The 576,716-nt window shown below is 43.9% G+C and overlaps 2 protein-coding genes across 2 annotated transcripts; one reads left to right on the top strand and one right to left on the bottom strand.

Annotated features, from left to right (window-relative positions):
- Positions 1–9,067: 9,067 nt before the first annotated feature.
- On the bottom strand, positions 9,068–445,232 carry RASSF4 (Ras association domain family member 4). The gene is made up of 12 exons (XM_082268429.1): positions 445,111–445,232; positions 390,546–390,660; positions 272,899–272,975; positions 222,288–222,363; positions 185,052–185,197; positions 136,367–136,434; positions 113,030–113,175; positions 95,236–95,337; positions 76,475–76,526; positions 74,007–74,128; positions 48,250–48,347; positions 9,068–9,444 (listed from the first exon to the last, which is right to left on the bottom strand). The coding sequence occupies exons 3-12, from the start codon at positions 272,955–272,957 to the stop codon at positions 9,375–9,377; spliced, it is 939 nt and encodes a 312-aa protein (XP_082124555.1). The 5' UTR covers positions 272,958–272,975; positions 390,546–390,660; positions 445,111–445,232; the 3' UTR covers positions 9,068–9,374.
- On the top strand, positions 209,302–210,024 carry DEPP1 (DEPP autophagy regulator 1). Its single transcript, XM_082268431.1, has one exon. The coding sequence runs from the start codon at positions 209,326–209,328 to the stop codon at positions 209,929–209,931; it is 606 nt and encodes a 201-aa protein (XP_082124557.1). The 5' UTR covers positions 209,302–209,325; the 3' UTR covers positions 209,932–210,024.
- Positions 445,233–576,716: the final 131,484 nt, after the last annotated feature.

The raw sequence follows: 576,716 nt of genomic DNA on the forward strand, positions 1-576,716 counted from the left end.
TTTGTGGAAGCATGGAAAGCTTGCATCTCAGACGCTTAAGGTGATATATCAAGTCTACAAACTGGAGTATTTCACCTTTCTGAACACGTTTCATGTTACACCAATATGTAATGTGTAACATGAAAACTTTTCATATTCCTCAACCTTCCACCCTCACTTTTCTGAATTCATAGGGTGCTTCTCCCTGGGTGTCCTGCTAATTTATGAATTTGAATGCATCTGCCTATACAGCTGCATCATCCATTGACATATTCATTCCCAGGAATGTGTGAATGGAAAGTCTCCAAGTTTCATTTGTCACTGCGGCAAAGGGACTCACAGATCGCAATGGAGCACACATGCTGTGGTTTCACTGTATTTGTAGTCCATTATTTCCTCCAACCCTATAACAGAAGGTCCGTATCTCTGTTCGGACTTGTGGCTGGGATGTAAACATTGCAGGAGAGGAGACTAATCACTGTTGCAATGGTCTGCAGGCTTCAGTGCAAAAATGTAATAAATTCACATTTTTGTAAAATGTTATTAATGCGGTAGCATTAATTCCATTTTTGCACAAGGTGGACTGTGCCTTTAAACTGAGCTCATTAAAATTCCTGCACTCACCATAACCTGTAATGCTTGCCCTTCTAACTTGCCCCTCTCCGGTCACAGTTCTTGCTGCCTTAAGAGGAGAGAATTACTAGAGGTACCACAGACTCAATACCATGGCCTGTATTTCACAAATGGGCTGCAGAATGCAGGCCATGGTATTGAGTAATAATGCAAAGTATAATAAAGAGTAGGTGGTGTAATTCATTCCCTGTAATAAATTGGCCTCTAAGACCCCATTTAGGCTGGTCAATAGGGGCAGTTTGCATCCGGGGATCATCATCGCAGGTAATCGCTCTGAGTAAATACATGCGAACAACCATGATTAACTGCGAGAACTGCCAGGCTCCAATTACTTTTAATGGGGTTTCTGTCAACTGCTAATCGCTGGAAACCCCGGATGGGTCTCCTGCATGTAATCACTAACAGCCACATTTGCAACTGTGAAGCTAAGCTTCATTTACACTTGCGGTTGAGTGAACAGTAACCATAGGTGGTTGAGTCGCATTTTTTACACCCCCCTCCCCTCCTTAACCTGAATGCTTTGCATCACATCTAGTTAAAATGATCCCCCCTGTTACGTTTGGTGGCCAGTACTGTCGCCGAATGCCATCTATTCCAGTGAATGAGGCCACGCCACAACTAGGGGTCAAATGCTAGCCCCCGCTGTTGTGGTGAAGTGTCTCCATTGAAAAGGGCTGTAAAAAATGCAGGCATTCAGGAGATGGCAGTATTCCCTTCTGAATGCCAGTCAGCTGCACCTGCACTGCTCTGTGAAAAGTGATGCACCGCAGATCATGGATCACTTTTCACAGACCAATGCAAGTTTAAGTGAGCCCATCCTTGCACTGGGTCCTGTTGAAAATGGCAGTGTAATGCCCTATACACACGTGCAGATTATCTGAAGACTTTTGTCTGCAGATTTACCTTTTCTATGTAGTGCAAGGGCCTGCCGGATTGCATACAAATTGAAAATGTTTAGGTTTGACCTCATATTATATGGTTTTGGGAAGTCTGCAGACAATAGTCTGCAGATAATCTGCATGTGTGTATGGGGCATTAGTTCAAAGTAATGAAGAAAGAAGTCTTTTCAAAGATGCCTTCTACAGGTTTGGGTTAATAGATAAGGATGCATAAAGCCCCAAAGTTTGATGCCATTCCAAGGGGTTGTGTAAATGACCTGTTCAGAGGCTGTCCAAGCTCCTGACCTTGGGCTCTGAATATGTTTTCTTGCTGAGTACAGGGGAAAGCATCTGAATTGGGCATGTCAATATTCAGATAATTTACAACAATCAATTGCATCTGCACGCAAAGGTTTCCTAAACACTATAAGTGGTGAGGTCCACCCCAGAAGACACGGGACTCAGGCAGCCTCAGAAACAGTTTTTAACACAAATGGAGACCATCAAAAAGCATAGCAATGTGTGTTAGCATAACAAATAAAATATCAAAGTGCGTGATACTACTGTGTTTCCCCGAATCTTTAATTTTGGCTACAAAAAAACACACTGGGGCTTATTTTGGGGGGATTTCTTATTTATTTACGGTATGTACAAGGACAATCCTAAAGTGGTTGTAATCCTAAAAAAAAAAAATATATCCTGATCCTTTAAAGCATGATAGACAGCACAGTCCTGGTGCTTTGTCATTAAGGCTCGGTTTCCACAAGTGTGACTTGCGGTGCGACTTGACACATGTCAAGTCGCACAGCAAGTCAAAACCCATTGTTTTCAATGGGGCCCGTTTCCACTGCCGCGGCTTCAGTTGCGGCGACTTCAAAAGTAGATCGTGCACTACTTTTGAGCCGCCTTCAGTGCGACTTCCCTCTATATATGAGGGACAAGTCTCACTGAAGCCGCAGTATACTTTCGCTACGAAGTCGTGCTAGAAGTAGCACGACTTCGTAGCCGCACTAGTGGAAACCGAGGCTTACCCCTCTCGGTTTTAAAAAAAACTAGAATAAAACAATAAAATATTTTTAAAAACGTTTTTGTGTCCCTTGTCTTATTTTCTCCTCTCCCCCAATCAGCTCAGGAGTCAGCATTATAACATTTTGTAATCCCAAAAATAAACCTTGGTTAAAGTCATCGTAAAAGTATGTGATCTGTTATGTAAAGTGATTATATAATATCAAGTGAATCTCCATTTGTAAGCGGCGCTGTAAGGCTACATTCACACCTGAGCGTAGCGTTTTCGCGCGTTTTTTTACCGAGATTTTACTGCGATTTTTACAGCGATTTTTACAGCGATTTTTGTGCAGGCGTTTTTAGATTGAATAGAGACCAATGGAAAACGCCTGTAATCTGCCCAAAAAGAAGCTGATGTACTTTTTTGAGCATTGGGCGTTTTGCTCACAGCGTCAAAACGCTCAGATGTGAACAGGGGCCATTGAAATTAATAGGATTTGTCTTGTTGGGCGTTTTGAGAGCTGATCCTAGAGCAGAAAAACTCCCCAAAAAGCCCCAAAACGCCTACATGTGAACGGAGCCTAAGTGTCGGGTTAACACTACCGCGGCACGACTTCGGGGGCGACCTGTGAAGTCGCGTGCACCGCGACTTCGGCGCGACTTGCACGGACTTAACATAATGGAAGTCAATGCAAGTCACTCCGATGTCGCCCCGAAGTAGTACAGGAACTATTTTCTAAGTCGGAGCAACTTGAGTCGCTCCTATTAGAACGGTTCCCGTAGCACAGAATGGACCGCGACTTGGTAGGCTGACCAGTCGCCTGACAAGTCGCGGTAGTGTGAACCGACTCTAAATAATGTTTCAAAAGGAGACACACTGCACATTAAATAATCTTCTTACAAAACAGATTACATGTTTTTATAAGGATTTTAACTAGGGCTTATTTTCAGGGTAGGGCTTATATTGCAGCTATCCCCAAAAATCACGCTAGGTCTTATTTTCGGGGTAGGTCTTATTTTTGGGGAAACAGGTTATATATGCCTTTAATTGCATCTTGTGTGCACAAGCTCCCATAGCTCTAAAATAGATGTTAAAACACATGTGTTTTGCAGAAAATAAATGAGGTTGGGAAAATATAAAAACATTCTGCAATAATAAAGTGTATAATTTAGCAGCATTTGGTTTATTGCTACAAAAACGTATGATGAAAACACAAGTTAGACAGGTTATACATATATATATCACCAATATAATATGTGTAAGAAATGTATACAAGTATAGGAAGATTTTTATTAGCACAAAAATATGTGCAGACAGCAAAGTAAGGCCATGTATACAGTGTTAAATAAAAAAGCTGCGTTCAGAGAATGTAGAGCTCCCTGGGTATATTGCCACTGACAGAAAGGGAAGACAATTCTAAAGTTCCATCCTAATTCATATGTTGCCTCTGTTTGGCACATGATGGGTGTAGCACTCCTTGTCCCTGTCCCATAGCCATTAAGATGTTCAGTTCACAGTAATAAATATAGCATTTGTGTAACTATTCCTTTTTTGAATAACATTTAACTGTTCTCCTAATAACTGTTGTTTTATCTTACTGATGTGACTTCTTTTTCTGCCTCCCCAATACAAACCTCAATAAATATTACACTTATTGTCCTTCATTAAGGCTAGTGCTGTTTTAAAGTACAACTAAAGGCTCCTGTAATAAAGTCAGCAATTTTCCTCCCACCAACCACCAATAGTGGGACATTTTGTTTTTCTTCTACTGACCATTTACGCTGGGCACTTTTGCTAACATTGACAACCGTTAGTGGGCCATTTTTTTCCTTCATCTACTGACCACACATGCATAGGCATTTTTTCCCTTCAACTGAGCATCAACGTAAGGAGCACTGTTACATAATCTTAAAGTGTTTCTAAAGTATAAAGATTGTTTACTTTAAAGCAGGAGTTCCAAAACTGTGGGTCGGGACCCACTGGTCGGTCGCGAGCTGTGTTTGAGTGGGTCGCGATGAGCCAGAAATCACTGGGAGCGGGCCTGCCTAAATTGTGCTGTGCGAGCCCACGCAAATTACAGAGAGCCAGAGCAGTCAAATTGCGATGGATTCAGGACCCCGCCCACGCAGTTTACGGAGGCTGGTCTGCATTTCCCACGAGGAGGATACTTGCATCAGTGAGTATGTATGTGGGCTGTTATGTAGGTTATTTTCATGGGGTGCAGAGCCAGCTCCTCAGTCCTGTTGGCGGCAGCGGTTGTGGCTAGACTGGCGGCGGGATTCTCTCAGCTATAGCGGGCAGAGACAGCAGCCTCTGTGTCATAGAAGGACCAGGTGGCCCGGCGGTGTCAGGAGTTCATGGCCGCTTCTGTGACCCCAGGGGGTCTGAAGGAGAAGAGCCAGAACACCAAGACCAGCATAGAGCTCCTCATCATGGAAACTCTGGGTGAGGGTTGCTGGGCCCGGGAGAGGGCAAACAGGGGTTTCAACTTCACTGTGGACCGCTGAGAGAGGAAGGAGGGTGAGTGCCATATAGCCTTATATTTATTTATATATTAATTAAGTGTATTCAATAAGAAATTGAAAAGTAGTAAATTTATATTTTTATTTTAACATCCCCCCTCCCTTTAAAATATGCATTATTATTATTTGCATTTTTTATAGCGCCAACAAATTCTGTAGCGCTTTACAATATTCAATTACAAGCAAGTGGGTCCCGAAAAATAATTGTATTCAGAAGTGGGTCTCGGCCCAAAAAGGTTTGGGAAGCCCTGCTTTAAAGCATTGTTTGCATTAAGACAAAACATGTTAGGTAGCATGTTAGGTATGGCCCCTCAGTCTCCCCTATACTTACCTGCGTCCATCTGTAGCGGCTCTCTCCCTTCTCCCTGCTGTCAGTCAAATCCTGGAGGAGGGAGCAAGGGGTTGGGGTGAACCTGCACTGTATGTGTCTATAGATGGCATATTGGCAAGATATTTTTTTCTCTACACTACAAGCAAAACTCCTAGATGAGCATTTGTACTTCCTGAGAGTGATTACATTTTACATTGTAATGCATATATTTGAAGAAATCTTCAAAAATACAAATTACTTTACATAAAAGATCTTCAAGCCTGTACAGAACTTTTTTTTTAATTCTAATTATACTTTACTACCTTTTATAACCTAATGTTCCCCGTTAGCAGCCTTTTTTTCCACAATAAAGCTACTCATATGAAGAGATTTGTGTTTATTTAAAAGCAAGCAGATTTTTAAAAAGAACATTATATGGGGAGTTTTGCTCCTTAGTACAGACAAAGGCAGCACACTTTCCCCACCCATTGTGACCTGATTCACTATCCAAGCAAATTGCTTCCCACGCAACACAACACCCCTTCACTATATGGTCCTGCTTTAGAGGTATTTGAGAAAGGAGATTTATTTCTTTTTATTGGTTCTCTGATCACTTGTAACATTTGTCATCACCTGAATTTGCAGACTAGGTAATAGCTAACAAATGTCACCAGTAAAATAATTATTTTCATTCACCCCAACATCTCAACCCAATAGTAGAGGTGCTAATCTGGAGGAAAGTAGCATTGAATCCAGTTGCCACCATGTAGAGATGTGTGGATCTTATCTTTGATACCCTTCGTTTGAAGAGCCTGTTATATGAGCATAGCACCTATTCATCTCAGTTATATCTTGGAGTCATTTGGTATGTACCAGGGATAAAGTTATGCCAGCCCTCGAACTATAAAAAAAAAAAAAAAAAAGGGAAAAGAGCAGCCATAGGGGTTGACTCACTGCACTAAAGGAAAATAGAATGTGAGCTTTGCAAAGTGCAGTTTCTCCAGAGCTTAATAAACGAGGTAAAGCATCACTTTGCAAAGAATATCCAATCACGTGCATGGAAAATGAAAAAGAATAAAAATAAAAAACAGCATTTTTGCTTGCACATGATTGGATGATGGAAGTCACATAGTTACTCAGGTTGAAAAAAATATCCAGTTATATTATGTACACCCAGAAAAGAATCCAGGCCTTTTCTTAAAGCAATCAACTGAGCCGGCCAGAACCTCCTCTGGAGGGAGTCTATTCCACATTTTCACAGCTCTTTATGTGAAGAAACCTTTCCATTTTTGGAGACTAAATCTGTTTTCCTCTAGACATATAGAGTGCCCCCTTGTCCTCTGAGATGACTTCAAAGTGAATAACTCAACACCAAGTTCACTATATGGACCCCTTATGTATTTATACATGTTGATCATATCCCCCTTAATCTCCTCTTCTCAAGAGAGAATACATTCAGTTCCTCTTTACCTTACATTTTATTTTGTGGTTGATTTCAGCGGTCCATTTTAGCTGCTGTTCCATTCATCTTTTTTTTTTTTTTGCTGCAAGCTTTTGCTTAAAAAAAAGGCTATTTTCAGAATGTATGTATTCAATTTTTTTTTTTTTATTTGGGGGTATATATATTTTTTTATGTAATGTTGATAGAGCTTTTAGGTTGGGTAAATGCTTTTTTGAAGCAAAGTGTCTCCTAACCACTTCCATACAAGTCACTTTTACCCCCTTCCTGCCCAGACCAATTTTCAGCCTTCAGCTCTGTCGCACTTTGAATGACATTTGCACGGTCATGCAACACTGTAACCAAATGACATTTATATAATTTATTTCCTAATCATTTATTTCCAAATAAAAGACTGAAAATTTTGAAAAAAAAAAAGTTTTTCTTCGTTTCTGCTATAAAATGTTGTAAATAAGTAGGTTTTCTCCTTGACTGATGGGCACTGATGAGGCTGCACTGATGGGCACTGATGAGGTGGCACTGATAAGGAGGCACTAATATGCAGCACTGATGGGCACTGATAGGTGGCACTGATATGCAGCACTGATAAGCGGCGCCGATGGTTGGCACCAATGCGCAATGATGAGCACCACTGATAGATGGCACTAATAGGCAGTGATGGGCACTGATTGGCATCCTGGTAGGCATCACTCATGGGTTTGCACTGATAATTAATGCGCTGATTATCAGCGCTGACCCCCCCATCAGGAGAGCCGCTTATTGCCTCTCCTCTACTTGCGTCCTGTCAGCGCGAATAGAGGAAAGCTGATAACTGTCACTTCCTGGTTACACTGTGATTGGACACAGGTGACCACATGGCAAAGAGCCTACATCATAGGCTCTTTAACAAGATCGGACATGCAATGCGGTTGATTTACTAAAGGCAAATTGACTGTGCACTTTGCAAAGTGCAGTTGCACTCTGCAAGTGCAGTTGCTCCAGATCTCAGTATATGAGGTAAAGCGTCACTTTGCAAAGAATAGCCAATCACATGCAAGGAAAAAAAAAACAAAACAGCATTTTTTGCTTGCACGTGATTGGAAGTCAGCAGAGCTCTTCCTCATTTACTAAGCTCTGGAGCAATTGCGCTTGCAGAGTGCAACTGCACTTTGCAAGGTTCACAGTCTATTTTCCTTTGGTAAATAAACTCCAGTGTGTTAGAGCAACATGCCACATCACTGATCGCTGCACTGCATGCCCCCGGGGCGTGCACAAGCAGCTTTTTCTGCTGGACATCATATGACGTTTAGTCAGGATAATGGGACCTCCACCCAGCCGTCATACTGCTACAGGCCGTGCGGGATGTGGTTAAAGATTGGGATTTTGATTCAGGAGTTATTGGGGGGGGGGGGGGGGGGTTCATTTGCTTTGGGAGGTACATTTTTGTTAGATGTTCACTAGCACTTCTAGGTTTTTTTTTCTGCAAGGTTTCCCTTACAAAAGTGGTCTTTTGTTAAAGGGGTGGTATTCTCAGTTTACATGCTGCAGAACGCTGCAAGCAGGCAGGTATGAGTATTTTATTGCATGGGAGACTTTGCGTGATAAATAACCTGCCAGCTTGCAAGTTTTAGGAAAATGCCTTCAGTTCCATGTTAAGTAAAATAACATTTGAAAACCTGCAAAAAGGTTAACCTCTTGCTGTCCAGGTAACCCATACACACATCCTGTACATCTGCATCCATAGGTGGCATAGGTTTCTGTAAGGGAGCAGGCGGGACAATGGTTAGGTGAGCAGCCAGACTTTTCAACCAACAGGCCATTATAGCTCAGTTAATTGGATGCCGGGTTTAGTTGAGAAGGGGATAATTAAGGTGGTTCTAAAGTCTATTTTTCTCATTTCTCGTATTCTCTGCATTAGGGGAAACAATCTACTACTATCTGCTACTCTCTCCCTCCCATCCCTAAACACTCACCTGTTTTCCCAGCTGCAGCACCATTCCTATCACTTTCTCGTCGCACAGGAGATACTGAGAGCAGCAGAAGCCATAGGCTTCTGCTGCTGTCAGTCAAACTCCTGTGGGGAGGGCATAGCTTGTGTTTATGGACTTCCAACAGCCCAGCTCAGGACCGTGTATGCATGGGTGCCCCCATAGAATACCGGGAAGCACCTGGAGGTAAGAGGAGTGGAAAGCGCCAGCAGAGGACTACCAAAGAAGAGGTAAGGAACCGATCTGTGCAATATTGTAAGTATAACCTATTTTTTAATTTTAAGGAAAAAAAAATCTTAAATATCACTTTAAGTTGAAGATGAAAGTATACATTTTTACTTTCCTGAACACAGATGTGTGATGCATGACTAGTCTGAAGATAATCCTGGTATTATATCAGTATTGAGGCAGCTGTGATCAGTATATCCTGAGTATCCTGAGAAAAACTAAAAGACTCAGACTGCATGTTTTGTCAAAGTAAAAAGTTGAAAATAGTTCATGTAGTTATATGTAAACATACAACTGTAATTTAGAAGGTGAAAAGTTTCTGAGCTGTAAGGTCCATGGTATGGTAGCTATAACATCCAACGTTCTTCGTATTCTCATCTCTTGTGCTTTCTTCATGCGTAGCTCTCATAGCTTGTTAGTTCTTCTAACCTTTGTAACATCATCAAGCGGAGTGCATTGTACCTATGGAAGAGAAATATCCTGTGAGTTTTTAGACGGTAACTATTCTTTGTGTGCCAATTATGTTAACCACCATCAATGTCTTAGTAAAAAAATGTACCTGCCCTGAGCAAATAAATACATGAAAAAAAAAAAATTAACTCTTAGGTCGGCCATACATGGTTCGAATCTCGGCCAGTTCAGCAGGAAACGGCCGAGATCGGAACCATTAGTAGGCAGGCTGAATGTACAAACTTGATTGATCAACTTGAGAACAACCTGCCTGTCTGATTTGCTTGCGATTATCACTAGCAGCTGCTATAGCCGCTAGCAATAATCAGTCTTCTCCCACCGGGAGAGGACAAATGCTGATTCCCCTTTCAGCATGGTCTGTTTTGATGGGGGAATCGTGCAAATTTCTTTCCGACAATCACCAAATTTGCACCGTGAATGGTCAGCCTTAGCAGGGCTGTCCAAATAATAGTCAGATAATAGCCAATAATGCTCCCAATTTCAAGCATCCTTTGCAAGAACTGACCTGTTTCTGTTTTGTGATACCAAAAGTCTCCATCGGCCTGATCTGCTATTATACACAAAGAGAAGTTACAAATTGTTGGAAATCCTCTAAGCAAGCTGCTGTTACATATAGCAAAAAAGTATCATGCGTGTGTTGCTCTCATGGTTGGGTAAGAATCCAGTTTAGAAATAGAACTTTGAGATTACAGCGGAGTTCCACCCATTTTTTTAAAGCCCAATTACTGCCACGCCCATACTGAATGCTATAATAAATGGCAATACATTTTTTTTTCTTTGTAAATACCTTTTTAGCACTTTTCTTCTGCAGCACTTCCGGCTGCAGCCGCCTAGGCGATTACGTCACTAGGCGATTTGCAAGGGCTCCTGGAATAGCGGCGTCATGTATCCAAGGAGTCCTTGCGAATCGCCTAGTGATGAAATCTTGCGTTATTTCCAGACCGGAAATGATGCGCACGGGAGGACCGGAATGTCCTTATTGGCATGTTGCTATAGCAATGGGGTGGGACCTTCCGCTGATGCCGCCATTGCTATGGCAACTTGTCGGGGAGAGAGCCACTCAGTGGCTTCACTGCACAGGCGGGAGATCGAGAGGTGCATGCTGGGTAGCCAGCTGCACCAAATCCCGGAAATACACAGGAACTGGCTTCAGATGCCCACATCCTTGATTGCCACAGCCTGATTCCCAGATCAAGTAAAATATTACAGATTTACAAGTAACAAGTGTGAGGAAAGTTATGCTAATATCCAAATAATATAATACAAGTACTAAGAATCACAGGGGTGCTTTTATCAAAACATTGCTTAGGAGACTGGAGCTCCGCTTTAAAGTCTGAATATCAGAAGCCTGATCAACTTCTGTCACCACGTTGTCTTTGAAAAACATGGTGCCTCCTGTAAGGTGGCAGGTTCCAGGGGTCTGAAGGTGATTAGGTGGTTTTATAGGTGTTCACTATAATCCCCACACAGACTTTGGAAATACAGAGAGAAGGTAGTAAGTTTGGAGTAGACCAATTATTTATCCCTGTTCTCAATTAGTGGTGGTGGACCTCCCTACTGCTGTTCCTATCAAAGCCTCCGATGCTGCAAGTACAATGCAAACACTCCATTGGTGATTTATTAATTGACTGAGTAGGGAATAATGAACCTGTGCCATGGTTAGTATCTATATAGACACCCTTTGTTTAAGTCCCCAGCAAAATATATATATATATAACTTAATAGGGATTTTTGACTTACCATAAAATCCTTTTTTACAGTACATTAATGGGCACAGGATTAGTAATTTGGGTACATAGGTTTATACTGCCATTTACAGAAGAATTGGACACTGGCAACAAAAGCAATAATAAGAGTTATCATAAGACAGGGTTGGGACCTCTGTCTGTCACGGTAAGTCAAAAAGCCTATTTTCTTAATTGTACATTAAGGAACACACGATGAGCAATGCAAGTACATAGGAATGTCCAAAAGCAGCCCTACTGAGAGGTGGGCAACACAACAAACAACCTGCCAACAGGTCCACATAAATCTTGGTAATACTGGAGGTTAGATGAAGCTCACAGAAGTGCCTGAAGGGCTAACTCCAAAGCTGGCATCAGAGGAGGCCTGATCATTAACCTGGTAAACTTGGAGAACAAGTGAACGGAAGACCAGATGGATACCTTGAAATCTGAGAACAGATATCTGATACTGAAAAGCCCAAGAGGCAATAACCTATTTAGTGGAGTGTGCCTAGGCAGTAAAAGTTTGAACCTTGTCCTTAAGCCTATAGGTTTAAATAATTAGCTGTTTAAAGGATTAGTTTACCTTTAAAGGCAGAATTTCACTTTTTATAATAAACAGAATATTTTCTAATGACATTTCTAGCCCAGCTACCCCAATGTGCTTTCCTCTCCCTTTGTTTATAGAAGGTTTTGAAATCTCGCCTATTTGGATTTTTTTTAATGGTTTTCAGATTCCATCACTTCCTGTAGATCATGTCCTAACATTCACTTGTGGTCAATACTAAAAGACGTCACCCCCTGGTAAGGACAGTCGGTGTGGTGTGCCTGAACCGACGTAAGGGGGGTAGCCTGTAAATAAAGAGGGCACCCCCAAGGGAAAGAGGTAGAGAAAAAAGGGTGAAGGAGGGTGGGGTGATGATCCGAGGCAGCAGGCCGGTCAAGGGGAGGGGCGGCGCTATAAAGCCCGCTAGCTCCTCCCACAAATACCGGCCTGCGGCCGCATACTTGTGGTCAATACTAAAAGACGTCACCCCCTGGTAAGGACAGTCGGTGTGGTGTGCCTGAACCGACGTAAGGGGGGTAGCCTGTAAATAAAGAGGGCAAAAAGAGTAAGCAAAACAACACACTTTATTCAAAATATCTAGGACACAAGCTTGCGAAAAGCCAATCTCAATTCCCTCTCTGGGTGCGGTATATACACTTGGAAGGCGTCCGACTCCCACCTACCAAGCCTTTTAATGATATGGCCTGGCGTATTATTCCCTGAAGCAGCCGTAGCCGCTCCTATCCGGAAGGAATGGCCAGAGTGCGCTGCCGGGTCCCACCCCAGTCTGATGCAAAGAGAACGTATGTAAAAAATGAATTTGGACGTAGTGAGGGGAACGTCCAGGAGCGCAAAGAGCGGTGCATGGCTGGGACTGCTAAGGTCTGAGCCACGAAAACATCCAACACTCTGACCGGGCACCAAAAAATTCCCAGATGGGTAAAACGGGATGGTAACGGGGTGGCCCACCTGCCTGGTCTTGGTGCTCTGCAGAGTCAAAACATAATGATCCCCCCATTTGACGAGATCTCGCTTGAGGAGACACAACCGCCCCTCAGCTGCGGAAGCTACCGAAAACTCCCCGGGTCTGAGAAAACCGTAGAAAGCCAGATACATTGCCGCTTTGACCACAGCATTCGTGTATGGCTCAAAGGGTGACGTGTCCAGTAAGTTGGAGAGGGCCCTAAATTTCACCCCATCTATCGGCAGCCGCCTGATGGGGGAACGGTGATCCAACCTGCCAATGCCCTTCAGGAGGCTCTTCAGAGGATATGCCCGGAGGAAAGGCAAGGAGTTTGGATGGTGCGTCAGAACGTGGTGTTGAACACCCGCCAGATATAGTTTAATAGTACTGACAGATAGCTTGAGTTGGAGGTGGCAAAAAGCAGCGAAGGCGACCATGGTCTGCACTGACTGGTCAACCAACCCAAATTCCACTAAAAACCTTCGGAAGATGGTCAGGGCTCGGTCATAAGCCTTCCTGGTGTTGGATGACAGAGCCATACGGGCCAACTCCCGTCCATGCGCCATGATGCGGGCTAGTCCAGGAGCAGATCCTTGAACTCCGGGGTCCGCGTGGGACATCTGTCGGCCGTCGGGTGGAGAGTGAAGAAAACCTGCAATTTGGAGCGGGAAAGAGCGTCAGCGGCTAAGTTGGTATGACCCGGAATGTGCTCACAGAAAAGAAAAAACTGGTAAGTGGCAGCTACCAAGGTCAGCCTGCGGACCAGCCTCATAATAGTCAGGGACGATGAACGGCCTTTGTTGATGATATCACAAGCAGCCATGTTATCACTGAAACATTTGACTGCCTTCCCTGACCAGTACCTACCCCAGGTGACAGCAGCTGCCACAATAGGGTATAATTCAAACAGCGCTGAGGTCTCCCGGAAAGCAGGTAAGGCTAGAGACTCAGCCGGCCAACTATCCCTGAACCATGAATCCCCGAAGATGGCTGCGAACCCGGTACTGGCGGCCGCATCCGTCCAAAACACAGGGGACTGGGCAGAGATGGGCGGGATGAACATGGAGATACCGTTCCAGCTTTCCAGGAACTCAACCCACATACCCAGGTCCGCCCTGGCAGGGGGATCCAAGTGGGAGATGACACCCTCCGGAAGACCTGGCAACAGCCGCAGCAACCGAGAGATAAAGGACCTGCCCTGGGGGATGATACGCATGGCAAAGTTTAATGACCCGATCAAGGACTGCAACTCCTTCCTGGAAAAAGTCCCTAGTTCCAGGAACCTGCCTACCACCCCACGAATACGTTCAAGTTTGTCCACAGGGGGGCTGGACTGCATGGAGACAGAATCCAGGGTAATCCCCAAGAAATCCAGCCTGGTGACCGGACCGACCGTTTTGCCTGGTGACAGGGGAACCCCTAAGGTGGAAAATAAGGCCAAGGTACTATTTAGACTGACCGGCGTGCAGTTGCTATCCTCGACCAACAAAAAATCATCAAGGTAGTGCAACACCGAGGGGCACCTGGAGACATTCAGAAGGAGCCAGCAGAGCGTCTCAGCAAAGGTATCAAAAATCTTGGGGCTGCTTTTAGACCCAAAAGTCAGCCTGCAAGCGAAATAATATTTCTCCCTCCACTTTACACCGTGGATGTGCCATAAGGAGGGGTGAATAGGCAGCAGTTTGAAGGCATTGGCAATATCCGTTTTACTGAGCCAGGCAGCCCTGCCAGCCCCTAAAATGGCCTGGATGGCATTGTCCACGGTAGCATAGTGGAGTGAGAACTCGGCCGAAGGAATAAGGGAATTAAGGCTGGGGTTGGTGGAAGAATGAGGAGCCGACATGTCGATAATCAAGCGTTTTTTATTGGTGAATTTGCTTGTGGCAATACCGATCGGGTTGGTACGCCAAGAGGAGAAGGGGGGGGCCGGGAAGGGGCCTAACATGAACCCCTCCTGCACTTCCTTCTCAAGTGGTAGGTCTACCGACTCCGGGTCCTCCGTGGCCGACAGTAAATTGGGACATTCCAGAGTCCCCGTGGGAAGAGACACCAGCCCCGTGTGGAACCCACCCAAGAACCCCTGAATCAGATACTCCACCAGGTGTGGAGACGGATGAGCCTGCAGGTAAAACTCCAGCACCTCGACCTTGACCCCGGTTAGTCATTGTTTAGGGTACATCTTGGATGGACACATGGATTTCGTGTGAGCCCTGAAACAGATGGAGCAGACATGGAGCAGCCTGCAAGCACTGAAGCTGCACGCCCCCCCATTGAAATTATTGCAAACCTGGGCTTTACCTAAGAACACTATGGGACGACCCAGCTTATCCCTAAGGCCACGCTGCTCTGACCTGCCAGCCCCCCCCCTGGGACCCCGGCCGGGGAGGATACAGCCTCCATGGGGCAAAGGCTGGCAGAATGTGAAGTGGAGGAGCATGTGGCACAGGAGGGAGGTGCCAAGCCTGCGAAGTGCCTGCAGAAGAGCTCGGTATCCAGTAGACTCCAATCCACACGAACATTGAATTGAGCCAAGGCTGCCGCCGCCTTGGCCGAGACTGACTTATGAAAGTCGAAGAAGGTAAAACCCCCGTATTTGTGCCCTAAATCCACTATCTTATGCAAGTAGAGATCTAACTCTTCCCGCCGCTGCGGGTAAACGGAACACAAAACGTCCCTGTAGATGCCGAAGGCCAGGACAAACTCGGGGATAGTGAGCTTCTTATTAAGCCGGGGGTCCCTGGCCTTCATGACTACGGACAAATCACCGTAATTGTAGACCTTACTTTCGACCACGTCCTGGGAGGCAATGAGGAGAGCCACTAGGTTGACATCCTTCCCCTCCAAGATATCCTTGCGGAGAGCCGCGGGGACCAAGTGGGCCGGGGTGATAATAGGAGAAACCGTGGAAGAAGGCAAGATGGGAACTGGGGGCCTACCCTGATCACAAGCAGGAACTGGGGTTGGGACCGGCAAGGAAGGAGGGGGGCCCCCTTGGGCCGGACTGGCGTCCTCCAGCTTAGTCAGTCTATCGCCGATGGACTGTAGGGAAGATAGGATGGAGTCCAGGGTTCCCTGTATGGCAGATGAACAGCCCTGCGAGCTGGTGCCCAGTCCCGGATCTTCTGGATGTTCCATCATCAATCTGAACAGCTCCGCTTTTCTTGCAGTGGCCGGGAACGAGATACCCTTCTGGCGTAGGACCGCCGAGATTTTTGGAATAGTCCAAGACCCGTAAGAGCCCAGCGGAGAAGGAACCCGACGACCCCTGGGGGTACCGGACCTGACAGGGGTGCTGATCCTGGCAGGCGTGGAGGGGGAGGAAAATCCATCTTCCAGGGTGGCTCCTTGAGGCCCGCTGTAGAAGGAAACAGAAAAAAGTAGAACGCCCAAGACCGATTAACGACCGTAACGTATAGGAGAACCACTGGCTGGCTAGCTAGAGCCCAGAGGCGAAAAACTTAACTACCCCGTGACAGGTGAGGCCCTGCTAGATGCCAAGCGGCCGGTGAGAGGCTCTACCTATGATTTGGGCGAGGGGCGTGAGCCACAGACGTGGTGGCGGGAAAGATGGCCTCTCGGTGACAGTAAAAGAATCAAAACGTGTGGCCGTGACAGGTGAGGCCCTAACTATAAACCCCATGAGAAGGGTGGAGCGAGGCGCTAGCTTTGGTTTGGCCCGTGGGGCGAAATAATCTCCGACGAGATTGGGAGGTTGGCCTCGCGGGACAGGCTACGAAGGGGGGGGGGGTCTAAGGCCAGCGCCTGAACCCTAACAGCCAGTTGACTTGCCCTACAAGGGGGGGGGGGCAATACATAACAGAACCATACAGCTGAAATGTCGCAGAAAATGACAGTGACGACAAGAAAGACGGACAACATGAAAATGTGGAATGTGCGTGTAGGTGATGAAGCCGTGACGGAGCACGGGAACCAAAGCAACCGCAGGTGAAGCACATGAGGAGTGTAAGAGCCTGAAGAACCTGGAAGGGGCTGACCACCGGGCAACCAGACAAAGATGACTAAGTGTGGTGGGGGCAAATGACAGAAAGCCTACCAGTGTCTATGGGCGACGCCAGAGTAGCGTCTGTGAAGACTAAAAAATGAGTGGAGCCGTGAGGTACACAAGGAACCTGAACCTGAAGTAGTACCTGATGCCGGTATTGAAGGACATGGTGAGAACCTGAAGGAAAAAGGTAAATGGTCAACAAATAGGGGGGGGTCACCCAGACCCCCCACTGGAGAACAACATAAGGAACCTAACAGAACATGCACCCCCTGCGAGCCATGAGACCCCCGCCCCCCCCCTCCCACCAACCCTCACATACCAACCCCCCCCCCCCTCCCTCTGAATGGACCGGGCCACCCCCCCCAAGCAAATGACAGCCGTGACAACCAGGAACAAAGCAGGGAACATGAATGGGGGGGACAAGCTGACGGAGGCTGAAATGAGAGTAGAGACACATAAATGTGAAGTAGCCGTGGCCTAGTGGAAAGGCAGGCAGTGTGTGCATGAGTCTGTGTATGGAGGTAGCCGTGGCCTTGCAGGAAGGCAGGCAGTGTGTGCAGGACCGTATGTGGAGAAAAAATAGCCGTGGCCTACAGGGAGGCAGGCAGTGTGTGCAGGAAGATGCTAACCCCCCCCCTCCCCCCCAAACCCTGCCATACCTGACCTCCTGCTGAACAGCAGGGAGAAAGCAGCGGAGCGGCCGACAGAAGCAGCAGAGCAGACGGTGGCCAAACGCAGGGGAGCCGGACAGGATATCAGCGGAGGGAGAGCCAGGCAACTTGTCAGAGGCTGCGCTGTGGAAGAGGAGCTCGGCGAGCAGCGCTTCCTGCTGCACGACCCGACCGGACGTCCGGTCCACGAGGAGAAACAGCGAGATCCGACGTCAGGTGATCACTGGAAACACCTGACCAGTGACGATCCGAGGCAGCAGGCCGGTCAAGGGGAGGGGCGGCGCTATAAAGCCCGCTAGCTCCTCCCACAAATACCAGCCTGCGGCCGCATACTTACTGTAGATCATATCCTAACATTCACTTCCTGTAGATCATGTCCTAACATTCACTTCCTGTAGATCATCTCCCAGCAGCATTCACTTCCATCTTGCATCACAGAAGAGGGTGTAAAAGGGCGTGTTCACCACTCTGCACCACACCTCTCTTATTAAAATACCACCATCCACCTACTTTCTGTACAATTTGATTGTAAAATTTCCTTTAAATCTACCATCATCTACATCAGGTAGATCTAATAGATCAGGTGGGTCTTCCTATTCCATAGTTCTGGTAAATCAAAAGGATAGTTTACAGAGATTGTACAATTGGATTGTATAATGTATGGCCATCTTTATACAAGTACATAGGAAGGAGTGGACAGAGACACTCAATTGTCAGGCCCAGTTCACATCTTCATGTAGCGGAAACCCACATTCCCGCATGTGTATTTTTTGGAGCATTTTCACTCGTCATACATAAGGCATCCCATTCACTTGAGCATCCTATGTGTGACAATCGCCCCAGAGAAGCATGGTGCATTTTTACAGCAGTTTCGTGAGTTTGCCACACTTGGGGTGCCTTTAACATGTAATGACAACACAAGCACAATGCACATTTGCAGCACTTCTGAAATGCATGGCAAAGCACACATTTTCTGTGCAGTTTGCCATACATTCGGAAATGCACAGATGTGAATGGAATGCATTAAGTGGGAGTGCACATTTTTTGTCTCATTTTTTCCATGACTTGCATAGCACAGCGTATTAATTTCAATGTGCTGCCAAACACGTGGCAAAGTACCTCATGGGACATTCTGGTGTGTTGCGGTTTGCACATTTTATACTGTGTGTTTTCACGTAGCAAAATGTGTGTTTTGCTTGTGTTGCTTTGGGATGCTGTTAACAATTGATTGCTGAAAGTGCGACTAGTTAATTTTAGGTATGTAAAGATGGTCATACACTATACAATTTAATTGTACAATCTCCTTTAGATTTACCAAAACTTTATAATAGGAGGACACACCATCTATCCAATCAGGTAGGTCCTTGTACTACATCAGGGGTGTCTACCATGTGGGCTGCATATGGCTCCAAGGAGTTTAGCATGCAGCATGGGCCCGTCTGGAGGCAGGTCCGGTGCTTCCACTAGGCAAACTAGGCAGCCGCCTAGGGCGCATTGCCATCTAGGGGCGCAGCCACGAGTCTGCACTCACTCTCCATCATAAATGATCCTTGTGAGCTGAGGAAAGGGGCGGCAGTGGGGGAGGAAGAAGGGACAGAGGAAGATGCCAGGTGTCTGGGGCAGTGGCAGAACTACCAGGCCCTGGCTTTCCACCATTGTTGGGCGAGCCCCAAGGGGCAGGAAAGGAGCCCACCGGAGTCCTAACTGCATAATGATCCTCTTCGTCTGGAGCTGAGCGGCCTAATCCCTGGGCGGGAAGTAAATCTCTAATCTGAGCTGGTGGGCAGCCATTCATTTCCCTGGGTCGGTATTAAGCAGGGAGTGGAGGAGAGCTGAACCTGAGCTGGAGCTCGGCACTGGAGGGCGGCACCTTTACTGGAGCAGAAATGACGAGGCAACAGAATGGTCAGAGGATGTTGGTGATGAAGAAGGTGCGGAGCTCTCTGACTGCTGCTTCTCCCTCCACCAGGAGCCGGTTGGAGCTGTGGTGAGCACTGTGGTCCAGGATAGGAGCGTCCTGGGAGAAGGAATAAGCAGGATCATGGTGAAGGAGGGCAGAGTGCAGGACACTCTCTTCATACTGCCCAGTACAGAACAGGGAATCAGGGTCCCTGGGTGTGACATGGAGTATCCCTGGTGTGAAAGAGAATTGCGGTCACCAGGTATACCATGGAGAATCGGAGTCACCAGGTGTGACATGGGGGAGAGGGGTCACAAGTGTAACAGGGGTTTGGGGTCACCAGGTGTGCCATGAGGAATTGGGATCCCTGGGTGTGCCATGGGGGATTGAGGTCCCCAGATGTGACATGGAGGAACATCAGGGTCCCCAGGTGTGACATGGAGGAACATCAGGGTCCCCAGGTGTGACATGGAAAAACATCAGGGTCTCCGGGTATGACATGGAGGAACATCAGGGACCCCTGATGTGACATAGAGGAACATTGGGATCACTGAGTATGACAGCATTACATGGAGGAATCATCAGATCAGGGTTTACTGGATATGACATAGAGCAGTTTTTAACCCCTTCCCTTTTTATTTATTTTTGTTTGGGGGGGGGGGGCACAAGTAGCTGATCTTGCCTAGGGCGTAAAACAGTCTAGCACCGGCCCTGTCTGGAGGGACACTGAGGAGCAGGCAAATGCCGGCATGGAGAGATGCCAGGGATGCTGTGCGAACATAGTTGATGGGTGTGTGCTAATGAGGTCACCTGGTAAACTCCTTCCTGTGTTTTACTGGTTTCTCTGTCCCAAATCTACATATCAGCAAGTAAAGAAGCTTTTTTAAGAAATACAGCAAGGGTTAGGGTAAAGTCTTGTTCTCAAAATCAAAGAAAGTTTTTTTTTTTCTGTAACTGAGGTACATTAATGGTATATTGGTAGATAGGGGAGCTGGAATTTAGAAAAAAAAGGTGATCTTATCCTTTAAGCCACCAAGAATGTTGGAACACAAGGCAGGTAGTTCTTTAAGCAAACCCTAAATAGTGACAAAAAGAGAATCAGTAGTCTGAACATGCTGAAAGAAGCTGAGAAATAAACATGAAATAAACCAAATCCACATAGCGCAGATAAATACTGGAACAGGACAGAGAGATGGAAGTAAAACCACCTTAGGTAGAAACGAGGCCCTAGGACTCAAGCCAACTTCTTCCTATTATAGGACAAGAAAGGATTCTCTACCATTTTATATCAGCCGCTAACTCAGAAATCACCTTGGTGTAGCAATAGCACGAAGGAAAAACACCCCCTGATCAATTTAAATTGTTAATTGCAGAGTTCAGATAGCAGCAAAAAGAAGCGTTGACATAGCATTTGGAAAGGAATAATACCCCTTGGGCCCACTAGAAGATGCAATCTAATAAGCTTACGATCAACCCAGATGCAAAAGGAGGATGGAGAGGTATATACTGGGTAGAACAGGGGGATCTGGGGGGAGGACCCTACGCATGGCGCGCATGTAGAGCTTGCGCTAGGAGCTTCAGGATCCCATCCTCCCATGTAGCAGGCTTGACATCTCCTAGCCACCCCCCCCCCCCCACCTAGCTCGGCAGAGTTCTTTCCCTTTTCCTGGCTGAGAAGAGCTGCATCTGGCTGGAGCAGTCAGCCCATCGGAAAGCAAGCCGGCAGCGCATCCGGGGGGTTTTCCGGGTGGTGCGGCATCAGCTGGTACACAGGGCCCAGGCAGTGAAGTGGCCATGACATCATGTAGACAGCAGAGGGTGGCTGAGGACAGGCGGAGTGAGCCGAGCGGTGGTTGCTGGAGCCCAAAGGCTTCCAAGGGCACCCCGGGCAGAACGGAGCAGTCACAGGAGAGCCGGATAAGGACTAAAAGGATGAGAGATCAGGGGTGAGACCGTTCTGGACACCCATAGACCTTACAGCTTCACTGGGGAGAGAAGTAAAAGCTGGGAGAACGAACTAGAACACCCCAAATCTTCTGGAGTCAATTATTCCCTCAATAGGAAGCCGATCTCCCTCCCAAGGTATATCAACCATACTTATGCAGACCCCTCAAACAAAGTGGTGAGTCCTGCTATCTCTTTTTTTTATCTCATTTTATTATGGCTGTGCAACGCTCCTGCGTTTTATGTATGATGTGGATTTACAGCTGCAGAAATATTCCACTTCAGTAGTCATGTAGAGAAACGCTGAGACACCAATCCCAACTCCCAAAGACTCATTATGTGTAAATACACACACTCAATAAGAAGTTCCTGGAGTGATCTATGTATATAGTAGTATAGAGGTGATAGGCTGAAGAGACAGGTTGAGTTGAGACGATAGGTGACAGACACTCGAGAGGAATGTTCTTGAGAATGAGATAGTAACAGGTGGGATGCAGATAGGTTAGCAATTATGTATGGTAGTAGATGATAGGATAGCAGATGACATACAGGAGAGACTAACCCAGTGCAAGAGCAGATGATAGTAGGCTCAAGAGCTAGCAATCTAGATAGTGCAGATGTAGTAACAGTCCTTAGTATGCAGAGCTAGACAGTGTAAGCTTTAGTATGAAGGTTATTGAGGTTTCTCCTGTGGGGTACTTATCACTAGTAGCAATGTAGCAGAGGAGAGGTTCGACAAGAGCGGATGATCCGGTAGCGGGATACAGGGATCAGTGCAGCGTGGTTCCGACAGCGAGGTATGCTTGCAAGCATGAGAGCTTCAAGACAGGTTAGCATCAAGGCACATCTAGGCACACAGCAGGTTGAACGAACACATGTGAGTGAGAGCTGGTGATTTAAATAGCTGTTCAGGCGCTCAGTGATGATGTCAGCACTCTTAAAGGGAAACACACCTATATGTGCTTCATCTATCTAGGTAGATGGAAAGAACCCGGAAATGATGTGATAGGAGGCACTGAGAGTGCCAGAACCTTACAGGCTGCAGACTTTGCTTCGCACTGACTGTTGATTTTGATCAGCCACCCTGAGGCCACAGAAGCACCACAGGGACTTGTGAGTTTAAGGGGGTTGAATAGTATACATACAGATATGAGCCGAAAAACAGCAAGAGGAGGAGTGACAGCAAAATCATCCAAAGTATGCTCAAGCCCTGGAACATTTAAATATATGACACCAGAAGATGGTCCAGAACAACAGGCCCTAGAGAAACAACAAGGAATCCGTGTAAGACAGACAGAGGTAAAAGAAAAAAAGAGGACAAAAAAGACCACCATCGGATACAAATATCATAGAGCAGTCAGGATTGGAGAAGGACTTAGAGAGTGACCCAGAGCTGGATCACACAGTACAACAAGGGGTAAATACTCAATTGCCGCTATGTTTGGAGCATTAAAAAAGTCCTTAAAAACAGAAATGATAAAATGACCTGGGCCACCAATGGTCACGTGTGGAAGACATGTAAAAAAGACAAGACAGTTACATACAAATAGTAAATGAGTCAAAAAAGGAGATGAAGGATCTTAAAACGGAAAGGAGAAATTTGGCACATAAATAGGAAGACCAAGAAAACCGGAACAGAAGAAAGGACCTGAGAATAAGAGGCCTACCCGAACCAACACATGGAGAAGACTTAATAGATAAAATGAGGATAATATTCAACCCACTACTGGACAGAGGAGAAGCCGAAAAGGATAAGAATAGAAAGAGTACACCGGGTTAGAAGACCAAAAGGTGCACCAGCAGAGGCCCCAAGAGACGTAATTATAAGATTCCAAAACAATGTAGAAAAAGCTCAAACCTGGGAGAGCTTGAAAAGAAAGACACCCATATGCTATGAAGCTGCCAATATCAAGATCTTTACAGATCTGTCACAGGATACATTAAGAAGGAGGAGATTATTGAAACCACTCTTGGAGTCGATGCAAAATCATGGAGTATGGTACATCTGGGGCTTTCCAGCATGTCTGGTAGGTCGGACGGAAGGTTGTATGGCAATATTAAAATTCCCAGAAGAACTGCAGGGCTTTTGTAAAAGACTAGAAATTCCCATACTAAAAGTACCAGGCTGGCCCGAAGATAAAACAGTCGATTTTTTATTAAAGAAGAAGAAGAACAGTGGCAACTGGCATTAAGGAAAATAAATTTAACTATAAAGATGAATAAAGGATGGGGCAGAGAGGAGGGCCAGGGGGGGGGGGGGTTTCTCTGGGTGGGGGAAGGGGTGGGAGGGGGGGAGAAAAGGAAGGTGTAAGGGATTTTAGGATGGGAAACCTATTTGGGCCCCGAACCTCTTCTCCCTAGTTAGGGAGAATGAGCTCAACGAGCGTACTGGATAGAACACCACCCAGAGGTATAGGAGTAGAGGGGCAAGGAGTATCTAAGAGGGACATATCAACTACTCCGGTGACCATCAGATGGTCAAATTTACATTGTGCTAAGTTTAGCAGCAGAAATGCTGGGGGAGGAGGGAAGGAGGTAACAGGGGTACAGGTGAGGAGGGAGGGGATGGGGTGGGGGAAGGGAGACATTGGGTTTGGGGGGGGGGGTGGGGGTAGTTAAGAAGAAGAAAATGAAGCGTAAATTGGTAAAATTACTCGTCAAAGTTTTTTTCCCTTCTGATCTTTGGTCCAAGTATACTTGTACAACCCTTAAGAGGCCCTGTTCCTGTACTCGGTATAGACTGAGGGTGGATTGGGGGTTTATGCTAGAAACAATGGAAGATAAGGATAAGAGCACTATATAGGAACCCGACTGCCTCAGTAAAATAAAATGGAAACCTCTCTCTTCCTTTTGTAATGTCCAATGGACAAAACAGGGGTGGCCACTCTCACCCCTGTTGTTTGCCCTGTTGCTGGAACCATTTTTAGCCACCATTCCGAATAATGTAGACATAGGGGGAGTAAAGGTGGGACTTTAGAAACGAAGTAGCAGCATTTGCCGACGACGTTCTGTTTTACACTACCAACCCTGGAATAACCCTCCCAAATGTAATAAAATGATTAAAATATGTGGAGCTGTCAAACTTCAAGATCAACCCAATAAAATCAGAAATCTTGAATATAGGGCTAAGCAACAGAGAAGAAATAGCGCTGCAGAAATAATTTCCATTCACATGGGCAAAATCAGAATTAAAAAACTTTGGGATAAACCTAACCCTATATTTAAAGAGCTTATACCATGCCAACTATATCTCTATACTAAATGAGATAAAAGCAGATACTAAAAAATTATCAATATGGCCCCTTTCATTGCTGGGACAAATAAACATGGTCAAGATGGTGATCCTACCCAAAATCTTATACAATTCCAAATGTTAGAAAAAGATATCCCACAGACATACTTTAAAGCGGAGTTCCAGCCTCAAAATCGAAAAAAATCGATTTTGGGCCATCCGCTTGCTGAGGGTCACCTGAAAAAGAAATGGATGCTCCCAATTTTTTTTTTGTTCACTTACCTTGTTTTAGAAGAAAATATACTTACCTTCCTTCCACTTCCTCCCTCTGCGGCCACGGCCCGCACCGTCATTTCCAGCTTGCGATGACTCCTTGGAGCTGAACGTCATCGCTCCCAGGAGTCAATGCGCCTGCACCAGCCCCGCTCGTCACTTCCAGTGCAGGCACGGCATTCCCTGCTAAACAGCTTCTCGGCATGCCCAGAAGCTGTGCAGGGATGCCGCGCCTCCACCAGAAGTGACAAGCGGGGCTGGCGCAGGGCATTCTGGGACTCCGACGTCAAAGAAGAGGAGGCAGAAGAGGACGCTCCGACTTCAGCTGTCCACACCTGAGATGGCAGCGCTGGAGAAGAAAATTTCAAGGTAAATATTTCTTCTAAAAGGTAAGTGCGACCCGGGACAGTTCAGAGGCTATCCATTGTGGAATGTACTAGCCCTGACTGTCCCGGGGGTATTTTTATCTAAAATTCACCCCCGAGGCCGGAACTCCGCTTTAAAACAGTTAAAACAATGATATTAAAGTTCATTTGACAGGAAAAGAAGCCAAGAATACATTATATGACACTAAGTAAAGGGAAATCACAAGGGGGGTTAGCAGCACCAGATTTTAAAAGATACTATAATGCAGTCATAATCTCACAAATGATAGAATGGACAAAAATAAATTCAGATAAAAGATGGGTTAAGCTACAAATCACATTAAGCAACATACAGTTAAATAATAATATTGGATTCCACCAAAATACAGACACACACACACACACACGAATATACGCATGAATTGACAAGAGTAGTTTATAAAATATGGGACATGATACACAGACAAGCTAAATGAGAATATAATTCTCCACTGCTATCACTGGAAGACACAAAATAGTTTGCACCCAGGAATGAGACAATTGGGTAACTGGATCAAAAATACGCAGTTAAGAGACATAACACAAGGAGAAAGGATAAGAACCTATAACAAGCTAAAAACGAAACGGGAAAACATGTCTCAGAATGAATGTAGATACCTTCAGTTAAAACATTTTGGTGTACGTTTATGAAACTGTGAATTTTTTTCTCCGTTCACTTCTCGGCCGTTCTCCGAGGAAAGTTATCTCCTTTGGCACCCTGTTTAGGAAGCGGAGAACTTCAGTTCTCACAGGGTAAACAGAGGAGAAGTGTTTCCTCAGGGAAAGGCCGAGATCTGTGTACAAGTGAATGGGCCGCCTTGTAATCTTGTGAGACAAAGCGAGATTACCGTACGAGAAAATCACTGGTGCCCGTTTAATAAGCAGTGATAGATTATTATATATATATATATTGCATACACACACACATACATGTTATATATATATATATATATATATACACACATTAAATATACTGTATATATATAAATGTATGTGTGTATTTATATATATATACAGTGGGTACGGAAAGTATTCAGACCCCCTTACATTTTTCACTCTTTGTTATATTGCAGCCATTTGCTAAAATCATTTAAGTTCATTCTTCTTCCTCATGAATGTACACATAGCACCCCATACTGACAGAAAAACACAGAATTGTTGACATTGTTGCAGATTTATTAAAAAAGAAAAACTGAAATATCACATGGTCCTAAGTATTCAGACCCTTTGCTCAGTATTTAGTAGAAGCCCCCTTTTGATCTAATACAGCCAGGAGTCTTTTTGGGAAAGATGCAACAAGTCTTTCACACCTGGATTTGTGGATCCTCTGCCATTCCTACTTATAGATCCTCTCCAGTTCTGTCAGGTTGGATGGTAAACGTTGGTGGACAGCCATTTTTAGGTCTCTCCAGAGATGCTCAATTGGGTTTAAGTCAGGGCTCTGGCTGGGCCATTCAAGAACAGTCACGGAGTTGTTGTGAAGCCACTCCTTCGTTATTTTAGCTGTGTGCTTAGGGTCATTGTCTTGTTGGAAGGTAAACCTTCGGCCCAGTCTGAGGTCCAGAGCACTCTGGAGAAGGTTTTTGTCCAGGATATCCCTGTACTTGGCCGCATTCATCTTTCCCTCGATTGCAACCAGTCGTCCTGTCCCTGCAGCTGAAAAACACCCCCACAGCATGATGCTGCCACCACCATGCTTCACTGTTGGAACTGTATTGGACGGGTGATGAGCAGTGCCTGGTTTTCTCCACACATACCGCTTAGAATTAAGGCCAAAAAGTTCTATTTTGGTCTCATCAGACCAGAGAATCTTATTTCTCACCATCTTGGAGTCCTTCAGGTGTTTTTTAGCAAACTCCATGCAGGCTTTCATGTGTCTTACACCGAGGAGAGGCTTCCGTCAGGCCACTCTGCCATAAAGCCCCGACTGGTGGAGGGCTGCAGTGATGGTTGACTTTCTACAACTTTCTCCCATCTCCTGACTGCATCTCTGGAGCTCAGCCACAGTGATCTTTGGGTTCTTCTTTACCTCTCTCACCAAGGCTCTTCTCCCGATAGCTCAGTTTGGCCGGACGGCCAGCTCTAGGAAGGGTTCTGGTCGTCCCAAACGTCTTCCATTTGAGGATTATGGAGGCCACTGTGCTCTTAGGAACCTTAAGTGCAGCAGAAATCTTTTTGTAACCTTGGCCAGATCTGTGCCTTGCCACAATTCTGTCTCTGAGCTCTTCAGGCAGTTCCTTTGACCTCATGATTCTCATTTGCTCTGACATGCATTGTGATCTGGAAGATCTTATATAGACAGGTGTGTGGCTTTCCTAATCAAGTCCAATCAGTATAATCAAACACAGCTGGACTCAAATGAAGGTGTAGAACCATCTCAAGGATGATCAGAAGAAATGGAAAGCACCTGAGTTAAATATATGAGTGTCACAGCAAAGGGTCTGAATACTTAGGACCATGTGATATTTCAGTTTTTCTTTTTTAATAAATCTGCAACAATGTCAACAATTCTGTGTTTTTCTGTCAGTATGGGGTGCTATGTGTACATTCATGAGGAAGAAGAATGAACTTAAATGATTTTAGCAAATGGCTGCAATATAACAAAGAGTGAAAAATTTAAGGGGGTCTGAATACTTTCCGTACCCACTGTATATACATATACACACACACACACACACACACACACACACACACACGTATATATATGTATATATATATATATACATAAATATGGCAGGGGGACATGATTACTGTGTTGGGGGGTCTGAACGAGGAAGAAGGATGTTCCTTCTTCCCCCTCAGTTCTCCCCCAATTCTGTCCTCTCTCCCCAATTCACCACCTCCAGGCTGGTGAATCCGGGAGTGTGAATGCTGGCACAGATCGCCAGTGAAGTGCGGAGATCGCAGCTTCATAAACTGCCCGTTTCTGTGTCAGTGAATGACAGATTCTCCGTGTGTAGAGATGATCAACGGAGAACATGTTCTCCCCTGATCATCTCTGTTTCATAAACCGATAATGATCGGAAATGAGCTGCGATCAGCAGGATTACTGCTCATCTCAATTTCATAAAAAGACACCTCATTGGGATCCTTACCACAACCGATTAGATCCGAGAAGTATCTGAACCTAGTGGAAAAATGATGTAACCCACAAACAAAAGTAAAAGATAGCATCTCTCAGATATACAAAATGCTTACAAAGATGGCAGGTCTGAGGAGACCTCCATTCATAGAGACATGGGAAAAAGAGTTAAGAACAAGAAGTAAATGTAATACGGAAAATGGTACATAGTTACGTGGTTGATGTAAACACCATTGAAATGAACTAAAAATGTCTATGGAGATGGTACATAACACCGGTAAAAGTACATAAATGTCAACCACTATGTTGGAGGGGCTGTGGCATGCTGGGTAGGATGACCCATGTGTGGTGGGACTGCCCTAAGATCAGTGACTATTGGCAGAAGGTGCAATATATTGGGAAAAAATTGCAGGAGTAGATATCACCGACGATCCTTGGGCATGTTTATTTCACAAAACCGATAAATCAAAAAAACATTAAAAAAGTACAATAGTTCCAAACTTAATAAACGCAGCAAAGGGGTCAATCCCAAAAATAATAGTTAGACACTGGAAAGACACAACAATTAGAGATTGGTGTAGAAGAGTTGATTATATACAGTATCTCACAAAAGTGAGTACACCCCTCACATTTTTGTAAATATTTTATTATACCTTTTCATGTGGCAACAGTGAAGAAATGACACTTTGCTACAATGTAAAGTAGTGAGTGTACAGCTTGTATAACAGTGTAAATTTTCTGTCCCCTCAAAATAATGCAACACACAGCCATTAATGTCTCAACTGCTGGCAACAAAAGTGAGTACACTCCTAAGTTAACATGTCCAAATTGGGCCCAAAGTGTCAATCTTTTGTGTGGCCACCATTATTTTCCAGCACTGCCTTAACTCTCTTGGGCATGGAGTTCACCAGAGCTCTACAGGTTGCCACTGGAGCTCTCTTCCACTCCTCCATTACGACATCACGGAGCTGGTGGATGGTGGAGACCTTGGCTCCTCCACCTTCCGTTTGAGGATGCCCCACAGATGCTCAATAGGGTGTAGGTCTGGTGACATGCTTGGCCAATCCATCACCTTTACCCTCAGCTTCTTTAGCAAGGCAGTGGTCATCTTGGAGATGTATTTGGGGTCGTTATTTTGGAATACTGGAGGGGAGGGGATCATGCTCTGCTTCAGTATGTCACAGTACATGTTGGCATTCATGGTTTCCTCAATGAACTGTAGATTCCCAGTGCCCGCAGCACTTTTGCAGCCCCAGACCATGACACTCCCACCACCATGCCTAACTGTAGGCACTCCTGTTGTACTCCTCACCTGGTTGCTGCCACACACCGTTGACACCATCTGAACCAAGTAAGTTTATCTTGGTCTCATCAGACCACAGGACATGATTCCAGTAATACATGCCCTTAGTCTGCTTGTCTTCAGCAAACTGTTTGCAGGCTTTCCTGTGCATCATCTTTAGAAAAGGCTTCCTTCTGGGACGACAGTATGGTCTGAGCACTGACAGGCTGACCCCCCCACCCCTTCAACCTCTGCAGCAATGCTGGCAGCACTCATACATCTATTTCCCAAAGACAACCTCTGGATATGAAGCTGAGAATGTGCACTCAACCTCTTTGGTCGACCATGGCGAGGCCTGTTCTGAGTGGAACCTGTCCTGTTAAACTGCTGTATGGTCTTGGCCACCTTGCAGTCTTCCCCCTAAAAAATAGTGTTTGCTCTCATCTTAGTGCTGCAGTGCAGTCTCTTTTGACACTTAATTATAAAAATTAAAAAAAACACATTGGGCCCATTCACACTGCTGCATTGCGGAAGTTCACAAATTACTGAAACTTACTTTTACGTACAATACATGGTCCACTGCCTTATGCAGCGATTTATTTGCAATGGTACCACAACACACTAAAATAAAGAAGGTTACATTATAATAAATAGTGCATGCCAGGTTTTTGATGGTTCGATGCATTGGCAGCCTTTTTATTTGAATGTGCTGCGCAGAAACTGCTCCATGCAACCCACCAGGATACCAGGGTGGTAATGGTTCTAACAGTTTATGTTCCATTCTGACATTACTAATGTAGCACTGCTTTGAGAACTGCTGGATAACACACTCTCTGGCCCCCCCTGGGTTTGTCAAGGTCTTACCTTGCCAGCCTGTTGGCAGCCATCTTGGACATGTGCAGACTGCCGTCTCTTTTAAACTCTGTTTGCATCATCACTTGTCTGCTGCCTGGGCGTCGCTCCGCGATGATGTTGCACACCTGACTATATATATCACCTAATGGCTTTCAGACCTTGCCCTTGCATTTGTGCTCCAATGTGCATCATTGCTAGCAGTCCTCTGGTGTCTGTGGTTTCTCCGTGTATGACTTGGCTTGGCTGACAACCTTCTTGGCTCTGGATTCTGCATAAGCAGACGACCCAGCATCAGACAAGGACCCAGCTTCGGCAGACTACCCGTTCCTGGACTCTATCTCGGGTTGGATGACTACCTGTTCCTGGACTCGATCCTGGCTTGGATGACTACTCGCTTCCGAACTTGACCCTGGCTGTTCTTGATTTTGCTCCTCTCTCTTGCTGTGCGATTATTATTGTTGGATAAATAAATCGCTTTATTTTACTTGCATCTATGTTTGGTCTGGTTTCTTGGCACCATGACAGTACGCAAGGGCCATGAATCCTTACGGTGCGGGTGCTCCTAGGCTTCCCATGCTGGTTACCAGGCTCGATCAATAAGACCACCTTTTGGGTCAGTTCGCTCAGGTGTTGCAGCCGTTGCTTGCACGCACAGCACACCTTGCTCCTGGTGCTGCCAGGCCGGTGGTTCCTCCTGTTGTTGCACCCTCTGCTGCTCCTGTTGCCACTCCTGCTCCTGCAGCTGAAGTCACTGTTACCAGAGGGATGACTGGTTCAGCGCTATGGGGGTGAACCGAGTCAGTGTCGTGGCTTCCAAAACCAAGTGGGCATTTAAATTGAGATGGTTCCTCAGGCTCTTCCCTCTGGCAGGTCCCAGGTGGGCTTCCTAATCTCGTTGCTCTCGGACAAGGCCTCGGCCTGGGCAAATCCCTTATGGGAGAATGATAATTCTGTGATTCTCGATTACCCGAGTTTTGTTGCTTTCCTTTAGTAGGGCATTTGATGTGCCTGCTCGCTCTGCTTCTGCTGCTAAGCTGCTCCTGTCCATTCAACAGGGTATTCGAACCGTTGCCGAGTATGCCATCGAATTTCATACCCTGGCAGCAGAGGTGGGCTGGAATAATGATGCTCTGGTGGCTGTCTTCTCTCATGGTCTCTCCAATGCATTGAAGGATGAGATTGTGGCCAAGGAACTCCCTGATGAGCTTGAGGCTCTCATTTCCTTCCTGATTTTAATCGATACCAGGCTCAGGAAGAGACCATTGTTTAAAGCGGAGTTCCACCCTGGATTTTTTATTTTTTTTTAATACCCCCGGGACAGTCAGGGCTAGTACATTCCACAATGGCTAGCCTCTGATCTGTCCCGGGTTGCACTTACCTGTTAGGACAAATACTTACCTTGAAAACGTCTTGTCCAGCGCTGCCATCTCAGATGTGGGCAGCTTGAAGCCAGCGAGATCCCCTTCGGCGTCTTCTTCCGCCTTCTTTGGTCCCACGATGCTCTGCGCCGGCCCCGACGTCACTTCCGGGTCGCGCACGTCATCCCTCTACAGCTTCTGGGCATGCCCAGAAGCTGTTTAGAAGGGTATGACGCGCGCGACCCGGAACTGACGTCGGGGCCGGTGCAGGCGCAATGATTCCTGGGAGCTATGACGTTCAGCTCCCAGGAATCATTGCAGAGCCAGGAAGTGACGACGGGCCACGGCCGAGGAAGGAGGAAGAAGGAAGTAAGGTAAGTATTTTTTCTTCGCTACGAGATAAGTAAAAAAAAAAAAAATATGCGATTATCCATTTCTTTTTCAGGTGACCCGGAGCGAGAAGATGGAGGTAAGTATTAAATTAGGGTGGAACTCCACTTTAGGGGTGCCTGTGGAGGACTCCTACCAGATTGGCTCCTACGTTTTCTTTCCCACCCATTCCTCCCTCACCTCCCACGCCTCCTGGGGATGGTGCGTCTGGCTGTGAACCCATGCAGCTAGGGTTCACTCGCCTTTCTGAGGCTGAGCGGCCCTTTAGGAGGAGGGAGGGCCGGTGTCTGTATTGCGGTCTTGGTGGACATCTCCTGAAATCTTGTCCTACCCCTCTGGGAAATGCTTGCACCTAAGATCCTGTCGGGGGCAGATCTTTCCCCGACTGGTGGAATTTCCTCATCCCTGGTTTCCCGTAAAGATAAACCGCTAATCAAAGTTGTCCTCTCCTGGGCAGCAGGCTCGGTGGTTACCCAGACGTTAGTAGACTCTGGTGCTGGCGGTAACCTTATTGACAGTACGTTTGCTGCTGCAAATTCCATATCCTTGCAGCCCCGTGTTGCTCCACTGGCCATCGAGGCAATTGGCAGACCCCTGCAAATGGCACAGGTTACCCACGAGTTCCAGTTGACATGGCTATAGGGACTGTTCACAGGGAGTCAGCCTGTTTCCAGGTTATATCGTCCCCACACTACTCTGTTGTTTTAAGGTACCCTTGGCTTCAGAAGCATAATCCGACCTTTAGCTAATAAAGGAACTAGCGCGCAGGATATATTGTAGGCCTTTAACCAATAGGGGTACACTATAAGAGATGCAGCCACTGGAACATAGCAATGCTATGTAAGTAATAATTAAGGATTGAAATAAGCGCAATATCTGTAATATGTGCTCCTATTAACCTATAAATTCTGATTCAAAAACTCTTAGTAGTGATGGTTATTAAATATTGAAGTGCTAGACTTGTATTGTGGAGTGATTAAAACTGATATGTGAACTGATCAAAAAAGTGCTAGTGCTGAGAATGTGCTGAATTAAGGTGCAATAAATATATAAATAGCAACAATTAAGTTGTTTAATGATACTACTACATATATAATATTATGTGTTTGTGCTAATCTGCAAATAATCAATTAATATTGTGCAACAAAATTACAACCAAACATCCTCCAACAACAAAGTGCAGGTGCAATAAATATTGAAGAAAAAAAAAAAGGTGCTCATGTAGTGCAATAATTTACATAAATATTATCAAAAATTATCCGCAATAAATAATAGAATATACAGTAAATATGTGAAGAACATAAAATTCATTAAATAAAGTCCATATTGCAATCCTCCAGTGACAAAGTGCAAGCAGTGCTAGTCATCAAATCATAAGGTGTTCGCAGTGTTCAGAGGTGCGGATCCTTCCACCACAGTGCTCAATGATTCTGCCTAGGTAAAGCTCACCAGATATTCTGCTGGTCAGATCATGAACCTGCAAACAAGCATAAGCTGCATTCAACATCAGCCTGGAATCCTCTCTCCTTTTCTGTTGCTCAATCACCCCAGAATGGACATGAATTCATGATGGGTCAGAAGCATAAATCGGACCTTTGATTGGCAGTCGGTTGAGATCCTCTCCAGGTCTCCACAGTATGGCGCTGTTTGTATCCATGGGCCTGTTAAGGTACTTTGTACCTTTCTGAGATTCAGTATTGCTTACTGAATATCATGAGTATCAAGAAGTATTTGACAAGGTGCGCGCTGGTACTCTTCCTCCTCATTGTCCGTACGATTGTGCCATAGACTTGCAACCTGGTGCCATTCCCCCTCTTGGCAGGGTTTATCCTCTCTCGGTTGCGAAGAATAAGGCCATGGAGGAGTACGTGGTGGATGCGCTTGCCAGAGGGCACATTCGCAAGTGCACTTCTCCAGTGGGTGCTGGATTTTTCTTCGTAAAAGAAGAATGGGGGGGGGGGGGGGTGAGTTGAGACATTGCATTGATTATAGGGGTCTCAATCACATCACGGTCAAGAATGCGTACCCGATTCTGTTGATTACTGAATTGTTCGACCGCCTCAAGGGAGCAACGGTCTATACCAAGCTTGACCTAAGGGCCACGTATAACCTTGTAAGGATCAAGGAGGGCGATGAGTTTATATAAATATAAACATTGTTTAAAGTGGTTGTAATAATTTGTATATAGCCTGTATTTGTATTTGCCTATAGTAAGGCTTACCTATAGGTACTGTAAATATCTCCTAAACTTGCACCGTTTAGGAGATATTTACATTGCATGCAGCTGATGACATCATTGGCGCATGTGCTCTGAAGGAACGGCCGCCCGTGCTGTTTCTTCAGAGCCCTGTGGAGTGATGTCACGCAGATCCGGCCAGTAGTACAGCCGAAGTCCGCAGACCTGAAAATAGGACGGGAGAAGATGGATGCGGCCTTCAGCGGGGACGACGCGGGCTTCATTTGCAGGTAATGCCCCATACACACGTGCAGATTATCTGCAGACTTTTGTCTGCAGACTTACCAAAACCATATAATATGAGGTCAAACCTAAACACTTTCAATTTGTATGCAATCCGGCAGGCCCTTGCACTACATAGAAAAGGTAAGTCTGCAGACAAAAGTCTGCAGATAATCTGCACGTGTGTACGGGGCATAAGAGTCACATAATGTGCTAGTATGCGATGTATACTAGCACATTATGCATTTACTTTGCAGGTAAGAAAAAAAAAGAAAAAAAAGTGCAGACTTTACTTCCTCTTTAAATTAGTCTTTTTCACAGCTACACCTCTGACCACATGGTGGTGCTCAAATGTTTTTTTTTTTGTTAACTGCAAATTTATGAGCTGTTTGGATTATTAATTATTTGTGACAGCTTAGATCCCTGTTGGCTCTTTTATGTATTAGTACAGTTTCTGGTGTTTTTCTATATTAAATCACTACAAAGAATTGTGTTGGAAAATGTGTAGTTGCCAACTAGAATCATCAGCTGGACAACATAGTCCTTTTTTATGTATAAAGGGAAAATCATAGCAAAATGGCAGCAAAGGATTTATCATTCAGGGTAAGAAATGACAATACAAAGCATACACTTTAGATGGTTGTAATAATACGATTAAAATCAGGTAATGGGCAAAAGGAAAGCCACAGCTAAGCAAGCATATTCATGCTAATGAAGATTCAAATTAATAGGATGGTGAAGAATAAATAATGTCACACAGCAAACAAAAATATATTGGAATCATAGCAGACAAATTTAAAAAAATAATAGGCAAATAGAAAAGACAGAATGAAATGAAGGAGAATAATGCCACATGAAAGTGTAGCTGATGCAATATAGAGTAACAGTGGTAGAGCTGCAAAAGTTTTGTCCAGAATGAGCTACAGGGTAAATAGAATGGTATTGAAAACATTAATAGCTGGTAATTATTTAGAGTATCTCTAGCAGGTTTTCATTTGTTTGTATTTCCTTTTCTTAAGAGCTTCTTTTAATTATCACAGAGGCAATGTAATAATAGTGGATTTCCAAATGTCTATGTAAACCCAGTTGTTTAAAATCCCATGTATGGATAGTGCTTTTAAAGTTCCGTGTACACTAGGTTTACAAAAATGCATAGAGAGTATTTTTGTATATGCATTTAGGCACGTTTAGTGTTTTTTTTTTTCTGCCAGTAAACTCCTCTCAAAAACACAATCCAGAATGATTTTTTTTCTAGCTCTAAACAGTGAGCTTAAAATATGCCTCTAAACGTCTTAATGTGCATGGACACAGGATAACATTGAGCTGCTTCTACAGGCAGAAAAAAAACCCTGTAATACTCCTGTAAACAGTGGCGGATCCAGGGGGGGGGGGGGGGGTCAGCGGGTCAATTGCCCCCCCCCCCCGCGAAAATATTACCCACTCCGGACCAGGCAGTGAGTCCCCCAGTGGGTGTCCGAGTTCCAGGCCAGCAGCGGCGGCGGAGCCGAGAGCCGCGACGCTGGCCTGTACTGCAGTGCACTGGTTGCTATTGCCGCTCGGCGTCTAGCAACCAGTGATGTCATCTGAGGAGGAGGAGAGTGCATTCTACATGGGCACTTAGTGCCTCTTTGGCCTTTCATCATCAGGCGTCAGTGGTGCGGGTTTGCAAGACGGCCACCTGGTCGTCTGTGCACACTTTCACAAAATGTTATAAGGTGGATGCGTTGGCATCTGCGGATGCTTCCTTTGGTTACTATGGTTCTGCAGGCCGCTGGTGAGAAGGATTTGAGAGTGTACTTTTTTGTCAGGTGAGCTCCAGTTGTTCCTGGTTGAGCTCCTGTTTTACCTGGTTGGCTAGGTTTAACCTTTGGGAAGTATTTTTATTGCTGTGTTCTTTCCACCCCTCATGTTGACACTGCTTTGGGACGTCCCAAGGGTCAAGAAGATACGGAGCTGTGTCCGTCAATGAATGAAAGAGAAAACTGGATTTTTGTCTTACCACAATTTACTGCTTGTTATAAAACTGAAGACCTATAGCAGGAAGTGGGAGTATACCTCCTGGGACTGCCCTATAGGCGTGGTCAAACTTTTTTCCACCTAGTGTCCTACCCCTGTAGGGGCAGCAGCTGTGTCTATCAATAAACATCACAGAAAAGGATTTAACTGTATATATTGTGAGGGATTAGCTCGGTGGTAGGCGTAGATGACCCCTTGGGGGGTGCGTTTTCCCAGAGAGATAGCCGACAAGTGCTTGCATACAACAGTTTGGTTTATTAATGGTGTTTTCTTCACCAGACTGCATGCAGCAAAAACATCCAAAATAAAATAAAACAGAAAATAAATCCTTGCCTCTGGGGGCGGCTACCTCCTCACTCTGGAACCTACCTAAGAGTCTGTCTCCAACCTACTGTTGGGCAGACTTTCTTGTCCTACAGCGGACACTCAATAGTCCATTTATAATCTCTTCACAGGGAAAAACAGTCCTTTATTTCTTTCACACAGAAACAGTTCGTCTTCTCACCTTTGAGACGTCTTCACACTTGGTTACCCTCCCTGGCACACATCACTCCGGGGGGTCTTCTCCCAGGCCCACACATCCTGTCGGGAGGCACACGTCTGACTGTCCTCCTTCTCCCAGCCCACATGGCTTCAGGAGACAGCTTCCGGAGGCAGCAATCCTCAGACTTCCTTTGGACAATTATAGAAGCCTTAACTCCCTCATTCTGAACAGCTGAAGTCTGTTCAGCGTCTTTAGACATTTCTTCTGGCTTCTGCAGCCGACACCCTATAGTAATTGGTGAATTGTATCTCCGATCTGTGACAACACTCACAGATTTACCTGACTTCCTGTCACAATATATATATATATATATATATATATATATATATATATATACATATATATATATATATATATCATTTTCTTAGTGTTCGAAAAGATTTTGATAATCAGCATGTTCTTTTGTTATCTAGTTTGTGTTTTTGCATACAAGTTAGCAGATATAGTGAGAGTGTTTATGTATTTCCAACTGTAATTTTACATTGGAAACACTGGATTCTAACATGTAGGTTATTAATTGTATTATGATCATTTAGGAGGTGTGTATATTGCCACTCTTTTTTTTTTTTTTTTTGCAGATGGAGCACCATAGAGGTTATGGCTACTTTTTCTTTCATGCTACAAGGAGATTAAATAAAACACTATATTAAAAATACTGATTTTTGATGGGCGACAAGAGTAAAGACTGGTGTATAGCATTTATGCTCTATCTCAAACTAGAGCTAAATAGTGCCCTTTTTGGAATCAGCGGGTCAAATATATACAGGAACAGGCCTAACATTGGAGGCACTAAAATGCGTGTTATTATGCATGGTCTTGCAAAGCATTATAGTAAATAGCCATATGCCTCCAATGAACCCCACTTGAGCTAAAGATTATTGACAAGGTATGCGAGGTGTGTCTAAAAAGTTTGGTGAATAGTCTGATAACTCAACGGCAATATGGGCAAGGTGTGTGTGCATGCACATGGCTATTCAGAATGACGTTGAGAAGCGCCACCTAGCGTAGAGTATATGTGACCATCAGGGTATACCCGCTGCAGGCAGTAGAACGTAGTCAGTGTGAGAGGTAGGGTCGCAGTGCATTGGAGCATTGAGTGAATATCAAGTTCTGGTACAAGTTGGAGAAAACAGCGACGCAAATGCAGGGAATGTTTGTGCAAGTGTACAGGACAGAAGCTGTGAGAAGAAAATGTGTTTACAACTGGGAGGGAAATGACTGAGGATGAACCACGTTCGAGTTGGCCATCGACAAGCAGAACCCCAGACATGATCGAGCGAATGCAACAAATGCTGGCACGAGATCGGCGAATGACTCTACGATTGATGGCAGAGGAATTGGGCATTAACAATGGCATTATCAATAAGGAATTAGTTCCTGACTCCTGAGTGTCAAACCGCGCACACCTCATTCTACAAGGAAGTTTTGAAATGGTTGCTACCAGGCATCCATCATGTTCAGCCAGAGTGGCACAGAATTGGACAGTGGATATTGCTGCACGATAACACACCTGCGCACTGTGCAATGTTTTCGATCATCCATTGTACTACCCTGATCTGGCGCTTGCGGATTTCTGTTTCCCCATCTGAAGAGCGTCATGAAAGGAGCATGTTTTGTGGACTTTGTGGCAATCCAAGAATGTGTGATAGCAGTTCTGCAATCAATTCCTAAAGAGGCCTTTGCTGACAGAAGCGTTATGAACGTTACCAAAAGTGTGCTGTGAAGGATGGTGATTGTTTTGAAGGCCAATAAAGGTAATTTGTTTGTATCTTCTGTCTTGTTTTTTTTCTGATACCATTCACCAAACTTTTTAGACACACATAGTGTGACTCATAGTCAAAGTTTATGGCAGCGCAGTTATGGTAAAGCGCAGTTAACCCAGGAAAGTCACAAAAGAACGGTGTAGGTAAACCGCAGCACACCAGTGTGAAAGCATGTTAACATATGTTGTTATATCTTAGTGGCATCAAAAAAACGGAATTTTTGTAAAATCTTACCTGTAAAATTCCTTTCTCTGAGTCCTCCGACAGTCGCCGCCTCTTCATATTCGTCACATATGGGGTATTAGACTTTGCTCCGAAGGAGTAGCTAGGCAACAGAATATGTTAACATTAAAGCTTTTAACATATCCCACCCTCAAGGGGTGGTCCCCTCAGTCAATACCCTCCTACTTCCTGCAACCATATCTCAGTTTCAGTGGAATAGCAGTAGAGTATACAACCAAACCCCAAAAGAGGGGTGGGGGCGGCGACTGTCGGAGGTAAGATTTTACAAAAATTCCGTTTTCTCTTACGTCCTCCGACAGTCGCCGCCTCTTCATATTCGTCACATATGGGGACGTCCCAAAGCAGTGCAAACATGAGGGGTGGGAAACGCATCCGCGCCGAAAGGCAACGCAGTCTCCGCATCAAAGAAAGGAACCTTACCAAAGGAAGGAAACCAGCTGGGCTACAGGAAAAAATAATTGCTCAACAGGAGCAACAACCCAGGAAAAGACAAAGAACCAGGGGATAAAAAACTTATCCCAACAGCCAGAGGTCCCCAACAAGGGACCCTAGGGAATTGCCGCACTAAGAACCTTGTGGCCAAAGGAAGCATCCGCCGATGCCTGAACATCTACTTTGTAGAATTTTGTGAAAGTGTGCACAGTCGACCAGATCGCCGCCTTACACACCTGGGCTACAGAAGCCCCATGACAACAGGCCCAAGACGTACTCAGAGATCTAGTAGAGTGCGCCTTCACAGGCACAGGGGGAACCTTCCCCTGCAAAGCATAGGCCTGTTCAATGGTCTGCCTGATCCATTTGGCGATGGTAGAGGCCGACGCCGCCATGCCCTTCCGAGGACCCTCTGGAAGAACAAACAAGGAATTCGTCTTTCGAAAAGACTCAGTCGATTTAAGGTAAACCCTTATCGCCCGAACAACATCCAAAGAATGTAGTCTCACCTCTTTCGGATGTTTAGGCTTCGCGCACAGCGAAGGCAAGACAATATCCTTATTAAGATGAAATTCCGAAACTCGCTTCGGAAGAAAAGAAGGATTAGGTCGCAAGACCACCTTATCCAAATGAACAACCAGATACGGAGACTTGCAGGACAAAGCCGCCAGCTCCGACACTATGTGAGCCGAAGTGATCGCAACCAAAAAGGCGACCTTTTTGGACAACATAGACAACGAGATCTCCCTGATCTGTTCAAAAGGAGCACGTTGTAACACAGATAAAACGAGATTCAAGTCCCAAGGGGGCAGAGAATCCCTCCTAGGAGGAACCAGATGCCGCACTCCCTGAACAAAAGTGCCAACCAAGGAGTTGGAAGCCACGGGACGTTGAAACAGAACGGCCAGCGCAGACACCTGACCCTTTATCGTAGCCAGCGCCAAACGCTGATCGACACCTGTTTGAAGGAAGGACAGCACTCGGGAAACCGAGTACGTGCGGGGTGAAAACCCCCTGGACTCACACCAGGCAAAATAGGCCTTCCAAGTACGGTAGTAAACCTTCCCCGAGGAAGACTTCCTCGCGTTGATCAAGGTATGAACGACCTCCGGGGAGAGACCCTTCTCCTTCAGGACCTCGGTCTCAACAGCCAGGCCGTCAAAGCCAGTGACTGTAAAGCAGGATGGTATATCGGCCCTTGAGACAGGAGATCGTCTCGAAGAGGTAGATGCCACGGGGCGTCGACCGCCAGATTCACGAGGTCTGCGTACCAGGACCGGCGAGGCCAGTCCGGCGCCACAAGAATCACCGTGCTGCGTTCCGATTGTAACCTGCGAAGGAACCTGGACAGCAACTGAATCGGTGGAAACGCGTACATCAGCTTGTACTGATGCCACGGGGCCACTAACGCGTCCGACGCGTCTGCCCGAGGGTCGCGCGTCCTTGCCACGAACCTCCTCACCTTGTTGTTGAGACGAGACGCGAACAGGTCCACACCTGGAAGACCCCACTTCGCGCACAACATCTGGAAGACAGCCGGGTGGAGAGACCATTCCCCCTGATCCAGGGTCTGGTGACTCAGATAGTCCGCCTGCCAGTTCTCCACCCCCGGAATGTGCACCGCCATTATCGCCGGGACATGAGTCTCGGCCAAAGTCAGAATGTCGGCCACTTCTCGAGCCGCTCGGGCACTCCTGGTGCCCCCTTGGTGGTTGATGTAGGCCACCGCCGTGGCATTGTCCGTCTGCACCCGAACCGGGCAGCCCTGCAGCCGGTCCGTCCAGCGATGAAGACAGAGATTTATCGCACGCAATTCCAGAATGTTGATCGGAAGGGAGGACTCCCCCTCCGACCAAGTTCCCTGGGCGGACAGAACGCCCAGAACACCACCCCAGCCCGACAGGCTGGCATCCGTGGTGATCACCGTCCACGAGATAGGACGAAACGACTTGCCCCCGGACACCATCGGGGACTGGAGCCACCACAGAAGGTCTCTTCTGGTGCGATGACTCAACGAGATTTGAAGATCCAGAGATTGAGGTCGCCCGTCCCACATGGACAGGATCTCCGCTTGGAGACCCTGCGTGTGAAACTGGGCGAAGGGAATCGCCTCGAAGGCCGAGACCATCAATCCCAGACATCTCATGCACGTCCGCAGAGACGAGAGCGGAACGTCCCGGAGGGACCTGACTCCCTCCTGGAGAGTTCTGAGTTTGTCTTCCGGCAGGAAGACCTTCGCCTGCACCGAGTCCAGGATCATTCCCAGGTAGGGAAGACGAACCGACGGACTCAGTGTCGACTTTGGAAAATTTATCGTCCAACCAAACTCCTGCAGAGTTTGCACCGTGACAGACAGGTCCTCCTCCAGACCCTGGCTGGTCGCAGACCGAACCAGAATGTCGTCCAGATACCCCAGGACAGAAATGCCCTGGGCTCTCAATAATGCCAGAACCGGTGCAAGCACCTTGGTGAAAACCCGCGGAGCCGAGGCGAGACCAAAAGGCAACGCCACAAACTGGTAGTGATCCTCCGCAATGGCGAATCGAAGGTACCGCTGGTGACCCTCGAAAATGGGGATGTGAAGATACGCATCCTTCAAATCGATGGAGGCCATGAATTCCCCCGGAACCAGGGCAGCCACCACCGACCGCAGGGATTCCATGCGGAACTTGCGAACCCGCACAGAGCGGTTCAGAGCCTTCAAGTCCAGAATTGGACAAACCTTGCCCTCCTTCCTGGGCACGGTGAACAGATTGGAATAAAACCCCCGAAATCTGTCCCGATGAGGCACCGGAACCACCACTCCCTGAGCCCTCAGGTCCCGCACCGCCAGGTGCAGGTCCCGTAAACGCTCCGGAGACAGCTGAAGATTTGAGGGAAAAAATCTGCTCTCCGGCCGAGAGAGAAACTCGATCTTGTAACCAGATCGAACGATCTCCTGAACCCATCTGTCCCGCACGCGGGCCAACCAGGGTTGAAGATAACCGAGCAAGCGTCCCCCCACCCCAAAACTGGGTGAGGGCGCCCCTTCAGGCCGCACTGTTATGGGCTGCGGATCCGGACTGACCGGACTTCTGTTTTTCAGACCAGGGCTTCTTTTGAGAGCCTTGACCTTTGAACGGTTTGCCCTTGTAGTGCGACCGAAAGGCACGAAAGGACCCCTGAGGGGGCCGAAAATTAGCATGCTTCTTCCCAGAAGCCCCTTTAGCCTTGGGTAAATGGGGCAAGAGAGTGCTCTTACCTCCGGTGATCCCCTTAATCAACACATCCAAGGACTCCCCAAAAAGGCGAGACCCATCATAAGGCAGATTGGCTAAGGTCTTACGTGAAGATTGGTCCACCGACCAACATTTCAACCAAACCAGGTGGCGAGACAACACCGCCACGCTGTGCACACGTGCAGCCAACGGGACTAAGTCCAAGTCCGCATCACACAGATACATGACACCCTGGTGGATTTGATCCACCATATCCAGGGTCGCCGGTGAGGCCGAATCGGCCACTAGGACGCGCCTAAGCATCTGCGTCCATCTTGCGACAGCCTGGGCCGCCATGAGAAAGGCAAACAGAGCCTTAAGCATAGAACCCGTAATAGAGTAAGTATGACGGGCAAGAGACTCCAATCTCCTATCCGTGGCATCACGGAACACCGGGGAATCCTCTGCAGGAATCGCAGTAGATTTGTTTAAAACCGCAATTGCGTGATCCACCGGGGGTGGCACACACCACCGTTCATCAGTGGAAGGTGAGAAAGGATAACGCAGCTTGAACCTACTTGGCACAGCAAAAGGTTTGCGTAGATTGCGCCATTGTTCCTTAACAGCGTGCTGAAAATCATCATTGCAGGGAAAAACCTACGGCGTCCTGCGTTTTCTCTGCGTCCCATAAACCGCCAAGGCAGCGGGGGGGACACTTCATCCTGCAAACGCAGCGTTTGTTTTATGGAAGCAATCAATTCATCCATGATTGCAAGCTCTTCAGGCGAGCCAGGGGGAGAATTATCAACCCCTTCAACTTCAGCCTCCACCTCGGACCCCACTAGATCCAGGGAGGAGCGGGACCCCGATAAGGAGACCCCCATCACCTTCACCCTCAGACTCAGAGGAAAGAGAAACTCTGGGTCTCTTGGTAGATTGAGCAGCCACCAGCATCTGCACCTGAGCAGCAAGGCCAGCCACAATAGTGGCTAAATCCCCCCCTGGGGGGGAAACAGCGGTCCCCTGGCTATCCACCAAGGCGGTAGGAAATTTGCCCTCCTGAGAATCCATTGCCCCAATATCAAAATGCCGGATAATAAAGGGCTAACTGCCCCTTTAACAAGCGCGGCGAGCGCAGCCCACCGCACCACACACAAGCACAATGAGACCCCCACAGGGACAATAAAACTGACACAGGCAATGGATAAGAAGGATATAACCTGAGGAGACCCTCGCCGCTGCTGCTGCCTCGATCGGTGTACCCAGGAGAAGAGGAAGTGATGTGACCAGGGCGCTCTATTAAAGCCTATGGGAGGCTACAAGAAAATGGCCGCCATGCATGTAGAACATGCGGCCGGAGCGAGTGTAGGCAAAATGGCGCCGTTTGGCGCCAAAACCGCCGCTCCACAGTACAGTAATGCACACATTTAGCCATATATAAAAAAACATGGTAGATCGCCGCAGCGATCGCTGTATAGTGCCCAAACATGCCACAAAACATGCCCCACAGCACACAGCTTCTCACACTGACAAAGCTGACACACATAGTGTCACACAGCTCCCCCCCCCCCCTTGCAGCCCACAGCATGCAGCCGAGTGATAGGGAGACAAACAGTGAGAACAGAGGCAGGTTACACAGTCCCAGACTGACACCCCCCCAGACAGACAGGTCCCCACATAGATACACTTACCTCACAATGGCGTGGGGGACCCGCACAGGCGAACAAGCCGCTGCACATGAGGCAGGGAGAGTCGCATACAAGACGCACAAAATGGGGGTTAAGAAACCGCACAGCGTCCAGTGAGGTAGCCACCTCACCAATCATCCCTGCACCGAACAGGGATGGGTCGTTCACTGTGCCAGGAGCGTTACCTGGCTGAACGCTCGATGGCAGGCTGGGAAGCCACTGACCCACGACCTGCGACCAGGGGGATCAGCCCGAGACCCAGCCCGCATGATCCTCTTCATCAGAAGAACTAACTAATGCTGACAAAAAGAACAGCTAAGTAAAGGTAGAGAGAAAACTCAAACAAAAAATCAAAAAAGAAGAAAGAGTCTGGGGCACAAAGCCCCAGCACAGAGAGAGCCAGCCACTCCTGACAAGCTAGACATTGAAACTGAGATATGGTTGCAGGAAGTAGGAGGGTATTGACTGAGGGGACCACCCCTTGAGGGTGGGATATGTTAAAAGCTTTAATGTTAACATATTCTGTTGCCTAGCTACTCCTTCGGAGCAAAGTCTAATACCCCATATGTGACGAATATGAAGAGGCGGCGACTGTCGGAGGACGTAAGAGAAATTAATATTAAAATTAAATAATATATGTTTTATCAAATAACAGATCAGTAAAGTGCATGCAGTAAACATATCTACGTAGGTTCAAACATATCTACCAAAAAAGTCCTCAAAATATAAATGAGATTATAATGATAGTCCTTTTCTTATGTGGTATCCAAAAAATAGATGTATAAAAAGAGTTCAAATTAGGCAAGATCACAAAAAAATTATATATATTATATAATATATATATATTATATATATATTATATATATATAATATATATATTATATATATATATATTATATTTAATTATATATATATATACAAAGTATCTCACAAAAGTGAGTAAACCCCTCACATTTTTGTAAGTATTTTATTTTTATCTTTTCATGTCACAAAGTAGTGAGTGTGTAGCTTGTATAACAGTGTAAATTTGCTGTCCCCTCATTAATGTCTAAACCACTGGCAACAACTGGCACTGCCTTAACCCTCTTGGGCATGGAGTTCACCAGAGCTTCACAGGTTGCCACTGGAGTCCCCTTCCACTCCTCTAGGACGACATCCCGGAGCTGGTGGATGTTAGAGACCTTGCGCTCCTCCACCTTCCATTTGAGGATGCCCCACAGATGCTCAATAGTGTTTAGCTCTGGAGACATGCTTGGCCAGTCCATCATCTTTACCCGCAGCTTCTTTAGCATGGCAGTGGTCATCTTGGAGATTCGTTTGGGGTCTTTATCATGTTGAAATACTGCCCTCCGAAGGGATCATGCTCTGTTTCAGTATGTCACAGAACATGTTGGCATTCATGGTTCCCTCAATGAACTGTAGTTTCCCAGTGCCGGCAGCACTCATGCAGCCCCAGACCCACCACCATGCTTGAATGCAGGCAAGACAAACTTGTCTTTGGTCTCCTCACCTGGTTGCCGCCACACATGCTTGACACCATCTGAACCAAAAAAGTTTATCTTGGTCTCATCAGACCACAGGACATGGTTCCAGTAATCGGTGTCCTTAGTCTGCTTGTCAACAGCAAACTGTTTTCGGCTTTATTGTGCATAATCTTTTGAAGTGGCTTCCTTCTGGGATGACAGCCATGCAGACCAATTTGATGAAGTGTGCAGCGCATGGTCTGAGCACTGATAGGCTGACCCCCCACCCCTTCAACCTCTGCAGTAACCTCTGCAGCAATACATGCAGAAACTTCACAGCCGATATAGAAGCTAGCAGCGTGATCTCACCGCTCTCTGTCAAGCAGTGATCAGTGAGGACAGCCTGCAGCTCGGTCCCGGCAGTAGTGTAGCGTGGCGAGCCGTGTAGTCCAACCCTGACGCGTATCGTCCTGTGACTTCCACAGAGGGAATATATCGGTATATCGGCTGTGAAGTGTCTGCATGTATTGCTATATTTTGATTGTTACTTTGTAAGTGCATATTGTTTGAGAAACTTTTATTTAATAAACAGTTTAAATGGGCTTCACTATCAGTCTGTACTTTTTCACCTGGTATGCTGATTGGTCTCTATCCTGTGATCTACTCTTGAGGAGAGGTGATGAGAGGATTGATACAATGTGTGAAGTTTATCCAAGCAGTATGAGTGTGCTTTTTGGCCCCATACATTTATGTTTCTGGTGAGTGCAATATTTGAGGGGAGTGATCATCCACGAGGTTCGGTGATGGCTTTGATGGGCTTTTGACCACACTGATCTCTCCTTCTACTACATTTATGAACACTGGGAACGATTTTGCAAAGACTCTGTTTACTTTTTCAGAGGACTCTAATATAGAGATGTATATCCATATGTTTCTGGTGAGTGCAATATTTGAGGGGAGTGATCATCCACGAGGTTCGGTGATGGCTTTGATGGGCTTTTGACCACACTGATCTCTCCTTCTACTACATTTATGAACACTGGGAACGATTTTGCAAAGACTCTGTTTACTTTTTCAGAGGACTCTAATATAGAGATGTATATCCATTTATGATTTTATCAATTATGTGTTTTTAGAAGCGCTGCTAATGTGTGGTTGATTGCATCATACATATTGTTTCTATATTTTGGTTTATTATAGTAGCTGCTTCAGTGTTTAATGTAACAAGTTAATTTCTTCAATTCTGTTTGGCGCTTGGTGGATATATATATTGGTTCTTTTCTAGTGTGGTATCCCTTTGTTTGCATAAGGACATGGATTACTGGAACCTTGTCCTGCGGTTTGATGAGACCAAGATAAACTTATTTGGTTCAGATGGTGTCAAGCGTTTCTGGCAGCAACCAGGTGAGGAGTGCAAAGACAAGTATGTCTTGCCTACAGTCAAGAATGGTGGTGGGAGTGTCATGGTCTGGCACTAGGGTGCTACAGTTTATTGAGGGAACCATGAATGCCAGCATGTGCTGTGACATACTGAAGCAGAGCATGATCCCCTTCCATCGGAGACTGGGCCGCTGGGCAGTACTGCAACATGATAACGACCCCAAACACACCTCCAAGATGACCACTGCCTTGCTAAAGAAGCTGAGGGTAAAGGTGATGGACTGGCCAAGAATGTCTCCACACCTAAACCCTATTGGGCATCTGTGGAGCATCCTCAAATGGAAGGTGGAGTAGCGCAAAGTCTATAACATCCACCAGCTCCGTGATGTCATCATGGAGGAGTGGAAGAGAACTCCAGTGGCAACTTGTGAAGCTCTGGTGAACTCCATGCCCAAGAGGGTTAAGGCAGTGCTGACCACAATAGTGCAGGACTCTTTTTGGTCCGCACTGGAATCGGATCGCATGGGTGTTCACACCATGCAATCCGATTCCTGTCCGATTTCACAGTTCACACTGTAATCTGTGAACCGATTTGGGGGTGACATTAACTTTATAGATAACAGAGAGCAGTGTGAACTGCCTGCAAGTGAAATACGTTGCAGAAACCGCACAGGAATTGCGCTTGTTCCCTCATCGCACAAGTGTTAACCGAGCCTAAATGCAGTACAAAGCTTCAGAATAAAAATTTGTTGTATTAAGTTGTTTGGCACTGTACTCAGCAAAACAGCTATTGCAGGCTGAACTCACATGGGCTCTTAAAAAGTTGTCTACAGACCATTTCCTTTTTCATACTATATATGAAAAGGAATGTAACTATACCAAATAACGCAATAATCAAGTCTTTTTGTGCTTTGTTGTATGACTTGCTTGGGTTTTGAAGTCAAACATCACTATTCATGAACACATAGCGTGCATCTTACCTTTTAGTCAATTTGTTTATTTCTCTATCCTCCTCTTCCGTCAGTTTTTCAACAAAGCTGCACAGCACAGGCATTTCAAACTTAATGTACTGGGCCACCTTCCATGAAAAACAAAATTATGGGAAAAACAGATGAATCTCAAGTGTAACATTTATTATTTTGTTAGTTTTCTTCATGGGGAGACACAGAAGGGTCAGCATGATAAGAATTAATATTAGAAATATCTAGTAATATCATATCTTGTAAATGTTGCTTCTTCTTTCACTGCATACTTATTTATTAGCAAAAACATAGTGATCCTGCCAGTTTCTCTTCTTTCCTGTTGCAATCTGATCACACCAAGCACAGAAGCAAATCTATGCTGGCGTGGTCAGTTTGTGAGTTTGACTGAAGCTACAGGAAACTGTGTTAATGCCCACGGTGCCTGTAGTCCTGTAGCCAACTTTGCCGCCACATCCCCCACCCAGTCCTGTTCTACCTTCACTGTTGTCCTACTTGTCATTCTGCTGCTCGTCCTTTAGGCGATTACCCTTCTACGTGCTTCCCTGGTTGCTTACAAATGGGAGCTTTCCTCTGTATTTGGTAGACATTACATTTAGGAGGTATAAACCCCAAGGGGTAGTTTAGAGTGTAGCTCCACAAAGGGTAGCATGGACTTGTGAAATATATCTCGAAGATGGGTAATGCCCCATTTCCACCATACTGGTGCATACAGTATATGAGCCTGGTTAACTCAGGGTAAGAATCATTATCTTAAATGGGACTATAGCTAGTGAAACCTGTCACTGCCTAAAGGTGTTTAAGTCTAATCCAGACCTTCTGCATAAGATTATATGTGGGCAATAGTCTATTCAGTTTACTACATTTAAGAGACACTAGGCCTCCCACAATATTGTGCGAGTTAGTACTGTATTGTACTATCGATAAAGTAGATGTGGTCGTGTGGTCAGGAAGGGAGGGGCCCTGCAATTTTTTAAAATGTCTCAATAAGGTGTTGTACAGCCAAGCGTTGGGGAGGGCTACCCAACCCCCTATCTTTGAGCCATTGTAGCTGTTTCAGTTTGAGTCTGGGTGTTTTGTCCTTCCAAAGTAAAGTACAGAAGATGGAGCTGACGAGAGAAACAATTTGTAAAGGTATTACCGCTGGATAATTATGTAAAAAATATAACAGTTGGGGCATGAAAATAATTTTTATAAGGTTGGTTTTGCCAGTCGGAAAGCCAGAGCTTATTCCAAATTATAATTTTGGCCCTAAACTGGAGTAGCAAAGGCATAATATGAAGAGCATAATGTTCCTAAATAAAGTGTAAAATTTGGAGCAGATTTAGATCAATTATTCATGAGGCCTGGGTGGTCTTCAAAAGGAGAGATGGTATTCATTAGTCTTTGAGGGATGTAATTGTGTTGCCCAGAAGCAGAAGCATATCATCTGCATACAGAATTATCTTCTCATGTAGCGATCCACAGCAGAAGCCAACTTTATCCTCTTTGGCTTGTATCATAGCTGCACAGGTTCTATTGCAAGAGTAAATAGCAATGGGGAAAGGGGTCAGCCCTGCATAGTCCCCTTACCCAGCTTAAACATCAGGGAAGTCCTTCCCCCCTCCCTGATGGATGCTATATATGGTATAGTAGTTTAACACAGGAGATGAACTTCTCCCCAAAGCAACCGTTAATAGGGATATTGGCCTATAGGCTTGGATTGGTTGGTGTTTTTTTTCGGTTTCAAGAATAGAATCAGATTGGCTTTGGACATGGAAGGAGGAAGACTACACCTCTCAAATGGCTCTTACGCTTTTAATAGCTGTGGTGCAAGACTCTCTGCATATCTCGGGTGGTAAGCTGTCCTCTCTTAGTGCTTTACAGTTTGCAAAAGGAAGCAATAGCAGTCATGATTACCTATAGAGTAAGCGGAAAGTCTAGGGAGTGTTTATGTTATCTGATTCAAAAAACTGAGACAAGGACTAGAAAGAGGACTTTGCTTTTGGCTAGTAAAGGTCAAAATAATATCTTGCCAGCTCAGCCATAATCTCATTTGGACAGTTAATCAATTTGCCGACAGGGGTATGAAGGGCTGAGATGAGTTGTGTAGTCTGATGGGCTGTAATAATCTTGGCAAGTAGCAGACGGAAGTATGCTCACCCTTCTCATAATAAACCTGCTTACAAAATAATCTTTTGTGTTTCGCTGTAGATGTAATTAATTGATTATGAACACCAAGGGGCAGTTGATCCAGGAAATATCTGATTGCCTCCTGGGGGTTCAGGAAGGTATTTTTTTTTCTTCACTAGAGTGAATTGGATCATGCTTTTTTGAGGGGTTTTTTTTTTGCCTTCCTTGGAAGTCCATGGTTGAACTAGATGGACTGGTATCTTTTTTCAACCTAACTATGACCTGCCCCATAGCATGGAAATCTTGGACCAAAGTCTACCGTATTATCTACTAACTACATGGTAACCAAAAAAGGCCTGGAAAACTCCAACCCTTAGCATAAAAGAAGTGAAACTAGATTAACACAAACACAAAGATCTTCCTAATTCCCAAATTTTTTCTTTCAATTCTTCACTTGGCATTTTATACCTTACCAGCTTCCCATTGAGGCCTTCCCAGAATAACACCATGAAGCCTTTTACATCCTACAGAATATTTTGAATGTTTTGTGCTTACCATTAGTATGTAGATAAATGACGGTGGGCGGGATGTTCTCTCGTTCTGGGATGTCATGCGACAATCACAGCTGATCACATGTAAACAAGAAAGTGTTGGTAATGGGATCTCCTTGTCTCACACCGACAGAGTGTGAGGAGAGGAGAGTTGATCAGCGGCATTTCCTCACAGGGGAGACCTGTACTGATCATCAGTGCAGTGCCAACAGTGCCCAGCAGTGATGCCAGTTAGTGTCCAGAAGTCATGTCAATCTGTGCCCAGAAGTTATGCAAATGTATTGCCCATCAGTAATACCAATCTGTTTCCATCAGTGTTGCAAGTCAGTGTTGCATTTTAGTGCCCACCAGTGCCTGCTCATCAGTTCCGCCCATCAGTGCCCATCAGTGGCACCTATCCGTGCCACCTATCAGTGCCTATCAGTGCGGCATACTGTATTAGTGCCTGATCCTCAGTGCCACCTCAATAGTGCCCTTTAGTGCCATCTCATCAGTGCTGCCTTATTAGTGCAGCCTATCAGTGTCCATCAGTGCAGCCTCATTAGCACACATCAGTGAAGGAGAAAAATTACTTATTTACAACATTTTTCTGACTGAAACGAAGAGAAAAAATAATTTTTTTAATTTTCAGTCTTTTTTTTTTTTTTTAGCAAAAAATAAAAAGCCCAGTTGTGGTTAAATACCACCAAAAGAAAGCTCTATTTGAGTGAAAAAAGAATTCTAAAAGTGTGAGAGCGCTGAAAACTGCAAATTGGCCTGGGCAGGAAGGGGGTAAAAATGAAGCGGTTAATCAACTTGAAATAACCTTCCACTAATTTATCTCTACTGAAAAAGGAATGTTAGGAATTGGCATGGATTAAAGTTACTATTACTGCACTTCGTATGCTCATCTGAGCTCTTGCACTAATTTACCTAATAAAACTGCCACCTTTATTTTCACAGACTACGTTACTCGATGAGGAGAAGGCGAGCTGCCTTTAACAGCTTCCTGTCTGCTGTTTATATGCTGTGGGTGGACAGGAAGCTGTTAAAGGCAGCTTACCTTCTCATCATCAATCGGCGTCAATCTAGGTTAAAATAAAGCAGGTCGGCGGTTCATGCGCAGCTCACAGACATGCGTACCCAGGAGCCTGGTGATGACGTGCTCTTGTACAATGTAATTTCTGTGTCCAATCACAGCAATCACATAGTACTCAAAGGAAACCAAAGTCTCAAACAGATCGGCACGCCACAATCACTGCCATTCGCCACACCAGCGCCCTGATCACCTCCATACCTCATACCAGCGTTCTGGTCACCACAATATGCCATACCAGCATCCTGATCATCACAATACACCATTCTAGCGCCATGATCACTGCCATACCGCAAAGCTTTTAGCTCACCTATTTTGCGTGGCAGACTTCTGACATTGGTGAACAAATACTTTAAGGCCCCTTTCACACTTATGCAACCTAAAAGTCGCGCAATGTTTACCGTGATGTCGCCGCAATTTTTTTGCAGCGATTTTACAGTGATTTTGCCGCAATCTGGACTGGACTTGAAGCAATGCCTATGGACCTCAAAACGCAATACAGTGCAGGGACTACTTTGAAGTCGTTGCGACTTGAAGTCATACAGATATGAATGGGTACTCATTGGAAATTATGGAGTACGACTTGTCATGCCTCTTTGCAGTCCCAAATCGCAGGACAAGTCGCACAAGTGTGAAAGGGGCATTATTCATTGTCACATTTTGCATATTTTTTTTCTAGCACAAATAAATGGATTTTTTAATACAGACTTACCTGTAAAATCCATTTCTTGAAGTACATTATGGGTAACAGAGCCATAAATCATAACATATGGGTTATATAGCCACCTGCAGGTGAAGGACACTGGCAAACAATCAGAAAGGATGCCCCTATATAACCCCTCCCACACAGGAAGTACCTCAGTTATGTAGCAAGAAATAAAGGCCCCATAGAAGAGAGGAGGGGCCTCTGTGTCTTGTGATGTACTTCAAGAAATGGATTTTACAGGTTAGTCTATATTAAAAAATCTATTTTTCTTTTCGTACATCACAGGACACAGAACCATAAATCATAACATATGGGATGTCCCAACGCAATGCATCTGGGACACCAAAAAATAGCTCCATCTGACCACTAACAGGATAAAACCGCTGCCTGCAGAACACTGTGGCCAAATGCAGATTCCTCCTGGGTCCCAACATCCACTCGATAGAAACGAGGGAACGTATGCACAGAGGACCAGGTCGTGGCCATGAAAATATGAGCCATAGAGGCTGGATGGCGATGTGCCCAAGAGGCACCTACTCCTCTGGTAGAATGTGCCTTTACAGGAAAAGTTGGAACTTTCCCTTCTAAATCATATGCCTGGGTAATAACCTGGCATATCCAATGAGAAATCGTAGACTTAGATGCTGCCAACCCCTTCCTGGGTCCTTCTGGCAGCACAAACAAGTTCTTGGTCTTACGAATCCAAGCTGATCTCTCCAAGTAAAACTTAAGTGCACGCATTACATCAAGAGAATGTAATACATTTTCCTCCTCTGAGTGAGGATCCGGAAAAAAGGAAGGTAGTATAATGTCCTGATTCAAATGAAAGGCGGACACCACCTTGGGCAAAAAACCTGGGTGTGGACGTAGAAGCCCCCTATCTTGATGAAAAATAAATTTTTCAGTTCCAATACCCTTCTAGCCGAAGTTATCGCAATCAAAAAGACCAGTTTCTTTGTCAGAAGAACCAGGGGAAACTGCCCCATGGGCTTAAAAGGCTGTTTTTGTAAAACTGCCAGCACCAAATTTAAATCCCAAGGTCATAATGGTGGCTTCACAGGTGGAAGCAAACGTACGAAGTTCTGAACTAACGAATGGGAAGCAATCGGTTCTTGGAAGAAAACCGATAAGGCTGAAATTTTCCTTTAATAGTGTTTAAGGCTAATTTCACATCTACCCCTGCTTGAAGGAAAGCTAGAATTCTCATGATTATATATTTGCGGGGATGCCATTTCCTGGCTTTACCCCAGGTATTGTTGGATTTCCAGACCCTGGAATAAATGTTTCTAGAGACTGGTTTCCTAGCATTTATCAGGGTATAAACTGCAGGCCAGATACACCCCACTTCTTCAAGATTAAGGCTTCAATAGCCAAGCCATCAAATTTAGAGACTGTACAGCAGGGTGGAATATAGGACCTTGAGAAAGTAGATCCAGACGCAGTGGAAGGGCCCAGGGCCTTGTCACTGCCAATCTTTGGATTTGTGCATACCAATCCCTCCTCAGCCATGGCGAAGCTACCAGGATTACTGGTTTCCCCTCCAGCTGGATCCTGTGCAACAGACACAGTATCAGCAGCATCGGAGGAAAAGCATACATCAGGGAATACTCCTCCAAAGGAGTTACTAAAGCATCCACTCCGACTGAGTGGATCCCTGGTCCTGGACACAAATCTCTTCAACTTGTAGTTGAACCTGGAAAAAAGGATATAGGGATGCGCTGGCTAGAAATGAGAGGTTGCTGCACTTAGAAATCCCTGAATACCAGAAATATAACGTGTTGAAAAAATATATACTGGTGCACTACCTAGTGAAAAAACATTAAAAAAATGTATATAATATCTCTCTTCGTGAAAGGAGCAATCCAAAAACATGAATGGTACTAAAATCCGCGCTTAGGATAAAAGGTTTAGGCTGCTGCCCACCTCAAGGTATGACTCAAAGGAGAAATACTGATTAGGTGAAACAAAGGTGAGGTAGATGGCGCTGCCGTGGGTAGGTAAATAAAGGAATAAATGAATAAATATATGGTATCTAAAACCAGGAACAAAAAATAAATATATTCACAGATGGATAAAACCCAAAATATGCAGTAGGAAATTGCAAGTGCACACACTATGATAAAATATAATAATATAAATATTACACTTACCACTTGAGATTTGTTCATTGGACTCAACTTTAAAATATATTGATTGCATTTATTTATTTATGTTTACATTATTGTTACACAGAGCTTAATCCCTCACTTGGCGACCCTTTTTATTAGTTATCTAACTTTATTCACTGTGCACTTTATTTGCACTTAGTGGTTGGAAATATATATTTTTTCAACAATTGGACCTTAATTTTACTGCTCCATATACCTATTTTCACCTATTTTTAACACCCCTTTTTCAATTTAGTCAGTTATACTTCACTGACTAATATACGCCAAATGTTTCACTTTTCTTTTATAAATATATTCTTCTTATTTGCATTATTTGCACAATCACTTGCACTTTTGCACTATATTTATATTATTATATTTTATCATAGTGTGTGCACTTGCAATTTCCTACTGCATATTTTGGGTTTTATCCATCTGTGAATATATTTATTTTTTGTTCCTGGTTTTAGATACCATATATTTATTCATTTATTTACCTACCCACGGCAGCGCCATCTACCTCACCTTTGTTTCACCTAATCCAAAAACATGGATAACATAAAAGTGAGTCAAAGTATCAATCAATAAAAATATGTAGCAAAAGATTGCATTGACATGATCAGATACAAATAAAATAAGTGAAAAAGGAATTGGAATGTTTGGGCAATTCCTTAGGAAAGTATTTAAACACAGGTTCCAATTGATGGATCCCTGATGTGTATCTATCGGGAGTTTGTTTTCAATACCGAATTGGTGTAGTGGATTATCATTACTGCCGGTTCACACTGTTCTGACTTGTCAGGCGACTTGGTCGTCTGACAAGTAGCGGTCCATGCTGTGCAATGGTTCCCGTTCTAATAGGAGCGAGTCAAGTCGATCCGACTTAGAAAAAGGTTCCTGCACCTTTTTTTTGCAAAGTCGGAGCGACTTGCATTGACTTCCATGATGTGAAGTCGTTGCAAGCCGCGCCAAAGTTGCGGTACACGGGCGACGGCATTAGTCGCCCAAAGTCGGGTCGGATCAGTGTGAACCGACACTAAATGCTGCATGACCTCTGATGTTTGGTAAGCTGCCATTATCTACTAATTAGCACGGAGGTGGATCACTAAGCACCAGGAAGAGCATTTGTATTAGCACATTCAGTTTCTTCACTCATCACTCATGGGACTTTCCTAAGGAATTGCCCAAACATTGCAATTCCTTTTTCACTTGTTTTATTTGTATATGATTATGTCATTATCTTTTGCTACATATTTTTATACATTGATACTTTGACTCACTTTTATGTTATCCATGTTTTTGGATTATATAATAAATCTCACAAAACCGCCCAGTACTTATGAAGAAATCTCTGCGCTTCAGGAGGTGTCAGCTACATAAGCTAACTGACCAATTGATAAATGCTGCTACTTAAAAGAAATACAACTGAATAATAATATTGGTCCAAGGTAAATGACAAATATTAGTAGCGCAAACAAACATGAATTGTCAAATTCTTGGCATAAGGGTAGAGACCAGCGAACAATGATCAAATAAAATCACTAAAAATTACTAAAAAGTCCCACAGTCCATTCAGCCAAGATATGCAGGAAAAAATTATGTGAAGTGCACCAGGGATCCAAATTTCCGTGAAATATATGAGGATCACCACTATTCCACCACCAAGTGCCAGGGATAATGTAAGAAAGCAACTCACCAGACCTCAATGCTCATTAACTCTCGAAAATGAGCAATCGCACGTTTTAACAGCAGTGTGGTCCAGTGGAGAAGTAAACCTTCCAGTTCATCAATTATTCATCAATACCCGGTACTCAGAGCATGTGGGGAAATAAATAAAGCCTCCACTAGTGCAATATGTCCAAACCGTCATTTATTTAAAACACATAATAAACATTGCACTCACTTGTAGCATGAAGTAAACAGGCACATCATCACATATAGCGGTGAGGATAAACCGCCGTTGCTGCCGTGACCTGGCTCCACGCCAGGGCAAGACTCTCCGGAAATCCTCCTACACCTTGCTCGGGACACCGAGTACGTCGTCTTGGCCACGCCCCGACGCGTTTCGTCACTTCCGACTTCAACAGGGGCGATGGCTTCAGACGACGCTCCCGATCTTCTTATGGTCCGCTGTGCACTGCCTCCACCAATCAGTCTTCCTGCTGACTGACTAGAAGGACAACACTGCACGTGCAACAAGATATAAGTAACCACACCATCTGACCACTTCGCAGCCAATAACACGGAGTGACCCCCGCCATGAAATACTAAACGACGGAAGTCACGCACATCCATGTTAGAAGGTCACCAATAGCTTCCACACATATTGACAATGAAAGTATCAGCACTACTACCATGCTATCTATCCCGGTAACCTTCCACGGCTTAACATAGGGTATTGGTGTATATATACTCCAAACATATATTATACAGTGGGTACGGAAAGTATTCAGACCCCCTTAAATTTTTCACTCTTTGTTATATTGCAGCCATTTGCTAAAATCATTTAAGTTCATTCTTCTTCCTCATGAATGTACACATAGCTCCCCATACTGACAGAAAAACACAGAATTGTTGACATTGTTGCAGATTTATTAAAAAAGAAAAACTGAAATATCACATGGTCCTAAGTATTCAGACCCTTTGCTCAGTATTTAGTAGAAGCCCCCTTTTGATCTAATACAGCCAGGAGTCTTTTTGGGAAAGATGCAACAAGTCTTTCACACCTGGATTTGGGGATCCTCTGCCATTCCTCCTTGCAGATCCTCTCCAGTTCTGTCAGGTTGGATGGTAAACGTTGGTGGACAGCCATTTTTAGGTCTCTCCAGAGATGCTCAATTGGGTTTAAGTCAGGGCTCTGGCTGGGCCATTCAAGAACAGTCACGGAGTTGTTGTGAAGCCACTCCTTCGTTATTTTAGCTGTGTGCTTAGGGTCATTGTCTTGTTGGAAGGTAAACCTACGGCCCAGTCTGAGGTCCAGAGCACTCTGGAGAAGGTTTTTGTCCAGAATATCCCTGTACTTGGCCGCATTTATCTTTCCCTCGATTGCAACCAGTCGTCCTGTCCCTGCAGCTGAAAAACACCCCCACAGAATGATGCTGCCACCACCATGCTTCACTGTTGGGACTGTATTGGACAGGTGATGAGCAGTATCTGGTTTTCTCAACACATACCGCTTAGAATTAAGGCCAAAAAGTTCTATTTTGGTCTCATCAGACCAGAGAATCTTATTTCTCACCATCTTGGAGTCCTTCAGGTGTTTTTTTAGCAAACTCCATGCGGGCTTTCATGTGTCTTACACTGAGGAGAGGCTTCCGTCGGGCCACTCTGCCATAAAGCCCCGACTGGTGGAGGGCTGCAGTGATGGTTGACTTTCTACAACTTTCTCCCATCTCCTGACTGCATCTCTGGAGCTCAGCCACAGTGATCTTTGGGTTCTTCTTTACCTCTCTCACCAAGGCTCTTCTCCCCCGATAGCTCAGTTTGGCCGGACGGCCAGCTCTAGGAAGGGTTCTGGTCGTCCCAAACGTCTTCCATTTGAGGATTATGGAGGCCACTGTGCTCTTAGAAACCTTAAGTGCAGCAGAAATCTTTTTGTAACCTTGGCCAGATCTGTGCCTTGCCACAATTCTGTCTCTGAGCTCTTCAGGCAGTCCCTTTGACCTCATGATTCTCATTTGCTCTGACATGCATTGTGATCTGGAAGGTCTTATATAGACAGGTGTGTGACTTTCCTAATCAAGTCCAATCAGTATAATCAAACACAGCTGGACTCAAATGAAGGTGTAGAACCATCTCAAGGATGATCAGAAGAAATGGAAAATGGAGTTAAATATATGAGTGTCACAGCAAGGGGTCTGAATACTTAGGACCATGTGATATTTCAGTTTTTCTTTTTTAATAAATCTGCAACAATGTCAACAATTCTGTGTTTTTCTGTCAGTATGGGGTGCTATGTGTACATTCATGAGGAAGAAGAATGAACTTAAATGATTTTAGCAAATGGCTGCAATATAACAAAGAGTGAAAAATTTAAGGGGGTCTGAATACTTTCCGTACCCACTGTATATTCAGACATGGAAGCACAAACATTAAAAGAAATATGCTACACCATATAAAACTCTCGTGTAGAGAATATTAGTGCAGATAAAACCAACTTTAAAGGAAGTGAACACAATAGTCCTTTAATAACACACCCCAAAAATTGGTGATCTATATTGCACAATGTAGTAGCAGAATGACCCGCTACTCAGCTGGACTAAACACCCATAACTGTAGCATGACTAAAATATTGCACATTTTATTTAAATATTTTAAAACCATAATGTTAAAAGCATATATAATTAAAAACATATAAAAATATATGTAATTATGTAAATATCACTGGATGATCCAACAGGATAAAGTAGATAAAGCCCGATATCACAACACAGAATCATTGCTTCAGGAGTCACTTATAAAGCAATTGATATCAAGTTCAATGTTGAGCCCCACCGGGGAGAGGGATTGGGTCAGGAAAATCCACTTAGTCTCACATCTGGATAATTCCCTAACCCAATTAGCCCCTCGCCATGACGGGGTCACCTGTTCAACACCCCAAAAATGGAGACCCCTCGGGTCTCGCTGATGATACTGGCACATTATTTTTATGTCAGAGTGGGAGGACAAATTTGTGTTCAATGAAATTCGACCGGAATTCTAATTCTACCGGCGTTTCATTGACGATATAATCCTTATATGGAATGGCCCAGAGCACCAACTAGTATCCTTTATGGAACATCAGACTCGAATTTCAGTGGAGTCAGGAGGAGATTCAATTCTTAGATGTACTGATAAGAAGATCAGGCTGTAGATTAAGTACAAAAGTGTTCTTCAAAACGACGGATCACAATAGCTATCTTGCGATACAGAGCGGCGACCACTCGAATTGGCTCAAAAACATACCGAGGGGCCAATTCACGAGGGTGAGGCGCAACTTTACACACAGTGAGGACTATGTTGAACAGGCTGGTGTCTTGAAACAAAGATTTTTGGTGAAGGGATACGAGGAGGCAGCCCTAGATAGGGAAATTAAGAATATTTTGGATGCCCCTAGACCCTTGGGCCCACGTGCCCCCCCTGATACCTGTGATAATGACCCTAAACAATGGAGTTTCCTATCAGACTTCTCAAATGATATTAGGAAGGTGGAGTCTATCTTTAGGCAGCATTGGCCCATTCTCCGTATGGATAGGACTCTGGGTCCTGTGCTGCCTGAAGTGCCATCTTTTATCTATAGGAGAGCCCCAAATTTTGGAGATAGGGTCGTGAAGAAGATATTAGATCCCCCTCATTTATCTTTTTTCCCAGACCTTAAGGGGTCCTTCATGTGTGGGAGGTGCAGAGCATGTGCCTTTACACTGGCAAATTTGAGAAGACGGGATGCATTTTCTGTTCCAGCCATAGTTAAATCCTTTAAAATCAAACATCTTATCACCTGTGACACTACTCATGTAGTGTATGCCCTCATGTGCCCATGTAAGTTAGTTTATATAGGTCATAATAAACGCACCCTCAAAGTAAGAGTGGGGGAACACATTACTAATATACTGAAAGGGAAACGGGAACATAATGTGTCGGCCCATTTTTGCCAGTATCATCAGCATGACCCGAGGGTCTCCATTTTTGGGGTGTTGAACGGGTGACCCCGTCATGGCGAGGGGCTAATTGGGTTAGGGAATTATCCAGATGTGAGACTAAGTGGATTTTCCTGACCCAATCCCTCTCCCCGGTGGGGCTCAACATTGAACTTGATATCAATTGCTTTATAAGTGACTCCTGAAGCAATGGTTCTGTGTTGTGATATCGGGCTTTATCTACTTTATCCTGTTGGATCATCCAGTGATATTTACATAATTACATATATTTTTATATGTTTTTAATTATATATGCTTTTAACATTATGGTTTTAAAATATTTAAATAAAATGTGCAATATTTTAGTCATATAAACAATTATGGTTATGGGTGTTTAGTTCAACTGAGTAGCGGGTCATTTTGCTACTACATTGTGCAATATAGATCACCAATTTTTGGGGAGTGTTTTTAAAGGACTATTGTGCTCACTTCCTTTAAAGTTGGTTTTATCTGCACTAATATTCTCTACACGAGAGTGTTATATGGTGTAGCATATTTCTTTTAATGTTTGTGCTTCCATGTCTGAATATATATGTTTGGAGTATATATACACCAATACCCTTTGTTAAGCCATGGAAGGTCACTGGGATAGATAGCATGGTAGTAGTGCTGATACTTTCATTGTCAATATGTGTGAAAGCTATTGGCGACCTTCTAACATGGATGTGCGTGACTTCCGCCGTTTAGTATTTCATGGCGGGGGTCACTCCGTGTTATTGGCTGCGAAGTGGTCAGATGGTGTGGTTACTTATATCCGGTTGCACGTGCAGTGTTGTCTTTCCGGTCAGTCAGCAGGAAGACTGATTGGTGGAGGCAGTGCGCAGCGGACTATAAGAAGATCGGGAGCGTCTTCTGAAGCCACGCCCTCTGTTGAAGTCGGAAGTGACAAAACGCGTTGGGGGCGTGGCCAGACGATGTACTCGGTGTCCCGAGCAAGGTGTAGGAGGACTTCCAGAGAGTCTTGCCCTGGTGTGGAGCCAGGTCACGGCGGCAACGGCGGTTTATCCTCACCGCTATATGTGATGATGTGCCTGTTTACTTCATGCTACAAGTGAGTGCAATGTTTATTATGTGTTTTAAATAAATGACGGTTTGGACATATTGCACTAGTGGAGGCTTTATTTATTTCCCCACATGCTCTGAGTACCGGGTATTGATGAATAATTGATGAACTGGAAGGTTTACTTCTCCACTGGATCACACTGCTGTTAAAACGTGCGATTGCTCATTTTCGAGAGTTAATGAGCATTGAGGTCTGGTGAGTTGCCATCTTACATTATCCCTGGCACTTGGTGGTGGAATAGTGGTTATCCTCATATACTTCATGGAAATTTGGATCCCTGGTGCACTTCACATCATTTTTTACTGCATGTTTTTGGATTACTCCTATAACTAAGAGAGATATTATATACATTTTTGTTTGTGTTTTTTCACTAGGTAGCGCACTAGTATATTTTTTTTCAACACATTGTAGTTGAACCTGGATGCCAACAGATCTACGTCTGGGACCCCCCCAGCATAGGCAGTTTGATTGCTAAATCTCAGGATAAGGACCATTTACCTGGAAACATCTGTTGATGGCTCAGAAAATCTGCCTGCCAGTTCTCTATTCCTGGAATAAAAACTGCTGTCAAGCATGGCACAAACTTCTCTGCCCAGGATAGGATGATATCCACCTCTTTCTGGGCTGACTGACTCCTTGATGGTTGATATAAGCCACGTCCGTGGCATTGTTGGATTGCACCCTGACAGGGCAACCCCGAAGTCTGGGCATCCAGTATTTCAAAGCCTGACTGACTGCTCGGATTTCCAGAATGTTGATGGGGAGACTGCTCTGTACCCAAGACCATGTCCTCTAGATAATGACTTCCTCCAGAACCGCTCCCCAGCCGGAGAGACTGGCATCTGTAGTCACCACCTTCCAGGTTACTGGAAGAAAGGATTTCCCCTTCTCCAGATTTCTGGTCATCAACCACCAAATCAGACTCTGACGTACTCTTGGTACCAGAGACATGGAACAGTCCAAAGACTGAATCCTTCTGGTCCATGTAGACAGAATGTTGTTCTGTAAGGGTCTGACATGGATTTGTGCATAAGGAATTGCCTCGAATACGGACACCATCTTCCCCAATAACATCATGCAAAGACATATAGAAGGCTATCTCAGCCTTACTACGGACCGAACCAGATCCTTCAGGTCTGTGACCTTTCTTGTTTGCAAGAATATCTTTGCCTGTACTGTGTCCACCAGAAGACCCAGATATTCCAGACGCTGGCCTGGCTGTAATGATGACTTTGCCAAGTTCAGTATCCAACCCAGGCTTTCCAGGAATTGTACTGCCTGGAGGACATATCGACTTAGAGTTGAAGCCAATCGATCTATAAGTAATAGATTGTCCATCCTATTACAGATATCTCTCGGGACCTTAGAACAGCCAATACTGGAGCTAGGATCTTTGTGAACACTCTTAGAGCTGTGGCTAACCCGAAGGGCAGGGCTACAAACTGAAAATGATGGGTTTTTTTTGCAAAGTGTAGAAACCTTTGATGAGCCTGGAATATAGGCATGTGAAGATACACATCCTTGATGTCTATGGTTGCTAGAAATTTCTCTCCCTGCAGGGAGGCTATGACTGAGCGAATTGACTCCAAACGGAAAGTATGAATGTTAAGAAACTGGTTTAGAGCTTTGAGATCCAGAATAGGCCATAATCCCCGCTTGGTTTGGGGATTATGAACAGGTTTGAGTAAAAATCCCTGTACCTTTTGTTCTCCGGAACCTCTGTTATCATTATTTGGGCCCTTAGCTGGTCTAACGCGAGAAAGAGAGACCTTCTTTTTAGTGGATCTGTCAGTATACTCAACTTCTAAACGGAGGATGTGGGAATACCAAAATTTCCAGTTTGTACCCCTGTGAAATGGTGGAGATAATCCAGTTGTCTAGGATCATTTCCACCCAAACCTTTGAGAACCGAAGCAGCCTTCCCCCCAACCAAGTGAGTGGGGGCGCCCCTTCACAGAGTAGGCTTAGAGGAAGACTTGGCTGATCTCTGGGCCCAGGGCTTTTCTGACTCTGTCATGGAGGCTTGGTTCCGGACCCAGATGGCTGAGGCTGTCGCCACCGTCTGGAATTAGAAGCACTGGTAGTATGAGTGCTGGGGATCTTAAAAGAAGGACGTTTGCTCTTCCTTTTTACAGGTAGCAATGTACTCTTTACCCCCCCCCTCTGAGATCTTTTGGATATACTATATTCATAGGCGTCTAACCCCCCCCCCCTTAATTTTAGGAGGGACATTTTAGGAAAAAAGCTTAAATTGGAAATAAAACAGCTTTGAACTCAGAACTTTATTTTTTTTTTTAATCAAATGCAGCCTCACCAGTGCCCAATAATGCAGCCTCATCAGCACAGTGTCCATAAATGCAGCTTCGCCAGCGTAGTTTCCAGCAATGCAGCCTCGCCAACGCAGTGTGCAGCAATGCAGCCTCGCCAACGCAGTGTCCAGCAATGCAGCCTCGCCAGCGCAGTGTCCAGCAATGCAGCCTCGCCAGAGCAGTGTCCAGCAATGCAGCCTCGCCAGAGCAGTGTGCAGCAATGCAGCCTCACCAGCGCAGTGTCCAGCAATGCAGCCTCGCCAGCGCAGTGTCCTGTATTGCCTCGCCAATGACATTGCACAGAGCAGGGGCAGGCCAGGCCGAGGAGAAGGGAGGAAGAGCGGCCGCTGTCATCTGAAGTCCCGGCGCCTATGATAGACTTCCTATGTCCCGGAATTGGGCCACTGTGCTATCATAGGAGGCGGGATTTCCTATGACAGCCACCGCTCGTCCTTCCTTCTGCTCGACCCGGCCCAACCCCTCTGCCTCTCAGTGCTGCCTGGCCTTTTTGTTCTAATATATCGGCGTATAACACGCACTGCTGTTTTGCCCTCAATTTTTAGAAGGAAAAAGTGCGTGTTATACGCCGATAAATAAGGTACTTATCCAGATCGTCACCAAAAAGACATTTTCCCTAAAAAGGGAATCTAGCCAGTAACCTTTTACATGGTAATTCCGCAGACCAGCTCTTTAACCAAAGGATTTTGCGCATATGCACTGTCATCAGAGAAACTCGTGACATTTATCTCATGGAGTCCGTAAGAGCATCCACTGCGAAACAAAAAGGGAGGCAGATATGACAGATCTTCCACAGGCTCTACTTGAGAAGGAACTGTCTTGGACACTCACTTTATATGGTCTTTTAAAGACTGACACACTCCTATGGCCGCTACTGCTGATTGTAATGCAGATTCTGCAACCACAAAGGAGGGTTCCAATAAAGATTCCAACCTCTTATCTGCTGGATCTTTAAAAACCTGGGCATTATCCACAGGGCAGGTTAAACTCTTGTTAACCAAAGAAATGGCAGTATCCACAGTGGGTATAATCCATTTCTTAGTAAACTTTTCCTCCATAGGATACAATAGTCAAAACCTTTTAGGAGGAACGAAAATCCTATCAGGATGGTCCCAATCATTATACATTTCTTGCTCCAAGAGCGGATTTATGGGAAACATCCGAGGACTATGAGGAGGGCGCAATGGGTCTAGAGGAAAAAGAGACTTCAGCTGTCACTAAGGGAGGAAATTTGTGTCCAAACCAGACTTTTTCTGTTAGAGACTGAACCAACAATCTCTGGGTTTGAAAGGCTGACAGAGACTCCTCTGACCCTGAATCCCCAGAAGTGGAAACCTCAGCGTGACTCAAGTAAGGGGGGTCTATTGCGATTCCTCCCTACTTGTGATGCTGCAATCATGCCAGTAATCTTAGCCTCAAGGCTGGCTAATGCCGATGTCAAATCGTCCTTATAGACATAGGTTGTGGCAGAAGCACCTGGAGTAGCTACTATGCCTTGCAACCGTAATGGCTCAGATTGGCTAGTCGCCTCTGGCTCTTTAGGGGGAGTAAACACAAAAGAAGCATGGCTTGGACCTTAAAGGCCTGACAGTGGCATCACAGTGTCCCTTTAAACTACACTCCCCCAGCCCTCTTTGAGGCAAACATTGCTTTATAGCAAGACAAACTTGACGTACTAACTTCAGTGTACCCAAGGCTTGTGCCAACCTTACACAGCTTATCGCACACAGCACTGATTATCCCAAGATACAGGACCTGTTTGTACCAGTAACATACACCCCCAGTGGCTCACGCAACTCAGCTGCTGCTGCTCTGTGTCCCCTTCAGCCTCAGCAGAGGCCCCTATATGCTGTACCGTGCATGTGTGGTATGCTATGTGGCATCAAACACACCCTCCATGCGGCATATGCCTGTATTAAAAGGCGAAAATACTCACGCACGGGCAAATAAGCCTTCGCCACAGACATGCTATCAAGGGAGGAGACGAACATGCGGGCGCTTATGCACCAAGGCGAAAACGGCAACAACATAAGGTGAGAGCAGCTTAGGATGATTTTTGTTTGTCACAGCTGATACCTTTCAGTTGATCAGCCCAGGTAAAAAAAACAGTGTGATAACAAAGGCAAATAAATAATGTTTAAACAAACTTTGCATCAATCCCACAACTACACAAGCTCATATAATCACAATTGATATATATGGCACATTTAATCCCTGAGGAAAGGCCAGAGCTTACAACAAGATGTATTTTGCATAGCTTAACATTCATTGTCTCATGCACACATTGGTTTGTCACAGCTGATACCACTTAGGTGATCAGAACAGGGTGAAAACTGTGTCAGAAAAAACAAGCTAAGAAATAATGCTTAACAAGGTGTATTTTGCCTAGGATTAACATCCATGGTCTCATGCAGAGACTCACATGGCACTCGATCTCTGTTATCTTTTAAAGAGAACAGTGCATAAAATATTTACAATCTGCAATCATGCCAGCAATTTTAGCCTTCATGGCTTGCTGTATGTGTAAATATTTTAAATTGGATTTACCAGTCCTGCCGCAGGATTCTGTTTGAAACAGGAATCCAATCTTCACCCACCAAGGCGAGCTTTGTCTTGGTGACCTTCCAGGACTGGGTCCTATTGTTTTAGAGGAGCCACGGCCTTGGACCTGTAGAGCATCCTGCACGGAGCGCCTTTAGGGTTTGATATTCCAAGGGTCCAGTGCCTAAAAAGGTCAGCATTACAGGCAAAACCTGGTATCTGCTTCCTGAGGCTCAGGTACCATCTTTTTAGGCCATTGACTGTTTTAGATGAATCTGATAGCTAACCCCTTAGATTCAGTGATCTTTGACTTGGGCATATAGCATATCTTCTTTCTTCCTTGAAGAAAAATGTGGAGAGACTCTCCACTGTGATCAAACCTAGATTTTTTGATACAGACTTACCTGTAAAACCCATTTCTTGAAGTACATAACACAGAGGTCTCTCCCCTCTTCTGTGGGGTCTTTATTGCTTGCTACTAAACTGAGGTACTTCCTGTGTGGGAAGGGTTATATAGGGGGGCATCCTTTCTGATTGGTTGCCAGTGTCCTTCACCTGTGGATGGCTATATAACCCATATGTAATGATTTATGGCTCTGTGTCCTGTGATGTACAAAAATAAAGTATAATTTCCAATTTCTAATCTTGCATGTTTAAAAAAAAAATGATTTAAATATAAGAGGGGTTCTACTCAAAAAAAACAAAAAAACAAATTTCTGTCTGTGTTGCAGTTGAAGATTTTCATCACTTCCCATCTGGTAAAATATTGTTAGTAGGACAGAAAATATGGGAAAATGTTTCTGATGGCATGTCCCAGATAACATTAAAAACCTGAACTCGAAGGAGGGGGGGACTTTATTGCAGGAGTTCCCAAACTCTGGGTTGGGACCCACTGGTGGGTCGCAAGCTGCATTTGAGTGGGTCGCGCTGAGCCGGAAATCACTGAGAGCGGACCCACTTAAATTGTTCTGTGCGAGCCCGCGCAAATTACAGAGAGCCAGAGAAGTCAAATTGCGATGGATTCAGGACCCCGCCCACACAGTTTACGGATGCTGGTCTGCATCAATAGGTACGTATGTGGACTGTTATGTAGGATATGTTCATGGGGTACAGAGCCAGCTCCTTGGTCCTGCTGGTGGCAGTGGTGGTGGCGGCGGGATTTTCTCAGCTATAGCGGGCAGAGACGGCAGCCTCGGTGTCATAGGAGGACCAGGTGGCTCAGCGGTGTCAGGAGTTCATGGCAGCTTCTGTGACCCCAGTAGAAGATCTGAAGGAGAAGAGCCAGGACACCAAGATCAGCATAGAGCTCCTCATCATGAAGACTCTGGGTGAGGTGTGCTGGGCCCTGGAGAGGGCAAACAGGGGCTTCACCTTCACTATGGACCGCTGGGAGAGGAAGGAGGGTGAGTGCCATATAGCCTGTTGATCACTGTCCTGTGGTGGTTGATTTCTGTCTTCTGCCTGTCTTATACTGTCTATGAGGGTGCTGATTACTTACAACTCCTCTTATATGCCACAGGTTTCTGACCCCTCACTTAGAACATCTGGCAAGTGTATTCAATAATAAATTGAAAAGTAGGAAATGTATATTTTTAATTAACATCCCCCTCCCTTTAAAATATGCATTATTATTATTTGCATTTATACAGCGCCAACAAATTCTTTAGCACTTTACTATATTCAATTACAAGCAAGTGGGTCCCGAAAAATAACTGTATTCAGAAGTGGGTCTCGGTCCAAAAAAAAAATCGGGAAGCCCTGCTTTGGCCTGTATTGTTTATTTAGACATTATACTGCGTGTTAAAGCGGATCAAAACTCTGCAATACAACATACAGGATCCCATGGGTGGTTCCAAAAATTGTAACAGATTGTGTAAGAAAAGCTTACATCATGAAAATAAACTGGATCTTCAGCACTTTTAGTCAAAAGCAGCCAAGCCAGTTTTCTACCTAACGTATTCATTTTAAAAGACTGATGTAATCAGACTTTTTCCTCTCAATCTGCCGATACCTTCTACTTAGCTATACAGACAAAATATTGATATTACAACTCGAACCCTGACTAATCTACTACTCAGCTACTTAGGTATTTCATCAGAAATTAGTTATGTAGTTGTTCATAATTAGGAGCAAAGCAGCAGACATATTTTTAGGCACTGATTTTACTTTAAAGGAAATGTGTCTTTTTAATTAAACTTTCATCAAACCACCCTCCGACCTCTCAAATTAAACTATATCCAATCTGAACTTAACTAAACCCCCCAACCTCCCCGGCTACTTATTTACAGATTTGCCTGCTCTAATGTTTACAGCCTGCCCCACAAATATCTTTTCAGTACCATTTGGAGTCCCCATAGGATTGAATAGAGCCGCCAACAGATTTTTGAGATACAAAGCATTCAAGTAAATGGGGACTCTGGGCACAGGTGTGGCCAGAGAAAGCTGTGTCTAAGGTAGGAAAGGTGGGAAATTGTACAGCTTATTTTAGGGGTGGTTGGGGGGGAGGGGTGGCAAAAGTTTACTTCTTCTTAACATTCTTTATTACAAATGTTCTTGCATTTTAAATACACAATACAATATCTTGGTTTCATTAATTACAAATACAATTACCATTTTCATACATCTTCTTACATTTCCATTCTCATCCCTAAACACATTTATTCTCATCCCACCTCCACTTCAGTGCTCTACTCCCTCTTCATTTTATTTACCTTACTTCCTAGTCTCCATTCAGGTTGTACTCATTTCTACCCCTCCTTTGTATCCAGCGACAAGTAGGAATTGTTCCATTTTCCCCATATTTTTTGGTATTTCTGCTTGTTTCCTCGGTTCATACATTATTCTTTCATATGGTAAAATCTGATTTACGGCTTTAACCCATTGGCTAACTAATGGAGCTATAGGTTGAATCCATCTTTTCACTATTTGTTTCCTTGCCATATATAATGCTTCCTGCAGGAATATCTTGGTGTATCTAGACCAGTGCTCATCTTCTAATAGCCCCAGTAAACATACCTCTATTGTACCTGGGACTTGCCTTTTTAAAATTTTTGACAATTTATCTACAATTCATTTCAATTACCCCTAGACATTGCTGCAGTAGCACATCACATGGAGAAAATCTGCCCCTTCTCGACAGCATCTCACACAGCTTGATGTTTGCATCCTCCCCATTTTGTGCAATCTGGTTTGACTAAGGTATGTTGGATGTATATTTAGCTGAATCATTTTATTGTTAACTGCTGGAGATATCGTCAGGTGTGAGGAGAAGATCCCCTCCCAATCATGGTCTGTCATCCGTGGGATAGCTAATTCCCATTTATCCATTACTCTCATAGGTTCCCATTATATTTTACTCTGCAGTAAATGTGAATACAGTTTGGATGTTAATCCCTTTGGTCCTTGTGATCTCAGTATCCCACTAAGTGGAAACTGACATTTTGGGTTTCTCTTTACCAAACTGCACTTGCATTACATGTTAGAGTTGCAAGTGTTTATAAAATTGTTTATTTGAAATTTTATATTTTTCACTTAAAACTGAAACAATGACATTTTATTATGAGCATATACTTGTTCTAACATAGTTATCATTTTTTGTCTCCAAAAAGTACTATCTACAGAACAAATATATTTAAGTGTTAAATTTGGTTTATTACTATATTCATTTTTCCTATGTCAGCTCTTTAACATACCGTATGTCTGTATTATATCTGGAAATTGATTGAATATACTTATGTAAATCATGGAATGTGTGATTACTACTTTTAATACATTTGTACTTTATTAAGTGACCTGCCTCATTTGTATGTATATTTAGGGATGGAGGCATGTCTCTTTGTATGCTTCAGATCATATCTTTCTTTTTTATGTACTAATTGGGTGGAAGACACCCCGGTCCTCTATGATCTGTCACATCACTACTATGTATGCAACATTTATACTTTTTCCATGTTATTATTAAATCCCATTATAGCACTCCTTATCTACATGTGGGAAATGTTTTGTTCATTATTTTTATAATTTTTGTTATCTACCATTTAGCCCAGGGAGGGGGGTGGGGGTTCTTTTGGCCTGCATGTCCTGGGGTTGCGATGCACGGTCTAACGCCTCATCCCAATTCCTGTCTAATACATCCGGGGTGGGGTCGTCTCCCTGCGCAACAGCGCCATGCACTTGCGCCTGACCCGTGACGCAGGCTGGTGTCGCGCTGTTAGGGTGTTTCTCCATCTGACGCCGGTGGGAGGGCTGACATGGACCCATTTCCGGTGCATGCACTGGATGTGGGATTGTCCTTTACCATCTCAACTTCTCAGTTCGGTGTTTGCATGGTGCTGGCAGGGACCTGCCTGCGGCCACGTGGCTATTAGGCCGAGGTCAGACAGGGCCTCTTTTCACATGTCTGTCCACTACTTGATGTGGACACTAGGATCACCTCCATGAACTTGAAATACCATAGGCAAGATTATTTGAAGGGCTATCTCTATTTTCACTGTATTCACACTTCACACACTCCTGAGTAGTTGCATTTTAATTGATTTGGCACATGCTTATGGATTGTTTCTTTACTTCCTCCTCTCTTTACTTCCTCCTCTGTTCAATCTTTTCACACAGTTCCATTCCTTTACTCCTGGTCACATTGGGGCTTTGGTGCTTTTTCCACAATTATACTCTGGAGTCTTCCCTTGTGGATTTACTAGACATACCACTTTGACACTATTAATTGCTTTCATTGATTATATACCATACCCTGATAAACACTATATATAATTTATTTTCGATCAGCGTGGTATATTGTGTATTACCCCATACACTCTATGGAATTGCACCTTGATGTCTTGGTCTGCCCCTTGGCTGCTCCCCTTGGCCTGGGTGGCTCTTCCCGCCACAGCCCCAGGATAGACGTTTGTCCTGGCACCCCATTCCCCTCCCAAGATGCTGGGTCCATCCTTTGAGCTGATATGTAAGTAATAAGGCCATTAAAATCCTTCCTCCCCTCTTCTTGGTGTGGGGAGTAATTTAACATACCCCCTGTACATATGGGATTGTCTTTTTCTAACACATACCTACCATTTTAAATATCCTTCTGCATCAAACTCCTGATGAGTGGACATATTTGGATCCACCAAACGCATAAGTCCAAACATGCCAAGATATTTTATTTGCTACATTATAGGTCAATTCTACCTTTATATGCCTCAATATCAATTTAAAATAATTTGTTTCATTACTATATTAATTTTTCCTATGTCAGCTTTTTAACATATGTCTGTATTATTATTGGAAATTGATTGAATATACGTATGTAAATCATGGAATGTGTAATTATTACTACTTTTAATAAATTTGAACATTATTAAGTGACCTGCCTCATTTAAAGCCCCATGACCATTGCAATGTGTTCGTATGTATATTTAGGGATGGAAGCATGTCTCTTAGTATGCCTCAGATCATATCTTTCTTTTTTATGTTTACAAACAATACACAGAGTCGTTCTGTGATAGGCTACAGCCGATCAGCAGATCCCAGCCGAACATTATTGGCCGGGGCCTGCTGACAGACTTGTGCTGTAGCCAAAGACAGCACGGGTCAACAGGGGGCAAGCATATGAGCGCCCACAAACCAAATTAAATCCTCAGCGACGTACCAGTATGTTGTCTGGCGTGGCTGTGCCGCTGGCCCGCATTAAAACTATTGTGGGTGGGCAGCAAGTAGTTAGCTACCTTGCACAATATTTTTTAATACAGAGACCTTAGTTGGCAAATGTACAGAGATGCAACATTATATAATTTTATAATTTGCTTTACTGATAATTGCTGATAACATTTTCACCCTTTTTTTTGGATTATGGATGGCATAGGATCCCGAGTTTTTATTACATGCTTGGCTAAGTTAAAGGTGATTTCTACTAACTAGTGCCTTAAATAAGTAGTATAATACCTTTGCTGGCTATCAATATTTTTTTTACTGAACAAGGGTCTGTTGCCCCACGCACCAAGAACAATGGTATTAAAACTTAACCTTTATTCAAATTATATAAATAAAATGCATGGCTGTGTTTATTTACTTCAAGGGAGTATTAGTGTTGGTGTATTGGTTGCCAGGGGATATAAGCAATGGTCAATATGGATACACAAGTATAGAAAAAGAAAAAGGATCACTCCTTCTCTATCCTCTCGTAGTTGGAGCAGCTACCAACCTGAAATGTTTGGACCCCAACTAGTCTGGCTACTCACTGCAGGTACTAAACCTAAAAGACCCTTGAACCCAGCCAGGCAAACTGCTAGGAGTTACTCACAGTCTGGACTAGAACTGTCTATAACTCCCATGACTCTAACTCCTACCTGGATGCAAAAGGTAACCTGAACCAAACTGCCATACTACATCCAATCTATAGAGTCAACTCCTCCAGTTTGAGTGCCTCAAAAAATGCTTTGTAGATCTATACTAGGGATTCCTCAAAATCTAGCTATTGTAGCCTTCCTGCCAGTACCTCAAGAAACACCTTACCCACAAAATCCTGTACCCCCCCCCAAATAATAAGCTCCTCCCACAAAATACAATACATGTTTTGCTTAAAGATAAGCTTCATCAGGAGGGAAACCAATCTGTGCAACAAATATAAATAGTGAAAATATGATAAAGGAAAATGAAGGGTCCAAACTATCCCCATATGACTGAAATAAATTGTGGATATTTTAACCCACCATCCCCCCCTTCTGCATTGGTGGTCATACAGTGAATGTTAACCTACCTCCTCCCTGCATTGGTTATGGGGGGTGAAATTTCAATGCCACTGACCACCAGTGTGGGGGAGGTGGGGTTAATAGTACTGACACTAGTGTTGGGGGTTATTATTGCATCCATTGACACCAATTTTGAGGGTTATTAATGCATTCACTTGCACTGTTTTTTATTTTTATTGCACCTACTAACACCAGTGCAAGGAATTATTATTGCACCAACTAACACCAATGTTGGGGATTAATAATGCTTCCACTGACACCAGTTTTGGGGGCTATTATTCCAGCCACTGACTCCAGTGCTGGGGGCTATTATTGCAGCCACTGACTCCAGTGCTGGGGGCTATTATTGCAGCCACCAACACCAATGCTGCATTGTTGTCTCAACTCCCCACCTTGTCCAATCACAGAATACTTTTCATTCATTCATTCGTAAAATGCAAAGAATGGCTCCCCTACTGAGTGGCTGACCTCCTGTGCTCAGAATGTAGCAGGCCAGCCACTCGGCAAAGTATTCGGGAGCAAGTGGAAATCATGGGACTACCCTGGAGCCAATTAACCTACTAACATGCCTTTGGAGTGTGGGAGGAAACTGGAGTACCTACAGGATGCAAGCAAAGGGAGAACATGCAATCACAGTAAAGTGATGACCCAGATGCTTCAAAGGTAGAAGTGATAACCACTGAGTCACAGTGCTGCCCGTACACGTGTAATGATCAGGTTCCACAAACATTTGGTCATACAATGTATATAGAAAAAGGGAAATTCAATTCTATGAAAATAATTTTCTTTTAAGACTAAACAACATCTACCAACTTACATCATGTGAGACCTCCACGCCAAGATCAGTCTCCATTATGAATAACTTGGCAATTTTCTCACAGGGACCATGTAGTATTCTGCAAATCAATGGGAATTCTGTCTCTCCTAATTTAGTTCTCTCTGTAAAAATATTTAAAAAAAATAAGAATTCACTTACTGGTAAACATTTGGCGGAATACCTTTTTATTTTGCTACCAATTACCTGTCCTCAAATGTAATTTATGAGGGACCCAGCTATAGGTACACACTTTTAACCACTTCAGCCCTAGAAGGTTTTACCCTCTTAATGACCAGGCCATTTTTGCAATATGGCACTGCGTTACTTTAACTGACAATTTCGGGACGTGTGACGCTTACGTTTACACAAATAAAATCTATGTCTTTTTTTTCCGCAAATAGAGCTTTCTTTTGGTGGTATTTGATCACGTCTGCGGTTTTTATTTTTTGCGCTATAAACAAAGACAGACAGTTTTGAAAAAAAAAACTATATTTCTTACTTTATGCTTTAAAACATAGCCAATAAAAAAAATCTAAATTTTTCATTAATTTAAGTCAATATGTATTCTGAGACATATTTTTGGTAAAAAAAATTCCAAAAAGTGTATATTAATTGGTTTGCGCAAAATTTATAGCGTCTAAAAACTATGGGATAGATTTATGGAATTTATATTTACTTTACTAGTTATGGTGGTGATCAGAAATTTTTAATGGGACTGCGACATTGCGGTGGACAAATCTGACACCCCGTGACACTTTTTGGCAAACAATAACACCAATACAGTGATCAATGCTAAAAAAAACGCACTGTCACTGTATAAATGACACTGGCAGGGAAGGGGTTAACATCAGGGCTGATCAAAGGGTTAACCTTGTGAGTGCTATTTTACCTGTGTGGGGGAGTGGCCTAACTGGAGAAAGACAGAGATCCGTGTTTCTTAGCATAAACACAAGATCTCCATCTTCCTCTGTGACAGAACCTCGGTCTGCCTTGTTTATTACATAGGCAGACCACCGTTCTGTCTCTCCTTCGAACGATTGGCGGGTCCCGGCGGACATCGCGACCGCTGGACCCACTGATTGGCTCCTGTTCTGTGTGCAGACCGAGCTTCACAAGTTCATGCAGGAGGGTTGTCCAGCCACAGTATATCTGCGTGGGGAGGTCCTCAAGTGGTTAAAGAATGAAAATAAACAAGACTTCTACTTTATTAGTCTCTAACAAAGGATGAAGGAACTGATTTATACAAGGCAGTTTGTGGTGAATCAGGCTTCTTTGTATGAATCATGTTTTATGAACTTATTTCCCCCATGCGTGTATTTATTTTGACACTGACAAGGCTTCCTATCATTAAACAATGTTTACTGTCTCTGGCAGTTAAATCACAGGGCAAAAGAATGGGCACCAAGTGCACATGAGCAGGCTCCCATTTCATTGGTTGATTGGAGAGGGACAGACGGGTTAGTATAATGACTGCTTTTAGGCAAATACTATATGAAGTTCAGCATTAATTACTGCAAGGGCTCATGAACACAATGTACAGTTATGCACATTACATGCAGTTGTGTACTGTGGTGCCATTTATTGTGAATGGCACCAAAATACACCTCCACAATGCATGTGTACTTCAACGCAGCCCATTGTGTTCTGTGTATGGCCTTGCAATAAGCTGCAGGTTGCCCCATTTTTGTATGCATTAGTGAGCATCTCAGCCTATTCATTTTAAATGAGCTGTTTAACACAATGCACAGCATTGTGGGTTCAATGAGATCTTGCAGTTGGAGGCTACTGCTGCAATGCTGTGCACTTCGTGACCTTTAAATCGTAACAACTACAGGCAAAAATATGTATTCCACATCAGAGACTTACATTAGTCACTACAGTGCCACTGTATCAGCCAAACTCTGATCAGAGCAGATTGACAGTCTATTTTTTACTCTTGGCAACAAAGCTGACATTTGTTCATCTGCTAACACAAGAATGAATGGGGCACTGGATTCGCATTGTTGACTTGCTTTTATTGTGCCAAAAACTCCTGTGGCCTTCTGCATATCTGACACTTTTAGTTTCACTCTATTTTTTAAACACTGTCAATGCCACTGTAAGTTATGTAATGCATTAGATCAGTGGTTCTCAACCAGGGTTCTCTGGAACACTAGGGTTCCTCCAGAGGTTGCAAGGGGTTCCTTGAGAAATGAGCAATTTCTGTCTCTCAGATAAGTTCCCCTGACACCATTGATCTTTTTAGCTATCTGGAAGAAGGTAATTCTTCCCAATGTCCACAAATGTAAGGAACATTCATCTCACTGACCATCACACTAATGTATCATGAGTTGTAAATATAGTCATGTTTAGCAGGGGTTCCGTGAGACCTGAGAAATATTTTAAGGGTTTCTCCACGTTGAAAAGGTTAAAAAAGGCTGCATTAGATGATACATTCTTACTAAAACACAATTATTAGACAATCTTACCTCCTGTCTCATGAAGATAATACAGTCCAAACTCTGAAGGGCTGTTTTCCACCTAAAGGAAATAAAATGCATACAGATTAACAGTAGACTTTTTTAAAGTTTAAACCATCCAAACATCTCTCTAGTTCTGGATAAATCAGATAAGGGTTAGAGTGTCTATCAGGGTTTTATTACTTTCTATGTCCACAAATGGAAAGATTCGGTGCCATATTCTGTGTCACAGACAACAGAAAGCAACAGTAAACCTTCCCAAAACAGCTGTGACAATTGCAGGGATTCAAATTCAAAATTAGCTTTATTGGCAGGACCAAATACATTTTAGCATTGCCAAAGCAGTTGAGTTTGTGTTGTAAGGGGGGTTGGTAATGGGTAATATAAAGGGAAATGGGGATAAGTCCATGTAAAGGATTTTTAAGTCCAGTTTTTCATGTCCCTCTCAGTCTGTGACATGCTGTCACATAATGTGCAGTTATTTTCATCACTGTCTCTTCTCCCACTAGAATTTGAAGTCTCCACTTCTCTTCTATAGAACTGGAAGCAGAAAATCTCTGGAAGCGAGTGTCCCTTACCGATAAGTACTTGGGGCACCATCGCAGGAAGTGGTCCTCATCCTCCAGGTCCCCTTGGTCACATTGCTGGCACAGTCTACTTTACCTTGGCTTGTAGGTCTGTCAGTGCTGTCGTAGTTCAATTTGCAGACTGTGGGCACTTAGTTTGTACAGGGTTGGTCTGTCTTTAGGGGTCTTGTAACACCTCCAGGTATTGGACCAGTTTGTAGTCTCTCTGCAGTGACTGGTAAACAGTTAATTTCTTTGAGTTTGTTATTTTCCATTCTCAAACATATTTTGGAAACATTCATTATGTTTTTTATTTAAGATTTTGTCAAGCTGGATTGTTGGGAGTTTGGGATACACAATATGCTAATGAGTTTTTGCAGGCTGCATGGCTTGAACTGCTCCATATTGGTCAGTAGGGCCTTATGGTGGTATGAGTTAGGACTGCTATTTTGTAGGTGGTCCCAGTATGACAGCGCTCTCTTTTGAACTGCAAGAAGTAAGGGAAATCTGCTCAGCTCAGAACGGCAGTCACTTTTGGAGGTGCTCCGATGGACTTGGAGAAGGTGCTTGCAGAATTCCAGATGAAATATTTCTGTCGGGCTGGAGTCCCTTTTGGATTGGTCTAGGTAGGTGACAGGACCTCAAACTTCACTCAGTTTCATCAAGAGTGTAGTTGTTTAATTTAAAGAAAGGGCTCTTTGTTTGTTTTGTATTCTTCCTTTGGAAGACCATGATTTTATTTTTTCTTTGAGTTGATATGCAGTGCCACATGAGCACTACCTATCTCCAGCACTTCCAGTCTGGCTTGTAGGCATTTCTCTGTTTGTGACAGAAGTAGGTGGTCATCCGCATACAGCAGGAACTTCACCTCAGTGTCATGTAGCTAGCCCAGGTGCTGGGGAGGATTCTAGAGCTGCAAGGAAACAGTCTATATAAAGAAGTAAAGTCCCAAAAGCCACATAAATATAAATAGAATCAGGGCTTTTTTCCTGCCGAAACGCGGTGGAACGCAGTTCCAGAACCTTTGGCAACTCTGTCCTCTTCAGGTTCCAGAGCTGCTGCAGATGGGGGTCGCCAAAGCTGTGTCACTCAAATATATTGTAAATCAGGAGCAGCTGCACTGTCCTGCACTGTCCGCTGGCCTCTCTGCTGCCTCCAGCACTGGTTGCTAGAATTGCCTGCCGATTGGCGTCTAGCGACCAGTGACATCATGTTATGAGGCCAAGGAGAGGTACCAGCATTCAGAGTGGAGGAGGAACTTCTTCCTCCCCTGCGCCTAGTCAGTTTTGGCTCCACCCACCTCCTCCAGCATGGCTAAGAGCCTGAAGGGAGCACGTCTGACAAGTTCAGCAAGAGGTAAGTGTGAGCTGCCCTGACCTGCACCAGCACTTGCCTGACTTTGGAGGGTGTCTGAGGATTAGCCTTCTCATCCTTGGATGTGTACTAAGGAAGTTGCAGCTGGACAGGTCAGCAGGTCGGCCCTTGATGTCAGGAAGCAAAAAGATGAAGAATGGTGTACAACAAATATGGAGGGGAGTAATGTGTACAGGGAAGGGGATAATGTGTGCAAGAGGGGGCTGTGTTTACAGGGAGGGGGGTAATGTGCACAGGGAGGGGGGTGTATGTACAGAGAAGGGGGTAATGTGTACAGGAAGGGGGCTGTATGTACAGTGAGGGGGGTAATGTGTACAGGGATGGAGCTGTATGTACAGGGATGGGGCTATATATACAGAGAAGGGGGTAATGTTTACAGGGAGGGGGCTGTATGAACAGGGAGGGGGGTAATGTGTACAGGGAGGGAGCTGTATGTACAGGGAGGGGGTAATGTGTACAGGGAGCGGGGTAATGTGCACAGGGAGGGAGCTGTATGTACAGGAAAGGGGGTAATGTGTATAGGGAGGAGGGTAATGTGTACAGGGGGGGGGGCTATATGGTCAGGGAGGGGGAATTGTGTACAGGGAGGGGGCTGTATGTACAGAGAAGGGGGGAATGTGTATAGGGAGGGGGGTAATGTGTACAGGAAGGGGGCTGTATGTACAGGGAGGGGGTAATGTGTACAGGGAGGGGGTAATGTGTACAGGGAGGGGTCTGTATGTACAGAGAAGGGGGTAATGTGTATAGGGAGGGGGGTAATGTGTACAGGGAGGGGGCTGTATGTACAGAGAAGGGGGTAATGTGTACAGGGGGGGTAATGTGTACAGGGAGGGGGGTAATGTGTACAGGGAGAGGGTAATGTATACAGGAAGGGTGCTGTATGTACAGGGAGGGGGTAATGTGTACAGGGAGGGAGCTGTATGTACAGGGAGGGGGTAATGTGTACAAGGAGGGGGGTAATGTGTACAGGGAGGGAGCTGTATGTACAGGGAGGGGGTATTGTGTAAAGGGAGGGTGCTGTATGTACAGGGAGGGGGTAATGTGTACAGGGAGGGTGCTGTATGTACAGGGAGGGTGTAATGTGTACAGGGAGGGGGCTGTATGTACATAGAAGGGGGTAATGTGTATAGAGAGGGGGGTAATGTGTACAGGGAGGGGGCTGTATGTACAGAGAAGGGGGATAATGTGTATAGGGAGGGGGGTAATGTGTACAGGGAGGGGGGTAATGTGTACAGGGAGGGGGGTAATGTGTACAGGGAGGGGGTAATGTGTACAGGGAGGGAGCTGTATGTACAGGGAGGGGGTAATGTGTACAAGGAGGGGGGTAATGTGTACAGGGAGGGAGCTGTATGTGTACAGGGAGGGGGGTAATGTGTACAGGGAGGGGGCTGTATGTACAGAGAAGGGGGCAATGTGTACAGGGAGGGTGCTGTATGTACAGGGAGGGGGGGTCATGTTTACAGGGAGGGTGCTTAATGTACAGGGAGGGGGTATTGTGTAAAGGGAGTGTGCTGTATGTACAGGGAGGGATGAATGTGTACAAGGAGGGTGCTGTATGTACAGGGAGGGGGTAATGTGTACAGGGAGGGGGCTGTATGTACAGGGAGGGGGGTAATGTGTACAGGGAGGGTGCTGTATGTACAGGGAGGGTGTAATGTGTACAGGGAGGGTGCTGTATATACAGGGAGGGGGTAATGTGTACAGGGAGGGGGGGTAATGTGTACAGGGAGGAAGCTGTATGTACAGGGAGGAGGGTAATGTTTACAGGGAGGGAGCTGTATGTACAGGGAGGGGGGTAATGTTTACAGGGAGGGTGCTGTATGTACAGGGAGGGGGTATTGTGTAAAGGGAGGGTTCTGTATGTACAGGGAGGGGGTATTGTGTAAAGGGAGGGTGCTGTATGTACAGGGAGGGGGTAATGTGTACAGGGAGGGTGCTGTATGTACAGCTAGGGTGTAATGTGTACAGGGAGGGGATAATGTGTACAGGGAGGGGGCTGTATGTACAGAGAAGGGGGTAATGTGTATAGGGAGGGGGTAATGTGTACAGGGAGGGGGCTGTATGTACAGAGAAGGGGGTAATGTGTATAGGGAGGGGGGTAATGTGTACAGGGAGGGTGATGTATGTACAGGGAGGGAGTAATGTGTACAGGGAGGGAGCTGTATGTGTACAGGGAGGGGGGTAATGTGTACAGGGAGGTGATAATGTGTACAGGGAGGGGGGCTGTATGTACAGAGAAGGGGGCAATGTGTACAGGGAGGGTGCTGTATGTACAGGGAGGGGGGGGTCATGTTTACAGGGAGGGTGCTTAATGTACAGGGAAGGGGTATTGTGTAAAGGGAGGGGGCTGTATGTACAGGGAGGGGGTATTGTGTAAAGGGAGGGTGCTGTATGTACAGGGAGGGGGTAATGTGTACAGGGAGGGTGCTGTATGTACAGGGAGGGGGGTAATGTGTACAGGGAGGGTGCTGTATGTACAGGGAGGGTGTAATGTGTACAGGGAGGGTGCTGTATGTACAGGGAGGGGGTAATGTGTACAGGGAGGGGGGTAATGTGTACAGGGAGGAAGCTGTATGTACAGGGAGGGGGGTAATGTTTACAGGGAGGGAGCTGTATGTACAGGGAGGGGGGTAATGTTTACAGGGAGGGTGCTGTATGTACAGGGAGGGGGTATTGTGTAAAGGGAGGGTGCTGTATGTACAGGGAGGGGGTAATGTGTACAGGGAGGGTGCTGTATGTACAGGGAGGGTGTAATGTGTACAGGGAGGGGATAATGTGTACAGGGAGGGGGCTGTATGTACAGAGAAGGGGGTAATGTGTATAGGGAGGGGGTAATGTGTACAGGGAGGGGGCTGTATGTACAGAGAAGGGGGTAATGTGTATATGGAGGGGGGTAATGTGTACAGGGAGGGTGATGTATGTACAGGGAGGGGGTAATGTGTACAGTGAGGGAGCTGTATGTACAGGGAGGGGGGTAATGTGTACAGGGAGGTGATAATGTGTACAGGGAGGGGGCTGTATTTACAGAGAAGGGGGCAATGTGTACAGGGAGGGTGCTGTATGTACAGGGGGGGGGGCATGTTTACAGGGAGGGTGCTTAATGTACAGGGAGGGGGTATTGTGTAAAGGGAGGGTGCTGTATGTACAGGGAGGGAGTAATGTGTACAGGGAGGGTGCTGTATGTACAGGGAGGGGGTAATGTGTACAGGGAGGGGGTAATGTGTACAGGGAGGGTGCTGTATGTACAGGGAGGGGGTATTGTGTAAAGGGAGGGTGCTGTATGTACAGGGCGGGGGTAATGTGTACAGGGAGGGTGCTGTATGTACAGGGAGGGGGTAATGTGTACAGGGAGGGGGGTAATGTGTACAGGGAGGGTGCTGTATGTACAGGGAGGGTGTAATGTGTACAGGGAGGGTGCTGTATGTACAGGGAGGGGGTAATGTGTACAGGGAGGGTGCTGTATGTACAGGGAGGGTGTAATGTGTACAGGGAGGGGGCTGTATGTACAGAAAAGTGGGTAATGTGTATAGGGAGGGGGGTAATGTGTACAGGGAGGGGGCTGTATGTACAGAGAAGGGGGTAATGTGTATAGTGAGGGGGGTAATGTGTACAGGGAGGGGGTAATGTGTACAGGGAGGGTGCTGTATGTACAGGGAGGGGGTAATGTGTACAGGGAGGGAGCTGTATGTACAGGGAGGGGGGGTAATGTGTACAGGGAGGGGGCTGTATGTACAGGGAGGGGGGTAATGTTTACAGGGAGGGTGCTGTATGTACAGGGAGGAGGTATTGTGTAAAGGGAGGGTGCTGTATGTACAGGGAGGGGGTAATGTGTACAGGGAGGGTGCTGTATGTACAGGGAGGGGGTAATGTGTACAGGGAGGGTGCTGTATGTACAGGGAGGGGGTAATGTGTACAGGGAGGGGGGTAATGTGTACAGGGAGGGTGCTGTATGTACAGGGAGGGTGTAATGTGTACAGGGAGGGGGTAATGTGTACAGGGAGGGTGCCGTATGTACAGAGAAGGGGGTAATGTGTACAGGGAGGGGGTAATGTGTACAGGGAGGAGGCTGTATGTACAGGGAGGGGGTAATGTGTACAGGGAGGGTGCTGTATGTACAGGGAGGGGGTAATGTGTACAGGGAGGGGGGTAATGTGTACAGGGAGGGTGCTGTATGTACAGGGAGGGTGTAATGTGTACAGGGAGGGTGCTGTATGTACAGGGAGGGGGTAATGTGTACAGGGAGGGTGTAATGTGTACAGGGAGGGGGCTGTATGTACAGAAAAGTGGGTAATGTGTATAGGGAGGGGGGTAATGTGTACAGGGAGGGGGCTGTATGTACAGAGAAGGGGGTAATGTGTATAGTGAGGGGGGTAATGTGTACAGGGAGGGGGTAATGTGTACAGGGAGGGTGCTGTATGTACAGGGAGGGGGTAATGTGTACAGGGAGGGAGCTGTATGTACAGGGAGGGGGGGTAATGTGTACAGGGAGGGGGCTGTATGTACAGGGAGGGGGTTAATGTTTACAGGGAGGGTGCTGTATGTACAGGGAGGAGGTATTGTGTAAAGGGAGGGTGCTGTATGTACAGGGAGGGGGTAATGTGTACAGGGAGGGTGCTGTATGTACAGGGAGGGGGTAATGTGTACAGGGAGGGTGCTGTATGTACAGGGAGGGGGTAATGTGTACAGGGAGGGGGGTAATGTGTACAGGGAGGGTGCTGTATGTACAGGGAGGGTGTAATGTGTACAGGGAGGGGGTAATGTGTACAGGGAGGGTGCCGTATATACAGAGAAGGGGGTAATGTGTACAGGGAGGGGGTAATGTGTACAGGGAGGAGGCTGTATGTACAGAGAAGGGGGTAATGTGTATAGGAAGGGGGGTAATATGTGCAGGAAGGGGGCTTTTTTGTACAGGTAGGGGGGTAATGTGTGCTTCAGTCTTCTGAATCTTGCGTCTTCTGCGTTACGCAGTTCTAAGCCTTGATCACACCCACTATTTGGCGACCACATAATTTTCACCTCTGTGGAAGACGTGGCTGGGGGTGGGGTTGTGGGCGGAGTTGAGATGGGGTTGTGGGCAGAGTTGGGGTGGGGTTGTGGGCGGAGTTGGGGTGAGCGGGGAAGGTGAGTTCCAGCACCTTTTCTCTGAGAAAAAAAGCCCTGAATAGAATCCACCTAAAGTGCTCAAAGGAAGGCTATGTCCGGTGCTGATCCTCTTCACCAAAGGCACACATATGTGCTCACCTCACTAAATGACCCCTATATTACCAGCGGGTCCAATAGGCAAAAGCATATAGAACCGTCAGTCCTTCCAGTATGTATCACCACCAGGGTAAAGCAGAAATCCAGAATCCAGCCGCTCAGATGTAAAATAATCCAATATATATGAGAGGAAAGAGAGACTTCTAAGTGTATACCGTATGAACAAGTATATTAATTCAAGAATCACACTTACACATGAGTAGTATAAAATGCGCACATCAATCCATAACAATGAATGGTGCCGCGGTCTCCACTCCAGTACAGCGAGCCACACAGACACTCGGAACAATACAGGGGTCATTTAGTGAGGTGAGTGCATATGTGGGCCTTTGGTGAAGGGGATCAGCACCAGACATAGCCTGCATTTGAGCACTTTATGTGGATTCTATTTATATTTATGTGGCTTTTGGGACTTTACTTCTTTATATGGACTGTTTCCTTACCCAGCATTCATCTATGGATTTTTAACTTTTATTTGTGCAGTTATCTGATTTTTGTGCTGCACCATTTTATCATATATAATTTCTGTCTGGGTTTTACACTGTGTTCCTGGGTCGGTGTTCATGATCCATATCTATTTTTAATACCGTCATACTTTGTCTGCGCTGATTGGTTTGTGTTATTATAGTTTGAGGAACAGGCCTGGGTGCCACATTGAATCAAAGGCCTTCTTAAAGTCCAAAAAACAGGCAAATATCGTTCTATATACTGTATTGTGGAAATGGTCCTTGATAAGACTGTGCAGAATGTAGATGCGGTCTGCAGTGCGATAGATTGGTCAGGAAGTGGAGGATACATTTGTTGAGGATACTGTTAAATAGTTTTCCCAGCATGCTCCTGACACATGTCCCTCTGTAGCTGGCTGGGTCATATTGGTCTCCACTCTTATGAATGAGTGTTATAGGGCCTTGGTTCCATACTTTAGGGTAGATACCAAAACTCAGGACCAGATTAAACACTTTACATGTTGCAGCCTGTACATCTGTGGAGCTGTGTTTAATAATCTCTGGCAGGATGCCATCCATTCCACTGGCTTTTTTTAGCTTGCAGGTGTTGGATTTTCTCCAATATTTCTTCTAGCGTAAACGGCACATCTAGGGGGTTTTGGAAATCCTTGATTTTTTTCCTCCATACCATTTAGTAGTCTTTCGATGATGTATTTTTGTTCTACAGTTAGTCCCTCTTCTGGAATATCTTTGTAGAGGTTCTTAAAGTAGTTGAGCCAGATGTCAACATTTTGGATATAGAGGTTGTTTTTCCTGGGTGCTGAGCCATTATTCTTCCATATTTCCCAGAAAGAGTTTTCCTGAAGGGTCTCTTCTAATTGTTGCAGGTTGTTGGAGATGAAGGTTTGCTTTTTCTTTTTAAGGGTTTATTTGTATTCTTTCTGTAGGGTGCTTAGATCAGTGTTGTCAGGGTCTCTGTGTTTGTTATTTGAGACTTTCCGTAAAGTGTTCCTTAATGCTTTGCATTCTTTGTAGAACCATTTATTGGATTGTTTGTTGGATTGTTTCTTGTAGTTGAGTTTACTCATGTGGGTTGTTTCTGTAATGGTGCATAATATTTTGTGGAAATGCTTTGTTGCCTGGTTCACACCTCGTGGGCTTATTTCATAGGTATTGTTTTGGAAGTTTGAGCAGTTTTTAGTGTCAGGTCTGTCAGTTAACTCTGCATTTTGTGCTAGACTGTTAGGACCATTTAAATTATGGTGGCAGGTTGCAGAGAGAAGCCCGGTGGAGTTTTGGAGATGGTTTGTTTAAAGATTTAATATATAGCAGTAGTTGATTGTGGTCTGACAGGTGTGTTTGTGGGGTGACTGTAAAGGCATTGATGAGTGTGGGGTTCACATCTGTACTGGCATAGTCTACAAAGTTGCTGCCTTCGAGGGAGTTTAATGTGTATCTTCCCAGAGAGTCTCCCTTTTTACAGCAGTGGAGGATGTAGAACCCCAGACTGTGACTACGCATTTTTTGGTGACGTGTTCACCATGAGAGAGCTGAAGATTGAATTTTCCATATGTAGACACAGGCAGCATTGGGGATGCTAACATTTACTATACTAGTCTGTGCTAAACACAGTTAGAAATGTTCTGTTCTGGGTGCTGCTTCAACTAGCAGTCTGTTCACAAGTCGCTTGCTCTCATACTTCTACCATTCAGCAAACAGCTTTTATTTATTTTTATTTTTTTTAGTGAATGCAAGGTGTTTTTTGCTTTGACAAGGGGAAGAGAAAGTAAGTCATGATCAGCAACTCGTCCAGAAATCTCCCTGTATTCACTGAAAAATAATACAAAATGTTTGCTGAATGGCAAAGGTATGTAGCAAGTGACTTTGTGTGTTCAGTGAATAGCTGGCAAGTCGCTCCAGTAGCACTCAGAACAGAACAACACTGACTGTATGTAGCACAGACTACTAATGAGAATAACAGCATTACTAGCAACCCTTGGGATGTGACATCAGTCGAAAAAGAAGAAGGGGTGGCTAGGATAGTGGAAACAAATAAGCAACATTTTAAAAACAAGGTTTTTTTTCTACATTTTTTTTTTTCAAAATAAAGCAGTGATTCCATCATTTAAATGCAGTTCTAAAATCTCTTGCCTGAAAATAACCAAATCGTGTTGGTACAAGATGTGAGTTGGGGTTCATATTGTCTAAATTGTTGTTTAATGCAGAGTAAAACTGAAAATGAACCTAAGATTGTATTACATAAATTATATTGTTTATGGGAATGCATAGATGGTGCAACATCCCTGAAAATATTCTTATTATAAACTAGTAATGTGGATATACTGTTGAAATACAGTGTCCTGAACACCTTGGCCTGGGATTACATTTATTTCATTTAGGTTTGAAGTGCCACTCTGTGACATTAAAGTCCAGATACAATTTTATTCCAATGTAAAATCAGATGAAGCCAACCTGTTTCAGGAACTACGCCTTTCCCTCTTTGTAAGTGTAGGGAACAGTGTATGAGGATATGGTAGTGAATGGATTGTTTAATAGACTGTATAGAGCTGACAGAGATGCCCATATGGCACATGAATTGTTTAATATACTGGTCTAAAGCTGGCCATATGCAAATGAACATTCACATGAAAATTTGCATACATTTGTATGAAACTTCTCAGTACGTTTGATGACTCGACAAAGGTCATTACAAAGTACCCCAATTTGTATTTTGTTTTTAACATTCAATTTTGAAGAGAATGAATTTCCAAAACTAAAACTACATATCCTATCAGAAATGAATACATTTGGGAAAAGTTTTCTGTCCTGCTCCTATACATTTTCTTGTCACTATGGTCGAATGGCGATTTGACCCCACTAACAATTCTAAAATCAAACAAATGTTGGTAAAATAGAACATTTCAACAACAGTTCTACTGGTGTATGGCCAGCTTAAGTCTGTAGCATTAGAACCCCAAAAAGTAAATTTCGGAACTGCAAGATTTGTGCTATGAACAATGTAAGTTCCAAGCTGGTAAATAAAGGTAAGTATCAATTTGTTCCCCTAACCCCCCCCCCCAACACTGTTTCAGATCCTTTACAAAAAAAACTAGAAGAATGGGAGCAGGAAGAGAGATCACCAATGTTTCATTCCAACCACAAGCAGGCAGCTTACAGGCTTGGGAACCAAATTAGAACAATTAGGCAATAATACTTGCATGCCCAGGAACAAATAGGCTGGTTGAGGTGATTCACGCTCTTGTTTCCAGTACCGGGGCTCAAGTGGGGTGTGAGACTCAGTGCTGTGCAATCAGTAAGGGCACAGCACTGAGTCTCACTCCTCACTCGAGCTCTGGTACTGGGAACAAGAGCGTGAGTCACCCCAACCAGCTTATTTGTTCCTAGGCATGCAAGTATGATCACCATAATAATGACATATTATGGGGATAATGGGGACAATGACATAATCTTTCAATATCTGTTCGGTGCAATAAACCATGGATTGTTTTTATGGTTGCTTAACTTAAGTCTCCTCACTGGTTACTCACAACATATGAGCTCCATAATTTTGATTCACTTTCTTTACATATGTGTTAATTTGAAAGGTAATGAAAAATGATGAAACTTTGGTGGAGTTAGAATTGTGATATTGCCGAGGGCTTTTCAGGTTACGACTGGAAAAGTGTAATTTACTTCTATATAAAGTGTAATGTTAAAGAATCTACTGAGACTAGTAGTAGAAAGAAATATTTCAAGGATATGATCTAAAGCGTAAGACAAATAGAAGAAGTAAACCTGACTGAAGTAGTGCAAATCACAGATAAGGTGGTGTTCTATTAGAAAACCGCTACCCATCAGAAAATGCAATGGAAGTGACGTTGCAAATAAAATTGCTTATTGCGCATGCTCTAAGCGTTCCAACATACCCGCTATGCTTTTCAATAGGTTTTCCTATTCTGACACAACACAGAGGAGGAAGGAGACATCTTCTTACACCCAAGAAAGTCTTCAATGTCACACTTGTAGCAGTTAACTCACCTTATATACTAAAATAGACTATTTCATCATGATTGAGTGAAATAGTCTATTTCACTATACAATTAGTTTGGCACTGAGCATTGCAGGGTGTACCAAGATGGCCGTCGCCACCTTCTGCCCGCAGGCTTGTTGCTGTATTTACTAGATTACTTTCATAATAGAAATGTATTAATGTATTATATAAGGAGAGTTTACTGCTGAAATAAGTGTGAAATTGAAGACTTTCCTGGGTGTAAGAAGATGTCCGCTGCTGCCTTCGTGTCCTGTCAGATTAGGAATCCTTTAGGAACGCATAGCGGCCATGTTGGAACGCATGGAGCATGCACAGTAAGCATTTTTTCCTCAGAACGTCACTTTCGTTACATTTTCTGATGGGTAGAAGGACACCAGAAGTGTGCTGAAATAATTTAGGCATCACTATAGTAAACACACAGATGTATTTTCGTTTACAAAAAACTTCAATAATTAATTCTTAGTGTACTGACCTTGATCCAAATCCCTTGAGTCAGACCAACTAAGTGGATTTATAAAACTGGAGTAGAGGTGAAACAGCAGTTGTAGTAAGTAAACAGGTTTCATATTTTTTTCCAGGAAAAATAAAAAGGAATCTGACTGACTACTGAAGGCAATGGTTCAACCTTTGCTCCAATTTATAAAATGCATCTATATATTCTGTATTCTAATATCACTATTCTTATATAAGTTAAAAACAAGAAAGGCGATAGAAAGTGTAATTGCAAACATAAAAGGGTTAATACCTACAATAAGTGAACCTGCACTTCTATCTGAAATTCTCAGGAGAGTAAAACAAATTTCATTACAGTAAATTCTGTATTTAACCCTTTTGGGGTGAGAAAATGAGTATTAAAAATCCAGCAAGGTTCCCTCTGACTGAGATGTCTCACAAAATTCCCTTCTCTACAGTCTCTTCACTTTTTTATTTTTCCAGTATCTCATGCCTTTAGGGTTCTTATTTGTGATATAACTTGATATGGTTTGAGATGCAGTGCTTTTTATATCCCTTTTTGATATTGCCAACATGCTCTCTCAATCTAACCCTCAGAGGTGTACCTAGAACTTTCAGGGCCCCCTGACCCCTGGTCCCAGAGCCCTTCCCACTTATCCCAGGATCCTCTTCTCTCGTTGTGGGGCCCATTATTATGGTCCTGCAGAGGCCCCTTCCTGTAATCTTGGGAAGGGTTGCCAACTTTTCTTCAAGCCAAACAGCAAATTATTTTTTGTAGTATACACTATACATATATTTTGTGATAAAATAATTCTAATTGTATATACACTGCTTTAAAAAAATTAAAGGAACACTTTAAAAAACTACTGATATGGACTGGGTAATGTGTTAGGAACAAAAGGATGCCACATTATTTGATGGAAATTAAAATTACCAACCTACGGCTGAATTCAAAGACACCCCGAAAATCAAAGTGAAAAAATTATGCAGCAGGATAGTCCATTTTGCTGAAGCTTAATTGCAGCAACTCAAAATGGTACTCAGTAGTTTGTATTTCTCAGAGGATGCCAAAAGAAGGGAGAGAAGGGGGACACTTTACTCAGCAAGGATGGAGACTCGGGCAGGCTGCACATTGCCTCCACTAACTAGTTCCCGGCTGTTGGACTTTCTCGCCGCTCTCTTGCTCTCTCTCCTCTCCTGTCTTTGCGTGGGGGTGGTACTGTCAGTGTTGGGTCTGGGCAGTGTGGGAGAGAGTTTAACAGACACTCTCTGCTCATAACTGCAGCCAGCAACCCTGGAGCCACATGCTGGGCTTTTGGGGCCCCTCCACAGTGGCGGAACTCCAGAGTCCCTTCACAAGTGAGACTCTTGCGCCCCTGGTAGTTCCGCCACTGCCTCAGACTCCTGGAGGTGCTGCCCACATACTGAAGGCCACAGGGGTACTCCAGCATGTAAACCACCCCCTCGGTCATACAAGGGATAAAATAAATGACATGCATTAAACCAGTTGTGAATGCTTTAAACTCCTCTTTTCTTCTTGAGTTTTCTCTGGTTTCTTTAAAAGTGCAGCATCCTCCACATATATAAAGCACTTTTTGATACCAAAAAAATCACAGCTCTGTTTTGCGGAGGGTCAACCATATTCATCACTAGAATATCTAAATATATTAAAGAGGGACCCTTTCTATACATGAACATTTGAAGCTCTGGGAGTATTGGTCCTACCTGTCTTTCGTCAGGCCAAAGTATATTACTGGAATACAACATGCAGAGGGAACCAAATACTTTACCTCTTTTTTTCTCCAATACTTTGCTCCTTCTCCCTTTCCTAGCCAGTTCTTCTAAATTTTTCTTATACTCCAGAGTGGGATTCTTATTTAACATCTCATACTTTTTATCACTTAATAAATTGATCCATCTCAGCAACACAGTCCTCTTTTTTTTTTTCAGAACCACAATCCCATCACCCCCTGCCATGTCCACTGCTCTTATTATAACTCTTTAACTACACTGAACAAAACTCTAAAAACGCAACACTTGTTTTTGCCCCCATTTTTCATGAGCTGAACTCAAAGATCGAATACTTTCTATGTACACAAAAAGCCTATTTCTCTCAAATATGTCTAAATCTGTGTTAGCGAGCACTTCTTTGCTGAGATAATGCATCCACCTCACAGGTATGGCAAATCAAGATGCTGATTAGACAGAATGATTTTTGCACAGGTGTGCCTTAGGCTGGCCATAATAAAAGGCCACTCTAAAATGTGCAGTTTTATCACACAGCACAATGCCACAGATGTTGCAAGTTTTGAGGGAGTGTGCAATTGGCATGCTTACTGCAGGAATGTCCACCAGAGCTATTGCCCCTGAATTGAATGTTCATATCTCTACCATAAGCCGTCTCTAAAGGCGTTTCAGTGAATTTGGCAGTACATCCAACCAGCCTCACAACCGCAGGCCACATGTAACCACACCATCTCAGGACCACCACATCCAGCATCTTCACCTCCAAGATAGTCTGAGACCAGCCACCCGTACAGCTGCTGCAACAATCGGTTTGCATATCCAAACAATTTCTGCACAAACTGTCAGAAACCATCTCAGGGAAGCTCATCTGCATGCCATCATCCTCATCGAGGTCTCGACCTGACTGCAGTTCGTCGTCGTTACCAACCTGAGTGAGCAAATGCCCATATTCAATGGCGTCTGGTACTTTGGAGAGGTGTTCTCTTCATGGATAAATCCCAGTTTTCATTGCTCACGGCAGATGGCAGACAGCGTGTATGGAGTCGTGTGGGTGAGCAGTTTGCTGATGTCAACATTGTGGATCATGTGGCTCATAGTGGTGGTGGGGTTATGGTATGGGCAGGCATATGTTATGGACAACGAACACAGGTGCATTTTATTAGTTACCGTGATGAGGTCCTGAGGCACATTGTTGTGCCATTCATCCTCGACCATCACCTCATTTTGCAGCATGATAATGCATGGCCCCATGTTGCAAGGATCTGTACACAATTCCTGGAAGCTGAAAACATCTGAGTTCTTGCATGGCCAGCATACTCACCGGACATGTCACCCATTGAGCATGTTTGGGATGCCCTGGATCTGTGTATATGACAGCGTGTTCCAGGTCCTGCCAATATCCAGCAACTTCGCAAAGCCATTGAAGAGGAGTGGACCAACATTCCATAGGCCACAATCAACAACCTGATCAACTCTATGCAAAGGAGATGTGTTTCACTGCGTGAGGCAAATAGTGGTCATACCAGATACTGACTGGTTTTCTGGACCCCCCCCACATACAGTAAAACTGCACATTTTAGAGTGGCATTTATTGTGGCCAGCCTAAGGCATACCTGTGCAATAATGATGCTGTATTATCGGCATCTTTGATATGCCACACCTTAGTTACATAGTATAGTAAGGTTGAAAAAAGACATCAGTCCATCCAGTTCAACCTACTGTATGATGTGTGTGTGTGTTTGCTGTTATTCGTACATTGTATACCCCTGTATGTTGTGGTCTTTAAGCTGCCCATCTAATAGTTTTTTGAAACGTTCAATGCTTCAATTGCGGAAGAGAATTCCACATCCTTACTGCTCTTACAGTGAAGAACCCCCTGTGTATTTTAAGGTTAAACCGCCTTTCCTCTAGTTTTAGTGAGTGGCCACGTCTCTTATTGTATTCCCTTTCTCTGAATAGGTTTTTCCATATGCTAGGGTTGCCAGTACAGTATTTGTACATTGATATCATATCCCCCCTCAATCGTCTCTTCTCCAGAGAGAATAAGTTCAGTGCTTGTAGTCTTTCCTCATAGCAGATGTCCTCTATTCCCCTAATTATTTTTGTTGCCCTTCTCTGGACTTTCTCCAGTTCCAGCACATCCTTCCTGGGGACCGGTGCCCAGAACTGGACAGCATACTCCAGATGTGGCCGGACCAGAGTCTTGTAGAGTGGGAGAATAATCTCTTTATTTCTGGAGTGAATCCCTTTTTTTATACATCCCAGTATTCTGTTGGCTTTGCTTGCAACGGCTTGGCATTGCATGCCACTGCCAAGCCTGTTGTCTACCAGTACCCCCAAGTCCTTTTCCATCCTAGACTCACCCAGAGGTTCCCCCCCTAATGAGTAGCTTGCTTTCTGGTTTCTGGCACCCAAGTGCATTACTTTACATTTTTCAATATTAAACCTCATCTGCCACGTAGTTGCCCACCCCATTATTTTGTTCAGGTCCGCTTGTAAGGTTTCCACATCCTTCCCAGAAGATATTGGCATGCTTAGTTTAGTATCATCCGCAAATACTGAGATTTTTCTCGATATCCCCTCCTCTAGATCATTTATGAATAAATTAAACAGGATTGGCCCCAGGACAGAAGGTCCTGTGAGGTGGATGGATTATCTTGGCAAAGGAGAAGTGCTCACTAACACAGATTTAAGGTTAGTACAAACTATAAGAAAATTGGGTGAACATTTTTGTCCAAAGAATTGCCGTACCATTTTCGTATAGTGTGTACACAACTTTCAACAGCCGATTACGAATTTGCATACGAATTTTCGTTCATTGGTTTAGATTTTCTGTGAAACGAAGAAAATCAGACGATTGTTCGCCTGATTTTTTAGTGTTTACCCCACTTTAGACAGACTTGTGAACAACATTTGAGAGAAATAGGCCTTTTGTGTACATAGAAAAAGTCTTTGAGTTCAGCTCATGAAAAATGGGGGCAAAAACAAAAGTGTTGCATTTATAATTTTGTTCAGTGTAATAACTTTTTCTTCCAGTTTGCAAATTCCTCTTTGAATATTTTTAGGATTTTACTTCTTTTTGGACCTTCAATTCCTCCAAATCATCAATGACAATATTTTTTAAATACTTTAACAAACATATTATTGGTTATTTGAGGGTTAAAAGTTCACCTTTACAGAAAAATATTGCACTTTTTTGGAAGGTAAAAACAAAATGCAGCTATTTGTTTTGTTAGGAGACTGTAAAGCATCGCAACCATGATCAGCAGATTGTGGGTGTAATGCCATGGTTCTGCAGACTGTGTGTAGCTGTCTGCCCATAACTCCAATATTGGCAGGAAGTTACTAAATCACAGGAAGCTCAATGAACTACCTAGAGTGCGCAACAGTGCCCTGGTAGTTCATTGAGAACTACAAGCCGACAGCTGCAAAGGTTGTTGTTACTTGTAGTTTTCATATTCACACAACCCTGTGAATGAATGATGTGGACAAGCGGACAGAGACCAATTGTCACAGTGAATGGGGAGAGAAGATCCTCCGCTGTCAAAAAAAGGGGATCGGGGGGGGGGGGCACGAAGGCTGGAGCATGTTACAAAAGGTGAACTTATCCTTTAAAGAACAATTAATTGATTTTTCAAACCACTGTATAATACCTATGGATTTCTTACTCTCTCTACAGCTGGATTAGTTAGAATATACTTTTTATGTTAAAGGTTCTCACACACTTTTGAAAACTGATATACAGTATATCTCAAATTTAGTTAAATTTTTTTTAGGAGCATGTTTCAAACCTTCGTTCAATGCTTTTAATCTCTTCCCTGTCCAACCTCACTCTACTAAAACTGTACTTACAGTACCTTCCTACCACAGCATATTTCTTTTGGTATTTCTTTCTGGCTCTCTTTCCCCCTCATCTCCTGTTCTTCCCTATATGGGTCCCCATCCCTTATTTGTGATTCTCTCTGCCTGAGGGCCGTCTCCTCCCTGCCATCCGGAAAAAAAAAAAAAAAAAAAAACAGGCCTATTTTTATAACTCATCCTCACGTCTTGGAAGGGAAAATCTATTCTGTACTGTATTGGTATACTATAATCCAAATATTCCCCTCTCCTCCTATTATCCAACCCATCACACCTTTTTTGTTCCTCTCTTGGTGGTACCTTGTTTGCTGGCAGCGTATAAAGAAGTAAATGGAGCATACATCCCTGCGCAGTGACGCTTTATTGATATGAATATGTCATGCTGTAAAAATAAGAGGAATTTCGCTTTCGGTGTAGGACCAAAATACTTTTGCTTTATAAAGGAATTACTCAGGAGCTTGTTTTCACCTTAAGGGCCCATTCTCACCCAAATGCAGTGCAGGAAATGTGCGTTCCGTGCGTTCTTCCCACATCGCACGTGCTACACTTGCGAGACACGCGTGGGTGCCATTGGTAATGGCACCCTAAACACATCTTGCAAATGCAGGGCATTTGCCACCATCAAACCATATGGTACCACAGTACCATGCGGTTTGGTGCAGCATGATCTGAAAAAGTAGTGCTTGCACAACTTTCTCCACACTCCAATATGTTTGGCAGCCCACTTAATTTAATGGGTTGTCAGAACTGCAGGGGAATTCGCACATTCTAGTGTTAACTGACCCTAAAACCTTTATTCTATTTTTTATTTTATTTTTTATTTATGTTGGACCTCAACAGCAGCTAGAGTCTGGTTGATTGGTAATGACAATACCATCACTTTCTTTTATATTTGTTTTTATATAGAACAAATGTGAAATTGTGATGAGCATGCTGGAAAAATGGGAGGTTGATTAACTAATCGCAATAAACTATGAACTCGTTTTTCTTAACTATTATTTTTTTCTTCATGCTTACCCTGAATTTTTTAAGCAGCAGATTTAAAACCTGGGACGTGTTCATCGTGCTGGTAACGCGTACATTTGTCACTGAACTGTACGCTGGAGTAAATACAGAAGTCTGAAAGGAAACATAGCGGAAATCTGTCATTTGACCTCTTCCAACAATACCACTTGTTATTTTATTATTTGTAAATTGATGTATTGCTGTAACACTTCTTATGCACATGCAGGCTTCTGTCAAGGAAAAAGAAACTGAGATGGGCAGCCTTTATGCTCCAAGATCCTAAATAGTATGATACAGTAAATTATATTAGAGATATTAACCTATATAGGATAAACAATTACATTTACTTATAGTAAGTTACACAAATACTGTACACAGAGATTCATTCATGTGTGTAAAAAACACACCTTTATGATAACAAACATTAAAACGAAAAACTGTCTAGACATACACATGATAGCTGCAATGTCTAGTTTTCAGGCAACTGATATGTATGTACAATCTAGGTCAACAATAGCATAAACAGAGATGTATAGTAACTAAGTAGAACTACTTCACTACTGTACTTAAGTACCGAAAGGCGGTATCTGTACTTTTCTAGAGTAGAATTTTTTTCTCCTACTTCCACTTTTACTTCACTACATTTTTTCAATGATTTCAATACTTCTACTCCGATTTATTTTTGTGCTGCATAGCTACTCGTTACAGTTATAAAAATTACCACTGCCAGAACAGTAGATGGCAGGTTTCATGAAGCTCAAAACATGTGTATTATCAGCGCATACAAAAATAAAACCTACTGTATGTATAAATAAAAGCTGCATTTGAAATATTAAAAAACAATATGATGTTCAAACTTTTGACTTCTTTCTTTAATAACTACATAACACAGTACTTGTACTTTTACTTTCAGTACTTGAGTAGCAATTATTTTTTCAAAACTACTGGTACTTTTACTTTCAGTACTTGAGTAGCAACATTTTAAAAAAAAAAAACTACTTGCAGTACTTAAGTACAAAAAATGTTGAATACTTTAGTACTTCTACTCAAGTCACTTTTTGATCGAGCACTTCCACTTCTACTCAAGTCACTTTTTGATCGAGCACTTGTACTTTTACTCAAGTATGGGTTTTGAGTACTTTATACAATTCTGAGCATAAATAGTAAAGAATGGATGACAACAACTGTGTTTGTAACTTCAAAAAGTCTGTAATGACAGCTTTTATATTTGTAACCTGCCAGGTTTCCTATAACTGCCTCATTTCTCCAAAGTAGTTAATTCAATGTCAGAAGCTCTACTCATTTCTATACAGCAATTAAGTGTCTGGAAGCAGAGCAATCCTCATGGTAAAAATGGGCAGCAGTCTAGATGGAACAACGCAGGTGGAGACTAGGGGTGCTAAGGGTCCTGTGCTGTTGAGATATATATATATATATATATATATATATATATATATACACACACACACACATATATATATATATATATATACACGCTGTGTATCTCACAAAAGTGGAGTACACCCCTCATATTTTTGTAAATATTTTATTATATCTTTTCATGTGACAACACTGAAGAAATCTCACTTTGCTACAATGTACAGTGGTGAGTGTACAGCTTGTATAACAATGTAAAATTTCTGTCCCCTCAAAATAACTCAACACACAGTCATTAATGTCTAAACCGCTGGCAACAAAAGTAAGTACCCCCTAAGTGAAAATGTCAAAATTGGGCCCAAAGTGTCAAAATTTATATGGCCACCATTATTTTACAGCACTGCCTTAACCCTCTTGGGCATGGAGTTCACCAGAGCTTCACAGGTTGCCACTGGAGTCCTCTTCAACTCCTCTAGGATGACATCACAGAGCTGCTGGATGTTAGAGACCTTGCGCTCTTAAACCCTCCTTTTGAGGATGCCCCACAGATGCTCAATAGGGTTTAGGTCTGGAGACATGCTTGGCCAGTCCATCACCTTTACTCTCAGCTTCTTTAGCAAGGCAGTGGTTGTCTTGGAGGTGTGTTTGAGGTCTTTATCATGTTGAAATATTGCCCTGCGGCCCATTATCCGAAGGGAGGGGATCATGCTCTGCTTCAGTATGTCACAGTACATGTTGGCATTCATGGTTCCCTCAATGAACTGTAGCTCCCCAGTGCAGGCAGCCCTCACGCAGCCCCAGGCCATGACACTCCCAAAACCATGCTTGACTGTATGCAAGACACACTTGTCTTTGTACTCCTCACCTGGTTGCTGCAACACACGCTTGACACCATCTGAACCAAATAAGTTTATCTTGGTCTCATCAGACCACAGAACATGGCTCCAGCAATCCATGTCCTTAGTCTCCTTGTCTTCAGCAAACTGTTTGCGGGCTTTCTTGTGTATCATCTTTATGCAATTTAGCTGTGTGTGGAGTTATTTTGAGGGGACAGCAAATTTACACTGTTATACAAGCTGTACACTCACTACTTTACATTGTAGCAAAGTGTAATTTCTTCAGTGTTGTCACATGAAAAGATATAATAAAATACTGTGTATGTATATATATATATATATATATATATATATATATATATATATATGAATTTTGAAATCATACTTACCTGTAAAATCCATTTCTTGAAGTACATCATGGGACACAGGGCCATAAATCATAACATATGGGTTATTGGGTTATATAGCCACCTATAGGTGAAGGACACTGGCAACCAATCAGAATTGATGACCCCCTATATAACCCCTCCCACACAGGAAGTACCTTAGTTTTGTAGCAAGCAATAAAAGATCCCATAGAAGAGGGGAGGGACCTCTGTGTCCTGTGATGTACTTCAAGAAATGGACTTTACAGGTAAGTATGAATTAAAATTCAATTTTTCTTTTCGTACATCACGGGACACAGAGCCATGAATCATAACATATGGGACGTCCCAGAGCAATGCATCTAAGGGGAGGGGGACACCAAAAAAATACTCCCATCTGACCCTTAACAGAAGGATTACACTGCCGCCTGCAGCACACTGCAGCCAAAAGCAGACTCCTCCTGGGTCCCAACATCCACTCTATAGAAACGAGTGAACGTATGCACTGACGACCAGGTCGCAGCCTTGAAAATCTGAGCCATAGAGGCTTGATGGCGAAGTGCCCAAGAGGCACCTACTCCTCTGGTAGAATGTGCCTTTACAGGAAAAGGTGGAACTTTTCCTACTAAACCATAAGCCTGGGTAACAACCTGGCGAATCCAACAAGAAATCGTAGATTTAGATGCTGCCAATCCCTTTCTGGGGCCTTCTGGCAGCACAAACAAGCTCTCGGTCCTACGAATCGGAGCAGTTTCCTGTAAATAAATCTTAAGTACATCAAGAGCATGCAATTACTATTCCTTCTCTGAGTGAGGATCTGGAAAAAAAGAAGGTAGTATAATTTCCTGATTCAAATGAAAGGCGGACACTACCTTGGGCAAAAAATCTGGGTGAGGACGTAAAATCACCCTATCCTGATAAAATATCAAGAATGGCTGTTTATAAAAAAGAGCTGTTAGATCCAATACCCTTCTAGCCGAAGTTATCGCAATCAAAAAGACCAGTTTTCTGGTCAAAAGAACCAGGGGAACTTGCCCCAGAGGTTCAAAAGGCAAAAAGTTCAAAAGTTTTGCAAAACTGCCAACACCAAATTTAAGTTCAAAGGACACAATGGTGGCTTCACTGGTGGAAGCAAACACAATATTCCCTAGACAAAGGTTTGAACCAACAAATGGGAAGTGATCGATTCCTGGAAAAAACGATAGAGCTGAAATCTGCCCTTTAATCGTGCTCGGGGCAAATTTAATATCTACCCCTGTTTGCAGGAAGGATAGAATTCTCCTGATAAAATATGTGCGGGGATGCCATTTCCTGGCTGCACACCAGGCAATATAGGATTTTAAGACTCTGTAATAAATATTTCTAGAGACTGGCTTTCTGGCGTTTATCAGTGTATGAACTGTGGGGCCAGACACATCCTGCTCTTCCAAGATTAAGGCCTCAATATCCAAGCCATCAAATTTAAAAACTGTAAAGCAGGGTGGAATGTCGGACCTTGAGAGAGCAAGACGGGACGCAGTGGAAGAACCTAGGGGCTCGTCACTGCCAACCTCTGGATTTGTGCATACCAAATCCTCAGCTACCAGAATTACTGTTTTCCCTTCTAGCTGGATCCTGCGCAACAAACGTGATATCAGCTGTACTGGAGGAAAGGCATAGATTAGGGAATACTCCTCCCAAGGTGTCACCAAAGCATCCACTCCAACTGCGAGTGGATCCCTGGTCCTGGACACAAATCTCTCCAACTTGTTGTTGAACCTGGATTAACAGAGCTATGTCTGGAACCCCCCAGCGTAGGCAGATCAATTGAAAAATCTCAAGATGTAAAGACCATTCCCCCAGAAACATCTGTCGATGGCTTAAAAAATCTGCCTGCTAGTTCTCAATTCCTGGAATGAATACTGCTGTCAGGCATGGCACAAACTTCTCTGCCCAGGACAGGATAATATCCACCTCTTTCTGGGCTGATCAACTCCTTGTGCCTCCTTGATGGTTGACATAAGCCACAACTGTGGAATAGTCGGATTGCACCCTGACAGAGTCAAGTCTGGGCATCCAGAATTTCAGAGCCCGACTAACTGCGCAAATTTCCAAAATGTTGATGGGGAGATGACTTCCCTGGACAGTGGCTTCCTCCAGAACCGCTCCCCAGCTGGAGAGACTGGCATCTGTAGTCACTACCTTCCAGGTCACTGGAAGAAAGGATTTCCCCTTCTCCAGATTTTTGGTCAACAACCACCAATTCAGACTCTGTCGTACTCTTGGTAGCAAAGATCTGGACCGGTCCAAAGACTGAATTCTTCCGTTCCACGCAGACAGAATGTTGTCCTGCAAGGGTCTGACATGGAATTGAGCATAGGGAATTGCCTTGAATGTGGACTCCATCTTTCCCAGTAACATCATGCAAAGAGGTATAGAAGTGTATATCTCAGTCTCACTATAGACTGAACCTGACCCTTCAGGTCTGAGGCCTTTCTTGCTGGCAAGAATACCTTTGCCTGCACTGCGTCGACAAGAAGCCCCAGGTATTGCAGACGCTGGACTGGCTGTAATGCTGAATTTGCTAAGTTCAGTATCCAACCCAGACCTTCCAAAAAATGAGCTGTCTAAACGATATTTCGGCTTAGAGCCGACGCCGATCGATCTATTAGTAATAGATCCTCCAGATATCCTATTACAGATATTCCTCGGGACCTTAGAACAGCCAAAAATGGAGCTAGGATCTTTGTGAATACTCTTGAAGCTGTGGCCAACCCGAAGGGCAGGGCCACAAACTGGAAATTATGGTTTCAAATCGCAAAACGAAGGAAACTTTGATGAGTCTGAAATATAGGCATATGAAGATATGCATCCTTGATGTCTGTGAATTCTAGAAATTCTTCTCCCTGCAGGGAGGCTAGGATTGAACAAATTGATTCCATGTGGAAAGAACAAACGTTCAGAAACTGATTCAGCTCCTTGAGATCCAAAATAGGTCTCACATTCCTGTTTAGTTTGGGGATTATGAAAAGGTTTGAGTAAAAATCCTTGAACCTTATGTTTTCTGGAACCTCGGTTATCACCCTCTGAGCTCTCAGCTGGCCCAATGCCTGAAAGAGAGAACTTTCTTTTAGGGGAATCGGTTTGTATACTTGACCTAACAAACCGAGAATATGGGAACACCTGAAATTCCAGCTTGTATCCCTGTGAAATGGTGGATGTGACGGTATTCACCATCACTGGAAGTGAAAAACAGATAATTAATGGTTTGAATTGCTTCAGATGGGACAGTCATATTTGTCAGCAATGTCTTCATATAGAAATGTGAAGATTTATTCCCATTGCCATGAAATCTGTAATTCCTAAATAATGTGTGTGTAACATATCTTTCAATGTCAGACAGGTTTTCCCTATTGTTTGTGTATTGGGAGGGAATGTGGATTGCCCCTGTCTGATTGTTAAATGTTAATAACCTCACATTGTTCTGTCTGCCTTAAGAGAAACTTATTATGGGATGTATATATGAATGTGGATTGGGTGCTAAGGGGGAGGGGGGATTGCCCCACATTGTATATTTTTGTGTACACTGTATGGGAGTGTAAAACTGTTTCTATTGGATTGTGAATGTCACGTCCAGTCCTCAACAAGGTCCACCTGGGGGGCAACCTTGTGGGGGAAAACTGTATGCAAGTATGTTTCTTGTTCAATAAAGATAGATTTAGTTCACCCTCAATCTAGAGTCCTCTCTCTCATTGGGGGAATATACTACAAGGAATTGCTATGGTCTTCCATACTCCCTTGGATAATCACTAAGCTCTTGTAAGAGTTTGTGTAGAGCTTGTTCCTGCTTCGTTCTCTGGGGAAAAAGAGGGTCACCCATGGGAACCTGGAGCCTTGTCGTAGGTCCAGGGTGTGTAAGAGACGGCGTGACCCTAACCAAGCTGCAGCAGGTCGTGGGGTCTGAGGTGGTTACGGTGTCTGGTGGAGTGCTTGGAGCCTTCGGGAAGCACTAGGAGCATCCGTCAACGGATGTGCCCGGTCGGGGTGTCGGTTGATCCATTACAGTGGAGACAACCCAATTGTTTTGAATCAACTCCACCCATGCCCCTGAGAACTGCAGGAGCCTTCCCCCCACCCAGGCGAGTGGGGGCGCCCCTTCACTGAGAAGGCTTAGAGGAAGACTTGGCTGATCTCTGGGCCCAGGGTTTTTTCTAACCTTGCCCCAAAGGCTTGGACTGGATGCAGACGGTTGTGGCCGTCGCCACTGCCTGGAATTGGAAGCACTGGTATTATGCGTGCTGGGGATTTTAAAGGAAGGACGCCTGCTCTTCCTCTTTACAGGTAGCAAGGTACTCTCTCCCCCCCCCCCCGAGATCTTTTGGACATATATATCCAGATCATCACCAAAAAGGCGATGGCTGCATCCACAGTGGGGATTTTCCATCTCTTAGAAAACTTATCCTCCATAGGATGCAACAATGAAAACCTTTTAGGAGAAACAAAAATCCTATCTGGATGATCCCAGTCATTATACACTTCTTGCTCCAAGAGTGGTTGTATGGGAAATGACTGAGGACTCTGAGGAGGGCGCAATGAGCCTAGGGAGGAAAAAGAGCTATAAGCAAGAATCCAATCTTCACCCTTCATGGTGAGCATTGTCTTAGAGACCTTTAAGGACTGTGTCCCCTATATAAGAGGGGCCACGCCCTTGGACTTGCAGAGCACCATGCATGAAGCGCCTTTGGGGTTTGGTATTCAAAGGGTCCGGATCCCAGGGTCCAGCACCTAAAAAGGACAGCGTTACAGGCAAAACCTTGTATCTGCTTCCCGAGGCTCGGGTACCATCTTTTTAGTCCATTGCCTGTTTTAGATGGATCCGATAGCTAACCCCTTAGATCCAGTGATGTTTGTTTGGGGTATGATAGCATAATCTTCTTTCTTCTTCTTTGAAACATAACACACATGTGGAGCATCTCTCCACAGCGACCTTCACCTTTAAGACACTGGCGAAAAAACTGAGGTACTTTCTGTGTGGGAGTGGTTATATAGGGGATCATCAATTCTGATTGGTTGCCAGTGTCCTTCACCTATAGGTAGCTATATAACCCATATGTTATGATTTATGGCTCTGTTACCCATAATGTACTTCAAGAAATGGATTTTACAGGTAAGTCTGTATTAAAAAATCCATTTATTTGTGCTAGAAAAAAAATATGCAAAATGTGACAATGAATAATGCCCCTTTCACACTTGTGCGACTTGTCCTGCGATTTGGGACTGCAAAGAGGCATGACAAGTCGTACTCCATAATTTCCAATGAGTACCCATTCATATCTGTATGACTTCAAGTCGCAACGACTTCAAAGTAGTCCCTGCACTGTATTGCGTTTTGAGGTCCATAGACATAGGCATTGCTTCAAGTCCAGTCCAGATTGCGGCAAAATCACTGTAAAATCGCTGCAAAAAAATGCGACCTTCACCTTTAAGACACTGGCGAAAAAACTGAGGTACTTTCTGTGTGGGAGTGGTTATATAGGGGATCATCAATTCTGATTGGTTGCCAGTGTCCTTCACCTATAGGTAGCTATATAACCCATATGTTATGATTTATGGTTCTGTGTCCCGTGATGTATGAAAATAAATAAATAAATACATATATATATATATATATATATATATATATATATATATATATATATATATATATATATATATAGTTAGCAGTCATGCACAAGTCCATCTACATCAATACAAGTACACAGACAAACAGTATACAAAAATCAGTTGGCTAATGCAATACTACTGTACAGAAGACAACATAATCCACAAATGAAAGTTTCTATACATACAAGGAGTACAGAATTATTAGGCAAATGAGTATTTTTGAGGATTAATTTTATTATTGAACAAAAACCATGTTCTCAATGAACCCAAAAAACTCATTAATATCAAAGCTGACTATTTTTGGAAGTAGTTTTTAGTTTGTTTTTATTTTTAGCTATTTTAGGGGGATATCTGTGTGTGCAGGTGACTATTACTGTGCATAATTATTAGGCAACTTAACAAAAATCAAATATACAGTATACCTATTTCAATTATTTATTTTTACCAGTGAAACCAATATAACATCTCAACATTCACAAATATACATTTCTGACATTCAAAAACAAAACTAAAACAAATCAGTGACCAATATAGCCACCTTTCTTTGCAAGGACACTCAAAAGCCTGCCATCCATGGATTCTGTCAGTGTTTTGATCTGTTCACCATTAACATTGCATGCAGCAGCAACCACAGCCTCCCAGACACTGTTCAGAGAGGTGTACTGTTTTCCCTCCTTGTAAATCTCACATTTGATGATGGACCACAGGTTCTCAATGGGGTTCAGATCAGGTGAACAAGGAGGCCATGTCATTAGCTTTTCTTCTTTTATACCCTTTCTTGCCAGCCACGCTGTGGAGTACTTGGACGCGTGTGATGGAGCATTGTCCTGCATGAAAATCATGTTTTTCTTGAAGGATGCAGACTTCTTCCTGTACCACTGCTTGAAGAAGGTGTCTTCCAGAAACTGGCAGTAGGACTGGGAGTTGAGCTTGACTCCATCCTCAACCCGAAAAGGCCCCACAAGCTCATCTTTGATGATACCAGCCCAAACCAGTACTCCACCTCCACCTTGCTGGCGTCTGAGTCGGACTGGAGCTCTCTACCCTTTACCAATCCAACCACGGGCCCATCCATCTGGCCCATCAAGACTCACTCTCATTTCATCAGTCCATAAAACCTTTGAAAAATCAGTCTTGAGATATTTCTTGGCCCAGTCTTGACGTTTCAGCTTGTGTGTCTTGTTCAGTGGTGGTCGTCTTTCAGCCTTTCTTACCTTGGCCATGTCTCTGAGTATTGCACACCTTGTGCTTTTGGGCACTCCAGTGATGTTGCAGCTCTGAAATATGGCCAAACTGGTGGCAAGTGGCATCTTGGCAGCTGCACGCTTGACTTTTCTCAGTTCATGGGCTGTTATTTTGCGCCTTGGTTTTTCCACACGCTTCTTGCGACCCTGTTGACTATTTTGAATGAAATGCTTGATTGTTCGATGATCACGCTTCAGAAGCTTTGCAGTTTTAAGAGTGCTGCATCCCTCTGCAAGATATCTCACTATTTTTGACTTTTCTGAGCCTGTCAAGTCCTTCTTTTGACCCATTTTGCCCAAGGAAAGGAAGTTGCCTAATAATTATGCACGCCTGATATAGGGTGTTGATGTCATTAGACCACACCCCTTCTCATTACAGAGATGCACATCACCTAATATGCTTAATTGGTAGTAGGCTTTCGAGCCTATACAGCTTGGAGTAAGACAACATGCATAAAGAGGAAGATGTGGTCAAAATACTCATTTGCCTAATAATTCTGCACTCCCTGTATATATTCAAACAGATCACAAGTTAAACCCAAATCCAGGCAGAACGGTTTTCTTTGAATGGCACAGGGAAGGTATGGAACTTTTCTTAGGTGTCTCTGATTTTTAATACTGTGTGTCCCTATAGGGAAAAGTCTTCTTCCCTTTCTGCTATGTCTGACAATTATCACCTGGACAGAAAGTGAGAGGAAAGTCTGGCTCATGTAGACAGATACAGCAATAACATACTGACAAAGGTTTTAATCCTGTCTCATTTTAAAGACAATTTTCTTTGTTGTTGTTGTTACCTGTGTCTAGAATTGGGTTTTAATATTTTTAAACAAAGACTAGGAAATATGGTTTGAGTGGAATATAATTTTTCATGGATTCTTTTCTCCTAATGTACAAGCCCTGCCACCTTTTCCCAGTATCTCAAGATGACAAGTAGTACACCCCATGAAAACGGTTGACATTTTCGACATATCTGAATAGGCAAACCTTAGGATGGCCATATATTATACAATTGTCTTGGCCCTTGTACTATGTAGTTGAAGGTAAGTCTAAAGGAAATTGAAACAGAAAACTGTATAATGTATGGCCAGCTTTAGAACTTCATTCAAATTGTGCCTACAGATAAAGGTGATATACTTGAACAAATGACACATAAAATTGATATAGCGTATCAATTTCCGTGATCAAAAAATGCAGATTTGTCATTTTTACCTAACCCTCCGATATCTAGTGTCTGGTGTTCTCTGCTATTGACATGTGTGGTGTCATCTTGCCAAGATCAATAGAGCTCTCTAAGGCTCTCAGAAAGAAAGTTGTTGATGCCTATGAGTCTGGCAAGAGACTTAAAAATATTGTCAAATGATTGTTAAATGATTTGAAATAATTCATTTCATTGTTAAGAAAATTATATAGAAGTGGCATAGATTTCAAACAATTGTCCAGGACTGTCAAGCCCAGCAAATTCAATCCAAGATCTTTCTTGGTTTCTTGTGCTGCAGACTGATCAATCAAAGTTAGAGCTGTTTAAACACAGTAAAAGTAGACATTTTTGATACAAACCAATGACAGTATTTCAGGAGAAGAACCTCATAACTGTGAAGCATGAAGGTGGTGCTCTGTCCAATGGTATTTTGTAAAGTGGCCTCAAACTTCCTCTTCTGTGGTCCCCGCCAGCACTCTTGGCTCCGTTTCTGTGTGTGCCCCCACAGCAAGCTGCTTGCTATCCTGGCACAACTGTGGGCTTGCTCCCAAGCTGGGCTGTGTGTGTGTCCATAAACACACACAGCGTGGATTAGCCTCGCCCCTCCTGTCCCCGTGTCCTTTGAGGAGAGGAATAAAGACCAGTGCAAAGCACACATTTGGTTTGCTTAGTGGGCAAAGGAAAGCTTACAGGTCTTGAAACGGAAATACCTAATCTAAGAGAAAATGCTAGATAATATAGAAAGGGCAAGAAGGAGGAGAAAATTGAGGGAAAGGGAGAAAGAGGCAAAGTGGAGAGGAGAAAAGGAAAGGGTAATAAAGAGGAAAACAGGAATGGTGGAAGGAAGATACACCTTATATGTCTGTCTTCTCTTGTGTGTCTTGTTTTTGTGGGTATATTTATATGAACATATAGATTATGTATTAAGGAAAAGATAAGATTATTTTTTTGTAATTGTAAATGTTAAAAAGAAGGGTGTTTTTTGGGTCTTTAAATGAGGCACATGTGAACATACACCTCCAGCCCTAAATCTAGGGCTTACCTGATGCACTATGTTCTTTTTTATCAGACAGCTCATTTATGCCATATCCATTCAGTTTTTACCACTAAATTCTGCTGTTGAAATGGTTAATGTCATTTAGGATAGCTGCTCTACATCTATCATGCGATGTACCATTATGTGACTGTTAGTTCTTATTTATATTGGTCAGCAATTTACGATATATATGGATACAAACTTATGTATGCACATTGTAACATGATATGCATTTATTATCTAAGAGAATAAACTATGAATATGGCTATAAACTGGATGTATGCTCATTGTAACCTGATATGCATTTATTATCTAAGAGAATAAACTATGAATATGGCTATAAACTGGATGTATGCACATTGTAACCTGATATGCACTAATTATCTAAGAGAATAAATTCTTACTTTACAACATTGACTACTTTTTCTATTCCGCACATGCCTCATTTAAAGTTCCAAAAAAAACACTTTTGCTTTAAATGTAAATGATTGATAAAAAAATGAAAAAATAAAAGTTCCTATTCAATTATTATTGTTTGAATACAAATCTAATGTTTGCGCAGATAATTAAAAAAAGTCAAGAATTTCCAAGGGCTGTGCTTAATTTTTCACATGACTGTGCATTTATATATAGAGTATATGTATTAGGGGTGTTGAAAATAATCGTTGAATCGCGATGCAGCCACCCATGATTCTGCATCGATGCTGAGGACCGGCCGCATCGATGCGTGGATAACGTCATCCCGGCTCCCCCTCCCTCCCGTCTCTCCAAGTACAGCCCGGCTGCCAGTGCACTAAAAAGTTAAAACAAATTAGGGTCAGTGACTCCGTTTCAGGGCACCCTTTCAGAGTGTAAGGGTTAATGTAAACTGATGCCTGATTTTACCTTATCTTCTCCGGTCTTCACATCTCCGTCACAGTCACGTGCCCTCTGGCCGGCCGATCTCTTCCTCCTTCCCGCCGTACACCGGCCGGGCTGCACGAGACTGACAAGACTGACATGAAAAGACCGGGAGATAATAAGGTAATCACTCTGGCATCAGTTTACATTAACCCTTACACACTGGAGGTGTCCCTGAAACAGAGTCACTGACACTAATTTTGCAAATATGTGCTGAATGTGCTAGTACAGTCCTGATGTGAAAAGTTACTAGATCAAAGGGTATAAAGGTGCTAGCAAAAATGTCTAGCATAAAACATATATGAACTCACCCAATATAATATATAAGTGCGAAAAGCAGTGCAAATTGGCAAAAATAAATCACAATATATAATACAGTGCAAGTGACATAGAAAACCTCTAGGGATAATAATATCAGTAATAGAGGTTTTCTATGTCACTTGCACTGTATTATATATTGTGATTTATTTTTGCCAATTTGCACTACTTTTCGCACTTATATATTATATTGGGTGAGTCCCTAATCCAGAGCGACACGCACGCCGACTCCATCCGCCTGCTAATTGCCGGACTGTGACTGTGTTAGGAGAGTAAACATCAAACACACGGTAAAGGTACATATAGCGGACAGTGTGCAGACCAAACATTTAGAAGTCACTGATGTTTTTTAAACTGGTATTGTTTTAATAAATGTTGTGAACGATTTACGCTATGTGGAGTCCCTTGTGTTTGCCCTAAGCTGTGTAGGAGGCGTTGATGCAAAGGACGTTATTTGCAGTGGACCCTAAGCCATGGAGTCTTCCTGTAAGCAGCTGATGGTTTGTTTTCAACAAGGCTCAAGTGTATATTTAATCCGGTAAGCCCCCACCTTCTCCATGGGGTGTATTTGGTGATAAGAGGTTCCCACCACCAATATTCTTCTGCATGCCTGGAAATGTGCATGAACTGGTGTAAGGCATAGCACAGGAAACAAAAGGACTGATTTGTTATTTGCACAGAGCACTGGAGCACCTGATTTAGAGCCAGTTCACACTACTCCGACTTGTCAGGCGACTTGGTCGCCTGACAAGTAGCTCCCAATGCTGTGCAATGGAACCGTTTTTATCAAAGCGACTCAAGACGCTCCTGCACTATTTTTTGGCGAAGTCGGATTGACTTGCATTGACTTCTATTATGAGAAGTCATTTGCAAGCCGAGATGAAGTCGCGCTGCACGGGCGACTTCAAAGTCGCCCAAAGTCGGGGCGACTTTGAGTCGGATTAGTGTGAACCAGCTCTTATGGTTTACAATTAAATGCACTTTACCAAGTGATATTGTTTACACACTTATGCACTTTAGATTATGATTAATATTTATTACTGCTGTTATATATATATTTTTTGCACTTTATATATTGCACATTATTTATTGATATTTGTATGCACTTGGTATAATCATATTATAAAATATAGTAGCAGGGTGATCTATACACAATAGGATTACTGCACTGCTGGTTTTGGTAATATTAGTACCCTTTGATCCAGTACTTCTCACATCAGGACTCTACTAGCACATTAAGCACATATTTGCAACATTTGCACACTTTTTGCTTATTTTGCACATCATTTATGTTAGTAGCGCTGTATCTTTCTTTTTATTTATGATCCTTCTATGTGCAGTGATTCACACATTTTGATATAGCTGCTGCGAGTATTATATTGTATACTAGTGTGCGATTCCACACATAGTCGTGCTGATACTTTCACTTTTTTGAAAACCATTGGGCAGTGGGCTGGGCATGGGCACTGGGCAGTAATCGTGATGCATCGCGGAATCTTATCGAATCGTGGCCCTAATAATCGTAATCGAATCGTGAGGAGAGTGAAGATGCACAGCCCCAATATATGTATGCAGTTAAAGCTAAGGATTTTGCAAAAAATATATTGTACTTAACCCATGGAGAATGACATATTTTGAGTTCCAATACATTATGCAAAAATCACCCTAAAGTTTGACAACTTTACTACACCTCAAACTCTTATTGACATCTAGCTTCCAAGTCAGAATATACTAAATAATATAGGGAGTTTTATGAAACAATTTACACTTTAATTCTATACAAAATAAAGCCCAAAAACTAGGGACCACTTTGTCAGATGGTAACCATTAAAGTGTTACTAAACCCACAACAGTAAAATCTGTCGGTATATGCAGAATAGCATGCTTGTTATATTCACTATGGATTACTGTGGAAGTGATTAACCACTAGCTGACCGCTCACGTTGCTGCTACTGCAGCAGAGCGGCTCGGCTGGGTCCAGCGACGTAGACCTACGTGGCTGGATTCCTCCCTCTCTCTGCACCGCTCGCGCCGCCGGAGGCTCGCTCCCACTGTATTCAGACACAGTGGGAGTCGGGACAGGGGAGGCGAGGCGGTCATCACCGCCGCTCTTCCCCGATCGTTGTGGAAAGAGTGAGGAAATCCGCCCGCTTGTGTAAACAAAGCGGTCGGATCTCCTCTGTGACAGGCAGGGACAGATCACAGAATTCAGCATAGCTGAACCTGCAATCTGTGTCACACAACCCCCTCCCCCTACACACGTCTGTAAGCATGAGGCACACATTTAACCCCTTGATCACCAACAGTGTTAACCCCTTCCCTGCCAGTGTCATTATTACAGTAACAGTGCATATTGTTAGCACTGATTACTGTAGTAATGTCACTGGTCCCCCCAAAAGTGTCAAAAATGTCAGTTAGGGGTCTGATCTGTCTGCCGCAATGTCGCAGTCCCGCAAAAAAATCTCAGATCGCCGCCATTACTAGTAAAAAAAAAATAAACAATAAAAATGACAAATCTTTCCTGTAATTAGTAAACGTGAAAACTTTTGCGCAAACTAATCAAAATATGCTTATCGTGATTTTTTCTTTTACCAAAAATATGTAGCAGACAACAAATTTGCCTAAAATGTTAAAACATTTTGATTTGTACATTTTTTTGGGGGAATGTTATATATCAGAATGTGAAAAAATTGACATTTACTACTTTACTTTACTTTGACAGTTAAAAAATGCAATATATTAATCCAATTAAAAATCCAATATATTAAATTTTTGTCATATATTTAGGCCAAAATGTATTTAGCTACATGTCTTTGACAAAAAAATTCTCAATGAGCGTATTTTAACCACTTTAAGACCGGAAGTTTTTACCACCTTCCTGACCAGGCCATATTTTGCGATTCGGCACTGCGTTACTTTAACGGACAATTGCGCGGTCGTGCGACGCTGTACCCAAATTAAATTTATGTCCTTTTTTTTCCCCCGCAAATAGAGCTTTCTTCTCGTGGTATTTGATCACCTGTGCAATTTTTAATTTTTGAAAAAAAGAGCGAAAATTTTGAAAAAAAAAAAACAATATTTTTCGCAAAATTTTCGCTTTTTTTTTGTATTAATATCGCAAAAAATGAAAAGCACAGAGGTGATCAAATACCACCAAAAGAAAGCTCTGTTTGTGGGAATAAAAGGATGTACATTTGGGTACAGGGTTGCATGACCGTGCAATTGTCAGTTAAACTCGCGCAGTGCCAAGTTGAAAAAAGTAGCCTGGACGTTAAGCAGGAAAATCCTCCAGGGCTAAAGTGGTTAATCCTCTGCATTGTGTAAAAAGGGTCTTTGATCCGGTATGCACAGATCCTCCCCCTCCTGCAATGTTACTCTGGACAAGTCCAGATAAAACACAGTCAGAGTAGTCTGGATGCACATGCTCAGTTTGGTCTCTATGGCTGGAGAGAACATTCCCTGTTTGAGCTGAGTTGGTCAGGTCACATGGTATTGACATCACACATTTGGGCGTGTATACAGATCCTAAATGACAGCCCAGTCCCTGCCTCCTCCATGCCCAGTAACTAAAAAAAGAACTCAGTGGATGGGATGTCACATCTTGATTGATGAATGATCCGCCTCCCATAAAAGCATGAGGACAAAGGCTATAGAGGATTTCAAGAGGCAGTGATTCCATAAACGTGATAACACCACTGTTTTTGCAGTGTTCTTTTTTGATCTCCCAACAGCATCAGTTATAGCCTGCAGATGTGCAAATTTAGGTAATAGATATCCCTAAACTTTTAAAAATACATTTGTTCCTAATTTCTAAATTCATAAATACAGATCATGCCAAAAATGTGTTATGTTTTCTTTTTATCATATTTGTGAACCTTCTTTCTCTCTTTCTGTGCCTTTAATTTTTTTTTCTCTCTCTCCCCTGTCATCCTCATCCCACCTGGCACCCCACTGCCAGCTTGCTAACACCCTACCCCCTGTCATCCTCATCATACCTGGCACCCCACTGCAACCTTCCCAATAAACTACACCCTGTCACCCTCATCCTTATCTTCATTATACCTGGCACACAACTGCCATCTTGCTAACACTTTACCTCTTGTCATCCTCATCCCCCCTGTAACCCACTGCCATCTTCCAAACACTTGCATTGACAAAGCAGCTTATTCCAACGTTGAGAGGACAGGGGTCTCTTCCGGGCAAATGTGTGGTGGTGGGTATCGTAGTCTGTGGACGGGGGCGTATTAAAAAATATAGAACACTATGTTAACAAAAAAAATGCCACCCTAGGTGAATGATTAAGTGTTACTAAACCCACAACAGTAAAATCAGTCTGTATATGCAGTAAAACATGCTTGTTATACCCCTTAGATCCTAAGGGTTAATCCTCTGCATTGTGTAAAAAAGCTGTTCGACCCTGTCTCCTCTGATCATCTCCTAATATCATCAACCTAATATTTACAGTCTGTGGAGTCAGGCAGCACAGTTTGGTGTTTATTGCTGGAGAGTTTTTTTTTCTTGGGAGGGTACATGTGATCAGTACAGGGCCAATCAGCACTGTCCAGACATGTTCAGACAGAGGGTGAGGGGTCTTGAAGCTTGATAAAACAATCATGGGAGAAATGAAAACTCCTCCAACAAGCTATCAGCACACACTGATAGAAGTCACAAGACTGCTCTAACTGCTATATACAGCTGATGAGAAAAGGTATTTAGCAGTTTAAATTAACTAAAACTATTGCATTTCCATATTCTGTGTACTGTGGAAGACTAGATCTATTGAATACAGGATCTGGGTTTAGTAACACTTTAGGGATTAAGAACTAATGCCATAGACTGCTAAAATAAATAGTCATGTCAAACTTGTTTATATGTGTTCTCTTGCTTACCTTATGATCATAGAAATGACCATTAATGGAGAACCTGTGATTCCTCAATCTCTGCACCTCTTCAGGACTGTAGTTCTTTGAACGTCTCTGAACAAAGCTGGCATCGCTTCTAGTCCGCTTCAGCTGAGGTGTTGTTTCCTCTTCACCTGGAAGATAATGGTAAAATTTAAATTGATAATATTTAAACTGAGAACAAAAGTTCTAATATAAAATAGAAAGTGTACAGAATTTATAATAAATACATTCAGAAAAATACATCTGTGCACCAAAGAAAACATGCGTGATCATTGTTACTCTAGTTTTCCAAGATTTGGTCAGGATCAATGGTGTCCTCAACACTGAGAAATACAGGCAGATACTTATCCATCATGTCATACCATCAGGGAGGTGTTTGTTTGTTTCCAAATTTATTTTGCAGCAGGACAACCCCAAACATACAGTCAATGTCATTAAGAACTATCTTCAGTGTAAAGAACAAGGGGTCCTGGAAGCAGTGGTTGGCCTTCCCAGAGCACTGATCTTATCGAGTCTGTCTGGGAATACATGAAGAAGTCGAAGGATTTGAGGCAGCCTACATCCACAGAAGATCTTTGGCTAGTTCTCCTATATGTCTACCTGCCGAGTTCCTTTTAAAACTGTGTGCAAGTTTACCTTGAAGAATTGAAAAAATGATGCTGTTTGAAAGACCAAAAATTTATTTGATTTGGATTTATCTTCTGTTCACTTACTTTCCATTTTGGTAACTTCTAAAAATATACTTGTAGCACTACTCCCTTGGGAACTGCTGGTTATGGATTCCCCTAGGTTACCCATAGCAACAACTATAAAATAGCATATTCTAAATGCTCAGCTCAGTCAGAAAACAGTCCAGGGGTTTTGGTTTTTGTTGATTTATTTGAGAACTGGGATAGGAGAAGGGATTAGTGGGATACTCCAACTGAACAACCTATGCGCAATTGCTGGGACTTCTATGTAACACTGAGTGAGGCAAGGCCGCTGCTTCACCTTGTCACTTTAGTGAAGAAGAATTAACTAAACTGTACTGCACTGTGAACTACTCTTCAGGGTCCTACTCGGCACCCTCTTTGTCCCTACTCTTCAGGGTTGTAAACGGCACCCCCTTTTACTCTGACACTCTGTGTGAGATGGCCCCTTGATCCTCTGACTTCACTGGAGTAGTCCCCCTTCCTGGGCAGACCCTTTGGCAAGTCCCCTGGTACTCACGGACATTGTTTTTCCCAGAAGACTCTGCCAGCAGCTTCACTGTTAGCTCTACTGGATCCTCTGTAGCTCAGCTTCACACCTGGACTGCCTAAGACCACTTTCCTCATACAGAAGGAGGAGAGACCAGCCATCATCCTCCTCCTGGGACTCTGCTTCCCGCCAAAGATGCCCTGTCACATGCCCCCTGGCTTTTATGAGCAATCCCAGGATGATCTGCAAGACTGCCCACCCACTGAGACTCCCATAAAAGCCAATGTGTCACTGGCTGGGTTTCCTCCACTGTCCAACAAGCTCCCTTATTGGATACAGTGTGGACACTCCCTCAGACCCAATGAATCACACCTGGAAACATGCAACAGGCAACCTAATAGATCAGGATTCCCTGATGAGCAGAAGGAGCATAAGATGCTTTTACCTAGCACCTACCTAGGAGGGTGCTATATACTATTAACACAAACACATAAAAGTATATGAGTATATATTGTATAGGTGTGTTTGTGTGTGTACATGTGCATGTATATATGTTGTAGCAAAGCATCCCAGAGAGCCGGGAAAAGTCCTGTTGGATGTTTTTACATCTCCCAGGCTCCTCTCATACACGTTCAGGGATTACTGATCCACAATCCAGTTCAGGTCTTGGTCTTCTCCCCCAGGCCAATTTAAACTCACCTGAGACAGACAGCGAGTGCTCTCATCCTGGGATAGCAGACACTTTCTGTCTGTGGGAGCAAAAGCTTGGTGAAAACTTTCAAGAGGTATTTGTGGAAGCTGACAAGCTGTAGGCTTGCTTAGACTAGTAGTTAGGACCTGTATATTTTGTATAGTTAGTGCCGAGATATTTTGCTATTTTTGTTCCTGTTTTTTTTTTGGAAACTCTGTACAGCACTTGTATATAGACTTGTAAATATCACAAATAAACACCGCACTGTTTGTCACTAACTCACTGGATTTGGTATCCGTGCCTGAGAGACTGCTTATCCCAGGGAGCTTTGTACCTGCTACCTGTTCCCCAGCTTACATATGGTGGAGGGCAGCTGTAGTAAGTTACTACCTAAAGGGCCAGGACCTTGGCTGACTAAATATGGAGGAAATCTTTAAACAGTTGGTGTTGTCTAACACTGCACAGCAGCAAGCATATGCTGAACAGCAAGCAAACTCTAATGCATAGGAGCAAACAAAGGCACCGTGCCAACAGATTGCTGTACAGGAGCATACACAGTGGCTGTTTGAACAGCTAGCCACTGCTGCAAAAGTGGATAGAAAAACCCTGACTGAGGTTGTGGACAGTGGCGGCTGGTGCTCAAAATTTTTTTTTTGGGGGGGGGGGGGGGGCGCAAACAGAAAAATGTAATAGGCATTGCTTTGCAGCAAAAAAAAAAACGCTGTAAAAAATTGCGTGACTTTGAGGTCGCAAAAGTGTGAAAGGGGCCTTCAGTAATTAAGGTATAGTGTGCCCCCTTTCAATGCAGAGAGACCAGCGTGCCCCCTTTCAATGCAGAGAGACCAGCGTGCCCCCTTTCAACGCACAGTGACCAGCGTGCCCCCTATTAATGCACAGTGACCAGCGTGCCCCCTTTCAATGTACAGTGACCAGCGTGCCCCCTTTCAATGCACAGTGACCAGTGTACACGCCCCCTGCAATGCAGTGAGCAGTGTACACGCCCCCTTCAATGCAGTGACCAGCGTACATGCCCCCTTCAATGCAGAGATCAGCGTACATGCCCCCAATGCAGAGACCAGCATACATGCCCCCTTTAATGCAGTGACCAGCGTACATGCCCCCAATGCAGTGACCAGTGTACATGCCCCCAATGCAGTGACCAGCATACATGCCCCCAATGCAGTGACCAGCGTGCGTGCCCCCTTCAATGCAGTGACCAGCATACATGCCCCTAATGTAGTGACCAGCATACATGCCCCCAATGCAGTGACCAGCATACATGCCCCCAATGCAGTGACCAGCGTGTGTGCCCCCAATGTAGTGACCAGTATACATGCCCCCAATGCAGTGACCAGTATACATGTCCCCAATGCAGAGATCAGCGTGCGTGCCTCCAAGGCAGTGACCAGTATACATGCCCCCAATGCAGTGACCAGTATACATGCCCCCAATGCAGTGACCAGTATACATGTCCCCAATGCAGAGATCAGCGTTCGTGCCTCCAATGCAGTGACCAGTATACATGCCCCCAATGCAGTGACCAGTATACATGCCTCCAATAATGCAGTGACCAGTATACATGTCCCCAATGCAGAGATCAGCGTGCGTGCCTTCAATGCAGTGACCAGTATACATGTCCCCAATGCAGAGATCAGCGTGCGTGCCTCCAATGCAGTGACCAGTATACATGTCCCCAATGCAGAGATCAGCGTGCGTGCCTCCAATGCAGTGACCAGTATACATGTCCCCAATGCAGAGATCAGCGTGCGTGCCTCCAATGCAGTGACCAGTATACATGTCCCCAATGCAGAGATCAGCGTGCGTGCCTCCAATGCAGTGACCAGTATACATGTCCCCAATGTAGAGATCATCGTGCGTGCGCCCTTACTTACCTGTAGCAGCATCGGTGGCGATCGCCTCCTCTTTAGTCCCCCGAACGGCTTCTTCTGCTCGGTCCCAAGGCGTCTCCTCCAGTCCTTCCGGTCCCGCCTCCTCCTCGGCCAATGGCATGGGGTTTGCCTTGCGGCCAATCAGGAAGCACGTATCGGACGCGCTTCCTGATTGGCCAGGAGGAGGATCGGTGTGACAATAGCGAATTTTCATTCGCGATTGTCACACAACGGGTGGGCTCGGGACGCACTGCTCTGCGCCCCGGGTCCACCTTTTGCATCGCCCTATTAGAGCCTCTGGCTCTAATCAGGTGGTGAAAATAAAAAATCCCCATTGAACTCCATGCGTCCGGCGCCCCTGCATGCAGATTAGGGGGCCGGACGGCTGGTCCTTCCGAGATGAGAGGCCCCCAAGATCACAGATTTTTTACCAAATCCACCCGGTGTGGAAATGGCTACAGCTGGAGTCCCTGCCTGGCCCACAAATAGTGGAGCGTGTGGTTATGGTCCAATTCCTGAGGTCCCTACCAATTCCCCTGCAGAAGTGGGTGAGTCAAGGGGACCCCAAGATGGCAGGCAACCTGGTGGAGCTCATGGAACGGTACTTTGCTGCAGAGAGCCTGGTCACCACCCCTACAGCCGAACAGACTTTGCATCCAAAGCCTTAGTCTCCCCAGGCAACCGGTAAGACTAAGGGGAAGTGGGTGGTAAGCATGGCAAAGAGACAGAGGGGAGGATTTTTAGTGCCAGGTCTGAAGATTAGCATCCCAAACAAGGGAAGCTAGGGCCTGTCAGCAAAGCTGAGTGTTTCCGTTGTCAGGAACTGTCCACTGACAGATGAACCTATGCAATGTAACGTATCTTTCAGACACCAGTTTGTGTTTGCTGCTGTTTCATGCACTGCAGCGCCAAGTCTAGGTAAGCACGTGTCAAATGACTGTCAATAATAAGCCTATTATGGCCTTGCTGGACTCAGGAAGTTTGATTACTTTGGTTAACGACGATATGGTTAAGTCTGTGAATTTTCATGCTAAAAAAGTTTGAGATTTGTGTACATGAGTATCCTATAGCTACGCTCAAGTTTCAATTTGACATATCTACTGTGACTCATCTGGTCGGAGTTGTACCCGTTAGCGCATGAGGCCACGATTAGCAGGGATTTCCCCAAGTTTTGGGAACTGTGGGATCGTCCAGATTCGGTCACAGTAGCTGAGTCAGAGGCAGAATCCCTGGCCAGCATAGACAATGTGGGTTCACGTGACTCCTCAGGAATCCCAAGGCTTTTCTTTCTCTGTTATGGCAGGAGAACTAGAGGAGACTGGGGAAGCCCCCACAGCCAGAGAAAGTGGGCAGCCTTCTGCTGACCCTGAGGCTACATTAGAGTTTGCTGATCTTTATGTGCACAAGAAAAATGTTGGTACCGAGCACGGAAAATACCCTGCCCTTGCCAGGGCCCTGGAATATGTAATAGTTATTGAGGTACCTGTCAAACCAGGGGACATGCCCTGTTTTCCTTATTTTAGTAGCAACGAGGATTTACTGTATCGTGTAAATAAAAAGAATGATGAAATGGTTGAACAGTTGGTTGTCCCTAAGCACTAAAGACGAGCGGTGTTGGAACTTGCCCATGGACATTTGCTAGGAGGTCATTTTGGCGTTGAGAAAACGACTAAAAGAGTGTTACGCAGATTTTATTGGGATACAGAAAGACATTGAGAATTTTTGGCAATCCTGTCCTGTGTCAAATGTCAGCCCCACTACCCCACTTCTGAAGTCCTTTAGTGCCCCTACCCATTACTGAAGTGCTCTTTGAGAGGATTGCCATGGACCTTGTGGGTCTACTCTCCAAGTCTGCCCTGGGACATCAACATATTCTTGTATTTATGGATTATGCTACCCGTTAATCCCGAGGCAGTTCCCTTATGCACCGCGTCTGCTAGGAACATTGCCAAAGAATTGTTCATGATGTTCAAATCGTATTGGGATCCCTAAATAGGTCCTTACAGACCAGGGAACCCCATTCATGCCCCAAATAACTAGGGAGCTGTGCAAGGTATTTAACCATTTCAATACAGAGCACTTATGCCCCCTTCCTGCCCAGACCAATTTTCAGCTTTCAGCACTCTCACACTTTGAATGACAATTACTCAATCGTGCTAAACTGTACCCAAACAAATTTCATATCAATTTTTTTTCACACAAATAGAACTTTCTTTTGGTGGTATTAAATTACCGCTGTTTATTTTTTTTCTTTTGCGATATAGGCGAAAAAAGCTAAAATTTTGACAAAAAAACCCCACTTTTTTAGCTCATATTAGTACTACGTGGTGCTATGGGGCGAGCCACCCGATATCGCTCCCCGCTGAGAGAGAAGGACAGGCTGCTGTTGTAAACACAGCTGACCGTTCTCCTCTCTGAAATTATCACAGAGCGCCTATGATCCTTCTATATAGGATCACAGGTCTCTATGGTAATTTCAAAAGCCCCTCCCCCCACAGTTAGTAAACACTACCCTAGGCCTACATTTAACCCCTTCCCTGCCAATGTCATTATTACAGTAACAGTGCATATTTTTAGCACTGATTACTGTAGTAATGTCACCGGTACGCCCAAAAGTGTCAAAAAGGTCAGGTAGGGGTCCAAACTGTCCGCCACAATCTCGCAGTCTCTCTAAAATTTGCAGATCGCTGCCATTACTAGTAAAAAAAAAAAAAAAACATAAAAATGACAAATCTTTCCCCTACTTTGTAGACGCGATAACTTTTGCGCAAACCAATCAAAATATGCTTATTGCAATTTTTCTTTAACAAAAATATGTAGCAGAATACAAATTGACCTAAAATGATGAAAAAATTTGACTTTTACATTTCTTTTTGGGAAGGTTATATAGCAGAATGTGAAAAATATTGTTTTTTTTTTTTTCCAGAATTGTCGCTCTGGTTTTTTTTATAGTGCAAAAAAAAAAAAACAATTGCAGAGGTAATCAAATACCACCAAAAGAAAGCTCTATTTGTGGGAAAAAAGGACAAATTTTATTTGGGTACAGTGTCACGCGACTGCGTGATTTTCCATTAAAATAACGCAGTGCCGAATCTCAAAAAATGGCCTGGTCATAAAGGGGGCAAATCTTTCCGGTCCAGAACTGGTTACATTTTGCTAATAAGTCATTTTTCTTCAGACATTTGGGCCAAAATTTATACTGTTACATATCTTTGGTAAAAATAGCCCAAATTAGTGTATATTATTTAGTCTGCGTGAAAGTTATAGAGTCTACAAGCTATGGTGAAATCTGATCACACCTGATGTACTAAGGGCCTATGTATTTTCTTGAGACATTAACAAGCCAGGACAGTACAAATGACCCCCAAATTACCCCTTTTTGGAAAGTAAACAATCCAAGGTATTTTGTAAGAGGCATGGTGAGTTTTTTGAAGTTGTAATTTTTTTCCCACAGTTCTTGGAGATTGATCATCATCTTGAACTTCTTCCATTTTCTAATAATTGTGCCAACAGTTGTTGCCTTCTCCCCAAGCTGCTTGCCTATTGTCCTGTAGCCCATCCCAGCCATGTGCAGGTCTACAATTTTATCCCTGATGTCCTTACACAGCTCTCTGGTCTTGGCCATTGTGGAGAGGTTGGAGTCTGTTCGATTGTGTGGACAGGTGTCTTTTATACAGGTAATGAGTTCAAACAGGTGCAGTTAATACAGGTAATGAGTGGAGAACAGGAGGGCTTCTTAAATAAAAAATAACAGGTCTGTGAGAGACGGAATTCTAACTGGTTGGTAGGTAAACAAATACTTATGTCATGCAATAAAATGCAAATTAATTACTTAAAAAATCATACAATGTGATTTTCTGGATTTTTGTTTTAGATTCCGTCTCTCACAGTTGAAGAGTACCTATGATGAAAATGACAGACCTCTACATGCTTTGTAAGTAGGAAAACCTGCAAAATCTGCAGTGTATCAAATACCCACTGTATTTGAGGTGGGTGCTGGGTTGGTTTTCTGGTGACTTTTGATAAGAGACATACAAATTAAACATCCTAAATACAAAATGAGTACAGCTACAAAATGAGTACAGCGCAATCTTCTATTTGGAAATAATTATCTCAGTGCACCAAAAAATTGCTACATAAGTGAAAACATAACAACCGCGAATCATCTTTGTTTAAATAGGTCTAAACCACACACAAAAAAAAAAAAAAAAAAAAACAAATAACATGATCTAAATACATTCATATTACAATGTGTCTGTTTAAAAGTAAGTCAACATAAAAAAGTCCAAAAAAAATATGTAGTCCTTCAATCAATCCTAGACATAAAGATAATCATGCCACCTCTGTAATAATCAACTGAAAAAACAAGTGCTTGAACAATCCACCACTGGTGTTTGTTAGCAGCTTACCTCCAGCTTAAGCCCCGTACACACACGCAGATCGTCGTCATACAAATGTTCGTCTTTTCTCCCCGGGATGTCGGTGTCTGTTGAAAAGTGCAAAGACAGCACAAGGACAGCACAAGAATTTTGTCCGCAGACTTCAGCTGACTGCAGAAGTGATGTCATGTAATGGTTAACTTTCCCTGTGTTTTTTATTTTCTGAGCATGCCCAGTCTTGCAAATCTGCGGTCTGTCGGCTGATTTCTGTACTGACAGGCGAACAATCGTCCGTTCTGGTGTCTGCAGACAAAAATTTTCATGTTTGCAAGAAAGACTCTTGTCCGCAGATTGTGTGCAGACATCTGTCGGAGGCACCATACTAACACGCATACAATCGGCAGATCTTTCGTCCGCCGACGTTTGTATGACGACGATCTGCGTGTGTGTACGGGGCTTTAGACTCCTGTTTTACCAGTCTAAGTACGCTGTCCCCCCTTAGGGATAAATGAGCTCTGTATGTATTGCGCTGTACTCATTTTGTATTTAGGAGTTTGAAGTGAGGGGAAGGCCTTGTACAGCACTGGCAGTAATCAATTAATTCGTATTTATATGATTTATTTAGATTTTTTTTTTTATTGCAATTGCAAAGCTTAAGATATTATAATTAGTTTAGATACGAAATAAACATGGTCATATGAAAGAGATGAAATGCAACTTTCATACCAGTAACGGGACTTTCGGGTTGATAAATATGGTTGTAGCATCTGATTATAATCGTGGATGCATTCAGTATTTACAATGGGGCCGCGTCTTCTGTGAATCCCCGCCTTTCTTGTCCCTCCACTTCATGGCCAACCCTTCCTCATTCCTCAGAAATGCGGATCCCCCCCCCCCTGGTAGCCTTTTTGTTACAAAATATTGTGGGAATCCCTTGATATTTTTTCTGGCGGTACCGCAGGCCAGGGTTTTTTCACAGTACAGGTGACGAAAAAGGGGCAAGCTGGTGTAGTAATTGTCCACATACATATGATAGCCTTTTTTGAACAGGGGGTATGCCAGGTCCCAGACAATTTTCCCACTGGTTCCGATATATGTTGGGCATTCAGGGGGCTGGAGCTGGGAGTCTTGGCCTTCATACACGCGGAAGGCATATACATATCCAGTGGCTCTATTGCATAGTTTATTCAGTTGAACCCGTACCTGGCTCTCTTTTACTGGGAATATACCGTTTGAAGTGCAGCCGGGCAGTAAAGTGGATAAGAAATTTGTCCACACAAATATTTTGGTCTGGGACACTTCAGCAAATCGCTTTGAAAAATAATTTATTAGGGGGCGTATTTTACAATCTTTTACTGTTGGAGATGATCTCGAGGGGGGCGCTGTGAGTTGTCATTAAAATGTAGGAAACACATAATCATGTCATAGCGTGTCCTGGACATGACAGCAGAATAAATTGACATGTGGTGGATGGGGTGGGTGGACCAGTAGGCATGCACTTTGTTTTTTGTTTTTTTGTAAGCCCCATATTAAATGTAAGGCCCAAAAACAATTTAAATTCGTCTAGTGTGAGACGTTGCCAATGGAACATACAATAGCAAAACGTTTGGGACTTTGTGTGAGGTTGTGGCCCTTAGTGATTAACATGAATATAATCACATCCAAAAAATAAAAGAAAATCAGATCGATGTAGATCACATTTTAATGAATCAGAGAATAAATGGTAATAAATATGTACATGGAGGATAAAATGAAAGGGTATGGATTGCACATGAGTAGAAAAGTATAAACAATGGAACATACAGGTGTAGGATGAATTGGGGTTGGGGGCAATACATTGCTTTGCAAAAAGATTTCTTTGGTCCACCATATCCTGCAGCAAATCTTGTGGTAAAAGCAAATAAATATAATAATAATAATATAATCTAATAGCGAAAAACTTGTAGTGTTGGGCTGCACACCTGGCTGTGTGGTGAAAGAGGGGTTATAGCTGACCCTGAGCTGGCAGATAACCATAAGGGGCTTGCCAGGGCATCGGGATGGTAGATTTGGGCCCGGATTCTTCGGGTTTGGGTTGTTATTCCAGTGCTGGTACTGGGCTCCTCTTCCTGGGGGCTAGGTTTGTTTGTGATGGTGCCGTTGGGGCGTATGGCGCTGCTGGTGGTAGGCAGGTCTTCTGATCTTGTTGTTCTCCTTATTCTTTTAGGAAGGACTGTTTTCTCCTCTGATTCTGTCTCCGATCCACTACTCTCTACTGGCTCGAATTCCGAACCAGAATCGGATGATGAGAGCTCCCTGCTGCTCTCACTATCCAACATAGTAAGCATTGCATATGCCTCCTCAGATGTAAAAAAATCTTTTGGACATGGTGGCTGTACTGAAGGCGGCCTGTGTGACAGGTCACTGATGGCGGGCCTGTGTGACAGGTCACTTATGGCGGTACTGATGGAGGGCCTGTGTGACAGGTCGCTGATGAAGATACTGGTGGCGGGTCTGTGTGACAGGGTACTGATGGAGGTACTGGTGGTGGGCCTGTGTGACAGGTCACTGATGACGCTACTAATGGCAGTACTGATGGCAGGCCTGTGTGACAGGTCACTGATGGTGGTACTGTGCGACAGGTCACTGATGGCGGTACTGAAGGCCTGTGCGACAGGTCACTGATGGTGGTACTGATGGCGGGCCTGTGTAACAGGTCACTGATGGCAGTACTGATGGCAGGCCTGTGTGACAGGTCACTGATGGTGGTACTGTGCGACAGGTCACTGATGGCGGTACTGAAGGCCTGTGTGACAGGTCACTGATAGCGGGCCTGTTTGACAGATCAAGATGGGCTGTTTTACAGATCTCTGGTGACAGGTTCTCTTTATTGGGGCAGTAATTCACAGATCCTAGCTCTCCTCTTACGATCAGTGTGTGAGGAGAAGAAGCCAAGATCTCGGGTAACAGCACGGGCTGTGATTGGAAAGATTTCCAATGTGATTGGAAAAATTTAATTGGCTGTTTACCCTGATCGGGGATTGGCTGTGTCCGAGGGACACTCGTCATCCTTGATCGCCAGGGTGCGTGCCCCAGGGGGAGTGCATTAGTGAAGCATCCTGCTGGGCGTCAAATGACGCCTAGTCAGGATAGTTTAACCACTTTGTCATTCTGTTTTATGGCGGACGGGAAGTGGTTAACCGGTTGCCGACCGCCGCACGACTATATACTGCGGCGGTCAGCCCCGGCCAGGCAGAGTGACGTAGCGGTACGTCACTAGCCTTCGCCGCTCTGGCGCGCGCGCGCGCACCCGCGGTCCCGCCGATGACTCGATTGGGTTCAGAACCAATCAGTCATCAGGTCCAGGCCAATCATTTTTGGTCTGGACCTGTTGATCGGTCCTGCCCAATCAGATCTCCCTCTAAGCCTGTGAAATGTAAACACAGGCTTAGAGGAGATGTGCCCTCCCCTCCCAACGGTCTTTTCGGATCCAGCGTGAGAGGAGAGCACATCTAATTGTAAGTACAGCACCAAGCACGTACATACACACTTAGATAGGCACATTTCACCCCCGATCGCCCCCCCAATTAACCCCTACAGCACCTGACACAACACACACTATATACAGCATATAGCATATACCTATATACCTGTATAAGTGTGATTTGTGAACAGGTGTAGCCCTTGCGACCCCCCCTTTTCCACTCAAATTACCCCCCACCCCCCCCTAATAAAGATTTAACCCACTGATCTCCCCTGACCCCCCCCTGATCACCGCCGTTAACCCCTACACCCTCTGTCACATCAGCACTAATACAAACGCAATATACGGTGTTATTGTATTTTTGTATTAGTGTGATTGTGATCAGAATTAGCGCAGGCGACTAAGTTTCTGTCCCAAGAAGGTTTAGGGTCCCCGCCACCCGCCCAATAAAGATTTAAGCCCCTGACCCCCCCCTGATCACCCCTACACCCCCTGCCATAACACACACCGTATACAGTATATAGCATTTTGCTATATACCCGTATAAGTGTGATTTGTGGTCAGGTCTAGCGCTTGCGACCCCCTTTTTTCCACTTGAATTACCCGCCACCCCCCCCTAATAAAGATTTGAGCCCCTGATCTCCCCTGACCCCCCCCTGATCACCGCTAGTTAACCCCTACACCCTCTGTCACATCAGCACTAATACAAACGTAATATACTGTGTTTTTGTATTTTTGTATTAGTGTGATTGTGATCAGAATTAGCGCAGGCGACTAAGTTTGTGTCCCAAGGAGGTTTAGGGTCCCCGCCACCCGCCCAATAAAGATTTAATCCCCTGATCCCCCCCTGATCACCCCTACACCCCCTGCCACAACGCACACTGTATACAGTATATAGCATTTTCTATATACCCGTATAAGTGTGACTTGTGACCAGGTTTAGCGCTTGCCACCGTTCCTTTTATCCTTAGGATACCCGCCAGTCCCTCCCAATAAAGATTTAAACCCCTGATCCCCCCCTGATCACATCCCGTTAACCCCTACACCCTCTGTCACATTAGCACTAATACACACATAATATACTGTTTTTACTGTATTTTGTATTGGTGTCATTGTGACTTGAGGTTGCGCTAGCTAGCTAGTTTCTTTCCCAAAGGAGGTTTAGGGTCCCCGCCACCCCCCCCCAGATCCCCGGCGCATAGTTTAGAAGTAACCCCTTGATCACCACACACGCACGCACGCACCTACACTTCCATTTCTAGTATAGTGTTTGAACAGATCAATATCTGATCTGATCAGAGCTATACTAGCGCCCCCATAGTTTAGGGTTCCCAAAACGCGGTGTTTGCACGATCAGCACTGATTCCGGCCAGCACCTGCGTTTAACCCTTTCACCCAGGTAAGTGTAGTAATCAATAGATTACTGTCACTTACAAAAAACACAAGACACAAAACCGCTGTGTTAGCAGAGTCAGGCCTGATCCCTGCTAGCATTAGCAGTTTTTTTGGTAGCGCTTGAAATAGTCTTCGACAACCAGGTGCTTTTATTACCTGTGAGTCGCATCACTGTACGGGTAAATTTAGTTACCAAAATGTCTAAACGTTCGTACAGTGATGAAGCTATTTACAGTATGATGACCATGTCAGGTGAGAGCGATGGGGAAGCCTCACCGGCAGAATCAGGGTCAGTATACGAACCAGATGACAGCAGCGGCTCCCTGACAGACAGCTCCGACGACAGATGGGTCCCTGTTAGACCCAGGCGTACCCGACCCCATTCTGGTGTTGTTGAAATGCAGGAATCGCAGGGTGCTCGTATGGAGCAGAGTGTGGGTACTAGTGCCGCTCATCCTTCTGGCGACCTGGCAAGCGCCAGCGGCCTAGTACAACCTGGACCTAGTACAACCAGCACTGCAGTAAGACCTGGTGACGTGGCGAGTCCCCTAAGTGCAGTTGAAGCTGGTGCGGTGGCTAGCACAAGTAGTGGCCCGCAGCCACCGCGTATTCGAAGACAGGCCCGTAGAGCCCATAGTGCCCTCCCTGATGCGCTGGCATATCCCAATTGGCAACCCACTGATTCTACAGCGCCAGTACTTCCCCCATTCACCGCCCAACCTGGAATCCACGTGGAGACAGCTGGTTTTACGCCCCTGAACTTTTTTGAGCTGTTCTTCACGGAAGATCTTTTCAGATCTATTGTGGATCAATCAAATTTATATGCTCAACAATTTATCGCCGCCAACCCAAATTCGCACCTTGCCAGACGATTCGGCTGGAATCCTATAACGGTTTCCGAATTTAAGATCTTTCTGGGCCTTTCCCTCCACATGGGCATAACTAAACAAAGTGAATTGCGGCTATATTGGTCCACTAGCCCAGCTCACCATATGCGCATGTACTCTGCCTCCATGTCCAGGGGGAGATACGAGCAAATTCTGCGATTTATGCATTTCAGCGACAATGAAATCTGTCGTCCTCGGGGAGACCCTGCATACGATCGGCTCCACAAAATTCGGCCCCTCATAGACCACTTCAATCAGCGGTTTGCAGCCTTGTTTACCCCCGAACAAGTTGTCTGCATTGACGAGTCCCTGATTAAATTTACTGGCCGTCTTGCTATCAAACAGTACCTCCCCAGCAAGCGTGCCAGATACGGGGTCAAGTTGTATAAGCTCTGTGACAGGGCCACAGGCTATACAGTTAATTTCCGTGTCTATGAGGGAAAAGATAGCACTGTGGAGCCCCCGAACTGCCCAGACTACATAGGGAGCAGCGGTAAGATTGTTTGGGACTTGGTGTCACCCTTATCCGGAAAGGGGTACCATTTGTACGTGGACAATTTTTACACAAGCGTGCCACTATTTAGTCACCTGCTTGATTTACAAATTGGCGCATGTGGCACCGTGCGACCTAATCGCCGGGGCTTCCCCCAACGGCTTGTAAATTCCCGTCTTAGTCGGGGGGCGAGAGCCTGCTTGAAAACGGACAAATTACTTGCGGTGAAGTGGAAGGATACACGGGATGTTTATGTTCTGTCCTCCCTTCACGCAGACACGACAGTCCAAATCCCTACGGCAACTGGCGTTATGGAGAAACCCCTCTGTGTCCACGAATATAACCTTAACATGGGAGGGGTGGACCTTAACGACCAGCTTTTGGCGCCGTATTTAGTTGCCCGTAAAGCCAGACGCTGGTACAAAAAAGTGTCTGTTTACCTTTTCCAATTGGCTATGCTGAACGCCTTTGTCCTATACAGGGCGTCAGGACGAACTGGACCCTTCCGGGAATTCCAGGAAGCGGTCATCCTTGCCTACCTGTACCCAGGAGGCATGCCTGCCCAACTTCCCCTTCCAGATGCAGTGAGCCGGCTGCATGAGAGGCATTTTCCTTATGCCCTCCCGAGTACCCCTACCCAAATACGACCCCAAAGACGATGTCGTGTCTGTAGCAGGCGCGGATTTAGGCGTGACACCCGTTATTATTGTCCCAAATGTCCTGACCATCCTGGTCTCTGCATCGGGGAATGTTTTGAGCGCTACCATACACTAGTGGAGTATTAGTGTAGGGTACAGCACGACACAGTGTAGGGCACATAAACACAGGGTCTCGAAGGATGTTGGATGTCCATCGACATTTTGAGAGACCCAAGATCGCACTCCCTCCCAAATCAAGAAATAAAGGAACAGTTAGAAAGTAAAATAAAAGGATCCAAAAACTGTTGTGGTGTCAGTAATTTTATATGTCCTTCTACTCCTTCCTACTATACTTTTTTCAATGTCCTTTGTTTGTTTTTTCATTCTTTTGTGACCTGTTTCTCTTGCAGGTAATTGTCGGCTACCACGCATTGATTTTATATATTCTGACACAAACAGCGTTTGCGCTCAGCATATATGGATACCTTTGCTGATAGCAGCTGTGGTGATTTTCTGATTTCAGCACTGCAGTTAAAATCTTATTTTGGTATATGTGGATAGCGCCGTGTATACCCATCATTAAATTCAGTGGGTGGTTGTTTGGGCGGTTAATGATGAGAATCCAAAATTTTTTGTTGTGTCAGTCATTTTATATGTCCTACTCTTCCTAATGTACTTTTTTTTAATGTACTTTGTTTGTTTTTTCATTCTTTTGTGACCTGTTTCTCTTGCAGGTAATTGTCGGCTACCACGCATTGATTTTATATATTCTGACACAAACAGCGTTTGCGCTCAGCATATATGGATACCTTTGCTGATAGCAGCTGTGGTGATTTTCTGATTTCAGCACTGCAGTTAAAATCTTATTTTGGTATACGTGGATAGCGCCGTGTATACCCATCATTAAATTCAGTGGGTGGTTGTTTGGGCGGTTAATGATGAGAATCCAAAAACTTTTGTTGTGTCAGTCATTTTATATGTCCTACTCTTCCTAATGTACTTTTTTTTAATGTACTTTGTTTGTTTTTTCATTCTTTTGTGACCTGTTTCTCTTGCAGGTCCCTCGTCGGCTACCATGCATTGATTTTATATATTCTGACACAAACAGTGTTTGCGCTCAGCATATATGGATACCTTTGCTGATAGCAGCTGTGGTGATTTTCTGATTTCAGCACTGCAGTTAAAATCCTATTTTGGTATACGTGGATAGTGTCGTGTATACCCATCATTAAATTCAGTGGGTGGTTGTTTGGGCGGTTAATGATGAGTAATACTACGCATTATTCCTGTGCTGATTTCTGATAGGTTCTCTTTTTTTCCGTTCAGCCCACAGGCTGCATGAAAAAAAAAAAACCTATATGCCAAACAAGGACCAGCAATGTACTGGTACGTTGCTGGACTTTGAGTGGTTGTACCAGGATGATGCCTGCAGATTTAGGCATCATCTTGGTATCGTTTTTTACAGCCAGCGGTCGGCTAACATGTAAAAGCAATCCTAGCAGGTAATTGGCCGCTAGACTGCTTTTACATGCAGTGGGAGGGGTCTCCCCCCCCCCCACCGCCGCCTTCCGCAGCCTTCCGTGGTTTTTCTCGGGCTCTCCTGTCCCACCGGTTAACCCGAGAGTGCAGCCGGTGGTTCAGTTATCTAACCATAGAGCTAATTGAAGATTAGAATGGCTCCAATCATCTCTATGGCCTAAGATGCCGGAGGCTACGAGCATTTCATGACTTCTTTTTCGCCAGAAATAAACAGGGCCATTGGGAAATTGGGAAAGTATTTTATCACACCAATTTTGGCGTGGTCAGATACATTAAGGTCAGAGGAGAGATCTAGAGTATAAAAGACCCCAATTTTTTTAAAAAAGAGTACCTGTCACTACCGATTGCTATCATAGGGGATATCTAAATTCACTGTGATAACAATAAAAATGATTTAAAAAAAAAAAATTAAAGGAAAGGTGTCAAAATAACATAAAAAAGCAAAAAAAAAAAAAAAAAAAAAAAAAATTGAGCCCCCCCCCTTTCCCCCCGTGCTTGCACGCAATGGCACACGCAAGCGTTGGTCTAGTGTCATATGTAAACCGCAATTTCAGCATGCATGTGAGGTATCGCCGCGATCGCCAGATCGAGTGCAGTAATTTTTGCAGTAGACCACCTCTGTAAGTCTAAAGTGGTAACCTGTAGAGACTTTTAAAGTTTTTAAAAATGTACGTACGTTGTTGCCGCTGCGCAGGCGTGCGCAATTTTTAAAGCATGTCATGTCAGGTGTCTATGAACTCGGCATAAGATCATCTTTTAAATTTTACCAAAAAAATTGGAATTATATAGTGTATTTGTGCAATAAATTAAAAAAAAATGTATTTTTTTCGCAAAAATTGCGTTTGGAAAATCTGTGCGCAAATACCGTGTGACAAAAAAATTTGCAACATCCCCCATTTTATTCTATAGGGCCTCTGCTTTAAAGAAATATATAATGTTTGGGGGTTCAAAGTAATTTTCTAGTAAAAAAAAAATATTTTTTCATGTAAACAAAAAGGCACAGAAAAGGCTTGGTTTTCAAGTGGTTAGAAGAGTGGGTGATGTGTGGATAAGATTGAGCATAAAATGCCGGGACAGTTCAAACACCCCCCAAATGACCCCTTTTTGAAAAGTAGACACCCAAAGCTATTTGCTGAGAGGCATGGTGAGTCCATGGAATATTTTATATTTTGCTACAAGTGTCGGGAAAATTATTATTTCTTTTTTTTTTGTTGTTTTTTTACAGAAAGTTGTCACTAAATGATATATTGCTCACACATGCCATGTGTATATGTGAAATGACACCCCAAAATACATTCTGCTGCTTCTCCTGAGTACAGGGATACCCCATGTGTGAGACTTTTTGGCAGCGTAGCTGTGTACGCGCCCCCGAAAACCAATCCACATCTTCAGGTTTTCTAATGGCGTAAATTGCTGATTTTACCCCTGACTACCTGTCACAGTTTCAGAGGCCCTGAAATTTCAAGATAGCACAAAACCCCCCCAAATGACCCCATTTTGCAAAGTAGACACTCCAAGCTATTGGCTGAGAAGCATGGTGAGTCCATGGAATAGTTTATATTTTGCCACAAGTTTCGGGAAAATAATTTTTTTTTTTTTTTTTAACACAAAGTTGTCAGTAAATGATATAATGCTCACGCATGCCATGGGTATATGTGAAATGACACCCCAAAATACATTCTGCTGCTTCTCCTGAGTACAGGGATACCCCATGTGTGAGACTTTTTTGCAGTCTAGCCGAGTACAGGACCCCGAAAACCAACCTCCACTTTCAGGCTTTCCAAGGGCGTAAATTGTTGATTTCACTCCTGACTACCTATCACAGTTTCGGAGGCCCTAAAATTCCAAGATAGCACAAAACCCCCCCAAATGACCCAATTTTGCAAAGTAGACACTCCAATCTATTTGCTGAGAGGCATGGTGAGTATTTTGCAGCTCTCATTTTTTTTGGAAAATGAAGAAAAAACAGGAAAATGCATTTTTTTTCCTCTTTTTTCAATTTCCAAAACTTTGTGACAAAAAGTGAGATCTGCAAAACACTCAACATGCCTCTCTGCAAATAGCTCAGGGTGTCTACTTTCCAAAATGGGGTCATTTGGGGGGGTTTTGTGCTATCTTGGAATTTTAGGGCCTCCGAAACTGTGATAGGTAGTCAGGAGTGAAATCAACAATTTACGCCCTTGGAAAGCCTGAAAGTGGAGGTTGGTTTTCGGGGTCCTGTACTCGGCTAGACTGCAAAAAAGTCTCACACATGGGGTATCCCTGTACTCAGGAGAAGCAGCAGAATGTATTTTGGGGTGTCATTTCACATATACCCATGGCATGTGTGAGCAATATATCATTTACTGACAGCTTTGTGTAAAAAAAAAATAAATATATATATATATATATATATATTTCCCGGAACTTGTGGCAAAATATAAAATATTCCATGGACTCACCATGCCTCTCAGCAAACAGCTTGGGGTGTCTACTTTCCAAAATGGGGTCATTTGGGGGGGTTTTGTGCTATCTTGGAATTTTAGGGCCTCCGAAACTGTGATAGGTAGTCAGGAGTGAAATCAACAATTTACGCCTTTGGAAAGCCTGAAAGTGGAGGTTGGTTTTCGGGGTCCTGTACTCGGCTAGACTGCAAAAAAGTCTCACACATGGGGTATCCCTGTACTCAGGAGAAGCAGCAGAATGTATTTTGGGGTGTCATTTCACATATACACATGGCATGTGTGAGCAATATATCATTTACTGACAGCTTTGTGTAAAAAAAAAAAAAATATATATATATATATATATTTCCCGGAACTTGTGGCAAAATATAAAATATTCCATGGACTCACCATGCCTCTCAGCAAACAGCTTGGGGTGTCTACTTTCCAAAATGGGGTCATTTGGGGGGGTTTTGTGCTATCTTGGAATTTTAGGGCCTCCGAAACTGTGATAGGTAGTCAGGAGTGAAATCAACAATTTACGCCCTTGGAAAGCCTGAAAGTGGAGGTTGGTTTTCGGGGTCCTGTACTCGGCTAGACTGCAAAAAAGTCTCACACATGGGGTATCCCTGTACTCAGGAGAAGCAGCAGAATGTATTTTGGGGTGTCATTTCACATATACCCATGGCATGTGTGAGCAATATATCATTTACTGACAGCTTTGTGTAAAAAAAAAAAAAAATATATATATATATATATTTCCCGGAACTTGTGGCAAAATATAAAATATTCCATGGACTCACCATGCCTCTCGGCAAATAGCTTGGGGTGTCTACTTTCCAAAATGGGGTCATTTGGGGGGGGTTTTGTGCTATCTTGGAATTTTAGGGCCTCCGAAACTGCGACAGGTAGTGCAGAGGTGACATGAACAATTTACGCCATTAGAAAACCTGAGAGTGTTGATTGGTTTTCGCGGTCCTGTACACAGCTAGGCTCCCAAAAAGTCTCACACATGGGGCATCCCCATACTCAGGAGAAGCGGCAGAATGTATTTTGGGGTGTCATTCCACATATACCCATGTCATGTGTGAGAAATTTATCTTTTAGTGACAACGTTGTGTAAAAAAAAAAAATTAAAAAAAAAAATTGTAATTTTCCCGAAACTTGTGGCAAAATATAAAATATTCCATGGACTCACCATGCCTCTCAGCAAACAGCTTGGGGTGTCTACTTTCCAAAATGGGGTCATTTGGGGGGGTTTTGTGGTATCTTGACATTTCAGGGCCTCCTAAACCGTTATAGGTAGTGAGAAAATGCAATGAAAAATGTACGCCCTTTGAAATTCTGATGGTGGTGATTTGTTTTCCGGCTCCCGTACACAGCTACGCTCCCAAAAAGTCTCACATATGTGGTATCCCTGTACTCAGGAGAAGCAGCAGAATATATTTTGGGGTGTAATTACACATATACCCATGGCATGTGTGAGCAATATATCATTTCAATGACAACTTTGTGTAAAAAAAAAAAAAAAAATTTTTTTAGTCATTTTTCAAACACCTGTGACAAAAAAATAAAATATTCAATGAGCTCAACATGCCTCTCAGAACATTCCTTAGGATGTCTACTTTCCAAAAAGTGGTAGTTTGGGGGGGTTTTGTACTGCCCCGCCATTTTAGCACTTCATGAAATGAGATAGGCAGTCAGAAATTAAAGCTTCGTAAATTTCAGTATTTACACCATAGTTTGTAGACGCTATAACTTTTGCGCAAACCAATAAAAATACGCTCATTGATTTTTTTTTTGTCAAAGACATGTAGCTAAATATATTTTGGCCAAAAAAAATGACATAAATTGAGTATATTGGATATTTTTTAAAAGACAAAGTTGAAAATGTCATTTTTTTGCAAAATTTTCGCTCTTTTTTTATTAATATCGCAAAAAATAAAAAGCGCAGAGGTGATCAAATGCCACCAAAAGAAAGCTCTGTTTGTGGGAAAAAAAGGACGTAAATTTCGTTTAGGTACAGCATTGCATGACCGAGCAATTATCAGTTAAAGTCACGAAGTGCCAAGTTGAAAAAAGGGGTCTGGTCCTTTAGCAGCCAAATCCTCCGGGGCTTAAGTGGTTAAGTTGACACACTTGCAAACCTCTGTATACCACCTTCAAACTGATGGCTTGGTGGAACATTACATTAAAACACTAAAGAGTGTGTAAAAAAAGGTGGTTGACAAGGATGGGACTTCCTGACTCCATACCTGATGTTTGACATCAGGGAGGTACTCCAGTCCTCTACGGGGTACTCTCCATTTGAGTTGCTTTATCAGAGACATCCTCGGGGACTTTTAGACATAGCCAAGGAAACCTGGGAGGGGAGCAGACACCCCACAAAAGTATAATTGAGCATATCGCTCAAATGCAGGACAGGATTTCAGCAATCATGCCTATGGTAAAAGAACACTTACTGCAGGCCCAAGCAGCCCAACAGAGAATATACAATAGGGGGCCCGACTCCCTATTTTCTCAGCTGGTGACAGGGTTCTGTTGTTAGTTCCCACTATTGAAACCAAGTTCCTGGCTAAGTGGCAGGGTCCCTTTGAAGTAGCTGAAAGTGTCAAGGTCAATTATAAGGTATATCAACCAGGTATATGAAGCCTGAGTAGATAAACCACATAAACCTGTTAAATCCTTGGAAGGATAGGCTGGCATTGACTGTGAGGTCTGTCACTGTAACGCCTAGGGGTACTGAGTCCCCTTTGGTCTCTGAGGTCACGATTGCAGACACCCTGTCTTATTATTAAAAGAAAGTAAGCTAGAGAGTTCCCAATAAGGAATAGAGGGAAATATTCAGTTACCTGGTACAACCTCAGCGGTTCAGCATGATATTGTTACTGAACCTGGGGTCCATGTCAAGCTCAAACCATACCGAATTCCAAAAGCTAGGAAAAAGGACATCAGTGATGAATTTAAAAGGATGCTGAAGCTAGATGTCATTGAGTAATCCAATAATGACTGGTCTAGCCCCATTGTATTAGTCCCAAAATTCTATGGTACTTGGAGGTTTTGTAATGACTTCAGAAAGCTTAATGCAGTGACAAAGTTTGACATGTACCCAATGCCCAGGTTAGACTAACTTATAGACCGACTTGGCAAGGCCCGCTATCTGACCACTTTGGACTTGACCAAAAGATATTGGCAAATACCCCTGACTGATAGTGCCAAAGAAAAGACTGTGTTCGTGACCTCAGAGGGTTCGTTTCTGTTCAAAAATATGCCTTTTGGGTTGCAAAATGCCCCTGTGACATTTCAGAGGGCCATGGACAGGACCCTAAGACCTCACCACCAGTATGCAGCAGCCTATCTGAACAACATAGTGGTACATAGCACTGACTGGGAGTCTCACTTGCCCAGGTCCAGGCAGTCTTAGATTTCCTTTTCAAAGAAGGTTTTATAGTGAATCCAAAAACGTGCACAATTGGTTTAGAGAAAGCCAGGTATTTGGGCTACACTATTGATCGAGGAGTCATAAAACCCCAATTAAACAAAGAAGAAGCCATCCAAGACTGGCCAAGTCCTGTAAACAAGAAGCAGGTCAGGGCCTTTCTTGGGGTTGCGGGCTACTATAGAACGTTTATCCCAAATTTTGCAACTCTAGCTGCCCCACTGACTAACCTTACGAAAGGGAAAGACTCCGTAATGGTTAAATGGTCCCCAGAGGCAGAGGAGTCTTTCCATAGCCAGTGCTGTACTCCCCCGATTTCTCCAAGGATATTTTTAAGCCTGGTAGTTAGGACCAGTATATTTTGTATAGTTAGTGCCGAGACACGACTAGGTTTTTGTTTTGCTATTTTTGTTCCTGTTTGTTTTCGGAAACACTGTACAGCACTTGTATTGAGAACTTGTAAATACCACAGATAACTACCACACTGTTTGTCACTACCTCACTGGATTAGGTATCTGTGCCTGAGAAACTGCATATCCCAGGGAGCTTTGTACCTGCTACCTGTTCCCCAGCTTACATATGCCTCTCTGCACAAATTGCTCACAAACCTCCATGATATTTCATAGGCTCACCTAACATCACTAATGTTTTAATGCTGACCCTCCACCTAGTTTGAGCATAAGCCTCCCTGCAGCTGCGGACGTCATTACCTAAAAAAAAAGAAACAGGTCTGGCCTATTTTCTTCCTTCTCCTAGACCTAGAGGAACCAACAGCTGCAATAGGTATAAAAGACGAACCCCTACCTGTCTGATAATGCTGAAATTAAACTAATCTGAGGTCTGAAGGCTTAGGAATTGGAGCTATATATATTTATATGTAAAATAAACATACAAGAAGATTACTTACATCTACCAGAAGAATTGTTGTTTTCCTCTTCTATATTTCCCTGGTGTTCTGCAATGGGTAACGCTATGCTGAAAGAAAATAATTGAAAGGTAATGTATACAAATTAGAAAACTTAGCACATTTATACAGACTGATAATTAGATAGTCCATTGGTGAACATTTACCCTTGGTTCACACCTATGCTTTTTTTTTAGTACTTTTTATGTTTTGCAGAAATGCACTACAGTCCATTTAGCATGGTTTCCTATCGATCTAGTTCACATCTGAGTTTTGAGCTGGTGTGTTTTCTGGAAAGGATCAGGGACTTTTTTTCCTGCAGCAGATTGCATTTTCTGTGTAATAGACTTCAATGGACCTGCACCTAAAACGCAAGTATTTCGTTTTTTAATCCTTTTTTCATTTTTTTTTTTGGCCAATCGGAAAGTATGGCAGCTCTGTCAACGGAATGCGACTTCTATGAAACTTTGAATTCTCTGGCACTCAAGTCCCATCAAAGTCACATAAAAGTAGTGCAGGAACCTTTATGTATCCAAAGTTGCATATTAGGGTTAAGGGCTAGGGTTAAACGTTAAGGTTAGATCTAAGGGTAATTAGGGTTAATTGTTAGGGTTATCGGTAATTCTTAACCCTAACAATTACCGTTAACCCCAACCCTAATGATTACTGCTAACCCTAACGATTAGCACTAATCCTAATGATTACTGCTAATGATTACTGCTAATCCTAATCCTAACCCTACCATTTAATCCTTATCCCTGACCCTAGTACCTAACCCAACATGCAACTTTGGACATAAAAGATCCTTGCACTACTTCTACTTGACTTGAGTGCCAGAGAGTGTAAGGTTGCATTAAAGTTGCATCAAAGTGGCACTCCATGAACAGAACTGTTATACTTACCTATTAGCGGAAAAAAGTGAAGCGCATCAAAAATGCATAAAAAATCAGTGGTGCAAAAATGCAAAACGCACCGCAAAATGCGCTGAAAAAAAAAAGGCATCAACTGCAACCTACATGGGTGCGAACCTAGCCTTAGCAAATTTTTGATGAAGCAATATCACTGTGCCATTTTGTGCACTGTTTTCAAGTTGTAACATCTTGTGTCTTTGACAATGCATGTATATAGGAGATAATATTAGTGGGTAGGCTCCTGCATTAGGGTACACTTGTGAATGCTCTTCCTTTTGTTTTTCCTTAGCCTGGATGGTCCTCGTGTTGTGATTCACAAACTGCAGGTGTAGATAAGACCCCGCTCACACTGGGGCGACGCTACTTGCCGGGGCGACCTCACAGGTCGCGGTGCGCAGCTCGCACCGTGACCTCGGAGCACGGACTTCATAACATTGAAGTCAATGCAGGTCGCTCCAGGTCGCCCCAAAGAAGCTCCGGACCCTTTTTCTAAGTCGGAGCGACTTGTGTCGCTCCTATTAGAAAGGGTCCACAGCTTCTCTATGGCAGGCGAACCTACGGCGACCTGTCAGGCGACCAGGTCGCCTGACAGGTCGCCCCAGTGTGAACGGGGTCTAAGGGTAACTATTCATGTCGTGCCCTGATGCATATCCATGTAGTGTATTGCATATTGAGCTTTGTTTGTAGTGTTTCAATTGTTCAATAAATTTTTTTTTTTTTTCTACAATTGTGCATACAGTGTATATACAGTATCTCACAAAAGTGAGTACATCCATCACATTTTTGTAAATATTTTTTATTATATCTTTTCATGTGTCAGAACTGAAGAAAGTTGTAATTTCTTCAGTGTCGTCACATGAAAAGATATAATAAAATATTTACAGAAATGTGAGGGGTGTACTCACTTTTGTGAGATACTGTATATATATATATTTATATTTGAAAAGGGTTACATTTTTTTGGGTGTTGGATATCATTAGATTTTCCAAAGTAAAGACAGCTGCAAACCCTTTGGAGTTTTGTAAAGCTAGCAAACTTTTGAAAGACCAACAAAGCACTATGATTGTAAACATTCCACATCAGTTTCATAAAGAGACAAAATGTTATATCATTCTAGCATCTTCAGATTAACCAGTTGCCGACAGTCCGCCACTGATATACTGCGGCAAGGTAGCTCGGCTGCGTGAATCGCCGTACCCATACATTGGTTGTGTGCAGGACTGGGGGGGGGGGGGGGGCGTGGGGGACGCTGCTAAGGTCAGGCATACCCGACCCAGTTCTTCTGTTGCTGAGGTACAACAACCACAGGGTTCTCGTATGCAGCAGAGTGTTGGTACTAGTGCCACTCAACCTTCTGGTGAACTGGCAAGCCGCAGCAGCCTAGTACATCCTGGTCATAGTCAAACCAGCACTGCAGTAACACTTGGTGACGTGGCGAGTCCCATAAGTGCAGTTCAAGCTGGTGCGGTGGCTAGCACAAGTAGTGCCACACAGCCACCAAGTATTCAAAGACAGGCCTGTAGGCTCCATAGTGTCCTTCCTGATGCGCTTGCTAATCCTGATTGGGATCCCACCCCTTCCACAGTGCCCGTACTTCCCCCATTCACTGGCCAAACCGGAATTCAGGTGGAAACAGCCGATTTTACTACCCTTGGTTTTTAGGAGCTGTTTTTCACAAAGATCTTTACAGATCTATTGTGGACCAAAGCAATTTATATGCCGATCAATTCATCCCTGCAAATCCAAATTTGACCCTTGCCAGAGAATTTGCATGGAAACAAATCACTGTGTCCAAATGTAAAACCTTTCTGAACCTATCCCTCCCCATGGGCATTAAAAAAAAGAGTGAGTTGCGGTCATATTGGTCCACGGACCCAATTCACCATATGCTCGTGCAGTGCTGTATCTTGGCCTAGGCCAACAAGGCCCAAGCCTAGGGCAGCACTTTGCAGGGGGGGCAGCAAAAAAGCACACCCCGCACAAAAAAAAAACAGCCTCCTCCCAGCTCCCACACGAAAAGGGTCCCCGCCGGCTTGCGCTACACTTTTAGTATAGTGCCAGTCTTATGCGGCGAATTGGGCCAGAGGGCATGGTCCAAGAGGCAAATCAGTCTGGCACCCCCATAAAGCTGTCACATTGCTACCTATTACGGGCGGGTGAGGACATTCGGACAGACTACAGGCCACCGACCACAATTAATACAACTGGCCCGACAGCCACCCATTCTGATAAGTGTGGCACTGCAGCCTAATGCTCCGCCTACCCTCCTCCGCCCCCAGGTATGGCAGGCATCATGTCAATAATATAATTTAATTTCTTTAAACATTCTTGTCCTTGAGCGAGGATATTGCATCGTATACAGTTAAGACTTTTAATTGTATATGATGGCAATAATATTTTGGACCTGCTCACCTCATATGTACTATCGCAAAAGTTCACTGGGTTAGTAAGATTGCTCCTATCTTATAAGATATTTAGGCTTGCGTTTGCTGCCACTGATTATTTCATTTATTTGTATAATGACTATGGACTTCCTAATCATTATACAAATAAGTGAAATAATCCTATGATTACAATCAGTGGCAGCAAACACAAGTCCAAATATCTTAAAAGAAAGGAGTAATCATACTAATCCAGTGACATAAGGCTGTACTAATAGGCACTGATAAGGCTGCACTGATAAGGCTGCACTGATGATGTGGCACTGATGAGGTGCACTGATAAGGCAGCACTGTTATGCTGCACTGATGGGCAACTAATATGCTGTATTGATGGGCAACTGATGTGCTGCACTGATGGGCAACTGATGGGCACAAGGCAGCACTGATATGCTGTCCTAATGGGCACTGATATGTTGCATTGATGGGCACTGATGAGGCTGCACTGATGGGCACTGATGAGGCTGCACTGAAGGGCACTGATAGACTGTGGTTGTAGTCTGTGGTTTACAGAGGACAGGGCGGGTAACAGGAAGGGGTGTGGTCTTTATGGGAAGGGGTGGGTCATATTTAAATTAGGGGGTGCCCAAGTATAGTCAGGCCTAGGGCAGCACAAAACCTAAATACACCACTGTGCCCGTGTTCTCTGCTGCCATGGCAGAAGTTTGCAGCCTTGTATATGCCTCAACAACCAGTCTGCATTGATGTATCCCTGATTAAATCTTCTGACCGTCTTGCTTTCAAACAGTTTCTCCCCAGCAATCGTGCCAGATACGGGGTCAAGATGTATAAGCTCTGTGACAGAGCCACTGGCTATACATGTAGTTTCAGTGTTTACGAGGGAAAAGATAGCAATGTGGAGCCCCCCAACTGCCCTGACTACATGGGGAGCAGTGGCAAGATTGTTTGAGACTTGGTGTCACCCTTATTCGGAAAGGGGTACCATTTATACGTGGACAATTATTACACAAGCGTGCTACTGTTAAGTCACGTTTTTGATTTTGGAATTGGTGCATGTGACACCGTGCTAACCAATCACCGGGCTTCCCCCAACGGCTTGTAGATTCCCAAATTAGAGGGGGGGGGGGGGGGGAAGAGCCTGCTTGAAGTGTAATTAACTGCTTGCAGTGAAATGGAGGGACACACGGAATGTTTTCGTTCTGTCCTCCATTCACGCAGATACGACAGTCCAAATTGCAACTGCGACTGGTGTTGTTGAGAAGCCCCTCTGTGTCCATGAATACAACCTTAATATGAGAGGGGTGGACTTCAATGACCAGCTGATGGCACCGTACTTAATTTCCCATAAGGCCAGACACAAGGTATTTGCTAAGAGGCATGGTGAGTATTTTGCAGCTCTCATTTGTTTTGGAAAATGAAGAAAGAAAAGGAATTTTTTTTTTTCTTTTTTCAATATTCAAAACGCTGTGACAAAAAGCAACATCTGCAAAATACTCAAAATGCTTCCCAACAAATAGAGGGTGTCTTCTTTCTAAAAAGGGGTCATTTGGGGGGGGGGGGGGGGTTTGTGCTATCTTGGCATTTCGTGGCCTCCGAAACTGATAGGTAGTGAGGAGTGAAACCAACAATTTACGCCCTTAGAAAGCCTGAAGGCAGTGATTGGTTTTCTGGGTCCTGTACGCAGCTAGACTGCCAAAAAGTCTAACACATGGGGTATCCCTATACTCAAGAGAAGCAGCAGAATGTATTTTGGGGTGTCATTTCACATATATCCATGGAATGTGTGAGCAATATATAATTTAAGTAACAAGTAATTTCCCGATACTTGTGGCAAAATATAAAATATTCCATGGACTTAACATACCTTTCAGCAAATAGCTTAGGGGGTCTACTTTCTGAAAAGTGGTAATTTTGGGGGGGTTTGTGCTATCTTGGCATTTCGTGGCCTCCGAAACTGTGATAGGTAGTGAGGAGTGACATCAACAATTTACTGTATGCCCTTAGAAAGCCTGAAGGTGGTGATCGGTGATTGGTTTTCAGGGTCCTGTACACGGCTAGACTGCCAAAAAGTCTCCCACATGGGGTATCCCCATACTCAGGAGAAGCGGCAGAATGTATTTTGGGGTGTTATTTTTTTTTGTCATTTTATAAACACGTGACAAAAAAAAAAATTATATTCAATGGGCTCAACATGCCTAACAGAAAATTCCAAAAAGGGGTAATTTTTTGGTTGTACTGCCCTGCCATTTTAGCACTTCAAGAATTGAGATAGGCACTCAGAAAGTAAAAGCTGCATAAATTCCAGTATATACCGTATTTATCGGCGTATAACACGCACTTTTTCCTCCTAAAAATGGAGGGCAAAGCACCAGTGCGTGTTATACGCCGATATAGTGGGAAAAAAAAACCGGGCAGCGCTGAAAGGAAGATGAGGGGGGCGGGCCGGGCGAGCAGAAGGAAGGATGAGTGGCTGCTGTCATAGGAAGTCCCGCCTCCTATGATAGACAGCGCAGTGGGCCAATGTCGGGACACGGGATGTGTGACGTTGTAGCGCTCCTGCGTTTCATGTATGGTGTGGATTTTCAGCTGCAGAAATATTCCACTTCAGTAGTCATGTAAGAGACATGCTGAGATACCATTCCCAACCTCAATGACTCATCATTAGTGTTGAGCGAACACGGACTGTATTATTCGTGTTCGTACCGAATAATTGGATTTTTTGTACCCGAACACGGACACGGACACTTTACTGTATGTTCGGGTAAAAATCCGTGTTCGGTCGTTTTATTTTCGGGTTTTGCATGCTTTGGCGCTCTTTTCATGGCGGGCTTTCAAACAGCCAATCAACAATCGTTTAACTGGTGTGCCTTAATCCATCCCAGCTATGCCTGCAAATGTCTCAGTAGCTGTGATTGGCCGTCTGAAGCATGTGACCAAGTCTTTATAAGTTCCAGGCAGCCGCAGCGTCTTCATTCTGCTGCTTAGATCAGGGACAGAGCACACATCAACGTGCTGGCTGCTGATTAGGGAAAGACAGGCAGGAAAAAAACATTTGTGTCTGGATAGAATTGAGGGACAGGTCGGAGTGTTTAGGCAGGGCGAGTTGTAGGCATTTTAGGGATAGAGTCTGCTGAATTATAGGGTCAGTGTCTTCTACAAACTACAATCGATATTGCTGTGTGGGGGGTGGGGTCTGCACTCAATCCTGATCTACGATCTTTTCTCAATCCTGTTAGGGAGAGGCTGCTGCTGAATTTTAGGGTCAGAGTGTTCTACAAACTACAATCGATATTGCTGTGTGGGGTCTGCACTTAGTCCCGATCTACGATTTCTTCTCAATCCTGTTAGGGAGAGGCTGCTGCTGAATTTTAGGGAAACTGTGTTCTACAAACTACAATCGATATTGCTGTGTGGTGTGGGATAGGAGATAGGCAGGTGTCAGTGATCCACATCCATTTTTCTGTGTGTGAGCTGCAGTGAACACAATCTTTTTGGGCTGCAGTGAACACAATCTTTTTGGGGTGCAGTGAACAACATCCTTTTTGGGGTGCAGTGAACACAATCTTTTTGGGGTGCAGTGAACAAAATCCTTTGTGGGGTGCAGTGAACACAATCTTTGTGGGGTGCAGTGAACACAATCTTTGTGGGGTGCAGTGAACAACATCCTTTTTGGGGTGCAGTGAACACAATCTTTGTGGGGTGCAGTGAACACAATCTTTTTGGGGTGCAGTGAACAAAATCCTTTTTGGGGTGCAGTGAACACAATCTTTGTGGGGTGCAGTGAACACAATCTTTTTGGGGTGGAGTGAACAAAATCCTTTTTGGGGTGCAGTGAACAACATCCTTTTTGGGGTGCAGTGAACAAAATCCTTTTTGGGGTGCAGTGAACACAATCTTTTTGGGGTGCAGTGAACAAAATCCTTTGTGGGGTGCAGTGAACACAATCTTTGTGGGGTGCAGTGAACACAATTTTTTTGGGGTGCAGTGAACAAAATCCTTTTGGGGTGCAGTGAACAACATCCTTTTTGGGGTGCAGTGAACAAAATCCTTTTTGGGGTGCAGTGAACACAATCTTTTTGGGGTGCAGTGAACAAAATCCTTTGTGGGGTGCAGTGAACACAATCTTTGTGGGGTACAGTGAACAGAATCTTTGTGGGGTGCAGTGAACACAATATTTGGGGGGTACAGTGAACAAAATCCTTTTTGGGGTGCAGTGAACACAATCTTTGTGGGGTGCAGTGAACACAATCTTTTTGGGGTGGAGTGAACAAAATCCTTTTTGGGGTGCAGTGAACAACATCCTTTTTGGGGTGCAGTGAACAAAATCCTTTTTGGGGTGCAGTGAACACAATCTTTTTGGGGTGCAGTGAACAAAATCCTTTGTGGGGTGCAGTGAACACAATCTTTTTGGGGTGCAGTGAACACAATCTTTTTGGGATGCAGTGAACAAAATCTTTTTGGGGTGCAGTGAACAACATCCTTTTTGGGGTGCAGTGAACAAAATCCTTTTTGGGGTGCAGTGAACACAATATTTTTGGGGTGCAGTGAACAAAATCCTTTGTGGGGTGCAGTGAACACAATCTTTGTGGGGTACAGTGAACAGAATCTTTGTGGGGTGCAGTGAACACAATCTTTGGGGGGTACAGTGAACACAATCTTTTTGGGGTGCAGTGAACAAAATCCTTTGTGGGGTGCAGTGAACACAATCTTTGGGGGGTACAGTGAACACAATCTTTTTGGGGTGCAGTGAACAAAATCCTTTGTGGGGTGCAGTGAACACAATCTTTGTGGGGTGCAGTGAACACAATCTTTTTGGGGTGTAGTGAACAAAATCCTTTTTGGGGTGCAGTGAACAACATCCTTTTTGGGGTGCAGTGAACACAATCTTTTTGGGGTGCAGTGAACAAAATCCTTTGTGGGGTGCAGTGAACACAATCTTTGTGGGGTACAGTGAACAGAATCTTTGTGGGGTGCAGTGAACACAATCTTTGGGGGGTACAGTGAACACAATCTTTTTGGGGTGCAGTGAACAAAATCCTTTGTGGGGTGCAGTGAACACAATCTTTGGGGGGTACAGTGAACACAATCTTTTTGGGGTGCAGTGAACACAATCTTTTTGGGGTGCAGTGAACAAAATCCTTTGTGGGGTGCAGTGAACACAATCTTTTTGGGGTTCAGTGAACAAAATCCTTTTTGGGGTGCAGTGAACAACATCCTTTTTGGAGTGCAGTGAACACAATCTTTTTGGGGTGCAGTGAACACAATCTTTGTGGGGTACAGGGAACAGAATCTTTGTGGGGTGCAGTGAACACAATCTTTGGGGGGTACAGTGAACACAATCTTTTTGGGGTGCAGTGAACAAAATCCTTTTAGGGTGCAGTGAACACAATCTTTGTGGGGTGCAGTGAACAAAATCCTTTTTGAGGTGCAGTGAACACAATCTTTGTGGGGTGCAGTGAACACAATCTTTGTGGGGTACAGTGAACACAATCTCATACTTCTGAAGATTTGAGGGTGCTGCCTGTTCCATACTCCTCCTCCTACTGCTCAACCATCCTTTTAGGGGTACAAACAATAGTAATTGGGGCCTAGTGTGGTGGTGTACGTGTGAGATACATACACTTTCTTTTTGATCATATTTTCTATTCCGCTATTCAATTAAATCCTTTGGGGATCAATTAAATTGCGTGATAGTCTGTGTCGGTACGTGTGAGATCCACCTTTCCAAGTTTTTGGGGTTCATCTCATACTTCTGAAGATTTGAGGGTGCTGCCTGTTCCATACTCCTCCTCCTACTGCTCAACCATTCTTTTAGGGGTACAAACAATAGTAATTGGGGCCTAGTGTGGTGGTGTACGTGTGAGATACATACACTTTCTTTTTGATCATATTTTCTATTCCGCTATTCAATTAAAACCTTTGGGGATCAATTAAATTGCGTGATAGTCTGTGTCGGTACGTGTGAGATCCACCTTTCCAAGTTTTTGGGGTTCATCTCATACTTCTGAAGATTTGAGGGTGCTGCCTGTTCCATACTCCTCCTCCTACTCCTCAACCATCCTTTTAGGGGTACAAACAATAGTAATTGGGGCCTAGTGTGGTGGTGTACGTGTGAGATACATACACTTTCTTTTTGATCATATTTTCTATTCCGCTATTCAATTAAAACCTTTGGGGATCAATTAAATTGCGTGATAGTCTGTGTCGGTACGTGTGAGATCCACCTTTCCAAGTTTTTGGGGTTCATCTCATACTTCTGAAGATTTGAGGATGCTGCCTGTTCCATACTCCTCCTCCTACTCCTCAACCATCCTTTTAGGGGTACAAACAATAGTAATTGGGGCCTAGTGTGGTGGTGTACGTGTGAGATACATACACTTTCTTTTTGATCATATTTTCTATTCCGCTATTCAATTAAAACCTTTGGGGATCAATTAAATTGCGTGATAGTCTGTGTCGGTACGTGTGAGATCCACCTTTCCAAGTTTTTGGGGTTCATCTCATACTTCTGAAGATTTGAGGGTGCTGCCTGTTCCATACTCCTCCTCCTACTCCTAAACCATCCTTTTAGGGGTACAAACAATAGTAATTGGGGCCTAGTGTGGTGGTGTACGTGTGAGATACATACACTTTCTTTTTGATCATATTTTCTATTCCGCTATTCAATTAAAACCTTTGGGGATCAATTAAATTGCGTGATAGTCTGTGTCGGTACGTGTGAGATCCACCTTTCCAAGTTTTTGGGGTTCATCTCATACTTCTGAAGATTTGAGGGTGCTGCCTGTTCCATACTCCTCCTCCTACTCCTCAACCATCCTTTTAGGGGTACAAACAATAGTAATTGGGGCCTAGTGTGGTGGTGTACGTGTGAGATACATACACTTTCTTTTTGATCATATTTTCTATTCCGCTATTCAATTAAAACCTTTGGGGATCAATTAAATTGCGTGATAGTCTGTGTCAGTACGTGTGAGATCCACCTTTCCAAGTTTTTGGGGTTCATCTCATACTTCTGAAGATTTGAGGGTGCTGCCTGTTCCATACTCCTCCTCCTACTCCTCAACCATCCTTTTAGGGGTATAAACAATAGTAATTGGGGCCTAGTGTGGTGGTGTACGTGTAAGATACATACACTTTCCTTTTGATCATATTTTCTATTCCGCTATTCAATTAAAACCTTTGGGGATCAATTAAATTGCGTGATAGTCTGTGTCGGTACGTGTGAGATCCACCTTTCCAAGTTTTTGGGGTTCATCTCATACTTCTGAAGATTTGAGGGTGCTGCCTGTTCCATACTCCTCCTCCTACTCCTCAAACATCCTTTTAGGGGTACAAACAATAGTAATTGGGGCCTAGTGTGGTGGTGTACGTGTGAGATACATACACTTTCTTTTTGATCATATTTTCTATTCCGCTATTCAATTAAATCCTTTGGGGATCAATTAAATTGCGTGATAGTCTGTGTCGGTACGTGTGAGATCCACCTTTCCAAGTTTTTGGGGTTCATCTCATACTTCTGAAGATTTGAGGGTGCTGCCTGTTCCATACTCCTCCTCCTACTGCTCAACCATTCTTTTAGGGGTACAAACAATAGTAATTGGGGCCTAGTGTGGTGGTGTACGTGTGAGATACATACACTTTCTTTTTGATCATATTTTCTATTCCGCTATTCAATTAAAACCTTTGGGGATCAATTAAATTGCGTGATAGTCTGTGTCGGTACGTGTGAGATCCACCTTTCCAAGTTTTTGGGGTTCATCTCATACTTCTGAAGATTTGAGGGTGCTGCCTGTTCCATACTCCTCCTCCTACTCCTCAACCATCCTTTTAGGGGTACAAACAATAGTAATTGGGGCCTAGTGTGGTGGTGTACGTGTGAGATACATACACTTTCTTTTTGATCATATTTTCTATTCCGCTATTCAATTAAAACCTTTGGGGATCAATTAAATTGCGTGATAGTCTGTGTCGGTACGTGTGAGATCCACCTTTCCAAGTTTTTGGGGTTCATCTCATACTTCTGAAGATTTGAGGATGCTGCCTGTTCCATACTCCTCCTCCTACTCCTCAACCATCCTTTTAGGGGTACAAACAATAGTAATTGGGGCCTAGTGTGGTGGTGTACGTGTGAGATACATACACTTTCTTTTTGATCATATTTTCTATTCCGCTATTCAATTAAAACCTTTGGGGATCAATTAAATTGCGTGATAGTCTGTGTCGGTACGTGTGAGATCCACCTTTCCAAGTTTTTGGGGTTCATCTCATACTTCTGAAGATTTGAGGGTGCTGCCTGTTCCATACTCCTCCTCCTACTCCTAAACCATCCTTTTAGGGGTACAAACAATAGTAATTGGGGCCTAGTGTGGTGGTGTACGTGTGAGATACATACACTTTCTTTTTGATCATATTTTCTATTCCGCTATTCAATTAAAACCTTTGGGGATCAATTAAATTGCGTGATAGTCTGTGTCGGTACGTGTGAGATCCACCTTTCCAAGTTTTTGGGGTTCATCTCATACTTCTGAAGATTTGAGGGTGCTGCCTGTTCCATACTCCTCCTCCTACTCCTCAACCATCCTTTTAGGGGTACAAACAATAGTAATTGGGGCCTAGTGTGGTGGTGTACGTGTGAGATACATACACTTTCTTTTTGATCATATTTTCTATTCCGCTATTCAATTAAAACCTTTGGGGATCAATTAAATTGCGTGATAGTCTGTGTCAGTACGTGTGAGATCCACCTTTCCAAGTTTTTGGGGTTCATCTCATACTTCTGAAGATTTGAGGGTGCTGCCTGTTCCATACTCCTCCTCCTACTCCTCAACCATCCTTTTAGGGGTATAAACAATAGTAATTGGGGCCTAGTGTGGTGGTGTACGTGTAAGATACATACACTTTCCTTTTGATCATATTTTCTATTCCGCTATTCAATTAAAACCTTTGGGGATCAATTAAATTGCGTGATAGTCTGTGTCGGTACGTGTGAGATCCACCTTTCCAAGTTTTTGGGGTTCATCTCATACTTCTGAAGATTTGAGGGTGCTGCCTGTTCCATACTCCTCCTCCTACTCCTCAAACATCCTTTTAGGGGTACAAACAATAGTAATTGGGGCCTAGTGTGGTGGTGTACGTGTGAGATACATACACTTTCTTTTTGATCATATTTTCTATTCCGCTATTCAATTAAAACCTTTGGGGATCAATTAAATTGCGTGATAGTCTGTGTCGGTACGTGTGAGATCCACCTTTCCAAGTTTTTGGGGTTCATCTCATACTTCTGAAGATTTGAGGGTGCTGCCTGTTCCATACTCCTCCTCCTACTGCTCAACCATCCTTTTAGGGGTACAAACAATAGTAATTGGGGCCTAGTGTGGTGGTGTACGTGTGAGATACATACACTTTCTTTTTGATCATATTTTCTATTCCGCTATTCAATTAAAACCTTTGGGGATCAAATAAATTGCGTGATAGTCTGTGTCGGTACGTGTGAGATCCACCTTTCCAAGTTTTTGGGGTTCATCTCATACTTCTGAAGATTTGAGGGTGCTGCCTGTTCCATACTCCTCCTCCTCAACCATCCTTTTAGGGGTACAAACAACAGTAATTGGGGCCTAGTGTGGTGGTGTACGTGTGAGATACATACACTTTCTTTTTGATCATATTTTCTATTCCGCTATTCAATAAAAACCTTTGGGGATCAATTAAATTGCGTGATAGTCTGTGTCGGTACGTGTGAGATCCACCTTTCCAAGTTTTTGGGGTTCATCTCATACTTCTGAAGATTTGAGGGTGCTGCCTGTTCCATACTCCTCCTCCTACTCCTCAACCATCCTTTTAGGGGTACAAACAATAGTAATTGGGGCCTAGTGTGGTGGTGTACGTGTGAGATACATACACTTTCTTTTTGATCATATTTTCTATTCCGCTATTCAATTAAAACCTTTGGGGATCAATTAAATTGCGTGATAGTCTGTGTCGGTACGTGTGAGATCCACCTTTCCAAGTTTTTGGGGTTCATCTCATACTTCTGAAGATTTGAGGGTGCTGCCTGTTCCATACTCCTCCTCCTACTCCTCAACCATCCTTTTAGGGGTACAAACAATAGTAATTGGGGCCTAGTGTGGTGGTGTACGTGTGAGATACATACACTTTCTTTTTGATCATATTTTCTATTCCGCTATTCAATTAAAACCTTTGGGGATCAATTAAATTGCGTGATAGTCTGTGTCGGTACGTGTGAGATCCACCTTTCCAAGTTTTTGGGGTTCATCTCATACTTCTGAAGATTTGAGGGTGCTGCCTGTTCCATACTCCTCCTCCTACTCCTCAACCATCCTTTTAGGGGTACAAACAATAGTAATTGGGGCCTAGTGTGGTGGTGTACGTGTGAGATACATACACTTTCTTTTTGATCATATTTTCTATTCCGCTATTCAATTAAAACCTTTGGGGATCAATTAAATTGCGTGATAGTCTGTGTCGGTACGTGTGAGATCCACCTTTCCAAGTTTTTGGGGTTCATCTCATACTTCTGAAGATTTGAGGGTGCTGCCTGTTCCATACTCCTCCTCCTACTCCTCAACCATCCTTTTAGGGGTACAAACAGTAGTAATTGGGGCCTAGTGTGGTGGTGTACGTGTGAGATACATACACTTTCTTTTTGATCATATTTTCTATTCCGCTATTCAATTAAAACCTTTGGGGATCAATTAAATTGCGTGATAGTCTGTGTCGGTACGTGTGAGATCCACCTTTCCAAGTTTTTGGGGTTCATCTCATACTTCTGAAGATTTGAGGGTGCTGCCTGTTCCATACTCCTCCTCCTACTCCTCAACCATCCTTTTAGGGGTACAAACAATAGTAATTGGGGCCTAGTGTGGTGGTGTACGTGTGAGATACATACACTTTCTTTTTGATCATATTTTCTATTCCGCTATTCAATTAAAACCTTTGGGGATCAATTAAATTGCGTGATAGTCTGTGTCAGTACGTGTGAGATCCACCTTTCCAAGTTTTTGGGGTTCATCTCATACTTCTGAAGATTTGAGGGTGCTGCCTGTTCCATACTCCTCCTCCTACTCCTCAACCATCCTTTTAGGGGTATAAACAATAGTAATTGGGGCCTAGTGTGGTGGTGTACGTGTAAGATACATACACTTTCCTTTTGATCATATTTTCTATTCCGCTATTCAATTAAAACCTTTGGGGATCAATTAAATTGCGTGATAGTCTGTGTCGGTACGTGTGAGATCCACCTTTCCAAGTTTTTGGGGTTCATCTCATACTTCTGAAGATTTGAGGGTGCTGCCTGTTCCATACTCCTCCTCCTACTCCTCAAACATCCTTTTAGGGGTACAAACAATAGTAATTGGGGCCTAGTGTGGTGGTGTACGTGTGAGATACATACACTTTCTTTTTGATCATATTTTCTATTCCGCTATTCAATTAAAACCTTTGGGGATCAATTAAATTGCGTGATAGTCTGTGTCGGTACGTGTGAGATCCACCTTTCCAAGTTTTTGGGGTTCATCTCATACTTCTGAAGATTTGAGGGTGCTGCCTGTTCCATACTCCTCCTCCTACTGCTCAACCATCCTTTTAGGGGTACAAACAATAGTAATTGGGGCCTAGTGTGGTGGTGTACGTGTGAGATACATACACTTTCTTTTTGATCATATTTTCTATTCCGCTATTCAATTAAAACCTTTGGGGATCAAATAAATTGCGTGATAGTCTGTGTCGGTACGTGTGAGATCCACCTTTCCAAGTTTTTGGGGTTCATCTCATACTTCTGAAGATTTGAGGGTGCTGCCTGTTCCATACTCCTCCTCCTCAACCATCCTTTTAGGGGTACAAACAACAGTAATTGGGGCCTAGTGTGGTGGTGTACGTGTGAGATACATACACTTTCTTTTTGATCATATTTTCTATTCCGCTATTCAATAAAAACCTTTGGGGATCAATTAAATTGCGTGATAGTCTGTGTCGGTACGTGTGAGATCCACCTTTCCAAGTTTTTGGGGTTCATCTCATACTTCTGAAGATTTGAGGGTGCTGCCTGTTCCATACTCCTCCTCCTACTCCTCAACCATCCTTTTAGGGGTACAAACAATAGTAATTGGGGCCTAGTGTGGTGGTGTACGTGTGAGATACATACACTTTCTTTTTGATCATATTTTCTATTCCGCTATTCAATTAAAACCTTTGGGGATCAATTAAATTGCGTGATAGTCTGTGTCGGTACGTGTGAGATCCACCTTTCCAAGTTTTTGGGGTTCATCTCATACTTCTGAAGATTTGAGGGTGCTGCCTGTTCCATACTCCTCCTCCTACTCCTCAACCATCCTTTTAGGGGTACAAACAATAGTAATTGGGGCCTAGTGTGGTGGTGTACGTGTGAGATACATACACTTTCTTTTTGATCATATTTTCTATTCCGCTATTCAATTAAAACCTTTGGGGATCAATTAAATTGCGTGATAGTCTGTGTCGGTACGTGTGAGATCCACCTTTCCAAGTTTTTGGGGTTCATCTCATACTTCTGAAGATTTGAGGGTGCTGCCTGTTCCATACTCCTCCTCCTACTCCTCAACCATCCTTTTAGGGGTACAAACAATAGTAATTGGGGCCTAGTGTGGTGGTGTACGTGTGAGATACATACACTTTCTTTTTGATCATATTTTCTATTCCGCTATTCAATTAAAACCTTTGGGGATCAATTAAATTGCGTGATAGTCTGTGTCGGTACGTGTGAGATCCACCTTTCCAAGTTTTTGGGGTTCATCTCATACTTCTGAAGATTTGAGGGTGCTGCCTGTTCCATACTCCTCCTCCTACTCCTCAACCATCCTTTTAGGGGTACAAACAATAGTAATTGGGGCCTAGTGTGGTGGTGTACGTGTGAGATACATACACTTTCTTTTTGATCATATTTTCTATTCCGCTATTCAATTAAAACCTTTGGGGATCAATTAAATTGCGTGATAGTCTGTGTCGGTACGTGTGAGATCCACCTTTCCAAGTTTTTGGGGTTCATCTCATACTTCTGAAGATTTGAGGGTGCTGCCTGTTCCATACTCCTCCTCCTACTCCTCAAACATCCTTTTAGGGGTACAAACAATAGTAATTGGGGCCTAGTGTGGTGGTGTACGTGTGAGATACATACACTTTCTTTTTGATCATATTTTCTATTCCGCTATTCAATTAAAACCTTTGGGGATCAATTAAATTGCGTGATAGTCTGTGTCGGTACGTGTGAGATCCACCTTTCCAAGTTTTTGGGGTTCATCTCATACTTCTGAAGATTTGAGGGTGCTGCCTGTTCCATACTCCTCCTCCTACTGCTCAACCATCCTTTTAGGAGTACAAACAATAGTAATTGGGGCCTAGTGTGGTGGTGTACGTGTGAGATACATACACTTTCTTTTTGATCATATTTTCTACTCCGCTATTCAATTAAAACCTTTGGGGATCAATTAAATTGCGTGATAGTCTGTGTCGGTACGTGTGAGATCCACCTTTCCAAGTTTTTGGGGTTCATCTCATACTTCTGAAGATTTGAGGGTGCTGCCTGTTCCATACTCCTCCTCCTACTCCTCAACCATCCTTTTAGGGGTACAAACAATAGTAATTGGGGCCTAGTGTGGTGGTGTACGTGTGAGATACATACACTTTCTTTTTGATCATATTTTCTATTCCGCTATTCAATTAAAACCTTTGGGGATCAATTAAATTGCGTGATAGTCTGTGTCGGTACGTGTGAGATCCACCTTTCCAAGTTTTTGGGGTTCATCTCATACTTTTGAAGATTTGAGGGTGCTGCCTGTTCCATACTCCTCCTCCTACTCCTCAACCATCCTTTTAGGGGTACAAACAATAGTAATTGGGGCCTAGTGTGGTGGTGTACGTGTGAGATACATACACTTTCTTTTTGATCATATTTTCTATTCCGCTATTCAATTAAAACCTTTGGGGATCAATTAAATTGCGTGATAGTCTGTGTCGGTACGTGTGAGATCCACCTTTCCAAGTTTTTGGGGTTCATCTCATACTTCTGAAGATTTGAGGGTGCTGCCTGTTCCATACTCCTCCTCCTACTCCTCAACCATCCTTTTAGGGGTACAAACAATAGTAATTGGGGCCTAGTGTGGTGGTGTACGTGTGAGATACATACACTTTCTTTTTGATCATATTTTCTATTCCGCTATTCAATTAAAACCTTTGGGGATCAATTAAATTGCGTGATAGTCTGTGTCGGTACGTGTGAGATCCACCTTTCCAAGTTTTTGGGGTTCATCTCATACTTCTGAAGATTTGAGGGTGCTGCCTGTTCCATACTCCTCCTCCTACTCCTCAACCATCCTTTTAGGGGTAAAAACAATAGTAATTGGGGCCTAGTGTGGTGGTGTACGTGTGAGATACATACACTTTCTTTTTGATCATATTTTCTATTCCGCTATTCAATTAAAACCTTTGGGGATCAATTAAATTGCGTGATAGTCTGTGTCGGTACGTGTGAGATCCACCTTTCCAAGTTTTTGGGGTTCATCTCATACTTCTGAAGATTTGAGGGTGCTGCCTGTTCCATACTCCTCCTCCTACTGCTCAACCATCCTTTTAGGGGTACAAACAATAGTAATTGGGGCCTAGTGTGGTGGTGTACGTGTGAGATACATACACTTTCTTTTTGATCATATTTTCTATTCCGCTATTCAATTAAAACCTTTGGGGATCAATTAAATTGCGTGATAGTCTGTGTCGGTACGTGTGAGATCCACCTTTCCAAGTTTTTGGGGTTCATCTCATACTTCTGAAGATTTGAGGGTGCTGCCTGTTCCATACTCCTCCTCCTACTCCTCAACCATCCTTTTAGGGGTACAAACAATAGTAATTGGGGCCTAGTGTGGTGGTGTACGTGTGAGATACATACACTTTCTTTTTGATCATATTTTCTATTCCGCTATTCAATTAAAACCTTTGGGGATCAATTAAATTGCGTGATAGTCTGTGTCGGTACGTGTGAGATCCACCTTTCCAACTTTTTGGGGTTCATCTCATACTTCTGAAGATTTGAGGGTGCTGCCTGTTCCATACTCCTCCTCCTACTGCTCAACCATCCTTTTAGGGGTACAAACAATAGTAATTGGGGCCTAGTGTGGTGGTGTACGTGTGAGATACATACACTTTCTTTTTGATCATATTTTCTATTCCGCTATTCAATTAAAACCTTTGGGGATCAATTAAATTGCGTGATAGTCTGTGTCGGTACGTGTGAGATCCACCTTTCCAAGTTTTTGGGGTTCATCTCATACTTCTGAAGATTTGAGGGTGCTGCCTGTTCCATACTCCTCCTCCTACTCCTCAACCATCCTTTTAGGGGTACAAACAATAGTAATTGGGGCCTAGTGTGGTGGTGTACGTGTGAGATACATACACTTTCTTTTTGATCGTATTTTCTATTCCGCTATTCAATTAAAACCTTTGGGGATCAATTAAATTGCGTGATAGTCTGTGTCGGTACGTGTGAGATCCACCTTTCCAAGTTTTTGGGGTTCATCTCATACTTCTGAAGATTTGAGGGTGCTGCCTGTTCCATACTCCTCCTCCTACTCCTCAACCATCCTTTTAGGGGTACAAACAATAGTAATTGGGGCCTAGTGTGGTGGTGTACGTGTGAGATACATACACTTTCTTTTTGATCATATTTTCTATTCCGCTATTCAATTAAAACCTTTGGGGATCAATTAAATTGCGTGATAGTCTGTCGGTACGTGTGAGATCCACCTTTCCAAGTTTTTGGGGTTCATCTCATACTTCTGAAGATTTGAGGGTGCTGCCTGTTCCATACTCCTCCTCCTACTGCTCAACCATCCTTTTAGGGGTACAAACAATAGTAATTGGGGCCTAGTCTGGTGGTGTACGTGCAAGATACATACACTTTTTTTGATCATATTTCCTATTCCGCTATTCAATAAAAACCTTTGAGGATCAATTGAATTGCGGGATAGTCTGTGTCGGTACGTGTGAGATCCACCTTTCCAAGTTTTTGAGGTTCATCTCATACTTCTGAAGATTTGAGGGTGCTGTCTGTTCCATACTCCTCCTACTCCTCCTCCATCCTTTTAGGGGTAGAAACAATAGTAATTGGGGCCTAGTCTGGTGGTGTACGTGCGAGATACATACACTTTTTTTGATCATATTTCCTATTCCGCTATTCAATAAAAACCTTTGAGGATCAATTGAATTGCGGGATAGTCTGTGTCGGTACGTGTGAGATCCACCTTTCCAAATTTTTGAGGTTCATCTCATACTTCTGAAGATTTGAGGGTGCTGTCTGTTCCATACTCCTCCTACTCCTCATCCATCCTTTTAGGGGTAGAAACAATAGTAATTGGGGCCTAGTGTGGTTTTGTACGTGCGAGATACATACACTTTTTTGGATCATATTTCCTATTCCGCTATTCAATAAAAACCTTTCTAGGGCAAGATCTTAAATTACAGAAATATGAGGAGACCGTCAAATAAGGGCCGTGGCCTGGGTCGTGGTGCTGCTGGTAGAGCTCCTGTTGCAAGGAGAGGACGTGGTCGATCTGTGCCAGCTACACGCACAAGTGAAACACCTTCCTCAAGTGTGAGTAGGCGACAGAACCTGCATCAGTATTTGGTAGGGCATGATACGCCCCTAGAAGTGATGAGGCCAGAACAAGTGGAGGCGATAGTAGATTGGTTTGCTGCTGACAGTGCCTCCAGTTCCTTCACATTGTCTCCCACCCAGTCTACTGCAGAAAGGTCACAGTTGGCACCTGCAGCCGATGTCCAACCGTCTTTCACCTCACCCCCTTGCAAATCAGGCAAGCAGTCTGAGCCCCAAGCCATACAGCAGTCTCTTCTTCTTTTTGATGACTCTGTCAGCAGGGTTTCCCAGGGCCCTCCACCTAGCCCTGCCCCAGAAGTGGAAGAGATTGAGTGCAGCGATGCCCAACCACTTATTTCTCAAGATGAGTACATGCAAGGATCATCGCAGCACGTCTCCGATGATGACGAAACGCAGGTGCCAACTGCTGCGGCGTTCAGCATTGTGGAGACCGACAAGGAGGGCAGGGGTGAAGACTGGGTGGAAGATGATGTGGCGGACGATGAGGTCCTCGACCCCACATGGAATGAACGTCATGCAGGTGACCTGAGTAGTTTGGAGGAAGAGGCGGTGGTCGCACAGAGCCACCAGCACAGCAGAAGAGGGAGCAGGGTGCAGAAGCGGAGCGGCCGTGCCCTAGACACTACGCCCGCTACTGCCCAACGCAGCAAGGGAACGAGCGCACCAAAGTCAGCTCAAAGGAGTTCTCTAGCGTGGAAGTTCTTTAGAAAATGTGCTGATGACAGGACACGAGTGGTTTGCACCCTGTGCAATCAGAGCTTGAAGCGAGGCATAAACCTTCTCAACCTGAGCACAACCTGCATGATCAGGCATCTAAGTGCAAAGCACGAGCTGCAGTGGAGTACACACCTTCAAAACCAAGAAACGTCTCTGGCTCATCCTGCTTCCTCTTCTGCTGCAGTCTCGGCCGCTCCAGCCACATCTGTAGTGATACCGGCACCTGCCACCCCGCAAACAGACGATCTGTCAGCAACACCACCACCTGGGTCACCAACAACCATCTCCACAATGTCCCGTGGAAGCGTTCAGCTTTCCTTCTCCCAAACACTTGAGAGGAAGAGGAAGTACCCCCCTACCCACCCGCGATCCCTGGCCCTGAATGCCAGCATTTCAAAATTATTGGCCTTTGAAATGCTGTCATTCCGTCTGGTGGAGACGCACAGTTTTAAAAACCTTATGTCGGTGGCTGTCCCACAGTACGTCGTGCCCAGCCGCCACTACTTTTCCAGGCAAGCCATCCCTTCCCTGCACAACCAAGTGGGGGAAAATATCAGGTGTGCACTGCGCAACGCCATCTGTGCCAAGGTCCACCTAACTACCGATACGTGGACCAGTAAGCACGGTCAGGGGCGTTATATCTCCCTAACGGCACACTGGGTAAATGCAGTGGCGGATGGGCCTGAGGCGGATAGCAATTTGGCGCATGTCCTTCCACCACCGAGGATTGCAGGGCGCTTCAGTTTGCCTCCTGTTCCTAACTCCTCCTACTCCGCTTCCTCATCCTCTACCGCCTCCTCATCCGGACAGCGTAACACCTTCACCACCAACTTCAGCACGGCCAGGGGTAAACGACAGCAGGCAGTTTTACAACTTGCCTGTTTGGGGGACAAACCACACACCGCGCAGGAGTTGTGGAGGAGCATGGAACAGCAGACAAATGAGTGGTTGCTGCCAGCGAGCCTCAAGCCCGGCCTGGTGGTGTGCGATAATGGGAGAAATCTCATAGCAGCTCTGGGCCTAGCCGGTTTGACGCACATCCCTTGCCTGGCGCATGTGCTGAATTTGGTGGTGCAGAGGTTCCTTAAAAACTACCCCGATATGTCAGAGCTGCTGCAGAAAGTGTGGGCCGTTTGTGTGCACTTTCGGCGTTCTCACCCTGCTGCTGCTCGCCTGGCAGCGCTGCAGCGTAACTTCGGCCTTCCCGCTCACCGCCTCATATGTGACGTGCCCACAAGGTGGAACTCCACCTTGCACATGCTGGAAAGACTGTGCGAGCAGCAGCAGGCCATAGTGGAGTTTCAGCTGCAGCACGCACGCGTGAGTCGCTCTGCGGAACAGCACCACTTCACCACCAATAACTGGGCCTCCATGCGAGACCCGTGTGCCTTGTTGCGCTGTTTTGAGTACTCCACCAACATGGCCAGTGGCAATGACGCCGTTCTCAGCTTAACTATCCCACTTCTATGCCTCCTTGAAAAAACAATTCGGGCGATGATGGAAGAGGATGTGGCACAGGATGAGGAGGAGGAGGAGGATGAAGAGGTAACATTTCCAAGGCTTTCAGGGCAGTCATTCGCAAGGGGCTCCGAGGGTGGGTTCCTGCACACACAAACGCCAGGGACACAATTGTCCAGCAGGGGCACAGTTCTGGAGGATGAGGAGGAGGAGGAGCTGGAGGAGGAGATGGAACCATGTTCACAGCAGGGTGGCACCCAGGCCAGCTCATGGCCATCACTGGTGCGTGGCTGGGGGGATACAGAGGACACGGACGATACACCTCCCACAGAGGACAGCCTTTCGTTGCCTCTGGGCAGCCTGGCACACATGAGCGATTACATGCTGCAGTGTCTCCACAACGACCGCCGAGTTGCCCACATTCTAACTTGTGCTGATTACTGGGTGGCCACGCTGCTGGATCCCCGTTACAAGGACAACGTACCGTCCTTAATTCACTCACTGGAGCGCGATCGCAAGATGCGCGAGTACAAGCGCACGCTGGTAGACGCCATGCTGCTGGCATTCCCATCTGACAGCGGGGCCGCAGTGGAAGCACAAGGCAGAGGAGGAGGAGGAGGAGGTCGCCAACGCAACCAGGGCACCACCAGCACCTCAGAAGGCAGGGTTAGCATGGCCGAAATGTGGAAAAGCTTTGTCAGCACGCCACAACAAACAGCAGCACCAGCAGCTCAGATGGAACGTCTTAGCAGGAGGCAGCATTTTACCAACATGGTGGAGCAGTATGTGTGCACACGCCTACATGTAGTGAATGAGGGGTCTGCCCCCTTCAACTTCTGGGTCTCCAAATTGGGCACATGGCCTGAGCTTGCCCTTTACGCCTTGGAGGTGCTGGCGTGCCCTGCAGCCAGTGTATTATCTGAACGGGTATTTAGCACGGCTGGGGGCGTTATAACAGACAAGCGCAGCCGCCTGTCCAGAGACAATGTGGACAAGCTCACGTTCATTAAAATGAACCAGGCATGGATCCCACGGGACTTTTCCGTACCTTGTGCAGAATAGCAATGGATACCGACCTTACCCACCCATTGTTACATTTTTGCTCTTTCTCACTCTTTTGGGGTGTACCCTCATTTAAAATTTGTGAAAAGAAGCAGTGTTGGCTACCTCGTCCTCCTCCTCAGGGCCAGATTAACGTAGGGGCTATTGGAGCTGCAGCTCCAGGCCCCTACCTTTTTATATAGGCCCCGGGTTGGCCATATTCACTGTTACCGCTCTTCTGTCACTTGTAAACACAGAAGTCTGGCTTCTATGCTCGCTTCCCCAGGCAGCACCCTCAGAACCTCCCCACACAGCGCGAAGGCCGGACAAGGAGGGACAGTTGCCGATGCATGGATGTGTTTATGGGCTTCAGAGACAGCATCCCATGTTGAATTAGGCATGCATGGCTGCACCCTTCCTCCTCTGGGTGCATGGCAAGGCACGGCCCTTAAGGCCCTTCAAAATCCTCAGCACCAAGCCCATGATGCTCTTAATCCGGCCCTGGTCCTCCTCCACCGCCGCTTCCACCTACACCACCCATAGGTGTGCGCAGCCTATTGCATTAAGGTGTGCACCCCAAAGTTGAAATACACATGCATGTGTTTGCCAGCAGGGAGAGTAATGTATCGGGGCCATGTACCTGTAGGCAAAGAGAAATAGAGCAGAGCAGGTCCGAGGGAGATCTTTCCCATCTCCTCACTGGCAATGCTATGTGCCCTAGGTGATTAGGGTGTGCCCAGGCACACCCGGCACACCCTGTGCGAATGCCTATGTCACCGCCACATCCACCACCACCTCAACCTCCCTCCTACTCCATATGGGCCTCGTCCTTCAGAGATGAAGAAGAACATTGTTTTATTTTTCTGTTTTTTTTTGTTGTTTTAAGTTATTTCCCTATCCACATTTGTTTGCAGAGCACTTGCCATGCTCTTAATTACGTTTTGCTGCCATTTGCAGCACTATAGCCCTTTCCTTTGGTGTTTTAGAGCCATTTTAGTGCCTTAAAGTTCGGGTCCCCATTGACTTCAATGGGGTTCGGTGTCCGGGAAAAGTTCGGTAAAAGTCCGGGACACGGACCCGGACTTTTTTTTATAGTTCGGCCGAACCTGTCGAACACGGACATCTAGGTGTCCGCTCAACCCTACTCATCATGTGTGGAAGGTCTTAATTCAGCTAGTAAATACACACACTCAACAAGCTGGTTCCTAGAGTGACTTTATGTATGTAGTAACACAGTGATGAAGATTTAAGAGACAGGTTGAGTGGAGGTGGTAGGTGACAGACACTTGAAGGTAAGACAGTAGCAGATGGATGCAGGTAGGTTTAGCAATCATGTATGGTAGCAGATGACAGAGTAGCAGGTGGACATACAAGAGAGATCAACCCAGTGCAGGAATAAGTAGCAGTAGTCTTAAGAGCTAGCAATCTAGATATGCAGATGTGATAAATAGTCTTTACTATGCAGAGCTAGATAGTGTAAGCTTAGTATAAGTTTATAGAGGGTTCCCCTGTGGGGTACTTAGCACTAATAGCAATACAGCCGAAGGTTGGTTCAGGAGGAGCGGATGATCCGGAAGCAGGATACAGGGATCAGCGCAGCGAGGTTCCGTCAGCGAGGTATGCTTGCAAGCACGAAAGCTTCAAGCCAAGTTAGCATCCAGGTAAGGGTGTTTGAACGAACACATGTGAGTGAGAACCGGCGATTTAAATAGCCATCTAGTCCGGCGCTGAGTGATGACAGCTTCAGTCTTAAAGGTGTATGCGCACCTTTCCAAAAGAGAATGGTGGGGCGCATACACTTGTGAAAAGAGTAATTTAGGGTACCAAAGGTACCGGAACATTACAGACGTCTATCATAGGCGCCGGGACGTCAGATGACAGCGACGGCTCGTACTCGTTTCTCCTCGCACGGCCCGCCCCCCTCTGCCTCAGAGCTGCCCAGCTTTTTAAATAAAGTAGTGCAATGTCATGGCGCTGGCGAGGCTACATTGGGGACACTTGCGCTGGCGAGGCTTGCGCTGGCTAGGCTGCATTGGGGACACTTGCGCTGGCTAGGCTGCATTGGGGACACTTGCGCTGGTGAGGCTGCATTGGGGACACTTGCGCTGGCGAGGCTGCATTGGGGACACTTGCGCTGGCGAGGCTGCATTGGGGACACTTGCGCTGGCTAGGCTGCATTGGGGACACTTGCGCTGGCTAGGCTGCATTAGGGACACTTGCGCTGGCTAGGCTGCATTGTGGACACTTGAGCTGGCTAGGCTGCAGAGGACACTGCACTGGTGAGGCTGCATTTGTGGACACTGCGCTGATGAGGTTGCATTCATGGACACAGGTAAGACTGCATTTGATTAAAAAAAAATAGTTCTGAGTTCAATGCTGTTTATTTAAAATTTTAAGCTTTTTTCCTAAAATTTCTCTCCTAAATGTAAGGTGCGTGTTATACGCCAGTGCGTGTTATACACCGATAAATACGGTACACCATAGCTTGCAGACGCTATAACTTTTGAGTAAAACCAGTAAATATACGCTGTGACAGGAAGTCAGGTAAATCTGTGGATGTAGTCACAGACAGGAGATACATTTCCACCTGGTTTAGAAAATTCACCAATTACTATAGGGTGTCGGCTGCAGAGATAGCCAGCAGGAAGTTGAAAACCATTTAGCTGTTCAGAATGAGGATATGAAGGCCTCTATAATTTGTCCAAAGGAAGTCTAAGGATTGCTGCCTCCTGACGCCGTGTGGGTAGAGGAGGACAGTCAGATGTGTGCCTCCCAACGCTGAGTGAGCATGGGAGAAGGACTGCTGCCTCCTGACGCTGTGTGAGCATGGGAGAAGGATTGCTGCCTCCTGACGCTGTGTGGGCATGGGGAGAGGAGGACAGTCAGATGTGTGCCCCCTGAAAGCTGTGTGAGCATGGGGAAGACCTCCTGAAGCGATGTGCGCTGAGGAGGGTAACAAGTGTGAAGACAACTCGAGGTGAGGTCTTGGATCGTTTCTATGTGAAAAGAAACCAATGGACATTTCCTGTGTGAAGGGGAAATTAATTAAGACTGAAGACTACTCAAGGTGAGGTCTTGGACTATTTCTATGTGGAAAGAAATAAATGCACTGTTTGCTATGTGAAGAGACAAGCAAAGGAATGGTTGCTATGTGAAGAGACAAACAAAGGGACATGTTTTCTATGTGAAAGGAAAGTCCAATGAACATGTGCTGTGAGAAGAGAAAATAAATGGACTATTGAGTGTCTGCTGTAGGATCAGCAAAGTTTGCCCAACAGTAGGTTGGAGACAGACTCCGTAGGTAGGTTCCTGTATGTGAGAAGGTAGCCGCCCACAGTGGCAAGGATTTATTTTGTGTTTTAGATTTATTTTGATGTTTTTGACGCTTGCAGTCTGGTGAAGAAAATTGCATGAATAAACCAAACTGTTTGCAACCACTTCTCGGCTATCTCCCTGTGTAACAAACCCCCCCAAGGGTTCATCCATACCCGCCACCGAGCTAATCTCCCACAATGCTTATTGAGATTTATTTTTTTTTTTTATCAAAGACATGTAGCCAAATACATTTTGGCCAAATTGTATGACAAAAATGGAGTTTATTGCATTTATATTGCAAAAAATAAAAACCGAAGAGGTGAATAAATACCACCAAAAAAAAGCTCTATTTATGGGGAAAAAAGGACGTAAATTACATTTGGGTACAGCATTGCATGACCATGCAGTTGTCATTTCAAGTCACGCAGTACAAATTGCAAAAAATGGCCTGGTCATTAAGGGGGTAAATCCTTCCGGTCCAGAAGTGGTCAATGCTGGTTAATTCCAAAAAGAAAACTACCTATGGGTCTACATGTGTTTCTATGAAGATTTTGTATCTTTACACGGATAATCATAAACAAATGATGGTACAGCAGGGTTTCCAAACTGGAGTTCCCCAGGAGAAGTCCTCAGGGGTTCCACCTCAAATTAATATTGTAGCTGATGTAGATCTGCCCAATGTTGTTTCCAGTGTTGTTCTCAATCAGCGCAGACAGTAAGTACAGTGAGTCAGCATTGATACCTGATGCCTCTCCTGTAGTTCCAACTACTGTGAACCCAGAGAGAGGTGCTGAGAGGAGTGCAGAGCGCAGGAGCTGAAGTAGGAGGTGACAACCTATCTCAGGGCTGAATGCAGACTATTTAGGTGGAAAGCACAGAGCTGGAGCAAATACAAGCAGGGCCCTTGGATTCCTCCTGTATTGAATTGTAATGTGACTGTACTGTCTGTCCTCATATTGTAAAGTGCTGCGCAAACTAATGGCACTATATAAATCCTATATACCTAATAATATTATGGCTGGATCAGGAGGTGAGATTATGTTTGTATGTTAGCAGTGATACAGACTACGGAGGGGGGCAACACAGAGCAGGAACACATGGCTGGATTTGGCGGTGAGATCCTATGTACGCAAGGGGTGAATGCAAACTGTGAGGAAGGGGGGGGGGGGGTTGTATTGAAGCAGGATGTGAGATCCTGTGTATGGCAGTACTGAATGCATACTGTAGAGAGGGGGAGCATGTGGATAGATCAGACTAAATGTAGCAGGAGGTGAGGTCATAGTAGTTATATGGTTTGCCATAACTGTACATAAAGCCATTATGAGCTCACCTCTTTCTACATTCAGTCTGATCCGGGTGCATGCTCCTGCTCTCTGCTCCCCCTCTCTGAATTAAGCACTGCAATAGAAAAGATGTCATCACCTGCTTCATTTAGCCATGTCATCCAGCTGTCTGCACTCCTCCCAGCACCAACCTCTGATTTCTTAGGAGCTGGAACTACAGAGGAGACATCATGTATCAATGTGCACTGTCTATGTGCACTGAAAACAACACTGGGCGAATATATATCCACCATAATATTGGTTTGTGGGAGAACCCATGGGAACTTCTCATGGAACCCAGGTGGAGCTATGTTAACTCCACGATGTTGGAGTTGGGTGAGTTTTTTCGGTTCAGAAAAATGTATACATGTTGCATACTGTATTTCCCAAATCTAAGTTTCACATTAAGGAAGTACTTTTTTTTCTAATGTTTATTCTAATATGTAATGCTGTTTCTACAATAATTGTTATATTTACAGCTCGCTAATCAGATCCAAATGTTGCATGAGCTTTAGATTTAAAAATGTTTTTCAGGGGTTCCCCGAGATCTCAAAAGTTTTGCTTAATGTTAATCCAAGGTAAAAAGTTTGAGAAACCCTGCCCCACACCAAGTTCAGTATATGAACCACTTAAAGGTGCATCTCAAAAAATTAGAATATCATCAAAAAGTTTATTTATTTCAGTAATTCAATTCAAAAAGTGAAACGCATATATTTTATATAGATGTGTTACACACAGAGTGATATATTTCAAGCATTTCTTTCTTTTTTTTTTTTTAATATCTGTACAAGGAGCTGAGTCTCCACCTCTTAATACTGGGAGGTCTAAAACAAACCCCAATGATAATCTTTGTATTACGCACACCCATGTACAATTCCACCCCCATTGCTTCAGACTCATCACACTCTCAATCAACTAGGTCCTCTTTTACACTCACTTTAGGGTCACTTCTCACATAGAGACAGACACCACCCCCCCTTCATTTTACCCTGTCTTTCCGAAAGAGAGCATAGCCAGGAATATTAATAGGCCAGTCATGTGAAAATGAAGCCAAGATTTAGCAATACCAATTAAATCATAGTACTCCTTGTGCACCAGAGCTTCCAACTCGCCTATTTTGCTTGGGAGACTTCTGGCATTGGTGAACAAACACTTTCATTGTCACATTTTTCACACTTAATTTGGATTATTTTTGATGTTCGTACAAATAGTACCATTTCCAATGGTTGTTTGTAGCACAGGAACCATCTTATCCTCTGCCACAGCTCTCCCTCCATCTTTCCCCATTTCACCCACCAATAGGGGCTGACCCCTGTCTACCCCATTATAATCAAATTCACCCCCCCCCCCATCCTAGTTTAAACACTCCTCTAGCCTTCCCATAAACCTCTCCCCCAGCACAGCAGTCCCCCTTCCATTTAGGTGCAAACATCTTTATGAAAAGTCATCCCGGTGCTCTAAAAACCCAAATGGACTGTGAAAAATTTTGCATTTCATATGGAAATCAAGGTCCCAGAGTATGGAGAAAGAGTGGAGAGACACAGAATCCAAGTTGCAGGAGGTCTAGTGTGAAGTTTCCACAGTCAGTGATGATTTGGGGAGCCATGTCATCTGCTGGTGTTGTTGATCCACTGTGTTTTATCAAGTACAAAGTCAGCGCAGCCCTCTACCAGGAAATGCTAGAGCATTTCATGCTTCCCTATGTTGACCAGCTTTATGGAGATGCTGATTTAATTTTCCAGCAGGACTTAGCACCTGCCCACACTGTCAGAGTACCAATACATGATTTACCTGATTTAATGATCATGGTATCACTGTGCTTTATTGGCCAGCAAACTCGCCTGACCTAAACCCCATAGAGAATCTCTGGGGTATTGTCAAGAAGAATATGAGAGACACCAAGTCCAACAATGCAGATGAGCTCAAGGCTGTTATCAAAGCAATTTGGGCTTCCATAACACCTCAGCAGTGCCAGAGGCTGATCCCCATATGCCACACCGCATTGATTCAGTAATTCATGCAAAAGGAGTATTGGTATAGTCTATACTATACTGGACATACTTTTCAGCAAGCCAACATTTCTGTTTTAAATATCCTTTTTTTTATTAATCTTATGTAATATTCTAATTTTCTGAGATACTGAATTTTGGGTTTTCACTAGCTGTAAGCCATAATTATCAAAATTAAACAAAAAAGAAATGCTTGAAATATATCACTCTGTGTGTAACACATCTATATAAAATATATGAGCTTCACTTTTTGAATTGAACTACTAAAATAAATTAACTTTTTGATGATATTCTAATTGTATGTATTTATACATGTTGATCAAATCCACCCTTAATATCCTCTTCTCAAAGAGAATAAATTATGTTCAGCTAATTTTGCCTCAAAGCTAAGCTCATCCATATCTCTTATCAGTTTGGTTGCCCTTCTCTGCACTTTCTTCAGTTCACGGATATCTTTTTTGTGAATTGGTGCCCAATACTGAACTGCAATACATACTGTACATTCATTTTTAAGGATAAACAATGCCTTTTTTTGATATTGTCTTGCAAAAATTATCTGCAGACAAAATAGTAACACAACAAAAACACATTTTTCTTTATTGACCAGTTTTTATATTTTTTTTCTATAGTTTGTTGAGTTTAAAATTACACAAAAGTTATGATTCTGATACAAAGCATTGCAAAGTTATTTACAAATCAAGCAAACGTTTCTTTTTTTTTTTTTTTTTGGGGCTTTTGTGATAGTAAAAACATATAACAAACCAAACAAATAAAAAGCTTAGGGCTTAAACAGAGACACATTTTATGAAAACAAAAATTGTATATGTCAGGTTGCTTCAACTGATATAATTTTCAGATTTCCCTCTTTGATCTGCAGATGAATTAAACAGAGTAGATACATGTAGCACCCTCCTAGTCAGGTGCTAGATAGAAGATCTAGTTTGGCATTTTCTGCTTAAAAAGGAAGCAGCAGGAAAAATCATAATTGCATCATCTGCTTATCAGAGGAGCTTGATCTTTAGTTAGGTCTGCTCAGTGTGTATTCATCTGGTCTGAGGGAGTGTCCCAACTGTGTCCAATAGGGAGGCCTGTTGGACAGTGGGGAAACCTGGCAAATGATACACAGGCTTTTGTAACCGACCCAGTGGGCTGGCACCTGGAGAGGTGCATGATGGGATTGTAAATAAAAGCGGAGAGCACCTGCAGCAGGGTGTCTTTTGGCGGGCACAAAGTCCCAGGAGGAGGTGACGGCTGTCTCTCCTCCTGCTGAAGTGAGGAAGGTGGTCCAGACAGTCTGCCTGGGGACCAGGGGTTGAGCTGGGCTGCAGAGAATCCAGTGTGGGTGCTGACCGAGTGGAGCTGCTGGGCAGAGTTCTTCTGGAAATCAGTATGGTGAGCACTCAAGATCTGCACAGTAGTTTGCCTAAGAGAGGGGGCCACTCCAGAAAGGTTAAGGGGATCAAGGAGCCAGTTTACTCAGAATGATACAGTAAAGGGGGTGCCAGTGTTCAAGCCCTCAAGATTATTGAGTAAAGGGGGTACCAAGAAGGGCCCTGAAGTGTTCAGCAATACAGTTTATGTCAGGATCCAGCTTTCCTCAGGAGACAGATTACCTCAGGAAGCTTATCATCCTATTTCACAGTCAAAAGGCAAAGTAAAGTAAGCGGCCTCGCCGTGACCAGGTCAATCAGCGTTAACCAGCGTCAGTCAACGTTAATCAGCGTCAGTCAGCTTTAACAGGCGTCAGACAGCACTTTTTGCATCGTCCCTGCCTATTGTGCATAGTTCAGTTTGGTTGGAGTATCCCAATCATCCCTTCTCCTACCCAAGTTCTCAATAAGAACCTAAAAAACTAAAGAAACTGGACTGGTCCTTGTCTGAGGTATTCACACTTGGGAAACATGCTTAAAGGTACTACTGTTGCTAGCGGTAACCCAGGGGGACCCACACTCAGCAGCTCCCTTGGGAGTAGTGCTACATACCGTACAAATGTAACAATTTTATTTACTGGAGCTTCCCAGAGCATACTATATAACCCTGCCCACTCCATGAGACTCAAGCTTTTTAGCAAGCAATAAGAACGAAAGGGCTTGTGTTCTGTACTGAACTCCAAAATAAGAAATTTACAGGTAGGTCAAAATTCCTATGCCTTAATCGTGCAGAGCTTGTATTCTTGGAGAATGGGACAACCTAAGGAATAAACTGAAAGGTGGGCAAAAACACTGAAAACAGAACTGCCAACAGGCCCACAAGAAAAGAAGGGCTGATGAACCCGAAAAAAAAACCCCTCAAAGTTACAGGTTGAAGCACCTTGTTGCTGATACTAACATCAGCTGATGCCTGAACATCCCCTTGCAAAAACTTTGAAAATATGTTTATAGAGGACCAAGTAGTGCCCGTGCAAATCTGGGAAGCAGATGCTTGATGCTAAAAAAAAAAAAAAAAACGCCCAAGAGACACCAACATGGAATAGGTCATTATAGGGAAAATAGAAACTCTGTCCTTAAAGTGTTAAACCCACAACAGTAAAATCAGTCTGTATATGCAGTAAAGCATGCTTGTTACACTCACTCTGGGTTCCACAGTGAGTGTAACAAGCAGACTTTACTAAGGTTCTAAGTAAATAGTTGATCCTGTCTTCTCCGATCCTCCCCTTCTTCCACTGTCCCCAAACCCTCTCTTGACAGCCTTTGGAGTCACTCTGCACATGCTCAATTTGGTGTATATTGCTAGAGGTTTTTTTTTTTCTTGGGAGGGTGCATGCGATCAGCACAGGACCACTCAGCACTGTTCAGACAGAGGGTCAGGGGTCCTGCAGCCTCATTGGACAGTCAGAGTAGAATGAAAACAAATCTAAAAAAAATGGCACAAGAATTGGTGCATATAATGAACCGGGATCAGTTAAAAACAATGTGAGAATTTGTATATTTGCAAGTTATTTTAGTCCATGGAAAAGTCCAAAAAAGGTCATTGGGTGCAAAAAGCAACACTTGAGGCAGCTCCCTTGAGAGTGAAGTGATTCTCTGAAATACAAGTAAGGAGCAGCAAGGTGTGCTGGACTAAGTGTAGCAGGTTAATCAGAAAGAGGATTTCATATAACTGCAGCCAAATAGCTACTCACATATTATTTAATTTATTTTTATTTTTTAACATGCATACTTTATTATAGTTTAGTCATTATTCCTGGTATATTGTTTTTGTAGCTCTGTATTTTATGGTATTTTACTAATTTTAAATCCCTAGGAAAGCATTATGTCAAAAAATAAAAATTGACTCTGGATGCAGGGTATTCAAAGAACAGTGGACTTACGATTACTTTTTCACTGTTTGTCTGATATGCCAGAATATAGTGTCTGTGTTCAAGGAATACAATTTGCGTACTCTACGAAACTCAACATAAAGATAAATATGATTGTTTGGTTGGACAAGTGAGAAAAGAAAAAATATTAACACTGAAAAATGGATTGACAAATCAGCAAAATACTTTTGTGAAGCAAAAGCAGCTAGATATATCATCATTGCGAGCAAGTTTTGAAGTTGCCAAGCTCATAGCGTGCACTGGCAGACCATTCGTGAGTCTTTCAGGACCTACAATTACACAAAGCATTGAAGAAATGGGGGAAAATTTGAATCTGTATTTGCAAAACTCCGCAAAAAAACTATGCTATTTTTCATTGGCACTCGACAAAAGCAATGATGTTCGTTTATTCTGCACAACTTCTAATTTTCATTTGTGGAATAAATGAATATTTCAAAGTCAGGAGAGGATATCTATGAAAACGTTAGCCTAACTATGAATGACTTGGAGCTGGACTGGGCTAAACTAGCCAGTGTGACAACTGATGGTGCTCCTAGCATGGTGGGGGTCTATGAAAGGATTGGTTGCACGCATTAAAAAAGAGATGGACAAACTCAACCATTCACATCCAATAGCCATACACTGCCTCATCCACTAACAAGCACTGTGTTGTAAATCATTGAAGTTGGACTCTGTCATGAAAATTGTGTTATCTTGTGTTAACTTTTAGAGCTCATGCACTAAACCACAGACAGTTTCAGGAATTTCTGTCTGAACTAAATGTTGCCTATGAAGATATTCTATACCACACAGAAGTCCGTTGCCTGAGTCAAGGGAGAGTTTTGAAACATTTTTATGACTTACTTACACAGGTTTCTGCTTTTATGCTTTCGAAAAACAAAGAAGTACCAGAGATCTAAGATGCAGAATGGAAATGGTACCTTGCCTTTCTGACAGATGTAACAGAGCTACTCAGTAGTTACAATGTTCAACTTCAAGGAAAGGGGAAGCTCATTTGTGATATGCATTTACATGTGAAAGCATTTCAAGTAAAATGAAACCTCCTCATTAAACAAGTGAAGGAGGAAAACTCCTGCCATCTCCACACAACTCAAAACCTTTTGGCGGAAAAACAAGCAGTTGCATTCCCAAACAAAACATGTGTGGATTTACAAGACATTTTGCAAAATGAGTGTCAATTTAGATTTAAAGAGCTTCATCTCCATGAAGAGGACATGCAGCTTTTCCGGAACCCATTTTCTGTTGACATTGAAATTGTTGATCCAGTTTATCAAATGGAATTGGCTGAATTACAGAACTGTAACTCTCTGAAAGACGCATTTAACTCAAGCAGCCTTACTAATTTCTATGCATCTCTCCCCTCTGAGACATATCTTAATTTCAGGAACCATGCACTCAAAATTGCAACCATCTTTGGCAGCACCTATATCTGTGAACAGACTTTTTCTCAAATGAAACATCTGAAATCTCCAAACAGATCCAGACTAACTGATGAACACTTGCATCACTTGCTACGACTAACAGTGACAAATATGGAACCGGATATTGACCATCTCATTAGCCAAAAGCAGGCCCATATTTCCCATCGAAATACATATAGGTTTATGTTGATTAAAATTTAAATTTTAATATGTTTTAAAGATTTAAATATTGTATTGCATTGTTTTTCCTATAGTCCGGCCCCCAACAGTGTCTGAGGGACAGTGAAAAGGCCCCCTGTTTAAAAAGTTTGAGGACCCCTGCTGTAGAGTGTCAACTCCAAACAATAATGCTGATGGCATGCAAGAGAGCAGGGTCCTAAAGGCAAGTTCATGTTATCTATTCAAATGCCTTGTCCAGTTAGTAATAGTTTGGTAATAGTCTGGCAAATGGACACAGCAGCAATAGCTGGCAGCAGGATAGGACCTGCAAGGGCAAAGAAGGCCCTTAAGAGGTGTGAACATCCTCAAAAGGAACTGTAAGGCGTTTATTTTGAACTGAAATAGCAGGATCCACCACTGGAACAGTCCATTTCTTGTTTTCCTTTCCATAGCATAAATCTCAGAAAAAGAGTAGGAGGAGGATTGCACAGCCTTTCAGGATTTCGCCAGTCCTCATAAAGTGCACCATCTGTGTGTGTATTGGAAAAACGGAATTTTTGTAAAATCTTACCTGTAAAATTCCTTTCTCTGAGTCCTCCGACAGTCGCCGCCTCTTCATATTCGTCACATATGGGGTATTAGACTTTGCTCCGAAGGAGTAGCTAGGCAACAGAATATGTTAACAATAAAGCTTTAACATATCCCACCCTCAAGGGGTGGTCCCCTCAGTCAATACCCTCCTACTTCCTGCAACCATATCTCAGTTTTAGTGGAATAGCAGTAGAGTATACATTCAAACCCCAAAAGAGGGGCGGGGGCGGCGACTGTCGGAGGACTCAGAGAAAGGAATTTTACAGGTAAGATTTTACAAAAATTCCGTTTTCTCTTACGTCCTCCGACAGTCGCCGCCTCTTCATATTCGTCACATATGGGGACGTCCCAAAGCAGTGCAAACATGAGGGGTGGGAAACGCATCCGCGCCTAAAGGCAACGCAGTCTCCACATCAAAGAAAGGAACCTTACCAAAGGAAGGAAACCAGCTGGGCAACAGCAAAAATAAGTGCTCAACAGGAGCAACAACCCAGGAAAAGACAAAAAAACCAGGGGATACAAAAAAACTATCCCAACAGCCAGGAGTCCCCAACAAGGGACCCTATGGAACAGCCGCACTAAGAACCTTGCGGCCAAAGGAAGCATCCGCCGATGCCTGAACATCTACTTTGTAGAATTTTGTGAAAGTGTGTACGGTCGACCAAGTCGCCGCCTTACACACCTGGGCTACAGAAGCCCCATGATGGCAGGCCCAAGACGTACTCAGTGATCTAGTAGAGTGCGCCTTCACAGGCACAGGGGGAACCTTCCCCTGCAAGGAATAGGCCTGTTCAATGGTCTGCCTGATCCATTTGGCAATGGTAGAGGCGGAAGCCGCCATGCCCTTCCGAGGACCCTCTGGAAGAACAAACAAGGAGTCAGTCTTACGAAAAGACTCAGTCGATTTAAGGTAAACCCTTATCGCCCGAACAACATCCAGAGAGTGCAATCTCACCTCCTTCGGATGTTTAGGCTTCGTGCACAACGAAGGCAAAACAATATCCTCGTTGAGATGGAATTCCGAAACTCGTTTCGGTAGAAAAGAAGGATTAGGTCGCAAGACCACCTTATCCAAATGAACAACCAGGTACGGAGACTTGCAGGACAAGGCCGCCAGTTCCGACACTCTGCGAGCCGAAGTGATCGCCACCAAAAAGGCGACCTTTTTGGACAACATAGACAACGAGATCTCCCTGATCTGTTCAAAAGGAGCACGTTGTAACACAGATAGAACTAGATTCAAGTCCCAAGGGGGCAAAGGATCCCTCCTAGGAGGAACCAGATGCCGCACACCCTGAATAAAAGTGCCAACCAAGGAGTTGGAAGCCACGGGACGTTGAAACAGAACGGCCAGCGCCGACACCTGACCCTTAATCGTAGCCAGCGCCAAACGCTGATCGACACCCGTCTGAAGGAAAGACAGCACACGGGAAACCGAGTACGTGCGGGGTGAAAACCCCCTGGACTCACACCAGGCAAAATAGGCCTTCCAAGTACGGTAATAAACCTTCCCCGAGGAAGACTTCCTCGCGTTGATCAAAGTATGAACGACCTCTGGAGAGAGACCCTTCTCCTTCAGGACCTCGGTCTCAACAGCCAGGCCGTCAAAGCCAGCGACTGTAAAGCAGGATGGTAAATCGGTCCTTGAGACAGTAGATCGTCTCGAAGAGGCAGACGCCAAGGAGCGTCGACCGCCAGATTCACGAGGTCTGCGTACCATGACCGGCGAGGCCAGTCCGGTGCCACAAGAATCACCGTGCTGCGTTCCGAGTGCAACCTGCGAAGGAACCTGGACAGCAACTGAATCGGTGGAAACGCGTACATCAGCCTGTACTGATGCCACGGGGCCACTAACGCGTCCGACGCGTCTGCCCGAGGGTCGCGCGTCCTTGCCACGAACCTCTTCACCTTGTAGTTGAGGCGAGACGCGAACAGGTCCACATCTGGAAGACCCCACTTCGCGCACAACATCTGGAAGACAGCCGGGTGGAGAGACCATTCCCCCTGATCCAGGGTCTGGCGACTCAGATAGTCCGCCTGCCAGTTCTCCACTCCCGGAATGTGAACCGCCGTTATCGCCGGGACATGAGTCTCGGCCCAAGACAGAATGTCGGCCACTTCTCGAGCCGCTCGGGCACTCCTGGTGCCCCCTTGGTGGTTGATGTAGGCCACCGCCGTGGCATTGTCCGTCTGCACCCGAACCGGGCAGCCCTGCAGCCGGTCCGTCCAGCGATGAAGACAGAGCCTTATCGCACGCAATTCCAGAATGTTGATCGGAAGGGAAGACTCCCCCTCCGACCAGGTCCCCTGGGCGGACAGAACGCCCAGAACACCACCCCAGCCCGACAGGCTGGCATCCGTGGTGATTATCGTCCACGAGATCGGACGAAACGACTTGCCCCCGGACACCAACGGGGACTGGAGCCACCACAGAAGGTTTTCCCTGGTGCGATGACTCAACGAGATCTGAAGATCCAGAGATTGAGGTCGCCCGTCCCACCTGGACAGGATCTCCGCTTGGAGACCCCGCGTGTGAAACTGCGCGAAAGGAATCGCCTCGAAGGCCGAGACCATCAATCCCAGACATCTCATACCCGTCCGCAGAGACGAGTGTGGAACGTCCCTGAGGGACCTGACTTCCTCCTGAAGAGTCCTGAGTTTGTCTTCTGGCAGGAAGACCTTCGCCTGCACCGAGTCCAGTATCATTCCCAGATAGGGGAGACGAACCGACGGACTCAGTGTCGACTTTGGAACATTTATCGTCCAACCGAACTCCTGCAGAGTTTGCATTGTGACAGACAGGTCCTTCTCCAGACCCTGTCTGGTCGCAGACCGAACCAGAATGTCGTCCAGATACCCCAGGACAGAAATGCCCTGGGCTCTCAATAATGCCAGAACCGGTGCAAGCACCTTGGTGAAGACCCGCGGAGCCGAGGCGAGCCCAAAGGGCAACGCCACAAACTGGTAGTGATCCTCCGCAATGGCAAATCGAAGGTACTTCTGATGACCCTCGAATATGGGGATGTGAAGGTACGCATCCTTCAAATCGATGGAGGCCATGAATTCCCCCGGAACCAGGGCAGCCACCACCGAGCGCAGGGATTCCATGCGGAACTTGCGAACTCGCACAGAGCGGTTCAGAGCTTTCAAGTCCAGAATCGGACGAACCTTGCCCTCCTTCCTGGGCACGGTGAACAGATTGGAATAAAACCCCCGAAATCTGTCCCGATGAGGCACCGGAACCACCACTCCCTGAGCCCTCAGGTCCCGCACCGCCAGGTGCAGATCCCGCAGGCGCTCTGGAGACAGTTGAAGATTTGAGGGAAAAAATCTGCTCTCCGGCCGAGAGAGAAACTCGATCTTGTAACCAGATCGAACGATTTCCAGAACCCATCTGTCCCTCACACGGGCCCACCAGGGCTGAAGAAAACCGAGCAAGCGTCCCCCCACCCCAAAACTGGGTGAGGGCGCCCCTTCAGGCCGAACTGTTATGGGCCGCAGGTCCGGATTGACCGGACTTCTGTTTCCCAGACCAGGGCTTCTTCTGAGAGCCTTGGCCCTTGAACGGTTTGCCCTTGTAGTGCGGCCGAAAGGCACGAAAGGACCCCTGAGGGGGCCGAAAATGAGCATGCTTCTTCCCAGAAGCCCCCTAGCCTTGGGGAAATGGGGCAAGAGAGTGCTCTTACCCCCAGTAATCCCCTTAATCAACACATCCAGGGACTCCCCAAAAAGGCGAGACCCATCATAAGGCAGATTGGCTAAGGTTTTACGTGAAGATTGGTCCACCGACCAACATTTCAACCAAACCAGGCGGCGAGACAACACCGCCACGCTGTGCACACGCGCGGCCAACGGAATCAGGTCCAGGTCCGCATCACACAGATACATGACACCCTGGTGGATCTGATCCACCATATCCAGGGTCGCCGCCGAGGCCGAATCGGCCACTAGGACGCGCCTAAGCATCTGCGTCCAACTTGCGATCGCCTGGGCCGCCATGAGAGAAGCAAACAGAGCCTTAAGCATAGAACCCGTAACAGAATAAGTATGACGGGCAAGAGACTCCAGTCTCCTATCCGTGGCATCACGGAAAACAGGGGATCCCTCTGCAGGGATCGCAGTGGCTTTGTTCAAAACCGCAATAGCATGATCCACTGGCGGAGGCACACACCACCGTTCATCAGTGGCAGGCGAGAAAGGATAACGCAGCTTAAATTTACTTGGTACCGCAAAAGGCTTGCGCAAATCGCGCCATTGGTCCTTAACAGCGCGCTGAAAATCAGCATTGCAGGGAAAAACCTGCGGCGTCCTGCGTTTTCTCTGCGTCCCATAAGCCGCCAAGGCAGCTGGGGGACACACCTCGTCCTGCAAACGTAGCGTCTGCTTAATGGAAGCAATCAACTCATCCATGATTGCAAGCTCTTCAGGCGAGCCAGGGGGAGAATTATCAACCCCCTCAACTTCAGCCTCTACCTCAGACCCCACTAGATCAAGAGAGGAGCGGGACCCCGATAGGGGGGTCCCCGCCAGAACAGCCCCATCACCTTCACCCTCAGAATCAGAGGACAGAGCAACTCTGGGCCGTTTAGTAGATTGAGCAGCCACCAGCATTTGCACCTGTGCAGCAAGGCCAGCCACAATAGTGGCTAAATCCCCCCCTGGGGGGGAAACAGCGGTCCCCTGGCTTTCCACCAATACTGTGGGAAACTTGCCCTCCTGAGAATCCATTGCCCCTGTATGCCAGACAACCAAGGGTTAACTGCCCCCTTACAGCAAGCGCGGCAAGCGCAGCCCACCGCACCACACTCAGGCACAAATGAGACCCCCACAGGGAATATACAGACTGAATACAGGCAATGGAACACAGGAATAGAAGGATAAAACCTGAGGAGACTCCGCTGCTGCTGCTGCCTCGATCGGTGCTTCCAGGAGAGAGGAAGTGATGCTGCCAGGGCGCTCTATGTAAGCCTATGGAGGCTACAAGAAAATGGCCGCCGTGCATGTAAACCATGCGGCCGGAGCGGGCGCCGGTAAAATGGCGTCGTTTGGCGCCGAAATCGCCGCTCCACAGTGCATAAAATCACACACAATATTATCCCATTATATGGATACATGTTAGATCGCCGCAGCGAACGCTGTATATGCCCCAACATGCCATTAAAAACATGCCCCACAGCACACAGCTCCTCACACTGCCCAGCCTGACATACTCAGTGTCATACAGCTCCCCCCCCCCCCTTGCAGCCCACAGCATGCAGCCGAGAGATAGGGAGACAAGCAGTGTGATTAAAGGCAGGTTACACAGTCCCAGACTGAGACCCCCCCCAGACAGACAGGTCCCCACATAGATACACTTACCTCACATGGCGTGGGGGACCCGCACAGGCGAACAAGCCGCTGCACATGAGGCAGGGAGAGTCGCAATTCAAGACGCACACAATGGCGGTTCAGAAACCGCACAGCGTCCGGTGAGGTAGCCACCTCACCAATCATCCCTGCACCGAACAGGGATGGGTCGTTCACTGTGCCAGGAGCGTTACCTGGCTGAACGCTCGATGGCAGACTGGGAAGCCACTGACCCACGACCTGCGACCAGGGGGATCAGCCCGAGACCCAGTCCGCATGATCCTCTTCGTCCGAAGAACTAACTAATGCTGACAAAAATAACAGCTAAGTAAAGGTAGAGAGAAAACTCAAACAAAATATCAAAAAGAAGAAAGAGTCTGGGACAAAAAGTCCCAGCACAGAGAGAGCCAGCCACTCCTGACAAGCTAGACATTAAAACTGAGATATGGTTGCAGGAAGTAGGAGGGTATTGACTGAGGGGACCACCCCTTGAGGGTGGGATATGTTAAAGCTTTATTGTTAACATATTCTGTTGCCTAGCTACTCCTTCGGAGCAAAGTCTAATACCCCATATGTGACGAATATGAAGAGGCGGCGACTGTCGGAGGACGTAAGAGAAAATCTTTTTGGACTTACTGTAGTTTTTTTTAGTGCCCATAGGGGTCAAAGACTAGTGTACACAGCATGTACATCTCTAATAGAGAGCATTTGGTATGAAAATGCTTGGGAAAAAATAATCTGCAGCCTTACATGCCAGGGTATTTGGCAACCAATCACTGCACGACCAAGTTCAGGACGTGTGCCATGCATGGCACGTGTGTAATTTTGCCCTGTTTCAGCGCGCTCAGCAGATTGGCACCATTGTCGCACACCACTTTACCAACTGTCAAATTGAGCGGTGTCAGCCACTGATCTGCCTGTGAACGCGAAGCTGAAAGGAGTGCAGGACCAGTGTGGCTCTTGGCTTCCAGGCACAAAAGATGCAGCACAGCATGGCAACGTCTCACCTGGCATGTGGAATAGGTTCTAGGGATCTTGGGCAGCGCAGCGGAAGAGACGGTAGCAGTGGAAAAGGAGGAGTCAGCGGAGGAGGAGAGGGAGGATGGAGTAGGAGGAGGAGAAGAAGAGGCAGGCCTGCATGCAATCCGTGGCGGTAAACCAAATCTACACGGGTTACATGCTTGACAGCCGTCAGAAGGTTCACCCAGTGTGCAGTAAAAGTTATATACCTTCCCTGCCCGTGTTTGCTAGACCACGTGTCTGTGGTCTGATGTATCTTGGCACCGACACTGTGTGCCAGAGATACATTCACTTGCCTCTGAACATAACCATATACAGTGGGTACGGAAAGTATTCAGACCCCCTTAAATTTTTCACTCTTTGTTATATTGCAGCCATTTGCTAAAATCATTTAAGTTCATTCTTCTTCCTCATGAATGTACATATAGCACCCCATACTGACAGAAAAACACAGAATTGTTGACATTGTTGCAGATTTATTAAAAAAGAAAAACTGAAATATCACATGGTCCTAAGTATTCAGACCCTTTGCTCAGTATTTAGTAGAAGCCCCCTTTTGATCTAATACAGCCTGGAGTCTTTATGGGAAAGATGCAACAAGTCTTTCACACCTGGATTTGGGGATCCTCTGCCATTCCTCCTTGCAGATCCTCTCCAGTTCTGTCAGGTTGGATGGTAAACGTTGATGGACAGCATTTTTAGGTCTCTCCAGAGATGCTCAATTGGGTTTAAGTCAGGGCTCTGGCTGGGCCATTCAAGAACAGTCACAGAGTTGTTGTGAAGCCACTCCTTCGTTATTTTAGCTGTGTGCTTAGGGTCATTGTCTTGTTGGAAGGTAAACCTTTGGCCCAGTCTGAGGTCCAGAGCACTCTGGAGAAGGTTTTTGTCCAGGATATCCCTGTACTTGGCCGCATTCATCTTTCCCTCGATTGCAACCAGTCGTCCTGTCCCTGCAGCTGAAAAACACCCCCACAGCATGATGCTGCCACCACCATGCTTCACTGTTGGGACTGTATTGGACAGGTGATGAACAGTGCCTGGTTTTCTCCACACATACCGCTTAGAATTAAGGCCAAAAAGTTCTATTTTGGTCTCATCAGACCAGAGAATCGTATTTCTCACCATCTTGGAGTCCTTCAGGTGTTTTTTAGCAAACTCCATGCGGGCTTTCATGTGTCTTACACTGAAGAGAGGCTTCCGTCGGGCCACTCTGCCATAAAGCCCCGACTGGTGGAGGGCTGCAGTGATGGTTGACTTTCTACAACTTTCTCCCATCTCCTGACTGCATCTCTGGAGCTCAGCCACAGTGATCTTTGGGTTCTTCTTTACCTCTCTCACCAAGGCTCTTCTCCCCCGATAGCTCAGTTTGGCCGGACGGCCAGCTCTAGGAAGGGTTCTGGTTGTCCCAAACGTCTTCCATTTGAGGATTATGGAGGCCACTGTGCTCTTAGGAACCTTAAGTGCAGCAGAAATCTTTTTGTAACCTTGGCCAGATCTGTGCCTTGCCACAATTCTGTCTCTGAGCTCTTCAGGCAGTTCCTTTGACCTCATGATTCTCATTTGCTCTGACATGCATTGTGATCTGGAAGGTCTTATATAGACAGGTGTGTGGCTATCCTAATCAAGTCCAATCAGTATAATCAAACACAGCTGGACTCAAATGAAGGTGTAGAACCATCTCAAGGATGATCAGAAGAAATGGAAAGCACCTGAGTTAAATATATGAGTGTCACAGCAAAGGGTCTGAATACTTAGGACCATGTGATATTTCAGTTTTTCTTTTTTAATAAATCTGCAACAATGTCAACAATACTGTGTTTTTCCGTCAATATGGGGAGCTATGTGTACATTCATGAGGAAGAAGAATGAACTTAAATGATTTTAGCAAATGGCTGCAATATAACAAAGAGTGAAAAATTTAAGGGGGTCTGAATACTTTCCGTACCCACTGTAGCTCTGAAATGTCCTTCTGCAAGAAATAGTTCCTTCCTGGGACCTTCTATTGTGGTGTTCCAATGGCCACAAATTTACGAAAGGTCTCGGAGTCCACCAGTTGATCTCACAGTAGTTGGCGGGCTATCAGTTCCGACAAGCCAGCAGTCAACCGTTGGGCAAGAGGGTTATCCAACGTCATCATTTTTTTACGCTCCAACATTTGGGCCACGGAAGCCTGCCTTTTTCCAGAACAATGTGAGGACGGCATGATGGAAGAGTGGAGGACAATTGTGAGGAGAGAGGAGAAGGAGAAGAGGCTGGACAGTGAGAGCCTGGAGTGTGGCTTTGTGGGTTCTGACGGCGTTGCTCCCACTGGGCTCGGTGATGGGAGTCCAGGTGCCTTCTTAAAGCGGTCATCCCTAGGTGAGTGTTGGGCTTACCGCGACTTATGCGTTGACTGCAAAGGCTGCAGATAGCAACACTATTGTCAGCAGCGGACACATTAAAAAAAGCCCACACTGCGGAGCCATGTGTCGGCGTCTTGGGAGTGCCAGATGTGACTGTACATGGTTGATGGCTCGCTCCTGATACATTAGCAGTCTGCTTTGTCCCTCCTGTGCAATGTAAAGTTCCGCCTTCTTCTCCTCCCTATCTGCTGGTCCATCTCTCCCTCTGAACTCCCCTCCTCTTCCTTTCTTGTGGGCGCCCACGTGATGTCCATAGACACGTCATCATCAACGTCACGTTCCCCACCACTAACATTCGAGATCTCGGAGTAGGCAGCAACAGCGGGGACCAACCTCCTTTGGCTGATCTGGGTACTGTCGTCAGACTGCTGGATGGCGGCTGTTGCTACCTCCTCTTCCTGATCCGATGCCAAGAATGGCTGTGCATCGCAAATGTCTTGTGATGGATCGGAAAATAATTCCAGTGACTCAAGCGGAGGGTATATGGTGGTGGTGGTGTTGGTGTCTTTGGGAGTGCAGATAGAGAGGATGAGGAGGGTGCAGAAGAGGAAGGCTGAGTGAGCCACTCAACCAAGTCTGGTGCATCCTTTGACGTAATCGAACGCACCTTCTGAAACTTCACACTTTGGCTCCGGCCTACTGCTCCTGCCCTACCCCTACCACCCCTGCATAAGGACCTGCCTCTTCCTCTGCCTGTCATTTTTTAAATTACCCTGTGACAAAATTCTCTAGAGAAGCGCAGTATATGTGGAAAAAGGTATATAACACTCCAATCTGTGGTTTTGGGGGGCCACTGGTCTATCACACCAGTTATACAAAAAATTGGCCAGTAAGTTTGGCATTGTGTGTAGCAGAGTTAACGCAGCAAAAGAGGCAATATTTTTGCAGGACACAAATACACTGTTATAAAAGTATACTGTTAGATAACACCCCGTTTCAATCTGTGGTTTTGGGGGGCCACTGGTCTATCACACCAGTTCTACAAAAAAACTGGCCAGTAACTGTTCTCACTGTGTGTAGCACAGTTAACGCAGCAAAAGAGGCAACATTTTTTCAGTACCCAAATACCCTGTTATAAAAGTATATTGCTAGATAACACCCCACTTCAATCTGTCGTTTAGGGGGGCCACTGGTCTATCACACCAGTTATAATACTTTTTTAAAAGTGCTTTTGTCACTCTTTGTAGTATCGCTGCAGAAACGCTCACCACACCAGTCACAATGCTGCACAGTGCATAATACAAATCCGCTATAATATGCTTTCTATATTAGAAAGTATATTATAAGTGTATTACACCCCTATATAGTGCACTGCACACCAAAGAATAGTACTCCCATACCAAATACCAGTCCTTGAAAGGACTTTTGTGGACCTATAACAGAGCGATCTGTGTCACTGACAATCTGTCCCTGCCCCCAACAGCAAACCTATCCCTACACTGGCAAAAGAGACAATATAGATAGTACACCTATACCAAATACCAGTCCTTAAAAGGACTTTTGTGGACCTATAACAAAGCGATCTGTGTCACTGACAATCTGTCCCTGCTGCACACAGCAAACCTCTCCCTACACTGACAAAAAGCAGTATGTAAAATGGCAGCCAGCTCAGGTCTATTTATAAGGTAGGGGGTATGTCCATGTGCTGAAATGTCTCAATTGGCTGTCTTGTTTCATCTGATGGATGTGTCATGGGTCAAAGTTCTCCCCAATGTAAACTAATATGGCCACCGCAAACAACGCCATATGTTTGCAAGATCGGCGAACTGTGAACGAGCAAAGTTCGCTGCGAACCGACCACCGGGCGAACCACAAGGCCATCTCTATTCAGTAACTTCCTGATTACTGTACGAGGGCTGACAACATTGCAGTTTCTAAAACATATGCACAGGTGTTTGCTCTTTATCTATTTTTACTTTGCAGACAGGAAATTCTTCCATTATATTAATATAAATGCATACAGAATTAAAAGAATATTTTGGTTTCAACTATCCCAGAAAAGAGCGCTCTGGCATGCAGCACGCTATGTTTCCTAGATAAACCAACAATTGCTGAGTCTGCTAGTGCCCAGATTCATTATGTAAGGCAATGGAGAAAATATCAGAATAAATTCAATGTCCAGACCCATAGAAATGCTTACAGTTCCTGCTCCAATAATCCCTGGAAATGTATTTAATTTACCTGTAACCTCCATAACAGCAGTAGAGACAGGGATCTATGGGGGCATGGCAGAAAGACTTACATTTTCAACTGTGAAGATCCACAAGAGAGCGCTAACTTAAATGCTAGACACGTTAAGATCTCTTGCTCCCCCCCCCCTTTCTCTTGGATGATTGACGAGCTGAGCAGGCACCCTCAGATTGGAATAACAGAGCAGTGAACAGAGTATGTGTGAAATTCACCTAGAGTGGTTTGTGCTTTGTTTTAAAAATGCCATATCTTGGAATATAGTATAGGACACAAGCAAAGTATTTATAGACCCTGGGTCATAGGCTCCTACCTTCAGGTGATTGGAGACTGTCAAAGCTTGAGAATACAACCTCCTGAACGCCTCTTCTAACACTCTACCTCACTCCCTGTGTCCTCAGTTTTGTAGCAAGCAATGCAGTGCACCCAAGGATTGAATGGGAGGGTGTTCTGTACTGTACTGGGACATCCCCAAGCAATGAATGAAAAGAGGGAGCAATAACTAGGCAAACAGAACTGTACCAATAGGCCTAACCATAATAAGGGTCAGAGAGACCCAACATAACTCAGTTGTTTCGGCAGACAGAATGTTTGCCTGTTTTGTAAAGGCTCCCTTTTGCCTGGTTTCCTCCATAGCTTCATGTGAGGATATTCCCCTGTAGGGTACTCATGGAGCAGGGTTTAAAATATAGGGTAAGCATATCCAGAAGAACATAGAAACTTGGGTATAGACCATTCTGTAGTGAATCCTTGTTACAAAAGAGCAGGAGGAAATGCCTGGGTGCAATATAGGGGCTTTAGGTGTCAGTGGCAGTAAAATGTGTGACTAGTGGTGTTATGTAACATCTGGTCATCCACCTAAAACTAAGCTTTGAGTGGCTGAGTTTTAGTGCCATATTTTCAAAGTTTACAATGTAGTGAATACAATTCAAATGTTACCTAACAGTCACAGTCAGAAGTATACAAGGTGACCATGTCTTACCTGTCCACCACTCTGGACTGTATCAAAGGTCTAGGGTTTGCCTTTCTAGGTGGACATACTCCTAAAGGGGTCTTCAGGGACTGAGTTCCATAGGGGTGGACCATGATCCTGGACCTGTATAGTATCCTATGGATCCCAAAGTGCCAGGGTGAGAATCCATGCAGGATTCAGGGGCTAAAGCAACATGTGGAGGCCAGGTATGGCTCCCAAGGTTGTTGTGATCTGAATGCACTCCTATGTGTGGAATTAGAAGGGAACGATGAGTTGATTAAAGAGAGTTATTTGCAGAGAAAAGGGGAAAAAAAAGGGGGTCTAGTTAAGCTAAGAGTGATTTCTCCTTGAAAAAGAGGTCCACCATGTTAGGCCACTAGCACAAAACAGAGGACTCACATAGCTTGGTAGGGTTATAAGGGAGGATTCGATTAGGTGTGTCCTTTACCAGTGTCCAATCACCTGAAGATATGATCCTGTAACTCAGGGTCTATAAATACTTTGCCTGTGTCCTGTACTGTACAATTAAGATAGTCACTTTGCCACAGTGTATGTTCACCCTGAAAGCCAAGTCCCACTGAAACTTTTTTTTTTTTAAGTTTTGGATAGAGTGGACAAGAGTTGGTATTTCTGTCAAGTTTATGTTGCAGTCTGTGACCTCACTAAGAAGCTCCTCTACTTCTCTTGCAACCTGTGTCTATTTTTTAAAGGGACATTTTTTAACAAACTCCTTCTGTTCCTTTTCATCTGAAAAAGGGACAAAAAAAAGCACTGGGGAATCTGGTAGGAATCTGAAAATAAAACATAATGTCCCCCTCCCCTATTAAGTGAGACAAATGCAAATTTTATCCATATTTTCAGTGGTATGCAGTATAATAAAAACAGAGCTCACAAACTATTGGATGTATTATACCACCCATTTTCATTATCATCCATAGAAGGTATGATCTATACTACCAAACATTTTTAATCCACATTTTTGACAATTTGGTCTACTCCCAGCCTAGACTGCACACAAATGACAAAACGCCAAGATTTTCAGATCCCATAGTAATCCCATTTTTACTAATTTACTCATGAAGAAAAGTCAGCATTTTCTGTTGAGTTTGAAAATACATATGAAGGTGTAAGTTGCAGTACCAGAGTAACCTGAAAATGTCCTATAGAGCTCAATCTCAGTGAAAACAGGGAGCTGTGATGGTAGAACCTATCTGTGATACTAAGTTTAGCCATTTTTTAATTATATATAAATATTTTTTGTTTTAACTGAAAAGTACAGTTTCAGCATGGAATATGAATTTCTCTGGGGCATGGGAATGGTTGGCAGAGGTGAAGTTGCCTTGCATTTTTAGCTGTGAATTTTGGAAATTTGTAGTTACTCTTAGTACTAGCTTTCTGGTTAATTATGATCTTGTAAATTATTTTTTTTCTAAGTGTTTACCTGTGTTTTCCTTGTGATGCCCTGCTCCAGGTCTCTGAAGAGCTAAAACATATCCTTTCATTGACATCTTGCACCTGTAGTCTTATTGGGCGCCGCAGACCCCAAGATATATTCAGAAGACCTTCCACCACAAGTTCTTCACCCTCCTGACAGGACACAAAGTAGGGAGTATAAGCATCGTGGTTAGGATGCACACGTATAAAAAAAATAACAATACAATGCATTGATTTAATAGAAGGTCCAGTGCATTTGTAAATTTTGCTTAACATTAGATATATTACTTTCTAAAATTATATGTATTTAAAGATATTTATATGATGCTTATCATTTGTACCTAAAGAGTAACTCCACTTCTGTTGTGAAAAAACAATTCCCTCTGGGTGATCAATGTACATTGCAAGGATTTTAACAAAAAATAAAAACATAAAATCAAAACACTCAGCGCTATGAAACGTTTAAATTGTGTCAAACAGAAATGTAACATGTGTCACCATCTGTGCCAATAAATTTCACTGCTGTCACCATTAATATATAAATGCAAACAAAGGAAAAAGATACAGTGTATCACTTTAACAGGTAGTGCTGTGGTAATGCAAACAAAATTCAAATACATAGAAACAAAAAGTAAAAAAAAATAATAATAGAATAAAATTAAAATTAAAAGTCCATATGATGTAACACACCCAGTGCTGTTCTTTATCCTGATAACTCAATGTGCCAGTGCTGTATAAACATGCAATAGGCGAAATACAAATTTTTCTGACTCTCCACTTCCAAACACCCAGGGCTGGTACAAGGATTTTTGACACCCTAGGCCTAGGTTCGCCATGAACCTTGGCACCCCAGATGTTTTGGAACTACATTTCCCATTATGCTCATGCACTCTGCAGTGTAGTTGAGCATCATGGGAAATATAGTTCCAAAACATCTGTGGTGTCAAGGTTCCCCATCACTGCCCTAGGCGAAACCCCATTTTGCCACCCCCTGGCTCTGCCTGTGACTCTACCCCCTTTGCCCTGCCCATGTAACGCATATGACCTACCTGACCATTACACTGACCTACCTGCCCCTATGCTGACCTACCTAAACTGACCTACCTGACCCCTACACTGGCCTGCCTGCCCCTACACTAACCTACCCCACCCTTATATTGACCTACCTGACCACTACACCGACCTACCAGACGCCTACACTAACCTACCCCACCCTTACACACTGACATACAGTGACCTACCTGACTCATACACTGACCTACCTGACACATACACTGACCTACCTTTACACATACAATGACCTACCTGACCCCTACACTGACCTACCTGACACATACACTGACCTACCTGACTCATACACTGACCTACCTGACACATATACTGACCTACCTTTCACATACACTGACCTACCTGACCTTGCTGCCCCCCGCTGGCCGGGAGGTCAGGTAACAACCACTCTCACAATGCTCCTGTGATCTCCATCAAGCACCCCCCTCTGCTCTGTCACTCCGCTGTACTCACAGGCCGTACCAGAAGGACAGGCTGGAGCAAAGGAGTCCCGGGGTCAGTGATGTCAGGTAGTACAGTGAGGAGAAGTGACAGCAGGGAGCTCAGCGGGAAACATTGGATTGGCGGCTCCGACACCTCCAGCAGATGTGTTCTTGGGATAGCCGGCACTGAATGGGGCTCACAGTGCCCAGGAGAGGAGAGCCAAGCTCACCCATGCCTTGGGCTTTACCAGGACAGAATCCGTAGCTGCGCCCTAGGTGGCTGCCTAGTTTGCCTACAGGTAGCGCTGGCCCTGAAAATACCACCTCGCGTGCAATTAGTGATCCCTCCCCCTTTAGATGGAAAACTCATAAACTCCAAAAGCGCTGATTAAGAATACAATTAAATAAGTCTCTAGAAAGTAGAAAATGGATCTTCCACCCGGGTGTTCATGCCACAAGTTCATAAATCCTTCACCGTCACCAAATACACCGACTCTTAACAACAATGGGTGGACTATTGCTCTCACAACAGTCAGACTATGCAGAGGGTGATTTACAAGGATCACACAGCCTTAGACTCCAGGTAGTTTTTAGTATCCAGGTCCCTCAGAGACATCGAAGGTAAAATCCACATATATCCTTCTTGTCTCTCCTGGGCTTTAGGTACTGTGTTTCTCTCCCTTCCGGCACTCCAATTCAGCAAGCCAAAAATTAGGCTTGGAACAAGAGCCTCCAGAAATGACTTCACCCCACCAGGATCAATGCCCCTACATCATCTGTTTAAACAGGAACACAGCCAGGCCACAAACCAACGCAACTATCATGTGCTTCCACTCCACAAACTGTCTTATAGTGCAGACAAGGCCGTACAATTTATTTTTATGATCGTGTTTTTAGAAGTGGAAAAACGAGATCCAAAAGGTGTTCTCTATAGGAGTGTTCCCCCATCTTCCTATTAAGACATCATACCAGGAGTACCAGGCGATTGTGACTCGGTCATGGGGTCATTACTGGGAGGTGAGCAGGCATTCGGTCTATAGGTGGTGGTCATTGAACACACTGGATTATTAAGTTGAACTGTCACATGGAGTCTTTCACAGATGTGGAGTTGATATCTACAGTTTGGACTATTTTACTGTCACTGATACACATTGGACCTACATTTTTTATTTATTGATTAGAATTTGCACATAGGGTTGTGCTGCACTTTACTTTTATATCAGATCAGTGGCATTTGTTTGCTCAGTTCTCAGGCTGGAGCCAGCGGGGGACAGATGCAGCATTGGACTAATGCTGCATGCACCTAGGAGAGTTGTTTTTTCCATGAATCCCATACTTCTCTTTTAATGGACAGGAAGAAAGGTTGGTAATCTAACACTCCTTTTTCAGTTAAAGCTCCACTCTGCCAGTCCTCTGAGACCTCCTGCCTGTGAGCTCCCTGGACTATAATACAGACTATAGGAGGAGCTATATACAGGAGCTCACAGCAGGGGTCATCTGGTGGACATGAAGAGCCTGATCCGGCACCTGATGGAAAGAGCAGGGAAAGAAGGTGGTGAAGAGTGGATGAAGAGGTGCCTTTCTTTACCTCCATGGAATATCCTGACTCCTACGCCAAAACCACTGCTTCTGCCACCTCCTCAGGAGCCTTCAACTCCACTGCCACCACTGCTCGCACTGCGCCCGCCGCCAGGGACGGCAGTCAGATGGAAGGACCTGAAGTGGCTGTCCCATAGAGGGATGAAGATTCTGGAGATGGCGCAGCAGGAAGCCACCCCTGCCATGAAGCTTTGGAAGAGGAAGCTATAAGGTCAGCAATCGGTGAAGAGGTGGGCTGACATTCGGCAAAGAGGAGACAGGCCCAGCGCTGCAGATACTCTTCCTCACTGCAAAGCCTGAAGGCCGAATGTCTCTGCTCTGAGGGGAGAAGACAGCTTGGCCAGAAGAGGCAGAGCTTTCATCAGAGGGGGGCGGGGCATCAGCTAGCAATGCCAGGAGATCCAGCATACCTCAGGGAGTGGCTACAGCTGGACAGTCTCCACGGCAATGAGGCGCCTCAGCTCCTCGGTCGGATCCAGCCAGCCTTAACCCCTTTAATGGTGCTACAACCCTCAGCAGCAGGTCACATAGCTATAGCAGGCAGCCTTTGGAAGAACATTGGGTAGCCAACATTATTCCTCATTCAGAGGCACAGCAGATCCCTGTTGTGTGCTCTCCAGCTGTATCACAGCCTGGGATTCAAGGGAATGGGGAGTTTTCACAATTACAGCTGTAATCCTCATTGGCTGCTTCTTTATTCTCTATTGTGGATAATTTGAAAGCTACTACTACTGTTAGCTCCCAGCCTTCTGCTATTTAAGTGGCTTCTGTTTGGGCTACTTCTGCTCCCCCATCTAGCAGCACTCTCCCAGATCTTGGCCAGGCAGTTTTCAGTTCTGCTGGGCCAGCAGTTTTAGCTTTGCCTGTGCCTACTGATAATGTCTCTCAGTTGCAGCCTAACTCTGATGCATCCCAAGGCATGGCTAATGTTCCCGAAATATGTCCTTAAGAAGCCATGCCTTGCGAGTTATCTCCATTGAGTTATGACCTCTCAGCTAACATTAAAGAAAGAATTCTTAAAGAACTTATTGACATACTGTCTCTTCTTCGGTCTTCTAAAGAATTCTTGTTCAAAGGAGATAAAAAAAAAGAGGACAAAACTGAAAAGGGCGGGCGCAGACCTGGCGCCAGTAATTTTAACAATTGGTTACAGGCGTACTGTATTTTTTGCAGCATTATTTGTGGGAAGCATCCAGAATAAAGTGTTGGTTTATTCCAGCATTTAAATATTGTTTCGGAGCCTTACAAGAATTTTTGGTGGGGTATCTTGGTTTGCCTATGATAAGTCATTAAGGCAGAAGCTATCAGTGCATCCTAGTCTGAAATGGGGTTGCAAGGATATTGGTATATGGCTTAACCTATTTCTTCCTCAACGGTCATTGGCAGGTAAACAGCAGCCCCCAGTGTCCAACTCCCACTTACAAGAAAGGAATCTGTTTTGCATTCAACGTATGTTTTATTATATATGGGTATATCTATTGACCTTTGTTAGCTGCCACCATGTTATTCCTTCTTTACTTTTATTATTTATTGAGCGCAGGTTTTTTTATTTTATTTTGCATTCAACGATTCCCAATGTAAGTGGCCAGGGTCCTGTCGCTTTTTGCGCAGGAGCCTATCCCGTTTCCAAGTGCTTAAGGAAAATGGCAATCGCCAATCAACATCAAGGACGGGATCCATTTACAAAAAGCTCCAACACCAGTAAAACTATTAAAAATGCTCCCATGGCTGCAACTTTACACAGACAGGCTGATAGCTCATTTAATATTTAAAGGGTTTAGCGAAGGTTTCTTGCTTCCTCCTTTCCAGAGTCAGGGCTGTGTTATAAACAAAAAATGTAAAATCTTTTGTCTGAGGTAGTTAGGGAAATCCTGGAAGGCAGGGTTGCGGACCACTTTTTGCACCCTCCTTTTCAGGATTTTAGAATTTCTCCGTTGGCTATTGTGCCAAAGAAAGAGCAGCATTTTTACAGGCTTATTCATCACTTATCTTTTCCTAAAGGAGACTCTTTAAATGATCAGATTAGTGATGAATTAGCTATGGTACATTATTCTGCTTTTGAAGATTCCTTAATTAACCACTTAAGGACCGAGCCCATTTTTGACACAGAAAACTACTTAGAACCCCCAAACATTATATATATATATATATATATATATATATATATATATATATATATATATATATATATATATATATATATATATATATATATATTTTTTTTTTTTTAGCAAAGACTCTGGAGAATAAAATGGCGGTCACTGCAATATTTTTGGTAACGCGGTATTTGCGCAGCGGTCTTTCAAACGCCATTTTTTTGGAAAAACTACGAAAAATTAAATTTCACTGCATTTAAAAAAACTAAACAGTGAAGTTAGCAATTTTTTTTTGTATATTGTGAAAGATGTCATGCCGAGTAAATAGATACCCAACATGTTACGGTTTAAAATTGTGCACACCCGGGGAATGGCGACAAACTACAGTCAATAAAAATCTCTATAGGCGAGGCTTTACAAATTTTTAACGGTTACCAGTTTAGAGTTAGAGTGTAGCTCTTTTTTTAAAGTTATTGCTATCGCTCTGGTGATTGCAGCGATACCTCACATGTGTGGTTTAAACAGTGATTTAATTTGCGGCTCGACTTCCATATACGTTTTCTTTCATGCGCAAGCTTACAGCGATGGGGGCGGCTAACATTTTTTATTTTTTTTCCTATTTATTTTAACTTTTTTTTTTAATTTTAAAAAGGTTTTAAAAAAAATAAATAAATCTGATCACTTTTATTGCTGTGGCAAGCAATGTAAACATCACTTGTGACAGACCCTCCACTACACTTCCATGTATTCAAAACGCTGAAAACTGCATTTTTGAATACATTCCCTTTTTAAATCCGTTGCCTTTAGCAGCCGAGTAACCCGGATGTGACGTCATGGACACCGTCATCGGAGACCCGATCAAAGTCACATCCGGCTTTGATCGGGACTCCATCCAGCCAGTGGGACGGGAGACCCGGGCAGAACCACGGAAGGCTGCGGGAGGGGGGGCGTCCCCTCCAGCTCGCTGGGGTAACTATCGAGCGGATTCCGAGCTGCATTGGTCATTACTGCAGGAAAGCCGACCGCCGGCTCTAAAAAACGGTACCAGGGTGATGCCTCTAGCTAGAGGCATCACCCCGGTACAACCACTTAAAGTCAGCCGACGTAGACCTACGTGGGTGGTCGGTAGGTGGTTAAAATTCGTAGTTTAGGTGAGGGTGCATTCTTGGCTAAAGCGGACGTGAAATCTGCTCTTCCCTTACTGCCCATTAATCCTTTATCTTTTAATTCTGTAGGATTTTATGTTAACAACTGTTTTTTCTTTGATAAATGCCTTCCCATGGGTTGCTCTCTTTCCTGAAATTACTTTGAGGCTTTTTCTACTTTTATTGAGTGGGTGGTTAGAATCCCTTCTGGTTCCTCTTTAACATTGCATTATTTTGACGATTTTCTTTTTTTAGGTCAATCAATTTTTGAATGTAATAACATTTTTATATTTCTTTTTAACAGTTTGTGCTGAATTTATTATTTATTTGGCCCATGAGAAGACCATCTTCCCTTCCAATTGCATTATATTTTTAGGTATTACTATTGCTACGCTGGCCATGGAATTCAAATTACTGGATTAAAAAATTGCTACACTAAATAATGTCTTTGCCATGGCGCTTAGACGGAAAAAAGTCATCCTGAAGGATATGCAGAAGCTTCTTGGCCTTCTTGCATTTGCTTCTAGAGTATTGCCTACTTGCAGGATATTCTCTAGGCATTTATACCTGTCGATTTCGGGTTTTAAATCCCCTACGTTCCATATCAGGATCACTTCAGAATTACGGGAGGATCTTTTAGTATGGGCTCAGTTTTTAAAATAATTTAATGGAAGCACTATCTTCCAAGAAGAATTTGTATCGGACAATGATTTTTGTCTCTTCACTGATGTATGGTGGGTTTTGCACCCATTTGGAAAACCCATTGGTGCACGTCATTATGGCATCCTCCTTGGAGAGCTAGGGGTTTGGTAAGGAATGTGGTGCTACTGGAATTATTTCCTATTCTGGTTGCGTTGGAGATTTGGGATATTTTAGGAATAAAAGGATTCTTTTTAGCACAGGCAACAAAGGGGTCCATTTTGCTGTGAATTGCTTATCCTCCAAGTCTCCTCCAGTCATCAGTTTATTCAGATACCTTGTTTTCAAATGCCTGAGACTTAACATATGGGCAAAGACCCGCTATTTACCAGGTAAGCATAATGAGATTGCAGATTCTCTCTCTCGTTTGCAGATGTCCAGATTCAGGCTGCTTTTACCATCTGCAGAAAAGAGAGGGATCCAAGCCCTTTGCACCTTTGGGAACTGATTTAGGAATAGTTTGCGAGAGCATTGAGGGCTCTGTTGTGCCTTCTATTATTACAGCTTATTCTTCCGCATGGTGGCAGTGGCTCTCTTACTTAGCCTCCAGGGGGGAACCTCCGTCCGTGCTCTCTGAACATTTACTTTTATCCTTCCTTAACAGCCTGATGTCTAAATCTCTATCTTGGGCCCATATTAACAACATTTTAGCAGGGCTTTTTTTCCCCTAAAATTGCATAATTATCCAGCTTGTAATAGGTTATTTTCAGTGAAACAGGCGTTAAAGGGTGTTAGGCCTTAAAAGTGTGTCTTTTAGGCCTGATACACAAACTGCTATCACGCCCTCTATTCTTGAACAGTTATGTATGACCGTTGATAAGGTTTGTTTTTCCTCTTACGGGGCAAATTTATTTCCGGCTGTGTTTTCAATTCTTTGGGCATTGCGAATTTCTGAGGTGGTATCCCAACAAAAAAAGAATATCGGGAATTTTATTCGGGCATGTATTGTTAAAGGAGGACTAGTTACATAGTTAGTCAGGTTTAAAAACATAAGTCCATCTGACTCAACCAATAAAAAAACAAACAAAACAAAAAACAGTAAAGAAAACCCAACCATACAATCCCATATACCCAATACACAGTTGATCCAGAGGAAGGCGAAAAAACCCCAGCAAAACATGATCCCCCGAGAGGCAATCAGATATTCCCTGGATCTATTTAACCTCTAAATATTATTACCCATTTATATTATGTACACCCAGGAAAGAATCCAGGCCTTTTTTAAAGCAATCTAGTGAGCTGGCCAGAACCAACTCTGGAGGGAGTCTATTCCACATTTTCACAGCTCTTACGAAGTTAGGTATTTTCATTCCTAGATCTAAAAGTAACCAGACAGCAAAAGGTTCTTGGTTGGATTTACATTATTTTCCAGGTTCCACATCTGTCCTGTTGCTATTTTGATTTTTGCAATCCAGACCTCCTGTGCATGATATATTGTTCATTCATATGAAATTCTCCCCTTTAACAAGGTTTCAAATCAATGTTGTTCTGAGCAAATGCCTGACATCTATGAAATTCGACAATATGAATTTGTCTTTGCATTCTTCCAATATTGGGGCAGCCACGGAGGCTGCCAGGCTGGGTTTAGATATCAACATTATTTAAAAAAATTGGAAGATAGCAATCTGATGCATATACGTTGTATATCCCCCCTTAACTATCATTTCTAATTTCAGGTCAATTACTGTTCGTTTGTTTGGACATTCTTTCATATTCTGGGCTGAAAGGAGAGCTTTGTGATAAAGTTATTCCGAAAGCTTGAGTTTTGACTCATCTAGGGTGCATATTTGCTAGCATGGTATACAGGGCAATGCAATGACAGGATTTATTTTTTGAATTAAGTAACATGTTCCTTTTTTTCCAGCACCTGATGTTTTAATTCTTCATCTGGGAGGCAATGACATTGGAAAGGTCAAAACACTGGATATCATTTTTCAAATCAGGAATGATTTACATCGCTTCTGAATGTCATTTCCTAAGACAGTTTTGTTTTTTTCCTGAAATTGTGCCCAGGTTGCTTTGGTTCAACTCATCTACTGTATATACTCTATAGACTCTATAAAGAGGATGTTGTCCATTTGTCGGACATTGGTCTTGACATCTTCAATAACAATCTGCAAAATATGGTGGAGTTGCCTGCGGTTCAGGGGGGTTGGGCCTGGTTTGTTTTGTAAACAATCCTGGCTTGTGGGGGGGGGGGGGCAGTTAATGAAATGGCTTAATAGTATGACAACATGAGCCGTAGTGGCTGTGTTGTTTTTTCACTGGTATGTTTTGAGTGAGTTTGTTATTAGCTACTGTAACAGTTTAAAGCGGAGCTCCAGTCTCCTTGTCAGTTTTCTCCAAAAAGCACCCCCATGATTCTCTTTAATTGCACAATATGAACATGATACTGGTATAGGTGTATTTATTCGTCTTACTTACAATTATGATGTTTATCACAGGATCCGGCAGACAGGCAGCGGTCATTATAAGTATGGGCATCTGAAGCCCGCTCCCACTTGCTTCCAGGACTCCATGCAACTGCCTACCCAGCATGCATGCCCCCGAACTCACGCCTGCACAGTAAGGATGCACTGTGTTGTTTACAGGCTGCCAAAACAATGACGGCGGCAGCAGAAGTTCCCGCCCTGTTGCTATGGGAACCTGTCAATCAAGACAGAACCTGGAAGGAAGTCAAGTGCGAATCAAAGACTCCTGGGATAGATGACTCAGACATCCCAGGAGTCCTAGAAAATCGCCTAATGACAAAACCGGGCCTGGAAGTGCATACTATATAAAGAAAAAAAAGGTATTTAGAAAAAAAAAAAAAGGAAATAATTTCCATTACAGACTGTTCTACGGGTGGGCATTGTGTTTCAAGGAACTTGAATAAATGGGTGGAACTCCGCTTTAAGTTATGCATTTGTCTTGATATGTATTAAACTTTATACCAATAATAAGGAGGCCGTGGCCATTTTAACTCCACCATTTGTTTGTTTGGGTCTTTTTTTTGGTGTCTACAGTCCCATGAAAGTAAGGGGTGCCTGTTTTAAGGCTCCCCAAACTTATGGGATTGTGACAGCGGAGGAGTTTCTAGGCTCCCCCTTTCTCCCTTCTAGTTAGTTAAGCAAGTGGGCAGAGTTAGGAGTCAGTTAGGGCAAATCAGAGGTGAGAAAGGTCAATAGGGCCAGCTGACCTCTGTAGGTCAGCTGACTGTTAGGGAATATTCCAGAAGGTCAAGTTACATGACCTATGGAATCTTCTAGAAGGGGTCTGAGCCCCTATTTAAGGCAGCTCAAATAGCTCCGTTCTCTGCCAGTCCTCAGAGACCTCCTGCCTGTGAGCTCCCCTACCTCCCTTCCTGTTGTGGCCTAAAATATTATGTGGTATGGTCACCTTTCATGTTAGAAAGGGGGACGGTTAATGAAATGGTTTAATAGTATGACAACATGAGTCGTAGTGGCTGTGTTGTTTTTTCACTGGTATTTTTTGAGTTTGTTATTAGCTACTGTTACAGCCTAATTTATGCATTTGTCTTGATATGTGTTAAACTTTATACCAATATTGAAGAGGCTGCAGCCATCTTAATTCCACCATTTGTTTGTTTAGGTCTTCTTTCTGCGCTCCCTTGCTGTCTACAGTCCCATAAGATTTTCTATATTGTAGTTTTCTACTTTCTTGTTTTTATCTACATGGCTATCAGTGAGGTACTTAATTCAAAAGTCCGGGATACATGTAGAAGCAATTTTTCTCACAATATAGTAATATTAACAGAACAATATACACCCCTCCCAAGAGCAATAAGAGCAAAGGGAAAATTACCAGAGTCTGCTGGATGTAAGCCATACTTCATTGGTCCCACAATTATTCATTCTTTTACAGAAAATATGTAATTGTTTAGTTGTCGGTAAGCAACAATTTCAATGGCTGAGAAAATTTCTCTTTCTGAATGTCTTAAGTGACTGCTGGATTTTTCAAAACACAATAAGAAAATGTGTGATACAAATAAAGTAATCATCTTTATCAAATCATCTAATAAAATTCTTATGAGACTGCATTGTTATTGTTTAAAAGCTCCTTTTAGAATTGGCTTGATTTTTAAACCCCTAATAGTATGCTTATTGAACTTCTAGCATCTATAACAGTAATTAAAAAGTGGACATTACCTGCATTATGTGTAGCAAACAAAATGTCCAGCGTTTTTTTTTTTTTTTTTTTTCATTTAATATCCCCAGATTATAGCACAAATTTTCAAAATCATAGACGATTTTTTGAAGAGGAAGAAATGTTAGCATGAATTTAAATGGATGTAAATTCATGAAATATTTTCATGGGATAAAAGTCCAAGACACATTAATAGGTTATTTGGACTCGTTGTGCACTCCTGTGACCTGTAGTTAGATGACAGCAGGCTACAGCGTCACTTAGCTGGTCCAGGCTCGAAAGAGATCCCGACTTTAATGTTTGAATTCACCCAGATCCCTGACTGGCAGGTGACTCAACCTCTCAGCATACTGTTGAGAGGCTGAGTCAGCCGCTCCCACCCCCTCAACAGTCCAGCACTCCAGTGAGCGCTGGAGGGGCCAGAGTTACAGTCAACGACCCTATGGTCACTGAAGACTGAGAACTGAGTGTTAGGTGAGTATGCATACACAAAAGAGGGCAGCGCCAATATAAATTATATGTGACACCCTAATAGTCCATATAAAAAGTCCATGTAAAGAGTAAACAAGGAAATCCTCCAAACATCAATGAGTGACAGATAGATGGAATTGTATCGCCCAGCACCACATGAGTATAAGGTAATCTGCTTATCAGATAGTGTTGACTTTCAAGTTATAGAGAAGTCAACACTAGCGTGAAGGTACAAGGAACAAGGATATTCCAATAATAGTCATAAGCTGTTCATCCCAATCAATAGGAATAGGATGGTAGCATATGAAAAACCTCCTCACATCCCATCGAATGCAGAATCACCGCTTAGATGTCACCATGGATTGAAAATCGCATATTTGGGGTGTGGAGGATTGTCTTGTTTACTCTTTACATGGACTATTAGTGTGTCACATATTTATACTGGCGCTGCCCTCTTTTGTACATGTAATTTATGGTGTGTAATCTTACCTATTCTGCTGGCTGCCTTTATTTTTTATTTTCATATATTTTTTATTCCGAGCACAGGTATTTTATTGTTTTCCCCTGAAGGTAAGTATGCATGTTTATTTTTTTCATTTGCCGCACTTCTCTTTTAAATATTGGAAATGTAAAACCATGTGTTATTCGCTGGCACACCTATCAAGCATGGTGTATCTAAACATTATTCCATGCTGTTTGCATCTCAGAGTAAAAACCTATGCCATACTATAGAGAGTAGTGGGAATATGAAGTACACACAAACACTGATTCACTATGGGAATAAAAATTGCACTCGCAAGTTTAACAATGGCAAGTCATAAATATGCCTACAAAAGTATGACTCATGAAATTAAATGATGAAATGATAATGCTGCACACTGTGTTCCAGGTACAGGGAAAAGCAAAAAAATAAACAAAAAGAGTGCAAAAAAACTAATAGAGAAAATAGAAATGAAAGTCCATTCCCAAAAGAATGAATATGTATGTAATGAATGTATATTACTTCATCTTTTCACTTTATTAGTGATTTTATTCATTGATGTTGATCATTTTTATATCATTTTATTGTTTGATTTCATTGTGAGTTTTATGCACTCTTTTTGTTTATTTTTTTTTTTTACTGTGTATCCGGAACACAGTATGCAGCAGTACCTCCAAGCACCAAGCGCATAATTACTTGGCTGTAAACTTTTGTTTCAGTTGTGGAAAAGCCCCAAAGATGGAAAGACCTCACCAACTCTATCCCAAGACCTCTGATAAATGTTGGTGGGAATGTAACGAAACAGGATCTGTTTTACATTTGTGGTCGGCTAATTAATGATGATTAGAACCTGCAGGTATGGATAAGTCGGTGTGGTGTGCCGGAACCGACGTAGGGGGTAGGCCTGTAAATAAAAGAGGGCCCACCCGAGGGATAGAGTATTAAAAAGGGTGAAGGTGGGTGGGGTGACAGCGTGTGACGCGGCAGGCGGGGAGGGGAGGAGCAGCGTCTTAAAGGCCCGCTAGCTCCTCCCACAAATATAGGCCTGCGGCCTAACACTTGTGGTCGGCTAATTAATGATGATTAGAACCTGCAGGTATGGATAAGTCGGTGTGGTGTGCCGGAACCGACGTAGGGGGTAGGCCTGTAAATAAAAGAGGGCAAAAAGTAAGCGGTAAACACACTAATACTTGACACAACTCACGATACAAGATTCTTGAAGGCTAACCTTACCTCTATCCCCGGGTGAGGGGTGTATGCGTGGAAAATAGCTGATTCCCATCGCCCTGGTTATAATTATGTGCCCTGGCGTATTGGCACTAGAAGCAGCTGAAGCCGCCCCTGTTCTGAATGAATGTCCGGAATGCGAAGAGGGGTCCCAGCCTAACACAATGCACAACGAGCGTATGTAAAACATAAATTAAGTAGTGGTTAGGGGACTACCTGTCAGGGAGAATAGCGGTGAGAGGCCGGGAGAGTCCCGAGCTGGAAGATTCCAGGATTCCAATTAGGCACCAGTTAACCTTGGTCGGGTAGACGGGGATGCCAACGGATGGTATGTCTGCCCGGCCTTTGAACGTCGGAGTGAAAGGACAGCGGTCCTCTACCTACCTAACCTCTCGAGGAGGCACGAATGCCTAGCCGACCGGGTTGCAAAGGTGAAATCCCGGGACCAAGAGCCCATGGACTAATAAATGGAAGTTGAAGACTAGGAAGTACGAGGTTCGAATGGTGACGTGTCCAGTACGCCAGAAGGTCCGGTATTCCCATCTAAGGGCAGCGCTTGATGTCTCGTGATGCACTCCCTACCAAACCTACAATACCTTCTTCACTGGGCAACCCTGAGGAAAGGAGAAAGGCTTGGAGCAGATGACAAAGCGTGGATTGTACGCTAGACAAAGTAAAGTTTGCCCGTGTTATAGAGAAGTCTGAGCTAAAAGGTGGCAAAAACAGCGAACGCGACCATGGTGAACTGAACGACCGTGTAAGACAAGTTCAAATGAGAACCTAGGAAGATGGTCAAGGCTCTGGCGTGAGTCCTCCTGGTGTCCGCAGATACGGCCACCCGGGACAATTGTCACCGTGAGCCAAAAAACCGGGCTAGCCCAGGAACAACTTGACGAACTTGGGGAACTTGAGAATATCGCCAAAGAGGAAGAACTGACCGGTGGCTGCCTCCCCGGTCAGCCAGCGAACCAGCCTCATGATGATCAAAGAAGATGAACGGCCCTACTAGATCTCGTCTCGGCTGCCTAGTTGATACTAATACTTCACAGCCAACCTGTCCAGGATTGCCCCATGCGAAAGCCGGCGTTACTATCAGGTAAAACCCTAATAAGGCCGAAGTCTCACGAGAGGCGGATAAGTCAAGAGACCTAACCGGCCAACAAACACCTAAAGAAGAGTTAATGAGTGCTGCCAACCCGGCAACGGCGGCTGCGTCCGTCCAGACGTAGAGGGTTCGCCAAATGTGGAGGATCGGGCGGATCCCGGTGGGATGAACATGGAGACCCCATGCTGGTGTACCAGGAATACCAAACACATAGCCAGGACTACCCTAGCCGGGGAATCTGAGCGTCCAAGGTTCATCTGGAAGGCCCGTTGATAAGCCCAACAGCCTAGAAATAAATGATCTACCTAGGGGAATAATGCGCGTTGCAGAATTCAAGGAACCAACCAGAATGAAGATCCTTACGAATAAGTTCCAACTAGTAGGAACTAAACTACTTCCTAGCGAAACGCCCGAGTTTGACCACGGGGAGACTAGACTGTGTGGCGTGGAACGAGTGTGACGCCTAAGAGGACTAGTCTAGTGGTGGGTACAGTAGTCTTGTCTAGTGACAGGGGGACGCCTAAGGTAGTGACGGTGCTACAGTGCCAAGGGATTGACAGGGTTGCAGCCGCTAAGTGCGACCAACAGGAAATCATCCACGTGATGAAACATCGTGGGGCATCTAGAGAAAGAGGAGGAACCAGCAGGGAGTCTCAGCAAGTGTCGAAACTTCCCAGGCTACTCAAGGCCCCAAACGTGAGACTAACAGGAAGGAACATACTACTGCCCTTGACACCATGAACAAGGAAGGACGAATGGGTAGCAATTCAAGGCGTAGGGGTGACGGACTAACTGAGCCATGCGGCCCTACCTGCCTTCAAGTTGGCTTGGATGGCATGACCAGGGTGAAACGGTAAGGAGAGAATAGGTAGATAGAATGAGGGTAAATACAGGCTCGGGTTAGTGGACGAACGAAGAGCAGACAGATAATGACAAGATGTTTATTGGAATATGCGCTGGAGGCTACCCCAATAGAGTTTGGCGGCATAGCAGGCCCATGGATTTGGCATGGGCCCAAAGCATATGGAACAGATGTGCAGCAGACTGCAGGCACTAAAATTACAGGCACCTCCATAAGGTTTAAAGCACAACTGAGCCAAACAAATGACGGGACGACCAAGCCAGTCCCTTAGGCTACGTAGATCGGGTTAGCTAGCTCCCCCAGAGGAACCAGGAAAGGAGGGATCAGCCTCCGAGGGGCACAGGTCGGCAGTAGGAGAGGTGGAGGAGCAGACTGCCTAAGCCTGCGAAAAAATGCCTGAAAAATAGTTCTGAGCCCAAGAGGCTCCAGTGAGAACGGACGTAAAACTGGGCCAAGCTGCCACTGCTTGCTGATACAGATTGTGGAAGTCGAAGGACAAGAAAACCCCCGTACTGCCGCCTAAGTCAACCACCACGAGAAGTTAAACCTAAAACCTTCCGGCATTGCAACGCACGGAGCACGCAATGTCCCTTTGGATGCCGAAGGCTAGAACAAAATCTGGTATGGAAGCTTGTAGAGTCTTGGGTCTCCGGCCTTCATCATGATGGCCGAATCACCGTAACTGTACGCCCAGTTTCCTACATCAACTAGGGAGGCAGATAGTAAGGAAACCAGGTACACGTCCACCCCTCAAAAATGTCCTAGCGGAGTGCTGGGGGGACAATGTGCCGGGGAAAAGATTGGGGAACAGAAGGGAAGAAAGGCGAGGCCGGGGGCCTACTCCATCAGTTGTTAGGAGTGAGAGCCTGCAACGGCTTAGAGGGAAGTGGGACCATGTGGGATGGTCAGCGTTTCCAGTTTGGACAGTCTGACACTGTTGATTGTAGTGATCAGAAGATGGAGTCTAGCGTCCTTTAATGTCCGTCCGAGCCCCCCCCCCGAGAGCTGGTACCCAGTCCAGGAACCCCAGGATGTGCTGAGAGCTGTACACAGGATACAGCCTCCTTGCCGTAGCTGAAAAGGGGGGCCCGTATGGCTAAAAACAGACGAAGTCCTGGGGATGGACCAGGGTCTTACAAGGGGCCTGGCGTGGAAGGTTCTCGGAATTCCCTGGGGGTACCAGTTCTCACAGGGGTGGTAGGCCTAGCGGGTGTGCCTGTAGGGGATGACCCTTCGCCTACGATGACTGCTTGAGACATGCTGAAAAGAGAAAATAACACACAAGAAAAAATTGGTTAAACAAACACCGTTGAGCTAAAACAGAAACTGGCTGGCTAACTAGTGCCGAGGCGAAAGCTGACTACCCCGTGACAGGTGAGGCCCTGCTAGTTGCCGAGCGGCAGATGAGAGGCTCTATCTATGATTTGGGCGTGGGGCATGAGCCACTAGCGTGGTGGCGGGGGGGTTGGCCTCTCGGTGACTGGTAAAAGATTAACGTGTGGCCGTGACAGGTGAGGCCCTGACTATGACCCCAAGAGATGGGTGGATGCGAGGCACTAACTATGATTTGGCCCGAGGGCGAAAAAATCTCCGTGTTGAGATTGGGGTGTTGGCCTCGCGGGACCAGCTACCAGGGAGACTAAGGCCAGCGCCTAGCCCTAAATAGCCAGTTCTCTAACCCTATACGGGGGCTTGATGAAGGGGTAGTGCAACATACCAGCGAAGAAGTAGTAGTAGTACACACAGTAGCAGCATAGGTAGTGTCGTAGTATGAATGCGGTTGCGATAGTGTTAATAGTCATGTAGTGTAGCAGCGTATGCCGTAGCACAGGCGGAAGAGCAGCGTTTAGTAGTGATGAAAAAATAGCGTCTAGCAGTAAATAGGCAGAAATAGTATCAACAGTGAAGTAGCATGGCCGAGTAGCCGTGACCACAGTAGTGTCATGCGTAGCATGTATGGCAAGGCACACGTAAGGTAGTGGTATTGCCCGCACATCCGTAGGTGTAGGGCAGTAGCGCGTGTGGTAGTAATTGAAGCCATGGTGCATACAATAACGGCATGGTAGTGTATCGGTATGCAGTTTAGTTGTGGTATTAAACAGTATAGTCGTGCAGTTGTAACCAGTGGAACACGGAAATGGGAGTGTGGCGGTACGTATGGCAACAGTCCAAGAGATAACAGTAGTTTAACAGTAACATAGCGGCAGTACCCATGGTATCAGAGTAGCAATCCCTATAGTAACAATATTCCCTTGAAGTAGCAATACTCATAGCAAAGTAGTATTAGCAGAGTAGCAGTGCCCCTAGTAACAACAGTATTAAGTAGCAGTACCCAAAGTAACAAAAAAGTATAAGAGTACCAACCCATAGCAAGTATAGCAGTAACAGTACCCCTAATCACCAATAGTATTAGAGTAGTACCCATGGTAACAAGTAGTGTCCATAGTAGAGTAACGGTACATATAGTAGAAATAGTAATAACAGCATAGAAGTACGCAGCCAGTGACAGTGGAAAAGACAGAGTGTAGTGAGAAGCAGGGCCGTGGCCTGACGCAGGCAAGGCAGAACAAGACCCCCCCCCCCAGAACCCTCGTATGCAGTATGCCGTGGCCTGGAGCAGGCAAGGCAGACATCAAGCCCCCGCAGGAAACCCCCCCAGGAAACCCCTCTCAGCGGTACCTGCCACCCGGCGCGGCCGGATGGATGGACGGGCCGCCCGAGCGGAGGATGATGGTGCAGGAGGCTGGCAAGTTGGAGGCAGGCCGGAGGGGACCTGCGGCAGTGGCGTCAGCGGAGTCGGCGGTGCCAGCGAGGTCGGCGGTGTCAGCGGGAGTCGGCGGTGCCATCTGGAGTCGGCAGTGTCAGCGGGATTCGGCGGTGCCATCTGATGCCAGCGGGAGTCGGAGGTGTCAGCGGGAGCCGGCGGTGTCCGCTGCACCTCCCGCGGGGCCTGGGGGACCGGAAGTTCGGCTGTCCGGTGACAGCGTGTGACGCGGCAGGCGGGGAGGGGAGGAGCAGCGTCTTAAAGGCCCGCTAGCTCCTCCCACAAATATAGGCCTGCGGCCTAACACATATAGTGGGAATGCCCTAAAATGACCTTCTAAATCTCAATAACCACAAAATAATGGCCCAATCTCCCCCCTACACTTCATAAACGTTTCTTTCAGGTAACAACAAAAAAAAAAAACACTGGCTTTACTTACTCTTAAAGTTCATGTGTTAAGGCAGGCATCCCAATACTTTTGACAATACAGTGTATTTGCACTGGTGTAGCGACCTCCCACCCACAATGAAGGAATATCAATCATCAGTCAATCACATAGCTAAATTTGAAGAATTGAGGGGTGTAACCACAAACTCATAATAAAACCAGGTAATGTTGGTTATGATCTATATTACCAGTCCAAATATACACCACACTTCTATACTGCAACATCGCATCACCAACACTCCAAAATCACTGTTTACTAGAGTGCCAATGTTGGGAGATGAATCTTGACACTTTCCCCCACCCATCCTTTCACCCTTCGCTGGCACCCCAGCGTCCATACTAACTATCATAAACCTTTTTTCCTAGATACCTTGGAATTATGGCAACCGATGTACTCTATAAAAAATTCAACAACACATCTACATGTATCTGTACACCTTTTTTTATGCATTTAATTGCAATGTTGGCACCATCAAACAACTGGATCAGCTCTTTAGATTTACAGAATATGCACTGTAATTTTCCATTTGTAAGCTCATCTTAATGGTGGTATGCTGTAAGACTTGTTCTTGGTTTTTAAATCTTTGTAAGCTTATTGTCACTTTCAAAAAAAAAAAAAAGAGAGAGTTAAAATACACACACCCCTTCAACACTTGTTTTGCTGTCTGCGACCCTGTTCAGAAGATTTCAGCATTTTCTACTCCTGTGACAATTGGATTTTGAACATTTTGGGTTTTTGTGGAAACAAGGATTGGTGGTAAAGATTGAAACATCTTTTTCCCATGATAATTCTTACAGGAATGAATTTCCCTTCCTAGGGGTAGATTTCTTCTCACTTTCTGTTGTCTCCCTCTGTTTGTAAGTATGGGTCGTATGCAAGTCAGATATATGTAACTCAAGGACTGCCTAGATGTGGTCCATAATTTGTGTATTTTCTGTGGGATGAACTGGATGGCCTTGTGTCTTTTTTTCAACCAGACTAACTATTTATACATACGGTATATTTATTTAATGATTTCTACATTCAATCAGCAGGTCAAGTGCACAAGGCTACTACTCCAGGCTTTCATAAGCCTGTTTTGTTGCTATGCTGTGAATACTGTGAAAAGACTCAGTTGTGAAGAAACTGGAGTAGGAGGGTGCTACACTGTAGAAAGCATCAAATAATAGTCACAAATTATTTTCCTTCCTTGCTAGAAGGCATTTTAATCTCTAAAAACATATTCATTGGATATATGAATTTTCTGTCTGCAGAAGAACACAGACAGTACTTGGCTTTCTTTTAATAAAAAATCAGCATTTTTGTAAAATAAAAAAACATTGAAAAATGGATGCAAGCTCTTCATCTTGCATAGTGCCAGGGCAATCTTTAACACGGGGCCAAAGGGGCAGCTGCCCAGGGCCCTGTCATTGTTCGGGGGCCCATAGCAGCTGCCCCTGGAGCCTGCTCTAGCCTTAACTAGTTTTCTCAGTGTAGCGGTCATAAATACAGCTGTTCCCACCTCCCCCGCTTGTTCTCCCAGTCAGGTTAAGACAAGACAAGGGACACTGACAGGGAAGATGCACAATTGCAGGCTGTATGTGTAAGAGCCAGCTCATCCTGACAGGGAGTGAGGCAGAGCGGCTCCCCGTGATCCCTGCCCCCACCCCACCTCTCAGACTTCTAGAGCACAACACAGAACAGAGTGAAGTGTTCTAGCTGTATGCTGCAGGTCTGATAGGTGGAGACTGCACTGTGTGTGTGTGTTGGAAAAAGAGCACGCACACACATAACCGAACGATGCAGCACCGCTGTGAGGATGAGAACTGTAAGAAGGAGGGGGGGTGAATTTGTGAAAAGAGGTGAGAAATGTAAAGGGGTGGGTACAGAGGTGGCTGTGGATGGGGGGGGGTGGCTTGTACAGAGGTGGCTGTGGATGGGGGGGTACGGAGGTGGCTGTGGACAGGGGGTACAGAGCTGGCTGTGGACGATGGGGATACAGAGGTGATTGTGGACGGGGGGGTTACAAATGTGGCTGTGGACAGGGAGTAAAGCATTGGCTGTGGATGGGGGAGGGGTACAGAGGTGGCTGTGGACAGGGGGGGTACAGAGGTGGCTGTGGATGGGGGGGGGGTACACAGGTGGCTGTGGCACAGAGGCGGCTGTTGACGTGGGGGGGTACAGAGGTGGCTGTGGACAGGGGGATACAGAGGTGACTGTGGACAGGGGTACAAAGGTGGCTGTGGACAGGGGGGTACAGAGGTGGCTGTGGACAGGGGGGGTACAGAGGTGGCTGTTGACTGGGGGGTACAGAGGTGGCTGTTGACTGGGGGGTACAGAGGTGGCTGTGGACATGGGGGGATACAAAGGTGCCTTTGGAAGGAGGATACAGCGGTGGCTGTGGACAGGGGGGGGAAACACAGGTGGCTGTGGGCAGAGGATACTGAGGTGGCTGTGGACATGGGAGGTACAGAGGTGGCTGTGCAGGTAGGTGTTCAGACATGGTAGTGGACAGGGTGAGTACAGTGGTGGCTGTGGACAGGGGGGGTACAGAGGTGGCTGTAGACTGGGGGGTATAGAGTTGGCTGTGGACAGGGGGGGGGTACAGAGGTGGCTGTGGACAGGGGGGGTACAGAGTATGTGTTTGTTTTTTGGGATGTTGGGGTAGAGAGCAAAACTGCATGGGGTGGGGGCCCAAGAAAATGCTTGCCCAGGATCCAAACAATATTAAAGATGGCCCTGCCTAGTGCTGCACAGTGGTTGTCCTTTGCTGGTACACTTATTACACAACAACAGTAGACTCTTTGCAATCTCTGATATTATAAAACATATATGTTACTGAAAACTACCATGCTTTGGTTTTAGATCACATGAAAGAGCTTTATAGCAGCATTGTCTTACTTATGGCAAAAAAGGTACTGGTTTATTTCAAATATTAATGATTTGCTCTACCAGTATATCTGTATTCATCTAAATAAATACGTATTAATGTTCCATATTGGTATATGTGGTAGTACACATGATATGCAAATGCAAAAATAATTAGGTAAGGATAAGGACAAATCACTTTCAAAGTCGTCACATATGATTGCATAAGATAATATCCCATAATTATTTTCCTAAGGTGGTTTTAAAGGAAAACTTTGCTTTCACTAAACAAACATCTTGTAATATCTTATAAAAAATTTCCTCTCTGTTTTTGATCTACAGCTGAACTAATTTTCTAAAATTATCAAAAAAACTCAAGAAAGCCCCTGGAGTTCTCATTTCCTGATTGTGTGATTAACTATTGCTTTTCCCAGAAGTCTTCTCTCAGATACAAGTTCAATTTCAAATGGGTATGCACAAAAAGAGCCTAATGTTTGATTAGCGTCTCAATAATACTCATCTACTTCAAAAGGGATTTAGAAGCTATAGTTTTACTCATTACAGGATGGAGATTGCACCACTGATTTTAATGAATGCTGACTCTCCCATTCATAAATCAGTGCGAAAAAAGACATGGTAAAACAAACAGCAATTTCTTCAGAACATAAAAATGCAATACTGCAAAAGAATAACTAAAATCTTACCAATGCACATTGTTTATCTAAAAAACAAAAGTGGAGTTAAACTTTACATTTATGGTCTAACGAGCAGGGCCCTCCAATTCCTCCTGTATTGAATTGTATTGTAACTGTGCTATCTGCCCTCATGTTGTAAAGCGCTGCACAAACTGTTGGCGCTATATAATCCAGTATAATAATAATGGTCGAAAATTCAACCCACAACTACTTCCTCTAAATGTATAAAACTTGCATACACTGTTCAGATAGCATCAAGCTGGAGTCTCAGTCAAGAACCAATTTCAATTTAAGGTGCATAAGAACCTATGTGTTGAGGACTATATACTATAGCAAAAACCGGAAAAACTGACAGAGGTTTAGTATAGCAATGGAGGAGATTTCATAAAACTGATGCACACAGAATCTGGTATAGCTGTGCACAGCAACCAATCAGCTTCTAGGTTTTAGGCCTTGTTCAAGCGGCTGCTGCTTTCAAGTTGTTCCACACGACTTTTAATCCGACATCCCTGCGTGACTTTATCGTAGCTTGTATACGATTTCTTTAACAGAATTTGAGTTGCACCAATTAGAACGGTTCCAAATTGTCATGTGACTTTTAACGCTAAGGCCCCTTTCACACATACGGTCCGTTCAGTTCATCAGTTCAGTCACGTCAAATGTATCAGTTTTCCATCCGTTTTTCATCCATTTTTCATCCGTTTTTTCATCCGTTTTTCATCCGTTATTTATCCATTTTTTTATCCGTTTTTTGTCAGTTGTCATCCGTTTTACGTCAGTTGTCATCCGTTTTTCATCCGTTGTCATCCGTTGTCATCCATTTTTCATTCGTTGTCATCCGTTTTTATCCGTTATCATCCGTTTTTCGTCCGATCCGTTTTTTGGACGGAGGGAAAATAGGGCATTCATCCGTTCAAAAAAATGGACATTGATGGAAGTGGATGAAAATGGATGTTAACTGATGATCATCCATTGTCATCCGTTTTTACATAGAGATACATTGATGTCCGCTTTTCATCTGTCAACGGATGGATGAAAAGCGGACAAACGGACAGCATGTGTGAAAGGGGCCTTAAGTTGCACGACAAGTCTGGACTAATTGTCACAGCCTAATTGAACAAGCTGAAGTTAGAAGCTGATTGGTTACCAGTTTTAGTAAATTTCGACCTATGTTTGTGCTTTCCTGCACTATTTGACATTCAAGGAGTTAAACTCCACACCAAAGCTCTTTATCCAGTCTCCAACGTGTTACTATAGTTACCTGTGCCATGGCTGTGGTTATAACTTGTTTGGATCTATTTATAGTTCTCCATTAGTGTTTGTACCCAGAAAAAGCTACTTCATAGCTTGAATTTATCACACTAATTCTAGACAGAAGGCAGTTTCAACCTTAATTGTGCTATAAGTAGGCACAGAATCTACTTGTTAGAACCTGGCAACATTTATTTTGATCACATTCATCAGAAACTAAGAGGCTAACGCTTTGTGAAAGAATGTTTAATGTCTGCTAAAAAAAAAAAAAAAAATAAGTGGAAAAAACAGTGTCGCATAATCTAATACCATAAAGGCAGCGTTTACGTGTGCAATGAGGTGTTCATAAAACGTGTCAGAGAGCACATTAACATCCTGCTGGTTGGTACACAGTGGCTCGGGCGAGACCGGAAAAGGAAAACTGAAAAGCAGATACTCTATACAGCTGGTGAGAAGCTGGAAGCTCGCCCCCCCCTTCCCCCCCACATCCGTAGGGACATCACCTTCTTCACATCCTCACTCACGTTCACAGCTGATGCTATTTTGGGAAATGCAGCTGAGAGGCTGACAGCTATAAAAAGACCACGTCCATTGGTATTAGTCAGAGCAAGACTGACCAGGAGAACAAACAGGCTTATCAAAAACCAACAGATACCGAATATACCGCCTTCAAAAAGGTAAGAAAATTGTAAAGTGAAGCAGATTTAAGCTATAGCCATAATTTATCATTTATCTCCTGTTTGTTTGCTTATATTATATATTTTTCTACTACATACAATGTTGAAGTAACGCATATTTATAGTTCTACAAAATGTCATACCAACTCATAAGTTTGCAGTTGTTCCACCGTACTGACAAGATTGGTATAGAATAAGCACACAGAAACCAAGTATATTTATATTTAATCTGCACTGACTACATTTCTCTAATACCTATTGTTTTTTTTGTTTCAGCAATGAGATCCCAACTTCTGATCTCCGTGGAGCATCTACCTACCATCAGTGAGGATACAGAGATATCAACACAACAGGAAAAGCCAAATGCAGATGTGCACACAGACACTGGACTGGAAGACTATGTCAAATCCATCCAAACACTGGCACAGCCTAGTTCTCTAACAACAGATCATAATCACTATGGCCAATGCAGGACTCAGAGAAGGACTCGTTTTAGACCCAGATCACCACTGAAGGTATGTGAACCTAAAGTTCTAACTGTGGCACAGGAGTCCTACCAAGCAAACCTAGTCTCTTTACAAACTGACCCACTGGCATGGTTGTTTAGACAGAATGGAAACAAAGACCAAGAGAATAGTGACACATTCCATTGTGCTGTGCCTCCAAAAATGAAACTTTCTAATACCGTAAATCTACATAAAACTGCTGACACAAATAGACGGTTACAGTGCAGCAAAGTTCAAAGCATCGAGCACCAAAGTACTCAGGAAAGAAGAAGCAAGCACCCACGTCTTCAAAAGAAATACCGTTCCCCTGGTTATGGCAGTTGGGGATCAGTAACTAAAATCCACAAGCCACAGTTGCCTGTCATATATGAATTATGATTTAATTCAGAGACTAAAATGGAACGAACATTATCATTAAGAATCTGTAAGACTATGGATTACCTAATTTAAACTGGATGAATTACTGTCTGAATTCTGCAGACCTGCACTATTAATAAATATTAATTATTTATTTTTTTTAATGAATTTGTATTTCTGTGTTTTTTTGCATGAGTTCATTATTTAATTACTTTTAGTTCTGTAGCGATATGAAGTTTTTTTTTTTTTTTATCTAGTTTGCCACTTTGAATCAACAAAGCAGGACATCCACTGAAAACTAAAGTGAGGTACACACTATAAGAAAATCGGGTGAATGATTGCACAATTTTACTTGTTGTTTCACAGCAAATCGAAACCAAAGAAGGAAATAATGTACGAAAATTCTCGTACAACAAAGGCTTTTTTTAAAAATTCTGATCATGCGCAGTCCTTTGTTTCTGATTTTTCTTGTACGTAAACAGTACACATTAGACGAAAATAGTTTGTTCTTTTCCTGTATGAGAAACATTTTGGAGCTTGTCCCTTCGGAAACTTTTATTCAGAAGGTTGAAATTGGCTGTCAAAAGTTGTGTACGCACTACATATATACAAAAGCCTGTGATATTGATAACACTTAACTGTGGCAAAAATAAACTAGAACTAGACGAGGGTGCGCATCCCTACGCACCAAAAGGCCACTTAACTAAAACGTAACATTTATTGTAAATCATAAAACTTGTTTAATTGACATAACAGGTATACCTATAGGATGAGATCAATACCAATATATATGAATCAACGTTCTATCTCTATGTGGAAATATTAACATCCCGCAAGTTTAAATCGTGAAACTTCTCTTGATGTATACATATGAACAATATGAGGGTTATAATCTCCTCCTACATTCAATATAAAGGCTCCAGGCTGATTGGAGGATATATAAACTCAAGGTTCTCTTTTTCTGTTCATCTCACACATATACCCCCATCTCTTTATACCAGTTGGTGTTGGTGATTAGAGCTCGAGTTTATATATCCTCTAAATAGCCTGGAGCCCTTACATTGAATATAGGAGGTGATTATAACCCTCATTATGTTTATATGTATACATCAAACGTTTCACCATTTAAACGTGGTAGATGCTATTATTACCACATAGAGCTAGAACATTGATTCATATATAATGGCATTGACCACATCCTATAGGTATATCTGTAATGATCAGTTATATATCTTTTATGATTTACAATAAAGGTTGCGTTTTAGTTAAGTGGCCTTAGTGCATAGGGAAGCGCACCCTCGTCTAGTTCTAGCTTGTGTACACACTATCAGAAAATCGTGCAAACTTTCCCCAGATCAAAATGTTCTGCAGATTTTTTTATAGTGTGTACAAGCCTTTATTTCTGACAGATAGAAATGCAAGCTATCATTATTTTATATTGTTCTAGTTGTTGTTAATAAATAAATAAATAAATTATATATATATATATATATATATATATATATATATATATATATATATATATATATATATATATATATATATTATTTAAATATAACAATAATATAACAATGCAATTTTTACATTATTAAACAAAGATGGGAAAACTTCAGCTATAAAAAGAAAGAGCAAAGACAAAGAAAGGTAGTATTTTTTGTGGTATAAACATATGATAGTCATATAACCAGAAGAAGAAGGAAAAGGTTCATGCAGTAATTCTGCAAAACAAGAGGTTTATTTTCAAATACAGATACCACATTATCAGCAGATATGAGACATCTTGAGGAGTTACATAGCAGAGTGCTTAGTTGTAAGAAGCATGTCAAAGTGTTTCAGGATCACTGACATTGTTGGGTTTTAACATTTTAAAATAAACTTTGTAGTTTCAGGATTTGCCGCGGGTACCCCGTTTTTCCTTTTTTCTGGTTAATTGCATAACTGGATATTCAAGCTGTGCAATGCTGAGCTGTCAGCAAGATGCTGGGGGTGGATGCAGGCTGGATATTCTAGTGGCAGCAGATTTATAAAAAAAAAAAAACCATTAGTCATATGTTTAAACTTGGAAACAATTTGCTGCATAACAGGGTTCTGTATCAGGGGGTCCTGCCAAAGCGGTTTGAAATCTATGCTACAGAATAGAGCTGTGTTTGTAGCGCCTTTTATTACATTGCTTTCAGCTGACCGATGGATAAACTGTGGGAAAAGGCTACAATGTTAGAATTTACAGGGTAGATTATAACACAGTCCATCTAGGGACCTTGTTATGATGATATCTTGTAACTATGTTGAACACTGAATGCTACAACTGGTTAGATGAATGGGCCACAAAAGCCATTGAATACTTAGGATACTGATCACTAAAAAACATTACTTATCACTGATTTAAAATTGATATAAAAATGAGTGTAAACAGTTTCTCACAGCTGAAATTGTTGATACGGATCAGCTACTACTTTTCTCTAAGCGCCGGTTCACACTACCGCGACGCTACTTCCCAGGGCGACCTCCGAGATTGCGGTGCGAGCAGCGCGCCGCGACCTCGGAGCGGCCGCCACGGACTTCATAACATTGAAGTCTATGGCGGTCGCCTCCTGGTCGCCCCAAAGAAGCTCTGGACCCTTTTTCTAAGTCGGAGCGACTTGTGTCGCTCCTATTAGAACGGGTCCGCAGCTTCCCTATGGGAGGTGACCTGTGAGGCGACCAGGTCGCCTCACAGGTCGCCTTGGTGTGAACGGGGGGTGAAGCCGGGATGTCTTCATGATAAAATGGTTTCTTACTTGACAATGCAGTTGAGTACTGTTCATGAAACGTTTGATATTAGCAGTATCAGTTACATTTTCAGAACAAGCTATTAGGGCCTACCCTTTCTTATAGGGTCCAAGCAGTACTGATATACAAAGTTTCAGAAGACATCTGCAAAACCACAATGCTGAGGAGATATTGTTATCTTGCAAATTTCTTCTAAAGCCTTTGTATATCAGTACTGCTTTGGACCTTGGAAGAAAGGGTAGGTCCTGAAAGCTTGCCTTGGAAATGTAACTGCTAGTGCATTTAAAAAAGATCACAAACAGTACTTAAAGCGTAACTTTACCCATAACAACTGGATAAAAAATAATGCTCTTTAGCAAGAAACACATTCCACATTCATAATTATGCTGCACAAATAAGTGTGTGCTGTAAATTGCCATCGCTATAAAAGTCCCTGAAATAAATAAATAAATAATTATCTGAAGAAGTACCAGTTTAATGGTGTTAAATCTTTGCCTCTTAACCTCCCTGGTGGTATGATTCTTTTGGATTTTAGGTGCTGAAAGCGGTACCATTATTTTGCATGTAATTCTTGTGAATGAGCAGCCCAAACCAACTGTATACATTCGTTATATATTATATATATATATATATATATATACACGTATATTATGTATATATATATATATATATATATATATATATATAATGTATACAGTTGGTTTGGGCTGCTCATTCACAAGAATGACGTATATATATATATATATATATATACACGTGTATATATATATATACACTGTATATATATTTACATAAAAAGTACAGTAAAACTGCAGGAAAGGGCACTGGGGGGCAATGTAATGTGAATTTATTTTATTTTGAATAGTATCAGTGTGTTTGGTGTGTTTTACATTTGAATTTGCCGCCAGTTCCACCCCCCTGCGAACGTCACGTCGCCGCAGACGGAAGCCGGGGCTCGCAGACGATCGGGAGGAAGATCCGCCGCCGTATACCGCCCGAATACTTCGCTGGATCCCGGAGAAAAGGTAAGTAAAACCTCTACCAGGATCCAGCGATCTTCCTAGCGCTACCCCGAGTGTGGCTCGGGATTACCGCCTTTGGCTCTAAAATCTAACCCCGAGTCACGCTCGGGAATACCGCTAGGAAGGTTTAGGGCCATACACACTATAAGATTTTCTGAAGACTTTTTCCTTCAGATTTACCTTTCTGTGTAGTGCAAGGGCCTGCCAGATTGCATACAAATTGAAAGTGTTTAGGTTTGACCTCATATTATATGGTTTTGGTAAGTCTAATGCCCCGTACACACGTGCAGATTGTCGGCCGAAAAGATTCGGCCGACGACCGATCAGCCGATTTTCGGCTTGTTAGTATGATGCTTCCGACAGCCGACAGCGCACTTTCGGCCGAAAATAATCTGTTGTGCAAGCATTAAAATTTTTGTATGCCGACACCAGAGCAGCCGATTGTTCGCCAGTCAGTACAGAATTCGGCCGACAGACAGCAGATTAGCAAGACTGGGCATGCTCAGAAAAGAAAAAACACAGGGAAAGTTAACCATCACATGACATCACTTCTGCAGTCGGCTGTAGTCGGCGCACAAAATTCTTGTGCAGTCTTTTGCACTTTTCAACAGACACAACAGCCCGGGGACAAAAGACGGCCGATCGTTCGGCCGACGATCTGCACGTGTGTACGGGGCATAAAGGAAAAAGTCTTCAGAAAATCTTATAGTGTGTATGGCCCATTAAGTAGCTGTTGATCTGATTTTTTATCCTGGAACCTGGGCTCCTCTGTTATTAGACAGGTTTTTTTTCTGGTTTCTTTGACTACACTTGTCTTTTGTCTTCCGGGTTTGAATGACCTTTTGTGTCATTCCACCTGGAAGACATCTAGAGACAGAAATGAATTACATCAGGGGAACAGCATTAGAGATCAAGTAAGTTCTTTAGCCAGAGGAACATTTTTAGTTATTGCCCAGAGTTAGATTTTAAAGGAAATATGTTCTCTGAGAAATAAGGCGGCTGCCATTGCTACTTCCTACTAAAAATACTAGCTGCCTCTCTGTCACAAGTTTCAGCACAAATATGCAATAGGCAACGGTAAAGTGAAATCAAAACACTTGATCTGCATACTTGTTTCAGGTCAGTAAGGCCCCTTTCACACAAATGATCCAATCAGATCCGCCTGTCAGTTTTTCAGGCGGACTGGATCGGATCCTCCATGCATCCCTATGGGGCAGCGGATGTTAGCGGAGACATCTCCGCTGACACCAGCTGCTATCTGATTCCGATCCTGTCTGTGAAATCCGGACGGATGGAAACCCTATTTTCCATCCGTCCAGGGGATCAGATGGGATCGGATGAGAACGGACAGGCGGTCCGTTCTCATCCGATTACCCCATAGAGAACAACGGGGATCTGACACCTCCCTCTCCGCCCAGTGAGCGGAGACGGAGCTGTCATCTGCCTGCTCAGCGGGGATCGGTGAATCAATCCCCACTGAGCAGCACGGGGTCCGCCGACGGAGGCGGACCGTGTGAAAGGACCCTTACTGAAAAAGCACTGAAGCTACTGGATAAGAATGTCAGACAGGTAGCTGGCATATGCAGATGAGGAGAACTTTCATGTTCTACTAATACATATAACGTTTATTTTTTATTCATTGACCACTTAAGCCCCGGAGGATTTGGCTGCTAAAAGACCAGGGGTTTTTTTGCGATTTTTTACTGCGTGACTTTAATGGACAATTGCGCGGTCGTGCGACGCTGTACCTAAACGAATTTGACGTCCTTTTTTTCCCACAAACAGAGCTTTTTTTTTGGTGGTATTTGATCACCTGTGCGATTTTTTGATCATGCGCTATAAACAAAAAAAGAGCGTCAATTTTGCAAAAATAACAATATTTTTCAAATTTTTTTATATGAAATTCCCCCCCATAAAAATGTAAAAATCAAAAATTTTTAACATTTTCGGCCAATTTGTTTTATGCTACCTATGTTTGGTAAAAAAAAAAAATCGCAAAAAGCGTATTTTGATTGGTTTGCGCAAAGTTATCGCGTTTACTAACAAAGGGAAAGATTTTTGTCATTTTTGGTGTTTTTTTTTTTAACGCGTAATGACGGCGATCTGCAATTTTTTTTCGGTATTGCGGCGGACAGATCGGACCCTTGACTGACATTTTTGACACTTTTGGGGTTACCAGTGACATTACTGCAGTAATCAGTGCTATACATATGCACTGTTACTGCAAAAATGACACTGGCAGGGAAGGGGTTAACTGTATTGGAGAGGGAGGGGTTAAGTGTGTCCTAGGGGCGTGATTCTAACTGTATAGGGACATGGCTATTGGTGTAAAAACAAAGATCAACGGTCCTACATAGTAGAACCGTCTGATCTCCATTTTTACACCAGGGAGAATGACGGGCGGCTTGTTTACATAAGCCGCTCCGCCTTTCTCCCTTCACCGGAGCGATCGTAGTGTGACCGGCGGACATCGGGTCCGCCGGTCACACACACTGACTTGTCAGTGAACGAGCCGCGGCGCGCGCACGCCAGCCCGCAATTGGCTCTCAAGTCAGTGACAGGCGAGTGATGTACCCATACGTCACTCTGCCTGGCCGGGGCTGACTGCCGCAGTATGTAGTCGTGCGGCGGTCGGCAACCGGTTAATGCTCTGGCATCTCAGGGCCACTAAAAACAGAATATTGAGCCAGAATGTTTCTAAATATGCTCAATTTACTAATATGGATAAGTTATTGTAACACCATGATAAATGGTGATACTCTGTTCCGTTCACAAACAAGAATATTTGTTGAAAACCTTATGTTCTCATAAATTTTAAATGCATCATTGCTTTAAAGTAGTGCATGTACCTTTTCAAAGTCGCATAGATGGGAACGGGTGCCATTGAAATCAATGGGCTATGACTTGTCATGCAACTTTGTCAGGACAGGCTGTCCCTTTTCATCTGATCTACTATAGAGGAGAGCGGGGATCTGACAGGTCTGTCTCTGCAAAGTAAACGGAGATGGACCTGTCATTCGCCTGCTCAGCGGGGATCGCAGGTTTGATCCTCTCTGAGCACAACGGAGTCCGCCTAGCGGGAAGCCCATGTGAAAGGACCCTTAGAGTGCGACTTTGATGCAACTTCACACTCTCTGTGTGTCCAAAGTCATATGACAAGTCGCACTAATGGAAAAGGAGCTTTAGTCTACATTTCCACTATTGCAATTTAGAGTGCGACCTTTTTGCATTTTTGATCCAACTTTACACTCTCTGGATCAAAGTCGCTTCAAAAGTTGCATCAAAGTAGTGCAGGTACCTTTTCAAAGTCGCTAATTTTCAAAGTCGCATAGATGGGAACGGGTGCCTTTGAAATCAATAGGCTGTGACTTGTCATGAGACTGTGTGTCTGAAGTCGCACTAGTGGAAACATAGACAGTGTGGTTGCCTGTACTATGATCATTGTAGACTGTGAGCAGAGACCCCGAAGCACTTCCAGCTACACTGACAGTCCCCCCTCCCCCCTGTGTCCAGCTTCCTTCTTCTATGGTAGTCTTCATTCAGCACAGCTATACTGTATATGTGCCCCCCCTCCCCCAGCACAGCTATACGGTATATGTGCCCCCCCCTCCCCCAGCACAGCTATACTGTATATGTGCCCCCCCTCCCCCAGCACAGCTATACGGTATATGTGCCCCCCCCTCCCCCAGCACAGCTATACTGTATATGTGCCCCCCCTCCCCCAGCACAGCTATACTGTATATGTGCCCCCCCCAGCACAGCTATACTATATATGTGCCCCCCTTCCCCCAGCACAGCTATACTGTATATGTGCCCCCCCTCCCCCAGCACAGCTATACGGTATATGTGCCCCCCCTCCCCCAGCACAGCTATACTGTATATGTTCCCCTCCTCCCCCAGCACAGCTATACTGAATATGTGCCCCCCCCTCCCCCAGCACAGCTATACTGTATATGTGCCCCCCCCCCCCAGCACAGCTATACTATATATGTGCCCCCCTTCCCCCAGCACAGCTATACTGTATATATGCCCCCCCTTCCCCCAGCACAGCTATACTGTATATATGCCCCCCTTCCCCCAGCACAGCTATACTGTATATGTGCCCCCCTTCCCCCAGCACAGCTATACTGTATATGTGCCCCCCTTCCCCCAGTACAGCTATACTGTATATGTGCCCCCCCTCCCTTCCCCCAGCACAGCTATACTGTATATGTGCCCCCCCTCACTTCCCCCAGCACAGCTATACTGTATATGTGCCCCCCCCCTTACCCCAGCACAGCTATACTGTATATGTGCCCCCCTCCCCCCAGCACAGCTATACTGTATATATGCCCCCCCTTCCCCCAGCACAGCTATACTGTATATATGCCCCCCCTTCCCCCAGCACAGCTATACTGTATATGTGCCCCCCCCCTTACCCCAGCACAGCTATACTGTATATGTGCCCCCCTCCCCCCAGCACAGCTATACTGTATATATGCCCCCCCTTCCCCCAGCACAGCTATACTGTATATATGCCCCCCCTTCCCCCAGCACAGCTATACTGTATATATGCCCCCCCTCCCTCAGCACAGCTATACTATATATGTGCCCCCCTTCCCCCAGCACAGCTATACTGTATATGTGCCCCCCTTCCCCCAGAACAGCTATACTGTATATGTGCCCCCCTCCCCCCAGCACAGCTATACTGTATATGTGCCCCCCTCCCCCCAGCACAGCTATACTGTATATGTGCCCCCCTCCCCCCAGCACAGCTATACTGTATATGTTCCCCTCCTCCCCCAGCACAGCTATACTGTATATGTGCCCCCCCCCAGCACAGCTATACTGTATATGTGCCCCCCTTCCCCCAGCACAGCTATACTGTATATATGCCCCCCCTTCCCCCAGCACAGCTATACTGTATATGTGCCCCCCTCCCCCAGCACAGCTATACTGTATATGTGCCCCCCTCCCCCCAGCACAGCTATACTGTATATGTGCCCCCACCTCCCCCAGCACAGCTATACTGTATATGTGCCCCCCCCCAGCACAGCTATACTATATATGTGCCCCCCTTCCCCCAGCACAGCTATACTGTATATATGCCCCCCCTTCCCCCAGCACAGCTATACTGTATATGTGCCCCCCTTCCCCCAGCACAGCTATACTGTATATGTGCCCCCCTTCCCCCAGCACAGCTATACTGTATATGTGCCCCCCTCCCCCCAGCACAGCTATACTGTATATGTGCCCCCCTCCCCCCAGCACAGCTATACTGTATATGTGTCCCCCCTTCCCCCAGCACAGCTATACTGTATATGTGCCCCCCTTCCCCCAGCACAGCTATACTGTATATGTGCCCCCCTCCCCCCAGCACAGCTATACTGTATATGTGCCCCCTCCCCCCAGCACAGCTATACTGTATATGTGCCCCCTCCCCCCAGCACAGCTATACTCTATATGTGCCCCCCTCCCCCCAGCACAGCTATACTGTATATGTGCCCCCCCCCCTTCCCCCAGCACAGCTATACTGTATATGTGCCCCCCTCCCCCCAGAACAGCTATACTGTATATGTGCCCCCCTCCCCCCAGCACAGCTATACTGTATATGTGCCCCCCCTCCCTTCCCCCAGCACAGCTATACTGTATATGTGCCCCCCTCCCCCCAGCACAGCTATACTGTATATGTGCCCCCCTCCCCCCAGCACAGCTATACTGTATATGTGCCCCCCTCCCCCCAGCACAGCTATACTGTATATGTGCCCCCCTCCCCCCAGCACAGCTATACTGTATATGTGCCCCCCCTTCCCCCAGCACAGCTATACTGTATATGTGCCCCCCTTCCCCCAGCACAGCTATACTGTATATGTCCCCCCTCCCCCCAGCACAGCTATACTGTATATGTCCCCCCTCCCCCCAGCACAGCTATACTGTATATGTGCCCCCCTCCCCCCAGCACAGCTATACTGTATATGTGCCCCCCTCCCCCCAGCACAGCTATACGGTATATGTGCCCCCCTTCTCCCAGCACAGCTATACTGTATATGTGCCCCCCCTTCTCCCAGCACAGCTATACTGTATATGTGCCCCCCTCCCTCAGCACAGCTATACTATATATGTGCCACCCTTCCCCCAGCACAGCTATACTGTATATGTGCCCCCCCCTTACCCCAGCACAGCTATACTGTATATGTGCCCCCTCCCCCCAGCACAGCTATACTCTATATGTGCCCCCCTCCCCCCAGCACAGCTATACTGTATATGTGCCCCCCCTTCCCCCAGCACAGCTATACTGTATATGTGCCCCCCTCCCCCAGAACAGCTATACTGTATATGTGCCCCCCTCCCCCCAGCACAGCTATACTGTATATGTGCCCCCCTTCCCCCAGCACAGCTATACTGTATATGTGCCCCCCCCTTCCCCCAGCACAGCTATACTGTATCTGTGCCCCCCTCCCCCCAGCACAGCTATACGGTATATGTGCCCCCCTTCTCCCAGCACAGCTATATTGTATATGTGCCCCCCCTTCTCCCAGCACAGCTATACTGTATATGTGCCCCCCTCCCTCAGCACAGCTATACTATATATGTGCCCCCCTTCCCCCAGCACAGCTATACTGTATATGTGCCCCCCCCTTACCCCAGCACAGCTATACTGTATATGTGCCCCCCTCCCCCCAGCACAGCTATACTGTATATGTGCCCCCTTCCCCCCAGCACAGCTATACTGTATATGTGCCCCCCTTCCCCCAGCACAGCTATACTGTATATGTGCCCCCCTCCCCCCAGCACAGCTATACTGTATATGTGCCCCCCCTTCCCCCCAGCACAGCTATACGGTATATGTGCCCCCTTCCCCCCAGCATAGCTATACTGTATATGTGCCCCCCTTCCCCCAGCACAGCTATACTGTATATGTGCCCCCCCTTCCCCCAGCACAGCTATACTGTATATGTGCCCCCCCTCCCCCCAGCACAGCTATACTGTATATGTGTCCCCCTTCCCCCAGCACAGCTATACTGTATATGTGCCCCCCTTCCCCCAGCACAGCTATACGGTATATGTGCCCCCCCTTCTCCCAGCACAGCTATACTGTATATGTGCCCCCTCCCTTCTCCCAGCACAGCTACACTGTATATGTGCCCCCCTTCCCCCAGCACAGCTATACTGTATATGTGCCCCCCCCTCCCCCCAGAACAGCTATACTGTATATGTGCCCCCCTCCCCCAGCACAGCTATACTGTATATGTGCCCCCCTCCCCCCAGCACAGCTATACTGTATATGTGCCCCCCTCCCCCCAGAACAGCTATACTGTATATGTGCCCCCCTCCCCCCAGCACTGCTATACTGTATATGTGCCCCCCCTCCCCCCAGAACAGCTATACTTTATATGTGCCCCCCTTCCCCCAGCACAGCTGTGCTGTATATGTGCACCTCCCCCCCTGGTGTGAATTATTTCTTCATTTTCTCATGAATTAGGATGTACAATGCATCCTTACTGATAAGAGTACATTGGGTAGGAACCCATGATCAGCTCCTCCCATCCTGTATATGCCCACTGGCTACACAGGAACAGTGCCCCTCCCTAAAAGTGATGTCACTAGCTTTCAGTAGCCACACCCACTTGCTGCTCTTGGACTCAGCAGGAAGAGGAATTGAAGTCACGTGACAGTACTGAATACTGCAAAATAAAGGAAGAAAAACTGGGATTTTTTCATTTTGAAACATAAGGCTGAACTCTGCTCACATTAATGATTACAGGGGAGAATTTAAGGTATTGGGCTGGACTTTCGCTTTAAATTATTTTCAAGGCGCCATTACACAGTGACTCCCTCCTTCTCTGCAGGCCAAACACAACCAGCTGCTTTCACAAAATCTGAAAAATTCCTGTGCACAATACTGAAACTAGACAAGAATTTTGAAAAGATGATGAAACAGGAAAGCAAGAACAAACTAGGAAGCTAGCGGACAAACCAAAAAAAAAAGGAACTAGAAAAGAAAAGCCAAAAATAAACCAACAGCAACAGATGGAAACATGGATATGGAGGACAGGGTAGCAGACAGAATACTCCAGCAATCTAATATGCAATATCAAAATCCTACTGGCTGGGCTCCCTATCATGCAGTAAATTATCAAAGATGTAATTATACTTTACAGGGTTCCAGGTTATGACATACAAACAAGCAGCAGTGGACCTGTCCATTCTGTTAAGTAATTTACTTTTGTCTAGATGAAGTCCTGTATACCATAACACTGAAACTGGAATTGCCCTGTAAAGTGATGCCAACAGGAGGTGGTACTTTTGTGGTCTTACAGGAGGGAGGAAGTTTAGGGTGTATCGGTATGTGGTGAGGTTCATTATTACTAGGTAGGGATAAGAAGGTAATTTGAATAATTTATGCACTCTTCTGTTTATGCAGGTACTGTTATGGAGCTGAAGTGGAAGTATAGTGATTACTCTTTAAATCTTTTAGTAAATCAGTTTCTGAATGTGTTTCAAATATGTATTTACTTATTTGGCTGGGTTTGCCCTTTGATATGCCTGCTTATGTGTAATAATGTCTGGATAGCAGATAATCTAAAATATTTATGCTCGTCTTACCTCATGATGCCGTAGCTGGAAGTTTTTTCCTTCATGATAACAGTTGTAGGTTCTTAGAAGGGACAATAGCTCGGACCTGATTAAAAGAAATACAGGATGATTATCGCTAATTTGTTGCCAGTAATTGATCAGTTGCAAATGATTTCAGGTTACTGGGGTAAATATTAATACAGTAAAAATAAAAAATGTATTCCAACAGACCAAAGCACAAATATGTTAGCTATCCACCAATCTTATTAAAAACATTTTGCAAAGTTTTCAAAGTTTACACTATTTTTGTCTATACTAAATTTCATATCTCCTCGTATCTATAGCATACCTTTTTCAAGCTTTATAATATGTAAGAACCCTTAACCGCCTTAGCGGTAATCCCGAGCGTGACTCGGGGTTGATTTTTCATTGCAGGAGCGGTAACCCCGAGTCACGCTCGGGGTGGATTGCAGAGAGCGCAGCGGAGCTTCTCTTACCTTATCCTGGCGATCCAGCGATGATCTCTCATTGCTGCGACCGCCAGCCGAGAGTCCCGCCGCTCCTCCGTCCCTCCGTCGGTACGATCACTTCCTAGTTCCGTTCCCTGCAGCAGCAATGCTGCATGGGAGCGGAACTAGGGAGGGAAATTCAAAAAAAAAAAAAAAAACGTTACACAAAACACACTTTATATTATATTATATATATATATGCATATATATATATATATATATATATATATATATATATATATATATATATATATATATGCATATATATATATATATATATATATGCATGCATGCATATATATATATATATATATATATATATATATATATATATATATAATATGCACACACACACATATATATATATATATATATATATATATATATATATATAAAATTATATTATTGATTCAATTATAATTCATGCGTTATATATTATATATATATATATGTGTGTGTATATATATATATATATATATATATATACACACACACATATCTGTATATAATATATAATGCATGAATTATAATCTAATCAATAATATAATTTTATTATATATATTATATATTAAATAATAAAATAATATTATTGATTTGATTATAATTCATGCGTTTGTGTTTCAAATTTATCACATCTGGGATGTCTACTAGAGTCTTGTTTTGGTCAGGTTTAAGTCAGTAATTACTAAGAATTGTAGGCCTATAATACATAACGCCAAATTTCCATGAAAAGAATTGTACCGCTTTTGGTATGTAATTCCAGACATAATCATACCGCCAGGGAGGTTAAAGGGTAACTCCACTTTCGTGGGGGGAAAAAATAGCAAATAAAGAAAAAACAATATAGCGTATACAATTGCGACACAAATCATATTGTATTGCCTCGTTTCCACTGAGCGGTACATTTCGGTACATTTCAGTACGGTTCGGAACAGTACACCTTGATCAGGCTTGCGTTTCCACTGCCAACAGTACCCTTACATGATAGGCGTGGTGTAACCGGAAAGTAGAGATCGACGTCACTGGATAGGCATGGTGTATGCCGGAAAATAGAGAATTTTCACATGAAAAAGAAAGCTAAACAGCAAACAACAATGGAGGAAGTAATGCAGATTTTGTTCTTGCTTCTTGGCATGTGGCAGAAGTGACGATTCTCTGTCAACAAATTCATGTTCTGCAGAGTGTAGCTCCACCCTGTTGGTACAGTACGATTGTGCTTGGTACCCCAACGAAAGGGTCCCAAAAAAGTGGTACTGTACGGTTCAGAATTAGGGTTCCATTCACAACTTTTCACAATGGAAATGGCAAAAATGACGTACCGTACCGAACCGTACCGCTCAGTGGAAAGGAGGCATAATTTAATGTTATTGAATTACATTTCCATTTCAATCTGCAGCTGCTGTAATTTTCTGAAAATGCAATGCAATATGGCTACCTTGGTGTTCTGTACATAGAATGTGTACTGACCACACCCCAGAAACATCATTTCCTGCTTGTGTGATTTCCCAGTTTCCCCAGAAGACTGCCTAAGATACAAGTCAGATTTCTGGCATCCCCTGCAACAAAAATTTAATTTTTGGTGAGATACTCCCAATAGGAGCACATCTAAAGGTATGCAGGCCCAGCAGCTTCCCTTATTAGAGCCCTGCAGCTGCTACAGCTGGTAGATAATTATGAAATCACTCCCATTTGACCCGCTCAGCACAGAGACACAGAGGAACAAACAATGATTTCTTCAGAATAACAAAAGATAGGAATCTGCAACAAAATGTGTTAAAATCCTTGCAATGCACAGAGATCACCCAGATGGGAATGTTTTTTCTCAACAAAAATGGAGTTACACTTTAAATAATTTATGGGTTTCAGAGAACCGCTGCAAAATTTGTTATATCCAGATTTCGCAGTCTAATAGCATTATCAGGGTTGCAAATATAATAATATATAAAAGAATAAGAAATGTGACTTAGACCCCATTCACATAGGGGCAACGCTACTTGCTGGGGCGACCTCGGCGCGACATGCATGGACTTCATATCATTGAAGTCTATGCAGGTCGCCTCCAGGTCGCCCCGAAGTAGTACAGGACCCTTTTTCTAAGTCGGAGCGACTTGTGTCGCTCCTATTAGAACGGGTCCTGTGCTAATCTATGGCAGGCGACCCACCGCGACTTGTCAGGCGACCAAGTCGCCTGACAAGTCGCGCTAGTGTGAACCGGGTCTTATCTGGCATATTTGACATGCCCAGTGGATCTTTAACAACTTCAAAAACCGCAGGTAAAGTCAATATGTAATGTGTAAATGTGATGTACAGGAACTTCTGCTATTAAACTCTAATATCACAGAAAATTGTTTGATTCAAGGAGTTTAATGGCAACGGTTAGGGAGGTATTTGGTTAGGCAACCCAAAAGAGTGCCCTAAGTAAAGTCCAGAACCAAGAAAAGCAATAGGAGTGCCGGTGGTGGCAGACACCCTTTGTTCTTAAAAAGAAAAGAGCCCCATTTATACTGCTGTTCATTGGAAAGAAGATGCCTTACATTGCTAATCTGCATAGTGCCCAATTATACTGATAGACAGTAGGAAGAATGACCTGTCACATTGGAAAGAATGGTCTTTACCTGTTGATGAATGGGATTGGTATTTCCCTTACAGATGGCTGAAACTGCGGTCACTGGTTATTTATTTGAGATCCAAGAGTAGAGGCTCCACTGGTCCCTCACTGCTGGCTCCGCTGAGTGGTGCTGGTGCCAGAATTATTCCTGCTTGCTCTCCTAAGTGGTTCTGGTTCCACAACCATTCAGGCACTGTCAGGTTGGGATCAAACTGCCACTGTTCACTTCTCAAGAAACCCCTTGTAACTTCTTAAAGTACAACTAATGCCAAAACTGTTTTTTTTTTTTTTTAGTTTTGGATAGAGTGGAGAAGGATTAGAACGCCTGTCAGTTTCTATTGCTTTCTGTGACCCCATTAGGGAGATCCACTCTCTCCATTTGTCCTGTGTACCGTTAGCATTGAAAGTGAAAGTAAAAGAAAATCACAAATTTTGGGCTGTCCATAGAAAAGTAACAAAGGGTAAATATTTCAATGGGGACACTAATTTTGGTGACCTGGGGGTCTCCAAGGGATTTCCTTAATTTTCAGGGATTTCTTCTCACTTCCTGTTATGACTATGGTACAGGAAATGAAAGGAAATCTCCCCAATGGCACAAAGATGTCAAATAATCAACTGACAGGGGTTATAACCCAGAATCGTGGTGATTCTGCCCACGATCCGATACGCCAGTATGTGAACAGTGGCTGTTTTTGGGGGCCACTATGGCCCCTGTCATCACCCCAGGGCCACATGTAATGTTTAATACATTTAATGCTTAGAAAGGACTGTCAGAGATGGCAGACTAGAAGAAATAGTCAGAGACTATGGACATGCTACAGGTTTGAATGGAGAATAGAGACATGATACAGAAAACAGAGAGAGACTAGGACAATGTTACATGATTTTGGTAGAGATTACTGCCACTTTCCATCCACTCCCACTACTGACCACTGGGGTCTGAAGGCTGCATAAGTACCAAAGTGCTAATTAGAATGTCTACCTAGTGCCACTTTTTAATGTTGCGTAAGACCAACTTTTTTGTTTTGATCTTAATCTAGATGATATAGAACTGAAAAAAAAGCATGACTCCTGTTTCCTTTCACTTAAATCCTGCAGCTTTGTCTCAAACTCACAGGCTTTGATCTAGTGTTTCAGCTAATACTGCCCTTGAATGTTCCACAGGTGTGAGTCCACATCATGTGATTGTAGCTTATACTACTCACTTGGAACATCCCAGGTGCACCTATGGACAATTACCTAATCTATAAGGAAGCGCTCAGCACTATCAAAATACCTAAGCAAATAACACTTTTATTGTTCCTCATCCCAAGTGTTTTCTATGATTCTATACCCTAGATTAGTGTTGGTGAACCATGGCACCCCAGATGTTTTGGAACTACATTTCCCATGATGCTCATGCACTCTACAGTGTAGTTGAGCATCATGGGAAATGTAGTTCCAAAACATCTGGGATGCCAAGGTTCCCCATCACTGCCCTAGATCTTCCTCTTCTTGGGTCCCTCGCCGGAGCTTCAGGCCCTTTCCTCCTGCCGAGTATCCCCACAGTAAGCAGCTTGCTATGGAGGCACCTGAGCCGAGCCGCTGCTCTGCATGTCCATTCAGACACAGAGCCACGGCCTTGCCCCTCTCTATCCTCATTGGCTCACTGACTTTGATTGACAGCAGCGGGAGCCAATGGCGCCCGCTGCTGTGTTTTAGCAAATCAGGAGGGAGAGTCCAGGACAGCTGAGCTTCTTGTGCAACATCGCTGGGCTCAGGTAAGTATTAGGGGGGCTGAAGGGGAGGGGCTGCTGCACACAGAAGTTTATTCATCTTTATGCATAGAATGCATTAAGGTAAAAACCTTCTGCCTTTAACAGAAGAAACATTACATTACATTTACACCTATATATTCACATAATGGCTACTGTAAAGATTTAGCTCTCCCTTGTGAACTAAGTTGAAGATCACAAGAGTTCTAGCATTGGTGTAGAACCTTTAAATACGGTGAAGACCCCACCTTAAAGTGTTACTAAACCTTTAACAGTAAAATTCAGTTTGTATGCAGTAAAGCATGCTTGTTATATTCACTGTGGAACCTAAGTAGTTAATCCTCTGCTTTGTGAAAAAAGGTTGTTTGATCCCCTCTTCTCTGATCCTCCCTACCTTCCACTGTCCCCAATCCATTTCCTGACAGTACAGAGCCTTTGGAGTCACTCTGCACATGCTCAGTTTGGTGTATATTGCTAGAGTTTTTTTTATTTTTTCTTGGGAGGGTGCATGTGATCAGCACAGGGCCAATTAGCACTGTTCACACAGAGGGTCAAGGGTCCTACAGCCTCATAGGACAGTCAGAGTAGAATGAAAATTCCTCTTACAAGCTTTAATCCAGACACTGATAGATGTCAGAAGACTGCTATATACAGCTGAGAAATGGTATTTAGCAGTTTATATTTACTAAAATAATCGAATTTCCATGTTCTGTGTACTGTGGGAGACCAGATATAGTGAATGCAGGTTCCTGGGTTTGGTAACACTTTAAGCTGGAGTGTACTCATTCAAAATGTAATAAGAATATTGACTGTAATCATCCTAAGCTCTAATTGTTATTGTTTCTGTGCTCGTTAGGTTTTCCCTAGGTTTTGACTATAAGAAGAAACAATGGAATCAATTCACAAAATGTTATCTACCGCTTTAAGATCAGCAGTAAAATAGCTCATAGATTTTTAATTGTTGTTGAGGACTAGGGCTTCTTCCCCACAAACCCTGGCCCCGTGGTTGTTGGGGGGTGACTCAGATCCCACCCACCCATATGCATCCCAGCCTGGCCAGTGAAAGTCCGAGACTCGGAAGCTGGCAGCCCGAAGATGCCGCATCGCTGGAGCCAAGGTGAGTATAGTTCCGCTTTATCAACCTTTCTGGAAGGACAAGTCTATGTCTTCAGCTGATGTCTGTCTATATGCCTGTGTGTCGGCTATTGATTGTCATGCTGTGCCTCACTACTACTCAGCTTGTAGCTTGGCTTTATTAGTTTGCTGTCATCTGTAATCCCACAAACCAGCAGGCATGCTGGTACATGTAGTTCTATTGCTCTAGTATACAAGATTCTGCTGTTGTCTGTTATCCAACAACACATAAGTTCAAGACTGGTCATTCATCTGCTGTTGATTCACTCAGCTATACATCCACTCTCAGTCAAGCCATGCCATCATCTTTCCTATTTAAGTTGGGCTCCTTTCTTTAGGCATTGCCTAGTATTTGTAGCACAAGGCCAACCAGTGTCTCTGTGAAATTCTGAGTTTTGTTGTGTACCTAAGTTTATAAGTTTTCCCAAGTGAGACTGAGATTTTAAGTTCCTAAGTGTCCCTGTAGCCAGAACACCATATTCCCAGCGGCTTTCCTACTTTACTAGAGTCTCCAAGTGTGATCTCAGTACTTCTAGTGTTCCCAGTGTCACCCAGCCTTTTCCTCATTACCTCTCTGTGTGTTCCTCTCTGCAACCTGAATCCGATTGTCTTGAAGTGCCTTCCAGTGTGATCACAGTACTGACTATCCGTTCATGGTAGTAGCCTGTGCAGGCAAGTCAGAGGGCCACAACCTGTGAGTAATCCATTGCAAAACCCATCTCCACTTTCAGGAACTCTGTTAAAGTCAAGGCTGCTCCCTGGACTCCTCAACTCTCTTAAGGGCTCTCTACTTCACTGTAAATGTGGGTGCACTGGGTTCCCCCACCACTGCCAAAAGGTATCCTGCCTATCCAAGACTACTTCTGAATTCCAACCATGTATACAAATCTCCGTCACAGTCTCAGGTCTTTTGCAGACTCCATCAGGTTTTCTTCCAGAATGGTCCTGTATTTGGCTCCATCCATCTTCCCATCAATTTTAACCATCTTCCCTGTCCCTGCTGAAGAAAAGCAGGCCCAAACCATGATGCTGCCACCACCATGTTTGACAGTGGGGATGGTGTGTTCAGGGTGATAAGCTGTGTTGCTTTTACACCAAAGATAACGTTTTGCATTGTTGCTAAAAAGTTCCATTTTGGTTTCATCTGACCAGAGCACCTTCTTCCACATGTTTGGTGTGTCTCCCAGGTGGCTTGTGGCAAACTTTAAACAACACTTTTTATGGATATCTTTAAGAAATGGCTTTCTTCTTGCCACTGTTCCATAAAGGCCAAATTTATGCAGTATACAACTGATTGTTGTCCTATGGACAGAGTCTCCCACCTCAGCTGTAGATCTCTGCAGTTCATCCAGAATGATCATGGGCCTCTTGGCTGCATCTCTGATCAGTCTTCTCCTTGTATGAGCTGAAAGTTTAGAGGAACGGCCAGATCTTCGTAGATTTGCAGTGGTCTGATACTCCATCCATTTCAATATTATCGCTTGCACAGTGCTCCCTGGGATGTTTAAAGCTTGGGAAATCTTTTTGTATCCAAATCCGGCTTTAAACTTCTGCACAACAGTATCTCGGACCTGCCTGGTGTGTTCCTTGTTCTTCATGATGCTCTCTGCGCTTTAAACGGACCTCTGAGACCATCACAGTGCAGGTGCATTTATACGGAGACTTGATTACACACAGGTGGATTTTATTTATCATAATTAGTCATTTAGGTCAACATTGGATCATTCAGAGATCCTCACTGAACTTCTGGAGAGAGTTTGCTGCACTGAAAGTAAAGGGGCTAAATAATTTTGTACGCCCAATTTTTCAGTTTTTTATTTGTTAACAAAATTTGAAATATCCAATAAATTTCATTCCACTTCATGATTGTGTCCCACTTGTTGATTCTTCACAAAAAATTACAGTTTTATATCTTTATGTTTGAAGCCTGAAATGTGGCAAAAGGTCGCAAAGTTCAAGGGGGCCGAATACTTTCGCAATGCACTGTAGCTAATAACACCCTCTGGGACATTTGTGCATCTCCATTTTACTTGTAAATCCTCTCACTAATATTTGCGTGTGAGACAAGAATCCCTGTGCTGCAAGTGACTTCTGCTAGTACTTCTGCCTTCTTGAGGGTCCAGCACTTTGAAACTCCCCCTTCATTAGGAATAGGGATGGGCTCGGGCGTGTTTGGATCAAGCCTGCCAGGAAGCCAGTACAGCTTGTGTATGTGAATATAAACAAAATCCGGACAGCGCACAATTGAAGTCTATAGTTATATGAAAGGAATCGCATGCAGCAATCCGAATATGGAATGAATAAAATCGATTTATTAATAGTTAAAATGTGGAAAGCTGGTTACTATACAGGCTCAGATGGCAGGTCAGGACATTGATGTTAATCCCTCATAGTAATCAGACCTGGATCGGAACTTATACCTCTAGGTGACACACAAGGTGAATGTGGGATAGTTCCTTGGTTTCTTGGTATACTCTAAGTAATGTGTAGAGTTTGTAGCTGCTGGCGCTTGTACCGGCCGAAGTACAGGCGCCGGACCAGCAGCACTTCCGGGAATGACATCACAAGATATGACCAGGCCAAAACAGGAACCGGCGTGGACCACAAGCTATCTCTGTTACCGTGACTAGATATTTCGCGCTCCTGCACTTTGTCAAGTCAACCCAGGTCGTTCCTAGTGTGTCACCTAGAGGTATAAGTTCTGATCCAGGTCTGATTACTATGAGGGATTAACATCAACGTCCTGACCTGCCATCTGAGCCTGTATAGTAACCAGCTGTACACATTTTAACTATTAATAAATTGATTTTATTCATTCCATATTCGGAATGCTGCATGCGATTCCTTTCATATAACTATAGACTTCAATTGTACGCTGTCCAGATTTTGTTTATATTCATCTGCATGTATATCCTGTGCTTAGGACTGGCAGCACTTGGAGAAGTCGTTTACACATAGATTGTGATCACCTGGGGTCATTGTGCTTTCTATGGGTCTGACTGCAAGCGCCTGGACCTTTATTGTATATAACTTCAGCTTGTGTATGTGCAGCTGCTGGTCGGGAAATGCCTCACTGCCTATGATTGGCAGTGTGCAGTGACGGCTTCCTGGCAGGCTCCATCCGAACACGCCCAAGCCCATTGCTAATTAGGAACACTTTATGGTTGAGGATCCAAGATCACATTTTAGGACACGGTGATTCAAAAAATGATATCTTAAAAGAGAAGTATAGGGTTTGTTTAAAAAAAAAAAAAAACGTACTGTCCCCCGCTGCTTCTGTAAAGTATACAGTATATTGATTCAGAGCCTGGATTGGCTGAGTGACATCTTCCAACAGTGGGCTTTAGCCCACTGATGGCTCACAACAGGTCACAGGAGTCTAGAAGGAACTGCACTCTTGTGATCCAGAGAAGTACAGCCAAAAAAGCTTTGGTCATACTTTTCCTTTAACAATATTAGGTTATTATGGCTGGAATTTCCCTATTTTTCACAAATACTGATAACCATGATAATAACATGGTTATCAATAATTATAAGTATAATCAGATGATGTATTATGGACTTTTGCACTCTTCTCATGCAATACACAGTGCAGTATATACTATTTTTAAAGGGCTATTGCCGTATTCTTCAATACGGTTTGCGTTATGTGTGAACATATTGGGGGGATTTACTAAAACTGGTACGCACACACAGTCTGGTGCAGCTGTGCATTGTAACAGCTTCTAGATTTTATTGTTGACGCTTAATTGAACAAGCTGAAGTTGGAAGCTGATTGGTTACTATGCACAGCTGCACCAGATTCTATGTGCACCAGTTTTAGTAAATCTTTTAGTAAATATATAAATATTAAAAACATGTTTCCTGCAGACCTGATGGGCAGCCCAATGACCAACTGATGAAGTGCACATGGCTGGCTGGCTAACTGAAAATATTGCTGCTAGATGCAGGACAGCAGCTGAGCCTTTGTCAACCTGAAAAAGGAAGTGCTGTTGCTGGCAGGATCTTCAGGCAAGAAACATTACAGGTTCACAAACATTATTTTTTAAGGAAAACTGCATGCAGTGAGACATTGTGCCAAACGTACTAAAACATATATTTAGATAAAAAAAAAAGTTATAAAAAATACAAGACTGAGGGGTCATTGGCAGCATTCAAGCATTACAAAGAGTGTAATAAGAAATGTAAGGGCTAAATCAGGGTGGTTAAAATAGAACACAAGAGACATATAGCGGAAGAGAGTAAAAAGAACCCCAATAAATTATTTAAGTATATAAACAGTAAGAAAGCGAGGCAAGAACACATTGGCCCCATAAAAGACGACAAAGGAGATTTGGCCACAGAGGACAGGGAAAAGGCGGAAGTGTTAAATAATTTCTTCTCTTCAGTCTTCACAAAAGAATTGGGGGGCTACACTAACCCAGCTTGTAAGGCCAAACGAAATAACACACCTCAGGAAGTACCGCCATGGCTAACAGAAGATAGACTTAGAACTAAACTAGAGAAACTTAACATAAATAATTCACCGGGACCGGATGGCTTGCACTCGAGGGTTCTTAAAGAGCTCAGCCAGGTGATTGCCAGACCATTATTCTTGATCTTTAAGGATAGTTTACAGACGGGTATGGTGCCAGCTGATTGGAAAAAAGCCAACGTGGTACCAATATTTAAAAAAAGGGCCGAGATATATCCCGGGTAACTATAGGCCGATCAACCTAACATAGTCTAGTCTGCAAGATTTTGGAGGGGATGTTAAGGGACCACATACAAGACTTTAGTAATGAAAACGGTATTATTAGTAGTAATCAGCATGGATTCATGAAAAATCGTTCTTGCCAAACCAATCTATTAACCTTCTATGATGAAGTGAGCTGCCACCTAGATAAAGGTAAGCCTGTGGATGTGGTGTATCTGGACTTTGCAAAGGCCTTTGACACCGTTCCCCACAAACGCTTACTGTTCAAACTAAGGAAGGTAGGTATGGACCATAAGGTGAGTACCTGGATAGAGAACTGGCTCCAGGGGAGAGTGCAAAGGGTGGTGATTAACGGGGAGTACTCGGATTGGGCGGGTGTGGAAAGTGGGGTCCCCCAGGGTTCTGTCCTGGGGCCAATCCTGTTTAATTTATTCATAAATTATCTAGAGGAGGGGATATCTAGTACAATCTCAGTATTTGCGGATGATACTAAACTAAGCATGCCAATATCTTCTATGCAGGATGTGGAAACCTTCCAAGCGGACCTGAACAAAATAATGGGGTGGGCAACTACATGGCAGATGAGGTTTAATGTTGAAAAATGTAAAGTAATGCACTTGGGTGCCAGAAACCAGAAAGCAAGCTACTCACTAGGGGGGGAACCTCTGGGTGAGTCTAGGATGGAAAAGGACCTGGGGGTACTGTTAGACAATAGGCTTGGCAGTGGCATGCAATGCCAAGCCGCTGCAAGCAAAGCCAACAGAATACTGGGATGTATAAAAAAGAGGATTCACTCCAGAAATAAAGAGATTATTCTCCCTCTCTACAAGACTCTGGTCCGGCCACATCTGGAGTATGCTGTCCAGTTCTGGGCACCGGTCCTCGGGAAGGATTTGCTGGAACTGGAAAGAGTCCAGAGAAGGGCAACAAAAATAATTAGGGGAATGGAGGACATCAGCTATGAGGAAAGACTACAAGCACTGAACTTGTTCTCTCTGGAGAAGAGACGATTGAGGGGGGATATGATATCAATGTACAAATACTGTACTGGCGACCCTAGCATAAGGAACAAACTATTCAGAGAAAAGGAAAACAATAAGGCACGTGGCCACTCACTAAAACTAGAGGAAAGGCGGTTTAACCTTAAAATAAGTAGGGGGTTCTTAACTGTAAGAGCAGTAAGGATGTGGAATTCTCTTCCGCAAACAGTCGTATCAGCAGGGAGCATCGATAGTTTCAAAAAACTATTAGATGGGCACCTTAAAGACCACAACATACAGGGGTATACAATGTTCGGTTAACAGCAAACACACACACACATCATAGGTTGAACTGGATGGACTGATGTCTTTTTTCAACCTCACAAACTATGTAACTATGTAATATAAGGTTATTTTGTGTTGCAATTTATTTAACAATTTCACTGCAAAAAATGTACAATACCAAAAAACATAAAATAACAACGAGACAGTACTGTCTCCTTAATAGACTGGAGCTCCCATACCATCTGCACTTCAATATTCCCAATATGTCTCTGTATCATTATAGGTGCAGCCCTCATTTTCATATATATGCAACGGAACCTAATATACAGTGGGTACGGAAAGTATTCAGACCCCCTTAAATTTTTCACTCTTTGTTATATTGCAGCCATTTGCTAAAATCATTTAAGTTCATTCTTCTTCCTCGTGAATGTACACATAGCACCCCATACTGACAGAAAAACACAGAATTGTTGACATTGTTGCAAATTTATTAAAAAAGAAAAACTGAAATATCACATGGTCCTAAGTATTCAGACCCTTTGCTGTGACACTCATATATTTAACTCAGGTGCTTTCCATTTCTTCTGATCATCCTTGAGATGGTTCTACACCTTCATTTGAGTCCAGCTGTGTTTGATTATACTGATTGGACTTGATTAGGAAAGCCACACACCTGTCTATATAAGACCTTCCAGATCACAATGCATGTCAGAGCAAATGAGAATCATGAGGTCAAAGGAACTGCCTGAAGAGCTCAGAGACAGAATTGTGGCAAGGCACAGATCTGGCCAAGGTTACAAAAAGATTTCTGCTGCACTTAAGGTTCCTAAGAGCACAGTGGCCTCCATAATCCTCAAATGGAAGACGTTTGGGACGACCAGAACCCTTCCTAGAGCTATCGGGGGAGAAGAGCCTTGGTGAGAGAAGTAAAGAAGAACCCAACGATCACTGTGGCTGAGCTCCAGAGATGCAGTCAGGAGATGGGAGAAAGTTGTAGAAAGTCAACCATCACTGCAGCCCTCCACCAGTCGGGGCTTTATGGCAGAGTGGCCCGACGGAAGCCTCTCCTCAGTGTAAGACACATGAAAGCCCGCATGGAGTTTGCTAAAAAAACACCTGAAGGACTCCAAGATGGTGAGAAATAAGATTCTCTGGTCTGATGAGACCAAAATAGAACTTTTTGGCCTTAATTCTAAGCGGTATGTGTGGAGAAAACCAGGCACTGCTCATCACCTGTCCAATAAAGTCCCAACAGTGAAGCATGGTGGTGGCAGCATCATGCTGTGGGGGTGTTTTTCAGCTGCAGGGACAGGACGACTGGTTGCAATCGAGGGAAAGATGAATGCGGCCAAGTACAGGGATATCCTGGACAAAAACCTTCTCCAGAGTGCTCTGGACCTCAGACTGGGCCGAAGGTTTACCTTCCAACAAGACAATGACCCTAAGCACACAGCTAAAATAACGAAGGAGTGGCTTCACAACAACTCCGTGACTGTTCTTGAATGGCCCAGCCAGAGCCCTGACTTAAACCCAATTGAGCATCTCTGGAGAGACCTAAAAATGGCTGTCCACCAACGTTTACCATCCAACCTGACAGAACTGGAGAGGATCTGCAAGGAGGAATGGCAGAGGATCCCCAAATCCAGTTGTGAAAGACTTGTTGCATCTTTCCCAAAAAGACTCCTGGCTGTATTAGATCAAAAGGGGGCTTCTACTAAATTCTGAGCAAAGGGTCTGAATACTTAGGACCATGTGATATTTCAGTTTTTCTTTTTTAATAAATCTGCAACAATGTCAACAATTCTGTGTTTTTCTGTCAGTATGGGGTGCCATGTGTACATTCATGAGGAAGAAGAATGAACTTAAATGATTTTAGCAAATGGCTGCAATATAACAAAGAGTGAAAAATTTAAAGGGGTCTGAATACTTTCCGTACCCACTGTAAGTCCTAACAAACAAAACAAAATAGTGTCCATGCAGTTTTTAAATTGCTTGCAATATATTCTTATTTCATCAATAAAGTGCCATGCTTTTAAAGTACCCTCTAGTGCATTATTTGTCTTTGATGTCCCACAAAACATGTGTCACCACCACCAACAATACAGAGAACCCACCAGAGGCCCATGACCCCTCATTTGGAGTGGGTCATAATGCGTTTTATTCCCTCAGGGAGTCACTCATCCATGCACTGGACCAGATATTCACTCTCTAATTCTTAAACCAGAAAAAAAAAAGAAGAGCTTCAATAGGGTAAATACACCACAATAAAACGACAGGCTTAACCGCTTACATTGTATAGTGCAAACATCCTTGCACCCGGCATTATATGTTCTTTGTAAATATTGTAATCCCCACTTCACTGAACCATGCAAGAGGGACGTGTACCCGATCAATGCAGGCTTCCCACCACTTCCGAGTATCTTGGGCGGCTTGACATCACTTCCTGTCACTCCGCCTTCACGTACATTTAATCGTGATGACATCTTCAGGAGGCACTACCTAGGTAGTTGTGTTAAAAAAACAATTATTGCAGAACTGTAGTGATACCCAAGTGATACCTAGGAAGCGCCTCCTGAAGACATCATCATGACAAAACGTATGTTGAGGCAGAGCAACAGGAAGTGACTACAAGCCGCATTAACTGCTTATGTGGATGGTTATGTATGTGGATGGTGCATTAGCATTTATTTGCACCACAATTTTATTTATTTGCACTTTCATTGGCTGAAGTATCTTTTTATCTCTGTTTAATCACCATAACTTCCCCACTCGTTCCACTGGGGCTTTCTGTTCTTGAACCAGATACCGATACACTTGCTGTAGCATGGGGTGTACACTCCTAGTTGAAGTGTCATGCTCTGGAGACAAGAGGAGTGATTAGTTTCGACAGGGTGAGTATTTGTTCCCACTTAAGAGGAAACTCTTGTTGGCCTCAGGTGGGTGTGGGCTCACAACAGCTAATGTATCAAATTTCTCTGATTGCCCAGCCATGGAGGAGTCACAGGTCAACTTGATCGGCTGGTACCCATTATAAGGGAAACTCTGAGTTCAAAGACCCCAAATCTTTAGCTCTCCCAACTTCTGTAGGGTTAGGTGTTTGACATAAAAGTCCTGGTATAGCGGGGTCACCTGTGCCCCTGTATTTAGTAGAGCCTTTGTAAAATGCCTTCTTCTTGGGCTGGCGTGATGAAAGAAGGTTCTACTAACTTGTCAGGATAGTTGCTTGGAGATGGTTCAGCAGTCTGTATTTGTACTTTTTTCCTGACCCATATCTGGAGTGTCAAGGGCTTTGTTGAAGTTCTGGGAGAATGGTTTGCATTGTCTTTACGTGACCATCTACCTAAGGTCAAGGAGAGTGAATTGGACAGGGGCCCTCTGTGAGATTTTGGACCTTTTCTTTTGTTTCCTAGTGTCTTAGAATTTAGAGTGAGCTGTTGTAGGTGAGCACCTGGTTGGCTTCCTCATTGGGGACCTCTGAAGTTTTCCCACCAGTTTTCCAGAAAGCAGCTTCTGTAACATTTCTAGGACTTCTTCAGCAAAATCAGGTGGAGCTCTTACCCTTGGGTATTGTGCTCTGAAAAGCCTAGTTTCTCCACAACTTTAACATTTCTTTCCAGAAGTAAGTTTGGCATGTCTAATTCAGCTTCCCCTGATGCCTTCCCTCCTAAAGCTAAGGCAACCGTTGCACATCAGTAAGAGATTTCTGCAATCCTGCTTGAGTGTGTTCTGAGAAAGTTTCAGCCATCTGAGCTATAGTATAAATACAGTACATAAGTGGTCCATAAAGTGAACTTGGTGTTGAGTTATTCACTTTAAAATCATCCCAGAGGACAAGGGGAACTCTTTATGTCTAGAGGAAAAGAGATTTTATCTCCAAATTCAGAAAGGTTTCTTCACAGTAAGAGCTGTGAAAATATGGAATAGACTCCCTCCAGAGGTGGTTCTGGCCAGCTCAGTAGATTGCTATTAAAAAGGCCTGAATTCTTTCATAAATAAACATAATATAATATGGATAGACTTATGTCTTTTTTTGAACCAAACTAACTATGTAACTTGAAGACTGGGTGCTCTCCACTCTCAAGTTTTCTGTTGAACCTGAACTGGAGTCGAGTGTATAGTGACCCCTTGTCTGTGCCCCTTGGAAGTGTTAGATTTTTGGGTGTTGGACTCTGGTCTCTTGTCCGGAGTTTGAGAATTATTGGGTCTAAAGACTGTTCACTTTTCAGAACCTGGGCCAATAAGGCTCTGCTCTCAGCCGCAGCTTACATTACACTCGTCAGGACAACTTGATGAAGAAATTTGTCTAGACATATGACAAAGACTGACAACTGCTCCCCTTTTCACTGATATGAATGCCTAAAGAAGCAAGATAGGTCTGTATAGTTCTACACTCTTACATAAGTTTCTCGTAGGGCTGTGCAGCCTGGTTTGTCTTGCTTTAGGTTTCTGATGATGTCAGCAGTGGGTGGTGTGGAACATAGGCTCTCAAATACTCGCTGTCTCTTGATGATGTCAACTACTTCCCTTTTCTCTATTGCCTAAATAGCTTGGTCTACCCAGGTGCTGAAGTCATCTTCAACCCCCCCCCCCCCCCCAAAAAAAAAAACATTTTTTACTTACTGCTTTAAACGTTTGCCGACCGCCGCAAGTACATATACTGCGGCGGTCAGCCCCGGCCAGGCAAAGTGACATATCGGTACGTCACTAGCCTGTCACTAGCTTGTGAGCCAATAGCGGGCGAGCACGCGCCCCCGGAGGCGCGCTCCCGCCCCGGCTCTTTCCCTAACAAGTCCGTGCGTGTGACCGGCGGACATCGGGTCACTCGCAATCGTCCGCCGTGAACGGAGAAAGGCAGGCGGCTAATGTAAACAAAGCTGCCTGTCATTCTTCCCTGTGTAAAAATGGAGATGATACGGTTCTACTATGTATTGTAACAGGAAGTCAGCTAAATCTGGGAATGTAGTCACAGGAAGGAGATACATTTCTACCTGATTTAGAAAGTCCATTAATTAATTTAGGGTGTTGGCTACAGAGCTAGCCAGCAGGAAGTTGAAAGGCCTTCACCTGTTCAGAATGAGGGAGTTAAGGCTCTATAATTTGTTCAGAGAAATTCCTATTGTTTGCTGCCTCCAGAAGCTGTGTCCTGAAGCCATGTGGGCTGGGAGCAGGAGGACAGTCAGCGTGTGCCTCCCGACAGGATGTGTGGGCCTGGGAGAAGACCCCCCGGAGTGATGTGTGCCCGGGACGGTAACCAAGGGTGAATACGTCTCAAAGGTGAGAAGACGAACTGTTGATGTGAAAGAAACAAAGGACTGTGTTCCCCTGTGAAGATATTATAAAAGGACTATTGAGTGTCCGCTGGAGGACAAGGAAGTCTGCCCGACGGTAGGTTGGAGACAGACACCTAGGCAGGTTCCAGTTGTGAGAAGGTAGCCGCCCACAGAGGCAAGGATTTATTTTCTGTTTTATTTTATTTTGGATGTTTTGCTGCATACAGCCTGGTGAAGAAAACACCATTAGAATAAACCATAAACCTGTTGTTTGCAAGCACTTTTGGGCTATTTCTCTGTGAAAACGCACTCCCCAAGGAGTCATCCACGCCTACCACCGAGCTAATCCCTCACATATGGTGGAGGATGCGGGCAGAAGCGAAGATCCCTGCAAGGAAGTGCAAATGTTTGATGAACTTTGTCTGGTGCATGAGATTGCACAATCTATGTGTGCAGGAGAGAAGATCCTGACAGAAAAAAAAAAAAAAAAAAAGTGTTTTAAAGAGACAGGGGTCTCAAAATTTTTTGATGAACTTTGTTGTGTCTGGTGCAAGTGACTGCACAAACTGTGTGCGCAGGAAAAGAGATCCTGCAAGAGAGAGAAAAACTACATGTGTTGAAGAGACAGTGGTCTGAAAATTGTTTGCTGGACTGTGAAAAATTTGTTTGTGGAGTTATTGAAGATGGGGCGGTCCAAACGCCTGAAAAATGCAAAGATAGATGAAATGAGAGACCGGATTCTATGGATGGAGGGGATGTTGCCGTCTGAACCAGCCCCATCCATGCCTAAAGAGAGTCTACTAAAGAGGAAGGTTGTTTTCCCTAGCAACACTGATGAAACTGCTATGGAGACGCAGTGTGCTCAGATGAAAAGTAAACTCAAAATGGAGGAGATGTTGAAACATCTGATTATATCAAATGCAGCTCAACAGCAAGCAAATGCAGCTCAACAGCAGGCAAATGCGGATTTTCAGCAGAGCTTTGCAGCTCAACAAAAGGCTCATCAAGAGAGCATGGCAGGCTGGAAACAGAGACGCCAGCAGCCAATGGAGGCCATCGGTTTGGAGGAAACCGAGTATGTGTGCAGGGCTGAGTTGGATGCCTTGCAACGGAAAATGGAAGAAAAGGAACAAGCCTTGGAATTGCTTAAAATGGAGCATAGAAACTTGCAGGAAATGAATGAACTACTCAAGTCTCATGTGTTACAGTGGGAAGAATCCACTGCTCTTCTTTTGGTCGAGTTGCAAAAATGTCAAGACACTATAAAGGAGAAAGATACCATCCTCATGGAAAAGGAAATTGAAATTCAGACTTTGCAGAAGCAAAGTATGGCTGATATGTTGGAGTTGCGTAATCAGCTGGAAAAAAGTCTTCAGTCTTTGGGAGCTACAAAAATAGACCTGCAGGAGTCGCAGGAACAGAATGTTGCTCTGGAAGCGACATTGTCTCTCAGCGACAAAGAGAAAAGTGAAAGAGAGGCTAAATTACTGAGTACTGTGTATGAGCTCACTACTTTAAGCAATGTGGTAGATGAATGGCGTGCGGACTGTGAAAGTTGGAAAGGGGAAGCCCAACGTGTCCAGCAGCAGTTAAAGGAGAAAGAAGCCTGTGTGGCAGAATTACATTCTTATTCCCAGATGCTAGCCAATGAGGTGAAGGCTCTTATGCAGGGAAAAGGAGATTGTGAACATAAGAGGGAAAAAGTAGAGGCACAGCTTCTGGAATCGCAAGTCAAGGTGTCAGAAGGTGACCGATTGTGTGCTAAGCTGTCAGAGAAGGCAAACCGACTGCAGGTTGAGTTGGACAATGTTACAAATCAGCTTTCTCAAGCAGACAGCAAATCTAGAGAAATTGCGGAAGATTTTTCTATCTTGGAATCGCAGCTGCAAGACACGCAGGAACTCTTACAGGAAGAGAGGTGTCAAAGGCTGAGTTTTAGCACAAAGCTCAAACAAATGGAAGATGAGAAAAATGGCTTCCTGGAACAATTAAAAGAGGAGGCGGAAGCAAAGAAAAACCTATCAGAGCAAGTCGCAACATTGCAAGCTCAGATAGCGGATATGAAAAAACGCATGGAAGAAAGCGTTGCTTCATTACAGTGTGTTGAAGATGTGAAAAAGAAGTTTGATCAGATGCTTGGTGAAGAGAAGACTGTGTCTGCAAAATATGCAGAAGAACGCGACCGCGCAGAAGCGGAGGCGCGTGATAACGAGAGCAAAGCCCTGTTCTTGGCTCGCTCTTTGGAGGAAGCTCTAGAGTCCAAGGCTGAACTAGAAAGAGTTAACAAGCAGCTATGTACAGAGATGGAACATGTGGTCAGCTACAAGGATGAGGTTGAGAAAAGCGTTCAGGAGCTAGAAAAGTCTAAACGAGCCTTAGAACAGCAAGTAGAAGAGATGAAGATTCCGTTGCAGGAACTGGAAGAGGAATTCCAGGCAACAGAGGATCTGTCCCAAAGAGGGGATAGTGTGCCTGATGCAGTTTTTAAAAGGATCAGTGTTTTGGGGTCTGTCCTGAGTGAGCCTCAGAAATGTGATGACACGTGGCTTGAATCACCCCTTTGGAATAAACCGTTCCTTCAAAAACTTCAAGCATTGGAAAATGTATCATTAGAGCTTCAGCAAACAAAGGAGCTGAGTAAGAAATGTGGTGATTTCTCAGTTCAGGCTGAAAACCTAGTGGAGAAAACTAAGGCTGTTGGTGAAAACGTGAAGCAAATGAATAAGTGCCTTTCAGGGAGTGTTTCCAAAATGGAACTGGTGAAAGACGGGTGGCAGAAGTTTGATCGTGATCTTGAGATGCATTCCATGTGGAATTCAGATAGAGAAAAAGAACTAGGTGACCTTGAGCGGTCAAATAGTTCAGCAGAAAGTGCATTGAAGAAACCTGTAAAAGAATGTGTTGCAGTTCCATGCTTCTTCACTGATGCAGAGAGGAGGTCTATAATGGATACCACCCAGATCGCTGGGTTCAACTGTGTTGTTGCCTTTGACCCCTATGTTGGTGGAAGGAAAGTTGATGATGTTCTGGTTGGCTACTTCTGTGAAGAGTTTGGCAAGAAATATAAACTGAATATCAAATCAAGTAGTAGGCCTTTACTGCGACTCGCTCAGGAGGGCGAAAAGTTTAAGAAGTTGATGAGTGCAAATGCTTCAGATCTGCCTATGAATATGAAATGTTTGAATGATATTGATATCTCTGGGAAAAGGAACAGGGGTCACTTTGAAGAAATGTGTGACAGCCTGTTGTCTCAATTGGAAAATCCTCTGCACAGCATCTTAGAGCAAGCAAAGCTCAAGAAGGAAGATCATTCCCTTTTACAACAAAAAGTCAATGATTGTGTACAGCTGTATGGAGAGGCAACTCAAGTCACAGAGGGATGTCAAGAGTCCCTACTTGGAACAAAGCTTAGTGAAGCAAAGGTTCTCAAAGTTTTGTGGAAAACATTTATGGATTGCAGAGAGAGGCGTCTTAAGAATGTTGAAGACATTAAGACTAGCCCAATTGAGTTGCCTATGGATCACGGTCCTCCATGGTGGATTGGACAGACGGTTATGAGGGACAAGCTGTCTGACATTTATGAGAAAGCTGTCAAGGAAGATGACAGAAACGAGAAGGAGCGAAATGATGCCAAAAATGCAGTTGAAGAATGTGTATATGAGATGAGAGACAAACTGTGTGGCATTTATGAGAAATCCGTCAATGAAGATGACAAAACAGTTTCATCCGGAAGCTTGAGGATAATAGGAGGCTTATCAGTGAGTCAGCAGTGCTTGACACATGCGTGCCTGGAAATCTGTGTCCCAACCCTAGGGTTGAAACAAGAGGGGGGGGTATGTAACAGGAAGTCAGCTAAATCTGGGAATGTAGTCACAGGAAGGAGATACATTTCTACCTGATTTAGAAAGTCCATTAATTAATTTAGGGTGTTGGCTACAGAGCTAGCCAGCAGGAAGTTGAAAGGCCTTCACCTGTTCAGAATGAGGGAGTTAAGGCTCTATAATTTGTTCAGAGAAATTCCTATTGTTTGCTGCCTCCAGAAGCTGTGTCCTGAAGCCATGTGGGCTGGGAGCAGGAGGACAGTCAGCGTGTGCCTCCCGACAGGATGTGTGGGCCTGGGAGAAGACCCCCCGGAGTGATGTGTGCCCGGGACGGTAACCAAGGGTGAATACGTCTCAAAGGTGAGAAGACGAACTGTTGATGTGAAAGAAACAAAGGACTGTGTTCCCCTGTGAAGATATTATAAAAGGACTATTGAGTGTCCGCTGGAGGACAAGGAAGTCTGCCCGACGGTAGGTTGGAGACAGACACCTAGGCAGGTTCCAGTTGTGAGAAGGTAGCCGCCCACAGAGGCAAGGATTTATTTTCTGTTTTATTTTATTTTGGATGTTTTGCTGCATACAGCCTGGTGAAGAAAACACCATTAGAATAAACCATAAACCTGTTGTTTGCAAGCACTTTTGGGCTATTTCTCTGTGAAAACGCACTCCCCAAGGAGTCATCCACGCCTACCACCGAGCTAATCCCTCACAGTATCTATGATCTCTGTTCTTACACCAGTAGCCATGTCCAATCACAGTTAGAAACACGCCCCTAGGGACACACTTAAACCCTCCTTCCCCAATAAAGTTAACCCCTTCCCTCCCAGTGTCATTTTTACAGTAACAGTGCATATGTATAGCACTGATTACTGTACTAATGTCACTGGTACCCCCAAAAGTGTCAAAAATGTCAGTCAAGGGTCCGATCTGTCCGCCGCAATGTCGCAGTCCCGCAAAAAAAAATAAAAAATCGCACATCACCGCCATTACTCGTTAAAAAAAACAACAACAAAAATGACAAAAATCTTTCCCTTAGTAAACGCAATAACTTTTGCGCAAACCAACCAAAATACGCTTATTGTGATTTTTTTTTACCAAGCATATGTAGCAGAAAACTAATTGGCCAAAAATGTTAAAAAATTTTGATTTTTAAATTTTTTTGGGGGGAATTTCATATAAAAATTTTTTTAAAAATATTGTTATTTTTGCAAAATTGTTGCTCTTTTTTTGTTTATAGCGCATGATCAAAAAATCACACAGGTGATCAAATACCACCATAAGAAAGTTCTGTTTGTGGGGAAAAAAAGGATGTCAAATTCGTTTAGGTACAGCGTTGCACGACCGCACAATGGTCCATTAAATTCACGCAGTGCCGAATCGCAAAATAAGCCTTGGTCAGGAAGGGGGTAAAATCTTCCGGGGCTTAAGTGGTTAAAACATATTCAATAAAAAAATATTGAAAAAATGAAATTTCTTCATAAATTTAGGCCAATATGTATTATGCTACGTTTTTGGTAAAAAAAAATTCCAATTACTTTACATTGATTGTTGATGCTATACCGTTCGCATAAACCAAACGGTATATATTTATATAATTTTTTTTTCTTAAATTTGCAATGGGCGGTGATCAGCGACCTTTAGCAGGACTGCAATATTGCAGCGGACAATCTGACGCTGACACTTGACACTTAGTGGGAACCAGTGATACTAATACTGTTATCGGTGCTAAAAATATGCACTGTCATTGCACTAATGACACTGGCTTGGAAGGGGTTAAACATCTAGGGTGATCGAAAGGGTAACTGTTTGCCTAGCCAGTGCTTTTGTGTACTGTGTTAGGTGCTTTTACTAGGGGAAGTAATGGATTTTTTTCCCTGTCAGAGCGGAAATTTGCCTGGTTTACCTAGATTGGCTTCTGCTGTGATTAACAATAGCAGAAGCAGCCTGCTGGTGGCACCCGCGCTGGCGGCACTATCAATGATAGTAAACTCAGCATTTAGCAATAATGAAGGTCCCTTGATCCTCATAGGGAAAGGGAGTCTTGACTGATGGGGGCATAGCACCCAATATGTGAAGCGGTAACACCCAATATGTGAAGCGGTTAAATATGATTGGCTGGATGACATGGTGCGATGGGACTGAGTTTATATAAAAGTTCTGTCCAAGGTAAAATTTGTGCCTTTTGAAGAACAGCATCTGGAAGAGTTGCCCATCCTTCAGCCCTGCATAATTGGCTATACCTTGATTGGAAGATATACAAATTTGCAACAGGAGGTGGTATGTGGACAAATTCAGTAAAACAGGGGCAGTACTTAATCACTTGGGTACTGGGCACTTTCATTCCTGTCCTGAGCAGGACAATTTTCAGCTTTCAGTGCTATCGCACTTTGAAAGACAATTGCGTGGTCATGCAACACTGTACCTATGACATTTTTATCTTTTTTTAGACAGATAGAGCTTTCTTTTAGTGGTATTTAATAAACACAGTTTTCTTTATTTACTGCTGAACAAATGAAAAAACAAAATAAAAATGTTTTATTTGTTTCTGTTATAAAATTTTACAAATAAGTAATTTTTCTTCTTCACTGATGTGCGGCGATGAGGCTGCAATGATAGGTTGAACTGACGGGCACTGATGAGGCTACACTGATGAGGCAGCATTAATGGACACTGATAAGCTGCAATGATGGGCACTGATGAGGCTGCACTGATAGGCAGTGAAATGCTGCACTGATTGGCACTTATATGCTGCACTGATGGACACTGATCGAGCTGCACTGATAATCAGGGCACTGACGATCAGTGCCATGAATATCACTGTAAATGTGTGCTGTCACTGGACAGCTGATTATCGACTTTCCTTTGGTTATACAGTGACAGCGTTGAGGAAATGGCAATAACCGGCATTTGTTTACATTATATCAGTTGTGATTGGACACAGCTGATCTCATGGTAAAGGGTTGCTGTGATTTGCCTTTTACCTCGATCACAGAATGCGCCCAATGTGTGCATTGTGCGTGTGTGTGTGTGTGGGGGGGGGTTCTGGAAGTACGTCAATAAACGCCCTCCCAGAACTGGACGCCCATGTTGTAGCCGTCTTTCAGTTATAGTGCGGCCGTTGTTTCTTTTGCCGGCTATCTTTGGGGCCCTATAAGTGCAAGAACAGTTCAATGAAGCAATGTTGTCTTGAACATGAGCACAGTATGTTTTTCTACAGCATACTGAACAGTATGTAGCAGATCTAAAGGTGGCTGTAAGAGGTTTAGCAGTTAGCCTTCCCTCTTGTGGCTCAGTTCCTGCCAACAGTAGCAGGGCAGATAGTCCTCTCACCAGTCCTGCGTCCCAGCTGTAGCTGTGGAGATAGAAGGGGCCCCCTTCTCCAGTATCTTCCTTTGCTCAGGCAAACATCATTGTGGATGGTGATAAGCAGTCTCTCTCTCTGCAGCAGCAAGGTAGGTGGTGCAGCTGTGTACTGTTCCCAAGTAGCAATGACTTTGAGTACAGGCTTGCCCATTTGGCTGGGATCCTGAACGACCAGATAGGCCGCCACAGAGGTCCCACTCTTCCTCATCCCAGCACCAACTGCCTGAAAGCTTTCCCTAGCAGTTTAATATGAATAATTGTGCCACTCCCCTGGGGGTCCTGTCACTCCCTGGCAACTGTACTTTTCTTTCTGCTTCATACAGTACAGCGGCTACTTCCCAGGAACTACGTGTCTCAGAATACCACTCGTGCTTGTGCCTTTCTTTGGCCGCCCTTGGGTTTAAAAGTAGTCAGATGAAAGCAAATGGGTGGGGGGGGGGGGGGGGGAGAGAAGCAGAGACAAAAAGCAGGCATAACTAAGACCCACAACTCTCTGTCGTAAACTCCAAAAATTGAGGAGGAACAAAGATGCCAGCACCTGGCTCCACATAGTTATATAATTGTTAAAGTGGTAATGAACTCTGCTAACAGCAAAGAACTTTGGATTCTGTGGCTGGAGGTACATTAGGCATTCACAGGATAAATAAGTGTTGGCCATTTAGGCCCCAAAAATTAGGCGTTCATCGTACATAAAAGGCCTTTTATGCCGCTATATTTACCTAAGACGGGGACCATGAATTGTTATGGGTGGTGGCGGATATTTGTGGGCTGTCATGAGGAATTTGAATCAAACATGGTCTACTGGTAACATGTGTTGAATTCCTCCGAGATCCATGCCTCATTCAATTTTATAAATGTGAGGTAGTCAACACTGTCGTGAGCTAGGCGATTGCGCTTATCGGTCACGATCCCCCCTGGTGCGCTGAACGTCCTTTCGGACAGGACATTGGACGAGGGGCAAGCCAACAGTTCCATTGCAAATTGTGCAAGCTCTGGCCAGAGGTAAAGCCTGCCCACCCAGTAGTCCAGGGGTTCATCACTTCTCAGAGATAACTCGATGTAGTCGGAAACCTGTCAGTCTAGGCGTTCCGTGATGCTGGATCCGGAGGACAGCTGTGGATGGGTCGGCTGAAAGAATGATCTCATATCACAAGTGACCAACGCATCTTCAAACCGCCCTCTTCTTGCAGGCGCTGTTGGATTGGTACCCACAACCGTTTCTCTGTGAGTGGAAATTCCTCTGCCAGCACACGCAAAAGCAGAAAGCAGCATTTCTCGAAGCAAGGCCTGGAGGTGCTGCATTCTGACAGCCCTCTGTGATGGTGGTAACAATTCCGCCATTTTTTGTTTGTACCGGGGGTCTAAGTACGTTGCCACCCAGTACTGGCTCTTGCCCTTTATGATTTTTATATGGGGGTCCCTCTTAAAACACTGGAGCATCAAGGCCCCCATTTGCACTAAACTGGAAGTGGTGTAGTGGCCTGGCTCCTGCTCATCATCGTCGTTCTCCTCCCCCCAGCCACGGACAACACCAGGGATCCCAGAAAGGTTTAAAGCATGCTCTTCTTGCTCCTCCTCATCCGCCCTGGCACCATCCTCCTCTGACTCCACTTCAGACTCCTGTTGTTGACTTGTCTCAGATGGAGTAGCCCTCCCTGGGAATTCATCCAGCATTGCAACTTACTCATCTTCCTGCTCCTGCTCCTCGACGGCTTGATCAATGACACGACGCATCACACGCTCCAGAAAGAAGGCGTAAGGTACGATGTCACTGATGGAGCCCTGGCTGCGACTGACCAGTTTGGTGATCTCATCAAACGGCCGCAGAAGTCTGCATGCGTCACACATGAGCAACCACTGGCGCGGTGAAAAAAACCAAGCTCCCAGAACCTGTCCTGCCGCAGAGTCCTGTCCTGCCACAGGTAGTCGTTAACTGCATGGTTCTGCTGGAGCAGCCTATCAAGCAAATACAAGGTTGAGTTCCATCGCATTGGGTAGTCACAAATAAGATGTCTGATGGGCAGGTTGTGTAGCCCTTGAATGTCAGCAAGGCGAGCCATGGCTGTGTAAGATCTTCTGAAATGGCCCGAGATTTTCCTGGCCTGCCGCAAGACATTCTGGACCCCAGGGTATTTGACAACAAATCACTGCACGACTGAGTTCAGGACATGTGCCATGCATGGCACGTGTGTAATTTTGCCCTGTTTTAGCACGCTCAGCAGATTGGCACCGTTGTCGCACACCACTTTATCAACTGTCAAATTGAGCGGTGTTAGCCATTGATCTGCCTGTGAACGCAAAGCTGAAAGGAGTGCAGGACCAGTGTGGCTTTTGGCTTCCAGGCACAACAGACGCAGCACAGCATGGCAACGTCTAACCTGGCATGTAGGATAGGTTCTAGGGATCTTGGGCGGCGCAGCGGAAGACACGGTAGCAGTGGAAAAGGAGGAGTCAGCCAAGGAGGTGAGGGAGGATGGAGTAGGAGGAGGAGAAGGATGGAGTAGGAGGCAGGCCTACATGCAATCTGTGGCGGTAAAACCAAATCTACACAGGTGCCACGGGTTACATGCTTAACCGGTTGCCGACCGCCGCACGACTATATACTGCGGCGGTCAGCCCCGGCCAGGCAGAGTGACGTAGCGGTACGTCACTAGCCTTCGCCGCTCTGGCGCGCGCGCGCGCGCACCCGCGGTCCCGCCGATGACTCGATTGGGTTCAGAACCGATCAGTCATCAGGTCCAGGCCAATCATTTTTGGTCTGGACCTGTTGATCGGTCCTGCCCAATCAGATCTCCCTCTAAGCCTGTGAAATGTAAACACAGGCTTAGAGGAGATGTGCCCTCCCCTCCCAACGGTCTTTTTGGATCCAGCGTGAGAGGAGAGCACATCTAATTGTAAGTACAGCACCAAGCACGTACATACACAGTTAGATAGGCACATTTCACCCCCGATCGCCCCCCCAATTAACCCCTACAGCACCTGACACAACACACACTATATACAGCATATAGCATATACCTATATACCTGTATAAGTGTGATTTGTGAACAGGTGTAGCCCTTGCGACCCCCCCTTTTCCACTCAAATTACCCCCCACCCCCCCCTAATAAAGATTTAACCCACTGATCCCCCCTGAACCCCCCCTGATCACCGCCGTTAACCCCTACACCCTCTGTCACATCAGCACTAATACAAACGCAATATACGGTGTTATTGTATTTTTGTATTAGTGTCATTGTGATCAGAATTAGCGCAGGCGACTAAGTTTCTGTCCCAAGAAGGTTTAGGGTCCCCGCCACCCGCCCAATAAAGATTTAAGCCCCTGACCCCCCCCTGATCACCCCTACACCCCCTGCCATAACACACACCGTATACAGTATATAGCATTTTGCTATATACCCGTATAAGTGTGATTTGTGGTCAGGTCTAGCGCTTGCGACCCCCCTTTTTCCACTTGAATTACCCGCCACCCCCCCCCTAATAAAGATTTAAGCCCCTGATCCCACCTGATCCCCCCCTGATCACCGCTAGTTAACCCCTACACCCTCTGTCACATCAGCACTAATACAAACGTAATATACTGTGTTTTTGTATTTTTGTATTAGTGTCATTGTGATCAGAATTAGCGCAGGCGACTAAGTTTGTGTCCCAAGCAGGTTTAGGGTCCCCCCCACCCGCCCAATAAAGATTTAATCCCCTGATCCCCTCCTGATCACCCCTACACCCCCTGCCACAACGCACACTGTATACAGTATATAGCATTTTCTATATACCCGTATAAGTGTGACTTGTGACCAGGTTTAGCGCTTGCCACCGTTCCTTTTATCCTTAGGATACCCGCCAGCCCCTTCCAATAAAGATTTAAACCCCTGATCCCCCCCTGATCACATCCCGTTAACCCCTACACCCTCTGTCACATTAGCACTAATACACACATAATATACTGTTTTTACTGTATTTTTGTATTGGTGTCATTGTGACTTGAGGTTGCTCTAGCTAGCTAGTTTCTTTCCCAAAGGAGGTTTAGGGTCCCCGCCACCCCCCCCCCAGATCCCCGGCGCATAGTTTAGAAGTAACCCCTTGATCACCACACACGCACGCACGCACCTACACTTCCATTTCTAGTATAGTGTTTGAACAGATCAATATCTGATCTGATCAGAGCTATACTAGCGCCCCCATAGTTTAGGGTTCCCAAAACGCGGTGTTTGCACGATCAGCACTGATTCCGGCCAGCACCTGCGTTTAACCCTTTCACCCAGGTAAGTGTAGTAATCAATAGATTACTGTCACTTACAAAAAACACAAGACACAAAACCGCTGTGTTAGCAGAGTCAGGCCTGATCCCTGCTAGCATTAGCAGTTTTTTTGGTAGCGCTTGAAATAGTCTTCGACAACCAGGTGCTTTTATTACCTGTGAATCGCATCACTGTACGGGTAAATTTAGTTACCAAAATGTCTAAACGTTCGTACAGTGATGAAGCTATTTACAGTATAATGTCCATGTCAGGTGAGAGCGATGGGGAAGCCTCACCGGCAGAATCAGGGTCATTATACGAACCAGATGACAGCAGCGGCTCCCTGACAGACAGCTCCGACGACAGATGGGTCCCTGTTAGACCCAGGCGTACCCGACCCCATTCTGGTGTTGTTGAAATGCAGGAATCGCAGGGTGCTCGTATGGAGCAGAGTGTGGGTACTAGTGCCGCTCATCCTTCTGGCGACCTGGCAAGCGCCAGCGGCCTAGTACAACCTGGACCTAGTACAACCAGCACTGCAGTAAGACCTGGTGACGTGGCGAGTCCCCTAAGTGCAGTTGAAGCTGGTGCGGTGGCTAGCACAAGTAGTGGCCCGCAGCCACCGCGTATTCGAAGACAGGCCCGTAGAGCCCATAGTGCCCTCCCTGATGCGCTGGCATATCCCAATTGGCAACCCACTGATTCTACAGCGCCAGTACTTCCCCCATTCACCGCCCAACCTGGAATCCACGTGGAGACAGCTGGTTTTACGCCCCTGAACTTTTTTGAGCTGTTCTTCACGGAAGATCTTTTCAGATCTATTGTGGATCAATCAAATTTATATGCTCAACAATTTATCGCCGCCAACCCAAATTCGCACCTTGCCAGACGATTCGGCTGGAATCCTATAACGGTTTCCGAATTTAAGATCTTTCTGGGCCTTTCCCTCCACATGGGCATAACTAAACAAAGTGAATTGCGGCTATATTGGTCCACTAGCCCAGCTCACCATATGCGCATGTACTCTGCCTCCATGTCCAGGGGGAGATACGAGCAAATTCTGCGATTTATGCATTTCAGCGACAATGAAATCTGTCGTCCTCGGGGAGACCCTGCATACGATCGGCTCCACAAAATTCGGCCCCTCATAGACCACTTCAATCAGCGGTTTGCAGCCTTGTTTACCCCCGAACAAGTTGTCTGCATTGACGAGTCCCTGATTAAATTTACTGGCCGTCTTGCTATCAAACAGTACCTCCCCAGCAAGCGTGCCAGATACGGGGTCAAGTTGTATAAGCTCTGTGACAGGGCCACAGGCTATACAGTTAATTTCCGTGTCTATGAGGGAAAAGATAGCACTGTGGAGCCCCCGAACTGCCCAGACTACATAGGGAGCAGCGGTAAGATTGTTTGGGACTTGGTGTCACCCTTATCCGGAAAGGGGTACCATTTGTACGTGGACAATTTTTACACAAGCGTGCCACTATTTAGTCACCTGCTTGATTTACAAATTGGCGCATGTGGCACCGTGCGACCTAATCGCCGGGGCTTCCCCCAACGGCTTGTTAATTCCCGTCTTAGTCGGGGGGCGAGAGCCTGCTTGAAAACGGACAAATTACTTGCGGTGAAGTGGAAGGATACACGGGATGTTTATGTTCTGTCCTCCCTTCACGCAGACACGACAGTCCAAATCCCTACGGCAACTGGCGTTATGGAGAAACCCCTCTGTGTCCACGAATATAACCTTAACATGGGAGGGGTGGACCTTAACGACCAGCTTTTGGCGCCGTATTTAGTTGCCCGTAAAGCCAGACGCTGGTACAAAAAAGTGTCTGTTTACCTTTTCCAATTGGCTATGCTGAACGCCTTTGTCCTATACAAGGCGTCAGGACGAACTGGACCCTTCCGGGAATTCCAGGAAGCGGTCATCCTTGCCTACCTGTACCCAGGAGGCATGCCTGCCCAACTTCCCCTTCCAGATGCAGTGAGCCGGCTGCATGAGAGGCATTTTCCTTATGCCCTCCCGAGTACCCCTACCCAAATACGACCCCAAAGACGATGTCGTGTCTGTAGCAGGCGCGGATTTAGGCGTGACACCCGTTATTATTGTCCCAAATGTCCTGACCATCCTGGTCTCTGCATCGGGGAATGTTTTGAGCGCTACCATACACTAGTGGAGTATTAGTGTAGGGTACAGCACGACACAGTGTAGGGCACATAAACACAGGGTCTCGAAGGATGTTGGATGTCCATCGACATTTTGAGAGACCCAAGCTGGAAGAGAAGATCGCAGAAGATCGCACTCCCTCCCAAATCAAGAAATAAAGGAACAGTTAGAAAGTAAAATAAAAGGATCCAAAAACTGTTGTGGTGTCAGTAATTTTATATGTCCTTCTACTCCTTCCTACTATACTTTTTTCAATGTCCTTTGTTTGTTTTTTCATTCTTTTGTGACCTGTTTCTCTTGCAGGTAATTGTCGGCTACCACGCATTGATTTTATATATTCTGACACAAACAGCGTTTGCGCTCAGCATATATGGATACCTTTGCTGATAGCAGCTGTGGTGATTTTCTGATTTCAGCACTGCAGTTAAAATCTTATTTTGGTATACGTGGATAGCGCCGTGTATACCCATCATTAAATTCAGTGGGTGGTTGTTTGGGCGGTTAATGATGAGAATCCAAAAACTTTTGTTGTGTCAGTCATTTTATATGTCCTACTCTTCCTAATGTACTTTTTTTTAATGTACTTTGTTTGTTTTTTCATTCTTTTGTGACCTGTTTCTCTTGCAGGTAATTGTCGGCTACCACGCATTGATTTTATATATTCTGACACAAACAGCGTTTGCGCTCAGCATATATGGATACCTTTGCTGATAGCAGCTGTGGTGATTTTCTGATTTCAGCACTGCAGTTAAAATCTTATTTTGGTATACGTGGATAGCGCCGTGTATACCCATCATTAAATTCAGTGGGTGGTTGTTTGGGCGGTTAATGATGAGAATCCAAAAACTTTTGTTGTGTCAGTCATTTTATATGTCCTACTCTTCCTAATGTACTTTTTTTAATGTACTTTGTTTGTTTTTTCATTCTTTTGTGACCTGTTTCTCTTGCAGGTCCCTCGTCGGCTACCACGCATTGATTTTATATATTCTGACACAAACAGTGTTTGCGCTCAGCATATATGGATACCTTTGCTGATAGCAGCTGTGGTGATTTTCTGATTTCAGCACTGCAGTTAAAATCCTATTTTGGTATACGTGGATAGTGTCGTGTATACCCATCATTAAATTCAGTGGGTGGTTGTTTGGGCGGTTAATGATGAGTAATACTACGCATTATTCCTGTGCTGATTTCTGATAGGTTCTCTTTTTTTCCGTTCAGCCCACAGGCTGCATGAAAAAAAAAAAAACCTATATGCCAAACAAGGACCAGCAATGTACTGGTACGTTGCTGGACTTTGAGTGGTTGTACCAGGATGATGCCTGCAGATTTAGGCATCATCTTGGTATCGTTTTTTACAGCCAGCGGTCGGCTAACATGTAAAAGCAATCCTAGCAGGTAATTGGCCGCTAGACTGCTTTTACATGCAGTGGGAGGGGTCTCCCCCCCCCCCACCGCTGCCTTCCGAAGCCTTCCGTGGTTTTTCTCGGGCTCTCCTGTCCCACCGGTTAACCCGAGAGTGCAGCCGGTGGTTCAGTTATCTAACCATAGAGCTAATTGAAGATTAGAATGGCTCCAATCATCTCTATGGCCTAAGATGCCGGAGGCTACGAGCATTTCATGACTTCTTTTTCGCCAGAAATAAACAGGGCCATTGGGAAATTGGGAAAGTATTTTATCACACCAATTTTGGCGTGGTCAGATACATTAAGGTCAGAGGAGAGATCTAGAGTATAAAAGACCCCAATTTTTTTAAAAAAGAGTACCTGTCACTACCGATTGCTATCATAGGGGATATCTAAATTCACTGTGATAACAATAAAAATGATTTAAAAAAAAAAATTAAAGGAAAGGTGTCAAAATAACATAAAAAAGCAAAAAAAAAAAAAAAAAAAAAAATTGAGCCCCCCCCCTTTCCCCCCGTGCTTGCACGCAATGGCACACGCAAGCGTTGGTCTAGTGTCATATGTAAACCGCAATTTCAGCATGCATGTGAGGTATCGCCGCGATCGCCAGATCGAGTGCAGTAATTTTTGCAGTAGACCTCCTCTGTAAGTCTAAAGTGGTAACCTGTAGAGACTTTTAAAGTTTTTAAAAATGTACGTACGTTGTTGCCGCTGCGCAGGCGTGCGCAATTTTTAAAGCATGTCATGTCAGGTGTCTATGAACTCGGCATAAGATCATCTTTTAAATTTTACCAAAAAAATTGGAATTATATAGTGTATTTGTGAAATAAATTAAAAAAAAATGTATTTTTTTCGCAAAAATTGCGTTTGGAAAATCTGTGCGCAAATACCGTGTGACAAAAAAATTTGCAACATCCCCCATTTTATTCTATAGGGCCTCTGCTTTAAAGAAATATATAATGTTTGGGGGTTCAAAGTAATTTTCTAGTAAAAAAAAAATATTTTTTCATGTAAACAAAAAGGCACAGAAAAGGCTTGGTTTTCAAGTGGTTAGAAGAGTGGGTGATGTGTGGATAAGATTGAGCATAAAATGCCGGGACAGTTCAAACACCCCCCAAATGACCCCTTTTTGAAAAGTAGACACCCAAAGCTATTTGCTGAGAGGCATGGTGAGTCCATGGAATATTTTATATTTTGCTACAAGTGTCGGGAAAATTATTATTTCTTTTTTTTTTGTTGTTTTTTTACAGAAAGTTGTCACTAAATGATATATTGCTCACACATGCCATGTGTATATGTGAAATGACACCCCAAAATGCATTCTGCTGCTTCTCCTGAGTACAGGGATACCCCATGTGTGAGACTTTTTGGCAGCGTAGCTGTGTACGCGCCCCCGAAAACCAATCCACATCTTCAGGTTTTCTAATGGCGTAAATTGCTGATTTTACCCCTGACTACCTGTCACAGTTTCAGAGGCCCTGAAATTTCAAGATAGCACAAAACCCCCCCAAATGACCCCATTTTGCAAAGTAGACACTCCAAGCTATTGGCTGAGAAGCATGGTGAGTCCATGGAATAGTTTATATTTTGCCACAAGTTTCGGGAAAATAATTTTTTTTTTTTTTTTAACACAAAGTTGTCAGTAAATGATATAATGCTCACGCATGCCATGGGTATATGTGAAATGACACCCCAAAATACATTCTGCTGCTTCTCCTGAGTACAGGGATACCCCATGTGTGAGACTTTTTTGCAGTCTAGCCGAGTACAGGACCCCGAAAACCAACCTCCACTTTCAGGCTTTCCAAGGGCGTAAATTGTTGATTTCACTCCTGACTACCTATCACAGTTTCGGAGGCCCTAAAATTCCAAGATAGCACAAAACCCCCCCAAATGACCCAATTTTGCAAAGTAGACACTCCAATCTATTTGCTGAGAGGCATGGTGAGTATTTTGCAGCTCTCATTTTTTTTGGAAAATGAAGAAAAAACAGGAAAATGCATTTTTTTTCCTCTTTTTTCAATTTCCAAAACTTTGTGACAAAAAGTGAGATCTGCAAAACACTCAACATGCCTCTCTGCAAATAGCTCAGGGTGTCTACTTTCCAAAATGGGGTCATTTGGGGGGGTTTTGTGCTATCTTGGAATTTTAGGGCCTCCGAAACTGTGATAGGTAGTCAGGAGTGAAATCAACAATTTACGCCCTTGGAAAGCCTGAAAGTGGAGGTTGGTTTTCGGGGTCCTGTACTCGGCTAGACTGCAAAAAAGTCTCACACATGGGGTATCCCTGTACTCAGGAGAAGCAGCAGAATGTATTTTGGGGTGTCATTTCACATATACCCATGGCATGTGTGAGCAATATATCATTTACTGACAGCTTTGTGTAAAAAAAAAAAATATATATATATATATATATATTTCCCGGAACTTGTGGCAAAATATAAAATATTCCATGGACTCACCATGCCTCTCAGCAAACAGCTTGGGGTGTCTACTTTCCAAAATGGGGTCATTTGGGGGGGTTTTGTGCTATCTTGGAATTTTAGGGCCTCCGAAACTGTGATAGGTAGTCAGGAGTGAAATCAACAATTTACGCCTTTGGAAAGCCTGAAAGTGGAGGTTGGTTTTCGGGGTCCTGTACTCGGCTAGACTGCAAAAAAGTCTCACACATGGGGTATCCCTGTACTCAGGAGAAGCAGCAAAATGTATTTTGGGGTGTCATTTCACATATACCCATGGCATGTGTGAGCAATATATCATTTACTGACAGCTTTGTGTAAAAAAAAAAAAAAAATATATATATATATATATTTCCCGGAACTTGTGGCAAAATATAAAATATTCCATGGACTCACCATGCCTCTCAGCAAATAGCTTGGGGTGTCTACTTTCCAAAATGGGGTCATTTGGGGGGGTTTTGTGCTATCTTGGAATTTTAGGGCCTCCGAAACTGCGACAGGTAGTGCAGAGGTGACATGAACAATTTACGCCATTAGAAAACCTGAGAGTGTTGATTGGTTTTCGCGGTCCTGTACACAGCTAGGCTCCCAAAAAGTCTCACACATGGGGCATCCCCATACTCAGGAGAAGCGGCAGAATGTATTTTGGGGTGTCATTCCACATATACCCATGTCATGTGTGAGAAATTTATCTTTTAGTGACAACGTTGTGTAAAAAAAAAAAATTTAAAAAAAAAAATTGTAATTTTCCCGAAACTTGTGGCAAAATATAAAATATTCCATGGACTCACCATGCCTCTCAGCAAACAGCTTGGGGTGTCTACTTTCCAAAATGGGGTCATTTGGGGGGGTTTTGTGGCATCTTGACATTTCAGGGCCTCCTAAACCGTTATAGGTAGTGAGAAAATGCAATGAAAAATGTACGCCCTTTGAAATTCTGATGGTGGTGATTTGTTTTCCGGCTCCCGTACACAGCTACGCTCCCAAAAAGTCTCACATATGTGGTATCCCTGTACTCAGGAGAAGCAGCAGAATATATTTTGGGGTGTAATTACACATATACCCATGGCATGTGTGAGCAATATATCATTTCAATGACAACTTTGTGTAAAAAAAAAAAAAAAAAATTTTTTTAGTCATTTTTCAAACACCTGTGACAAAAAAATAAAATATTCAATGAGCTCAACATGCCTCTCAGAACATTCCTTAGGATGTCTACTTTCCAAAAAGTGGTAGTTTGGGGGGGTTTTGTACTGCCCCGCCATTTTAGCACTTCATGAAATGAGATAGGCAGTCAGAAATTAAAGCTTCGTAAATTTCAGTATTTACACCATAGTTTGTAGACGCTATAACTTTTGCGCAAACCAATAAAAATACGCTCATTGATTTTTTTTTTGTCAAAGACATGTAGCTAAATATATTTTGGCCAAAAAAAATGACATAAATTGAGTATATTGGATATTTTTTAAAAGACAAAGTTGAAAATGTCATTTTTTTGCAAAATTTTCGCTCTTTTTTTATTAATATCGCAAAAAATAAAAAGCGCAGAGGTGATCAAATGCCACCAAAAGAAAGCTCTGTTTGTGGGAAAAAAAGGACGTAAATTTCGTTTAGGTACAGCATTGCATGACCGAGCAATTATCAGTTAAAGTCACGAAGTGCCAAGTTGAAAAAAGGGGTCTGGTCCTTTAGCAGCCAAATCCTCCGGGGCTTAAGTGGTTAAAGGCCATCAGAAGGTTCACCCAGTGGGCAGTAAAAGTTATACACCTTCCCTGACCTTGTTTGCTAGACCACGTGTCTGTTGTCAGATGTATCTTGGCACAGACACTGTGTGCCAGAGATACATTCACTTGCCGGTGAACATGGCCATATAGCTCTGGGATGCCTTTCTGCGAGAAATATTTCCTTCCTGGGACCTTCCATTGTGGTGTTCCAATGGCCACAAATTTTCAAAAGGCCTCCGAGTCCACCAGTTTATATGGCAGTAGTAGGCGGACTATCAGTTCCGACAAGCCAGCGGTCAACCGTTGGGCAAGAAGGTTATCTGGCGTCATCATTTTTTTACGCTCGAACATTTGGGCCACGGAAGCCTGCCTTTTTCCAGAAAAAGTTGAGGACGGCATGATGGAAGGTGGAGTGGAGGACAATTGTGAGGAGAGAGAAGGAGAAGAGGCTGGACGGTGAGAGCCTGGAGTGTGGCTTTGTGGGTTCTGACGGCGTAGCTCCCACTGGGCTCGGTGATGGGAGTCCAGGTGCCTTCTTAAGGCGGTTGTCCCTAGGTAAGTGTTGGGCTTACCGCGACGTTGTAATGTTCTGGTACCTTTGGTACCCTAATTCCACTTTTCCTAAGTGTATGCGCCCCACCATTCTCTTTTGGTAAGGTGCGCATACACCTTTAAGACCGATGCTGTCATCACTGAGCGCCGCTGGAGCGGCTATTTCAACCTCCGGCGGTCTCACTCACATGTTCGTTCAACGCCGCATAATCTGCCTTGAAGCTCTCATGCTTGCAAGCATACCTCGCTATCGGAACCACGCTGCTGATCCCTGTATCCCGCTACCGGATCATCCGCTCTTGCCGAACCTCTCCTCTACTACATTGCTACTAGTGATAAGTACCCCACAGGGGAAACCTCTATAACCTTCATACTAAAGCTTACACTATCTAGCTCTGCATACTAAGGACTATTACTACATCTGCATTAATTAAGATTGCTAGCTCTTGAGCCTAATACCATCTGCTCTTGCACTGGGTTGGTCTATCCTGTATGTTCACCTGCTACTCTATCATCTGCTACCATACATGATTGCTTAACCTATCTGCATCCCATCTGCTACTATCTTACTTTCAAGAACATTCCTTTCAAGTGTCTGTCATCTACCATCTCTACCCAACCTGTCTCTTCAGCCTATCATCACTATATTACTATACATATAAGTCACTCTAGGAACATCTTATTGAGTGTGTGTATCTACTTGCTGAATTGAGACTATCCACACATGATGAGTCTTAAGGGGTTGGGATTGGTGTCCCAGCGTTTCTCTACATGACTACTGAAGTGGAATATTTCTGCAGCTGTAAATCCACATTATACATAAAACGCAGGAGCGTTACAGATTGAACGAACCCCAAATGGATTCAGCAGAAATAACCACTCAGGTGACACAATTAAAACAGCAAGTAACTGCGTTAATACACGCACTTGCTGAATTAAGAGAAGAAAATCAGGCTCTGACGCAGCAGGTAACCAGACTGACACAACTTACCACTGCTCAGTCCCCTGAACCCAAAATAAATCCTCCTTTGGTATTTACAGGCGATCGCAAAAAAATGTACGAATTTAAAAACGCATGTGAGTTACTTTTCTTGCTAAAACCCCGTACCTACCTTACTGATCACATTAAGGTTTGTACTATTATTTCTTACCTAACAGGCGATCCTCGGGCCTGGGCAGACTCTCTTTTTGAGAAAAACGATCAGCTTCTCAAATCCTATACCTTATTTCTAGCAGAACTTACTAGCCTATATGATGATCCCAATAGGCAGAGTACTGCCGATCTTCAATTAAGGTCCTTGAAACAAGGTAGGAGACCTGTATAAGACTTTGTCGCAGAATTCAAGAGATGGACCCTTGATTCAGAATGGAATGATGCATCTCTGAAAACTCAATTTAGGCTTGGCCTATCAGAGGCCGTTAAAGACGAGCTCGCCCGAGCGGATCTGCCAAAAACCCTGGATGCATTGATACAACTCAGTATCACCATAGATAGAAGACTACGAGAAAGAAAGGCTGAAAAAATGGGAATGCCATTATCCAGTTCTTCTCGGATTTCGGCCGATGACCCCACTCCTATGGAGGTAGGAACCATACGCCCACCTCTATCAACTATGGAAAGAGCCAGAAGACGATCTGGTAATCTCTGCTTGTAGTGTGCATCCCCGGATCACAAGATAAACGTCTGTCCCCTAGTCTACAAAAAGAAGCGTGAGTGTTCAAATGTCCTCCTAGGGGGATTGACAACTTCAATTACTAACCCTTACCTTTTTGTTTGCTTAACATTACAGTGGGACCAGAACAGGATTACTACTAAGGCCATGATTGACACAGGATCTTGTGGAAATTATATTGACATACGTTTTGCTGCTTTAAATAAAGTCCCTATTATTTCTAAACCTAAACCTGTCTCAGTGAGTCTTATTAACGGTGTTCCTTTATCCTCTGGTCCGATCACTGATCAGACACAGGCACTCCTAGTCACTACTAACGGGTCTCATATGGAGACCACTACCTTCGATCTAATACCTTCACCCCACTTTCCCATTGTTTTGGGACTTCCCTGGTTACACACACATCAACCAACCATAGATTGGAAGGAACGGACCCTGGCCTTCCTCTCTTGCTATTGCGAGGGTACGTGTAACCTCCCGTCTTCCGGGAAGATCCTGTCTGTGGTGACAGATGAGATTGCACCACTATGTTATCAGGATCTCTCTGAGGTTTTTCTTGAGAAAAATGCTCAAGCACTACCTCCCCATCGAGACTATGATTGTAGTATTGATCTACTCCCAAATAGCAAATTGCCGTTCGGTCATGTTTATCCTCTTTCACAGGATGAACTTTCCCATCTCAAAGAATATTTGGATGAGAATTTGAAAAAAGGTTTTATTAGACCTTCCACTTCTTCCACAGCAGCAGGACTCTTTTTTGTCCGCAATAAGGACTCAAGTCTCAGGCCTATCATCGACTATAGGCAATTGAATGCTATTACAATAAAAGATCGCTATCCTCTACCGCTTATCCCTGAACTTATTGAGCAGGTGCGTGGAGCTACCTATTTTTCAAAATTGGACCTGAAAGGGGCATACAATCTCATTCGAATCCGTGATGGACACAAGTGGAAGACTGCATTCAGAACCAGATATGGATTGTTCGAATATCTTGTAATGCCATTCGGGCTATGCAACGCCCCTGCAGCCTTTCAACGATTTATAAACGATATTTTCAGAGACTTACTAGATGTCTGTGTTGTGGTATATCTGGACGATATACTTATATATTCACGATCCTTGTCTGAACACATAAGACATGTAAGACTAGTATTATCGAGATTGCTTGCACACAACCTATACGTGAAACTGAAAAAATGCTTGTTTCATAAAGAAGAGGTACTGTTTCTAGGCTACATCATATCCAAAACAGGAATCAAGATGGACATGAGTAAGATATCCTGCATTCAGGATTGGCCTACACCAACCACCCGCAAGGCGCTACAGCGATTCCTTGGATTTTCTAATTTCTACAGGAAATTCATCAGGAACTTCTCTGCCATTGTGAGACCCCTCACACAGCTCACTAGCATTAAGAGACCATTCAAATGGTCAGATGAAGCAAATAAAGCTTTTCACCTGTTAAAGACAAGGTTTACTTCTGCTCCCATACTACGCCATCCAGACCCATCCCTCCAATACATTCTGGAAGTAGATGCATCAAACATGGCAGTAGGAGCAATACTCTCCCAACGACCAACTAACACTTCCCCACTCCATCCAGTCGCCTTCTTTTCTAAATCCTTAAGCAGTCCAGAGGTAAATTACCCCGTGGGTGAAAAGGAACTGCTTGCTATAAAATTGGCTCTGGAGAATTGGCGACATCTACTCGAAGGCACCCGATTACCAATACTTATATACACAGACCATAAAAATCTTCAATATCTTCAGACTAACAAAACTCTCGCTCACCGACAGGTACGATGGTCACTATTCTTTCTAAGGTTTAACTTCCTAGTGACCTACACACCTGCAGATAAGAACAAAAAGGCGGATGCACTATCACGACTAACTGAAGAAAACTACTTTGAAATCCCTTCCGTTCCTATAATACCTCACAAGCGTATTATTGGAGTTGTCCTTTCTTTGCATGGTATAAGTTTGGATTCACCCCCACCACAACTAAATACCGATGCAGAAGGCTTCCTCTACTACAACGACAAACTTTACATACCACCTACCATGCGCACCAAGATCTTGGAATTATCGCATGATGTGCCTATGGCAGGACATATGGGTATGACAAAGACTCTTAATCTGATTACCAGACAATTCTGGTGGCCTGACATGAAAACATCTATACAAAAATTCGTCTCTTCATGCAAGGTCTGTGCCAGGTCCAAAATTGACACTACGAGACCATCCGGTCTACTATGCAGTCTACCAATACCCCAAACTCCATGGGAAGTTGTGTCCTTGGACTTTATAGTAGAACTACCTCCTTCCAAAGGATTTAATACCATCTTGGTGTCAGTGGACCATCTGACAAAGATGGCACATTTCATTGCTATTCGCAGACTACCTTCGTCCAAACAAACGGCAGAACTCCTGATGAAACATGTCTTTAAGTTACATGGTATCCCAAAAACTCTTCTGTCTGACCGTGGATCACAATTTATTTCCAAGTTCTGGCAAGAACTATGTCACATACTACGAATTGAGCGGAAGCTCACTTCTCCTTACCATCCGCAGACTAACGGACAGACTGAAAGAGTCAACCAATGCATCGAGCAATATTTACGTTGTTACGCTTCTTACCAACAGGATGATTGGGTGGATCTTCTCCCTCTGGCAGAATTTGCCTACAACAACGCAACCCACAGTACGACCAAGCAGAGTCCGTTCTACTTGAACTATGGGTTTCATCCCTCTATTCTTCCACCACGCATCCTTCCTTCAAATAACCCAGTAGCCTCAGACTATCTTACCCAAATAAAGGACTCTCTGGGTTTGCTTAATACTACCATTGCACACGCTCATAGTCAACAAAAGAAGTACTATGATCTTCGCAGAAGACCTTCTCCTCAGTATGCTATTGGGGACCTCGTTTGGCTCTCAACAAAAAAATTTAAGACTGAAAATCCCTAGCAAAAAGCTTGGACCTCTCTTCTTGGGACCTTTCCCAATCAAGAAACTTATTGGAAAAGCTGCAGTACAGCTTACATTGCCAATAGACCTCAAAATACATCCCATTTTCCATGTGTCGCTACTGAAGCCCCATGTTCCTGACCAAGGAATAAGGCCTACTATCCCACTTCCTCCTCCTGTACAAGTTGAAGGTGGAGAAGAATATGAGGTAAAAGAGATTCTGGATTCTCGTATCTACAGAAGAAAACTTCAATACTTAGTTCGATGGAAGAACTATGGGCCCCAAGACGACACCTGGCTAAACACCTCTGACATACATGCCCCTAGATTAATCCGCAACTTTCATGCGAAGTACCCAGACAAACCAGCTCCAGAGGCCTTCAGGAGCCGGCCTTAAGGGGGGGTACTGTAATGTTCTGGTACCTTTGGTACCCTAATTCCACTTTTCCTAAGTGTATGCACCCCACCATTCTCTTTTGGTAAGGTGCGCATACACCTTTAAGACCGATGCTGTCATCACTGAGCGCCGCTGGAGCGGCTATTTCAATCTCCGGCGGTCTCACTCACATGTTCGTTCAACGCCGCATAATCTGCCTTGAAGCTCTCATGCTTGCAAGCATACCTCTCTATCGGAACCACGCTGCTGATCCCTGTATCCCGCTACCGGATCATCCGCTCTTGCCGAACCTCTCCTCTACTACATTGCTACTAGTGATAAGTACCCCACAGGGGAAACCTCTATAACCTTCATACTAAAGCTTACACTATCTAGCTCTGCATACTAAGGACTATTACTACATCTGCATTAACTAAGATTGCTAGCTCTTGAGCCTAATACCATCTGCTCTTGCACTGGGTTGGTCTATCCTGTATGTTCACCTGCTACTCTATCATCTGCTACCATACATGATTGCTTAACCTATCTGCATCCCATCTGCTACTATCTTACTTTCAAGAACATTCCTTTCAAGTGTCTGTCATCTACCATCTCTACCCAACCTGTCTCTTCAGCCTATCATCACTATATTACTATACATATAAGTCACTCTAGGAACATCTTATTGAGTGTGTGTATCTACTTGCTGAATTGAGACTATCCACACATGATGAGTCTTGGGAGTTGGGATTGGTGTCTCAGCATTTCTCTACATGACTACTGAAGTGGAATATTTCTGCAGCTGTAAATCCACATTATACATAAAACGCAGGAGCGTTACAGACGTATGCGTTGACTTCAAAGGCTGCAGATGGCAACACTGTTGTCAGTAGCGGACACATTAAAAAAAGCCCACACTGCAGAGCCATGTGCCGGTGTCCTGGGAGCGCCAGATGTGACCGTACATGGTTGGTGGCTCGCTCCTGATACATTAGCAGGATGGTTTGTCCCTCCTGTGCAATGTAAGTTCGGCCTGCTTCTCCTCTTCCTCTCTTGTGGGCACCCACGTGACGTCCATAGACACGTCACCTTCCCCCACCACTAACATTTGAGATCTTGGAGTAGGCAGCAACAGTGGGGACCAACCTCCTTGGGCTGATCTGGGTACTGTCGTCAGATTGCTGAGTGGCGGCTGTTGCTACCTCCTCTTCCTGATCTTATGCCAAGAATGGCTGCGCATCGCAAATGTCTTACGATGGATCGGAAAATAATTCCTGTGACTCAAGCGGAGGGTATATGGTGGAGGTGGTGGTGGTGTCTTTGCGGGTGCACACAGCAGAGAGCGATGAGGGTGCAGATAGAGAGGATGAGGAGGGTGCAGAAGAGTAAGGCTGAGTGAGCCACTCAACCAAGTCTGGTGCGTCCTTTGACGTAATCAAATGCACCTTCTGCAACTTCCCACTTTGGCTCCGTCCTGGTGCTCCTGTCCTACCCCTACCAGCCCTGCGGAAGGGCCTGCCTCTTCCTCTGCCTGTCATTTTTTTAATCACCCTGTGACAAAAGTCTCTAGAGAAGCGCAATATATGTGAAAGAAGGTATATAACAACCCGCCTCAATCTGTAATTTTGGGGGGCTACTGGTCTATCACACCAGTTATAAAAAAAATTTAAAGTAACTTTTGTGCTTTGGATCAGCGCCTGAACTCCCTTTTTGTTTTACTATGATGGCAGTGTGGATGTACTGATTGTTCTTCGGCAGCTTGTCTCTGCATTTCCTGTGTCCTAGAGAGCACCACCCCATGGACTTTGTACTCATACATACTAGTATTTGACAGAATAGATCCTTTGTTGCTTTATGTGCATATTTCATGATACATATGGTTGTTGAGTCTCCAATATATCAAGATTTATTCATCTATTTATTCATTTATATATTAGTTATTGCTGAATCAAGATTTGTATAGTTTTTTTTTTTCCCCTTTTGTTTCTCTCTCTTTCCCTTTCTTTCTTTTTTACTTCTTCCTTTCCTTTCCATTGACCTCCCTGATTGATTATCACCTGTGGCATTAATACCCACCCTCTAGTGTCATGGCCACTGACAGGTCATCACGCTTGCAGGCTATTTTTGAACAAGTCATCTCCACTTCAAATGAAGGTGGATCCAGTTTGGAGAATGGCATTGAGGCCACTCATCCAAATCATATACCACCCCCACACACAGAAGCTTTTGAGGTGGAGATGGACAAACTTTTTTTAAACTACAACAGGCAAGACAATATGAGAACACTCAATGATGGGATCTGTCCTTTTTGACCAAATATATAGAATTGGGCATTACCCCCAGATGTCTGAGAATTAAAAAACAGTGCAGTTTTTTGGATGATGATTTGACAAAAGAATGGCGTTTTTTAGCTGAATTCTGTACAACCAAATGGATCAAATTCATCATCCAGCAGAGAGAGAGGAAATTGCAGCTGGCCCAACAAACAGTTTTAGATAAGACCACTGCAATACGAAAATTAGAATCCTCTTGTCTATATGCCAAGTGGTCCAATACGTTGGAACAAAACATCAAACGACACGAGGACAATTTGGTACATATTAAAACCAAAAAATTGGAGCGGGACATATCTGATTACAATTTAAATCGGATCTTTGAGTGGAAGGAACCTAAAGACGAAAAGAAAAATAACAAAGTTCCCACTACTCATAATAACAATCCAAAACCCTCTGCCCACAGATCAACAAATGGCAATAAAACAAACAAAAATAAAAAAACTATATAATGGACATAAGAAAGTTTTACAAAACGGCCCATCACCAGTTAAACACCTGCCTAGTTCAGGGCCTCTGTCTGATCCCAAGGTCAATTCCAAATCTCTAGAATTGGGAGCTTCTGCAACTATTGTCATTAATGATGACATTAGTGACATCACCCCACCCCATCACCCCTCATTGGTCATTACATCTGCCATTCCCACCCCCCTTAAGGGTGATACCATTAGTGTATTTATACCTATTCAAAATCGCTATAGTCCATTGGCCAGGGACCTAGACGGCTTTATTAGAGAAGGTGGACGTCCAAAATTAAAGAGTACCATCATGAATACTACTGACATCCAGTATTGAGACTAGCAATGATGGACCGGTTTTTCAGGTGTTGGCTCCAAGGGGTGCCTTGAAAGAAAAAAGAAAACTAGAAGAGGTAGAAGAGGAGGATGTCGGTTTAGGGAAAAACAAGAAAGAAAGAATAGAGGTATTATAGATTATGGAACCATCAAAATCTATAATTTATCCTCTTATGTATTGTCTGAGGTGGAGTCATCTCTCCTTAAGAAAGGACTAGGTTTCTCCCCGTCCGTAGGGCCCAACGAATTCAATTAATTTAAAGATCTCAACAGATTTATTCGCCAGTTGACAATTAAAAGGCATTTTGCCAATAATCAAGCTGACAAGCCACAATCCGATTCGCAGAGTCTTCTTCATCTCAGCCGATTGAAGCTGGTTTACCAGTTACATCAGATGAACAAGCTCTGCAGATTTTGGAGGAATTATGGACAGGCGATCTCACTCCGGAATCATCGGAGACATTTTTTACTGATCCAGAAGTGCGATTTAGCAGTTTTAGACCCAACTCGTCCTTTAATCCAGTTCAATCCAAAGGTCCCTATATCGAGACTTATTATCAAGCAGTTTATAGAGATCTTATTAAACTCTGTAAATCTCCTAGGGATACATTCCGGGGTAGTTTAAGTAAAATTAAGAAGCAAGCCTTAAAGGAACTTACAAGTAATGAGGATATTATTGTGAAACAAGCGGATAAGGGAGGTAGCCTGGTGGTCCAGAATAAAATCGACTACCTCAGTGAAGCCAGCCGCTTGTTGGCGGATACAGAGACCTATATGAAATTAACTGGCGACCCGCTTCCTGTATATCAACAAGAACTCAAATCTCTAGTTGAGAACGCTTGGCACCAAGGCGTTATTAATGACAAAGAAAGGAAATTTTTACTCCCAGGAGAAGTTAGTACCCCTTACTTCTATCATCTACCAAAGGTACATAAGTCATTAGTACAACCACCAGGGAGATCAATTGTGGCTAGTACCAACAGTTTTACTAATGGTATCTCCAAGTACATTGACTTCTTTCTCCAGCCTTTGGTGTGCCAGTTACCCTCATATATTAGAGATTCCTCTCAAGTGCTTGAAGCCCTGAAGTCCTACACATGGGAGGACGATTACATGTGGGCATCCCTTCGATGTAACGTCATTATATACTTCAATACCCCATGAAGTGGGACTCCAGGCCACAACACACTTTATATCCCAATCAGGTTCTTTCAATTCATTACAGTCCATATTTCTAGTGGACTGCACTGAATTTTGTCTACGACATAATTACTTCTCATATCTGGATCAATTTTATCTACAGACCAAGGGCACTGCCATGGGGGCCAACTTTGCTCCAGTGTATGCCAACCTAACGATGGGCTTATGGGAAGAACATTATATCTGGAACAATAACCCCTTCGCTTGGTATGTCGTCTATTACGGACGATATATCGACGACGTTGTCCTCATTTGGAGTGGTGGTCCAGACACCTTTGAGGCATTTGTGGCTCATTGTAACACCAACCCATTGGGGTTATCTTTCACATCTGTCATTGATCCCAATGAGCTGGTGTTTCTGGACCTGGTGCTCTCTCATGAAGGCCCTACAATTACCAGTAAGAACCACATAAAATCTACCAGTGGCAATTCGTACTTGCACTATGCAAGTTGCCACCATCCCGCATGGAAACGGAACATCCCGGGGGGCCAGTTTCACAGACTCCGGCGCAATTGCTCCAGTAAGGCTGATTACTGTGATCAAGGTGCCAGAATGAGGGAGTGTTTCTTAGACAAGGGGTTTCCGTTGCCCCTCATTGAGGAAGCTTTCCAAATGCACTTGGAGCCCGTACAAACCCAAAAACGTAATCAAGCTGAAAATGTGAACACAGTGAGATTCATAACCAGCTACAATGATCAATATAGGGCAATGTCACGGATCATCAAGAGACATTTTAACATCCTCCATCTTGACAACAGATTGGATCCCACTCTACCCCCTGTGCCACAAATTACCTTCAAACGGGCACGCACAATTAAAAACATCCTAGCCCCAAGTAAATTAAAATCTCAGGCTTGTGCCCTTTATGACATTAGGTTTTATTTTGATAATCAAAACAGGAATTTATCAGTGCAAGAAATGTGGTTGTTTGACGTGCCAGTCAATAGTACAGGCTTGCACCTCCATTATTAACAGAGACAATACTTTTTTTATCAAACAATTTATTACATGTTCTACTGAATATGTAATTTATGTGTTGAGATGTCCAGGTAAGCTGGTCTACGTGGGGCGCACCATGCGGACCCTACGGAAAAGAATAGGGGAACACCGTCATCTTATCCAAAAGGGGTGCGACAAGCACAGCGTCCCACATCATTTTTTAAAATTGCACAATAAGGATTTTAGAAAACTTGAAGTCATGGCAATTGAGAGTATCCCCAAAGGTACTTTGACAGAGAACGAACGTTTCTCTCTCTTATGTAAGAGAGAAACGTATTGGATCTATAAATTCAATTGCCTGACGCCTAATGGTCTTAACGAAGAGTTAGAGGTCAATTGTCTTGTCTGATTTTAAATTCTATCTAAATTTTATCTAATTATTACCCTGATTTGGTCTCTTGGCCCGAGAGTAATTTGATGGATTGATGGTTTTATACTCATGGTTTTATATTATATTTTATATATTTTTTTTATATATATGCTTAACAAGTTGGTTTTAGATGCGTGAGCAAAGTTTTAGAAGATCAATTAATTTATTCATTAAGTTCTTATTCATTAGTGTATATATACATTTTTTATATATATGTATATATTTCATGCATAGCAGAGTTAACGCAGCAAAAGAGGCAACATTTCTGCAGTACCCAAATACACTATTATGAAAGTATATTGTTATATAACACCCCGCTTCAATCTGTCGTTTTGGGGGGCCACTGGTCTATGACACCAGTTAAAAAAAAAAACTTTCCAGTAACTTTTGTCGCTGTGTGTAGCAGAGTTAACGCAGCGAAAGAGGCAAAATTTCTTCAGTACGCAAATACACTATAATATGCTTTGTACATGGGATTATTTTAGTTTTTGTTATTTTTAATCAATTTGCAAAGGTTTCAAACAAACTTCTTTCACATTGTCATTATGGGGTATTGTTTGTAAAATTTTGAGTAAAAAAATGAATTTAATCAATTTTGGAATAAGGCTGTAACGTAACAAAATGTGGAAAAAGTGAAGCATACGTGAATACTTTCCGCACTGTAAATCATAAAGCGAGTAGTCTTAGTTGGGAGGAAAAGGTAAAAAGAAGGGAGGAAAGGAGGGGGGAAAAGGGTGGGGAATGGGGTAAGGGGGGGAGAGGGGAAGAGTTTGGGGAGTGGGCTGAGGGTCCTTGTTTGTAGTGCGCGGGGGGGCATAAATAGAGGGGGCTTCCCTGCAGAACCTCGGTAGATAATAGCTAAATATCTTGGTTTAATAAAGGAGCTTGTTTTTATCTCAGTGTATAGAAAGCCCAGGAGCAAATTGGCAACATATACAGTTTATAAACATGACCTATGGCACATAGGAAAAAGTCTTGTTAACCATAAAGAGTGTCCTAAAAGTCCTTTTATGTTATCTAGTAGAAATCAAGAACACCCAAACTTAACAGGAGATAACAAACCGAGGTTAGAGGTGCCTGTGATTGATGGGGGCCATGTATATCAGAAATTCCACCTATGGTAGAAGAGCACTTTCTACCTATGAAAAGAGCACTACACTTATCTGAACCATGGGAGGTCACTGCTCACCCTTCTGAAGAGAGACCTGGTGTTGTGGGGGAAGAGTGCTCTTAACTTAAGCCCTCTATTACAGGAGAAGAAGCGATGCTGATCGATAAGGATCTCCAGAAGCATGTACCTTATATGGTGACACGGATTGGTGAGACTTGGCTTGAGGGCCATGTGTTTTGGGTGAATAGTTGCAACTCTGTCAAAAGGTCTTGCAGTTCCTCAGATGTTTTGGAGGTGTACTGCTTGCCTTGATACATAAAAGATAGAGCAAACTGAAACCCCCCTCTGTAGTGGATCTGAGTAGGCCCAACCTTTGTAGCTTTAACAGCTTCAACTCTTTTGGGAAGGCTGTCCACAAGGTTTAGGAGTGTGTCTATGGGAATGTTTGACCATTCTTCTAGAAACGCATTTGTGTGGTCAGGCACTGATGTGGACGAGCAGGCCTGGCTCGTCAGGCCTGGCCATGTGTTTATGAACCTTGCTTTGTGCACTGGCCCAAATCATTTGGTGGAGGGGGGATAATGGCGTGGGGTTGTTTTTCAGGTTTGGACTTGAGTTAGAGTGAAGGGAACTCTTAAGGTGTCATATTACCGATACATTTTGGACAAATTCAAGCTCTCAACTTTGTGGGAACTGTTTGCGAATGCTCCCTTCCTGTTCCAACACGACTGCGCAGCGGTGCACAAAGTAAGGTACATAAAGACATGAATGAGTGAGTTTGGGGTGGAAAAACTTGACTGGCCTGCACAGAGTATTGACTTCAACCCGATAGAACACCTTTGGTGTGAATTAGAGCAGAGACAGCGAGCCAGGCCTTCTCAACCACATCAGTGCCTGACCTCACAAATGACCTTCTGGATAAATAGCCAAACACTCTCATAGACACACTCCTAAACCTTGTGGTCAGCTTTCCCAGAAGAGTTGGAGCTGTTATAGCTACAAAGGGTGGGCCAACTCAATACTGAACCCAATGGACTAAGACTGCTATGCCATTAAAGTTCATGTGCGTATAAAAGGCAGGTGTCCCAATACTTTTGGTAATTTAAACAGCCCCCAAGGCACATTTACCAGCTGCAAATCTATCTACTGCTCACAAACAGCCTTATGATGAGCTTTGGAGTCTAGGACTATAAAAACAGAACCTTCTTATATTTCTGTATTTATTATTAGGGACAAGCAAAACTGAAAGTTTTCATTTTACAAACATTTCTGCAAATTTTAGGTTGTTTCTACAAAATGTTGCCATTTAAATGTGGGTGTCAAATGACTCCTGAGAATTACAGAATGTGCTTTCAACTATCCTGGACCTGTCCTTGGACCAAAGAAAAACCTGCATTCACCTCGCTATTTTATGTTTTTTATTTTTAAAAAGATAATTGAATAATAATTTATTATTTTTAATACACTATAAAAAAAATTATATGTAGTATCAAATAGCAGACTACCTATAAATGTTTTCAGACAAGAGTAAAGAAAAAACACCCTAAAACACCCATTCCCCCCTAAAATATCCCAAACGGATGGATCTTCTTTTCTTTCTAAACAAATTTTGCCTAAGCAACTCAATTAGCAAAAATTGTGAGTTTCTTATTCTGTAAAATTTCAGACAGTGATATGGTTAATTTTGCGGCAGATTCAGTTTGCTGAAATCACCATGCTCATTATTTTTCATGGTCTTGCCTAAATTTCATGTGTTTTAATCTTTGTCACTTGTTAAATCTCCCACTTGGTTTTTATCCTTTCAATACATTTATAATTTTACTAAAACTTTATTTACAGCATAATAAATTCCTACCTTAAAATATATTTAGTGCTGCTGATCCTCACATATGGGTTTGGTTCACCATCTCCCATCCTCAGTTGCTGATGCTCCTGTAACAGACATATAGTACATCAGATGCTACAGGCAGCAAACAAGCTAAAAAAGAACTGGAAATAGTAAGGTGTTAGATTGAAAATGGAACAGCAATACATTTTTAATCAGCAAGGATGAGAAAATCTTGCCTGGGTTCAGTTTGGGAACAGTTTTGCGAATCTTGTTCAAATTTCAAAGTTTGCAAGTTTTGCAGCAACTCAATTGAAGTTTTTGAGAAGCAAATCTTATTGTTCAGTTCTGCCCATTTGTTCTGTGCATTTGTAAGAATAATAAGACATCTTGACAATAGCAAAAGGCCACTGCCACAGGACATTTACCAATAGCACAATAAAAAAAAAAAAAAAAAGTATCTCCCCTTCCATCCAACAACTGTCAGTTCTCCAAAACCATTACTACACACTTATAATATGGCTGCTATGAGCTCACCTTTTTATAGAAAGGGAGCTGGGTTATCATTCCTTCAAATGATTTGCTCTTGTAATTCAGCGGAGAAGGGAAAAGACATGGCATTTTAATGCACCGCATTATAGGTTGTTCCTTCTTTCCTGTCAGCTAACCTGCATTCTTTTTGGCATAAAGTTTATGATTAGTGAATTTTATCAATCCAAGAAAATCATTACATATAGTAGTTTATTACAAACCATCTGTAGAATTATTAAAGGCAGTGGCCGGCACCATTTAACCACTTTACCACTAAGCCTATTTTTGACACTTTTTGTTCACAAGTTAAAAACAGTATTTTTTGCTAGAAAACTACTTAAAACCCCCAAACATTATATATATATTTGTAGCAAAGACTCTGGAGAATAAAATGTCGGTCATTGCAAAATTTTTTGTCACGCGGTATTTGCGCAGCGGTCTTTAAAACACCATTTATTTGGAAAAAAATTAGAAAAATCACATTTCACTGCATTTAAAAAATACTAAACAGTAAAGTTAGCCCATTAACGTTGACGTTTAACGTTGACGGTGGCGGCTAAAATTTTTTTTTTTTCCTATTTATTTTTTCTTTTTTTTTAACTTTATTGCAGTTTTTTAAAAAAAAAAAAAAAATCTGATCACTTTTATTTCTGTCACAAGCAATGTAAACATCCCTTGTGACACCAATATGTAGTGACAGGTACACTTTATTGAGGGATCGAGGGTCTAAAAGACCCTAGACCCCTCCACTACACTTCCCTGTATGCAAAAGGCTGAAAACAGCATTTTTGCATACAGCCGTTTTTCAAATGTGCCGCCTTTTGCAGCACAGTAACCCGGAAGTGACGTCATGGACGCCGCCTCCGGGTTACGTCATCGGAGACCCGATCGATGCAGTTTCCGGCATTCATCGGGACTCCATCCAGCCGGCGGACGTGCCGGCTGGGTGCCCGGGGCTCCCGGTGGGACGGGAACCCCCGAGCAAAGCCACGGAAGGCGGCGGGAGGGGGGGGGGTAACCCGAGCCGCATCGGTCATTACCGACGGAAAGCCGACCGTCGGCTTCAAACAACGGTACCGGGATGATGCCTCTAGCTAGAGGCATCATCCCGGTATAACCCCTTAAAGTCAGCCGACACAGGTCTACGTGGCTAGACGTTAAGTGGTTAAATTATAACTAAAGGCAAACTTTTTTTTTAGTGTTGGATGGATTGCAGAGGGATTAGAACCCCTGTGAGGTTTTTATTGCTATCTGTGCCCCCGTTATGGAGATTCACCCTCTCTTTATGTCCTGTTTACCATTTTCCTTGAAAGTGAAAGTAAAAGAAAATCCCACATTTTGAGCTGTCCCCAGAAAAGTAATAGAGGGGAAATCTTCCAATGAGGACACAAGTTTTGGTGACCTGGGGGTCCCCAGGGAATTCCCTTAATTTGCAGAGATTTCCTCTCACTTCCAGTTTGGTTATGGAATAGGAAGTGAAGGGGAATCTCCATAATAGAACACGGATGGCGAAAAAAAAATCTGACTGGGGTTATAACCCTCCCTCACTCTATCCAAAAGGAAAAAAAAATGCCCATAGTTCTATTTTAAAGCTTAGCTTGCAGATAGCCTTTTTAAAGCCCAACTATGAGATCAGGCCCATCGTCCTCCTTTATCGCCACCCCTTCCCCCCCACTAGAGTTGTTTTTTCCAGTGATCCAGTCTGGTGACATCACAGGTCACCATTGATCCTATGTGATTTCTGCAGTAATGGAAATGCTGCAGAGAAGGGTGCCACATTATGACAAGTCTGGGCTCTATGCAGCATTATATTGTGAGAACAGGACTGGGGGAGGAGCCTTGACACCCTGGAGTAATATCTTTCAACTCAGGAAATAACCAGTGCTGGATCAGTCTGCAGGGAACTGTGCTTAAAAGGAAGAACATTTTTTTTGTTTGCGTTTAAATTCTGCCAGGGATATTTTTGTTCTGTGCCCAGCCCTGAGTTAGGCTTTAAAGTGGGTTTTTATGTTTATTTACATTGGGCTGATCATTCCAGATATGGACTAAGGCTGGCCATACATTATACATTTTTCTTGTTCAGATTTCCTTTAGGTTTACCAAAACCATATAATATGAGGTAAAATCGAAACACTTTCAATTTATATGCAATCAGGCAAACCCTTGCACTACAAAGTTGAAGGTAAATCTAAAGGAAATTGAACAGGAAACTTGTATAATGTATGGCCAGCCTAACTCACACCTATGTGCATGTTAACACATGCAATTTCCTGCAATGAAAAATATTGTAATAAGGCTTATCTAAACCCATAAACAAAACATGAATGTATTGCAGTTTACCAGTATTTTAATGTTTCTTTGTATTTTACTGTTTGTGACTGTGCTATTTTTCTTCTGGCGATTTGTCACTTCCTGTCTACTTGCTGTACTGTATTTATAGAGAATTAGCAAGGCAACAATTACGCCTCTTCTCTTCACTGTAACATGTGGAGGAGGTGCTGTGTAGTTCACTAGGAACAATGAGACTAATAAGGGTGCAGCATGCCAGGTCTCTAAGAGTCAGTTCACACCAGGGCGACTCAAAGTCGCCCAGACTTTAAAGTCGCCCGTGCAGCAGGACTTCATCGTGGCTTGCAAACGACTTCTCATAATAGAAGTCAATGCAAGTCGCTCCGACTTTGCCCAGAAGTAGTGCAGGAACCTTTTTCTAAGTCGGAGCGGCATGAGTCGCTCTGATTAGAACAGTTCCATTGCACAGAATGGAGCGCTACTTGTCAGATGACCAAGTTGCCTGACAAGTCATGGCAGTGTGAACCGGCTCTTAACGCTACTTACCTCCCCGCTCATGTAATATTTTTGGTGTGGTGGATAGTGAAACATGAAATCTTGAGCATACAAAAAGTAACTGCCCTCTATAGCAGCAAGCTGATCAAAAAAAAAGAAAACATTTGCCCATCCAAAGATTCAAGCTGGATGAGGGAAGCCTCCCCACTGTGGTATTGTATTCTGACAGCAAGACTCCTCTGCTGTTAGAATACACTGATCAGCACTGCACCGGACTCGCTGCAGCGCTGATCAGGTTAAAATGTTACCACATTCCATTCGAGAGCAGTCCGTCCTTACATTGACATGTGCTCTCACACGTGGGCTTTGATTTACAAAAACTTGAGAGTGCAAATTATGGTGAAGCTCTGCATAGAAACCAATCAGCTTCCAGTTTTTTTGCGAAAGCTTAATTGAACAAGCTAAAGTTAGAAGCTGATTGGCTACCATGCAAAGCTGCACCCAGATTTAGCATTCTCCAGTTTTAGTAAATCGACCTCTTATGCCCCGTACACACGTTCCGATAATCGTACGACAAAACTCGCTTTCAACCTGATCGCGCGATAATCTGATCGTTAGTACACAGCTTTCGACAGCCGATCACGACAGTTGGTCCAACAAAATCCGAAGGGACAAACAGGAAAACTTCTGTCGTACGACAGCTTATTGAACGATAATCGCTTCATCAGTACAGTATGTGTACTCTAAAAATTGATCGACAAATACCACGCATTATCGGAAATAGTCAAATGACGTTGCACGACGCAGGGATCAGACGTATATGACATCACTTCCGATACGTAGCTACGAAAAATACACTTGGTCAGTGAATCGTACAAAGAAAATCTGATGGTTTGTACGCAGAGTTGGTTTCGATTTTTGTAACATGCAACAATTTGCGAAACATTAGTCGTACGATTATCGGAACGTGTGTACGGGGCATAAGTCTCTTCCTGAAATGGCTTAGCATAGAAACAAATGGGATCAGACTTCCCTGACACAACAGCAGAAATCAATTCACTTCAAAAACCATTTCTGACTTGGACGCAAATGTGTCAGGGAAAGCAGAATGCTTTGTCATTTCGTTGTTTGGATAACGAGGCAAACGGGAAAGTTAAAAATAGTTTGCATTAAATATGCTGAATTTACAATGGCTCGATTCAGAGGAAACTAGAGTAAGTTGTTTAAAAACAGACACGCTTTATTTGAACCTGCTACTGTCTGAAGGATTATGAATTGTTTAAATGCTTACAAGAAAAAATTAAGATTAAAAAACAGACTTTAGGCATTCCTGAATATATTAATTCTTCTGAAAGCTAGTCCTGACTTGATTAAATGGTAAAATGATGAAATATTAAGTGATGCTGTACTGCCAAAATCTCTCTATAAAAAAACAACAGTTTATATGAAGCTTAAAATGAATCCCAGAACAACATTGTGCAGCCTTCCGGGTGTGCCCATATCTGCTGAGACCTCATGCCCACTACATGCTCACCCCTGTTATCTGCTGCCAATGTGTGGTGGGCACTGTATAGTCACAGTCAGTCAGTGGGACTTGAGAACTCAATCAGGGTTTGATCAAATGTGTTTAAAACCTAGCCTTCCAGGTTCCGCATGTCAACTTTAGAATGATTTTCCAGTTTATAGCTTAGTTTGGCATTTGTATCTTAGCAAACCCTAAGAATCATCTACTTCTGGTATACCCTGGTTATAGGATCTTCGTTTTTTTTTTCTGCCTAACGCCTTTCCTTACCTTTTGCCTGTTTCTTGACTATGCTTGTCTGCTTCTAGCCCTGATCTGTGGTCCGCCCCAGTCTTGTCTCTTTTTCACAATTTAATTTTACTGCCTGACATGTCATCCTATGCACCTGACCTGTCATTCAATGCATAAAGGTGAAAAACCCTCTGTGGGCTGTTACCCCCATAGCCCCTCACTTATACTCACCTAAGCTTCCTCTCAATCCAGCGATGTGTACCGGAGCCTCAGCTGTCCCCGGTCTTACTCTCCTCATTGGCTGAGACATAGCAGTGGGAGCCATCGGTCGTTGCAATTTTTTATGCCACAGGGTATTTGCGTAGCGTCTTTTCAAACACATTTTTTGGGAAAAACGACATTTTAATGAATAAAAAAAACAAAACAATATATAACCCAATATTTTTGGGAAAATATAAAAGATGATAGATACCATGTCATGCTTTAAAATTGTGCACACTTGTGGCAAATGGCGCCAAACAATGCAACTTAAAAATTTCTATCAGCGACGCTTTAAAGATTATTTACAGGTTACCAGTTTAGAGTCACACAGGAGGTCTAGTACTAGAATTCTTGCTCTAGCTCTGACGTTCAGGGCAATACCTCACATATTTGCTGCAAACACCATTTACATATGTGGGAGTGGCCTATGTATGGATCTACCACTGCACGCAAGCATGGGGGGTCGCTTTAAAAACTTTTTTTAGTTATTTATTTGAATGCTTTTTAAAATTTTTACACTGTCCCTTTAAAAAAATAATTGATCACTTTTATTTCTGTCACAAGAAATTTAAACATCCCTTGTGGCAACAATAAAGCATGACAGGTCCTCTTTATTGAGAGATCCCAGGTCAACAATGGAAAGCATTAGATAAAAAAATAAAAAAAAACAATCTATTAATCTAAAGCATCTTTCCTGTCTTCATCTCTGTGGCCAGCCGCCACCAGCACCAGAACCACCGATAATCAGCCACTTTTAGCAGAAAGACGTGTGCCTGAGGAAAATTTTAATACCGGGATTATGGCCTTTAGCTCTAGCCTAGAATACCGGTACTAAACGTCAAGCTAATGACATATTTTCCCAGTTAGGGGGTTGGCAAGTGGTTAGTCAAAATGTATCACGGTTTGTAAACCTTTAAGCTTGGTGCTGCCCCCTTTAACCCTTCCGCCCCTGTGCGCCACTATGGTAAAGTCAAGCTGAAGCATCATGGATTGGAAAAAAGAAATACGCTCAATTTTTCTACATTTCAAAATATTATAACAGATGTAGAACCCTACAAGGTAGGTGCTAGGCAAATAATAGTGGGCCTTGGCTGCCTAACAGCAGGGCCATGATTTTCAGCTGGGCTGTCATGTCTCCCAGGTGCTGCTATTGAGACTGGGGAGTCTCCCCACTGGCTCCATGAGAAGGGTTCTCATTGGGCAGTGGAGGAAACCCAATCAGTGGCACATTCAGGCCTGTATCTACCCCAGAAAGGCAGATACTGCCGCACAGGATTCTGGGAGTGGGTATAAGTTTGAGGGGAGCGCATGAAGCAGTGACTTTGACGGGAAGCAGAGTCCCAGGAGGGAGAGTATGGCTGTCTCTCCTCCTGTCAGCAGGATTGGGTGTCCTGGGCGGCTGGCCTGAGGGTAGAGAGAGCTGAGCTGCAGAGAGAATCCGGTGTGCCGAGGACCAGCGAAGTTGAGGGGGCCCAGTTTCAGGAAAGCATTCCAAGTTCGTGAGTACTGTAACTGCCCCTGGGGGTCTGCCTAGCGGGACCACTCCGGTGAAGGCCCAAGGGATCCAGGAGCTAGCTAGTGGTAAAGGGGGTTCCTAGTGATAGGACCCTGAAGTGTCAGAGGGGGTGCCTAGTGAGAGGACCCTAAAGTGTGGAGGGGATGCCTAGTGAGAGGACCCTGAAGTGTCAGAGGGGGTGCCTAGTGAGAGGACCCTGAAAGTGTAAAGGGGGCCCCAGCGGTTGGGCCTTGAAGAGTTGTTGTGTACAGTGTGCAGTGTACAGTGTACAGTGTTGAGAGTTTCTCACTGGGTTTGACGGTCTGAGTTGCCACACTGGCTCCTCATGAAGGCTCATGAAGGTATTATGCCACCCTTTGGATATGTTATAGGCTGCAATTGAAGCCTCCTGTATGTCACACTGCAATAAAAGCCTGCAGCATGGTAAAGGTTGCTTTATATACTAAACCACACATTTAGAATTAAAGTATGTAGTTTAATGGCACTGCTTTCGAGTTCACAATAACCCAACCACTAGAGGAAAAATAAATCTTTGTACCTTTTGAATTTATCTAGTGTTTAAAGCAATAAAAAATAATCTTTATGTAATAAAATTAGTTAAAAGGAAATCACCACCGCGGTTTTCTGGCTTTGATCAGCCATGATCAGTCTCCTATTCTAATTAAGGTGGAACCAAAGGGCCTATGTGACAGTTGCCTAGGCTGTGTCAACTTAAAATATGTAAAAACAGAAACACATTGGTATTACATTGCAAAAGGAAGTTTGAATGGCATTTAAATCAATTCACATCTAAATTATATTTGGTCATAGTTTTATACTTGAAAATTTGAATATAGAAAGGAAACCTGTTCTATGCTAACAAAATTTGTAACAGATTGTAGTTTGTATTAGATTGAATAATGAACTACATAACAGATATGTAATTAGCTAGGCATATCTGTATTCATAAGACCCTAATTCCTCCCTTAGCTATGCATTAAGGAAACTGATGCTCAGAGAAACAAAGAGGCTGCCATTGCTCTGTATGCTGGTTTTTGCCACCAATCATCTGTCCCCAGGTAGTTTTTGATGTGCAGGGTTTTTGTAAAAAATAATGCCCAATATCCCAATCCCTAATCTTAACCTAACTTTTTCAATGATCCCAACATACTTTTTTAACGCTTTAGGTGGATCAGGGGTCAGGCTCGAAGACCAGTTGCTATAGCAGTAGCAGAACTACCACCAACAAGCAGGATAGATACACATGCAGTCACCCTGGAGAATGACGGAGCTCACCTGAGGTGCGGAGTCTAAGTACTAACCCGTGTTCACCAGAGCTCCTGATGATGGAGATGGATTTTGCTGTGTGTTAGTACCAGGTCGCGGTCATCAGGATCGCCCCAGGAGTTGAGCAAGCCAGGGTCTAGTAGTGGATAAGCAGGTGGGGATTAAACAGAAGGATAATCAGTAAACAAGCCAAAGGTCGATTACGAGTAGTTGCAAATTGAGATCAGGCAGAAGTGTAGTCGAGGAACAAGCCAAGGGTCGAGTGGTAGCAACGAGTGGTAGCAAAATATGGATGGCAGCAGGGAAGACAGGAGAGAGATACTGGCTGGAGAGAGAACAGTAATCTGGCAAACAGGAAGTGCAGAGACATGGCTTAAATCAAGAAGTTCATGGGAGAGCAAAGAGTTTAGGGTTCAAGACAAACAAGATTCAAGACAGGATTATACAAGGAATAGTCCAGGAAACTGTCCAGCATTCCAGGTAGCTCAGCAAGAAGAGACACTGCAGAGGTTCGAGATTCAAACCAGGTCCCTGACAGTGGACTTGGCAGGAGTATCAGAGAATTAGCCAAGAAACATGCATTTCCAAAAGGTGGCCAGAATTTCTCTTACCGCAGATTTCTTTAGGGTCAAGGAATGCATTTAATTTACATAGAGCTATGCAGGTGCATGGCCCTGAATGCAGACAGTGTACATAGATATCAGAATAGCAGATAGCAGAATGCCAATAGACATTAATGGGACTGCCTGCACAGGATGCACAGAACATCTGCTCATCCCCATTCGGGTATACATGGCCCTTGTATGGAATAGGCAGTGATATGATCAAGATGTTGCCAAAATGTTTCCAATTAGAACATATTAATCTGTTATAACTGTCAAATGTTAGATAGGTCAACAAATCTATCTAAATGCGTTAGTGAATCTTACACTACAGTATCCTCAAACTGACTATTCTACTTTGCAAAGCTGTCTCCGTTGCTCGTCCAAACAGAGTGGAGACACTCTAAGACATGAAGTAGGTTACTGGCTGGATCAACGAGTGAAAATAAAGAAAAAAAAAAAAAACAAATTCAGCTACCACATTCAATCCTTAATCTTCTAATTGAAAAATGCTTGAGAGAGCAGTGAGCCCATCACATAACTAGGAAATGTTACAAAGAAACATTTAGGTTTCTTGGTATTTATGGATCAATCATAGCTGTACAAATTAAGATTATTGGATTTTGTCATTTAAGTATTTCAATAACGCATTGGTATTTATAACTGCCCACAGACAATATCTTAGCTAGGACATGTTCAGTTTGCTTATGTGTGCTCTTATAAGAAGAGATTTGTAAACTAGTTGTGGAGCTTGAACCCTGAAAAGAGACAGAGGAAGCAGAATGTGGGCTGGGCAATGACTTGGATTGAATTGAGAGATCTCTCAACCTCTGCACTGTTTTAATGAATGTGTTAGAATGACCTTCTGGAAAATATAAGCAATGTGTTGAGAATCTGGGGTTCAAAGCAAAGTTGTACACACTAGGGATAAGGTTCAGATTCACCACTATCATGGGTCCACTGCAAATTCTGTGGGTATGAAATTCACAGGTCTGGGTAAGCCTGCCACCTCATTATGAAAAGGAGGGGAGGAACAGAGCAGCCATAGTGACAATGTATTGAAGCTGCTGTAGGGAAAGGATATGGGAAGCTGACAAACTGCACAGGGGGAGAATATGGTCAGTTAGAAAACTGTACTTTATATTTACCATATACTATACTTATACTATATATTTATACTTTTTATTTGATTGCTAGCTCTTTGGAAAATCAAACCCCTAGCTGACTTTTTGTTATTATGGGGGGCAATTTTTTTCTTTTATTGTTATTATGTGTTTTTTTTTTAGCCAGCTGCTGTCCTGTCCATGGTAAATATTGTTTGTTTTGTTTCAGGCCCTATAAAAATGTATTTTCTTTCAGGGAGTGGCATTTTGGGGTTCCTTAATTCTGGTGGGTTCATTTGTATTTAATTTAAAGTTTATAGGACTTTTTTTTTTAAGTTTGGGGCTGTGAAAGTGCAACATTCACTTGTTACTGGAGAAATCTTTTCTTAACAACTGTATCATTTAAAAAAGGAAAAAAAAAAAAAGTGACCACTTCAAATGATATCACTCACCTTTGCCATGCCCCCTTTCCCCTTGGAAAAAAAAAAAAAAAAAAAAGTCAGGCATACATTGGTTAGACCTATTATCCTTGAACAAAATGTTCCTACTGGTGGACAGTTTTACACTGCTATATCCTCTGTGGTATCTTAAACTGCTGTATCATTTGCAGTCTCCTAATTTTTTAAATACTTCCACTCTATAGACATATGTAGCATGTCCAGAGTCTGAAGTTTAAAACAAGCACACAGCTTCCCAACGCTGCCAGGATCTCAACTGATCCTACCCAACTCCTCCCTGCCACTACAGACCCCTTGCTGCCACTTCTGACTACACCCTGCCCGTACTTGGTATCCAATAAGGCAGGCCTTATAAATTATTAAAAATAAACCTACAATAGTTATTTCCGTGGCGTGACCGGATGTGAAGGGGACCAGACGTGCCTGCCTGGAGCTCCGGGGACCCTGACTAATCCTTCTTACCGCACATCCTTAACCCCGTTTTCCCTGCCATTACTGGTCCGGTGGAGGGTCGGGACACTCGTGGGCTACATCCGACATGCCCGGGAAGTCCAAATCCGATGCGAAACAGAAGCCGGCTTCCCCGCCGGCGGTGCCTCCGGACGCCATCTTGGAAGGCCTGCGCGCTCTACTCACCAACATGGAGCTCCCGGCGGACTCTGTTGCTGCTCCATCCGCACCCATCCCGAGCCAGGCAAGTGACACTGCCATGATTTTGTCTGCCATTGAGCAGAGTAAGACCTCCTTATTGGCCAGGATCGATTATTTAGCGGAGGAGTGTAATCTCATCCGGGCCGACTTGGACAAGATCAGGAGGCGGCTTACGGACACTGAACAGCGTATCTCCTCGGCTGAGGACCTCACTACCCAGCACTCTGCCTCCCTTTCCTCCCTCCAGCACACGGTTCAGATGTTACTGGCCAAGGCGGATGATGCGGAGAACCGCCAGCGGCGGAATAATGTGAGGGTGCTGGGCCTGCCTGAGGGGGCTGAAGGGGACAGGCCTGCCGACTTTGCCGAACGTTTTTTTAAAGACCTCCTGCACCTCACTGACCTGGCGCCCACCTATGTCGTTGAGAGGGCCCATAGAGTCCCTACAGGCCGTGTGATCCCTGGGGCCCCCCCTCGTCCCTTCTTAGTCCGCTTCCTGAACTATCGTGACAGGGACCGCATACTGAGTGAAGCCCGCAAGCATGACACTCTGCCTTATGAAAACGCTGCAGTCCATCTCTACCCTGATTTCTCTGCAGAGCTTCAGAAAAAGAGGAAGACCTTCAATGATGTGCGGCGGAGGCTCCGTGAAAAATAAATCAAGTATTCCATGCTCTACCCCAGCCGACTCCATGTGCAACATGCTGGCTCTGTCAAGTTTTTTGATTCTCCTGATGACGCGGATGCTTGGTTGCTCAGCCTGCGGTGAGCTTCCATGTCCCTGCTCTGTTGGCCTTGTGATGGCTGAACTCCCTGTCCCCCCCTCCGTCTCCCCTTTGAGTTGTCTTGTTGGACTGTGAATGGCGGGGACCCCCTCTTCCCGGATGACCTCTGACTCTCCTCCACTTCAATGCCCCTGAGTAGTTTTTTTCTTCCCTTATTTTTTGCTGTTATCCCTTTTTACCCATGTGTCCCTGGAGCCGGGGCTGGTGACAGCCTCTATTTGCCTTTTACTACAGGATTGCTACTACTGGTCCTCGGGACTGTTGAGGCCGTCGGCCGGCCTTGCCTCTGGTTAGCCCTCCGGACACTCCCTTCCTGGCCTAGTGCCAGATGACTATTGTCTAGGCATTTTTTCCTAGTCGATAGTGTGCTGTTTTTTCCTCTAGGTTTTTGGGATGAAGTTGGCCTGTAGCACTGTTGCTTTCTGGCTGACAGGGGTTTATATGTGTTCTTGTTTTTTTTCACTTTTTTCTGTTTTTCTTTTTTTTTTGGCTGCATACCCGTGCTGTGTTCTACTATTCATTGTACAATGTGCTGTTTCACTGTGTGTCGCTGACTCCCAGTGGGTCGTGGTCCGAGCTGTCTGCTTCCCTGCACTTGATACTGAGGGGTGGCGTGGTTGGTTTCTCACCTGGCCCCTGGCTCCCCCGACAATGTTCCTGTCCCTCCTGCCCCATTTTCCCTCCCTTTGCTATGGCTGACCGCATTAAGGTGCTATCTTGGAATGTGCGGGGCCTTAATAGCAAGTTCAAACGTGCTCTTTTATTCAAATATCTCCAATCCTCTAAACCGCATGTGGTCTTCCTCCAGGAAACCCATCTGACGGGGAGTGCTGTATTAGCCCTACGCAGGCGCTGGGTGTGTCATACCTTCCACGCTACCTACTCCACTTATGCTAGGGGGACCTCCATCTTGGTGCATAGGGCCCTGCCCTGTCGTGTCGAGAGGGTTATCACGGACCCCAAGGGTCAATATGTTATCCTGGCTCTTGAGATTGTGGGTAAACTGTTCATTTTTGTCAATGTGTATGTCCCCCCACCCTTTTCTACTGCTGTATTATACCACATCTATGGTCGTTTGGCCGAATTCTCGACCCAGCGCATCTTTGTGGCAGGGGATTTTAACAGTATCCTGGATGGTGACTTGGACACCTCGAATGTGAATCGCCAATCCTGCTCTGAGCTGATCACCTGGGCCTCCACTTTGCAGCTTACAGAACTGTGGAGGTGGAAGCACCCGCAGGATCGGTTCTATTCTAACGTGTCCTCGTCGCATCACTCTGGCTCCCGTATAGATCTTGCTTTCTGCTCCCCCTCAGTCCTGCCATTTGTGCTGTCGGCCGGCTACTTGCCCGCCGGTCTCTCGGATCACTCGCCGTTTGAGATTCAGCTGCGGCTGGGGGATCCGGGGGAGCGGGGCGGCTGGAGGCTGGGCTGTGGGTGGCTTCAGAATCAACGGGTGGTGGAGGGGATGTCTGGTAAGATTGCCCAGTATTGGGAGGTTAACGACCTCACCACATCCGCCTTGGTGTGTTGGGATGCTTTCAAGGCCACTGTTCGTGGCGACTATATCTCCGCTATTAAGGCTGCCCGGGTGGAGTGCGCCTCGGTGAGGACGGACTTGGAGGAGGCGGTAACGGAGTCCGAGGCAGCGTTTGCCTTGGATCCCTCCCCTGAGTCGTACTCCTCCCTGGCTCAGGCTCGGAGGGCGCTGCACCTACATGTGTCATCGGCCGCTGAGGCGGAGGTGGGGTCGTTGCGGGCCAGGATATTTGAGTCCGGGGATAAAAATGGCAGGCTTCTGGCTAACTTGTCTGCGGACTCTAGATTCCAAACGGTGGTCCCAGTTGTACATTCTGCGGATGGCAGTGTCCTTCGGGATCCTGCTGATATTCTCCTAGAATTTCGTAATTTCTATGAATGTGTGTACCGGGCGGACCCTCCCCCGCCGGGGGGTAGGGACTTGGGGTCTCTCGGGGAGTTGGCGCTGCCTACTCTGGCTCCGGAGGATGTGGCTCTCCTAGAGGCGGACTTTACGTTGGAGGAGGTTGAGCTGGCTATTCGCTCCCTCCCCCCCAGGAAGACCCCTGGTCCTGATGGCCTGCCGGGGGATTGGTACAAGATGTATGTTTCCGAACTGGCTTCTAGGCTCTTGAAGACATATGCCTCTTGCCTGGACTTGGGGGCTCTCCCGGAGTCCATGTCTTTGGCACACATAGTCTTAATTCATAAACCTGGGAAGGACCCCACTCTGTGCTCGGCCTACAGGCCCATTTCTCTTTTGAATTATGACCTGAAAATACTTACCAAACTGCTTGCTACCAGGTTGATGAAGGTCCTTCCCTACTTGGTCAACATGGACCAGACTGGTTTCATGCCAGGCAAATCCACTGATATTAACATACGTAGAGTGTTTACTCATTTGCAAGTCCCAGCGGAGGCTCAGGGTACACGTGTGATGGTGGCGCTTGATTTGGAAAAGGCATTTGATTCGGTAGACTGGTCCTATATGATGATGGTTCTGGAAACGTTTGGCTTTGGCCCTGTTTTTCGTAAATGGGTTGCCATGCTTTATGCCCACCCCAGTGCTCAGATTAAGTTGGGGGGGGAGGCTGTCTTGTCCCTTTTCGATCGCGCGGGGCACCCGCCAGGTGCCCCCTCTCGCCTGCCTTGTTTTCCTTGGCTGTCGAGCCTCTGGCGGCGGCTGTTCGTGGCTCCGGGGCGGTCGGGGGGATCCGGGTGGGGTCCTTGGAGGAAAAGTTGGCGCTTTACGCTGACGATATTATCCTTTTCCTCCGGGATCCCGGCCGGGCGCTCTGTTCGGCCCTGGATCTGTTGGCAGCCTTCTCCACCTTGTCTGGCCTGCGAGTGAACTGGGACAAGTCGCTTATCCTTCCGGTGGACGCGGGGGCTCGGGCCCACGCGGACCCGTCTTTACCCCTGTGTTGGACTGACAGGCTTAAATATCTGGGCATAGTGATCTCCCCCGACATTCGAGACTTTTGTGACCTTAATTTATCTCCCCTTCTGTTGAAATTCGGGACTAAGCTGCGCTCCTGGGCTAATCTCCCTTTGACCCTGATTGGCCGCATTAACCTGGTCAAAATGAAGCTGTTGCCCCCTCTCCTATATGTACTTCGTCACTCCCCAGTCTGGATACCGAAGGCCGTTTTTCGTCGGCTCCATTCTCGCATCCTTTCTTTTATTTGGGGTTCTCGCCCTCCTAGACTTCGACTGACGATCTTACAGCGACCCTGGACTCAGGGGGGACTGGCGTGCCCGGATTTTTTCCGATACTTCGTGGCGGGACTTTTGACGCATGCCCACAACTGGCTGATCTCGGATGCCTCTAATGCTGCGGTAGCCCTGGAGGCGGCCCTGCTGGGCTCCTATGAGGCCTTACGCAACTTGTTGCTACGTGGACCGAAAGCCCCGTACCCTGTCACTGTCTCGATGGTGGCGGTGATCAGGGCATGGAAGCTGCAATCTCCATACATTCGGTTGGGACCTGGTCGTCGATCCCCGAATTCCCCCCTGTGGATGAATCCGGAGTTCTTCTCCATCCTGGATCCCTCCGTATGGGCCTCCAAGGGTATACTGTATCTATCTCACATTTGTCGGGGGGAGACGCTTGCGACATTTGACCAACTGAAGACTGACTTTTCCCTACCCAATTCCCACTTTTTCAGGTACCTGCAGCTCCGCCACGCCTTCTATAAACAGTTTAATGACTCTCCTTGTGACTTCACGCTAGCTGACTTGGAGGCCATTCTCCGAAACGAGACTTTGAAAAAAACGCTCTCTACCATATATAGCACCCTGCTCCCTAGTGTGCACTCTGGGCTGGAGGCTCTGCAGGCCTTTTGGGTGGCCGAGGCTCCAGGCCTGGATGCGGAGGACTGGGAGGACGTCTGGGACTACCCATACCGTCACCTGGTGGCCGCCAGGGACCGCCTTGTGCAGTTTAAAATCCTTCATAGGTTTTATCTAACCCCAACTAGACTGCACAGGGCCTTCCCTGATACGCCTGCGGTCTGCTGGCGTTGCGGTGCGCCGGACCCCACATACACACACATGCTTTGGCATTGCCCACCCTTGGTGGCGTACTGGACCCGGATTCTGGACTTTGTTGCTCGAGTGACCACCATCCACGTGCCTTTAAAGCTTGAGTATTGCATCCTGGGACTTATCAATGATCTGGCCCACTCAGTAGCGGCTCGCACTCTTTTAGGTCTTTTATTGTTCTACGCTAGGAAATTGGTGGTTCTCCACTGGTGGAAGCCTGCTACACCCACCATTTCCTCGTGGAAATCCCTAGTGAACTCAGTAATTCCCACTTTATAAAGCGACCTACGTTAACAGGGGCTGCCCGCAAAAATTCTCGAAGGTGTGGGACATCTGGTTGGAGTCTGGTGACACTACTAATGACACAGAGGGCTCCGCTGTGTCGACTCAGGGACCCTAATTGTAATTAACGTTGCCAATTGTTTCCCCCACATGCAGTGGACTTTGTACTTTTGTTATCCTACTGGACTGCTGGACCTTCACACAGTGAACTGATTGCTCCTGTCACCGGCATCCTTGTGGGCTGAGCGCCCTTATGTAGTAGCAGTTGGGTGCAGCCTTGTCTGGGGTTGTTTTTGCCTATTTTTTTTGTTGCTGTGTGTTTTATATTTTATTTTGCCTTTTCTTTTCTTTCCTTTTTGTTGTTGAGCCAGGGAATGCCCAATGGCTCTGTTTTGTATGCTGTTTTTTTCAAAACCAATAAAAAGAATTCTCAAAAAAAAAAAAAAATAAATAAACCTACTACCTCCTAATTATAGCCTACCTAGCAACTCAATAATGCAGGCCCTGCACTTATGCTGGGCATGCAGTTCCTGGCCTTTCCTTTCTGGCTTGGTTAAACCTCTAATGTTTTTGCATGCAGTGGCAGGCATTTTTTTTTAAAGTCGATATGTAAATGAAACCTATTACATAAACATGTATTTGCATTTTGATATAACATTGTTAAGCAATGATTTCCCATGTATTTGTATATTGCTGACATGCTCAATTAAAAAAGAAGATCAAATATTAGAGAGAATAAGAGAGTAACCTTTCATCTTTGGTTTATTTCCAATTTCTTGTTTTTCGACATAGGAAAGTACATTGAACCAACTATACCAACCTTATTAAAACATTTCACAACCTCACTACTGATAAAACCTTCACTATCCTAAGGCTCCTTTCACACACTCCGTCCGTTGGACGGAGTCCGTTTTTCTCAGCGGTGGATCGAGCCGTCGTTCCCCTGTTGAGCAGCAGGAGGACAGCTGTGTCTCCGTGCTGTGTGCGGAGACAGAGCTGTCAGTTCCCCATGCATTTCTATGGGGAAAATCGGATGGGAATGTACCGTTGGTCCGTTCTCATCTGATGCCATCCGATCCACTGGACGGATGGAAAATAGGGTTTCCGTCCGTCCAGATTTGACGGATCGGATCGGATGTCAGCGGACATGTCTCCGCTGACATCCGATGCCCCATAGGAATGCATGGGGGGACTGTTCAGATCCGCCTGTCCGTTTTTTTGGCAGATCTGAACGGTCCGCCTGTGTGAAAGGGGCCTTACACAACCCCAATTCTAAACAGGTTGAGACACTGTGTAAATTGTATATAAATACAGAATGCAAAGATTTGCAAATCTCATATACGTATATGTTATTTACAATACTAAATAAAAACATACTGTATGTTTAAACTGAGAAAATATACAATTTTAAGAAAAAAATATGGTAATTACAATTTTTTATATCACACAATATTTATGCAACTGTTTATTAGCCACCTCAATACCGCCGTACATAATTCTACAGCCTCCAATTTAAATGGTTGTACCAGGATCATGGTTGCAGATTCAACCATGATGCTGGTATCTATCTTTGCAGGCAGCGATTTGGTTTTAAGTATAAGTGATCCAAGTATTGGCACAGCTCTCCATTGATTTTAATATACCCCCAAACACCACTTCTGCTACTTGCTGCTCTCCTATGCCTTCAATAGCCAATTCCCACAGGCCTCCCTTCAGCTGAAACAGTCAAAGCTTGAACAGGTACTCAGGATGGATTGTGCCACATAACCCTCCTCTCACATCTATGCCCATTTGTCCTCATCCCTATCCCTTTCCCTATCTCCCTTGGGATCCCTTAGAACCAAGTGGCAGCGGGACTTCCAAAACTTGGATAATGATTACTCAGAGCTGTTCTATCAAGGGTCAGGTTCCACTTTTCCCTGTAATGGCACTCTCTACTCGGGCGCTTAGTGCCTCCTTGGCCTTCCGTCATCAAGCGTCAGTGATGCAGGTTTGTTAGTTGGCCATCTGGTTGTCGGTGCACACTTTCACTAAGTTCTATAAAGTGGATGTGTAGGCATCTGCGGATGCTTCCTTTGGCAGCAAGGTTTTGCAGGCTGCTGTTCAGAGGGTCTGTTCCCTCTTTGGGGGTGCATTGTTCAGGTTGGGCTCCAAGTTGTTTTTTGTTGAGCTCCTGTTACCTGGTTGGCTATTGTGTTTAGCCTCAGGATGTTTTGTTGTCCCACCCCTCATGTATGGCACTGCTTGGGGATGTCCCTGTGGTTCTGAATAATATAGAGCTGTGTCCGTCAATGAACGAAAGAGAAAATGGGATTTTTGTACTTACTGTAAAATCCATTTCTCTGAGTTTATTGACCCACACATCACCCACCCCTCTATGGAGTTTTGATACTCCAGACACTGCTTGTTATTAAACTGAAGGCCTATGGCAGGTAGGGGGACGTATACCACCTAGGACTGCCAATAGGCGTAGCCAAGTCTTTTTTCTGCCTAGTGTCCTACTCCTGTAGGGGGCAATATAACCCTATGGTTCTGAATATGGAGAGCTGTGCCCGTCAACGAAACTCAGAGAAATTGATTTAACGTTAAGTACAAAAATCCCATTTTTTTATAGAGCAAATCCTTTCCCTAAGGAAGTTTTATATGGCAATTAAATTGAAATGCATTGGAATTCTCTAGCTGGGACTCACACCTTTAAGAAATTATTTTAGAGGGTGTATGGTGATCTAGTCCCCACCAGTCAAATATGAATTTTGCCCTTTTTTCATTATGTATGAGTCTGCCTAGCATGTGATTTTATTTTTCTTTATGTAACCTGTTTTTTTTTGTATATAATAAAATTCATTACATTTTTATGTACATATATTTTGAACTTTACGCCATTTAAATTCTATTGGCAGGTCTTTATTGTTTAAATGGTACTGATAGGAATGTTAGCAACCCAGAGCCTTGTAAAAACCCATGATTTATATTACATGATTAAAAGACCAACGATCCCATCCCCCATTCTGTACAGTTAGGCAAATGTATTTATGGAAGATGTAATACGTGTTTAACCACTTGCCGACCGCCTGCGGCAGATGTACAGGTACGGCAGTTCGCGGGAGCGCTCCTGGGGGCGTGCACGCCTGCCCCCATTAGGAAGCGGGGAAGCTGATCCATGGGGCCAGTGGCCGCGATTGCCGTCTGGCCCCTCGATTGCTCCCTGTGGAGAGAGAATGATGGTCTGCTGTTGTAAACACAGCTGACCGATGTGCTCTCTGGAATGAACACAGAGTGCCTGTGATCCTCCTATTTAGGATCACAGGTCTGTGTTGATTCCCCAAGTCCCTCCCCCATACAGTTTGAAAAAACTCCCCTAGGCTCACACTTAACCCTTTGATCACCCCTGGGTTAACCCCTTCCCTGCCAGTGTCATTATTACAGAAACAGTGTATATTTGTAGCACTAATTACTGTAGTAATGTCACTGGTCCCCCCCCCCCCCCCCAAAATTGTCAAAAATGTCAGTTAGGGGTCCAATCTGTCTGCCACAATGTTGCAGTCCCGTTAAAAATCGCAGATCGTCGCCATTACTAGTAAAAAATTAAATAAACAAAAATTACATAAATCTTTCCTCTAGTTTTGTAGACGCGATAACTTTTGCGCAAACCAATCAAAATACGCTTATTGGGATTTTTTTTTTACCTAAAATATGTAGCAGAATACAAATTGGCCTAAAAGGATGAAAGAATTTGATTTTTTACATTTTTTTGGGGAATGTTATATAGCAGAAAGTGAAAAATATCATTTTTTTTTTTTCAGAATTTTTTTTCAGAATTGTCGCTCTTTTTTTTGTTTATAGCGAAAAAAATAAAAATCACACAGGTGACCAAATTTCACCAAAAGAAAGCTCTATTTGTGGGAAAAAAACACATCAAGTTTATTAGGGTACAGCCTGGCACAACCACCCAACTGTCAGTTAAAGTAACGCAGTGCCGAATCGCAAAATATGGCGTGGTCATTAAGGGGGCAAAACCTTTCCAGTCCAGAAGTGGTTAAAGTGAGATATGCTTTTTATGGATGGTTTAATACTACCTTAAGGATGAAAACACATGACAGTAATCTTCCCTTCCCCCAAGCTATACCTGTGTGTATGAGAACAGGAAGTAAAGTGAATAAAACAACTGCACACCTTCAAATTGCTTTCATTTGTCTTGGAAGACAGCAACGCATTACAATGGAGCTACGGATGTTTTTATTGATATCTCTGCTGCCTGCGGTCTTTGGAGTGAAACACCAATGTAAGACCAACCAACCATGTATGTATTGTATATTGACACATAATCTTTGTAAAGAAATATTAGCCGACAACTATACTTACAAATATGCAGATTTAAATGTGTGTACATGTTTATTATATTTCAATTGCCAGGTAATATAAAATAATTTACAATAAATAGGAAGCTTTACTCTTGTAATAATAAAGTATATAAGGACAGATATGAAGTTGGGAAAGAATGTTGTTTAAAATAGGAATAGTGAGAAAAATGTAAAATATAATAGATTACAAGGTTTTTGGCTGTGCCGTTGATGTGTTACTGGTTACACGTGTAATAAAAGATTGGTGGTGTTAAATATTCTTTGTATTTTGCCACAGTTGCTTATCTGAACCTCCTAGGACATTAGTCCAATATAACATATACAGCCTGATACATTGAAGATTGTCAGGCATCCAGACTGAAAATTTCTTGCAGTTGATTGCTTTTTAATGACACTTGCAAATCTTAAAAAGCATGTACATGTGAAAGCCGTTGTACCAAACAGTTTACTGTTACAAGTGAATACAATATTTATTATAAGTTCTCTTTTTTGCGCTCAGCATTGGTAGGTTATTTTTATTTTGCTAAAAAAAATACTTAAGAAATACTTGAGAGAGGGGTGGGGCCAAGCTAGGCTCCATATGTGAATGAACACGCCGAGCAGCGGCTCGGAAGTGAGCCTGCTCAGGTGCCCCCATAGCAAGCTGTTTGCTATGGGTGCACTCAGTAAGAGAGAGGGGCCAGGAGTGCCGACATGGAACCCGAGAAGAGAATGATTGGGGCTGCTCTGTGCAAAACCACTGCACAAAGCAGGCAAGCATTATATGTTTGTTTTTAAACCACTTTCCGTCCAGTTTATTGTCAAATGATGGCTGGGCGGGACATTTGACGTCCCGGGTGGACGTCGTATGACCAAAAACAGCCGATGACTGATCAGTGTCTGTGGCCAGTACCATGTGATTGCTGTGACCAATCACAGAAGAACACATGGCAATTTTAACCAAAGAATGGCTTTGATTCATGCCATTCCTTGTGTACAATTGTGTTGCTAGCTGTGATTGGTCACAGTGATCACAAGATACAGAGATGGCCAATCACAGCCCATCTAGATCATCTGATTAGTTGTGGCCAATCACAATTTATCGCAACAATACACACTGAATGAATCAGTTTAATTTTGTAAAAATGGTTGCTTATATCAATGAAATTCACTGGTAGAAGCAATCATGTATAAACAAAAAAAAAAGTCCTGATTACTTACCTAAAGTAGTACAAGGTTACTATGGTAACGCAGTAATGCTCTGGTCACAGTGTGTTTAAATACAATTTAAAAAATGTAATTAAAATGTATTATTGTTTTTTATTGTTATTTTTTTTACATACTGTCTTTACTCAGTGTCCCTGATCACCGCCACACCAGTTATATGATGACACTGCACTGCACTGTAACAGTTTGTAAAAAAAAAAAAAAAAAAAAAGAAAACGTGAATGAATTACAATTTCAAAAAACTCACCATGCCTCTTATTAAATACCTTGGACTGTCTACTTTCCAAAAAGGGGTAATTTGGGGGATATTACGGTCCTAGCATTTTTGAAATGAGTGGATTGGTTTAATTTTCAGCGTATTTAATTGGTAGCGGAATACAGTATACAGTTTGGCCAAAATGTATGAAGAACAATTATTTATTTGCAAAATTTTATAACGAAAACTAAAAAAAAAAAAAAAAAAAGTTTTTTTTTTTTTTCAAAATCTTTTTGCTTATTGAGAAAACAAATTTAAAAAAAACCCAGCGGTGATTCAGTACCACCAAAAGAAAGCTATATTTGTGTAAAAAAAAAAAAATTCTAAAAAATTCATATGGGTACAGTGTTGCATGGCCATGCAATTGTCGTTCAAAGTGCGACAGAGCTGAAAGCTGAAAATTGGCCTGGGCAGGAAGGGGGTGAAAGTGCTCTGTACTGAAGTGGTTAAAAAAAAAAAAAAAATCTGCCTTTAAAGCGGAGTTCCGGGCACAAAAACTATTTTTTTTTCTTTGTGCCCCTCCGCTAGGTAGAGCTCACCTGAAAAGGAATTGGATAGTTATTTTTATTTTTTTTTGTTTACTCACCTTTTTATTGAAGATCGTAAATACTCACCTCTGACTGCTTCCTCCCTCGGAGCCGCGGCTCACCCCGTCACTTCCTGCCTTGCGATGATTCCTGGGAGCTAAACGTCATAGCTCCCAGGAATCAATGCAACGGCACCGGCCCCGCTCGTCATTTCCGGGCGACGCCGCATTCCCCTGCTAAACAGCTTCTGGGCATGCCCAGAAGCTGTTTAGGAATGCAGGGCCGCACCGGAAGTGACGAGAGGGGCCGGTGCAGTGCATTCTGGGACACAAAGACGCGGAAGAAGACAGAGAAGAGGACCGCGCCGGCTTCAGCTGCCCACAACAGAGATGGAAACGCTGTGGAAGAAATTTTCTAAGTAAGTATTTCTTCTAAAAGGTAAGTGCGAACCGGGACAGATCAGAGGCTAGCCATTGTGGAATGTGCTAGCCCTGACTGTCCCGGGGGTATGTTCAGCAAAAAATCATTTCTGTGCCCGGAACTCCGCTTTAATATCACTTTAAATTAATTTAAAACCTAATTCAGGCAAACAGAATTGGGCAGGAAGGGTTAGGATTTCTGTCAGGTTTTATTACTTTGCCAAAGATGTGTCCTACATACCAATCAAAGAGTTCACTGCTTCACTGGGGCTGCATCTGCTTCCTTGTCACACAGAGGGGGATGACCATCACCGGTCGCCCTGTTTACATCTGGTTCCTCAGTGCGTTCCACGGACCCAGAACGCTGCCTCAATCCCTCCCTTCGGCTCCAGTCCATCTGCCGATCGTTCGCCCCTGGAACATCCAGTGTTTCCCCTGCCCGGAGCTCCATCCTGGTCACTGCCATTTCACTGGCATCCGTGGTCGTCCCTCTCTGTGTGACAAGGAAGCAGACGCAGCCCCAGTGAAGCAGCAAGGTTTTCCATCCAGGCGGCCACTATAGGGTTTTTATCTGTTGTTTCATCCCTGTTTATGTTGGCGAAAAAAGACTGGATTTTTTATGACAATCACAGTGGGGCTTCTTGCTGTCATTGCATCGTTCATTCATGATCATTGACCATTGGGCTTTCTTCACCGACAAGCTTGATTCTAAGCGCTCTTCTGTTCGTGTGTTTATTGACAGTGACTCTTTTTCCCATGGAGGTTTTAAGAGCAGCTAAGACAATCTAGGCTGTATAATTCACCATTATCTCCTTAACGGGCACCAGATCTTTTGTGGACAACCATTTTTACCACCTGCCCCCACCCTATTAGATTGTAAACTCTTCTCCTCCCTCTTAATCCTCTTGTAATTAATTGTATTGTCTCCCTTTGATATTGTAAAGAGCTGCGTAAACTGTGGGCGCTATATAAATCCTGTATAATAACAATATTTGAGGATAGTTTTAGACGTTATCTGTGTGCCTAGAGAAGAATGTGGCTTCTATGAGATTCTAAACCCTCCAAACTTTACTGTAAAAAATCATTTCTATTGTTCTGAATTACATTTGAAGGAATTTACCACAATTTTCTGTTCTGTCACCCATCAAAAAGTCAGAAAATAAATCTATTTTCCCTTTACCGCTGATATTTTTAGATGAGGATCTGATTTGGAGGTGACTTTCGTTAAAGTCTATGTGCACAAGTCGAATAGAAGTTGCCTTGAAGTAATATAGGAACCTTTTCTAAAGTCAGAGTGACTTCAGTAGTGCTAAGTAAGACAAGTCCAGACTTAAATCCAATTGAGAATCTGTGGCAAGACTTGAAAAGTGCTGTTCACAGACACTTTCCATCCAATCTGACATAGCTTGAGCTATTTTGCAAAGAAAAACAGGCAAAAAGTTTCACTTTCTTGATGTGCAAAGCTGGTAGAGACATACCCAAAAAGACTTGCAGCTGTGATTGCAGTAAAAGGTGGGTCTACAAGGCATCGACTCAGAGGGGGTAAATACGAATGCACGCCACACTTTTCAGATATTTTGTAAAAAAAAAAAAATTGAATACATTCATCATTTTCCTTCCACTTCACAATTATGTGCCACATTGTGTTGGTCTATCATATAAAATCCCAATAGAATACATTTATGTTTTTGGTTGTAACATGACAAAATGTGGAAAATTTCAATGGGTATGAATTAGTGATCGAACGATATAGTTTTTTAGTGCCGACACCAGCAATATTTTGGTCATTGGATATCGGTATCGGCTGATATTGGCCAATATTTTCAGACATTTTAATTTTTTTTTTTTAAAAGGTACTTTGGTGGAGGAATCTGGGGGTCTAAAAGACCCCAAACCCCTGCTCTGCACTTAAAAGCATTCAAAAACGCCAAGTTTGCCTGTTTTAAATGCTCACATTTTTTTTAATTTGCCACCGAGTACCCGGAAGTGATGTCATGACATCACTTCCGGGTTTTTTACATGGAGACCCGATCAGAGCCGATGGGGTCTTCTCTTTGGCGGCCATGCAGGTAGGATGCCCGGGTTTCCTTCCCCTCCTTGTAATGACAGCCAAATGGCTTCTCAGCCGCCTCGGTTGTCATTACAAGACAGCCGACCGTCAGCTATGGAGGCCGGTACCAGGGTGATGCCTCTAGCTGCAGGCATCACTCCGGTACAAGCACTTTCCCTAAATATCAGCAATATCGTTAACCCCAGGGGCCGGTTCCAATATATCAGGGAAAGTGCATATCGGCCCCTGATATATCGGCATTGCCGATAACCGGTTGATTCCTAGTATGAATACTTCCAGGCACTGTATATACCATATTTTGTAGACGCCATAATGTTCACACAAACCAATTAATACACACTTATTGGGATTTTTTTTTATTGGTTATGTTTTATAACCAAAAATTTAGAAATATTTTTTTTTTGTTTTTTTTTCACACTTTTTTCAAATAGAAAGTTCTATTTGTGTAAAAAAAAGAAACAATATACATTTACAGCCACTACCATGACCAGAAAGTCGCCCCGTGACTTGAAGAGACTTGTTTAGAGACTTGTTTAGAGACTTGGAAGAGACTTATGCACTACTTTGAAGAGACAGGCGACTTTGTCTGTGGGGAATGCCTGGCTAATCTTTTTCTTCTTCCTGGAAAGTCTGATAACAAGTGGTGTCAATTAAGATAAGGAGGCGACTCCCATTGAAGTATATGGGACAGTTGGATCACAGGTCGCCTCAAAGTAGTACAGGACCCTTTTCTGAAGTCGGAGCGACTTCAGTAGTGCCAATTAAGACGGCACTGATTGATTAACATTGCTTTTGTTATGTCAAGCGACCTGGGGCTACACAAGTCACCTCACAAGTCGTGCTAGTGTGAATGGGCTCTTAATTTGCGTACAGTGTTGGCAATTGCCTGTTATAGTAGTGCAGTGCTGAACAGCAAAAAATGCCCTGGTCATGAAGGGGGTAAAAACAAGACTTTTTTTCAGAGAAATGGTGCAGGAACTGACCCCCTCCACTAAGCAATGCCTGTCTCCGCCCCCTACGCATCCACTAGAACTGCCCCTAAGACTACTCCATTAGAGAACAGGGAACCAAGTAAAATTTGGGGGATATGTAAGGTATTTTTGTATGGAATGTGTAAATAAAAAGCAATGCAGTAAAATGTATAAAGCATTAGGAATATTCAGTGCTTACCAAAGTTTACCTCAGAGGCACTTCCTGATGTCCCCCAATATCCAGCAAGAGACAGCCCCATATATCCAGCAAGAGACAGTCCCATATATCCAGCAAGAGGGATATCATATACCCAGAAAGAGACAGTCCCATATATCCAGCAGCACACATTCCCCTATATCCAGCAGCAGAAAACCCCCAATATCCAGCAAGAGACAGCCCCCAATATCCAGCAAGAGACAGTTCCATATATCCAGCAACAGAAAGCCCACATAGCCAGCAAGGAACAGCCCACATAGCCAGCAAGGAACAGATCACATAGCCAGCAAGAGACAGCCCACATATCCAGCAAGAGACAGCCCACATATCTAGCAAGAGACTGCCAACATATGCCGCCAGGTACAGCCCGATACTGTATCCAGCCACTGACAGTCCACATATCCAGCAAGAGACATATCCAGCAAGAGACAGTCTCACATAGCCAACAAGAGACAGTTCAATATATCCAGCAAGAGACATATCCAGCAAAAGACAGTCATATGTCCAGAAAGAGACAGGCCACATATCCAACAAGAGACAGGCCACATATCCAACAAGAGACAGCCCACATATCCAGCAAGAAACAGCCCACATATCCAGCAAGAAACAGCCCACATATCCAGCAAGAAACAGCCCACATATCCAGCAAGAAACAGCCCACATATCCAGCAAGAAACAGCCCACATATCATGCAAGAGGCAGCCCACATATCCAGCAAGAGGCAGCCCACATATCCAGCAAGAGGCAGCCCACATATCCAGCAAGAGGCAGCCCGCATATCCAGCAAGAGACAGCCCGCATATCCAGCAAGAGACAGCCCATATATCCAGCAAGAGACAGCTCGCATATCCACCAAAAGACAGCCCACATATCTAGCAAGAGACAGCCTCATATCCAACAAGAGGCAGCCCACATATCCAACAAGAGGCTGTCTACATATCCAGCAAGAGACAGCCCACCTATCCAGCAAGAGACAGTACCAATAACTTGGCAGCAGCATTAAAAGTCAGCCCACATATCCATATCCATCCAGTAGCAACACTGACAACCAATTAACAAAAGCAATGCAGTCTTGGTCAAGCAGTGAGCAGTCAGGAGTCTCAGAATAGGACACCACATGGCAGCTCTTCCTTACATAAGCAACATCCAGTCTGCTATAGGGAGAGGCGGAGTGCAACTGATATCACTCCACCTTCCACTTTCTTAAGACCACAGCTGGCAGTATACGAGCTGTGTTGGCTTATGTGGCCGCCAGCCCACTCCGCGCTCGGCAGCAGCATAAACCAACTGTTACATCATCCAACAATCAATCAATGCCCAAAACCCACTATAAGAAAAAAAAATGACCAACACACATCTATTCCCGTGGCTTCTCTTCGGCCAAATTACATCTCCAAATCTCTAATGCTCTAATGTAAACAAAGGATCGGGGTGTCCTGGATGACTTAATTGATCATATATGGACATGATCATATTGGGTTAGTGACGTCATTTAGGAGAACATGTCCCTTTGTTTACATAAGCTGTAAGTCGCCAGAGCTGTCATTTGGCCAAAGAAAGTGACAGAAAGATATATGTTGGTGTTTTTTTTTTTTTTTTTTTCGTTGGGTGTCAGACATCATGATTGAGATACCTCAATACTTTTTTTACATTTTTATTTTTTGCACTATAAAAAAAAAAAAGACTGACGAATTAATAAAAAAAAACAATATTTTTTACTTTCTGCTATAGAACATGCCCAATAAAAAATGTATGAAATCTAATTTCTTCATCAATTTAGGTCAATATATATTCTGCTACATATTTATGGTAAAAAAAAAAAATCTCAATGAGCATATATTGACTGGCTTGCGCAAAAGTTAAATTGTCTACAAACTATAGGATATATTTTTGGAAATTTTATTTATTTATTTTTACTAGTTATGGCGGTGATCAGAAACTTATAGCAGGACTGCGATATTGCGGCAGACAAATCAGACACTTAACTGACACTTTTTGGGGACCAGTGACACTAATACAGTGATTAGTGCTAAAAAAATATGCACTCTCACTGTACTAATGAACTGGCAGGGAAGGGGTTAACATTGGGTGCGATAAAAAGGGTTAAATGTGTTCCTATGGAGTGCTTGCTAACTGTGTACTGTGGGAAGGCAAATAATCCACCAGACCGGCTGATTGGCTCCTGCTGTGTCCAATCACAGCAGGAGCAGGTCACCGGCACACACCATACCCGGTAGAGCAGAATCATGTACTATCAGCTATCGGCTCTGTTTCTGTGTGCTGTGTGAAGAGGGGGGGGGGGGGGTTCCCTTCCCTCCAATCAGCTCTCCTTTTTCTGAAAACTCAGACAAGCTTTTTAAATTATGGACTTTGAATGGATGTAGAGCAGACTGCAGATAAACAGGTACAACTTATGTAGGCAGATTTGTTTAATCTCTGTGTATCACCTGAGGTCAGTCACTTCACTGGGTATAAGCTTACAATCACTTTATGCAACAGTCAACTCATAACTAATATGCCAGTTTATACGAGATGATGGAGAGTAAAACCCTATAAGGGCTCTTTCACACGGCCGCTCCGCTGATCTTATCCGCTGCGGGACTTTTTTTTTTTTTTTCACGGAGCGGATGACACTTGTGTCATCCGCTCCGTGTGTCCGCATATCATCCCATCCGTTTGCGGATGATATGCGGACATAATGTAAGTCTATGGGCATTGCGGATGTCAGCGGATGACACCGCTGACATCCGATTTTCCTTCCTTTACGTTTTTTACACGGAGGAAAAATAGGGTTCTGTTCCGTTCCAAAAAACGGAACAGAACTGAAAGGAAGAAAATCGGATGTCAGCGGATGGTATTCCGCTGACATCCGCAATGCCATTGACTTACATTCTGTCCGTAAATCACCCGCAAAAAAATAGGATGATTTGCGGACAAGCGGAGCGGCCGTGTGAAAGAGCCCTAACTGGTTCAGCTTACCAATGATTACATGTGGTTGACTGCCTTTGTTTTCTTTTTAGTTTTTCCCCTCTGTTTTTACCTGGTGATCAATCTGGAAACACACCTCTTGTATTAGAGTGCCTCCACTCTGGATGAATGAGCTATGGAAAGTGCTGGATAGTGGGCAGAAACCATGCTTATGGGAGCATGAATATTCATACAGCCCTGGCCAATTACAAGGGAAGGTGCCCCAATGCATGCTGGATGTTGGTATTTATATTTCATGAGCATATGGGCTCTGGGTCTTCCTCCAGAGAGAGAGGTCCAGGTGGGGAGGGGGCCTGCTGCCCCTATCCAGCACAAGCTGCCATGTGGCCTTGGGTGGGCGACCTGAGGGCCTGAACCGTGAAGGCTGAAACCCTGGGTTCTCCTAAAAGCTGACTGGAGTAGCATGTCCATGGGTCCTTTCTGGTATCACTGAGGAAGGCTACCGCTGGTGCTTCAAGAGCCTTTTGATTACAGGCCCCCCTTAAAAGAGATTCTTTTTTTTTTTATAAGATTCATACTTGCCTAGGTGGATGCAGCATCGGCCCTCTTACCACTGAGAACTGAGCAATCAAACACCGCAGATCGCTTGGTTCTCACCGCTCTCTGCTCTGCCTCCCCCACATTAACTTGAGTGCTGGGCTGTGGAGGGGTCGGGAGCGGCTGGCTCAGGCTCTAAGCGTCTTGCTAAGATGCTGAGCAGGGTGCCAGTCCAGGCATGTGGGCAGATCTCGACCCCATTGTCACGATCTTGCCCGATCCTGGACCGGCTCTGTGATGTCAGCAGACAGACTTCAGCCCGCTGTCTGCTGAAAACTGGTCACAGGAGTGCAGAACGAACAAGCTTTGGCTGTACTTCTCTTTTAAAGGGATCCTAGAGTTTTGGTAAATCCCCCCTCTGGGGGCTAGAAGTCAGCTGCTGGGTGTAGGCTAAACACCGGCTGGTGTCTTAAAGAAACAGGATCCACTAAATTCCTTCTGCTGAAAAGGGACTTTGCTCTATCCTGTACAGTCTGCTACGCAGTTTTATAGAGAAAGCTGTCATCATTGGAAATAGTTTAATTTGGAGTATCCTACTGAATCCCTTCTCCTATCCAAGTTCTAAAAATAAAAGAAAAAAACAAATCCCCTAGACTGGTTATTGGAGACAAAGAGCGGAAGAGTGTGTGCACCTGGCTGTGTGGAAAATACTCTGTGACTGGCTGCAGATTAAACAGTGGGAGACCCGGGCAAAAATATAAGCAGCTCCTACAGAGGTAGCGCTACATTTGTTAATCACCAGATACAATTAATGAAAGGCATAAAAGAAAACTAAAAACGGGATTAGGTCTAGGGGACTGAATTAATAATTTTACTTGCACTGCACTGGAAATAAGGATGCCGAGGGACAGTCCACCACTAGAGTTTAGGGGAGAAGAGGAGCATGCCGGCTGCTAGGGGAGGAGGAGCAGGTAAGTAGCCCTTTCTGGCCTGCCAGACTGCATGCTCAGATAAGGGTCTGGTATGGATTCGCGGGGGGGGGGGGACCCCACGCAATGTTTTTTATTAACTTGGATGTGGGGTTCCCCTTAAATCCATACCAGATCCGAAGGGCCTGGTAAGGATTAGGAGGGGACTCCACGCTGTTTTTTTCTGAATTTAATGAAGGCATTCTTTTGTTTACATTCAACTGTCAGTGGGGAAGCAGTGGACAGCTGATGAGTCATCGGGTTGTTAAGGATTTGGCTGCTGGCTTCACACAGGATTCTAATAAGCCGATCATTTTTCGACTGATCTGAATTCGGATCATTACGAAAATGTATAATTTGTTAGAAAATGAATATAAGAAACAAAATTTAACAAAACTAAACTAATTCTGAAACAGATTCACAAAAAACAAGGTAATAGTGATTGACCGATATCGGTTTTTCGTTGCCGATACCGATATTTTGGCCATTGCATATCGGTATTGGCCGCTATTCGCCGATATTTTTGTACATTTCAATTTTTTTATTTTATTTTTTTTACTTTACAGGTACTCTTGTGGAGGGATCTGGGGGTCTAAAAGACCCCAAACTCTTCCTCTGCACTTAAAAGCATTCAAAACCCCAAGTTTTGATATTTTGAATGCTGTCATTTTTTTGAATCTGGAGCCAGACAGTACCCAGAAGTGAGGTCACTCAGGACCTCACTTCTGGGTTTTCACATGGAGACCCGATCAGAACCAAATGCGGCTTTGATTGAGTCTTCGGCGGCTGTGCAGGCTGGTAGCCTGGTCGTCATTACAAGACAGCTGACTGTCGGCTATGGATGCCGGTACCGGGGTGATGCCTCTAGCTGCAGGCATCACCCCAGTACAATCACTTTCCCGAAATATTGGCAATATTGGTAACCTCCGGGGCCGATTCCGATATATCGGGGAAAGTGCATATCGGCTTTGCATATCGGCTTTGCCGATAATCAGTTGATCCCTAGTAACATAACGAATCTATCCAAAACTAAACAAATGTTTTCGTTCTGCACATGTCTACTGCTGGGCACCACTGTAAGAAGAGTCACCTAAGTTTAGCTGGCTGGACATAGACACAAATAGTTCATACAATCTGGTGCAATCTAAGAGTGGGTGAAGCAGCCTAGTATTCCTATACATTAAGACATCTCAACCTACCCTGCAAACTGGAATCTTAACACGATCACTTTTATCACTAACCCCTATATATATTTGAAAAATGACTTAGGGAAGTTTGCCACTATATGCAGTCTGCCAGCTGACTTGTCTGCTAAGCAATCACACACACATGCACACACAGGCAAATACATGCAAATACACACACACATCACTGTCTGGCAGATATGGTATTTTCCACATACTGGGCTCCAGGGCTTTTTTCAGTGGGAACGCTGGGGAACACAGTTCCGGCACCTTCAGCACAGAATGTATGTAAAGGCAAGGGGCACTAGAGTGTGCTGAAGGGTCTACTGATTCTGGCTGCTAGATCTATTGTTGTGGGGGGGTCTAGTGTTGCTGGGGAGGTTTATTGTTGCAGGTGGAGGATCTGTTGTTGCTGCAGGGGGTTAATTGTTGCTGGGATCTACTGTTGAGGGGAGGAGTCTTTGTTGTTGGCTGCTGGGAGATCTATTATCGCTAATGGGGGTCTATTGTTGCGGATAGGGGGGTGTTTTTCTTTGTGGATCTATTGTTACTGGGGGTCTTTTATTGATGGGGGGTCTATTGTTGATGGCTTCAGGGGATCTATTTTATTGCTTTTCTTGTTATTATAGTTAAATGACATAAACATTTCTTGGTGCTGTATTTTCTAAAAGGGACGGTGCTCAGAGGTGGGTAGGGGGCGGAGACAAGGGCTGATTTGGAAGATGGGAGTACCTGCACCTATTCCCTGAGAAAAAAAGCCCTGCTGGGCTCCATTCACTAAATCAGATCGCATGCAGTATTCGCTATCACGTTATGAGGTATTTACCTCAAAATCCAAAAACACTCAGTAAATACCGCATACAACGGCGTTAAAGTCAATTCACAAAACTAAACACATAAATAAATGCATGGGTTAAATAAATTAAATAAGTAGTGGTCCAGGCATGCGGAATTTAAAGAATGTTAAGTCTCTACCTTTTTGGGTCAGTTCTCTCAACAGTAATGCATAGAAACCTAAATATGGAAAACACAGAACCATTGGGTTTGATTTATGTGCTTGCTGGTACCAATCACACCAAGAAGACCAGTTGTGATTTGCAGATTTTAAACAATCTTCACATGAGGCTAACATGCGTTCATAAAAACTGTGGGTGTGCACCAAGGTGATTACTTTATTTCTGGTCAGTGAGTCTCATGATTTCCAGTGACAGACTATGACTAGTCTTGCAGCCATTAAGAAATGGGTGGTTAACCCTAAACCTAAGGCATTGAAAGTGGGGCAAATGATTATCAATACCAATGTTCAATAAATCAAGCTCTGGAGAAGAGGCTGTAAGGATCCTAGATATCTAATATAAAAAGTAGAAGGCTTCTTCCCAGAAAGCTAACACCTTGTTGTGAGACATCATCTGGCAGATATTGTAGTTTCCACATACTGGGCCAGATGATGTCTTGTGAGACGAAACGCATTGGATCAGCTACAGGTGTTGCGTCTACTTTGTCTACTACTTACAAGTGCTTATTTCTCATCGGTACTGTAAAAGTTCCTACATTTAAAATAAATGGTTCTTTTATTGGTACACACTATGTGAGCTTTCTATTTTATTGAGCTCTTGTGGAGGATATCTTGGTCGTGGTCTCAAGTAGTTACCCATTGATCTTTCCATATGGATGTTGTGATGCGTTTGGAGGTGGTCCCTGAGTACTAAAGGCATTCCAGCGTTAGCAATACAGTGACAACTATTTCTCCTCAAATGTGTGAGTGACCTAAAGAGTGTATACTCTATTGGGTCCTATCCATCTGGTAAGCCCCCTACTTACCTCATTTACTGGTGGTGGTCACATATACTAGAGATCACTATATTTTATTCAAAGGAGATTCTGCATTTTGCACTTTTGGTGGACTTTCCTACAGACAACATTGTATATATTCACCTCTTTAAACTGGATGAACTATATGCATTTAATCATTATTTATTACTTATATGCACTTTTATGATCATTATTATGGTTTATGTCACAATGCACTTTAATACATGTTTGCACAATTTTTGCTTAATTTGCACATATTGATCTGTATGTTTTGAATCTTATTTCAAGTATTTATTGTTATTTATTTATTTTCACATCACCAGCTCTGCAATATTTTTAAATCATTGGTTATTATGAATTGTCATACGTTTTTCGCTCGCTGCAGGTTATCATTGTTAGTGCGGTATACTTTTTTATACATTAGTTATTTGGATATACCTATAGTATTCTGAGGAAGGGAGAGAGAATGTCGTTTGTAATGAGGGGAACAATTTGAGAAGGTTGTTTCGAGTAGAGGTCCAAAACGCAAGAGATTGCCTTATGCTGCGATGTGTTTAGCGAGATGTTGGGGATGAGAAACTGGAACAGTGATATAGACAGAGGTATTCTGCATGGGGTATCACCTAATGCCACGTTTTTATGATAGTAGTTGAAAGCCAAAACTGAGGCTACGATGGTGGAGAGGTGGCTGTACACTAAGCAGCTATGCATGTAGGTTATGGCCTAGGACTTGGAGTGATTCAATAATGAGCCATAGGCAGGTAGTGTTTGGTAGAAACCAGGCTTTTAGTTGCGTTAATACGGTAGCATTATGGTAGTCCCTAAAGTCAATAAATCTTGTCCCTCCGACGGATATGTGTTTCATTAATTTAGTAAGGAAAGCACCTAGCTTTTTTGTTCTGCCACACTAAGCGACCAAAAAGGCATTGCACGGCGGTAGAAAAAGATAGGGGAACTGGGATGGGAAATACATACAATACCTGATTAGATGCAATAGCTGGGGCAGTTTGAGCATTTTAAATGCGCTAACATGCCTGACCAGGAAAGCGAAGCTTGGATATATGCTCAAGCTCCATCAGAAGATGTGCAGAAAGGGGGTGTAGTTGGCTTGATAAAGAGAGGAAACAGCTTTATTTAACTTCAGGCCAAGGTAAGTGATAGTCTTCAGCCCACACATAAGGGTATCTGCCTTCTAATGATGCCTGCGGTGCTGATGGCAGCCCCAATGCCAGACTAAATGATTTTATGTCACTCAGTTTGTAATATAGCTAAATTCTAGTAGCGTGCATTGTATCAAAGCCAGCGAAGAGGCAGGGTTGGTCAGCCTGAAGGTGACATCATCAGCAAATATATTATGTTGTGTTCTCTGGATCCAATAAGGAAGCTGGAGATGCTACTTTGGCATCTATTCCTTTTTACTAAGGATTTCATTACAAGATTAAAAATAAGGGGTTAAAGGGGGGCACCCTTGCCTGGTGCCGTTAGTAATGCTAAAGGGTTTAGATAACATGAAAGAACAGTATACCTGAGCCGAGGGACATGAGTACAGAGACATTATTGATGTGAAGATGTGGGCCTGAAAAACAAGTTTTTGCAGTCATGGCTAGGTACATCCAGGGAATCCTGTCGAATGCCTTCTCTGCATCCAAGGATAGGAGCAGAGAAGGCATTCCACGGTGCTCGGCATGATGAAAAATGTTGATCATCCTACAAGCAGCACCTGATGTCTGACGCCCCTTTCAGAAACCAGATTGGTCAGGATAAATTGTTTTTGGAAGTAAATTGATCAATCTATTTGTAATTACTTTGGCGCATCGTTTCGGGTCATGGTTTAGCAATGAAATTGGGTGAAAATTTTGTGGGGAAGTAGGCTCCTTCCCTGAGTGATGATTAACGCTTTTAACATTTCTTGTATGAAGGAAGTCGAGGAAGCAGCAGCAATGTAAATTCACTCTGTACATCCATTCCCCATGATATAGTCATGGCAGCCACACAATTTTTTATATTACAGGCCCCTATGCTTAATCCCAAACAAGCTTCTTTCATTTTAGATTCAACTCTCTTCTGTCTTACACATAACTATTTTCATTTTAATGGTGATTTTTATCTACAAACCCATGGCACTGCAATGGGAGCTAATTATGCACCTAGTCGCAAATTTGACTATGGGATATTGGAAAAAACAGTTTATTCGGAAAAACAATCCCTTTGCACAGCATTTATTTTTTTCGGTAGGTACATCAATGACATTTTAGTCATTTGGGATGGTCCCTCTTCTCAGACGCTTTGGTCACACATTGCAATAAAAATCATATGGGCCTTTCCTTTACTAAAGTTTTAATAAAGATACCCTGGCTTTTTTAGATTTTGAACTTGACCATGAAGAAAAACATATTTTTACTTGTAATTATACAAAACCTACTGCTGGCAATTCATATTTACATTTTAAGAGCTGCCACCATCCCCAATGGGTCAAAAGTATACCCAAAGGCCAATTCTGTATTGCCCAGAGTACCCATCTTAGACAGAAGTTCACAGAAAAAGGGTATGCAGAAACACTGGTTGATCATGCCTACATTACTTCTCTTCCTGACAGGCCACCCAAAGCTGAGAAACCTGTCAATAATCAACCTGTTAGATTTATTATAAGGTATCATGAACAATATAAAAAAATTGCAAATATATTAAACAAACATTGGAACATCTTAAAGCAAGACCCCCCATCTTAAATCTACCCTGGGGGATAGGGCAAAAGTTACCTACAGGAGAGCTGCCACTCTAAAAAACAAAATTAGCCACGAGTAGACTGAAGGAGTTAAAAGACCCTAACCCATTGTGCCTATTTCCCCTCAAAGGCATGTACTGCTGCCGCAAAGCATTGTGTAAAACCTGCGATTTTGTCACATATGGCCAAAAAAGTTTCATAAAGATAAGACTTATAACCTAGACGATTTTTATAATTGTTCAACTGACCATGTGGCATACTGTCTCGCATGTCCTTGCAAGTTGTTGTATGTGGGACATACTATCCGCCCCCTGAGACAGCGCTTCGGCAAACACCGCCGCTTTGTCATAGAGGGATGTGATAAGCATAGCGTCCCACAACATTTTTTAGAGTTTCACAATAGATCCACAGTAGGGTTACAAGTCTGGATTATTGAAGCCATCCCAAAAAATCTTTCAGAGGCAAACTTTTTTCCAGATTATGTGAGCGTGAAACATTCTGGATTTACACTTTGGATACTCTTAATCCCAATGGCTTAAATGAGGAATTGGAAATTAGCACTATTCTGTAGCTACTAAACAAATCTCTTATTTAGTATTAACATATATTCATAGCTACATAGTAGGTGAGGTTGAATAAAGACAATAGTCCATCTAGTTCAACCTGTGTAGGTGTATGTGGCTGTAATCATCTCGCATACCCCTGAATGTTCTGATTCTTGAGATGTACATCTAAGAGTCGTTTGAAAGCCACCATACTTCCCGCAGAGACCACCTCTTGTGGTAGAGAATTCCACAATCTTGTAGCCCTAACAGTAAAGAACCCCCCACGTTGCCTGAGGTTAAAACGCTTCTCCTCTAATCGCATTGTATGCCCTCTAGTCCTCATGCAATCCTTCCGATTGAATAGCTTATTTTCTATGCTGAGATCACCATTGAGATATTTATAAATTGCTATCATGTCCCCTCTCAGGCGTCTCTTCGCAAGGGAGAATAAATCAAGCGATTGCAGACGCTCTTCATAATTAAGGTCCTCCAATCCCCTAATTAGTTTAGTTGCCCTTCTCTGGACTTTCTCCAGCTCCAACACATCCCTCCTGACGACCGTCGACCAGAACTGGACAGAATACTCCAGATGTGGTCGGACCAGAGTTTTATAAAGTGGAAGGATTATAGACTTATCTCTGGAATACATACCTTTCTTTATGCATGCTAATATTCTGCCGGCTTTGGCGGCTGCCACTTGACATTGCATGCTATTGCTTAGTCTATCCTCTACCAGGACTCCCAGATCTTTCTCCATTTTTGATTCCCCCAAAGGTTCCCTCCCTAAAGTGTATTGTGCTTTTATGTTTCTAGTCCCCAAGTGCAAAACCTTACACTTCTCCACATTAAACCTCATTTGCCATGTCGTTGCCCACTCCGTTATTTTGTCCAGGTCATTCTGTAGGATATCTGCTTCATGCTGTGCCGTTATTGCCCTGCCCAATTTTGTGTCATCTGCAAAAACTGATATAGAACTACTGATCCCGTCCTCAATGCTGTTTATGAATAAATTGAACAAGGTTGGTCCCAGGACTGAGCCTTGGGGGACCCCACTTACCACCTCAGACCAGTCCTATTTCATCTTTTTAGGTATCAGTCAGATTTATATACTAGGTTAGTCAGGTTGAAAAAAAAGACACAAGTCCATCTGGTTCAACCAATAAAAAAACAAACAAACAAAAAAAAACAGTAATGAAAACCCAACCATACAATCCCATATACACAATCCTATACCCACAGTTGATCCAGAGGAAGGCGAAAAAAACCCCAGCAAAGCATGATCCAATTTGCTACAGCAGGGGAAAAAATTCCTTCCTGATCCCCCGAGAGGCAATCTGATATTCCCTGGATCAACTTTACCTATAAATATTGGTACTCACTTATATTAAGTCCACCCAGGAAAGAATCCAGGCCCTTTTTAAAGCAATCTAGTGAGCTAGCCAGAACCACCTCTGGAGGGAGTCTATTCCACATTTTCACAGGTCTTACGGTGAAGAAGTTTTCCTCTAGACGTAAAGAGTGCCCCCTTGTCCTCTGTGTTGACATTAAAGTGAACAACTCAACACCAAGTTCACTATTATGCACCCCTTATGTATTTATACATGTTGATCATATCCCCCCTTAATCTCCTCTTCTCAAGAGAGAATAAATTCAGTTCCTCTAATCTTTTCTCATAGCTGAGCTCCTCTATGCCTCTTATCAGTTTGGTTGCCCTTCTCTGCACTTTCTCCAGTTCCCCGATATCCTTTTTAAGAACTAGTGCCCAAAACTGAACTGCATATTCCAGATGAGGTCTTACTAATGATTCCTACAGGGGCAAAATGATATCTCTCTCTCTCTGGAGTCCATGCCTCTGTTAATACAAGAAAATACTTTGCTTGCTTTGAAAACCGCAGCTTGACATTGCATGCTATTATTAAGCTTATGATCTACCAGAACACCCAGATCCTTCTCCGCTATGGATTCCCCCAGTTCTACTTCCCCTAGTATGTATGATGCATGCATATTCTTAGCCCCCAAGTGCATAACTTTACATTTATCAACATTAAGCCTCATTTGCCACATAGTTGCCCAATGAAAAAGTGCATCGAGGTCAGCTTGTAAGTTAGAGACATCCTGTAAAGAAGTTATTCCACTGCAAAGCTTGGTGTCATCTGCATCACACATAAACTGCAATACATAAACTGTTACAAATATAGATTATATATCCTCAAGACATCTCACTGTAAGTATCGATTGGTTTTATAATATTAGGGACATATTTTGTTAAATGCCTTTTCAGCTACCTAATATAGGTCACTTGTAGTATATACAGGTTTTACATCAGACAACCCTTTGTTGCCTAATATAGGTTATTTCAATATAGAGCAGAATTCATATCCCTCAATAATACATGGATGAGTACGATTAGTACCTACTCCTTCACCAACAAACAATTTTGTCCATGATATTTTATTAGTATGTTTGTTTTTTATATATATATTCAAACACACTTACATCATTTTAGATACATCCCTGCTATATAAATATGTATATATTTTTGCTGCCCAAAAAATATTTTATGAAAACTTCTTTATATTTCTTCTAACATTTTATGGATATATACAGTGGGTACGGAAAGTATTCAGACCCCCTTAAATTTTTCACTCTTTGTTATATTGCAGCCATTTGCTAAAATCATTTAAGTTCATTCTTCTTCCTCATGAATGTACACATAGCACCCCATACTGACAGAAAAACACAGAATTGTTGACATTGTTGCAGATTTATTAAAAAAGAAAAACTGAAATATCACATGGTCCTAAGTATTCAGACCCTTTGCTCAGTATTTAGTAGAAGCCCACTTTTGATCTAATACAGCCAGGAGTCTTTTTGGGAAAGATGCAACAAGTCTTTCACACCTGGATTTGGGGATCCTCTGCCATTCCACCTTGCAGATCCTCTCCAGTTCTGTCAGGTTGGATGGTAAACGTTGGTGGACAGCCATTTTTAGGTCTCTCCAGAGATGCTCAATTGGGTTTAAGTCAGGGCTCTGGCTGGGCCATTCAAGAACAGTCACGGAGTTGTTGTGAAGCCACTCCTTCGTTATTTTAACTGTGTGCTTAGGGTCATTGTCTTGTTGGAAGGTGAACCTTCGGCCCAGTCTGAGGTCCAGAGCACTCTGGAGAAGGTTTTTGTCCAGGATATCCCTGTACTTGGCCGCATTCATCTTTCCCTCGATTGCAACCAGTCATCCTGTCCCTGCAGCTGAAAAACACCCCCACAGCATGATGCTGCCACCACCATGCTTCACTGTTGGGACTGTATTGGACAGGTGATGAGCAGTGCCTGGTTTTCTCCACGCATACCGCTTAGAATTAAGGCCAAAAAGTTCTATTTTGGTCTCATCAGACCAGAGAATCTTCTTTCTCACCATCTTGGAGTCCTTCAGGTGTTTTTTTGCAAACTCCATGCGGGCTTTCATGTGTCTTACACTGAGGAGAGGCTTCCGTCGGGCCACTCTGCCATAAAGCCCCGACTGGTGGAGGGCTGCAGTGATGGTTGACTTTTTACAACTTTCTCCCATCTCCTGACTGCATCTCTGGAGCTCAGCCACAGTGATCTTTGGGTTCTTCTTTACCTCTCTCACCAAGGCTCTTCTCCCCCGATAGCTCAGTTTGGCCGGACGGCCAGCTCTAGGAAGGGTTCTGGTCGTCCCAAACGTCTTCCATTTGAGGATTATGGAGGCCACTGTGCTCTTAGGAACCTTAAGTGCAGCAGAAATCTTTTTGTAACCTTGGCCAGATCTGTGCCTTGCCACAATTCTGTCTCTGAGCTCTTCAGGCAGTTCCTTTGACCTCATGATTCTCATTTGCTCTGACATGCATTGTGATCTGGAAGGTCTTATATAGACAGGTGTGTGGCTTTCCTAATCAAGTCCAATCAGTATAATCAAACACAGCTGGACTCAAATGAAGGTGTAGAACCATCTCAAGGATGATCAGAAGAAATGGAAAGCACCTGAGTTAAATATATGAGTGTCACAGCAAAGGGTCTGAATACTTAGGACCATGTGATATTTCAGTTTTTCTTTTTTAATAAATCTGCAACAATGTCAACAATTCTGTGTTTTTCTGTCAGTATGGGGTGCTATGTGTACATTCATGAGGAAGAAGAATGAACCTAAATGATTTTCGCAAATGGCTGCAATATAACAAAGAGTGAAAAATTTAAGGGGGTCTGAATACTTTCCGTACCCACTGTATATATATGTTTTTACAATATACATTTCTAGTATATACTTTCCGGTTCACTCTTTTCACCAAGTATATATCACTATGATGTATTGCTTGTTTTTAGTATTATTGCTTTTTGTGACCATAATCAATTAGGGTCCATTTATTAGATGTTTTACATACTGCACCCTGTCTATTTAACCTTGGCTCTTTCCCATCACTGACTGTATCACTAGAGAAAGGAGCGCACATGCTCTGTATGGGCCTTGTGCATGTTCTGAAATGCATTGTGTTTCCTTCCCTTTTGGTGACATCACACACCTGTCAGAGTTGCGCTCTACACCGCCATCCATCCAGCGTCACCCGCAACTACTGGGTCCTCGCTGGCGAGTTTTCTGCTATACCATTGCATTATATCTACCTGATCTTTCAGTTGCTGGATCGTCACCCCCAGATGAGCCTTTTGAATTTGTATTCCATGTTAGTCTTTATTTGGCTGATTGTTCTACTTGCACAATAAAATATTACACTTAGAGACGCTCTTCTGTTTCTCTTTTATGCTATATCCAAAGTCGGCTATATCCAGGGTCAGCTTCACTCCAGAGAAGAGCAGTGCCCTTAATGATTGCTTACCACTCATTGCCTGTTTTACAGGCACCTTTGATGCTCAATGGACATTGCCATAGGCTTTGTGGACTTCAAACATTTTATCATTTTTATTACCTATCTTGAGTGCTAGCATTTAACCTTTTGAGGAGACTAGTCAGATGTTCAACTAGAATGGTTTTGAACTGTTTGTAATATTCCCCTCCAAACCCATCATCACCAGGAGATTTGTTATTCGAAAGGGAATCTATAGCTTTAATCTATAGCTGTACCTATTTCTGAATTAATAAAGGAGCATTGAGAGTTTCTAATCGATTATCAATTAAACGTGGAAGATGCACTGAGTTTAGGAGATTGGATGGTGGAAGGGTCAGGCTGAGCTAGCAAGGCCTCATCCTTTAGGTTATAGAGAGGACTATAGTAAGTGCTGAATGCATCCACTATGGCTTGTGGGTTGGTTAACTTTTCTTTGGTGGTAGGGTGGTGTAGGTAGGGAATGTGTGACTTAATAAGTTGACCCTTAATTTGTTGGGCTGAGTTTCTCTGCCTTATTCCCTGAGGCATATAAATTCACTGAGTCTGTAGCCACATTCCATAATGAGTGTCTCTTCACTGGGTGGTTAAGTCCCCTGGCGTTGATAGATAGGATCTTTATATCATGTTGATATCTACCTGATCAGAGTTGGCGAAGACTGGGAAAGGTGCAGGAATCACACAGAAGGATCAGTGAGGATGCAAGTTACGAACTCCTTGTGCTTGGGGTTCTGGCTACAGGGACACATGGAATACTGTGGAAGATGAAACGATCAATGTATAGTAGGTAAAAAAAGAGATCAGAAGCATATAGGCAACCAAATGCCCTATAGTAACATCCTGAGCAAAATGCATTGTCAGTTCCAAGGAAGAAAACTTGGGGGGTGAAATTTCCAAAAAGGGCCAATAGTGTTCACACACCGGACATGGTAACATGCACGAGAGGTCCCAAGGCTCTCAATTAGCGAGGTCTAAACCTATGGTTTGTTGGTATTACAACAGCATGCACTGTGAACTATACAGTATATAAGAATTATATCGATAAGCATTATATCGATCTATACCCGCAGGTGCACTGCAGTGTTATTGTGTAGTGTACATGCATCTATGATATGAGAGAAAGTATTCTCTGTCTCAGTGTATGTATTTGGATGTTACTGTTTCCTGTTACATGTAAAGCTGTATTCTGTTTATACTCCATGAATGTAAAGGTATTCTCTGCATGCAAGAAGCTTCCAGCGCATCATTTCAATACTCTGCCAACATTGGTACATTGTGGTAACTGCTGATCCTGATGTGCTGCTCCTGCCCCCTGTTCCATTTTCAAGGAGGCAAAGGGGTCCATAATAATGCCCCAGCCATATAATAGGTGCATACCATCCTATATAGAGGACACCATGTGCTTGGTGCCATTGTACGTTTGCCGGGTGTGGCCCATTGATATTGAATATGGTGGTTCTGCATGGCCTTCGTTATGGTGTTAAGCTGCATGGGATGTTGAAGGGTATAGTGAGCTAAATCTGTAGATATTTGTAGGTGTGCATAGGGGTCAGGTAGAGTGTCTAAAAGATCTAGCTTTTTGCATAATTTTATCTTTCACGTGAAAAAAGTCTCTATCTCAAGGTGCTGAGTCAGGCAGAACCCCCAAGGTATTCCTTTAATTTGTAGATATTTCCTCTTACATCCTGTTTTGGCTTTGGAACAGGAAGGGAAGATAAATCTCCCCAATGGGACACACATAGGTACAGAGTTAGTTACATAGTTAGTCAGGTTGAAAAAAGACACAGGTCCATCTGGCTCAACCAACAAAAAAAAACAGTAAAGAAAACCCAACTATACAATCCCATATGCACAATCCTATACCCGCAGTTGATTCAGAGGAAGGCGAAAAAACCCCAGCAAAGCATGATCCAATTTGCTACAGCAGGGAAAAAAACTCCTTCCTGATCCCCCGAGAGGCAATCGGATATTCCCTGGATTAACTTTACCTATAAATATTAGTACCCATTTATATTGTACAACCAGGAAAGAATCCAGGCCTTTTTTAAAGCAATCTAGTGAGCTATCCAGAACCACCCCTGATGGCAAAGAAAAAAAAACTAACGGGTTGTAACTCTATCCAAAATGAAAAAAATGGTTATGCCTATATTTCTACTTTAAGACAAATAGACTGTGCACTTTGCAAGTTGCTCCAGAGCTTAGTAAATTGGGTAAAGCTTCACTTTACGAAGTATACTCAATCACATGCAAGGAAAAATTAAAATGAAAAGCATTTTTGCTTGCACACGATTGGATGATGGAAATCAGCAGAGCTTCCCCTCTTTTACGAAGCACTGGAGTAAATACACTTGAAGTAGTGGACTTGAAGTGGTCAGTCTATATGCCTTTATTAAATCCACCCCATTACATTTAGTAAATCTACCCATTACATGTAGTAAAATATATCATGTTCTCATTTCGCCAGACATTTAGAGGTGTTTTCTATGTATATACAAGCATATAAATCATTTGCTGCAAGGAAAAAAAAAAAACCCTCCCAATCACTCCAAACATAATGCAATGTACATGCATATTACAATAGTCTAATCTATTTAGAACATATGTAGTGGGGATACTTGACTTCTTTTTGCAATTTTTTTTAGAGATATCTTTGGCTCAAACATTCGCAATATAGAATCGGATTATTAATAGACAAGTATTCTTATAAAGGTGTGAATTTGAGCTGTTAGGTAAGGGGTGTCCTCAATTTGAAGGTTTGACAAATGGATACCAAAGTGACACTTTCAAGAACATCAGAGAATGACAATCGCTATTCACTAACAAGACAAAATAGATCTGTCCAAAGATAAAGCAATGACTTCACCAAATATCACAGCAAAACTGACTTTGAAGCAGGGTTTCTCAATCAGAGTTCTACGAAACCCTAGGGTTTCTCCAGTGGTTACCAGGGGTTCCTTAAGCAATGAGCACTTTCTGCCTCTCAGATAAGTTACCACTGAAACCAATGGCCTTTTTAGCTATCTATTCGGGGTATTCTTCCCAATGACCACAATTGTAAAGAACATTCTTCCCACTGACCATCCCACTAATGTATCATGAGTTGTAGATATAGTACTTATTAGCAGGAGTTTCCTGAGACTGGAAAGTTATTTCAAGAGTTCATCTGTGTTGCAAAGGTTGAGAAAGGCTGCTTTAACCATTTGCGTACTGGGCACTTATACCTCCTTCCTGACCAGGCCAATTTTCAGCTTTCAGTGCTCACACTTTGAATGAGAATTACTCAGTCATGCAACGCTGCACCCATATGAAATGTTTGTCCTTTTTCACACTGTAGTGGCACTGATGAGCAGTGCAGTGGCCTTGATGAGCACTGCAGTGGCACTAATGAGCACTGCAGTGGCACTAATGAGCACTGCAGTGGCACTGATGAGCACTGTAGTGGCACTGATGAGCAATGTAGTGATACTGATGGCACTATAATGGTACTGATGGACACTGTAGTGGCACTGATGAACACTGTAGTGACACTGATGGACACTGTAGTGGCACTGTAATGGCTCTGGGGGCACTGCAGTAGCACTGTAGGGGCATTGATGAGCACTGTAGTGGCATTAATGAGCACTGTAGTGGCACTGATGGACACTGTAGTGGCACTGATGACACTGATGGACACTGTAGTGGCACTAATGGACCCTGTAGTGGCACTGCTGGCACTGTAATGGCACTGGTGTACAATGCAGTGACACTGATGGCACTAATGGACACTGTAGTGGCACTGCAATGGCACTAATGGACACTGTAGTGGCACTGCAATGGCACTGATGGGCACTGTAGTGGCACTGATGGACACTGTAATGGCACTGATGGCACTGTAGTCGCACTGTTATGGCACTGATGGACACTGTAGTGGCATTGATGGCACTGTAATAGCACTGATGGCACTTTAATGGCCCTGCTAGCACTCGGGATCATGCCAGCTCATGCAGTGTTTCTCTCTCCTCTCCTCACACCAATACAGCATGTGAGGAGTGGAGAGAGAAACACTACAGAAGGGTTAGCTGAATCTGACATGATCCCGGTTTGTTGACAAGTGATTGCCCCTTCACTGGATGGAGCATTCACATGGTAAAGAGCAGCTGTGGTTGGCCCTTTACTCAAATTGGTGATGTGCTGGGTCCCATGGACCCAGGGATCATGGACACCTCTGGATGCATGCCCCAGGGGGCACTGATGGACACTGTAGTGGCATTGTAGGGCACTGATGAGCAGTGTAGTGGCACTGATAAACAGTGTAGTGGCATTTTAAGGCACTAATGATCACTGTAGTGGCACTGTAGGGCAATGTTGAGCACTGTTGTGGCACTGATGGACACTGTAGTGGCATTGATGGCACTGTAATGGCACTGGTGACACTGTAGTGGTATTGATTAGCACTGTAGTGGCACTAATGGACCCCATTGTGACACTGATGGCACTGTAATGCACTGTAATGTCACTGGTGGACACTGTAAAGGCACTGATGGCACTGTATAGGCACTGATGCCACTGTTATGGCACTGATGGACCCTGTAGTGGCACTTATGGTGCTGATGACACTGTAATGGCACTGATGGATACTGTAGTGACACTGATTGCACTGTAATTGAGAGATGGCACTGTAGTGGCACCATAGGGCACTGATAAGCACTGCAGTGGCACTGATGGATACTGTAGTGGCACTGATTGCACTGTAATTGACTGATGGCACTGTAGTGACACTGCAGTTGCACTGATGAGCCCTATAGTGGCATTGATGGACACTGTAGTGGCACTAATGGCACTGTGAAGGCAATGATGAGAATTGATGTAGTGGCACTGATGAACACTGTAAGAGCCCTGATGGCACTGTATTGGCACAGATGGGCACTGTAAAGGCACTGATGGACACTGTAGTGGCACTGATGGACCCTGTAGTGGCACTTATGATATTGATGGACACTGTAGTGGCACTGATGGACACTGTATTGGCACTGATGGACACTGTAGTGGGACTGATGGCACTGTAATGGCACTGATGGACACTGTAGGGGCACTGATGGCACTGTAATGGAACTGATGGCATTGTAATAGCACTGGTGGCATTGTAGTGGCACTGATGACCAATGTAGTTGCACCAATAGACACTGTAGTGGCACTGTAATGGCAATGATGGAAACTGTAGTGGCACTAATGGCACTGATGGCATTGATGGACACTGCAATGGGGCTGATGGACACTGTAATGGCACTGATGGCACTGCAATTGCACTGATGGCAATTGAGATCATACCAGCTCATGCTGCTGCAGTGTTTCTCTCTCCTCTCCTCACACTGATACAGCGTGTATGGAGTGAGGAGAGAAACACCACAGCAGCGGGAGCTGAACTGGGCATGATCCCGGTTTGCTGACAAGTGGTGATTGGCCACTGTGATGGCCCTTTACTCCAATCCGTGATGCGCTGGGTCCACGAGATCACGGGCACTTCCTGGTGCATGCCCCAGGGCGCGCGCGAGAAGCACGAGCACAAGGCGCCAGCATGTGACGGTGTCTTAGAACTAGCCGGCCACACTGTAGCTGTCATTTGGCTATAGCACGACCAGCAAGTGATTAAAGTATAACTTTTTTTTTTATAAATATTTTATTTGTTTTCAATATACTGTTAACAGTAAAAACAAGAGACTAAAACATATATCTCGCAAAAAGTTACCAGTACAAATTAATCCCCAAATACCCTCCACCCAACTCCCCCCTATCCATCCCTAACCCACCTCACCTCATCCTACTGAACACTTTTTCAGTTTCGATGTTGTCTCTCTGTACTCTCTGATCATTACCAATTACTAATATTTATCACATATCTTCCATAAAAATTTCCAGGTATTTTTCAGATTTGTTTACCGTATTTTTCGCCGTATAAGACGCTCCGGAATATAAGACGCACCCAATTTTAAAAAAGGAAAATCTAGAAAAAAAAGATTCTGAATCAAATACTGTAGTAAAATATTTTATATCAACTGTATAGAGTTAACAGCAGTTTAAGAACAATTTTATGTCAACCATGTAACATATTAAGAACTATCTTTACTCTCATTAACAGTCAGTAAAGTCAGTAAACAGTGAAAGTAACATGGGCATCAAATCAAGTAGGAGCGGGGCGGAGCAGAGCACGGACAGCACACAGTAAACATTGGCCGAAGGAGGCGGAACGTATGGAGCAGGAGGGGCAGACGTGCGGACATTTCAGGGCAGCATAGATTGATACAGTGCCCGGGAGATATGCACAGAAGCGGCGCGATTGTGCCCACACTGCCCAGCAAGGAGTGAGACTGCCTGGGGAGACATGAGGAGGCACAGCCCGCACTGATGGAGGGAAAGGTACCGGTAAGCTCAGCAGAGCGTTGACATGGTGCCCGGGCAGCACGTGGTTAGACTGTCGGGAGGGGGGGACAAGGCGCGCTATAGGAGGGAGAGGGAAGCCCGAACACACACAGCCTGGCCGTGCAGGGAGGGTCAGAGAAGTCTCCACAGCCCGCAGTACATGCGAGCAAGCACCACACAAAGTTAGGGGCAGTTTTAATGCAGGCAAAATGTGTATTTGTCGTATAAGACGCACCAACTTTTCCCCCCCAGTTTTGGGGAAGAAAAAGTGCGTCTTATACGGCAAAAAATACGGTAAGTCTTCCCATTTTCCCCATTTTTACCAACATATATTTAGGTTGTTCTTCCCTACTTCCCTAAAACTCCATGTTGTAAATGTAGTCCACTCTATTACACCACTCTTTTAAAGTAGGGCTCTTTACTTCTAACCATTTACTCGGTTTAACACCTTTAGCTGTGTTTAATAAAATTGGGGCCAATGTAGTTTGGTATTGTTTAAATTGTATTTTTGATCTATGAAATAAACACCACCAAGGGTCATTTAGGATGTACTCCAGTAATCTCAGTGATCTTATATCTCGCTTTCATCCAATATTCTCTGATTTTGGGACAGTCCCACAAAATGTCCCCACATCTTATTTTTTCCGATTGATATTTATGTGCTATATACCATGCTTATGCTTTTTGGTCGAGTTACATAATTTTTCTACTATATTCAACTCTTTCTCTGTTCTAATTGATTGTGGTTATGAATTCACAAAACGCCTCTGGAGATACCTCCACTCATTAGGTTTCATAGTGTTTTTACCTAAATTTAAATTTGTGATATGTCCTAATTTCCCCTTTATGTACAATATCTTGGAACAATGTATTCCCTACCCAGTTATTGGGATATTTCTAATTTCCCGGTGGAAAATAATTTGTACCATTTAGTGAGATCAGAGGGGAATTCTATTCCCATTTGAACTGTTTTGTGATTCGATCCCAAATTTTATAAATTACTTTTGTGATTTCAGGTATTGCTTGCTGTGGATCTCTATACTTTGGTGGGATCCATATAGTTTTATCTAATTGAGTATTATTCTGTGTATTTTGAATTTCTAACCATCTTTTCCCTAAATTCCCCTTTGGCCATTCTGTCATACGTGAAATTATTACCGCTCTATAATACCTTTCCATGTCTGGTACTGACAACCCTCCTTGTGATTTATTTCCAGTGCATACTGCACCTTAGGTTTCTTCCCTTGCCAAATGTATTTTGATAACATTGTTTTAATAGTCCTAAAAAAGTCCCTCCATTGGTAATATTTGAAATATATACAAGATTTTAGGTAACAAGAACATCTTAACCATATTGACCCTTCCTATCCAAGATATGCAATGGGTTGCATTTTTTCTAATATTGATTTTTATCTCATTCAATAGGGGTAAGTAATTGGCTTGATAAAGGTTTTGTTTTTATTAAAGGCGTTATATATATCCCTAAATATTTTCATTTTGATTTTACCCAGGTAAAGGGGAAGTGATTTTTCAGCCCTTGTTCCTCCTCCTTCTTTAACCCAATATTCATAATTTCAGATTTTATAGGATGAATCTAAAAGTTTGATCGCTCCCCGAGCGCTCTTGAGCACTTTTAAGATATTTTGGAGAGTAATTCTGGGGTTAGTGATATAGAACAAAATATTGTCTGCATATGCAGCAACTTTATGCTCATCTTCCTCCACCATTACCCCACCTATATCTCTATCTTGTCTTATTTTTGCCAATAATGGTTCTAATGTTAATATAAACAATTTCTTTCAACAGCAAAAGGGTTCTTATTGCATTATCCCTTCCCTCTCTCCCCGGTACAAAACCCGTTTGGTCTGTGTGGATCCATTCTTTAATTATATCTCTTAACCTAGTTGCCAATATTTTTGCCTATAGTTTCTTATCATCATTTAATAGAGCTATCGGTCTATAGCTGGAGCAGAGAGTCAGGCCTTTCCCTTCTTTTTATATTACTGATACTTGGGCTAGAAGTGATTCTTCCCTCATTAAAGTATAACTAAAGGCAAAACTTTCTTTTTCATTTTGGATAGAGAAATCGAGGACCCTTGTCATTTTTTATTTTTTTTTTGCCATCTGTGTCCTATTGGAGAGATTTACCTTCACTTCCCGTCCCATTCCCAAAACAGAAAGTGAGAGGAAATAACTGCCAACTAAGGGAATCCTCATTGAAAGATTTCCCCCTCAATTACTTTTCTGGGGACAACCCAAAATGTGAGATTTCTTTTTTACTTTCACTTTCAAAGATAATGGTAAACAGCACATAAAGAGAAGGCAAAACTCCATAATGGGGGCACAGATAGCAATAAAAACCAATAACAAATAGGTAAACTAAGACTCCATTCACACTGGGGCGACCTGTCAGGCGACCTGGTCGCCTGACAGGTCGCCGTAGGTTGCCTGCCATAGAGTAGCTGTGGACCCGTTCTAATAGGAGCGACACAAGTCGCTCCGACTTAGAAAAAGGGTCCGGAGCTTCTTTGGGGCGACCTGGAGCGACCTGCATTGACTTCAATGATATGAAGTCCGTGCCGGCTGCTCCGAGGTCGCCCCGGCAAGTAGCGTCGCCCCAGTGTGAACGGGGTCTAATACTTCCACCCTATGCAAAACAAACAAACATAACAACAAAAAAAAAAAAACTTTTTTCTTTAGTTATACTTTAATAAAATACAAAGGGGTTGATTTACTAAAACTGTAGAGTGCAAAGTCTGGTGCAGCTGTACATGCTAGCCAATCAGCATCTACCTTCAGCTTGTTCAGTTAAGCTTTGACAATAAAACCTGGAAGCTAATTGGTTTCTATGCAGAATGCACCAGATTTTGCACTCTACAATTTTTGTAAATCAACCCCAAAGTATCTTTATAAATGTCAAATATTGAATGAAAATAGTATCACATATATATGTATTTATAGATGTCTATGATTTTTGATACAATTTTCATTCAATATTTGACATTTTAAAGATATTTTGGATTTACCTATTTAACTTAGCTGTTTTTGATACACCACATGTGTCCTGTGAAAGCACCTTCTCTTTGACTGATATTCTAGTCACCTTTTTACTTTTGTATTATGCATATTCTGTAGGGGCCACACTGACTTCATGAGTTGGCATATTTCTACGATTTAAACCATTTTACCTCTTAATTAGCAATAAAAACTTACAGGGGTAGTAATCCTTCTCCACTGTATCCATCCCACTAGATATTACATGAAAGAAAACACCAAATTTGAGCTATTTTACTACAATGTTTAAAAAGGAAAATATTGCTTAATGAATGGAGCCCACTGACACTAATTTACATGCAGTGAAATTGGTTGTCCCATTCTCTGACAGACATCTATTGCTATTAGAGAATCTTAGCCGGTTTTTGCTCCCCCCGCTTGATGATGCTGGCTCATCTGAGGAGCAGAGTCTAAGCACCAGATGGTTTTCACCTGGTGGAGGTGAGTTTCATTGCATGCTAGTACCAGGTCATGGTCCTTAGGATTGCCTCACCAACAGGCAAGCAAAGACAGGAAGGCTACTGTGTGAATTCAGAAACAATTTACACTAAATGTTGTGCAAAAGATCAGTCAGATCCAACCAGAGATCATGGGGATGCAGCAGGCAAAAGAGTGGTCAGCTCAAGGCAAAGATCAAGAGCAAGCAGCAGGAATGAGAGTTCTCATTTCCAAATATAAAAATACAAGAAAGACAAAAAAATACATACAGCAATTTGGCTATCTCCATAAAAAAGGGAAAAAATACAGAAGTAAACGGTTCTGTTCTGGCAGTATGGTTTATCCTTTTGGTGGGAAGCACACCAAGGAAGTTCTGTATCTGTCACGTTCTAAACACACTTTAAGATAAATTACTATCATGTTGCTCAATTTATTGAAGTGTAGATGTGGGATGAACTATAACTCTTGGCCAATCACCTCTAGAGGTGTCACGTCACTTGCTGTAACAATGGACCTTGCCTCCTGAAGTGGGCATAGGTTATATGGACCAGCTGATTCTGATGGCTGAGTGAGGCTTATGATTTCCGGCATCAGCACATCAGCCTAATAACAGCAATTTCACAAACTCCTGCCATGAGCAGGCCCCACATAACCATTTTGTTGGTCCCTAGGTGTTTCTGTACCATCAGGGCATACAATCGTGCACCTGCACATAACCTAAAATGCATGCTATCAGAAAGGATAATTTTTTTTCAAATTTTGTGATTAATTAACATGTATTCTTCTAGCAGATACCACAGTTTATTCCCTTTGATGGGAACTTCTGTGTGCTTTCATCCCCTCTTTCTTTCCATTAACCACAGGCTCCAGGAACATCACTTTTTAGCTTTGGTGGGTCGGTTGTAATAATTAGATATTATCCTGAGTGTACCGCTGTTTTTTATCCTCTGTTGTTTATATTTTATCTCCCTGCAACTAAGATTTTGGACTTTATTAGAAACATAATAAACCCTCTGATCTAAGAAAAGAAAAAATGTTTTTAGACGGTGAAGACCTGTAAACGCTACAAAATTTGAAGCCATAGTAAAAGTAATCTAGCAAGTTGTTAGCATTAAGCATTAAGCATATGATGTACAAGGCTTTTGAGATAGATGTGTATTGTTTATTAAAAACATAAAAATGTACTGTATGTATAGCCAAATTTTAAAATAGCCACTAGGTTATGTTTTTGCTGTTAGTGTAGGATTAGGGAAAATTCCCTTTGATTCCCATCCCAGTGATGCAACAGGAAGAGAAAACCTTCTAAAAGGAATTTCCCTCTAAGATTGTGCCTGAAAGCAGTGTCCCCATTGGAAGATTCCACTTACCTCATGTTGAGTTTCTAACTTTTCACCACCCTTTTAACAGATTTCCTGTGTTCAGGAAAGGTGTTTTCACACTTCACTGTTCGTAATCATAAAGTGGTTTTAAAAACAACTGCTTAGGTGGGCATTTCTTACAGTAGAAGAACTTCGCTCTAGGACTGTTCATGTGTTCCATTTTACAACAGCAATTTGACTGTGACTAGAAATCTAAGGGCTCTTTCACACGGGCGTTCCGTATGTCCGTTTTTCATCCCATCCGTTTGCGGATGAAAAGCGTACGTCGGCGGATGAAAAACGGACGTCAGCAGATTAAAAACGGACGTACGCGGATGAAAAACGGACGTCAGCGGACCCAAAAACGGATGTCGGCGGATGAAAAACGGACGTCGGCGGACGCAAAAACGGACGTCGGCGGATGTAAAACTGATGTATCCGTTTTTTAACAAAAAAAAGTGACTGAACTGAAGAAGAAAACTGAACGCCCGTGTGAAAGAGCCCTTAACCATATACTTGTTTAGAAAGTATCATCCAATCACTAACATTGCATTTTTTTTTTTGTAATGTTATAATTGCTTAAGAGGATGTCTAAAAAGCTAATTTAAACATTTCTCAAACTTCCGCTGATATCGGACAGAGTGCCCCCCCTCCTTGGTGCATGGATACCCAAAACTGCATCTGAGAAGGAGATAGCTTCTATGTTTGTGAGTGCCTGTCTCCAGCTTCCAGCACTTACCCAAAAATGGGGTAGACTTGACTACTTGAATTAAAAAAAAAAAGACCCATATAGCTATCTCCCCTTGTTGGACATACAGCCAAGCAGTGCCTCTGCCAGTACATAGAATATGCTGCTAAAGTAGATCAAACATGAAAGCAGTGATCAAGTAGTAAGCAAAAGTGGAGGATCAAAGTTAAATTAGTTATTTTGGCACTACTTCTGGGGAACAAAAGGGTGCACTTCATTCTGCACCCCTGTGACCCCTTTTCAGCCTAAAGCAGACTAAAGCTGCTGGCAGCTGACATCACTCAACCACCAGTCCAGGCTGGGGAAGGATCCTAACTGCACAGATGCCTAGACTGGTCGCTGGCCCAGCCTCTCAAAGAGCTGCAGGCTCCTTGCTGACTGAATACAGAGGACTAAACAATCAGTGGTTTTTGATCACTCAGTTTTTGATGAAGAGCTGGCGGGGGACAGCTGCAGCTGGGATTAGTGAGTATGGTGAGTATGTGTGTTTGTTTTTGTATTCCTGAACCTCTCTATTAAAGCAGTATTAAACCCAAAAGCAAACATTTATTAAATTGCAGCTTAGCAATTCTTAGATGAGATGGCTGCATTTGTTTCCCTTTTTTAGGCTTTCTTCTATTTTCATCTGGTGATCCAGCCAGTAAGCCTGCTGTTTTTCAACAGAAAAGACCATTTAACACTGGCAGGGATGCTTAACCCCTTTGCCCTAAGCCTTTTTCTGACATTTGTTGCTTACAAGTTAAAATACATATGACTTAGAACTCCCAAACATTATATATCTTCTTTTAGCAGAGACCCTAGAGAATAATATTTGCGCAGCGGTCTTTCGAGTGCAATTTTTTTGGGAAGAAATATATTTTCATGAATTAAAAAATCAAAACAGTAAAGTAAACCCAATTTTTTTGTATAATGTGAAAGATGATGTTACACCGAGTAAATAGATACCTAACATGTCATGCTTTAAAATTGTGCATACTTGTGGAATGGGGACAAACTTGGGGACTTAAAAATCTCCATAGACGACGCTTTAAAATTTTTTAACGATTACCAGTTCAGAGTTATAGAGGAGCTCTGACATTTGCGGAGATACCTCACATGTGTAGTATTAACACAGTTTTCATATGCGGGCGTAACTTGCGTATGCGTTTGCTTTTGTGCGCTAGCACTGAGGGATAGGGTGCTTTAAATGTATTTTACTTTTTCTTAATTATTTTATTTTATTTTTCTTACAATATTCTTTTACAAAAAATTTTTGATCACTTTTAGTGCTGTCACAAGGAATGTAAACATCCCTTGTGACAGTAATAGGCAGTGACAGGTGCTCTTTATGGTGGGATTTGGGAGGACATGCCTACTTGTGGCTCGGGTCTTCCGATGAGACGGAAGGCGGCCAGGGGGGGGCAGGGTTGTGCCCCCTCCCCGCTTCTTGTAATGGTAGCCCGAGCGGCTGCTCAGCCATATTGGTTGTTATTATAAGAAAGCCGACTGTCGGCTTTAAACAACGGTACCAGGATGATGCCTCTAGCTGCAGGCATCACTCTGGTACAACCCTTTAAAACCTAGGCCGCATATTTGCGTTCCGTCAGCGCTAAGGGGTTAAAATTATGTACTTTTATTTATTTATGTAAGACCTTTTTCTTAACAGGAGAAAAAAAACTGTTTGCTGTAACTGGTTACATTAGCTGGAGTTTAGCATCAATTTGTTAGTGTATTTAAATCTGCTAGTACATTTAACATTTCCCTACCCCTAGACTGCTGTCCAAATCCGCCTCCTGTACTCATTTAGAGTGGTGTCCGTATGTAGCACCCTCCTAGATAGGTGCTAGTTAGGGAGGATAAGTTTGCTCTACCTGCTTAACAGGGGAGCAGCAGGTAAACCATAGTCTGTTCCATCTGCTTATCAGGGGAGCCTGATCAGTAGTTAGGCCTGATGCATGTGTCCATGTGTGATTAATCTGGGCTGAGGGAGTGTCCCCACTGTATCCAATAGGGGAGCCTGTTGGACACTGGAGGAAACCCAGCCAGTGACACACAGGCTTTTTATGACTATCCCAGTGGGTTGGCACAAATACTGGTGCATCCTGCGATATGTTATAAAAGCCAAGGGCATATGTGACAGGGTGTCTTTGGGTGGGAAACCAGGTCCCAGGACCCAGGAGGATGACAGCTGTCTCTCCTCCTGGCTGTATGGAAGGTGGTCACAGCCGGTGCGCCTAGTGAGCCAGAAGTGTGGTGCTGAGCCAGGAGGTCCAGTGGATGCTGACAAGTGGAGCTGAAGACAGAGCAACCTTGGGAAAAACAGTGTCCATGAGTACCGGGAAGCTTGCCAGGGGTCTGCCCAGGAAGGGGACCACTCCAGTGGAAAGTCAGTGGACAGGGGCTAGTACATACAGCAAGTGAGAAAGGGGGTGCCAAGTTAGGACCCTGAAGAGAAACTAAATCAGGATCATATTCTTTATCTTCATTTCAGTGGCAAGGTGAAGCAGCAGCCTTGCCGCACACTACAGCTAGTTGTCCTCAAGATTTTTGCATAGTTCATAGTTGGAGTATCCCACTCATTCTTTCTCCCATCCCAGTTCTCAATAAAAACACAAAAAAACCATCATCCCCTGGATTGATTATTGACTGAGCCAAGGACTTTAAATGCTATTTGTCTGCTATCAGTTGCTAAGGGTAACCCTGGGGAATCCAGAAAGTGCAATTCTCAGCAGTCCTCTAGGGGGCAGTGCTACACGTATAATACAGGAGGTGTTTTATTGACCAGATGACGAGGCGAATACAAATAGAAAAAGCCTAAAAAAAACTGAAAACTAACACTAACTGAAAATTACCGCTTTTAGCATTTCTTTTGTGTTTCTCTAAGCAGCTGAATCTGTTAAAAGAATATAGTCTCTATAAAAGATATATATAAAATATTCCACTAATGGAAATGTCATAAAGAATGGTAAAGATGGTCATACACTGTACAAATTTCGGCCAGTTCATTTAGAATAGCTAACAAATTGGTCAGAAATGCAGGATGCCTAGGAAGGTGTACCTGTGTTAGAAGCAGTTGGGCATCGGTCCATGGTACAACATTGTTTACACTTTGGTCTGCAAGGAGCTAAGGAGCATACACTGAAGGTTCCTGATGCATGGGCAAAAGCAAAGTCTAGATGTAACAAGACATGTAAAAACTGGGGTAGATAGGAATGACAGGTGTTGTGTTAGTCTGTATTTTAATATATGCGTGTGTGTGTGTACTGCTATATGTGTTAGCATGAGCACTGCTAGTGCACACTACCTTAAACTTCTTGGCATGACAAGTTGCAGGAGGGAGAAAGCATTTAATTTTAACACTTCTATACTTATACTTCTGATATTATTGAATTTTATAGGATAACTTTGTTATTATTAGGGTATATTTAATGTGTTAAAAGTTGTATTGGACTATTTTATCATTAGGCATAGAACTCTTCTCTAGACTTCTATAGTTTGAGCTACTGTCAGGTACCCATTGTGGAGAAACCCACCTCATTAAAGCTGTTAGTACATGCTGTATTACATGGTGTTCATACTGATTCAGTTACTATGAAATTCATTTTCTGTATTATGCAAAAAACATGGTTGATTCTGCTGGTCACTGTCCCTCCCTCCTCGTCTGTGTCCCTGCTGCAGCCAGGGATTGTGTAGACCAGGCATCTACTGAGCATGCTCTAGTTTTAATTCTATTCTAGCTGTTAATTTCCTCCAGACTATATAGTTGCGCCCGTGGGTGTATACCAGCCTTTTTTAACCAGGGTGCCCAGGCACCCTGGGGTGCCTTAAGGTTTCTTCAGGGGTGCCTTGGCAAAATGCCTAAAAATTGCCCCAAAACTGTATACAAGCCGGCATGTGGATGAAGCCTACCATTTAGTTACACAAAGCCACAGGTTTCATTGTACATCATTACAACCTTATAGCTGTCAACAACTAATGACATCATCCGTTGATAAGGAGGATCAGTTGCCTGCATATCATCCATGTTTGACCTCCCCTGCCTCTTGCCTTAAGCTTTGGGGGTCTCATTAGCTAAGTAATTGAGAAAATTTGAGGGAGAAGAGAAACATTGGAATATTAGTCAGTACCAGTTTGCAAAAGTATATTTGCTTTGGAAGAATAACTCAGCTTTAACGTTAGGTGTTCTATGTGTGAATATGTTGCTGCATTATGTAAAACTATTAGATTATTTTTTTTACATTTTAGAATGGGACGCCTCAAGACTGTCCATAATTTAGAGGGTGCCTTGAGATTATCCATAATTTTAAAGGGTGCCTTGACTGAAAAAAAGGTTGAGAAACATTGGTGTATACACTTCAGATAAACGATAGCCAACTTCCTACCTCCTCCGCTATGCCCACTTTACAGCTAAACAACATGGTGGCAGGATATTAAATGTTGATTGAGAAAGGCTTCACTTCCCTGTAATTCTAAGTACATACAAACATCAGACAGACTGGAGGGGTGTGAACCTGGCATTATTGGCACAGTCTCCCCCTAGATATCCCACCCCATATATTGCACAAAAAAAATAAAGATTTTACTTAAAATACATATTTGTATGATAATTTAAAACATTTACTTGATATTAATTGGGGCTAGAAGCTACTCACACCAATTGCTCACCTAATTGCTGTAATAACCTCTGACTGACTAACACAATGATCAGTCACTGTGCAGCTCGCCCCTGTGTTTATGTCATAGTAACATACTAGTTAAGGTTGAATAAAGACAATAGTTCATCCAGTTCAACCTGTGTAAGTGTGTGTTAGTGGTAAAAATAATATCCCATATTCCTAAATTTAATCTGTTTAATTAAAGGGGTAACAGTGTAGACAATTGCCAACACACATGATGAAGATAAAATTAAAGCTCATCCGTAGTAAAGAGTCCTCTCGCAAGGTAAGAACATTGAGCACACTGTTCCTAATGCAGAGACCGTGGTCATGACAGGAGGTACAGCCGTCCTGTACTTTGTTTGTCGTTCCGGGTATGCGTGTGTGTCGCAGAGTGGAGCGCAGCACTGAGGAAGCGTGTGGCATCACCAGAGGACAAGAACACAACGCGTATCCTTTATCAAGTGTATTGGGGAAAAACAATGTGAGAGCCGTATATAAATGCAGAGAGGCAGGAAATGAGTGGGGGTGGAGAACCAAATATTAAAATGACTTTGCAGACAATGAATGCAATGTGCTTCAATAGAAAAGATTTAAAATAACACAGTAATATAGGAAAATATAATACATGAAGCACAAGAGGAAATCGATCTAACATTAAATTAAAATGAGAATAACAATACAAATAAAGAAAAAATAACAAAGAAAAGAAAAAATGAAAATAAAATAAAGCAAATAAGAAATTAGAAATAAATGGTAAAAAAAATACATAAAAAAAAATGTATAGAAATAAAAATAATGTTAGAAGTGAACCTGAGTATAAAAATATATACTGGATGATACAACCAATTATCATGATAAGCAATGACAATATAATAATACACGCCAATATACAAAAAATGTATACACAAAAACACGCCAGTATCTAGGCACACTGAAATAATAAAGGAGTGTTAAGTTATACATAAAAAAAAAAAAAAATACAGATGATATGACGGTAACTGGTGTAATATGTACCGTAGGGGGAAAAACTTAAGGATACGTACAATATTGATGTGATAGAATGTTAATGCAGTAAGAGGAAATTATAAAAACATGTAGGATATACAGTTTATCATGTCTAAAATGGTGATATATCTATGTGTATATACATTGGAAGAGGAGTAAAAAGTAATATTTAATGTATATTACCTAAGGGGAATATTGAAAATATTAAATTATTACCAGATCTAAGTCATACATGAAAATGGAAAAAACAAATGACGGATTATTACAATAAGTATGGTATTCATTTCTAGCTCCTCGTTCAAACCACGAGGAGCAAGAGTATCTATAGTGTATATCCAAAACGTCTCGCGCTGACACAATCTAGAGAACCGTTCAGCTTCGGACAGATCCTTGGATATAGACTCTATAGCCCACACTTTTAGGCCCATAGTGGATTTATTGTGGAACTCCAAAAATGTTGTGGTACACTATGTTGGTCGTATTCCACTTCAACAAAACGACGGTGTCTACCCAAGTGTTGTATCAGGTGCCTGATGGTGTGGCCAGCATATAATAACTTGCAAGGGCAGGTAAGGCAATAAACCATGTAATCAGTGGAACAGTTGTAGAAATCATCTAAATTATACGTTTTGCCTTTTATGAGTGAAATGTTTTTGCCCATGGTGGAAAAAAATCACACATTTTGCATAATGTTTTCTGACAAGCATACATCCCTTTGAGAGGAAGGAGGCATAATTGGTTGTCTTTTCTACTAGTACTCTGAAGTTTTCTTGGTGCAATCTTATTTTTGAGGGTTTGAGCTCTCCTATAGGTAACTCTGAGTTTATCCAAGATGACAGAATTTAGATGTTGGCCTTGTTTTAGGATTATCCCAGTGTTTTTTGTAAGATTTTTTCCATTTTTTTATATTGACAGTGATACCTGGTAATGAAACGAACTGGCGGGTCACAAGTTGGGAGTCGAGTTTTGGGTGGTTTCCCATAAATGAAAGTCATATGGGCTAGTTCTGTTAAGTCAGGTTTGTTAAGTCATCTGGGTAACCTTTGTCTAATAATTTTTTCTTTGGGCGTTGGCTCTGAGAGATCTAATCACAATCCCTGGTGCAATTTTGCCTCAAACGACAAAATCGGCTCTTAGGGAAACCTTTTTAACCACTGTGAATGATGACAGCTGTCAACATGTAGATATGAGTTTTTCCGCAGTGGGTTTAGTGTAATTTCGGGCAAAAATTTTACCATTTTCATGACCTAGTTCCAGATCTAGAAAAGCTAAAGTCTCTTTGTCCCAAACAGAGGTGGGACAAAAGGTCTAAAACAAAGGCCTAGGTTGTTGTTGTTGCAATGGCTTACAAATTGATCTATCAACACAGGGGGGCCATCCCATATGATAATATCGATATATCTACAGAAAAATATTATTTGTTTAGCAAATGGGTTATTCTTTCAGATGAAAAACATTTCCCAATAAGCCATGGTTACATTTGCATATGAGGGCGCAAAATTGGCCCCCCATTGCTGTTTCATGGATTTGCAAATAGTAATCATTGTCGAAAAGGAAATAGTTATTCATAAGACAAAACTGAGTTGCGTCCAAAATAAAAGTATTTTGATCGGGATTGAGCAGGGAGTCTTGTAATAGAAAATGTTGCGTGGCTATCATGCCAATGTTGTGGGGTATAGAGGTATACAGAGAGTTCATGTCCAAAGATAGCCAAAGATATCCCTCTTACCATGTGTAGAGGGTAATCAGTTCCAGTAAGTGAGTGGAGTCTTGTATGTAGCATTAGAGAACCTGAGCAAGCGGTTGTAAGAAGAAATCAATGTATTGTGAAAAAACACTAGTTATACTGTTCATAGATGCAACAATGGGCCTACCTGGGGATGTAAAAGATTTTTGTGCACTTTTGGCAGATGGTAAAAATAAGGTGTATTATAGAAGTCTTTACGATGATATTAATAATGGAGCTATGGACGAGGCAGAATCCCTATGGGTAGAACTTCAAAGGGAAGGCACTGTGGGGAAGGAAATATTGGGCTATAAGCCCCCCAACCTGAGGGAGGAGGGGGAGGCGGACCTCCTTTTACAGATAGGATTGGCAGCAAGGATGGGAAATGTCATTATAATGGAACCGCGCATTCAGCCAAGGCAGTTCCTAAATGTTTTGCAGGACAATTTCATGGGTCAGATGTTGAACGCACCGACAAGAAACAATGCGGTACTTGACCTACTGATTACCAACAATACAGACCTTCTCATGGATATAGAAATACGGGGCAACTTAGGAAACAGTGACCATAGGTCAATTTGTTTCAGTATTGATCATAGTAATAGGAAACACAAGGGTAATATGACATTGAATTTCAAAAGAGCCAATTTCCCAAAACTGCGGTCTCTGCTACAAAATATCAAATGGGATAGAACCCTGGGAACAAAGAACACGGAGGAAAAATGGAAGTGCTTCAAGAGCATACTAAACAAAGGGATTGACCAGTGCATTCCAAAGGGAAATAAATTTAAATGAGCAAAACTAAACCATGGGTGGCTAAACTCCAACTTAAAAATGCATATTAATGCTAAAGAAAAGGCCCTCAAAAAATACAAGACTGAGGGGTCATTGGCAGCATTCAAACATTACAAAGAGTTTTATAAGAAAAATGTAAAGACGAAATCAGGGCGGCTAAAATAGAACACAAGAGACATATAGCGGAAGAGAGTAAAAAGAACCCCAAGAAATTCTTTAAGTATATAAATAGTAAGAAAGCGAGGCCAGAACACATTGGCCCCATAAAAGATGACAAGGGAGATTTGGCCACAGACGACAGGGAAAAAGGCGGTAGTGTTAAATCATTTCTTCTCTTCAGTCTTCACAAAAGAATTGGGGGGCTACACTAACCCAGCTTGTAGGGCCAAACTAAACAACACACCTCAGGAAGTACCGCCATGGCTAACAGAAGATAGACTTAGAACTAAACTAGAGAAACTTAACATAAATAAATCACCTGGACCGGATGGCTTGCACCCGAGGGTTCTTAAAGAGCTCAGCCAGGTGATTGCCAGACCATTATTCATGATTTTTAAGGAAAGTTTACAGACGGGTATGGTGCCAGCTGATTGGAAAAAAGCCAACGTGATACCAATATTTAAAAAAGGGCCGAGATATATCCCGGGTAACTATAGGCCGGGTAACTATAGGCCGGTCAGCCTAACATCAGTAATCTGCAAGATTTTGGAGGGGATGTTAAGGGACCACAGACAAGACTTTAGTAATGAAAATTGTATTATTAGTAGTAATCAGCATGGATTCATGATAAATCGTTCTTGCCAAACCAATCTATTAACCTTCTATGATGAACTGAGCTGCCACCTAGATAAAGGCAAGCCTGTGGATGTGGTGTATCTGGACTTTGCAAAGGCCTTTGACACAGTTCCCCACAAACGCTTACTGTTCAAACTAAGGAAGGTAGGTATGGACCATAAGGGGAGTACCTGGATAGAGAACTGGCTCCAGGGGAGGTTGCAAAGGGTGGTGATTAATGGGGAGTACTCAGATTGGGCAGGTGTGGAAAGTGGGGTCCCCCAGGGTTCTGTCCTGGGACCAATCCTGTTTAATTTATTCATAAATGATCTAGAGGAGGGGATATCTAGTACAATCTCAGTATTTGCAGATGATACTAAACTAAGCATGCCAATATCTTCTATGCAGGATGTGGAAACCTTACAAGCGGACCTAAACAAAATAATGGGGTGGGCAACTACATGGCAGATGAGGTTTAATGTTGAAAAATGTAAAGTAATGCACTTGGGTGCCAGAAACCAGAAAGCAAGCTACTCACTAGGGGGGAACCTCTTGGTGAATCTAAGATGGAAAAGGACCTGGGGGTACTGGTAGACAACAGGCTTGGCAGTGGCATGCAATGCCAAGCCGCTGCAAGCAAAGCCAACAGAATACTGGGATGTATAAAAAAGGGGATTCACTCCAGAAATAAAGAGATTATTCTCCCTCTCTACAAGACTCTGGTCCGGCCATATCTGGAGTATGCTGTCCAGTTCTGGGCACCGGTCCTCAGGAAGGATGTGCTGGAACTGGAAAGAGTCCAGAGAAGGGCAACAAAAAAAATTAGGGGAATGGAGGACATCAGCTATGAGGAAAGACTGCAAGCACTGAACTTATTCTCTGGAGAAGAGACGATTAAGGGGGGATATGATATCAATGTACAAATACTGTACTGGTGACCCTAGCATAAGGAACAAACTATTCAGAGAAAGGGAATACAATAAGACATGTGGCCACTCACTGAAACTAGAGGAAAGGCGGTTTAACCTTAAAGTACGTAGGGGGTTCTTTACTGTCAGAGCAGTAAGGATGTGGAATTCTCTTCCGCAAACAGTATCAGCAGGGAGCATCGATAGTTTCAAAAAACTATTAGATGGGCACCTTAAAGACCACAACATACAGGGTTATACAATGTATGGTTAACAGCAAACACACGCACACATCATAGGTTGAACTGGATGGACTGATGTCTTTTTTCAACCTCACTAACTATGTTACTATGTTACGCAAAAAGGAAGCCTCATCCTTATCAACAACTTTAGTTCGAAGAGCTGTCTGGATGAGTGCTTCAGCCTCTACTTTGAAGTTGGTCCTGTGGGAGTTTAATGTAAGTGTCATGTATAGGAATTAAATAAGGGCATTCTCCTCAAGGTGGGATTTTGTCGGCAAACAATACAAAATATGTAGAAAATATATGATAAAATCATTCGTTTTATTAAATAACATGAATTAGCAATTGAGTATTACATTATTTACATACAATAAAAATGTATCAACAAGCATTAAAGAGCATAACATGCATGGACCAAGAAAAAATCCTTGGGGTAGTGAACCCCTGCAGTTGAAAGTGAGAAAAGTCCTACTCCAACGCGTTTCAAACTTTTGGAACAGACAGTTCCGTTCTTCCTCAGGGAAATGGACTTAAAACTCTAAGTAAAGAAAAAAGAGACAAGGTATAATGATGTGATATAACTGCATATAATGGGTAAGGCACATCCCTCTGTGAGTGCCAATATATGTATGGATCTACGCCGAGATTGTTAGAGGGGGAAAAAGGGTGAATGGAAGTGAGGCAATGGTTAATCTGTCTTGCCTGAACTAAAGCCCGACAGAAAAGGTCTGAAACTCTCGGTCTCATTGAGACCAGGGGGGAAGGTCGCTCGGAGGGCCCTGATCCAACGTGCCTCCGTCTGGAGGAGGACCTTGTTCCAATCGCCCCCCCTTGATGGAATGTGAGTGCGGTCCAGGACAGTAAAGTTCACCGAGGGCATCTGGTAGCCGTGGGGGCCAGCAACATGCCTCCCGAGAGGCAAATAGGGGTTGCCGACCCTCATGCCAGCCAGATGTTTGCCCACCCGGTCATGGAACTCCTGTCTGGTTTTACCCACATAAAAGGAACTGCACTCACATTCCATCAAGTAGACCACCCCCCTGGTCTTGCAGTTGGCAAAATGCCTTAATCTGAAAGGCTTGCCATTGGGCAAAAAGAAGGTGGTACGTTGTTGGATAAAGGGACAGCAGATACATGATCCGCAGTGGTAGGTACCCCACACCCTGCATGGATCACGAGGTGAATCACCCCTGAACTCGCTATGCACCAGCTGCTCACCAATTGATCCGGCCCTGCGATGCACTATTGCTGGATTTTTTGTAATGAACTTGGAGATAGTGGCATCTTCAGTCAAAATATGCCAATCTTTTTTCAAAACCTTAGCAACCTTCTGGTGCTCACTAGAGTATAGTGTAATCAATCTTACACTTTCCTCTTTCTTCGGAACATTCTCTCTGAAAATTAGATCCCTCCTGTCTTACACTCTCACCTTGTTGCATTTATGGATATACAATAATTTTTGGACGGATAAAGGATCTGTTGGGATGGTTTTCTCCCACATATTCCTTCCCCCTCTCTTCATATGGTCAGTTCAACAATTCTAACAATCTCGGCGTAGATCCATACATATATTGGCACTCACAGAGGGATGTGCCTTACCCATTATATGCAGTTATATCACATCATTATACCTTGTCTCTTTTTTCTTTACTTAGAGTTTTAAGTCCATTTCCCTGAGGAAGAACGGAACTGTCTGTTCCAAAAGTTTGAAACGCGTTGGAGTAGGACTTTCAACTGCAGGGGTTCACTACCCCAAGGATTTTTTCTTGGTCCATGCATGTTATGCTCTTTAATGCTTGTTGATACATTTTTATTGTATGTAAATAATGTAATACTCAATTGCTAATTCATGTTATTTAATAAAACGAATGATTTTATCATATATTTTCTACATATTTTGTATTGTTTGCCGACAAAATCCCACCTTGAGGAGAATGCCCTTATTTAATTCCTATATGTAACTCGGGATGGTGGCAAACTTTACCAACCTCAATCTGTAAAGTTTTTCTACAATGTAAGTGTCATGATCTGAAAGTAGTCGAACAGCTTCTGAGATATAATCTGTTCTGTTCTGGAGGACTATGCCCCCACCCTTATCTGCTGGTTTTATAATAAGATTGAGATGGTTAGTAAGGTGTTTGAGGGCTTTTGTTTCACCAAGGTTAAAACTATGATATAAGTATTTTTCTTTTTTAGAGGAATCGGAGCACACTTTCTGAAAATTTGAAAAACAATTCTATAAAAAGGCGTCAAGGTATGGACCCTTGGCACACATAGGATAGAATGTGGACTTGGGTAATAGGATGGTATGAGTTATCACTGTAGAAGTATATGTATGTTGTGTAAAGAGATACGCATCTAGATCTGGATTCCCCCTCAGCATCTAGATCTGGATTCCCCCTCAGCACAAGGCTCGTATGTGCTAAAGGGGCTATCTGGAAGGTCCAATGCAGGAGATTTGGATGTATGTGTAGTTTTCCTGGGAAGTATGGTTTGTTGGGATGGGCTTTCATACTTGAAAAAACATTTGAAGGTTACATTTCTAATAAATTTGTTAGGATCTGTGAATAGAAGAAAGGAATTTTGTAACGTGGTGGAAGCAAAGCTAAGGCCCTTGTTTTAATAAAGATATATCTTCAGGTGTAAGACTATATGAAGATAAATTGAAGATTTTTATAGTTTCCGCTGTTTGGCATTTGTTTTTGGGTTTTCATCTACCCCCTACATCCTCGTATGTGTACTTTCTTTTAAATCTATGTTTGGGACGGGGGTTGATCACTAAAAAATGAGAGGAAGTAGACGGTAGTGGTGGTTCCTACCGTCAACGTCCCCAATGGTGATGCTGGTGCTATCAGATGGTCTGAGAGGGCTGTGATGGTCTTGGGTAACTGGAGTGGGTGCAAAAATATCAGAGGGATGCGGGGGAAGAACAGGAAAAGGTAACAGAGTGGCAGAGTGTGGCAAGGTAGATGCGACTGTAGATTGTCTAGTCTGAGGTGATGGAGAATTTGCCGTAACATGTGTGATGTCAGAACAGGGGCATTTATTAGTGGACCTATTGTGATGTGCCGACTTGGGGGGGGGGGGGCCCATAGTTGAGCTATTTTTATTTTAATTTTTTTCTATCTGATTGCGAATACTGCCATTATTCTGCTTCTGTTTTATTGTGAGGGAATCATTATGTCCCTGATCAGACTTGGAGTATGATATAGAGGGTTTAACGTATGTGGGTTGAGGACCAGTTGGTCTGGAGGCAACCTGACGGGCGATGGATGCGATTGTGGGGGGGGGGCATTAATGGAGGTATCTGGCTATTGCGTTTTTATGCAAAGATTTTGTTGTTTTGATAATCATCCAGGTCACGTTTGAACTTACTTAATTGAGTGTGAATTAAGTGACCTTTCTTTTTTCTTTTTAATGTTCTTTTTTATAGTGTCAAACCAGGTAATGGGGATCTTTTGTTGAAAGTCTATGACCTCTTCAACCACTATTTGTATATTGTGTACTAAGGACTCCCAGCCATTTAGCAGTGCAGAATTCTGCTATGTTCTCCCATTCTTTTAAGTGAGTGGTATCAAGGAAGGATCATGTTTCTGCTATTCTAAGTCCTCTTGAGGGATTTTATCAGCTAGATATTTTAGGGAAAGAATTCATCCCACCATTGGGAGTTTGCTGAGATGATCAACCTTTCTAGTTTTTTAAAAATGCTGCAAAGATAATAATGGCCTGATCGTTTAAGAGTAGAAACATTGGAGAAAATGTTTTGAGGGAGGACTGTGTACAAAGTGTCCAATGTGTCATATTTGCGGCCCACACGCATACCCGGAACAACAAAGTACAGGCCGGCTGTACCTCCTGTCCTGACCGCAGTCTCTGCATTATGAACGGCGTGCTCGATATTCTTACCTGCAAGTGGACTCTTAACTGCGAGTGGACAACTCACATAATGAAGGTAAAACCAAAGCTCATCTGCAGTAAGCTTTGATTTTATCTTCATTATGTGAGTTGGCAATTGTCTACACTGTTACCCCTTGAATTAAACAGATTACACCTAGAGGCAGCTTTTCTGTCTTTTTGTTTACTGTTTCTACAAAGTTGGCTTTCACGTCTGAGAAGAGATATTCATTGCCCTAAGTGTGGCCTGCTGATTATTTCAGTGACCTTTCAGTGACCATACAGTGGTTCTTCTTACAGTGACTTTTATTCTCATGGACTGTACTGTATCCACTGGGAGTTTCATTTAACAGTTTTCATGGCTTAACCTGAGCCCCTGTGATCCATGTTTTGTATAATGTGTTCTTTAAGATGCACGTCCAGGAGTCTTTTAAAAAATATTAATATGCTATGTGTCTCTCGTAGTCTTTTTGATTTTATTCTTACATTTCTTGTTGCATTCCTTGTATTGCTGGAATGCTGACAATGCCCCCTCAGCTTTACATATTTTTAAAAGCCAATTTTTTTTCTCTAATAAGAATTTTTTCTTTACAGCTTAGCCACCCAGGTTTACCCTTCGCACTTCCAAATTTATTGCTCATTGAAATGCACTCTTTGATACCTCTGTTTAATATGTTTTCTAAAGCATTCCCATTTTTCCTCCATGAACAATGTTTCTAAGGTTAGGTCCCAATTGATGCCCTGTAGCTTTGAGCACGGATCAGAAAAGTTTGCCCTTTTGAAATTTAGAGTACTTGTGCTCCCCTCGTACCTAATTTTCCTATGATTTACGCTAAATGTGATCATCCTGTGATCACAAGATCCCAAGTTGTCTCATATTGCCTGTAACGCTCCTGCGTTTTTATTGTAAGCTGGATTTGCAGCTGCAGAATCTCCACTCAGTAGTCATGTAGAGATGTGTTGGAATACCAGATCCAACTCTCCAGACTCATCACTGTGGGCCTGTCTGCTTCAGTATACAGATATACATACACTCAATAAGATGTTCCTGGAGTGATAGGATGTATATGATAGTATGGTAGTGATGTGCTGAAGGGACAGGTGTGAGCAGTGACAGTAATGGTAAGCACTTGATAGTAATGTTCAGGAGAGTAGTAGATGGTAATAGGTAGAATGCAGATAGGTTAGTAATCATGTATGGTAACAGGTGGTAAGGACAGCAGATGACATAGACAGGATAGACTAACCCAGTGCAAGGATAGATGGTAGTAGACTCAAGAGCTAGCAATCTATGTAACAGTGCAGATGGTAGAATTAGTATGCATAGATAGTAACAGTCATTAATGTGCAGAAGATGATAGTGTAAGTTAGTTATGGAGGATTCCCCTGTGGGGTACTTATCACTAGTAAGGTTTAGTAAGTAGAGGGGTCCAGTAGTGAGGGAGTGATCCGGTAGCGAGATACAGGATCAGTTGCGAGGTTCCGGTCTGTTCCAGGTAAAGGCAAATAGCTGGAGGTTCCGACAGCAAGACACGGCTTGTGAGCATGTAGACACACATTGAACGAACAACGTGAGAGAGAATGCTGGCGATTGAAATAGCCGCTCAGCGGCGCTCAGCGATGACGTCATCCGTCTTAAAGGTGTATGCATTCCACCTAACTAAAAAGGTGGGACGCAATGTTTGGAAAGGAAAATGGTAAATAAGGGTACCAAAGGTACCAGAATCTTACATTGCCACATCTGAGATTAGACTTGGATTGTTTGTAATTAATAAATCCAGCAATGCATTCTTTCTAGTAGGAGAATCCACCAATTAAGACAAAGTTGTCCTGTAATGCATTCATGAAATGACGGGCTTTTAATGACTGAGCTGTCCCCTCTGCCTAGTCAATTTAGGGATAGTTGAAGTCCCCCATTCTGATGACATTTCCCTGCTTTGCCGTCATTCCTAACTGTTATAGGAGGTCAAGCTCCTCCTCCTCTGTTAGGTTGGGGGGGCCAAAAACATACCCCCACTGATAATTACCCACTTATTTATTCTCTGTGGAGTTTTACCCACACAGATTCCACCTCCCCCCCTCGTCCCATTGACAACGTCACTCCTCTCTACCACCCTACATCATTTTTTATATAGAGACATACTCCCCCCCCCCCCCTCTTCTACCTTCCCTGTCCTTCCTATACAAGGAATACCCCTGTTTAATAGCCAGCCAGTCCTGTGAGCTGTCAAACCAAGTTTCTGTTATTCCCATAAAGTCTTAGTCCTGCTCGTGTAATAACAGTTCCAGTTCCCCCATTTTGTTAGCTAGGCTCCTGGCATTTGTGTATACTCCTCTCAGTGTTGTATGAGTGGATATTGATTTCTCTTTACCTTTTCTCATGCTTAGTTTTTGATTTGACCACCTATTCACCCCAGGATTTGACATTATGTTTATATTATTACTACTGACTCCCATTTTATCCTCTGTCCTTTGCTCACTGCTGGCTGTCGCTTCCTCTGAACCCTGTACCCCAACACCTAGTTTTATAGCCCCTCCAACTTTGTGGTCATCTTTCTTCTAAATAGAGCTGTACCATCCCCATTAAGGTGTAGCCCGTAAAGAGCCGGTAACCGACTAAGAAGTCAGTCCAGTTTTCCAGGAACCCAAACCCCTCTTTTCTACACCAATTCCTCAGCCACGTGTTCAGTTCCCTAAGCTCCCTCTGCCTCTCTGTTGTGGCTCGAGGCACAGGTAGTATTTCACAGAAACGTCCTCTTCTGAATGGAGAGAAATATACATTGGGGTTTATTTACTAAAGCTGGAGAGTGCAAAATCAGACTCACGTCTGCATAGAAACCAATCAGGTTCCAGGTTTTATTGCCAAAGCTTAATTGAACAAGCTAAGGTTAGAAGCTAAAACTAAGTCCTCCAGCAGCATGCTGTCGCCGCTGTAGGTTCCATCATAACCCCGTCTTCTTTCCAGATATATATATAGGGTGTATGTGTATGTGTGTGTGTATATATATATATATATACACACACATACACATACACCCTCTCTCTCATCCCTCTCAGTTTGCAATTTCTTTTTTTCCATCACTCACTAAATAGATTTGTAGAACTTTACAGAACCATCCTATGGTGTTTCTCTTACTGACACATGCAGCTTTGCTATAGAGAACTTGTATGCTCTCTGATCGCTCCCCCCTTCCTTCCTCCAGCTGAAGTGCTGAGCCTGTAAACTGATCACTCAATACAGGGAGAAGGAAAGTAGGAGAAAAACATCAGGGAGAATATAGCAGCATCAGCTGTCTATGTGCTTAGGATGGAGAAGCAACCAGCACTGACGAGGTGAAGATGCACATAAGCTGACAGCTGGACTGGACTAGCAAAGCACTTTTTGAAAAGCGATTCAAATTGTGGATTGCTTTTCAGAAAGCAACACTAGTGTAAAATAACCCTTAGAGATCGTTAAGACTAGCAATGCTCTCTAAAGAGCAATCCATGTTCAGATCATTCTTCATAGAGCATTTTAGGCAATACAATGCTTCCTTACTGACTTGAAAAAGCTCTATGAAGAGTGATCCAAACACAGATTGCTCTTCAGATAGCAATGCTAGTCTGAACAAGCCCTAAAGGCTATTTTACACTAGTGTTGCTCTCTGAATAGCAATCCACACTCTGGATCACTCTTCAGAAAGCATTTATCAGACACCTACTTACCACCTGCTTTACCCCACATAATTCCGATCCAGAAGTGGTTAATCACAGGAAAACTCACAGCTGGGTGCCTTCCACCCACTCCCCCCATATGCTTGCATAAATAAAAAAGTTGGACAGTGGGTGGTAATGCACGTCCTATTATATGATGCAGTAAAGCATGGCATGGTGGGAAAATGTTCTGGATGTCGCAGAAAGTCAGGGATTACAATGTTTTTTTTTTTTCAAAAAGAGTGAAAACACTTGTTCAGTTTCTAAGCTGACATAGTCAAGGTAAGTGAGAGATAAGAACATGCGATGGCTGTGGTAGAAATTATATTACAAAACACTTCTATTTATTAGGAAAAGTGAAATTCTAACAGAAAATGTGAACTTATCCTTTAGGCCCCTTTCACACATAGCGACAGTTTAGATCCGCCTGTCCATTTTTCAGGCGGATCTGAACGGATGCCCCATGCATCTCTTTGGGGCAATGGATGTCAGCGGAGACATGTCTGCTAACATCCGATCTTGTCCGTCAAATCTGGACTGATGAAAACCCTATTTTCCATCTGTCTGGCAGATCGGATGGGATCGGATGAGAACGGACAGGCGGTCCGTTCTCATCCGATTCCCCCATAGAGGACAGCGGGGATCTGACAGCTGTATATCCACACACAGAGCAGAGACGGAGCTGTCATCCGCCTGCTCAGCGGGGATTGGCGGATTGATCCCCCCCTGAGCAGAACGGCTCTGTTGACGGAACGGAGCCGTGTGAAAGGGGCCTAAAGGAGGAATGGTCACATTTTGGTTTACTATTTTTGGTTTGGTTTTGGTTTACTATTTGAGTTAAACTCAACAGCAAAATAAAATGCATGAAGGGGCTGGGTCAATTTTTAATAATAGATCATTTTTAATACCAAACTATATGTAGAATAAAAATTCTTTAAAACAGAAAGAAATACTAAATTTCAGTAAAATGATTTATTTTGTTTCATATATTCCCTGTTTTTTCTTTACCAGATGTATCTACGAGATGTCAGTGCATAAGATCTATGAAATTTTTGCCCCCAAGGAAATTTCAAAACATTGAAGTAATACCACAAACATCATCGTGTGACCAGTTAGAAATTATGTGAGTCCATATAATGATTACAGCATTTGTTTAAAAGACCTCTAAGACTTTTGGCTAAGCATACAGCAATGTGCACCAACACAATTGAACCTGCTGTAAACTCTGCCTACCATTATTAAATTACAGCGCCCATAAAAATATTCAGCCACTTGTATTATGATAGAACATTAAATTACAGGGGATTTTTTTTTTTTTTTTTTTTTTTTTACACTGATCAACAGAAATGTCCTCTGTGTTGTAAAAGTGAAAACATATCTCTGCAAAATGATTTAAACTCCAAAATAAAGTATATGTATATGACACACCTAAGGCTGGCCATACACTATACAACTTTCTTATTCAATTTCCTTTAGATTTACCTTCAACTTTATAGTACAAGGGCCTGACTGATTGCATACACATTGAAAGTGGTTAGGTTTGACCTCATATTATATAATTTTGGTAAATATAAAGGAAAATTAAATAAGAAAATTGTATAATGTATGGCCAGCCTCATGCCTGTACACACGCATTGATTATTGTCCGGGAATTTTCGGCCAACGTCCGATCGGCCGATTTTCGGCTTGTTAGTATGATGCTTCCGACAACCGACTCCGACTTTTCGGCCGACAAAAATCTGGTGTGCAGGCTATAAAATTTTTGTTGGCCGTCAACACAACGGCCGATTTTCCGTCAGTCAGTACAGATTTCGGCAGACAAAAATCTGATGAGCGAGACTGGGCATGCTCAGAGAAGAAAAAACACACGGAAAGTAAACCAGCACATGACATCACTTCTGAAGTAGATTTTTGTTGGCCGTGAAAATTTGTGTGCAGTCTAGGCACATTCCAACCAACAAAACACAACTCTGGACAAAAGTCGGACGATCGGTCGGCCGATAATCGTTGCGTGTGTACGAGGCATTAGTCATCATTGCTGAAGCTAATTTTTCCCACAGTCACATGATTAAATTGGGATCACCTGTGTGCAGTCAAAGAATTTCAAGTGACTGTAATAGAAATACAAGTACAGCGGCTGGACAAAATTATGCAAACAAGTATGGTACAAGAACAATCTAATATGGTGTTGGACCGCCTTTGGCATCCAAGACAGCCTGAATTCTCCTGGGAATTGACAAATATAAGTCTTGGATCAGCCATTGTGCTCACCCCCGTGTTTACGTCTTCTTCTGAATCAAGAGAAAGATACATTGTAACTTTCTCCTCTTGCAAAAAAGGAAGATATAAACAAACAAAAGTGTCCAAAAAAAAAAAAACAAAACAAATGAAATAAAATATAAAGAAGAAGAAATAAAGAATAAATAAAGAAAAAAATACCTAGATCAAGGTTTGCCAGGGTTAGTGTTAGGCTCCATGTACACGGGACGTTAGAAAAAAGGTCCTGCAAAGCTATTTCTGACGCCGGGAAAAAGCCGCTGTTAAACGTGCTTTCAGTAGCTTTTTCCATTTGCGTTATTGCACGTTTGGCCACGTTGCTTTTAGCAGCGTTTTTCTGCCTCCATTCAAAATCAATAGTTCCCTATGGGAGCCTATTGATTTGAATGGAAGTCTCACCGCAACCTGCACTGTGAGAATCTTGAGGGGGAACTCCACGCCAAAAATGGAAAAAAAACTGCGTGGGGGTCCCCCCCAGGTTCCAAACCAGGCCCTTCGGGTCCGGTATGGAATTTGAGGGTAGCCCCACGCTGAAAAAACGGCGTGGGGTCCCCCACAAAATCCATACCAGACCCTTATCTGAGCATGCAGCCCGGCAGGCCAGGAAAGGGGAGGGGACGAGCGAGCGTCAAAGCACCTTGCCCCCATGTTGATGAGGACAAGGGCCTCATCCCCACAACCCTGGCCGGTGGTTGTGGGGGTCTGCGGGCAGGGGGCTCATCAGAATCCGGAAGCCTCCTTTAACAAGGGGGCCCCCCAGATCCCGGACCCCCTCCCTATGTGAATGGGTATGGGGTACACTGTACCCCTACTCATTCACCACATAAAAGGCAGTGTATGGAAATAACGACAGGAGACGTTTTGGAAAGTTTATTAAAAATCTTCATCCGGCTCTTCTTGTGTTCTCCTCTCCGGGGTCTTCTGCTCTTTTGCTTTCCGCTATTCTGCTGTCCGCTCCTCTCTTCTTTTCTTCTCCTCTCCGGTCTTCTGCTCTTTTGCTGTCGGCTCTTCTTCTTCCTCCGGTCCTCCGACGACGACGTCTGCGGTGATTATGCCGGTCTCCGGTCTCTGCAGCTTATTATATAGCCATTAGGGGCATGCTCGGATAAGGGTCTGGTATGGATTTTGGGGGGGACCCCACGCCGTTTTTTCGGCGTGGGGCTACCCTCAAATTCCATACCGGACCGGAAGGGCCTGGTTTGGAACCTGGGGGGGACCCCCACGCAGTTTTTTTCCCATTTTTGGCGTGGAGTTCCCCCTCAAGATTCTCACAGTGCAGATCGCGCCGCAAGTCGGATCCGACTTGCGGTGCGACTTCCATTCAAATCAATAGGCTCCCATAGGGAACCATTGATTTTGAATGGAAGAAAAAAAACGTATAAAGTCGCTGAACGTAAATTCATCACGTTCCGTCACGTTTAGTCACGTTCGGCCGTGTTTCTGCGTTTAAAACGCCGGGAAACACACGTTCGAACGCAAATAATTGCATTCTACAAAAAGTCCCTGAACGCAACTGCCTGCAAATGACTGTAAACGACACAGTGTACATGGACAGATAAGATAACATGGAGCTGCGTTCAGGGGCTTATGAAAAAACACCCAAATGCTCCTAAACGGCCATTTCCAGCGTCCCGTGTACATGGACCCTTAGGGTCTAGGTGAGGGTCAAAGGAATGGGTGATAATGGAATCCTGTTACCACACTTCATGCAAATATCTGGGTCACAAACCTGCACAATGTCCTTTGGTCTCTTTCGGTCAGTTGACCAATGTCGACCGCACTTATGCTTAACATATGATGTTTTCCCATTAACCAGCTGTGGACCAGAAGGATTTGCCCCTTAATTACCAAGCCATTTTTTGCGATTCGGCACTGTGTTACTTTAACAGACAATTGCACAGTAACGCGACGATGTACCTAAATAAAATTCAGCACTTTTTTATTTTAATGGAAAATTGTGCGGTTGTGCGACGCTGTACCCCAATAAAATTTATGTCCTTTTTTTCCCACAAATAGAGCTTTCTTTTGGTGGTATTTGATCACCTGTCCGGTTTTTATTTTTTGCGCTAAAAACAAAAAAAGAGTGACAATTCTAAAAAAAAAAAAAAACAATATTTTTCACTTTCTGCTATATAACATTCCCAAAAAAATACTTTTTTTTTAATCAATTTTTTTCATCCTTTAAGGCCAATTTATATACAGGTACATATTTTTGGTAAAAAATAAAAAAAAACATTAAGCGTATTTTGATTGGTTTGCGCAAAAGTAATCGCGTCTACAAACTAGGGGAAAGATTTATGTAATTTTTATTTATTTATTTTTTACTAGTAATGGCGGTGATCTACGATTTTTGCCGGACTGCGACATTACGGCCGACAGATTGGACCTCTAACTGACATTTTTTACAGTTTTGGGGGGACCAGTGACATTACTACAGTAATCAGTGCTAAAAATATGCACTGTTACTGTAATAATGAAACTGGCAGGGAAGGGGTTAACCTAGGGCTGCTCAAAGCTTTAAATTGCGAGCCTAGGGGAGTGTTCTCTAACTATTGGGGGATGGGCTTGTGAAATGACCATAGAGACATGTGTTCCCATATAGAAGGATCACAGGCGCTCTGTGATCATTTCAGAGAGAAGAACGGTCAGCTGTGCCTACAACAGCTGACCGTCCTTCTCTCAGCGAGGAGCGATTGCGGATAGCTGATGGCAATCGGTGCCGCCAGTCCCATGCATCGGCATCCCCGCTGCCTAGTGGGAGCAAAGGCGTGCTGTAGGTACGGCGATTCGCGCAGCTGATCCAGCCTGCCGCATTACATATATACGGCAGGCGGTTGGTAAGTGGTTAACTGTATTTGCCGTTATAACCTTTTGATACTGTACCTTGCGATACCGCAATTAAATTGACAACTTCAGTCACAGAGGCACCAGCTAAGTGGGCACCAACAATTTGCCCACAATGACAAAATGTAGGCTTTCCACCTGTTAGCTAGGTGTCTCATCACACAGCAGAAGCAAAATAATGTTACATCACTCCCCCTTTAACAGAAAACATGTCACTTTCATACCTGCAAATCTCTAATGTCTAACTTGTTGAGCTTGAATCATGGTATAACCTAAACCATGAAGTCAAAAGGATACTCCAAACAGATCAGTGAAACACACAAGTGAGGGGATGTATACAAGAAAGTTGTTAAAAATCTCTTGATGTACAGTCACATCATAATTTCAATGTCTATTTGAAAGGCAATGACAACAAGCATAAAGCCAAAGCTACATAATGACAGATTAAAAACAACAATGTTAATGTTCTGGAAGTCAAGATCTCAACCCAATAAAGAACCTGTCCTCATTTAACCTAACCTAGCTAGAGTAGTTAGCACAAAGGAAGAGGGAATATTTTTTGTTTCTACGTGTGCAAATCCTATCCTATCCACACAGACTCAGGTCTGTAATTGCTGCTAAATGTGCATCTACTAAATATTTTATAGTTTTAAGTATGATTATTTTAAATAAATTGACAGAGATCCATTTTCAATCTTATATTAGAGCATTTTTCAGCAAAAAAAAAGATTAGTAAAATTCTCAGATTTTTTAAAATTAACTCTTTCAATGGAGTAAATAAGACAATGTGGGGGAATTTTACTAAAACTGTTGCACACAGAATCTGGTTCAGCTCTTCATAGCAACCAATCAGCTTCTAACTTCAGCTTGTTCGATTAAGCTTTGACAATGAAGCCAGGTTCACACTGCTCTAACATGGAAGTCGGATGAATTCTGATCCGACTTTGCCTGACTACTTCATTTCCGACTTCCATGCGACTTCAATGAACGGGATCCGACAATACTAGGCCCTTTGAGTCTGGTATGGATTTTGATGGGGGAACCCCATGCCAAAAAAAAGGCTTGGAGTCCCCCCCAAAGACCATACCAAACCCCTTTGGTCTGGTTTGAATTGTAAGGGGAACACCCACGTAAAAACAAAAAAAATGGCGTGGGTCCCCCCAAAATCCATAATCCAGACCCTTATCTGAGCATGCAGGTCAGGAAAGGAGGGGGGAGCGATGAGCCAGTGCCCCTCCATTCTCCTGGACCTTAGCAGGCCACTTGCCCTCAACATGGGGGGGTAAGTGCTTTGGGGAAGAGGGGTTCTGCGCCTTCCACCCCAAAGTACCTTGCCCCCATGTTGATGGGGACAAGAGCCTCTTTCGACATCCTGGGTGGTGGTTGTGGGGGGTCTGCAGGCAGGGGGCTTATCAGAATCTGGAAGCCCCCTTTTACAAGGGGGCCCCCAGATCCTGACCCTTGTGAATGAGCATGGGGTACATTGTACCACTACTCATTCACCCAAAAAAGTGTCAAAAATAAAAAAAAATACAGTACACAGGTTTTTGACAATTCCTTTAGTAAAGTAGCTCCAACATGTCTTCTTTCTCCGGTGATGTCTTCTCCCTCCTCTCTTCTCACTCCGGTTCTTCTCCCTCTGTTGTCTACTTCCTCTGGTTCTTCCTCAAGTTCTTCTCCCTCTGCTGTCTTCTTCCCCTGGTTCTTCCTCCGGTTCTTCTCCCTCAGCTGTCTTCTTCCTTTGCTAGTTCTTCTCCATCCACTAAAGTCTTCTCCCGACGCTAGTGTGTGCCATTTCTTATATAGCCACAGAGTGTGGCCACCCGGTGATGTCATCTGAAGACCCCACCCCCTTTGACATCAATGCCACATCATGCCCCGGGTGTGGGTTTAGGATCCTCAGAGCACAAGTGTCATGCCACAAGTCAGGTCAGTTAAGATGATCTGACTTCAATTGCATTGAATGGGCTGTAGTTGGACCAAAGTAGTACAGGGACCTTTTTCAAAGTCGGACCAACTTGCTGTGTGCGGAGAGGGAGGTGTCAGAGCCCCATGCATCTCTATTGGGGAATCGTATGAGAGCGGACCGCCTGTCCGCGCTCATCCGATCCCATCTGATCCGATCCCCTGGACGGATGAAAAATAGGGTTTCCATCAGTCCAGATTTCAAGGACAGGATCGGATGCAGATGGCAGCGGGTGTCAGTGGACATGGGCAGGGATGCATGGAGGATCCGATCAGATCCGCCTAAAAAACTGACAGGCGGTGATGTCAAAATATGTTTGAAGTTTCATCACCCCTGTTAACACAGACGTTATTGTGAAAAAAAAAAAACTGACAGGTGGATCTGATTGGATAGCTCGTGTGAAAGGACCCTTAAACATAGAAGCTGATTGGTTACTATGCACAGCTGCACCAGATTCAGTGTGCACCAGTTTTAGTAAAGCTTCCCCTGTATGCCTCTATATGGTCTATGAAAAAGTCTCAGTGAATGCCAGCTGTGTACTTGATTTTGCTACACCAAAGATGTTTATGGAAATCTGTATTTAGATCACACTAATTATGCATACAGGGACAGTTTTGAGCTGTAGGGTAGAGGGCATCCCCCAATTAGTAGGAAACGTTTCACTCAATTTATGTCCATCACAAAGTTGGCTAAACAATGAAGCACAGAACTCCTCCTTACTTTCCATATCATTTGTTTGTTCTATATCAGGGCTTCCCAAACTTTTTTAGGCCGAGACCCACTTCTGCAAACAGTTATTTTTCGTGACCCACTTGCTTGTTATTGAATATTGTAAAGTGCTACAGAATTTGTTGGCGCTATAGAAATGCAAATAATAATAATAATGCATATTTTAAAGGGAGGGGGATGTTAAATTAAAAATAGAAGCTGCCATGAACTCTTGACACCGCCGGGCCACCTGGTCCTCCTATGACACCGAGGCTGCCCTCTCTGCCTGCTATAGCTGAGAGAATCCCGCCGCCAGTCAAGCCACCCCCGCTCCTGCCAGCCGGACAGAGGAGCTGGCTCTTCACCCCATAAACATATCCTACAACCTACATAACAGCCCACATACGTACTCACTGATGCAAGTATCCTCCTCATGGGAAATGCAGACCAGCCTCCGTAAACTGCGTAGACGAGGTGCTGATTCCATCGCAAATTGATTGCTTTGGCTCTCTGTAATTTGCACAGGCCCGCACAGCACAATTTAGGCAGGCCCGCTCTCAGTGATTTCCAGCTCAGCGCGACCCACTCAAATGCAGCTCGCGACCCACCAGTGGGTCCCGACCCACAGTTTGGGAACTCCTGTTCTATATGTTACCCATAACAATACTAAGTTGCCACATAGATGCAACAATACTATTCAGTAAAACTATGCTAAGCTATGCTGACAAATTGTTGCCATAGTCCAGAAAAGAAAACTGAGTGCAAGTGTATAAAGAAGATTGCTTCCTTCCTTTCAGCTTTGCAAAAGTAATTTTAGCGCTATGGGAATTTTAGTTGTAGGGGAAGTAACAGTCCCCTTTTCTCCAATAATGTGAAGTAGTAGAAATAATGTTGCTAGCTTCTGATCTGCCATTACTAGCTAGAAAGGAACCCACTGTAAACTGTAAACATTACAGTTTTTTGGTTCAGCTTTACCCAATACTAGGAAGGACAGAGTCCTGCTTATCAGCTTAGCTGCCCTATGGGAAGGGGCAACAGGTGTCCCTTTTAGAAAGAACAAATTATAAGAAAATGCCTGCTGCATATTTCTCACAATAAATGGTTTTGTTGTGCTAAATAGCAGCTTTTTCACATTTCTTTGGTTTTGCTACATACTTGTCTTAGGGAATAAGGAATAGTTACCCATTCAGGCCTGGTTCACAATGGTGCAACATACGCTCCAACTTTGGGAGCACATGTTGCATGACGTGTATAAATCAACGGTTCCCTATGTGAGCTGTATTAATTGGTCCAACACAACCTATGAGAAAGGTTCCTGCACTATTTTCGTCTGGCTTTGGTCCGTTTTGAGCCCATTTAATATCGCTGAAGTTGGATCAAAGTTGGATCCTTGTCCTAATTATCCGACTTGAGACATCTGACATGGTGATTACAGCACTAGAAAATGGGATTTATGTCACACTGGGATTGTTTTGATTGGTCAAAAGACAAGTTGGACTAAAATTGTATCCTTTTCATTCAAGTCGGATGGAAGTAGGACCGATATAGGACCGATTTTGCAGGGCAAAGTCAGATCGACAGTCATACCAGTTCGAACCCGGCCTAAGTCAAGTTTTCATTACTGTCTGAGTTGCTATTGGAAAGTCCTCTTTTCACTTCCTACCCCAGTGACTAATACCACCAGGAAGGCAAAGAGAAATATGGGAACACATTAATAAATGGCTTGAGCTCTAATTTACTTCAATCAATAAAAAAAAAAAAAAAAAAAAAAAACGAAAAACTAAACAAAAACAAAACAAAAATCCATTGTAGCTGTAAAGATAATTACTGAAATGAAACTGGGCACTCACCACCCTTCGGCCATGAATACCATCACATGTGCCTTTTATTAGGAGTGGGAAATGTTGAATTGCAAAATAAAGTGTAAAGCATATTTAAACATAAAAGAAAAAAAAATCCACATTTTTCAAATCCAGAACAGAACTCTCATTCTGTGGATACATTTGCTCATCTTCTCTAATTTAGCGGTATATGTTCATTACACTATACCTGACACTTATGAATGCAACTACTTCCAAACTACAACCTTGTAAATGTTAAAAGTGAACTAGGCACATTGATGAATGAGTGAGAATCTCTAAAAATGTCTCTAATGTTCACCTTTAAAAACATGAAATGATTATATTATGTTTTTCTAAATGTTTTTTATCTAAATGTTTTTTAGAGTAACAGTGAATTCCACCCGCAAATGCATAGACCCTAATGATAAAGAAGGGAAGGCCATCATTTCTTGCTGGAAAAGGTGAATATTACTTAAAGTGATTGTAAAGTTTATTTTTTTTATTTTTTAAATACCAAACATGTTATACTTACCTGCTCTATGCAGTTGGTTTTGCACAGAGCAGCCCCGGATCTTCCTCAGGTCCCTCTTCGGCTCTCCTGGCCTTTCCCTCCTGTTGAGTGCCCCCACAGCAAGCAGTTTGCTATGGGGGCACCCGAGCCGAGTCACAGCTCCCTGTCTCCATTCAGACACGGAGCCATGACCCAGCCCCGCCCCCTCCTGTTCCTGATTGGCTGAAGGGTGAATCGCAGCCTGCTGCTGTCTCACCCAATGAGGAGGGGAGTCCCAGGCAGGCATGGAATGCATTAAGATAAAAAAAAAAACCTTCTGCCTTTACAATCCCTTTAAATAAAAGTTAACATTTAAAGAAAAGTGTTGATGATTTTACAAAAAGCTTTTATTACTTCAGCACAAATAAAAAAACATTAACAGATGCACCAATACAGAATATATAAATGTTCATACACATAAGGGTGTGTGAAAAAGAAAATGAGATGTAACAAGGTTCGCTGAATCATGTTGGTTTAGAAGGTAGTGTGCCATTGGAATGTCAAACAGTTTAACATACTCTTTCCATGTCTATCCAGCAACCATCACTTGTATTACATTTCATCTTACATAAACCAACAAAAACTTAACTGATTCAAGTTAGCAAAATGAAAAGAAATAATAGTAATAACAATAGCTGGAGGGCATAAGAGTAGCATGCTTTGAACCAGTTTTTTCATGTTAAGTGAAACAGCTTTGATAATGCAAAATTGCTTACTTTTGCTAATTTCATTCAGATTCTGGCATTTTTACTTATATTGATTTGATATGGATTTTATTTTGTTTATTTATTTACATATAATGGGGGTATTGTGCATTTAATTGAATCCTGCATGTCAAAATGTGCATTAGATTTAAAAAATCAATATGAAAATCTCTTATTTTTTTTGGTAAAGTAGCCTGATACCATTGCTCCCACCTCCTATGCCTCCCTATTTGTCACTACATGATGTCACATTAAAGACCTAATATTAAGTCCTGATGGAGCTGGGCCAAACTTAAAGTAGAAGTTCAGGCTAAAACTAAAATGTCTAAATCCACTTGCATCCACATTCTAAGACTAACTAACTAAGCAAAACTCACTATATATATATATACCTTTTCTGAAGCCGCTCTAGTCTGGTTCCACGCTGAGCTGTCAGTGGCGGCTCCTCTGTGTAGGAGAGGCAGCAAACAACAGAAGCCCCATAGTAACTCTATGGGTGACGTCATTTCCCAGGCATTTCACAGCCCTTGTCGGCTGTTCCCTGTACAGACCTTCCGCCACTGGAGACTAGGGATCGACCGATAATCGGCAAGGCAAGATTTTGACTTTTGCCGATATATCTGTATCGGCCCCCGGAACTGGCCGATATTGCCGATATTCCAAATATTGCTCATGTAAGGGTAAAATGATGTCACATAGCATAATTACTTTTACAAATGTTATTGAATATGCCACTCATATATGCGCAAATTAAAGATATAAGCAATTCCGCATTAGCAGATCTGCTGGCAGATGGGTATCTCTCACCCACTTGCCGTAAGTGATACCTGGGTGATACAGCTCCATTTGGTATCCACTCAATACTGCTCTGTCTCTCACCCGCTCCATCTCCCACCCACCCGATACAGATCCGTCTCTCACCCACTTGCCGTAAGTGACACCCGGGTGATACCGCACTGTCCAGCATACGATGACGACCTCGAGGTCACGTGGTCACGCCGGGCGTGAACACACACCTGACTTCCGAGATCGTATACCGGATGGATCGGTATCACCCGGGTGTCACTTACGGCAAGTGGGTGAGAGACGGATTGGTATCGGGTGGGAGGGAGATGGAGCGGATGAGAGACAGAGCAGTATTGAGTGGATGCCGAACGGAGCGGTATCACCCGGGTATCACTTGCGGCAAGTGGATGAGAGATGGATCGGTATTGGGTGGGAGGGAGATGGAGTGGGTGAGAGATAGAGCAGTAATGAGTGGATGCCGAATGGAGCGGTATCACCCGGTTATCACTTACGGCAAGTGAGTGAGAGATAATGATCTGCCAGCAGATCTGCTAATTTGTACATATGTGAGTGGCATATTCAATAACATATGTCAGAGGCATATTCAATAACATATGTAAACGGAATTATGCTGTGACATCATTTTACCCTTACATGAGTATCACCCCCTAATGGTTGGAGGAGGAGAAGACTAGTCTCTGACACTGACATAGGATGTACAAAATATCAGCCCATATCGGCCGATACCGATATGCGATGGCCAAAATATCGGTATCGACAACGAAAAACAGATATTGGTCGATCCCTACTGGAGACTGAACAGGAGCGGTTTCAGAAAAGATATGTATAGCGATTTTCGCTTTACAGGCTTAGACTTAGATTGTAGATTTAGAGATTTTAGCTTTAGGCTAAACTTCCACTTTAACTTTTAGGTACCAATTACACCAAAGCAATCTGTTTCGGTGCTCTAACATGCTTTAGGGTTCACTTCATTAAAGCTGGGCTCCAGCAATGATATATTTTGCATATTTATATTGGTCAAACTTGGTGACATTGCCATCCCTCTCCACTCTACCATGTCCAATCAGAGAACACTTTGCATTCATTGAGAAAACAACAAGGCATTCTCTAAGTGACTGCCATGCCAAGTGAGCGACATCCTATAGTTAATATGCAGAAGGAAACCTGCTCAGCACAACACCTGGAAGATTGTGGCCATCACTGTATTAACTCCGTCTACTACAGTGATTTACAGCTTACAAAGGATGGCCCAATGTAAGCATATAAAAATATGTTATCACTTGAGTTCAGCTTTAAGGCAGCCTGTTAATTATTATAGGGCTGCCAAAACAATACAAAAGATGAAAAAACACACTTGATATATTGTTTCAATATGCAGTATACCAAAAAACACAGTATATGCATTGTTGTGCACTGCAGAGCATGAAGCACCACAGTAGGATGCATTGGGGGTGCCATTCACAACAAATGGCACTGCAATGCACCACACAAAGAGCAGGTATGTTATTTTGTATTGTGACAATGCACATTAACACAATTTTAAGTGTGAATTGCTATCCGCACATATGTGAATGGTCCCCCCAGGAAATGTCAATATTTGCCTGAGGCCTAATGCACACTTGACATTTTTTAGCTGTTCCTAGAGGTGTCCGGCATTTTTTTTCCCTGCTTCTAAATGCCCCTGCATGTTAGCCTATGTGTCCAGGAGAATCAGAATTTTGGCAGAAAAAAAACACTTGACGCTTCTAAATGTGTGTTAAGGCTAGGCCCGTTTAGCACTTGAAATGAATTAAAGACCAAGAGCTTCACCTGTAAATGCACCTAAATGCGTTACGCACTTTTACAAGTGTAGCAGGTTTTCCAGGCCTGTGGCCTGATGTGGGTCTGCCATTGTTACCGGTTACCTCTCCAGCCTATGTGAGCTGCGACCCTGGGTGTGAGAAATGAGACATTGACAACTCCGGCATCTTTGTTTGTGGTTTTTTATTGTAGATAAGGGGATGGGAGAAGGGAACGAGTGGGATACTCCTTTAGGCTTAACTAGATACAACTTGGGACTTTATCCAGAAAATGTTTGTTAGCGCTGCCTTCATGCCAGCCGACGCCAGCACTCACTGACGCTTAGAACACACTGTAACTTGAAAGAAGTGCTGAATCCTCGACTATAGGTCCAGAAGATTCAGGACTGTGGAGCATAGAACTGCTGACACTGCTGCACTGAAAAGTCACTGACTACTCTCTCCAGTCTGGCACTGGCTTGAGGTAGCTTGCTGTGAATTACTGTATGGCTGCAACTCTCAACCGGTACTCTGCATAATTCAGGGCCCAAACTGCAGGCGCCCCCTTTACTCTTTTAGCTATTCAGGGTCCACTGACTATGTACCCCCTCTGTTACTTCAGGGTCCTCAACTTAGGTACCCCCTTTACAGCTAGCTGACACTGGATCCCAGAACCTCCTCCGGAGCGGTCTCCTCTAAGACTTCAGGCAGACCTCCAGGGGCAATCCTCAGTACTCACAACCTGTGTAGGCTTTCCTGGGACTGGACCCCTCTCGTTTTCCGCTGGTTCTCGGCACACCGGATCCCCTAAGCTCAACTCGGCGCTCTCTGGATTCTCATGCGACACCCCGAGACATCCACTTCCTCAGACAGGAGGGGAGACAGCCGTTCTCTCCCTCCTGGGACTCTGCTCCCACCAAAGACGCTGAGTCATGCGCCCCCTTCAGACTTATACTCTCCTCCAGAATCCTCTGCGGCAGAATCTGCCTCCTGGGGTAGATACAAGTCTAAATGAATCTCTGATTGGGCTTTCTCCACTGCCCTATCAGAAGCCTCCTTTAGAGCCAGTGGGGAGACTCCCCTACTCAGAAGACACACTTTGGAGTCATGACAACCTACCTGACAAAAAGAAACATGGCCCTGCTGGTAGGCAGACAAGGCCCACTATGCTTTTACCTAGCACCTACCTGTAGGGTGCTACACAAGCATCAGGCTTTTTTCTACTGGCAAAACGGTGCTGCCAGGAAGAAAGGCTTCTAGGAGAACTGGCAAAATGTCCTGTTTTGCATGAGGCCTAAAAGTCAGCTGCCTGTATATCTGCTATTATAAATAGTTTTAATACTGAATATAACCTCTGCAAATTATTTTGTCATCATATGATCACTATGAGATGTTCTGGTTCATAACTAGTTTTCTTTAGGAGCATGCTGTAAAAAAAGGAATAATATTGTGGACTGTGTCTGTTTCAGAAGTGAAGACAACACAAAAAAGGTGAAGAAATGTGTAAAGAGAAAACTGATGGGAGGACAAGCAAAAAAGAAGAAAGCAAAGAGATAAAGACTACAGCATATAAAAAGAACCCACACATATGATAACAGTTTTTTTCTACTAATAATAATAATAAGTGCATTTATACCAATAACTGTATATGTTTTATTACTTATTTTGCACCTGGAAAGAAAAGGCAAATGCACTAACTGCCATAAAGCTGTAAACTCAACAAATGAAACTGAAGCATTACCATGTATTAAAATGGGCGTCAGCTTATCGAAAATATGAATTTAACATGTTTCACCTATTCAGTAATAGGTAACATAGATGAGTGGCGACTATACTTTAAAATGTAAATAGTTTTTTAACCTTGAACACAATTTGCCTACTTTGTAGTAAAAAGGGATCTCAGCCACCTTGGAAAGTTCCCACTCCTTATGTTATGTCACACAGAAGTAATTCTCTAAATAATCATTTCAAATTATAAATAAATCCATCAGGTAAAGCGGAAACCCATCTTAAAGTATACTCTTTACCTTGTAAAACAACCCATACTGTTTAAAATAGAATTGAAAGGCAAACCATTTGTGTATAGATATAATATATATATATATATATATATATATATATATATATATATATATATATATATATATATATATATATATAAATACCTCCTCCAACCATGTCTTTAATTGATCACATACTGATGGTGGTGCTGAAAAAGCAGCACACTGGTTTTCCCAGTGAATGGCCGTGCAAAAGGGGGGGGGGGCATGTCAGCTTAAGTTTAAACATTGGAGTAGAGCAGACAGCACAGAGCTAGAGAACCCCCCCCCCCCCCCCAGTGCTGCTGTCCAAAGGTCCCCCTGGAGTGGAGACACAGAAGGTGTGTTATTGACCAGATTATCAGGTGAAAACAGAGGGAAAAGGCCTAAAAAAGAAAACAAATGCAGCCATCAAATCGAATGATTGGTAAACTGCAATATATCACATTTCTGGTTTTGTGTTCAATACCGTTTTAAGAATAATACTCTTACCTCCCGAGTCTCCAACAAACATATCAGCCAGTTATACCAGTTATAGGGTTTAACTCTTCAGCATCTATTATAAACTGAAACATTATAGTATGTATCTTGGGAGGTCAATCTGTGCTGAGGTGTCTGTAATGAGGGGTTCAGTCTGTGCTGGGAGGGGAGTCTGTATTCAGGGGTTTGTGGCGATACCTCACCATGTTTTTATTTGCGGGCACGACTTACGTATGGGTTTTCTTTGGCATGCGAGCACGAAGGGATGGGGTGCTTTGAAACATTTTTTAAATTCTTATTTATTTTTATTTATTTTTATTTTTTACACTGTCCCTTCAAAAAAAAAAAAAATTCTGATCACTTTTATTGCTGTCACAAGGAATGTAAACATCCCTTGTGACAGTAATAGGCAGTGACAGGCACTCTTTATGGAGGGATCTGGGGTCTAAAAGACCCCAAACCCCTCCTCTGCACTTCACGGTATTTAAAAAGCCAAGATTGATGTTTTTGAATACTTTGGATTTTTTAAAACTAGCACCGTTGATTGCGGAGTAAACCGGAAGTGACGTTGTGACGTCGCTCCTGGGTTACTACATTGGAGACCCAATCAAAGCCGATTACAGCTTTGTTCAGGTCTCTGGTCAGTCAGTGGATGCTGCTGGTCGCTCGGGTCTCCTGTCCCACTGGAGGAAGGCTCAGCCGCATCGGTTGTTATAAGAAAACCGACCATTTGCTCTAAAAAACGGTACTGGGGGGATGCCTGCAGCTGCTGGTACAACCACTTGAGCAAAATGACGTACAAGTACATAATTTTGCGGCAAGTGGTTAAGGTAGGTAGGCTGTGTGAAGAAAAGGATATGTAGGCCTCTTGCTTGTGGCACAATCATTAAAGCATACTTTATTGGTAAAAGGATTGTGACTTATGTGTGCTAAGTATAAAGAAGGTAGCTCAGGTTTTAATATCTTTGCTCCTTTAGGTCCCTCCCACTGTTACCACAATTTGGCCACACCCACAATTATGCGATACTGTAGGTATCCATTTTTTTTAATATCTTTTAAGACTAGAGTCTCTTTGGTGTAGATAAATGATGTCTGAGATGGGGAGTATTCTTAGAGTCAAGAAGTCTACTTCAGACATGGGGATTGGGGTCCATTATAACAATTTATCCTCATTTAATCAGAGAATATAGCCAGATTATCTCTCTGGAAAGTTACTATTAAAGTATTGCTTAGGAAAGGGGGAAATTAAGTTCCCAGAGCTGGTGCCAGGGAAAATTTTTGGCATTTAGTCAGCAAAAAAACAAGAAGAAACAAGAATGTAGTTTCAAGTACTCCAGGTCTTATTAAAATAAAATTCTAACAATTTTACATATTTACATAGTTATATAGTTGGTAAGTCTGAATTCCGACTTTGGAAGGGTGTTCCACATCATTAGTGCTCCAACAGTAAAGGACCCCTTAAACAGTTTAAGACTGAACTGCCTGTCATCCAACCTCATTGTGTGGCCATGTGTCTTCTTTAGAGTTCTGAGGTTAAATGGTTTCCTCCCAACTTTGGAGTCACCAATTAAAGATTTGTATATTGTGATCATATCCCCTCTTAAGCCTCCCTTCTTCAGGGAGCATACTTTAATGATTCTTGTCGTTCCTCATAGCAGAGGTCCTCCAGCACCCTTATTATAAAGTGGAAGAATTATTGTTTTAGTTCTTGAGTAAATACACTTTTTAATGCATGCTAAGTCTGCTAGCCTTGCTTGCTGCAGCTTGGCACTGCATGCTATTGCTGAATCTGTAATCTACAAGGATCCCCCAGGTCCTTTTCCATCTTTGATCATGCAGAGGTTCTCCCCCTAGTGAGTAATTTACAAGCATTTTAAGCTCCCAAGTGCATGTCAAGTTGCTATATCCTGTTGTAGCATTATTGCCCTGATGAGCTTTGTATCAGCAAACTGCAAATTCTAAGGCATCAATTCACTGAGCTTTACCATGCCATAAGGGTATCGTGTCACTCATGTGCATAAATTATCGCATTCGTTAATTTAAGTCCAATTCACCAAAAAAATAAAAAATAAATAAATAAAGATTATGCGGTATTTACTGAAAAACAAAGTCCTGGTAAATATTGCATTAAAAGCCAGGGTTTTCCTGGTGGTATTACATGCAGAATTTTTTAGGGAAGCCAGCCTCTATGTCCTTGACAACCGATGACTTGTCAGCTGTCAGCGGGCTTCCCCGCTAACAGCTGATTGTAAAAAAAAAAAAAAAAAAAAAAAAAAAAGGGCCCATTAAAAAGTATGGGAAAAAAACACCCAAAATAAAAAAAATAAGCGGCGTGGGTAAGGGAGGGGGGGGGGGCGAGCAAGTGCCCCCTTTTCTGAACCATACCAGGCCACATGCCCTCAATATGGAGGAGTGGGTAGCACCTTGCCGCCATGTTGATGGTGACAAGGGCCTCATCCCTACAATTGTGGCCGGTGGTTGTGGGGTCTGCAGGCAGTGGGCCCATTGGAATCTGGTAGCCCCTTTAACAAGGGGGCCCCCAGATCCTGCTCCCCCTATGTGAATGAGCATGGTGTACCCCTACTCATTCATCAAAAAAGTGTCAAAAAGAAAAACCTAGAGACAGTTTTTGACAAATCCTCTATTAAAAATAAATAAATAAATAAAGCAGTGTCCTCTGATGTAACTCCATCATCAACCATGATGCCCACACCGTCTGAACCTGAAAAAAATAAAAAAATAAAGGTTTGCTCTCGAGGACAGCTGCCTGCTGAATGCCTCCTTCACCTTTTTCAGTCCTTTTATAGATAAAGGCAGGGTAGGGCCACCTGGTGACCCCACCTGGTGGCCCCACCCCCTCATGTCACCGACCTAGCATGCATCGGTCTGTGGTAACAAGAGGGGGCGAGGCCACCAGGTGATGCCGTTGGGTGGCCTCGCTCTTATCTATATAAGAACTGTCAAATGTCAAAGAAGACATTAGGTGGCCAGCGGTCCTCGGGAGTAGACCACTTTTTTTTTTCAGGTGCTGGCGGTGCAGCGGGCACCGTGATTGACGATGGATTTTTTTTTAATAAAGTGTTTGTCAAAAACCGTCTCTAGGTTTCTTTTTTACTTTTTGACACTTTTTTTAGTGAATGGATAGGGTTCATACTCATTCACAAGGGGGGCGGGATCTGTGGGCCCCCTTCTTAAAGGAGGATTCCGATAGTGCCCGCAAACCCCCACAACCACTGGCCACGATTGTGGGGATGAGGCCCTTGTTCCCATCAACATGGGGCAAGGTGTTTTGAGGTGGAGGGGGCAGAGCCGTTTTTTTTTTTCAACATTTTTAATTGTCTGCTTTTTTTTTTTACATTTAGCTGTCAGCGGGGAACCCACTGACAGCTGATGAGTAATCGGTTGTTAAGGACACGGTGGCCAGCTTCCCGGCCCATTTCTTAGCAACCAGCTCAACTAATTAACCCTAAATTCTTAGTGAATTGAACACTTGCACAATTGTTACCGCATGCTGTATTTTGCGGCATATTATTAGCTGTTATTTAACTCTTAGTGAATTGACCCCTATATTATTTATGAACAAGTTAAACAGAAATAGTCACTTCAAACTATATGGCATTATTCACTAGTCTGTGGATGTATCCCTGCATCTAGTTTTCTATACAAGTACATACAATCTCATCAATGCCAAACAAGCTTAATTTATAAATTAAGCATTTATGGGGTCCTGTATCAATCAAATGCCTTAGCAAAATCTAAATATATTGCACTACATCCACAGGCCTTCCTCTATTCAAATTACAGCTTACCTCCCCATAGAATATTAAAAGTTTGGTCTGGCAGAAACAGCCTTTCATGAATCTATGTTGGTTACTAGAAACCACCCAACATTTGATGCCCATGAGATGCCAGTGCCTATGTTGGTTACTACTAATATTATTTTTATTAGAAATTTTTTGGATGTGAGGCTCAATTCAGAGGACTTTAACACCAGCTAAAAGTTTTACTAAACCCACAACAGTAAAATCAGTCTGTATATGCAATAAAGCATGCTTGTTATACTCACTGTGGAACCTAAGGAGTTAATCCTCTGCATTGTATAAAATGGCTGTTTGATCCTGCATGCACAGATCCTCCTCTTCTTGCATTGTCTCCATAACATGTCCGGATGCCTGCAGTCAGGCTGCATATGCTCAGTTTGTTGTGTATTGCTAGAGAGTTTTTTTTTCTTGGGAGAATGCATGTGATCAACACAGGGTCAAATAGCATTCTCCAGAAAGCGGGTCAGGGGTCCTGCATCCCGATAGAACAGCCAGTGCAGTATAAAAACTCCTCCTACAAGCTTTACCCAGGCACTGATAGAAGTCACAAAACTGTTATATACTGCTGATGAGAAAATGTCTTTAGCAGTTTATTTTTACTAATATGATTGCATTTCCATGTTCTGTCTACTGTGGGAGACAAGATATAGTGATTGCAGGGTCCTGGGTTTAGTAATACTTTAAAGCACACTATTTTTAGCCATGTGACTATGATTTTCAAACTGTTTTGGCCTCACCTAAAATGACTGATGTGTTAGCTTTGTGAATTGAGCCTACTCTCCCTTATCATTCCTTCCAATAGTTTACATGCTATCAATGTTAGGCTGACTAGTCTATAGTTCCTAGGTGTATACAGTATTTCAAACATTCTTTTAAAATTGGTACTACGTTTGCTTTCGCCAATCAGCTGGTACCATTCCAGTCAGCAAGCTTTCCTTAAAGCCGAGTTCCACCCAAAAGTGGAAACTCCGCTTATCTGATTCCCCCCCCCCCCTTCCGGTGCCACATTTGGAACCTTTCAGGAGGAGTTGGTACCTGTTTATGACCCACTTCTGTTAGATACAAGCGAGGTACATCACCAGTTCGGCCTCCCTCCTCTTGCTGGGCCAGTAATAGAGCATACTTTGTAGTTTTGGAATGCCAATGTTGACCGTTCAGCTATATATTTTTTAAAAGGCTGCCAAATGTTGTTGTTTAACATGTCCTTAAAACACTCCCACTTTTCTTCAGTGTTCTTTGTTGCCAGAATGTGATCTCATTTAGTATCATGTAGCATGGAACACAGCTTAGTAAAATTGGCTCTTTTCATGTTCTCATCCTAGCCTCATTCTTTCCTATAATTTATGATAAATATAATTACTCACTGTTACCTAAATTATCCCTTACTTCTACATCTGTCATCAGCTCTGTGTTGTTTGTATTCAGAAGGCTCAGCAGAGCATTATTCCTAGTTGGGGCTTAAACCATTTGACTCATTAAAATTGTCCTCCATTACATTCAAGATGTGCCTAAGTTGATTGAAAAGTTCCATCTTACCAATCAATGGCAGGGTAGTTGAAGTCCCCCATGATTATAAAATTGCCCTGGCTCCCTGTCATCTTGAACTGTGTAAGGAGACTGATCTCTTTCTCATGCCTAACATTGGGAGGCGAAGGATGCATTCTAGCTCCATTAGCGATGTCAACAATCATATTCACTATGAAATCACTCTTGACATACAGGCACACCCTTCCTCCTCTTCTGCCTATCCTGCCCCTCTAATCAAAGGAATACCCTAGGGCAGTTTCAAGCCAGTCATTTAAGCCATCAAACTGGGTTTCTAATATTCCCATGAAGTCAAAATCCCCCCCCCCGTGTTTCAAATGTTCGATTTCTTCGATTTTATTAACAAGACTTCTAGCATTTGTGTTGATATATTTTAATTTTGTACAAGCACATACATTTTTTAATCCTATCCTATCCTTACAGTAGTAGTTGCTCCCCTGGCAGCTAAGTGAGGCATCCTGCTCCAGAAATGCCATTCCCGATCTGATATCCCCAATATCATGCAAATGGACATATTTAATAAGATGTATCAACTCAGGACAAGCCTCTCTAACACTTCTCATTCTACTCTGTCTTCTAACCATAGCTCAACTACTTACCTCAGGTGCCTGTACCTCCATATTACATAGTTGGTAAGGTAGAATAAAGATACCAGTCCATCCAGTTCAACTCAAGTGTATGTGTGTATGCACGTGTGTGTATGTTTGTCAGTATTATCACCTTACTCTATAATGGCCTCAGCTAGCACCTGACAGGTAGGTCCATACTCCCAGCCAGGGCCGGGACAAGACCATCCAGTGCCCAGGGCAAAGATGCCAAACTGCACCCTCCCTCCTTTAGGGTTAGGGTCAGGGCGCCCCCATCCCTGCAATAAACCATTGCCCCCAGGGCAACTTTCCCCTCCTGCCCACCCTTTGTCCCAGTCCTGCTACCATCCAGGTTGTTGATGGTGCTGCCAGTTGATTCTTTAGATCCAGGATCTGAGCTTCCAAACAAACAACTTTCTCACATTTTGCACAGCAGTATTTGACCTTAAACGATATACATGGAGCAAGATGTGCACTGGGTTGCATCTCCACTTTTCTAGGCCATGTTACCCACTAACGTAATGAGGATAAACCAAAAAGTTTTTTTTTTTTTAACTTTACTTATTTAATCCTTACCATTATTTGTTTGTCCTCACAGTGCCCTCAGTACTCACAGTGCACTCTATACCTTCAATACTCCTCAGTATTTTTTAGCGCCTTCAGTACTCCTCAGTACTTCATTACTTTTTAGTTTGGTCTGCAAAAATGGCTACTTTACGATTTTAAACCATCACCTAAATACATCCAACCAAGTGAATAGATGTTTAGCGTAAGCATTTCTAATCAACATAATTTTCCCGCTATACTCTAGGCCAGTGATGGCAACCTTGGCACCCCAGATGTTTTGAAATTACATTTCCCATGATGCTTAACAACACTGCAGAGTGCATGAGCATCATGGGAAATAAAGTTCAAAAACATCTGGGGTGCCAAGGTTCGCTATCACTGCTGTAGGCTGTGTTATAACTTGCAAGGGCCAGAGACGGAATGACAGCTATGACTATGTGAAGGTTATTATCCTAGCTGTTTATCCAGATGCTACTTCCTTATTTAAATGCAAATACAATTACAAATGTGTAATTCTCTCAGCAAATGTGTGGTCATTTATTTACCTGGCCGTTCTTGTTTTAGGAAAGACAAATTAGGAAACAGATACTCAAACATTTCCAGATCTAACAATAGACTTTAAATAGACTGTGGTATAAAAGACATGTCAGCTGGGAATTTGAAGTGCACAAGTGTGTTCAAAAACACAGATGTCTATAAATAAACAGTGTACTGTCATCATACACTAATGTGGTTCCAAAGGGTTTTTACCTTAATGCATTCCATGCATTAGGGCAGGGGTGTCAAACTCAATTTAATTGTGGGCCGCATCAGCATTATGGTTGCCCTCAAAGGGCCAGTTATATCTGTAAGATTAGATGTCCAGAGCACCCCGCGTCCCCCCTTACACGCTTACATGAGATGTCAAGAGCCCCACCCCCCACCATCAGAAGTCAAGAGTCACCCACCCTTCCTTTCATCACAATGCACCCCCTTACCTTGTACGGCTGCCAGGAAGAAGATGCAGGTGGATCTGGGAAGAAGAAAGTGCAGGGTCTGGAGGAGAACCAGAGTAGGGCTGGAGTCAGCTTCCAGAGTCTGCTGAATGCTGAGACCAGGGGAGGCAGAGGCAAGGTGGTGTTGTGGCTGCACAGAGAGGTGCAGGATCTGTAGGAGGAGTTCTGCCCTCCTCTCTGCTGTGCACTGCTGAGAAGGGGGGCAAGCCTTTATGAAGCTGCACAGAGGAGTGCAAGATCAGGCAAAAGTGTTCTGTCCTCTCTGCGCCGACTACTGAGACAAGGTGGGGCATAGGCAAGGGGGGTGCCGCAGCTGTAGGAGAGGTGCGAGGGCCACTTGAAATGGCCTGGGGGGCCACATTCGGCCAGTGGGCCTTGTGTTTGACACCTGTGCATTAGGGTAAAAAACCTCCTGTGCTGCATGTGTCCCCCTTATACTTACCTGAGCCTGATTTCAATCCAGAGATGTGCACAAGACCAGCCGCTCTTTCTGCTCTCTCCCTCCTCATTGGACAGATTGATAGCATTGGCTCCCACTGAATTATTTATACATTTTTCTATGAATTGTTAAAGAATGATGATGAGTTTACACATATTTTGGTGATAGAAGGCAAGCACTAATATTTTTTCACACATATAAAATATTTTTTGATATATATTAGACAGGTGTATAGAGGCAGCGCTGTAGTTCTTTGGATTCACACTTGTTCTGTTGCATCTCTGGGACAGAAAATACAGGGAAATCTTTCAAAGAATCTAAAATCATAGCATGGCTTTACATACACTTTTAAGGCAAAAAATATATTATTGTATGTTTTACTATCACACAGATGGGTAATCATTGATGCGTTGAATAAACTCTTTAATTTCAGTTTAATGTTTTTTATCTTTGTACTTTTTGAGGTATTATTTTTTTGTTGTGTTGTTATACTCTTGTTATACTTCTTTTGTCATTACTTGTCTACGTGTTTTAAATACTTATTATTGGTAAATTAAGGTACACAGTCCATTTTAAAGGCACAATTAAATGAAATAAAAGGAAATTATTATGTTCAGTCCAATGTGTAAAAATAATATACTGTATTATGTATTTTATAAAACTTCAGCCAGTGGAGAGATATGAAGGATAAAATACTAAATAAACAGCAACTCAGATTTTCTGTGCTTTCATTGGCATGCCAAAATCTGTGCCATCTGCTACACGATGGTGTTGATTTTCTAAAAGCAAATAGGCTGTTCACTTTGTAAGGGAATTTCTGCCCAAAGCTTAGCGAATGTCATGAAATTTCACTTTGCAATTAATACCCAATCACATGCAAGGAAAATGAAAAAACAGGATTTTTGCTTGCACAGGATTAGATGATGGAAGCCAGAGCTTCACCCCATTTACTAAGCTCTGGGGAATATTTCCCTGTAAACTGCAGCTTCTCGTGCAAAGTGAAAAGCCTTTTTGCATTTAGTAAATCAACTTCAAAGCATCAACACTAATGTGTAAGTGATTTAAGATGTATTGTCTGCTATGAAAAATGCTTTGGTATTAATCTGTTCCTCCAGTCATCATCTAATGCCAATGGAGGCAACCTAAGTGTTTATTTTATTGTACAATGTAATTTCTAAAATAAACTGTTTTGAAATTGCCATGTATATACAATTGCTTACTTTTGCATTTACAATATATTATATATATATTATATAGTAATATATACAATATACAATCTTTTTATACAACTGCTACTTTATGACAAAGATCTGAAATGCACAGAGCCACATCCACTGGTGTAAAGCAGAAGATTTCTGCCATCAGATTATATAGATCATGGGTGTCCAACCTTTTGGCTTCTCTGGGCCACATTGCGTGTAGAGAAATTTTCTCAGGCCTCATATAAAATTTATATTATATAATTAAGGTATATAAGTAATAAAACGCCGCTGCCCCTTTCCCGCGCTGCCGCCCCCCCCCCAGCACTAATTTACCACAACTAGAGTATGATCCCTTCCAAGGCAGCCTCTGCCTACAGTTAGTTGGAAGCCGCTGTGGCCGTGCCCCCGACTCAACTTCCTTCCTCCTCAGCAAAAAAAAAATTAAAATTGTCAGGGGCCATTATTAATGGCGGCGGTCAGAGATTTTTTAGAAGGACTGCAACATTGCAGTGGACAAATCAGACCCCTAACTGACATTTTTGAAACTTCTGGGGGGACCAATGACATTACTACAGTAATCAGTGCTAAAAATATGCACTGTTACTGTACTAATGACACGGGAAGGGGTTAGCAGTAAGGGCAATCAAAGGGTTTAATGTGTCCCTAGGGGGCGCTTTATAACTGTGGGGGGGGGGGGGGTGGGCTTTCTGCATAAACACAGAGACCTGTGTTCCTAAATAAGAGGAACACAGGAATGGGCGCTAGCAGGGGCGGACTGACAACTCATGGGGCCCCCGGGCAATAGGAGATCACGGGGCCCCCTGTATCCCCATCCACACTCAAGCCACACCCACACAAAGCCCCACCTACATATTGCACTACTCACAAAAGCAGCAATATAAGAAAAGCAGTGTGTCACTGTCTAGCAGCAGCTAAACTGTAAGGAGGGCTGTGTCCAGGGCCGGCGCTACCTATAGGCAAGGTAGGCGCTGGCCTAGAGCGCACATCAGTCGGGGGCACCGCCCCAGCGCTACCCCCCCCCCCCCGGCAGAAGGGCTGCTGGGCGCGTGCTGTCAGTGCTCTTTCCTGTGACACTCCGTCTCCCGGCCCCACAGCCGCCTTTTCAAAACGCTACCAGAGTTGTGTGTTGCTAGGTATTAGAAGCGGAGGTTGGTGGTGTGGCTCACCAGTTGGGGCGGGGCTGTGCGCGTGATGGGGTGGAGAGCTTGCAGAGGTGATCCGAGTTTCAGGCTGCTGCTACCTTGTGTGCTGTCAGCTCCGAACAGAGTAAGGAAGCGGCCGCGATGCAGCCTCCTTCATGGAACGTGAGTGGGACCTGTCTGGGGAGATTAGCCTGGAGGGGAGGTGATGAGGGGCAGAGGGGAGAAGTACCTCCTGGGCTCTGTACTGGGGGTCATAGGGCAGAGGGGACCTGATTGGCAGAAGCAGTCACCTGACTGTTTGTTGTGACAGTCCAACATGGAACTGTGTGTGTGTTTATTATTATTATATGTAGAATATCATAGAAATCCCCTGAACACAGGAATATACTCTGATTATGGAACAACATTATTTTGTCTTCAGTCTGGGCCCAGAAGAGCAGGTGCAGGCCTGGGGACCACGGCTGAAGAAATAGGTAGAGAGACGCCACAAAAAATCTTCACCGCTGTCAACGTATACATGGGCAGGGAAAAGGAGGTGGAGTCAGGGGCAGAGCCAATGGGGGACGGCAAAATTAGGTTTCGCCTAGGGTGTCAAGAATCCTTGCACCAGCCCTGGCTGTGTCCTCAATCTTCTTTCTTTCTTTCACTCCAAGGTGAAAGATTAGAGGTCCGTTTAGAACCCTGGTATATCCCCAAAGTCTCCCACTGGGCTCCTAAAAAAAGTTGTATAAAGTAATAAAAAAAATAAAAAATGAAATTGTAAAACAAAATAATAAAATAAATTGGTAAAAAAATTAACAAAAATAAAAAAGACTACTGACCCCATCCACTGCCCTACTGGCACCTTCCACTGCCCTACTGGCACCTTCCGCTGCCCTACTGAGACCGCCCACTGCCCTACTGACACCGTCCACTGCTCTACTGACACCGTCCACTGCCCTACTGACACCGTCCACTGCTCTACTGACACTGTCCACTGCTCTACTAACACCGTCCACTGCTCTATTGACACCGTTCACTGCCCTACTGACACCATTCGCTGCTCTACTGACACCGTTCGCTGCCCTACTGACACCGTCCCCTGCCCTACTGACACCATCCCCTGCCCTACTGACACCGTCCACTGCCCTACTGACACCGTCCACTGCTCTATTGACACTGTCCATACACTGCTCAACTGACACCGTCCACTGTTCTACTGACACCGTCCACTGCTCAACTGACACCGTCCACTGCTCAACTGACACCGTCCACTGCTCTACTGACACCATCCTCTGCCCTACTGACACCATCCTCTGCCCTACTGACACCGTCCACTGCTCTACTGACACCATCCTCTGCCCTACTGACACCATCCTCTGCCCTACTGACACCGTCCGTACACTGCTCTACTGATACCATCCACTGCTCTACTAACTCCGTCGTCTGCTCTACTGACACCATCCTCTGCCCTTTTGACACCCTCCACTGCTCTGCTGACACCATCCTCTGCTCTACTGACACCGTCCTCTGCTCTGCTGACACCGTCCTCTGCTCTGCTGACACCGTCCGCTGCTCTACTGACACCAACTGCTGCTATACTGACACCATCCACTGCTCTACTGACACCGTCCACTGCTCTACTGACACCGTCCACTGCTCTATTGACACCGTCCACTGCTCTATTGACACCGTCCACTGCCCTACTGACACCGTTCACTGCCCTACTGACACCGTCCACTGCCCTACTGACACCGTCCACTGCCCTATTGACACCGTCCACTGCCCTATTGACACCGTCCAATGCCCTATGGACACCGTTCACTGCCCTACTGACACCGTCCACTGCCCTACTAACACCGTCCACTGCCCTACTAACACCGTCCACTGCCCTACTAACACCGTCCACTGCTCTACTGACACCGTCCACTGCTCTACTGACACTGTCCACTGCTCTATTGACACTGTCCACTGCTCTACTGACACTGTCCACTGCTCTACTGACACTGTCCGTACACTGCTCTACTGACACCGTCCACTGTTCTACTGACACCGTCCACTGTTCTACTGACACCATCCACTGCTCAACTGACACCATCCTCTGCCCTACTGACACCGTCCGTACACTGCTCTACTGATACCATCAACTGCTCTACTAACTCCGTCGTCTGCTCTACTGACACCGTCCTCTGCTCTGCTGACACCGTCCTCTGCTCTGCTGACATCGTCCTCTGCTCTGCTGACACCGTCCGTCCACTGCTCTACTAACTCTGTCGTCTGCTCTACTGACACTATCCACTGCCCTACTGACACCTTCCACTGCCCTACTGACACCTTCCACTGCCCTACTGACACCTTCACTGCCCTACTGACACCATCCTCTGCCCTACTGACACTGTCCACGGCCTTACCGACACGATCCATTGCCCTACTGACTGACACTACCAGGGTTGCAAAGGTCGCATATGTGACCAGGCTCTGGTGTTTTTTGCTACCGTGGGGGGGACCAAAACAGCAGGAAGGAGATCCGCTACAGAACATGTGAAAAGGTGCTGCTGTTGGATTGTAATAAAGAAACCTGAAATGGGAGCAAATGGCCTCAGGGATCAGTGGGATGGGCCCAGGCTGGGGGTCAGGGGGGCCCCATGGGTTCTTGCACTGGGGCCCTGAAAGTTCTAGTTACGCCGCTGTCAGCAAGCATATAGCAAGTGAGCTTTTTATGCTCAGTGTAAGAAAATCAGTGAGCAGAGGCAAGAATTTCACTTTACATATGCTTTAATGCAAGAACAGAGGATAGCAGCAGTGTAGCATTTCCTTGCAGCAGATAAGCAATGGTTAACACTCAGGGCTCTTCCATGGATGTCATCAAGTCAGAGCGGTCATACAGAGAGCTTTACTGACTTTCAATTCTACTTCCAGCTTGCTGGTCCATCAAATCTGAAATAATGTCTCTGCACTCCCACATCAGATGCTGTTTTTACTCTCCCATAGCTCAAAGTGTAACACAACCTCAGAGCAGAGAGCTGCTGTGTGTTCCTCTGCTCCGTGCCTGCTCCAGCTCACACCAAATAGTCCATCCGTGTGGACCGTGTTATACTCGGCTTCACTACCATGCTGACAGCTTCCCTGAATATAGTAAGATGGCGAGCGTCATGGGGCCCCCTACTGGCCCCGGGCCCCCGGGCAGTGCCCTAAATGCCCGTATGGTCAGTCCGCCCCTGGGCGCTAGCGGTCCCGCTAAGTGACATGCAGGTACATCGTTTCATGGGACAAAGCCGACCTGCCGCAGTAAAACTGTGCCGGGCAGTAGTTAAGTGGTTAAAGGATGCCCAAAATCAAATGTTTACTTAAAGTTATGTTAAAGTAGTTGTGAATATACTATGTTATAGACCATTTATGAAACATTTATACTATGCAGGCATCATGAAAAATTACTTAGAACCCCCAAACATTATATATATTTTAGTGAATAAAAAGACACACACTGACCTAAGTCAGTGAATCAGCGCTCACTGGACCACTCTGGAGGGGACCACATGACCAGTGGTGCCACAGATGAAATCAGAAATTAAATGTAAATAAGATTAAATGGATAAATGAATAAATTAAATAAAAAAAAAAAATGAATTGAGTGACAATGGAAATATTACAGGGCAAACAAGATACAAGAACCTCAAATGTATAGAAGTCCTATTCAATCATGCGATGATCCCGAGTGGATGGATCCTTGCTGATGAAAGAGTACAAAAAGTCCAAATCAGAGTACTGGGGTGAAGATTAGACAGGCAGCTCCTCAAGAGGTAGGGATACCCTCCAAACATGTAACAAAGAAAAAGAACAAGGGCGCCAAGTCATAAAGGTAGATGAACAGCTGTATAATTTAATGTAGTAACTTACATGTTAAAAACAGGTATTCCAATAAGACAGCATGCATGGTGCAAAAGGACAGTCCCCACAGTGGATCCGATGGAAGATGCAAGATGAAGGATAATCGCATCTGGGTCCTGTATGGCGGGTCCTGTATAATGGTGAAGGCAGTCCTGGATACCGGCAATACCGGGTGATGCCGCAAATGGCGTGGGCCAGTAGATGCCTGATGAAGGAGGAGGTTCTCCGAAACGACGTTGCGGCCTGCCCTCCACTCTTGGTTCAGTGTTCGTTCCTGTCGGCTTCCGTGGAGGAACCGACAGACTTGTCCTTTCTACTTCCGGTTTCCGGGTCATTACCTCCCTGCTGCACGGCGGATTGCGGTGAGGCTGCCCAGCCAGGGAGCCCACGCCATTTGCGGCATCACCCGGTATTGCTGGTATCCAGGACTGCCTTCACCATTATACAGGACCCGCCATACAGGACCCAGATGCGATTATCCTTCATCTTGCATCTTCCATCGGATCCACTGTGGGGACTGTCCTTTTGCACCATGCATGCTGTCTTATTGGAATACCTGTTATTAACATGTAAGTTACTACATTAAATTATACAGCTGTTCATCTACCTTTATGACTTGGCGCCCTTGTTCTTTTTCTTTATTATATATATTTTAGCAGAGAACCTAGAGAATAAAATGGAGAGCGTTGCAATACTTTATGTCACACCGTATTTGTGCAGCAGTCTTACAAACGCAATTTGTTGGGAAAGAAATACACTTTTTTGAATTAACCACTTAAGCCCCGGAGGATTTGGCTGCTAAAGGACCAGGGGTTTTTTTGCGATTTTTTACTGCGTGATTTTAACGGACAATTGCGCGGTCGTGCGATGCTGTACCTAAACGAATTTGACGTCCTTTTTTTCCCACAAACAGAGCTTTCTTTTGGTGGTATTTGATCACCTGTGCGATTTTTTGATCATGCGCTATAAACAAAAAAAGAGCGTAAATTTTGCAAAAATAACAATATTTTTCACATTTTTTTATATGAAATTCCCCAAAAAAAAAAGTAAAAATCAAAATTTTTTAACATTTTTCGGCCAATTTGTTTTATGCTACCTATGTTTGGTAAAAAAAATCGCAAAAAGCGTATTTTGATTGGTTTGCGCAAAAGTTATCGCGTTTACTAACAAAGAGAAAGATTTTTGTCATTTTTGGTGTTTTTTTTTTTTAACGCGTAATGTCGGCGATCTGCGATTTTTTTCGGTACTGCGACATTGCGGCGGACAGATCGGACCCTTGACTGACATTTTTGACACTTTTGGGGTTACCAGTGACATTACTGCAGTAATCAGTGCTATACATATGCACTGTTACTGCAAAAATGACACTGGCAGGGAAGGGGTTAACTTTATTGGACAGGGAGGGGTTAAGTGTGTCCTAGGGGCGTGATTCTAACTGTGTTGGGACATTCCTATTGGTGTAAAAGCAAAGATCAACCGTTCTACATAGTAGAACGGACAGATCTTCACTTTTACACAGGGAGAACTGACAGGCAGCTTGTTTACACAAGCTGCTCTGTCTTTCTCCCTTCACAGGAGCGATCGCAGTGTGACTGGCGGACATCGAGTCCGCCGGTCACACGCACTGACTTGCCTGTGAACGAGCCGCGGCGGGCGCGCGCCTCGGCGGGCGCGCGCCCGCCCGCGATAGGCTCGCAAGTCAGTGACAGGCGAGTGACGTACCGATACGTCACTCTGCCTGGCCGGGGCTGACCGCCGCAGTATATAGTCGTGCGGCGGTCGGCAACCGGTTAAAGAATAAAAAAAGTAAAGTTAGCCCACTTTATTTCTATAATGTGAAAGATAATGTTATGACAAGTAAATTGATACCTAACATGTCATGCTTCAAAAATGGCGACAACTTACTTAAAAATCCACAAATTTCATCAGGCAAAGGGATCGGATCGTTTTCCCCGCTACTACCGACAGCTCCGTTAAGCAGGGAAAACGACTGGGAAGCGGCCTCTCCTACCACCCATAAAAGTGATACCATGGGGGGGCGTGTCTGGCCAGCAAGGAAGATGGCCGCGTAATTGCAGAGCTCCGGCGGACCTAGCTCACATCAGCCCACAGCGACAGCGATCCGGGACTCCCACACGCTCGCTTTGAGCTGCCGAATTCCCCGCAGCCACAGCCGGCATGTCGAAGCGCCGCAAGGCGGTGAAACCGCCTCAGAGGCTCACGGACTTCTTCCCAGCCGGTCCGAGGAGAGGTAGGCAAGATGGCGCCGTCCTCGGCGTGGAGCGCTGCATGCAGCCGATGGAGAGAGAGGGGGAAGCAGATGGGGGCAGCCTGGGGAATATGGCGGACCTGGAGGAGTGCTCCCCTCCCTCCTCACCCGCATCTCGTAGCCCAGCCAAGTCCAGACAACGTGTAGGGGAGGTGGAGAATCCCCCATCCGCCCAGCATGTAGCAGGACAGGGTCCTTTCACCTTAGAAGCATTCCCAGCCTCTGACCAGCCCTTATCTGAAGCCACACTGAAAAAGATGTTGCTGTCAATGCGGGACACTTTATACAATGATCTATCTGCCAGGTTTGCTCCCCTACATGATAAAGTTGTACTCCATGAGGACAAGATCAATCACATAGAAACAAAAATGGCGGACTTGTATGTAGCCCATAATGATGTAGTGGATGCGTACGCAGACCAGGAAAGCGAGATTGAGCGTCTTCAGAACAAAATAGCGGACCTAGAAGACCGCTCGCGACGCAATAATATAAAGTTTAGAGGCATCCCTGAATCGGTGACGCACGCGGATCTCACTATCTTCATACAGCGTCTGATGAAATCTCTGATCCCGACGCTCAGCGACATTGAGCTATGTGTTGATCGTGCGCATAGAATTCCTAAGCCTAAGTTTCTCCCAGATACGGCCCCTAGGGATGCACTAGCTCAAATCCACTACTACCACGTTAAAGAACGTGTTATGAGAGCTGCCAAGCAAAGTCCAGCTGTACCAGACGAGTTCATGGGTATCTCACTTTATACCGACATTTCGCAGCAAACAGCGATTAACAGGAAAAAGCTTGCTCTGCTTACTAAGATCCTGCGTAATCATAACGTGATCTACAAGTGGGGATTTCCCACAAAGCTCCTGGTTACGTGGAATGGGAAGACATACCCGATCTTCAGCGTGGATAAAGGTATCCTCCTGTTCAAGCAATGGCACCTCCTGCCTTCAGATGCTCCACCACCCTCCGCTCCATCTCCCACGCGCCTGCAAAACGAATGGACCTGAGTCTACTTACTGCAATCACCCGGTCTCTGTCTTATGTTCCCTCAACCACGATGAGGTCTGCCGGGAGCCTGCCTAAGAATGTTTGGCTCTTTCCATCTGTTCACCTGAGTTGCCGGAGGAGTCCACTTGGACTCTGAGTTTTTTTTTTTTTAAGTTCCCTGCAACACAAGAATTGCGACAAGTCTACATTGTTTTTTTTTTTCTTTTTTCCTCCACTTTGTGTTTTGCAAGCTTCCACGGGATTTTTTACCCTTTTTTTTTTTTTTGGAAGCTCCTTGCCTGCATAGCATAAAGCCCAGTGTAAGGCTGAGCACTGTGCTATCCCCCAGTTGCCTCAGCGGCTCATCTTGCAGCCGCCCATGGTGCCCGTGTTTTTTCGGGCCTTTCTTAATTTTTTGGTGTCTGTCTTGTCTGTCTTGTTTGTCCCCCTATCTTTTCTTTGCAGTTGCTCCGCTTCATCGTCCTGCCGAACTACCAATCACGGATTCTTCAGCATCACCGATTTGGCATCGACCACCTCTCCACTTCCTCACCACTGCCGAGCATCTCACGGCTCAACAGGATCCTCAGTACACTAGGATATGTGCATCTTCCCAATCAGAGACTTTCCGCATCAGGTACTGTTTCCACCTTCCCTATGAAATTGACAACGCACTCCTAATCGCACTTTGCACGCATCTACCATGCCCTTACGATTGATTTCACTGAACGTTAAGGGCCTTAATAGCCCGTACAAACGATCGGCCCTCTCAAAAGAAGCAAAGTCACTCAAGGCGGACGTTCTCTTTGTCCAGGAGTCACATTTTGCTATTGATAAATGTCCTAAACTGTCCCTTTCGGACTTACCCCACATCTACATGGCTAATGGTCCTAAAAAAACATGCAGAGTTTTCATCGCCATAAGACACTCGGTCACCTTCAAATGTATTCAGTCTGTGGCAGACCCTGAAGGGCGCTTTCTTATTTTAGTTTGTGAGCTTAATCATTCTTTATTTACCTTGGTGAACCTATATGCTCCGAATACGAAGCAACGTAAATTTTTGGCCCCTTTGTTCTCCCAAATTTCAGAAGTACAGCAAGGTTCCCTCATTATAGGGGGAGATTTTAACACTGTCGTAGATCCATCTATGGACTCTACCACCCCTTCTAGACGTCCTATCCACTCCATTACTCCATTGTTACTCAAATATGAACTGTATGACATATGGCGCTGTTTCAATGGGAATGAAAGAGATTATACATTTCTGTCTGCCGTACATTTATCTTATTCACGCATTGATCTGTTTCTGACTACTAAATGCATGTTGCAAAATGTGCTTGCGGCCAAGATTGGCGCAATCTCTTGGTCCGACCATGCCCCTGTAATTCTGGAAATCGATGATGGCCTGCGTAGTTCCCCTCCTCACATTTGGAGACTTGACTCCACGATTTTGGCGACGAGAAATTGCGCCAGTCGATCCTGCAGGAACATGACACTTTTTTTGAATATAATGACACTCCGGGTATTAACAAATTCACATTGTGGAATACCTACAAGGCCTATATGCGTGGGGTCATTATCAAACTGACTTCCATACTTAGAAAGCAGAGGAGGAGGCGAATAGAAGAGGTACTGGCATCTATAACGACCAAGGAAAAGCTAAATAAGTTGAACCCGTCCCCCCAACTCACAAAAGTGATACCATGGAGAAACTGCCACTGGGACCACTTTTATGTGAGAGAGGACCCCCAGCCGTGTAAGAAAATACCAGGGTTAAGGCAGCTATCTGCTGTCATAATTTCGATATTTAACGTCAAAGTAGCGACGTAAATACACGGTGGGCGGTCTATAAGTGGTTATAAAGCTCTGTCATGTGACTACGCAGCTCTCCTTCCTTATAGTGGGGGGTGGGGTTACAGGACACTGAGCAGAGGGCATGTTCAAGAGTCAGGCTGTGATTGGGTGGGGGTGAATTCCAGAGGCAGGCTGCAATGGTCAAAGGGCATGGTGGCTGAACAAACTCCCCAATACAGGCATTCTGATGCCGAACAAGTGCGCCTATGGCATTAATGCGCGTCAGTTATCACATTTGACATGTGTTCAAGGTGCTTTAAAAATGCTCCCCTATGTGTTTTTTTTACTTTCGGGAACAAGGCCTAATGCACCGGAAACGTGCCGCAAATGCATCGCGAACATGTGCCGCTGATTTTATGTTGTGTTACTATAGACTTGAATCGCAGCTTCAACTCCTTCCAAACTCCACATGAGGTTTCATTTTTGAAATATATCAACGCAAATGCTATATGTTTTGATAATGTGAACAGCATATTCTCAGTTGTAGACTGCTTTACTGGGAGTTGGGAGAAGCATTAAAAATGCACCTCAAACTCCTGCTTTTAAAGCCGGTGTGAACATGGCCTTAATGACAAAGTAAATAATATTCTGTGACAAGTGTCAGCATATACTTTGCATGTTGTATGTATGCATGTGTCATCTGTTACTGCAGATATAGGTAATTTCACACATTCATGTATATACAATAAGTGAACTAAAGAGGAGGGTTTATTGAGACTTTAAATGAGACGTATAGAGCCATACGCCTCCATCCCTGAATCTATACATGAGGAAAAGGAGGGCTGGGACTTTGTTTGAGGCATGTGTGACATGGCTGGCAAAATAGTAAATGTTAAAAAATGTATGTTTATTTACTTAGAACAATAAATAGAAGGACAGTGTTGCAGTGGGTACATACAGTTGTGCTCATAAGTTTACATACCCTGGCAGAATTTATGATTTCTTGGCCATTTTTTCAGAGAATATGAAAGATAACACAAAAACTTTTCTTTCACTCACGGTTAGTGTTTGGCTGAATCCATTTATTATCAGTCAACTGCGTTTACTCTTTTTAAATCATAATGACAACAGAAACTACCAAAATGACCCTGATCAAAAGTTTACATACCCCAGTTCTTAATACTGTGTATTGCCCCCTTTAACATCAATGACAGCTTGAAGTCTTTTGTGGTAATTGTGCATGAGGTTTTTTATCTTCAGATGGTAAAGCTGCCCATTCTTCCTGGCAAAAAGCCTCCAGTTCCTGTAAATTCTTGGGCTGTCTTGCATGAACTGCATGCTTGAGATCTCCCCAGAGTGGCTCAATGATATTGAAATCAGGAGACTGAGATGGCCACTCCAGAACCTTCACTTTATTCTGCTGTAGCCAATGACAGGTCCACTTGGCTCTGTGTTTAGGATAATTGTCATGTTGGAATGTCCAAGTACGTCCCATGCGCAGCTTCTGGACTGATGAATGCAAATTTTCCTCCAGTATTTTTTGATAACTGCATTCATCTTGCCATCAATTCTGACCAAATTTCCTGTGCCTTTGTAGCTCACACATCCCCAAAACATCAGCGATCCACCTCCGTGTTTCACAGTAGGAATGGTGTACCTTTCATCATAAGCCTTGTTGACTCCTCTCCAAATGTAGCATTTATGGTTGTGCCCAAAAAGCTCAGTTTTGGTCTCATCACTCCAAATAACTTTGTGCCAGAAGGTTTAAGGCTTGTCTCTGTGCTGTTTGGCAAATTGTAAGTTGGATACTTTGTGGCTTTTGAGTAGTAATGGCTTTCTTCTGGCAACTCGACCATGCAGACCATCTTTCTTCAAGTGCCTCCTTATTGTGCATCTTGAAACAGCCACACCACATGTTTTCAGAGAGTCCTGTATTTCACCTGAAGTTATTTGTGGGTTTTTCTTTGCATCCCAAACAATTTTCCTGGCAGTTGTGGCTGAAATTTTAGTTGGTCTACCTGACCGGGGTTTGGTTTCAACAGGACCTCTCATTTTCCACTTCTTGATTAGAGTTTGAACACTGCTGATTGGCTTTTTCAATTCCTTGGATGTCTTTTTATATCCCTTTCCTGTTTTATACAGTGTAACTACCTTTTCCCACAGATCCTTTGACAATTTTTTTGCTTTCCCCATGACTCAGAATCCAGAAACCTCAGTGCAGCACTGGATGAAAGATGCAAAGGTCTGTCGAGAGTCCAGAAACTCATTGAACTTACATACACATACACTAATTACAAGCAAACAGATCACAGGTGAGGATGGTTACCTTTAATAGCAATTCAAACCCCTTTGTGTCAACTTGTGTGTATGTTATCAGGCCAAAATCACCAGGGTATGTAAACTTTTGATCAGGGTCATTTGGGTAGTTTCTGTTGTCATTATGATCTAAAAAGAGTAAACACAGTTAGTTGATTGGTAATAAATAACTTCAGCCAAACACTAACCATGAGTGAAAGAAAAGTGTTTGTGTTATTCATATTCCCTGAAAAATGGCCAAGAAATCATAAATTCTGCCAGGGTATCTAAACTTATGAGCACAACTGTACATAAGATGGTAAACATAATACATGATGTCACATTGTACTGTCTCCAGCTTGGTACTCCCAGGTCTTTGTGGTTTTTACAGTAATAGACTATTTTATTATGTACCCAGCCACAGAACCTAGGATATACTGTATTATTAGCATTCTTCGGTAGCATGCAAAACTCCAAACTGGAAAATGATTAGAATCTTCACTAGACACAGATACATGGCTGGTAAAATAAGCGTGTTGTCTTTTTATAAGTATACAAATGTAGCAGTAAAAAAAAGAAAAAAAAACTGTTGTCACAGGCATATGTTAGCGTGTAGGAGGAAATGGGATTTCCTTTCCTGATTAGAACATCCACATTGTGCTAGCACATTTGTGCTCATTGAATATTGCACTCTCCTTCCTCCTTGTCTTTGAATACGTCAGATAACATTACCATACAATGTGTACAATAGGAATGGTAGTGATTCATACTCCCTCTCATGCATTCGTAAAAACTGTTAAAACTAATAAGGGGGAACACCATGTTCAAAAACACAAAACAAATATTTAAGATAAAGAGAGGGAAGTGAATTGCTTTTTTATATAGTTTTTAAACATGGAAATGTTGCTACATAAATTGGATGCCTGAAATCTAACAGCATACCACAAACTGTTCTAATGTTGTTCTAGATCAGGGGTCTTCAAACTATGGCCCTCCAGTTGTCCAGGAACTACAATTCCCATTATGCCTAGTCATGTCTGTGAATGTCAGAGATTTACAATGCCTCATGGGATGTGTAGTTTGAGGATCCCTGTTCTAGATCTTCAGTGACACTATGCCCCTATTACCTCTCACATGGAAATGTTGTTACTGATGCCAAAATAAAATTGATACTGCTTAAATGCCCCAATCTGGTATCCCAGCCAACTAGCCACAATATTTGTAGGCACTGGTCAGGTTGAATACTGGCTCGGCAGACACTTTGAGTTCTAGAAGAAAATGGCACCTGTGTGATTCAGCACCTACTGTGCGAAAAATATGTTAGAGGGGTTCCCCCATTTGGTAGGAGACCAAGCTGAAGCCGTTTTGCTAAGAGGAGCTCACTATATACACTGAGGTAGTGTGCGGACAAGTCTTGTTTATTATAATGAGGGAAAAACTGCACTATTTCCATCTAAAGAGCAGGGCCCCCTAATTCCTCCTGTATTGAATTGTATTGTAACTGTATTATCTTCCCTCATATTGTAAAGCAATGCGCAAACTGTTGGCGCTATATAAATCCTGTATAATAATAATGCAACATTTTACTTAGAAGCAGCAACTCTCCTGTGAGGTACTCACAGTACCAACTACAATTCCATATAGAGTTGTGCTAAGTACCAAAAATAAAATAAAATAAATACAATTAAAAGTCCAGGTTGTGATGAAACAAAGCCCTTCAAACAGTATGCACACAATCTGTCACCAAAAAAGTGAGTATTCCTTAGTTAACACCTCCGCCTTAAAGAGTGCTTGCTTACCAGCTCGCAAAGACCTCCTATTACAGAAGATCAGTATCACTTACGGCTAAAAACCCAGCCAGGGCCTCTATCCATCCAGGGGAACTTTATGTTGAAATACAGAAATCCGCCCTCAAGAAGACTCGAACACTGAAGATCCCAAAAGAGAAATAAACTTGCCATAGCATAAAATCCTTAAGAGTTTTATTTATCGTAAAAAAGGTTGCACTTACAACAATTGAAACAAATAAGGCGCCTTCAGATAGCAGTACTATGATCGCCAAAAAGGGTATTTTTTAAGAAGTAAAAAGTGTGCCACATCCCAATTGACATAGAAAGTTTTGTTTGGATCAGGCAAGGACTTTAGAGGCACAATTTGATAAAAAACAATTTATTTAGAAAAATATATTAAAATCGACAGTAGAGGTGCATATACCTCATATGAGAGGACAACAAATACATATAATAATATACACAAGATATATATAGGTTGAAAGAGTTATATCCTACTACATTACACATAGGGTCTTGTGATCGGTGACAGGAGGGTAACTGTCGTCCGTCAGGGTCCCATAGTTTAGTTTTTGAACAGTGGATGTTAGATAATTGCGATGCTCGACATGTTTCGCTTTATATATAAAGCTTCATCGGGAGCTTAAATCATATTTTTGTGTAAAAAAGTGGACAAGAATCATTCAAACAGACAGTCTAGCCATTATATCATTGTACATATATAATGTTGTTTCATTGTGTGGTGTATATGTCTATTAATTGACTTGGTATCAACATTGATAATTTTAATATCTCTGATACATCTGTTTATATACACCATTCTGTTTGAATGATTCTTGTCCACTTTTTTACACAGAAATATGATTTAAGCTCCCGATGAAGCTTTATATATAAAGCGAAACATGTCGAGCATCGCAATTATCTAACATCCACTGTTCAAAAACTAAACTATGGGACCCTGACGGACGACAGTTACCCTCCTGTCACCGATCACAAGGCCCTATGTGTGATGTAGTAGGATATAACTCTTTCAACCTATATATATCTTGTGTATATTATTATATGTATTTGTTGTCCTCTCATATGAGGTATATGCACCTCTACTGTCGATTTTAATATATTTTTCTAAATAAATTGTTTTTTATCAAATCGTGCCTCTAAAGTCCTTGCCTGATCCAAACAAAACTTTCTATGCACTTACAACAAAGCACTTTAAAATCCGCATTAATGGTATACAAGCCAGCCAGCTCTCTGTAGCAGTCGTACTTCCAGGATATACGCAGTGTGGTGACGTCAGCACATTGATCCTTGTCTTGTTGGGTTATTGAGAGCTACTATCTATCGGGAGCCAGGTGGCAAAATGCCTGGCCTGTCAGTGGCACATTTCTCTATACTGACCAGCAGGTGCCGCTGTGTGTGGAGGCAGTGAGAGAGAGGTGGGTCCCCTGGGTGCTCTGGCCTGGGCGATGCTCTCTATGTTTGGGTCTAAGGATGTTATTTTAGTATGCTTTTTAGTATGGTTTGTGTGGAGCAGAAAGTGGCAGTGACTGAAGGCCAGAACAGAGCTGTGTCTATTGACACGGGGCTCGTGGGGATGCTGCTGCCATGTGAGGGTTCTGTGCTTGATGTAGTAGTGGAGGCAGCCACATGCCATTGGGCACCTGGCATTTCCCCTGAGGACCCCCCCCACTCCCACCATGTGCTGTTTGTTATGGTGCTTTTGTGGTCATGCAGAGGCTCTTGTTACACGTGCTGACCCTGAGATCTGTATACACTCACCTGTGGTGTTGCCAGGACCGTGGCACTTGCCCAGCTATATAAACCTGCCTGTCAGACATCACTGGTGGCATGACACCCTTTGCCAACTCTGTACATGAACATGTGGCATCTTTGGCAGCATGACAGCCCTTCCTCTAACCTTATATATTAATCTATGATGTCTTTAGCAGCATTACAGCTTTCCCCGATTCTGTAATAACATGTAATGTCAATAGGCGCATGACACCCTTACCCAAGCACTATGCAGTGTTCTATGATATCACTGGTGGGATGTCACCCCTCCCCAGCTATGTGTACTATTCTATGATGTCACAGGAGGGATTAGATCCCTTCCTTAATTCTACAAACTGTCTTATGTGTACTATTCTATGATGTCACAGGAGGGATTGGATCCCTTCCTTAATTCTACAAACAGTCTTATGATATCATTAGTGGATTGTCACCCCTCCCAACCTCTGTATACTGTTCTATGATATCTTTGGAGGGGTGAGATCCCTCCTCCCCAATTGTTTATACTGTTCTATGATATCATTAGTGGGATATCACCCTCCCTCAGCTCTCTATACTGTTCTATTATGTAATTTGTGGGGTACCACCCCTCCCTAGCTCTATATGTACTCCTGATGTGATAAGAGGGCTGTAACCCGTATTTTCCACCCTATTACACTGTACTATGACTCCAAATTCTGTATTTTTTTCTATGATATCACTGGTGGATGAAACTCCTTCTCCAGCTCCAGCTCCCTCTCTCCAGCTCCATCATTTTATGTGTAGGGGGGGTCAATGGACACCATAAAGAATCAAGAAAGTGAATCTACCCAGCAGGGACATGCACAGCCGAAAAAATCTGGAAGAGGTTCACAGTCACACTATTTCCTACTCTAACCAAGGTAAAAGAAAAAAGTTTTGGCTACATATACACTCGAAGGCCACATTCACATGGTCTTAGTGATCCATACACCTGTGCCAAGGGCTCCCAGGATGCACAGGTGCTCCATTCAGAGGCAGGCAGGCAGCCTGTTGAAATCAATGGCAAATGGCTGGCTACATGGCTCCCCACAAGCATTCCTAAGTGCACACCCATGTGGGTTTGATGCATGGATCACAGGACACAGACTGTGTTCTGATTTGTGTATTGGACCCACACGGATGTGCATTTGGGGATAAGCGTAGATCTCCATGCAAGTATATGCACCTGGCATCTTTTCAATGATTTCAACAAGCTGCCTGCATGCCCCTGAATGGAACACCCATGCATCCCAGGCAGCTAAAGACAGCCCTTCACACAGGCTTACAGATTTATTTGCCTATGTGAATGAGGCCTAACAGAGCATGAGTGTAGAAATTGCAGCAATTGTGTCAGAGGAAAGACTAACTGTTGAAGTGTGAGGGGAGCAGAAAATGGTAAAAAAAAAAAAAAATGATCTGAGCCTTTTCATGCCTCACACTAATACCGATATCAGAGATATTACTCTACACAAGACCTATAAAAAGTGTTACTTTTTTTCATTAAATTGTCTTTTATCAACGGTAATACACTATGTGGAGTACTCTTTTTTTATGAGATATGGATCACTAATACACCTGGATACTTGAATCACAATGACAGTGGATAGCAAGCTCTTTTAGAATTCGGTTGCCTAGAGGAGGAGGTAGATAGGAGTTCTCTGCAACCTGGGTGGCAGATCTGCGTCTTCTGATTATAAGCGTGATTTTACCACTTTTAGAGGTCGCATGAGTTCTGGTAAGAGCATTCTCTGGTGACACTTTGCTTTCTCTGATGAGTTTAACCTTTTAACTACTTCAGCTCCAGAAGGTTTATCTCCCTTCATGACCAGGCTATTTTTTGCGAAACGGCATTGCGTTACTTTAACTGGCAATTGCGTGGTCGTGCGACACTGTACCCAAATACCATTTATGCCCTTTTTCCCCAAAAATAGAGCTTTATTTTGGTGGTATTTGATTACCTTTGTGGTTTTTATTTTTTGCGTTATCAACAAAAAAAGGCCGACAATTTTGAAAAAATTCCAATATTTTTTTACTTTCTGCTATAAAACACATTCAATAAAAAATGTAAAAAATCAAATTTCTTCATCAATTTAACCTTCTTAGCGGTATTCCCGAGTGTGGCTCGGGGTTACATTTCAGAGCCAAAAGCGGTAACCCTGAGCCACACTCGGGGTACCGCCAGAAGCATCGCTGGATCCTGTAAAAGAGGTTTCTTACCTTGTCACCGGGATCCAGCGATGTGTCTCGGCGGTGTCTAGCGGCAGTTCTTCCTCCCGATCCTCTCCATGCCCCGGCTTCCGTCTCCTGCAATGTGACGTTCGCAGGGGGGTGGAACCGGCGGCAAATTCAAATGTAAAACACACCAAACACACTGATACCATTCAAAATAAAATAAAATCACATTACATTGCCCCCCAGTGCCCTTTCCTGCAGTTTTACTGTACTTTTTATGTAAATATATATATATATATATATATATATATATATATATATATACGTAATTCTTGTGAATGAGCAACCCAAACCAACTGTATACATTATATATATATATATATATATATATATATATATATATATATTTATTTATATATATAATATACATATGCATTATATATATATATATATATATATATATAATAAATGTATACAGTTGGTTTGGGCTGCTCATTCACAAGAATTACATGCAAAATAATGGTACCGCTTTCAGCACCTAAAATCCAAAAGAATCATACCGCCAGGGAGGTTAAGCCAATATGTATTCTGCTACATGTTTTTGGTACAAAAAACCCAATAAGGCGTATATTGATTGACTTGCACAAAAGTTATAGTGTCTACAAACTATGGGATATTTTTATGGATCTTTTATTTATTTTTTACTAGTAATGGAGGCGATCAGTGAATTATAGGGGGACTGCGACACTGCAGCGGACAAATCAAACAGGGGGACCAGTGACACTAATACAGTGATCAGTGATAAAAAGTGCACTGTCACTGTACTAATGACACTGACAGAGAAGGGGTTAATATCAGGGGCAATCAAAGGGTTAAATGTGTCCCTAGGGCGTGATTGCTAACTGTTGCTTTAACTGTGGGAAAACAGAGATCTGTGTTCCTGCCTAGCAGAAATGCAGGATCTCTATCTTCCCTACTAGCCTAACGGTGATCTGCTTTCTTTACTTTTGGGAATGATCGGCAGGTCCCGGCGGACATCTGGTGTGGGCGCCCCAGAACTGGAAGTGCAGAATCACGTACCTGTACGTGATTCTGTACAGAGGAGCTGGTGCCCCACAGTATATGTATGTGGGGTGATCGGTTACGGCGTTAAACACGGCTTGTGGGATTGTCAGTTCTTACCTAGCCATTTGGGCTCTAGAGTTTTGGGATTTATACTTGGACACAGGAATCACAGTTGTTATGAAACAACTTAAGTTTATTTTTTGTTAATTACTTATAGAGTGTTCTGTTTTTTATCCATGTATTATAATGTCAATTATCATGACATAGTGCAGAGCATCTTTCAGTGATACACTATATCAGGGGTCTTCAAACTATGGCCCTTCAGTTGTTCAAGAACTACAATTCCCATCATGCCTAGTCATGTCTGTGAATGTCACAGTTTTACAATGCCTCATGGGATGTGTAGTTCTACAACACCTGGAGGGCCGTAGTTTGAGGATCACTGGACTATATTATCAAACGTTTTGGGACACCTGCCTTTACATGCAAATGAACTTTAATGGCATCTCAGTCATAGTATGCAGGGTTTAATATTGACTTGGCCCACCGTTTGCAGCTTTAACAGCTTCAACTCTTCCGGGAAGGAACACAGCACATCACCTTGAACACACCATCCCCACTGTGAAACATGGTGGTGGCAGCATCATGTTGTGAGAATGCTTTTCTCCAGCACGAACAGGGGAGCTGGTCAGAGTTGATAGGAAGATGGATGGAGCCAAATACAGGGAAATCTTAGAAGAAAACCTGTTAGAGTCTGCAAAAGACTTGGGACTGGGGTGGAGTTTCACCTACCAGCAGGACAACAACCCTAGACATACAGCCAGAGCTACAATGGAATGGTTTAGATCAAAGCATATTCATGTGTTAGAATGGTCCAGTCAAAGTCCAGACCTAAATCCAATTAGGAATCAGTGGCAAGACTTGAAAATTGCTGTTCACAGATGCTCTCCGTCCAATCTGACAGAGCTTGAGCTATTTTGCAAAGAAGAATAGGCAAACATTTCACTCTGTAGATGTGCAAAGCTGGTGGAGACATACCCAAAAAGACTTGCAGTGAAAGGTGGTTCCACACTTTTCAGATATTTTTTTGTAAAAAAAAATTTGAAAATCATTTATCATTTTCCTTCCACTTCACAATTATGTGCCACTTTGTGTTGGTCTATCACATAAAATCCCTGTATGCATTGCGGTAAAGCACAGTAAAAAGTATCTTCTATGGCATGTTGCAAATCATGCCCTTACTGCAGCACACTATTCATTGTGGTGCACTGCTTTGTAAAAAAAGGCCATGTGCACTTTATTTGCTTTGGCGTGCACTGATTAGAGGTCAGGTTAGAGATGAGTTTAGAGGATGATGGAGCTCTCTAAATTTTAATGGAGATGAGCTGGGGTGTCCTCCGAACTCATCTCTAATCTGAACTCATGCTTTTTTACTCCAATGAGCTGTGGGCTCACAGAAGCTGCAGGGCTGAGGATGACCTGGTACAATAAAGTTGGACTCCATCTCTAAACTCCCACAATGAGCTGCAGACCAAGGCTTCTGTGAGCTGCGGGCCGCAGCATGGCCTGGCCCACAGCTCATTGGAGTACAAAAACAGAGTGAGAGGTAAAAGTTCAGATTAGAGATGAGATCGGAGGATGCCCAAGCTCATCTCTATTACAGATATGTTTTCCAAACCTGAAATATTACAAAAGGGTGCAGTTCTATTAACTGCATGAAAGGTGATTCCCCTCAAGCTGTTTAATCACTAATTAGCATTTTGTAAATATCAAACTTCCAGTAAGAAAGATATTATGTACAAGTGATTCCTGTAACACACATCTAAATATGTAATTACTGAAGCCATAAATTACATCATTGTGCAACAGTGCATCACGTTAAATAAAAGTTGAAATAAACAATGCATCAGCAGATGTGGGTTATAGTCGGTATTGCTAAATGATCAAACATTTCTATCAGAGTATCTTGAAGGTCAAGCATTACATTTTATTTTCCTGAAAAAGAAGGAATACACAAATAGCAGACACTCACCTCCTCTAGCTGTAATGGATCACGATGTTCTTCTTATGCAGTCAGTCTGGACAAGGCAGTATCTTCCTCAAACAATATCTGCAGATTCTTCTATTCCAGCAGAAAATGGGAAGTTCTAGAAACAAGTGCAACACAAATTAACTCCTTGTACCCCGAACTGCGTCCACTTACAGGCTATATGCTACACTGCTTTTTATGGCTCATAGACACAGAGAACATAAATATGTAAGTACAATGGGACTTACAAATAATAGTGTTTCAGGTAACAACATTTTTTTAACACTTTTCAAAAAAAAAAAGAAAACATTTAACAGAAACAATTAATAAAACCGTGCAACAAATCAAATGCCTCTCAATGAGCAAACTGTGAGCCTCTGCAGCCAGGCTAATGGACATAATACACAATGGAATGACATGATCTTCAATTGTTAAGTAGCAGCATCACCATTACAACTATTCAGTTACAGCTATTCTTATTCAGTCACATCATTTTGCAAATAACAACAGGCACAGTGTTAAATCAGACAGAAGATTCTAAAATTTCAACCATCTCATCAATTTAACTCTGTTCTATTTTCTCTTTTTAAGAGGCAGAACTGTTTAAATAATTACAACATAAAGTACAAAATAAAGCTGTATTTTTTTTTTCCACAAGCATTTTCAGGTCTGAATGTTATTTACTTTATAATATTTATAAAGTAACTAATGTGATTATATATATTAATATATATATATATATATACATATATATATATATATACATATATATATATATGTATATATATACACACACATCAGTCCATCCAGTTCAACCTATGTGTGTGTGTGTGTGATTGCTGTTAACCGTACATTGTATACCCCTGTATGTTGTGGTCTTTAACCGGTTACAGACCGCCGCAAGTACATATACTGCGGCGGTCAGCCCCGGCCAGGCAAAGTGACGTATGGGTACGTCACTCGCCTGTCACTTGCTTGTGAGCCAATAGCGGGCGAGCGCGTGCCCGCGGAGGCGGCGCGCCCGCCCCAGCTCGTTCCCTGGGAAGTCAGTGCGTGTGACCGGCGGACCCGATGTCCACCGGTCACTCGCGATCGTCCGCCGTGAAGTGAGAAAGGCAGGTGGCTAATGTAAACAAGCCGTCTGTCATTCTCCCCTGTGTAGGAATAGTGATCATACGGTTCTACTATGTAGGACCGTTAATCACTGTTCCTACACCAGTAGCCATGTCCAATCACAGATAGAAGCACGCCCCTAGGGACACACTTAACCCCTCCTTCCCCAATAAAGTTAACCCCTTCCCTGCCAGTGTCATTTTGCAGTAACAGTGCATATATATAGCACTGATTACTGCAGTAATGTCACTGGTAACCCCAAAAGTGTCAAAAATGTCAGTCAAGGGTCCGGTCTGTCCGCCGCAATATCGTAGTACCGCAAAAAAAAAACGCAGATCGCCGCCATTATGCGTTAAAAAAACCCACCAGAAATGACAGAAATCTTTCCCTTAGTTAGTAAACGCAATAACTTTTGCGCAAACCAATCAAAATACGCTTTTTGCGATTTTTTTTACCAAACATATGTAGCATAAAACAAATTGGCCTAAAATGTTAAAAAATTTAGATTTTTACATTTTTTTTTTGGGGAATTCAAAATGTGAAAAATATTGTTATTTTTGCAAAATTGACGCTCTTTTTTTGTTTATAGCGCTAAAAGTAAAAATCGCACAGGTGATCAAATACCACCAAAAGAAAGCTCTGTTTGTGGGAAAAAAAGGACGTCAAATTCGTTTAGGTACAGCGTAGCACGACCGCGCAATAGTCCGTTAAATTCACACAGTGCCGAATCGCAAAAAAAACCCTGGTCGGAATGGGGGTAAAATCTTCCAGGGCTTAAGTGGTTAAGGTGCCCATCTAATAGTTTTTTTAAACTATCGATGCTCCCTGCTGATAATACTGCTTGTGGAAGAGAATTTCCACATCCTTACTGCTCTGACATTGAAGAACCCCCTACGTATTTTAAGGTTAAACCGTTTCTCCTCTAGTTTTAGTGAGTGGCCACGTGTCTTATTGTATTCCATTTCTCTGAAAAGTTTGTTCCTTATGCTAGGGTCATCACCAGTACAGTATTTGTACATTGATATCATATCCCCCCTCAATCGTCTCTTCTCCTGAGATTCCTCTTAAGGCCCGTACACACGTACCGATTGTCGGCCGTAAAGATTCGGCCGACGACCGATCGGCCGATTGCAGTCTTGTTAGTATGATGCTTCCGACAGCCGACAGCGCATTTTCGGCCGAACAGAATCTGTCGTGCAAGCATTAAAATTTTTGTTGGCCAACACCAGAACGGCCGATTATTCGCCAGTCAGTACAGAATTCGGCCGACAGACAGCAGATTTGCAAGACTGGGCATGCTCAGAAAAGAAAAAAGACAAGGAAAGTTAACCATCACATGACATCACTTCTGCAGTCGGCTGTTGTTGGCCGACAAAATTCGTGTGCAGTCTTTTGCAGTTTTCAACAGACACGACAGCCTTGGACAAAAGACGGCCGATCGTTCGGCCGACGATCGGTACGTGTGTACGGGGCTTTAATGATCAGTTGCAATCGGTCCTTAAAGCGGTTATAAACCCAAAACTGAAAATTTTATATACAAATTTGAATGCTCATTATCACACTGATTTATTTTCTGTACAGGCGGATCAGGCCCTTTTCCCGATGCCTTTTCTTTCCTTTGTATACTAAAACCTTTAACCACTTTACAACCGGAGGATTTTGCTGTCTTCCGTCCAGGCCACTTTTTGCGATTCGGCGCTGTGCGACTTCAACTGACAATTGCGTGGTCGTGCGACGCCGTACCCAAACGAAATTTACGTCCTTTTTTTCCCACAAACAGAGCTTTCTTTTGGTGGTATTTGATCACCTGTGCGATTTTTACTTTTTGCGCTATAAACAAAAAAAGAGCGTTTATTTTGAAAAAATAACAATATTTTTCACATTTTTTTATATGAAATTCCCCCCAAAAAAGATGTAAAAACCAATTTTTTTAAAAGTTTTTGGCCAATTTGTTTTATGCTACATATGTTTGGTAAAAAAAATCGCAATAAGCGTATTTTGATTGGTTTGCGCAAAAGTTATTGCGTTTACTAACAAAGGGAAAGATTTCTGTCATTTTTGGTGTTTTTTTTTTAACGCGTAATGGCGGCGATCTGCGATTTTTTTTGCGGGACTGCGACATTGCGGCGGACAGACCGGACCCCTGACTGACATTTTTGACACTTTTGGGGGTACCAGTGACATTACTGCAGTAATCAGTGCTGTATATATGCACTGTTACTGTAAAAATTACACTGGCAGGGAAGGGGTTAATTTTATTGGAGAGGGAGGGGTTAATGTATGCCTGGTGCTTACTGACGTGTAGGGGGGGAGGTGACTATGTGATTCATGGACAGATCGGATGTCCAGCTATGCTGAACAGTCCGATCTGTCACTCCCTGTCACTATGGAGATCCGCCCGCTGTGTTTACACACAGCGGGCGGATCTCCAGACTCGATCCCCGACGATCGGGTAAGAGCAGCGGCGATCGCCGCTGCTCCTCCCCTGGCCCGACTCCCGCTGTGAATGAAAACAGCGGGAGCGAGCCTCCGGCGGCGCGCAAGCGCCGCCCAGAAGGGGAGGAGTCCAGTCACGTTAATACTACGTGACTGGACGGGAACGAGCCACTCTGCCGCAGTAGTATTACTGTGAGCGGTACTAGAGTGGTTAATAAAATTTATGAAAAAAAAAAAAAAAATTATATATTGCAGCTTACTAGTCCTTAGGTGGTGGCTGCATTAGTTTACTTTTTTGTACCTTTTCCCTTCTGTTTCCACCTAGTGTTCCAGGCAGAAACGACAGCTATACATGACCTGAAAATTGTCTGGTTAAGCAGGAACTGGCCAAATTTTGGTCTGTGTCTACTTCTGTCTTTTCAACAGAAGTCAGTCCAATGGCAGGTTTATGTCAAATAGTCCTGCTAGAAGGCCAGTAAACGATCATTGCTTGAGGCTAATGGTTGCAGCGCTGATTAGTATATTCTTATGGGGTGGGGGACCCTGCTGTCAGAGTACAATAGTGCAAAGGGGAAGACCACTGCATCCACATTGCTTGTGTGGATGCATGGATCTGTCCGTTATTTTTTCGTTCAACCTACCTCCTAAATTTATTTTTTTTGTCCATTTTATTATTTATTTTGTTTACATTTCTTTCTTTTTTTTTTTTTTTACGCTGTCTCTATTTTTTTTTTTTTTGTTATCAGCCTTATTGCTATCACATGGGATGAACAACATCCCTTATGATAGCATGGGCAGTGACAGGTAATTGTTAGCAAGAGACCTGGGGTCTATTAGACCCCAGATCTTCTGCCCTCAAAAGCATCTGATCAAACTGATCTTGACTTCTGGCTTCATTCCTCACGGAGGAGGGGAAGGAATGGATGTTCTGCTTGGATCACTTTTACAGGAAAGAGAGTCGCTGGCTCTAAAAAATAATACCAATAATACCAGAATCATGGCTGCAGCTGCAGCCATGATCCTGATATAGCCACTTGTTCCCCATCATAGGAATGGGAAGTGGTTAAACAATCAACTGCGGAAGCTATGGGAGATAAGGGGTTACATTCTGAAGGGTATTTAAAACAGAACTAATTTCTCCAATTTAAATGTTTCCCAAAACAGTTGTATTCAAGGCATGCCATGAATGATAACTGTAACAGTTGCCTATGCTCTCAACTGAACTGTCAAGCCTTCAAATGCCTGGTGACATAACTGATCACATGTGCAGCACCATGGCAACTGCAGATCAAACAGAAGCCAAGATGGAAGCTTCCTTGGCTGTGGAGGATAGGAGGGTTTAGTTCCAATTTAAAAAGCTTCAGAATTTTCTGCATATAAATTTAAGCTCCGGAAGATTTTACCTCCTTCATGACCAGGGCATTTTTTTGCTATTCCGCACTGCGCTGCTTTAACTGGTTATTGCCCGGTCGTGCAACACGAAATGAATTTACCCAAATGAAATTGATATCCTTTTTTTCACTCAAATAGAGCTTTCTTTTGCTGGTGCTTGATCACCACTTGGGTTTTTGATTTTATGCTCTATAAATGAAACAAGACCAAAAATTAAAAAATATATATATTTTTTACGTTCTGCTGTAAAACATGTCAAATTAAAAAAAATCTAAAAGCAGATTTCATCATAAATTTAGGCCAAAATATATTCTGATACATGTCTTTGGTAAAAAAAAAAAAAAATTCCCAATAAGTGTATATTAATTGGTTTATGTGAAAGTTATAGCGTCTACAAACAATGGTATATATATTGGATTTTTTTTTATACTACTAATGGCGGCAATCAGCAACTTTTAGAGGGATTGTGAAATCTGACACTAACTGATGCTGGGGGGGGGGGAGGGACTGACTAACTGCCACTGACATCACCAGTGACACTAATACAGTGATTGGTGCTAGAAATATGCACTGTCACTGTACTAATGACACTGGCTTGAAGGGGGGTTAAGGATTATTTAGGACAATCACGGGGTTAACCGTGTGCCTAACAATGTTTACTGTGTGTAATGTTTTCACAAAGCAATGTGTCGGTTTTTACTCCCTGCCTTGTTGTTTACTTACACAGAGCGCTCTTCTGTCATCCTCTCAGCCAATTAGCGGGTGCCGGCAATAAATCATTGGCTGGCCATTGGCAGGCTGATCCACTGATCAGCTTGTGCGGCACGTGCGCCCCCTACCCTGAAGAAGCGAATCATGTTCATGTACGTGATCGGTTGCGGGGGGGGGGCAATTCATCTGCGGTAGACGGTCCCCAAGTGGTTAAAACAATGTCCTGAAAGCTAATGAAATTTCAGTGAAGCGCAAACTCTCAGTTTTGCTCATCGCTAATAATGTAGATTGCCCTTACAACTCTTTTGCTATCTCTCCTGGTCTTTCACTCTCTTTTTGTTTGAGGTTTCCTCTTTCATTTTCTAAATTTAGAAATGACTTTTTTCGCACTGACTTTTTTAGTGCACCGTTTCAATTTTAATAATGCTCTTGAAGTAACTTGTATGTTGTAAGATATTCTCCTGAAGAAGCCTTGTAGAGAAAATCTCTTCAAGCAACATACTTGTGATAACAGTTATGCGCAATTTATGCATCACTCCAATGATGACATATGTGGTTGAAATCTTTTTAGACAATTTTACTGTTTTAAGGAATTACTGAATCAAATTGGTCATTTTTACAGATTGTGAATTGTTGATATTTGGCACCTTGAAAACCCCAAGAATCTATTCCTTCCTCTTTTTATATTATCTAGGGATGTGGTGCCTCTGTCTCCCTCTCTTGCCCATAACACCTTTTTACAACATATTTTATCCACTTGCTGACCGCCCCACGCAGATTTACTGCAGCAGGGTGGCTGAGCTGCGCATAATCATGTAGATCTCTGTGATTATGTGCACACGGTCTCGGCGGTGATTAGACACAGCGGGAGCCAGACCGCGGGAAGAGCCGATCTTCGGAGAAACTGACAGGAGAGCCGTCTGCCTATGTAAACAAAGCAGGCGGCTCTCCTGTCAGATAGGCACATTGAGATTGACTAAGCTAAAACACCGATCTCTGTGTGCCTGTCACAGAGCCTCCCCCCCCCCCCACAGTTAGAAAGCACAATTTAGGAGCACCCTTAACCCCTTGATCACCCCCAGTATGAACCCCTTCCCTGCCAGTGTCATTTATGCAGTAACAGTGCATATTATTTAGCACTGATCACTGTATTAATGTCACTAGTCCCCAAAAAGTGTCACGGTTAGTGTTAGATTTATCCGCTGCAATGTCGCAGTCCGGCTAAAAATCACTTATAAAAACAGCAAAACAAATAAAAAGTCCAAAAATCTATCCCATAGTTTGTAAATGCTATAACTTTTGCGCAAACCAAATAATATACGGTTTTTGGGATTTTTTTTACCAAAAATATTTAGCAGAATACAAATTGGCCTAAATTGATAAAAAAAAAAATTATTTTTAAAAATTTTTTATTGGGAATGTTTATAGCAGAAAGTAAAACATTTTTTTTTTTTTTTTTTTTTTTTACAAAATTGTCGCTCTTTTTTTGTTTATAGAGCAAAATCTAAAAACCACAGAGGTGATCAAATACTACCAAAAGAAAGCTCTATTTGTAGGAAAAAAGGACATCAATTGTATTTGGGTACATCGTCGCACAACCGCGCAATTGTTAGTTAAAGCAACGCAGTGCAAATTGCAAAAAATGGCCCGTCATTAGGGGGTAAAACCTTCCGGGGCTGAAGTGGTTAAGTTAAAATAGACATTGTTTCCTTTCACTTTCCTTTACGTTACACTTTATCAGGCCTATTGCTTTACTCTCTATAAAATCATACATACAGACTGGCTGCTGTGAAGAACTTTGGTACATTCCTTTGTACTAATAAAATGACGTTTATGAGTTAACAGTTGCTGTTAAATTTATTACGCCTGTATAGTCCACATTGTTCCAATTACCTCTTTTCATTTTTCCCCTGGCTTAAAGTGGTATTAAACTCAAAAACAAAAGTGAATTAAATTGCAGCTTATTAATTCTTAAATGCAGTGGCTGCATTTGTTTTCTTTTTTAGGCTTGTTTCCTTTATTTTCATCTGGTGATCCAGCCAGTAAGTTGTTTTTTTAACAGACCAGGCTGCCCAGACAAGGTAATGATTAGAGGGTTGAGACAAATCATTTAACCGCTTCCAGACCGCCCACCACCGATTTACTGAGGCAGGGTGGCCCTCCTGTGCAAAACGACGTAGGTCTACATCGGTCGCGTGCCTGCAGCTAGGGGGCGAGCGCTGCCCCCACTCGTCAGCGGGGACTCCGATGTACGGGGCAGGCGGATCCAATTGCTGCCTGACAGCCGCGATCGCTCCCCGCTGAGAGAGAAGAATGGCCAGCTGTTGCAAACACAGCTGACAGTTCTTCTCCCTGGAATGATCACAGAGCCCTTGTATCCTTCTATATAGGAACACAGGTCTCTGTGATCATTTCACAAGCCCCTCCCCCCACAGTTAGAATCACTCCCCTAGGTACACAATTAACCCCTTGATCACCCACAGTGTTAACCCCTTCCCTGCCAGTGTCATTATTACAGTAACAGTGCATATATTTAGCACTGATTACTGTAGTAATGTCACTGGTACCCCCAAAAGTGTCAAAAATGTCAGTTAGGGGTCCGATCTGTCCGCCGCAATGTCAAAGTCGTGCTAAAAATCCCAGATCGCTGCCATTACTAGTAAAAAAAAAAACAATAAAAAATGACACAAATCTTTCCCGTAGTTAGTAGACATGATAACTTTTGCGCAAACCAATCAAAATACGCTTATTGCGATTTTTCTAACCAAAAATATGTAGCAGAAAACAAATTGGCCAAAAATGTAAAAACATTTTGATTTTTAAATTTTTTTTTGGGGAATATTATACAGCAGAAAGTGAAAAATATGTTTTGTTTTTTTTCTTAGAATTGTCGCTCTTTTTTGTTTATAAATAAAAATCGCAGAGGTGATCAAATACCACCAAAAGAAAGCTATATTTGTGGGGGAAAAAAAAGCCATCAATTGTATTTGGGTACAGTGTCGCATCGACCGCGCAATTGCCTGGTGAAGTAACGCAGTGCTGAATCGCAAAATATGGCCTGGTCATTAAGGGGGAAAATCTTCTGGTCCAGAAGTGGTTCTAAAGGCATAAGGTTTTACCTTAGTGCATTCTATGCATTAAGGTAAAAACCTTCCATTATTTGTGCCTGCGCCCCCAAACACTTACCTGACAACACTCTCGATCCAGCACTGCCCCCGCCAGTAGCCCTGCTCTGCTCTCTCTTCCTGCATTCACAGGCTTGGCTAAAAACAGTAGGAACCAATGGCTCCTGCTACTGTCATTCAATTTCAGGGAGGAGGGAACGGGAGGCGAGGCCGAGCAGCATTGTGTGTGTCAATAGACGCACACAGCCTGGCTTGGGAGCAAGCCCGTACAAGTGCCCCCAAAGTGAAGTGGCTTGTTATGGGGGGACTAGAAGAAGAAGAGGAGCCTATTGTAATTAAAAATATACCTTTGAGATCACTTTAACACTGACAAAGGTGCCTACAATAATCAGACTTTATTCGTTTATATAAAACCTTTATCCCAAAGGGAAAAAATACCTGTTTCTATAATTGCTTATAAAGTGCCAGCTGACGTTCAGCTTTCATTTGTAAACCAGGTCCATCTGAGCCCTGGTTCACACTGACTGACACGATGCGGGAAATGCATATGATTCGCTGTGTTTCCCAGCATTGCATGGCATAGCAACCGCATGGCATCCATGTGATCTGCTGCGGGAGTCAATGTTAGATTATCGACACCCCCAAAACAGATCGCAAGACACAGTGCGATTGCCAGAATCAGGTGCAGAAAAAAAAAGGGTCTGGCACCATTTTGGTTTGGACGTGATGCAATCTGAGACATACAAAATGTATGGCTTATGTTACATGGCACAGACATCACATGTGATGTGCACAGGAATTCAGTGTGATTCCTGTGCACATTGCCTGCACTAGTGTGAACCCAGGCTATATCTGCAAATCTAACCCCCCCCCCCCCCCGACTGACAATGCTACGGTCCAAAGGTGGCTGCTTTACTACTTCATTCAGACTGCAGACACCCTAAAACAGAAGGTGTGTTACTGGCTGGATTACTAGCTGAAATAAAGGGAAAAAAGCCTAACAAAAAGAAAACGAATGAATGGCAAGCTGCAGTATATTCCATTTGGGGGGGGGGGGGGGATACCACTTTATTGCTGAATAGCTAAACCTTTAAAATGTGATCAGAGAGGATTCTGCAAAGGTTTACTGTACAAAGAGAATGTGAAGCATGGGATCTGGCTGCTGTCAAATGTCATTCTTGAACAAAGGTCGCCCTCTTGTGGTTAACATCTCTATTACGTTCAATGGAAGGTCAATGTGTATCTAAACTCACGAACTGAAACATAAAATATTTCAGCTTAACAGTTGTTAGATGTAGTGTTAGATGTAGTGCCTTTATTAATAAGGTTTATTTTCTTTTTTTTTTTTTTTTTTTTTTAGGCAGTGTTCCTTTTTTTTTTTTACTGCCAATAACAAACTTCTTGTCTAAGGGTGATAATACTCACATACTATACTTTATCTAAAAATGAGTACCCCCTGGGTACTCATTTTTAGATAAAATTTTTACTCATTGACACCCTAGGTTGCACTTCTGAGTAAGGCTTCATTTACACTTGTGCAACTTTAAAATCGGTGTGATTTCCATTGCAACTTTGCTGTGTGACTTGACAGGACTTTGATGTGACTTTGGATGAGTGTGACTTGTGCAAAACACTGGGTTTTTGTTACTCACTGTAAAATCCCTTTCTCAGAGTTCCTTGACAGACACCGCTTCTTTATTCTTATTCTTGACCATTGGGTTATACTGCCCCCTACAGGAGTAGAACACTAGGTAGAAAAAAGAACTCAGCACCACCTATGGGCAGTCCTAGCTAACGGTCAACCTCAAAGGCAGCTCAGTTTTGTAACAAAGCAGTACAAGTAGAGAAAAACCAACAGAGGGGTGGGTGCTGTGTCCAACAATGAACTCAGATAAATGGATTTTACGATGAGTAACAAAAATTCTGTTTTCTCTTACGTTCATTGAGGGATACAGCTTCTTTATTCTTGACCATTGGGATGTCCCAAAGCAGTGCCTCAATGAGGGGTGGGGGAAACCAAAAAAAAAAATTGGAGCAACCAGGCAAACATGCCAACCACACAAACAACCCCTAAAAGGGGGCAACAAGAAAGCATAAACAGCCGCCTACAAAACTTTGCGACCAAAAGAAACACCCGAAGATGCAACACATTAACAGGGGAAATTTAGTAAGAGAACTCACAGACCAGGAGCTGCCTCGCAACCCTGAGACACAGATGGCCAAAAGCACCAGGGGCACTAGCACAGTCGTGAAATGTGCCATAACGGCAAGGGATGAACCCGCTCTTAGGAGTGAACACCAGAAAAGGCATCCGACAGAAAAAACATAGCAGAAAAGGTCTAGGCCTTCTGTGGGGCCCAATGGGATCATAAAAGACACCTAACCAACGGGCAGGAGGTCGCAGTGGACAAGGGTACATGAATCACACAGACCACATCCAAAAGCTTGCAGCACAAGCTCCTTAGGATTCCAGACATTGCCACAAGGAAGGCAGGGCAATATTCTCAGGTAAGTGAAAAACTGACACCACCTGCAAGGCAGGAGAGATACAAAAAAGGAATTACCCTATCTCTGTGAAAAAACGAACAGGGAGGTGAACAAGCCAACACAGATGCGCCTCGCAGAAGCAAAAATACTCAAAAGGGCAACCCTCTGAGAAAGTGAAGCTGGATAATATCCTCCATACTCTCCAAGGTAAGGCTTCTAGAGAACCGAAACCCCAACTCAAACCCAATAAGGGTCACAGAGAGAACACAGCAAACGTAAAAAACGAACCCCTAGAAAATCATCCAGGATGTTTAGAAAATAAAAGAGGTTACTAATAGTGATAGACGAACATCGGCCGGGGCGGTTCGCGAACGTCAGCCGCAAATTTTCTCAAAAGTCCGCAAACCGCAAGTTCGCGGCGGGCCCCATTGACTTTAATGGGAGGCGAACTTTAAAAACCTTTAGGTCATATTTGCAGCTACAAAAGACGTACTAGCTGTGCACAAATAGTCCCAGCATATGGACAATGTCATAACAGAAGTATTGCAATTGAAAAAGTTGCCCTAAATTTTTTTTTTTTTTTTTTTTTACAGCAAAAAAATAATTTTTTTTTTTTTTCATAAATCAGCCAGAACTGACAGCAGCCGGTAAATACATGTCTAATACATATAGGGTCCATTCACACATCTGTAAAATGGGTCCACATCCATTCCACAATTTGGCGGAACCTTTACAGACCCATTGTTTTTAATTTCCAGTCTGAAAAATGAGGCATTCAAAGGATAAAGAAGTAAGTGTCGGCCAGTATTATTTGATGGCTGAAGGTACATTAGGCATTCACAGTATACAGAAGTAAGTGTCGGCCAGTATTGGCCCCAAAAATTAGCCCACATGGGTTTACCTGACAGCTAAGAACGTAGTATTCTGTGGCTGAAGGTACATTAGGGATTCACATGATACAGAAGTAAGTGTCAGCCATAAAAGGCCCCAAAAATTAGCCCACATGGGTTTAACCTGACAGCTAAGAACGTAGTATTCTGTGGCTGAAGGTACATTAGGCATTCACAGGATACAGAAGTGTCAGCCAGTATTGGCCCCAAAAATTAGCCCATATGGGTTTACCTGACAGCTAAGAACGTAGTATTCTGTGGCTGAAGGTACATTAGGCATTCACATGATACAGAACTAAGTGTGGGCCATAAAAGGCCCCAAAAATTAGCCCACATGCGTTTACCTGACAGCTCAGAACGTAGTATTCTGTGGCTGAAGGTACATTAGGCATTCACAGGATACAGAAGTGTCGGCCAGTATAGGCCCCAAAAATTAGCCCACATGGGTTTACCTGACAGCTAAGAACGTAGTATTTGATGGCTAGAGGTACATTAGGCATTCACAGTATACAGGAGTAAGCGTCGGCCTGTATAGGCCCCAAAAATTAGCCCACATGGGTTTACCTGACAGCTAAGAAGGTATTATTTGATGGCTAGAGGTACATTGGGCATTCACAGTATACAGAAGTAAGTGTCGGCCAGTATTGGCCCCAAAAATTAGCCCACATGGGTTTACCTGACAGCTAAGAACGTAGTATTCTGTGGCTGAAGGTACATTAGGGATTCACATGATACAGAAGTAAGTGTCAGCCATAAAAGGCCCCAAAAATTAGCCCACATGCGTTTACCTGACAGCTAAGAACGTAGTATTCTGTGGCTGAAGGTACATTAGGCATTCACAGGATACAGAAGTGTCAGCCAGTATTGGCCCCAAAAATTAGCCCATATGGGTTTACCTGACAGCTAAGAACGTAGTATTCTGTGGCTGAAGGTACATTAGGCATTCACATGATACAGAAGTAAGTGTGGGCCATAAAAGGCCCCAAAAATTAGCCCACATGCGTTTACCTGACAGCTCAGAACGTAGTATTCTGCGGCTGAAGGTACATTAGGCATTCACAGGATACAGAAGTGAGTGTCGGCCAGTATAGGCCCCAAAAATTAGCCCACATGGGTTTACCTGACAGCTAAGAACGTAGTATTTGATGGCCGGAGGTACATTAGGCATTCACACAGGATACAGAAGTGTCGGCCTGTACAGGCCCCAAAAATTAGCCCACATGGGGTTACCTGACAGCAAAGAACGTAGTATTTGATGGCTGGAGGTACATTAGGCATTCACAGGATAAAGAAGTAAGTGCCGGCCAGTATAGGCCCCAAAAATTAGCTCACATGGGTTTAACCGACAGCAAAGAACATAGTATTTGATGGCTGGAGGTACATTAGGCATTCACAGTATACAGAAGTAAGTGTCGGCCTGTATAGGCCCCAAAAATTTGCTCACATGGGTTTAACTGACAGCTAAGAACGTAGTGTATTTGATGGCTGGAGGTACATTAGGCATTCACACAGGATACGGTAGTAAGTGTCGGCCTGTATAGGCCCCAAAAATTAGCCCACATGGGTTTACCTGACAGCTAAGAACGTAGTGTATTTGATGGCTAGAGGTACATTAGGCATTCACACAGGATACAGAAGTAAGTGTCGGCTTGTATAGGCCCCAAAAATTAGCCCACATTGGTTTACCTGACAGCTAAGAACGTAGTATTTGATGGCTAGAGGTACATTAGGCATTCACAGTATACAGAAGTAAGTGTCGGCCTGTATAGGCCCCAAAAATTAGCTCACATGGGTTTAACTGACAGCAAAGAACGTAGTATTTGATGGCTGGAGGTACATTAGGCATTCACACAGGATACAGTAGTAAGTGTCGGCCTGTATAGGCCCCAAAAATTAGCCCACATGGGTTTACCTGACAGCTAAGAACGTAGTATTTGATGGCTAGAGCCGGTACATTAGGCATTCACACAGTATACAGAAGTAAGTGTCGGCCTGTATAGGCCCCAAAAATTAGCCCACATGGGTTTAACTTACAGCTAAGAACGTAGTGTATTTGATGGCTAGAGGTACATTAGGCATTCACACAGGATAAAGAAGTAAGTGTCGGCCTGTATAGGCCCCAAAAATTAGCCAACATGGGTTTAACTGACAGCTAAGAACGTAGTATTTGATGGCTGGAGGTACATTAGGCATTTACACAGGATACAGAAGTAAGTGTCGGCCTGTATAGGCCCCAAAAATTAGCCCACATGGGTTTACCTGACAGCTAAGAACGTAGTATTCTGTGGCTGAAGGTACATTAGGCATTCACAGGATACAGAAGTAAGTATCAGCCAGTATTGGCCCCAAAAATTAGCCCATATGGGTTTACCTGACAGCTGAGAACGTAGTATTCTGTGGCTGAAGGTACATTAGGCATTCACATGATACAGAAATAAGTGTCGGCCATAAAAGGCCCCAAAAATTAGCCCACATGCCTTTACCTGACAGCTAAGAACGTAGTATTCGGTGGCTGAAGGTACATTAGGCATTCACAGGATACAGAAGTAAGTGTCGGCCAGTATAGCCAAAAATTAGCCCACATGGGTTTACCTGACAGCTAAGAACATAGTATTTGATGGCTAGAGGTACATCAGGCACTCACAGTATACAGAAGTAAGTGTCGGCCTGTATAGGTCCCAAAAATTAGCCCACATGGGTTTAACTGACAGCTAAGAGCGTAGTATTTGGTGGCTGGAGGTACATTAGACATTCACACAGGATACAGAAGTAAGTGTCGGCCTGTATAGGCCCCAAAAATTAGCCATTCAATGGACATGAAATGCCTTTTATTCCGCTATATGTAGCGAAGCCAAGGACCATGAATTGCTGTGGGTGGATGGCGGTCTGGCGAATATTTGTGGCCTGGCATGAGGAATTTCAATGAAACAGGGTCTACTTGTCACATGTGTTGAATTCCTCAGAGATCCATGCCACATTCATTTGTATAAATGTGAAGTAGTCTACACTGTCATGAGCTAGGCGAGTACGCTTATCGGTCACGATCCCCCCTGCTGCACTAAACGTCCTTTCGGACAGGACACTGGACGGGGGGCAAGCCAACAGTTCCATTTCAAATTGTGCAAGCTCTGGCCAGAGGTCAAGCCTGCCCACCTAGTAGTCCAGGGGTTCATCACTCCTCAGAGCGTCCACATCGGCCGTTAACCCGATGTAGTCGGACACCTTTTTTTACGCTCCAATATTTGGGCCACAGAAGCCTGCCTTTTTCCAGAACAACCTGACGACGGCATCATGGAAGGTGGAGTGGAGGACAAATGTGAGGAGAGAGGAGAAGAAGAAGGAGAAGAGGCTGGATGGTGAGAGCCTGGAGTGTGGCTTTGTGGGTTCTGACGGTGTTGCTCCTACTTGGCTCAGTGATGGGATTTCAGGTGCCTTCTTAAGGCGGTTGTCCCTAGGTGAGTGTTGGGCTTACCACGACTTATGCGCTGACTGCAAAGGCTGCAGATGGCAACACTGCTGTCAGCAACGGACACATTTAAAAAAGCCCACACTGCGGAGCCATGTGCCGGCGTCCTGGGAGCGCCAGATGCGACTGTACATGGTTGATGGCTCACTCCTGATACATTTGCAGTCTGCTTTGTACCTCTTGTGCAATGCAAGTTCTGCCTGCCTCTCCTTCCTATCTGCCGGTCCGTCAGTTCTACAAATAATTGGCCAGTAACTGTTGTCACTATGTGTAGCACAGTTAAAACAGCAAGAGGCCAAATTTTTGCAGGACTAAAATACACTCTTAAAAAATGATACTGTTAAATAACACCCCACTTCAATATGTGGTATTGGGGGGCCACTGGTCTATCACACCAGTTGTTCCAAAAATTGGCCAGTGAGTTTGGCACTGTGTGTACCAGACTTAACTCAGCAAAAGAGGCAATATTGTTGCAGGACACAAATACATTTGTAAAAGTATACTCAGATAACACCCCACTTCAATATGTGGTATTGGGGGGGCACTGGTCTATCACACCAGTTGTTCAAAAAATTGGGCAGGGAGTTTTGCACTGTGTGTATCAGAGTTAACCCAGCAAAAGAGGCAATATTGTTGCAGGGCACAAATACACTTATGAAAGTATACTCAGATAACACCCCGCTTCAATCTGTGGTATTGGGGGGCCACAGGTTTATTACAACAGTTCTACAAATAATTGGCCAGTAACTGTTGTCACTGTGTGTAGCACAGTTAACACAGCAAGAGGCCAAATTTTTGCAGGACTAAAATACACTCTTAGAAAATGATACTGTTAAATAACACCACACTTCAATATGTGGTATTGGGGAGCCACTGGTCTATCACACCAGTTGTTCAAAAAATTGGCCAGTGAGTTTGGCACTGTGTGTATCAGACTTAACTCAGCAAAAGAGGCAATATTGTTGCAGGACACAAATACACTTGTAAAAGTATACTCTGATAACACCCCGCTTCAATATGTGGTATTGGGGGGGCCATTGGTCTATCACACCAGTCATAATACATTATAAGTGCTTTTGTCACTGTTTGTAGTATTGCTGCAGCAACGCTCAGTCACCACACCTGGCCTAATGCAGCACAGTGCTGTGTCATGGTTCAAAGTTCTCCCCAATGTAAACTAATTTGGCTGCCGCGAACAACGCCAAATTTGGCGGGTAGCGAACACGCAAAATTCACCGCGAACCGACCGCCGGGCGAACCGCAAGGCCATCTCTAGTTACTAACAAAAATTCTTGTATGACAGAAGAAACATTTGGAGGTAATGTAATGTGTTGTAGTGTATTTGTATTGTATTTTCGAATGACAACTGTACTGAATAAATGCAAATCGTACCATCGGGTATTGTACGAGAACATTTTTTGTGATTGTGCCATTAAATTATTTCAAATTAATTGTTTTGATCGGGTTTTGAAAGCTGTATTTTTCCTACGATTTTCTGATCGTGTGTATGGGGCCTTTAGATACCCTCCCAGATAGTGTCTGTTAGTGCCAGATTGGCCGCCACCCTATCACAGTCCCACTATAAGTTGCTGCCATTACAGTATAGCGTCTATAACTACGTAAATTCCAATATATGCTGTATACCATAGTTTGTAGATGCTATAATTTTCACACAAACGAATAAATAATGTCAACAAATCAATGATATCACTGGGTTACCCTGCCTCTTAGTTTATTTCAGTGGCTGGGGAAGTGGAGTGTCAGTCGGTGGGAGAAGAGCAATGGAGTGAACAGGTGTCAGTGAGTGGTAGGTTTTTTTCATGCAGTTGGGCGACATTTATTTATTTCATTAAAGGAGTTGTCAAAACCTGTCTGTGTTTTTATTTACTACTGACTTCTTTTGGATGAATGAGTATAGGTACTATGTATCCAATAAAGGGGCTGACTGGCCACGTTTGGCCCAGGGGGCAAGTACAAACCAGAGGCCCACAGTGCCTCTTCCCACTCTCCCTCTTCTTGGCCTCCACCTGACCCCCATTCCAGGCTGAAGCTCCCCTCAGGTACTCTCTATTTACTGTCTGAATCCAGGTTCCTGACCTGGCCACCAGGGTGGAGCTGGGAAAGCTCGGTCGGGCATGGCCAGGGGAGGAGGGTCTCCAGTGGGGCATGGAACCGGCCTCAGGTCAGACACAGTTTACACCATCCTTGTTAGGGGGGAGGCCTGCGCTCTGTCCTTGTCTTCATCTCGCACTCAGTAGGTCAGTGGTGGGGACTTTTTAATTCTCTTCACCAGGAATCCTTAAGGCATGTCTGTGGCAGAAGCAGTGCAGCCTTTTTACAGGGCATCAGAGCTGCAATTTCCCCCCTGCCCCCTGGCCCAATCCTCCCCTGATCCCATACTCCTTCATATGGGGTCACTCTCCGCACCCTCACAGCCATTGGGCCAGGGTTGTGGGGAAGATGCCCTTGTCAGGGTGGTTCCCTCCAAGCAAATTGACCCTCCATGCTGAGGGCAAGTGGCCTGGTATGGTTCAGAAAGGGGGCTGCACACTTTTTGGAGTACATTCCCCCTCCAAAATCCCCTTGTTTACCTCCATTCAGGTCTGTTTTAAACGGAACAGGTCAGAGACCTGTTCCATTTAAAAAAGTGGACCTGAATGGTGGACGTGGATGTAAACAATGATCATTTGTCTACATCTGTTTGCCCATAGAAATGAATTGCTGTCCGTTTTTTCATTCAAGGGATGGATGGAACGCCCGTGTGTAATGAGCCTTACATGATTAGAGGTTTGAAGTGAGCACATATAAAGTGACACTAAACTCTGGTTTGGAAAAAATAAAATATTTAAGTATGTATTCCTAAAGTGGTTCTAAGGTCAAAAAGTTTTTGACCTTAATGCATTCTCTGAATTAAATTAAAATAAAAAACATATTATACTTACCTCTGTGCAGTTCGTTTTGCACAGAGCCTCCCAGATCCTCCTCTTCTTGGGTCCCTCTTCGGCTCCTCCTGGCCCCTCCCTCCATTTCAGTGCACCCACAGCTTGCTATGGGGGCACCCGAGCTGAGTCACATCTGGGTAACATCTGTGATGCTGTGCTGAGCAAAGCGGTGAGTTGAGTTAGAAGACCCTTTTTGATGTTCTAAAGGCACTGGTTGGGTATGGAGCCACCAGTGTTTATGACCTTTTGTAATGTAGTTTTGTTAAGGTGAGAAGTACTGTAAGTCATCAGCAAAGAAACTGAGCTTATAGGTCTTGGTCCCCCCCTGGATTCCTTGTATTTGGATTTAGTCTGATAAGGTGTGCAAGGGGGTCAGTCGCTAAGCATATCATCTGGGAAGCTTGTTCAGGCCACCGACTCTCCAAATAATGAACCCATGGGATGAGCAAGAAATATAGTTTTGTTAAGGTGAGAAGTAAGTCATCAGCAAAGAACCTGAGCTTATAGGTCTTGGTTCCCCCCTGGATTCCTTGTATTTGGGTTTAGTCTGATAAGGTGTGCAAGGGGGTCAATTGCTATGACGAGAAAAATAGGAAAGAGGGGCACCAAATTACAATTTTTTTTCATTTCCATTATCATCTGGCTTCAATACTTATCATCTGGGGGCTTGTTTAGGCTGCTGACTCTTCAAATAGTAAACCCATAGGATAAGCATGATAATCAGCGAACAAGCAACTTTGTCAGCAAGTTAGAATTGCAATTCAAAATGTTTTTTTGTGTCAGATTTATTATCGCTTAGCATTTTTCTGGGTGCGAAGATTTACAATTATAGATTAAACTGTATGGAGTTATTGAAATATGAGTAATATACTAACACCATCATAAATTATTTTGAATGCTTTTTAGTTTTATGACTGGGAACATTGGTTTTCGGCAGTCATAAAAATGTGTTCTAGTTCATGTTCTTCAGTTGCAAAGTTCTCCTGAAGTTATACAACGTATTAGCTATAAGGAACTAATTGTAACGGCTATTGTAAGAAGTGGCAGGTGTGGTTCTCTGACAGAACAATACTACCATGACAATATATCAAATAACATCGGAGATAAGGGTGTCACATATGCAAGGCTGATGTGCTGCTTGGAAAGAAAAAGGAGAACTCTTTAACTTCTCATATCATTTACATTTTTAGCAGAAGTAAACATTTCAGTTCCATCAGAAACATTTATTATTTCCAACCTATGTTACATATTTACATTCTGAGTCAGGAAAATGATCTATCAATCCATAGTGGTTTGGTGGATAGCAGAGGCATAACTAGAACCTTCAGGGCCCCGGTGCAAGAAGCCATGAAGGGCCCCCCCCCCCGACCCCTGGCCAGGGCTTTTCCCTTTAAGCCTAGGGCTCTTCCCACTGATCCTGGGGCCTTTTACTCTCGTTGTGGGACCCTTTCACAAGTTCTGCAGTGGCTCCCTTTCTGCCATCTTGGGGCCTCCCCACGGTGGTGGAATTCCAGGGCCCGGTCGCAAGTGTGACCTTTGCGATCCTGGAAGTTCACCCACTGGTGTCAGTAGTTTTTATTTTTTGGTATTTTAATTGTATTATTTTTTAGCATTTTATTTTATTTTTTACAATGTCACTGACTATGACTCTGTCCATTCAGAAAAGGAGGGAGCTGGTAAATTACATATTCACCGACCCTTCCTGGTTCTCTATTGTGACACATCCCCTGCAGCAGCCAGCAGGAGAGGGGAGGGAGCACAGTGGGGGGGGGGGGGGGGCAGGGGAGCACACAGGGGCCTAGAGACAGCAGAACACATGTGAACAGGATAGGAGGAATGATGGGGGCAGCATACAGAGGAACCAATCTCCTCCAATTTCCTCCTGCAGCTACAGGAGGAAAAAGGAGGACAGTGATTTCTCTACATGCTGCCCCCGCTGCCCCTCCTATCCAGGTGTAAAGGGGAGCCGCACAGGCCCCCTGGAGTATGGGGCCCGATTGCAATTGCAACCACTGTAGTTACGCCCCTGGTGGATAGCTTCTTTTGCCTTGCAGCACAAGGGTCCCCAGTTTGAGTTCCAGTCAGAATGCTTCCTACAAGGTGTTAGTATGTTCTCCCTGTGCTTTGTGCAGGTTTTATCTGGGTACACCAGTTCCTTCCCACACTCCAAAGACATGCTGGTAGGTTATTTGGCTGCTGTCCAACATTGGCCCTAGTATAATACTCTACTGAATGCACCCAAGATGCTGCCTCACCACTTGTCACAGATAAAGTGATTTGAGTCCCTAAGGAATACAGTAATATAAACAATAATGCAGCTGTTGCTTTTAACCACTTCAGCTCCAGAAGGTTTTACCCCCTTAATGACCAGGTCTATTTTTGCGATTGGGCACTGCGTTACTTTAACGAAAAATTGCACTGTCGTGCGACACTGTACCCAAATACTATTGATGTCCTTTATTTCCAACAAATAGAGCTTTCTCTTGGTGGTATTTGATCACCTCTGCGATTTTTAGATTTTGCGCTATAAACAAAAAAGAGTTAATTTAAAAAAAAAAACACAATTTTTGGACTTTTAATTTATTTATTTGTTTTTATTAGTAATGGCAGCGATCATTATTAGTAATGGCAGCGATCAGCGATTTTTAGCGGGACTGTGACATTGCGACGGACAGATCGGACTCCTAACTGACATTTTTTACACTTTTTGGGGATCAGTGACATTAATACAGTAATCAGTGCTAAATTATATGCTGTTGCTGTCTAAATGACACTGGCAGGGAAGGGGTTAACACTGGGGGTGATCAAAGGGGTTAATGTATGCCTGGTGGTGCTTACTGACTGTTAGGGGGAAGGGCTCTGTGACAGCCACAGAGAGATTGGGGATTCAGCTTAGCTGAAACTTCTGATCTCTCCCTGCCTGTGTGACAGAAGACTCGCCGGCTTTGTTTACATAAGCAGGCAGGTCTTCTGTCAGTTTCTCTGACGATCACGGGAGGCCGGCGGCAGTCGCCGCCGCTCCTCCCATGGCACGCCGAGACAAGATCTATGTATATATGCGGTGGGTGGTCGGCAACTGGTAAAGTGGCACTGAATTATAACCTTATTTTCTAAAAATAGTCCATGGACATACGCAATCACCACTACTGATCAATTTTTATAAAATAGTTTCTTACTGTGCTTTTCCGCATCTTTGTACTATCCTCTGTGAACTCCTAAATCTTTCCTTTTCCCTCTCACTTCTGCTTGTCTGAAACAAGCAGAGCACATTACTTGTGGTCATGTCCACTACTCTGTGCATACTACACATCCCATAGTCCCTAGTCCATCACAGGAGCCAGCAAAGGGGGAGGGGGGAGGCTATTCTATTACACACAGAGGGACCGTGGAGAATGAACCTAACCACCCTCTAACAGGAAGTCCAATCACAAAAGCATAATCTAAGGCATTTAGAGATTTGGAGGAGGCTGAGAGCAATAGAAGATACTTTCTTAAATTAAAGTAATTGCAAAGTCTCTGACTTTTTTTATATTTAACAAACATGTTATACTTACCTGCTCTGTTGCAGTGGATTTGCATAGAGCAGCCCTGATCCTCCTTTTCTCAGGTCCCTCTTTGCAGCTCCTGGCTCCTCCCTTCAGTCGAGTGCCCCACAGCAAGCAGCTTACTATTGTGACATCACCTGGAAAGTCTTCTAGAATCGCGGATAAATTAGCAAAATGAAATGATTGATTCTGGCGATCCCTGTAGTACTACAGAGACAAGGACAGTCAAGCTGCGCAGTTTAGACCCCTCTTCTCTCCCACTATCTCTTTCTCTCTGTTCTCCTGTAACTAACGAGAATACAGATACCTTTGAAACCGGGAATGTTAATTGCTATAGATAAAATGTTACAGGTAACATCTGTATGAGAAGGATCTGTATTGCTTGCCAAGCTAGTTAGGAAAATATGTATCTGTGACTTAACTGCTGTTTTATATATGTGATGTACACGCTTATTTGGGTACTTGGCAAACGGGCATGAGCCGGGCTCAGTCATTTTCGCTAGCGAATAAAAAAGGTTTGTTTTCCTGAAGTTTGTGTCCGGACTTCAATTCTGGTATCCAACAACTGTTTGCTGCTACATTGTGGGGGCAGACGAGCCGAGTTGCAGCTCCGTCTGTCCATTCAGATAGGGAGCTGCTATTTGGCCCCTTCCCCTCTCTCTCTCGATCGGCTAACTGACTTTGATTGACAGCCGTGGGAGCCAATGGTGCCATTACTGTGTCTCAGCCAATCAGGAGGGAGAGTGCCGGAGGCCTAGGGACTCATGAACATCTCTGGACAGAGATCAGGTTCAGGAAAGTATTAGAGGGTGCTGGGGAGGCTTCTACACACAGTAGGTTTTTATGATAAAGGGAAACTCCAGTCAAAAATGAAATTTTTCCTATTAATAGTATGTTAAATATCTTTATTATTGATATTATTCATTTACTGGCTAGCTGCTTGTTTAGCTTAGAAAGTCTTATCTAAACTAGGCAAACAGCTTCTTCGTGTTCTTCACCGACAACGCTATCTCCCTTTAGCTGAATTTGCTAAGCTGTGTTTCACTTCCTGAAAAGGTTGTCGGTCTTTCTTAGACAGACATGCCTAGACCTGCCTAGCCCCAAGCCCATCCCTCCTATCCTTCACAGAGAGAGAGAGAGAGAGAGAGAGAGAGAGAGAGCCACGTGACCGGCGTAATATATGAAAAAAATAAGGTATAAAGGAACATTTTGAAAGTTTAGAAGGATACTATTAAGTCCACTAGAGCGACTTGTCATGCAACTTTGGACACATAAAGTCACATGACAAGTCACAGCCCATTGATTTCAATGGCACCCGTTCCTATCTATGCCACTTTGAAAATCAGCGACTTTGAAAAGGTGCCTGCACTACTTTGATGTGAGTTTGATCCAGAGAGTGTAAAGTTGGATCAAAGCCGCACTCAAATTCACACTGTAAATCGCACAACTTAAGCGTCACACTAGTGGAAACGTAGCCACTAGGCTAGAGTGTGACTTTGGAGTGTAGCTTTGATCAAACTTTACACTCTCTCGATCAAATTTGCATCAAAAGTTGCATCAAAGTAGTGCAGGAACCGTTTCAAGGTCGCTGATTTTCAAAGTCGCATAGATAGGAACGGTTGCCATTAAAATCAATGGGCTGTAACTTGTCATGTGACTTTGTGTGTCCAAAATCACATGACAAGTCACGCTAGTGGAAACAAACCTTTATTCTATGTTTCCACGATTGCGATTTAGAGTGCGACTTTGATGCGTCCTTGATACAACTTTACACTCTCTGGATCAAAGTCCTATCAAAAGTCGCATCAAAGTAGTGCAGGAACCTTTTTAAAGTCGCTGATTTTCAAAGTCGCATAGATGGGAACATGGATGGGAAAAGGTTCCATTGAAATTAATTGGCTGTGACTTGTCATGTGACTTTGTGTGTCCAAAGTCGCATGACAAGTCACACTAGTGGAAACTGAGCTTTAGTCTACATTTCCACTATTGCGATTTAGAGTGCAACTTTGATGTGACTTTGATCCAACTTTATTTATTTTTATTTATTTTATTTCAGGTACTTACATATCACTGTCAATTTACGCAGCGGTTTACATACACATTGTACATTCACATCACTTTGTACTCTATGGATCAAAGTCACATCAAACGTTTGCTAAAGTAGTGCATGTACCTTTTCAAAGTTGCATTAATTGAAATGGGTGCCATTGATTAGTCGCACTAGTGGAAGCGTAGATTTATGCTGGCCATACACTAGCCAAAAATTTGAAAGTATGTCATTTGGTCTGTTCATTCGTTTTTCGTCCATGTAATGGGCACAAATAGAAAATCGGGTTTAACTTTTCAGAGCTTAAAAATCGAGGGAACAGTTTGGGAAATTCCACCAAACAAATGATAAATTGAAAGGTTAATGTGCTTCTCTCCCAAACTGTTTACATTAGGCATAGTGACAAAACAAACGAAAAACAGATTAATTCATGTCTATTGAATGATTTATGAATCAAAATTCGGTCATTACATGATGGCAAAATCATTTGCTCTCACGGCCGAGTGTTCGTTATTAGAAAACGAGTTTGAACGATTTTCCGGCTAGTGTATGGCCACCATTAATGTGGTTGTCTGTACTATGATCATTGTAGATGGTGAGCGGAGTACTTCCATCTACACTGACAGTCCCCCTCCCCCTGTGTCCAGCTCTCTTCTCCTATGGTAGTCTTCATTCAAAGGCCAGCACAGCTATACTGTATATGTGCAAATCACCCCCCAGAATTTTTCCTGGACCTTCTCATGTCAGCCTACAATGGGTCAGCTCTGCCCCTCTGACCCCTCTAGGGCAACCTCTAACTAGCCTTTGAAGTGTGACTGTCTCCCATAGGAAACTGTTCTTTTTTCATCCTTGCTCTGGACATCTTGGGAAAAAAAAAAAAGAGTTTACCTTTTCATTTTTGCCTTCCCAGGTTATGCTCCGTCCCTCTGACCCCTCTAGGACAATCTCTAACTAGCCTTTGAAGTGTGACTGTCTCCCATAGGAAACTGTTCCCTTTACAAGCCTCGCAACGGAGACCTGGGTGGGAAATCCTAGGCTGACATGATGAGGATCCAGGAAAGGAAAATGACGGTAAGTAAGAAAACAATTTTCCTCATTCCTGGACCTCCCCATGTCAGCCTACAATGGGACGTAACAAGCAATACCATTTAAGGAAGGGAGGGAAAACAGAATACAAAATAACTCAACCTACTGTCTAAACCTATCTACACAAGAGACAGCCGCAGAAAAACAAATGAAGAGGTTCCTCAGAAGGTCATGACCATACTAGTGATGAATGAAAGTGTTCGCCACCATAGCCAATGCTTACGCACTACTTCTGCCAACCCCCTGGCCTATATGCTCAAGAAACTGCCCTAGTTTTGTGCAATGTGCTGTAAATTCTGAAATCAGAGGAAGCCGCAGAGAGATAGTCAAACTGAACCATCTTGACTGTTCAGGAAGAACTAACCATTGCCAATGCCCCTAAACCCACCTGGGACACCAAGTGGTTATCCTCCTTGAGAGACCAAACTGATCCCAAGTAGGCCGAAAAGGGAAGAACCAGATTGAATTCCCTTTCAAATTCTCTTTCTTTTATCTTCCAAAAAAGCAGGTAGAGTGGTTTCTCAGTTCACCTGGAACGTAGTCCATGAAATGTTGGAACTTGGTAGGTTTTATTTTTCTTCATTTTCTCATGAATTAGGATGTACAATGCATCCTTACTGATGAGAGAACACTGGGCGGGACCTATAATCAGCTCCTCCCATCCTGTATATTCCCACTGGCTATACAGGAACAGTTCCCCTCCCTGGAAGTGATGTCACTAGCCTTCAGTAACCACACCCACTTGCTGCTCTTGAACTCAGCAGGAAGAGGGATTGAAGTCATGTGACAGCACTGAAAACTGCAAAATAAAGGGAGAAAAAAAAAACTGGGACTTTTTCATTTTGAGACATAAGGCTGAACTCCGCTTACATTAATGATTGCACGGGAGAATATAAGGTATTAGGCTGTACTTCCACTTTAATGCATAGAATGCATTCGGATAAAAAAACCTTCTGACTTTAAAACTCCTTTAAGGATATACACTATATTCTCAAAAGTATTGGGATGTCTGCCTTTACACACACATGAACTTTAATGGCATTCCAGTCTTAGTCCGTACGGTTCAAAATTGAGTTGGCCCACTCTTTGCATCTATAACAGCTTCTACTCTTCTGGGAAGGCTGTCCATAAAGTTTAGGAGTGTTTCCAAGGGAATGTTTGACCATTCTTCCAGAAGCACATTTGTGAAGTTATGCACTAATGTTGGAGAGAATGCTCCACTCAAATTCGTCCCGAAGATGTTCTATCGGGTTGTGGTGAGGACTCTGTGAAGGCCAGTCAAGTTCCTCCACCCAAAACTTGCTCATCCATGTCTTTATGGACTTTGCTTTGTGCACTGGTACGCAGTCATGTTTGATCAGGAAGGGGCCATCCCCAAACTGTTCCCACAAAGTTGGGAGTATGAAATTGTCCAAAATGTCTTGGTATGCTGACATCTTAAGAGTTCCCTTCACTGGAACTAAGGGGCCAAGCCCAACCCCTGAAAAGCAACCCCCACACTATAATCCACCATCCACCAAATGATTTAACCTCCCTGGCGGTAACCCCGAGCGTGACTCGGGGTGGATTTTTCATACCAGGATCGGTCACGCTCGGGGTGGATGTGCAGAGAGCGCAGCGGTGTTCTTTTACCTTCTCCTGGCGATCCAGCGATGATCTCTCATTGCTGTGACCACCAGCCGAGATCCCCGCCGCTCTCCGTCGGTCTCCGTCGGTGTGATGACTTCCTAGTTCCGTTCCCTGCAGCAGCAATGCTGCATGGGAGCGGAACTAGGGAGGGAAATTAAAAAAAAAAAAAAAAATGTTGCACAAAACACAAACACATTTTATATTATATATATTATATGCATATATATATATATATATGTATAATATATATATGTATATATATATATATATATATATATGCATATATGTATATACAGTATATATATATATATACAGTATATATATATATATATATATATGTATATATGTGTATATATATATATATATATACGCACACACACACACACATATATATATATACCTATATACACATACATATATATATATATATATAAAATTATATTATTGATTTGATTTGATTATAATTCATGCGTTATATATATATATTATTTATATATATATATATATATATATATATATATATATATATATACACACACACATATATATATATATATATATATATATATATATATATACACACACACACATATATATATAATATATAACGCATGAATTATAATCTAATCAATAATATAATTTTATTATATATATTATATTCAAATTTATCACATCTGGGATGTCTACTAGACTCTTGTTTTGGTCAGGTTTAAGTCAGTAATTACTAAGAATTGTAGGCCTATAATACATAACGCCAAATTTCCATGAAAACAATTGTACCGCTTTTGGTACAGAATTCCTGACATAATCATACCGCCAGGGAGGTTAAGCCAGTGCACAAAGTAAGGCCCATAAAGACATGGATGAGCCAGTTTAGGGTGGAGGAACTTGACTGGCCTGTACAGTGCTCTGACCTCAACCCGATAGAACACCTTTGGGATGAATAAGTGCAGAGACTGCGAGCCAGGTATTCTCCTCCAACATCAGTGCTGGACCTCACAAACCCGCTTCTGGAAAAATGGTCAAACATTCCCAAAGACACACTCCTAAACCTTAACGGATTGCAGGTAAATCTATATTGTTCTCTGCCTACCAGGGAGAAGGATCTGCTAGTGAGGTCTGCTCAATGTGCTCAGGTGCAACTCAGTCTGTCTGCAGAGTGTATCACATTGGTCCAATAGGGAGGCATATTGGACAGTGGGAGGAAACCTGACAAATGAGTGCACAGGCGTTTGATACAGCCCTGGTGATTTGACAGAGGAGAATGATTGGTGCATGCTGGGATACTGTTTAACCACTTCTGGACCGGAAGGTTTTACCCCCTATTGACTAGGCAATTTTTTGCGATACGGCACTGCGTTATTTTAACTGACAACTGCACGGTCGTGTGATTAAAAAAAAATTATGTCCTTTTTTCCCCCACAAATAGAGCTTTCTTTTGGTGGTATTTGATCACCTTTGCGATTTTATATTTTTTGCGCTATAAACAAAAAAAAGAGCGACAATGCTGAATAAAAAAAAACTATATTTTTTACTTTCTGCTATATAACATTCCCAATAAAAAAAAAAAAATAGAAAATCTAATTTTCTCATTTCTCATTTTAGGCCAATATGTATTCTGCTACATATTTTTGGTAAAAACATCCCAATAAATGTATATTGATTGGTTTGTGCAATGTTATCACGTCCACAAACTAGAGGAAAGATTTATGTAATTTTTATTTATTTATTTATTTTTTACTAGTAATGGCGGCGATCATCGATTTTTAGTGGGACTGCGACATTGCGGTAGACAGATCGGACCCCTAACTGACATTTTTGACACTTTTGGGGGGGACCGGTGACATTACTACAGTAATCAGTGCTAAAAATATGCACTGTTACTGTGCTAATGACACTGTCAGGGAAGGGGTTAACCACATGGGGAGATCAAGGGGTTAAATGTGTACCTAGTGGGTGCTTTCTAACTGTGTGGGGGATGGGCTTGCTGAATGAACACAGAGACCTGTGTTCCTAAAAAAGAGGAACACAGGATCCCATGTTCATTACTGACAGAACAGCGGTCTGCCGTGTTTACACCGGCAGACCACCGTTCTGTCTCCACAGGGAGTGATCGCAGGTGCGGCCGCCGGACCTACTGACTGGCTCCCCCTGTAGACAATCGGCGCATGTGCCCCCACTAGTGGTCCCTCGAAATGACGTACAGTTGCGTCGTTTCGTGGAACAGAGCCGACCTGCTGCAATATATGTACTGCTGGCAGTCGGCAAGTGGTTAAAAGCCAGGACCACATGTGCTTGGGGTCTTTCATCTAGAGAGCGGAGTCCCGGAGGGAGGGGGCAGCTGCCTCCTCCTCTGTAGAGGTGCCATGCGGCCTCAGGTGGTCGACCTGAGGGCCTAAAGAGCTAGAGAGGAACTGAACCCGGAGGTCCTGTAAAGCTCACTGGAAGGGGAGACACTGAAGGATCTGATTCTGCAGTACAATGAGTACAGATCTGTGTCAAGGGGCCTGACAAGAGGGGGGCACCCCTGCAGCTAAAAGAGTCAGTGAACGGGTGTCAGTAAAAGGGATGCTAGTAAGTATCCTGAAGAGAATGTGGATCACCAAGTCTATTGCTGGAGAGAGAACAAGGAGACTCAACTCTTTCCATACATGTGGCAGTATGGTTTAAGCAGCTTGACTGCTTCCACAAGCAACCTGGTGAGGCCAAGTGAGAATTGTCCTTATCAACTGTATATAGTTCCAGTTGGAGTATTCCACTATTCCCTTCTCCCATCCAGGTTCCACAATAAATACTAAAAACCAAAAACCCCTGGACTGTTTATTGAGCAACGAGTTATTGGGAGTAAGGATAGATGTGTGAACTGTACCTTGAGTGACTGTGTGCGGGTAATCAGAGGAGGCCCAACAAGTCATCATACAGCAAGCCCTACGGGGACAGTGCTACACAATGTAACTAGCTTTCGGTACAGTATATCTGGGGAATAGTTCAATTTCTAAATATATGAAATCACCATGATGTAATCAAATCCACCATGGATTGACTAAGTCCCTCTTGTCTTTCTACTGTAAGCTATGTACTTTCCCCTTTTTATTGTCATTCAAGAAAAACAGTCACGTCATTCTAGCACAAAAGAGATAATATCCATTATTGAAACCTGCTGTACAGTGTGTTATGTACAGTATCCCCGTATCTATTATTTTCAGTTTTTATGATCTGGATTCTGGTCACTGGCTAATAAATAAGAGTATGTTTAGTAATCTGCTAAATAAAAAAGACTAGATCCAAGAAACAAACATTGCAATATAGTGTAACTTGCCAGTCATTAGATGTTGTGGTTGTATTAGTCTTTAATTTCATTTTCAGGCTTAGAACGTTTTCAGCAAGTACAGAAAATACCTGTTGGTCTTGCCTGAAATGTGCTATCCCATTTACTTCTTGTGAGATGAACACTAAAAAAATGTTATCTTCTTTTGTAAACTACTTATCCTGTCAACCCCCATGTGATGAAGAAGAACAAAGGCATAAATGTTGGAAGTGCAGCCTGGCTGCTCGCTGCTGTCCTCTGGGAGAGGAGCACTGCTTCTGTATTTACAAGTCACAGCGTTCCTCTACTGGCAGCCATTCAGACCCCCCTCCTCCACACAGCAATCTCTATGAGAGCAGAGGAGGGAGGGTGCGGGGCATCTACTCAGGCCGAATCTCCCTCAGAGGCAGCCTGGACCGACATGCTGTGAGTTTTAGCTGCTCTTCTGCAGCACCACCCTTGTTTTCTAGGTGAAGGGAGAGGATTTGGAGGAAAGCTCTATATTGGAACTGGAATCCGAGGGAAGGGGGAGGAGAGCTTTGTACTGGGGGGGGGGGGGGACTTACATGTGCAGCCCTGAACCCTGCACTCTGCCCATAGTGCACCCCTGAACTCTGCACACCGCTGAACCCTGCACTCTGCAGACCCCTGAACCTTGCACTCTGCACATAGTGCACCCCTGAAGCCTTAACTCTGCACATAGTGCACCCATGCACATAGCACACCCATAAACTCTGCACATAGCACATCCCTGAACCCTGCACATAGCGCACCACTGAACTCTGCCCATAGCGCACCCCTAAACTTTGCACTCTGCCCATAGCACACCCCTAAACTCTGCACATAGTGCACCCCTGAACCCTGTACTCTACCTATAGTGCACCCCTAAATTCTGCACATAGTGCACCCTGAACCTTGCACATAGCACACCCCTGGACCCTGCAAATAGCATACCCCTGAACCTTTCACACAGCACACCCCCCAACCCTGCACATAGCACACCCCTGAACCTTGCATATAATGCACCCCTGAACCCTGCACTCTCCACAAAGCGCACCCATCAACCCTGCACTCTGCACATAGCACACCCCACAATCCTGCACTCTGCACATAACGCACCCCTCAACCCTGTGCTCTGCACATAGCGCATCCCGGAACTCTGCTCTCTGCACATAGAGCACCCCTGAACCCTGTCCGTCCATAAAGACATGGATGAGCAAGTCTGGGGTGGAGGAACTTGACTGGCCTGTACAGAGTCCTGACCTCAACTTGATAGAACACCTTTGGGATGAATCGGAGCGGAATTTGTGAGCCAGGCCTTCTCCTCCACATCAGTGTCTGACCTCACAAATGTGCTTCTGGAAGAACGGTGAAACATTCCCATAGACACACTCCTAAACCTTGTGGACAGCCTTCCCAGAACAGTTGAAGCTGTTATAGCTGCAAAGGGTGGGCTAATTCAATATTGAACCCTATGGACTAAGACGGGGATGCCATTAAAGGTTATGTGTGTGTAAAGGCAGGTGTCCCAATACTTTTGGTAATATAGTGTATGTCTCAGAGCGGGGGAGGGGCCTATGAAAATGTTTGCCCAGGGTCCAATCAATATTAAGGACGGCCCTGGTAGCGGTGTCTAATTAAGTGTTTTCCAGCTCCCAGGAGCATCGGCAAGCCAGAACAATGTAACTCTCTATACCATGGGTGTCCAACCTTTTGGCTTCCCTGGGCCACATTGAGTGTAGAGAAATTTTCTCGGGCTGCATATAAAATATATACTATAGTTAAGGTATTTAAGTAATAAAACGCTGCTGTGCCCTTCCCGTGCCCCGTCCCCCAGCACTAATTTAACACAACTAGAGGATGATGAAATGAAGTGGAATCAGTATACAGAGGTTTACTAATTCTGAGAGGTATTAAGGAACACTCTAACCACCATCACCACTTCAGTGATTTGAAGTGGTCATGGTGGTAGGAGTCAGAAACACTGCACATGCTGGGATATTTACAGGAATGTGCTGGGGGGTAGTTGCACCCCTAGCACATGTGACTTAGGCAGCCAGAAAATGTCATGTCCTTATTCATAAATTTATGAACAAGGACATGACATATTATGACAAAACAACTAATTATTAAAAAACATATTGCAACAATTTACACACGCTAATGCACATACCTTTTCTACTTATTTTGTAGACTGCTGGTGGGTACTGCTGGTGCAGTTACTGCTGGCGGGTACTGCTGGTGGGTAATGCTGGTCATGCGAGTACTGCTGGAGGAAGCAGCGGCTGCAGTAGAGGTGGAGGAGGGGTGCATTTCATATCACTCCTTCTGTGACAGAGCCAGAACTATACAGGAAGCAGCGGCTCTGTCACTGACTGCAGATATCTTAAGTCTCCCGCAGCAGCCGGGAGAATGCACAGCACTTGCAGCCTAGTGTGTGCCCATCCAATGCAGCCTAAACAGTGCCTATCCAATGCAGCTTCACCAGTGCGTGCTCATCCAATGCAGCCTGATCAGTGCCCATCCAATGCAGCCTCACCAATGCAAGCCCATCCAATGCAGCCTCACCAGTGCATGCCCATCCAATGCAGTCTGCAATGAAGAGAGAGGAGAGCCACAGGATTAGACAGAGAGAGGAACTCCCGCTTACCCAGTGACCGCTGTCATATGAAGTCCTGCCTCCTGGACCGGCTCCTATGATAGATCTCCCCAATGTGCTGTCTATCATTGGAGCCAATCCAGGAGGTGGGGCTTCATATGACAGTGGCCCCCAGGTAAGCAGGAGATCCCTGCTCTGTTTGCAATCCGGCTGCGCTCGTCCCCCCTCCTTCCCTCCCCTCCCCTCCAAGGCAGCCTTTGCCTACAGTTAGTTGGAAGCTGCTGTGGCCGTGCCCCTGACTCAACTTCCTTCCTCCCCAGCAAAAAAAATAAAAAATTGTCAGGGGGGCAGTGGGCCGCATTGCCTGTGGTTCTGGGCCTCATGCGGCCCCCGGGCCGCAGGTTGGACATGCCTGCTCTATAGAATATCCACACCTAGAATTCCTCTTTAAAAATTACAGTTAGTTAGGAAATGAGATTATATTTATATATAGATATATAGATATATATATATATACAGTATATTTATTTATTTTTGTGTGTATTTCAGTGCTGCTGATCCCCTCCAGCTTCTTTGCAGACATTTCCTGCCTACATGCATGCCCTCCAATGGAAGCAACTGTCATGTCCTCTCTAAGAAAGAGGGGGGTTCTTGCCAGGGAGATTACCCTTGTCTTCCTGTCTTGGTGACACAATAGAAATTTGAAGAAATTTCCCAAAAGTGTGGGGAATTCCAATCATTGGCTGTTGTCCTTAGACCATTTGTCTTTGTTTAACCACTTACCCATTGGGCACTTAAACCCCCTTCCTAACCAGACCAATTTTCAGCTTTCAGTGCTCTCACATTTTGAATGACAATTACTCATGCAACACTGTACCCATATGAAATTTTCGTCCTTTTTTCACACATGCAGAGCTTTCTTTTGATGGTATTTAATCATAATTGGGTTTTATTATTTTTAGCGCTATAAATGAAAAATACCGGAAATTTTGTAAAAAAAATGCATTTTGCTTTGTTTCGGTTTGAAAATTTTGCAAATGTAGTCATTTTTCTTCATAAATTTTGGCCAAAATTTATACTGCTACATATCTTTAGTAAAAATAACCCAAATAAGTATACATTTTTTGGTCTTTATGAAAGTTATATAGTCTACAAGCTATGGGGCCAATCATTAAAAATTGATCACACCTGATGTACTGATGGCCTATCTCAGTTCTTGAGACCCTAACAAGCCAGTAAAGTACAAATACCCCCAAAATTACTCCTTTTTGGAAAGTAGACATTCCAAGGTATTTAGTAAGAGGCATGGTGAGTTTTTTGAAGTTGTAATTTTTTTCCACAATTCTTTGCAAAATGAAGATTTTTGTAATTAGTTTTTTATTTTTCACAAAATGGTCATATTACCAAGTTATTTCTCACACACTTTATTGGCATATTTGCAGCTACACCCCAAAATATATTCTGCTACTCCTCCTGAGTATGGCGATACCACATGTGTGAGACTTTTCCACAGTCTGCCACATACAGAGGTCCAACATTCAAGTAGCACCGTCAGGCGTTTTAGGAGCAAAAATGACACATCTAATTTCCTGACAACCTATCACACTTTTGAAGGTCCTGCAGCACCAGAACAAAGGAAACGCCCACAAAATGACCTCATTTTGGAAAGAAAACACCCCAACACATAATCTAGGAGGCATAATGAGTCTTTTGAACATGTCATTTTTTTCCACAAGTTTTTGGAAAATGTGGAAAGAAAATGAAAACGCATTTTTGTTTTACACAAAGTTGTCCATTTATAAGATATTTCTAACACATAGCATGTACATAGCAACAATGACACCCCAAAATACATTCTGCTACTCCTCCTGAGTATGGAGATACCCCATGTGTGAGACTTTTCCACAACCTGGCCACATACAGAGGCCTAATATGCAGGGAGCACCGTCATTTCCTGACTTCCCATTACAATTTTGTGAGGCACTGTAGGGCACTGATAAGCACTGTAGTGGCACTGATGTGGCACGGATGAGCACTGACGTGGCAGGGATGAGCACTAATGTGGCACGCATGAGCACTGACGTGGCATGGATGTGGCACGGATGAACACCGATGTGGCATGGATGAGCACTGACGTGGCATGGATGTGGCATGGATGAGCACTGACGTGGCATGGATGTGGCACGGATGAGCACAGATGAGCACTGATGTGGCATGTATGAGCACTGATGTAGCATGGAAGTGGCACGGATGAGCACTGATATGGCATGGATGTGGCACGGATGTGGCACGGATGAGCACTGATGTAGCATGGATGAGCACTGACGTTGCATGGATGTGGCACGGATGAACACTGAATTGGCATGAATGTGGCATGGATTACCACTGACGTGGCATGGATTACCACTGACGTGGCATCATGGATGTGGCACGGATGAGCACTGATGTGGCATTGATGAGCACTGATGTGGCATGGATGAGCAATGTGGCACGGATGAGCACTGGCATGGCATGTATGAGCACTGATGTGGCATGGATGAGCACGGATGTGGCATGAATGAGCTCTGAGGTGGCATGGGTTGGCACAGATGCGGCATGGATGAGGTATGGATGAGGCACAGATGAGGCACAGATGAGGCATGGATGTGGCACGGATGAGGCATGTATGAGCACGGATGTGGCATGGATGAGCACTGAGGTGGCATGGGTGTGGCATGGATGAGGCATGACTGTGGCATAGATGGGGAATGGATGAGGCATGGATGTGGCACCGATAAGGCATGGATGTGGCACAGATAAGGCATGGATGGGGCAGAGGAGGCGTGCAGCTGCACACTGTATTTCTCCTTACTTTCTGTCTTGGTGACAATGGTCACCAGGACAAATGAAAGGGGTGAATCTCCCCAATAAAAACATGGCAGATGATATGACCCACCCCTACTCTAACCAAAACTGAGGTGGGATTTACATGGTAAAGATCTGTTATGGTGTGTTAATGCATGTATGGTAATGTTCATTACAGTGCTCGTTAATGCAAGTTGTGTTTCGGCAGTCTATTCATTAAGTTGCACCACAAAACACCACAAATAGACCGAACATAGGCAAAAAAAAATGACACCGCTCACCAAGCCCTGCCTTCTTCTACTTCCAATCTGAGTGGGTGTCTGCACAAACGTTAGCTCCTGCTCTCTTATGTAGAATAGAAACGGAGGAATAGGTTGCTCCCTGGCCACCCAACCACCCATTGATCACTTCTTGTCTAAACACATTCAATCAAATAGCACAAGAACAAGCTGACTCAGCTTCACACAACCCAGGTCCGTGCATGCATAGGCCCTCTCTAGTCACTGTCAGTGTGTAAGCCTGGAGCTGAATTTAGAGCTGAGACTGACAGGTGGTGGGTTGGCACAATACTCAATGGTGGCTTCCATTTTTACCTGCCGACTGCCACCTTCATTGTGCAGATGAGGGCACTTTCATTGTGAGTATAATGATGATTTTTACACTTATTTCCATGTCCTTTACCATCCTAATATCATAAAAACTGTAGTGCTAACATTCTTCCGTCTCCTATTGTGAGGTTGTGGTTGTGGGAGAGCTTCTCCTAAACTTATGTGGGGTCAACAACAAATTCTTCATAACTGCAGAGTAGCACATGGATGGCAGACGTTTCCTGTTATCATACTGTAACTTTTTTGGATACAATCTCTAGTTTAGAAACAAGGTGACAAGTAAACTGCTTAGCGTTATACTTACCTCATCCTTATCCAGAAATCCAGCATCCCAGATCTTTTCTATGCAATAGAGAGGTACCTGTGACAAAAATTAGGTCTAATGAGTCCCAAACAGGTGGGCCAGGTTCAAGGTACACAAGTTCTAGAGACTCTCTCCCAGACAACCCTTCATTGTACCTACCCAATAGTAAATCAAAAATGATTACTAGGGTCAATACCAATATGGTAGTGAGTGCTGCTGCTTCTCTCCAAGGGACAAATATGGCACATTATGAGATTTTGGCATCTTGGATACACAACCAAAATGAAAATTCCTCAATAACCACTTTTATTAATGCATAGAATCCAGGCAACCAGCCTCTAGACATTTTTGCTGTAATGACCAACTTCTCCTTTTTTTCTTAACCTGTTCAGCCTATTTACTACAGTCCTGGCAAGTCTGCTGTTTGATAAATGCCCCCCCCCCCAAGTGAGTTTGCACCTTTTTACTTTCTTACATATTGGTCTTAATTATTGATATTTATTATGCACAATTTCACTGACTTTTCTCATTTCTCTCATTATTGATCTCTCTATACCTTCCCAACCCACCATTCCCAGAACCACCATTCTACACCATCCAACTTTATCCCTGACCTGTTTAGCGTGTTCCTTAAAGCGGAGTTCCACCCTCGTTATACATTTTTTTTATAAAAATACCCCCGGGACAGTCAGGGCTAGCACATTCCACAATGGCTAGCCTCTGATCTGTCCCGGGTTGCACTTACCTTTCAGGAGAAATACTTACCTTGAAATTGTCTTGTCCAGCGCTGCCATCTCAGGTGTGGGCAGCTTGAAGCCAGCACGATCCTCTTCCGCGTCCTCTTCGGTCCTCTTCCTTCTTCTTTGGTCCCACGATGCACTGCACCGGCCCCGATGTCACTTCCGGGTCTCGCGCGTCATCCCACCACAGCTTCTGGGCATGCCCAGAAGCTGTTTAGAAGGGAATGACGCGCGCGCCCCGGAACTGACGTCGGGGCCGGTGCAGGCGCAATGATTCCTGGGAGCGATGACGTTCAGCTCCCAGGAATCATTGCAAAAGCCAGGAAGTGACGAATCGCCGTGGCCGCCGAGGGGAGGAAGAAGGAAGTAAGGTGAGTATATTTTCTCTAAAAGGTAAGTGAAAAAAAAAAAAAATGCGCTTATCCATTTGTTTTTCAGGTGACCGGGAGCGAGAAGATGGAGGTAAGTATAAATTTCGGGTGGAACTCCGCTTTAAGGGCCGTACACACTTGATGAAAATCGGATGAAATATCCTCCGATTTTTCTCTCTCTTGCTCAGCGTTCATAACCGTTTTTAGTTGACAGTGCATAAATGTTCGCAAAATTTCTCGTCCGATTTTTCTTTTTTTGGCACATTTGTTCCTAGACTTCCGGGTTGTCAGCAACTTTAGATCCTGCGTGGTCTTTCGTATCTGATTTTTCACGGACGTACTGCATACACATTAAACGAAAATTGGTCGTCTGGGGACGGACGATAAAAATTTTGGTGTTTGTCCCTCCGTTTTTTTTCGTTGAAAATGTCTGCATCGGCTGCGGAAAGTTGTGTACACACTAGGAGAAAATTGGACAATTTTACCTCGGACGGGAATTTTCGGCAGATTTTCTACTAGTGTGTACCCCACTTTAGCCTTTATAATGCTGTTTGTTCACTATGATTCTCTAAAAAAAACCTCTGAGGGCTTCACAGAACAGCTGTATTTATACTGATTAAATTACAAACAGGTGGTCTGTATTTATGAATTAGGGGACTTCTGAAGGCAATTGGTTCCACTAGTTTTTTTTAGGGGTATCAGAGTAAAGGGGGCTGAATACAAATGCACGCCACACTTTTCAGATATTTATTTATATAAAAATTTGAAAACCATTTACCATTTTCCTTCCACTTCACAATTATGTGCCACTTTGTGTTGGTCTATCACATAAAATCCCAATAAAAATACATTTATGTTTTTTGTTTGTAACATGGCAAAATTTGGAAAATTTCAAGGGATATGAATACTGTCTCCAGGGACTGTATATATCGAATGACTTGTGTACAACCAGGCTGGTGGAAATGTTTCTCTTGATTAGCGTCGCTGGCTACAGCTAGGAGTGTGTACTGCTGTCAGAATACAAAGGCTCAGCAGGAGGGATTCCCCCATATGCATTGAGTGTGTGGAGGGGGGAGTTGAGTCATTATCTCTTGTTCAACCAGGGGGTTAAAAGAAATAAAATGCCAGCCTTACAGTGATAAGGGTTCCTCTGATGGAGGACCTGATGTAAAGGGGGTTCTAATTAGGACCCTTATGTAAACAGGGACTTTGACCTAAGGACAACTCTGATGGTGATTCTGGTATAACGGGGACTTTGATTTAAGAATGACCCTGATGGGGACCCTGATGTAATGGGGGACTCATTAACCACTTTACCACCGGAGGATTTTGCGGTCTTACGTCTGGGCCACTTTTTGCGATTCGGCACTGTGCGACTTTAACTGACAATTGCGCGGTCCTGCGACGCCGTACCCAAACGAAATTTACGTCTTTTTTTTCCCCACAAACAGAGCTTTCTTTTGGTGGTATTTGATCACCTGTGCGATTTTTACTTTTTGCGCTATAAACAAAAAAAGAGCGACAATTTTGAAAAAATAATATTTTTCACATTTTTTTATATGAAATTCCCCCCAAAAAAATTTAAAAATCTAAATTTTTTATCATTTTAGGCCAATTTGTTTTCTGCTACATATTTTTGGTAAAAAAAATCACAATAAGCGTATTTTGATTGGTTTGCGCAAAAGTTATTGCGTTTACTAACTAAGGGAAAGATTTATGTTGTTTTTGGTGGGTTTTTTTTAACGAGTAATGGCGGCAATCTGTGATTTTTTTTGCGGGACTGCGACATTGCGGCAGACAGATCGGACCCTTGACTGACATTTTTGACACTTTTGGGGGTATCAGTGACATTACTACAGTAATCAGTGCTATAAATATGCACTGTTACTGTAAAAATGACACTGGCAGGGAAAGGGTTAATTTTATTGGAGAGGGAGGGGTTAATATATGCCTGGTGCTTACTAACGTGTGTGGGGGGAGGTGACTGAGTGACACAGGGACAGATCGCAGGTTCAGCTATGCTGAACCCTGCAATCTGACCCTGCCTGTCACTTAGGAGATCCGCCCGCTTTGTTTACACAAGCGGGCGGATCTCCAGACTCGATTCCCCGACGATCGGGGAAGAGCGGCGGTGATCACCGCCGCTCCTCCCCTGGCCCGATTCCCGCTGAGACTGAATACAGCGGGAACGAGCCTCCGGCGGTGCGCGCGCGCCGCTGAGAGAGGGGAATGTCTGGCGACGTAGGTCTACGTCGCCAGACGTTATCGAGCTACTTTGCCGCAGTAGAGCTCTAGTGAGCAGCGGTTAAGTGGTTAATTTATAAAACTGACTTTTTTGGAATATTTCCAAAATATACAATGTGGTCCCATACTGAAATGTTTGGAGACCCCCTGCTCTAAAACCACAAGAAATGAGATGTTGCAAGATCAATTCATTCTCTGTCTTTTTCGGTCCCATGAAGGCTCAATGCAAGGTTTCCATCTGTTCACACCGGGTCATACTGAACCTGGACTTTCACATTCTACATTAGGGAGAATCTGGTAGGGAAGACTGACACTGTCATTTGCAACAATCATGGAAATGAGATGGATCACGGAATTCCCCTGGGTGTGCTGAATAACCAGAATGCATCACAGATGGAAAAAGCTGCCATATGAGTCACATTAATAGCAACAGACAAATCTGAAGCAAAAGGATTGGTGGGCAGACTTTGTTCCATTCACATGGTTATTAGAAAACTAACAAATCTGAAGAAAATTGAAGAAATATTTTTGTAAGCGCCAGTTCACACTACTCTGCAGCCCAAACTGCAGAGCCATGCAGCAGGAGGGTGGTGTACGTTTTATTGCATAGCACATCTCAATCTTTTTTGACCAAACTTCATAAGAAGTTTACAATGTGACACTTCTGTCATGTCACCGCACAGCAGCTTAGTGAGCAGCGCTTGCTGTTCAGTGACATGCAGAAGCATGCAGAGCTGTGTTATTATGCAAACATGCTGAAAAATAGTGAGTACACCTTTAAGTGAAAATGTCCAAATTGGGCCCAAATAGCCATTTTCCCTCCCCGATGTCATGTGACTTGTTAGTGTTACAAGGTCTCAGGTGTGAATGGGGAGCAGGTGTGTTAAATTTGGTGTTTTCACTCTTTCATACTGGTCACTGGAAGTTCAACATGGCTCCTCATGGAAAGAACTCACTGAGGATCTGAAAAAAAGAATTGTTACTCTACATAAAGATGGCCAAGGCTATAAGAAGATCACCAAGACCCTGAAACTGAGCTGCAGCATGGTGGCCAAGACCATACAGCGGTTTAACAGGACAGGTTTCACTCAGAACAGGCCTCACCATGGTCGACCAAAGAAGTTGAGTACATGTGCTCGGCGTCATATGCAGAAGGTGTCTTTGGGAAATAGATGTATAAGTGCTGCCAGCATTGCTGCAGAGGTTGAAGGGGTGGGGGAGTCAGCCTGTCAGTGCTCAGACCATACGCTGCACACTGCATCAAATTGGTCTGCATGGCTGTCGTCCCAGAAGGAAGCTTCTTCTTAAGATGATGCACAGGAAAGCCTGCAAACAGTTTGCTGAAGACAAGCAAACTAAGGACATGGATTACTGGAACCATGTCCTGTGGTCTGATGAGACCAAGATAAACCTATTTGCTTCAGATGGTGTCAAGCGTGTGTGGCGGCAACCAGGTGAGGAGTACAAAGACAAGTGTCTACAGTCAAGCATGGTGGTGGGAGTGCCATGGTCTGGGGCTGCATAAGTGCTGCTGGCACTGGGGAGCTACAGTTCATTGAGGGAACCATGATCACCAACATGTACTGTGACATACTGAAGCAGAGCATGATCCCCCTCCCCTACAGACACTGGGCCGCAGGGCAGTATTCCAACATGATAACGACCCTAAACACACCTCCAAGAAGACCACTGGTTCAACAGGGGGGGGGGGCCTCACTCTTCCCCCCCCCCACATCCTGGCCAGCCAGGCTGCATGCTTGGATAAGGGTCTGGTATGGACTGGGGGGGGGGGGGGACCCCACGCCGTTTTTTTCATTTTTTTTATCTGTATTGCCGGGAGCCGACAATACATTTTTAGCCGCGAGTTTAAATGACATTTTTTCCTTTAGAAATGTCAGTATTGCTGTAACGGGCTACATACATCGTACAGATGGGCCACTTTGCAGGCACATTAAGGGAACCCGGGATAGACCGATATGCACTTTCCACGATATATCGGTATCGGCCCTGGAACTGGCCGATATTGCCAATATTTTTGTGACGTCATTCTGCCTTCTTAGGCCGCCTCCCTCGGCTTGGGCAGCCTCGTCTGAAGTCGGGACTAGTCTCGCGGGAGTGTATCACAGCTATACACCCACCCACAGTGCCAGCCAGCCACCCACATCCACAGGCCCTGTACCAGTCAACCAGCCACAGGCAGTCTACCAGTGAGCCAGCCAGCCACCCACAGGCTCTGTACCTGCCAACCACAGGCACTGTACCAGCCAGCCACCCACAGGCCCTGTACCAGCCAGCCACCCACCACAGGGTGCCAGCCAGCCACCCGCCACAGGGTGCCAGCCAGCCTCCCACCACTGGGTGCCAGACAGCCAGCCACCCACAGGCCCTGTACCAGCCAGCCACAGGCACTGTATAGCCAGGCTCCCACAGGCCCTATACCAGCCAGCCACCCACCACAGGGTGTCAGCAAGCCAGCCATTAAGCATTAACCTCCCTGGCGGTATGATTATGTCAGGAATTACATACCAAAAGCGGTACAATTCTTTTCATGGAAATTTGGCGTTATGTATTATAGGCCTACAATTCTTAGTAATTACTGACTTAAACCTGACCAAAACAAGAGTCTAGTAGACATCCCAGATGTGATAAATTTGAAACACAAACACGTGAATTATAATCGAATCAATAATATTATTTTATTATTTAATATATAATATATATAATAAAATTATATTATTGATTAGATTATAATTCATGCATTATATATTATATATAGATATATGTGTGTGTGCATATATATATATATATACATATATATATATATATATATATATATATATATGCATATATATATATATATATATGCATATATATATATATATATACCGGTGTATATATATATATATATATATATATATATATATATATATATGCGCATATATATATATATATATATATATATATATATATATATATATATATATATATGCATGCATATATATATATATATATATATATATATATATATATATATACACATATATATATATGCATATATATATATATATATATATATATATATATATATATATATATATATATGCATATATATATATATATATATATATATATATATATATATATATATATATATATAATGTGTTTTGTGCAACGTTTTTTTTTTTTTTTTTTGAATTTCCCTCCCTAGTTCCGCTCCCATGCAGCATTGCTGCTGCAGGGAACGGAACTAGGAAGTGATCAGAGCGACGGAGACCGACGGAGGAGCGGCGGGACTCTCGGCTGGCGGTCACAGCAATGAGAGATCATCGCTGGATCGCCAGGATAAGGTAAGAGAACACCGCTGCGCTCTCTGCAATCCACCCCGAGCGTGACTCGGGGTTACCGCTCCTGATATGAAAAACCAACCCCGAGTCACGCTCGGGATCACCGCTAAGGAGGTTAAACAAAAATGAATATGTTCAGTACCAGATTTGTGTCAAAAATTGTTTTTATTTTTCAAAACTTTAAATGTAAAAAATATCGGCCCATATCGGCTGATACCGATACGTTGTGACCAAAATATAGGTATTGGCCCTGAAAAAAACATATTGGTCTATCCCTAAAGGGGACCCCCCCAGGCTCAATATTTAAAGGAATTTTTTTATTTTAATTGTTTCACTTTAAGCATTATTAACCACTTGCCCACTGCTCACTGTGCTGGTACTGCGGCAAAGTGGCTCGTTAACGTCTGGCGACGTAGACCTACGTCACCAGACTCTCCCCTCTCTCGGCGCGCTGGAGGCTCGCTCCCGCTGTATTCAGACACAGCGGGAGTTGGGCCAGGGGAGGAGAGGCAGTGATCACCGCCGCTCTTCCCCAATCGTCGGGGATTGAGTGAGGAAATCCGCCCGCTTGTGTAAAAAAAGCGGGCGGATCTCCTATGTGACAGACAGTGACAGATTATAGGATTCAGCATAGCTGAACCTGCGATCTGTGTCTGTGTCACAGAATCCCCTCCCCCCACACACGTCAGTAAGCATGAGGCATACATTTAACCCCTTGATCACCAACAGTGTTAACCCCTTCCCTGCCAGTGTCATTATTACAGTAACAGTGCATATTTATAGCACTGATTACTGTAGTAATGTCACTGGTACCCCCAAAAGTGTCAAAAATGTCAGTCAGGGGTCCGATCTGTCTGCCGCAATGTCGCAGTCCCGCAAAAAAATCGCAGATCACCGCCATTACTAGTAAAAAAAAAACTAAACAATAAAAATGACAAATTTTTCCCGTAGTTAGTAAACGCGATAACTTTTGCGCAAACCAATCAAAATACGCTTATTGTGATTTTTTTTACCAAAAATATGTAGCAGAAAACAAATTGGCCTAAAATGTTAAAAAATTTTGATTTATAAAAAATTTTTGGGAATGTTATATATCAGAATGTAAAAAATATTGTTTTTTTTTTTCAAAATTTTTGCTCTTTTTTTCAAAAATTAAAAATCGCACAGGTGATCAAATACCACCAAAAGAAAGCTCTGTTTGTGGGGAAAAAAATGTGGGTACAGCATCGCACGACCGCACAATTGTCCGAATCACAAAATATAGCCTGGTCTGGAATGGGGTAAAATCTTCCGGTCTTAAAGCGGTTGAGAATTTTTTTGTCAAAGATATGTAGCTAAATACATTTTGGCCTATATATATATGACAAAAATTGAATATATTGGATATTTTTTAACTGTAAAAGTAGAAAATGTCAATTTTTTCGCAAATTTTTTGCTCTTTTTTTATTTATTTTTGACATTTTTTGTTCACAAGTTAAAAACAGTATTTTTTGCTAGAAAACTACTTAAAACCCCCAAACATTATATATATTTTTTTGGCAAAGACTCTGGAGAATAAAATGTCGGTCATTGCTAAATTTTTTGTCACGCGGTATTTGCGCAGCGGTCTTTAAAACGCCATTTTTTTGGAAAAAATTTGAAAAATCACATTTCACTGCATTTAAAAAATACTAAACAGTAAAGTTAGCCCATTTTTTTTGTATATTGTGAAAGATGATGTCACGCCGAGTAAATAGATACCCAACATGTTACGGTTTAAAATTGCGCCCCCCCCCCCCGTGAGATGGCGACAAACTACGGTCAATAGAGATCTCAATCTGCGACGCTTTAAATTTATTTAACGGTTACCAGTTTAGAGTTAGAGTGTAGCTCTTTTTTTTAAATTATTGCCCACGCTCTGGCGATCGCGGCGATATCTCACATGTGTGGTTTGAACAGCGATTTCATTCGCGGCTCGACTTGCGTATACGTTTTTTTTGTGCGCGAGCTAACGGTGACGGGGCGGCTAAATTTTTTTTTTCCTATTTATTTTTTCTTTTCTTTTTTAACTTTATTACAGGTTTTTAAAAAAAAAAAAAAAAATCTGATCACTTTTATTGCTGTCACAAGCAATGTAAACATCCCTTGTGACACCAATATATAGTGACAGGTACACTTTATGGAGGGATCGAGGGTCTAAAAGACCCTAGACCCCTCACCTACACTTCTCTGTATGCAAAGCGCCGCAAACGGCATTTTTGCATACAGCCGTTTTTCAAATGTGCCGCCTTTTGCAGCACAGTAACCCGGAAGTGACGTCATGGACGCCGCCTCCGGGTTACGTCATCGGAGACCCGATCGATGCCGTTTCCGTTAATATCGCAAAAAATGAAAAGCGCAGAGGTGATCAAATACCACCAAAATTTCATTTGGGTACAGGGTTGCAAGACCACGAAATTGTCAGTTAAACACCTCTGGACCCCTTTACATTACACAGTGCCCTCCCACATCCCTTTACATTACACAGCTCTGCATCTCTGGACCCCTTTACATTACACATCCACCACACCTCTGGACCCCTTTACATTACACAGTGTCCCTCCACACACAACTCTGGACCCCTTTTGCATTACATAGCCCCCCACACCTCTGGACCCCTTTACATTACACAGCCCCCCTCCCACACTCCTGGACCCCTTTACATTACACAGCCCCCCAACACCTCTGGAACCCTTTACATTACACAGGCCCCCTACACCTCTGAACCCCTTTACATTACACAGTGCCCCCCACACCCCTTTACTTTACACAGCTCTGCACCTTTGGACCCCTTTAAATTACACAGCCCCCACTCCTCAGGACCCCTTTACATTACACAGGTCCCCCCAAACCTCTGGACCCCTTTTGTATTACATAGCCCCCACACCTCTGGACCCCTTTACATTACACAGCTCCCCTACCACACCCCTGGACCCCTTTACATTACACAGTCCCCCACACCGTTGGACACCTTTACATTACACAGCCCCCCCCCCCCACACACACAGCTCTGCCCCCTCCTACCTTATTCAGGCATGCAGAGGGGGAGACACAGGAGAGCAGAGCAGGGAGCAGGACAGAAGCAGAACTGGAGAGAAAAACACCTGCGCTGAATAGTGAGCAGGAGTTGCCAGAGTTAACTTTACAAGTTAACCAGCAGGTGATTGGTTGCTAGGTGGTCCTTGAGACACTTGAGGGAGGAAGTGACCTGTGGTGTGCATAGCATGGCAAAATGGGTGTGGCCAAATGCTTAAAAAAAAACACGCTTCCTTTTACAATTAAAAAATGAATAAAAAGCTTCCGTTACAAATGGTTTTGCACAAACTGTGGAAGAGTGCGTTACGCTAAGTGTGGAAGGATTCAAGAGAGTGTTGTGTACAGAGAGCAAGATTCAGGGGTGCATTTTATACAGAGTGCAAGGTTCAGGAGTGCATTGTACAGAGTGCAAGGTTCAGGAGTGCATTGTACAGAGCGCAAGGTTCAGTAATGCATTGTACAGAGTGCAAGGTTCAGGAATGCGTTGCACAGAGTGCAAGGTTCAGGAGTGCATTGTACAGAGTGCAAGGTTCAGGATTGCATTGTACAGAGTGCAAGGTTCATGAGTGCGTTGTACAGAGTGCAAGGTTCAGGAGTGCGTTACGTACAGAGTGCAAGGCTCAGGAGTGCGTTACGTACAGAGTGCAAGGTTCAGGAGTGCGTTGTACAGAGTGCAAGGTTCAGGAGTGCGTTGTACAGAGTGCAAGGTTCAGGAGTGCATTGTACAGAGTGCAAGGTTCAGTAATGCATTGTACAGAGTGCAAGGTTCAGGAATGCGTTGCACAGAGTGCAAGGTTCAGGAGTGCGTTGTACAGAGTGCAAGGTTCAGGAGTGCGTTGTACAGAGTGCAAGGTTCAGGAGTGCGTTGTTCAGAGTGCAAGGTTCAGGAGTGCGTTACGTACAGAGTGCAAGGTTCAGGAGTGCGTTGTACAAAGTGTAAGGTTCAGGAATGCATTGTACAGAGTGCAAGGTTCAGGAATGCATTGTACAGAGTGCAAGGTTCAGGAATGCATTGTACAGAGTGCAAGGTTAAGGAGTGCTTTGTACAGAGTGTAAGGTTCAGGAATTAGTTAAGCTGCAAAGACACCAATTAGTTAAACAAAGCACACTTATCTTAAAATCTTAGTTAGCAGCATACAGGACCTGAGGAAAGAATGGCGGCACTTTGTGAGATACTGTATATTCAGGAGTTTAAAGTGTAAACCGCGCTATTGCTATAAACATGCTATTTATAAAGACAAAGCTGCAACATAGTACGTGATATAAACATAGTGTAAGAATTACAATAAAACAAAAAAATGCTGCGCAAACATCCACATGTAAAAAAAGTGACAATAACAGATTGACATATATGAATAATGGAAATATAAAAGATCCCATAAACACCAAAACCACAAAATGAAAGAGCAGTCCAAAGGTGATAAGTATACAGGTGATTGTATGACTTAAATCGCTAGATAAAGATGTGCTGTTAATCCAATCCTCCACCCGGTGATACCATGCAAGGCTTGCCAGAAAAGATTGGCCATCCGTTAAAGATAGGTCAAATTAGGCATGAGGTATGCAGGCATCATCCATATCTTCATATGGGTAGTCATTTATATGGATTTCTGATCATTTCAGACATATATGTGTAATGTACAACCAGGGGTGTGGCTAGGTGGGAAAAAGACCAGGGGCTTCAGCCCAAAGGTAATTTTGATCCCATAATGCCCCCTTCCAACATCAGAAGGAGCGTGAAGATCAGTGCCAGGGAGCTTTGCTAGGCGCTGGGTTAAAGGTGAGTTTAACACCAATTATAGCATTTGATGGGGGCGACACCTCTGGACCCCCTTAAATTACACAGCCCCCCCCAACACCTCTGGACCCCTTAACATTACACAGCCCCCCCAACACCTCTGGACCCCTTTACATTACACAGCCCCCCCCAACACCTCTGGACCCCTTTACATTACACAGCCCCCCCAACACCTCTGGACCCCTTTACATTACACAGCCCCCCCCCCAACACCTCTGGACCCCTTTACATTACACAGCCCCCCCCAACACCTCTGGACCCCTTTACATTACACAGCCCCCCCCCAACACCTCTGGACCCCTTTACATTACACAGACCCCCAACACCTTACCCCTTTACATTACACAGCCCCCCTACACCTCTGGACCCCTTTACATTACACAGTGCCCTACCATACCCCTTTACATTACACAGCCCCCCACATCTATGGACCCCTTTACATTACACAGGCCCCCCACACCACACCTATGGACCACTTTACATTAAAACAGGCCCCCCCCCCACACCTCTAGACCCCTTTACATTACATAGTGCCCCCCACACACAACTCTGGACCCCTTTTGCATTACATAGCCCCCCCCACACCTCTAGGCAGCTTTACATTACACAGCCCTCCTCCCACACCTCTGGACTCCTTTACATTACACAGCCCCACCCCCCAACACCTCTGGACCCCTTTACATTACACAGCTCCCTCCACACCTCACCCCTTTACATTACACAGGGTCCCCCTACACTTCTGGACCCCTTTACATTACACAGTGCCCCCCACACCCCTTTACTTTACACAGCTCTGCACCTTTGGACCCTTTTACATTACACAGGGCCCCCCATACCTTTGAACCCCTTCACATTACATGGTACCCCCCCCCACCCCTCTGGAACCCTTTTGCATTACATAGCCCCCCACACCTCTGGACCACTTTACATTACACAGCCCCCCACACCGTTGGACACCTTTACATTACACAGCCCCCCCCCCCCACACACACACACAGCTTTGCCCCCTCCTACCTTATTCAGGCATGCAGAGGGGGAGACACAGGAGAGCAGAGCAGGGCAGAAGCAGAACTGGAGAGAAACACCTGCGCTGAATAGAGAGCGGGAGTTGCCAGAGTTAACTTTAAAAGTTGACCAGCAGGTGATTGGTTGCTAGGTGGTCCTTGAGACACGTGAGGGAGGAAGTGACCTGTGGCGTGCGTAGCGTGGCAAAATGGGTGTGGCCAAATGCTTACAAAAACCATGCTTCCTTTTACTTATAAAAAAATCTTTGATTGCTGTGCCACAAGCTGGAGTCTCAAGGACACAAACCTCAGTACAATAATTTAAAAAAAAAATAAAGAATAAAAAGCTTTCATTACAAATAGTTTTGCACAAACTGTGGAAGAGTGCATTACGCTAAGTGTGGATTCAAAATTGCGTTTTGTACAGAGAGCAAGATTCAGGGGTGCATTTTATACAGAGTGCAGGGTTCAGGAATGCGTTTTACACAGTGCAAGGTTCAGGAGTGCATCGTACAGACAGCAAGGTTCAGGAATGTGTTGTACAGAGTGCAAAGTTCAGGAGTGCATTGTACAGAGTGCAAGGTTCAGAAATGGGTTGTACATGTCAGAGTGCAAGGTTCAGGAATGCGTTGTACAGACTGCAAGGTTCAGGAATGCATTGTACAGAGTGCAAGGTTCAAGAATGCATTGTACAGAGTGCAAGATTCAGGAATGCGTTGTACAGAGTGCAAGATTCAGGAATGCGCTGTACAGAGTGCAAGGTTCAGGAATGCGCTGTACAGAGTGCAAGGTTCAGGAATGCGCTGTACAGAGTGTAAGGTTCAGGAATGCATTGTACAGAGTGTAAAGTTCAGGAGTGCATTGTACAGAGTGTAAGGTTCAGGAGTGCATTGTATAGAGTGCAAGGTTCAGGAATGCATTGTACAGAGTGTAAAGTTCAGGAGTGCATTGTACAGAGTGCAAGGTTCAGGAATGCATTGTACAGAGTGCAAGGTTCAGGAATGCATTGTACAGAGTGTAAGGTTCAGGAATGCACTGTACAGAGTGTAAGGTTCAGGAGTGCATTGTATAGAGTGCAAGGTTCAGGAATGCATTGTACAGAGTGTAAAGTTCAGGAGTGCATTGTACAGAGTGCAAGGTTCAGGAGTGCATTGTACAGAGTAGAAGGTTCAGGAGTGCATTGTACAGAGTGTAAGGTTCAGGAGTGCATTGTACAGAGTGTAAGGTTCAGGAGTGCATTGTATAGAGTGCAAGGTTCAGGAACGCATTGTACAGAGTGTAAAGTTCAGGAGTGCGTTGTACAGAGTGCAAGGTTCAGGAGTGCATTGTATAGAGTGCAAGGTTCAGGAATGCATTGTACAGAGTGCAAGGTTCAGGAGTGCATTGTATAGAGTGCAAGGTTCAGGAATGCATTGTACAGAGTGCAAGGTTCAGGAGTGCATTGTACAGAGTGCAAGGTTCAGGAATTAGTTAAACTGCAAAGACACCAATTAGTTAAACACAGCACACTTATCTTAATATCTTAATTAGCAGCATACAGGACCTAAGGAAAGAATGGCAGCATCAGATGCAGTGGCGTAGCGTGGATTGTCAGCGCCCGGGGCAAGGCAAGTAATTTGCGCCCCCTAACATGCGGACTTTTAGTACTCCCCGAGTCCTTTCCTACAATAGTACTGACCAGCCTGATTCCTATACTGACCTACCAGTCCACTACGCTAACATACCTGATTCCTGTACTGGCCACTACACTGACCTACCTGTCCATGACACTGACCCTTACAATGACCTACCTGATTCCTACCTGACCACTACACTGCCCACTACACTACACTGCCCACTACACTACACTGCCCACTACACTGCCGTCTACACAGAGGACACCACCGTGTCATCGAGCCCTTACAGGGGGCGGGTCGGGGAGGATTGTGAGAGCTTAGAGGAGGCGGGACGGAGGCACATGCAGGGCTGACTTAGAAGACGGCAAGGCGGGCTCCAGAAGTGAGGCGGGGCTCTGCCACTGGCCAGCCCCGCTGCCGCACATGACAATGTTGGCCCAATCACAGGGCGCCGACCGGCCATCGTTTAGCCTGAAGATAGCAGGGGCTGAAGTGACACGCTAGGAAGAATTTTTAAAGTTTGCTAGAGTGACACTGACGTGGGATGCGCCCCCCCAAATGTTGCGCCCGGTGCGGCCGGCCCCCCCTGCACCCCCCACGCTACGCCACTGATCAGATGGATAATAAATAAGTGCAGCCTATAGCAGGACATGCAGCAGTGTAACATTTATCCAGCACAGCCAGGGATTGGTGGGCAGAGTGATTGGAGCTGTCAAATCGAAGCTCTGATGTTGGGGATGGGTGGGGCCGATATGCAGGGCTCCCCCCCCCTTTGTCCAGTGCATAGACAAACAGCCAGCGTGTATACATTGCTGGCCGGGGAGGAAGGTGGCAGGGGGCGGGACCATATGTAACTTCTGTATGTGTTCCCACAGCGGTGTATAATTCAGGTTTATTATACAATGCTGTGGGTGCACATACAGTAGTTACAATTTGTCCCGCCCCCTGCCACCTTCCTCCCCGACCAGTGGATGATTGTCTATGCACAGGATAAAGGTACCGTCCCCGGCTTGCCCACCAATTACTGGATGTGCTGGATAGATGTTACACTGCTGAGTAATGTAGCCCCGAGTTCCCAGCCAACCCCAGGCCTTGAGACTCGGGCTAATAATTCTAAATAAGCAATATGAGAAATGGGGCTTTTTGGGGGCCCACTTGGGGCTAAACCCCCGGTCAAATTTTTGAGTAGAGGCCCTACAGAATAAAATGATAGGTGTTGCAATTTTTTATGTCACACGGTATTTGCACAGTGGTTTTTTTAAATTCAATATTTTGGGAAAAAATACACTTTAGTGAATTTTATTGCACACAATATACATCGGCCGTTCCTTCAGAGCGCATGCGCCAATGACGTCATCAGCTGCATGCAATGTAAATATCTCCTAAACGGTGCACGTTTGGGAGATATTTGCAGTACCTATAGGTAAGCCTTATTATAGGCTTACCTATATGTACAAACATCACGGGGGGGGGGGGGCACTGGTCACTCTGCATTGATGGGGCACTAATCACTCTGCATTGATGGGGGCACTGGTCACTCTACATTGGATGGGGTCACTGGTCACTCTGCATTGATGAGGGCGTTAATCACTCTGCATTGATGGGGGCACTGGTCACTCTGCATTGGATGGGGGCACTGGTCACTCTGCATTGGTAGGGGGCACTGGTCACACTGCATTGGATGGGGGCACTGGTCATTCTGCATTGATGAGGGCACTGGTCATTCTGCATTGATGAGGGCACTAATCACTCTGCATTGATGGGGGCACTGGTCACTCTGCATTGGATGGGGGCACTGGTCACTCTGCATTGGTAGGGGGCACTGGTCACTCTGCATTGGTAGGGGGCACTGGTCACTCTGCATTGGTAGGGGGCACTGGTCACTCTGCATTGGTAGGGGGCACTGGTCACTCTGCATTGGATGGGGGCACTGGTCACTCTGCATTGGATGGGGGCACTGGTCACTCTGCATTGGATGGGGGCACTGGTCACTCTGCATTAGTAGGGGGCACTGGTCACTCTGCATTGATGGGGGCACTGGTCACTCTGCATTGATGGGGGCACTGGTCACTCTGCATTGGATGGGGTCACTGGTCACTCTGCATTGGATGGGGGCACGCTGGTCACTCTGCATTGGTAGAGGGCACTAGTCACTCTGCATTGATGGGGGGCACTGGTCACTCTGCATTGATGGGGGGCACTGGCCACTCTGCATTGATGGGGGTACTGGTCACTCTGTATTGGATGGGGGGTACTGGTCACTCTGTATTGGATGGGGGGTACTGGTCACTCTGCATTGGATGGGGGCACTGTTCACTCTGCATTGGATGGGGGCACTGGTCACTCTGCATTGGATGGGGGCACTGGTCACTCTGCATTGGATGGGGGCACTGGTAACTCTGCATTGGATGGGGGTACTGGTCACTCTGTATTGGATGGGGGGTACTGGTCACTCTGCATTGAATGGGGGCACTGGTCACTCTGCATTGAATGGGGGCACTGTTCACTCTGCATTGAATGGGGGCACTGGTCACTCTGCATTGGATGGGGGCACTGGTCACTCTGCATTGGATGGGGGCACTGGTAACTCTGCATTGGATGGGGGTACTGGTCACTCTGTATTGGATGGGGGGTACTGGTCACTCTGCATTGAATGGGGGCACTGGTCACTCTGCATTGGATGGGGGCACTGGTCACTCTGCATTGGATGGGGGCACTGGTCACTCTGCATTGAATGGGGGCACTGGTCACTCTGCATTGGATGGGGGCACTGGTCACTCTGCATTGGAAGTGTGATTGAATGTGCAGAATATCGGCCCATATCGGCCGATACCGATACGTTGTGACCAAAATATTGGTATCGGTCTATCCCTAGTATGTAGACAAGGTGCTGTTGCATATAAATTTGACCTCCTGATACATTGAATTTGAGTTTTAATTATCATGATATAAAATAAAATTGTGTTGGCCTTTTGGTGGGCGTGATTTTTTTTTTGGGGGGGTGGGGCAGCATTTCATTTTTGGACCCAGGCAGCACAATGTCTTGGGCCAGCCCTGCGTGGGGGTGACAGGTGTTCCTCATGCCGCCAGTCCTATTCATGTCAATTGGAAAGCATTGGCTGTACGGACACTGCTGCCAATTTGGCACCCGCGTGATTGAGGGTGTGCGGCCCACAGCGCTGACAGTGTGCGTTCCGGGCTGTAACCACACATGGCGGGCAAAGTGGGAGTTAAATACACATTTATACCTCACAGTACCCATATACACAGTACCCAGTACCCATATACACAGTACCCATATACACAGTACCCATATACACAGTACCCATATACACAGTACCCATATACACAGTACCCATATACCTCACAGTACCCATACCCAGTACCCATATACCTCAGTATTTATACTACAAAACTACTCTTATACACAGTGTTACAGTGACAGACACTTATTAGGAGAACACATTCCTACAAATACCAACTTACAAATGACTCCCTCTATGCCCAGACTAAGGACTAGAAACAGCTTCCATCTGTATAATGAATGCACACTTCCTGAGCGGTGAGCGCTATGTATGTGCAATGTGTATGTATGTATGTATGTGCAATGAATAGAAGGAGATATGTGCAATGAATAGAAGGAGATATGTGCAATGAATAGAAGGAGATATGTGCAATGAATAGAAGGAGATATGTGCAATGAATAGAAGGAGATATGTGGAATGAATAGAAGGAGATATGTGCAATGAATAGAAGGAGATATGTGCAATGAATAGAAGGAGATATGTGGAATGAATAGAAGGAGATATGTGGAATAAATAGGAGAAATGTGTAATGAAGTGAGCTTCCATGCTCTGTGGCCGTACCTTCCTTGCACAGCCCGGCTCTCTCGGTTCTCTCACCTGTCGGACGATGAACAGTGCTGCCAGGAGATGAAATGGATACCCTGTATCTTCCTAATTGTGATTGTGAACATATTTTTTCCGGCTCAGCCAATCAGCCTTCGCCGCCTGGGTGACCGCGACCAATAGAAGCGCGTGAAAGTCGGAGCCTGAGTATTGTGAGAGGAGAGGATTGTCCGCACAGCTGGGTGTCTATGGAAACGGAGGTTCGCTGCCAATCAGAGGAGTACAATGTGCAGAGTGAGAATGAGATCGATCCTCTCCGGCTCTGTGTGTGGCTGGGAAGTCACTGCCTGTGGAGAAAATACATTTCCGTTCGGCAGTATGTGCAGTGGCGGCTGGTGCTCAAAATTTGGGGAAAAATGAGTGACCAGCGTGCCCCCAATCAATGAAGAGTGCCACAGCATGCCCCCCCAATCAATGCAAAATGCCACAGCGTGCCCCAAATCAATGCAGAGTGCCACAGCATGCCCCCCAATCAAAGCAGAATGTCACAGCGTGCCCCCAATCAATGCAGAGTGCCACAGCATGCCCCCCAATCAATGCAGAATGTCACAGCATGCCCCCCAATCAATGCAGAATGTCACAGCGTGCCCCCAATCAATGCAGAGTGTCACAGCGTGCCCCCTAATCAATGCAGAATGTCACAGCGTGCCCCCCAATCAATGCAGAGTGCCACAGTGTGCCCCCAATCAATGCAGAATGCCACAGTGTGCCCCCCAATCAATGCAGAATGTCACAGCGTGCCCCCAATCAATGCAGAGTGCCACAGCATGCCCCCTAATCAATGCAGAATGCCACAGCATTGCCCCCAATCATTGCAGAGCGCCACACCATTGCCCCCAATCATTGCAGAGCACCACAGCATTGCCCCCAATCATTGCAGAGTGCCACAGCATTGCCCCCAATCAGTGCAGAGTGCCACAGCATTGTCCCTAATCATTGCAGAGCACCTCAGCATTGTCCCCAATCATTGCAGAGCGCCACAGCATTGTCCCCAGTCATTGCAGAGCGCCACAGCATTGCCCCCAATCAATGCAGAGCGCCACAGCATTGTCCCCAATCATTGCAGAGCGCCACAGCATTGTCCCCAGTCATTGCAGAGCGCCACAGCGTGCCCCCCCAATCAATGCAGAGCGCCACAGCGTGCCCCTCAATCAATGCAGAGCGCCACAGCGTGCCCCTCAATCAATGCAGAGCGCCACAGCGTGCCCCCCAATCAATGCAGAGTGCCACAGCATGCCCCTAATTAATGCAGAGCGCCACAGCGTGCCCCTCAATCAATGCAGAGCGCCACAGCGTGCCCCCCAATCAATGCAGAGCGCCACAGCGTGCCCCCCAATCAATGCAGAGACCAGCGTGCGTGCCCCCTTCAATGCAGTGTGGGCTTTACATCACTGCAGTGATGTAAAAAAAAAAAATCCCCATTAAGCTCCATGCTACCGAGGAAGTCATTGGAGCCATACGCTCGACGTAACGCGTATAGGGGGGCGGAGCTTGCGTGGCCGACGCTGAGCATCTCTCTGGTGGAACGATCTATCACTTGCCATATTAGCAGGCACGGCTGAGTGCCCTTTACATGTGAGTGGATTTTCATTTATCTCAATAAAGCCTAACAATTTTACAAGCGGAGAGCACTATATTTTGCCTTTATATCTTTAATCACATGTCCTATGACCTCCGGAGGTGAGAGGCTGCAGAGTCATCCTAGGAGTCCAATACCCTCATACATGCTTATGCTGGCCCGTTTGGGTCCCATATTGAGGTGAGAGGCCAATCTATCAGGTGGAGGGATTTCACATATTGGTGTTTATTTCCCACGAGATTGAATCTTTTATTTGGACACTTGGACACTGATACACATTTCATTGGATTCGAGCACGATCACAGTGGATTTCTTTGTGGACTTTATTTATATATTTTTATATTATCACCATAAGAGTTATTTGGTGCACTTCTGGCGCATCACGTTTTTGTTATTTGTATGTATAGGTAAGTACAGCTCGTGTGTATGTATAGGTAAGTACAGCTCGTGTGTATGTATAGGTAAGTACAGCTCGTGTATATATAGGTAACTACAGCTCGTGTGTATGTATAGGTAAGTACAGCTCGTGTGTATGTATAGGTAAGTACAGCTCGTGTGTATGTATAGGTAAGTACAGCTCGTGTATATATAGGTAACTACAGCTCGTGTGTATGTATAGGTAAGTACATCTCGTGTGTATGTATAGGTAAGTACAGCTCGTGTGTATGTATAGGTAAGTACATCTCGTGTGTATGTATAGGTAAGTACAGCTCGTGTGTATATATAGGTAAGTACAGCTCGTGTGTATGTATAGGTAAGTACATCTCGTGTGTATGTATAGGTAAGTACAGCTCGTGTATATATAGGTAAGTACAGCTCGTGTGTATGTATAGGTAAGTACATCTCGTGTGTATGTATAGGTAAGTACATCTCGTGTGTATGTATAGGTAAGTACAGCTCGTGTGTATGTATAGGTAAGTACATCTCGTGTGTATGTATAGGTAAGTACAGCTCGTGTATATATAGGTAAGTACAGCTCGTGTGTATGTATAGGTAAGTACATCTCGTGTGTATGTATAGGTAAGTACATCTCGTGTGTATGTATAGGTAAGTACATCTCGTGTGTATGTATAGGTAAGTACATCTCGTGTGTATGTATAGGTAAGTACAGCTCGTGTATGTATAGGTAAGTACAGCTCGTGTGTATGTATAGGTAAGTACATCTCGTGTGTATGTATAGGTAAGTACAGCTCGTGTGTATGTATAGGTAAGTACATCTCGTGTGTATGTATAGGTAAGTACAGCTCGTGTATGTATAGGTAAGTACAGCTCGTGTGTATGTATAGGTAAGTACATCTCGTGTGTATGTATAGGTAAGTACAGCTCGTGTGTATGTATAGGTAAGTACAGCTCGTGTATATATAGGTAAGTACAGCTCGTGTGTATGTATAGGTAAGTACATCTCGTGTGTATGTATAGGTAAGTACATCTCGTGTGTATGTATAGGTAAGTACATCTCGTGTGTATGTATAGGTAAGTACAGCTCGTGTATATATAGGTAAGTACAGCTCGTGTGTATGTATAGGTAAGTACATCTCGTGTGTATGTATAGGTAAGTACAGCTCGTGTATATATAGGTAAGTACAGCTCGTGTGTATGTATAGGTAAGTACATCTCGTGTGTATGTATAGGTAAGTACAGCTCGTGTATATATAGGTAAGTACAGCTCGTGTGTATGTATAGGTAAGTACATCTCGTGTGTATGTATAGGTAAGTACATCTCGTGTGTATGTATAGGTAAGTACAGCTCGTGTGTATGTATAGGTAAGTACATCTCGTGTGTATGTATAGGTAAGTACAGCTCGTGTATGTATAGGTAAGTACAGCTCGTGTGTATGTATAGGTAAGTACATCTCGTGTGTATATATAGGTAAGTACAGCTCGTGTGTATGTATAGGTAAGTACAGCTCGTGTATATATAGGTAAGTACAGCTCGTGTGTATGTATAGGTAAGTACATCTCGTGTGTATGTATAGGTAAGTACATCTCGTGTGTATGTATAGGTAAGTACATCTCGTGTGTATGTATAGGTAAGTACAGCTCGTGTATATATAGGTAAGTACAGCTCGTGTGTATGTATAGGTAAGTACATCTCGTGTGTATGTATAGGTAAGTACAGCTCGTGTATATATAGGTAAGTACAGCTCGTGTGTATGTATAGGTAAGTACATCTCGTGTGTATGTATAGGTAAGTACAGCTCGTGTATATATAGGTAAGTACAGCTCGTGTGTATGTATAGGTAAGTACATCTCGTGTGTATGTATAGGTAAGTACAGCTCGTGTATATATAGGTAAGTACAGCTCGTGTGTATGTATAGGTAAGTACATCTCGTGTGTATGTATAGGTAAGTACAGCTCGTGTATGTATAGGTAAGTACAGCTCGTGTGTATGTATAGGTAAGTACATCTCGTGTGTATGTATAGGTAAGTACAGCTCGTGTATATATAGGTAAGTACAGCTCGTGTGTATGTATAGGTAAGTACAGCTCGTGTGTATGTATAGGTAAGTACATCTCGTGTGTATGTATAGGTAAGTACAGCTCGTGTATGTATAGGTAAGTACAGCTCGTGTGTATGTATAGGTAAGTACAGCTCGTGTATATATAGGTAAGTACAGCTCGTGTGTATGTATAGGTAAGTACATCTCGTGTGTATGTATAGGTAAGTACATCTCGTGTGTATGTATAGGTAAGTACATCTCGTGTGTATGTATAGGTAAGTACATCTCATGTGTATGTATAGGTAAGTACATCTCGTGTGTATGTATAGGTAAGTACATCTCGTGTGTATATATAGGTAAGTACAGCTCGTGTGTATGTATAGGTAAGTACATCTCGTGTGTATGTATAGGTAAGTACATCTCGTGTGTATGTATAGGTAAGTACATCTCGTGTGTATGTATAGGTAAGTACAGCTTGTGTATGTATAGGTAAGTACAGCTCGTGTGTATGTATAGGTAAGTACATCTCGTGTGTATGTATAGGTAAGTACAGCTCGTGTATGTATAGGTAAGTACAGCTCGTGTGTATGTATAGGTAAGTACATCTCGTGTGTATGTATAGGTAAGTACATCTCGTGTGTATGTATAGGTAAGTACAGCTCGTGTGTATGTATAGGTAAGTACAGCTCGTGTGTATGTATAGGTAAGTACATCTCGTGTGTATGTATAGGTAAGTACAGCTCGTGTGTATATATAGGTAAGTACATCTCGTGTGTATATATAGGTAAGTACAGCTCGTGTGTATGTATAGGTGGGTACAGCTCGTGTGTATGTATAGGTAAGTACAGCTCGTGTGTATGTATAGGTAAGTACAGCTCGTGTGTATGTATAGGTAAGTACATCTCGTGTGTATGTATAGGTAAGTACATCTCGTGTGTATGTATAGGTAAGTACATCTCATGTGTATATATAGGTAAGTACAGCTCGTGTGTATGTATAGGTAAGTACATCTCGTGTGTATGTATAGGTAAGTACATCTCGTGTGTATGTATAGGTAAGTACATCTCGTGTGTATGTATAGGTAAGTACAGCTTGTGTATGTATAGGTAAGTACAGCTCGTGTGTATGTATAGGTAAGTACATCTCGTGTGTATGTATAGGTAAGTACAGCTCGTGTATGTATAGGTAAGTACAGCTCGTGTGTATGTATAGGTAAGTACATCTCGTGTGTATGTATAGGTAAGTACATCTCGTGTGTATGTATAGGTAAGTACAGCTCGTGTGTATGTATAGGTAAGTACATCTCGTGTGTATGTATAGGTAAGTACAGCTCGTGTGTATATATAGGTAAGTACATCTCGTGTGTATATATAGGTAAGTACAGCTCGTGTGTATGTATAGGTGGGTACAGCTCGTGTGTATGTATAGGTAAGTACAGCTCGTGTGTATATATAGGTAAGTACATCTCGTGTGTATGTATAGGTAAGTACAGCTCGTGTGTATGTATAGGTAAGTACAGCTCGTGTGTATGTATAGGTAAGTACATCTCGTGTGTATGTATAGGTTAGTACAGCTCGTGTGTATGTATAGGTAAGTACATCTCGTGTGTTTGTATAGGTAAGTACAGCTCGTGTGTATGTATAGGTAAGTACAGCTCGTGTGTATATATAGGTAAGTACAGCTCGTGTATATATAGGTAAGTACAGCTCGTGTGTATATATAGGTAAGTACAGCTCGTGTATGTATAGGTAAGTACAGCTCGTGTGTATGTATAGGTAAGTACAGCTCGTGTGTATATATAGGTAAGTACAGCTCGTGTATATATAGGTAAGTACAGCTCGTGTGTATATATAGGTAAGTACAGCTCGTGTATGTATAGGTAAGTACATCTCGTGTGTATGTATAGGTAAGTACATCTCGTGTGTATGTATAGGTAAGTACAGCTCGTGTGTATGTATAGGTAAGTACAGCTCGTGTGTATGTATAGGTAAGTACATCTCGTGTGTATGTATAGGTAAGTACAGCTCGTGTGTATGTATAGGTAAGTACAGCTCGTGTGTATGTATAGGTAAGTACATCTCGTGTGTATGTATAGGTAAGTACAGCTCGTGTGTATGTATAGGTAAGTACAGCTCGTGTGTATGTATAGGTAAGTACATCTCGTGTGTATGTATAGGTAAGTACAGCTCGTGTGTATGTATAGGTAAGTACATCTTGTGTGATGCCGAGGATAGGCACTAGGAAAGAAAACTCTGCAAATAATTTTCTACACTATTATAATAGGTGTACAACAAAAAAAAAATGGCAATTAAAAATCCAAGGAAAATGCCAAGCTCTACTTTACCGACCGACCAACCAAATTGTCCTGTCTAATGCTGGCCATACACTATACAAAAAATCATTCAAACTCATTTTCCAAAAACAAACGCTTGGCAGTGAGAGCAGACGATCGTGCCATCATGTAATGACGAATAGACATAATGAATCCGTTTTTTATTCATGTTGTCACATATACCGAGTGCAAACAGTTCAGGCGAGAAACACATTAACCTTTCATTTTATCGTTCGTTCAGCAGAATTTTTAAAACTGTTCCTTCGATTTTTCAGCTCTGAAAAGTTAAAACCGATTTTCTATTTCTGCCCATTAACTGGACGAAAAACGAACGAACAGACCAAATGACAGATTTTCAAACTCTTTTTCGGCGAGTGTATGGCCAGCATTACAGTATGCGCTAAGAACAGGGGTTTAGTCTGCACACATTTGCAAATCCATGCGTAAGGTGCAGGCCCCGCCATGGCACCCTGTTACCTGTACTTCCTACCTCTGACTTTTAAAAGGCTCCCCAGTGGAAGCTCATGCATTCTGATGAATAGACAGAGGCAGGGCCGGGGGCATAACTATAGGGGTTGCAATTGCAACTGGGTCCCATGTTCCAGGGGGCCTGTACAGTTCCCCTGTACACCTGGATAGGAGGGGTGATGGGGGGGGGGGGGCAGCATGTAGAGAAATCACTGTCCTTTTTCCTCCTGTAGCTGCAGGAGGAAAATTGAGGAGATTGGCTCCTCTGTATGCTGCCCCCACCACTCCTCCTATCCAGTTCACTTGTGTTCTGCTGTCTCTGGGCCCCTGTGTGCTCCCCCCCCCCCCGTACTGTGCTGCCCCCCCCCCCTTCCCTCTCCTGCCAGCTGCTTTAGGGGATGTGTCACAATAGAGAATCAGGAAGGGGTCGGTAAATATGTCATTTACCAGCTCCTTCCTTTTCTGAATGGACAGAGTCATAGTCAGTGACACTGTAAAAAAAGAAAAATAGAATGATAAAAAATAATAGAATTAAAATACCAAAAAAAATGAAAACTACTGACACCAGTGGGTGAACTTCCAGGATCGCAAAGGTCACACTTGCAACCCGGCCCTGGCATTCCACCACCGTGGGGAGGCCCCAAGATGGCAGGAAGGGGGCACACTGCAGAACTTGTGAAAGGGTCCCGCTGCAGGACCGTAATAAAGGGCCCTGCAACAAGAGTAAAGGGCCCCAGGATCAGTGGGAAGAGCCCCAGGCTTGAAGGGAAGGGCCCCAGGCCAGGGGTCCGGAGGGCCCTTCATGGTTTCTTGCACCGGGGCCCTGAAGGTTCTAGTTACGCCTCTGGGCAGGGCCGTTGTTAGATATCACAGGGGCCCTGTACGGCCTACCCGTCATCGCCCATTCATTTCAGTGGGCTGACTAACACGTGGGTATGCATGATTTTTTACAAGTGTGTCTGACCTTGCCACATGGTACTGTAGCAACTGCCCACATCAGCAGAGGGCAGTGCGTTTCCTTGTGGTGCAGGAAAATGCCTGCTCTTGCATGCGTTCCTGCACCACAAGTGGTGTGAACAAGCCCTAAAGGTTATTTTAGGTAGGGGAAGGGGACAGACCTGGAATTGGGAATGCAGTTGGACTAGCAGTAAATTCAACTAGGAAACTAGGAATCTTATAATATTGCTAGATCTGATCTGTAGGTGATAGGAAATGGGACACATTAAAGAGGTTCTTCACTTTAGAAAAAAAAATCAGCAGCAACCAATCCTGACACTTACCTGTCCAGGGATCCACACCACCCTCACCTGGGCTAGTTCTTCACTAGTCTTTGGGTTCCTTGGCATCCTAACTGTTGCCAGCTGGCTTTCCGCTTCACAGCCGCCTGCCCACTGGACATGCACAAGCTGTGCTATCTAAGTGGTCCTGCAGTCTTCTTGGACCTGTGATGTGTCCCAGAAAGCTGTAGGCAGGGAGGAAGGAGGAGAACTTCCGCTCAGATTACCTTGGCAAAGTAATCCCCCCTCCCTCAAAAAGAAAAAAAAAATGACGTGCCGAATGTGGCAGGGGGAGGAGGACTTAAAGGGGAACTTCCCCTTTTGGGTGAAGTTCTGCTTTAGCCACTTGTCCAACCGCCCGCCCGCCACAGTTTTACTGCGGCAGGCTGGCTCGGCTGCATGAAACGATGTAGCCCTACGTTGGTCGCATGCGTGGTGCTGGGGGGGACGATTGCCTCCGGGCCACCGTGATCGTTCCCCACTGAGAGAGAAGGACGGTCAGCTGTTGTAAACACAGCCGACAGTTCTCTCTGGAATGATCACCGAGCGCCTGTGATCCTTCTATATAGGAACACAGGTCTCTGTGGTCATTTCACAAGCCCATTCCCCCATACAGTTAGAAAACACTCCCCTAGGCTCACACTTAACCCTTTGATCACCCCTAGGGTAATCCCTTCCCTGCCAGTGTCATTATTACAATAAAAGTGCATATTTTTAGCACTGATTACTGTAGTAATGTCACCGGTCCCCCCAAAAGTGTCAAAAATTTCAGTTAGGGGTCCGATCTGTCAGCCGCAAGGTCGCAGTCCTGCTAAAAATTGCAGATTGCCGTCATTACTAGTAAAAAAACAAAAAATAAATAAAAATAACAAATCTTTCCCCTAGTTTGTAGATGCGATAACTTTTTCGCAAACCAATCAAAATACACTTATTGCAATTTTTTTTTATTTTTCTTTACCAGAAATATGTAGCAGAATACAAATTGGCCTAAAAGGATGACAATTTTTGATTTTTAATTTTTTTGGAATGTTATAGCAGAATGTGAAAAATATTGTTTTATTTTTTAGAATTGGTGCTCTTTTTTTGTTTATAGCACAAAAAATAAAAATCGCACAGGTGATCAAATACCACCAAAAGAAGGCTCTATTTGTGGGAAAAAAGGACATCAATTTTTTTGGGGTACAGCGTCGCACGACCGTGCAATTTTCCATTAAAATAATCAAGTGCTGAATTGCAAAAAGATGGTCTGGTCATTAAGGGGGCAAATCCTTCCGGTCCAGAAATGGTTAACTAGATCAGTCAGTAAACAGTTAAATAGAAAGAGTTGGTCAGTGATATACAGATTTTCAGAGGGAACGGGTAATGAGAGTGAAGGGAGGAGGAAGAAGAAGCAAAGTTGTATAGAATTTTGGAAGTGAACTGAGGGGAACCAGACTGGGAGAGAGGAGTAGGAAGCCTGGGTACATATAGTATACTAAGCTGTGCTGGGAGAAGATAAAAGCAGGGCCAGACTGGCCTACTGGGTTAAAAGGAAATTTCCCAGTAGGCCGGCACTGCCGCCTGCCCTGGGGCTGCTTTGAGGGCAGCAGTGCCCATACAAGATTTGGCTGCGGCCGGGCCTGGGCCGACATGTCAAATGCACATGCTCCGCCGCCGCTCGGGAAAGCCCATACACGTTCAGCCATTCTCTGGCAGGTGGGCGCATGCACAGTGACGTAATGGCAGCGGGCAGCGCCATTTTTAAATGTAGGGCAGCAGTGGTGTTCTATTCGGCAGGGGCACGCACCTCATCACAGCCCTGTAAGATCCCTCTGCAGCTGGTGACATCTCCTGTACCATGCCCGCAGCCTCTGCATCTCCTGTACCATGCCTGCAGCCCCTGCATCTCCTGTACCATGCCCGCTGTCTCCTCCTGTACCTTGTCTGCAGCCTCTGCCTCCTCCTGTACCATGTCTGCAGCCCCTGCATTTCCTGTACAATCCTCACAGCCCCTGCATCTCCTGTACAATGTCTGCTGCCTCCTCTTGTACGATGTCCGCAGCCTCTGCATCTCCTGTACCATGCCCACAGCCTCTGCAACTCCTCTACCACATCTGCAGCCTCTACATCTCCTGTACCATGCCCGCTGCCTCCTCCTGTAATCTGGTCCGCAGTCCCTGCATCTCCTGTACTATGTCCACAGCCTCTGCATCTCCTGTACCATGCCCGCAGCCTCTGCATCTCCTGTACCATGCCTGCAGCCTCTGCATCTCCTGTACCATGCCCACAGCCTCTGCATCTCCTGTACCATGCCCCCAGCCTCTGCATCTCCTCTACCATGCCCCCAGCCCCTGTATCTCCTCTACCTTGCCCGCAGCCCCTGCATCTCCTGTACCATGCCCACAGCCTCTGCATCTTCTGTACCATGCCTGCAGCCTCTTCATCTCCTGTACGATGCCTGCAGCCTCTGACATCTTCTTGTGTACTATGTCCGCAGCCTCTGCATCTCCTTTACCAAGTCTGCAGCCCCTGCATCTCCTGTACCATGTCTGAAGCATCTGACTTGTCCTCCTGTACCAAGTCTGCAGCCTCTGACATCTCTTGTACCATGTCCGCTGCCTCTGACATCTCCTGTACCATGCCCCCACCCCCATCATCTCCTGTACAATGTCCGCAGCCTCCCACATCTCCTGTACCATGCCCCCACCCCCATCGTCTCCTGTACAATGTCTGCAGCCTCTGACATCTCCTGTACCAGCTCCGCAGCCTCTGAACCTCCTGTACCAGCTCCGCAGCCTCTGACATCTCCTGTACCAGCTCCGCAGTCTCTGACATCTCCTGTACCATCTCCGCAGCCTCTGAAATCTCCTGTACCGTGTCCGCACTTTTTCCACTTTTAACCAGCATTTGCTCTTATAAAGTCCTTTCATATCTATCTTATCTCTATATAATACACTCTTCAAAGGTGTTTTAAAATGCATGATTTTCCCTTTTATGAACAAGAAAATAATGACATTATGCTGTTGGGCTGGTATAACAATGCTATGGGGGCTGGTTTGAAATTATTTCCAGGGCTGTTTTTTATTCTCAGTCCGGCCCTGAATAAAAGGCAGAACTGAATAAAGCTGGTCGGCAGAGTGACAAGGAGAGAACAGGGAACATATATACAGTATGCTCAGCAGACAGAAGACAGGATAGATCGGACAGAACCAGGAGTACAGGAGTGAAAGACTGCAGGGAGACACCAGGACATTATCAGAGATATCAGGGAGAAAGATCAGAGCTTGATTTCAGGGAAGGGGGGTGGCATATCTGAAAAGCGTATAACAAGAATCTGGGAAAAGGAAGTGAAAAAGTGAAAAGAAACAAAGTTACAATCAGAGCTAAACAGAAGGGAACATGAACGAGTCACATCTTTGAGAGCAGAGTGGAAGAGCTGTAAACATGCAGAGCACTAAGCCGCTCTGTGATAGAATGACAGGTAGCTGTGAATCAAAATGGAGCTTAGCGGCTGCAGATGGACTTGTTAGCTGCCCGGCCCCCCTCTGGAACTGACAGGGCCCGGGCCCCATACAGCAGGGCTGATGGTCCCCCCTTATCAGCGGCCCTGGATAGAGGGCAGATGGCCTGGAGGGAGCCCACCCCTGCTTAAAGGTACAGGGGCACACTGAACACCCAGCATATGGCACTATGGCTGCAAAGGTGTCAGTGCGTTGCCTGACCAATATAACAATTGTACAAAAAGTTAGCCACTGCCCCATCTATAACTGGCCCTTGCAGCAAGGAGCATTGGAGGGCAACATATGTCAAAAAAAGGCCAAAAAAAATTTGCAAGCTCCTAAATGGACCTGACTTACAGTATGTGTTAAGAACAGGGGTTTAGTCTGCATAGATTTGCAAATACATGCGTAAGCTACAGGCCCCGCCATGGCACCCTGTAACCTGTAGTTCCTACCTCTAACTTTTAAGAGGCTCCACAGTGGAAGCACATGCATTCTGATGGATAGATAGAGGGCAGATGGACTGGAGGGAGCCCACCCCTCCCTAAAGGAACAGGGGCACACTGAACACCCAGCATATAGCACCATGGCCGCAAAGGTGTCAGTGCGTTGCCTGACCAATATAATAATGGTACAAAAAGTTAGCCACTGCCCCATCTATAACTGGCCCTTGCAGCAAGGAGCATTGGAGGTCAACATATATGTCAAAAAAAGGCCAAGGAAAATTCCAAGCTCTGCTTACCGACCAGCCTGCAACCAACAAAATTGACCTGTCTAACAGTATGCATAAGAACAGGGGTTTTGTCTGCACACATTGGCAAACACCCCTGTTTTTAACACATACAGTTAGACAGGTCAATTTGGTTGGTCGCAACTGGTCAGTAAGCAGAGCTTAGAATTTTCCTTGGATTTTTCCTTTTTTGACATACATTGCCCTCCAATGCTTCTTGCTGCAAAGGCCAGTTATAGATGGGGTCAGTGGCTAACTTTTCATGAAGTAAAAATAGGTGGCTGAGCTCCATGTTTTCCAACCCTCAACTATCTCTCTCAAAGTGTAAGTTCAGTTTGAACAACATTTTCCAATTTCATATTATTATACAGGATTTATATAGCGCCAACAGTTTGCACAGTGCTGCACAACATAGTTACATAGTTAGTCAGGTTGAAAAAAAAGAGTCCATCTAGTTCATACACTACAAGGGAAAAAAAAACATAAAATCCCATATACACAATCCTTTACCCACAGTTTATAAAGAGGAAAGCAGCAAACCCCAGAAAAGCATGATCTAATTTGTTCCAGCAGGGGAAAAATTCCTTTCTGGTCCCCAATCAGATGATCCCTGGATCAACTTTTGTAATTGCAAGCTTTTCTAAGGATCTCTTCTTTTGTTCAAAAGCTTGTGAGACAGCAGACTATATTTCGTGGTGGATCGATGTCTCTTCCTCTGGGGCTCAGTGCTCATGGATTCTTTCCATTTCAATGGTGTGTGTGTCAGGAGGTTATTGAAGATGGCCATCACTGCCTGTTGGATTTGATCATTCTCAATAGCTTTTGGGACCCCTCACACCCACAAATTGTTCCTGTGTCCCTGGTTGTTCAGGTCCTCCATGTGTCTTTGCAATTCTCTCATTTGTAAGGCGTGGGTGTCTTTGGTCAGGTGTATTTGCTCAATCTGTGCTTTGTGTTGTGTGGTAACCATCTTCTATCTCCTGCACTCGGTCAGTTATGTTTTGGATATTATGGCACAGGTAAGCAATGGCCGGTGAAAAGGCTGCTGAAAGAGAGTCTTTAATGTTGGCTGCAACTACCAGTAAGTTGTGCAGGCTGAGGGCAGGGTATTGAGCCTGGAGTAGTGAAGTCTCTTACTGTGTTGGGAGATTGTTGACTCTGGTTTGCCGCTGCTGCGTGTCTTCCTATTCCAGCATGTCAGGTTTGTGAGGCAGGTAGGGAGGCCGCGGACATGGTAGTGTTCTGTGTCCTAAAGTTCTCTGGTATTTGGCGGCTTAATTGTGTGCCCATGTGCCGCGGAGATTGTGAGCGGGATGAGGACCGGCTCCGGTTGGATTTCCCCATGGCTGCTTGTCAGTAGGTCTCTGCTAGGTCAGATTGTATTCCTCTTTTGGCCGGAGCTCCAAGCTCACACATTCATCTTGGTCCGAGGTTAGGACATGCCCCCTCCCTGGATCACCTTTACCTATAAATGTTAGTATACAGTTATATTATGTACATCCTCTAGACTTAAAAAGTGCTCCCTCCTCTGTGATGACTTTAAAGTGAATAACTCAACACCAAGTTGGCTATATGGACCCCTTATGTATTTGTACATGTTCATTATATTCCCCTTAATCTCTTCTCAAGAGAGAATAAAATTAAGTTCCTCTAATCTTTCCTCATAGCTGACCTCCTCCATGCCTCATCAGTTTGGTTGCTCTTCTCTGCACTTTCTCCAGTTCCCCAATATCCTTTTTGAGAACTTTTACCCAAAACTGAAATGCGCATTTCAGAAGAGGTCTTACTAATGATTTGTACCGGGGTAAAATAATATCATAAGGGATATTAAGAGAGTCTGTACCTCTCTTAATTCAAGAAAGGATTTTCCTTGCTTTGGAAACCACAGCTTGGCATTGCATGCTGTTATTAAGCTTATGATCTATCAGAACACCCAGATCCTTCTCCGCCATTGATTCCCCCAGTTGTACTCCCCCTAGTATGTATGATGCTGGGCAGAGAGTACAGTTACAATACAATAAATACAGGAGGAATCAGAGGGCCCTGCTTGTTAGAGTTTACAATCTAGGACATCTCCTGAAAAGAATATAACAGAGCTCATTTATCAAATATTGTACCTCCTCTAATTACACATGATGGGGAGGACCCTTTCCACAAAAGCCGCTGATCCCTCTCCACCCTGCCGATTGCAGGACTTGTGTGTGTGTGTGTGTGGGGGGGGGGGGGCACACTCATCCTGCACATAATGGGGGAACCTTTCACCGTCAACACGCTCATCAGTGTCCGGGACCAGGCAGGCACTGTGCTTATGTGAGACTCCAACATTATGGCAGTTCCCCAACCCAGAGATGAGCCGTGTCACAGTGTGCAGTAATAGGGAAGATTTCCCCTCTATTACTTTTCTGGGGACAACCCAATTTGTAGGATTTTCTTTTACTTTCTCTTTCAATGATAAGGCTAAACAGGACAAATAGAGAGGGGGAACCTCCCCAATGGGAGCACAGACAGCAATTCAAACTGACTTGTTTTATAATCCTTCTCCACTCTATCCAAAACTTACAGAGGAACTGCAGTCTGTTCACATAATTTGTAATAAATATAATTTGCCATTCTGAAGCTTCCCTCCAACCACTTTGCATATTATTCTATATGTACTGTGATTCTGTACTTGCCAAATATGCTGCAGAAATCTCCCTCAACTAAGTCTGGCTGCAGCCATTTTAACTGTGGGCAGCTGAAGCTGCTGACTGTTCATTTCCTGGATTTAAACAGTTATCTCTGCCCTCATCCAGCCCCCCTAGCTCTGCAGCTCTCATTGGCTGTCCTATGACTCATCCCTCCCTCCCTTGCTGGAAAACTCTCACGAGAGTGAGAGCTGTGCATGATGTCATTAGCCTAGGCTAATGACCAGACAAGAAAGAGGAAGTGGGCTGTATAAGGTATTTAATGGCAGAAAAAATGTTTTACTATCCAACGTTAAAACAACATCTTCCCATTTAATAGATGGAAAGATGAAAAAATTACTGAAGAGCCGCTTTAAGAAAAAGTTTTGCCTTTAGTTATACTTTAGGCCCTGTTCACACCTGAACATTTTTCAGCTCGTAAAACGCTCATCTCTGAAGTCTCAAAATGCCCAACAAGCAAAATCCCATTAATTTCAATGGCCCCTGTTCACATCTAAGCATTTTGTCGCCTGAAGCTCAAAAAAGTACATGATCTTCTTTTTTGGCAGATAAAAGCGTTAGATGTCAATACCTGCCTCCAAACACCTGCAAAAAACGCCCAAAAAAACACCTGAAAACGATACGCTTATTTTGAAGAAAATTTTTTTTCCTTATTTTCTGCGAGTAAATTTTGAAAATAAATACATTTTTCTCCTTACATAGTTACATAGTTACATAGTTAGTGAGGTTGAAAAAAGACATCAGTCCATCCAGTTCAACCCATGATGTGTGTGTGTGTTTGCTTTTAACCGTACATTGTATACCCCTGTATGTTGTGGTCTTTAAGGTGTCCATCTAATAGTTTTTTGAAACTATCAATGCTCCCTGCTGATACGACTGCTTGTGGAAGAGAATTCCACATCCTTACCGTTCTTACAGTGAAGAACCCCTTACGCACTTTAAGGTTAAACCGCCTTTCCTCTAGTTTTAGTGAGTGGCCACGTGTCTTATTGTATCTCCTTTCTCTGAATAGTTTGTTCCTTATGCTCGGGTCGCCAGTACAGTATTTGTACATTGATATCATATCCCCCATCAATCGTCTTTTCTCCAGAGAGAAAAGGTTCAGTGCTTGTAGTCTTTCCTCATAGCTGATGTCCTCCATTCCCCTAATTATTTTTGTTGCCCTTCTCTGGACTTTCTCCAGTTCCAGCACATCCTTCCTGAGGACCGGTGCCCAGAACTGGACAGCATACTCCAGATGTGGCCGGACCAGAGTCTTGTAGAGTGGGAGAATAATCTCTTTATTTCTGGAGTGAATCCCCTTTTTTATACATCCCAGTATTCTGTTGGCTTTGCTTGCGGCGGCTTGGCATTGCATGCCACTGCCAAGCTTGTTGTCTACCAGTACCCCTAAGTCCTTTTCCATCCTAGACTCACCCAGAGGTTCCCCCCCTAGTGAGTAGCTTGCTTTCTGGTTTCTGGCCCCCAAGTGCATTACTTTACATTTTTCAACATGAAACCTCATCTGCCATGTAGTTGCCCACCCAGTTATTTTGTTCAGGTCTGCTTGCAAGGTTTCCACATCCTGCATAGAAGATATTGGCATGCCTAGTTTAGTATCATCTGCAAATACTGAGATTGTACTCGATATCCCCTCCTCTAGATCATTTATGAACAAATTAAACAGGATTGGTCCCAGGACAGAACCCTGGGGGACCCCACTTTCCACACCCGCCCAATCCGAGTACTCCCCATTAATCACCACCCTCTGTACTCTCCCCTGGAGCCAGTTCTCTATCCAGGTACTCACCTTCTGATCCATACCTACCTTCCTTAGTTTGTACAGTAATCGTTTGTGGGGAACGGTGTCAAAGGCCTTTGCAAAGTCCAGATACACCACATCCACAGGCTTACCTTTATCTAGGTGGCAGCTCACTTCATCGTAGAAGGTTAATAGATTGGTTTGGCATGAACGATTTTTCATGAATCCATGCTGATTACTACTTATAATACCGTTTTCATTACTAAAGTCTTGTATGTGGTCCCTTAACATCCCCTCCAAAATTTTGCAGACTACAGATGTTAGGCTGACCGGCCTATAGTTACCCGGGATATATCTCGGCCCCTTCTTAAATATTGGTACCACGTTGGCTTTTTTCCAATCAGCTGGCACCATACCCGTCTGTAAACTATCCTTAAAGATCAAGAATAATGGTCTGGCAATCACCTGGCTGAGCTCATTAAGAACCCTCGGGTGCAAGCCATCCGGTCCCGGGGATTTATTTATGTTAAGTTTCTCTAGTTTAGCTCTAAGTCTATCTTCTGTTAGCCATGGCGGCACTTCCTGAGGTGTATTATTTAGTTCGGCCTTACAAGCTGGGTTCGTGTAGCCCCCCGATTCTTTTGTGAAGACTGAAGAGAAGAAATGATTTAACACTTCCGCCTTTTCTCTGTCCTCAGTGGCCATATTTCCTTTATCATCTTTTATGGGGCCAATGTGTTCTGGCCTCGCTTTCTTACTGTTTATATACTTAAAGAACTTCTTGGGGTTCTTTTTACTCTCCTCCGCTATATGTCTCTCGTGTTCTATTTTAGCCGCCCTGATTTCATCTTTACATTTCTTATTACACTCTTTGTAATGCTTAAATGCTGCCAATGACCCCTCAGTCTTGTATTTTTTGAAGGCCTTTTCTTTAGCTCTAATATACATTTTTATGTTGGAGTTTAGCCACCCAGGGTTTATTTTTGCTCTTTTAAATTTATTTCCCTTTAGAATGCACTGGCTAATCCCCCTGTTTAGTATGCTCTTGAAGCACTCCCATTTTTCCTCCGTGTTCTTTGTTCCCAGGGTTCTATCCCAATTGATATTTTCTAGCTGCAAGCGCAGTTTAGGGAAATTGGCTCTTTTGAAATCCAGGGTCCTTATATTACCCCTCAGCTTCCTATTACTGTAATTAATACTGAAACTTATTGACCTATGGTCACTGTTTCCTAAGTTGTCCCGTATTTCTATATCCTTCACTGATGTGCGCTGATGAGGCAGCACTGATGGGCACTGATAGGCTGCACTGATGGGCACTGATGAGGTGGCACTTATGGGCACTGATAAGGTGGCACTTATGGGCACTGATGAGGTGGAACTGATGTGGAGGTACTAATATGCCGCACTGATGAGCACTGATAGGCGGCACTGATAGGCAGCACTGATGAGCACTGATAGGTGGCACTGCGGAGCACTGATAGGTGGCATTGCTGGGCACTGAGAGGTGGCACTGCTGGGCACTGAGAGGCAGCACTGATGAGAACTGATGGGCAGCACCATCAGTGCCCATAGTGCTGCCAGTCAGTACTCATCAGTGCCTAGATGAGCAGGCACTGATGGGCACTGACTGGCAGCACTATGGGCACTGATTGTGGGCACTGATGGGGGGCACTGATGGCGGGCACTGTGGGCACTGATGGTGGGCACTTAGTGTGTTTTATTTACCTTGTGTAATCAGGGCACTGGTGATCAGTGCCCTGATTACATTCCTCTGTGTCCCCGACGACTGATCGGCTCTGCTCCTTCCTCACACTGCAGTCTCTGTGTGAGGAAGGAGCGCTGACGATGAGAGATGATCTCATATGTTTACATATGATATCATCTCTCATTGCATGGGCCGATCATGTGGTAAATGGCCGATGTGATTGGCCATTTACCACGATCTGTGATTGGCTGTGTCCAAGGGACACGGCCGACACAGATTTTCCCTGATGCGCGCTCGCGGGATCGCGCGGGGAGCCTGTCTCTGGGAGGCCGTTTAAAGACGGCCTCCGGGAAATTCGAGTCCGCGCTGTAGCTGTACTTCGGCTATAGCGTGGATGTGAAGAAGTTAAATACATCAATGTTTTTTTTTTCACCTCCCATCCAGCACATGCCAATGTAAAGAGAGAGAAAGCAATCAACTCCATCAGAAGCCTGTGAGTGCCAGTCTGAGATTTGTAGTTCCACTAAGTCACTTAGTAATTGGTTGAACTAGATGGACTTTTTTTTCTTTTTTCAACCAGACTATTAATGTAGCTATGTAGCTCATTCTCTGTGTTTATATTTGGTACAATGGAATATGGCCCCACTCATGATATGTTCATTCTGAGCACACTAGTTCCTTAAAATGATCCTGTCAGGGCCGGTGCTACCGCTAGGTGAACTAGGCAGCAGCCAGGGCCACTGGTTCTCTATCTCGCTGTGTGACAGTAGTAGTCCTTTCAGGGAGCAAGGCACAAGCAGGAGTAGCAATCATCGGGGAACCAGTATGCCAGAGTCTCAAGGTACTGTGCATGACAGTCCTGCTGCCTGACACTGACAGCATCCTGTGACGTCACTCCCTTAACAAGGGCACCCCGAAAATCCCTGCTACCAGCCGTCTGTGACCTCATACACACACACAGCTCTGATGATATGTATTCCATCCAGGATATGATGTCACCTACTGTCCCCCTGTCATCATCATTATCCCCTCATCACCCCCTGTTCCTGGAATCCCACCACCCTACCTCCTGTTATCATACCTTTTATCTTCATCCCCCCTGTACCCCACTGTCAGCTTTCTACCACCCCACTCCCTGTCATCTTCATCTCCCTGTACCCCACTGTCAGCTTCCTACCACCCCACTCCCTGTCATCTTCATCTCCCTGTACCCCACTGTCAGCTTCCTACCACCCCACCCCTGTCATCTTCACCCCCACCCCACTGCCAGCTTCCTACCACCCCGCCCCCTGTCAAATTTAACCCCCTGTACCCCATTGCCAGCTTCCTACCACCCCACCTCCTGTCATCTTTAACCCCCTGTACCCCATTGCCAGCTTCCTACCACCCCACCTCCTGTCATCTTAATCCCCCCTGTACCCCACTGCCAGCTTTCTATCACCCCACCACCTGTCATCTTTAGCCCCCCTGTACCCCACTGTCAGCTTCCTACCACCCCACCCCTTGTCATCTTCATTCCCCTGTACCCTATTGTCAGCTTCCTACCACCCCATCCCCTGTACCCCACTGTCAGCCTCCTGCCAGCCACCTACCACCCCACCCCCTGCTATCTTCATCCTCCTGTACCCCACTGCCAGCTTCCTACTACCCTACCCTCTGTCATCTTCATCCCCACTGCCAGGTTCCTACCACTTCACCTCCTGTCGTCTTCTTCCCCCTGTACCCCACTGCCAGGTTCCTACCACCTCACCTCCTGTCGTCTTCATCCCCCTGTACCCCACTGCCAGGTTCCTACTACCTCACCTCCTGTCGTCTTCATCCCCCTGTACCCCACTTCCAGCTTCCTACCACCCCACCCCCTGTCATATTCATTCCCCTGTACCCCACTGTCAGCTTCCTACCACCATACCCCTTGTCATCTTCATCCCCCCTGTACCCCACTGTCAGCTTCCTACCACCCCACCCCTTGTCATCTTAATCCCCCTGTACCCTATTGCCAGCTTCCTACCACCCCATCCCCTGTACCCCACTGCTTGCCACCTACCACCCCACTCCCTGTCATCTTCATCCTCCTGTACCCCACTGCCAGCTTTCTACTACCCCACCCTCTGTCATCTTCATCCCCACTGCCAGGTTCCTACCACCTCACCTCCTGTCATCTTCATCCCCATGTACCCTACTTCCAGCTTCCTACCACCCAGCGGTCCAAATGAACAGAGCAGTGCGCTGCAAATCACATGCGATGTCTGACATCGCATATGTGTGAACCGGCACACATGTTTGAGGCTAGCAAGATAGCTTGTTGTCGGAAGTCTCCCCTCAGCCTGAATACACATGATATATCTTAAGGTGGTATTTTATACTATTCATATTCCATACCCCCCCCCATTGTTTATTTCTTTTTTTCCTTTTTTTTTTTTTTCTCCCCTCCAATTCATGGGATAGGGCAATGATTACTCACTATATTTTTATTATATGGATGTATTTTGGTATATATATATTTTTGACTGTTTTCTCTGTATATATTATATCTTTAGAGTGAGAGATGAAGAAATAAGCCCTGAAGAAGTGATCTGCACCACAAAACATGTTGGCAAGCTCCTTCTGATACATCTACATCCTATATGATTACTCTTAATATAGTACTGATTTATATGTTACATGTTTGTGGGCCTATATTTGCCTTTTGTTGATTGATGTGTTTTTTATGTACCAATAAATAATTTTGTACTTTTGGACATTTACGTATTGATGTAACGTTAATTCAAATCCCAGGGGTTCACCAGTTAACACCCATTGCTGTACTCCTCTTTTCCCCTTCTTTTTTGACAATTTTTTTCCTCCAGTGACCACATGGACACAAGGACATTTGCCTTCCAGTGAAACCACCAATGCAGGTACTTTTTTACTTTCAGTGACACCAAGGATAAAGATGCAGAGACATTCTTTTTTCCAGTGCCACCACAGATGCAGGTGCATTTCTACCTAAAACCCTGCTCACCCATAGTGCAGTGACCTGTGTTTTAAAAATTTTGAATTTTTAAAAATGTCTTTTGGGGGGAGTGGTTGGGTGCAAGTAGCTGGTCTTGCCTAGGGGTAAAATAGTCTAGCCCCGGGCCCTGGGTCCTGTGTATAAATATAAATAAAAGTGCACAGTTACCATATATCAATTTTGCTATGGTTTTTAATAATATAAATTGCAACCTAATTCTGTTATTAGATTGAACCCTGTGAGAGAATGCATGAATACATGGCAATTACTAGCAAGGTGTAATCAATAATCCAAATTGGAAACAATCAATCACACTAACAGCGCTAACGAATGGATTTGTACTAGGTATAATCATGGAATGATAACAGGCAAATAATAAAGTTTTTAAAAATTAGCCATTATTCATGGAAACAGTCCAAATATCAAGGGAAGGGTGTGAAGAAAGTCTAATACACCAAATCCAACCAATCACCGGTGCTCCCCCCTCTCCTCTGGAACTCACCAGATCAATATTCCAAAATGGCTTCCTTTAAAAAGAGATGAAAACACCATTTGGACGTCTCCAACCTCCGAATCCAAAAATTATACATGAACGCTTGATGTCCACCATTCGATCCGTGTAGTATAAAGACCGTAGTGTGGTCAGGCGTCAGTCTAGATCAAAGGCGACCGCGCACACACGCCCTGACGTTTCGTCACTTGGACTTCTTCCGAGAGCGTCCAGGGGTACAGGGGGATGATGTATAATTTGTGAATGCCTTCATTCATTGTCCTACTTGTGAGTAGATACCTTGAGGGGAGTGGGGTCATACATGTGTGTATTTTTAACAAATAAATTTGCGGAATTACACTATATGCCCCCTGCTTTTCATTTGCATGTCATCATGAATGGAGTGACATATGAAGGTATATAAGGTGTATAAGGAAATCTGAGGATTCGGAGGTTGGAGACGTCCAAATGGTGTTTTCATTTCTTTTTAAGGAAGCCATTTTGGAATATTGATCTGGTGAGTACCAGAGGAGAGGGGGGAGCACCGGTGATTGGTTGGATTTGGTGTATCAGACTTTCTTCACACCCTTCCCTTGATATTTGGACTGTTTCCATGAATACTGGCTAATTTTTAAAAACTTTATTATTTGCCTGTTATCATTCCATGATTATACCTAGTACAAATCCATTCGTTAGCGCTGTTAGTGTGATTGATTGTTTCCAATTTGGATTATTGATTACACCTTGCTAGATTTTAACATTTTTTATAACAGCTGCTGTGCCCCTTTTGAGGTCTCTTCTGTACATTTTATCTCCGTATTTATCTCTGTTGTAAGCCGAGCGCAGGGTGAGTGTCTTTCTTTGCAATTGAGGTGACAGTGCAAGTTCTTCACTCCTTTATCATTACATGGCAATTACTACTTTGCTTTTTTTTAACTACATCCTTCCTTTACGATGACCGCAGACTTTATTTATTCACATTATATTCAGTTCTATACAGCCCAAAGACAAAAGGCTTTCTTAACGTGTGTGCATTCAGCAAATTCCCTCATTTGGAGCTTATGTGTAGAAAGTCAAGGACTTTTTTTGTTAATTTCCAGGTGTTAGATCGCCCCCTGGTGCTCACATTTCAGAACACTTTAACACTCACCTGTGTACTGTTGCCCACATGCCGGAGCTATTCATATAACTGAGGGCTGCAACAACAATGCAGAAGAGGAATGGAGCAATGACTGTGCGATGTACCAGTCAGTAAATATCTGAAAATATATTACTAATAAGAAGTCAGAAGATGACAAATACAGCTCTGGTAAATCACTTTTCAAATTCAGAGGTTATTTCATGCACTCATTTGCTAGAAAAACATCATTCTTTTTAATTTTAATATTTTATGATAAAATGTAGAAAGACAATCTCCAGTTTAATTGTGTAGCACCTCTTGCATACAAACATCCAAGACACAGTAAATTTCAGGAGAAATCCAGTTTAACAAAATTACTACATAAGCCCATACAAGCTGGGTATATTATAGTCCATGTAGCAGAAGTGCTGACTAACCATTACATTCATAAACCTTGTACTTAAAGCGGTATTAAATCCAATTATGTGTATCTTTGATTTGGTTAATGATATGATAGTGGTTTTAGTGTATGTTTTCGGGCGGTGCATGGTTTTGCTGTGTGGGTCATGGCTGGGTAACGTGCCCTAGTGCTGGTTGTTCCTTATGGTGGGCATTTGGCTGGCGCTCCGACATACCCAGAAAGGGAATGGTAATGCTGCTAGCTGGTGGACTTGTCCTTTCCCTGATGCACCTGCTCTCTCGCCCTTTCCAGGGGTGCACTGTGGGCCCGGTGCAGTCTGGTTCTGTTTGCGCTTCAGCTTGTGCAGGCCCGGTGTGGCCAGTGATGCGTGTGTGCTAGGTATTTGGCTGGCCGCTGTCAGACATGTCAGAGAGATGCCATGCACTCCCTTGGTGCCAACCATGCCTCCCACAATTACAGGGGCAGACCGGGCCGGGGGGCAGGGGAGAAATTGCCCCCCGGACTGCTCTGATGTCTTGTAAAAAGGCCGCACCCAGGGCTGACACCAAGGGCGGACTGGGCCGCAGGGGAAGAGGGGTGTAATTGCCCCCCCGAGCCGCTCTGATTTCTTGTAAAAAGGCCGCACCCAGGGCCGACACACATTATTCAGACTGTGGGTTACAGTGCCTATACTATCCTGCCATGGCCATGTCCCGAGATCGGGGCCGCAGTGACAGCTACAGTGTCTCTGCTTCACCTTATAATTAATGCACCACCAGCCCAAGGTTCCCCCTCCTCTGTCTCCCCTCAGCACTCTCAGCGTGTCCACAGGCGGAGGGCCATGTTGCTGATAGTTCTGACTAGCCACAGAAGGGACATGGAGGCAGAGCCTCCATCTTGCCATTGTTCTGACTGGCTGCAGCAGAGACGTGGGGGTGGAGGCAGAGACGGAGACTCCATGTTGCCGGCTGCTCTGTTGAGTGGGTGAGGGAGTGCGTGCTTTCTGCTGCATAGTGCTGTAAGTTGTTCGGATTTTTTGGTACGACAGCGACTCAACAAAGGATGTTTAGGTGGCTGGGAAGATCGGGGTGGGGGGGGGGAGCAGATTGAGAGACGATTTATTTTTGCGAGGAGTATTATGTACAGAGGGAGGGACTAGTACGGATGCAGTTGTTCTGTGCATGCCACTGTCCAGTGGCCCCTGCATTAATTTGTGGCTTGTTTATTCTAGTGGTTGGAGGGGCAGTAAAACTCTGCGTTTGAGTCACACTTTTACCTCCCCCAACCACTACCTCAAAGGCAGCAGCAAAGGGTGTATACTTGCTACCGCCACCGCAATGCTTTCCTTTCGCGGCCATGGTAGGAATTATAGCCCCTGCTGCTTTCAGCAGGTTTAGTGCCAGTGCCTGCCAAATATAAGGTGAATGCTGCCTTGCAACCATAGGGATCAAGGGGATAAAGCAGGCAGTGTGGAGGCTATACAATGTTCTCCAGAGAGATCCAAATGCAGATTGCTCTTCACACACCAGCACTAGTGTGAATGAGCCCTTTAAGACAGATGGCAGTGCTTACCACCCTCTGAGGCTCTTTCACACTAGCAGTGCTCTCTGAAGAGTGATCTGTTTTTAGATTTTTCTTTAGAGAGTATTTGACAGGCTGTGAAGAGGCACTGTATCACCTCCTCACCGCCTGCTTTAACCCCACACTAGCGCAGTTGCAGAGTGGCCCAAAGCAAACCATTGCAGCTGCAACATGTAAATATGTGCGGCCGCTGCCTCTGCAACTAAAAGGGAAGTGGTTTGGGGGTGGTAAAAGTGCAGATCAGCTAAAGAGTTTTACTGCCCTAATACCCTCCACACTGCTCTCCTGTCCATGCTAACCTCTCTCATACTCTCCACACTCCTCTCCTGCATGTACTACCTGCCGTCATACACTCCACATTTCTTTTCATCACATACAACCCACCATTATATACTCCACACTCCTTTACTGCATAAACTGGCTACTATTACACCCTCCTCACTCCTCTCCTGCAAATACTACCTACCGTCAAATGCTTTGCACTCACTTCTTGCCCATAATGTCACACACTTTGCACTCCTTTCCTACACATCATATGCTGCACACCTGCATACTGTATACCCAGTGGCGTATCATCTATGTATGCAGGGTGTTCACTGCACATGGGCCCCCGGGGGGGGGGGGCACTGTGACCCACACTGATTTTATATATTCTGACACAAACAGCGTTTGCGCTCAGCATATATGGAAATCTCTGATGGCAGCACTGTAAGAGGTGATTTCACCACTGCAGTTAAAAAAACAATAGGTATACATGGCGTTGGTCACGTATACCCATCATTAGAAAGTGGGTTGGATGTTTTGGGCGGCTAATGGTGGGTATACTACACATTTTCTGGAAGATATTTCTTCATCCACATCGATCAATGTGGATGAAGAAATCTGTTAGGTTCTCTTTTTTTTCGTTCAGCCCACAGGCTGCATGAAAAAAGAAAAAACCTACAATATATGCCAAACAAGGACCAGCAATGTACTGGTATGTTGCTGGACTTTGAGTGGTTATACCAGGATGATGCCTGCAGATTTAGGCATCATCTTGGTATAGTTTTTTACAGCCAGCAGTCGGCTTACATGTAAAAGTGATCCTAGTGGATAATTGGCCGCTAGACTGCTTTCACAAGCAGTGGGAGGGGCTACCCCCCTCCCACCGCCTTCCGCGTTTTTTCTGGGGCTCTCCTGTCCCACCGGGTAACTAGAGAGTGCAGCCGGTGGTTCAATTATCTAACCATAGAGCTGATTGGAGACAAGAATGGCTCCAATCATCTCTATGGCCTAAGATACCGGAAGCTACGAGCATTTCATGACTTTGGTTTCACCAGAAATAAACAGCGCCATTGGGAAAGCATCTTATCACACCAATCTCGGTGTGGTCAGATGCTTTAAGGTTAGAGGAGAGATCTAGAGTCTAAAAGACCCCAATTAAAAAAAAAAAAGAGTACCTGTCACTACATATTGCTATCATAGGGGATATTTAAATTCACCGTGATAACAATAAAAATGATAAAAAAAAAAAAAATTAAAGGGAAGGTATCAAAATAACATAAAAAAAGCAAAATAAATAATAATAATAAAAAAAAAAAAAATTCAAGCACCCCTGTCCTCGGAAGCGTCGGTCTAGTGTCATATGTAAACAGCAATTGCAGCATGCATGTGAGGTATTGCCACGAACACCAGGTTGAGGGCATTAATTCATGCAGTAGACCTCCTCTGTAGGTCCAAAGTGGAAACCTGTAAAGACTTTTAAAGGCTTTTTAAAATGGAAGTAATTTTTTGCCGCTGCACGGGCGTGTGCAATTTTAAAGCATGTCATGTTTGGTATCTATGTATTCGGCATAAGATAATCTTTTAAATTTTACCAAACAATTAGGAATTATATAGTGTATTTGTGCATTAAATTTAAAAAAAGTGTTTTTTTCTGCAAAAATTGCGTTTGGAAAATCTGTGCGCAAATACCGTGTGACAAAATAAATTGCAACATCCACCATTTTGTTCTGCAGGGCGTCTGCTTTAACAAAAATATATAATGTTTGGGGGTTCAAAGTAATTTTCTAGTAAAAAAAAAATTTTTTTCATGTAAACTAAAAGTCACAGAACAGGCTTGGTCTTCAAGTGGTTAGAAGAGTGGGTGATGTGTGGCTAAGATTGAGCATAAAACGCCAGGACAGTTCAAACACCCCTCAAATGACCCCTTTTTGGAAAGTAGACACCCAAAGCTATTTGCTGAGAGGCATATTGAGTCCATGGAGTATTTTATATTTTGCCCTAAGTTTCAGGAAAATTACAATTTTGTTTATGTTTTTTTTTTTTTTTTACACAAAGTTGTCACTAAATGATATATTGCTCACACATGCCATGGGTATATGTGAAATTACACCCCAAAATACATTCTGCTGCTTCTCCTGAGTACAGGGATACCACATGTGTGATACTTTTTGTGAGCCTAGCTGTGTACGGGGACCCTGAAAACCAATCACCACCTTCAGAATTTCAAATGTACTCAGGAGAAGCAGCAGCAGCATATATTTTGGGGTGTAATTACACATATACCCATGGCATGCGTGAGCAATATATTTAATGACAACTTTGTGTAAAAAATAATTTTTATTACATTTTTTTGTCATTTTTCAAACACCTGTGACAAAAAAAATTAAATATCCAATGGGCTCAACATGCCTCTCAGGACATTCTTTAGGATGGCTACTTTCCAATAAGGGGTAATTTGGGGGGGGGGGGGGGGGGTTGTACTGCACTGCCATTTTAGCACTTCAGAAAATGTAATTTTTTCTCTAAATTTTCGCTCTTTTTTAATTAATATCGCAAAAAATAAAAAGTGCAGAGGTGATCAAATATCACCAAAAGAAGGCTCTGATTTTGGGGAAAAAAGGACAAACATTTTGTTAGGGTACAGCATTGCATGACCGTGCAATTGTCAGTTGAATTTGCGCAGTGCCAAGTTGAAAAAAGTGGCCTGGTAATTAAGGTGGAAAATCCTACAGTCTGAAAGTGGTAAAAAAAAAAATCAATAAATACGAAAAATTTTAATTATGAAAAATATTATAAGGTAAAAAAACTACTGATACCACGCCCCCCCCCCCCCCCACCCTACTGACGCTGTCCACTGCCCCAACCCCCTCCCTTGAAAAAGCATTGTGAATAAATAAAAGAAAAACAAATTAAATTGTAAAAAAATTAAAAATTACTGACACCATCCACTGCTCTACTGACACTATCTACTGCCCTATTCACACTGTCCACTGCCCCATACCCCCTTCCCCAGAATCACTGTAAAAAAAAAAAAGTAAAACTTATTAAAAAGTAAAAAACTAATTTGTAAAAAATAATAGATAAACTTATTTAAAAAGTAAAAAACTAATTTGTAAAAAATAATAGATAATAAAATAATAAAAACTACTGACACCATCCACTGCCCTACCGACACTCCACTACCACAATACCTCCAATTATTTTGAAAAAAATAATACAAAAATAAATTGTAAAAAATAATTTAAAAAAGGAAAAGTTTTGACACTGTCCGTTGCTCTACTTACACTGTCCACTGACCTACTGACACTATCCACTGGCCACCAAAACGACATTTTGAAAAAATGAAGAAAAAAAAAACGCTAAAATATGAAGTTGTAGAAAAATAATAATTAAAAAAAATAATAAAAATAAAGAACTACTGACCGTCATACACTTCGCACTACTGACCTGCACATACTACCCACCTCCATACACTCTACACTCCTCTCCTGCACATACTACCCACCTTCATACACTCCGCACTCCTTAACTTCACATACTACCCACCACCCCACTCTGCACTCCTCACCTGCACATACTACCCACCTTCATACACTCCGCACTCCTCAACTTCACATACTACCCACCTTCATACACTCCGCACTCCTCAACTTCACATACTACCCACCACCCCACTCTGCACTGCTCACCTGCACATACTAACCACCGCTGTACACTCTGCACTGTACATTCCCTATTTAACATTACCGCATTATGCACTATGTAAGGCATATCAGACTGTAATAAACCACACCCCTTTAAGGCACGCCCAATATTTAACGCAACTTAGGCCACACCCACAATTTGCTGTGGCAATAGCTAGGGCCCACTTTTTATCTTGCACACGGGCCCACTGATTTCATAATACGCCCCTGTGTATGCCGCTGTACATTCAACGCTCCTTTCCTATACATATCGTAATACTCTCTGTACTTAAAGAATATGAAAAGGTGAATGAACACCCTTGGTCCCCCCTGCACATACCTCCGTTGTGATGGAACAGTTTAAAAAAAAATAAATAAATAAAATGATTGTGCTGAGGTATATACTTGTCTGCGAGACTCTTACTTGTGGCACAGCAAGCTAAGCATATTTTATCTAAATGTGAGTGCTTTCGTTTTATGTAATGACTCCCCTTTAAGTCCCTCCCACAATTTGGCCATACCCCCTGTTCTCCCCGGCGCTAAGCATGTGGCATTACGACTTCTCCTTAGAGCACCCAAAAATGTCCCAGGTCTTTGACAATCCTATAGTGTATACTACAAAAAAAATGTCCCATGCACCACTAAAGTGAAGAGAAGGTGGAAACCCTACACCTGGGCTGGGTGGTGGGAATATTAATGGGCATTGGATGGACAGACCTAATGGAAGCCCGGTAACAGGCTTTCGTAGTGTTGTGTTTGGCATGCATGGCTGCGATGCATCCTTCTACCTCACCTCATGACATGCCGTGCACTCCAATGCAGGGCTCTTACAAAAGCCGTAGGCTTCTGTAGCATTGGGGCTGCGCCCTTTCACCTCAGGCCTCAGGGCCCACACCGATGCACAACCCTTACGGAAGCCTGGCAAATCAAATGGCAGGCTTCCCTAGAATTATGCCCTTTAAAGTTTGGAGCACACCAGCACAGGCTCCTGGAAACACAGATAGGTGGCCAGTAAGAGGAGAGCTGGGATCTGAAGTTACTTCCGTCATATCGTCAAATCCTTGCCACTCCTAGATCTGCTCCACTGCTGCCAGCATCAGGCCCTTGATGCTCTTAATACAGCCTTGAGTGCACTGCCTAAACTAAAGGCTTCCTGCTCAAGCGGAGTAAAACATCCCCGCCGGTGTCCTACCGAGAGCGGGATAAGGACAAGAACAGAGTGCAGGAGGTTGCTCCTTGGCATGGAGGGTGTATGCCATGTCTGCGCAGAGGCCGGCTCTGTGCCCCACCGGAGGCTCTCCTCCCTTGGCCAGTCGACCAAGCTACCCCGGCTCCCCCTTGCAGTCCCCGGCAGCCCCTGCCAGCCAGTTCAGGAGGCTCTGACCACCCCGACCCACACAGTGAACAGAGAGTACCTGGAGCAGAGCTTCAGCCTGGGATGGGGGTCGGGAGAAGGGAGGGAAAAGGGAGAACAGGGGGGGGGCTGAGTTGCTGCACCAAGGGCTTCTGGGTTGTACTTGCCCCCTGGGCCAAAATATGCCAGTCAGCCCCTGGCCGATGACATGGGATGATGTGGGCGTGTCCTGGATGGCGGCCAGACCATCACGCAGGTAGGGCACCAGGCGGTGGGGCTATATAAAGAGCAGGCACACACATGGATGCTGTGGCGGTTGTTCACACGGATGGTTGCAGGTATTGGATGACTCTCGGGTAGGTGTAGAGCTGCTGTTGTATCACGGACCTGTTTCATAAGGAAGTTAATTATGTTTGGTAATTTGCTTGTTGAATGTATAGATAGACCTCCTGAGGATTATATATGGGACTAGAAGGGAACACATAGAGTAAGTGGCAGTCCCTAAATATAATATTCTGTTTAAGTTGCATGGAAGGTGTACACATACTTACCATTAATACTGTATTTGTTTACTTTGGAAGTTTCTCTATATGGATACTATAATATGAAAACCGTTTTTTCAGGCTTTGATCTTCCCATCTATGAGTTTACCCTAATAGATAATATATGATGCTGCAATAATAAATAAGCATTAGAAGCCATAATTTTATGTGACTCTAGTGGGGCTTATTCTATACCCTCTCCATCTTCTAGGGCCTTATCTTTTATATGCTACTCTGTGCTCCTTATCATCCTATATTTGAATATATATAGTACGCCACTGGGAAGTAATATTGAGGTAATTATCATCCCCGGATTTCAGTGGTTATGTGATTTTTTTATTTATGATTCTAATTCATGTACCATTAATTCCCAGGGGAATTTATATTATTCTTTATGTATAATTACCATTGTTGTGGTGCCCTGCTGGGCCTCCCCCTGTTGCTCTAGTGCCCACCTGGGGACGATATGCATTTGGTACTGGGTTGCTAAGGTATGTCCCACATAGCAAGCTAACACTGCACTGTACTATTATATGCATGAATGTTTTCTAAGCACAATTATATTTTTTGTGGAAGATCACTATATATTGTGTCCATGCATCCTGATGAAGCTATATCTTAGCGAAATGCGTTGACACATGAAGACCCCATAACCTATTGGATATAACAAGCAGGAGTATAATCACTGTTCTATATATACAGTTGATCAATTTGGCACCATGATAGCTGTTTTATGAAGTTTCTTTGTTTTTAATACTATGTATAACAAAATGTATGATTTTATATAAGACTCCATATTTCGACCTATATAGTTCAATTTTCTTTAGTCTTTTATCTATTAATACAACGCGGACGTTGGTCTATAGTGTCACATTATTCATTTATAATTAAATCCAAAGCAATATTTATTGTATAGTTACAAAATTACATAGTTGGTAAGGCTGAATAAAGACACCAGTCCATCCTGTTCAACCTGCATATGTGTGCTTATGTCATCACCATTTCCCATATCCCTGTATATTGCTTTTGCTAGGTTGCCCACCTAAAGGTCTTTTGAGATTATTGACACTTACACATTCTAACCCCTTGAAGACTAAGCCTTTTTCTGACACTTGTTGCTTACAAGTTAAAATCAGTATTTTTTGCTAGAAATACTTAGTAAATATATAGTTACTTATATATATATTTTTTTAAGCAGAGACCCTAGGGAATAAAATGACGGTCATTGCAATATTTTATTTCACACAGTATTTGTGCAGCGGTCTTTCAAACGCAATTTTTTTGGAAATAATACACTTTCATGAATTAAAAAAAAAACAGCCTTATTTTTTTTGTATAATGTGAAAGATGATGTTGCGCTGAGTAAATAGATACCTAACATGTCATGCTTTAAAATTGCGCACACTTGTGGCATGGCGACAAACTACTGTACTTAAAAATCCCCATAGGCAATGTTTAAAATTTTTTAACAGTTACCAGTTTGAAATTACAGAAGAGGCCTAGTGCTAGAATTATTGCACTCACTCTAACAATCACGGCAAAACCTCACATGTGTGGTTTAAACACTGTTTACATTTGCGGGCATGACATATGTATGTGTTCGCTTCTGCGCACAAGCACAGAGGAATGGGGCGCTTTTGTTTGTTCTTTTTCATTTTTTTTTTTTTTTACACTGTCCCTTATTTTTTTTATCACTTTTATTGCTGTCACAAGGAATGTAAACATCCCTTGTGACAGCACAATAGTCAGGTGTCAGATATTTTGTGGTGGGATCTGGGGTCTTGAAAGCATTCAAAACGCCAAGTTTCGCTGTTCTGAATACTGCCTTTTTTTTAAACCTGGCGCCTTTAAGGCTTCAGTAAACCAGAAGTGATGTCATGACATCGCTTTTGGGTTACTAGGTCCGAGACCTGACCAAAGCTTAATACGGATTTGTTTGGGTCTCCAGTCAGCCGGGGGATGTGCCGGCTTTGTCACCCGGGCCTCCCGGTGGGACGGGAAAGCTCGGGCGAGCCGTGAAAGGCGCGGGAGGTGGGAGGACGTTCCCTCCCACTGTTTGTAATAACAGCCGAGTGGCTGATTAGCGTAGTCTCTAAACAACAGTACTGGGTGATCCCTGTAGCTGCACGCGTCACACTGGTATAACCTGAAGCAGAAGGCCACGTATATCTGTTATGTCAGCGTGAAGGGTTTAAGATTAAACCGTTTCTCGTCCAACTTCATTGGATGCTTACCAATTCTTAGATTGATGGCTGCATTTGTTTTCTTTTTAGACTTTCCTTCCCTTATTTTCTCCTGGTGATCCAGCAAGTAAAGATTAAGCTGGCCTGCATGAGTATTATTATTATTATTATGGATTTCTATAGCGCCAGCAGTTTACGCAGCGCTTTACAATATTAGAGGGAGACAGTACATTTACAATACAATAAAATACAAGAAGATTAAGAGGGCCCTGCTCAGAAGAGCTTACAATCTAGTGGGGTGGGGCAGGTGTTACAAGAGGTTGTAAGAGTAGGGAATGAGCTGATGGCAGATTAGTTGGCGGTGTGATAGGCTTTCCTGAAGAGATGAGTTTTCAGGGATTGCCTGAAAGCAGCTAGAGTAGGGGATAGCTGTACAGGTTGAGGTAGAGCGTTCCAGAGGATGGTAGAGACCCTGGAGAAATCCTGGAGACGAGCATGAGAGGAGGAGAAAAGGGAGCTTGATAGTAGGAGGTCTTGAGAGGAGCGGAGAGGACGGTTTGGGTGATATTTGGAGACAAGATTGGTGATGTAGCTCGGGGCAGAGTTGTGAATGGCTTTGTATGTTGTGGTTAGTATTTTGAATTTAATTCGTTGGGCAATCGGGAGCCAGTATAGGGATTGTCAGAGAGGGGAGGCAGACGCTGAGCGGTTGGTAAGGTGGATAAGCCTGGCAGCAGCATTCATGATGGACTGAAGAGCCTGTGAAGTGGTAGGCCTATGAGAAGGGAGTTGCAGTAGTCGAGGCGAGAAATAACAAGGGAGTGAATGAGTAGCTTGGTGGTTTCAGTTGTTAGAAAGGGGCGAATTTTAGAGATGTTGAGGAGGTGAAGTCTACAAACTTTTGACAATGATTGGATTTGGGGCTGAAAGGACAGGTCAGAGTCCAGTATTACACCTAGTACCCTGGCATGAGGGGAGGGATTGATGGTTGCATAACTAATTTTGATAGAAAAGTCATGGAGGGGGGCACGGGCGGGAGGGAATATTACCAGCTCAGTTTTAGAGAGATTTCGTTTGAGGAAGTGGTGCGACATCCATGTTGATATGTCAGCAAGTAAGTTAGCAATGCGAGAGGAGACTGAAGGAGTGAGGTGAGGAGTAGACAGATAGATTTGAGTGTCATTGGCGTATAGATGGTATTGGAAGCCGTGGGCGGTTATCAAGTGACCAAGGGAGGCGGTGTAGATAGAGAAGAGGAGGGGTCCAAGAACAGAGCCTTGAGGAACCCCCACAGAAAGGGGCAATGGGGAGGAGGAGGTAGAGTTGTGGGTAACACTGAAGGAGCGCTGTGATAGGTAGGAGGAGAACCAAGATAGAGCAGAATCTTGGAGGCCAAGGGAACAGAGTTTATTAAGAAGGAGCTGGTGGTCAACAGTATCAAAGGCCGCAGAAAGGTCAATTAATAGAAGTATGGAGTAGTGGCCATTGGTTTTGGCAGTTAGTAGATCGTTGGTGAGTTTTAGTAAGGCAGTTTCTGTAGAGTGCTGCGAGCTAAAGCCAGACTGTAAGGGATCAACAAGGTTATTTTTACTGCGGTAGGAGCTGAGACGGTTGTAGACTAAGCGTTCTAGAAGTTTAGAAGTGATTTGGAGCAGTGAAATCGGTCTTAAGTTGTTCAGGTTGGTGGGGTCTAGTGAGGGCTTTTTAAGTATGGGAGTGATCTGCGCATGTTTTAGAGGGGAGGGGAAGGTGCCACTAGAGAGGGAGAGATTGAAGATGTGAGTTAGGGAGCATAGGATAGAGTAAGAGGGTGTCCGTAGTAGTTGTGAGGGAACAGGATCCAGGGAACAGGTGGTTAGGTGGGCATCTGAAAACAGTTTGTTAACCTCTTCAGTAGTAGCCAGTTCAAAGGAGGAGAGTGTTGAATGTGCTGTTAGGCAAGGTATGTTGAGTGGGGAAGATGTGTACGCAGTGGAGGTGTCCTCATGTATTGCATTAACCTTGTCTTTGAAGTGATTGGCAATCTCTTGGGCAGTGAGTGAGTTAGTGAGTAGAGGCAGTGGGGGACGAAGTAAAGAGTTAAAAGTTGAGAAGAGCCGGTGGGGACTGGATGACAGCATAGTGATAAGAGAGACAAAGTAGGCTTGTTAGGCAGCATGGAGGCATGAATTGTATGTTTGCAGGGAAGATATATATAGGGTGAAGTCCTGCAAGCATTTGATTTTACGCCATCGTCGTTCAAGAGCACGGCAGTGTCTCTTGACATTTCTACTGTTGTCAGTTTGCCAGGGTTGCAATGGTCGGGGCCTGATTCTGTGTGTAGTTAGAGGAGCAAGTGCATCAAGTGATAACGAGAGTGAACTGTTGTAAACAGAGGTAGATGTATATTAGGAGCTGCGCCAGACATATATTAAACAATCTATCACAGTAATACAGTCCATGGACAATCTAATGGAGTAGAACTGCAGGTACAAAGAAAGGACCCGATCCAATCAGCCAATCACCAGTGAATAGTGAGAGAGATGAGTTACACCCTGTGCTGACACCCGTAGCCTCTTACCGGAATTTTTGACCCTCCTGTCACAGAGTGGTCAAACAGGCATAAGAGCAAACAGCGCTCACCGTAAATGATGGTTCCTAGTCACATTCCTCACATTCCTTAGCAGGGAGAGAGAACTTCACAATTCACAGATGTACAATGCCTTCACAGGACCCCACAGAAGTGTCTTTCACATGCAGGCTCAGAAAAAAGACAGAGGGGCAACCAATCGTGAAGTACATCGAGGCACATACATTTAATAAAAAGTAATGCACTTACATAGTAGGTTCCGGGCGCCAGCTCATTTAAATGCGTGCTCACACCGCTATACCTATGCCAAGAGGTCATAGATGTTTGATGATATGCGTAAGGCGGACGTATCAGTATATACCGCAGTTTTATCCATTGATGCTGTTATATGATGACTACTATGTAAGTGCATTACTGGGACAGGAGGGTCAAAAATTCCGGTAAGAGGCTACTGGTGTCAGCACAGGGTGTAACTCATCTCTCTCACTATTCACTGGTGATTGGCTGATTGGATCGGGTCCTTTCTTTCTACCTGTAGTTCTACTCCATTAGATTGTCCATGGACTGTATTACTGTGATAGATTGTTTAATATATGTCTGGCGCAGCTCCTAATATACATCTACTACTTTATGTGGACTGTGATCTTCCTATTGAGCTAGCAGGCTTGTGTACATGTATTTTATATTGTCTTAGTATTTTTCTGTCTTAAGCGCAAATATCATTCCCTTTTTTATTTGTAAACAGAGGTGGCCAGGTCAGGACAGGGGAGAGATTATATCATGTAGGTGGTCAGTAGCAGAATAGAGGAGAGAGGGGTTAAAGTAACGAAGGTTCCTACAAGTAATTGTTTGCTGCTTGGGGGTTTGGGTGATTTGAGGCAGTGATACAGTGAAACTGATGAGGTTGTGATCAGAGAGAGGAAAGGGAGTGTTGGTGAGGTTGCCAGCAGAGCAGAGATGGGAGAATATAAGGTCGAGGGTATTACCATTGGAGTGAGTGGAAGTGTGTGTCCATTGGGTTAGGTCAAAAGAGGAAGTTAGATTGAGGAGTTGAGTTGTAGCTGTGCTGTTAAGATTGACGGGGATGTTGAAGTCACCAAGAATGATAGTGGGTGTTTCAGAGGAGAGAAAGTAGGGTAGTCAGGCAGCAAAGTCATCGAAAAAGCAAGATGCTGGTCCAGGGGGCCGATAGATTGCTGCAATCCTTAGAGAAATTGGAGAAAACAGACGAATACAATGCATCTCGAAAGAAGAGAGTGACAGAGAGGGAGGGTTTGGAATCACTTTCTAGGTGCTTTGCAGGGATAAAAGAAATCCAACTCCACCTCCTTTCTGTCCGGCGGGTCTGGGGGAGTGAGTCCAGTGGAGCCCACCATAGGAGAGGGCAGCAGGAGAAGCAGTGTCTAAATTTTGGAGCCAGGTTTCAGTTATGGCAAGTATGTTAAAGCTATGAGAGATAAGAGCTCGTGCACAGATGTGAGCTTGTTACAGATGGAGCGAGCATTCCAAAGGGCACATGAGATTGGGGCGCTGGTTTTAGGAAGCAGGGGGACAGAAATTAAACTTAGTGGATTGCGGCTGTTGCCAGAGGAGGAGGGGTGCGGGTTATGTGGTTTGCAGTTAGAAAAAGGAGGGCCAGGATTTGGGGAAATATCCCCTGAGGCTAGAAGAAGAAGGAGGGTGAGAAAGGTAAGGTGCAAGTGTGATGTGTATGGGTGCACATGTCTGATTGCCCTGCTGTTTTGGTTAGCATGTGGGCTCAGCAACTGAAGGAGGTGATGGGTACAGTGGTAGGGAGAGGGTAGGAGTGAGGGTGCTATGTGTATGCTGTGGGGTGGAGAGGAGGGGTAGTGTAGTAGTGTAAGGATATTTTGAGGATGGAAGACACTGATGTGAGAAAGAAGAGTAGAAGGAGCATGTTTGCAGAAAGAAAGTGGGAAATCTGACTACAAATAAGTTAAATGTTGAGTGCTGGTTTGCTTGCAGTCTTTCCAGAGTTCTTCTTCTATCTTCATAAAGCTTTAGTTATCCTGTTGTGGTTAAACTGCGGTGGTGAAACTGTGCAACACTCGTGACTGAGACACTCAAGAATGAGACATGGTGTCTGCGCCTCCCCATAGACTGCTTTAAATTTATAGGGAGATTGTGTGGGCAAGCATTTGTCAATTGATCAATATAGGATCTGATTTGGGACACATGAATATGGGAGGAGAGATGGACAAAACCAGACCACAGACACAGGCAATGGTCATAAAAGGTAATTAAGTCTCTTGATCACTCAATCTAAATGGAGTTGAATCCGTCACCAGATGTGTTGCTCATTTTTTAAAGCACTAGTATTACATATAAAAGTTGAGATTTGGATAGCAGAAGACATTTACCAAAAAATATAGAGCAGTGTCATAGGCAGAGCAGGGTGTACATATATGTAGCAGTTAGAAGGAGGAGTCAAACCATTTACCAACAGGGATACTTAAAATAATTCAGTTTTATTTATGTATGTAGAACTTTAATCCCAAAAGAAAGAAAAACTGTTGCTTTCACGACTTATAATGTGTTAGCTTGAGTGTTTAGTTTATCTAAATCTGCTAGTACATCTAACACAAGGTGCCCCTGGTGCTCCTTCATCCAGAGTAGGAGCACTCTAATTCAGGAGGTGTGTTGCTGGCCAGATTACCAGGTAAAAACAAAGGAAAAAAAGAAAACAAATTCAGCCACCACATCTAATGACTAGTAAGCTGCAATATAATACATTTTTGGTTTTGGATTAAATACCACTTAAAACTCCATACATTCTTCATGAACAAGTTTATGCTACACAAATAAATTGGTGGACTTTCGGAGTTCACAGTAAGAATAATGGGACTGCGTTTTTTCTAGTAAATGAACTAATATTTGAACAGACTCCAGAGGTCCCCATTTTGAGAAGTGCATCCAGCCATTTGGCAGCTCAATACAAGTCCCATACAGAGACTCCTTGGTGTAGTTATTGTTATGAAAAGGTGCTGAGTCCTAATTCATTATTGTTTGTGGTTTGTACTGGAATGCCTAAAACTCGCCTTAGGCAAAATGTGTCTGCTAATAAAAAACACTCATGAAATCAAAGTATTAAAATTTATTTAAAAAAGATCCCTAAAAGTGTCATATAAGTACAACAGAGGAGAATTGTTCCACATAATATAATTATTTACAGCGCAGGGAAAATTCAGGCATGCTAATTTAGAACATATGCATATGAACCCCCAATGTTGAGAAGAAAACATTGCCGCTACAGCATCTGTAAATAATTACATTCAATATATATATATATATTTTTTCAGATAGCTTTAAAGATTTGCAGCATATTCAGACAATAGAAATGTCAGACTATGTGAGAGCTACAAAACACCAGATTCAAACAATAAATTACTGTTTCCTGTACTAAATATAGAGGGACTCATTTACTATGTGAACTTTCTAGAGATAATATCACTGTTCATTTGCTGACAAGGCTGGGAAGTTACAGTAAACATTTCAGTTTGTTCCTCTTTTGCTTCTGATTTGGTAGGTTCCTTTTAACCACTTAAGCCCCAGAAGATTTTACCCCCTTCCTGACCAGGGCCTATTTTGCGATTCGGCACTGCGTGAATTTAACGGACAATTGCGCGACTCTGTACCTAAACGAATTTGACGTCCTTTTTTTCCCTCAAACAGAGCTTTCTTTTGGTGGTATTTGATCACCTGTGCGATTTTTTGATCATGCGCTATAAACAAAAAAAGAGCGTCAATTTTGCAAAAATAACAATATTTTTCAGATTTTTTTATATGAAATTCCCAAAAAAAATGTAAAAATCTAAATTTTTTAACATTTTAGGCCAATTTATTTTATGCTACATATGTTTGGTAAAAAAAAATCGCAAAAAGCATATTTTGATTGGTTTGCGCAAAAGTTATTGCGTTTACCAACTAAGGGAAAGATATTTGTCATTTTTGTTGTTTTTTTTTTAACGAGTAATGGTGGCGATCTGCGATTTTTTTGCAGGACTGCGACATTGCGGCGGACAGATCGGACCCTTGACTGACATTTTTGACACTTTTGGGGTTACCAGTGACATTACTGCAGTAATCAGTGCTATACATATGCACTGTTACTGTAAAAATGACACTGGCAGTGAAGGAGTTAACTTTTTGGAGAGGGAGGGGTTAAGTGTGTCCCTAGGGGCGTGTTTCTAACTGTGATTGGCTGTGGCTACTAGTGTAAGAACAGAGATCAGCGGTCCTACATAGTAGAACCGTGTGATCTCCATTCTTACACAGGGAAGAATGACAGGCGGCTTTGTTTACATTAGCCGCCTGCCTTTCTTCCGGTGTAACGGACAATCGCGAGTGCCCGGCGGACATCGGGTCCGCCGGGCACACGCGCGGGGGGGTCCATGACCGCGCAGGAGCGTGCCTCCGTCGGCGCGCGCTCGCTCCCTAGAGCCTCACAGGCTAGCGACGTAGTACTACGTCGCTTTGCCTGTGAGGGGCTGACCGCCGCAGTAAATAGTCGTGCGGCGGTCGGCAAGCGGTTAAAAATCGGTTTACTGTCAAGAAAGCAAAGAGATCTTCACCAAGTCAATTCATATCAGTTTTAGCTTTTAAATCTCCATAAATACTGATGTTTCCTAATTTACATGTAGAGAAAATTGTTGTTGTTATTATGGCACAAGTTAGACTTAAATCTCACCGCAGGGTAAAAGATGATTAAATAAGTAATATTAGGCCTTATCCAGCGCAGACACTGGATTTTTAATTCATACTTACCTGTAAAATTAATTTCTTGAAGTACAACACGTGACACAGAGCCATTAATCATAACATATGGGTTATATAGCCACCTATAGGTGAAGGACACTGGCAACCACTCAGAATTGATGACCCCCTATAAAACCCCTCCCACACAGGAAGAACCTCAGTTTTGTAGCAAGCAATAAAGACCCCATATAAGAGGGGAGGGACCTCTGTGTCCCGTGATGTACTTCAAGAAATGGATTTTACAGGTAAGTATGAATTTAAAAATCCATTTTTCTTTTCGTACATCACGGGACACAGAGCCATTAATCTTAACATATGGGATGTCCCAAAGCAATGCTTCTGAGGGGAAGGGGACACCAAAAAATGCCGCCATTTGACCCCAAAAGAAGGATTACACCGCTGCCTGCAGAACACTGCGGCCAAAAGCAGACTCCTCCTAGGTCCCAGCCTCCACTCTGTATAAACTAGTGATTGTATGTTCCCGACGACCAGGTCGCGGCCTTGCAATTCTGAGCCATAGAAGCTTGATGGCGAAATGCCGAAAAGGCAACTACTCCTCTGGTAGAATGTGCCTTTACAGGAAAAGATGGAACCTTTCCTACTAAACCATACACCTGGGTAATAACCTGGCGAATCCAACAAGAAATCGTAGATTTAGATGCTGCCAACCCCTTTCTTTGCCCTTCTGGCACCACAAACAAGCTCTCAGTCTTACGAATCTGAGCGGTCTCCCTCAAGTAAAACTTAGGTGCACGCACTACGTCAAGAGAATGTAAAAACTTCTCCTCCTCTGAGGGAGTTCTGATACCATTCTAGCTGAAGTCATCGCAATCAAAAAGACCAGTTTTACGGTCAAAAGGACCAGGGGAGCCTGCCTCAGAGGTTCTAAAGGCTGTTTTTGGAAAAATGCCAGCACCAAATTCAAGTCCCAAGGACACAATGGTGGAAGCAAACACAATATTCCCCCGATGAAGGTTTAGACCAAGGAATGGGAAGCGATCGGTTCCTGGAAAAAAACCCCAGAAAGCTGAAATCTGCCCATTAATCGTGCTCAAAGCTAATTTCATATCCACCCCCGCTCGCAGGAAAGCTAGAATTCTCCCTATAATATATGTGCGGGGATGCCATTTCCTGGATTCACACCAGGCAATGTAGGACTTCCACACCCTGTAATAAATATTTCTAGAGACTGGTTTTAGCGTATGAACTGCCGGGCCAGATACACCCCGCTCCTTCAAGATTAAGGCTTCAATAGCCAAGCCTTCAAATTTCGAGACTGTGCAGCAGGGTGGAATAGAAGAGAGCAGGTCTGGACACAGTGGAAGAACCCAAGTCCTTGTCAATGCCAACTTCTGGATTTGTGCATACCAAATCCTCCTCGGCAATGTCGGAGCTACTGGTTTCCTCTCTAGCTGGATCCTGTGCAACATGCGCGGTATCAGCTGCACCAGAGAAAAGGCATAAATCAAGGAAAACTCATCCCAAGGAGTCACCAAAACATCCACCCTGACTGTAAGTGGATCCCTGGTCCTGGACACAAATCTTTCCAACTTGTTGTTGAACCTGGATGCCAACAGATCACCATCTGGGACCCCCCAGCGTAGGCAGATTGATTGAAAGATCTTGGGATGTAAGGACCATTCCCCTGGAAAAATCTGTTGACGGCTCAAAAAATCTGCCTGCCAGTTCTCTATTCCTGGAATAAACACTGCTGTTAGACATGGCACGAACCTCTCTGCCCAGGACAGGATGATATTCACCTCTTTCTGGGCTGAGCGACTCCTTGTGCTTCCTTAATGGTTGACATAAGCCACAGCCGTGGCATTGTCGGATTGCACCCTGACAGGGTGGCTCCGATGTCTGGGCGTCCAGAATCACAGAGCCCGACTGACTGCACAAATTTCCAGAACGTTTATGGTGAGACGACTCTCTACCCAAGACCATGGACCGAACCTGATCCTTCAGGTCTGAGACCCTTCTTGGTGGCAAGAATATCTTTGCCTGCACCATGTCCACAAGAAGACCCAGGTATGTCAGATGCTGCTTCTGCTGTAATGCTGACTTTGCTAAGTCTCCAACCCAGATGTTCTAGAAATTGCACTGTCTGAAGGACATTTCGGCTCAGAGCCAACGCCGATCGATCTATTAGTAATAGATCGTCCAGATATCCTATTACAGATATCCCTTCGGAACCTGAAAATGATGGTTTCCTATCACAAAATGAAGAAACCTTTGATGGGCCTGAAATATAGGCACATGAAGATGCATGCATTGATGTTAATGGATGCTAGAAATTCCTTTCCCTGTAGGGAGGCTATGACTGAACAAATTGACTCCATGCGGAAAGAACAAATGTTCAGAAACTGGCTTAAAGCTTTGAGATCCAGAATAGGTCTCACATCCCCACTTGGTTTGGGGATTATGAACAGGTTTGAGTAAAAACCCTTGAACCGTTCATTCTGTGGAACCTCGGTTATCACCCTTTGAGCTCTCAGCTGGTCCAATGCCTAAAAGAGAGACTTTCTTTTTAGGGGATGTGACAGTATACTTGACCTTACAAACCGAGGATGCGGGAACACCCGAAATTCCAGCTTGTATACCTGTGAAATGGTGAAGACAACCCAGTTGTCTTGAATGGACCCCACCTATACCCCTGAGAACTGCCGAAGCCTTCCCCCCATCCAGGTGAGTGGGGGCACCCCCTCACAGAGAGGGCTAAGAGGAAGACTTGGCTGACCTCTGGGCCCAGGGCCTTTTCTGAACCTACCCTGAAAGCTTGGGTCCAGATGCAGTTGGTTGAGGCCGTCGCCACTGCCTGGAATTAGAAACACTGGTATTATGAGTAGTGTTGAACGAACACGGACTGTATTATTCGTGTTCGTACCGAATAATTGGATTTTTTGTACCCGAACACGGACACGGACACTTTACTGTATGTTCGGGTAAAAATCCGTGTTCGGTCGTTTTATTTCCGGGTTTTGCATGCTTTGGCGCTCTTTTCATGGCGGGCTTTCAACAGCCAATCAACAATCGTTTAACTGGTGTGCCTTAAGCCATCCCAGCCATGCCTGCAAATTTCTCAGTAGCTGTGATTGGCCGTCTGAAGCATGTGACCAAGTCTTTATAAGTTCCAGGCAGCCGCAGCGTCTTCATTCTGCTGCTTAGATCAGGGACAGAGCACACATCAACGTGCTGGCTGCTGATTAGGGAAAGACAGGCAGGAAAAAACCATTTGTGTCCGGATAGAATTGAGGGACAGTTCGGAGTGTTTAGGCAGGGCGAGTTGTAGGCATTTTAGGGATAGAGTCTGCTGAATTATAGGGTCAGTGTCTTCTACAAAGTACAATCGATATTGCTGTGTGGGGGGTGGGGTGACTCTGCACTCAATCCTGATCTACGATCTCTTCTCAATCCTATTAGGGAGAGGCTGCTGCTGCTGAATTTTAGGGAAACTGTGTTCTACAAACTACAATCGATATTGCTGTGTGGTGTGGGATAGGAGATAGGCAGGTGTCAGTGATCCACATCCATTTTTCTGTGTGTGAGCTGCAGTGAACACAATCTTTTTGGGCTGCAGTGAACACAATCTTTTTGGGGTGCAGTGAACAACGTCCTTTTTGGGGTGCAGTGAACAACATCCTTTTTGGGGTGCAGTGAACAAAATCCTTTTTGGGGTGCAGTGAACACAATCTTTTTGGGGTGCAGTGAACACAATCTTTGTGGGGTGCAGTGAACACAATCTTTTTGGGGTGCAGTGAACAACATCCTTTTTGGGGTGCAGTGAACAAAATCCTTTTTGGGGTGCAGTGAACACAATCTTTTTGGGGTGCAGTGAACAAAATCCTTTGTGGGGTGCAGTGAGCACAATCTTTGTGGGGTGCAGTGAACACAATCTTTTTGGGGTGCAGTGAACAAAATCCTTTTTGGGGTGCAGTGAACAACATCCTTTTTGGGGTGCAGTGAACAAAATCCTTTTTGTGGTGCAGTGAACAACATCCTTTTTGGGGTGTAGTGAACAAAATCCTTTTAGGGTGCAGTGAACACAATCTTTGTGGGGTACAGTGAACACAATCTTTGTGGGGTGCAGTGAACACAATCTTTTTGGGGTGCAGTGAACAACATCCTTTTTGGGGTGCAGTGAACAAAATCCTTTTTGGGGTGCAGTGAACACAATCTTTTTGGGGTGCAGTGAACAAAATCCTTTGTGGGGTGCAGTGAACACAATCTTTGTGGGGTGCAGTGAACACAATCTTTTTGGGGTGCAGTGAACAAAATCCTTTTTGGGGTGCAGTGAACAACATCCTTTTTGGGGTGCAGTGAACAAAATCCTTTTTGTGGTGCAGTGAACAACATCCTTTTTGGGGTGTAGTGAACAAAATCCTTTTAGGGTGCAGTGAACACAATCTTTGTGGGGTACAGTGAACACAATCTTTGGGGGGTGCAGTGAACACAATCTTTGGGGGGTACAGTGAACACAATCTTTTTGGGGTGCAGTGAACAAAATCCTTTGTGGGGTACAGTGAACACAATCTTTGTGGGGTGCAGTGAACACAATCTTTTTGGGGTGCAGTGAACAAAATCCTTTGTGGGGTGCAGTGAACACAATCTTTGTGGGGTGCAGTGAACACAATCTTTTTGGGGTGCAGTGAACAAAATCCTTTTTGGGGTGCCGTGAACACAATCTTTGTGGGGTGGAGTGAACAAAATCCTTTTTGGGGTGCCGTGAACACAATCTTTGTGGGGTACAGTGAACAGAATCTTTGTGGGGTGCAGTGAACACAATCTTTGGGGGGTACAGTGAACACAATCTTTTTGGGGTGGAGTGAACAAAATCCTTTTTGGGGTGCAGTGAACAACATCCTTTTTGGGGTGCAGTGAACAAAATCCTTTTTGGGGTGCAGTGAACACAATCTTTTTGGGGTGCAGTGAACAAAATCCTTTGTGGGGTGCAGTGAACACAATCTTTGTGGGGTGCAGTGAACACAATCTTTTTGGGGTGCAGTGAACAAAATCCTTTTTGGGGTGCAGTGAACAACATCCTTTTTGGGGTGCAGTGAACAAAATCCTTTTTGGGGTGCAATGAACACAATCTTTTTGGGGTGCAGTGAACAAAATCCTTTGCGGGGTGCAGTGAACACAATCTTTGTGGGGTACAGTGAACAGAATCTTTGTGGGGTGCAGTGAACACAATCTTTGGGGGGTACAGTGAACACAATCTTTTTGGGGTGCAGTGAACAAAATCCTTTGTGGGGTGCCGTGAACACAATCTTTGGGGGGTACAGTGAACACAATCTTTTTGGGGTGCAGTGAACAAAATCCTTTGTGGGGTGCAGTGAACACAATCTTTGTGGGGTGCAGTGAACACAATCTTTTTGGGGTGCAGTGAACAAAATCCTTTTTGGGGTGCAGTGAACAACATCCTTTTTGGGGTGCAGTGAACACAATCTTTTTGGGGTGCAGTGAACAAAATCCTTTGTGGGGTGCAGTGAACACAATCTTTGTGGGGTACAGTGAACAGAATCTTTGTGGGGTGCAGTGAACACAATCTTTGGGGGGTACAGTGAACACAATCTTTTTGGGGTGCAGTGAACAAAATCCTTTGTGGGGTGCAGTGAACACAATCTTTGGGGGGTACAGTGAACACAATTTTTTTGGGGTGCAGTGAACAAAATCCTTTGTGGGGTACAGTGAACACAATCTTTGTGGGGTGCAGTGAACACAATCTTTTTGGGTGCAGTGAACAAAATCCTTTTTGGGGTGCAGTGAACAACATCCTTTTTGGGGTGCAGTGAACAACATCCTTTTTGGGGTGCAGTGAACAAAATCCTTTGTGGGGTGCAGTGAACACAATCTTTGTGGGGTACAGGGAACAGAATCTTTGTGGGGTGCAGTGAACACAATCTTTGGGGGGTACAGTGAACACAATCTTTTTGGGGTGCAGTGAACAAAATCCTTTTAGGGTGCAGTGAACACAATCTTTGTGGGGTGCAGTGAACAAAATCCTTTTTGAGGTGCAGTGAACACAATCTTTGTGGGGTGCAGTGAACACAATCTTTGTGGGGTACAGTGAACACAATCTCATACTTCTGAACATTTGAGGGTGCTGCCTGTTCCATACTCCTCCTCCTACTGCTCAACCATCCTTTTAGGGGTACAAACAATAGTAATTGGGGCCTAGTGTGGTGGTGTACGTGTGAGATACATACACTTTCTTTTTGATCATATTTTCTATTCCGCTATTCAATTAAATCCTTTGGGGATCAATTAAATTGCGTGATAGTCTGTGTCGGTACGTGTGAGATCCACCTTTCCAAATTTTTGGGGTTCATCTCATACTTCTGAAGATTTGAGGGTGCTGCCTGTTCCATACTCCTCCTCCTACTGCTCAACCATCCTTTTAGGGGTACAAACAATAGTAATTGGGGCCTAGTGTGGTGGTGTACTTGTGAGATACATACACTTTCTTTTTGATCATATTTTCTATTCCGCTATTCAATTAAAACCTTTGGGGATCAATTAAATTGCGTGATAGTCTGTGTCGGTACGTGTGAGATCCACCTTTCCAAGTTTTTGGGGTTCATCTCATACTTCTGAATATTTGAGGGTGCTGCCTGTTCCATACTCCTCCTCCTACTGCTCAACCATCCTTTTAGGGGTACAAACAATAGTAATTGGGGCCTAGTGTGGTGGTGTACGTGTGAGATACATACACTTTCTTTTTGATCATATTTTCTATTCCGCTATTCAATCAAAACCTTTGGGGATCAATTAAATTGCGTGATAGTCTGTGTCGGTACGTGTGAGATCCACCTTTCCAAGTTTTTGGGGTTCATCTCATACTTCTGAAGATTTGAGGGTGCTGCCTGTTCCATATTCCTCCTCCTACTGCTCAACCATCCTTTTAGGGGTACAAACAATAGTAATTGGGGCCTAGTGTGGTGGTGTACGTGTGAGATACATACACTTTCTTTTTGATCATATTTTCTATTCCGCTATTCAATTAAATCCTTTGGGGATCAATTAAATTGCGTGATAGTCTGTGTCGGTACGTGTGAGATCCACCTTTCCAAGTTTTTGGGGTTCATCTCATACTTCTGAAGATTTGAGGGTGCTGCCTGTTTCATACTCCTCCTCCTACTGCTCAACCATCCTTTTAGGGGTACAAACAATAGTAATTGGGGCCTAGTGTGGTGGTGTACGTGTGAGATACATACACTTTCTTTTTGATCATATTTTCTATTCCGCTATTCAATTAAAACCTTTGGGGATCAATTAAATTGCGTGATAGTCTGTGTCGGTACGTGTGAGATCCACCTTTCCAAGTTTTTGGGGTTCATCTCATACTTCTGAAGATTTGAGGGTGCTGCCTGTTCCATACTCCTCCTCCTACTCCTCAACCATCCTTTTAGGGGTACAAACAATAGTAATTGGGGCCTAGTGTGGTGGTGTACGTGTGAGATACATACACTTTCTTTTTGATCATATTTTCTATTCCGCTATTCAATTAAAACCTTTGGGGATCAATTAAATTGCGTGATAGTCTGTGTCGGTACGTGTGAGATCCACCTTTCCAAGTTTTTGGGGTTCATCTCATACTTCTGAAGATTTGAGGGTGCTGCCTGTTCCATACTCCTCCTCCTACTGCTCAACCATCCTTTTAGGGGTACAAACAATAGTAATTGTGTCATGGTCTTACCTTCTTGCTGTTCTCCTTCGTTTGACATGTGCTGGCGGCCATCTTGGTTTCTGGGTTTCTTGTAGCCTCCCACCCTGCGGCTCCTCCTTCCCACTGGGAGGAGCTGGATGCCTAGCTCATATATAGGAGGTCTGTGGCTTCAGTTCCTTGCTTGGTCCTCCTGTGTTCACATGCTTCTAAGACTGCTGCTGCTTCTGGTCCCTGATCCTGGCTTCGTCTGACTACCCTGCTGGTTCCTGTTCCTGGCTTCGTCTGACTACCCTGCTGGTTCCTGATCCTGGCTTCGTCTGACTACCCTGCTGGTTCCTGATCCCGGCTTCGTCTGACTACCCTTCTGGTTCCTGACCTCTGGCTTCGCAAGGACTCTGCCTCGTTTTCGCCATCCGTTTGGACTTTTGCTTTACAGCTTGATTTTCAATAAAGCCTTCTTATTTTCACTTATCTGTTGTTGTACGTCTGGTTCATGGTTCCGTGACAAATTGGGGCCTAGTGTGGTGGTGTACGTGTGAGATACATACACTTTCTTTTTGATCATATTTTCTATTCCGCTATTCAATTAAAACCTTTGGGGATCAATTAAATTGCGTGATAGTCTGTGTCGGTATGTGTGAGATCCACCTTTCCAAGTTTTTGGGGTTCATCTCATACTTCTGAAGATTTGAGGGTGCTGCCTGTTCCATACTCCTCCTCCTACTCCTCAACCATCCTTTTAGGGGTACAAACAATAGTAATTGGGGCCTAGTGTGGTGGTGTACGTGTGAGATACATACACTTTCTTTTTGATCATATTTTCTATTCCGCTATTCAATTAAAACCTTTGGGGATCAATTAAATTGCGTGATAGTCTGTGTCGGTACGTGTGAGATCCACCTTTCCAAGTTTTTGGGGTTCATCTCATACTTCTGAAGATTTGAGGGTGCTGCCTGTTCCATACTCCTCCTCCTACTGCTCAACCATCCTTTTAGGGGTACAAACAATAGTAATTGGGGCCTAGTGTGGTGGTGTACGTGTGAGATACATACACTTTCTTTTTGATCATATTTTCTATTCCGCTATTCAATTAAAACCTTTGGGGATCAATTAAATTGCGTGATAGTCTGTGTCGGTACGTGTGAGATCCACCTTTCCAAGTTTTTGGGGTTCATCTCATACTTCTGAAGATTTGAGGGTGCTGCCTGTTCCATACTCCTCCTCCTACTGCTCAACCATCCTTGTAGGCGTACAAACAATAGTAATTGGGGCCTAGTGTGGTGGTGTACGTGTGAGATACATACACTTTCTTTTTGATCATATTTTCTATTCCGCTATTCAATTAAAACCTTTGGGGATCAATTAAATTGCGTGATAGTCTGTGTCGGTACGTGTGAGATCCACCTTTCCAAGTTTTTGGGGTTCATCTCATACTTCTGAATATTTGAGGGTGCTGCCTGTTCCATACTCCTCCTCCTACTGCTCAACCATCCTTTTAGGGGTACAAACAATAGTAATTGGGGCCTAGTGTGGTGGTGTACGTGTGAGATACATACACTTTCTTTTTGATCATATTTTCTATTCCGCTATTCAATTAAAACCTTTGGGGATCAATTAAATTGCGTGATAGTCTGTGTCGGTACGTGTGAGATCCACCTTTCCAAGTTTTTGGGGTTCATCTCATAGTTCTGAAGATTTGAGGGTGCTGCCTGTTCCATACTCCTCCTCCTACTCCTCAACCATCCTTTTAGGGGTACAAACAATAGTAATTGGGGCCTAGTGTGGTGGTGTACGTGTGAGATACATACACTTTCTTTTTGATCATATTTTCTATTCCGCTATTCAATTAAAACCTTTGGGGATCAATTAAATTGCGTGATAGTCTGTGTCGGTACGTGTGAGATCCACCTTTCCAAGTTTTTGGGGTTCATCTCATACTTCTGAAGATTTGAGGGTGCTGCCTGTTCCATACTCCTCCTCCTACTGCTCAACCATCCTTTTAGGGGTACAAACAATAGTAATTGGGGCCTAGTGTGGTGGTGTACGTGTGAGATACATACACTTTCTTTTTGATCATATTTTCTATTCCGCTATTCAATTAAAACCTTTGGGGATCAATTAAATTGCGTGATAGTCTGTGTCGGTACGTGTGAGATCCACCTTTCCAAGTTTTTGGGGTTCATCTCATACTTCTGAAGATTTGAGGGTGCTGCCTGTTCCATACTCCTCCTCCTACTCCTCAACCATCCTTTTAGGGGTACAAACAATAGTAATTGGGGCCTAGTGTGGTGGTGTACGTGTGAGATACATACACTTTCTTTTTGATCATATTTTCTATTCCGCTATTCAATTAAAACCTTTGGGGATCAATTAAATTGCGTGATAGTCTGTGTCGGTACGTGTGAGATCCACCTTTCCAAGTTTTTGGGGTTCATCTCATACTTCTGAAGATTTGAGGGTGCTGCCTGTTCCATACTCCTCCTCCTACTGCTCAACCATCCTTTTAGGGGTACAAACAATAGTAATTTCTGGCCTAGTGTGGTGGTGTACGTGCGAGATACATACACTTTTTTTGATCATATTTCCTATTCCGCTATTCAATAAAAACCTTTGAGGATCAATTGAATTGCGGGATAGTCTGTGTCGGTACGTGTGAGATCCACCTTTCCAAGTTTTTGAGGTTCATCTCATACTTCTGAAGATTTGAGGGTGCTGTCTGTTCCATACTCCTCCTACTCCTCATCCATCCTTTTAGGGGTAGAAACAATAGTAATTGGGGCCTAGTGTGGTTTTGTACGTGCGAGATACATACACTTTTTTGGATCATATTTCCTATTCCGCTATTCAATAAAAACCTTTCTAGGGCAAGATCTTAAATTACAGAAATATGAGGAGACCGTCAAATAAGGGCCGTGGCCTGGGTCGTGGTGCTGCTGGTAGAGCTCCTGTTGCAAGGAGAGGACGTGGTCGATCTGTGCCAGCTACACGCACAAGTGAAACACCTTCCTCAAGTGTGAGTAGGCGACAGAACCTGCATCAGTATTTGGTAGGGCATCATACGCCCCTAGAAGTGATGAGGCCAGAACAAGTGGAGGCGATAGTAGATTGGTTTGCTGCTGACAGTGCCTCCAGTTCCTTCACATTGTCTCCCACCCAGTCTACTGCAGAAAGGTCACAGTTGACACCTGCAGCCGATGTCCAACCGTCTTTCACCTCACCCCCTTGCAAATCAGGCAAGCAGTCTGAGCCCCAAGCCATACAGCAGTCTCTTCTTCTTTTTGATGACTCTGTCAGCAGGGTTTCCCAGGGCCATCCACCTAGCCCTGCCCCAGAAGTGGAAGAGATTGAGTGCAGCGATGCCCAACCACTTATTTCTCAAGATGACTACATGCAAGGATCATCGCAGCACGTCTCCGATGATGACGAAACGCAGGTGCCAACTGCTGCGGCGTTCAGCATTGTGGAGACCGACAAGGAGGGCAGGGGTGAAGACTGGGTGGAAGATGATGTGGAGGACGATGAGGTCCTCGACCCCACATGGAATGAACGTCATGCAGGTGACCTGAGTAGTTTGGAGGAAGAGGCGGTGGTCGCACAGAGCCACCAGCACAGCAGAAGAGGGAGCAGGGTGCAGAAGCGGAGCGGCCGTGCCCTAGACACTACGCCCGCTACTGCCCAACGCAGCAAGGGAACGAGCGCACCAAAGTCAGCTCAAAGGAGTTCTCTAGCGTGGAAGTTCTTCAGACAATGTGCTGATGACAGGACACGGGTGGTTTGCACCCTGTGCAATCAGAGCTTGAAGCGAGGCATAAACCTTCTCAACCTGAGCACAACCTGCATGATCAGGCATCCAAGTGCAAAGCACGAGCTGCAGTGGAGTACACACCTTCAAAACCAAGAAACGTCTCTGGCTCATCCTGCTTCCTCTTCTGCTGCAGTCTCGGCCGCTCCAGCCACATCTGTAGTGATACCGGCACCTGCCACCCCGCAAACAGACGATCTGTCAGCAACACCACCACCTGTGTCACCAACAACCATCTCCACAATGTCCCGTGGAAGCGTTCAGCTTTCCATCTCCCAAACACTTGAGAGGAAGAGGAAGTACCCCCCTACCCACCTGCGATCCCTGGCCCTGAATGCCAGCATTTCAAAATTATTGGCCTTTGAAATGCTGTCATTCCGTCTGGTGGAGACGCACAGTTTTAAAAACCTTATGTCGGTGGCTGTCCCACAGTACGTCGTGCCCAGCCGCCACTACTTTTCCAGGCAAGCCATCCCTTCCCTGCACAACCAAGTGGGGGAAAAAATCAGGTGTGCACTGCGCAACGCCATCTGTGCCAAGGTCCACCTAACTACCGATACGTGGACCAGTAAGCACGGTCAGGGGCGTTATATCTCCCTAACGGCACACTGGGTAAATGCAGTGGCGGATGGGCCTGAGGCGGATAGCAATTTGGCGCATGTCCTTCCACCACCGAGGATTGCAGGGCGCTTCAGTTTGCCTCCTGTTCCTAACTCCTCCTACTCCGCTTCCTCATCCTCTACCGCCTCCTCATCCGGACAGCGTAACACCTTCACCACCAACTTCAGCACGGCCAGGGGTAAACGACAGCAGGCAGTTTTACAACTTGCCTGTTTGGGGGACAAACCACACACCGCGCAGGAGTGGTGGAGGAGCATGGAACAGCAGACAAATGAGTGGTTGCTGCCAGCGAGCCTCAAGCCCAGCCTGGTGGTGTGCGATAACGGGCGAAATCTCATAGCAGCTCTGGGCCTAGCCGGTTTGACGCACATCCCTTGCCTGGCGCATGTGCTGAATTTGGTGGTGCAGAGGTTCCTTAAAAACTACCCCGATATGTCAGAGCTGCTGCAGAAAGTGCGGGCCGTTTGTGCGCACTTTCGGCGTTCTCACCCTGCTGCTGCTCGCCTGGCAGCGCTGCAGCGTAACTTCGGCCTTCCCGCTCACCGCCTCATATGTGACGTGCCCACAAGGTGGAACTCCACCTTGCACATGCTGGAAAGACTGTGCGAGCAGCAGCAGGCCATAGTGGAGTTTCAGCTGCAGCACGCACGCGTGAGTCGCTCTGCGGAACAGCACCACTTCACCACCAATAACTGGGCCTCCATGCGAGACCTGTGTGCCTTGTTGCGCTGTTTTGAGTACTCCACCAACATGGCCAGTGGCAATGACGCCTTTCTCAGCTTAACTATCCCACTTCTATGCCTCCTTGAAAAAACAATTCGGGCGATGATGGAAGAGGATATGGCACAGGATGAGGAGGAGGAGGAGGATGAAGAGGTAACATTTCCAAGGCTTTCAGGGCAGTCATTCGCAAGGGGCTCCGAGGGTGGGTTCCTGCACACACAAACGCCAGGGACACAATTGTCCAGCAGGGGCACAGTTCTGGAGGATGAGGAGGATGAGGAGGAGGAGGAGCTGGAGGAGGAGATGGAACCATGTTCACAGCAGGGTGGCACCCAGGCCAGCTCATGGCCATCACTGGTGCGTGGCTGGGGGGATACAGAGGACACGGACGATACACCTCCCACAGAGGACAGCCTTTCGTTGCCTCTGGGCAGCCTGGCACACATGAGCGATTACATGCTGCAATGTCTCCACAACGACCGCCGAGTTGCCCACATTCTAACTTGTGCTGATTACTGGGTGGCCACGCTGCTGGATCCCCGTTACAAGGACAACGTACCGTCCTTAATTCCCTCACTGGAGCGTGATCGCAAGATGCGCGAGTACAAGCGCACGCTGGTAGACGCCATGCTGCTGGCATTCCCATCTGACAGCGGGGCCGCAGTGCAAGCACAAGGCAGAGGAGGAGGAGGTCGCCAACGCAACCAGGGCACCGCCAGCACCTCAGAAGGCAGGGTTAGCATGGCCGAAATGTGGAAAAGCTTTGTCAGCATGCCACAACAAACAGCAGCACCAGCAGCTCAGATGGAACGTCTTAGCAGGAGGCAGCATTTTACCAACATGGTGGAGCAGTATGTGTGCACACGCCTACATGTAGTGAATGAGGGGTCTGCCCCCTTCAACTTCTGGGTCTCCAAATTGGGCACATGGCCTGAGCTTGCCCTTTACGCCTTGGAGGTGCTGGCGTGCCCTGCAGCCAGTGTATTATCTGAACGGGTATTTAGCACGGCTGGGGGCGTTATAACAGACAAGCGCAGCCGCCTGTCCAGAGACAATGTGGACAAGCTCACGTTCATTAAAATGAACCAGGCATGGATCCCACGGGACTTTTCCGTACCTTATGCAGAATAGCAATGGATACCGACCTTACCCACCCATTGTTCCATTTTTGCTCTCACTCTTTTGGGGTGTACCCTCATTTAAAATTTGTGAAAAGAAGCAGTGTTGGCTACCTCTTCCTCCTCCTCAACAGGGCCAGATTAACGTAGGGGCTATTGGAGCTGCAGCTCCAGGCCCCTACCTTTTATATAGGCCCCGGGTTGGCCATATTCTCTGTTACCGCTCTTCTGTCACTTGTAAACACAGAAGTCTGGCTTCTATGCTCGCTTCCCCAGGCAGCACCCTCAGAACCTCCCCACACAGCGCGAAGGCCGGACAAGGAGGGACAGTTGCCGATGCATGGATGTGTTTATGGGCTTCAGAGACAGCATCCCATGTTGAATTAGGCATGCATGGCTGCACCCTTCCTCCTCTGGGTGCATGGCAAGGCACGGCCCTTAAGGCCCTTCAAAATCCTCAGCACCAAGCCCATGATGCTCTTAATCCGGCCCTGGTCCTCCTCCACCGCTGCTTCCACCTACACCGCCCATAGGTGTGCGCAGCCTATTGCATTAAGGTGTGCACCCCAAAGTTGAAATACACATGCATGTGATTGCCAGCAGGGAGAGTAATGTATCGGGGCCATGTACCTGTAGGCAAAGAGAAATAGAGCAGAGCAGGTCCGAGGGAGATCTTTCCCATCTCCTCACTGGCAATGCTATGTGCCCTAGGTGATTAGGGTGTGCCCAGGCACACCCGGCACACCCTGTGCGCATGCCTATGTCACCGCCACATCCACCACCACCTCAACCTCCCTCCTACTCCATATGGGCCTCGTCCTTCAGAGATGAAGAAGAACATTTTTTATTTTTCTGTTTTTTTTTGTTGTTTTAAGTTATTTCCCTATCCACATTTGTTTGCAGAGCACTTGCCATGCTCTTAATTACGTTTTGCTGCCATTTTCAGCACTCTAGCCCTTTCCTTTGGTGTTTTAGAGCCATTTTAATGCCTTAAAGTTTGGGTCCCCATTGACTTCAATGGGGTTCGGTGTCCGGGAAAAGTTCGGTAAAAGTCCGGGACACGGACCCGGACTTTTTTTTAAAGTTCGGCCGAACCCGTCGAACACGGACATCTAGGTGTCCGCTCAACCCTAATTATGAGTGTTGGGGATTTTAAAGGAGGAACGCCTGCTCTTCCTCTTTACAGGTAGCAACATCCCCCCCCCCCGAGATCTTTTGGATATACTTATCCAGATCATCATCAAAAAAGGCATTCTCCCTGAAAGAGGAAGCTAACCAATAATCTTTTACATGGTAATTCCGAAGACCATCTAGATCTAGGATGTGGGCATCTGAAGCTGCAGTGTAATCTGCTGTGTCCTTTTTCCTGATTCCAGGGAGTGTTCTGGGAGTTCTTCCTGTTTCCAGCGGAAGGCGGAAGTGATGTCGGTGGCCGTGGCCACAGGGGGGGGGGGGGGGGTAGAAGGAGGAAGTACAATCAAAAATGCCCTGAAAATAAGGTAAGGGACCCCTGAAAATGCCCAATTGTTGATCAGCATAGCGAGCATTCCAGGAATCACTAAAGTTGCAAAATAGGCTGGAACTCCGCTTTAAACACCTGGGCATTATCCACAAGGCAGGTTAAACTCTTGTTAACTGAAAAAATGGCCGCATCCACAGAGGGAATTTTCCATTTCATAGTAAACTTTTCCTCCATAGGATATACAGTATCTCACAAAAGTAAGTACACCCCTCACATTTTTATAAATATTTTATTCTATCTTTTTTTCTCTATTCATGTGACAACACTGAAGAAATGACATTTTGCTACAATATAAAGTAGTGATTGTACAGCTTGTATAACAGTGTAAATTTGCTGTCCCCTCAAAATAACTCAACACACAGCCATTAATGTCTAAACTGCTGGCAACAAAAGTGAGTACCCCCCTAAGTTAAAATGTCCAAATTGGGCCCAATTAGCCATTAGGTGTGAATGGGGAGCAGGCGTGTGAAATTTGGTGTTATCGCTCTCACTCTCTCATACTGGTCACTGGAAGTTCAAAATGGCACCTCATGGCAAAGAACTCTCTAAAGATCTGAAAAAAAAAGAATTGTTACTCTACATAAAGATGGCCTAGGCTGTAAGAAGATTGCCAAGACCCTGAAACTAAGCTGCAGCACAGTGGCCAAGACCATACAGCGGTTATATAGGAAAGGTTCCACCTGCACCAGGCCTCGCCATGGTCGACCAAAGAAGTTGAGTGCACGTGCTTAGTGTAATTTCCAGTGGTTGTCTTTGGAAAATAGACCTATAAGTGCTGCCAGCATTCCTGCAGAGGTTGAAGGGGTGGGGGGTCAGCATGTCAGTGCTCACACCATACTACGCACACTGCATCAAATTGGTCTGCATGGCTGTTGTCCTATAAGGAAGCCTCTTCTAAAGATGATGCACAAGAAAGACTGCAAACAGTTTGCCGAAGACAAGCAGACTAAGGACATGGATTACTGGAGCCATGTCCTGTGGTCTGATGAGACCAAGATAAACTTATTTGGTTCAGATGGTGTCAAGCGTGTGTGGCGGCAACCAGGTGAGGAGTACAAAGACAAGTGTATCTTGCCTACAGTCAAGCATGGTGGTGGGAGTTTCATTAACTGGGGCTGCATGAGTGCTGCCGGAACTGGGGAGCTGCAGTTCATTGAGGGAACCATGAATGTCAACATGTACTGTGACATACTGAAGCAGAGCATGATCCCCTCCCTTCGGAGACTGGGCCACAGGGCAGTATTCCAACATGATAACGAACCAAACACACCTCCAGGACAACCACTGCCTTGCTAAAGAAGCTGAGGGTAAAGGTGATGGACTGGCCAAGCATGTCTCCAGACCTAAATCCTATTGAGCATCTGAGGGGCATCCTCAAATGGAAGGTGGAGGAGTGCAAGGTCTCTAACATCCACCAGCTCTGTGATGTCCTCATAGAGGAGTGGAAGAGGACTCCAGTGGCAACCTATGAAGCTCTGGTGAACTGCATGCCCAAGAGGGTTAAGGCAGTGCTGGAAAATAATGGTGGCCACACAAAATATCGACACTTTAGGCCCAATTTGGACATTTTCACTTTGGGGTGCACTTACTTTTGTTGCCAGCGGTTTAGACATTAATGGCGGTGTGTCGAGTTATTTTGAGGGGACAGCAAATGCACACTGTTATACAAGCTGTACACTCACTACTTTACATTGTAGCAAAGTGTCATTTCTTCAGTTTTGTCATATGAAAATAATTACAAAAACGTGAGGGGTGTACTCACTTTTGTGAGATACTGTAACAATGAATACCTTTTACGAGGAACAAAAATCCTATCAGGATGATCCCAATCATTATACACTTCTTGCTCCAAGAGCGGATGTATGGGAAATGTCCAGAGATGTATAGTAACAAAGTAGAACTACTTAAGTACTGTACTTAAGTACCGAAAGGCGGTATCTGTACTTTCCTAAAGTAGAATTTTTTTCTCCTACTTCTACTTTTACTTCACTACATTTTTTCGATGATTTTGATACTTCTACTCCGATATTTTTTTTTTGTGCTGCATCGTTACTCGTTACTTTTCTCTGCCTTTCCCTTTTTCTTTTTTGTATGGTTTCCCTCCTTACTGCTCTCTCCTACTCTTTCAATTATCCTCCCTATTCTGCCTTCCCCCCTCCCCTCCCCTTTTCTATAGGAAGGCAAAGGTAAAGATACCCCCCTTTTTCATGGGTACCTGGTCTCTGGCCATTTGGGTAGCGTTGTTCCGCTTCAGGCTTCCGCTGGGCCGGCGTGGAGTGCTCCCACATGCGCCTCTCGGTGCTCTCTGACATGTGTGGCGGCCTTCGGCCACTCCGCTCCTCCCCTCCTTGTCTCCATTCGCTGACGTCTCAGCGCTGGGAGGCGGGGATTCCGGCGGCCGCTCAGTAGAGGCACGTGCGCATGCTCAGTGCGATCGAGGCACTGGCGGCCATCTTGGTTAAGGGAAACATGGGGGGGTCTCTGATGTAACTTAAGGGGGGCTTTGTGTGGGCGGTCTCTGATGTAAGGGGGCTCTGTGTGGGGGGGTCTCTGATGTAAGGGGGCCCTGTGCGGGGGGTCTTTGATGTAAGGGGGCTCTGTGTGGGGGGTCTCTGGTGTAAGGGGGCTCTGTGTGGGGGTCTCTGATGTAAGGGGGCACTGTGTGGGGGTCTTTGATGTAAGGAGGCTCTGTGTGGGGGGTCTCTGATGTAAGGGGGCTCTGTGTTGGGGTCTCTGATGTAAGGGGGGCTTTGTGTGAGGGGTCTCTAAAGTAAGGGGGCTTTGTGTGGGGATGGTCTCTGATGTAAGGGGGCTCTGTGTTGGGGTCTCTGATGTAAGGGGAGCTCTGTGTGGGGGGGGTCTCTGATGTAAAGGGGGCTCTGTATGGGGGTCTCTGATGTAAGGGGGCTCTGTGTGGGGGGTCTTTGATGTAAGGGGGGCTCTGTGTGGGGGGTCTCTGATGTAAAGGGGGCTCTTTGTGGGGGCTGGGGGGTCTCTGCTGTAAGGGTGCTCTGTGTGGGGGGTCTCTGATGTAAGTGGGGCCTCTGTGGGGGGTCTCTGTTGTAAGGGGGCTCCATTGGGGGGTTTCTGTTGTAAGGGGGGCTCCGTTGGCGGGTCTCTGATGTAAGGGGGGTCTCTAATGTAAGGGGGGCTAAGTTTGTAGTGATCATAAAAAAGAAAAGTCAAATGAAGTGCAAAAAAAGTGCAAGAAAAAATGTGCAGGGCGCTGGTGGGGGCGCCACAGGATCAGATCGCACAGGGCGCTTGAACACCTAAGGCTGGCCCTGGTTGGGAGGTTCTTTCTCATTAACAGCAGATATGAAATTATATTCATCTTGTTTTGTCACATATATATATTTGAAGATTCACAATATTTTGAACTTTTTATTGACTTAGATTTCATACACTCTTCCTTTATTTCATTATTGGAATATATTGTTGTATATCACATTGGTTTATATATGATTTTGCGCACCAATAAGCTGTGGAGAAAAAAAAAAAAACAGGCAGGGAAGAGAAGGAGGGGGAAGGGAGGGACATACTTTATCTGTTTTTTGTTTACAAAAAGTTACAGCCTAAGGAATTGTGATTGTCCTTTAGGTTAATCATTTGAATAAATCATTTGAAATAATAAAAAACAATATGATGTTCAAACTTTTGACTTCTTTCTTTAATAACTACATAACACAGTACTTCTACTTCTACTTTCAGTACTTGAGTAGAATTTCTTTTTCAAAACTACTGGTACTTTTTACTTTTAGTACTTAAGTAGCAATTTTTTTAAAAAAAACTACTTGCAATACTTAAGTAAAAAAAATGTTGAATACTTTAGTACTTCCACTTAAGTAACTTTTTCTGCGAGCACTTCCACTTCTACTTAACCACTTAAGCCCCGGAAGATTTTACCCCCTTCCTGACCAGGGGGTATTTTGCGATTCGGCACTGCGTGACTTTAACGGACAATTGCGCGGTCGTGCGACGCTGTACCTAAACGAATTTGGCGTCCTTTTTTTCCCACAAACAGAGCTTTCTTTTGGCGGTATTTGATCACCTGTGTGATTTTTTGATCACGCGCTATAAACAAAAAAAGAGCGTAAATTTTGCAAAAATAGCAATATTTTTCCCTTTTTTTTATATGAAATTCCCCCAAAAATAAATGTAAAAATCAAAATTTTTTAATATTTTCGGCCAATTTGTTTTATGCTACCTATGTTTGGTAAAAAAAATCGCAAAAAGCGTATTTTGATTGGTTTGCGCAAAAGTTATTGCGTTTACTAACAAAGGGAAAGATTTTTGTCATTTTTGTTGTTTTTTTTTTTAACGCGTAATGGCGGCGATCTGCGATTTTTTTTGCGGTACTGCGACAATGCGGCGGACAGATCGGACCCTTGACTGACATTTTTGACACTTTTGGGGTTACCAGTGACATTTCTACAGTAATCAGTGCTATATACAGTGGGTACGGAAAGTATTCAGACCCCCTTAAATTTTTCACTCTTTGTTATATTGCAGCCATTTGCTAAAATCATTTAAGTTCATTCTTCTTCCTCATGAATGTACACATAGCACCCCATACTGACAGAAAAACACAGAATTGTTGACATTGTTGCAGATTTATTAAAAAAAGAAAAACTGAAATATCACATGGTCCTAAGTATTCAGACCCTTTGCTGTGACACTCATATATTTAACTCAGGTGCTTTCCATTTCTTCTGATCATCCTTGAGATGGTTCTACACCTTCATTTGAGTCCAGCTGTGTTTGATTATACTGATTGGACTTGATTAGGAAAGCCACACACCTGTCTATATAAGACCTTCCAGATCACAATGCATGTCAGAGCAAATGAGAATCATGAGGTCAAAGGAACTGCCTGAAGAGCTCAGAGACAGAATTGTGGCAAGGCACAGATCTGGCCAAGGTTACAAAAAGATTTCTGCTGCACTTAAGGTTCCTAAGAGCACAGTGGCCTCCATAATCCTCAAATGGAAGACGTTTGGGACGACCAGAACCCTTCCTAGAGCTGGCCGTCCGGCCAAACTGAGCTATCGGGGGAGAAGAGCCTTGGTGAGAGAGGTAAAGAAGAACCCAAAGATCACTGTGGCTGAGCTCCAGAGATGCAGTCAGGAGATGGGAGAAAGTTGTAGAAAGTCAACCATCACTGCAGCCCTCCACCAGTCGGGGCTTTATGGCAGAGTGGCCCGACGGAAGCCTCTCCTCAGTGTAAGACACATGAAAGCCCCCATGGAGTTTGCTAAAAAACACCTGAAGGACTCCAAGATGATGAGAAATAAGATTCTCTGGTCTGACGAGACCAAAATAGAACTTTTTGGCCTTAATTATAAGTGGTATGTGTGGAGAAAACCAGGCACTGCTCATCACCTGTCCAATACAGTCCCAACAGTGAAGCATGGTGGTGGCAGCATAATGCTGTGGGGGTGTTTTTCAGCTGCAGGGACAGGACGACTGGTTGCAATCGAGGGAAAGATGAATGCGGCCAAGTACAGGGATATCCTGGACAAAAACCTTCTCCAGAGTGCTCTGGACCTCAGACTGGGCCAAAGGTTTACCTTCCAACAAGACAATGACCCTAAGCACACAGCTAAAATAACGAAGGAGTGGTTTCACAACAACTCCGTGACTGTTCTTGAATGGCCCAGCTAGAGCCCTGACTTAAACCCAATTGAGCATCTCTGGAGAGACCTAAAAATGGTTGTCCACCAACATTTACCATCCAACCTGACAGAACTGGAGAGGATCTGCAAGGAGGAATGGCAGAGGATCCCCAAATCCAGGTGTGAAAGACTTGTTGCATCTTTCCCAAAAAGACTCCTGGCTGTATTAGATCAAAAGGGGGCTTCTACTAAATACTGAGCAAAGGGTCTGAATACTTAGGACCATGTGATATTTCAGTTTTTCTTTTTTAATAAATCTGCAACAATGTCAACAATTCTGTGTTTTTCTGTCAGTATGGGGTGCTATGTGTACATTCATGAGGAAGAAGAATGAACCTAAATGATTTTAGCAAATGGCTGCAATATAACAAAGAGTGAAAAATTTAAGGGGGTCTGAGTACTTTCCGTACCCACTGTATATGCACTGTTACTGTAAAAATACACTGGTAGTGAAGGGGTTAACTTTATTTGAGAGGGAGGGGCTGTGTGTGTCCCTAGGGGCGTGCTTCTAACTGTGATTGGCTGGGGCTTCAACTGTATGCAGAGTGATCAATGGATCTACATAGTAGATCCATGTGATCAGCTCTCATACAGAGAGGAGAATGACAGGCAGCTTGTTTACACAAGCTGCCTGACTTTCTCCCTCTCCCCCGCCGATCGCAGAGTGGCCGGCGGCGATCGGGTCCGCCGGTCACGCGCGCGGGGGGGTCCGTGACCACGCGGGAGCGCGCCTCCGGCGGCGCGCGCTCGCTCCCTAAACCCTCACAGGCGAGCGACGTAGACCTACGTCACTTTGCCTGTGAGGGGCTGACCGCCCACGTAGATAGTCGTGCGGCGGTCGGCAAGTGGTTAAGTAACTTTTTGATCGAGCACTTGTACTTTTACTCAAGTAGAAATTTTGAGTACTTTATACAAGTCTGGAAATGTCCAAGGACTCTGAGGAGGGCGCAATGAAGGAAAAAGAGGCTTCATTTTTCTCTAGGGGAGGAAATTTATATTCAGACTGGACCATCTCAGTAAGAGACTGAATAAATAGTCTCTGGGATTGAGAGGCTGATAGAGACTCCTCTGACTCTGATTCCCCGGAAGTGGAAACTTCAGCTTGACCTTCCATAGGGCCACCCTCAGCTACATCTTCCACATCCTATTCCCAATCCTGAACTGATTCAGGGAGTGGCTCAGGAGATGGGGATCTATCCCGTTTCTTTCCTCCATGTGGTGCTGCAATCATGTCAGCAATCCTACTCTCCAGGCTGGCTAATGCCGACGCCAAATCATCCTTAGTGACATAGGCTGTGTAGCTACTATGCCTGACAACTGTAATGGCCCAGATTGGCTAGATGCCGCTGGCTTCTCAGGAGGAGTAGACATAGTGGAATCATGACTAGGACCTTTAAGGCCTGACGGTGGCATCATAGTGCCTTTTCCACCTGTGCTCCCTCCAGCCCTTTTTCGGGCAGACATTGCTTTATAGCAAGACAAACTTGAGGTACTAACTTTTAAGTGTACTCAAGGCTTGTGCCAAGCTTATACAGCCTAATGTGCACAGCACTGATTATCCCCAGATAAAGGACCTGTTTGTGCCAGTAACATAAACCCACAGTGACTCATGCAACCCAGCTGCTGCTGCTGCTCTTCGTCCCTTTCAGCCTGTGACAGAGGCTAGTGTGTTGGAGACAGTTCCTTAACCACTTAAGCCCCGGAAGATTTTACCCCCTTCCTGACCAGGGCCTACTTTGCGATTCGGCACTGCGTGACTTTAACGGACAATTGCGCGGTCGTGCGACGCTGTACCTAAACTAATTTGACGTCCTTTTTTTCCCACAAACAGAGCTTTCTTTTGGTGGTATTTGATCACCTGTACGATTTTTACTTTTTGCGCTATAAACAAAAAAACTGCGTAAATTTTGCAAAAATAACAATATTTTTCACATTTTTTTTATATGAAATTCCCCCCCAAAAAAAGTAAAAATCACAATTTTTTAACATTTTGGGCCAATTTTTTTTTTTTTTTACCATATGTTTGGTAAAAAAAAAATCGCAAAAGGCGTATTTTGATTGGTTTGCGCAAAAGTTATTGCGTTTACTAACAAAGGGAAAGATTTTTGTCATTTTGTTGTTTTTTTTTAACGCGTAATGGCGGCGATCTGCGATTTTTTTGCGGGACTGCGACATTGGGGTGGACAGATTGGACCCTTGACTGACATTTTTGACACTTTTGGGTTTACCAGTGACATTACTGCAGTAATCAGTGCTATAAATATGCACTGTTACTGTAAAATTACACTGGCAGTGAAGGGGTTAACTTTTTTTGAGCGGGAGGGGTTATGTGTGTCCCTAGAGGTGTGATTCTAACTGTGATTGGCTGTGGCTTGAGGTGTAGGAACAGTGATCAACGGTCCTACAAAGTAGAACCGTATGATCACCATTCCTACACATGGGAGAATGACAGGCGGCTTGTTTACACTAGCCGCCTGCCTTTCTCCCGCTCTAACGGACGATCGCGAGTGACCGGAGGACATCGGGTCTGCCGGGCACACGCGCGGGGGGGTCCGTGACCACGCGGGAGCGCGCTCGCTCCCTAGACCCTCACAGGCTAGCTGAGGGGCTGACCCCCAACGTAAATAGTCGTGCGGCGGTCGGCAAGTGGTTAAAGAACGCGTCCTTTTATGCATGTGCGCCATGGTATGTGGCATCCAAAGTGCGTTAGAACATGTCAACCAGGCGGCGTACGCCTGTACTGAAAGGCGAAGGTTCCCACGCGTGCGCGAATAGGCCTACACCATAGACACGCGATCAAGGCAGAGACGAACATGCGGACGCTTATGCACCAGGGCGAACACAACAAACAAATGGGGTGAGAGCAGCTTAGGTTGAATCTTGTTTGTCACAACTAATACTATTGAAGTGATCGGCTCAGGGTAACAGTGTAACAACAACATGCTTTAAAAACATACTTTTGCATAAACCTGCTACAATAGATGTAAATATAAGCAGAAACACACTTGGCACAAGTCTCTGTAATCTTATTAAAGGGAACAGTGCATAAAATATTTACAATTTGCAATTTTTACCTTTAAGGTTTGTTTGCTGTGTAAATATTAAAATGGACTCACCAGTCCCACAGCAGGAATCAGCTATAAGCAAGAATCCAATCTTCACCCATCACGGCGAGCTTTGTCTTGAGGCCCAGGTACCATCTTTTTAGTACATAGACTGTTTTAGATGGATCTGATAGCTAACCCCTTAGATCCAGTGATCTTTGATCGGGGTATGTAGCATAATCTTCTTTCTTCTCCTCCTCATAACAAACATGTGGAGCGACCCACCACAACGACCTTCACCTTTAGACACTGGCGAAAAAACTGAGGTACTTCCTGTGTGGGAGGGGTTATATAAGGGGTCATCATTTCTGATTGGTTGCCAGTGTCCTTCACCTATAGGTGGCTATATAAGCCATATGTTATGATTAATGGCTCTTTGTCCCAAGGTGACACAACTTTGTACATCCGTGCATCATCCCCAAACAGATGGGTTGGTTGAAAGGTTCAACAAAACCCTAAAACAAATGTTAAGGAAGGGGGTGGATAGAGATGGAAAGGATTGGGACTGTCTAATACCCTATTTGATGTTTGCCATCAGTGAGGTACCTCTGTCAGAGAAAAGGGGTTTGTTGTATGGGCACTTCCGTGGAATACAGCAGGCTTTAGGTGAGACACTGCAGTTCGGCAGCACTGGAGAGGAGAAGCTGCTCTGAAAGTGATAAAGATAAAAAGACAAGGCGCCTCTAAGTGCAGTAGGCTCTGAGTATTTATTAGGTTAAAAGTATAAAAGCCCTCACATTTGGTAAATGTGACATGGGCATAGCAAAGATCTGTCTGGAGTCTTCCTATCCGCTGTGTTGAGTGGTTGCAATGAGGACATCCGGTGATCCGCTTCCTGTAGATGCGTCCTTTCGTCTGTGTCTCAGCCTGGTCGGCATGAGATTTCCTGAAGGCAGGGTGTGGACGCAGCAGCTGGTGTCCAATAGAGCGGGTGGTGGGCGGTTACATATTTCGGAGCTCAGCTCCTTCGTCAGACCTCCACCCGCTGGAGGTAAAAGGACATTTATATAGGCAACCAGCGGGTGGAGGTCTGACGAAGGAGCTGAGCTCCGAAACATGTAACCGCCCACCACCCGCTCTATTGGACACCAGCCGCTGCGTCCACACCCTGCCTTCAGGAAATCTCATATATATATATATATATACCGTATCTCCCCTCACATAACACATAGAGTACACCCCTCACATTTTTGTAAATATTTCATTATATCTTTTCATGTGACAACACTGAAGAAATTACACTTTGCTACAATGTAAAGTAGTGAGTGTACAGCTTGTATAACAGTGTAAATTTGCTGTCCCCTCAAAATAACTCAACACACATCCATTATTGTCTAAACTGCTGGCAACAAAAGTGAGTACTCCCCTAAGTGAAAAAGTCCAAATTGGGCCCAAAGTGTCAATATTTTGTGTGGCCACCATTATTTTCCAGCACTGGGCATGGAGTTCACCAGAGCTTCACAGGTTGCCACTGGAGTCCTCTTCCACTACATGATGACATCATGGAGCTGGTGGATGTTAGAGACCTTGCGCTCCTCCACCTTCCATTTGAGGATGCCCCACAGATGCTCAATAGGGTTTAGATGTGGAGACATGCTTGGCCAGTCCATCACCTTTATCATCAGCTTCTTTAGCAAGGCAGTGGTCATCTTGGAGGTGTGTTTGGGGTCATTATGTTGGAGTACTGCCCTGTGGCTCAGTCTCTGAAGGGAGGGGATCATGCTCTGCTTCAGTATTTCTCAGTAACTGTGGGCATTCATGGTTCCGTCTATGAACTGTAGCTCCCCAGTGCTGACAGCACTCATGGAGTGCCAGACCATGACACTCCCACCACCATGCTTGACTGTAGGCAAGACACATTTATCTTTGTACTCCTCACCTGGTTTGCCGCTACACACGCTTGACATCATCTGAACCAAATAAGTTTACCTCTGTCTCATCAGACCACAGGACATGGTTCCAGTAATCCATGTACTTTGTCTGCTGGTATTCTGCAAAATGTTTGCGGGCTTTCTTGTGCATCATCTTTAGAAGAGGCTTCCTTCTGGGACGACAGCCATGCAGACCAATTTGATGCAGTGTGCGGTGTATGGTCTGAGCACTAATAGGCTGACCCCCCACCCCTTCAACCCTTGCAGCAATTCTGGCAGCACTCAAACGTGTCCAGAAACCTCTGGATTTGACACTGAGCATGTGCAGGGTCTTGGCAATCTTCTTATAGCCTAGGCCATCTTTATGTAGAGCAACAATTCCTTTTTTAAGATCCTCAGAGAGTTATTTGCCATTAGGTGCCATATTGAACTTCCAGTGAGCAGTATGAGAGAGATAACACCAAATTTAACACACCTGCTCCCCATTCACACCTGAGACCTTGTAACAGTAACGAGTCACATGACAGCGGGTTAGGGAAAATGGCTGATTGGGCCTAATTTGTACATTTTGACTTAGGGGTGTACTTACCTTTGTTGCCAGTGGTTTAGACATTAATGGCTGTGTTCAGTTATTTTGAGGGGACAGCAAATTTACACTGTTATACAAGCTGTACACTCACTACTTTACATTGTAGCAAAGTATCATTTCTTCACATGAAAAATATAATAAAATATTCACAAAAATGTGAGGGATGTACTTTTGTGAGATAATGTGTATATATATATATATTTTACTTTCTGCTATAAAACACATCCAATAAAAAAAATAGGAAAAAATTCATCAATTTATATTAACGCACGCACGCTATATTTATATAGACGCACCACATCACGGAACTACTATACACCACACTGACAAGCCGTTTATCCATTACCTAATGTGAGTGTACAATTGTGCTTTTATCCATTATTAAATTACTGCACTTAGAGGCACTCTTCTTGTCCTTCTTTGTCACCTTGATCATCAGAGTTTATTTTACTCCTGTGAAGAGCCTGCCCTTGCTGCATGTAATCGTTAACATCCACCTGAAGCCCATTCATCTCCCTTCACGGACAATCGCGTGCGGCTGGCGGACTTCGGGCCTGCCGGATGCGCTGATTGGCTCCCCCTCTATTAATTCAGCACGCCATGGTGATTCTAGTTGCTATTGCACTAAATGATGTACAAGAATATAATTTGGCGCAATAGAGCCGATCTGCCGCAGTAAATGTACGTTAAATGGTAAGCTTATCGTTGAAAGTGCTGAAATCCCTTTTTATGCTATATCTGAAAAAATCAGGGGTTGTGAATTGGATGGACCCAAAGAAGTGGATCCTAAACCAGTTCACAAGAAAGGGTGATCAAATATAGGTACCCCAGATATATAATGATAATGACAGAGATACAAAGAATTGGTAAAAAAATAGAATTGTATTTATTGGGCACTTATGCCTGGTGAAGGAACATATCACATGAGTGAAAACAAGACATGTTAAAATCAATTAAAAACACATGAAACAGTGGATAAACATCAACTGAACCGTGAACATATAAGGAATCATGCGGTGCACCACATGAAGCAAACCTATCATGTAGAATGAACGATAGAACAATTCTCAGGTCCTGAGGTGGTCAATGGCACAGCAGATAATTATCCTATGAATGAAAGGACATAAGACTGGAATGCAATGGCAGGATCAAGAGGTCTGGAAAGTAATGTGAACTCCACTTGGGAAAAATCCGGAATATAAATAAAGAATGTCTGGTTATCCGGTAATAGGCTTGTATGATTGTCACTTGATAAAAGGAAATTTCCAGGAATGATGGTGGAAGTACAATTGATGATGGTGTTACTTGAGGGTGCAACCGACCCGTGGAAAGTGCACTCCCTTACAGGGAAAACCGCTATTGAAAATAAATGTAATGCAGCCTGTCCGCAGAGTCATTAGATGCCGAGCCACAGAAGTATGCAGGGATGTAATAAGATGTAACAAGATGTACTCATCCGTGCTGGGCAGGAGGGGCGGCGTGCACCGTGGTGAGTGCGGGCTAGGTGAAAACAAAGTTCATACCTCGATACTGGGTAACATGACCCCGCCGGCTCTTACAGTCCTCTGTCGGCACTTTCATTCAATGCGTGTCTCAAGCCTCCTTCAGAGAAGCGAAGTGTGGGTCTGTGTATGCCGGCCCCACGTCAAATCCGGCATGGCGAGCAGTATGCAAAGAAAGCCGAGGTTGAGCCGGTGTTTGGGGGTCTGGAGTGTACCAGGGAGGTAGGTTCAGTTGAGGAAATCCATCTGACGCTGCCGCTGACTAGTTTCACCGACCTTACATCGGTTTCATCAGAGCTAGTTACTGGAGGGCTGAATGTGCACTTAAGTAATCGTCCATTAACGATCAGCCGTGCAGACACAGGTGTCTGCACTCAAGGGGAGATCATTAGGAGAGTACTAAAATGGTTAAGCCACTGATTGTCAGTGTGTCAGCTTACTAATAATGAAGGGAACATCCAGCTTCACCGAGCGTCCATCAATAGATAATACATAGTACACCCCCAAGATAATTGGCAAGTTTTTACTCTATTTGCTAAAAAGAAGAACATATCAATATATGGGCAGATACTGCCATTATGGTGGAGCACAGTTTATCTCAGGGGTGAAACAATTAAAAAGCTAGAGGGTCAACAGTAAGCACACAATGTAGCAAAACAGAGAGTGCTAGAACTTGGCATGTAAGCACACAATGTAGCAAAACAGAGAGTGCTAGAATTTGGCATATAAGCACACAATGTAGCAGAACAGAGAGTGCTGGAATCTGGCATATACAAGTACCCAGTGCAGGGTTACATAAAACAAAATACACAGATATCAAAATATCAACAGTGCTGCATCATAAACTAATCTGAATTTCACTGGCTTGACTCAAAATATTGGAATAGATGTACAACCTTTACACAAACCAGCTGTGCTGCCGCTTTTTCACTATAGTAAAATGTACTGTCCCATAATGCATGTCAGAGGTAGTTTAAAAATCAGATGCTAAACAGGTATGGCCAGGATGTAAGTCAATTTGACCATCATGCATAGGGCTATTACCAAAAAACTAGCTGTTATATTGGGCTAAATTGTTTATTAAACTCTATTGACATTACCATCTAACGGGTAAACTGCATATGTAGCCTCATTAATTAACTTGAAGAGATCAGTACATAATGGGTGCAAGTTACTAGATCCTTAGGTAACCAACTCCTCCGGTTTAAAATTCTCTCATCGACGCGCCCTCTGCATTCTGTCAAAACCATCTTCTCATTCCATTTAGACATCCCTAGGGATGGGCAGGTAATTTGGACCACGGGTAACATCACCAATGGCACACATTTCCTGTGTGTACCGTGTTTTCCTTTTGAATACTAATTATATCCCCCCGCGAACTGGGGCATATGAGGGTCGAATAATCCCCTTGGAGAAATACCATCCATTGACCAGGGTCTACCCTAGACAATTAGATGGCATTTGATCCAGTGGCACTTAGCATGGGTGGTATCAATGGCCTAACATCCCATCGCCTAGTGGGGTGATGCCCGTAGCTGGAATAGGGAAGGGGCCAGAAATTACCCAAGGGGGACATTATCCCGTTTTATGGTCATGACAGACCATAAAGTCCCAAATGGAGGCACGCGTAAGCCGGAGCCCACGGTGCCCCCATCGAGGTACCCCTGGTCTGCCGGAAAAACGAGGACAGAAACTGGAAGCAGTTGTTGTCCAGCATGAACTGCAGAAGCTCTACCACGAACTCATTATGAGCTCCCAAACCAGGAAATTTATGTTCCAAAAAATGGGACACTGCTCGTAGACCCCATTTGTGGGGTATTGATGTGTAGAGGCTTTCAACATCAATACCCACGAATATTGCCTCAGGAGTAGGGTTGAGCGAACACCTAGATGTCCGTGTTCGACGGGTTCGGCCGAACTTTAAAAAAAAGTCCGGGTCCGTGTCCCGGACTTTTACCGAACTTTTCCCGGACACCGAACCCCATTGAAGTCAATGGGGACCCGAACTTTAAGGCACTAAAATGGCTCTAAAACACCAAAGGAAAGGGCTAGAGTGCTGCAAATGGCAGCAAAACGTAATTAAGAGCATGGCAAGTGCTCTGCAAACAAATGTGGATAGGGAAATAACTTAAAACAACAAAAAAAAACAGAAAAATAAAACAATGTTCTTCTTCATCTCTGAAGGACGAGGCCCATATGGAGTAGGAGGGAGGTTGAGGTGGTGGTGGATGTGGCGGTGACTAGACATATGCCGGTTTTCGGTAATTCGATATATCGCGGTATTGCATAGCCACGGTATTGTTATTGTGGCATTTTTAAAATACCGAGTTTCTCTGTCAAGTCTGCCTGACTTGTGAATTGATACATTTCAGTGAGCTGGATGACTCATTCACTCACTCAGCTAACACCTTTCAGCATTAAGTCTCCTAACTATAAACAAAAATGATTACATTTGTATCTTTTCCTTCCCTCTGCCAGGGAGAAAGGAAGTTTAACCTCTTAAAGACTGGATCTTTTTCTGACACTTGCTGTTTGCAAGTTAAAATCAGTTTTTTTTTTGCTAGAAAAGTACTTAGAACCCCCAAACATTTTATATATTTTTTTAGCAGAGACCCTACAGAATAAAATGGCGATTGTTGTAATATTTTATGTCACACTGTATTTGCGCAGCAGTCTTTCAAACGCAATGATTAGACTTTAATGAATAAAAAAAAAAAAAAAAACGTAAAGTTTTTAAAACAGTCATTAATAGATAAAAACACCGGTCCTCCTGCAGGTTTAACCAATTAATGACTTTACTATTGCTTTAGGCCTGGTTCACATGTATGCGGGTTGGGGGCCCACATTTGCACAGGCATAGCAGCCCATTGATGTGAATGGGCTTGAGCTGCTATGCCTGCGTTTTCAGCTGAAAAAAGGTGCATGCAGAATTTAAAAAAATGCAGTGGCCATGAAATCCATCCTTCTTTTGCACCATGCGACTTACCTGCCGTTGCTGCACACGCAAACTGTTTATTTTTAAATGCCGTGCCCACGTATACAAAAAATGCAGAAAGCTTGCCAGAGCAGGAACTGCAGGTTAGTCGCATGGTGCAAAAGCAGGATGGATTTCAAGGCCACTGAATTTTAAAAAAATGCTGCATGCACCTTTTTTCTGCGGAAAATGAGGGCATAGCAGCCCATTCAAATCAATGGGCTGCTATGCCTGTGCAAATGTGAACCACCAACCCGCATACATGTGAACCAGGCCTAAAGCAATAGTAAAGTAATTTATAAACAACACCTCCTTCAGGTTTAACCACTTCTTGACCACAAGGATTTGCCCTCTTAATGACCAGGCCATCGGATCGGAGCCGAGCGCCAGAACCAGTTATCACCAGTTAGGCCAGACACTGCTTGATGACCTATTTTAGGCCTGGTTCACAGAGTCTGTACTGACTGACTATATAATAATGTGCATAAGTGAACCAAAGCCCCTAAATTCAGCAATGAAATTGAAGTGAGGTGGAAATTTAATAATTTAAATTTAATAATAGAATACCGTGATAATACCGTATACCGTGGCAAAACCTTAATCAATCAATCGCAGCATGAAAATCTGATACCGTCACAAGCCTAGCGGTGACATAGGCGGGCGCACAGGGTGTGCTGGGTGTGCCTGGGCACACCCTAATCGCCTAGGGCACAAAGCATTGCCAGTGAGGAGATGGGAAAGATCTCCCTTGGACCTGCTCTGCTCTATTTCTCCTTGCCTACAGGTACATGGCCCCGATACATTACTCTCCCTGCTGGCAAACACATGCATGTGTATTTCAACTTTGGGGTGCACACCTTAATGCAATAGGCTGCGCACACCTATGGGCGGTGTAGGTGGAAGCGGCGGTGGAGGAGGACCAGGGCCGGAATAACAGCATCATGGGCTTGGTGCTGAGGATTTTGAAGGGCCTTAAGGGCCGTGCCTTGCCATGCACCCAGAGGAGGAAGGGTGCAGCCATGCATGCCTAATTCAACATGGGATGCTGTCTCTGAAGCCCATAAACACATCCATGCATCGCCAACTGTCCCTCCTTTTCCGGCCTTCACGCTGTGTGGGGAGGTTCTGAGGGTGCTGCCTGGGGAAGCGAGCATAGAAGCCAGACTTCTGTGTTTACAAGTGACAGAAGAGCGGTAACAGTGAATATGGCCAACCCGGGGCCTATATAAAAGGTAGGGGCCTGGAGCTGCAGCTCCAATAGCCCCTACATTAATCTGGCCCTGAGGAGGAGGACGAGGTAGCCAACACTGCTTCTTTTCAAAAATTTTAAATGAGGGTACACCCCAAAAGAGTGAGAAAGAGCAAAAATGGAACAATGGGTGGGTAAGGTCGGTATCCATTGCTATTCTGCATAAGGTACGGAAAAGTCCCGTGGGATCCATGCCTGGTTCATTTTAATGAACGTGAGCTTGTCCACATTGTCTCTGGACAGGCGGCTGCGCTTGTCTGTTATAACGCCCCCAGCCGTGCTAAATACCCGTTCAGATAATACACTGGCTGCAGGGCACGCCAGCACCTCCAAGGCGTAAAGGGCAAGCTCAAGCCATGTGCCCAATTTGGAGACCCAGAAGTTGAAGGGGGCAGACCCGTCATTCACTACATGTAGGCATGTGCACACATACTGCTCCACCATGTTGGTAAAATGCTGCCTCCTGCTAAGACGTTCCATCTGAGCTGCTGGTGCTGCTGTTTGTTGTGGCGTGCTGACAAAGCTTTTCCACATTTTGGCCATGCTAACCCTGCCTTCTGAGGTGCTGGCGGTGCCCTGGTTGCGTTGGCGACCTCCTCCTCCTCCTCCTCTGCCTTGTGCTTCCACTGTGGCCCCGCTGTCAGATGGGAATGCCAGCAGCATGGCGTCTACCAGCGTGCGCTTGTACTCGCGCATCTTGCGATCGCGCTCCAGTGAGTGAATTAAGGACGGTACGTTGTCCTTGTAACGGGGATCCAGCAGCGTGGCCACCCAGTAATCAGCACAAGTTAGAATGTGGGCAACTCGGCGGTCGTTGTGGAGACACTGCAGCATGTAATCGCTCATGTGTGCCAGGCTGCCCAGAGGCAACGAAAGGCTGTCCTCTGTGGGAGGTGTATCGTCCGTGTCCTCTGTATCCCCCCAGCCACGCACCAGTGATGGCCATGAGCTGGCCTGGGTGCCACCCTGCTGTGAACATGGTTCCATCTCCTCCTCCAGCTCCTCCTCCTCCTCATCCTCCTCATCCTCCAGAACTGTGCCCCTGCTGGACAATTGCGTCCCTGGCGTTTGCGTGTGCAGGAACCCACCCTCGGAGCCCCTTGCGAATGACTGCCCTGAAAGCCTTGGAAATGTTACCTCTTCATCCTCCTCCTCCTCCTCATCCTGTGCCACATCCTCTTCCATCATCGCCCGAATTGTTTTTTCAAGGAGGCATGGAAGTGGGATAGTTAAGCTGAGAACGGCGTCATTGCCACTGGCCATGTTGGTGGAGTACTCAAAACAGCGCAACAAGGCACACAGGTCTCGCATGGAGGCCCAGTTAAATTAAATAGCGGAATAGAAAATATGATCCAAAAAAAGTGTATGTATATCACACGTACACAACCACACTGGGCCCCAATTACTATTGTTTGTACCCCTAAAAGGCTAGATGAGGAGTAGGGGGAGTATGGAACAGGCAGCACCCTCAAACCTTCAGAAGTATGAGATGAACCCCAACAACTTGGAAAGGTGGATCTCTCTCACACGTACCGACACAGACTATCCCGCAATTCAATTGATCCTCAAAGGTTTTTATTGAATAGCGGAGTAGGAAATATGATCAAAAAAAGTGTATGTATCTCGCACGTACACAACCACACTAGGCCCCAATTACTATTGTTTGTACCCCTAAAAGGCTAGATGAGGAGTAGGGGGGGTATGGAACAGGCAGCACCCTCAAACCTTCAGAAGTATGAGATGAACCCCAACAACTTGGAAAGGTGGATCTCTCTCACACGTACCGACACAGACTATCCCCCAATTTAACTGATCCCCAAAGGTTTTTGATTAAATAGCGGAATAGAAAATATGATCCCAAAAAAGTGTATGTATATCACACGTACACAACCACACTGGGCCCCAATTACTATTGTTTGTACCCCTAAAAGGCTAGATGAGGAGTAGGGGGAGTATGGAACAGGCAGCACCCTCAAACCTTCAGAAGTATGAGATGAACCCCAACAACTTGGAAAGGTGGATCTCTCTCACACGTACCAACACAGACTATCCCCCAATTTAACTGATCCCCAAAGGTTTTTGATTAAATAGCGGAATAGAAAATATGATCCAAAAAAAGTGTATGTATATCACACGTACACAACCACACTAGGCCCCAATTACTATTGTTTGTACCCCTAAAAGGCTAGATGAGGAGTAGGGGGAGTATGGAACAGGCAGCACCCTCAAACCTTCAGAAGTATGAGATGAACCCCAACAACTTGGAAAGGTGGATCTCTCTCACACGTACCGACACAGACTATCCCCCAATTTAACTGATCCCCAAAGGTTTTTGATTAAATAGCGGAATAGAAAATATGATCCAAAAAAAGTGTATGTATATCACACGTACACAACCACACTAGGCCCCAATTACTATTGTTTGTACCCCTAAAAGGCTAGATGAGGAGTAGGGGGGGTATGGAACAGGCAGCACCCTCAAACCTTCAGAAGTATGAGATGAACCCCAACAACTTGGAAAGGTGGATCTCTCTCACACGTACCAACACAGACTATCCCCCAATTTAACTGATCCCCAAAGGTTTTTGATTAAATAGCGGAATAGAAAATATGATCCCAAAAAAGTGTATGTATATCACACGTACACAACCACACTAGGCCCCAATTACTATTGTTTGTACCCCTAAAAGGCTAGGAGTAGGGGGAGTATGGAACAGGCAGCACCCTCAAACCTTCAGAAGTATGAGATGAACCCCAACAACTTGGAAAGGTGGATCTCTCTCACACGTACCAACACAGACTATCCCCCAATTTAACTGATCCCCAAAGGTTTTTGATTAAATAGCGGAATAGAAAATATGATCCAAAAAAAGTGTATGTATATCACACGTACACAACCACACTAGGCCCCAATTACTATTGTTTGTACCCCTAAAAGGCTAGGAGTAGGGGGAGTATGGAACAGGCAGCACCCTCAAACCTTCAGAAGTATGAGATGAACCCCAACAACTTGGAAAGGTGGATCTCTCTCACACGTACCAACACAGACTATCCCCCAATTTAACTGATCCCCAAAGGTTTTTGATTAAATAGCGGAATAGAAAATATGATCCCAAAAAAGTGTATGTATATCACACGTACACAACCACACTGGGCCCCAATTACTATTGTTTGTACCCCTAAAAGGCTAGATGAGGAGTAGGGGGAGTATGGAACAGGCAGCACCCTCAAACCTTCAGAAGTATGAGATGAACCCCAACAACTTGGAAAGGTGGATCTCTCTCACACGTACCAACACAGACTATCCCCCAATTTAACTGATCCCCAGAGGTTTTTGATTAAATAGCGGAATAGAAAATATGATCCCAAAAAAGTGTATGTATATCACACGTACACAACCACACTAGGCCCCAATTACTATTGTTTGTACCCCTAAAAGGCTAGGAGTAGGGGGAGTATGGAACAGGCAGCACCCTCAAACCTTCAGAAGTATGAGATGAACCTCAACAACTTGGAAAGGTGGATCTCTCTCACACGTACCAACACAGACTATCCCCCAATTTAACTGATCCCCAAAGGTTTTTGATTAAATAGCGGAATAGAAAATATGATCCCAAAAAAGTGTATGTATATCACACGTACACAACCACACTGGGCCCCAATTACTATTGTTTGTACCCCTAAAAGGCTAGATGAGGAGTAGGGGGAGTATGGAACAGGCAGCACCCTCAAACCTTCAGAAGTATGAGATGAACCCCAACAACTTGGAAAGGTGGATCTCTCTCACACGTACCGACACAGACTATCCCGCAATTCAATTGATCCTCAAAGGTTTTTATTGAATAGCGGAGTAGGAAATATGATCAAAAAAAGTGTATGTATCTCGCACGTACACAACCACACTAGGCCCCAATTACTATTGTTTGTACCCCTAAAAGGCTAGATGAGGAGTAGGGGGGGTATGGAACAGGCAGCACCCTCAAACCTTCAGAAGTATGAGATGAACCCCAACAACTTGGAAAGGTGGATCTCTCTCACACGTACCGACACAGACTATCCCCCAATTTAACTGATCCCCAAAGGTTTTTGATTAAATAGCGGAATAGAAAATATGATCCCAAAAAAGTGTATGTATATCACACGTACACAACCACACTGGGCCCCAATTACTATTGTTTGTACCCCTAAAAGGCTAGATGAGGAGTAGGGGGAGTATGGAACAGGCAGCACCCTCAAACCTTCAGAAGTATGAGATGAACCCCAACAACTTGGAAAGGTGGATCTCTCTCACACGTACCAACACAGACTATCCCCCAATTTAACTGATCCCCAAAGGTTTTTGATTAAATAGCGGAATAGAAAATATGATCCAAAAAAAGTGTATGTATATCACACGTACACAACCACACTAGGCCCCAATTACTATTGTTTGTACCCCTAAAAGGCTAGGAGTAGGGGGAGTATGGAACAGGCAGCACCCTCAAACCTTCAGAAGTATGAGATGAACCCCAACAACTTGGAAAGGTGGATCTCTCTCACACGTACCAACACAGACTATCCCCCAATTTAACTGATCCCCAAAGGTTTTTGATTAAATAGCGGAATAGAAAATATGATCCAAAAAAAGTGTATGTATATCACACGTACACAACCACACTAGGCCCCAATTACTATTGTTTGTACCCCTAAAAGGCTAGGAGTAGGGGGAGTATGGAACAGGCAGCACCCTCAAACCTTCAGAAGTATGAGATGAACCTCAACAACTTGGAAAGGTGGATCTCTCTCACACGTACCAACACAGACTATCCCCCAATTTAACTGATCCCCAAAGGTTTTTGATTAAATAGCGGAATAGAAAATTTGATCCCAAAAAAGTGTATGTATATCACACGTACACAACCACACTGGGCCCCAATTACTATTGTTTGTACCCCTAAAAGGCTAGATGAGGAGTAGGGGGAGTATGGAACAGGCAGCACCCTCAAACCTTCAGAAGTATGAGATGAACCCCAACAACTTGGAAAGGTGGATCTCTCTCACACGTACCGACACAGACTATCCCGCAATTCAATTGATCCTCAAAGGTTTTTATTGAATAGCGGAGTAGGAAATATGATCAAAAAAAGTGTATGTATCTCGCACGTACACAACCACACTAGGCCCCAATTACTATTGTTTGTACCCCTAAAAGGCTAGATGAGGAGTAGGGGGGGTATGGAACAGGCAGCACCCTCAAACCTTCAGAAGTATGAGATGAACCCCAACAACTTGGAAAGGTGGATCTCTCTCACACGTACCGACACAGACTATCCCCCAATTTAACTGATCCCCAAAGGTTTTTGATTAAATAGCGGAATAGAAAATATGATCCCAAAAAAGTGTATGTATATCACACGTACACAACCACACTGGGCCCCAATTACTATTGTTTGTACCCCTAAAAGGCTAGATGAGGAGTAGGGGGAGTATGGAACAGGCAGCACCCTCAAACCTTCAGAAGTATGAGATGAACCCCAACAACTTGGAAAGGTGGATCTCTCTCACACGTACCAACACAGACTATCCCCCAATTTAACTGATCCCCAAAGGTTTTTGATTAAATAGCGGAATAGAAAATATGATCCAAAAAAAGTGTATGTATATCACACGTACACAACCACACTAGGCCCCAATTACTATTGTTTGTACCCCTAAAAGGCTAGATGAGGAGTAGGGGGAGTATGGAACAGGCAGCACCCTCAAACCTTCAGAAGTATGAGATGAACCCCAACAACTTGGAAAGGTGGATCTCTCTCACACGTACCGACACAGACTATCCCCCAATTTAACTGATCCCCAAAGGTTTTTGATTAAATAGCGGAATAGAAAATATGATCCAAAAAAAGTGTATGTATATCACACGTACACAACCACACTAGGCCCCAATTACTATTGTTTGTACCCCTAAAAGGCTAGATGAGGAGTAGGGGGGGTATGGAACAGGCAGCACCCTCAAACCTTCAGAAGTATGAGATGAACCCCAACAACTTGGAAAGGTGGATCTCTCTCACACGTACCAACACAGACTATCCCCCAATTTAACTGATCCCCAAAGGTTTTTGATTAAATAGCGGAATAGAAAATATGATCCCAAAAAAGTGTATGTATATCACACGTACACAACCACACTAGGCCCCAATTACTATTGTTTGTACCCCTAAAAGGCTAGGAGTAGGGGGAGTATGGAACAGGCAGCACCCTCAAACCTTCAGAAGTATGAGATGAACCCCAACAACTTGGAAAGGTGGATCTCTCTCACACGTACCAACACAGACTATCCCCCAATTTAACTGATCCCCAAAGGTTTTTGATTAAATAGCGGAATAGAAAATATGATCCAAAAAAAGTGTATGTATATCACACGTACACAACCACACTAGGCCCCAATTACTATTGTTTGTACCCCTAAAAGGCTAGGAGTAGGGGGAGTATGGAACAGGCAGCACCCTCAAACCTTCAGAAGTATGAGATGAACCCCAACAACTTGGAAAGGTGGATCTCTCTCACACGTACCAACACAGACTATCCCCCAATTTAACTGATCCCCAAAGGTTTTTGATTAAATAGCGGAATAGAAAATATGATCCCAAAAAAGTGTATGTATATCACACGTACACAACCACACTAGGCCCCAATTACTATTGTTTGTACCCCTAAAAGGCTAGGAGTAGGGGGAGTATGGAACAGGCAGCACCCTCAAACCTTCAGAAGTATGAGATGAACCCCAACAACTTGGAAAGGTGGATCTCTCTCACACGTACCAACACAGACTATCCCCCAATTTAACTGATCCCCAGAGGTTTTTGATTAAATAGCGGAATAGAAAATATGATCCCAAAAAAGTGTATGTATATCACACGTACACAACCACACTAGGCCCCAATTACTATTGTTTGTACCCCTAAAAGGCTAGGAGTAGGGGGAGTATGGAACAGGCAGCACCCTCAAACCTTCAGAAGTATGAGATGAACCTCAACAACTTGGAAAGGTGGATCTCTCTCACACGTACCAACACAGACTATCCCCCAATTTAACTGATCCCCAAAGGTTTTTGATTAAATAGCGGAATAGAAAATATGATCCCAAAAAAGTGTATGTATATCACACGTACACAACCACACTAGGCCCCAATTACTATTGTTTGTACCCCTAAAAGGCTAGATGAGGAGTAGGGGGAGTATGGAACAGGCAGCACCCTCAAACCTTCAGTATGAGATTGTGTTCACTGTACCCCACAAAGATTGAGTTCACTGCACCCCACAATGATTGTGTTCACTGCACCCCACAAAGATTGTGTTCACTGCACCTCACAAAGATTGTGTTCACTGTACCCCCCAAAGATTGTGTTCACTGCACCCCACAAAGATTCTGTTCACTGTACCCCACAAAGATTGTGTTCACTGCACCCCAAAAAGATTGTGTTCACTGCACCCCAAAAAGGATGTTGTTCACTGCACCCCAAAAAGGATGTTGTTCACTCCACCCCAAAAAGATTGTGTTCACTGCACCCCACAAAGATTGTGTTCACTGCACCCCAAAAAGATTGTGTTCACTGCACCCCAAAAATGATTTTGTTCACTGCACCCCAAAAAGGATTTTGTTCACTGCACCCCAAAAAGGATGTTGTTCACTCCACCCCAAAAAGATTGTGTTCACTGCACCCCAAAAAGATTGTGTTCACTGCACCCCACAAAGGATTTTGTTCACTGCACCCCAAAAAGATTGTGTTCACTGCACCCCAAAAAGGATGTTGTTCACTGCACCCCAAAAAGGATTTTGTTCACTGCACCCCAAAAAGATTGTGTTCACTGCACCCCACAAAGGATTTTGTTCACTGCACCCCACAAAGATTGTGTTCACTGCACACCAAAAAGGATTGTGTTCACTGCACCCCAAAAAGATTTTGTTCACTGCACCCCAAAAAGATTGTGTTCACTGCAGCCCAAAAAGATTGTGTTCACTGCAGCCCAAAAAGATTGTGTTCACTGCAGCCCAAAAAGATTGTGTTCACTGCAGCTCACACACAGAAAAATGGATGTGGATCACTGACACCTGCCTATCTCCAATCCCACACCATACAGCAATATCGATTGTAGTTTGTAGAACACAGTTTCCCTAAAATTCAGCAGACTCTGTCCCTAACAGGATTGAGAAGAGATCGTAGATCAGGATTGAGTGCAGACCCCACCCCCCACACAGCAATATCGATTGTAGTTTGTAGAAGACACTGACCCTATATAATTCAGCAGACTCTATCCCTAAAATGCCTACAACTCGCCCTGCCTAAACACTCCGACCTGTCCCTCAATTCTATCCGGACACAAATGGTTTTTTCCTGCCTATCTTTCCCTAATCAGCAGCCAGCACGTTGATGTGTGCTCTGTCCCTGAATCTAAGCAGCATAATGACGCCGCTGCGGCTGCCTCGAACTTATAAAGACTTGGTCACATGCTTCAGACGGCCAATCACAGCTACTGAGACATTTGCAGGCATGGCTGGGATGGCTTAAGGCACACCAGTTAAACGATTGTTGATTGGCTGTTGAAAGCCCGCCATGAAAAGAGCGCCAAAGCATGCAAAACCCGGAAATAAAACGACCGAACACGGATTTTTACCCGAACATACAGTAAAGTGTCCGTGTCCGTGTTCGGGTACAAAAAATCCAATTATTCGGTACGAACACGAATAATACAGTCCGTGTTCGCTCAACACTACTCAGGAGGAACACAGATGTCGACGAGTTTACTAAGCACATCCCTAGTGTCTTGTACATAAGAGGGAAGTTCAGTGACCAGCTCCTTTATCAGGGCATCCACAAAATTATGGAGATACAAGATGGGCTCTTTGGCCCCTGTAGGCCTAAACGTCGAGTTCAGTCTTAAACCATTTCTGACTTCCTAATTCACTGCCAATTTTTCCTTAGTTTTAGTATTTAGTCCTTCGTAGTGTTCTATACAAATGCCGCATTTAGTTGTATGGCTCCTCCCTTTTGCTAACTAGTATGCTTTATGCCTGCTCTATAGTTAATGTACCGGTCTGTCATGACCATAAAACGGGATAATGTCCCCCTTGGGTAATTTCTGGCCCCTTCCCTATTCCAGCTACGGGCATCACCCCACTAGGCGATGGGATGTTAGGCCATTGATACCACCCATGCTAAGTGCCACTGGATCAAATGCCATCTAATTGTCTAGGGTAGACCCTGGTCAATGGATGGTATTTCTCCAAGGGGATTATTCGACCCTCATATGCCCCAGTTCGCGGCGGGATATAATTAGTATTCAAAAGGAAAACACGGTACACACAGGAAATGTGTGCCATTGGTGATGTTACCCATGGTCCAAATTACCTGCCCATCCCTAGGGATGTCTAAATGGAATGAGAAGATGGTTTTGACAGAATGCAGAGGGGGCGTCGATGAGAGAATTTTAAACCGGAGGGGTTGGTTACCTAAGGATCTAGTAACTTGCACCCATTATGTACTGATCTCTTCAAGTTAATTAATGAGGCTACGGCAGTACTCACGTAAGATCACTATATATCAGGGATCGTGCTTATCCTCCGGGTCCTCATGGACAACCCACTATACATATGCAGTTTACCCGTTAGATGGTAATGTCAATAGAGTTTAATAAACAATTTAGCCCAATATAACAGCTAGTTTTTTGGTAATAGCCCTATGCATGATGGTCAAATTGACTTACATCCTGGCCATACCTGTTTAGCATCTGATTTTTAAACTACCTCTGACATGCATTATGGGACAGTACATTTTACTATAGTGAAAAAGCGGCAGCACAGCTGGTTTGTGTAAAGGTTGTACATCTATTCCAATATTTTGAGTCAAGCCAGTGAAATTCAGATTAGTTTATGATGCAGCACTGTTGATATTTTGATATCTGTGTATTTTGTTTTATGTAACCCTGCACTGGGTACTTGTATATGCCAGATTCCAGCACTCTCTGTTCTGCTACATTGTGTGCTTATATGCCAAATTCTAGCACTCTCTGTTTTGCTACATTGTGTGCTTACATGCCAAGTTCTAGCACTCTCTGTTTTGCTACATTGTGTGCTTACTGTTAACCCTCTAGCTTTTTAATTTTTTCACCCCTGAGATAAACTGTGCTCCACCATAATGGCAGTATCTGCCCATATATTGATATGTTCTTCTTTTTAGCAAATAGAGTAAAACTTGCCAATTATCTTGGGGGTGTACTATGTATTATCTATTGATGGACGCTCGGTGAAGCTGGATGTTCCCTTCATTATTAGTAAGCTGACACACTGACAATCAGTGGCTTAACCATTTTAGTACTCTCCTAATGATCTCCCCTTGAGTGCAGACACCTGTGTCTGCACGGCTGATCGTTAATGGACGATTACTTAAGTGCACATTCAGCCCTCCAGTAACTAGCTCTGATGAAACCGATGTAAGGTCGGTGAAACTAGTCAGCGGCAGCGTCAGATGGATTTCCTCAACTGAACCTACCTCCCTGGTACACTCCAGACCCCCAAACACCGGCTCAACCTCGGCTTTCTTTGCATACTGCTCGCCATGCCGGATTTGACGTGGGGCCGGCATACACAGACCCACACTTCGCTTCTCTGAAGGAGGCTTGAGACACGCATTGAATGAAAGTGCCGACAGAGGACTGTAAGAGCCGGCGGGGTCATGTTACCCAGTATCGAGGTATGAACTTTGTTTTCACCTAGCCCGCACTCACCACGGTGCACGCCGCCCCTCCTGCCCAGCACGGATGAGTACATCTTGTTACATCTTATTACATCCCTGCATACTTCTGTGGCTCGGCATCTAATGACTCTGCGGACAGGCTGCATTACATTTATTTTCAATAGCGGTTTTCCCTGTAAGGGAGTGCACTTTCCACGGGCCGGTTGCACCCTCAAGTAACACCATCATCAATTGTACTTCCACCATCATTCCTGGAAATTTCCTTTTATCAAGTGACAATCATACAAGCCTATTACCGGATAACCAGACATTCTTTATTTATATTCCGGATTTTTCCCAAGTGGAGTTCACATTACTTTCCAGACCTCTTGATCCTGCCATTGCATTCCAGTCTTATGTCCTTTCATTCATAGGATAATTATCTGCTGTGCCATTGACCACCTCAGGACCTGAGAATTGTTCTATCGTTCATTCTACATGATAGGTTTGCTTCATGTGGTGCACCGCATGATTCCTTATATGTTCACGGTTCAGTTGATGTTTATCCACTGTTTCATGTGTTTTTAATTGATTTTAACATGTCTTGTTTTCACTCATGTGATATGTTCCTTCACCAGGCATAAGTGCCCAATAAATACAATTCTATTTTTTCACCAATTCTTTGTATCTCTGTCATTATCATTATATATCTGGGGTACCTATGTTTGATCACCCTTTCTTGTGAACTGGTTTAGGATCCACTTCTTTGGGTCCATCCAATTCACAACCCCTGATTTTTTCAGATATCGCATTTTGGGATCAATAGGTACCTACTCAGATACTATGTACAGAGATTCTTCTATATGTATAGAGGCCAGTGTATGAACCAACCCCTTTAATATTGTCCTTTTTATGCTATGCTTAACTCCTGATCCAAGGACTGATAACACTGCTTGAGATTTCACTGCATTACAGTCACAGTGCACATAGTGTTACAAGCCCACTAGATTCATGACAGATATGAACAGACATGCTTTCAATTGTATATTAAACTAACCAGAACCAGAAAGAATCAAATAAAAAAAAAGTCCATTACCAGAGTTTATACGTACACTGTAACTTAACCCCTTCACGCCGACCTAACACAAATATGCGGCCTCACTGGACTAGGCTTCTGTGTATCTCCCTTTATGCTGGAAGCGTGCCACACAGCGTGCTCCCAGCACAGAGATCGGGGTTTCACGGAGAGCCCTGGGTCCCCTTACTAACGTTTGGGACCCAAAAACCCAGATTCCGGGTCACCTGAATCAGCCTCTGACTGGCTATCACAGTGATCAGTCACTGTTTTTGCTCTGTGAATAAAGGAGAGAGATGCAAAAAAAAACAAAGTGTGTGTAATGAATGAATAAATTAATAATAAAAAAAAAAAATTAATTTAAAAAAATACCTAAATCAAGGATTGATCCAGACCAGTGCTTAGTGAACGTTTGGGTCAAGGTCAGGAGCAAAGGTCAGGGTCAGGATTTTTTTGGACAGGATTTTTTTTTAAATTAGTGTCAGTGTGTTTTAGCTAGGATAAAAACAATCAAAATATTTTTTATTACTATTTTGTTACTATTTCTTTGCTTCTTTTTCTCTCTTTCTTTTCTTACTTTGGTCCTAATGGTAGACCTTTTGCCTACTAAAAGAAAAAAAAAAAAGGAAAAAGTTGCACGCCAGTGAGGATTTTTTTTTCTTATTTCTAGGGTACTTAAGGGGAGGGGGGGGGGGGATTCACGTATGTGATGATGCCAAACCCTAATTAATGACTTTTTGTATTACCTGTACCTGACTGTAATTAATAAACTTTATAAATACAAAAAAAAATAAAAATATATATATACTATTGGTTTTGGGCTGTACTATGGGTACAAACAACAACTAACATACACATATGGGGTATTGCAGTAATCACCAGGAGCAGGAGAATTTGATTTGGGTTGTTCTTTGGTGGAAGGTTATGGTAGTAGCAAGAAATATACAGCTAAATTTAAAAAAAGTGTTTATTTTTACTAGTTTGGGGCAGTTTTTCTTTGATAATAAAAAAAAAAAATCACGAGTTATCCATTACCATTCACCACCAAATGAAAGCCAAATTTGTCCTGAATAAAATGCAGTATAATCCACCTGGATTCACAAAGTAGTTGTAATTATGTACAGTTTTGCTAACACATGTCAAAGTGGAAAAATTGTGCTTAGGCATTAAGATTTGTTTTACCCTTAAGCGTGAAAGGGGTTAATAAAGTTGGCAGTTCCTTACTAAACTGTAAGTAAAATGAGCATACATTCACAAGGAACATTCATTCAAGCAAAGAAGTTGAATCTAACATGGTTAGGTATTTGAATTGAACACGTGTTTGCTTCTCGTCACTTTACAGCCCTGCATGTTTATAATGTCAACTATATCTGTTTCAAAGTTTTCCAGTAACAACATCTCAATTACTTTTTTTGTATTCTTTATTAATAACTGACCATTACCATCTCAGCAACAGCTTTAAAATTTTAATAAACTCATGAAAAGTATTCTGAAAGTACATTACAGGCTTGGCATGTTGCCCACTGTTCTAACTATATAAAACTGAGGTTACGAACCCCAATGTACACCGTTTTTACCACATATATTCTCTTTCACAATAACTTCTGATTTATGTTATGAAAATGCAGTTTTTATGTGCCATAAAAAAGTTACAAAACTTCAATTTTAGCATATTCTCTTAAGACTCATATTTTCAAATGTTCACATTTTTAGGAACCTTGATAACTAAACAAAATTCTGTGAGGTCATTTTGGTGTGTTGACAGAGAAGGTCTATATATTTTTGGGCTATTTCATCTTATGACAATGTGAAGCTGCAAATTTGCTGGACTCAATATGCTTTTAGTTTAGCTGTAATTAATTCTACACATTTGTTTGGGACTTTCTGACTGCACATTTTTCAAATAGGCCCGAACCAAGAAATTGTATGCACAACATATCTGTGTTTATTTTTCTAAATTTCATAGAGTATACTAGTTTGAAGGCAACCGCTGTGCTTTAACATGATCAGATATGGGCTAGCAGATTGATCACTAGAGTCCGATTCTTTCCTTCTCACAGACATCTTATACTGGTCTTTTTTTTTGTCTAGAGCAGCGATGGCGAACCTTGGCACCCCAGATATTTTGGAACTACATTTCCCATGATGCTGAACTAAACTGCAGAGTGCATGAACATCATGGGAAATGTAGTTCCAAAACAGCTGGGGTGCCAAGGTTCGCCATCACTGGTCTAGAGTCTTTAACCAGGCTAGCGGTATCCCCGAGCGTGACTCGGGTAGGAATTTCCTGCTACTATCGGTATCCCCGAGTCACGCTCGGGGTGAATGTGCAGACAGCACAGCGGAGTGTCTTACCTTATCCTGGCGATCCAGCGATGAGCTCTCATTGCTGTGACCGCCAGCCGAGATCCCCGCCGCTCGTCTGTCGGTAGGAGGACTTCCTAGTTCCGTTCCCTGCAGCAGCAATGCTGCATGGGAGCGGAACTAGGGAGGGAAATTCAAACGTTGCACAAAACACATAACACATTTTATATTATATATATATATATATATATATATATATATATGTGTATATATATATATACCTATATACACACATATATATATATATATATATATATATATATATATATATATATATATAAAATTATATTATTGATTCGATTATAATTCATGCGTTTGTGTTTCAAATTTATCACATCTGGGATGTCTACTAGACTCTTGTTTTGGTCAGGTTTAAGTCAGTAATTACTAAGAATTGTAGGCCTATAATACATAACGCCAAATTTCCATGAAAAAAATTGTACCGCTTTTGGTACAGAATTCCTGACAGAATCACACCGCCAGGGAGGTTAAACCTCTTGATTGGCAGAGATTAGCCAGAAATGACACAACATTTATGTGAGTTACTATGTTCCAGCACACATGGCATACTTCAATTCTACACTGAGCTGCACATCAGTGGTTCAGTCAACAATTAAAACAATCTCGCTAGAAGTCTGGAAAATAACTTATATGGCAGAAGAGACAAATTCCTTAATGCAGCAAATTCTTAATGCAAACCTTACACTCCAAGCAAAGTTGGCTTATTAGAGTCGTCCGACTCCCCCTTACTAAAACAGCACATTAAACCTAAAGTGATTGTAAAGTCTTGTGCGTGTTTTTTTTTTAATTTAAATAACAAACATGTTATACTTACCTCCTCTGTGCAGTGGTTTTGCACAGTGCAGCCTGGCTCCTCCTCTTTTTGGGTCCCTCTTTGCTGCTTCTGGCCCCTCCCTCCTGTTGAGTGCCCTTACAGCAAGCAGCTTGCTATGGGGAGATCCAAACTGCAGCTCCCTGTACAGTATGCATTCAGACACGGAGCTGCCGCTCAGCCCCACCCCCTCTCCCTTCTGATTGGCTAACTGACTTTGACAGCAGCAGAAGCCAATGGTGCCGCTGCTGTGTCTCAGCCAATCAGAAAGGAGAGCCCTGGACGATCGAGGGACTCGTGGACAGAGAGGGGGGCTCAGCTAAATGTGAGGGCGGCTGCTACACACAGAAGGCTTTTTCTCTTAATGCATAGAATGCATTAAGATAAAAAACCCTTTGACTTTACAACTCCTTTAATGAGAAACCTGTGGAAGAAAAAAGTTAGATAATAACATACCTAGTGACCAGCTTCTAAAGTGCAGAGGGTGAGGTTATTTTCTTGCCAAAGAGGTCCTAAAGAATGTACTCCAAATCTCGTGAGTGAACGTTGTGCAGTGCAGATTTGGACTACTCAATGTTCCCCAGGATCTTGCTCAAAGAATGAAGACAATGTGAGCGGAAGCAGCTGGAAAATATATTATTCAACTTTTTTTACACTAGAGCTTTTTTTTTTCTAAAATAATTTTGTTCTACAGTTTAAGGGGCCAGATTAGAGAAACCGATCTATTAGGGTACAAGGTCTGCTTAAAAGCATGTGCAACCTTTGTTCCTGGTAAATTCATTGGAAACATTTTACAACACCTATTAGATATTTCCCAAATGTACATTATGGGTAAATTCGTTTTGAGCCTCTTTGTTGCAAAAGCCACGTGATGTATACTGACTGTTAGATATTTATTTAATTACTGATATTGTAATCTGTAGTCACTGACCTCTATTTCTTTATTGCCACTCTTTTTAAATTCGTTGTATTCTGTGTCATCGTGGACACAATATGGAGAGGCGTTTAAAATACTGTAGTAATGTAGAATGTCTTGGATAAAAACTCAACAGAAAATCTTGTAGAAAACTCGACACGTTTCATGGGTCTGTTGGCCCACTCATCAGGAGTAAATAATTAGAGATGTCGTGAACCTAAAATTTGCCGTTCGCGAACGGCGAATGTGAACCTCCGCAAATGTTCGCGAACGGGCGACCCGCCATAGACTTCAATAGGCAGGCGAATTTTAAAACACACAGGGACTCTTTCTGGCCATAATAGTGATGGAAAAGTTGTTTCAAGGGGACTAACACCTGGACTGTGGCATGCCGGAGGGGGATCCATGGCAAAACTCCCATGGAAAATTACGTAGTTGACGCAGAGTCGGGTTTTGATCCATAAAGGGCATAAATCACCTAACATTCCTAAATTGTTTGGAATAACGTGCTTTAAAACATCCAGTGTGTGAATACGATCAGGTATGATGTTGTATCGGTCAAGTAGTGTAAGGGTTACGCCCGCTTCACAGTGACAGACCAAACTCTGACAGACCAAACTCCCCGTTTAACAGTCAGTCAGTCCATTTCCACAACCGCAAACTCCCCATTTGCACAAGGTTGGATACCAAGCTAGCCATGTCCCGTTCCTTGTCCTCACTGACATCATTGAAGGTCTCTTCCTCCACCCAGCCACGTACAACACCAAGGGTCCCCGAAAGGTGAGAACAAGCCCCCTGGGACGCCTGCTGTGGCTGGTATTCCACCTCCTCAAAGCCACCTTCCTCCTCTGACTTCTCTTCTTCAGACTCATCTCTCAGCGTTGCCACAGGTCCAGCAATTGACAACGACAAGGCTGCTTCTGGTGGTGATGGGGACCACAACTCTTCCTTTTCATGCTCATCTACAGCCTGATCCAGTACTCTTCGCAGGGCACGCTCCAGAAAAAACGCATATGGGATGAGGTCGATGATGTTGCCTTGGGTTCGACTGACCACCAGGTTTGTCACCTCCGCAAAAGGACGCATGAGCCTACAGCCATTGTTCATGAGCATTCAGTAACGCGGCCAAAAAATACCCAGCTCCGCAGAAAGAATGAAAGAAAATGAATGTTTTTTCTATGAAAAAATTATCCCGCGGATCGCTTTTGGTCTGTTCACAATGAAGCAACGACCTTATCATCTGGGGTGTGCCAACACACTCCTAGAGGTGATCGCTTCATTGTGATACGCAAGCCCCTTCACCACGACAAGGTAACGATCACAAAGGGGAATTGACACATGTATGTGCCTTTTTTTTTGTTTTTTGTTTTTTTGCAGCCACAGTGTAGCACCAGAGGCCAGGAAAATTAGGCATGTACACATGCATGAAAAAGTAGGTATTGTTGCTTTAGCAGCGGCCTGAAAAATTGAGGTTTTCAAGGCAGAAAGTGCACTAAAACATTGCGGCTTGAAAGGTAGTTGGTGGCGAAGACGTCACGTAAGTCATCCGGCATGCAGAGAATGATTAAATACAGCAGCGTGTGGACCATTTTTAGCCCAAGGCATCTCAGTCATCACCAGGCCTTTTTTAGTCAAATGCATCCCCCACTGTCAGTCCCTTCGGGATCCATGCCTCATTCATCTTAATAAACGTGAGGTAATCAAGACTTTTTTGACCTAGGCGACTTCTCTTCTCAGTGACAATACCTCCTGCTGCGCTGAAGGTCCTTTCTGACAGCACACTTGAAGCGGGGCAGGCCAGAAGTTCAATGGCAAATTGGGATAGCTTAGGCCACAGGTCAAGCCTGCACACCCAGTAGTCAAGGGGTTCATCGCTCCTCAGAGTGTCGATATCTGCAGTTAAGGCAAGGTAGTCTGCTACCTTTTGGTCGAGTCGTTCTCTGAGGGTGGACCCCGAAGGGCTGTGGCGATGCGTAGGACTAAAAAAGCTCCGCATGTCCTCCATCAACAAGACGTCTGTAAAGCGTCCTGTCCTTGCCGGCGTGGTTGTGGTGGTAGGAGGAGGATTACTTTCACCTCTTCCCCTGTTGGATTCCCGTTGTGCTGTGACATCACCCTTATATGCTGTGTAAAGCATACTTTTCAACTTATTTTGTAGCTGCTGCATCCTTTGCGCCTGCCGGTAATTAGGTAACATATCAGAGACTTTCTGCTTATACCGGGGGTCTAGTAGCGTGGCCACCCAGTACAGGTTGTTCTCCTTCAGCCTTTTAATACGAGGGTCCCTCAACAGGCATGACAGCATGAAAGACCCCATTTGCACAAGGTTGGATGCCGAGCTACTCATGTCCAATTCCTCGTCCTCACTGATGTCATTGAAGGTGTGTTCTTCCCCCCAGCCACGTACAACACCACGGGTACCAGATAGGTGACAACGAGCACCCTGGGATGTCTGCTGTGGTTGGTGTTCCTCCTCCTCAAAGCCACATTCCTCCTCTGACTCCTCGTCCTCAGACTCCTCTTCCAGTGTTGCCGCAGGTCCAGCAAGCGACGGTAAGGCTGTTTCTGGTGGTGATGGTGACCACAACTCTTCCTCTTCCTCTTCACGCTCATCTACGGCCTGATCCAGCACTCTTCGCAGGGCACGCTCCAGGAAGAAAATATATGGGATGATGTCGCTGATGGTGCCTTCGGTGGGACTGACTAGGTTTGTCACCTCCTCAAAAGGACGCATGAGCCTACAGGCATTGCGCATGAGCGTCCAGTAACGTGGCAAAAAAATACCCAGCTCCGCAGAGGCTGTCCTAGCACCCCGGTCATACAAATACTCGTTGACCGCTTTTTCTTGTTGGAGCAGGCGGTCGAACATTAGCAGTGTTGAATTCCAACGTGTCGGGCTGTCGCAAATCAAGCGCCTCACTGGCATGTTGTTTCGCCGCTGAATATCTGCAAAGTGCGCCATGGCCGTGTAGGAATGCCTGAAATGGCCACACACCTTCCTGGCCTGCTTGAGGACGTCCTGTAAGCCTGGGTACTTCTGCACAAAGCGTTGTACAATCAGATTCAACACATGTGCCATGCACGGCACATGTGTCAACTTGCCCAAATTCAATGCCGCCAACAAATTGCTTCCGTTGTCACACACCACTTTGCCGATCTCCAGTTGGTGCGGGGTCAGCCACTGATCCACCTGTGCGTTCAGGGCGGACAGTAGTGCTGGTCCGGTGTGACTCTCTGCTTTCAGGCAAGTCAACCCCAAGACAGCGTGACACTGTCGTATCCGGCATGTGGAATAGCCCCTGGGGAGCTGGGGGGGTGCAGTTGGTGTGGAGCAAGACACAACAGCAGAAGAGGACTCAGCCGAGGAGGTTAGCAAAGAGGATGGAGTAGGAGGAGTAGAGGAGGTGGCAGCAGGCCTGCCTGCAAGTCGTGGCGGTGTCACCAACTCCTCTGCAGCAGAGCCACGCATTCCATGCTTGGCAGCCGCCAGCAGGTTTACCCAATGCGCAGTGTAAGTGATATACCTGCCCTGACCGTGCTTTGCAGACCAGCTATCAGTGGTCAGATGGACCCTTGCCCCAACACTGTGTGCCAGACGTGACATGATTTCATTTTCCACAATAGAGTACAGGTTGGGGATTGCCTTTTGTGAAAAATAATTTCGGCCGAGTACCTTCCACTGCGGTGTCCCAATAGCGACAAATTTTTTGAAGGCCTCAGACTCCACCAGCTTGTATGGTAAAAGCTGGCGGGCTAAGAGTTCCGACAAGCCAGCTGTCAGACGCTGGGCAAGGGGGTGACTCTGTGAGATTGGCTTCTTACGCTCAAACATTTCCTTGACAGACACCTGACTGTGGGCAGATGAGCAGGAACTGCTGAAGGTGAGAGGCGGAGGGGCGGGTTGTTGATAGGGGGCATGGAGGACAGCAGTGGTTGACGTGGCTGAAGATGCTGGACCAGGAGGAGGATGGTGGCTTTCAGTTTGTGTGCTGCTTTTACTCATGTGTTGATCCCATAGGCGTTTGTGATGTGAGATCATGTGCCTTCGCAAAGCAGTTGTACCTAGGTGGGTGTTGGACTTCCCACGACTCAGTTTCTTTTGGCACAGGTTACAAATGGCATCGCTGATATCAGAGGCAGACACACAAAAAAAATGCCACACTGCTGAGCTTTGCAAGGACGGCATTCTGGTGGTGGCAACAGCTTGCGTTGAGTGGCGTGCTGTCTGGCTGACCCCGGGTGCAGAATCTACATGCTGTCTGACTGCGCCACTAGCTCCTTGCGATGACCTCCTCCCCCTGCTTCCAACTCGTCTCCTCCTCCTCCTCTCTGTCTCCCCATCTGAACTTTCCCCCTCTTCTTCTGCTCTTCGAGCATGCACCCAGGTGACATCCACAGACACATCGTCATCATCAGCCGCTTCACTTGACAACTCAGCAAAGGCAGCAGCAGCAGGTACAACATCATCATCATCATCACAATGTACGTCCATGTGTATAATGCTGCCTGACTGAGACATATCCCCGTTATCTACATCCTCTGGCACTAATAGTTGCGCATCACTTATTTCTTCCAACTGATGTGAAAATAACTCCTCTGACGGATCAAGTGAAGCGGCTGTGGTGCTAGTGTTGGTGGTGGTGCCGGCGGGCTGGCGAGTGGTAAATTGAGAGGTGCCCGAAGCTGAGCTGGAGGAGGATGGTGCATTAAGGTTCCGAGCGGAAGCTGTAGACGATTGGGTGTCCTGTGTAAGCCAGTCAACTATGTCCTCAGAATTTTTTGAGTTCAGGGTCTGTGGTGGCCTCTGAACACTGGGCATTATTCTAGGGCCTAAGGAAATCACAGCACCACGACCACGACGGCCCTTGCGGGGTGGCCTGCCTCTGCCTGTCATTTTTTTTTTTTAATGTGTTGTACTATGAGTGCAAGGTGCTGTGCCACCCTATAGGAGTGTTGGGCAGTGGGTACAGTACACTCTGTGGACCTGACAGTCACTGGCAGCCCAGGCAACTGCAATTATAAAAAAATATATATTCTTTTAATTTGCAAGCTGCTGTGCGACCGTATATATCAGTGGTGGGTGGGCAGTGGCACAGTACACTCTCTGTGGACCTGACAGTCACTGGCAGCCCAGGCAACTGCAATTATAAAAAAATATATATATTTTTAATTTGCAAGCTGCTGTGCCACCGTATATATCAGTGGTGGGTGGGCAGTGGCACAGTACACTCTTTGTGGACCTGACAGTTACTGGCAGCCCAGGCAACTGCAATTATAAAAAAATATATATATTTTTAATTTGCAAGCTGCTGTGCCACCGTATATATCAGTGGTGGGTGGGCAGTGGCACAGTACACTCTCTGTGGACCTGACAGTCACTGGCACCCAGGCAACTGCAATTATAAAAAAAATATATATTTTTTTACTTTGCAAGCTGCTGTGCCACCGTATATATCAGTGGTGGGTGGGCAGTGGCACAGTACACTCTCTGTGGACCTGACAGTCACTGGCAGCCCAGACAACTGCAATTATAAAAAAATATATATATTTTTAATTTGCAAGCTGCTGTGCCACCGTATATATCAGTGGTGGGTGGGCACGCAGTGGCACTGCAGTGGGCACAGTACACTCTGGACCTGACAGTCACTGGCACCCAGGCAACTGCAATTATAAAAAAAATATATATATTTTTACTTTGCAAGCTGCTGTGCCACCGTATATATATCAGTGGTGGGTGGGCACGCAGTGGCACTACAGTGGGCACAGTACACTCTGTGGACCTGACAGTCACTGGCAGCCCAGGCAACTGCAATAATAAAAAATATATATATATTTTTTTTTTAATTTGCAACAAGATGCTGTGCCACCATATATATATCAGTGGTGGGCAGTGCACTGCAGTGGGTACAGTACACTCTGTGGACCTGACACAGCACTCACTGCAATTATGACAGAGGAAAAAAAAAATATATTTTTTAAAATGCAGGGTACTGTGCCTGTGCCACCCGAAATGAGTGTGGTGTGCACACAGTACAGTCTGTGGTGTGTCTGTGGCCTCTCACACACAGCGGGCAGGCAACTGCAGTGTACAATAGATATATATATATATATATATATATATATATATATATATATATATATATATATATATATATATATATAAAAAGAAAAAAAACTCAATTACCAGCCCTTAAAAGGGCTTTTGGGGACACTATATATATATATATATAAATGAAAAAAAAATCCTCAATTACCAGCCCTTAAAAGGGCTTTTGGGGACACTAGATTATATATATATATATATATATATATATATATATATATATATATATATATATATATAAAAATTACACAAATACCAGCCCTTAGAAGGGCTTTTTGGGGTGCTGTCAGGAGTAGGATGCTGTTCTTACAGCAGTAGTGGACCAAGATTACTGACTAGCAAGACCAGGAGCACTGACAACTGTCCCTAGCTATTAACAGCAGCAGCAGCAGCAGCATTCCCTGCTCTCACTAACACACACTGCTTCAGAATGATCTAAGATGGATGCTGCCCTTGCTTATTTATAGGAGGTGGGAGGGTGTGGGAGGGAGGTATGCTGATTGGCTGGAAATGTGCCTGCTGACTGTGAAGTTCAGGGTCAAAGTTTGCCTCAATGATGTATTATAGGGGGAGGACCGAACATCGCATATGTTCGCCCGCAGCGGCGAACGCGAACATGCTAAGTTCGCCGGGAACTGTCCGCCGGCGAACAGTTCGGTACACCTCTACCAATAAGGTCAAGGTGTGTCATGTAGAGCAGCTATGGTCGTTGAGGGTATCCTAAGGTGGGAGAACTCGAGCTGATATGCTAGGGGGCTGGTGTAAAAAGAAGACCCAACAAAGAAGAAGGCCAGGGATACCATAAAAGCTACGAAAGCCCTACAAGGGACTGACTACTCAAGGGGGACATGACGTAGCACACTCCCATGCACTGGGCTCCAAGGGCCCAGGCACGGGAAGGGAGGGGGGTCCAGAAGGCCTAGGATCAGGCTGCAATTCTTAACTGATGCACTACACACTGTGCACTGACTTTTCAGGGCCCAAACTGCAGGCACCCCCTTTAACTCTTCAGGGTCCCCTGACTAGGTACCCCCTCTGTCACTTCAGGGTCCTCAACCTAAATACCCCCTTTACAGCTAGCTGACACTTGGATCCTAGAACCTTCTCCGGAGTGCTCCCCACTGACACTAGGCAGACCCCCAGGGGCAATCCTCAGTACTCACGACCTGTGTAGGCTTTCCTGGGACTGGACCCCTCTTTCTCTCCGCTGGTTCTTGGCACATCAGATCCCCGCAGCTCAACTCAGCATCCTCTGGATTCTCAGGCAGCACCCCAAGACATCCGCTTCCCCTAACAGGAGGAGAGACAGCCGTTCTCTCCCTCCTGGGACTCTGCTCCCGCCAAAGACGCCGAGTCACGCACTCCCCTCAGACTTATATCCACTCCCAAAATCTTTTGCAGCAGAATCTGCCTTCTGGGATAGTTACAAGTCTGAATGTATCCCCGATTGGGTTTCCTCCACTGCCCTATGAGAAACCTCTCACAGAGCCAGTGGGGAAACTCCCCTCTCAGCAAACACACCTGGAAGCCATGACACCCTAACCAAAAAGCAATCATGGCCCTGCTGTTAGGCAGACAAGGCCCACCATGCATTTACCTAGCACCTACCTGTAGGGTGCTACACCTATAATGAGGGATGAACATAATGCTTTGATAAAATTTTGACAAAATGTCCAAAATGCCTTGCAGTCAGTGTAATGAATTAAATTAAGGTAGCTTTTCAAGGCTGCAATGTTCTTTAAATTGTTTCTGGAACATTTTTGCGATCTGAGTATTATTCTTTTCAATGAAAATGTTATTTTTTAAGCAGATGTAAAAACAGTTCCAGGGGCATTCCACTAAATTGTATTGCAGTTATATGCATGAGTAACTAGTACAACATACAATTTAAATGAACATCATAAAGTAACTCACAGCCAGATACATTTCTTGAATAAATATTAGAAAGTCAACAATAGTACTGTAAGTGGACTATAAAGGTATAAACAAACATAGCCATAGCCAAGTCTTGGGTAGCAATTTTACAACAATCAAACATAATATGCTTTGAAGCCTAGTTACAAAATCAGAGAATATGACTGTTCCTGGACTTTGATTGGAGCTGTATGAGAAATATGAATAGTTCTAAACCTATAAAATGCATGAAATTGGGGAAGGGGTAGAAAAGGCACTTTGACTGGGCCTATTGCAAGTTCTGAGTGCTTTTATTTATTTTTAATTGTATGCCATGATTATTTGGGTTTTTAAACAATAACAAAGGTGTGTAAATAGCAACTTAGGCAAATGTTAAATAAATTAGTAATACATTGTTATGTTTGGCAAAATATATTCTATACAGTTACATCTAATATGTAAGCCATGGGAACTCCAACATCCATCTGTCTATAAATCATTGTATATATTGGTCATGTTTTCTTTAAGTATGATAGATAGGTTTCTTCTCTCAGGAATAGCTGTCTTCAAAATATTTTAATAGAACATGTGGCAAAAGGTCTTATTATAAAGTGGTCCTACAGCGAAACAAGATTTAGACATAATGAGCCCTTTTTAATCCATAATGGTAAGAATTATCAAAAGATGGATATGCTTTGGAAAGATAGAATATGACTCAAACTTCATGCATTGTAAAACAAACAAAATCACACATTTGTTTACATGAGTAGGTCACTTTCCAGATGTAATTAAATACTACATACAACTCCAGCCATTTTTCTGATATACAGTACTACCATATGGTCAAAGCGCACAGTGTGTATATAGCATCCTAAGTGCTGAATCCAATATTTTTGCATAACATACCATCATATGATTATACTAGTGAAATTGACAATCCAAGTGCATTTGTATCATGTTATAGCAGCTCTAGTGTGTAATTCCCTAAATTACATCAGACAACCAGAAGTGGCATTTGGCCCATCCTGCATTGACATGCATAACGTTTGGAGTAAATTGTGACAGATTTGATGCTATGAAGTAATGAAAAAATATAGCTAAAAAGTAGCAGGATATCAAAGTTATAGTATCACCAAACAACATGTTGGCTGTTGATGAATTGTAAAACTGGTACAATCTCAATGAACGACAAAGCTCTAGAAATAGCTTGGGCTTTAGACTGAGATGGCATTAAGGTTCATGTGCATGTAAAGGCAGGCGCCCCAATACTTTTGGTAATATAGTGTGTGTGTATATATATATATATATATATATATATATATATTTTTTTTTTTAGGGGCCCTTAACCAATCCCCAGAAGGTGGGTCTGGGGACCAAGTGAGCCCTTAAATAGACATAAGTCATGCTGTGCAGGGAGTCGGGTGGAAGATGGAGATGCAGCGCTGAGGGAGACAGTCTGTGGCCCTCAAAGGACCCCTACCAGGAAGGGGCTCTTCCTCAGGCCGGGCTCAGGTGGCTGGCCTGGAAGGATCCTACCACAGAAGACATTGGAGGAGGGTTTCCTGAGAGGCAGCGGAAGCAAGAAGGACAGTGTGAGTACTGTACAGCAGCACGGTGCAGGGGCTTACAAGGGGAGAAACTGCCACATGCAGCAAGTATCTCTTGAATACAGCAGTGTGCTTAAGTCTTCAGCCTTGCCCTGGGAGATCTCCAGAGAGTCAGTCGAGAAGACTGGTGAAGAAGCAGCCGGATGGTCTGGTGGAAGAGCACCCAGGTGGGCTAGCATTTCCTGCAAGTGGTAGAGCTGGGACCAGTTTCTACAGGGGAGTGGAGGTACTCCAGGTTACAGTTCATACCACATTATGCTACTTATTAAAAGGGACTGAGAACTCCTAGGCCAGTGATGGCGAACCTTGGCACTCCAGATGTTTTGGAACTACATTTATCAATAAGCTCATTCACTTGGCACTGTTGTTGAGCATCATGGGAAATGTAGTTCCAAAACATCTGGTTTGCCATCACTGGCCTAGCCTGTTATGTGCTGTTGCTGAACTAACAGAGACTGTTAGGTACCACATAAGAGGAAACTGGAGTTGTACAAGAGGAGCTGTAAATAGGTAGGAAGTTGTTCCTGGTTGTGTCACTTTTAGGTTGGGCATCCCATAATCCCTCTACCTACTCAAGTTATTATCCCCTAATAAAACATAAAACCAAAGCTCAAGGACTGCTCAATGTGTCTGATGAAAGATGAAGATGCTATGTGACTGGCTGTGCAGCAGTGGGGAACCCTGTCACTTGCAGCCCCTATGGGGGTAGTGCTACATTTGGGGGTTCCTCTCAGGATCTTCCTATGGTACCCTGCACGGTCGTTGCTCCTAGCAACCATTGAGCCAGAGGACTGTCCTTTGTTGCTAAAACTCCACAGGGGGTAAAACAGGAAGACATGATTATGCTGCATTACTGAAACTGTGACTGTTGCTATATTATACAAGTGCCATTATAAAAAACACCAATAAATCTCACAGAAACCAAATTGGTATTAGTAGCGCAGATGGAATAAGGTCCAGGGCAACAATAAAATTATCCCATCAGAACCACACAGATAGCATAGTCCATCAAATGGAGTGTAGTCTCTAATTAAAGTCTGTAAAGTGATGTATAACTTCAGATCACAGATTAGACCCAAAGGAATCACCAATGTGCAGCCAAGATCACCTCACACTCCTTCACCGCTGTGACAATAGATGTAGTGAAGATGGTAACTCACCAGAAACTCTTGCCTACCCACTTTCATGGATAAGGCAACAGGGCAGAGTAAATGACCTTCACAGTGCCTTGGCTCCTGATCCCTATGTCCAGCGTTGATGGTATCCACTTAAGGTCCCTTTAAACTGCAGCACACCCCTCTCCTCTGCTCCTCCACAGTTTCCCAATAGGTCACAGCGGTTTGGGGGAAAAACAAACAGAAGGGCCGCACTAGTGTGATACTGTTTTAAAATGCTGTTTTTTTTAACCCAAATGCATTCCACTCACAAAAATCACTGAAGATAATGCAGTATTGTACTTGATAAGGGACACTCACTGGCGATACCGGTTCCTCTCACCCGCTCTACGCCGGTGTAAAGACTCCACAGTAGGGTTGAGCGAACACGGACTGTATTATTTGTGTTCGTACCGAATAATTGGATTTTTGTTACCCGAACACGGACCCGAAAACTTTACTGTATGTTCGGGTAAAAATCCGTGTTCGGTCATTTTATTTCCGGGTTTTGTATGTATTGGCGCGCTTTTCATGGCGGGCTTTCAACAGCCAATCAACAAGCGTTTAACTGGTGTGCCTTAAGCCATCCCAGCCATGCCTACAAATGTATTAGTAGCTGTGATTGGCCATCTGAAGCATGTGACCAAGTCTTTATAAGTTCGAGACCGAGCGCCGCTGCGTCATTATGCTGTAGTACAGGGACAGAGCACACATCATACGTGCTGGCTGCTGATTAGGGACAGACAGGCAAAAAAATCATATTGTGTCCGAAATAGAATTGAGGGACAGGTCGGAGTGCTGCAGGCAGGGCGAGATATAGGCATTTTAGGGCGAGGCTGGAGATATTTAGGGTCAGTGTTCTACAATCGATTTTGCTGTGTGGGGGGGGGGGGGTTTCAGTGCCGGCAGTGACCGATCTTATCAATCCTTTTAGGGAGAGGTTGGAGATATTTAGGGTCAGTGTTCTACTACAATCGATTTTGCAGTGTGGGGGGGGTTTGCAGTGCCGGCAGTGACCGATCTTATTGATCCTTTTAGGGAGAGTCTGGAGATAGGCAGGTGTCAGTGGTCCACATCGATTTTGCTGTGTGTGGGGTGGTGTGAACACAATCTTTTTGCCCACTGAGGAGGAGGGAGAAAAGTCTTTTTTATCAGTCAGTTGTGTGCAGCGTTTTTCCTTCAGTGCTGCTGTGCTGACTGTGATAATACACTGCTGTGTTCACATGTGCTATTATTGAGTGATTTCAAAAGTTATACACTTTTTTCTATTCCACTATTCAATATACACCCTTGGGTTAAAAAAATTTAATTGTGGCATAGTCTGTACTAATCTAGTTAAAAATTACAAACTTAACCACTTTACCACTAGAGCATTTTGCTGTCTTACGTCTGGGCCACTTTTTGCGATTCGGCGCTGTGCGAATTTAACTGACAATTGCGCGGTCGTGCGACGCCATACCCAAACGAAATTTACGTCCTTTTTTTCCCACAAACAGAGCTTTCTTTTGTTGGTATTTGATCACCTGTGCGATTTTTACTTTTTGCGCTATAAACAAAAAAAGAGCGTATATTTTGAAAAAACAACAATATTTTCCACATTTTTTTATATGAAATCCCCCCCCCAAAAATGTAAAAATCAAAATTTTTTTAAATTTTTGGCCAATTTGTTTTCTGCTGCCTATGTTTGGTAAAAAAATTCACAATAAGCGTATTTTGATTGGTTCGCGCAAAAGTTATTGCGTTTACTAACAAAGGGAAAGATTTCTGTCATTTTTAGTGTTTTTTTTAACGCGTAATGGCGGCGATCTGCGATTTTTTTTGCGGGACTGCGACATTGCGGTGGACAGATCGGACCCTTGACTGACATTTTTGACACTTTTGGTGGTACCAGTGACATTACTGCAGTAATCAGTGCTATATATATATGCACTGTTACTGTAAAAATGACACTGGCAGGGAAGGGGTTAATTTTATTGGAGAGGGAGGGGTTAAGGTATGCCTGGTGCTTACTGACGTGTGGGGGGGGGAGGTGACTGTGTGAGCCAGGGACAGATCGGAGTGTTCAGCTATGCTGAACACTCCGATCTGTCACTCCCTGTCACTTGGGAGATCCGCCCGCTTGTGTTTACACAGGCGGGCGGATCTCCACACTAGATCCCCGACGATCGGGGCAGAGCAGCGGCGATCGCCGCTGCTCCTCCCCTGGCCCGACTCCCGCTGTGACTGAATACAGCGGGAGCGAGCCTCCAGCGGCGCGCAGCGCCGCCCACAAGGGGGAGTGTCTGACGACGTAGGTCTACGTCGTCAGACGATAGCAAGCCACTTTGCCGCAGTAGTACTACGGTACTCAGTGGCAAAGTGGTTAAAAGGGGAATTTTTTTTCCCTCCATAGCCTGCAGCAGAGCTGGTCCACATCGATTTTGCTGTGGGGTGCAGTGAACACAATCTTTTTGCCCACTGAGGAGGAGGGAGAAAAGTATTTTTCATCAGTCACTGTGTGCAGCGTTTTTCCTTCAGTGCTGCTGTGCTGACTGTGATAATACACTGCTGTGTTCACATGTGCTATTATTGAGTGATTTCAAAAGTTATACACTTTTTTCTATTCCACTATTCAATATACACCCTTGGGTTAAAAAAATTAAATTGTGGCATAGTCTGCACTAATCTAGTTAAAAATTACAAACTTAAAAGGGGGATTTTTTTTCCCTCCATAGCCTGCAGCAGAGCTGGTCCACATCGATTTTGCTGTGTGTGGGGTGCAGTGAACACAATCTTTTTGCCCACTGAGGAGGAGGGAGAAAAAAGTCAGTTTTATCAGTCAGTTGTGTGCAGCGTTTTTCCTTCAGTGCTGCTGTGCTGACTGTGATAATACACTGCTGTGTTCATACATGTGCTATTATTGAGTGATTTCAAAAGTTATACACTTTTTTTCTATTCCACTATTCAATATACACCCTTGGGTTAAAAAAATTAAATTGTGGCATAGTCTGTACTAATCTAGTTAAAAATTACAAACTTAAAAGGGGAATTTTTTTTCCCCCTCCATAGCCTGCAGAAGAGCTGACTGATATAAGACACTGCTATTCACATGTGCTATTGATAAATCACCAATTTTATATCATATTTTCTATTCCGCTATTCAATCTACACCTTTGGGTATAAACAATTAAATTGCTGGATAGTCTGTGTCGGTACGTGTGAGATACACCTTTCCAATTTTTGGGGTGCATCTCATACTGCCGAGGATTTGAGGGTGCTGCCTGTTCCGAACTCCTCCTACTCCTCATCCTGCCTTTGGGGGTACAAAAAATAGTAATTTGGGCCTAGTCTGGGTCTCTACGTGTGAGATACATACACCTTTTGTTATCATATTTTCTATTCCGCTATTCAATCTACACCTTTGGGTATAATCAATTAAATTGCGGGATAGTCTGTGTCGGTACGTGTGAGATACACCTTTCCAATTTTTGGGGTGCATCTCATACTTCCAAGGATTTGAGGGTGCTTCCTGTTCCGAACTCCTCCTACTCCTCATCCTGCCTTTGGGGGTACAAAAAATAGTAATTTGGGCCTAGTCTGGGTCTCTACGTGTGAGATACATACACCTTTTGATATCATATTTTCTATTCCCCTATTCAATCTACACCTTTGGGTATAAACAATTAAATTGCTTGATAGTCTGTGTTGGTACGTGTGAGATACACCTTTCCAATTTTTGGGGCGCATCTCATACTGCTGAGGATTTGAATATTTTCTATTCCGCTATTTAATCTACACCTTTGGGTAAAAACAATTAAATTGCGGGATAGTCTGTGTCGGTACGTGTGAGATACATACACCTTTTGATATCATATTTTCTATTCCGCTATTCAATCTACACCTTTGGGTAAAAACAATTAAATTGCGGGATAGTCTGTGTTGGTACGTGTGAGATACATACACCTTTTGATATCATATTTTCTATTCCGCTATTCAATCTAAACCTTTGAGTATAAACAATTAAATTGCGGGATTGTCTGTGTCGGTACGTGTGAGATACACTTTTCCAATTTTTGGGGTGCATCTCATACTTCCGAGGATTTGAGGGTGCTGCCTGTTCCGAACTCCTCCTACTCCTCATCCTGCCTTTGGGGGTACAAAAAATAGTAATTTGGGCCTAGTCTGGGTCTCTACGTGTGAGATACATACACCTTTTTTTTGATAATATTTTCTATTCCGCTATTTAATCTACACCTTTGGGTAAAAACAATTAAATTGCGGGATAGTCTGTGTTGGTACGTGTGAGATACACCTTTCCAATTTTTGGGGCGCATCTCATACTGCCGAGGATTTGAGGGTGCTTCAGTCTGCCTCCTGCCTGTTCCGAACTCCTCCTACTCCTCATCCTGCCTTTAGGGTACAAAAAATAGTAATCGGGGCCTAGTTTGTGTTTGTACGTGTGAGATACACCGTTTTGTAAAATTTGTCCTATTCCGCTATTCAATATACACCCTGTTTGGGTGTAAAAAATTAAATTGCGGGATAGTCTGTATCGGTACATGTGAGATACACCTTTTTAAATTTGTTTGGCGCATCTCCTTCCACCACCGAGGATTGCAGGGCGCTTCAGTTTGCCTCCTGTTCCCAACTCCTCCTACTCCTCTTCCTCATCCTGCCTTTAGGGTACAAAAAATTGTAATCGGGGCCTAGTCTGTGTTTGTACGTGTGAGATACACCGTATTATAAAATTTTTCCTATTCCGCTATTCAATATACACCCTTTTGGAGTGTAAAAAATTAAATTACGGCATAGTCTGTATCGGTACGTGTGAGATACACCTTTTAAATTTGTTTGCCGCATCTCCTTCCACCGCCGAGGATTGCAGGGCGCTTCAGTTTGCCTCCTGTTCCCAACTCCTCCTACTCCTCTTCCTCATCCTCCCTTTAGGGTACAAAAAATTTTAATCGGGGCCTAGTCTGTGTTTGTACGTGTGAGATACACCGTTTTTTATCCTTTTTCCTATTCCGTTATTCAATATACACCCTTTTGGGTTAAAAAACATTAAATTGCGGCATAGTTTGCATATTTGACTGTGAGATACACCCGTGCGATACTGTTGTTGTTTTGTTCCGCTATCCAATAAACACCTTTCTAGGGCAAGATCATAAATTACAGAAATATGAGGAGACCGTCAAATAGGGGCTGTGGCCTGGGTCGTGGTGCTGCTGGTAGAGCTCCTGTTGCAAGGAGAGGACGTGGTCGATCAGTGCCAGTTACACGCACAAGTGAAACACCTTCCTCAAGTGTGAGTAGGCGACAGAACCTGCAGCAGTATTTGGTAGGGCATCATGCGCCTAGAAGTGATGAGGCAAGAACAAGTAGAGGCGATAGTAGATTGGTTTGCTGCTGACAGTGCCTCCAGTTCCTTCACATTGTCTCCCACCCAGTCTACTGCAGAAAGGTCAGAGTTGGCACCTGCAGCCGATGTCCAACCGTCTTTCACCTCACCCCCCTTGCAAATCAGGCAAGCAGTCTGAGCCCCAAGTCATACAGCAGTCTTTTCTTCTTTTCTGTCAGCAGGGTTTCCCAGGGCCATCCACCTAGCCCTGCCCCAGAAGTGGAAGAGATTGAGTGCAGCGATGCCCAACCATTTATTTCTCAAGATGAGTACATGCAAGCACCATCGCAGCACGTCTCCGATGATGACGAAACGCACGTGCCAACTGCTGCGGCATTCAGAATTGTGGAGACCGACAAGGAGGGCAGGGGTGAAGACTGGGTGGAAGATGATGTGGAGGACGATGAGGTCCTCGACCCCACATGGAATGAAGGTCATGCAGGTGACCTGAGTAGTTTGGAGGAAGAGGCGGTGGTCGCACAGAGCCACCAGCACAGCAGAAGAGGGAGCAGGGTGCAGAAGCGGAGCGGCCATGCCCTAGACACTACGCCTGCTACTGCCCAACGCAGCAAGGGAACGAGCGCAGCAAAGCCAGCTCAAAGGAGTTCTCTAGCGTGGAAGTTCTTCAGAAAATGTGCTGATGACAGGACACGAGTGGTTTGCACCCTGTGTAATCAGAGCCTGAAGCGAGGCATAAACCTTCTCAACCTGAGCACAACCTGCATGATCAGGCATCTAAGTGCAAAGCACGAGCTGCAGTGGAGTAGACACCTTCAAAACCAAGAAACGTCTCTGGCTCATCCTGCTTCCTCTTCTGCTGCAGTCTCGGCCGCTCCAGCCACATCTGTAGTGATACCGGCACCTGCCACCCCGCAAACAGACGATCTGTCAGCAACACCACCACCTGGGTCACCAACCATCTCCACAATGTCCTGTGGAAGCGTTCAGCTTTCCATCTCCCAAACACTTGAGAGGAAGAGGAAATACCCCCCTACCCACCCGCGATCCCTGGCCCTGAATGCCAGCATTTCAAAATTCTTGGCCTTTGAAATGCTGTCATTCCGTCTGGTGGAGACGCACAGTTTTAAAAACCTTATGTCGGTGGCTGTCCCACAGTACGTCGTGCCCAGCCGCCACTACTTTTCCAGGCAAGCCATCCCTTCCCTGCACAACCAAGTGGGGGGAAAAAATCAGGTGTGCACTGCGCAACGCCATCTGTGCCAAGGTCCACCTAACTACCGATACGTGGACCAGTAAGCACGGTCAGGGGCGTTATATCTCCCTAACGGCACACTGAGTAAATGCAGTGGCGGATGGGCCTGAGGCGGATAGCAATTTGGCGCATGTCCTTCCACCACCGAGGATTGCAGGGCGCTTCAGTTTGCCTCCTGTTCCTAACTCCTCCTACTCCGCTTCCTCATCCTCTACCGCCTCCTCATCTGGTCAGCGTAACACCTTCACCACCAACTTCAGCACGGCCAGGGGTAAACGACAGCAGGCAGTTTTAAAACTTGCCTGTTTGGGGGAAAAACCACACACCACGCAGGAGTTGTGGAGGAGCATGGAACAGCAGACAAATGAGTGGTTGCTTCCAGCGAGCCTCAAGCCCGGCCTGGTGGTGTGCGTTTACGGGCAAAATCTCATAGCAGCTCTGGGCTGCTCTTGCCTGGCGCATGTGCTGAATTTGGTGGTGCAGAGGTTCCTTAAAAACTACCCCGATATGTCAGAGCTGCTGCAGAAAGTGCGGGCCGTCTGTGCGCACTTTGGGCGTTCTCACTCTGCTGTTGCTCGCCTGTCAGCGCTACAGCGTAACTTCGGCCTTCCCGCTCACCGCCTCATATGTGACGTGCCCACAAGGTGGAACTCCACCTTGCACATGCTGGAAAGACTGTGAGAGCAGCAGCAGGCCATAGTGGAGTTTCAGCTGCAGCACACACACGTGAGTCGCTCTGCGGAACAGCACCACTTCACCACCAATAACTGGGCCTCCATGCGAGACCTGTGTGCCTTGTTGCGCTGTTTTGAGTACTCCACCTACATGGCCAGTGCCGATGACGCCATTGTCAGCTTAACTATCCCACTTCTATGCCTCCTTTAAAAAACAATTCCAGCGATGATGGAAGAGGATGTGGCACAGGATGAGGAGGAGGAGGATAAAGAGGTAACATTTCCAAGGCTTTCAGGGCAGTCATTCGCAAGGGGCTCCGAGGGTGGGTTCCTGCACACACAAACGCCAGGGACACAATTGTCCAGCAGGGGCACAGTTCTGGAGGATGAGGAGGATGAGGAGGAGATGGAACCATGTTCACAGCAGGGTGGCACCCAGGCCAGCTCATGGCTATCACTGGTGCGTGGCTGGGGGGATACAGAGGACACAGACGATACACCTCCCACAGAGGACAGCCTTTCGTTGCCTCTGGGCAGCCTGGCACACATGAGCGATTAAATGCTGCAGTGTCTCCACAACGACCGCCGAGTTGCCCACATTCCAACTTGTGCTGATTACTGGGTGGCCACGCTGCTGGATCCCCGTTACAAGGACAACGTACCGTCCTTAATTCACTCACTGGAGCGCGATAGCAAGATGCGCGAGTACAAGCGCACGTTGGTAGACGCGATGTTGCTGGCATTCCCACCTGACAGCGGGGCCACAGTGGAAGCACAAGGCAGAGGAGGAGGAGGAGGAAGAGGTCGCCAACGCAACCAGGGCACCGCCAGAACCTCAGAAGTCAGGGTTAGCATGGCCGAAATGTGGAAAAGCTTTGTCAGCACGCCACAACAAACAGCAGCACCAGCAGCTCATATGGAACGTCTTAGCAGGAGGCAGCATTTCACCAACATGGTGGAGCAGTATGTGTGCACACGCCTACATGTAGTAAATGATGGGTGTGCCCCCTTCAACTTCTGGGTCTCCAAATTGGGCACATGGCCTGAGCTTGCCCTTTACGCCTTGGAGGTGCTGGCGTGCCCTGCAGCCAGTGTATCATCTGAACGGGTATTTAGCTCGGCTGGGGGCGTTATCACAGACAAGCGCAGCCGCCTGTCCAGAGACAATGTGGATAAGCTCACGTTCATTAAAATGAACCAGGCATGGATCCCACGGGACTTTTCCGTACCTTGTGCAGAATAGCGATGGATACCGACCTTACCCAGCCATTGTTCTATTTTTGCTCTTTCTCACTCTTTTGGGGTGTACCCTCATTTAAAATTTATGAAAAAAAGCATTTTTGGCTACCTCGTCCTCCTCCACCGCCGCTTCCACCTACACCGCCCATAGGTGTGCGCAGCCTATTGCATTAGGGTGTGCACCCCAAAGTTTAAATACACATGCATGTGTTTGCCTACACGTACATGGCCCTGATACATTACTCTCCCTGCTGGCAAAGTGAAATAGAGCAGAGGAGGTCCGAGGGAGATCTTTCCCTTCTCCTCACTGGCAAACAGAGTGATAATGCTAATGTGCCCTAGGTGCTTAGGGTGTGCCCAGGTACATCTGGCACACCCTGTGCGCACGCCTATGACACCGCCACATCCACCACCACCTCAACCTCCCTCCTACTCCATATGGGCCTCGTCCTTCAGAGATAAAGAACATTGTTTTATTTTCTGTTTTTTTTTTGTTGTTTTAAGTTATTTCCCTATCCACATTTGTTTGCAGAGCACTTGCCATGCTCTTAACTACATTTTGCTGCCATTTGCAGCACTCTAGCCCTTTCCTTTGGTGTTTTAGAGCCATTTTAGTGCCTGAAAGTTCGGGTCCCCATTGACTTCAATGGGGTTCGGTGTCCGGGTAAAGTTCGGAAAAAGTTCGGGACACGGACCCGGACTTTTTTTTCAAGTTCGGCCGAACCCGTCGAACACGGACATCCAGGTGTCCGCTCAACTCTAGTCCACAGTCGCTCCATTTGTGACCCCCGAGCACTTCCGGTTGCGGTATGTTCACGCACTGACGCATTTCGTCATTTCCGACTTTGTCAAAGGGTGTGAACATATGGCACGACTCCCCGGATTTAAAACATCACATCCACACAGCTGCGGCTTAGATAATAATCTCCTAGGCGGTCCCTGCTCCCGATGCATAAGCACAGAGACTGGGACATAACAAATACCTCTTATCCACCAGAGCAATCCCACTCCTATGAAATCACTGGGAGATATACTCAATTTGCCATCCGTAAATTTAGCCCTTTACTCGTCTTACCCATAAGGTTATTAATATTAAGCAGCTTCCAACATGCTCAAGCTTAGTGGTAAAATCACTACACTGCTCATTTTTCAAATAATCAATGGTCAATGCCCTCAGCGGCCAGTGTGGATGGCAAACTTTGAATAACATAATGCATACTTTGGATTTGCTGAGGTATAGCTGTATTGCATTTCAGCTGTTATCAAACACAAAAATATTAAATGAATATAAAACAGAAAAACAGAATATCATATTACAAGAGAGATGAAAAGAAAGAAAGAAAAAGAAAAACACCCCCAAAATCATGTCCTGTACCTACCTGTGACCATACATCCCCACATACAGTGCCTTGCGAAAGTATTCAGCCCCCTTGAACTTTGCGACCTTGAAGTGGAAGTGGAACGAAATTTATTGGATATTTCAAACTTTTTTAACAAATAAAAAACTGAAAAATTGGGCGTGCAAAATTATTCAGCCCCCTTAAGTTAATACTTTGTAGCGCCACCTTTTGCTGCGATTACAGCTGTAAGTCGCTTGGGGTATGTCTCTATCAGTTTTGCACATCAAGAGACTGAAATTTTTGCCCATTCCTCCTTGTAAAACATGGATGGAGAGCCTTTGTGAACAGCAGTTTTCAGTTCTTTCCACAGATTCTTGATTGGATTCAGGTCTGGACTTTGACTTGGCCATTCTAACACCTGGGTATGTTTATTTGTGAACCATTCCATTGTAGATTTTGCTTTATGTTTTGTATCATTGTCTTTTTGGAAGACAAATCTCCGTCCCAGTCTCAGGTCTTTTGCAGACTCCATCAGGTTTTCTTCCAGAATGGCACGGTATTTGGCTCCATCCATCTTCCCATCAATTTTAACCATCTTCCCTGTCCCTGCTGAAGAAAAGCAGGCCCAAACCATGATGCTGCCACCACCATGTTTGACAGTGGGGATGGTGTGTTCAGGGTGATGAGCTGTGTTGCTTTTACGCCAAACATAACTTTTTGCATTGTTGCCAAAAAGTTTGATTTTGGTTTCATGTGACCAGAGCACCTTCTTCCACATGTATGGTGTGTCTCCCAGGTGGCTTGTGGCAAACTTTAAACAACACTTTTTATGGATATCTTTAAGAAATGGCTTTCTTCTTGCCACTCTTCCATAAAGGCCAGATTTGTGCAGTATACGACTGATTGTTTTCCTATGGACAGAGTCTCCCACCTCAGCTGTAGATCTCTGCAGTTCATCCAGAGTGATCATTGGCTTCTTGGCTGCATCTCTGATCAGTCTTCTCCTTGTATGAGCTGAAAGTTTAGAGGGACGGCCAGGTCTTCGTAGATTTGCACTGGTCTGATACTCCTTCCATTTCAATATTATCGCTTGCACAGTGCTCCTTGGGATGTTTAAAGCTTGGGAAATCTTTTTGTATACAAATCCAGCTTTAAACTTATCCACAACAGTATCTCGGACCTGCCTGGTGTGTTCCTTGTTCTTCATGATGCTCTCTGCACTTTAAACGGACCTCTGAGACTATCACGGTGCAGGTGCATTTATATGGAGACTTGATTACACACAGGTGGATTCTATTTATCATCATTAGTCATTTAGGTCAACATTGGATCATTTAGAGATCATCACTGAACTTCTGGAGAGAGTTTGCTGCACTGAAAGTAAAGGGGCTGAATAGTTTTGCACGCCCAATTTTTCAGTTTTTTATTTGTTAAAAAAGTTTGAAATATCCAATAAATTTCGTTCCACTTCATGATTGTGTCCCACTTGTTGTTGATTCTTCACAAAAAATTACAGATTTATATCTTTATGTTTGAAGCCTGAAATGTGGCAAAAGGTCGCAAAGTTCAAGGGGGCCGAATACTTTCCAAGGCACTGTATGTACATGCTCAGATATATTTTGATACACCCTGGTAGTATCACCCACGTATTGCCATACACCTCACACTCATAACCCCATTGCTAGGGTATGCACTGTCCCAGGTGCACCTTGGCACATTACCCTTATAAGTTCAAGTGTTTTTCCTTTTTTTTCTCTCTTATAATATGATATTCTGTGTTTCCCCACCGTTGTATTCATGGATATGCTTTTTATATGGACTTATCATGGCTCCTGTCATGCCTCCAGGGACTTTCCCTGTTAAACCTAATGCAGAGTTTATGTTTGAAGCCACACTAGCACCTCGGCCCGCCTCTTTTGGGACCCACCCCCTCCGGACTTACGCTCCAATGAGCTACTAATCAGCAGGGTATATATTCCCTGTCCCTGATAAGCCACCCCCACCGCCTAATGAAGGAGCACGGATGCTCCGAAAGCTAGCAACGCCCATCTTTCCCTCCGCCTCCCAGGAAGTGATGTCGGGCTGACAGGAAGTAGGAAGTGGAGCCCCACTGAGAGTCCTCCACCACCACAGCACCATCAGACACGCTGTCAGACAACAGCCCCCACGCACCACCGGCACCCCGCACCCCTCCTTTCTGCAATGGTATCCAGGACAAGAAGATGGATGATCCCATTCACCTACCGTAGCGGCCTTTACTTACCTAAGAGTAAGTCACTATGTGTTTTTTGTATTAATAAACCTTATGCTTCACTAAGCTGGCGCTGCTTTCTTTCTGTTTATTCTCCAGTGGAACTCCTATCTGATGTTATTAGAATTGGAGTTTAAATGGGACAGAAAGCTAAATAGAGCCTCCTCAGTGCCCTCCCAGATAAACAGGATATCATCGATGAATCTTTTATAATATCGCAATTCCTGTCTCGACTGGTTAAAGATGAATTTGTCCCCCCACTCCGCTATAAAGATGCTGGCTGAGCTAGGGGAAAATTTTGCGCCCATAGCAACACCCATCTTTTGGCTATAAAACTCATTTTGGTACTAAAAATAATTGTGGGACAAACAGAAGTCAATCTTTTTTGGGCAAAGGGATTCTCATCTTGTTTGCTCAGGGCCCAATTAAGAGCTAGAAGGGCATCATTGTGTTGGATGATGGTGTAAAGTATGGACATGTCGGCCGTCACTAAGTGGGCCGACGAGTCCTCACCCAACATCACATAATCCAAAGACACCAACAAATCCTTTGTGTCTTTCATAAAGGCCTTAGTACACACAAAACTAGGCTGAAGAAATTTGTCAAGGTATTGGCCCAACCTTGCTGCCACTGATCCAATACCATTGACAATAGGACGAGCAGGTGGACATTTGTCGTCCTTATGAATTTTAGGGTGTGTGTTGGAATTCTACACACACTCAGGGTTAGATACTTTTTTTCTTTTTTAGTCAAAAAATGCGTCCTGAAGCCTAAATTGATTAATGACTTCAGTTCCTCCTCAAAGCCTTTTGTTGGATGAGCGGGCAACCTGACATACGTATTTCGGTGATCCAGCATGTTCGCCAATTGTTGGTGATAAAATGTTTTATCTAAAATCACCACTCCCCCTCCCTTATCAGCGGATCTTATGATGATCTCCTTTTTTCAAAGGATTCCAGACCCTCCACAATATGCCTACTGTTATTATAGACCTTTTTCTGGGGTACTAGTTGTTGTAAATCATCCAACACAAGATTTTTAAATACCTCAATGTAGTGGTTGTTATTCAATGGGGGGTTCAAAATGGATTTATTTTTCAATTCGCTATTAAGCATCCCCCCTGAACTTCCATTGCTAATTGAGGTAATTGGATTATTTAGAAAATATTTGTTAAGGTTGAGTTTTCTAATATATTTATGTGCATCAATGTATACACTAAATTTATTAATGGCACGTTCCGGTGCACATTTCAAGCCCTGATGCAAAATATGTAATTCTTTTGTGGTCAGCCCAACCTGACTCAGGTTAAAAATTCTCTGATTTACTGCTCCCTCCTTCTTTTTCTTGTGCCGGACTCTTTGTCCAACCCTAACGCCTCTTCTTGTTTGTGGTCTTCTGCTAATCGTCTCATTTCTCCCTGGTGTCCATTTTGGTAGGGACGGTGCCGCCCCCATCCCCTCCCTCTCTCTAAAAAAGGACGCCCCCGTGAGTTTTGAGACTGACCAGTTACTGCTTCTCAATCCACTAAAGGCTGATAGTAGTTGTCATGGACATAGTTTGGGGCAGAATAAACACTATTATAGGGATGTGAACCACCCCTATAATTACCACGACCCCTTCTACCATTGGCTGATCCCCTTGTTGTTCTACCTCTATGGGGAACTTCAATTATTCCCTATCAGGGACCGCCTCTGACATTATTATCTAAGCTGCAGCTGTGTGGATGTGATGATTTAAATCCGGGGAGCCGTGCCGTATGTTCACACCCTTTGACAAAGTCGGAAATGACGAAACGCATCAGCCGTGCACATGCGGCAACCGGAAGTGCTCGGGGTCACGAATAGAGCGGCTGTGGAGTCTTTACACCGGCGTGGAGTCGGTGAGAGGAACCGGGATCGCCCGTGAGTGTCCCTTATCAAGTACAATACTGCATTATCTTCAGTGATTTTTGTGGGTGGAATGCATTTGGGGTAATAAAAACAGCATTTTAAAACAGTATCACACTAGTGCGGCCCTTCTGTTTGTTTTTCCCCCAAACCTCTGTGACCTATTGGGAAACTGTGGAGGAGCAGAGGAGAGGGGTGTGCTGCAGTTTAAAGGGACCTTAAGTGGATACCATCAACGCTGGACATAGGGATCATCTACTGTGCCCTGTTGCCTTATCCATGAAAGTGGGTAGGCAAGAATTTCTGGTGAGTTATCATCTTCACTACATCTATTGTCACAGCGGTGAAGGAGTGTGAGGTGATCTTGGCTGCACATTGGTGATTCCTGTGGGTCTAATCTGTAAGCCGAAATTATCCATCACTTTACAGACTTTTATTAGAGACTACACTCCATTTGATGGACTCTGCTATCTGTGTGGTTCTGATGGGATAATTTTATTGTTGCCCTGGACCTTATTAAGTCTGCGCTACTAATACCAATTGGGTTTCTGTGAGATTTAATGGTGTTTTTTATAATGTTTTGTTTCTAAGTAACTGCAAGTTGTCTGTGATTAGAGATATTACTGCATGTTTTTGTCTATCCTGAGTGCAGGGGACCATTTATTTGTTCTTTTAGTGGTATTTTTTATTATACAAGTGCAGTTGTCCATAGCAACCACCCTGAGTTGGTGCCAAATCAGTGTTATACTGCATACCAAGTAGCCCCAAATGCAGCTGTGATGACCACTTGTAAAAATAATGAATGCCTGCTTTATTCAGTGAGAACTGTACTATGTGTACTATAACCATGGCAACCGCAGTGGGTGACCGTGTTTTGTGTAATACAGCTTGTCCACAAGTCTGATCATGGCTGGGAAAAGTGACTGTGTGCTAATGTATCCTGCTAATTTCAGTACAATATGCATGGATTCATCTGCTGTCTCCCATGGCAATTGGGGTGAGTCAGTAGGATCCTGAAATATCAGGTCTCTTAGTTGTCCAACCATGGCTGAAGCTACAGACTGCGCTAAACCTGCTAAAATCAGTGGGGCATGTGCAATTTTCACTGTTGCCCATATAAACTACCATGGGCTGTCATTACTGTCTGCAGCCAGTTGTCCAACCACTGCTGGGACCAAGTGGCATGCCCTTACAGGTTCTACAAACATCAGTTCATGTAAAGTGACTGTGTTTACACAAGCTGTTCCTGCATGTTTCAGTTTGGTCAAAAAGGAATTACAAAGCGCACAGGACCAAACTTATTTGTCAGAGCTACTTGCGCTAGAAAGTCTGAGCAGGAGGCGGAGCTGCAGTCTGATCTAAGCCCAGAACAACCTGCATGTGGAGAGAGAGAAAGGAGCAAGATGGAGGAAGATGCATGAGTGTACCCCATGCTGACCTGGCTGCCTGAAATGCAGAAAACGACACTGGTTGATACCTTGAGTTAATCAGAGGTAAAGAGAGGCTGTGTCAGCTATGTCCTGGCTGCAGGAGGACCACCACCGTGGTCAGTGCATGGTGTGGGCACTGCAAAGAGCCGCTAAGGAAGATGATGCTGAACGAGCAGGAGTCGCTCACCTACAGCATAGACCCGCAATCAGGTCTGTGTACAGAGCAGCCAGAGAAGTCCTGGAAGGCCGGAGCAGGCCGGGGACAGTTATAAAAGGCAGGGTTGAATCCCAGGACAGAGATACCTCAATGAAGCCAGAAGGTTGGGTTGAGTCCCAGAACCGAGATTCCCCTATGAAGACAAGTGACACCCATAAAGAAAGTTGGGAGCCAGCTTACAGCTCGGCAGGAGACATGGTACCTGGCAATGCTGCCAGGCAGGAACCAGCAGAGGTCTCTGGAAGGCCAGCTGTACCCATCCACCCTGTCAATCCCAGCATATGAGGACAACGCGTCTTCAGGTGAGCCAGTGGGGAGCGGCAGTGGTGGGGCTATAGAATAGGGGGCCACCCAGGCTACAGGATGAATTCGAGCCCATAGATGCTGACTGTGAAGAGTGGTCATCGCACAGCAGCTCAGATGGAGAATGGGACTGGGGAGACACTCAGGAAGAAGTTGAGGAGCTGTCAGAGTTGTTGGGGGTGCCAGAGTCAGCTGGAGGGGCCAAAGATTCCCTACAGACCCCATAATACCTCTACCTATCCAAGATATTATCCCCTAAAACCAAAGCTTGAGGACTGCCACTGTGTCTGGATGAAAATTGAAGATGCTATGTGACTGGCTGTGCAGCAATAGGGAACCCTGTCACTTGCAGCCCCTATAGGGGTAGTGCTACATATATTTGTTTTAAATGTATTTTTGCAATCTTTAGGCCATTAAAGTTATACCATACTTAAAATAAATTAGTGTAAAGTGCATATTTTATTTAAAAAAATCTGTATTTTTTTTCAGATTTGTATATATACACCAGACTGAAATGTATTAATTTAAGGAAATATTGTTACACCATGCTGTTGTCTGATATTATAGAATCCATAGCTGCAACACATGTGACCATTCTACGATGACTCCCCCAACTAAGAGAATTTAGTTGATATGTGTACATTACTGAATATTTTTATATTTAACTGCGCTACTAAATGAAATCCTCAATTAGCCTCAAATTACATCTGTTGGAAAATAAAACACCCACTTGTGCTTAAACAACCAAGTTACACAAAAAAACAGCACTGTGCATAATACTGGACTACATAACTCCTCGATGAGACATATCAATTTATTAGGTGGAAATAATAAAGTCCTAAAAATATACCTAAAGCCGCTGTCAATCCAATCCACAATTCTTCCACAAATCAACAAAAGTCTCCACCTTTGTAAACATTAATAAACCGTGTATAGATTGAAGCTCACTTAACACTGTTGACTTCTTAAAAGTAAGTGAGTCTAATAGCACTTTCTCCACCCAGTTTTATCAAGCAGAGGCCCTTATAAACTCCTCAATGACTAGAATTCCATTTGAAACTCTTCCTCAAGCTATATCTTCGATTTACCTCCTCAAATGGCTTGGACACTGAATGCGTCTTGTGAATGTTCCTGCAGTCTTCTGGGACCTGTGATGTGTCCTAGAAGACTGCGGGGAAGGAGAGTGGAGAGAAAAACATTCTCTCAGAGTGGCTAGGTTATTCAAGCAGAAGTAGAAGCAGGTACCTGTCAAATCAGAAAAAAAGTGCCATTTCCTAAAGAGGCGGGGGGAGGCGGCCTTAAAGGATGGGTTGGAGGCTCACTGGAAATTGCGACTCATCAAAGAAGCTATAGGAACATTCCTCAACATATACAGTATATCTAAACAGCCAAGGAGTTCCTGTAAGTAATTTAGCTCTCGGTCCGTCCAAAGTTCCTTCATACTCCAGTATCCCTGGTTTAGTCCTGAATCTCCCTTCATTTACATCAACTCAGGACTGGTGATAAGACAAAAAATATACTCATTGGGGATGATTTACTAAAAATGGGGCACAGAGAGTTTGATACAGCTGTGCATAGCAACCAATCAGCGTCTACATTTTATTGTTAAAGCTTAATTGAACAAGCTGAAGTTAGAAGCTAATTGATACTATGCAAAGCTGCACCAGATGCTGTGTGCACCAGTTTTAGTAAATTTCTCCCATAGTGTAGTATGTTAGTCCTTTAACAACCAATATTATAGACCTGCAAATGAACCCTCACCACCAAGCGGGTCTTAAATGTTATTCTCATGCTGGAGTGTGGAGGAACTTTGGAACGACCTAGAGCTGAATTACTGATGGGAACTCCTTGGCTGTTTGGATACAGTATATATGTGTCAGGGCTGGGCCCGCAACAGCTCTCTTCTCTGTGCTTAGGCTGCTCAGCTTTTGGACAATTGTCAACACTCATTGTTTCCTCAGTGGCTCACCGTGTTATCATTGACTGCTCATAAGTCCCACCTACAGCCAGCCCCTTCTGGCTATTTTAGCTGCCTGGTTCATTTTTCTTTCCTGCCTTTGCCTGGTCAACATATCTGCAGTTCCTGTGAAAGACTTTGCCCGGCTGACGTCCCTTCTGGTTCCTGATCCTGTTCCTCTGCTCCGACTACACTGATTTCTGGTTTCCTGATCACTGGCTTATTGGACTTCCCGTTTTGGCTTCCAACCCCTGGTTTATGTTTTGACTACGTTTACTGTTCTGTACCATTTTTTACCATTACAATAAAGGTGTGATTTTTACTGCATTTTCTGTCTTAGTCTGATTCATGGTTCCTGAGTCTGACAATAGGCGAAGATCATGAATTCAGAAGATGCAGAGGTTGCTTGGAACAATGAGACCCTCGTGGCTGCTTTTTCTCGTGGTCTCTTGGATAACATTAAAGATGAGATAGCAGCCTGAGACATACCTACGGATCTGCGGAAGGTAATCACAAATGCCATTCTCATTGACTCCAGACTCCGAGAGAGACCTTCCTTTAAGCAGTGCTTGTTGAAGCTTCCTGTACGTTTGGCTGCAAGCTTTGCATTACCACCCTTGCCTCATCTCCCATGCCTCCTGGTACCGGGTCCACCAGTGAAGTAGAACCCATGCAGTTGGGCTTCACATGTCTCTCTGCGGAGGAGAGGGCCTTTAGGAGGAGGGAGAGATTGTGCCTTTATTGTGGCCAGGCAGGTCACGTATTGAAGTCTTGTCCTACCCGTCCTGGAAACGCCCGCACCTGAGGTCCTGTAGTTTACAGACCTTAAGTGGCGTTTTTGCATCCTCAGTTATCCTAAAGGATAAGCGTCTATTTCTGGTTACCCTTTCATGGTCTGATTCGTTCATTGATACACAGGCTCTAATCGATTCTAGGGCTTCTGGCCTGTTTATAGATGGTGTCTTTGTGTCTAAGCACTTGATTCTGCTGCAGCTTTGTGCCACTCCACCTGCCATTGAGGCTATTGATGAGAGACCTTTACAGCCTGGCCATGTGACTCATGAGACTGCTCTGTTGATTATGGCCGTAGGGGCTCTTCACCATGAGATAATCCAATTTCTAGTCATTTCATCATCTCATTACCCGGTGGTCATTGGTTTTTCTTCGGATACTGAGGAACAACCTCTCTTTTGATTGGTATCGTGCTTAGGTTCTTTCCTGGTCACCACAATGCAGTAAGGCCTGTTTTCAGAAAGTGGTTAAGGTCTTGTGCACCTCTTCAGTCTCCTCCTTGCCAGAGGAGTACCGCAAATGTAGCCATGTCTTTGACAAAGGTCAAGCCACTGGTTTGCCTCCACACCGGTCATATGATTGGACAATCAACCTTCAACCTGGTACCATGCCTTCTCGTGGTGGGGTCTACCCTTTGTCTGGCTCAGAGGATAAAGCCATGGAGGTCTATGTTGCCGATTCACTTTCTCGAGAGTTCATCCGCAAGTCATCGTCTCTTGCCGATGCTGGCTTCTTTATGAAAAAGAGAGAGACCTTGTATCGATTATAGGGGTCTCAATCGCATTACGATTAAGAACGCTTATCTGATTCTATTGATTATGGAATTATTTGACTGTCTCAAGGGAGCCATGGTTTTCACTAAGCTTGATTTGAGAGCGGGATGCAATCTCGTGAGGATCAAGGAGGGCAATGAATGGAAAACTGCGTTTAAAACCGAACATTACAAATACCTAGTAATGCCATTTGCTCTATGCAACGCTCCTGCAGTTTTTCAGGAATTCATCAATAATGCCCTCCGAGATATGTTGCAGCAATTTGTGGTGGTTTATCCCGATGATATTCTCATATATTCAAAATCCCTGAAGAGCCACCACACAGATGTCTCCTGGGTGCTACAGAGGTTGACAAAAAAAATAACCTGTATAGTAAGTTGGAGACATGCAAGTTCCATCGTGAATAGGTTACATTACTGAGTTAAAAAATTTCTACTGCCATTTTTTCGATGGACCCAGAGAAATTATCTGCAGTTCTAAAGTGGCCTCGACCCATAGGATTATGTCTGCTACAATATTTTCTTGACTTTGCCAATTATTATCGGAAATGTATTCGTAAGTTCTCTGGTCAAACCCCTGACTGATATGACCAGGAAGGATGGCAACCCACAGAATTGGTCTCTGGATTCCCTTTAAAGCCTTAGAAACTCTCAAAGGCTTTCGTTTAAGCTCCTGTGCTGGCACATCCTGGTCCTACGTTACCCTTCATTCTTGAGGTCAATGTGTCTGAGACTAGAGTAGATGCCCTTCTGTCTCAACGTCCTTCCTCTGAGAGTGCTATGCATCCCTGTTGCTACTTTTCAAAGAAATTGTCTCCTGCAGAATGCAATTATGAGATTGGGGACAGAGAATTGCTAGCTATCATTTTAGCTCCTAGAATGGAGGCATCTCCTCAAGGGTACCACTGTGCCAGTCATCATTTTGACTGACCATAAGAATCGAACATTCTTGTCCGAGGCTAAACGCTTATCTCCCAGAAGGGCACGATGGGCTCTTTTTCTGTCAAGCTTCAATTACATTGTCTCATTCTTACCCGGTACAAAGAATGTAAGGGTTGATGCATTGTCACAACAGTTTTCCTCCTCCTCCTTCAAGATGGAGTCGGTTTCTACTCCTGTTATACCTCCAGATTGCAATCTAACCACTATTCGCACTAGTCTCACTTCACCTTTAGGTGACAGAATTCTTGCTGCTCAGATCGATCCTGAAAAACCTTATGACCGCTGCTTAGTCCCTGAGAATCTCCATACTGCTTTGCTCCAGACATACCATTCTCCCAAGGCAGCTGGTCACCATGGGAAGAATCAGTTCACTTGGTCTATTTCCCAACAATTCTGATGGCCTAGTCTCTGCACTGATTTAACCGCCTTTGTAGTTGCTTGTTCTGTGTGTTCTCAAAGTAAGACACCACAACACCTTCCAGTGGGCCTCCTACAACCCATACCCAATGGAGAGAGGCCTTGAACCCACTTGTCTATGAATTTTATTGTGGCGTTATTAACTCCCAGGGCAACACAGTTATTCTTAAGGTGGTTAACTGGTTCTCAAAGATGTCTTATTGTTTTCCACTTAAAAAGTTGCCTACATCCATAGAACTGGCATCCATTTGCACTTGGGAGATCTTTCGGGTACATGGGCTATCCAAAGTTATTATCTCAGACAGAGGTAGTCAGTTTGTGTCCAGGTTTTGGCGAGCCTTTTGTGCACAGTTGGGAATTCAGCTTTCCTTCTCCTCGGCGTATCAACCACAGTCCAATGGGGCCACAGAACGAGCCAACCAAGCCTTAGAGCAGTTCCCACATTGCTATATTTCTGACCAACATAGCAACTAGTCAGACCTCTTACCTTGGGGGGAGTTTGCCCACAATAGTGCCGCCAATGCCCCTTCCCGATTGTCTCAGTTTATGATGAATTATGGTTTGCAGCCATATATGTTGCCTCATACATTTATTCCTCAAAAAATTTCCGCGTTAGAGGAGCATGTCCGTGATCTCTATTCCACTTGGGTGCAGGTCCAAGAGTCCTTGTGATGTGCCAGTGATAGGTACAGACTCCATGCTGACCGCCGACGCCTACCTGGGGAGTGAGTCTGGCTGTCATCTTGTAACCTCCGACTCTGTGTTCCCTCACTGAACCTGGCACCACGGTATATTGGGCCTTTCTGTATTCTTCGTAGGATCAACCCAGTGGCTTACGCATTAGATCTTCCTTCTAGTGTATTTCAAATGTATTTCATGTTTCCCTATTAAAACCTTTGGTGTGCAACTGCTTCACCACCTTGGTACCATGTCCGGTTCAGGTTGAGAACCATGAGGAGTATAAGATGCATCATGCAATCGATTATTGACTCCCGTAGGTTCCGTGGGAGCATACAGTACCTTGTTCATTGGAGAGGGTATGGTCCAGAGGAACGCTCTTGGATCTCATGCTCGAATGTACATGCTTCTGTCCTCCCCTGTGCTTTTTATATACTTTTTTATATATTTTTCCCTAAAACCTGGTGCCCCTCCGAGGAGGAGGGGGTACTGTCAGGTCTGGGCTCGCAGCAGCTCTCTTATCTGTGCTCAGGCTGCTCAGCTGTCAGAAAATTGTTTCCTCAGTGGCCCACCTGGTTATCATTATCTGCTTGTCAGTCCTGCCTACAGCCAGCCCCTGGCTATTTAAGCTGCCTAGTTCATTCCTTTCCTTCCTTCACCTGGCCAACATATCTGGAGTGTCTCTGTTGTGTTCCTGTGAAATACTTTGCCCTACTGACGTTCCTTCTGGTTCCAGGGCCAGTTCCTCTGCCTCTGACTACGCTGAGTTTTGGTTTCCTGATCACTATCTCGCCTGACTTCCCGTTTTGGCTACCAACCCCTGGCTTATGTATTGACTACATTTAATGTTCTGTACCATTTTTTATAATTACATTAAAAATTTGCATTTTATTGCATTTTCTGTCTCAGTCTGATTCATGGTTCCTGACAATATGTTGAGGAATGTTTCTATAACTGCTTTGGTGACTCAAGATTTCTGGTGAGCTTCCTATCTATACCTAATATTTATTTATTTATTTATTTTTTATTTTAAAATAAAATAAATAAAATAAAAATATCTTTTTTTTTTTCTTTAATGCTGTGTCTAAGCCATTTTAGGAGGCAAATTCAATATACATCTGAAGGAAGCGGTTCAAGTGGAAATCTAGTCATTGAGCAGTTTATGAGGATCTCTGCTTCTTAAAACAGAAAGTAAAGCGCTACTAGACTTGCTTACTTATAAGGAGTCAACAATGTTTGGTGAGCTTCCTTCTATACACAATTTTTTTTTTCAAAAAGATGGAGACTTTCCTTGATTCATGGAAAAATTGTGGACAGCAGCTTTTTTAAGGACTTTTTAGGAATTATAGGAATTATTTTCTGTACAAAAAATAAAGGAACAGAGCGCACACCGCCCTAGTGTAACACCATTTATTTGAAGTTAATAGAAGCCATAAAAACAGGTACTCACAAACAGATAGGAAGTCATGCATGGAAATAAATATCCCCCGATGATGTTTACAGGGCTCTCTCCTCCTAGCCTCGGTGGCTCAGCTGTTCGTCCTGCACTAGTCAGCGAGTATCGTACGGCTAAGCCAACCGCCTCGGATTACTCAAGGAGACTCGATGTGGTGAGCCTGCGCACGGTCCAGCCGCCGCCGCACACCCTCCAAGACCCGGATGCTATAGCCGCTCAGAGAAACTGACAATGCAGTTAAGCAGAGGGAGACTCCACGATCGGGACCCAGAGCATGACTTGCATGGGGTTGCTAAGGACAACGTTTCGGAGGCGTAGCCTCCTTCTTCAGATCTCAACACCCCAGAGATCCTTTGCCCTCATTTATATAACAATATAGCGGCTCCTCCCCTCACTATTTCTTAAAGGGACATGACAATAGAGAGCCTGTAATCAGGGGCAATAATATCCAAACATTCATATATATCCATGAATTGTACATATCTAATAAAAATTTATAAAAGTGAATAAGTTCATAATACAATAAAAACTTTAAAAAACTTAAAAAAAAAATAAATATATTATTATATATAAATATATTACATATATAAACCTACATGACACTGTGGAGACTAGACTAACAAAACAAGATAAACACCATATATGTGCGCATATGTATCTCAAAATATTCCCGTATACTGATACTGGGTGCGTATAAAGGAACACACATGCCAACATATATGTACACTGACATAGAAGACCATAAGAGATGAGGAAGATGTAAATATATGCTTTAAAACAAAGTTTTAAATCAAAGTGCCAACCTCCAATTCCTCATTCAAGCCATCGGGGGACATAGAGTTAAGCGTAAATATCCAATACGTTTCGCGCATACATAGACGCGAAAATCTTTCACCTTCTGATAATGTCATAGGGATGGCTTTAATACCAAATAACTCTAACCCCTCAGTGCTGCCCCCATGTACTTGGCAAAAATGGCGGGGAACACTATGTTTGTCTTTCTTTTGTTCGATGAACCGGCGATGTTCACCAAATCTGGTTCTCATAGCCCTCACCGTTCTGCCCACGTAGAATAATCCACATGGGCACCGCAGACCATATACAACAAATTGTGTGCCGCAGCAGACAAACTGTTGAATATTAAATGTCCGCCCATCTTTTCCAACAAAGTGCTTTTTCCCATGGTGCATGAAATTTCAGGCCATGCACCTTTTGAGTTTACATCTATAGGAGCCCACCATATTTAGGAATAACGGGATGTTATTTACTGACCGTTGTTTCTTGTTTTTAATTTGACTAGGTGCCACAATATTCCGGACACTTCTAGCCCGTTTAAAAACGATCTTAGGTTTAGTAGGAAGTACTCTACATAGGGCGGAGTCTTGCATAAGGATGGGCCAATGTTTTTTAATGGTCCTTTTGACAGCCCAATGTTGATTGGTAAACTTGGTAAAAAAGAGGGTATTAGAGGGTTCCTCACTTTTACCTTCAATCCTTCTACTCTCGCCACCCATAGTATACCTATCAATGGCCTCATCAATGTGCTCCTCACGGTACCCTTTTTCTAGAAATCTTCTCTTTAATATATGAAGATTTATAATTATTTATTTATAATATATTGAAGCAGATATCCTACAGAATGACCTGGACAAAATTACGGAGTGGGCAACGACATGGCAAATGAGGTTTAATGTGGAGAAGTGTAAGGTTTTGCACTTGGGGACCAAAAACATAAAAACACAATACACGTTAGGAGGGGAACCCTTGGGGGAATCAAAAATGGAGAAAGATTTGGGAGTCTTAGTTGATGATAGATTAGGCAACAGCATGCAATGCCAAGCGGCAGCTTCCAAAGCCAACAGAATATTAGCATGCATAAAGAAAGGGATGTATTCCAGAGATAAGACTATAATCCTTCCACTTTATAAAACTCTGGTCCGACCGCATCTGGAGTATTCTGTCCAGTTCTGGTCGCCAGTCCTCAGGAGGGATGTGTTGGAGCTGGAGAAAGTCCAGAGAAGGGCAACTAAACTGATTAGGGGGTTGGAGGACCTTACCTATGAAGAGCGGCTGCAATCGCTCGATTTATTTTCCCTGGAGAAAAGACGTCTGAGAGGGGACATGATAGCAATTTATAAATATCTTAATGGGGATCTCAGCTTAGAAGAAAAGCTGTTCATTCGAAGGAATTGCATGAGGACTCGAGGACATACAATGCGATTAGAGGAGAAGCGTTTTAACCTCAGGCAACGTGGGGGGTTCTTTACTGTTAGGGCTACAAGATTGTGGAATTGTCTACCACAAGAGGTGGTTTCTGCGGGTAGTATGGTGACTTTCAAAAGACTCTTAGACTTACATCTCAAGGATCAGGAGATTGAGGGCTATGTTAGATGATTACAGTCACACACACCTACACAGGTTGAACTGGATGGACTATTGTCTTTATTCAACCTCGCCTACTATGTAACTATGTAACTATGTAACTATATCAGCCTGCACCAGGTACTCTGAGACTTCTGTACAATTCCTACGCAACCTACAAAATTGGCTGTGGGGTATATTCTCCTTCCACTTAGGTAAATGGCAACTTGTACGATGTAAGTATGAGTTGCCTGCAGTCTCCTTAAAATGCGTCCTAGAGGTGATGTTTCCATCAGCATCCCAGGATAGCTCTAAATCCAGAAATATCAAAGTTAGCGCATCGACTACATGTGTGAAGCTGATACCATAGGGATTGGAATTGCAGTAGGCCACAAATTCAGAAACTGAATTGAGGTCACCATCCCATATGATAATCACATCATCGATGTAGCGCCCATAATAAACAAGATGCTTGGCAAATGGGTTCCGGGTCCAAATATGATTTTTTTCCCAGAAACCCATAAACAAGTTAGCATAGCTCGGCGCAAAATGTGCACCCATAGCTGTGCCAGCAACTTGTCTATAAAATGAGCCATCAAACTGGAAGTAATTTCTTTCCAGCGCAAATTTAGTGCACGAGCATATAAATTCAGACTGAAGCGGGTGCATGTATTCCGCCTCAGAAAGAAAATCCTCCACTGCTCTTAACCCACCCTCATGCGGAATAGATGTGTAGAGAGAACACACATCTAGGGATAACCACAGATAGTTGGCTTCCCATTTATATTTTACCAAGGTGTCCAAAACCTGGGAGGAATCCCTAATGTAGGCCGGCAGGGACGTCACCAATGGTTGTAAGAATATATCTACATATTGGGATATTTTGCTGGTGATGCCTTCCATACCAGCCACAATAGGTCTCCCAGGTGTACACCTGGGGTCCTTGTGGACCTTAGGGATGTGGTAAAAATAGGGCGTCTTGAAATAATTATTAAGGAAAAAAGATTTTTCTGCCTTACTGATGATTCCAATACCACATGCCTGATTCACCAATTGTTGTAATTCCAATTTATACCCTGGTAATGGATCCTCACTTAAGCGCTCATACGCGTTTTCATCAGATAACAGTCTGTGGGCTTCAGCAAGATAGTCCATCCTATCTTGAATAACCAATCCTCCACCCTTATCTGCTAAACGTATAACAATGTCATGATTTTCCTTTAAAAGATTCAAAGCACTCTTCTCTGAACTAGATAGATTTTGGGCAGTAATCTTCCCCTTGGGCTGCATACATATTTTCTTAAAATCGGCATAAACCATGGAGTAATAGGTCTTAATATACTCATTCTTCACATGGTGTGGATAGAAGGTAGATTTAGGACGAAAACTCGTGTGAATGAAGTCATTGCCAAACGGGGTGGAAACCAAATCCAGTGGTTCCACACATCCCTCGAAGAGCAATTCCTCCAGCACATTGAGTATTTCAACGTCCATCTCAGTGTTCACAATATCCCCACCGATAGTATCTGTGGGATTTGATATCACCTCTACAGCCCCACAGTCACCCTCACCTTTCAGAGACTGCAGACTATAATACCGTTTAACTGTAATATTACGTATATACCTATGCAGATCCCTAAACAATTCAAAAAGGTTTGCATTACAACTCGGGGCAAAGTTGAGTCCTTTATGCAAGAGACTCAATTCCCCTTCATTGAGTATATGGGTGGATAAATTAAATATCTTTACAGTGGAATCTAGACTTCCAATTTTCCTCTTTTTGCCTCGCTTCCCCTTTCCTCCTCTGACTCCTCTGGGTCTCCTATTTTTCTTTTTTCTACGGGAGGGGGTAAGACTAAAAAATTCCCATTCACACCCATACATGCATTGGATGACAAATGTGGCAAGACAATAACGGCTGAGGCATCTAGTGTGTCTGTAGACACCACACCCGGACGATCCTCAGATGTCCGTATATCCAATATAGCCCCCTCAGCTTGACCGATGTGTCCATCTAGGGCGTCAAATGAGTTGGATACTGGTATATTATATACCGGTAGAGGCCCAACACGAGTGATATCACTGATCCCTCCCTGGGGACCTACCTTATTAGTCTCTAACGAAGAGGATGACCTTATAGGGGGATCCTCCCCTTGACATGGAAGGTTGTATCTCCTATATATATGAATGTTTGGATATTATTGCCCCTGATTACAGGCTCTCTATTGTCATGTCCCTTTAAGAAATAGTGAGGGGAGGAGCCGCTATATTGTTATATAAATGAGGGCAAAGGATCTCTGGGGTGTTGAGATCTGAAGAAGGAGGCTACGCCTCCGAAACGTTGTCCTTAGCAACCCCATGCAAGTCATGCTCTGGGTCCCGATCGTGGAGTCTCCCTCTGCTTAACTGCATTGTCAGTTTCTCTGAGCGGCTATAGCATCCGGCTCTTGGAGGGTGTGCGGCGGCGGCTGGACCGTGCGCAGGCTCACCACATCGAGTCTCCTTGAGTAATCCGAGGCGGTTGGCTTAGCCGTACGATACTCACTGACTAGTGCAGGACGAACAGCTGAGCCGCCGAGGCTAGGAGGAGAGAGCCCTGTAAACATCATCGGGGGATATTTATTTCCATGCATGACTTTCTATCTGTTTGTGAGTACCTGTTTTTATGGCCTCTATTAACTTCAAATAAATGGTGTTACACTAGGGCGGTGTGCGCTCTGTTCCTTTATTTTTTGTACAGCTGCTTTGCCTCATATCCCATGGAGGGTTAGGAGAGCTGCCACGCTTCATTCATGTGTTTCACCACAGGCCATATTACAAGATTCCCCAGCTTGAGAATCAATCTCCAGGATCTGCGCAGGGACTGGTAATGTGTGTTTTCTCTGTAGGAATTATTTTCACCAATTAAATTGATAAAAGTAACTTTGGGAAGTTATGTAACCCACTGAGTGCTGTTTTTTGTGTCTGTTTAAAAAAGTAGATAAATTGAGTACTATCCGTGATACTTTTTTTTATTTGCACTAACATACAATTTTTTAGGACAAGCTTTCGGGGTATGTCCCCTTCATCAATGTCCAAGCAGTACTGATGCACTAATACGGCTACAATCACCTCAAGCATGATTTAAAAAAGTAAAAATGTAATTGGTGAATACAATGCCTGAATCTGTCCTAACTATAAGACAGATTTCTTATGTTAAATACCACCCTGAATCCATGCCACACACCTCAAGTGACCTGTAAAAAAGACTGTGTAGAAGAATCACATTATCGTAGGTGGCAGCAGCAATGTAATTGACACATCATTTTTCTTAAAACTAAAATAAATCACCTAATGATAGAAACCATCATAACAACCTTCTTTCTGTCCCCAGGGTCCTCACATCAAACACAGCGTGTTGATGAAAACAAATCATTTGCTCCTTACTCTGAATGATTAAGCTAAGTAATTCCTTTCTTGGCAAAGTTGATTAATCACTTTAGTTAGTTTCTGGTGTTTGTCAACAGAAGAGATCCTGCCATCTTGCTATACACCATAGACTCTAAATGTACTGTTGTTTACAAGGTAAACTGAAATTTGAAGTGTGGACGAAAGGCCAGTTTGGAAATAACAGCAGTTTTTTAAATTGTAATTTTCTTTGTTAAATAAAATAGAAATGTTTGCTTACCTTGTGTTCAACAGCTGTTTCTCCTTCTATGTAAAATATCTGACACTTCTGCAGATTCTCACATTATACTAAAAAAAATCTTATGATTTACTATTACTTTCATATAAAACACTTATAAGGCCACATTTAGAGCATGGGGTCCAGTTTTGAGGAATGCAATGAAAAAAAAAGACAAAGGAGTTTTAGTGTGTGTTTATTTAATATAAAAAAAAAAAAAAACAGAAAATCTTAAGATTATATAAAAGAGACGTATACAGAATTTTTATGATAGACATAGTTTGTCTAGTTGAAAAAAGACACAAGTCTATATAGTTCAACCAATAAAAATAAACTTTTATTAGTGAATAACTGATTAGATATATTTATGTGGTTGAACCAGTGTCTTTATTCAACCTTACCAACTATGTAACTATTTGTGTATATACTGTACTTCTGTTGAGATGGATGTAACGTCTCTGTCACCTGGGAGCGATGATGAATCCACAAAGAGGGCTTTCCTTTCCTGTTGGGGCAAGCTTTGAAGCCCTGGGTGACATGTTCTTTTAAAGCAGTTTATTGGCTGATGAGTGTCACCTGATTATGGGCCTCTGTCCCTTTTTGGAGAAGTACAGTATATGGAGACATGTTCAGACACATACTTGTGCTTTCCAACATCTGGAGCTGCTACTGCATTGTCTGAGACTGTACTTGGTGGGCTCTATATAGGTATATTTGAATATTTTTACCAGTTCTTCTTATCAATAATATAGGTGGGAAATTCAGCAGCCTTTTTTTTGGGGGGGGGGGGGGAACACTGTGTGATTATACATATATATATATATATATATATATATATATATATATATATATATATATTGCTTACAGTTCACAGTTCAGTTGAATTGGACCGCATGGGCATTATATATATATATATATATCTTCCTTTTGGGCTGCTGTTATAACATGCATATACACACAGGTACTTTACCCTGTTTTTCTCTAGATGTCATATGTGGTGGATACAGGTGAAGATCCTAATGGCCATTATATATGAATGATAGGTGATACCTAGTTTATTGTCTTTTGTTATCTATAGTTTACAGTGGGGAGACCCTCTGGGTATTCTTTGTAGTCTATGGGCTGGGCGCCATCTGTCAGAGGGACTGATTGCAGGTGAAGCTTTGTTTTAATATGGCTGGCTATGTACAAACTGTGTACCCTCTATGTAAGTGTAATTGTATAATGGCACCAATCTGTGATATTCCCACATTTGTTCATACTATATGGATCTTGTTATGTTATATTTGGATGCAATATTGTAGGTTTATATACAGTATTGTGAAAAATAATTGGTGCGCTAAACTTAAAATTTGTCCTAGATCAATAAACATATACCACTTGCCACAATGGTGCAAATTGTGATTAAAACATATATGTGAAAAAAAATCCAAAGATAAAAGTCCATCCATATGTAATTAATAACGTGCAAAAATAATTTGTTAAAATTCTGTGACTTTGGTGATGATGTACAATGATGTGACTCAATTCAATAAATGTGACATCCACGTGAGACAATCCCCACCACCAACAGGTTAATCTTCTTACCAGATAAGTCTATATATATAGCGTGAGTATTCACATGAAACAATGCCAACTTATATTCCCATGCACCTTCACCCAGCGTGTGAGCACACTAAAAGCCGCTTACCAGATGTCAGATGAATAAAGCATTGGGAATAGAGCTCTCCTCACTCCAGAATATAGCCTATAGCTGATTAACGATCATAAGATTCATGGATGGATGGTGTTCTATCTCCTTTTTACTCCGCAGTTGGCATATGTAAAAAGATTCAAATGGACCAACAATAGTGCATTACCCCCAGTTTATTAGATAAAAGTAGGCAGTTACACTTACATGTATCTGGGGTTATCGACCTCTGGGGTTAAATGTGGAATGGGACATAAATGCCCACATAAACAACAGCTAAAATATTTCCACTCCTTAATTTCAAGATTAATGATTTTATCCAAACGGTTTTAGAATTACAGTACATGCTAATTTGATAGATTTCTAAAATAATTTTTATTACTTGTAATTTTAATCATTTTAATGTATGTTAAGTTTTATGTATAGTTCATGTGTTTTTAGACAAGAATATTTATGAAAATTATTGTATTGGTTAAGGTTTTTAACATACCGATGTGAGATTCATAGAATGTCTCTATAGGGAAATATAAAGGAATGTTATTTCCGGTGTCCCCACCTCTAAGAACACATAATACACCAATTTTATGAATATGAGATGGTAATCTATATATTGGTTTTTAACATTATTTATGGTTATTAATTAATAAAGGTTTAAACTGTTTTAAATAAATCCCACCAGTTTTTATATCGGTTCAGACACTTCCTGTAGTTCTCTGCGGACACCGGAAGTATTCATCCAATTTAGGAGGTATTTATAGACGAGTGTGACGGCGCGCACGTCCCTCCTATCTCAGTGGAAGTCTCGTCAGAGGAAACGCGTCAGAGAGGAGGTGTGTCGCGCCGTCACTCGCGTCATCCCGCTCGTCCGTGCTGCAGCCGGACGCAGGATCTCTAAAGGCTCAATTTAATACATGCCCGCGAACTTGTGGATACATGTAAGCGTAACTGCCTACTTTTATCTAATAAACTGGGGGTAATGCACTATTGTTGGTCCATTTGAATCTTTTTACATATGCCAACTGCGGAGTAAAAAGGAGATAGAACACCATCCATCCATGAATCTTATGATCGTTAATCAGCTATAGGCTATATTCTGGAGTGAGGAGAGCTCTATTCCCAATGCTTTATTCATCTGACATCTGGTAAGCGGCTTTTAGTGTGCTCACACGTCGGGTGAAGGTGCATGGGAATATAAGTTGGCATTGTTTCATGTGAATACTCACGCTATATGTATAGACTTATCTGGTAAGAAGATTAACCTGTTGGTGGTGGGGATTGTCTCACGTGGATGTCACATTTATTAAATTGAGTCACATCATTGTACATCATCACCAAAGTCACAGAATTTTAACAAATTATTTTTGCACGTTGTTAATTACATATGGATGGACTTTAATCTTTGGATTTTTTTCACATATATGTTTTAATCACAATTTGCACCATT

The sequence above is a fragment of the Pelophylax lessonae genome (genome assembly GCF_965119305.1).
Source record: "Pelophylax lessonae genome assembly, chromosome: 9".
NCBI lineage: Eukaryota > Metazoa > Chordata > Amphibia > Anura > Ranidae > Pelophylax > Pelophylax lessonae.

Coding starts and splice junctions, on each gene's coding strand:
- RASSF4 (XM_082268429.1), bottom strand. CDS start 272,957: ATGGGAGATGGTGAACCAAACCCATATGTGAGGATCAGCAGCACTAAA. Junction 113,176..136,366: donor CAACAATTCTTCTGGTAGAT/GTAAGTAATCTT, acceptor ATTATCTTCCAG/GTGAAGAGGAAACAACACCT. Junction 48,348..74,006: donor GCGTGGAGGTCTCACATGAT/GTAAGTTGGTAG, acceptor TTTTCATGGAAG/GTGGCCCAGTACATTAAGTT.
- DEPP1 (XM_082268431.1), top strand. CDS start 209,326: ATGAGATCCCAACTTCTGATCTCCGTGGAGCATCTACCTACCATCAGT.